The sequence below is a fragment of the Lissotriton helveticus genome, chromosome 1_1 (genome assembly GCF_964261635.1).
Source record: "Lissotriton helveticus chromosome 1_1, aLisHel1.1, whole genome shotgun sequence".
Classification (NCBI taxonomy): Eukaryota; Metazoa; Chordata; class Amphibia; order Caudata; family Salamandridae; genus Lissotriton; species Lissotriton helveticus.
Window position 1 is genome coordinate 1,108,000,883 of NC_136057.1, and position 576,716 is coordinate 1,108,577,598.

The following is a 576,716-nucleotide window of genomic DNA, read 5'->3' on the forward strand; positions in this document are numbered from 1 at the left end:
TACCGGAAACAAGAATCCTGGAACCGGTTTCGAGGGTAACACCCCTCATCAGCCAAGCTAGCTTGAATCCAGTGGCAACGTGAGCAAGGGGCCCAAGTCTGGTCACATCCCTCCAGCTTAGGGTGAACAAGCAAACACAGTAAGATGATGGACGTAGCGCTGAAACTTTTCAGACAGTCACCTCTAGTCACTATTAGATCTGGGTTAAATCCATCATCATTCTTCTGCTCATTTCCACCATGGGCAGCTATGGACTTTATGGCTAGGGCGGCTGACTTTGAAGCTGGGGAACCAGGTTCGAGTATAGTGGGAGCCTGAAACATCCTGTGATACTGGGCAAATCACTTTATCTCCCTGTGCCTAAAAATAAATGTGTCTGTCTGTAATGCAACTGGTGCTTGTGTAAAGTGCCCTGATACCTTCTGGTCGAGTTTGCGCTGTATACAAGCAGTGATAATGGTACAAATACAATTGTCCTTTATTATTTATTTCTTTTGCTCCAATAGGGCAAAGTTTCTGTATTTGTGCTGTCACTATTTCCATGTTTACCCTCTCCCCCTTACCTTTTACACATCACATCCCTTGGGATGATTGATTGGATCGGGTGTTTTTTTTCTCAATGGCGGAGAGGGGGCATGTAAGATCTGAGAAACCTTCAGTCTTTTTCTTCATTATTTTTTTGGGGGGAGGAAAATGCTAACAAAGGTTTTTATTTCACTTACACACAGATCCAGTGCAAGGTTGTCTCAACCTAACCCCGTGGTTCCCAAAGTGTGCGCCGCGGCGCCCTGGTGCGCTGTGATGAGAAGCCAGGGGCGCCGCGATGCCGTGCAGGATGTGGGTCGTGAAAACTGCAACCACAAGTCCTCCCCCTCCTTCCTCCTGCCAGGTCAATTGATCCCAGCCCTCGCCCTCTGCATCTGAATGGCTCCAGGGCTGTGCTCATCAGCCCCAGCGCCTTGCCTGCTCCTGCTGCCTCAGTAACGAGCTGCTAATTACTGGACTCCCATTGTCTGTGCAGATAAGGCCGGCCAGGGCGGGGGCTCTGTGATTACAGCTAATGTCAGGTGTGCATTTTACATAGCTGCCAAAGTTTCAGATTGTTGTGTGACATTTTCATGATTTCATTGTAATTATGAGTGACACTTTCACCCAATCAAAATCAAGCAATGAAGAAAACTAGGCAAACATATAAATATCAGAAATTACAGCCGTCTGAGCAATAAGAAACTACAAGATGATCTTTAAACTGCTCCGAAGAACCAGAAATTGAGGTGCACTAAACTAATGCCCTCGTAAGATCGTACTGTTATACAAATGTGCAATCATGATATTAAACAAGTCTTTTCGAGGAAGTATTTTATTATAGTCCTGTGCACATTTGCAGACCTGCACAGGTAAATAGAAAAGGTAATGCTAAATCAATAAAGTCAGCTGACTCGCGAACACTGACAGGCTTTCATTGGGCAAGCCTCAGCTGAGGCACACACAATCACATAACTCACAGCGGGCACCGAGGGTGCGCTGATGTAGTGTATTATACTCTCACAATTAATTAATTCCCTAAATCAGTCCCGTCTGCCCTGGTTGGCGCACAGCTACCTGCCAGCCCCTCAGCTACTCTATGATGGTGTTGTATGCATTGCGATGTATTTTATAAGATCTTTGTGATTGCAAATAAAGTTTTAAATGGTGATGGCTACTCTGAATCCTTCATCACGTCTAGGCTTGATTCTTCATGTAGACCAGTGGTTCCCAAAGTGTGCGCCACGGTGCGCCGGTAAAAAAATGGCGGGGAGCCACGGCCAACTGCCAATTAGGTCAAGGGAGTTCCGGGTCAAAAAAGTTTGGGAACCACTGACCTAACCTAATATAAACTTATTTTGACGCGTACTTGTGTTAGTTGCCTATTTACTTATGTAATATTGCGCGACCTCCTCTGATGTTCCTGTAAAATGTACCTTTTGTCCCGAATTTGGCCTGAATTCTGACCTTCTGTCCTGAATTTTTGTCCTGAATTTTGACCCTTTGCCCTGAATTTTTACACTCACTGTCCTGAATTTGCACCCATGCTAGTTGGTCACCCTAAGTCTATTGTTGGTTGTAGTATCAATTGCCAGCGTGAGCACACATGCCTTGTGGCAATGTTTGATAAAACTTAAATATGGCAGAATATGTACGTTTGCGCCCTGGATGTTATCAGACACTGCTCAGTGCTTTGGCATATATTTCTGACTCACTTAGTAATGTCCTTGTTTATTTTTTAGTAAATCAATCGTCCACTTTCTTTGGTAGAGACACTGATATTTTCTAGTCTTCAACGGTGGTATCCGTATTCCTCTTTTTCTTAGGAGGGAATCCACTTTACAAGATGGCTGCCGCTGTTACACGAATAAGGAAAGCAATGTCGTATGGCTTTACCGCGCTCCGTTTTGTCTTTCCTTCAGCAGGAAGTGACGTAGCTTTACCTCCCCCCCTCCTGCAACCGTGCCTGCTCCCCACAGCTCCGGTGGGCGCCTGCTCCAGAGGAGGGTGGCCAGCGACGCAAAATGGCCGACGGAGTGGACCATATAGATATTTATGCAGACGTGGGCGAGGAATTTGATCAGGTAAGTCGATAGAAGTACTGGCCTGGTGGGTGCGGCCCGGGCCTTGTTTTCCAGGGTCTCGTTTTTTTCGGGGTGGACTTCTTTAAGTCCCCTCCCCCCTTTCAGTGGCCGCTACGATTTTAAAACTGTTCTCTGTGATGCAGTCCTATTAAAACAAGAAGCCTCAGTCGTTGCTGCTGGGAACAGTTCTCTGATCAAAGGTCTCCAGTCCACATCTTCCAGCCACCGATGCTCCGCGTCATAATAATTCTCGTGCTATTGTCGCCTTTGGTTATCTCTTTTTAACACTGCATCATCTACTCACCTCTTTCTATTTAATCACCCCTACATAAGTCGATTTTGCTGCCCAACTGGCATGCTTTTTAGTGATAGGAATACTTTTTGAAAGCATCTAGTTTTCGTGACTGACTGAAAGCATTTAAGCAGGATGCCACTGAACAAGTTTAACATAGACCAGATACCGCTGTTGACAGCTTGATTTAGTATAACATGGTCCTCGTAGGTGCTGGCCAATACCGGTGTCGAAGAATACCAATAATCTCTAAATTGGATCCTACCTCCTGCCTTTACTTCCACGGCACTACACTTTGTCTCACGACAATGTCGCTGGTTCTTTTCACACCCGATTTCTCCCTTTGTCACTGTTTTCCTATGTTTTTACTTCTATTGCGTTCTTCCTTGCCTGCCTTTCTCTCTTGATCCATGTCTAAATCTGCTGATGAAAAATAAGTCACAGGTCCCATAAATGTCAGTGCCTGCCGCTTGTAATCACCTGCACAAATTACCCACTGCGTTGCAGTATTTTCTTTTAAAAATACGTAAATCCAGGAGCTCAGTTGGGAATTGTTTACCGAGACCTCATTTTGGAACGACCTGTTGTGGGCAGCTGGACATTCGGGTTACCTTTTTCTCGTGATAAAGTTAATGTGTATCTAACCAAAAAAGTTTTATTTTAAATTGTATTCTCTTCTATTTAACCACGTAAACTCTGTTGCTTCCTAATATGTTAATCTAAGTTATTGTGGCATCTTTTCCAATCTTAACCATTGGAGCCCCTTCTCCGTGTCCCATCTTTCTGTTACTACGTAGTTGTGTAGTGGTTTCAAGGCGGAATACACGCTTTACTGGCCTACAGCATGACACTAAAGCATGTCCTCTTGATGCTTTCATCCTCCTGGACTCTTTCTGCTAGTCTCACTTTGCTGTCCGTGCACCTCTATTTACTGTCTCCCCCCCCTATCTCTATTCTAGCATTACTTGTGCATTCTTTTTATGCTGTCCACGCCATTTCTTGACACCTCCCCGCAGACCCGTCTTTCTTGCTTCCATTTCCCTGCTGTGCTCCTCTGCCTCCCTTTCTACCCTCCTTGAACCGGTGTTCAAAGAACAGTGCTTTAGGAATGAGTTATGTATTTCTTTGCAGTTTCTAATCGCGGATATTCTTATTGATCAGAAGTATTGCATGAGTAATTTGAAGGTTGTGTGTAAATGTCAGTTACTTTATGGTTTTGCAGAAATGTAAGTCTCTTTCCAAGTCTCTCAGCCTTTTTGAGATTGTCTAGACATCTGACTAACTTTGCCCACTCTGCTGAAATTTAAGAGTAGCAGGTATTTGCGTTACTTTTAGTTTTTTTTTCACAGATCCACCTCAGATTGTAAAATAAAAAGGGCCTGTGTCATTTTGTAGATGTGTATGTGTGTTCCGCGTGCCTACAAAATGATGCTGTTTACGGCTGGACTGTTCCCACTGTAGCATAGTCCAGGCTGATTTGCACATGGCTGGTTCCAAACTGAGGTGGCGTGGTGTGCAAAATAATGGACTGGGATGCTTTAGAGTAATTAGTGGCTTTGATTCAAACATTGCAGCTGTCACTCTTTTGTTTATTTTAGTTTGTCACTGTAATTGGGACGGGTGTGCCTAGACAACCCTAACTAGGGCGAGACTGGCCCTATTTTGCTTGTGTTCAGTTCAGAGGACCTCGTCTGACAGTTCTGGCTAGACTGTTTCCATTGGAGCAGGGTCAAGACTGATTTGTATACGGCTGGGTCCAAACTGAGGTGGCATGGTGTGCAAAATAATCGTGGACCAGGATGCAGCCCAGAGTAAATTACCAGTAGTTGGGATAAATACAGACATTCCATCCATCATATTTTTTTTTACACTTTAGTGTGTCACCCAGGATGAGGCGGGCAGATGTCATAGTGCCTTCTTTTGTTTACTCTTTAGCCATGCTGCATAGCAGCAGAGATGCTATACAGCATCACAAAACAAAACTATAGGCTTAGCCAATATGTTCAAAAGGCAATACCTATTAACTTTGACAGTGCTTGTTTTTTTTTTTTAAGCCAGGGCTGACTTATTGTTTCAGGGGTGCTTATCGAGCAGGTTTATGTAACTTTTGTGGAGCATGCAATACAATGCAGCTTGTTATCGGCATATCAAGCCAGAAAAATATGAATGATGTACAATAGACAACTGTGGGTTATGTGTTTTTTTCCTAGACTTTTATTCAGTGACTTATTTGATTAATTGTTTGCAAGTCAACTCCACACCGGAGGAGATATGTTGAGGTCGATTAAAGCTGTGCTTTCAAACGCCTAGACCTGAAGTAATTTGTGAATAAAAACATTGCAGCTGATAATATGATAAAGCAAAAAAGATATTTAAATTGTCCCTGCCAAAATAATTTACTTGATTTATATGTTAAAATAATAATGTGAAACAGCAACTCTTTTGATTTAGTTACTCAAATCAAATAAGCTTTATTCGATTATCACAAGAGAATCATAAAAGCGTACATTACATAGAAGTCCTTTAAAAAAGCATGAATTAAAAAAAAAAACCAGGAGTTACATTTTTCCATAAAAACAATAAAATACAATAAATATTTGTGCAAATCCATAAGTCCCATCGTAACAAATTCCTAAGTTAATGATTTTCTGCAACAGTTTCAGAAATTTTTCCATGGTAATTATCACGTTCCTATTCTCCAGTTGTTGTAAACGGTCAAAAGCATCTTTACAAGACCGTAGACCCCAGGTCCTCAATAATGGTCTCAGTAGGGATTTTCTAGGGACTAGATAAAATTTACAAAACAATATAAAATGAATATTGGATTGGGGTGAAATGGCATCGCATGGGGGCAAATTTCGGGACCAGTCGTTGCAGGAGGGAAAAGTAATAAGCCGAAAAAAGGAGCCCAATCTGAGTCTGGAAAGGAGCATTCTTGAGAAGCAGGTAATGTCTGAAGAAAGGTATAATTGTAGACCCTGGGACAAAGTAATCCTTTGGAAATCCAGGACAGTTTTATGGAGTTTTTGGGTAGACCATCTTTTTGCCTCTAGATGATCCATTAGAAGCTTTCTCAAAGCTTTCCGGGTAATATGCTCCAAGCTCAGAGGGTCAGTAAAATACTTTGGGCAACCAATTTCAAAGCAGAACCTTTTAACATATGACAACCATTTTATATGTTTAGCCCCATCTAGTTTTTGGCTGTCAGCAATTATTTCTCGGTTAAAAGCTGTCTCTGTGGTGGTCCAAATCTTGTGCCATAGGAGAAGGGGCTCAATCTTAATTACGTCAGAAATGAACGGTAGCCCCAACTCAATATGGATCATATAAGTAGAAGTTGACTTCAGGGTCCCCAGCAAGTATCTTAAGAACTGGTTTTCAACTTTCTGGATGGATGTTATAGTATCAATTCCCCAGAGTCCAGCCCCGTAAATTGCCGTAGCTACACATTTTGCTTTATAGATGGGAATAAGCTGCTTGACAGGTCTCCCCCCTATTTTGCTAGCAAAATCTCTTAAAACCCCAATCGCTCTGGTAAAAGCAAGCGTCCTGGATTTTACAGCAGACTGCCAGGTCACCTTTCTGTGAAAATAGATACCCAAGTAAGGGAATTGTTCTACGGTATCTATTTTTTGTCCTTCAATAGATATTGGACATGGATTTTTTTGGTGCCCTTACTGCAAGCCAGGGAATAGGTTTTACCGATGTTTACTTTCAGACCCTTTTCTTGCATAAAGTGGGTACATTTCGTTACAGCCCTTTGCAGTCCCAACCTTGTTTGCGACAATATAGCCGCATCATCGGCATATAACAAGATTGGGACAGCATGCCCCTCCACCTTAGGGTAATCACATTCAGCCATCTGCATATGGTCACCAACAGCGTTTATGTAAAGGGAAAAGAGCAAGGGGGCTAATATGCACCCCTGCCTCACACCTCTAGCAATGGTGAATCTAGGGGAACATTCCCCTCTCTGTCCATACCTCACCCTTGCCCCCGCGTCTCTATACAAATCCATGATAAAACTAAGAATAGATGAATTCAACCCCAGTTGCTTAAGAACACTCCATAACTGGTCATGGTCGACACAGTCGAACGCAGAGCTCAGGTCTATAAATGTAACAAAGAGGTTACCTTTTTTTGACTCCACGTATTTTGACATTAGGAAATATAAATTCAGACTCTGTTCGACTGTGCCCCTACCAGTTCGAAAGCCATACTGAAATCTGGAAAGTAGATCCGTCTCCTCTATCCAGTTTTGGATACGTTTTAAAATGATGCGTCCCGCAACTTTCATTAGCGCATCAAGCAAGGAGATGGGACGGTAACAGGAGGGTACCTGCCTATCTCCTTTTTTATATATGGGTACCACAATGGCCTCTGTCCAAGTTGGAATTTGACCATGAGTATTTGCACAGTTCAAGGCAGAAGTTAATAACGGGGCCCAGAAGTCTATTTCGGCCTTGAAGACATCCACCGGAATGGCGTCCGGGCCGGGGACCTTGCCAGAAGGGCTCTCTCTAATGGCGAGAGTAACCTCCTCACACAGAAAAACAATATTAGGAGATCCCTCTCTAAGGCCCATTGTGGTAGTATTGGAAGACGGAGTAGGATCTACTGGAGATGTAACAGAAAGACTAGGTTTGCTATACAGTTGTTGGAAATATGCAGCCCAAGTTTCTCCATCAATTGCCTGATCTAAACTCCTCTCGGGCATTTTGACCCACGGAAGTGGGGCTTTAACAAATTTCCAAAAAGCAGAAGAGTCACGGCTTTCGCTAGTTGACAACAGTGTCTGCCAAGCTTCCGCTTTCAAAGATTTTTTCCTGCTCTTTATGGCAAGGCGGTACCGAACTCTAGCCTGCCGAATCTCCAATGGAGACTTTGGAGTAGATTGTAAGGCTTTCTTCAGGATTTTTAAAGCTCGCGTACAGTCTTTATCAAACCATCCTTTTGAAGTAAATTGGCCTGGCTTGAACTGACGAGTAAGTAGCTTTTTTAGGCTTTTTTGGATTTTTAAAAATGCTTGAAGAATTTTTTGGGGGTGTTCAGTCGGGGATAGACAAACGTGCACCTCGTCCCACCTCAGCTGTAGGAGTTTCTTAAGGAGGCTTGCGGGATCAATTTTTTCCCATTTTAGGGTATAGCCATTTGTCGCCCCTAATGTGATTGGTTGCTCATAAGTTATGGGTTGAATGTGATGGCGAGTAGTGGAAGATGGTAAAAGAATAGAAAGAGCTAAGGGGTAATGGTCACCATATAGGTGGTCAAGTGTATCCCAAGAGGATATCAGGGAAGCATGTGTTTTGGAGAAAAGTACAAAATCGATGGTGGAATTTGTACCTCTTCCATGGTAGGAAGGTTTAAAAGGTTTCCGGGGGGAACATAAATCATTTGCAAAGGCTAAATTAAAATATGCTAAGAAGTTATTTAATGCCTCCCCTGTTTTAGAATGCATAAAGTGGTTTGGGGTATCATCGGTTTCATTTTCAGGGGTGGAGGAAAACTCGCAAAGTCCCCTTGAAGCAAGTTGACAAGAGTAACAATTTAAATCGCCCATAAAAGCAATAACCCATTCACCCCCATACTGCTCTTTAATGGACTCAACAGTATTGGACAATTCATTTAAAACTCTTTCCAGTCCCTGTAGTGACATGTTATTGTAAATATTGATTATTAACAGGTTCAGTGATATGCTCAGTTGAATGGCAATTATTTGATAAGACTCCATAAGGAAATATTTCCGAACCCTCAGACCCCCAACAACATTAACATATATACACAAACCCCCCCTATTTCAAGTCAAGTCGGCTTTATTTCGACATAAAAAATATCTTAAAAAGCGTACATACATGGTAAATTCAGTTAAAACATTACTAGATAAAAAGCATAATAAAAAAAAAACCCTTAAAAATAGGCCAGAAACAGACCATAAGTTAAAATCATGATTAAACAATTTGCCTAAGTTTTTTTTGACCGTATTCGCCATGCCCAACCTAGGAACTTCGAGGTGGCGCATGCGAAGAATGAACGAGTGTCTGTAAGTAATATTCGTAGTGCCACGTTACAATGTCTGGTGCCCAAGGTGAGACACATTGGTTTAATCCATTTCATACGAGGAACCTTGTAGGCAGGGCACTCGAATAACAGATGAGGGACAGATTCACGGCACTGTGGGCAGAATGGGCACCATGGCGCAGTCTGGTATGGAATTTTCCAATGGCATGTGAGCTCCATTACAGGGAGAAGACCTACTCTAAATTTAAAATACAGGGATCTTTCCCATGGGGCAGAAATAATATCCAGATACAATTCTCTAATGGGGACATCTTTAAACTCCACAAAGTTTCTGGTCGACTTACAGGTCGTTGAGGAAGAGTTTCTTTTGTTTGCCACCCATGACCAATAGAGTTGTTTTAACATGGATTTAGGCGGGGCTGACTGTTGGTGCCATGCTTCTTCCAGCCCCAAATTTGCAAGTAGAGCCTTAATGTCCCTTAGCCATTTTACTTTTGCCCAGCCTGTGGAATTAATTATCTCCCGTAGGCCATCCGCATAGCTTGAGAGCTCTGGCACTCTCCAGATGCGGGCCCACAGTAGCAGGGGGCGTAATTTTGCTTGATCTTCAATCGCCCGGCAGCCCATGTCCAGTTGCAAGGGTAGAATAGGGACAGAAGGGCCGAGAGGCATTAGGCTTCTCAGAAAGGCATTCTCGGCTCGGTTTAGCTCTTTCATGTTTGACATCCCCCAGAGCTCTGCCCCATAAAGAGCTGCGCTCACTCCTCTGGCCGAGTAAATGTCCATTACTACCGCTATTGGTCTTGTAGATGCTGCTCTCTGCTCTTTCAGCAGGGCCCCAGTCACTCTTTTCAGACTCAACAACATTTTAGTCAAATGACAGTCCCATTTCATAGAGTCCACCAAGCGGATGCCCAGGTAGTCAAACATCTTGGTTCTTTCCAGTGCAACGGACCCCAATGTTGGAGGGGGACCGAGCTTTTGTGGGGGGTTCAAAATGAGATACTTAGTTTTGTCTGTATTGATACAGAGACCTCTCTGCTTGCAAAAATTGTCAAATCCGGAGAGAAGCTGCTGGAGGCCCATTGGAGATTTTGACAAAGGTAAAGTATCGTCAGCAAAAAGCATGGTAGGGATTAAACGACCTGCCAGACGGGGTGCGTCTGCTGGTGTCTGGGTCAAGAAGTCCACCACCCCATTTACATATAGGGAGAATAGGGTTGGGGCAAGTACGCAGCCTTGCCGCACACCTCTATTCACCTCTATTCTTGAGGTCTTTTGACCATTTGGCCCCCAGCGTATTTGGGCGTAGTTATTTTCGTGGAACCTCATGATCAGGTGGAGCAAGTAGGGTGGCATGCCAAGGTCACACAGCACCTTCCACAAGTTGTTTCTAGGCACCAAATCAAAAGCCGTCCGGAGGTCGATGAAGGCCAGATATAAGGTACCCTTCCCAATCGTGACGACCTTCCAGTGGATCATGAGCAGCCTTAGCGTTTGTTCTATTGTTCCTGTACCGGCTCTGAACCCAGCCTGAAAGTCCGAGAGTATCTTATTTTCGTCTGCCCACTGCTGAACCCTAGATAAGAGGACCTTACCCGCCACTTTTTGGGAGCAATCTATTAAGCTAATCGGTCTATAATTAGCTGGGTCGTCTCTTGAGCCTTTCTTGTGCAGAGGGACCACCTCGGCAGCCATCCAAGAAGCAGGGAGGGGGGCGCCTGCCATAGCTGCGTTTAGTAGCGATGCAATTAGCGTACCCCATTCGCCTGTGTCCATGCGGAGAAGGTCGCCAGGAAGGCCATCGGGTCCAGCTGCTTTGCGAGGGACCAAGGATTTTATGGCAGTTTCAGCCTCTTTCCTGGAGAATAAGCTCTCCTCATAGCTGCCATCACCTCGATGGATCTGTGGTAGTGGAAAGTCCATCGTTTCTACAGCAGGTGCTGTATACAGTTTTGAAAAGTGTGAATACCACAGATCTTCGGTTATATTGCATGTAAAGACAGTGTCCAAAGGTCTGTGTTTCTTTCGTAACAGGTCCCAAAAACCTTTTGCATTTTTTTCTGCGCTAGCTACACGAAGTTCCTGCCAGAAGGCATCTTCCCAGTCTCTCCTGGCTGCCTTTAATACAAATTTGTAGGACTTGCGTTTGGTAGCTATTGCTGATGCATCACCACTCTTTACTGCCAAAATTAGGGCTCTCTTTCCAGCACGACACGCCGAAGAGTACCAGCCTAATTTACCCTGTCGTTTATCATGGTTTTTGTTTCCCTTGGTGTTTAATTTAACCATGAACAAGTCCCCTATCGATGTCGAAACCTCGCTAAACATAGCTGAAATCTTGTGCGGGCTGGGAGGATGACTTTCCAGAATTTCAGAAGCTGCAGCAATAACGGCTCTGATGCAGGATAGTTTTTCTTCGTCAATAGCCACTTTGTCCCATTTTAAACGTCTGAGGCAATTTGAGGGGACCACCCCCCCCCCCGATGACCTCTGCTCAGATGCGTCAGGAGCTCCAAGGAATGAGCCGCTGTCCCTCCACCAATATATTAAGGATAATGAAAGTGCATTATGATCGCTTTCCAAGGAGGGCAGAACTATCATGTCCTCCATGTGGGCCCACAAAGGAAAGTTTAAAAGGATATAATCTATCCTAGATGAGTGACCCACCCTATTGTACGTGTGTGCCCCCTGTAGGTCTGACCGTGTTCTCCCATTGGCTGCTCTCAAGCCATACTCTAGTGTAAGGGAATTCAATTGGACGATTTTAGAAGTCCATCTTTTGACAATTGGAAGATCAAGGGACGGAACGCCTCTCCTTGAATCTTCGTCATACAGGTCCAAGGATTCATCGGCCATCAAGGGCTCGAATGTGCAGTTGAAGTCCCCCATCACCAAAATTAGAGAGTCTCCACGGCACTCCCCCAAGGCTGCTTCCAGAGCCATGAGGGTTGGTGACGAGGCCCTCCCTGAAACCCCTCGTGTGTAAATGTTAAAAATCTCCAGCTTCTCAACTTTATTTGGGCATTTTACTGTGAGCCACATCAAATCTGGTGATTTTTGGGGATGATGGAATACTCCCCATCCTAGTGATATGTCGACCCAAACTAGGAGACCTCCAAATGGACGTCCTCTTCCTGATACTGGGATACCTGCCGGCACAGAGAAGGTAGCATATCCTACTCTGTGCCTTGGTTCCACACACCACGTTTCTTGGAATGCGCAGACTGCGTGGGGCTCAGTGAGCGCCACCCAATCCGGTGCATCCAACTTATTATTTAAGCCTGCCACATTCCAGCTGATAGCCTTCAGGGTAGGGCGAATCGGAGACCCAGCACATCCAGCTTCCCCACCCGGGGCCCCCGAGATTTCTACTCCTTCCATGGACTTAGTAAACTCAGTCCGACAACCTAAGGGAGAGGGGGTGAGGGAGGAGGGCGTGGGTTGGGGCACAGGGGGGTTAACTAATATCGGGGAGACCCTCCCGGCTGTACGTGGTACAATAACCTTAGGTAGGGGGGCGTTTGATACCACTTGATCGCCAAGTCACCAACCCCATCCCTGGGGTGGGGCCGCTTGGGTCGGCGTCCATGCCCTAGCTCTAACATCCAAGATTGGGTAATGGGGGTACCATGCGCCTCTACCCCCATCCGGCAAAAACTTCTTAAACCCAGATGACGGGGGGGGACGATTAAAGTACCCCAGGTCCCTAGTTTGTATGTCGCAGAAGTTATAATGCGACTGCTGGCTGCAGATCATACCTGCTGCTCTAGGATCGCTGAAATTGATCAGCACACAGTCCCCAGTTAAATCCTTGTGTCTATTGCCAATCCACCCCACACGACGAACATAGGCTATTCTGCCATCAATATGCCCTGGGAGGGGTCTATTTGCTTTAAGCCAGGAGAGGGTCTTGTGTTCGAGATCAGAGTACACCTCACAAGAACCCTCTTCAAGCTCCGGGACCCCCGTGAGGATTACCACATACGGTTTACACCCAGGGGGGAGGCTAGCATTGGGTGTATAAGTTTTTGCCCTGCCTGATGATATTTTAGCTGGAGGTTTGGCTAAGGGTTTGGGCACAGCCTGACTGCCAGAAGTGCGAATGGATGGAGTTATATTTCCATTCGGCGTGGTTGGCACATTTCCTGCTACTTTAGAGGTTGACGCTATAGGCTCAGGATTAGGAGCAAAGTTAACCTTGGGGGGCCTTTAGCACTTGGGTATTGGGTTTTTTCCTTTGGGGGCCCGAGCTGGGTCTAAGGATAGGGGTTTGTGGGGCAGGGCTGGTTCCAGTGTTAGGTTGTAGTGCCTGTGGGGCCTCCCCAAGTACAGGCACTTTTTGACGAGACATTGGCTCCGAGGGTACTAAGGTAACAGCACCGCTCCTTGACCCTCCATTGTCTTCGCCCTGCATCTTGGAGTGAAATTTAACCAGTGATTTCACAGCGTAAAAATTATCCAACATTGATTGCTCAAGGGTGGCTAATTTTCGTGTGAGACTGTCGATCTTATCTACAAGGGGCATCACCACAGACCTGATTATGCTCTCAACATCTAAGGGTGGGGTGGCGATCTCAGTATGCACAGCCTGGGGAACTGAGGTGGTGCTAAGAGACGCTGACGGGCCTGATATGCCTAGCGGGCGAGCAGGACCCTTGGGTAGAGTAACTCTAGTGTGGATGGTAGTGGTTTTTGGGTGTAGGATGTGGTTTGAGGAGGTACCCCCTTTGGGCACATTGTGCCTACTTACTTTACTGTATGGCTTTTGGGAGCCCCCCTGCGAGGACTAACAGGACGCTTTCTCTTCCTGTGTGCAGCTAGTCCAGGTGCTGGTTTCCCTGATGGAGTATTTTCTGAAGCCACTACTAGGGAGGTACTAGCTTCAATAGGTGCGGCTATGGGGGAAGGGTTTGGAGCTTCGTTGGGCGTGACAGAAGGACTTTGGGCATTGTTGATCTCACGATCCAGTTCGTAATTTTGGGCCCCCAGCAAAGGATCAATTGGATCGGGTAAATTTGGGTGTGTTGAGTCGTGAGCAATGTCTAGTGCAACGAACGTTATCCTATCTAGGCTTGCCCTGATCCGACTCACCCTCTCGTCAATGTCCGGAGTGTCAGTTACCACCAATGGTGTAATTGGTGCATTTACAGGACTAGGGGCTAGGGCAAGGGCGCCCAGGGATGAGCGCTTGTGTGATAGGCCCTTGGAGTCCTGGGAAAGTCTACGTTCGGCTAGAATTATCTCCTTTTCTACAGTGGAGACAGCCCGAGTTATAAATTGATCCATTGTACCTATGACTACGTCTCCCGCAGCTTTCCTAGATTTGCTTGCTCTGGTGCCTGTGGCCATGCTCCCGCTGCTCCCGTGACCGCTTAGCTGAGCCAAGAGATGTTGCCCGGCCCGGCCTCTTCTGGCCCCTGATGGCCAAAGATGGTCCCGCCCTTGTCCCGGGCTTCTCCCGCGATGCTCCCGCACAGCGGGGAAGGGGCGTCCCTTTATGGGGGCGTGAAGCGAGGGGTGGGAGGGGCAACAGGTCAGCAGGTGTGCCGGGAAGCAGGGGCTCCTGGTTAGGAGAGTCCCTGCAGCGGCGCTGATGGTGCGAGCTGGATCCCTGCTCCCTCAAGTCCTCCAGTAGGCTGTGAGCAAACGTGCTCCCAACAGCCACTCAAGGCCAGAACTGCGACGCGGCACCCGCGGAGCGGGTGCGGCTAGTTGTTGCAAGAAACTGCTACAACAGTAGCAGCAGCGACCACAGGATAACGCCGGTAAGCCCTCGGCGTGTTAGTGTCCCACTGGAGTGAGGAGTTCCGCTGCTTTTCACCCTCTGAGCGAGGGGTGGCAGGGGCAACAGGTCAGCAGGTGTGCCGGGAAGCAGGGGCTCCTGGTTAGGAGAGTCCCTGCAGCGGCGCTGATGGTGCGAGCTGGATCCCTGCTCCCTCAAGTCCTCCAGTAGGCTGTGAGCAAACGTGCTCCCAACAGCCACTCAAGCCCAGAACTGCGACGCGGCACCCGCGGAGCGGGTGCGGCTAGTTGTTGCAAGAAACGGCTACAACAGTAGCAGCAGCGACCACAGGATAACGCCGGTAAGCCCTCGGCGTGTTAGTGTCCTATTTCTTCCTTTCTTGCTTTCTGTCGCCGGTGAATGGAATGTTTGGAAACCCAAAAGGTGTTCCGGGGTTTGTACCCATGTCTCCTGAAAGCATAAAACTGAGAAAGAGCTAACCACATCAAGCCAAGGTGGTAAAGCTATTTTAGTAGTAATACCAGCCACATTCCAGCTAAGGATCTTAATTTCAGGGGATCTGGCTCGGTTCTCATGTTGATTATAAGATAGCACTGTGTTATTTAACTGATTTAAACATGGTGACGTGGTTAAGGAGTCGGAAAGAGCTACTCGATTTTCCGACCCCTTATCGGCTATCTTAGTGCATGGAACAGTACAACCTGAGGATACTACATTCAGCGTGGTGCCAGCTACATTCCCCTTCTCGATGCTATAAACAGGAGCAAAGAGTCATTCATTGTCGTCCAGGCCAGGCCAGAGAGTGGTACATATTGGTTGTAACAAGGGATGTTCCACTGAGGTGTTGTAGGTGTTGTAGGTGGCGGACAATGACCATATCCAGGCAGGCCATGTGGAACAGAAGGAAGAAATCTATTTTCAATGGGTCTTGGCCTGAGGGGATAGGGGTTATAAGATGGTCTTAAATGCTGGGGAAAAGGGTAGTTATCATAACATTGATTAGGACGATATGTTTTTCGGGGCATTAAAGCTTCAGGATAGAAGTAGCTAACAACTTTTAGTTACTCACAATTGCCAGTGACTGAGTTAATTTTATCAGTCCTGGAAATGCAAATTGGCTTAATCTGTATGCAAGTATTGCACTCGTGAAACATAATTCCGAAAGTTTTTATCACTTCAAACTCAACTATTCTTTATTAAATAAAACATCCTAATAAGGAGCAATAGTAAACGTCCATAAAACTATTTAGAATAGAAAATGCATTTCAGTTACATACGTGGATTTAATTCCTCTTTGGTTTGAGTTATGGGCCTGAGACAGAAGGGCTATAAGTTTCGTAAAACATTCTGCCCACTGAGTGGTGAGAATAGAGCACTCCACAGGTGCATGCCTACAAAATGACTCCAGTGCTTTTATTCTTTGAAGTTTCCCATCTAAGTTAGGTCTGTAACTAAAATGAGAATAACATGTGCAAAACGTTTATTTAAAAAATGTATCGGTTGTTGAAACTGAATCCATGTTGGAGAGGCTGTTTGGGGACGAATTCCGTTGTTTACCCGACTGCTCTCTGTCCCATCCGGTTTATGGCAGGTTTTACTGCTCCCGTTGCCAAAGTAACAAGCATTTGCAATGCAATAGGTCTCGCATTATAAAAGTTTGAGCAGTTGGCATTGCTAATAATAATGCAACACTAGCACCTGACTACTTTCACTGCATTCTGGAGGACCCTGTGTCATGGGCAGAGAAGTAAAACGGTGAGGCTGCACAAAAGTGTTTACGCCATGCGAAATTCTTTCTGCCAGCCTAACTGTTCCAATAGGTAAATGGGCTGTTGGTGTCCCTGGTTTGGACCGACAAATGAAGTAAAAGTCAGACTGGAGATCTAAAAACTAGATCTGGCTGAAGGCAGGCAGGGACTTACACAGATTTTCAGTTGTACTACTTAACGTGCCTGGGCACTGGTACAAGAGTCTGCCAGTAATGTCAGATTTAAGTTGATACAGTTTTGTTATCTACACACGGCTTACCGGACGCCACAGAGGCTCCATAGGGTGTTTACCAGAAGCCAGCTGGCTTTGCAGATGCAGTGAAGACACCAACAGATTTTATCCTTGTGGCATGGAGGGGTCAGGAGCTTCAGACTTACTGGATTCTGGTACTACGCACAACGGCTAAATAAAGGGGGGCTGGTCTAGAACCGGTGATCTGACCTTTCCTCCTGGTTATTTTGCTGCTTTTTTAAGAAGGGTAAAATAACGAAATACAGGTTTGCTCAATTAGGATTGATGCTGGCCCATGCCGTGTTACTATTCACTGGGCACAAGCGACACTGCCTAAGTGGGATAAGTGGAGTGTGGACTTTTTGGGGTAGGCAGTTGCAGAGGAGTGTTGCTTCAGGAGAGCTCGTACTGACAAGCACATGGAGAGGGACTTGGAATGCGGAAGGTATGGTGGACCGTTTGGGTGACGGAGTAACGGTGAAGAGCCCGGCCCCAGGGTCCCCTGAGACCGCGGTTGCTGGGCAGCCCCTCTGACCCCTGCCCTACCGCCAGCAAGACTCCTGCATTCACTGGGTAACTTTGGGGCCCCTCCTCTTTCCCTCCTGTTGCACCAGAAACAATGTGCTGTTAACGTATATTTGACCGACCTGTGAATTACTATATTACACTGCAATTGTTAAGATTCCGGTTTTGAACCCATGTGTTTTTGCACTGGATGACTCGTATGTTGCCGTTATGGTTTGTGAAAAGTGCGAAGAATGTGACACGCCTGGCAGCCATCTACATAACGATTAGACCTAGTGGTAGCCCCTTGGGCAACTACAACAGACCTGTTTTGACCAAGCACAAACACCGCTTCTCGAGTCTGTAAATATATGGTCCCATTATTGACTTAAGCAGGTGGAAGAATGACGTTGTTTTATAAACGTGAATATAGTGGCGAAAGAAACCCATTTCTACAAGTCCCGCTAAAAAATCTGATATTTTACATGCCTCGTGCCCCTGTTTCATTCAGTTCCAGGGCATCTTGGCTTGTGTAGTACAGATCACAATAGCCCTTCTTTTTCTGCATGTGCAGATCAGTTGACAAGAACCTCACAGGAGAATCAGTCTGTCCCTCAGCGCCTGGGCCTCGCCCCCTCTAGGCTCCTCAAACACTGAGAAGGCCTACCACATTTAGGCTTGGAAGCCACAATCAATGGGGACTTTTTAAGGCTGGGAGCTTGCCCGGAAAGAAAAGACGGCTAAAAACATGGTGCTTGATGTGGTTGTATTGTGTTTCTCAGGCACACACCCATCATTGTGTTGATCACGCAGCACAGCTTCACACTTGACACGCAAGGCACACAACCTGCACGCACTCAGGACGAGGTGGAAAAGGATCCCGCTTACATGGGACATTACATGAGTACGAGTAGTCAGAAGACCTCACTCCTGGGGTGGAGTATGTAACTTCTATACTTCTACGTTGTTGTCCCTAGGCCGGCGCCCTCTGATTGAAGGGTTGAACTGTGGATGGATCATATATCAACATAAAAAAGTAAACCAGTACGCCTCACCAGCGCAGCTTTATTTTTAAATTCATGATTTGGCCGCCGGCCTATGCCTCCTATCCCAGGCCATCATGATCAAACCAGTCCCCAATCAACAATTATGATTTTTTTTAAAAACAGTAATCCTGCGCCTGTGGCCTGCCAGGCCCTGCCCTGCCTCACCTGTGCAGCTTGGTTTATTTCAATTCAAACATAATGATTCGGCCGCCGGCCTACTACCCCAGGAGGCCATCATGACCAGACGCCGGTAATGTGGTAGACCAATCAAGATAATAATTTTAAACAAGCATTGGAAATGCAATAGGTCTCGCAGCATTAGAGTTTGTGCTTTTAGAATTGTTTATGGTTTTTTTTTTTTATCTTTAGCATTTTTGTTTCCTGTAGGCAATGCTAAAGAATTACAAAGAAAAAAAGCCATAAACAAATCTAAAAGCTCTAACTCAAATGCTCCGAGACCTATTGCATGCACCCATTCAGTTGTTGGCCTCTCAGCTGAGTCTGCCAACTAGACAACAAAGTGGAGGTGGGGCGGGGCTGCTGGGAGTAGAGCTGTGGACTTGGAAGAGGCGGGGCTGCTGGGAGTAGAGCTGTGGACTGGGAGGAGGGTGGGGCTGCTGGGACTGCTGGGAGTGGAGCTGTGGGCTGGGAAGAGAAGGGAGCGCTGCTGGAAGTGGAGCTGTGAACTGGGAATAGGGCGGGTGCTGCTGGGAGTGGAGCTGTGGACTGGGAAAAGAAGGGAGCGCTGCTGGTAGTGGAGCTGTGAACTGGGAATAGGGCGGGTGCTGCTGGGAGTGGAGCTGTGGACTGGGAATAGGGTTAGGCGCTGCTGGTAGTGGAGCTGTGGAACCGGAGAAGATCGAGTTTCTAGCTGCTGAAACTGGAGCTGAGGGTCAGGGTGAGGTGCTGCTGAGGGTCAGGGTGAGGTGCTGCTGAGGGTCACGGTGGGGTGCTCTTGACCCGGATCCGGACCAGGTTGAGACGATGTTGGGAGAAGGGTGATGTGCTGCTGAGGCTGGAGGTGTGGCTCGGGGGAGGGGAGTGCTGCTATCCAGTTGCTGTGGCTCAGTAGGGTGGCGAGGTGCTGCTGAAACTGGAGCTGTGGTTTGGGGGAGCTGCTGCTAAAATTGGAGAGCTGTGGGTCGGTGCTGAACTGGAGCTGTGACTCCTGATGAGGGCGAGGTGCTGCTAAATCTGGAGCTGTAGCCTGGGGGTCGATGAGGTGCTACCAAATTTAGAGCTGTGGCTAGGTGGTGCTGAAACTGCAGCTGTGGGGTCGGGGCGACGGCAAATGCTTCTGAAGTCGAGCAGTGGGTTAGCAAGCGAATGGGGTGCCGCTGAAAGTTGAGACGATGGCTGGTAAGAGGATGAGATGATGCTGAAATTGGAGCTGTGGCTGTGAAGAGAACAAGGTTCTCCTGAAATTGGAGCTGTGAAGAGACCAAGGTTCTGCTGAAATTGGAGCTGTGGCTGTGAAGAGAGTGAGGTGCTGCTGAAAGAGGAGCTGTGCCTCTGAAGAGGACGAGGAGCTGTGCCTCTGAAGAGGACAAGGAGCTGCTGGGAGCTGTGGCTGTGAAGAGGACGAGGCGCTGCTGAGAGCTGTGTCCCGGAGCTGTGTCAGTCAGTCAGTGGAGGCGGGGGCTGTGTCTCTGAAGAGGACGAGGCGCTGCTGAGAGCTGTGGCTGTGAAGAGGACGAGGCGCTGCTGAGAGCTGTTGCTGTGAAGAGGACGAGGCGCTGCTGAGAGCTGTGGCAGGCAGTTAGTGGAGGCGGGGAGCTGTGCCTCTGAAGAGGACGAGGCGCTGCTGAGAGCTGTGGCTGTGAAGAGGACGAGGTGCTGCTGAAAGAAGAGCTGTGCCTCTGAAGAGGACGAGGCGCTGCTGAAAGCTGTGTCCCGGAGCTGTGTCAGTCAGTCAGTGGAGGCGGGGGCTGTCCGTCAGTCAGGTGAGCAGTGCGCTCAGTGTCACAGCGGAGCCCGGGGGCTGTGCAGGGGCGGGAGGGGGCACGCCACCGAGGCTGCAGCCCTGTCCGAGCTGTGCCAGTCGAGCCCGGCGGAGAGTCCCAGGCAGGGAGCGAGTGCCGACCCCAGGAGCCTGAGCCGGGCACAGGGCGAGGTAAGCACCGGCCCCTCTCTGCGGAGGACCCGAAATCAAGCAAAGGTGTTACTTTTGGGGGGGGCTGGAGGGGGGGGGGGGGGTTGGCTCAGGGTCTGAACCCTCAGTGAAACAGCTTGCTGGGGGAGGGGGCACTTAGCTGCGTGTTTGCGGCTCTCAGGGTCTGAACAACACGCGTTTCTTGTTTGTTGAGGGAGAGACCCCGTGAGACATGCCCAGGAGGTCTCGGGGTCTGAACAATTTAGGGACCTGCTTCTTGGGAGGGTGGGAGGAGGGGAGACTCCCGTAGCGTGTCCGGGGCATTCAGGGTCTGAAGCACACGTATCCCAGCTCGTCGGGGCAGAGACAGCCCGAGGCGTGTGACCTCGGAGTTTAACCCGATGCTCAGAGAAGTAAGTTTCATTCCAGCAGCGTCCTCAGGCTCATAGCCACACACATTTTCGCTCTCCGGGTCCGGCCCTGCGACCCAGGAAGTCGGTTTATATATCCGTACGGTTGGCATTTCGTTCAGGGACACTAACCCACCGGGCACTGTACTTCCTGGGGATTTACCTGCCCATGTAAGTATGACATATAGAGATTATAATATAATATTAAAATAACGTTGCAATCTGAAAAAACATGTTTGCATGCATCCGTTGTAAACTAGGGGGAGGGGGCGGGAGGTGGAGAGTTGAGGCAGGCAGGCATGGGAGGAGAGGAGGAGGGGGGAGGAGAGTAGGGGAGGCACGGCCTAGCGGCCGTGCAGGGGGAGGGGGCGGGAGGCGGAGAGTTGAGGCAGGCAGGCATGGGAGGAGAGGAGGAGGGGGGAGGAGAGTAGGGGAGGCACGGCCTAGCGGCCGTGCAATCAAGTAGTGAGGGGGCGGAGTTGTGGGAAGGCTGAGAGAGAGAGTAGGCGGCTGGGTGCATGTGCACGCGCTTTTAAGCTCAATGCACATGCGCATTGAGCTTAAAAGTCACGGGCACTGCAAGGAATCGCCACGATTCCTTGCAAGTTAGATAAAGTCTGGATGAGCCCCTATAGTCTCGCTTGCTCGATGCGCATGCGCATCGACAGGCGAGACCTAAAAACCTGACCAGTAATCACCACGGCGCCTGCGACCTGCCAGGCCCTGCCTTGCTCACCCTCCTCGCAGTCCAGAGCTATGTACTGCAGCAGTAGCCAAAGCCAACCTCAATCACTGTCGTCCAAGCTCCCGACTCCTTCTACTTTGAAAGACGGCGTGCGTTGGTTACTCGGTGGCTGGCGAGTAGAGGTGCGGGTATGCTGGGGCGGGCGTGCATTCGATAGCCTAATCTGCGCACCCGTCTCTGCCGCGCACAGCTCCAATCCCCGCAGACCAACAACAACTACTACATAGTGTGCAGTGTCCCGCCCACTGGGCCTGATCCGCGGCCGGAAGTCTTGAAGAGAGTGAGGAGGAGGGAATTGAGAATCCAATCAGAGTCAGTCACGTCACTCACGCCACCTACGCAGTAAATGTTTACAATTTACTGCATGCATCGAGTGAGTCAACAACAGTCCAGTACAACACGGGTAACTTAAACTAAGTGACAAGCAGCAGCACAGCACTTACAGCACCACAGCAGTAGCACAGCACACGCTCTCTCTGTGTGTGCCAGTGCCACGCAACGCATGACTCATAAATCCATTACTGACGGCAGGACAGCAGGTGCATTTAATAATGCAGCGTGCGTGATTGTAGACCCGGCCCTCATAATTAGGTGCCGGTGCTAAGCACCGGCAAGCTCCGGCTCAAATGAAGCCCTGGTTCATTACACTTTTTCTGCAGAAATCTGTCTGCTGTCAATCCTATTTGGTGGATTCACTGTATTGATTAAGGTTTCAGACAGTTTTGTTCTATGTGATTGTCAGGAGTCTTTGGCCAATATGGTTCCAGCTTTTTACTTTATTATAAAGAGATCAGACGTATTGCAGTAAATACCCCCATAGAGAAGATGGTGGATAGGAGAGTGTAACAGAGATCATGAATATGTGAAAGGCCTGTTACAAAATATACTGACACATTCTTTGCGCCCAAAGGACAGTGTTTATCGATTGTTGATGTTTTTTGAGTGGAGGGCAACACTGTCCTTTTCTTTCCCTCTGAGCTCCTTGTTGTTATAGTCTATTGAGCTACATTCTGCAATTTTCGAACTGTTCTGCACATCTGGAAGACACCTGACTCGCTTAGGTGATCCAGGCCGGAGGAAAGGGGGGGGGGGAGCAATGGCCAAATTAAGCCCCTCCTGCCATGTACACTGGCCCAGCAGGCAGCGCCGGCCTCCACCTGTGTTCACAACATTCTGTGCTCCAAGCAATCATTAATGGAGCGCCCACCAATGGCGCCACATGCCTAGTGCTGTCAGTATCGGCCGGTAGGGTGAGGGGGGGCAGAGCAATGCACCCCCTCCCACAGCATCCCCCACAGGCCGGCCTGGCCCCAGTGCCAGCTAGGTCTGCTGCGCAGATCCAGGCTGCCTTCCTAGGCCTCGCGTGCGGTCAGCCACATGGGTGAACGTCTCGACCCTGGGCAGTTGGCCCAAACAGTGGAGATGGGGGGTCCCCACTGTGCAGGTCGCCGATGATGAAGAGGACTGCAGCCCAATCAGTTGTGGATGATGCCGGATCTTTTGTCGCGGGTCTAAGATCCGTCCGCCATCTTGCCGAGGTCGGTAATTCCCCGGCCAGTAGGTAAATTACAAGTGCAAGTTATGTATCTATCAATTTAACATGCTTTTAGGGCTCAGAGCGCATTCACTGGCCACTAAACAGAAGTATCCCAGTGTGTGAAGTCAGAAAATGCAGCAAAAAAGCCAAGCATAAAATGCAGGTGACCATGTAATAAGGGGTATTTTCCTCCATTCACATCGGAGTTTAAAAACAAGACTCTTTTAATGGAGCTGGAAAATGATTCTCCTCTCCCATAGTGCATTGAAGTGCAAATGGGTTTCCATCTGTGTGTGTATTGTAATTGCATTTATATAGTGCTTACTACCCCATACAACAAGTCTGATTGCTTATTTGGCAAGTAGCACGCTACTACGGAACCCATAAAGGATTAGTGGTGAATTAGTATAGTGAAATATACAATTAAATTGAGAGGTGGACATGTTAGTCTGTTTTTGGATTTAAAAGGATATTGGTGGGAATAAAGATGGTAGGATTTAGACGGTTTTTGTGTGTTTGTTTTGGAGATCATAGCAGTTGGAGGAGGCTTGAGATGAGTAAAAACAGATGTTAGGGGACGGGTTTACAAAGGCTTGTTTGGTGGGATCCGAATAGTAAAAGAGGTATGAGATGATGCAAGGAGGGGTAAAGTAGGGAAGAGTTTAGAAAGGGTTATTTTGGGGATCATAGTAGTGGTGTAAGGTTTGGGATGAATGAGCGAACGGAGGTAGAGGATATATTGATAGAGGTATAGGGTGAGAAATAGGGTAGTGAATTGGAAATAGAAGTAGAATGAGTTTTGAGATGAGTCATAGTTGAGTTAGAGTATGTATTGAGAGGTATAGGGTGAGAAATAGGGTAGTGCCGATATGCCGATATGCTGAAATTAGAAGAAAAGTAATGCATTTAAAATGTTTTTTTTTTTTTAAAGGCTTTATTAAATGAAAATAGAAGGCATTTACAAATCAAAATACTCCTTTGTCATTTATACAGTAGGTTTGTCCACACCATCAGGTGTCTGAAGAACTTATACGCCATCTAGTCATCTAGCACAGAATCCTACAATCTTAACAGAACACAAATTGCTTCCGACTTATATGTAATATTCCCCTATAAAACAAGGAGGACCCCCCCAAACAGAAAAAGAAAACAAAAATAAATGTTCCACATCAGCTACCAGGAACCGGCCTCTCCAAAGAAGAAATCGATAGCGTCGTCGCGGACTGAACAGAAGCCACGGTGCAATGGCGGAACAGCTGTAACAATAGTGACAAGATATATGTTGTAAATCACACTGCTATTTACGCGTGGAACACGTAGATGAGACCTATTCCTCGAAAGACAACCGTGTCTGGCATTTGGTGTCTAACGCTAAACACCATGCGACTAACCCTAGAAATGGTTATATGCAATCACACATTTACGATCTACGTTTAGTTCGTATAGTCCTCAAAGTGACGTGGACAACTCCAACATAATGGCGTCAAGGCGCCCTGACACGACAGCTGAAAAATTAACAAAAGATGCCCAAAGTTACTGTAGCGTTCTCAAAAACAACGTGCAGGCGACCAAAATGTTGCTCGCCTATTGTCAGCCGAAGCACACTTTCAAAACAGGCCCGTATCCTCTGTATCCCTGTGTGCACAGCGCTCGGCAGCGCGGCAGTAACCTGATCTGTGCGTCTTTTTCAAATTACTTCCTGATAGTTGGAAGCGATCACGTGATAACACGTCCGTGTTGCTGTGAACAAGAATGGACCACAAGTGTGAGACTGGTTTTTAAAAGAAATGACTACGAGCGAAGAGGTCAGAGATGCTGTTGATCTGTAAAACTTGCTGTGATCAAACTATAGGTTCTAACTGGTCTTTAAAGAAATGGCTCAACTAACGAATGGATAGTAGAGATGCTGTCAATCTGTAAAATGCGCTGTGGTATAACTATTAGGTTCAAGGAATGTGGGCTGCTGAATTCATATCTGTGCATAGATCGCCGCCTAGTGTTGGGTCCGGATGATTGCACTTTGTTGTCCTGGAAGAGTCTTCGAAGTATCACGTGATATGTGACTCCTCCCCTGGACTACAGTGCGCATGGGCATCTTCTCCATCCTCAGATAGTTTTTTTCCACCATTGGGTTCGGATGCTAACTCCTATACTCCAACTTCGGAATCGAAAACAAAACTTTTTTAAAGGCCAAAAGGCCTTCAACTTCGACGGTATTGTTCTCGTTCGGTACCTCTACTCGATCCAGCTTTCCATCTCGACTCGGTCGTCGATGCGGGCCGTTGGGCCTTTTCGACGCCACGTGAGCCAACCGTCGATGGAAAGAAGCCCGTTTAAAAGGTGCCCACAATGCCACTCCAAGTTCCCACATACTGACAAACATTCAGTATGCAACAAGTGTCTTTCGCCAGACCATAGGGAAGAAACCTGCCCAGCCTGCGCCCAGTTTCGGTCGAAGAAAACAATACGGATCCGACGGGACGCTAGGCAAGAAATGCAGCGACAGGCACCGGAACCGGACAACATCTTCGATGATGACCAGGAACTACCAGAAGCTCCAGACTCAGACCTAGAGATCATCACCGTCGAGGACTACTTGGACTCCGATGACGACATCCCACCGGGGCAAATCGTAAGTACTCTGCCCCCGACACCAATCAGCCCGTTACCAAAGGCTCCGGTCGAGGCATCTCCAAAGGCCTTAGCCAAGATCATAAAAAAGTTTTGCCAGCCCCGCCATCTGGCTCGGCTCCGAAATCGAAACCGAAACCTTCAGAAACCCCAGGGCCTAGTACCATCGTCCCGAAGAAGGTTCCAGAGCCAAAAAAGGTCGACCCGAAGGGAACCGAAAAAGGCCGGACAGCCAAAAAGCGTCGAGCCTAAAAAGACTGTCGACCACAAGAAGGCCGCTCAGCCAAAGACTGTCGACCCCCAAAGAGGTAGTCGAACCGAACAAAGGCACGGAGCCGAAGGGCGCCGAACCAAAGAAGGTCGCCGACCCAATCAAGCCTACTGGTCCAAAGTCCGTCGACCCGGCAAAGGTCGCCGACAAGAAGGGTGCCGTACCAAAGCCCGTAACACGGCCGGAAAAACCCGTCGACCCAAAGATAAGTGCTCCGACAACACCGGTCGACCCGAAAAAGAACGTCGACTCGGGAAAGGACACTCATTCAAAGAAGCCCACAGAGCACAAAAAACGTGTCGAACCGAAAGTTCCAGTCGACCCAAAAACACCTGTCCTCCCGAAAACATGGCCCGAGCCGAAGAAAACTACCAAAACACCAAAAGTCGTCGAAAAACAAGGTGTTACCGACCCAAAAAAGTCTAACACTCAACCCAGGACTGTAGAGGAAGAACTCTTCCACCCAGATCCATCAGACGACCAGGCAAAGATATACATTAATCCAGAGACTGGTAAAGTTACCATCCTGCACAGGAAAAAGAGGCCCTTGGACTCTGGCTCTCTTTCCCCTTTTCCATTAATGAAAAAGGACTTTGGGACTTCTCCCTCTAGACCCTTCATCCCTTTTCAGCCTATCATGCCTACTACACATTTTGCTCCTTACTCTCCTTCTCACCACGGGGACAATGAGGGTAACATGGGGGATGAGCCACAGCCTCAATATGATTTCCCACAAGATCCTCAACCACAAGAGGAACCATGGGAAGAGCCAACAGACCCTTACAACACCCATCCCATCCCTGATGTACCCTCTTATCCTACTAAGCCGTCACCTACTGATGAAACCATAGTCTTCAATCGACTCATAGACCGGGCTACACAATTCCACAATGTAGACATGCATAAAGACCCTGTCGAGGAAGACTTCTTATTTGACACCTTCCCTACCTCGGAAAAAAGTGTCAGAACACTTCCCATGTTTAAGGGATTTCTCAAACATGCACCCGACATATTTAAGGATGCAGCCAGGGCACGGGTAATCAATCCCAGAATAGAAAAAAAGTATAGGGCAGCTTCTACAGACCCTACTTACATCAGAGGGCAGTTACCACTAGACTCACTAGTAGTGGCTAATGCACGTAAAAGGGCCAACTCCCAAACAACAGGGGAAGCACCTCCCCCTGATAAAGAATCAAAAATACTGGAGGCATCCGGCAAAAGGGTAGCAGCACAAGCTTCCAACTCATGGAGGATTGCTAACACACAAGCCCTACGCTCTCGTTACGATAAAGCGCATTATGATCAGCTCGAAAGCCTAATGCAACACCTACCTGAGCCTTTTAAAGCACAAGCTGATGACCTCATACAAAAGGGAAAATTCATAACAAACGCCTCCATCAAATGTGCGCTTGACGCAGCAGACACCGCAGCTAGGTCAATTAACACCAGCGTCTTACTACGCAGACATGTATGGCTGCGTATTTCCGGCTTTAAGAATGAGGTGCAGTCCACCATTCTTAACCAACTGTAAATCAGGATTTTCTATTTGGGCCGGCTGTCGACACCATTTTGGATAAAATGAAAAAAGACACAGAAACGGCAAAGTCAATGGGGGCATTGCAATTTCAGCAACATAGAGGCTCCTTTCGACGCTCTCATACAGAGCAACTACACGAGGAAATACCTCGCAAACATCTGCCTCATACAAAAGTAACACACAAGGTTCGTTCAACAAAAACACAAACAGAGGAGGTTATAGAGGCAACAATAATAAGGGAAGAGGACGTGGAGGCAATAACACCAGAGCCTCCACTGCCACAAAACAGTGACTTCATTACGCTACCTCCAGACCACCTAACACCGGTCGGAGGCCGACTGCAACAGTTCCTACCTGTCTGGCACGTAATTACCACGGACAGGTGGGTGAGAGAAATTATCCAGTTTGGTTATTGCCTAGAACTGACTTCTACACCACCAAACATACCACCCAGACATCGTCCTATGTCCACGGAACACATCACCCTGCTTCAACAAGAGGTCAAATGCATGCTGGAAAAGGGGGCCATAGAGCAAGTCCTTTCAACCAGCAAGGGACTGGAGTATACTCCCTATACTTCCTTATTCCGAAGAAGGACGGTTCCCTCAGACCAATATTAGACCTCAGACCCCTAAATCAATATATACTATCGGAGCACTTCCATATGATCACACTACAACAATTGCTTCCGTTGCTACAACAAGGAGACTTCCTAGCAACACTGGACCTCAAAGATGCGTATTTTCACATACCCATCCGTCCAGCCCACAGAAAATATCTCAGGTTCACAATAGAAGGTCAACACTACCAATTCAAGGTTTTGCGCTCGGGGTTACCACGGCTCCAAGAGTGTTTACAAAATGCTTAGCGACAGTGGCAGCACATCTCAGAAGGCAACACATCCATGTGTACCCTTATCTGGACGATTGGCTGATACAAGCAAAATCGTACCAACAGTGTGCAGCGCACACATCTCTAACACTTCAGTTGCTACACAGCCTAGGGTTTTCAATCAACTACCCAAAATCGCATCTGCAATCATCCCACGTACAGCAATACCTGGAAGCCACTATGAACACCTGGCAAAGGCATAGCCAAACTCAGCAAGGATAGCCAGCATGCAGATACTTATCCGTAAATTCCTGTCGCAACACACTCTGCCAGCTCGAGTCTTTATGCAGCTCATAGGCATGATGGCCTCATGCATATTCATTGTCCCCCATGCCAGACTTCAAATGCGCCCATTACAAGAATGCCTAGCACGGCAATGGAACCAGGCTCAAGGACAACTAAAAGACCTAGTGTTGGTAGACAGTCGCGCTCACAACTCTCTGCAGTGGTGGAACCCACAAAACCTTTCCAAGGGGCGACTGTTCCAAGAGCCGGTTCCACAACTAGTACTAACAGCGGACGCATCACTGACAGGCTGGGGAGCCCATCTCCTTCAATACACAGTACAAGGGCTCTGGACAACCAAACAGAAAAAGCTGCATATCAACCAACTAGAGTTGCTAACGATATTCCTAGCCCTAAAAGCATTTCAGAAATACTTGTACGGCAAGACGGTGTTGATCCGGACGGACACCATGACCACAATGTACTATGTCCAGAAACAGGGAGGAACGCACTCTCCACAGCTGTCCCATCTGGCACAAAGCATATGGAAGTGGGCGATTCCCAAAAACATTTTTCTCCTAGCGGAACACCTTCCAGGTAAGGACAATCGGATTGCCGACCTGCTCAGCAGGCACAGCCAACAACTACACGAATGGGATATTCACCCCCAAGTTCTCCAGCCATTCTTTGAAGAGTGGGGTCACCCAGAGATAGACCTGTTTGCCACAAAAGAAAACTCCAAATGCCAGTACTTTGCCGCCAGGTTCCCACATCCATTGTCACAGGGCAATGCGATATGGATGAACTGGTCAGGCAGATTTGCTTACGCTTTTCCCCCAGCACCGCTGATCCCGCTGGTGGCACGCAAACTGCGGCAACACTCACTCACACTAATCCTAGTTGCTCCCACATGGGCGGGACAACCGTGGTACACAACGTTCCTAGAACTTTCAGTAGTTCATCAAAGACTGTGCCTCGCACCCCATCTTCTAACTCAGAACCATGGAGAAATCAAACACCCAGATCCCAATCAGATGAACCTAGCGATCTGGCTCCTGAGGTCTTGAAATTTGGATACCTTAACTTGCCCCCAGACTGCATAAACATCATTAGGGAGGCAAGACGACCAACAACACGAGCGTGCTATGCAGCTAAATGGAAAAGATTTGTTATTTACTGCAACAATAACCAAATCAACCCGTTAAACGCTTCCATACAAAACATTATATGTTACCTGCTGCATCTACAAAGATGTAACTTGGCATACTCTTCCATACGACTACACCTCGCTGCTATAGCAGCATACCTTCAAAACGGGCAACACCTTTCACTGTTTAGAGTACACCAGCAATCAAAGCCTTCATGGAGGGTTTAAAAAGGGTGATCCCTCCAAGACGCCCCCTTCCCCAGTCTGGAATCTAAACATAGTACTCACCAGACTTATGGGCCCTCCTTTCGAACCCCTACACTCATGCAAACTACAATTCTTAATGTGGAAGGTTGCATTCTTGGTTGCCATTACCTCACTCAGAAGAGTGAGCGAATTACAAGCACTAACAATTCAAGAACCTTTCATGCAAATACATGTCAACAGGGTGGTTCTTAGAACCAACCCTAAATTCATGCCTAAGGTTGTTTCCAATTTCCATATCAATCAATCAATAGAACTGCCAGTATTCTTTCAAAATCCACAGTCAGTAGCTGAGAGAGCCCTACACCCATATAGGATGTAAAAAAGGGCTCTACTTTATTATGTGGACAGAACTAAATCATTTAGTAAAACAAAACAACTATTTGTTGCTTTTGCACCCAACACAAAGGAAATCCTATTTCAATGTCAGGAATAGCCAGATGGATAGTTAAATGCGTTCAAATATGTTATCAAAAAGCAAAACACACTTTAACCGTCCCCCCAAGAGCACACACTACAAGGAAATGGGGGCATCCATGGCTTTCCTAGGAAATATCCCTCTTGAAGACATCTGTAAGGCAGCCACATGGACCACCATACACACTTTCACAAAACACTAATGTGTAGATGTGCAAGCAAAACAGCAAGCTGTAGGCTAGGCTGTCCTCAAAACTCTTTTTCAAACTGCTGCAGCTGGCACAGGTAGCCACCGCTAGAGGAGATACTGCTATACAGTCTATGCACAGATATGAATTCAGCAGCCCACATGCCTCGAACGGAATATGCTACTTACCAGTATGCACCTGTTCTTGGCATGTAGGGCTGCTGACATTCATATCGCCCGCCCTCCTCCCCGGTGCCTGTCGCAGCTGCAGCATTATCTCTGGCATGGCCATCTCTTACTTTACTATCTCCATCTCTGCCACAATGGCGAAAAACAATCTGAGGATGGAGAAGATGCCCATGCGCACTGTAGTCCAGGGGAGGAGTCCCCTATCTCGTGATACTTCGAAGACTCTTCCAGGACAACAAAGTGCAATCATCTGGACCCAACACAAGGCGGCGATCTATGCACAGATATGAATGTCAGCAGCCCTACATGCCCAGAACAGATGCATACTGGTAAGTAGCATATTCCTTCCAACCTTAACCAAAATGTAACAAGGGATTTCCAGTGTTGGCCTCTGCATGCCCAAAAAGTGGCATATGAAGAAATTCAAACGAAGGGTTACCACTGTTTATCTCTGGATACCGAAATGGTGATTGTGAATAAGTGTCGTACAAGGGGATGTTAAGATTGGATTGTGAGCAATAGAGTAGGTGATAATGTACAGTGAATAGTGCAATCCATGCAAATTAGGGCAACTCATTATGATATGAGCACACGTTGCAGATGTAACAAACTCCAATTGTGACACACATGGCTAAAAGTTTACATATGCACACAGTGTCATATGATAGAAATTACATACATACATAGGTTGACTCGATATTGTGATCAAATAGAACAAACAAGTTAATGCTCAATACATGCAAAATGTACAGATGATGTTCATATCTAAACAGACAAAAACGAAAACAATCCCCACAGTCGTGGCTAGTACTAATGCTTATATGATGCGTTATGTTGTGTATTCAGGTTGTACCCTAATATTGTGAGTGTATGTGTGTTACATGTAGTGTATGCGGCGTCTAGCTGATCCAAAGGATTTCTTGTGAGTGTATTCAAGAAAACACGCCATCTCAAATTTATCATTGAGTCCGTGCAGCATCATTGTGTGCAACTTCTTTATCCAGAAGGCTTCTCTCTGTAGGAGTATATTTGAATTGTCCAAGCCTGGAGTCTTCGGTACCTGTTCAATAATTTGAAATTTCATTTGTGTGATGTTATGTCGGTGTTCTTTTAAATGTACTGCAAGGCTAGAAATGGTGCTTTTGGTTTTAATTTTGATTTTATGCGCGGGTAGCCGTGTTTTCATTTTCCCCTCTGTTTTTCCGATATATAATAGTCCGCAAGGACATTTAATGGCGTTTCAGAATTGCAATCTGTGCTGCTTTTCAGTTTAATTTTAGCCCCGGTTCTAGGATGTAGTAACATTTCTCCAGAAATGGCATTATTACAATTCCGGTACAAAAGGGGGTGGTATTGTCAACGCTCCGTCCATCATCACATTTGGTTTTTCATTATTACAATTCCAGCATTTTCATGTGCCACTTTTGGCAGTTATAGGTTTTGTTGTAGATTTGTTTGTCTTCTTTCTAGAAAACCATTCTCTCAAGTTCTGGGCTCTTGTGTAAGCGAATAGAAGTTTTTTCGCTAAACAGATTGTTGAAGTTTGTTTCTGACTCAAGTAATTCCCAGCGTTTTTTGATGATAGTTTTGACCTCTGCAGAAACGGTAAGGAATTTGGACACAAAAACTACTTTATTGGTGTTTTTTCAGCAGCTTTTTTTAACAATTGTGTTCTGGGTGTAGACAGAGCTGTCCTGAGTTGTTGGTTGAGTAGTTCTTCCGGGTATCCTCTACTTATGTAATTGGTCTTCTGTTGAAGCATAGTTTCTTCGCATGCTTTATTATCAGACGATATACGTCTGGTTCTTAAGAACTGGTAAACCGGTAAATTCTTAATGAGAGAAGGCGGATGAAAACTGCTGAAGAGTAGAGCGTTGCTTTTGTCTGTAGGTTTTTTGAATACACGCGTATTAATGTGTCCTGATTCTAATTCAATCCATACGTCCAGAAAAGATAGTGCTTCTTTAGGTCTCGCGACCTGCGTTGCACTGCGCATCTGTGCTCGCGCTGGCGAGAGTCCTTTGTACGGGGTTCAGAAATGGACCCTGGAATCGCACACGCTCGTGCGTGTTTTTTTGTCTGTTCTACAATGATTGGGCTTTGGGTGCATGTATTTTGTTAACAGAGTACGCAATAGGCCAAAGGCGGGCGCATTGCTCCGCCCACGGCCTATTGGTGTCTATTACGTGCACCAAAGCCCATATGTTTTCAATAATCTTGCCCAGACACGGGCGCGATAATTAAAAACATATGCCTCTGTGGCGCGCACCTCTCGCGGGCGTGTTTTTTTTTTGTTTACAATCGTGATCGCTTTCTCTGCTGTATTGCTTTCCTAGCCTTTTTCTCCTGAATGGAAGGACTCTATATTAAATCAGATAAGAAGAGAGTGGGGAAACGCTCTTGCGATGGCCCGAGTCCAGCTGGCAGCGGCGTCTCATCTTCTTAAAGCTTTCAAAACCTGGTTAGTTAAAAGGACTGAGGACAAGAAGACGTAAACAGGGCCATTAAAGCAGATTTAAGATACTTACTGGCGTAGTCCAAGAGCTCTCCAAGTGGCAGACGTTAATAAAACGTCTCATTTTGTCTTAAAAACTGAAGTATAGGAACAGCAGTCTAGAAACACTGCGTGTATGTGCACTGTTTAACATTTTCACATACGTAGCCTGTCCACAATGTAATACTATATATCGGTGTGCGAAGATTGCCTTCAGCAGGTAGTGCGCAGATACACACAGAAATACGTCAGAAACCAATCACAGCAATAAAATGGCGAAACAAGTCCAACAATGAAAAACAAACAATGGAAGATTAAGCTGAAAACTGTGAGAATGTAAACTGCAATTGAAACAACATCTTCTAGCAGACATGTAGGATTATCCCGTCTCTCAGCACCCTGTTCTCGGCAGGCCCAATTATTTATGAACAAACCCATAACAGATGCAATAACACAAGCCACTGAAGTTTTGATAGACAGGTAATTGCTTCATCCACCCAAATAAAATAAACATAGTCTATTGTATTAATCCTTGTGCTCTTACCTTCTGCAAATTCTATCAGCAGAACCGAAAGCTGAGTGAACACCCTACCCTTAGAGATCGCTTAGAGATTTCATCATGCAACCCGAAGCCCTGCCTTTCCCAGTCTATGCTGCTGCTAAGAAAGCTGCTCTGCTGCACTCTGCTCCCCGGCCAGCGCAGCCTCTAGTTCCAGCGTCCACCCGGGGTCTAGCCTCCGCACTTCGCCGTCTGCAGAAGAGAGCACAGCCGAGTAAGCAGCAGAAGCTAGAGCTAGAACTGCCTAGGAGAGCCATGGAAGAAGTGTTGGCGCCCCTGAGGCTGGTTGTCAAGGAGGAGGTACAGTCCGGAAGAAAGAGGGTCTCCTAGAGATGGGGGTTATGAGCATGTGTGTGTAAATATATATATATATATATATCTTACTACAGGTTTTGGATAAGGAAGGGGGTTCAAACGTAGCAGTGGTGGAGCGAGGAGGGACCTGACTCTCACCCCCTTCACATGACGAAACATAAGTAATAGCTGTGTGACATACTTTCAGTAGAGCAGGATGGGGTTCAGCGAGAACCTGGGCTAAATGTGTAACTCTCTCTTTATTGGTGATTGCAGGTGAGGGTGAGTACTTTTTTTTTGTTAGGGAAGTTGAGCGTTTTGCCATCTGGGGCAAATTTACAGGATATCCAGTGCTCGCACCCTACATAAGCAAATCTTGTGCATTAAAATTGAAGGTATGATGTTCACTTCCCTTTTCATGCTAGGCAGCTTCTCAGTTGTGCTTGTGCATAAGGGACAGTTCATATCTATGTGCTTATTTTCCAAGTGGCGGCTTATTATGGGTGACTCTAGGAAAGAAGTACTCTCTCACCTCGTGCCGTTGGCTGTTTGATGTATCATTCGAGCATATTTTACATCTGAAAACTATACTCAAGTCATCATACGTTAAATTATTTCTCTCTTAGATGCATTGGATACAGAAAGTAATTGTTGTGTGTCTTGTTCACCACAGCATCAGCTATTTTAGTTGGAGCTCAATTGCAAGCCCAACCAATTGCCTTTGTCAATTATTTGTAGCTTGTCAGGTTTTTTTCCAGCATTTTGCATGCTTGGTTGTCCTAGCTCATACTTATGTCCCCAGCGCATATTGCTATTGGCTAAACTGCCATGATTAGTCAAATGTGTCGCACTTAACAAGGGCACATTTGCAACTAAGCTTTACCGCAGCCTTCAGTGCACGCTTTCACCAGTCACACACACACCACCAGCGCACGCTTTCACCAGACACACACACACAGACACACACAGACACACACAGACACACACAGACACACACAGACACACACAGACACACACAGACACACACAGACACACACAGACACACACAGACACACACAGACACACACAGACACACACAGACACACACAGACACACACAGACACACACAGACACACACAGACACACACAGACACACACAGACACACACAGACACACACAGACACACACAGACACACACAGACACACACAGACACACACAGACACACACAGACACACACAGACACACACACACACACACACACACGCGCGCACAATTTCTACAGGCGCACACACCACCAGCCATCAGTGCACACATCAATTGTTAACGCATCCACAATTAACTATTGTAGCAATCGCTGTATTGTGATTGTATTTATATAGTGCTTACTACGCCTGACGAGGCGTCGAAGCGCTTTTTCGGCGGGTAACACGCTACCCATAGAGGATTAGTGTTAGGTTAGTCTGTTATTTGGATATGGAATGATAGCAGAAGGATAGAGGAGAACAAAGGTTTGTATTTATTTATCGCTTGATGAAGCACGCTATTCAGGAAGCCTTTAAAGGATTAGTGGTGAATAAATATGGTGAAAAATTAGGTAATTTCAGTGGTGTATATTAGTCTGTTACTTGGAGTGAGAAGGATAGCGGAGGGATAAAAGGGGAAGAAAGATTAGCATTCATATAGCACTTGTTACCCCTGATGGGTGTTGAAGCGCTTTTCTGGCGAGTAGCACGCCACTCCAGTACCTATAAAGGATTTGTGTTTAAAATTAATATAGTATAAATATGAAGTAATTTGAGTAGTAGATATGTTATTCTGTTATTTGGGCCGTATATTAGCACTTTACTTTTAAACATATTCATCTAAAGCGCAGCAAGCCACCATTGCTACAAAAATAAATACACATTTTTTTGGCCTGCAGTGTATAGACTTGTGTTGCAAGATTTAGCAATGCCAATAGCTCAAACTTAATTAATGCGAGACCTATTGCATTGCAAATGCTTGTTTTGAATGGTGTGCGTGAATTGAATACTTGGGTCCACTAGATTGAGTGCATGTATGTTGTTTATCAGTGCTGACTCTGATTTGTTCCAAATAAGGAAGATGTCATCTATATATCTTCGAAAAAACACTAAACCATTCTGCCAAGTTGTCTGTCAGAATATAATCGTGTTCAAATTTCGCCATATACGTGTTTGCGTAGTCAGGCGCTCCTGGAAATCCCATGGACGTTCGATTTAACTGAATATACAACTCCTCATTCCATGAGAAATATATGTTTTGTAAACAAGATTTTCTTGCCTAAGTAGTGCCCATTCCACCGCTTCCAGCCCACATGAGCGGGATATAGAGGTGTACAGTGCTACTACGTCAATAGTGCAAAGTATCCAATCTTCTGTTACCTCCTCTCTTATAGAGCGGAGACACTGCAAAAAACATCCGTAGCGTCTTCGACATACATTTGCCAACTTTGACATCCTTTCGCTCCTAGGTCTCTTCTCTTCTCCTCTTGATCAGTTTCCCCTTATTTCTTTGGACTCTTTCTTGGCTCTTCAGAAGGTGAAGTCCGGCTCCCCAGCTGACTGTGCGCCAGCTCGCATTCTGAAAGTGCTCTTTACCCAATGCCCCGACCCCCCCCTTTCCCTTCTTAATGCCTCCATTTCTTCTGGCCTAGTCCCAAAACTCTTCAAATCCGCCATAGTTCGTCCCATTTTAAAAAAAAACCTGGTTCAGACCCTTCACTTTCCTCTAACTTTAGACCCATTTCCCTTCTCCCTTACCGTGGGAAGATCTTGGAGAGCTATATTACCTCCTGTCTCTCCTCCTTCATCGAGGACAACCATCTCTTAGCCTCCCACCAAGCGGGTTTCCGTCCAGCTCACTCCACCGAGTCAGTGGTCCTGTCCGTCCTAGACGAGCTAAAGAATAAGGCAGACTCCAACCTGCCCCAAGCCTTGGTGCTCCTTGATTTGTCCGCTGCGTTTGACGCGGTTGACCACTCCATCCTTCTCGACCGTGTCTGCGCAGCCGGCGTTCGGGGCACCGCCCTCTCGGCTCGCCTCCTTCCTTAAAGATCGGACTCAGGCGGTGCATCTCTCTTGCTATACCGCCCCCACCCGCTTGGTTCCCGGTGGGGTCCCCCAAGGTTCCTCCCTGTCCCCTCTCCTCTTCAACCTTTATATTCGTCCCCTTATTCTTTCCCTTCTTGATATGGGGGTCTCCGTGTATAATTATGCGGATGACCTCCAGCTAGTTTTTGATCTTTCTTCTCCCCTGCACTCCCTACCTAAATTCCACTCCACTCTAGTTTTCATCTCAGAGTGGATGAACCGGAATCAACTCAAGCTCAATCTGGACAAGACGGAGTTGGTTCTGACCGGCCCTGCCACCTCCCCTTGGTCGGCCGCCTTTTGGCCTCCCATTTTCGGCCCCCGCCCGTACCAGCGGCCTCTGCAAAGACCTTGGGTATTAAAGTCAGCCGGGACCTCTCTATGCATGCCCAGATCAGCTCGGTTGTTTCCTCCTGTTTCCTATCTCTCCGGATTATCCTAAAAGTGTCCCGTTTTTTTCCCCTGACGCCCTTAAACTCATTATTTTGGCAATGATTCTTTCCCGTCTTGATTACGGGAACAGCCTGTACGTGGGCATTCAGGCTTACGAACTTCGCCGCCTACAGGCTGTTCAGAATCAGGCCGCCCGCCTCATTCACCACCTCCCCAAGTCCTCCCACATCACTCCTGTTTTGAAATCCCTTCATTGGCTCCCTATCTCTCAGAGATCTCTCTTTAAGATGGGCTGCCTGGCCTTTATGGCTCGGGCTCGCATCGGCCCAGATTTCATCAACTCTCTCATCACTCCCTACACTCCCAACTGCCCCCTTCGCTCCTCCAATCAGTTTCTCTCCAGTGTACCGCGGTTCCGTAAATCCAAAACGGGAGGCACTAGATTTTCCGTATTAGGCCCCTCTTTTTGGAATAGCCTTCCTCTGTCGATCAGATCCATCTCAGTCTACTCACAGTTCCGCAAGGCCCTTAAGACCCACTTGTTTTCTATTGCGTACCCCTGTTGAGCACTTTTGGCACACTCCATCCTCCTCAGCCCTCTTCTTCAGCGCCAGGAAGCCGTTTGGTCGCAGTGCACTTTATCAAGAAACTTCTTCATTTCATTTCATTTCATTTCGCTCCTAGGTGGTGTTTTGGCGATCTCTACACTGTTCTCACTGGGCCGTATTACTGTCTCTAAAATGGTGATGCTCCCTTGCATCTTTGTATTACTTAGGCAACTTCCCACTGGTGCTTTAGGACGTTTTTTCAAGAGCTTAACAAACTGCTAGACGAGCTCATGTGGCACAACTCCTGCCATTTGATAACCTTGTCTTGGAGGATTACGGCACCCTGGATTCCATGCTGTCTCGAGAGAGAGAGAGAGAGGATGTTGGCAGCCCTGGCCCCGCGGACAACACCGCTCAGCTATGACTGGTAGCCTTGAAGAGTATAGCAAGAGGCTTTCGGGTTACCCAGACATCTCTCACCAGGGCTCGACAAATCAAAAAAATCTTACTTGACCTGCAGGTCGAGTGAGTAGACTTTTCTACTCGCCCTAACAGCAATGCACTCGACCCATAAATTGATTGTGTATGTGTGTATATATATATATATATATATATATATATATATGAAACGAAGAGTCCTGACCGCCTCTGGTGGCGGTTTCAACAGGCGCAGACCTCCTCTCCAATAATCGATGTTTTGTCGGGTCTAAAACATCAAACAAGCCATCACACTAATTCAAGTGCCAGCAATCCATATATATTTAGCAGAAGTGCAAGAGCGAGTGCCCTCCCTGATGCGTTTCGCTCCGTGAACGGAGCTTGATCACATGACGCGTCAGGAGTAGGCAGTGCAATAAATTGAAGTTAAAAGCCCAAGCGCCTAAAGAAACAGGACGCAAGGGTTGCAACAAAGCAAATAAGCCATAGTTCCATACATTAAAGCTACAGTGCAAAAAAATAAAATTTTTTGGTATAGACATAGAGACACAGTTAGAGCATAGTGCTCGAATAACACATAGGGATAAGAGCAAAGGATGTATCTGCAAAATGAATACAAGCGAGTAAATCTATTACAATAAACTGGTTTGTCATGATATCCACATCCAATGAAATAAGTAGTAAAACCAAAACGAATATACTCCATAAATATTCTCAAATAATTATGAGAATACAACATGGACTAAACATGTCAAATGCAAGTGCACAAAACATTTTTTTATGGTTGAACAAACAAATACTTCTCCCTTACTAAAAAAGATTTTTATCTCTTATTATTGATGTGTTATATGTCAGTCTCAAAGTGCTTAAGTGCTAAAGTGCAAGTGCTATAAAACAACTTCATATTCAGATGTTAGATATATGGAATATTTCTTAGGCGATAGAGGACTCATTTTAAGAACCTGAAAACAAGAGCAATAAGGCACAGTTCATGAAACAAATGCTCAATATATATATATGAATTAGTCAGAAACAGATTTTAACAAGAAATATGGACCAAAACGAAAGATACAGGATTAACCAAGGTTAGAACAGGAAACAACCACTACAGAAAATGATGTAATTCATCAAAAGCATTTAACCCATTGGGAGAACGAGTATCAAGCAAAAGTATGAAATATGCTTCCTTTTGGCGCAACAGTTTTTCACGATCGCCACCTCTGCCTGGATTAGCTACAGAACACAGAAGGGTATATTTAAAATCTTTTAATTTCCTATTGTGTACAGCTTTGAAGTGGCGAGCCACTGGATAATTCATGTCAGAATTACCTATGGCCCGGATGTGTTGCAATATGCGCTGGTTCGCTGGTAATGTAGTGCTTCCAATATAAGACAGTAAACATGTGCAGGTAAGCTGGTAAACTACAAAATCACTGCGACATGTTAGATGTTCTTTTATTGGAATAGTTCTGACATTGAAGGCTGACTTATAATGTGTGCCATTTACAGCAAAGGTGCAAGCACGACATGAGGTGCACCTAAAGAAGCCTGGTTTGTTGAGCCAATTAGTTTTAGATGGAAGTTCAGGTTGGGTTCTATCTAAAGAATCTTTCATAGAAGGAGCCCTCCTAAAAGTAATGGCCGGTAATCTAGGCAAAAATGGAGCAAGAATCACATCCGTTAATACAATTGGCCACTCCGATCTGATGATCTTACTAATCTTAGAGGTTTGAGAGCAGTAGGTGGTGATAAAACGAGTTGAGCCCTGATTCGTGGAATCTAGGATCTCCTTGTTATTAGACATTAAGAGTTCCTCTCGAGGACGAGCAAGTGCTTTTGTAAGAGCCTGATCCAAAATGACTTTGTTATAGCCACGTCTGAGGAACCTTGCCCTGGATTCCATTAAACATTGGTTCAAGATATCAGGACTGCTACAAATGCGTTTGATCCGGATAAATTCTCCCAAGGGAATGCTGTTAATAGTGTGTGGAGGATGGGCACTTTGGGCATGCAAAATAGAATTGCCCGCAGTGCTTTTCCTGTGAAGTCTTGTCTGTATGGTGTCATGATCGATGTAAACCTGGACATCCAGAAATTCTGCAGAGTCGATGTAATATTAGCAGTAAATCTAAGGTTTCTGTTGTTAATGTTGATGTCATTCACGAATAAAGCAGCTTGTTCTTGGGAGCCCTTCCAGACGATAAAAATATCGTCAATAAAACGCCAATAATGCACAAGGTGGGGAAGCCAATGTGCATGGGTGACACCAAGAACATGCCTCTCCCACCAGCCAACACGGAGACATGAGTAGCTGGGGGAGAAGCATGAACCCATGGCCACCCCGCGTTCCTGGTGGTAAAAATCCTTGTCGAATTGGAAGTAATTATTGAAGAGGCATATGCGTATCATAGCAAGAAGCATGAGGTTGTGATCTCTCAAAGCTGCCTCTCGTGTATCCAAAAAATATTTAACTGCTTCAAGACCCTGAAGATGGTTGATGCTAGTGTAAAGTGCCTCAATATCCATCACCAGGAAACAAAAATCAGGACACCAAGTGATTTGACTTATCTTAACCAAAAAATCCGTAGTGTCTTTCAAAAAAGAAGGGAGAGAAAACATGTGAGGCTGAAGAAAAAAATCCACATATTTAGAAATTTTTCATTCATACTACCTTGAGCAGAAATGATAGGACGACCAGGGACAGGAAAGGTGCATTTGTGGATCTTGGGTAGAAGGTAGAAAAGTGGGGTGATGGGATGTAGTACATTCAAGAACTTAAATTCATCCTTAGTTAGTAAGCCACTTCTATACCAGAGATTGATGTCTTTTCTGGTTTTCTCATGGCTTTTAAGCATCACAAATTTAGTATAACAAAGTGGGTCACATAATTGACGGGCTGCCTCTGATATATAGTCGGTTTTAGCCCATAAAACTGTATTTCCCCCCTTGTCCGCACTTTTCACTACAACCTGGTTGTTACCCTGGATCTTTTTAACAAGTTTAGTGTACTGCACATTGTTAAAATCACATTGTTTTTTCTTTTTCAACACCGATTTGTTGAGTATCTTCAGTTCTGTAATCATCCTGTCACTAAAAACATCCAATGCATCTTTAGGCATCAAGGGCAGAAATGTGGATTTGCCCCGAAAGGCAGTAGTTGGGGATTGATTAACCGTGATAACTTGACTCACTGTAAGATCGGTTTGCGAGCTGTCTTCATTAGCTAGAGACATCAGAGTTTGCAAACCCTGTAAATGTTTGACCTGTAAAGATTCCTCATTAGGTGTTTCCACCTCACCATCAGCACGCGGATTTGGAATTTCTGGATGTAACAAAAAATATTTTTGCAATTTAATTTTTCTAATAAATTTGTAAACATCAATGCGTGCTTGAACATAAGAAAAATCATTAGGTGGGCTGTATGAAAGTCCCAAAGAGAGGAGTTGTTCCTCCGCCCTAGACAGTGTCAAATCCGTCAGGTTAATAACAGTATTGTCTTGTTCACTCGTTAATTGTTCCAATTCTTGCGAGTTTTGCCTCGCCTTCCACCTCTTTTTGGCAATCCGTTTCCTGCAGCGGCGTTTTTGGCTGCCGCTTTGTCTGCTTGTGGAGGAATGTTCCGTGAGCGCAGAGAGTACCTCCGGTCCTCGCTGACAAAAGTTTATTCATCAACCACTGAGAATTTCGTCAGATCAATAGAAACTGCATCAACACGTTGCACACTGTCCTCGGAGCCACTGAATGATGCTACTGATAGATTATCTTCGTTTGTCATCGTCGGGCACAAAGGTGCCACCTGATCAGTAGTCACAGTTGTTTTCTGTTGGGCGGACATGGCTTTGCGTTTGTATGAATCGTATTTCCTTGAAAAGGTGAAAATACGACCTGTCGCATAATCCTCTTTGTCCCTTGCAAATTTGTTGATTTTCCGTTCTTGAATAGTTAGCTCCAACTTAGCGAGTCTCTGGTCAATTTCTTTGCGGGTGTTCGCTATTAAATCAGTGTCACCAGTCGCTTCCAAGAGGGCATTAACCTTTGCAATTTCTAATAACAATGTTTCTCTGTCAGAGTGGGCAAATTCAGTCAAAATCAATAGCATGTTTCTGGATGACTGTAAACTATTCTCTGCCCATCTTTGAAGCATTTTGGGATCCGGGTTTTCAAATGTGGGAACAATCATTACTCTCAAACCACGTGGAACACGATTGGCTTAAAGATATTTATCCAATGATTTCTTCTCCCACCACTTAGAAAGCTCACTACGGAGCAATTTCTCCAAAGTTTTAAGTAATTCCTTAGTACTATTACTGACATTCATAGTGCGACTTTCTTGGGTTGTTACAGATGTAACAACATATATATATATATATATATATATATATATATATATATATATATATATATATATACATACATATATATACACACACTCCTCCTCCGAAGAAAGAGATGAGGCCCGTCTGGGGAAACAAATGAGGACTTTATTCACAGCACCAGCATGGAAAAACAGCACAGCAAAATGTACGGCGTATGCATTTCGGCTCCTGCCTCTTCAGCGCCTGTTGTGCAATTGGGATGAGGGCGCTCACTCACGGATATAAATATCCCGCCCCATCTCTCTACTGACGTGCCGCTCCGCCCACAGGTGAGTGTAATCAACACCTTCAATTAATGTAGCGCGCCTGGGATGGTTGCGCCTACAAGTCCCAAGATGCAATGTTGTTGCAGCAATCTTGTTGTGGGGCAAAACGAGCGTGCACCTAGATGGCTGGGCCACAAAGCAAAGTCCCCCGAGTCCCCATAACCACACCAACCCCCAAAGTCACAGGGATCCATCTCTGCGGGGGTAAAGCATAAATATGCCTCGCCCAGCGTGCAGTTAATAACTGCAACACCGCTCCAATTCATCCCGGTGTGTGGAGGTGGGCCAAGGTCCATCCAGTAGCCTGGAAACAAAAACAAAGTCCACCGCAGCAGAGACCAATAGGACCGAGGCCAACTTGTAGTGTGGGGGGCCTCATGAGCGCGATACTGGTCACTCGCGCTGAAATATAGGAACACACTCCTCCTCCGAAGAAATATATATATATATATATATATATATATATAAATGTTTTAATGCTTCGGAGCAACTTCTGATCAGAATGTTTTGTGTGAAAACAGTATTGAATTCAGGGGCGGATTCCTATCAGAGGTAACCGATAAAAACAGGGACTGAAACAGGAGAAGAGCAACACATACTACATAGGAGTAAAGCCGGCTAGCAAGGTGAGCCTGTGAATGAAGAGCAGACGGGTAGTACTAAGTCACCCTGGCTCTTCCAACGTGCTGCACACCAAGAGACAATTTAATAACATACTGAATTGATTAATTGTACACCTAGATGAGACCTGGTATCTAACGCCGAGACAGACAGACAGCGTAAATTAGCATTTTTTTGAGGAGGAAAAAATAAGGGACTCCAAGAACGGCTGTTTAGCCGCTGGCGGGGGACAGGGCGGGGCCGCCATTGCGGAGAGGGTCCTAGAGATATATGTCCAGAAAAAAAGAATAGCATAGCCAAAATAAACCCGGGTAAATGAGGTGTTGCAATAGACACAGACCATTTCGAAAAAGAGCAATCATTGGAATGGTGTCCTCAAACACAATTCAACAATTGGTTTGCAGATGCTGTTCAGGCAGGGATATTCATGCTGTAAATATGGGGTCAGACACACTGTGCCCAGGATCACATGTAGCCAAGGCAGGAACCGGCGCTGTAAATAAAGCCTGTGCCTTCTAGGCGCGGGAGGGGTGAGTGGACATGTCACATGAGCGCTTCATCTCCCGCCGTGCACGGAGCAGCAGGCCCGTCAGGCTCCGGCAGGAAGACGATTAAGGAACAGAGGCAGGCGCTCCTAATAGGGAGCTGTCGGAGCAGGCCGCAGGCATCCCGGGCCCAGAACCAGGGGGAACGGCAGGTCTTGCGGCAGCTACTTACTGCTCATTCACTGGTATTCACGGTTTCACCAGTGCTGGAGCATATTAAAATGAAGGGGAATCGAAGAGCCTAAAAAATAAAAAGAAGAAAAAAGACACTATTTTAACCCCTATGAAAGAACTCCCAGTAGGTACTGAATTGATATTTGTATAGCGTTTTTCAGCCACCTGCGAGACCCAAAGCACTTTCTGGGTCGTCCTTCTGTATAATGTATATAACGCTTCGTACACCTAGCGAGGTACTAAAGCGCTCCCATGTATCAGGTGCATGGGAGTCACTGCACACAGCTGGGAGGCCGCATCACCGGTGTGGCTCCGAATATAGGAGCTATGTCCGCATTACTGTCCAGTTCTGGAGGCTACTGCTGGAAAACCAGCTGGTAAAGACCCCTGTCCCTCCATTGAAACCCGGACTCCCCACCGCCTCATTCGACATGCCGCATATCTATGATAACTTGAACCCTCGAGTGAAGGTTAAGTTAAACAGAAGCTTCCAGACCCCGTGGGGTTCCCAAACATCCCCCAGCTGTCCAGAGCGGAGCCCCGCTGACAGAGCACTCTTTCATGTGCAGCAAAACGATATATTAGTGTTAAAAACCGACTCACCTCTGCAAGCAAATCACCCTGCACTCCGTCCCGACTCCACCAAAGAGAGAGCGTGGTGGCGTGCTACGTCACTGCTGCACTTTCAGCAGCACAGCGCAGGGGCAGGCCAGGGCCGTCATTGGTAGCGCTTTCGCGCGCTACAAGATTGACAGCCCTGGGACCCACAGAAACAATAGGAGGTGCACCATACCACCATCACTAAGTTAGGTGGTGTGTGCATGCTGCCCCCCTAGAGCCTTCACCGTGCACCGCACCACCACCAATCATGCTGCCCCCTATAGCCTTCACCTGCTACCGCAGTGCCCTGCCAGATAGCACTCGCCAGGCCGGTCAAGTAGGCCTTGAAACTCACTCGCCCTTCAGGAAATTCACTCGCATTTGGGAGCGGTCAAGTACATTTTTCGACCCCTGCTCACCTATGCCCCAGCACTGCTAATGTTGGGCCTCCTGGTCAAGCAGGAACTTTTGACTAAACAGGAGCTGCAACATTGGAATCGGGTGGGAATCTCCATGCTAGGGGACCTTTTCTGCAACGGCCGGCTCCTAACCTTCACAGACCTGATCGAACAAGTAACCTCTCAGGAGGAGGACAATTTTAAAAGGGGGGCAATTTATCATGTGCGCCGGAGTCTGTCAGCCCCTGGGTGCGCTATGAATGCATGGGGAATTGAAACCAGCTATCAACCGGCTCACTAATACCCTACACACTATAGGGGTGTGACGGAGACTCATTACCTGGTTATATAGAACCATAGTGGCCGATTCTTAGACGACTCGATAACCCCCTTAGGAACACTTGGAAAACAGAGATAGGACGAGCCCTCCATGATAATGAATAGTTTGGAGCCCCTGAATACCAAAATGTGTGTTTTCACTGGAGCCTGGTCCGTTGGGCGAATGCTGAGGCCGAAGCCCTGCACAGGAAGGTGATACGAGACCATCGCTGTCACCCAATGTCCTCTGCATGGGCCTGGCTCCTGGAGAAACTGAACCACCTCGGGAATTCGCTGCCTTTTCCCGATATCCCCCCCCTCCCCCCTCCCCCCAAATCCTACCTATCCCACTCCCAACCCCCCTTTCCCCAACCTGGAATCGGGAACACATTGACCTTCATTCCAAATCCCCCGCACCCTCCCAACTGCTGACCAAGCACCCAGCCGGCCGGAGAATAGATCTCCATAACCCCAGCTCCCCTCAGTTTTTACTTTTCTCTCCTCCTTAACCCAGTTAGCCATTGTTTCACTCTTTATTGCACAGGCCGCACAAAGTAGTACTCCCCAAGACCCCTACCCGATGGCCTCCCTCACAGCACTCCTTGTATAGGCAGGCAAAGGTCTGTTTTTGCCCAGAAAAGGGTGAAGTGATGGCTATGTTGGATGTGCCTTGATTTGTACATGTTGAAAATCGCTAGAAAAATTATTCATACCAAAAACATTTAGAGTAGTGTAGGCGAGGCTATTCTTAATCTATTTTCTTTGTTCATGCTAAGGAGAGAAAAGACTAGAATGTCTATCTTGTGAAGATTCAACGCATATAAAATTAGAGGAAATGTGTTGATGCTGGAAAATCAGCCGTAGAAGTTGTAGCATTGTATACGAAGCAGGCTGCAAATTGAACATTGTATAATGCTAACCCTATGTATGTCCCCATTGCTCCTTTATATTCTTAGACTTAATATCACATTATGGCTTTTCAGGGCCCTGGGTGCAATATTTATTGGCATAATTTGTGGAGTGATTAGGAACAATACATTATACATACACCTCTTAATGCCAAGTCTATTTTATTTTGTTCTATTCCGCTGATGTTGCTTTTCTGGTCTATTTAACCAGCTACTGTCACTTTTATTTATGTTGACTAGTGCCAATAAGCCTTCTCTGCAATGAGACTTCACCATGCTCGGGGCTCAGTTCCATCTCCATCCTCTCCGCGGATTGGAGATCAGATGCAGATAGGCTCAAGCTTCACAACAGCTAGAAAAGAGCAGAATGAGGCATCCGGGCACTCTGTCATATCCAGCACCAGCAGTAGTTGGCAGCAGGTCATCATTGTGGGAGGAGGGAACAGAGATCACTAGACACAGGAGAGAGCTGCTGGTGAGTGATCTGAATTGGTGCAGCGCCTGCAAAGGTCACCCGTATGCTGCCATCGGCTTCTAGCACCCATAGCACTACAGAGAAAAGGAGAGTAGTTGGATCAAACTGCATACTTCAGGACTGTTTAACACGATCAGCCCAGCCTTTTGTAGGCAGTTTATTATTGGTATTTAGCCTCTTTTCTTGGAGATAAGTGTCCAGAGGAATCTTTTGAATTCAAACCCCTGTCCGATAACAAGGGGAGAGCCCCACCCCAAAAAACAACAGTAGCTGAGACTGATTATGAGCCAACCTACTGCTTCAAACTTTAACAACCATACAAGAATCAATTTTTAAGAGGTTACAGTGAAAGAGGTCATATATGTAAAGAGACAACTGGAAATGATGTCTCGACAAATAGGATTTGCGAAGAGTCACCAAAGTAGAGGGAAATATTGACATCCTGGAAACTAAGTATCTGGCATGGAAACTAGCTAATATGTCCAGAATTAACTACAAAGACCAAAGATCATATTTAATGTTTGCACAATTAGTGCATATTTTTTCTTTTAGGCACCAAAGGACAAATCTTGGAGAAAGCAAGACGTGTTCGGTATTTGGTAACTCCCGAAAATAGAATTACAATATTTTTTCAGATCTAGCATGCTTGCCTATATAGTAGGAAGGTTGAGTAGTTATAGAATGATAGATGACCCAATACGTTTTATACACCACTGTACTAAGTGTCACTAAAATCAAGGCTGCCTCTGTGATTTGATAATGGGCTTGTTATTTTGCTTTTTAAAAAAAATCTTTTCTCTTTTCCATGTGTGATCATGTATTTAATAGCCTTTTTAGGTCTCGCCTAGGCAGCGCGCATGCACTGCTTTAGGAGATGACCTTTTGCTATCGGTCGGCTCTTTTCAAGCACTCGTGCTTGTATCCACCTTGCGGGAGTGAGCAGCAGCGTGCAAGCTAATTGAAAACAAATGGCCTGAGCGCCACTGCCCGCTCCCACACGGTGGAGAGCACAAGCATGAGTGCTCGAAAAGCTTAAATTAGCGTATGGCACCCTGCTCACTTTCTCTTCACTTTTTTTCAATTAGGGTTTTTAAATGAATCCATATCAGGCGTCCACTTGTGTCTTCCCTTGTATGGCATTGGGTGCGAACATGAAGGCCAGGACTTGACATAGCAGGTTCATGCTTCTTCACACACTCACTTCACTCTACTATTCAACCGCCCTATGCCTGCTTGCGACCTGCACTGCTCTGCCTGCAACCCCTTAGCCCTCACCTCCACTCACCAATAAGGTCTCTTCCTGCCAAAATGCACTGCTCCTGATGCTCGGATCAAACTCCCTTCCTGGAGCGAGCCTCCCTGGGACTGAAGTCCAGGGTAATTACAGGAGACGGCTGCCTTCCTGTGCTGCCATAACGACTCCTAATGGGACTTGAAACATGCTAATCACTCGTGAAACGGCCCCCTTTACTGTCTCACTCTGGCACATTAGTAAAACGAACATAGGCAAGGTGGATGCTGGCACCAAGGTGGAAGGCTTGGACTTGTACCAAAACCTACCCCTGAAATATTTTACACCATCGCTAACTAATCTTCTAATGGCAGAGCTAGAAAGAGCTCACCAACACCTGTGAGAAACAGTCAGAATATATAACAAGTCAGTATTCATGTATATATTTCTAGAAACGATGGAACCAAATAAGCATAGACAAAGCCAATATATCTGACCTTGGCAAGCTGATGGGGTGTGCTTTTTCTTTTTTTGTTCTTATAGGCATATATCACAAAAAAAACAATGAAGAATAAAAAGAAAACATGCAGCCACCTGAAGTGGTGGCCATATGCTTGCAATAAAAAAACAATCACCTCCATTTTAAAACAACTTACGTGGTGCTTCTTAGCAAGCAGGTGTACTTAGCGGATCCCCAAAATTCACAGGAAAGTGAACCAAGGCAGGTCAGGATTTTAATTGCCTCTGCAGAATCTTTTTAATACTTTTTATTGTTCATCTTTTGTTTACCTGTGTTCTTTGTGCCCCCCTGGTCCACTGCGGCTAGTGCCATTTGTGCTGAGGGGTCAATCACCAGCAATCCTTATACTCCCCTCCTCCTGGCGCCACTCACTCCTCACTGACGCCGGTCAGCGCTTCAGACACGCTGTTGCGGTCCCGCCCACTTCCTGGCACAAAAAGTGCGCCGAGCGGACGCTCAGCGGATCCCTAAAAACCTCAGGAAAGTGAACCAAGGCATGTCAGGATTTTAATTGGCGCTGCATAATCTTTTTAATACTCTTTAGGTCTCGCTGAGCCAGCGCATGTGCTGCTCTGCGAGAAATGTAGTAAACAGGCTTTTAAAAGCATTACCAAAGGCTATTATTATTTTCCTGGCCTCAAGCTTGCGTGCATGCGCGCAGCCACCATGTGGGTTTCTATCAAGGCTCATTAAGTCTTGCGTGCCTCTCCCGCGCTTCAAATCCCCCACCCCCCCCACCACAGATCGCGTCACTGCTGGACTACACTCCTGTCCCCCCCCCCCCCCTCCCCCCCACACCACCAACCCCTACCTGAGAAAATCCTGTTCAGGACGCTCTTTAGGCTGCGTGGGAGCTTCCATACTTTTATCTTCTTTGCTTGGTTTGTCATCAGAAAATACTGCTTTTTCAGCCAGGGGTATGAAATTCAGTTTGGTGCAAGGGCAACCGGGCAAATACAATTTTAAGCGGGACACCTGCGCAGGGGTAAGTGCCAAGCCTGAAACATATTTTTCGCGATTCCTAATGTTACCTCTGGACAGATATTAGCGATGGTGGTCATGATGCCTGTTAAAAGGAACACAGTTCCTGCAGGGTTTTTTTACGTTTGGGGACTCAAGCCATATCCTGTTCGTCCCTCAGACTTCTTCTATGACAGCAATACTTGTTATGCCAAATTCTCTCAAGCCTGAAAAACGTAACTTTAAAGTATAGATAAAGATTATATACATTTCTTCTGGATAATTATGGCAAATTGGTGCACAGATAGGTTACAGCGCACCTCTGGACGAGGTCTGGAGGTTACTGTGAAGATAACAAACGTTTGTTCATAGTTTTACGGCTGCTTGGCTGAAGTCACAGGACATGCGTGCTGTGCGTCAACATCTGAACCAGACCACGTAGACTGCAAAGTATGGCGCCATCTTAACCGCTGGGTATAAGTTACGCAGTTAAGCAGGTGCCCAACGATACATTTGGCATTATAGTGAAATAGTAAATAACATTTTATTTCAGTTCATGTTTTACTGTGCGTTGATATATATATAGAACTTGACCTGAATGCATTGGAGCGTTTACATGAGCGTCACTTACATTATGCAAGTACTCATTCATTCATTTATTTTTTATGGTATGCACAGGGAGATTAAGTGATTTGACAGAATGTTGCGCTGCCTTGAACCTGGTTCTTCAGCCCCAGAGTTCCAAAGTCGACTGCTATTTGTATGTTGACCACTGTTTAGGTATAACTGAATGAACATTTATATGATAGAATTTGCAAAACAACAAACCATATATTTTATTGTACAGATGAGATTGGGGGGGGGGGTTGGGAGGTGCTCCCTGACAGCATGTCGATAGCGTAACTAGAATTATACAGCAGTGGAGGACCTAACTAAGCGGTAGGGATGACTAAATTATGCACCAAGAAAAACAATGACCTTATGCGTACATTTATAAGTGTTGCCTGCACGCAGTATTGTTTGAACGTACTTGTATTTGGTCATTTTTACATAGTATATATGTTTTCATTTATGTAAAGCGCTTTAATGTTTAGAGTGGGATCACCCTCTCTTTGTAAAACTTCAAAATAAACTCATGGCGTTGGTTTGAAAGCTATCAGAGAGACCAGGACTAACTCAGAAATTGGAGAAGTGAACTTTTTAAGTAAATGCCAACAGGCTGTGGTTTTTGGACATTACTTTTATTTTTTTAAACTTTTTATTAATTATAAAGTTAAAGAAACAAAAAACAAACACAAGGCAGTACTATCATCACAGAGTTACAGCGTGTGGGGGGGGGGAGTACATGTCAAAGAGGAGGTAGAGACATTTCTTAAGTGCGGGGGGCAGAGGGACCAGAAGCAATCAAATATGTCTAAGTCTGCGTGGAGGAAACATCGGGTTGGGGAGATGGCGGGTCAATATCAAGTTCTGGAAGGGGGGGGGGGGGAGTACATATCTCACCACGATACACATTCCATTGAGTCCATACCTTCCCCCATTTCCGAGGCGTGCCCCGGGAGATATACACCGTTTTTTCCCTGAACATACACCAGTCCAAGTTCTTTTTCCAGAGCTGAACTGTCGGCGATCTCTGGGCACCCCATAGCTGGGCAATGTCTCTCTTGGCAATCATATTTCCTAAGGTCACCCAACGAATTTGCGCCACACTATAATCATTTGGTTCCCAAACCTTCAGCAAACATCGCCTCGCCTCAGGCATCGACCGCACACCCGTAACCTCACTCATAACTTCATGCACACGAGACCAATATTGCATCACTACAGGACACTCCCAAATGATATGGAGAAACGTTCCCACGAGACCACAGCCACGCCTGCACAGTCCATCAACAGAAAAGCCCATGCGTACTAGACGAGGACCGGTCACATACACCCTGTGTAGAATCTTAAGCTGGACGAACCAGAGACGCGCCGGGATCGCCACTTCCTTAGGGGAGGAGATCGCAGCCTGCCAGTCTTCATCATCAAGTTCCAGCCCATCGCTAGTCCACACCTCTCGAAGGTGACATAAGAGATCAGCCCTGGAGTTGATCAATTTTTTATATATAAGCGAGATCGTGCTATCAGGAACGTACCCATCCAGTACCCTATCTTCGAGCGGGGACGCCTCCGGTACTTCCGTCCCTGAGGGAAAGACTGAGATTACCGCGTGTCGAATTTGCAAGTACCGAAAAAATTCCCTATCATTCAAATCATGTTCAGTTCTCAACTCATCAAACGTCTTAACTCTCCCCTTGGTCCACACGTCATTCACCTTGCTAATACCGATCACATCCCACCTGTCAAAACCCTTCGACCGCCAAAGGGACCCAAGTTTATCCGATGCGTACAACGGAGTCGCACGGGTCAACCTATCAGCCCAACCTAGAGCCACCGTAGCGCGATGCCAGACCTGGACTGCCGTCCTAGTCGGGCCCGTGAGGGTCCTACCGGCAGATCTAGAATAGAGAGCCCTATTGTAATCTCCGCCAGGCAGTAGCCACTTATCCATCTCAAAGGCCGGATTCGGCGAAGGAGCATAGGTACAGTGATTAATAGCCCCTAACTGAGACGCCCAGTAGTATCGGCGAATATCAGGGAGTGCGACACCGCCATCGTACCATGGAAGCGTCAATTTCACAATAGCAATACGAGAGCGGCCCCCCCATACCAATTGTCTCTGTAAACTTTCAATCTCTCGGAAATAACTAGGAGGCACGGCGTCTAATGTATTCTGCAACGCGTAGAGGAAACGGGGTAGCGACATCATCTTGAACAACGCCGCCCTTCCGAGGGGAGAGAGAGGGAGTCTACCCCAAGCAAGGACATCGGCACGGAGGCGCTGGAGAGGAGGTAGCAAATTGCGTTCATATCGAAGTCCTGGGTCCAGGGTAATAAAGATTCCCAAATATTTAAATCCCTCCCGCACTACTGTAATGGGACCGCCGCGGGGCAAAATAGGAGCGTCTCCCGAAAGGACATAGACACAAGACTTCGACCAGTTAATGACAAGGCCAGAGTTCTTGCGGAACGAAGTCAAAACATCAAAGAGGACTATCAGTGATTTTCGCGGGGAAGTAAGATATAGCAGAATATCATCCGCATATAGGGATATGCGGTCTTCAAATTCTGGAGTCCATCTAATGCCCTTCAAGGACGGCTCCCACCTCAACCAGGCCGCCAGTGGCTCCAAGGCAAGGGCAAACAAAAGAGGAGACAAAGGACAGCCCTGGCGCGTGCCCCTACCAAGCGCAAAGGAAGCAGAGACTCGACCGTTCACAACCACTTGAGCCAAGGGGTCGGTGTAAAGCAGCTTCACCCAGTCAATGAAGGCCGAACCGAAACCAAATTTAGCAAGGACCGCCCATAAGTACGGCCATTCTAGCGTATCAAACGCCATAGTGGCATCTAAAGACGCCAAAATGGCCGGTTCATGCAACGTTCCCGCTCGCGCGAGAACGCCATGCAATCGCCGGAGGTTAAGCGCAGTGTTGCGACGCGGTATAAAGCGGGATTGGTCCGGATGAACCAGGTTGCTTATAACAGTGACCAATCTATTAGCAAGCAATTTAGCCGGGATCTTCGGTTCAGCGTTGATCAAAGATATAGGTCGGAAGGAGGTGCAGCGATCACGAGGCTTACCCTCCTTGGGAATCACCACTATAGACGCCAGTCTCTGGTCAGGAGGGAGAGAACCTGTCTCTAGTGATTCTAGAAACATCGAGCGTAAATGTGGGGCTATCGTATCTGGGCGGAGTTTGTAGAACTCAATAGGAAGCCCGTTGGGGCCTGCGGCTTTCCCGGAACGAACAGAGCAGATAGCAATCGCAACCTCCTCCACCGTAGGCGGCGCATCAAGAAGTTCCCTTTCGGGATCAGACAGACAGGGCAGCGCAATGTCGCGCAAAAGCAAGCGGGAATCCTGTTCAGGTCTATCGGACACAGGGGAATACACTTCCCGGAAATAATCAGCAAAACATTCAACTATTGCAACCGGCTCAGTGTGACTCACACCTTTCACATCCACAATAACAGGAACCACTCGACTCGCCCTTTTATCCAGCCAGGCAAGCAGCTTCCCCGCTTTATCACCAACATCATACAGGCGTCCCCGCTGTTCCCTGCTCATCACTTTAGCAGCATCCGTGACCAACGCTCTATATTCAAATTGCTTAAGACCCAATAGGTGTAATCCATCTGGGGTGACCTCGGACTCCAGTTCTCCCTCCAGAGCAGTAATTTCACCCTCAATACGGACGATGTCCTCTCGACTATTCCTCTTAACGTTACTAATCAGGGAGAGGGCCTGGCCCCGGATAACAGCTTTATACGCCTCCCACAATGAGACCGAGGAGGATACAGATCCGACATTCTCCGCAAAATAATGGTCGAGCGTCTTGATCAATTCTACTCTAACCTTGGGATCACGGAGGTACCAGGGGTTAATCGGGGCCAAACGGCCCTCCGTCCCCAGCTGCGCATCTACCACCAACCAGATCGGGGAGTGATCTGATATACCTCTAGCAAGATGCTTTACCTCCCGTATTGCGGAGGCCTGGGCAGAGGGCATCAGAACATAGTCGAGTCTCGAGAGACTACCGTGTGCCCCAGAATGAAAGGTGTACTGCGAAGTCCCCGGGTGAAGCAATCGCCAACAATCGGTGAGCCCCAGAGTCTCGAGGAAGTCGCTTAACCATGATTGAGCCTTCGGAAGTTCCCGGGGAGGATAGCGATCACACATCCCAGGAACTACGGAATTAAAATCCCCGCCCACCACCAACAAACCCTCTGGGACTCCCAGGATAACCCTTCCCAGGTCAGCATAGGTAGTAGTCTGGAGGCCAGGTGGTATGTAGACAGAGAGCAGGGTTATCACCTTCCCCTCCCAACGCCCAACAATGGCGGCATATCGTCTCCTATCGTCAAGGATGGTCTCATCAATAGCAAGAGGGAGGGAGTTCTGGACCAGAATGCCCGCCCCCCTGGATCCAGAAGTGAAACCCGAGTGCGCCAGGAGACGATAGCCATGCCTATTCAGCGCATGGCACGTATTACCAAGCAAGTGCGTCTCCTGGAGCAGAACAACATCAGGGGATAGACGTCTCAACAGTTGCAACACCACTCCCCGTTTAATCCTATCCCCCAACCCGTTGACGTTCCAACACAACAATCGAAGTCCCCTACCCCATCCCAGTATGCAGCCCCGCCCACATCCCACACCCAGCGCAACGCTGTACAAGAAAAGCTCGACATTACTGTGCCTTGTGAATAAACATGAAACCTAAACTTCAACCCCCCTTTCCCCAAAAAAACCCCATACATCTCACCCCCCTCCCCACACCCCTGCGTGAGACTAAAAAGCCACCCCAACTTGCAGTGTGCCTGTCGCCCAAGTACCCAACTAATCTACGAAAAGAACCCCAGAGGAGGAAGGGTCACCCACCCCCCGCCCACCCCCAAAAGGAAGAAACGTTCGCAAGCAATAATATCATGGCATCAAACCACAGCTGAAAGTCAAGTCCATGGAAAGGGGGCCGATCTCGATCTCTATTCTTGTTCCACCGGGCCGCCTTCTGCACCACCGGAATGTCCTAAGTTCCCAGAATGTTCCTGCCCCGTAGGCAGGGAGTCAAGCCAGTCACTTGCGGCCTCAGGATGGTCGAAGAAAAATGTCCGCTCTTTATACACCACACGTAGACGGGCCGGGAAAAGCATAGCATATTTCATATCTCTGTCTCTCAGCCTCTTCTTCACTCCTTGGAAACCAAGTCGCTGTTTCTGGACCTGCTGGGTAAAGTCCGGGTAGAAACTGACTGTAGTATTCTCGAAAGCAGTCGGACCCGACTGGCGTGACGCTTGCAGGATCGCGTCCCTGTCCCGAAAATTAAAAATCCGAGCGATGATGGGACGCGGAGCGGCACCCGGCTTAGGCGTGCCTCCAGGGATCCTATGCGCATGTTCCACAGCAAAGAACTTACTAAGGCCCTTGGGTGCTAGATGGTTCAATACAACGTCTTCCACCAGTAAGTCCACCGGAGAGGCCCCCAACGTTTCCGGGACACCAATCAGGCGGACGTTGTTCCGCCGGGCCCTGCTCTCGAAATCCTCCAGGCGTCAAGAAAAGTAGGCCTGGGCAGTCCGTAGGTTACCGACCTCAGCCTGTAGGTCGGAGACGTCGGTCGTGAGGCTAGATGTCTTAAGATCAAGGGACTTAACCCTTTCATTGGTCTTTGCAAGGTCAGCCCTGATCAAGTTAACATCAATAGCGACAGTGTCCAGTTTGTGGGACAGGGCCTCCTATTGTTGTCCCACTGTGGCCTTCATCGCAGATATGGCGCCCATGACGTCCCGTAGCGACAGGTCCTCACCAATCGAGGAGTCGTCTGCAGCAATAGTCGGGGATTTAGTCTGTCCTCCAGGAGAGCCCTTAGTGAGGGTGTATCTATCCATGATATTCGATTGCACGGAATTCCCCCGGACACCCTGCTTGGTCTTGCGTTTCTCACCCTCAGGCTTGGTGGCCATTTTAGATCTGGAGCCCCGGAGGGAAGCCTGATACCGGGTAAAAATGGCTACAACCAAGTCGCCCGCAGCAATGAGAAGGAGGAAATACAGGCCTCTCACCAGGCAGTGGGCCAAATGAACCAGAGGCACCGTTCCGAGAAGTAGTAAGGTGGGAGGCAGTCGGAACAGGCCACTCAGGCAGAGTCAATGAGGCCCCAGGGTGAGAAACGAAACCGAAAGTAGACGACCGAGCCGAGATGACTCGGGTGGTCAGTTGTTGTTCAATTGCAGTCCGGCTGGCAGAGAAACAGAGCCCAGGGCAGTGCCATGGAGCAGGCCTGAAAAAGTCAGAGATCCATATCTTCGGCTCCCAAAGTCCAAATCAAAGTCTGTAAACGGATAATTGATCAGCGGGGCTGTGCCAGTAACAACCCGTCGTCCAAATCGGGATAGAAGTCAGGATAGTCGGTGGAGGTGGCGAGTGTCCGGGAGCCCTGTGCTCACGCGACCATCTTGGTTGCGCGCGAAGCTCCTCTTGGTCATTACTATTAATCCATTGATCTGTACCACTGTCAATCAGATTTTGCTCCTGCTCACTACAGCATACAGAGCCAGTCGGTTAGCCGAATTCGGCCACTGGTTGTCTTGCAGTTCGAGTGATGGAGTTTTACCTGATGACAAGGACACATCCCCCTAAACATTAGTGCTCTATAATGTGGTTGGAGTGCCAAGACGAGGGGCCAAGTACTGTGCTGGATTATTTGTTACTTTTTAAAAAACTTTGAAATCCTATGCTTGCAACCTTTAGCTTGTGCCATGTCTACTTTTGTATTTTTATCTTTTTAATCTATGCATTTTAATCTTTTAATCTTTTAAGTTCAATTGCATATGCTTCCAAAATATAAATAAAAGAAAATAGACTAAAACAAGGCTTCTTGTTTTAGTTTCTAGTGGCTGAGGATTCTAGGCAGATGTGTCCGGTAGGAATGCCTTTGGTCAGAAGAGGTTTTGAGTCTGAATGCTTTGAGCTCCCAGTAGGGTCTCCCCGCCTGGGATGAGGAAAGCTGCTCTCACATTAAAGGGTTTTCCAGCTTAATAGGAGTAGTGACATAATTTTCAATTTATCTTATCTGCAATTGGAAGACAGTTAATGTTGTGAAGTGTGAGGTCGGTGACTTTACATTTTTTCAGAGGCAATGGCGAAAGGTTTGAGAAATCTAAACATTTCTGTATTTTCTCTTGTTCGACCGTCTGCATTCTGATGACTTGTGCTCAGCTACCTAGATGAGTCGGTGAGTTTTTTATTTATTTATTTATTCATTCAAAGTTTTATATAGCGCGAACAGGATCCTTACAGATATCAGAGCGCTTCACAAAGACAGGGTAGGGGCAGTAGGAGTCAACAGAGATAATGGGAACAGTATAAAAGTCAATAACATGGTAATAACATGGATAATAAAAAACATACATAAAACCAATCCGTATACAATCAGGTAAGGAAGTAATATAGGACAGCACAAGTCATTGATCCCACTACAGAGGTGTTAAGGTGGATCAGTAAACCAACGTGTATCATATCTTGGTCGGTAGTAAGAGAGTAGCGTAGTAGTGCCCCCAACAAGTAGAGTGTAGTGCCAAGGGATAGGGTGAGCAGTGATACAAAGCAATGCAGAGTCTCTGAACCAACATCTATAACGATCAGGAGATCTTGGCCAGAAGGATGGTTTTCACCTCTTTCTTGAAGAGTGCCGTGGAGGAGATCAGCCTGGTTTCAGGAGGGAGCGCATTCCAGATCCTGGGTGCCATTCCTGAGAAGGAGCGCTTGTAGGTTTTCGCTTTCCGGAATCTACGAGGTTTCAGGAGTAGATTTTTTGTACTCCTATTGGATCTCGAACCTCCTGATATAGACAGCTTTTGAGCGAGGTAGTTGGGTGCCTTGTGGTGCACGGCCGCGTGTGTCATAACTGCAATTTTTAGATGTATTCTGGCTTCAAAAGGCAGCCATTTTAGAGACTTTAAGTCTGGGGATATGTGCGAATGCTTTCTAGAGCCAGCAATGAGTCTCGCGGCAGCGTTCAGGGAGGCTCTTAAGGGTGCTGTTGTGGATAGCGGGAGACCGCTGAGGGCCGCAATTCCGTAATCTATTCGAGGGATGACTAAAGCTTGTACAGCAGTTTGGAAGTCTTTGGCCGGGAGGAAGGGTTTAATTTTCCTCAGCGTGTTAATTTGGAAATTAGCTGCTTTTGTGGCTTTGCTGACGTGCTGCTGCATGTTGTGCTTGGTGTCGAGTGTGATGCCTAGGGATTTCGCCGAGTCCACGATGGTAGGTTGGACATTGAGTGCTGTTAGGTTGTTGAGCCAAGTTTGGGTGGTGGAGATTTTCGCCGGGGGTGAGATGAGTAGGAACTCAGTTTTCAGAGCATTTAGTTTGAGGTGATTATCGGCCAGCCAAGATTGGGTGTTAATAAGCGTGGAATTCAGATGTTTGATATCTTCCGGGGATTTGAAATGTTTAGTAGTTCGAATCCCATCAAGGGAAACTCAGCCATTCATCCTTCTGGGATCTGTAAATGGAGCATTGTAATTCGATAATAGTAACACCTGTTGTACACTGTTTAAAGACGACACAAGTTCAATATACAAAACGGTATAAAAACAAAGTTTGGTCCTGTATTGTAATGGACACAAACACACCAACAAGCACCAGAATGCAAGTAGAACTAGATTAGCAACTGATGTCAGACACCGGGCAATGTGAGACTCAAGGAGTTTATATGTTTAATATATTTGGTTTAATGAGATGCCGGGTCTGCTGCTGTGCATTGTGTTTTACGTTGCTAGTAGCTGCAGGTGACTTGGAACCCGTGTATACCATCTAGGCACTCTTTAGTTTGCAACAGCGCGTGGCCTGGTGTGACGTCACTGCCGTTCTGTGCTGAGAATCATTTGATTCCTAGAGGTTTAAAGGCAACAGAAATATAGTGGTTTTACTTTCAAAATGTTGTAAATATTGCGCTTATGCTTGTCGCTGGCATAACCCGTTCTTTCCTTTACCTTCCCTGTTCCACATTGTGCCAGTCTGGAAGTGCCCAGATAGTAAACGGTGTGTTCGAGGCATATGAGCTGCAGATTGTACACTTAGCAATAGATCGGCACCTGGTGTTGGGCTCGGATGATTGCAGGTTGTTGTCTTCTTGGAAGAAGTCTTTGTAGTCACGAGATAGGTGACTCCTCCCTTGGACAATACTGCGCATGGTCATCAACATCATCCTCAGATTGTTTTTCGCCATGATGGGAAATGATGGAGTTAGTAGAAGTAAAGAGAAAGGATGTCCATGCGTGTGCATCTAAGTAAGATGAGTACTGAAACGGATACAAGTCCCGGGGAGGCGGGAGGGCGTGTACAACTCTGCAGCTCTACATGCCAAGAACAGATGCATACTGGTAAGTAGCATATTCCGTTTGAGGCATATGAGCTGCAGATTGTACACTTAGCAACGATTGTGCAGCAGTGTCTCCCCTATCGGTGGTCGTTTGTACTTCTGGTTTGAAACCTGAAATGCGTAACCATGCATGTCGGTTGAGGATAACACTAGTGTTAACTGCTCTGGATGCTGTGTCAGCTACATCTAGTGCGCATTTAATTGAGGCATTAGATATTAATTTGCCTTCTTGTAAGAGCTCTGCTGCCTGATCTTTGTATTGATCTGGTAGGTGTTCCATTAATTTTGCTAGTTGGTCGTAGTGAGCCCTGTTGTAGCGTGAGAGTAAGGCTTGTGTGGTTGATATGCGCCGTTTGTTGCTTGCGCAGCAATCAGTTTCCCTGACGCATCAATAATTTTTGATTCTTTGTCAGGTGGGCTGTGTCACCAGAAGTTTGGGAATACGTGCATTTGACACTACCAAAGAGTCTAATGGCAGATGTCCCTTAATGTAGACCGGATCAGCTGGTGCTGGTCTATACTTTTTCTCTATTCTGGGATTAAGCACCCTACACCGGACTGGATCTTTAAAAATCTCTGGAGCATGTTTAATGACCCCTTTGATCATGGGTAATATTTGAGTAGACCTTTGTGACTGCTCAAAAGTGTCTAATAAGAGATCCTCCTCAATGGCATCAGAGTGCATTGGAACTCCGTGGTAAAGTGCAGCTCTGTTTAATAGATGATTAAACCCAATACTATCTTCTGGAGGGGGAAGGTTTTGTTGGGTAGTACTGAGGATCAGGGATGTCTGGTGTATTATTTGGTGGGAAATTATATGCATCGTCATCTTTTGGATATTCTGGGTTGACATCTTCATCCTCATCTAAAGGTTATGTATGTGGCTCTGGTACATCATCCCACCCACCTAAGTCATACTCTTCGTCAGTGTGGTATGATGATGCAGGAGATTGAGCAGGAGAAGTTAGCCACGGCTAGTGCAGTTAGTGCGAAAAACACTTGTTACCTTAGAGACAACGCAAAGCACCGATTCTAATGACAGGACAGAGTTCACTTGTCTGCTGCTTTCCTCATCACGACAAGCAATCAGACGGGGGCGGCTACAGCGTCACTGCTATGCAAATGATCAGCTGACAGAACCATTGTGTGTTGTGGAGAAACCCATCCGGGGAGGAATTCCACGGAGGGCCGGGGGAGGAGGGGGACAAATACAAATAGAGCACCCTCCAGTTACCGAAGCCTCTAGGTTTCTTAGTAAATTACTGCCGGGTCATTTTTTCCAAAGTAGACGAGAACGGACACTGGCAGACACAGACACATACAACTTGCCCCCCATGCACGTAGATGGCAGTGTTTCTCCCTCTTGGTCTTCTGTAATAAGCATCCATTACCCCAGTGCGTTTGGCAGACATATCTGCTATAAATATGCAGCCAGACAGGTTCCAACGGGGTCCGAAATTCCTCAGCCAGAGGAGAAACGGCTCGGATATCAGGGCGACGCGGGTCCCGCAAACACCAGCTCATGTCATTCTAAATAAAACACTCAAGGCCCACTGCGTGACTCTTGCTGGGGTATTTTTATAACCCTGGCTGCTTTCTACACACATGACAAAAGCAGTCGTAGATACAACCACAGCTGGCGGTAATATGGCGGACAGGCGCTGGATGTACTCACGACTAAGTGGCAAAAAACAACCCTCGCTGACTTTGCCCCTCTGCTTCCTCACTTTCAAGCTTAATGGTTCGTAGCCACGCTGTCCCCAAAGCAAGCTTCTACGCGGTCTCCTTAACTTTTCCAGCCGTCAACCTCATTGAGAAAGAATGCAGCTCTCCTCGCGGTAAACACTGGCAGGCAGCACACATATTTCATAGGCTGAGCCCTTGCCAATGAATCTTGCAAGTCATGAAGCCACCCCCCACAGGAACCTCCACTGTTCTGTGCTGTTTACAGAAAACAGTGCCCTGCCATGACCACAAAGTGAATGCGACGCAAAGCCTTTGAAATCTAATACCGAACAGATGGCACATAGCGCGCGCCCCTGCTCATAACCGCAAGAATAGGCCGCGGGCGGATACATGCAGACGCCTTTGACCAATTGCGTGATGTCTTTTTTAGAAAGACCAATAAAAATAATGCAAAAAAATAAACACCCACAAGCGTGTGGAAAGCTCAGAGCAATTCCAAGAAATCGTTTCCCTAGGGCAGCGCATGCACGCTGCTCTAGGCTCGACCTATAAATTGCTTTACTGGTTGAGGGGGGTGGAAGCCTCCCTCTATAACAACCACCATCCTGGTCATGGTGAACCATAAAAGTCAGTAAATTAGCCTATGCTTAACCCTCTGTTAGCTTGGCACAAAAGCAGTCAGGTTTCACTTCGAGGTAATTGGTAAATACATTTTGCAGCACTCAAACAGTAATACCATGAAAACACAACACAAGAAAAATCCCAACCCAATTTTGAAAAATCGAGCGCATTTTAATGAATAAAATGACACCAGAACGACAAAATCCCAATCGATACAACCCGGATATATGTAATTTTGAAGTTGTAGGTTGATATAACGCGTAAAAGCACAACTCATGGTCATCTGGTTATGCTAGACTGTGGGAAAGTTATTAGTTCAGGCTGATCGCGGGCCAAATACAGGGACCAGGTTAGTCCAGCTCAAAATGTTTCCTTTTCAAAGTCTGGCACAAAGTGTTCTGTTTGGGTTGAAGAAGGCCACGAGGAGCAAGAAAGGAACTTCAGATTGTCCCTTTGCCTTCCACGATGACGGAATGCTGAAAGCAGGCTTGCCCCTGGCAGTGAACATACAGGCTACAACGAAACTACCCTGCGCCAAAAGTCGTAAGAGTGGAATATCTAGCCTTCACCTAGGATTACAATTCCCAATTTGACAAAGCTATCAAAATGAAAACAATAACCTGCATGAATTCATGAGCATTTATTACAAAACTCTACAATTTCAATTATTTAATTAAAAAATTCACAGCTGTATTTAACATTCCCCTAACAAGATGCATTCAAACTCCTCATCCAAACTTGCTCATACCTAACATCACTCTGACCATACCCATACTATTGCCAGTTAGCACACCATAGATAATATATCTTCCTTCGAATCCACCTTACAATTGTGGAAGGTTACACACACAGGAGCACAATATAAGTGCTATACAATATATATTGATACAGCTTCTTTTGAAGATATAAAGATAAAATATTAGTTGGCAAACCTCTTCATCAATTACTCCAAATATTGGGGTCCATTAGGATGGCGGACGGATCGCCACCGCCATGCAGGCGGTGGCGATCCGTCCGCTAGTGGTCCAAGAGCCAGGTCTTGAGCAGTCTTCTGAAGGCCGGGAGGTCTGTGGTCTGACTGGTACGTAGAAGGAAAGTCTGTCGTTGAGGTAGGCAGGGCCGGTATTGTGGAGTGCCTTGTGTGCGTGGATCATGAGATTGAATGTGACAGCTAAGTAAAGTAAATAAAGATAGCAAGCCAATGTTAAAAATTATAGCAGATGCATTTGTTTAAAGTAAATGAAAAATGGGATGAAATTGTCGATAATTGTCTGTGGGAAATATAGCAGCCCTAAGTACCCCATCCAAATCTGAATTGTGCCCAAGAAAGTTTAACCAAATGGGCCGTGTTTTTTTTGGGACTCCATCATGCGCCCCCATGTCCGCCTCGGTGGCTCTGGCGGCTTCGCGTTATTGCGGTTTTCCTCCTTGTCAGATGAAGCCCCAGATCTGTCAGCGGTCTTGGAGGGCTCGAACGTGAGTCTCCGCTGTTTATGGTCTTCCTGGCCCATGGTGGGTGCGCAGCGGGATATTCAACGGATCACAAAAGGCAGGGAAAACTGTGATAGAGATGACCATTATACTTTATTGGGAAGCTCAAAGAAATGTACTATCTCCGGTAGCAGAGTGGGGCTCAACACCTGGTGAGTCAGTGAGGAATGATGAGGGGGCTCAATAAGTCTGGAGTCTCAAGGCGCCTCTGGTATGTAAATTGGAAATGGAGAAAAAAATCAAGTCCCACCTAGGAGAGAGTCCGGCTAGTAGGGAGTGTTGGATAAGCGGTGGCCAAATGGGGAGTTCTCAGCAGGCGATCTGTAATGGCAAAGCGGGCCCCGGGCCCGGCATTCCACCGATGTGGTCCGGACGCCAGGAAACTGGTAGGTGCAGCCACAGCCGAAGTGGTGTCCCATATGTTCTTGAGACCTGAGGGAGAGCTCCCGTCCACCGGATCAATAACTGCCAATGGGCCAGCATATGATAAAAAGTGTGACCACTTGCGCAAGAGAGAAACCAGAATGGCGGTCTCAATTGCTTGTGGTGAGGCTGTTCTGCCCTATTCAGAGGTCGCAGGCCATGGGAAGAACTGCAAAGAATTGGATGCTGGCAGCGAATAGGAGGTAGCAGGTCTTCAGCCACAGTCAGCAGGGCAGGCAGGCACAGTGCAAACCCAGCGGGGCGCCACCAATCCAATCTCCAGCTCCCCTACAGTTCCTGATATAGCGGGACCCCCGAATGGCTCAAATGTGTCCGAACAATACCCTGGTGTCCTGGAAAAGTGGCCCCATCAGCTGAAGTCCCCGGCGAGTAGCGTGGAGTGTGGTAGCCGGTCTGGAATTATACAAGATGGCAGCCCATGTCTCTCCCGGCCTGGCCGCCCTGTGTTGCGTAGGTGCGTCGCCAACTTTGAGGGTGGCAAGCCAGGCTCGTCTGAGCTCCGCAGTAAGGTAAAGGTAAGCTGTTGGGAGGCCAGCGGTGTTCTGCAACCCTGGCGACATGCTCACCTGCTGCCCCTTTTGCTGTGGGCCTCTGTGGTGAGCTGGCCGCACCCACATCATCCAGCAGCAGCAGTGTGCGGTGGCTTCAGTGGGCCCTGACAGGCGGCTTCGGGCAGATGTTTCAGCTGCTGAGGGTTAGGAGGGTTGCTGTCCTCACCCCACCCCCCCCCCACCCACCAGCCGAATTGGAAAATGTTTAGTGTCTTGTAGCCTTCAGGATTGGGGCAAGAGCTGAGTAGGCTGACCGGTCAACGACTTAGCCGCCACCCCCCTTCCCACCCAGTTGACCCTATATTAACAAATGTGTGAAAATGACAGTTCTCAGGGTGACAACATTGGCCATCAACCCTCTTGGACAAGCCAGAAGAGGAGCACATAGTTCATTGAAAAGCCCACAGTGTAGTGCAGCAGGTGCTTTTGGGAGTGTAGATTTTCCAGATTGCTACAAGACAAATATAGAACGGATAAGCCATCTATTACCGTTACGGTGGCACCTGTCTTTTTCCTTTTAGATGTTCATTATAGGGACATAGGAACCCGCAGGGTGTTTTAAAAGAGCCCTCACTCACCTACCTAGTAGGTGACATGCTTCATCATTGTGTTCCAACCCTGGTTGCGGAAAGCTTCCACGATGTGCTTGGATACCAGAATTACTGCGGAGCTGGTTGTTTTTTCTGTGCTTTTTGTGCATGGTACGTGGTGTTTATTACAAATAGCTGGGAAGCCTCACAATAGTTTTTTAGGTCTCGCGACCTATCAATGCTCATGCGCATTGAGCGGAGCGAGATATAAAGGGGCTTAAACAGAGCTTACCGAGATCGGGCGATTCCATGCAGTGCCCGTGAAAGCTCGCTCAATGCGCATGTGCATTGCCATAAAAAGCGCGTGCACAGACACCAGCCCCCCTCCCACAGTCATCCCCCAGCGTGCGCTGTGCCAACAAGCCTTTGAAGTGAAGCTTAGCTTCACTTCAAAGGTATCCGCTACCCCCGCCCCCTGCTTCACACGTTTCTCGCATTTCTCAATCTCCTCCCTCCCTCGCCCTTCAGCGTGCCTTCAGCCTCCATCCTTTCTTTCCCTCTTCCTTGTTTGGCCTTGGTACTTAGAATCCTTCAACTTCCAACACTCTCTTTCTCACCCTTCAGTTATGAGCTAAATCGTATTTTGGTTGCCACCGCCTTGGTGAAAGAAAACGGTTTGTTGCTGTATGCGTGCACGGAAGGCTTTCACGGCCGGCCGTGCTTTTAGTTTCACGGCCGGCCGTGTCTCCTTATTTAACCTGTTACTGTTTCATTATCAATTAATAGCGCGAGATTTAGAGCGTTAGAAGAAACCTCTCAATTAATATACACCGGCACTCCTTGTTCTATCAATCCAGAACGTTAGCAGCCTTAAGCTGTACCTTTTAGAATATCCAGCCCCTTGTTCTTGACCAATTATGTTGTAGCTTATAACAACTGGCCACACTTTGGGTTTTCCGTCTTTTTTCGAGCTGACATCAGCTGCACCTTTAAGAATATCCATCCCCTTGTTCTCTGCCAATTATTTTGTAGTTTATATAAACTAGCCAGACTTTGGGTCTTCCGTTTCTTTGCGAGCTGACACCAGCCAGCAACATCAGCCGCGAAGCGTGAGACTGTTAGGAGGAATTCACTGCCCCTCAGGTATTTACCCCATTACGCAGCGCCCATTTGCCGTTTTTTTACACTGGCCGTTTGCTTTTAGTTACACTGTGTTCTGTGTTTTTCACTTTCACAGAAACACGGCAGTATCAGCAACTAACATTTTACGGTTACTCATCAGCCATGCTGCGCAAGCTCGCTAGGAGGCAGATATTGCCCCGTAGGTAATTACTTCATCACGCTCTGCTTATTAGCTGGCTTTTTACATCAGCCGCCTGCATTTAGTCACACTGCGTTTTGGTATCTCTTCTCTTCGCAGAACTTTGGCATTATCAGCAACCTAACTCCACGGCTACTACCGGCCCGTTTAAATGCCCTGCGATACATCCCGGGCCGTAACCGGATTGTTTAACGTATAATACAGTCACACGTGGCGCTAGTGCCCTAATTATCAGGTAACTTCCGAAGCAGAGAGCTTTATAGCTGCATTTGTCTTTCATGTTATTGTTAATCACTAGTAAAGCGCCTCCAGCGTTTCCCCTTTTCTGCCCCCATCTAATGCATGTCCTTGTGTAAATCCAAACATCAGAGCAAGCTACTAGCAGTACTACTTGTCTAGAATCTTTAGCCGCTTGGCTATCTCCAATGTATTGTTTGCAGCACACTGACTAAGATGACAAGTCCACCCCTTAGGTCTGCCACATTTGTCTGTAGCACACAGCCCTATGAAACACATGTTACCAAGGCGCACATATCTTTTTTTCCCTTGTTGGCTTTAGCATTTTACTATGGCTTCATTGTCTAAAGGATTTACTTTGATCTGCGATCCCTGTGTGCTTTAATGCAACAGTCCACTGTGAATTAGTAAGTCATGTGGCCGCTATGTTGATAACAATTTTGCCTGCTTTCTTTTTGTTGTGTTCTATACATTCACTTCACGCTATTTTTTAGGGGTTCTGAGGCCAGCGTGACCTGTCACACCGTAGCTTTTGCCATTCGCTTCATTGCCATTCCATCTATTTTCTTGGCGTTCCCACTTTCTGGCTGCATGGCGCAGTGACCCTTGCAGCCGCGCACCACCTCTGAAGTGTTTGTGCTGCGCCTTGAGTATCACAGGAAAGAGTCGAGCAGATAAATTGCCGACAGCAGTCACTCCCTTTCCAACTTCCCGCGCTTTTGAAATGTGCTCTTGTCGAACAGCTTCGTGCTGATCAAAGCATCGCTTTGATAATCTTATCACAATCACCTCCTGAACCAGCCTCCTGCCTTGGCAGAAAGCAGCCTTAATTGACACTCAGATGCAAAGGAGCCTGGTTGCTGTTATCTGCGTGCAGCTCCTGAGAAACATGTTAATTGTGACAGAATAGTCCACTTCTGGCAAACCGTGTTCCTATCTATTCTGTAGAATCAATATCACCACCACAGCATCACTGGTTCAAATATGTTCTTTCAATGTTTCAAGCAGTTTTCAAGCTTACAATCTTAATTACAAATCACAAAAAGATGTTAATTTTTCACTTCTGTTCTTGAATTTTCGACACAATAAAAAACACTAAACATAATCTTCACAAAAGTTATTTACAAAACTTAAAGCTATTGACATTACAAATTAAATAAATTATTTAAGTATTAATTATTTAAAAAAATTAAAAGCCATTGTTATTTGTAATATCAATTCATCTAAGTCACGTAAATACAATACATGTTGCATTACAAATGATATAGTTGTCACATTTGCGAAAGTTATAATAATTTATAAGACCAATAGCTCAAACTTTCCTAATGCGAGACCTATTGCATTTCCAATGCTTGTTTACTTAAGAGTTAGAGGGTTCCAGGTCCATGTTAAACACAAATGGTGGATATACATGGGATGTTACATTGATCCCATGTATTTTCATTAAGGTCATCCTGGGTGTGGTCTACATGTTTCAGCCACTAGAAGTAGCCCCGGGGGGTCTATGTGGCTTTCTTCTGGAACAGAAAACTTGGTGCACACATACCAAAACCTGCACGGTGAGGGTATATGTAGAAGGTACTTACAAAGTATCCTCGCGAGTATTTGATCACAATACGTCTTATATTGTGTCTTGTGAAAAAAAGTAAAGGAAAAAAGAAGGAAAAAACAGTGTTTTGTCTGTGGTAAGAAAATTGATGGGTTAAGTACCAGACTCGCTCACAGCCCTGATTTTTAATTGGATCAGGCCAACTAACTTCAGATGCCTTTTATGCAGCTTCGTAGTATTGAAGCGTCTTTCATTTACATCCATCATATAGATTAGTACTAGGATGTCAGGGAAACATCCATACACAGACAAACATAGAACAAGCATTTGCAATGCAATAGGTCTCGCATTCACACGAGTTTTTGCTATTGGCATTGTAAATTACAATGCCTTCGATTTATATTTCGGGTTTTAAAACATAAATACATGGCATTGTTATTTACAATACTAATAGCGCATAGGGAAGACATACACCCTGCTGGTGCTGCTCAATCTTTCATAGCACGATCCCTTTCACGCAGAAAGGGGACTGGGGAACTCATTTACCAGTGGGTTTTCTGGTGAGATTAGTTGCTTAGTCAGAAAAGTGCCATTCTCCAGAATCAGATGGGTGTGTAATGTTTTGTTTGACATTACTTTTTATGAGTATGCATGGCATATGCTTTAGGGAATGCTACCTTGCATGTAATGTTAGGTGTCCAGAGTGTTCGGTTAGATAGGCAATTGTTTTAAGGCCAGAGTGAAATCGGCCGAACAGAAATGAGAAAAATATTAAAAGAAATGTCCGCAACAGTAGTCACCTAACCACAAGGTGTTGTACTAAAATATCACACTCAAAAATCAACCATACTGATGGCTGGCTATTATATGGCCACAATGTACCTTTAGGTTTATAGTTTGACTGCAATATTGTGACATACAACGAACCATAAAAGATCGTGAGGGCCTCGACGTGGTTCACTTGTCATTCATTACACTGAGATAATCCAGGCCCATAGAGTAGCAGGACAGGGCTAGTAACCTCCTAGCCCTGGCAAGCATGTTCGAATCAGCCCCATACTGCAGCTCACCAGCGAGCAAAGCCAGGTCGTCCATCCTGGCTGGGCCATGAGGATTGCCCTACCTCATCCACCACCACCAAAGGAAAAAAAAGTTCATTCAGTGCAAATTACAGCACTAAATTGAAAACTATGTTTCAGCACTTTCAAGCCTTTGCCTGGCCCTGAAAGCAGCCCCTTGCATGCAGCCTACATCTAAATGCCAGAATGGCAACTCTGCCCTGCTGACAGGCCCTCAACGATACCAACCTCGCCCCTCCTGCCAGTAACCCCCGTTTTAACGTTTCCTCATCTCTATAAGGGTAAGGCTGTGAGGTACAGAGCTGAGGTGGTCTCAGAAATGAAAGACACTTTGAACCCTACCACCATGGGAGCCTAGTCTCAAAGTGCGCTCTTTACACCCCCTTCACACCCCCTCCTAAAACGCACCATGCTCATGACAAGCGGCAGGGCCTAGTCTTGACGTACCGAGGAGGCGAAGGAAAGCAGGACCATCATGGGGCCTATGACAGTGTCGGGTGTCAGGCGTCGGATTAGCCACAGTAATTTCAAATTAAACCGAAATGACGGCGTCTTCATTTGCAAATGTGAACAGATTCAGTTCAGAGATGAATGAAGTCACCGCATTAGAGAGAGACGTGCCGGGGGGAGGCATGGTGTAACACAGGGAGATGGGGAGGGGGTGGTGAAGTGATAGTCTGGTTAATCTCTACCTGTCTGTGTCGCGCTGACAGACATCTCCGAGATACCGGACTCGATCCGCTGCAGCGGATCCCGGTCTGAGCGTCTCTCCATGATGAGCGGCACCAGGTAATTAATTTAACAAGCGCACCACTGCTGTCCTAATGGCCAGGGCAAAATAACACATAACGCTAATGGGAAAACAATACCGGACTCGATCCGCTGCAGCTGCTCCCGGTCCGCGCGGCTCCCCGTGACGAGCTGCACCAGGTAATTAAATAAACAAGCGCGCCACTGCTGTCCTATTGGCCAGGGCAAATCAACCACTGTAAAATCGAACCCCCCTCCGCGCCAACAAGATTCTTAACCCCTAAAGTGCTTAAAGTGGACGGCCGCAGCCCCGAGTCTGCCGCGGCCGGTCCTGCAGTAAGGGGCACGGCGCATGCGTAAAGCCGAAACCTTCCATGGGGCACGGCGCATGCGCAAGCAGCGGGAGGTATTGCTAGCGTCTCAGCTTCCGAGGAGGACAGCGCGTTCACGCGCGCGTGGCCGGCGCAAATCGCCTTGCGCGCGGCCAGGACTGTACTCCTGGGAAGCTGAGCCGTTAACAATAAGGTCTCTGGCGAGAGCGAGCTTCGCTCGCTTCTAGCCGAGACCTAAAAATGCTTGGTAGCCACAATTCGCAGCATTTGTTTTTGCGCAATGACGCGAAATTGCAATATGCGTAATTACACGGGATGCAAATCCTTCATTTAGACCTATGTTTTAATACAAATGGTATCCTTGCGTCCATTTTTAATACAACGACGCATTTTGTGCTAACAAATAGTGCAAAAACAAAAGCAGCACAAGCAACAGCTGCTCGCGTTCTGTTGTTCCCGAGCATTTGCTGTACATTTTTACAGTGAATGCACCATGGCATTCACTGTAAATTCATTATAAATAGTTGTGATTATTTTTTTTACCGTGAATGGCTCATAATTACTCGACGTGCTGTCATTCGGAGAATTGCAGGTACCAGCCGTACCACAAAGATCCGAAGGTACACGAATTACGCCTGCGTGATTGAAAACCATTTGGAACCTCCGACTCTTTTACGAATTATTACGAAATACTAGCTTCAACAAGCATAGACATAACCAGTAGATCAAGCTTTACAATAGGCCACACACCATGATAAAGGAAATCCAAACTAATTAATATGGCATGAATCTGCTGACAGACATTACATTGAAACAGTTGCAGCACCACGATCCATTCGACAAGTCTCACGTTGCGTGCAGTGGGCAGCCCTTTTCAATTGTGATCGGCTTTCAATTGCTTATTGCCGTATTTCAGTGTTAATGCTGTATTACTGTCAAAACGTGCTGCATCACACCGCACAAATGTGCCTTTGCATCTCGCATTATTTAGTCAGCCTTGCCACATAATTTGATCCTGGCCTGTCGCATAATTCCAGTGAACCTATTCTTAGGCCATCATCCATGTCATTTGCCAGTGTGTGTATTTGTCTTTCCAATAAACTTATGGCTGTGAGGTCTGTGCATAGTGCTCGCTGTGAACTCATTCGCTTTCAGGCGCTTGGTAGGGGTATTGAGGATGTGCATTAGGAGCTGGTGAAAGGTGCTGACCAAGACCATTTTAATCTGAATTTCTTCGCAAAAGTGTTGAACACCTCACACTGGCACCCCACCTGCCCCCTTGCCCCTCAGCGGAGACTTTCGACGACGTCTGGGGTACTGGCCTGCACTGAAGGCTGCAGCGGCCCAGACACAATGGCTTTCTAAATCTGTCGTGAAGGGGAGGAAGTGTGCGGGAAACGGACCCCGAGGGAGAATTGTAAAAGCAACACAGAAGCAAGTGAATGTCAGTGCCAAAATACCGCCTGCGCCAAGGAGCCCACACTGTCTGGAGACCAACCACAATACCATGGTCTTTGTACCCCACCCGGTGGCGTTGAGTGCTCGGCATTGTCCGGTTTAGAAGCAGGAGGCTCTTGGGAAGGCTGTTCCCTCTACCCTAAGGTTCCTTGCCACTCCCTCAGAGGTCCCTCCCTGGCACAATACGCCTCAGACCCTCTCTGTCACTCGCAGCAGAGGGGTCCCTCCCTGCGTTCACTCTCCGGGTAGCTCCCTACACTGCCCGCGGGGTTTCCTGATTGTCACTCCAAGGCCAAGTTCCATTCCTGTCACTTCAAGCCGAGGTCACTCCCTGGCACTCGCGGCCGCGGTCCCTCCCTGCGCGCATCCTTGGTAACTCCTGCCACTCCCCCCACCCCAGGACCCTCCTTGGTACGCTCAGACTGTGTTCTGCCCCTCCAGTGCAGTCCGAAGGCGGGTGTGAGAGGTGAGGCAACCCTGCCTTTTTCAGCTCACAACACTTTGCATTGTGGTACTTGCAGTTTCCTACCGCACTCCCGCTCGGGCGTGCCGTGTCCTGCCCATGCCTGCCTCGGTTCCTGGAGCGCAGGAGCCCGGCTCCCTGCCCACTGCTGCACGGTGAGGGTGTGGTGAGGAGGTGGGGCGTGGGAGTGAGCGCCGCTGTGGAGGCAGAGCCTGCGAGGCCCTTCCTGCCTGTGCAGGTATGCGGGGCTCCCAGACATCTCTCTCCGAGAAGTGTTTACCAGCCGTGACTCACGGACCACTCACCTGAGCGCGCCTTAAAGACGGCGTGCCCTCCGCGGGGCGCAGTCTGCCACCTGGACACCGACCGGCGGACGCCCAGACCCACACCGTTCCAGCCAGGCACCCTCGCGGAGTGACTGGCGCCACCCAGTGCCGTGCCACCCGGACACCCATCACCAGCAGTCTCGCAGCGCACTCTGCCCACCTGTCGACGCCCACCCCGTGGAACGGAGGGGAAGAGAGGTCTATATTGGACAAGGAAGCTGTACCCACTGGGGAGAGTGTGCCAGGCGTCGGACCCCCGGGCAGGATACCAATCGAGCGACGGGCACTGTGCCCTTCTTTGTTCGTTGCCACACACGGGTGTTTGGCTTTTTTGGATGTTTTCGGCTGAGTCTGCTTTTACTGGGGCATCGAAGAGGTAGGTGACCTTAAGATAACATTGTTCCGCATGTAGCATAACAAAGCAGCACAATATACAATACAATACAACACAATACGGCATATAACAATACAGCACATAACATAACACACCAAAGTACCTCGCATAACGCAGCATAAGTTATATAATAACAGCACATCGAAACATATAGCAAAACACATCACATCATATATAACATAACACAACACGCAACAACATATAAGTGCACAATGCAGCACAACCTATATAACAGAGCAACGCATAATATAACATAGAACAACGCACAGCATAACAAAACATAAGCGCGTGGCACCCCCTGACCGCCGGGGTCATGGATTCTTCTCATGTCTTTACCTCCTCTAGCTCGTGCATACCCTTCCAGGTCTCCTGCTTTACCCTCGTAGCGCCCACCTGCCACGCTCGTAGCGCCCACCTGCTACCCCCGTGTGCTCACACGCGGGCTCGCGGCGTGAAGCGCTGGTGCGTGTTGTTTGTCGCAGGATGGGCTTCCCAGGTTTTTTGCTGCTGAGTTACTGATTTATAGACGGTTATGAATTCGTTTTGGCTGAACGCGGTAGAAGCAAGTTAATATTGAGCTTGTGCGTAAAACAACAAGATTCTTAACCCCTAAAGTGCTTAAAGTGGACGGCCGCAGCCCCGAGTCTGCCGCGGCCGGTCCTGCAGTAAGGGGCACGGCGCATGCGTAAAGCCGAAACCTTCCATGGGGCACGGTGCATGCGCAAGCAGCGGGAGGTATTGCTAGCGTCTCAGCTTCCGAGGAGGACAGCGCGTTCACGCGCGCGTGGCCGGCGCAAATCGCCTTGCGCGCGGCCAGGACTGTACTCCTGGGAAGCTGAGCCGTTAACAATAAGGTCTCTGGCGAGAGCGAGCTTCGCTCGCTTCTAGCCGAGACCTAAAAAAACAAAGTTCGTACAGTGCTTACTTAAGAGCACGAGGGCTGCGCCCCATTTATTTTTATTTATTTATTTATTTTTAAAGTTTTATACAGCGTGAACAAGATCTTTGCAGATATCAGAGCGCTTTACAAAAAGTAGCAAAATAGGGTAGGTACATGAAGGAGCATAGTCAATCGGATAAACCAAATGGAAACAAATAGACAGTCAGATAAACAAATAGTACAAATGGGTGCAGAGTCTCAAATAGATCCAAAGTAAAAATTCAGGTAAATTTAGCCATGAGGATAGCTTTTACTTCTTTCTTAAAAAATGCAGTGGAGGAGAGAAGTCTGGTTTCTGGAGGGAGTGTATTCCAGATCCTGGGTGCCATTCCTGAAAAGGAACGTTTATATGTTTTTTCCTTCCGGAATCTTCGAGGTTTCAGAAGAAGATTTTTTTGTGCTTCTAGTGGTTCTTGAGCCACCAGATATTGCCAGCTTCTGAGTGAGGTAGCAGGGTGAGTTGTGGTGTACAGCCCTGTGTGTCATGCAGGCAATTTTCAGATGTATTCTGGCTTCAAAAGGCAGCCAGTTCAGGCATTTTAAGTCAGGGGAAATATGTGAGTGTTTTTTTGATCCAGTGATGAGTCTCGCAGCAGGGTTCAGGGAGGCTCTGAGGGGTGCAGTTGTAGATAGGGGGAGTCCGCAGAGGGCGACGCTTCCGTAGTCTATGCGAGGAATGACTAGGGCTTGTACTGCAGTTTGGAAGTCCTTGGCTGGGAGGAAGGGTTTAAGTTTCCTCAAGGTATTGATCTGGAAATTAGCTCCCTTAGTTGTCTTGCTGATATGCTGCTGCATGTTGAGATTGGCGTCCAGTGTTATGCCTAACGATTTCGCTGAGTCCACGATGGTAGGTTGGACATTGAGTGCAGTTAGGTGCTTAAGCCAAGTTTGAGTGGTGGAGATTTTCGCGGGAGGTGAGATCAGAAGGAACTCAGTTTTCAGAGCATTGAGTTTGAGGTGGTTATCGGCAAGCCATGATTGGGTGTTTCTGAGCGTTGAGTTCTGGAGTTTGAGGTCTTCTGGGGATTGTAATTTGAGATATAGTTGGGTGTCGTCGGCGTACAGGTGAAAGTGAACATTAGATGCTTGTAACAAGGTGGTGAGAGGTTCCATGACTAGGTTGAACAATGTTGGGGATAGGGAAGATCCTTGTGGGACGCCTAATGTTACAGGCACTGGTGGGGACATCAAGTTGTTGCTTTTGAATTTCTGGGAACGGTTATGCAGGAAGGAAGTGAACCACTTGAGAACAGTACCAAATAGACCCATTCTGGTGTTTAGCAGCTCGAGCAAGTTCTCGTGTTTGACGGTGTCAAATGCTGAGGAGAGATCAAGTAGGATGAGGAGGCAGGTGTCGTCCTGATCCAGGATTTGCAGGGCGTCGTCTATTATGTGTGTCATGGCAGTTTCAGTACTGTTCCCTGCTCTGAAGCCTGATTGATGAGGGTTGAGGAGGTCAAACTGATCAATGTGTTTTGTCAATTGGAGTTGTACGCATTTTTCCATAAGTTTGGCAAGGGTGGGAATATTGGTAATAGGACGGTAATTGTTTAGGTCAGTAGGGTCGGCTGTTGGTTTCTTGAGTGGGCGTGACTTGTCCTACTTTTAGTGAGTCGGGGATGAGTCCTTGTTGAAGTGAACTGTTAATAATTTTGGTCCAGAGTGGGAGGAGCAATGGGTTAAAGTCTTTTACACCGTTAGCAGGAAGGGGGTCTGTGAGGTGATTAGAGGGTTTCAAGGTGCCGAGCAGTTTGTCAATTGTTTCTTCTGAGTAGGTGTCAAAGGACGACCATGCAGCATTGTTTTTAGGTTCAGTGGGTGTTATGCTGTGGAGGCTGGAATAAAGGCTTACGTCATTGAGGAGATCGCTCCTTATGTTATCAGTCTTTAGATTAAAGAAAGCACAGAAGTCTTCACAGGATGGTAAATCGCCCATTGTGCTATGTGATTGTTGGGGTTGTTCCTTGGATTGTGCTTTGATTAGTTCAAATAGTTTTCTTGGCCGTTTTTTTGCTTGGTCGAGCTGGAGGCTGAAGAAGTCTGATTTTGAGCGCTTGATTTTCCTAAAGTAGGCGTTTCTCTTTTCCTTCAGAGTTTTAAGGTGCAGTGCCGAAGGGGCTGATCTCCAGGTGCGCTCTGACATTCGCATGGCCCGTCTGTCTTCGTTGAGTCTACCATCGTACCACGGGTTAGAATTCTTAGTGGAGACTCTTTTCAGTTGCAAGGGGGCGGCCTCATTGATTATTGAAGTCATAGAGTTGAGGTAGTGGTCGGTCAAAGATTGAACGTCAGAGGCGCCTTTAGGGGGAAGGAGGAGATTGCAGCTGTGGGAAGGTAAAGAGTTTGGGTTGAGTTTCTTCAGGTCCCTTTTCCAGACCTTGGATTTGGTTGATTGAACCGGGTTAAATTTAACTTTTTCATTGATGAAGAATGTGATAATGTGGTGGTCTGACCAGTCACAGGGTAGGATTGACTCAAGTTGGGTAGAGTCCTCTTTGGAGATGATAAGGTCGAGGATAGAGCCTTTGTCGTGGGTCTGGCTGTTGCATATTTGGGTGAGGTCAAGAGCGTTGAGGAAATTTTTGAGACTATTTACCACCGCGTCATTGTGATCGTTCCAATGGAGATTGAAATCACCAAGGAAAATCTGCGTGTTTTGCCGTCCGGAATTGGTTGAGATTGTGTCCATGAGTTGTTGGGTGAAAATGAGGTTGTCCCCAGGTGGGTGGTAGATTACGTGTAGGGAGCATACAGGTTTGCCCTCGCTGGTGACATTGAGGCAAATGTATTCACAGGAGGTAAGAGAGGGGGAGGTGACTCTAGTAACTGAGAGGTTGCTCCTATAAATACATGCGATTCCACCGCCTGTCTTGCCGGACCTGTCAAGTCTAATGATGTGGTAGTTGGGGGGGAACTAGAATGTCCATGATAGGTGTAGAAGATTCAGTTAACCAGGTTTCAGTCAGGATGATTAGGTCAAGGTCCAGTGTTTTGATGAGATCAGCGATGTCGGAGGAGTGTCTAGGGGCAGATCTGCAGTTGAGTAGTGTGCACTTGAGCCTGGGGGTGCAAAGGGTGGTAGAGAGTTCTAGAGTGAGGGGGACTTTTTTTAGGTTATTAGGGACGGAGCCTCTATTGTTTTGTGTGGGGTGCCTAAGGGGGTTAGAGTGAATCGTGGGGATGGAAAGGTGTGTGGTGGCTATGTCGTTTTGGGGAACTGGGTCATAAGAACGGAGCAGGATGCGTATGTCGTGGTACGATAGTGGATTGATGGTGCGTCAGGGCGGTTGGTGGGATTGCGAGCGGGGATAGAGGTCCAGAGTGGGGAGTTTTGTCTGGGAGGGTGAGTAGGACGGGTGGTGGGTTTGTTAGGTGGGGAAGTGGTGGTGGGTAGGGGGTGTCTGGGGAGTGTGAAGAGTAGTTCTTTGAGGGTGTGGAGATCTTCTTTGACTTGGAGGAGGGTGGACATAATCAAGTCCAGCGTGGGATTGGGAAAGGTGTTGGGGATGGGCACTGAAGGAGAGTAAGTGTCTAGTTTACTGGGGTGGGAGGGGGGTGTGTGGTGGTGTTAGTGCAGGGGTTGGTGGTATTAGTGAGTGGGTAGTTGTTTGGAAGGGAGGTTGGGGGAGGGGTGTGGTAGAATTAGGGAGGAGGTTAGTGGTAAAGGTGAGGGTGTTGGTGGTATGAGGGGTAGGAAAGTTGGGGGATGAGTGTAGGCTGGGGATTGCGGGGTGCAGGTGAGGTAGTGGGGACTGAGAGTGGGGGGGGAGAAGATGAGGGATGAGTGTAGGCTAAGGGTGGCGGGGGTGCAGGTGAGGTAGTGGGGACTATGAATGGGGGGGAGATGGGATGGGAGATGGTCCTGTTGTGGGGAGGGGAGTGCAGTTAAGGGGAGGGGGAGTGCAGTTAAGGGAGGTGGGATGCAGTTAAGGGAGGTGGGGTGTTCTGAGAGACTAGTTGGAAGTGGGAGGGGAGGGTTATGTTGAGGGTCGGTGGGGGTGGGGAGGATGTAAGAAGAGGAGTGGACTACGCCTGGGATTGAGGGGTGTGAGGTAACTGTAGCGGATGGGTGATAGAGTAGAGTACTGGGGGGAGGGAGGAGGTGTGTGTTAGTGGTAAGAGACGCTGTGGAGTCAAGGGAGTTCGGATTGGAGGCCAGATGGATTGGAGTTTGAGAGTTGGAGATATATTCTTTGAAAGTGGGGAACAAGTTGTCGAATAGGTCAAGGTTCGTGTCTGTGGATTAAATTAGGATAATGCCGTTATTGTAGATAGTGATAGTTGCTCTAGCTGGGAAGAGTTGGGATGGTGTGGTGGAGAGTGTTAAGCCATGGGCGGATTTCCTGGTGGCGGAGATAGTGAGTAAGGTGAGGAAAGCTTTTCTCCATCGTGCTCTACGTATAGTGTACAAGATGATATCGGTGCTCTTGGCTCCATTGTTTAGTGAGAAGTAGGTGTCTACAAAGGGGATTTCAGGGTGGGACTTCAGGAAGTTGTGTTTAAAACGTTTGGCTTTTTTTTGGAGAGCTCGGGGGGGTAGTTAATTTTATATGTGTGCTTGCCAGTGGATTCCATGTTGGGAGTGGAGGTGTAGGTAGGTGAAGGAGGTTGTGTGGGGAGGTGTAGCTACAGAGCTATGGTAAGTACGAGTAAGGTGTGGGTGGTGGAGCTAAAAAGTGGGCAAGAAGGAGTAGAGATTGTGGCTAGTCTAGAATGGCCGATTCCTTAGGCAAGGTTAAGTAAAGAGGAATGACTAGACTAAGAGGGTCGCCAAGGTGGAGAGAAGGAGATAAGTATTGTAGACCTCTGTTTGTTATTATGATTTGAGATCAAGGGTGTAGATCAGTTTCACTTTCTAATCCGGGGCAGATCGAGGAAGTCCAGTTTTTAGTTTGCTGAGTGGGGAGTCCTATGTCTGTTTTGGAGATCCCAATGCCAGGCAGGGTTGTAGTTTAGCCTTGTGAGGGTCTGGTAGTAATGGAGACGATTTATTGCTTCAGTTTTATGACCCCAGCCATTTTGGGCAGTAGATCTTAGAGGGGCAAATGGTAAAAACTAAGATAAGGACGGAGCAGAAACAATACCTTGTCAAAATCCCATGCAGCAAATGCGCTGGTGTCATTGGCAATTCGCCTCAGTCATCGTGGGAATCATCGTTGTGTGCATCGTCTTCTGGTACTGTCTGCTCATGAAGGTCCCGGGAGCCTCGGGGGGGGCCACGAGTCGAAGATCAGGAACTGAAGAACGGGCAGTGGGCAGATCCGCGACGCAGGGATCAGGATCACCAGTGCAGGCGGCGTGCAGCCGGGGGCCAGGACGAAGGAAATGCGCAGCGGTGCACTCTAGATCCCTATTGGTCATGTGCACCGTGTTATCAGTCAAACCCATATGTTTCTCGCATGCCGAAGTGGAGGGTGACAAATTATGGTTTTGTAGTGCGTGTCAGACTATATCTTCAGGTCTCTTATTCAATAATGTATGCAGGATTATTCAAACTGCTCACACACATGCTCTTAAAGTGTGACATGCATTCAGGTGTGTTTACTTCATTTTGTGTGATTCAGGCGTCTTTACTTCTTTTTGTGTGATTCAGGCGTGTTTACTACTTTTTCTCCAGTTTGGTCTACTTAAACATATTCACTCTCTGAGACAAGGCAATGACCCCACACTTCCACTTCTTTCTTCTTCCATTTTATTGCCTCTCCAATATATTCCCCATTTAGCTATGACGTTTGTACCCTAGAAACACACAGTTCTGTACAATGCACAAGTCAAAATAAGTATCATACCTGTTTGCAAATATAACTGGATTGTATAAAAATTTACTAAAAACAATGTTCATTTTATATGCATGAACAGATGTTGCTATCTTTGCAAAATCAATGTTTGTGCGTTACATTTTTCCCTCATCTCTTCTTTTTTCCTATAGTGTCATTGCCTTTATAGATTAGCTAAAAGTATAAAACTGATAATTTACCAAGCACATCCGATTAATTAAGTGGTGTTCTTGATTAAAAATGGATCCTCTCTGGCAGCCATTTGTCCTGTTTAAATCATTGTAATGCCTAAATTCTTGTGGGTTAACCCTTTTTCCTTTTTTAAGTGGCTGTAGGTTGGTGGGACATATTAGTGTAATTCTGCAAGGTGGTTAATGGGAGATTGTCCCAATTAATGTGACTTGGATATTCGAAACCAGTGATGCGTATGTCCACTTGCAATTACTAATTGCATTAGTAATTTAAGATACCTTTTTTGTAGGAAGCAGAGTATGCTGGACACGATCAACTAGATTTGTATGAAGATGTTATCTCCCCTGCTAACAATGGCGATGCTCCAGAGGATCGGGAATACATGGATTCCCTGCCACAGTCTGGGGATGATGTAGGTAAAGGGTCTTCACCAAACGTTGTGTACACCTATACAGGAAAGCGAATTGCACTGTACATTGGAAACCTTACCTGGGTAAGTCCTATTTCTGAAAGGATTTTAAAAATGTGTATTTTTATAGATCCGCATACAATGCCTTTGTTGTTCAGATTAAGCCCTTTTGTAACGCGGTTTCCTTAATAGTAAGGTCTAAAGAATAGTGTTTGTATTGAGTATGTAGTCCTTCTGTAGGCTAATGTTCTTTACCTTACTAAAGTTTGACAAGATCTGAAGATAGTTTAAATAAATCATCAGGTTTTACATTTTATCACTGCATTACGAAGTGATGGGTACTTCTACCTTCAGATTTCTCACTTGTAGAATAATCCCAGATTAGACCCTGAAATCTTAAAGATCTCACGTCGCCGGTAGAGGGCACTAGCTTTATATCGACCCTGACCCCCAGATGTGGTATATGACAGCATCACTGAAGTCGCTCAGTGCCCACCCCAGTGACGTCTGTTGGCTTTTTTCTGTGCCTTTGACACCGGTCAGGAGCTTTCAGAAGGTTTTGAGTTTCCCTCACCGAAAAACATTTTTGTGCAGTACTTGTCTCCTCCTACGCATTTGGGCTTTAAGCGCTGTAAGGACTGTGCGGGACAGATGTATCTCACTAACCCACACTCGATGTGCCTTTGGTGTCTTAGTTCAGACTAATAGCTCCTGGTCATGCGCATCTTGTCGGAGCATGCAGCCGAAGGCCATCGAAGAGGCAGAGGTATAACTTTTCGTGGCCTATGCCATGGACCAGAAACCAAGTAGTAATTCCAGGACACATTCTAAATCGTCCTTAACACATTAGTCCGGTGGTAAGAGAAGAAAACGCAAGAAAAAATCCAACGGTAAGTCACCCTTTCGACTCCAACAGGATCTTTGTGCTTTGAGTCGGAGTGGGTTCCCCTGGAGTTGCTCGACCTCTGAGTTAATGTTGGGAACCAAAGCCAGGGGCTGTTTCCTAAAGAGTATGGAATCCAGTTATTATAAGGGAACCAAATTCAAGATTTTAAGCACAGCATAAAAGGTTTGACAGATGAAGCGCAGAACAGGCATTATCAGGATTAAGTTTTACACACCTGTGACTGCTTCATCAATTCTCCCATCAGTATTTCAAGATCCAACTATAGACAGATGGGCACAAAAGGAGTCAAGGTGGTGGGTGATCTGTACTGTAATGGCCAACTCCACTCCTTCATGGAATGGCAGGAGGCTTTTGGATTGATGAAGGGTGTGTGTTTATTTCTTTTTTTATTTCTCCAACTTTGAGATTTTCTCTTTAAGATATTACAGGAATCCAGCTCATTTGTAAAAAAAACCTTAGTCGAGACAGTAATGCGGAGCCATAGAGTTGACTCAGTTTATAACTTGCTGATACAATGCCAACCTGATGACTTGGAAGCGCAAAATACTAAATGGGAAGCTAAATTTGGTATACAGGGGCCTTATCTTCAAGAGTCCCTGAATGTAGGTAACAAAGTGCTGTTAACGGCTCGTCTGAGAAGCCAACACTTTCAGAAATATTTAATCTATACCATATCCCGGCTAAGGTGGCTAGATGAGGTGGTAGGTTTGGTGACAAGTTTAACAGATGTGGATCGGAGCAGGCTGAAACTGTTCCTATGTTCTTCTCATGCCTCAAATTAGTTTAATTGATTCATGACATTGGGAACTTCATTGGATCAATCATTGGTGGGCAGGTCCAGATTACCCCTGTGTTGATGATTCTGGGTGTGATTGATGGGTCTGGGAACAATGATGTAATAAGGAAAGTGACATATTTGTTACCCCAGTATTGGAACTTTCATAGATTCCCATGCTTTGTATCATTCCCCGTCGTCGGAATGGGAGCCTCGGTAAATAAAAAATATCATAACCATAGAAATAAAAGAGAAACCAGCCCTAGGCCTCATCTCATTTTGTAACATATCACCCTCTTTGTGTTAAAGAGCCCAAACTTTTCCCAACAACCAAACAGAACAGCCTCACCACATAGAACCTTCCTGAGAGAGCCTCAGATTTTCTACCGCACGTTTTGCTAGGGAGTCTCCACTGAGCTCTGCTCAGTTTTCTTTCTTCAACTTCAATTCTTCTTCAACTTTACTTCAGGAAATTATTATGTCGGACAAGGAAAAGAAGGCTTTGTTCAGGGCCTGTGCTAGCTGTGCGACGGCTGAAATGCCAGAAACCGGTCCCCGGAAGCTTGTTTCCTTCCCAGTGTAAGAATTGGCTTGGTAGTTTGGTTTGCCCTGTTCCCATCATGCACTGGGACAGGAACAGACTAATTTGCATACAGCCAGGTTCTGAACTGGGATGGTGCAGTGAGCTAAAAAACGGTGTTGGATCTAGCCCTGATCTCTTGACTGGGTGAGAGTATTCTGCTTAATTCAGAAACTCTGTCCATCACCACCTCTTGTTGTTAAATATTTTTTCCACCCTAAGCGTGGAAGGGTATACTCAGATGTGAGTCCCTTGCTCATTGCACCATCAGGATTCAAGCAAGCCGGGCCGACGACGGCTGAAATGCCAGAAACCGGTCCCCGGAAGCTTGTTTCCTTCCCAGTGTAAGAATTGGCTTGGTAGTTTGGTTTGCCATGTTCCCATCATGCACTGGGACAGGAACAGACTAATTTGCATACAGCCAGGTTCTGAACTGGGATGGTGCAGTGAGCTAAAAAACGGTGTTGGATCTAGCCCTGATCTCTTGACTGGGTGAGAGTATTCTGCTTAATTCAGACACTCTGTCCATCACCACCTCTTGTTGCAGAATTACAGGAGCAGGTTTCCCACCCCACCTGTTCCGCAGCAGGAGCGCCCTCCTTCACTAGTTAGACCTCCGGCTCCAGCAATCATAGTGACGACGCTGGTTCCTCGGGCTGTGCAGGCGGAACCCATAGAGGGAGTCCACAACGTAGTGGATGAAGTCTCTTCTGATGATGGTGTCCAAGAGGACCCTGCACATGATCCAGCTCTAGACTATGATGATGGTGGTGCGCACGATCCAGATGTGGCGGGGCAGGATACTGCTACTTCTCCGCCTGCTGACATTGGGTGATTCCACAACCTCATGGAGAGGGCAGCTGTCAGATCTGGTCTGCCAATAACACCTGTGCAGTCAGACTGCTTCCTATATGATTTAAAGAACCATTTAAGAAGTCGGTCCGATCTATTCCTATCATCGAACATGTATGGTCGCAGGGAGTTAAAATTATGCAAAACCCGGCGACAGTCATTCCTGTTCTTCCCAGGCTTGAGAAGAAATACAAGGCGCCAGATGGCAGTCCAGCTTGTCTTGTAGGTCAACCAAAACCGGATTCTGTAATCTCGCAAGCAGCGCAGAGCAAATCAAAGAATTCTTCCACACCCCGGACTACACCTCCGGATAAAGAGGGACGGCGATTGGACAATGTGGGTAAAAGATTCTCCTCTATGGCCAGTCTCCTTGTCCGTGATGCTAATGCCCTTGCCATTCTTGGCAGGTATGATCGCCAGATGTGGTGCGACCTGTCCCCGTTTGTGGAACAGCTCCCGGAATCTACAAGGGATGAGGCCAAAAAGGTTTTGGTGGAAGGAGAGAGGTCTTCATCGGAAGTGATAGATTGCGCTATGGACATCGCATCCACCGCCTTTCGTGCGCTGGCTGGATCAGCTGTGCTGCGGCGTCAGGGCTGGTTGCGGGCGACCTGGTTTCGCCAGGAGGTCCAGAACAAAATCTTGGACTTACCATTCGACGGAGAGATGCTTTTCGGGAAGCATGTGGATGAGGCCCTTCAAAGCATTAAAAAAGAAACGGACACGGCTAAGTCTTTGGGTTCGTTGAACTACCATAAAGTTCCTTTTAGAGGAGCGAGAGGGAGCGGCTTCTCCTTTTACAGAGGTGGCAACCAACAAAGATATTCCTCCCAGTCTTACAAGCCTCAATATTCTAATCAACGTCAGGGCCAGTCGGCGTCTTACTCTCGTCAATCGCAGAGAGGCCTCCATAATCGACAAGGGCGTGACAACTCCAAGAGGCAATAGCGGCCTCGCAGCTCTTACTACTGTTCCTCCTCCTCCGATAACATCAGTGGGGGGCAGGATATCTCTTTGTCTCGACAGCTGGAAACTTATAACATCAGACCATTGGGTCTTAAATATCATCAAGAGTGGCCATACGTTGGAGTTTCAACATCTACCTCCATCCAGAGCTCCAGGCGCCTGTCAATCGAAACATCTGGGACTTTTACGTCTCAAAGCCCACCAGCTTTTTATCAAGGTGGCAATAGAACCTGTACCTCTCTCACAGAGGGGGAAAGTGTTTTATTCCAGGTTCTTCCTGGTTCGAAAGACGACAGAAACTTGGCACCCCATATTAGATCTACGGGAGCTCAACGCCTATCTCATCAAACTGTCGTTCAGGATGGTCACTCTTCAAGATATTCTTCGTCTTTTGAATCCAGGCGATTACATGGCGACCCTGGATTTAGAGGACACCTACTTCCATGTGCCGATCCACCCAGCTTACAGGCAATACTTGCGCATCACAGTAGGCAAGAGCCATTTCCAATTCAAAGTACTTCCTTTTGGCCTAAGGTCTGCTCCGAGGATATTTACGAAGGTGTTGGCCCCAGTGGCTGCTTTTCTAAGGAAACAATCTCTGGAGGTTTTTCCTTACCTGGACGACTGGCTAGTCAAAGCTCCAACTTTCCAGGAAGCTTCCAAGGCTGTTGCCACCTGCAGTCAAGTGTTCAATTTCCTGGGCCTTCAGCTCAACAAGAACAAATCAGTCCTCCGACCGTCAAGGTCAGCAAAGTTTCTGAGTGCCGTTCTGGACACAAAAAGTTGCACGGCTCACCTTTCAGTCGATCGTCAAGACAAATTAATGCTCTCGGCTCGCCGATTGCTCAAGAGGAAGTCTATGTCAGTCCGACTCTACAAGTCCCTTCTAGGTTCGATCTCATCCTGCATATCATTGATTCCGCATTGCAGGCTGTGGATGAGACCTCTACAAGAGCAGCTCGACAAACAATGGTACCAAGCAGAGGGCTCTTTCGACGACCAGATTTCAATTACGCCAGAAATGAGAAGAGCATGCGACTGGTGGGTCGTAAGGAGCCACATAGCAAAGGGCTTGTCTTTCATGCTCCCTCCGTCTCCCATGGTTATCACCACGGACGCCTCGTTAGAAGACTGGGGAGCGGTCCTCCAAGACTTACAAGTCAGTGGTCACTGGGATCCAAGTCAACGCCAGTGCCACATCAACCTGTTGGAGCTCAAGGCCATCCGATTAGCTCTACAGGCTTTTCTACCGCGAATACAGACTCAATCAGTGCTGGTCCGCACGGACAACACGACGGCCATGCACTATATCGACAAGCAGGGGGGAACAAAATCTCAAACTCTGTCCAAGGAAGCTCAATTGATTTGAGATTGGGCAATCCTTCACAAGATTGCTTGGACTGCAGAACACCTGGCTGGTTCGCTCAACATCACTGCGGACGCCCTGAGTCGCCAGAAATCGACCACACACGAATGGGAGTTGGATCAGGCCATTCTGGAAGAAGTGTTTTCAGTCTGGGGGACCCCGACCATAGACCTGTTTGCGACTCCGGAGAACACCAAATGCCGGTTCTATGCAAGCAGGGATCACCATCCGGGATCCTTGGGCAACGCGCTTACGATTGCCTGGTACGGCGCATTCTGTTACACTTTTCCACCGATACCCCTCCTTCCGAGGATACTCAGGAAGGCCAAAGCGGAAAATGATCTTGATTGCACCAGCGTGGCCCCGGCAGTTCTGGTACACAGAACTCCTATTGCTCTCCCAGGCTCATCCGATTCCCCTTCAACTGATTCCGTCCCTGCTGTCGAGGTCTCAGGGTCAGATACTCCATCCGGATCCGGGCTCGCTTCACTTAACAGCATGGCTCCTGAATACAGGGAGTTCTGACATCTGAATCTCCCCACGGAGTGTAGGGAGGTGTTGTCTCAGGCTCGGGCACCAAGTACTAACAAGACGTATAAGGCAAAGTGGGAGAGATTCTGCCTATGGTGTCAGAAGCAACGTCGCCATCCGTATACTTCAGCTCCTCATAAAATTTTACCATACATCCTGTTACTGGCTAAATCTGGACTAGCACATTCTTCTGTGAAAGTGCATCTGGCAGCCATCTCAAGGTTCAGACGGACGTCTTCTGGCCCTTCACTTTGGTCGGCTAGAATGGTCAAGCAATTTATGAAAGGCCTGTTTCGGATGTACCCCCAGTCCGTCCTCCACCTCCAATTTGGCAACTGAATTTGGTGTTGGCTCAGCTAATGAAAGCTCCGTTTGAGCCCATCCACAAGGCAGACCTTCAATACCTTTCATGGAAACTGGCTCTTCTGTTGGCTCTGACATCGGCCAGGAGAGTTAGTGAGCTGCAGGCTCTCTCCATAGTGGAACCTTTTCTTCAGTTCAAGCGGGATGTTCTAATCCTTAGGACTAATCCAAAATTCATCCCTAAGGTTCCATCTAAATTTCATCTGAACAAACCTTTGATCTTGAAGTCATTCTTTCCGCGACCTACGACTCCAGCAGAAAGATCCTTACATTCATTGGACGTTCAAAGATGTTTAAAGTTCTATTTGGAGCGCACAAAATCTTTTAGAAGAACTTCACAATTGTTTGTATCTTACAGTGCTCCACGGAAAGGCCTTCTGCTAACCAAGTGCAGCATTTCCCGCTGGATTTCCAGCGCTATTCAATTCTGCCATCAAGCAGCGGGCAAGCCACTTGCATCAAGAGTCCGTGCTCACTCCACAAGGTCGATGGCATCTTCAGTGGCTCTGTTTGCTGGGGTTCCTATCAAGAACATCTGCAGAACAGCGACATGGAGCAGTACACATACCTTCACGAAGCACTACTGCTCAGAGTCTACGGTGAAGGATGGCGCTGTTGTGGGACAGGCAGTCCTCAGAAATCTTTTTCAATGAGAGGTGAGCTTTCCCTACATCCCTCCTTCCTGTATAGCACATTTTATGTTTTGTTCCTATGAGGGTACATATATTGTCATGTCATGTGATGCAGGTAACAAAATGTGCTTTTATGGCTTACTGCTAACTACTCTGATACAAAACATGGGAATCTATGAAAGTTCCAATACTGGGGTAAGAAAACAAGTTACTTACCTGTAACTTTGGTTCCCCAGTATTGGTAACTTTCATAGATTCCCATGTGCCCACCCGCCTCCCCTGGGAAAGCTCAGCCTGTTTTTACAGAGATAGTGTCTGTTGCACAACGGCTACGAAAATCTGAGGCTCTGAGGCTCTCAGGAAGGTTCTATGTGGGGAGGCTGTTCTGATTGGTTGTTGAGAAAAGTTTGGGCTCTTTTACACAAAGAGGGTGATATGTTACAAAATGAGATGAGGCCTAGGCCTGGTTTCTCTTTTGTTTCTATGGTTATGATATTTTTTTTTTTACCGAGGCTCCCATTCCGATGACGGGGAATGATACAAAGCATGGGAATCTATGAAAGTTACAAATACTGGGGAACCAAAGTTACAGGTAAGTAACTTGTTTTCTTATTTATTGCTATGGCGGTGGCCCGCCTATGCATTGCATCAGATTGGCTAAGTCCAGAGTGGCCAGCATTTTTTATGTGGATGTCTAGATTGTTAGCAGTTTACAATATGTAAGCAAATCTGTATGAATGAAAGAGGCGCATCTGTTGGGGTGCCAGGATCTGGTTGTTTGTCACTAACTGGATGCCTGTGCTGTTGATGATTGCTTTGGTGGTGAGGACGTTGAAGATGACTTAAAAGTGTGCGTAGTGACTGAAGGTGTTGTAACCGAAGAAGAATGGAACGCTAATCTAGAAAATGACCCCACCTTACAAGAAGTCATCTCCTTTGTACGTGATGGATGGTGTGAGAAACGCAATTGTGGTGACCAAATTAAAGGGCTTTGGTGTGTTTAAGAGGAGTTTTCTGTTTCGAAAGGGTTGCTTTTTAGAGGTAGCAGGCTGGTGGTCCCAGTGAGTCTACGTGACAAATTAGTAGGTAATGCCCATTCCAGTCACATGGGAATAGCTAAAACGAAAATAAGGCTCAGAGAAGCCTATTGGTGGCCTGCGATGGATGTCCAGGTAGAAAGGTTGGTGCGCAGTTGTTCTCAATGCGCAAGTAGTGATAAGGTCCTTAAATGCAGGACTCAACCTATGATTATCAGGCAGCAAGCCACTGGTCCCCGAGTTGATGTCGCTGTTGATATTTTGGGCCCGGTGAAGGTCAGGACACAAGATCGCTATGTTTTAGTTTGTGTGGATATGTTTTCAAGGTGGCCTGAAATTAAAATTGTCAATTCGGTCGATTATTTTTTGCTGTTTATTTCTTGAAGGATCTTTTTGCAAGTGAGGGGTTGCCAGCATCTGTTCTAATGGACAATGGAGTGCAATTTACCGCAGGTGCTGTGGAAGGATTTTTGAGTGAGAGGGGAATTGTCCATAAGCACGCTGTGCTATATCATCCCGAATGCAACGGTGTGGTTGAGAGATTTGTGAGGGAACTCCAAGAAGCCATGCAGTTGGCTGTTGTCTCTAGCTATGGCTGGGAGGAAGCAGTCAAGAAAAATGTATGTGAGTACAGGTTCACTCCACATTCTTCCACCGGGGTTTCTCCCTTCACCTTGTTTAAAGAGAGGGCTGCTAATACTCAAGTCACACCCCCCTGGGTCATGTCTAGAAGAATGGAGGTTGGTGTGGATGTTGACCGCACTGTGGGATGGAAGAACAGAGAATTGGAGAAAATCGTGAGAATGAAAGTTGAGTTTGATGCGAGAAAAGCTGTGAAAAAGACAACTGTTCAAGTTGGTGATTGGGTAGAGTGAAACTCCCAGAAAGGAGGTTTGGGAAATCCAAGTTTGGTTTGCTGATAAAAGTTGTCAAGGTCCTTGGTAACTCTGTTAAAACCCAAGATCATAGGGTATGGAATCTTAGTAGAATTGTCAAGTGTCCTCCCAAATGTGTTGAGGTGAGCTCTTCTGTTGAACCTGCTCCTCTTACGCAAAGCATCGAAAGGAGGTCAAGTAGACTGAGGAGAATTCCTCTTCGGTTGCAAGATTGTATTTCTTAAACTCTGTTGTAATGTATTTATTAATCCTATTCTCTCTGTTCCGTGCTTGCTTTGGTTCCAGTTTTTGGTTTCATTTCGTTTTTGTTGGTAAAGGGCCTGCTCCTCTTTGTTACCTAGGTGTCCCATTATATGTCAGAATCCTCCCTCTGTAGAATGTTAGCTCTTCAATGTAATGTCAGTTACTGCCTGTTAGTTGTAGGATGAGGTCTCAATATATGGAGCTACATTAAAGACCTACTTCCTTCAAGTCTATGCCTGCTGTGTCTTCTTCGTGTGAGCACTTACCCCCTCAAGGTGTGACTGGGCAAGGAGGGAACTGAGGGGGAAGTCAATAAAGGTAGCTAACAATGCACTACCCCGGGCTTTTCTGGCGGCAGCGTTGTGACTGCTCTGGCCCCAGGGCATTTTTATTTGGCATAAATATAGCAAAAATGGAGTATCACCATAGGAATCTAAGGAAGATTCTGAATGGGATGTGTTTAGAACCAAAGGAGTATTACCCTTTGTCATTTTTATTTGGCACCTGCACTTTATAACTGCTTGTGACACTTAAACCTGCCACTGCTGCTGATAATGTTACAGGTATGGTGCTTGCAGCTATTTTATGAATTCCATACTGTAACTATCCACCTACACTTGATGGCAAGGTCTACAGATATGCTGCTATTATATATGTACACCAATGGTATCATGCATTTGAACTTTATCGTTAGTTGGGTACTGAGAGGTTTACAGATACACTTATGTCTTCTAACCACAGCAGTGTTATCATGCACATGCATTTTGACTCAGTGGGTATGGTAGGGGATGGGCAGACTTGTTTTAGGCTTTGACTGGCAGGATAAAGTTTTCTTTGTGCTGTAGTATGGCTCTTGATTGTAGATTAACCATCTGCACTTTTAGACCTAGAACGAGAAACCGTATTCGAATGTAGGTGGTATGGCAATTGATAAATGTTAACCACTTATTTGTGTTTTCTAAGCTCACGCTCTGGGGAATTGGTACTTAAAGCAGAGCACGGTCCTCTTTTGAGCTGTCTGTATGAACTGTGTAATTTGTTTTTATATTTTGCTGTGCTCGGTCTCCTGTGTATAATGATGAAATACTTGGGAAAAATCAAAAAGAATTAAAAAAAACTTCGATCGTGTGTAAATGTAAGCATCTGTACATTGCACACAATCACTGTGGGGACTTCAAAATTGCTGTAATTACACACTATTACTATTGGGAGATATATATTACTGTCACTCTGTATCCTATCTGTGGGAACTTGAACTTTGCTATAATGTCACTGTAGGAAGCTGACTCTCTATATAGTGCACCAAAACGAGGTACACTGCGCAGAGTGTCCAGGCGACCCTGATTGGTTTACAGAGGCACAAGTAATAAACCCAAATGCTCTTTTGTTGTAGTGTGAACGAGCAGTTTAAGCTTATCAGTGGGTAGTGCTAAGCATTTATTGTACTTTCAGAGGCAATAAATGACACACACACACACACACACACACACACACACACACACACACACTAGAGAATACATCTGAGACAAATTCAGAAAAATAACGGGTATTTTATACAAATTTCAACAGCAAGAACTTCAGGATAAAGTAAGTGCTTTTTGAGATATTGATTTTTACAGGTAAGTAAAATGTTCTCTTAAGAGGCATGTCTAACCACCCAAGATAGTGGACGCATAACTCTGCAGCTCCTGGACCGAGGCCCGTGAAACCTTCAAAAGCCATAATATAGGTATGAGAGAATATGAATTCTACTCCCCACCACATACACTAAACTCCCACCTTGACAGGTTCCTCTGCGCTTCCTCCTTGCAGCCTCATGTCACCCATGCCACATACCCTGGTAAGATACTGTCTGACTATAAGCCATTAGAGATTACACTGGCATGGGGCTGGGTCCCGGCCCGTTCCTTCATGACTTCTCCAGCGGTTGTTGCTTGAGAATGTGGTGTTCTGCGATTCACTAGCAGCAACTATAGACGCATGTTTTGCAGATAATACTGGAAAAGCCTCATCTGTACTGATTGAATGGGAGGCGTTTCGGGTAGTAGTGAGGGGTGCCTCCATCAGTGCATTGGTGGGGCACCGTCAGGAAGTAATGCAGGAACTCATCCGAGTGGAGAACTATTGAGGCCCCCCTAGAACAAGCTGTGGCACAAACTCTCCCCTGAAAATTTTTGAAAAAAGATAGACCAAATCTTGCTTTCTCAAGTATGCTTGAAAATGCACTAAGTGACTTTGGCAAGCATTTGTGGCAAACGTTGAGAAATTCTTCTGCCAGTTCCTTCGCTCCTAGGAACTGACCCTAAGTCAGTCAGTATGTAACCTAAAAATCATGGGGAACATCCTTTTCAACGCAGATGTTACACCGCAGTGCTTTTACGATGCGTCCTTTACAACGCAAGTCGTAACCACGACTTGCGCTGGATGGCGCTAAAGGATAAAGAATAGTATATTTGGAGGATGAGCTTCGCGCGCATCCGAGATGGCCACGTGAGCACAGGGCTCCCGAGGACCCTCGCTGCCTCCCGCATTTATCCTGTACAATATCCTGATCTGATGGAAGATCATTGAGGACACAACCCGGCTGATGTACTAGCAGGTTTTTCGATCGAAATCGGACGCAGGGTCCCCGAGCTTTGCCGTCTTGAACTTTGCGGCCTTCTCCATGGAACAGCCTGGACCTTGAGTGGTGGCAGTGCCCGGGTCGTAATTTAACAACAACAGCTTGAGGGGGTCGGACCACGGCCTCGCTTCACTTTCGGTTTCGTTTCTCCGGCGCACTGCCTCATATATGCGTTGTGCTGTTGATCGGACCGATGCCAGCTCATTGAGTTTCGAGCGGGCGACTGTTTGGCTGTGGTCCCCACTTGGCTCAACTTTGTCTCCTGTATTCCTGTGTGGGAATTTTAAGGAGCCCTTTGGACCAGATCCCAAGCCTCCCTCCGGGGCACCCGACTCGCCATGACGGGCAAGCCTGAGGGTGAGAAACGGAAGGTCAAGACCACCATCCGTGGAGGTTCCACCCAGACAAATGTCATGGATCGCTATACACTTTCGAAAGGATCCCCTGGTGGCGCACCTAAAACCCGGGAGGAGGTTGTCGATGATCCTGCTGTGTTGGCGGACTTAACACTACAAGACGTGATGGGCGCCATTGCTGGGATACAGTCCTCTATTGGCCAACAATATGAAGCCCTGGCTCTGAAGTTGGACACGGTGGCTATCGATGTCAACCTCATTCGCACTGACTTGGCCAAGACGAATGAGAAAGTGAAGTCATTAGACCTGAAGACTTCCAGCCTTACCACAGACGTGTCCGACTTGCAAACAGAAGTGCGCAATCTTGGATCTGCCAATGACTTTTTTGCTCGTCGCTTGGAGGATTTTGAAGGCTGTGCACGGCGCAATAACGTGCGCATTATTGGGGTCCCGGAAGAATCTAGTCCACTCGCCATTGATCTTCGAGTGGAGGACCTCATTCTTAATCATCTGGCTCCAAAGGGACTGAGCAAATTCTTTGCCATCGAACGTGCGCACAGAGTGCCAGGGGGACAAGCGAAGCCCGGTTCCCCCCCCCCCCCGTCCGATTATTGCACGGATCTTCAACTTTAGAGATCGCGACGCCATTTTGCAGGCGGCACGGAAAAGCGGCCCTACGCAGTTCGAGAACGCTGCTGTGAATTTTTATCCAGACTTTCTCAGTCGGTCCAGAAACAACGTATGGGATTTCAAGGTGTGAAAAGGCGACTAAGAGACATGGAACTAAAATATGCTATGTTATTCCCGGCCCGACTGCGTGTTGAATATGACAATCGAACATTCTTCTTTGTCAGGCCTGAGGAAGTGAGCGATTGGTTGGACACTTTGCCAACTCGCCGCGCTGGCCAGGAACATGCTGGTGGTGCGGAAGGGGGACTGATGAACCAAGAATGATTATGGTGCCTGTGTCCGGAACAATTTTCACGTGATCAGCCGGAGTTCACTGACTTTCTTTGATCATTCCGTTCGTATCCTCGGAGGTAGCGGGGATGGCGGGACCCTTTCCTCCTCTGGGGGTTTCTTTGTGTAGATTAGTTCATGTTTGTAATTGTTAGGGCGACAGGCACACTGCAAATTGGGGTGGCTTTTGAGTCGGTGCAGGGGTGCAGGGTGGGGGAGGGAGTTGTGTTGGGAACCTCGGGGGGAGGGAGGGACGAGTTCAGGGATTGTTTGGTTTTTCTTTTTCAAGGCAAGATACTTTCATTATCTTTGACATTTGTGTGATGCTCGTTTTGCGATGGGAGTTCATTTTGGATTTGGATGGGGGGTAGAGGGTTGAAGGTATTATGCTGCAATGTGAATGGGTTGGGTGATCGCATAAAGAGAGGGGTGGTTATGCAGCTGTTGCGGCGCCTTTCGCCTGATGTCGTTCTGTTACAAGAGACGCACTTGATAGGAAACACTTGTCACGCTCTTAATAGAAGGGGTTATCGTCTGGCTGCCCATTCGGAATTTACATCTAGTTCTAGAGGAGTGGGTATTTTGCTTAAGGTTTCCCTCCCCCTCGAAGTTGATGATGTGATCCTCGATACCAGGGGTCGATATATTGCACTTGTCGGGCGGTGGGAGGGAAAGCCAATCTCGTTGGTGTCCGTTTATGTCCCTCCGGGCTTACAATCCACGACATTTACGGACCTGGGGCGGATGGTTCTGGGTCTCCCCGAGGGTGTTTTAAACCCCCCCCCCCCCCCGAGATCTTCCTGCTGCACAATCCTGGTTGGGCGACTTCCTGGGCACATTGGGCCTCATAGACTGTTGGGACTACTGCACCCAGAGCGAACACAGTTTACTTTTCACTCGGGAGCTCATGGCAGTCTTTCTAGATTAGATTACATCCTGATACCGGCGGCACTGTCCCCCTCGATTGGAGAGGTTAGACACCTGGCCCGGGGCATATCGGACCATACCCCTATTTTCATTTTAATCTTGGCATCGGGGCCGACGGTAGGGTGGCTCCGATTAACCCAGGGTATCTCCTCAACCCCAAGACACGCGCTGAATTGATTAAATCATTTGATCTGTATTTTACTGAAAATGTTGGTTCTGTATCCTCACCCGTCTCGTTGTGGGAAGCTTTTAAGACTGTGATCAGGGGACAGGCATTGTTTTTGGTGGGGTGTGCCAAGAAATGTAAGAACGAGGCAATTGTTCAGCTCGAAACTGAAATCACAGACATGGAGACTGCATTGGAGCGGGGGGTGTCTCGAGAAGCATTACATGTCCTCCGCCTTAAACAATTAGAATATCAAACTTTGGTTACTGATGCGGCAAAGACGATGAGTAGGGAACAGCAGGGACGGCTCTATGATGTGGGTGATAAAGCAGGAAAATTGATCGCCTGGCTGGACAGAAGGGAGAGAGCGAATCGAGTGGTTCCGGTGATTGTGACATGTGATGGTGTGAGTGTAACTGATCCAGTTGGCATTGTTGAATGCTTTGCTGATTATTTTCGAGAGGTCTATACCTCGGTGTCCGACAAGCCTGAAGGGGATTCGCACTTGTTGCTTCGGGACAGCGCTCCCATGTTTGTCCGAATCGGAGCGTGATTGCCCGGATGCCACGCCCTCGGTGGATGAGGTGGCTCTCGCGCTGCGCTCCCTTTGCTCCGGCAAGGCTCTGGGTCCCAATGGCCTTCCTGTGGAACTGTATAAGTTACGCCCTGATACTTTAGCTCCCCATCTACGTGCTATGTTTTTGGCTGCGCGAGATAATGGCTCCCTCCCCAGAGATCAGTGTCTTGCGACCATTGTGGTGATCCATAAGGAGGGTAAACCACAAGATCGTTGCTCGTCTTACAGACCCATTTCGCTCTTAAATGCTTGCTAATTGTCTGATTACGGTTATTGGCGACCTGATTCATCCGGATCAATCCGGTTTTATCCCGCACCGTACCACGGCATTAAAATGACGACGTCTGCATGGTGTTCTCGCGAGGGCCCCGACGCTGCGTGAACCGGCCATCTTGGCGTCCTTGGACGCCACGATGGCCTTTGATACAATCGAGTGGTCTTATCTCTGGGCGGTACTCGCCAAGTTAGGATTCAGCACAGGTTTTATCGGTTGGGTCAAACTCCTGTATGAAACACCACTAGCCCAGGTGGTGGTTGATGGCCGCGTCTCCGTGCCTTTTACTCTTGGTAGGGGCACACGACAGGGCTGTCCGTTGTCCCCGCTCCTTTTTGCTTTGGCCTTGGAGCCTCTTGCCGCTTGGCTACGGTGGGAACCCTCGATGAAGGGTATACGCTGGACGCCGGAATTCGAGGATCGCATTTCCTTATACGCGGATGATATTTTATTGTACCTTACCTCTCCCCAAAAATCGCTCAATGTGTTGTTTGACGTACTTACCTCCTTCGGGAAGTTTTCGGGCCTCATCATTAATTGGTCGAAATCCAACATTTATGTGCTTGCGGGTGATGTCCCTCGTTTGCCACGGGGCTGTCCCATCCAGTTGTCGCAGTCTGGCTTTAAGTACCTGGGTGTGTTTATCTCCATGGATCCGGCGGTTCGCTACGAACGTAATTTGCTCCCCCCACTCCAGCGGTTACGCTCCGATGTAGCGCGTTGGCGTAAATTACCGTTGTCTCCCCTAGGGCGTGCGGCCCTTTTTAAGATGATGTCCTTACCTCGGTTCCTATATGCCCTCCAGAATAGTTTTGATGTCATCCAGTCGACATATTTTCAGGAAGTAGAATCGTTACAGAGGCAACTAATATGGGATGGACGTTCGCGCATAGTTCTTCCGAAATTGACACTCCCCTGGTATGATGGCGGTATAGCGCTCCCGGATATTCGTAGGTATTATTGGGCTTCCCACCTTGCTGCTATCAACCATGGGATGTATGGCCCGGCGTTGAATCCAGCATTTGAAATGGACAAATGGCTGCTCTCGGGTGGTGATTACTATAGGGCATTATACTCGGGACCCTCCCGTTCACAACTCACGGGACCTACCGCTATAACCGCGCGAGTATGGCATAGCGCAACGGCGGCTATGGGCTGGAGTGATAAATTAACGGGTGCGACACTGCTCTATGCCTCTGCGAAGTTGGGTGGCCAATGGCGGATGAAGGGATTTGATAAGTGGGACATGATCGGTATTGGTAAAGTGCGTGATCTCTGGGTTAAAGGAAAGGTTAAGGCCTTCTCTGAACTGCAAATGGAGTATAAGCTGAGTGACAGGGAAAGATTTCGTTACATCCAGGTACGTCATGCTCTGACTTCTGTGTTGCCAGTGGGTAGTGCTGTTCCGGATTCCTCCCCCCTCGAAGATCGTATACTAGATGGCTATGTGCCGGATAGTACTATCTCACTGTTCTATAAGAAAATGATTAATGATAGATCGGGTCTGCTTGATCGCCTCCGTGAGGCCTGGATTGCTGATGGTATTGAACTGGATGATGAGGATTGGCAGTCCACGATCTCCTCTCCCAAGGAGGTGGCGATTCCGGCCCGCCTCCGTCTGGTCCAACTCAAGATCCTCCACAGAATCTATGTCACTGGTCCCCGTCTAATTCATATGGGTTTCTCTACGGATGGCATGTGTCGGCGTGGGTGTGGTCTCCTTGGCACCTACCTTCACATCATTTGGGAATGCCCTGAGGTGGTGCGATTCTGGAAACGTATACATGAGATTATGGATGATGTCACGGGTGTTGTTATGATGCCGGAAGCCCGACAATGTTTATTGAATGTATGGGGTCCGAATGACTGACGTGTCCCAGCTTCGGTGGGTGACTTTGGCCAATATGGTTGCGAAGAGAGATATTGCCCAGTTGTGGGGATCCCCAAGGCCGCCTACAGTGACTGCTTGGAAAGAGAGTTTGGACAGGTGCATGTTTCGAGAGAAAACAGTATATATTGCAAGAGGCAGGCCCAAAAAATGGGGGAAGATTTGGACTCCTTGGAACTCATACCGTGGAGATATTTGTACACCCCCGCTCACCGCTTTCCAAAGTCCTCCTCAGTCGCCCTGACCTACTTCCCTTCCAGCTGTGGTATATCGTACTGTTCATATGCAACTCTGCCTGTGCCTCCCTCCCCTCATCTGTATTCAAAGATTTTTTTTTCTCCTGCTACCAAGTGTCTCCCGTCCTCCTTGAGCACATACCTAATGGCTGTATTAATACTGTACTGCCTTGCTTGTTTGTTTGATGTTTTGTTTCTTTGCGTTTCAAATAATAAAAAGTTAAAAAAAAAAAATTCTAAAAAAAAAGAATAGTATATTTACTATTCAAACACCTTCCCTACTATCCACGGGGACTGGTGTTAGAATAGTAAATTGTACTATTCACTATCCGCGCCCAACAACCCAAGTCGTTGTAACGACTTGCGTTGTTAAAGACGTGTTGTAAAGGCACGCGTTGAAACAGTACGCGTTGTACCGTCATACATCCAAAAATCATTAATTTTGATCTTTGCTGCTGCATGAAGCAGTGAGGGTTCTGCCGCAGCTTGGGAACAGGCCAGAAAAGACCTGATGTCTTCCCAGTGCATTATTCAGGGACATCTTAAGGATTTTGGGTGTCCTGATCAAAACCTATTCTGTGGGCCCCTCTTCAGGACAGCTTTGAATTTATGATACAATTTCAGCTTTTTCATGCCCAGTTGGCCATGTCACTCACAGTGCACAGGCACACTCATCCAAATTCAAAATGTATTTACATCTAATATTAAGGACTAGTGGTATTCGTTTTCAATATTGTAAAACAGCAGCTCACTAATATTAATGCAAATAATCTCTGACCCAACAACCCCATTTCTCATTTGTGAGGTCCAGTTTTCTTTTGAGCAAAAAGTTTTTTTTAAAGATGTTGCATGAAACACAAACTTTCTCTAAACATTTTTGTAATAGACACCACTCCTGCAATAAAACTAAAGGAAAACTATATTTAAAGCTGTTTCAGAATTATTTACAGTGAAAAAACATCTCTGGTAATATGCCAGTTGGCTTGGCATTCCATAGCCCGGTGGTCCAAGGCTTGCCAATGTGAAGTGGGAACTTGTGAAAGGGCGGGTCTGAGGGGTCACCACTGGCAGCTTTTAGCCATGCAGCCTCTGGAAGTACATGGCTTAATCTGTACCCACCCGTGGCTGCCTGGAAATATGATGCTGCTTAGTCATTTGTGGACGGGCCCTTAAAAGGGCCAAAACATTGACTAGCGGGCCGGTACCATGTCAGCCCGGTTTACGAATCTTTAATGTGACACATGCGCAAATCGCATGTTTCACAACAACCTGCCTGCCTGACGCCTGTGCCCGACTCTGCGTGTTGCAGGCAGCATGACTGGGGCAGGATTCCACAATTGTTTTCAAATAAAAAGTAACATTGCTACTTTTTAAACCAATTCGGTATGCGGATGCTGGACGGGGCGGAAATAGGGTGGGCGTAGCCCCCCTGCCCATTGAAGGAAACAGCCCCATGTCCTATTCTGAACTCCTGGAACGTCTCCGGCTTATAGACCACAGAACCTACATTCAAAAGATACATGCAGAGGAAGACCGGTCTGGTGCTCTCCTAGCCCGATTACTACCCAATTGGAGATTAATAACGCATTCCATGAACATTATACAGATGTATATACCGCTTTGCCCCCCTTTTGTTCCGGATGTAATAATCGCCTACTTAAATTGATTAATGCTTCCCCAAGTGGTGGCATCAGACAGCGAAATACTCAAGGCTCCTATTTCTGTAAATGAGATATGGGGTGCCATCAAGGAATTGGCCAGTAATAAGACACCAGGCACCGATAGACTGCAGATGGAATTCTATACAACATATGCCATGAGTCTGATTCCCTGTCTCGGTAAACTTTATACTGGTTCTTTGGAAGAAGGGAGGCTGCCCCCCTCAATGAGAGAGCCATTGGTAACGTCACTCAAACCTGGCAAAATCACCTGAAGACATGTCCTCCTACTAGCCCTTTTCATTGTTGAACACAGAATACAAAATCCTTAGTATGGTCCTGGCGTGCTGACTCCTCCCTCTGCTCTCACAACTGTTGTGCTTGGATCAGAGTGGCTTCGCTCCCTGTTGCGACACCTCCTTAAACATACGCAGTCTTTTCCACATCCTGGACACAGTGAAAGAGTGCCACCCATTGGCTGGATGCCTTTCCCTTGACATTACGCAAGCATTTGATCCCCTTAGCTGGGATTTCATGCTGACAGCACTCACTGCATATGGTGTACCCCCACCATATATATGATGGGCAGGCTGCTGTACACTGCCTCCACTGCAAGAGCTAAAACGGGTTCTTGTATCGCAGCCCCATACCCAGTTTTCCTTGCGACAAGACAGGGCTGCCCTTGTACCCGCTCCTGTTTGTTCTAGCAGTAGAACCTCATGCCCAATATTTCCGCCAGAGGGCAGGGAGGTTTTTCGTGGACTGCACACGGCATTCCATATTGCTCTATACAGACTACATGATCCTCTACTTTAGGGACCTCTGTAGTGACCGGAGTGAGGAGCCCAGCTGATTTCAGAAACCTGTCAGGTCTACGGATAAATGTGAGTAAATTTTATGCGGTTAATGCTTTAATGGGACATACCGTGATCCACGGGTCCCGTTTAGACCCCTGCAGATTTCGCTGGCAGCACAAACCTTTTAGTATCTTGGTATACAAGTATATCACATTTCAGCAGACATACTGGACGGCAACTTACTTTGGATCATTGCATCCCTTAGATCCCAGGTGGGTTTATGGATTACTCTGCCCCTGTCCGTGTCAGGCTGGTTAGCATTGGCCAAAATGGTTTGTGAACTTGCCAATCCTGGTTCCTCCTCGGGTGTTCACCATGCTAAACTCCCTGTTTATAGAACTGATCTGTGGCATGAGTCGTCGCAGACTCAGCCTGGCAAAACTACTATGTTTCGGTTGCGGTTGCGGGTGCGGTTGTTCGACTGGCATCCTAAGCCTACGGGTCACGCCTGGCTGGGCCCATTTCACTTAAATTTTTATCAGAAAATGACCTTCTAATACAACGCACTCCATTTCTTTTCTGTCAGAAATGTTACTCTACATATCCCCATACCGACCAACACACCGTTTGTAATCTATGCCTTTCGCCTGATCATTGAGAGGCAAGCTGTGAGGCTTGCAGGTCATCTTGATCTAAGAAAACCCTTTGAGATCGACGTGCCAGACGCAAAGAGATGCAGCATAAACAAGCGGATGATATACCGGAAATTTTCATTTGGCAAAAAGAGACCGCATCTGCAGCACAAGAGAGATCCCGATCTATACATGATTCAGAGTCAGACTTTGAACAAGACTCAGCTAGCACAGAAGCATCGGACAGTGGATATACTTACCCCTAATCCAAAGCTCAAAACATCGGCTCTGTCCGAAGAAATAGCTTATGGTCTGCCACTGAGAAAAAAGCCATGTTGCTCACCGAAAAACTGACTCTGAAGCTCTGCCCTCGGGCTCGACTCTTAAAGTCGGCCTACAGCAGGGGCCGCTACCTCCTCAAAGTCTGGTTCCATAACCCCTCGATCATCCGTTATGGCACCGAAAGATAAACATGGTACTTTGGAAACTAGCACAACCCCACTACAACATCCTTGAACTCTGAACTTCTTCACTTTCAGATTTAACCTCTCCTATACTCTATGTAATGCAGGAACTTCTCAGTCCGAGGCAGACAACTCTCCAAATTCAGCCTGGAACAAAGAAGATAATTCTTCAACCTGCAAAACCTCACTTTTCTTTCAAAAAAAATAATAAAGTTTGTTTCAAGAGGCTTTAGACATTCCTGTATAGCCCTGTGCACATTCCAATTCCACTTTAACCTAACCCACCCACCTGCCCTCCCCTAGCATCAACTCCACCACCTTATTGGCCACAACTGTCTCATTCTCCCCACCCTACAAGATGATGATGATGATGATGATGATGATGACCTGCCACAAGACATACACCTACACCCTGTGGATGCTTGCGATGATTATGATGTTGAACCACAGGAGGACACAGACCATGATCTCTATTTTTTAAGGACCCTGTTATAGCACGAATCATTACACCATGTGTGGACAAAAAAATATACGGCTGCACCATCTGTTCCTATATACAACAGGGGTCAATTAACACTGGACTTGTAGTGGCCAATGTACGCAAAAGAGCAAACTCCCAAACAACTGGGGACGCACCTCCCCCAGAAAAGGAGTCAAAACTAATTGATGCCTCACGTAAAAGGATGCAAAAACAACCATTCATGGACAGAATGCAGAACAATGTCATACATTCACCCCATTACAGAGATCTGGGTCTAAATCCATCGTTTTTTTTGCTCACCATGCCATTCCAGTTTGGACCCAGACATATGCAAATCAGTCTTGACCCTGCGCCAAATGGGAACAGTCCAGCCCGAACTGCCAAGCCAGGTCTTCCCTGGACTGGAAACAAGCACGTTGGGACCAGTTTCGGGCTTTTTGCGAAGCACTTTTCCCCATAAGTGGGATGGGTATGCCCAGACGTGGGTCCCTTGCTCACTGTGCCACTGGATTCAAGCTAGCCTGACTGATGAAGGGTAATACCCCAAAACCGGTCCCATGATGCTTGTTTCCGGTCCAGGGATGACCTGGCTTGGCAGTATAGTCTCGACTGTTCCCATGAGGCACAGGGTCAGGACTGATTTGCATATGGCTGGGTCTAAACTGGGGTGGCATGGTGAGCAAAAGTACAATGGATTCAACCCAGATCTCTTGACTGGGGGTGAAGGTGTGATTTATTCAGCTTTCCGTCCATCATTTGTTTGCGTTGCACTCGGGTAAAAGGATAGCAGCCTAGTCTTCTAATCAGTGGCGTATCCTTAGCCCGCTACAATTGAGTTCATTGGGATGAAATGGTACAATAGCACAAGAGCAGGTTTTTTTACATTTTTAATGAGGGAAAACTAATCACCAATAACTCAGTAAAATGTGCACTACACTCTCCTGTTTCTGCAACTAGAGGTCCAACAAACAATTCTTAATCTCTACTTTGACAAAAAAGCACCTCTTTGGCCCTCAGGTGGACACAGCACTTGAGAAAATGAAAAAGGACACCGAGGTTTCTAAATAAAAGGGATCCTTACAAACTCCCACATATCTGAGGTCCTTTTGTAGGCCCAATATCTCAAACACAGTGCTAGATCTGCCTCCACTGACACCACAGGGTCTTCCTATAAAAATAGAGGACAGTCCTCCGCTGGTAAAACATTTTTCAGGGGAGCATACAGAGGAAATAAATTCAAAGGCTGTGGTTGCAGAAATAATAATAATAATAATAATACACATTTGTAAAGCGCACAATCACCCGTAAGGGTCTCTAGGCGCTGGGGGCCGTCGGGAAGATTAAGCAAGCTTTTGCCCAAAGTCACATGGTGCTGGGCTAATCTGCGGCCGGAGCCGGGGATCGAACCGTGATCCCCAGATTCCGGAGTCAGTCGCCCTGGCCGCGGCGCCACACCTCTTCCCTACATCGCAAATACAAACACCAGTCAAACAATCACTTTATTACCATTCCCCCAACCACTAAACACCTGCTGGGGGACATCTTAACAGTTTTCTACTGGCATGGAATAAACATCACAACAGATCAGTGGGTGTTGGACATTATTCAATATGCTTATTGTATGGCGCAAGTCGCAACTCTTCCAGCTATTCCACCTCACAAACACAAACTATCCATACAGCACCAATCTCTCCTCCAGCAGGGGACATCCGCTTTATTACTCACAGGTGCTATAGAACCAGTCAAAAAACAACATCACGAAACAGGGGTATATTCATTATACCTTCTCATTCCCTGAAAAGACCGCTCACTTTGACCCATTCTCGACCTCTGGCCACTCAATCATTCTATCCCATCAGAACACTTCCACATGGTCACACATAGGAGGTGATTCCACTATTACAAAAAGGCAACTTCATGGCTGCTTTAGACCTAAAGGATGCCTATTTCCACATACCTATACAGCCATCCCACCAGAAATACCCATGATTTATCTTCCAAAGAAAACATCAATTCAAGGTTCTTCCCTTTAGAGTCACCACCTCACCACAGGTATTCACAAAATGCCTATCAGTAGTGGCGGCACATCTGCGAAGGCAAAATGTACATATGTTTCCTTATTTAGACGATTTGGCTCATAAAAGCAAACCGCTTCCAACATTGCAAACCACATACATAACAAACCCTCTCCCTGTTAAATCGACTAGGTTTTACCATCAATCTGCAAAAATCGCATCTTCAATCATCTCCAGTGCAGACATATTTGGGACTAGCATGCCCAAATGCAGACTGGATACAAAACTGAACTAACACCTTCAAACTCAGACCCAAGTCACAGTCAGAGTACTCATGCGACGTTTAAGCATGATGGCCTCCTGCATATCAGTAGTTCCACATGCCTGGTTACATAGGTGACCGCTGCAAGAATGTCCGTCACATCAATGGACACAGGCACAGGGTCAACTACATGCGTAGAGTATATCCATTCGTATCCCTTCCCTATGTATATAGAGATAACTCTAATCACTAGTATATGCAGTAGACCTTTGTACTCTCTACCATTCCTATATGACTCTTAGAGTATATCCATTCGTAGCCCTTCCTTGAATATCTCTTCCTTGCGTGACTTTATAACTTGTACATTTGCAATTTTTTTCTGTCTGTATCTTTTATGTAACGCATGTAATCCTAAATCCTTATGTATCGCAACTGCTTCTTATGTAAAGCACTCTGACACCTTCGGGTAATGTTTGCGCTATATAAAATCGCAATAATTAAAAATAAAATAAAAATAATGTTGTAGACAGATGCACATATCACTCTCTGCAGTGATGGAATCCACAGAACCCATCCAAAGGTCATTTGGAAGAAACTTTGGATTTATTTGAAGAACTATTTTGTCCCCATGTAGCTGGAAGAATGGTTCTTCTAAGGTTAGTGTCTGGAGCTCACGAACACGTCTAAGTGAAGTGATCGCTAGTAGAAATGCAACTTTCCAAGACAAATTATGGATTCCATGCTATTCCAGAATAGCATGGTGAGCAAAAAAAAGGCCATTTCTAGACCCAGTTCCCCAAGTCATTCTCACAGCAGATGCTTCTCTGACTGGTTAATCAGCTCATCTGTAGAATCTTACAATTCACTAGGTGTGGAACTCCAGACACAGGAGTCTACATATCAATTACCTAGAGCTTCGAGCAGTTCACCAAGCATTGGCAGCGTTCCTACCTCACCTACTGTACAAAGTTGTCCTAATCTGAACAGACAATATGACAATATACAATCTACAAAAACATCTGCCGGAATATGACAACAGTTCAACCCAGAGTTCTCTTACCTTACTTTCAAAGATGGGGTCTCCACAAATAGATCTGTTTTCAGCCAGAGAGCACTCAAAATGCCCAAACTATGCGTCCAGATTTACACCCGCCCCTAACCAAAGACAAAGCCTTATGGATGACGCTCAGGGTCCTGGTCCAGGAGGGGGTCGAGGGACCGGTCGCGGGGCCAGTCATCGAAGCTCGGCGAGTCGTCACCATTTGTCGGGCTGCAAGTCCTCAGGTAAGAGGCACAAGAAGTCAAAGAGGCGACTTCGCTCTTCCGACTCCCTCCGACGCTTGCGCGATGCGGCCGGGGTTTCGGGCGACACGGCCCCCGCAGCTCCTCCAGAGCCGCAGGCGTCATGGCCAGCTCCATACCCGCCGGTCCCTTGGCTGAACGCGACGCCAGAGGAGATCGATGACTTCCTCATGGCCATGAGGTCGCTCTCTACTCAGTCGGGTCCCGAAGGGGCGCCTTTGGGCCCCGCGGCCCCGTCTGGGAGTCCAAGCGGGGCGGGTGCTTCGGCCCCGGCACCGTCGGGTGCTTCGGCCCCGGCGCTGCAGGGCCCCACTGGATCCGGGTCGCTGCTTGTCGACCTTACGACACCGCCGGCGCAATCACATCGGACAGGTGGGTGCTGCAAATCGTCCGAAGGGGCTACTCCCTCCCCCTTCGAGGCGTCCCCTCCAGCCATGCCACCGCAGTACCAACGCATGTCGGGGGATCACTTGCAACTCCTGCAAGAGGAAGTTTCGGCCCTCTTGGGCAAGGGGGCCATCGAGCGCGTTCCTGGGCCAGAAGTAGGGTGTGGTTGTTACTCCCACTACTTTCTGGTTCCCAAGAAGGGCGAAGGGGGCCTACACCCTATCTTGGACCTGCGGAACGTCAACTGCTTCCTCCGGAAGGAGAAGTTCAAGATGTTGACTTTGGCTCAGGTCTTAGCTGCCCTAGACCCCGGAGACTGGATGGTAGCGTTGGACCTCCGTTACGCGTATTTTCACATCCCCGTCCTGCCGGCCCACCGGCCTTACCTGCGGTTCACGGTAGGCCACGAGCACTTTCAGTTTACCGTGCTCCCCTTTGGCCTTACCAGCGCCCCTCGGGTGTTCACGAAAGTGATGGCAGTGGTTGCAGCTCATCTGCGCAGATTAGGGTTGTCAGTCTTCCCCTATCTTGACGACTGGTTGTTGAAGGCGGGTTCGCCCCAGACAGTCGTCAGCCATCTCCTGACTACGGCCGACCTCCTGCACCAGCTGGGGTTCTCCATCAATGTGCCGAAGTAACACCTGGATCCCTCTCAGAAGCTCCTCTTCATCGGAGCGGTTCTAGACTCGGCGCAGTTTCGGGTTTATCCTCTCGAACAGTGGGTTCGGGATATTCAGGCTCCGATTCCGATCTTTCAGCCTTTATCCAGAGTCTCGGTCAGGTTGACACTGGGGCTGATGGCCTCCTGCATCCTTCTGGTGCATCACGCCAGGTGGCGGATGCGGGCTCTGCAGTGTGACCTGAAGTTTCAGTGGGCCCAGCATCAGGGCAACCTGTCTGACCACGTCCTGATCTCGGCGGGCACTGCGAGACAGTTGCAGTGGTGGCTCACGGATCGCGATTGGGTCAGCGGCCGATGCCTCTCCCTACCCCAACCGGAACACGTAGTTGTGACAGATGCGTCCCTCCTGGGTTGGGGGGGCCACATGGGAGAGAGGGAGATCAGAGGCCTCTGGTCTCCGGCTTAGTCCCGGCTCCACATCAACCTTCTGGAGGTGCGGGCGATCCGTCTTGCACTGAAGGCATTCCTTCCCTCTGTCCGGGGAAGTGTAGTGCAGGTGTTCACGGACAACACCACAGCCATGTGATACTGCAACAAACAGGGCGGGGTGGGGTCATGGACCCTTTGTCAGGAGGCTCTGCACCTCTGGCAATGGCTGGAACACCAGGGCGTCTCCCTGGTGGTTCAACACCTGGCAGGTTCCCTGAACGCCAGGGCGGACTAACTCAGCCTTCGGTGCATGATGGATCACGAATGGCGTCTGAATTCGGACATGGCGCAAGGTCTCTTTCGGCAGTGGGGAGAGCATTGGTTAGATCTATTCGCCACAGAAGAGAATGCGCAATGTCATCAGTTCGGCGCGTTGGAACTTCCAAGGCGGCACTAGCTCGGAGACGCTTTTCGTCGCGAATGGAGCTGCGGTCTTTTGTACGCCTTTCCGTCTATACCACTTCTGCCCAGAGTGCTGAAGAAGATCAGGCGCGACCAGGCCCTAGTCATCCTTGTGGCTCCGGACTGGGCACGTAGATACTGGTATCCTGAGCTACTCAGCATGTCAGTCGATCCCCCGATTCGTCTGCCTCTTCAGGAGGACCTTCTGTCGCAGCAGCAGGGGACGGTACTCCACCTGAACCTGTCCAGTCTCCACCTCCATGCGTGGAGATTGAGCAGCGGCAGTTGAAGCCATTTGACTTGCCCCCTGAAGTCTGTGATGTCATTCTGGAAGCCAGGCGTCCCTCCACAAAAACGGTATACGCCTGCAGGTGGAACAAATTCATGGCATGGTGCACAGCAAAGGCTGTGGATCCATCTCTGCCCCCCTTTCGGAGGTTCTCCTCTTTCTTTCTTCTCTTGCCCAGCAGGGCTGTGCTCTGGGCACTGTCAAAGGCTACCTCTCTGCCATTTCAGCCTTCTTAAGGCTTCCTGATCAGCCATCTCTTTTCAAGTCCCCTGCTGTAAATAGATTCTTGAAGGGCATCACTCACATGTTTCCTCCTGTTCCTTTCGTGATGCTTCAGTGGGACTTGAATCTTGTTTTGACTTATCTGATGTGCGCTCCCTTTGAGCCTCTTCACAATTGTCCTCTCCGTCTTCTTACTCTTAAGACTGCATTCCTGGTCGCCATCACCTCTGCCAGGAGAGTGAGTGAGCTCCAGGCTCTTTCTTCTAAACCTCCTTTCCTTTCTGTCCATCCGGACAAAGTGGTCTTGAGGACACGTCCCTCTTTCCTGCCCAAAGTAGTCACAGCCTTCCACATCGGGCAGTCCATCACCCTCCCCACCTTCTTTCCGCCTCCTTCCAAGGAGGAAGAGAGGCTCCACCGTCTGGACCCAAAACGTGCGATCTCATTCTATCTGGACGCACTCGCCAGTTCCGGGTGGATGACCAGCTCTTTGTTGGTTACGTGGGCACTAAGAAAGGGCTGGCGGTGCACAAACAAACCATTTCTCAAAGGGTTGTTTTATGCATCAAGGCTTGTTATTCACTGGCTAAAAAGGAGCCTCTTGTGGGCTGCGTGCCCATTCCACTCGGGCCACGGCGGCTACTACTGCCCTGGGTCGGGGAGTCCCCTTGTAGGACATCTGTCAGGCAGCTACGTAGGGCTCACTGCACACGTTTGCTAGACACTACTGCCCGGACAGCCAAGTCCGGAGATATGGCTTTTTCGGCCGTTCTGTTCTCCAGGACTTTCTGGTGTGATCATTGGTTCGCAGACCCACCACCGGGGTTGGTATTGCTGGGGTATCTATTCTAAGGTAAGGAATCTAACACTAACCTGTTTCTTTCAGATGCACAAGTTACTTACCTTCTGTAACGATATATCTGTAAGAAACAGTAGTTAGTGTTAGATTCCTTACCGCCCCACCCATCCTCCCCGTTCTGCGAACCGATATCTAGGGTTAAGGTGTCTCCCTTTGAGGGCCCTAGTTTCATGGCACCAGTGTCGGTTTTCATCATGGCTCTGCGTTTCTGGCGCGGAAAAGCTGTGTATAAGAACTGACATCAGAGCTCAAGGGCGTCGTCTAAGTACTCCGACGTCATCCCGGCGGCAACGATGCCGACGGCGGACGCAGAGCTTAAACGACGCCTACCAACGCGCAGGGGTACTGATACGCAAAAAATTCCGGATCCAGTCTTGACACCTGGGGATATTCTAAGGTAAGGAAACTAACACTAACTACTGTTTCTTACAGCTATACCCTTACCAAAGGTAAGTAACTTGTGCATCTTGTTTTAGCTTACGAAAGGTGGGAGAGTACCATAGTGCAGACTTAACTTTGGTCCTTTTGGTGCTTGTTTTAATGGGGATCACCTGATCAAGGGAAGAGGTAATCCACTGGAATAGCTTTTCGTTACCTATTGTGGGGTTTGAGCCCAGTGTAGGTCTGGTATTCTTAAGGACCTGTATCGAGACTTCAGAGGAAAGTTTCAACCAAGGCTAGTAATTGAACTAGACAGCACAGGAGCATATCTGCTCCTTCATATATGACCACACATGTAATATAATGCACCCTGCCTTAGGACTGTAAGGTTGTGACTTGCATATATTTAATGCAGTGTCTGGGGACATGGCACAAAGGGTGTGTGCCATGTCGTGTTTTCACTTTTGTCTGCATCATATCACACAGCCTGCTGTGGCAATTTGTAGAAGTGTGGCGAGGGGTCCCTTAGGTTGGCACAATACATGTTGCAACCCTCTTTAACATCTATACCTTGGGTACCATGACACCATTTACTAAGGACTTACAGGGGGTGCAAAGGTATTGTAAGTTGGGGGAACAATTGTACAGTTTTAGGGAAAAGGATCTGGACCTGGATAGTAGGAAAGCAGCGCACTTCAGTCAAAGTTGCATCAAATACCAGACAAATAAGCATTTGCAATTAAATAGATCTCACATTGTTTTACAGTTAGAGCTATTGGCATTGTAAATGTACTTTTTTTTCATTTGTATGTTTTGAAGTGAATGGATGTATGTGATGGTAATTGTGTTTTTTACAATGAATTTAGAAGGAAGCGCGTTGAGCGTGCGTTCTGGTGTATGGGGCATGTCATTGGGATACAGTCCAAAGCAATCCTGGATTTCCTTTTACAAATCGATACTATGCATTCATCAAGGACATGATGAGAATGCTGTATTGTATATAGGGAAATGTCGGGTATGGACATATTGAGTCCAAGAGAACAGGAGTCACCTGATCATTTTACTCGTGGGTATTTTATAACGTTAAGCAGCATGAAGGTGCTAATCTCACCAGATTTCTAATACATGTTTGGCGGCTGCCATGAATCTGGTGGGATACCCTTCATGGATCTAGAACGAGCTGAATAATATAGAGAAAAGTACCACTTGTAAGCTGTAACCGGTAGGTCTGTCGCAGGTCAGGCCACAGAAACGGTCCTTGCCAAGCCTTGATTTGAAATTATTCATTGCCAAAATGATGTTTAATCTGTACGCACTACTAGAATGTGTAGCTAAGACAACCACACTACCCGATCATGCTAAACTTAAATGAAAATAAGTCTAGAGAAAATAAAATAGTCAGAAGTCCATTTAAGCCTGAAGGGAAATATTACTGCCCTAAAACGGCAATACTGATTTCTTTTTTTTAAGATCCAAATAAAGAAAGGAGGCGGGCAGGGTGACTATGTTAAAACTGCTTGGTTGCGGCACTGGGTTTTGTTGGGATGCCCCCCTTGCCTTTCACTTTCTTGCTGCCCTTATTCTCAGAGCGTCACATTATTGCAAAATGGGATTGCAGCTCCCAGGAATGCGGCTGCTGTAAATGGCGGCTCCCAGGGGTAAGACTGATTTGGCTGCAGCTGACGGAAATATGAACTGGCGGGCACGACCTAAGCTACTGCCAAGGTAGAGTTGGGCGGTCCCATAATGTTTCCTATCATGGGGAGGAGCATGTTGCAACCAAATGCCGGGTAAATCCCTGATCGGCTGTTCGATTCACCCATTAAACATGTCAGTTGGGCAGTGGGGTGCTGCGGCTGCACAGCGGAAGCAGGGGTGTCATTTTAAATCAAACTTGATAGTCAAAACATAAAAGCTTAATAAAATACTCTGCGCTTAAAATTAATGAAAACAGGAAAAAAAAGAAACATGCAGCAACTTCGGAGAGTTGGTGGTGGGCAAGTGTGCTGGTGGGGGTGCACAAGCAGTTTTGTTGGAAAGGGGTGGCACAGGGAGAATAAGCGCCATGCTCAAGTTAGGAAAACACGTTGACTCTCCTTTCTGGAAGTGAGAGAATGTGTTGAGCCTGCAACAGTTGCTTGAAAAAGTAATTTAACAAGCTAGTGCGCACAAACTGTAAATAACACATCCTAAGTAACAACACATGTAACGGGGCAGTCCTTATGGGAGGGGACAACAGGAGAAATGGATGTACGAAGGAGGGACTTCTGGAGCCATTAACCCAAGAAAAGAAAGCATTTCTAAAAGACAGTCAAAGGAGCCAATTAAAAACCTGGGCAGAACTTAAAGCCCATATCTTGAATAAAGCATGTCTCGAAAACCTAAAAATGGAAATGACCATGTCAAAAAGGGGAACTTTCTATAGTCGCTATTTCTATGGGAACTTGAACTTCACTGTCAGTGTACAAGATCTCTGTGGGGAAGTAAACATTGCTATCCCAGTATTGCTATGGGTGTTTTATTGTACTATCACAACTGTAGACATGTGGAGACTTTGTTACAGTGGTCATAAACCATATCTGCAGAAAGTTTAACCTCTGGCACAATAATGCCGTCCGTGTTGCGGACCTGATCTTTCCTTTCATCCCACACCATCCCAATGCATGCAGTAATATTGCATGTTATTCTTCAGTGAAAATTGGTCTAATAGCGAGAATGAGAAAATATAAATAACAATTTTAACACTAGTTTTCCATTGACCTCATTGTTTGATTTATTTTTGATGCATCAGTTAAATTTTGTATGTATCGGATCCCTTATCTATGATATAATCCCTATATGGTTAAACTATCAAGTAAGTTATGTGCACCACCATAAATACAAAAATTATGAAGTACCTGCAAAGTTGTTTACATGCGTTCAGGTCCCCGTAAGGATAGTTCTGTGCCAACGATTAAATAAAGGTATATTTACAAATTTGAAGCAGGATCCTGTCTCCTAAATTCTTTCTTAGCATGGTTCTTTCATTATTTTAGTTTAAGAACCTTCTTTAACACAATCAATGCTACAGAGATTCATCCTCTATGCAAATCATCGATGAATCCCATTGTTCATGACGAGCTCAGCTCGTCATGAGCACACAAGCAGTGTACTGCATGACGAGCTGAGCTCGTCATGAGCATGGAAGGGGTTAAGGTTTAGTCCCCATAAGAATGGTAACACATGTATCTGTAGCTCCTTTTTAAAATATTAATTCTGTAAGGGTCTTGTAAGTGGAAGCTTCCTCTCTTTATAAATCAACACTTAAAATGCTGCATTAACCTAGGCACATGTTCAATGTGTACACTGCAATATCAGATAAAATAAGAGCTTTAAACCATTGTAGGTGTACACATTTTACTATGTTTTTTTACTTTCAACATGTTTTAACTTGCACAGCATTATACACGTTATGGCATTGTGTGTGGTTTTTAATGTTGCAAATACCTGTAATAATCAATTATGGCTAAAGTACTGTTACAAAATTCATATATAGTCAAAATACTAGTAGAAATAAATTCAGTTGACTAATGTTTTTCAGTGGACGACAGATGAAGACTTAACGGATTCTGTTCACTGTCTGGGAATTAACGATATTTTGGAGATAAAATTTTTTGAAAACCGTGCCAACGGACAATCTAAAGGGTAAGTGCAATGCTGTTGAATTTTGACCACATTATGTGAAAGAAATGTAGTGCTTTTGCTGTAAACGACCTAACGAAGAAAGCATAGAGCCCTAAAATGGTGCATTGTTGCTACAGAAGCCAATGGAGTGGATTGATGGTTCAAAGTGTCATGGTCAGATTTGTTAAGGTCCAAAACAAGCCTAGCAATCTTGTTCTAAAGCATTCGAAGTTTGTTCATTAACCGCATGCGCGCTAGCGGTTTTCCCGCTGTGCGCTGCGTTTTGCGAAAAGCCGCGTCACATGACGAGCTCAGCTCGTCATCAGCGTACGAGCGCCGTAACTGATGACGAGCTGAGCTCGTCATCAGCATCGAAAAGGTTAACCGATCTAGAGACCCCAGATGCCAGGCATAATCATGGTCCGTGTGTGAAAACATAGTCTCCCAATATCATGGCATGCTTAGAATTGTGAAAAAGGAGAGGATTTTCCTAAGGATTCTAAGTTTCAGCAGTCCAGTTGACTAGACCTTTTACAACTGTTTTAATAGAATTTCTGTTTGTAATTTATCGCTGAGATTTTTTCTCTTGTTAATGGAGGTGAGCCTAGCTGACCTGGAAACCATCAGTTGGGCCAACAAAAGTTGTCCCCTTCAAACATCACGCTGTCCATCTTGTATCTCGAACAGGCATTCTCCAAGATGGCTGTGGCGTTTATGGATTGTGTTTTATGCACTTGTAAATGTAACCCTGTATGCACTAGGTAGCGCCCGATGCATACAATCCGAATATATTTTATTGCAGATTTATTTAAAACATTCACAGTACTTGAATAATTAAGTCAATAGGTTATAGTTAGGACCATTTTATTGTATGATTATTGTATGATTGTGCCAAATGTAATCAAATTAAATGTAGCTGTCCCCAGGCTTACTAACCAAGCGTATTGATATTGAACTTAGAGCATTTGCTTAATTGAACTATGGTATTTTCGGCAAATCATTGTGTACTAAATAGCGTATATTAGTTACTCTGCTTTTAAATTAGTTGCAGGCAGGGATTTGGCAGTTGACATAAATTTTAAAATTCAAATCAGGAATTGTGTAGTGTTGCAGTTGAAACAAATAAATCTTGAGGAAATGCATTTGTATATCCTCCGCCTAATGAATGACTGTTTGAGACAATTTCTGCCTTCCTTCAAAACGGCTGCTGCAGCAGAGGACATATGATCTGGTCTCTTTTCTATAATACTAATAGATACAATGTTCCATATAAGTGCAGTATTTCCAGAGTTGGTGCCTAGGTTAGGCCACAATAACCTTTGACGCACATTTGCTTGTTGTAGGAAGCTGTTTCTGTTGCAGCAACCCCCATTCGTCCTCCTCCCCCTCCCCCCCCCCACACACATTTTTCCAGACTACTGATGCACTTTGGCAGGGACCCTAGGCACATAAAGTCAATCAGGTTTCCAGGGCTGTGTTCTTTCCAAAACTGTACCTTGTACCCCCAATTGGCACCTCTCTGGCCACATGTCATTCCATTGTAAAAGGTACCATGGGTACCAAGGGCACTGTGGCCAGGCAATGCCTCTAAGGGCGGCAGCACTTACTGTGCCACCCTTAGAGGCCCTGTACCTACACACACACACACACACACACAGCTATTAAAGGCTGCATGTTTTGGTGCAGAACAGAGTGAAGATTGACATTGCACACATCCCTGTGTGCCATACCTACAACCCACTGCCCTGGCATAGGCGGAGACTACCTCCGCGCAGGAAAGACTGTTTCTGGGCTCAGGGAGCGAAGGTCCCACCCCAGGGACTAGAAACATGTCTTGTGGAAAAAGCTGGTGTGTAATAGTCAAGGAACCCAACGGAGACTGGTCGTTTTTCAGGGGGCATCTCCAAGATTCCCTCTGAGTGCATTTTTCATTAAATCCCACACTGGCATCAGTGTGGGTTTAATGTGCTGAGAAGTTTGATACCAAACTTCACAACACCATACTGGCTATACTGAAAACTGGGGAGTTTGTAATGGCAAACTCCCGGCGCCATATACTGTTAATGGCATTAATGCACTTACAGTGTCTAAGAATTGGTCTAAACACTGTATGGGTACAGGGATCATGAACCTGTACCCTCACCACTCACATGGGAGGGTGGCATAAGCCTCTGGTTGGTTCACCCCATCTTCAAGATGCAGGGACTGAGAATTGTGCTTCGGCTCGTTTCCTTCACCTGAGGGGTGGAGTTGGCAAAGGTAGCACACCTCTCCTCCTATCTCGGTTTACCTGCCGATTCTCCCTCCCAAAGTAGGGGTTAGAACCTGTAGGGGCCAGTTGCCGGGAGCAGGAAAAGGCAGGGTCGGCTAACCAAGGCGGCCAGCATTGAAGCTTCCCCTCCGTGGACCCTGCCCATCCTGGGGGAGGAGGCTTGGCCCCTCTCAATAATGTGCTTTGTTTCTGGACCCTGAGAGCGGGAGGCTCTCAATACAGGGGTCCAGAAACATGTCTAGGGGTGGCAGCTGGCAAGCAGACACACAGCCAGAACACTAAAATTAGGTTGTTTTTCAGGGGGCATCTCTAGGATGCCCTCTGAGTGCATTTGGTATTAAATCCAATACTGCATCAGTGTGGGTTTAATGGGCTTAAAAGTTTGATACAGAACTTCTCCGTCTTCAGTAAAGCTATCATGGAGGTGTGGAGTCCAGGGTGCCAAACTCTCAGCCCATGGTTTAAAATAGCTTAACTGCACTTACAATAAATTACGTGAAGGCACTGGCACTGTAGGGCCCCAGGGCTCATGCCACTGGGCCCTCACCTGTGGTATAGTGCACCCTGCCTTACGGCTGTAAGGCTTGTTAGAGGGGTGACTGACTTATGCCACAGGCAGTGTTTTGGTAGGCAAGGCACACGGGGATGTGTGCCATGTCGACTTATAGTATTAGGTTCTCCCCCTGGCACACTGACTGCAGTGGCAGGGTGTTTGGATCAGGGGAGGAGTCTCTTAGGGTGGCAAAATATATGGTACAGACCTCATAGACTTTCACTGGCTGCAAGGCCCTTGGTGTTCCTATGAACTTTTACATGGGACTTGTATGTAGACCAGAGGTGTGGCAATGTGGGTACAGAGGTATGGTTTGGGGAAAGAACACAGGGCGTGGGTACCTGATTTGCAGGATCCCAGGACACACTTAGTCAAGAACCATCAAATATCAGGCAAAAAGTGGGGGCAACCATGCAAAAAAGGGCACTTTCCTACATACCTCGCCTAGGCTCTCCTATCTTGGCCATTTTAGGTAGTGCTGGACAGTATGCAGCCACAAATAACTTCATCCCATACCCCTCTCCTTTCAGTTCCTTACTTGCTCCAACAGGAAGTACATGAGGACTATCTAATTTTCTCAGGCATTCATTCACACAAATTGGGCCTAATAAACAGAAACAAATGCAAAGTGACTTGCCAGTCAGGGAAGCAGCATTAACCGAATGCGTGCAGGCGGAATTCCGCTCGTACGCGGAGATATGCGAAACCGCACTTTACGTGACGAGCTGGGCTCGTCATCAGCGTACCAGGAGGCTACCTCATGACGAGCCCAGCTCGTCATCAGCGTGGAAGGGGTTAAAGACGTTGCATTTCAGAACAGATAGAATGTTGTAGACTTTAAAGGTTCAGCTGCTATGGCATTGTGCTGCATTTTGAAGTATATTAAAAGTTCCATATAATCCGAGTCTTGCTATAAAATTGGTGGCGGCAGCATCATTCATCATAGATACATTTTAAAGCTCTAAGCACACTTTATTCTTGGCTTCTATTATACTGAGGGAGGATGTTTTTGCATGTTCACTGGCAGAACTTAATCTGTCTGTGTTGAATGCCTCAAGATGGATTGTCATATTTTAGTTCTTTTTCCCATGTAGGGTTTGCGGAAGAGTGCTAAGTTGATCTAATATGGGTGTGCAGTCATAGGTTCTCGGGACTTTGTGCACTTCCTCTTCCTCAATCTACTAACATAGCCTTGCAACTTTTTGTGCTTTGCCACCGCTTGAGATGTCGAGGTTTGTAGGATATGCACTTGTAGCTTCAGCTTATCAGATTAGTGCGAAAGTGCAACATCCGTGTCCTCCAGTGTATTGCACGATCTGAGTAAAAATTCTCCCTCTATTGGGTTGATGGATGCTTCCTCTGGCTTGTGCGGCAGAAACCCTAGAGATGCATACCTGGATTTGACTTTTGGCTGCTTTAATTTCATTTATGTTTTACAAAAAGTCTATAAGTAGATTTACAGTTTTAGATGGCTTTTAGGTGATATTAACATGACTGAGTCATATCTATGGTCTCCCTCAGTCTCAACATGTGACTTCTTGACCTTCAAGAGAGCTGAGTTTGATATTCCCTAGAAAATATGGATTCCCTACAAATCCGTGGATTTATAGGTAGATAGGTTGGTTTAAGGAAAAATGTTGAAATATTCTCAAGAGCGTATTTGCTTAAATTGGTGCTGATAGAGAAGGGCTCTCATATTCTACAGTTCTTTAAAAATGCAGCTATATATTGTTCTCCAGGAACTCTTTTTGTAAGCTGTCCACATGAGATGGTGCTTACATGGTGTGCGTAGCATAAGTTCTCAGCAAGCTGATAAATAGTTTGGGGGCACCAGAAAAGCTTGCCTCCTCCCATTCTGGCCAGCTGCCATTGCATATCCCTTGTGGTAGCTAGACTCTTTTTAGACTCACATTACGTGTGCTTTAAGAGTGTGTTGGCCACCTTTAGCTGCGGAAGTACATGATAAAGCTAGGAGGTCAAGATGGGCAAAGACAAAGATGGGAGGTAAATATAATGCAGTATGCAAATTCAGTACACAGTCAATGCACATTTAAAGGTACAACACAGCCCAAGGTATAGTTTGACTACTTCACAATCTAAAGCCAATAGTTTCTGGGACCTTTTTCTTTTCTGATAATCTTTGGCCTGGTTACAAGTGACATGAGAAGAATTGCTACCAGTTAGCTTTCGGTTGGACTCAGATCCTTCTGTTTTCCTCTTCCAATTCGAAGTCAGTCGAAGGCCAGTTGGAAGTGGCTTCAGAGTTTGTAATTAGATGTTGTTCCAGGTTCACAAACTTAAATGTTTAAAATGTAAGCCACTTACGAATAAAAACGGTTTCACCGTGTCCGAAAAGTTGCATGTGGAGCAACCCTAGCACCAGCATGAGTCTGAAATCATTGCTACTTAAAAAATTTGGATCTGCAAACCAACACAACTGACCACATTGTAAACTGATAACCAGATAGCCTGCTCAGTCCTGTTTTATACTTAACAAATGTAGGTGATTTAACATCCACAAGTCCACATTACAGCATATCGGCAGCTAGGAGCTGCAATAACCGGTGTCATTCAGCAAGGATGTGTGCATATGAAACTGCAACTTAATGGAAATGTGTGAGCACTCTTTAGAGCTTTATCGACCTTTTTGGGACCTATGGGAGAGGGTCACGGTTTCATGCAGTGACGGAGATTTCATCCATAATGGGAAATGGTAATCCCCAACCCGACCCTCCATGCACCTCCTCGCAACCCATAGTGAGATCGCCTAAATGTCTTAAAGTAATGCAATCTGATTGCATAGAAAAACACATTCCCATGCTATATGTAGAGGCTACTTAATTCAAAAAACATTATTGTGGATTGTGGTTCGGTGTTTTTAATTATTAAAGCTTCTTTTATGCACCTTCGTTTTTCTCCTTTTAGGTTTGCTCTCATCTCTGTTGGGTCTGAGTTGTCATCTAAAAAATTAATGGATTTATTTCCCAAAAAGGAATTGCATGGGCAGAATCCTGTTGTGACGCCCTGCAATAAACAGTTTCTAAGTCAGTTTGAAATGCAGTCTCGGAAATGTAAGTATTCTTAGTAGTGCATTGCATAGCCTTTTGCTTTAATTGTTTTAAAGGCTGTTTTATATCACTTTAATTTATATTTTTTTATTTCATCAAAAAACAAAGGTAAAAGGCTAGACCATGGGGGGAGATGGGAGGGGGACGACATGTTCTTCCCAGTATTTAAAGAGGCAGGAATACCAGATTGAAAATGCTGTATTTTACCAAGCTCTGCATCGCATCATTTGGCCTCTGTTTTAAACCATGTGTTAGTTGTAGGCAGATGCAGGTTTGCTATCTGGGCAACAATTTATAGACCAGTCACAAACATCTTGGCTGTATGGAGTTTAGGGACTATATGCTAACTCATATCAAATGCTTACTGGCCGTGGTTTTCTACCTTGTGGGTAATAGATAAGTGGAAACTTCCTGCCTGGATTAGTTTGCTCAAAAGTTCTAGTGGCTTAGCACTGCCAACTACTGGGTTTGAAAAGTAAAATCCCAAGGCTGTGTGGATTTAATAAGTCTGTAGACCTAGAATGCTTGGCTGGTGGAGTAGGGTACTTTGAACCTTCTATAAATTCAAAGTCGTCTGTTGTTATTATCTTGACATGACCGGAATATGTTAGAGCAGAGAAAATGTGTGCCTTACCTAAACTCCAGCACAACTGAGCCCAAGGATCACATGGATGCAATAATTGGTTAAGATGTAAGTTTATTTGAAGGCATCCAATCTACAGTGCCATTTGGCACACCACACTGTAACCCCAAAAAAGTTCAACTACTTATATACTATAAGGAATACCCAGGCGAGGAAGTACCATGGTACCACACATCATTTCCCTTGACCATAAATAATAAACCATACCTAGTAGGCCATTCAAAATCTAGTGAAATGTAACTGCCACAAACATTAAGTTGGACCCAGAAGAGTCCAATACTAAGTCAGGAGTGAGTCCACCAGAAGGGGACCAGTTGTGAAGCAGTAATCAGGGCTGGGAAAATAATTGAACATAGAGGCACGACTAAAGAACGCATTAAAACATTAGCAAATCTAATCTTTCAAATAAGTAGTCTTAACTGTACGGTTGGGTGCACCAGAGAATCCTGCCGGTCCTACTCCCAATAGCACAACTTCAGTAAATAGACCACATCTAACTACATTAGTGTTCTGCACATAACCACTCTCCTCCTCACCCAATATTCTATTCCACATAGCAACCCTGTTCAGGGGTGTGGTATTTAATAAAATATCTACTTGTCTATTGAACAGGTTGCTTCATAAATCTACTTGTCCTGTAACAAATTCCACATGTCCCTCTGGTGCCATGTAGTGTGGCGACAAATTATGGCTGCAATATCCTTATATAAGAGCTCTGATAATAGCCTCTCTGATTATGCCAGCTCTCCTACCTTAGTAGGATTTGAATAGTAGCAATTCCCTTATTTTGCCACCTTTCTACATAGAGGGGCTGGAGTTAGCGGTACTCAAAAGTACCACATAATTGGAAAGCCCCTTTGAGTCTGTGAAAACCTACTAACTTGCATGTTTTATGGGTTTTCATCAGCTCATCTCTAATATTTTCCCAAACTGAGAAAGGTTAGAAATTTACTCTTGACAAGGGCAGATGTAAAACCTCTTCCAGGGTTGGTGAAAAATGTGGTTGGTGGGAATGTGAACTTGTTACTGCTCAACACATTTTCACAAGAGCTTATCTACACATGCATATTTGCTCGTACTATAATGTTGTTCACAAATATTTTCTAGGAGTAAGATTAGCTGATCTACTTGTGTAAGTTCTTGTGAATTTATGAAAGCCGTAAATCTGCACTAATGCAAGGACATATACCATTAGTGCATTTTATGACTTTCTTTAAAAATTGGGCCCCTGTTTAGGTCTGGCGATAACCAAGACCTTTTGTTTTTATTAAAATTCTATCCCTTTCTTTATTTAATGGCTGGCTTCACTGTGAGTGATAGCATTCTGCTCTCTCACAAGAAGCATGCACAGTAGTTTAGTTTAGTGCCAGGAACTACTGTGGGAATGTATTGCTTTTGAGACAAAAAATATTTTTGCTTTTGCCTATGTTTGGTATTATGATGACCGCTCCAATAACATTAAAGTTGTACAAAAACCATGTTGATAAGAGCCACGCTTTGACAAAACCTGAAGGCTGGGCACCAATGTCATACTATAATGTTGGTGAAACCAATTACACTGATTTTTCCAATATGAATATTTTTTTGTTGTAATACTAGCATATATCAACACATTTTACTATATGATGCTTCTAGGAAATGGTATCTGAAATTTCACAGTAGTTTAGCAGAATGTTTTTTTTCTACTTGTATTTTTTCAGTAAACATTTTATTTTGAAAGCAAAGAATCATCAATCTTTTACATATAGTTGCATCTAATCAGAGAGCATCCTGGAAGCATTATACGTAGCCTCATATTAAACTTTGGAAACGTGTGTTTTGCAGCGTGAATCTTTCTGGATTCACTATGCTGTGCATATTCCGCAATCTGGTGGTTGGGTCCGGAATCGTAGTCTTTTTTTTTTTTCGTAGCCCAGGTGGGCGTCGACGTCCCACCATTTGGTGTCCCTTCGGTGACGTCGGCATGCTTCCGGCGGAAGCTACCACCCTTGGGCGCCATCTTCAGATTCTTTTTTCCGCCGTTGGGTCTGGATCGTCACGTGAAGCTCCAGAAGTTTTGGAGGAGAAAAGAAGGAAATACAGCAACTCTTCGACGGTAAAGACCGGAGAAGATCGGGAGAAAAGGACCATCAGAGAAGAGACGACGAAGAAAGGAAAGAACTTCGAGATCTTCGACGTCCTTGGAGGAATGCGCACACAGGGAGCCCCCTGAGCGCAGGGATGTACAAGACACCCTTTAAATTCTGCAAAAACTGCCACCACAAGTTCGCGCAGAAGGACCAGCACCCGGTCTGCAACCTCTGCCTGCCAATCGACCACGAGAGCAGAGACTGCAACGCCTGCTCAGTCTTCAAGCCGAAGACACTCCGAGTTCGAGAGAGACGGAGGACTGCTCACCACACGATGCAGGGCAAGGGCCAGGCCCCGACGCTTAACGAACTGGGCCTCTCCACCGACGACGAGGACAACATCGCCGAAGGTCCAGATGACTTCACGGTCGCAGAGACCGATAAGAAAACGCCTGACAAGGTAGGAGAGTCTACGACCCTGAAAACCCCCACAGGGTCTCGAAAGCCAGAGGCAGACTCTCGAAAGTCAGAGCCTAGAGCCTCGAAAGGAGCACCGGCGCCGAAAACTTCGACGACCGAAGCTGCATCCTCCGAAAAAGAGCCCAGCGGATCCTTCGAGAAGGACTCCCGGAGGCCGAAGACCAGCGAAAAGCATAGGTCATCGAAGCAAGCCCCCGAAAAAGGGCCTTCGACTTCGAAGGAAAAGGAGCCGAAGAAAGTTTCGACGCCGGCGCCGAAAAGAGCAGCCGAAACGCTCGACGACGAGCAGGCCGCAGAGATGCAGAGAAAGAAAAGAAGGCTCGAGGCCGAAATGGAGAATATCCTTCAGAGAAAGAAGGACTTCGGCGAAAAAATGAAAAGTTACAAGATCCCCTCGAAGCCGGCACCGACCGTCGCTGAGGTACAGGAGCACGAGGAGTTCGACGTCGAAGAGACTCTGAAAACTCCGGAACCCTCGGAGCACGAAGAGGAAGAAGACCTCTACTACACAGAAGGGGATTACGGGGAGTAGCAGTCAAGCTACGGCTCAGGTTCCTCGACGGCCCAAGACCAGGAATGGCAGGACATCGAGGCCGAAAACCCGGAGGAGGCTGTGGAAACATATCCCTCGAGGCCTTCGCCACCGGACGACATTGGGGCATACAATGAGGTGGTCAGGAAGGCGGCAGCAGCCAATGGAGTTAAGCTGGAGGAGGAGAAGCCAAAAGCAGATTTCCTGCTGGAGACATTGCTCCCCACACAGACAAGAAGCCAGTTCTTGCCCATGCTAAAGAGTGTCACAGACCAGGGGAAGGAAGCCTTCAAGGAACCGGCTACATGCAGATCAGTAACGCCGAGGACGGAGAAGAAATACAAATTCTCCTCCCAGGACCCAGCTTACATCAAGGGACCCGTCGAAGCAGACTCAATAATCGCTGCAACAGCCAGAAAAAGGGCAAACGTCCCAACAACATCTGGACCTCCACCTGACAAAGAAAGCAGGAGGATGAATCTAACAGGCAGGAAAATAGAGAGGAACGCCGCAACGCACTGGCGGATGGCGAACTCCAATGCCCTCCTGAACAGACATCAATACCAGATGGGCTAATTACTCAAGCACCTCCCGGAACAATACCGTGAGAGGGCATCACACCTTGTGGAAGAGGGAAAAAGCATCTCTAACTCGTGCCTCAAGGCAGCCTTGGATGGGGCAGAAACAGCCAGCAGACTGATGGCTATAGGCATCACAGAGAGAAGGCAAGCCTGGCTCAGGATCTCCGGCTTCAAGGCTGAGGTTCAGAACAACATCCTGAGCACACCCTTCAACGGTGAATCACTGTTCGGAGCCCCAGTTGATGAGAAGCTCACCCAACTGAAGGACAACGAGACTGCAAGGTCCATGGGGGCCCTGCAATTCAGGGGGATGAGAAGGGGCACTCCTACACGGAGGCCTAACGGCAGGGGTGGAAGCCAGCATGGGCAATCACACCAGACATTCCACCAGGGACAACAGAGTGACAACCAAAGTCACCAGGGCCAGCAGAGGCAAAACTGGAACTACCAGGGCAGGGGCCAGTCCTTTCGATCAAGAGGAAATGGACGGGGCCAGGGAAGGAGAGGCGGTGAGCAACCCCCCTCTAAGTGACTTCACACGGAAAAAGGTGCTCTCCCACTCGAACCCTCCGGGGGAGGAGCGTGGGAAAACAAACAGGAGAGGGCTACACGGACAGGACACAAAGGAACATGTGGCGCCAGTAGGAGGAAGATTGAGATTTTTTCTACAGGAGTGGAGAAAAATAACAACGGACAGGTGGATACTCAACATCATGCAGTTCGGATACTGCATAGAGTTGGAAAAGAGACCACCAAACAGAAAGCTAAAGAAAAGAGAGCACTCTGGAAGAGGGCTGCGATTACTCCAAGAGGAAGCTCAAGAACTCCTCCTCAAAGCGGCCATCGAACGGGTTCCATTCAAAGAACGAAACAGGGGAGTATAATCCAACTACTTCCTGGTGCCAAAAGTGGACGAAAGTCTAAGACCCATCCTGGACCTTGGGTTCCTAAACAAATACGTAAAGACTCAAAAATTCAAAATGACTTCCCTACAAGAGGTCATCCCGCAGATAAAAGCCGGGGACTTCTTGTCCACCATAGACCTCAAAGATGCGTACCTGCACATCCCCATGAACAGGCAGCACAAGCACATGCTAAGATTCACAGTGAACAAGGATCACTACCAATTCACCACCCTGGCGTTCGGCCTAAAGTCCGCACCAAGGGTGTTCACCAAATGCCTCGCGGCAGTGGCCGCACATCTAAGAAGAAAGGGGATACACGTGAACCCCTACCTCGACGACTGGCTCGTAAAGGCAAGCTCTTACAGGACATGCAAGGATCATGCAGAGCAGGTCACAAGAACGCTAGCAAACCTGGGATTCTCCATACACTGGGGAAAATGCTCAATGGAACCAGAGCAAGTGAAAATCTTCCTGGGAGCTCAAATCGACACCGTCCAATGCAGGGTGTTACCCAGCGAGAAGAGAACACTCAGCCTACTGAGGGAGAAACGCCACTACCAGAAGGGGCGAGCTCTGACAGTGAGGACTGTGAGCAAGATTTTGGGGATGATGGCGTCATGCATACACCTGGTCCCCAATGTACGCCTACGGATGAGACCACTCCAAGAGTGGCTGCAACAGCAATGGTCACAAGCTACAGGAAGTTGGGAGGATCTAGTGGTTGTAACGCACAGGGTGCAGGAAGAAATAAGGTGGTGGACCAAGGAAAGAATAACAGTAGGGAAGCCTCTAACACCACCAGACCCAACAGTGACCATCACCACAGACGCATCCCAGAAGGGATGGGGCGCACACATGAACAGGCTCAGAGTGAGGGGTCTGTGGAGCCCTACAGATGCGGTCAGACACATCAATTACCTGGAACTGAAAACAGTGTTGCTAGCCCTCAAGGCCTTTCAGAAACACCTGTACAGCCAGAAGGTGCTGATACAAACAGACAACACCACAACGATGTTTTACATAAACAAACAGGGGGGAACTCAATCATTCCCTCTGTCAAGCTTGGCACAAGAAATCTGGAGATGGGCAATACCACTCAAAATAGACCTGCTAGCCATACATCTGCCAGGGAAGGACAATGTAGAAGCGGATTGGCTCAGCAGGCAGACTTCAGCGTCCCACGAGTGGGAACTCAATATTCAGGAAACAGAGATACTATTCAGGAGATGGGGCACACCAACAATAGACCTGTTTGCAACACGCCGGAATGCAAAATGCCAATACTTTGCATCCAGGCAACCAGAGGCACTATCACAGGGGAATGCCCTATGGATAAGCTGGTCAAAAACATTTGCCTACGCTTTTCCCCTGATACCTCTGATCCCCAGGGTTCTCAACAAATGCATGACGAGCAACAGGACGCTCATCCTGGCGGTACCACAATGGGCCAGGCAGACCTGGTACTCTCCGATAATGGAGATGGCGCAGGCCCCCCCCCCCCACCCGCCCCCCACACACAAGTTCTCAAAAAGAAGAGACCTACTCTCCATGGAAAACAGAGAAGTTCTACACCCAGAGCCGGAGAGCCTCAACCTCTCAGCCTGGCTCCTGAGGACTTAGAGTTCGCACATCTAAAACTACCAGAGAGCACCCTGCGGGTGCTGCGTGAGGCAAGAAGGCCCAGCACACACAAGTGCTATGGGGAAAAATGGAAAAGATTCACTCAATGGTGTTGCAAGAAAATACTCCATAGAAAACTAACCAGGGAATCTACGGTGCTAAGGTACCTCACGCACCTAATTAAAGCTAAGCTAAGCTCGTCCTCGCTGAGGGTGCACCTGGCAGCGATTGTGGCTTACACAAGAGGAGAAACAGGGAGAAGCTTCTTTACATCCCAAGTCGTAAAAAGATTCCTGGAAGGGGCAAAAAGAATAGCGCCACCAAAGAGAATGCCGCCACCGGCCTGGAACCTAAATGTGGTACTAACGGAACTCATGAAAGCACCTTTCGAACCCATCCACAAAGCATCACTGCAAATGCTAACAATGAAAACGGCTTTTCTAGTAGCAATCACCTCGCTACGGAGGGTGAGCGAACTGCAGGCACTCACACTGCAGGAACCCTACATCCAGATACACAGTGACAGGGTCGTGATGAGAACAGACCCACACTTCATGCCAAAGGTGGTGTCGAGGTTCCACATGAACCGGAGTATTCAGATCCCTAGCTTCTTCCAAAACCCCACTACAAGCGCTGCGAGGTCGCTCCACACTCTAGACGCAAGAAGGGCTGTGATGCACTACATCGAAAGGACGAAGGGACACAGGAAAACAAAACAGTTCTGTGTATCCTTCGCAAACAGTTACATGGGCAAACCAGTGACTAAAAACACCATAGCCCGCTGGATCGCACAGACAATACAATTCTGCCACAAACAAGCGGGCCAGGAGCTAACAGGAGGGACGCAGGCCCACTCCACCAGGAAGAAAGGAGCAACAATTGGCTTTCTGGCCAACACACCAATTCAGGACATATGCCTGGCGGCAACATGGGCTTCAGTGCACACGTTCACTAAGCACTATTGCGTGGATGTACAAATGAACAAAGAAGCACAAGTAGGACAAAAGGTGCTTCAACATATATTCAACAACCAACGCTCATCTTCAACCCAGCGCCACAAAAATAACGAAAACCGCTACAAAATCTATGCACAGCATAGTGAATCCAGAAAGATTCACGCTGCAAAACTAATAGTTTCTTACCTGTCGGTGTAGTTTTGCAGCTTGAAGATCTTTCTGGATTCACTAGTGAACCCACCCGCCTCCGCCAGAAATATGAGGCTGGAGAAGAAGGTGGAAACACATAGAAAAGAAAGCAAGTTCAAGCTTAAAAGATACGTGAAAAGAATTAAGTTGAAAAAAGGATTAACAAGCATAGGCATGGATTCACTACAAACACAAAAAGAAAAAAGAGACAGAAAAAAAGAATCCGAAGATGGCGCCCAAGGGTGGTAGCTTACGCCGGAAGCATGCCGACGTCACCGAAGGGACACCAAATGGTGGGACATCGACGCCCACCTGGGCTACGAAAAAAAAAAGAGAAAAAAGACTACGATTCCAGACCCAACCACCAGATTGCGGAATATGCACAGCATAGTGAATCCAGAAAGATCTTCAAGCTGCAAAACTACACCGACAGGTAAGAAACTATTCGTTCACATTTTTATACTGGAACCACTGTCAGTGGTGCAGTCTGAACATAGAACATTTCCTTAATGCGTGCAACCCAATAATAAAATCTTTGTTATTAATGAACCACAAATACAAATTCAAACAGCATTCACATAGGGACACAAATATTAACCTATCTGCAGACCATACCCTTCCCTGAGCCATAATTTGATCCTGTAATCTGGCAGCCAAAGGGTGGGTACTGCACGGTTTTGGGCCTACTTGCCCCAAAGATAAAATAAATATGAAAACTTGTTGTCCCGGACCCCAAACAATATGTCCTGGGAGTTTGGGATGTAGGAATTCCACACCACTGCTTTTCATATTCCATATTCTTTTATCAGACATCTTAACTGCATTCTAGAAACGTTTTACCTATCTTCAACAGAGCTCTGAATTTGGATCCCATTTCAGCACCATTGGGGACGCTTAATTCCTATCAAATCACCCACCCCCATAGTGCATTCCCTTACCCGCTTCCTTCTTTCATATTCTTTTTCTGGATGCCTTGACATCCCTTCTCCTCAACTCTTTTCCTGAATAGACCTCCCTTTCCTCCAACCCATCGACACTGGGCCGAGTTTGCTGTTGGGCACCCTTCCTCTGAAGAACTCAAAGGAGTCTTGCCTGTTGTCTGATGAGGGGGAAAAAATCGATGTTACCATTCTAGCACACATTTCTTCATCCAGTCTAACCCTGAAACCTTGGTTAGCTCCGTTCCTTACTTGATTGCACTATTAAAATGCTCTACAATCCAATTTGTTCTTGGGTGAGACAGAACACCCTTCTTATAAGTTATACCACTTGTCTTCAATAATTCCTCCATTTCCCAGGAACACAACTGCATAAAGCTATCAGTAAGGTGGTGGGAAATTCCTCACTGTTGTAGACCACCTCTAAAAATCGCATGATACTCTGAAGTGACCCGCTCTTTGGACTATAGGCCTCCATAAAGTCCACAGAGATGCACCAATATGGATTGGCAGCCTCCCACTTCAAAGGTCCTGTAGTGTCAAAGGACACCTCTTGCCCCAGATAATCAATCTGAGGCTTCGATCATATAGAAGGCAAATGGGCTTAAAACATCTTGTTGCTCCAACCTTACAGGACACATTCTTACCACCCTCTTCAGTTGTAATTCCAATCTGGGCCACCAAACATCTGTGCAAATCCTTTCTTTTGTCTCGACTATGCCTAGTGTCCTAGCTCAATCACTCTTATGTTAATATCTTGGTACTGCTGGTCTGCACAATCAAAACAAAAGACCATCTCTCTTGAAATGGGTCTTCCTTGACCAACCCCTAAGGCTTCAATGTGCATGAGAATATCTTCTTTTGCCGTTTTCCATCTCCCATCCAATTAATGGCTCACCACATCATCAGTTACTGCACACACCTGTATTTCCAAGGTTTGTACTTCACCATCTTTAAAAACCGCAGTCCACATTATCAGCCACCTTCCGCATCAAATAATCTGCTGCCCTTCTGTAAACACCTAGTAAGCATTGTGAGAAGTTGGCCTGATATGCAGTGCTCACTATTCTAGTGATCACTATGTATCAGTCCAAACAACCCTTATTGATGATTGGCTATAAGTCAACCTGATAGACCAGCTATCCTAGTAGCAAGGGAACTCTCACGCGTAATGCGGAACAAAGTCTATGGATCCTAGTAAATGCAAAGTTAGTGTTATCGGACGAATCCGACTAGATAGAGCTGAAACGAAAAAGGATCTGGACACTTAGATAGTTAAGCTATGCTGGAGCACCGAAATGCTCAGGTTACCTAGCCCAGGGGCTGCGGCTGCATAGGTCTGAAAAGACGTCGGGAATCCTCGTTGCAGTCTATGGAGCCTGAAAGAAGAAGTTGCTGGCAGGCGACCAGTGAAGAGATTCGGAGGGATCCAAGCCTGGATCGGGGAAGAAGGAGACCTGTAAGCAGAGGGGACCAAGTTCTGAATCACTAGCCAGTGATTAGGTGGGCACCAGGATGGCACCGGGCGAAGTCACCACGACCAGGTGAGTGGGCGACGCTGGGCTCTGCAGTCTCTCGGACCAGGAGGCGTTGTCGGCGACCAGGATGGAGGTGCGAGCTGTCCCACGGAGGTATCTGCTGTCGACGTCGCTGGGCCCAGGATTGGGGCAACAACTCTTGTCAAATGCAAGCCCACGCGGTGGACTCAAAATGGCGTCTGGAGTGGACCAGGAGGGTCCGGGGTGCTCCTCTATTGGAGGGGAGCAAGGGCCAGTCTGGAGCAACCAGACCAGCAGTGTTGTCGTCGTGGTTCGTCGTCGGGAGGGTCACTAGCCAACGGGCAAGTGACCTGGACAACGCGGTGAGCAGCAAAGAGCAGAAGGGCCCCACGCCGATCTCATGGATGCAAGGGGGCTGAACTTCGGTGCTGGAGCTGCTCAGGGTCGGGGCTTCTCAAACCCCAAAGCACTTACTCGAGGGTCTCTCGGTGGTCGTGCTGGGCAAGCGTCGTGCAGTCTTGAAGATGGCCGGTCCCTCGAGGTCTCGTCACACCCACGAATCTCAGCTGGGCTGATGATGCAGGTAGAGGTCAGAGGTGCCAGGGAAGCTGGTTCTCGTCGAGCTGGGCAGTCTTGATCCGGAGGAGAGACTTACAGCAAACCGCGATGCTTTGATGGTTCCTGCTGCTGCAGGGTGACTACTCCTTAGTCACAAGGGAGAAATCTTAGGAAGAAGTCTTGAGTTCCTTTCGTGGAAAGTAGTTTCAGGATTCAAAGACAATCTAGTTTGGAAGGGGGCCTGCTCCTACCTTTATCCTGCAAAAGGGGGCTGGCACGCGACTAAGTCCTGCCCTATGGGTGGGACTAGGAGGGGGGTGGTTACACCCCTCTCCTTTGTCCGGTCTCTCCCCAGCTCAGGGGCTGGTGTACCCCCAGAACTGGTTTGAGCCGGCCTATGCATAGTGAGCACCGGGGTGCCACTTGCAGTCACCTTCCTCTAAAGCCCTGCCTACCTGGGATACACAAAATCCTGTCTGGGATGGTGCTGGCACCGCCCCTGACAGGAAACCCTTTGTCCTTGCCTCCGTTGCTGGAAGGACTCCCAGCAGCAGGAGGGCAGACTTGTGTCTCGGTGGCAGCATCCATTTTGTGGAGCTTAGGCTATGTCTGACTTTAACCGGGGTTCACAGTTACATACATGTCGTGTCCCTCTAGAAGGGTGGAATGCTAACCCCGTCGCCAGAATTGGCGAGGGGTTAGTATTCCAATTCGTATGACACCTTACTCGACATGTTTTGATAATGTTATACCAAAGTTAGCATTTGACCGCGAGGTACATAATGCACTTAAGAGTATATGGTATAGCGTTCTCATGGAACAGCTATTAGGACTTGGTTCCGCAAGCTGCAAACGGGCTCAGCTCATGTCAGAGCACCATTTCACATTATTCCAAGCACTCTGCCTTCAGGATTGATAAGGCCTGCCATAGGAGTGACTGATAGGAATATATGTGTCCATTTTAGGGTTAGATATAGGAATACTATATCTAAAGCAAAGGGTGATTACACCACCTTGCCCCAGCTGTCGTGCAGCCAGTTGTGTCAGATTTGGATGGCCAGCCAGGGGTGGCATAATACATGCTTCAGCCCCTGGTAGGCCCTGGGTACACCTATGCCCTGGATACCTAAGGTATACTGTACAGGGACTGATAAGGTGACTCAGTATCCAATCAGATATGTACCTAGGGTACATGGAATCCATTTTAACAGAGAGAGCAGTGGGCCTGGGGTCCTGAATAGCAGGGCCCCAGGTCAACTAAGTCAGAAAACCAGCAAAACACTAGGCAAAAAGTTGGGGGCAACCATAGTCCGGGATCTACCTTCCTACAAGCATGATGTGTCAAAGGAGTAATCTTGAAGATTAATAACCTTTGTAGGAAGCTGGCTCTTTATATACTTGCTAAAAACTAAATAGACCTGATTATAAAGGACATAGTCCAATTCCTATTGTAGAGCTGGTGGTGAGGGGCTACTACCTCAACCCAACCGCTGGTTTCAAACAATTACCAGTCTTATCAAGTCCCAAATGTCCCCAAAATGTTTATTTTTATAAACCCATTTATCTGTCGCCTCCATATAAATATTCCCCCTAATAAAGGGTGTTTACAAAACAAAAAATTGTGTGAGGGTGAAAGTCCCTCACCTGTGCATCACCAGAGGAGCTGCTGGTAGGTTCTCGCCAGTTGGCCCACTTTTCTCATCATCTGTGACTTTCTCACCCGTGAAATAAGAAAGAAGAAAAGTGTCCAGTAAAACAGATAGAGGTGAAGACAATAATATCTGTATGTCAAAGGAGACCCCGTAGTGTGTGAAAGAATATAGTGGACCAAAAATAGGTACTCTGTGTAAAGAGTCCAGGCAAACACCAGTTGGCTTACAGAGGCACAAATGATAACTCGAATGCTTTCTTTTGTGGTAGTGTGGGCAAGCAGTTAGGCTTATCAGAGGGTAGTGCTAAGCATTTGTTGGCACACACAGGCAATTAATGATACACACACATGAATAAATCCAATGCCAATTTACCTACATTTTGATACCAAGAACTTCAATAGCAAATAATTATATCCGGTTGCAGAGGGGCTGGTCACATTAGTAGCTGTGTGAGTTCCTGGTGTCAGTAGTGCCACCTAAATGCTCAACTAAAGGGCGTTCAGGGAAGTGACAGGAAGTAGCCAAATGAGCAGGCAGTGTGCATAACCCTGACCAGAGTCTAATTCCACCAAAATCAAGATGGTGGATTTCTAAAAATCGTGTCCACATCGTGTAGCCCCCTTAGGGGTGGGACTAGCCTGAGAGGGGGACACGCCTCTTACCTACCCAACTTTCCCACCAGTCCTGATGCCAAAGGAGCCCAAGGCCGTGGTGGCATTTCTCCTGTTTAGGGAAGCCTTGGGTTGCATATCAAAGGCAGCAGAGGCCTTTGAAGACTCCTGCCATGATATGCTGATCACTAAGCCATCCTGCGTGGAGAGGTAACAACACCTCCGGCCTGAGCAAGCGTTATTTCTGCCCTCTGAGAACGCAGGCTCTCACCCGCAGGGAGTCAGAAAGCGTTCTGTGGTGGCAGGCTGGTCCGCACCAGTCAGCCAGCACACTGGTTGTCGGTAGGTTGCCACGGGGCACCTTTAACCCATTGCGTGCTTCTGTCTGCCAACGGCCGTCGCGCGCACTTCCTTCATATTGCCTCGCACGTCTGTTGGCCGACGCGGCCCGCACTCATTAAACCCTCTGCACCGTGGCGGAATTGCGGCCGCGGTAAACGGGTTAAGGTGCGGTCTCGGTGCATGTACTTATAAATCAACGCTGGAATCAGTGTGGGCTTTTATATACGAGATGTTTGATACCAAACATCTCTAGTTTCGGAAGCCATGTCTAGTTACATCTGAAAGTGGTGGGGCGAATGAAGATTAGCAGGTCTCTGGGCTCACAGGCGGTTAAGGGATTACCTAATAGCCCTGTACCCTCGTCAAATTAGTGTGACTACCAATTTAGAATGTCACTTCCATTTAAGTTCCATTTAAGTTCCAATAATTCAAGTAAAAGTACCATCTGCCAATCAAAGCACAGAAAAAAGCAGAATTGCAGTATGAAGCGCTAGGTGAAACATGTATTATATTTAGCAGTTTCTATAGAGCTTTAACTTAAATTTAAAATGGATCTCTCCGACTACCATTTCAAATTACTTTGACAGCATTTTCCATGATGAGGGTTATGAAAAACCACTTTGACGCTGAAGTGATCAAGAGACGTCGAGGGAGAGAGCCAAGAAGGACAAAGAGCCTTTGATGTCGATGAAGTTGCTGTCAATGGTGCCGAACAACAGACCAGCGAGGATGACAGTAAAAAAAAACATAGATTTGAGGCAAAAATGGCGGCCATTTTGCAAAAGGAGGATTTTTGCAAGGCCTTAAAGATACTTCGAGTCCCATCAAAACTACTTGAGCCCAGATTGGTCCTCCGTGAAGAACTCGAGGCACTTAAACACCGAGCAACGCAACGAGGAGCAAGATTAGGTTCCTCTACTTGGAGGAAGGAGGTGGTAAGGAAATGGCCTTCGATGGGGAAAGTGCTCGAGATTAGGCATGGCAGGATCTAAATGCCGTCCATCGCCACCCCCTTTTGTACCGCTTTGGCCGCCATAAGTGTGGCAGGGTATGCTCAGACATGAGTCCCTTGCTCACTTTGCCACTGGATTCAAGCAAGCCGGGCTGAAGACGGCTGGAATGCCAGAAACCGGTCCTCGGAAGCTTGTTTCCGGTCCAGGGAAGGCATGGCTTGGCAGTTCGGGCTGGACTGTTCTCATGAGGCACAGGGTCAGACTGATTTGCATATAGCCATGTCTGAACTGGGGTGGCAGAGTGGGCTAAAGAACGGTGATGGATCAAATCCAGATCTTTTGACTGGGTGTGAGTGTTTGATTGGTTCTGATGCTCCGTCCATCGCCACCCCCTTTTGTCTAACCAGAAGAAGCAGTGGACTTGTGTAGGAAAGTAGGATCTGCGTTCGAAGCATGTGGGCTGCTGAATTTATATCTATGCATAGATCGCCGCCTAGTGTTGGGTCCGGATGATTGCACATTGTTGTCCTGGAAGAGTCTTCGAAGTATCACAAGATAGGTGGCTCCTCCCCTGGACTACAGTGCGCATGGGCATCGGCTCCATCCCCAGATTGTTTTTTTCCGCCATTGGGTTCGGATGCATATTTGATGTCTCAAGTTCGGAATCAATAAAAAACTTTCTTTTTGGCCAAAAGGCCTTTAGTATATTGTCTGTATTGTCTTGCGATCGGTGCCCAGTTCTGTTCCAGCTCAGTTCCCGAGTCGGACATCCAGAGGAGTCCGGTCGACGCCAGAGGCCTTATCGACGAACCATCATGGAACGGAGCCCGTTCAAGAGGTGACCCGTATGCAACTCGAAGTATCCTCACATCGACGTCCATCCGGTGTGCAACAAGTGCCTGTCGCCGGATCACGATGAATCCAACTGTATGGCTTGTTCTCGTTTCCGCTCCAAGAAGATGCTTCGACTTCGGCGTGCAGCGCGCAAGGAGGCCCAGCAGACGGCGCCTGACCCGGTGAACATTTTCGATACCGAGGAAGATGAGGGAGCCGAGCAGGAAGTTCGGGAGACCCTGTCCGATCCTGCATCGGAGATCGACTCCAGCTACGACGCTGATATTGAAATGATCGATACTGAAGGCGTCGTCGACGAGGTAGGAGACGACAATGAGGCCTTTGGGGCCATGGAAGATAGCTCAAGCGAGGAGCTATGCCCAAACGTCGAAACGGGGGCCAAAACACTTCATAAGGCTCAGGTCGAGGGATCGCCACATGGCCTTACCCAAGATCTTACACTGGGTTCTACAGCCTCGCCTCAAGGCCTTGCTTTGGACACTTCTAAGGAGCCACAGGTTGTGAAATCGAAACCGAAAGAGAAGGCATCGGTGTCTACGCAACCGAAAGCACTAGAGGCAACATCGAAACCGAAAGTGCCTATTGCTTTGGTCGGCTCGAAGTCCTCTGACCTATCGGCGCCGACGAAGCTTAAAGGTGTTATCGACCCGGTGAGGTCGCTAAAGGGTGTCGAGCCGAAGACTGGGACACCGAAAAAACTGGTCAAGGTCGTCAACCCGAAAACATCGGTGCCAAAGACCGTCGACACAGATAAAGGACTCGGAGCTCAAAGTTCTCGATCCTGCGCGTCGGCCAGACCAGGCCAAAAGCGATACAAACCTCGAGTCCGCGCCTGGCGGTGGCTCGAAGGAACCCATCGAGTCGATGCAGCTGTAGGAAGGTAGATCCCTGACTATGGTTGCCCCCAACTTTTTGCCTGGTGTTTTGCTGGTTTTCTGACTTAGTTGACCTGGGGCCCTGCTATTCAGGACCCCAGGCCTACTGCTCTCTCTGTAAAATGGATTCCATGTACCTTAGGTACATATCTAATTGGATACTGAGTCACCTTATCAGTCCCTGTACAGTGTACCTTAGGTACCCAGGGCATAGGTGTACCCAGGGCCTACCAGGGGCTGCAGCATGTATTATGCCACCCCTGGCTGGCCATCCAAATCTGACACAACTGGCTGCACGACAGCTGGGGCAAGGTGGTGTAATCACCCTTTGCTTTAGATATAGTATACCTATATCTAACCCTAAAATGGGCACACAGATCTCCTATCAGTCACTCCTATGGCAGGCCTTGACAATCCTGAAGGCAGAGTGCTTGGAATCGTGTGAGATGGTGCTCTGGCATGAGCTGAGCCTGTCTGCGGCTTTCGGGATCTATCCCATAGCCGTTTCCATGATAACGCATACCATATACTCTTAAGTGCATTATAATCCTCGCGGTTATATGCCAACTCTGGTATCGCTTTATCAAAACATGTCGAGTAAGGTGTCATACGAATTGGAATACTAACCCCTCGCCAATTCTGGCGACAGGGTTAGCATTCCACCCTTCTAGAGGGACACGACATGTTGGTAACCTGTAACCCCGGTTAAAGTCAGACAGAGCCTTAGCTCCACAAAATGGATGCTGCCACCGAGACACAAGTCTGCCCTCCTGTTGCTGGGAGTCCTCCCAGCGCAGGAGGCAAGGACAAAGGGTTTCCTGTCAGGGGCGGTGCCAGCACCGTCCCAGACAGGATTTTGTGTATCCTAGGTAGGCAGGGCTTTAGAGGAAGGTGACTGCAAGTGGCACCCCGGTGCTCACTGTGCATAGGCCGGCTTGAACCAGTTCCAGGGGCACACCAGACCCTGAGCTGGGGAAAAGCCCGCCAAAGGAGAGGGGTGTAACCACCCCCCCTCCTAGTCCCACCCATAGGGCAGGACTTAGTCGCGTGCCAGCCCCCTTTTACAGGATAAAGGTAGGAGCAGGCCCCCTTCCAAATTAGATCATCTTTGAATCCTGAAACTACTTTCTACGAAAGGAACTCTCGACTTCTTCTCAAGATTTCTCCCTTGTGACTAAGGAGTAGTCACCCTGCAGCAGCAGGCACCAACCAAGCATCGCGGTCTGCTGTAAGTCTCTCCTCCGGATCAAGACTGCCCAGCACGACGAGAACCGGCTTCTCTGGCACCTCTGACCTCAACCTGCATCATCAGCCCAGCTGTGATCCGTGGGTGTGACGAGACCTCGAGCGACCGGCCATCTTTAAAGACTGCACGACGCTTGTCCAGCACGACCACCGAGTGACCCTCGACTGAGTGCTTTGGGGTAAGAGAAGCCCCGACCCTGAGCAGCTCCAGCACCGAAGTTCAGCCCCCCTGCATCCACGAGATCTGCGTGGGGCCCTTCTGCTCTTTGCTGCTCACCGCTAGTGGCCCTCTGACGACGAACTTCGACGACAAACACCGCTGGTCTGGTTGCCCCAGATTGGCCCTTGCTCCCCTCCAACAGAGGAGCACCCCGGACCCTCCTGGTCCACTCCAGACGCCATTTTGAGTCCACCGCGTGGGCTTGCATTTGCCAAGACTTGTTGCCCCCATCCTGGGTCCAGCGACGTCGACAGCAGATACCTTTGTGGGACAGCTCGCACCTCCATCCTGGTCGCCGACAACGCCTCCTCGTCCGAGAGACTGCAGAGCCCAGCAGCGCCCACTCACCTGGTCGAGGTGACTTCGTCCGGTGCCATCCTGGTGCCCACCTAAATCACTGGCTAGTGATTCAGAACTTGGTCCCCTCTGCTTACAGGTCTTCTTCTTCCCTGATCCAGGCTTGGATCACCACAAACTTCTTCACTGGCCGTCTGCCAGCAACTTCTTTCTTCAGGCTCCTGGTTCTTCAAGGAGGGTTTCCGACGCAACTTGAACCCTATGCAGCCGCAGCCCCTGGGCTAGGTAAACTGAGTACTCCGGTGCTCCAGCATAGTCCAACACTCCAAGTGTTCAGATCCACTCTTGTTTTCGACCCACCTAGTCGGGTTCGCCCGAGAACAGTAACTTTGTGATTGCTAGTATTCCTAGACTTGTTCCCGCATTACGCGTGAGAGTTCCCACTCTGCACACGGCGTCCCTAGGCCTCCTGCTTCTAATCCAAGGGTTCAGCATTGTAGGCCTAGCGTTTCTACAGTCTAGAAAAGTATTACTTACCTGCTAGTAATTTCGCATTCCACTTGTATAGTATATGGTTTTTCGTGCCCCTCGGGCATTTGTGTAAATTGTGCGACTTTAAGTATTTTCGTAAGAGTTTTGTTGTGTGCTTAGCTCCCTGTCTCATAAAGAGCCAGGGTAGTCTTGTTAGAAATAAATATACATTTATTTTCATAACAACTTGTGTGGTGTCCTTTCACTTGGTGTTCAAGGGGTATATATGATGGTAAAACAGCTGGCTTAACACGCCCTCTAGAGTCTTAGCCTTAGACTGCTCGTATCCATGCTACTTGGATAGCTGGTCTATAAGGTTGACTTACAACCAATCATCAATAAGGGTTGTTTGGACTGATACATAGTGATCACTGCATATCAGGCCAACTTCTCACAGCAGCCGTCCGCCTTCTTCTCGAAGCAGGTGTCCGAATCGTTGAAACGCATTAAGGAGAAGGCTTCAACTGTCGGTCCGAAGGATACTTCCACGCCGAAGCCTGCCACCAAACCTCAGAAGTCGCCGGCGCCCATCCAGTTCACGCTGGCCTTCGCCCCTAAAACGGCAGTCGAAGCGTCCATGAAGGTGTCCTCGGGGTCAAAGCCTACACCTGCGGTAGTGGGCACGAAGCGTCGACAACCCCCGCTTGAAGAGCAGTCGGAACAGTTCATCGACGCCGACACCGGTAGGCTTTCTATTTACAAACGAAAGATCGCCCCGGCACAGCCTATGGAGTACTATAAAATTCCATTAAAGAAGGAGGATTCCACGACTTCACCCGTTCTTGTCGAACCGATAGCTCCACGTGGCCAAGACACTGCTCCTATCTCGCCCACTTACTCGGATGTGGAGCCTGGGGAAGGTGACAATGATGAGTACAACTACCCTATAGACACTGATCCTGAAGATCACAATGAACCCTGGGCAGACGCTGCTGACCCAGGGGATCCACACACTGCCCCAGACAGTCAGGTGTATGACGTAAAAACCTCGCCTACTCAAGACTCGGCGGCGTTTAATGCGCTTATTGAAAGGGCAGCCAAAAATCATGATGTCCAGCTCCATGCTGACCCTATTAAAGTGGATTTTTTGTTTGACACCTTTTCCACCTCTGAGAGGACTGGCAAGACTCTGCCAATGCTAAAGGGTGTCTTAAAACATGCTGGAGACATTTTTTTTTTTTTTTTAAACCTTTATTAGCAAGAAGAAATACAGTTACAGGCCTACAACCGCCAGGGCCGGCCAGCAACACATAATAAAAGCAATATAGTGCTACACAGCTCTTCAGCCGACAACCGAGGGTCCGGCAGCAATAGCGCAAGATATTAACCAAATATTTAACGATAGGAGATGGAAAGGTTTCATTTTTTATACAATCGAACAAAGAAACATAACCAAAAAGAAGAAAGATCGAGGCTGTACCTAGGGTTATTGTGCACGTCCCATGGGAGACGGGGAGAGGCAATCAAAGAACAATACGAAAAAGAAGGAGCACTTCCAGGAGAGGGGAGGGGGACCCAGAGCCAGATACATAGCGACTACATAGTACAGGAGGAAGCCGAAACACACAGTCAAGGGGAGCAAGGTGTATCAGGAGGATCAGGGAGAGGGGGATCACAGATCTCCCCACGGTGTGAATTCCATTGGTCCCATATTCTACCCCATTTCCGCGGCCTGCCACGGGAGACATAGACAACTTTCTCTCTGAACATGCACCAGTCCATATTGTCTTCCCACTTGCGAACCGATGGTGCCCTCTGGGATCCCCACAGTTGAGCCATGTCCCTTTTCGCAACCATGTTACCCAGCGTGACCCATTGAGTCTGGGCGGCAGTGCAATCATTCGGTTCCAATATGTTTAACAAGCAGCGTCTGGTCTCAGGCAGCAACTCAACACCCGTTACCTCGCCCATCACCGCATGCACTCTAGTCCAAAAAGACACTACATCCGGACATTCCCATATGATATGGAGGAAGGTAGCAAGCATACCACAGCGACACAGCCCATCCGCTGAAAAACCCATGCGCATCAATCGTGGACCCGTGACATAGACCCGATGTAGAATCTTCAGCTGAACGAGTCGCAGACGCACCGGAATCGCAACCTCTTTGGGAGAGGATATCGCAGCCTGCCAGTCCTCATCATCCAGTTCCAGCCCATCGTCAGTCCACGTACTACGAAGCTGAACAAGCAAGTCCGATCTATCGTTGATGAGTTTTTTATAAATGAGAGATAGTGCTGTCCGGAACATGTCCGTCCAGCACTCTATCCTCCAGGGGGGAGCACTCTGGGATATCTGAACCGGCCGGAAAAACCGACTCAATGGCATGATGGATCTGGAGGTAGCGAAAATATTCCATGTCATTCAGATTATATTCCTGTTTCAATTCAGCGAAGGTCTTAACCCTATTCTTAACCCAGAGGTCGCCCACCTTACTAATTCCAATTAGATCCCACCTATGGAAACCCTTCGACGTTCTTAGCTCACCGAGCCGTTCCGCAGCAAACAGAGGGGTAGCCTTGGACAGTCTGTCCACCCATCCGGTAGCCGCAGTCGCGCTGCCCCACACTCGCACGGCTACTCCAGTGGGCCCCGTCAAGTTCCTTCTGGCGCCGCTAGAATAGAGCACCCGGTAATAATCACCCCCGGGCAAGAGCAACCGGTCCATTTCAAATGCGGGATTCGGGACCGGACCATACATAGCATGGTTCACTGCGCTCAGTTGAGATTCCCAGTAGTATCGTTTAATATCGGGCAACGCTATGCCACCATCGTACCAGGGCAACGTCAGCTTGGCCAACGCAATACGGGGCCGGCCAGCCCACACAAGCTTCCTCTGAAGGCACTCGATTTCACGAAAATAGCTAGCCGGCACTAGATCAAGTGTATTTTGGACGGCATATAGAAAATGGGGAAGAGACATCATTTTGAACAGAGCTGCCCGTCCCAGGGGGGACAGGGGTAAATTACACCACGCCGCAACGTCCGACCGAAGCCGGGCAAGTGGAGGCAACAAGTTCCGCTCATAACGTACCACAGGGTCAAGCGAAATATAAATCCCCAAGTACTTAAAGCCATCCCTAGAGACCGGGATCGGGCACACTCTGGGCAGAGAGAGGGAGTCATCGGTTAACGGGAAGATACAAGACTTGGCCCAATTGATGACCAGACCGCAGTTACGTCCAAAAGAACTCAAGACATAAAAAATGACCCCTAACGACTTACGGGGAGACGTCAGGTACAACAAAATGTCATCGGCATATAGTGACACGCGATCCTCGAAATCAGGGGACCACCGAATATCCTTCAGGGAAGGCTCCCAGCGGATCCAAGCAGCGAGGGGTTCCAACGCAAGTGCGAATAGGAGCGGCGACAAAGGACATCCCTGCCTCAAGAACAAAGGGTTCCGAGGCTCTACCATTAACCACAACCTGTGCCAACGGTTGCTCATACAGAAGTTTGACCCACGCAATGAATGTTGGACCAAAACCGAATTTGGCTAGAGTAGCCCACAAGTATGGCCACTCAACCGTGTCGAAGGCCATCGAGGCATCACGAGAGACCAAGATGGCCGGCTCGCTGAGAGATCCCGCCCTCGCAAGGACGCCATGAAGACGACGAAGATTGAGCGCAGTGTTACGTCTGGGAATAAAACCAGACTGATCAGGGTGAACCAACTCGCCAATCACCGTGACCAGGCGGTTTGCCAAAAGTTTTGCCAATATCTTGGGTTCCGCATTTAAGAGTGAAATCGGACGATACGAGGAACAACTCTCGCGTGGCTTGCCATCCTTATGGATAACCACAATGGAGGCCAGCGTCTGGTCCCTGGGAAGGGACCCAAGGTCTCGCGATGCCGCAAACATATGAAGCAGATACGGCGCCATCTTATCAGGGCATAGCTTATACAACTCAACTGGTATACCATTAGGACCAGAGGCCTTCCCCGAGCGAAGGGAGCGTATAGCGAGCGCAACCTCGTCAATAGAAAAATCCGCCTCCATAAGCACCCTGTCTGACTCAGAGAGACAAGGCAGCACAAGATCACGAAGCAACAAGTGTGAATCCTCTTCCGGCATAGTCGAGACCGGCGCATACACAACCCGAAAATGCTGGGCAAACACATCGACTATCTCGACAGGGTCCGCGACTCGCGTTCCATCAATTTTCTCAACAACGGGCACCACACGATTCAGTCTATCACGCTTATCCAGCCAAGCAAGCAACTTCCCCGCTTTATCACCCACATCATACAGACGCCCTTGTTGCACACGATTCATTGCCTCAGCCGCGTCAGTCACCAAGGCCCTGTAGTCAGATTGCTTAAGAGCCAAGAAGTGCAATCTCTCAGGTGTAACCCCGGACTCCAAACGTTCCTCCAACACTGCAATCTCAGACTCCAACTTCACCACCTCCTCATTCTTGCGCCTCCTCTCGCCAGCCACCAGTGACAAAGTTTGACCACGGATCACAGTTTTATAGGCCTCCCATAGGGAGACCGGGGAGGACACAGATGCCTCATTTTCAGCGAAGTAAAAGTTCATACATTTGACCACCTCCGATCTAATTTTGGGGTTCTGAAGATGCCATGGATTGATCGGGGCAATCCGGCCCCCAGCCCCCGGATGTACGTCTATGTGGAGCCAGAGCGGGGAGTGGTCGGAAATCCCCCTCGCCAAGTGCTTAACTTCTCGCACCGAGACCAACTGCACCACCGGCACAAGGATATAGTCGAGTCTCGAGAGACTTCCGTGAGCTCCCGAGTGGAAGGTATATTGAAGCCGGCCAGGGTGCAGCTGTCTCCAACAGTCCACCAACCCAAAAGCATCCAGAAATTTCCCCAGCCATAGCTGCGATGCAGGGAGGAGCCTGGGGGGGCTACGATCACACTCTCCATTTAACATGGAATTAAAGTCCCCACCCACCACCAGCAAGCCATCAGGCAACCCCAGAATTACCCCACCCAAGTCGGTGAATGTAGTAGACTGCAGACCAGGCGGAACGTAAACAGACAATATGGAGATCAACTTTCCGTCCCACGTCCCCATAACAGCTGCATAGCGGCCTCTGTCATCCAACACCGTGCCATCTATCTCCAGGGGGAGGGAGTTTCTAACCAGGATACCCGCCCCCCTCGATCCGGTGGTGAAGCCGGAGTGGGCCACCAAACGGTAGCCCCGTCTGTTCAGCGCATGACATGTATTACCCACCAAGTGCAGAACAATCACATAGCAGCCAATATGAAACAAAGCGCAGCCTCGAAACAAACAAAGAGGAAAGAACCCCCCCCACCACCCCCAGTGAACCCACCAAACACAAACCCCGCACCCTGCACCCCTGCGGTAGACCTGAAAGCCACCCCAACTTGCAGTGTGCCTGTCGCCCCATTACCTAACCTACAAGAAGAGAGAAAAAAATCCCCAGAGGAGGAAGATTCCCTAAACCCCCCCACACCCCCGGGCATTCACAACATAACAGAACAAAGTCTCTGAGCCACTGCCGCAGATTCAGGGTCGCCGATGTAGACTCACTGCTCCTGGTCCTCCAAGCCACCTTCTGCGCCCCTCGAGGTCTCCGGGTCCTCCTGGCGCGTCGACAAAGTGTCCAACCAGTCACTAACCACCTCAGGGCGGTCAAAGAAGAACGCCCGATCTTCACGTTCGATACGTAGGCGGGCCGGGAAAAGCATAGCATATTTCAGTCCCAAGTCTCGAAGGCGCCGTTTCACTCCCGTAAAGCCCATTTGTTGTTTCTGCACCGCCTGAGTAAAGTCTGGATAGAAACTAATCGATGCATTCTCAAATTTAGTGGGTCCATTCATACGTGAAGCTTGCAGCATAGCGTCCCTGTCACGAAAATTGAAAAGCCTGGCAATTATGGGTCGCTGAGCGGCTCCCAACTTCGGCTTCCCACCCGGAAGACGATGAGCACGCTCCACAGCGAAGAATTTACTAAGGCCCTTTGGTGCCAAATGTTTCAATACGAGGTCCTCCACCAGGATATCAACAGGCAGGTCAGCAGAGTTCTCTGGGACACCGACGATGCGCACGTTATTGCGCCTGGCCCGGCCCTCGAAATCTTCCAGCCGACTGGCAAGCAGATCAGAGGTAGTCCGGAGATTGCGGACTGTGGTCTGGAGATCCGAGACATCCGTGGTCAAGCTAGCAGTCTTGATGTCAAGGGACTTAACACGTTCGTTAGTTTTCCCCAAGTCCGCTCTGATGAGGGTGACATCAACCGCCACCGTATCGATCTTAGCCGCCAAGGTTTCATATTGCTGGCTCATGTTGGACTGAACACTCGCAATGGCGCCCATAATGTCCTTCAGGGTCGGCTCCTCGTTCTCAGGAGAACCGTCACCAGCTTCCTCTAGGGTACCACTCGACCCACCCGGGGAGCCCCGCGGGCGAGTAAATCGATCAATAGTTTGGGATTGGGCGACAACCCACCCCCCCCCCCCGGGACGGGCCTCAGGTGGTACGCTTCTCGATAACCGCCCTGCCCGCCATGACGGGCAACCAACTCCAACAGGATCAGTAGGGTCTGATCAAAATAATGTCCGTTGTGGCAAGTTCGAAACGGCGAGAGAGTATGGACCAAGCGCTGGCTGAAGGTCGGCAGCAATAACAGGTCCGGAGCGCCGATCGGCAGCAGGGCGTGCACAACAGCGACCAAAAACGAAACCGAAAGTACACCAGGGGCAGAGGTCTACTCACGACATCATTTGTTAATGGTTACATCTTTACAAATGCAATCTGGCCTATGCTTCCATTCGGTTACATTTGTCCACAATAGCAGCTTATCTCCAAAACAGGCAGCATCTCTCACTTTTCAGAGTGCCTGCCATTAAAGCTTTTCTGGAAGGACTCAAACGAGTCATTCCTCCTCAGACCCCACCAGCTCCTGAATGGAACCTTAATGTGGTCCTCACCGGACTGATGGGTCCACCTTTTGAGCCTCTACATTCAAGCGAGATTCAGTTCTTGACGTGGAAAGTGGCTTTCTTGATAGCAATTACATCACTGCGACGCGTTGGTGAACTCCAGGCACTAACTGTCCAAGAGCCATTCATACAAATTCACTCCAACAGGGTGGTGCTTCGCACTAACCCTAAATTTCCTCCTAAGGTGGTTTCACAGTTCCATATCAATCTGACTATTGAACTGCCTGTGTTCTTTCAAAATCCTGAGTCTGTGGCGGAGAGAATGCTCCACACACTTGACGTCAAGAGAGCTTTAATGTACTACATTGATAGGACCAAAGATTTTAGGAAGACGAAACAACTATTTGTTGCCTTTTCACCACAACACAAAGGCAACCCCATTTCCAAAGCAGGTATAGCCAGGTGGATCGTTAAGTGCATTCAAGTTTGCTATCAAAAAGCAAAGCGCACTTTAACGGTCCCCCCACGGGCCCACTCCACCTGAAAGTTGGGGGCCTCCATGGCTTTCCTTGGAAATATTCCTTTTGAAGACATATGTAGAGCAGCCACATTGTCTACCACACACACATTTACAAAACACTACTGTGTAGATGTGCACTCCAAACAGCAGGCAGCTGTAGGGCAGGCTGTTCTAAAAACACCCTTTCAGACTGCTGCAGCTGGCACAGGCGGCCGCCGCTAATGGAGGGACTGCTATGTATTCTATGCATAGATATGAATTCAGCAGCCCACATGCCTCGAACCGAATATGCTACTTACCAGTATGCATCTGTTCTTGGCATGTATGGCTGCTGACATTCATATCGCCCACCCTCCTCCCGGGCGCCTGTAGCGGCTGAAGCACTCAGATTTACTCTTAGCATGGTCATCACTCACGAAGTTACACTCCATCTTTGCCGCAATGGCTAAAAACAATCTGGGGATGGAGCCGATGCCCATGTGCACTGTAGTCCAGGGGAGGAGCCACCTATCTCGAGATACTTCGAAGACTCTTCCAGGACAACAATGTGCAATCATCCGGACCCAACACTAGGCGGCGATCTATGCATAGATATGAATGTCAGAAAAGGGGGCCCGGCTTGCTTGAATCCTGCTTGAATCCTGATGGAGCAGTGAGAAAGGGACTCATGTCTGAGTATACCCTGCCACACCTATTGAATGTATGGGAAAATACTGATTTGTCCAGACATGGTCAACGCTGGGTCACGGTGGGTTTGATAGTAGCGAAACGTGATGTAGCACAGCGATGGGGAGCGACAGAAGTGCCAACAAAATAATTTCAAAAAGGGGGTGGTGATGGACAGAGTATCTGAGTTAATCAGAACACTACTACCCAGTCAACAGATCAGGGCTTGATCCATCACCGTTTATTAGCTCACTGCACCATCCCAGTTCAGAACCTGGCTATATGCAAATTATTCTGTCCCTGGCCCAGTGCATCATGGGAACAGGGCAGACCAAACTACCAAGCCAATTCTTCACCAGAAATATTATTTATTATTATTATTTATTTTATTTTTTGCATTTGTATGGCGCGCAGCTACCCAACAAGGGTTTCCCGGCGCCGATGACAGAAATTAAGCAAGTTTATGAAGGAAGGTAAGTGATGGTGGATTATTTCTGGAAGAGCCAGGTCTTTAGCTGTTTTAAAGAAAGGAGACAAGCTACCGGGGACCGGTTTCTGGCATTTCAGCCTCTTCGGCCCGGCTTGCTTGAATCCTGATGGAGCAGTGAGAAAGGGACTCATGTCTGAGTATACCCTGCCACACCTATAGTGGCCAAAAACGATACAGAAAAGGGGGTGGTGATGAACAGAGTGTCTGAATTAAGCAGACCACTCTTACCCAGTCCAAAGATCAGGGCTTGATCCATCGCCGTTATTTATCTCACTGCCCCATCCCAGCTCAGAACCTGGCTATATGCAAATTAGTCTGTCCCTGGCCCAGTGCATCATGGGAACAGGGCAGACCAAACTACCAAGCCAATTCTTCACCAGAAAGGAGACAAGCTACCGGGGACCGGTTTCTGGCATTTCAGCCTCTTCGGCCCGGCTTGCTTGAATCCTGATGGAGCAGTGAGAAAGGGACTCATGTCTGAGTATACCCTGCCACACCTATAGTGGCCAAAAACGATACAGAAAAGGGGGTGGTGATGAACAGAGTGTCTGAATTAAGCAGACCACTCTTACCCAGTCCAAAGATCAGGGCTTGATCCATCACCGTTATTTATCTCACTGCCCCATCCCAGCTCAGAACCTGGCTATATGCAAATTAGTCTGTCCCTGGCCCAGTGCATCATGGGAACAGGGCAGACCAAACTACCAAGCCAATTCTTCACCAGAAAGGAGACAAGCTACCGGGGAACCGGTTTCTGGCATTTCAGCCTCTTCGGCCCGGCTTGCTTGAAATCTCATTGCACCATCAGGATTCAAGCAAGCCGGGCCGAAGACGCCTGAAATGGCAGAAACCGGTCCCCGGAAGCTTGTTTCCTTCCCAGTGTAAGAATTGGCTTTTGTAGTCTGGTCTGCCCTGTTCCCATGATGCACTGGGCCAGGGACAGACTAATTTGCATACAGCCAGGTTCTGAAACTGGGATGGTGCAATGAGCTAAAAAACGGTGTTGGATCTAGCCCTGATCTCTTGACTGGGTGAGAGTACTCTGCTTAATTCAGAGACTCTGTCCATCACCACCCCTTGTTGTAAATAATTTTGTCCACCCTAAGCGTGGAAGGGTATACTCAGATGTGAGTCCCTTGCTCATTGCACCATCAGGATTCAAGCAAGCCGGGCCGAAGACGCCTGAAATGGCAGAAACCGGTTCCCCGGAAGCTTGTTTCCTTCCCAGTGTAAGAATTGGCTTTTGTAGTCTGGTCTGCCCTGTTCCCATGTTGCACTGGGCCAGGGACAGACTAATTTGCATACAGCCAGGTTCTGAAACTGGGATGGTGCAATGAGCTAAAAAACGGTGTTGGATCTAGCCCTGATCTCTTGACTGGGTGAGAGTACTCTGCTTAATTCAGAGACTCTGTCCATCACCACCCCTTGTTGTAAATAATTTTGTCCACCCTAAGCGTGGAAGGGTATACTCAGATGTGAGTCCCTTGCTCATTGCACCATCAGGATTCAAGCAAGCCGGGCCGAAGACGCCTGAAATGGCAGAAACCGGTCCCCGGAAGCTTGTTTCCTTCCCAGTGTAAGAATTGGCTTTTGTAGTCTGGTCTGCCCTGTTCCCATGATGCACTGGGCCAGGGACAGACTAATTTGCATACAGCCAGGTTCTGAAACTGGGATGGTGCAATGAGCTAAAAAACGGTGTTGGATCTAGCCCTGATCTCTTGACTGGGTGAGAGTACTCTGCTTAATTCAGAGACTCTGTCCATCACCACCCCTTGTTGTAAATAATAGATATGAATGTCAGCAGCCCTACATGCCAAGAACAGATGCATACTGGTAAGTAGCATATTCGTTTTATGTTTACCCCCACTTTTTGCTTTGTGTTGGTGGGTTTTTGTTCTAGTCTGCCTGGATCTGCTAATCAGGGCGCCAGCATCTTTTTTTTCTCCCCTACATTGACCTAGAAAGTACTTTGGTACCTCCACAATTGGCTACTGGTTTACTCTTATAAGTCCCTAGTTTACCCAGAGCATAGGTACACCAGGGGTCTCCTGAGGCTGCAGCATGTATTGTGCCTCCCAAGGGTGTCCCCTTAAACTGAGACTACATGCCAGCCATTTCAGCCTGTGTGAGTTGGTCCTGCACCTTTCACATATATTCCCTTATATCTGAGGTCACTGCACTTAAAACATATAAGTCCCCCCTATGGCATGCTCTTCAGTCCTGAAGGCATGGTGCTTGTTTATAAGTGTGAATGTGCCCCTGCATGAGCAGGATACCCTTATAAACCCCATAGCTGATTCTCCAGGCTTTGTAAGTGTGGTCAGAATTTGACATTTTTAACTATATAGTGGCTGCACCTAATCCGGTCATGTTTGGTATCAAACGTGTTGGAAGTATGATCCTATGTACTGGATGGGCTCCTTGGTGGACCCCCCAGTACTCCCAGTAACAGAAATTCAGGGTCTGCAAGCAAGCTAGTGCTGCCGCCGACCGCAGACCCTATTCTGCACTCCTGTTCCTGAGCCAAGCTCGCGCAGGGGAAGGGCGAACAATAGGTTTCCTGTCACAGGGAGGTGTGACCACCTCCTAGACAGGACTTGGTGTATTGGGCTGGGGCTGGGGTGCTTGGCAGCAACACCAGACTGCATTGAAGGGCACAGATGGTGTGCTTCTTGCATACTCCAGTTTGAGCCAGTTCAGGAATCCTTGGTTCCCGCTCTGGCGCGAAACTCGACAGAAACCTAACCTCTGTCCATCCCCTCCTCTGGGAGGGACCCTGAGTCGTCCCAACCCTTTCCTCAGGCTACCAAAGGGCTCCCCTGTGGGTGGGTCCTCTGGTTCATTGTGGAACCAAGCTCAACCCTGAAACTACGTCGCTCTTCAATTGTCTTGGCACTTTTACTTTGACTGGAACCGAGACTGCACCAAGGAGGACTCCTGCTGCTCCTGTTCTCACTGTTCTTCAAGTCTTCTTTGTCATCTCTGCCTGTTCTTCATCCAGGTTCTCCAGAAGGCCTGTGGGCATTTAGGACATCTGAAGAAATCTCCCTCGCCTTTACTCACCTGCCTCTGCAGGCAGTGCAGTAAAGCTGACCGGTCTGCTGCTCCTGTTGTCCTACCGATTTCGTGAGACCCAGCAACACAAGTGGTGGTTCTGCAGCTACCTAGCGGCAAGACTGTCTTCTCAGCAGTTTTCAGGACCGTATCCTTCATGTGGGCCACTGGGACCAAACCCCTGTGCACCCCATCAGCTTGCCGTTGCCAAGGCTTGTTGGCTTTTTACCCCAGAGATCTTCGGGCTACAAGAAGCTCCAGCACCGCAGTACCTGAAAAACCGAGTCCTCCCTGCATCTCCTGCATGGCAGGCCTCTCACGATGGTGAGCTGCTTGAGGTCTTCGTGCGACTCTTGTGCCTCCAGCCTTTGGGTCTTCCTTTGCTTCAGTGGGCTTACCAGCGTGCTCTGTGCTTGCTCCGAATACCCTGCTCTTGGTGAGGCCCTTGGATCTTGCTGTTCCCAATGTTTGCTTTTTTCCGTTCTCTATCCGCTGGACACCGACCACCTGGACACAGATATCTGATGTTGTACAGCTTGTGAACGGCCCCTTGTCTCCCTCCGCTTCGCCTGGTCCTCACAGCTGCATCAACATGGTCACCGTCGTCTCTTCTGAACCACCTGACATTGACATTGATGTGCATTGGGCTTTCGGGCCTCCTGGTCAACGCCAAGTGGCATACACACTGACCCTTCCCTTCTGCATGCGGGTTCATCCTTCCAGGGTCCACCCTTAGATTTTTTTTTTTGCAGAGTTTTATATAGCGCGAACTAGAACCGAACCGAATCAGTTATCAGAGCGCTTTACATAGCACCAGTTACGTTACATGAGAACACACTTTCATTTTTTTTAGGCACGGGGAGATTAAGTGATTTGCCCAGAATCACAGGGGGTTTTTGGCGTCGTTACCGAGACTCGACTCAAGTTCCCCAGGTCCGAGGTCGAGCCTATTTCACAGGACTCCTTTGCAGTCTACTCCAGAGACATCTTCTTTGAAGTCTCCTATTGTTGTCTGTTGCAGGTTCCAACGTCACTTCACCCCTATGCCCCCGGTTTCCCTGGTGCAGGTAATCTGGTTCCTAGGGCATCCACGAGTGTGGTGGCTCTCCAACCGTCTGTCTTCCAAAGGGTTTCTTCAGGGTCCTTCTTCTTTAAAACTGCAACCACTGACTTCCATTGTGCACGCAGCTGTGTTCCCACTCTGCACACAGCCTCCTTGGGATTACTTGGTACTCCTTGGGATTACTTGGTACTTACCTTGGGTGGTTCTTTGTGTCCTCTGCTCCTCTGCTGCTTCTGGTCCAAGTTCCATTCTCCTTTACAGTTGGCATTCCACTTTCTTAATACATGGTTTGGTCTCCCCCTGGAGAGACGTGTATATTTGTGCTACTCACCTGATTATTGCAATGTATTCTTGTGTATTGTGTTGATATCTCCAAATAGAAGACATACCAATGTATCTGAAAGAAACAGGTAGTGATAGATTGCTTACCTTAGAATTACCCCCAGGCGTCCGACTGTATGCGGAGAGTTTTTTCGTCAGCAGTACCCTTGCGTGTCAGTAGCCGGCGTTGTGCGGCTCCATGTGCCTCATTGGCGCTGGAATGACTTAGGAGCTACATAGATGCGCCCATCTGCGCTGACGTCAGTTCTTTCTTTTTCCGCACCAGCAAGCGCAGATCCGGGAAGAGGTAATTCCACCAGTCACTTTTTGACTGAGTTTTTCGAAGCCTTTTACCTCATCTTTTTGAGTCGATCGACTCCTGGTGTCGTAGGGATGCCCGGGTTTAAGATCTGTGGAGACTGTCACCGCATGATGTCGGTGACGGACCCACACCTTGTGTGTCTCTACTGCCTGGGGCGCGACCACGACCCCAAGTCGTGCCCCGACTGCCGGGCCATTGTGCCGAAGACTTTGCGGAGCGGTACCGAAGGTTGCTTGAAGTCCGGCAGTCTGCTCCGTGCCGCTCGAGGTCCTGGTCCTGTGGGAGGTCGAGGGACCGGTCGCTGAATCGTCATTACCATTCTTCTGGTCTTCTAAGTCTTCGCACTCTGTGTCAGGTAAGTCAAAGCATCCCAAGAAGTCGTCGAAGAAGCATCGTCGCGGCTGAGGGTGCGGGCAGTGCCACCCTTGCGGCTCCGGTGGAGCCTGCAACGTCGCCTCCAGTCTACCACCCCTTTCCGGGTGCGGGTGCGACGGCTGCTCAGGTGCTAGAGTTTCGGGCTGCCGTGGCCCGACTCTTTGGGCCGTCTGGCCCCGTCGGTGTGCCTGCGGGCCCGATGGGGGGTCCTGCTTTACCATCTCCGGCGGCTCCGGCCCGATGCAGCAGGCCCCCCAGGTATCCATGATCGGACCCCGATCGATACCGGTTGAAGTCGTGACACCTCCAGCCCTGACCTGGACCTGGTGCCGGATCGACGTCGCCAGATACCGACGCTGGCTTTTGTGCCCTATGTCCGTCCTTATTTTGAGCCTGTTCTACAGACTTTGGAGGAAGGGGAGGACTGGGAGGGCTCTGAGAACCCTCTAGCACAGGACTGTGCTGATGATGTGGACTGGACAGAAGATTTGGGGGATGCAAATGGTCTTGACACCTCACCTGACGCTTGCATGCTGTCTCCTCCTACCGTGGCTACAGAGGAGGGAGCCAGTTACGCAGTGGTGTTGCGTAGGGCAGCCAAGGCTCTCCACCTTGAACTCCCGTCAGGACTAACCTCCTGACAGAAGTGCTCCAACCATTCGTCTTTCTATGATTGCACCGTTCTCCCTCCCGCATGCTAACTATATTGTGTCCGATAAGATGAGCTCTCAGGTGAGCCCCTGATCAAGACATGATTGGTGAAAAGTCCTTAAAGTATCCTCCCAGAGCTGTGCTATTGGAAATATCCTCAATCCCACCGTTTCCTCCCTGCGCAGGGTAGTGCTTTCCGCTGCCGGCCAGTTATTGAAGGATTTGCACCAATGTTTGGCCTGTGGTGGGTCCCTGCTTTTCTAATGTTTAGTGAGTAGTCTCTTGGCTGTAATGAGTCCCAGATCCCAAAACCTAGCCGGGACTCTATTGTGTTTTGTTCGTTTATACAAACCTGAGCAGACATACCTCCCATGTATGCGGAAGCACTACTCCAACTCCTGTTGTCAACAGCGACGTCACTGTGCGCCAATAGTATGCTGGGGCAGGCCCAGAGCATGTGGGGAATGTTCGCTCTCACCAGGGACCATCGCGGGCACGCAGAGGTCACGATCGAGAAGTATCGGTTAATTTTGTCCGGCGACAAGTACGCCCGGTGCAGTATGTAAAATTGTGTTCGAGGCATGTGGGCTGCTAAATTCATATCTTTTGCATAGATCGCCGCCTAGTGTTGGGTCCGGATGATCGCACATTGTTGTCCTGGAAGAGTCTTCGAAGTATCCTGAGATAGGTGGCTCCTCCCCTGGACTACAGTGCGCATGGGCATCGGCTCCATCCCCAGATTGTTTTTTTTCCGCCATTGGGTTCGGATGCGGTCTCGACGTCTCTGTCGGAACCGAGAAAACTTACTTCTTTAAGGCCAAAAGGCCTTCGTTAACTACGTCGGTATTGTTTGCGTACGGTCTCGAGTTTCTCCTGTCTCTTTGAGGCGGAATCTGCGGAGTCAAGTTACTCTTCGGACATCGAGGCCTTCTCATCGCAGCAAGACCACGACTTTTTCAACATGGACCGGAGCCCGTTTAAATACTGTCCCGTCTGTGGGTCCAAATACCCACATATCGACGTGCACCCGGTCTGTAATAAATGCCTCTCGCCGGACCATAACGAGGAGAACTGCATGGCCTGCTCCAAGTTCAGGTCGAAGAAAACGCTCAAGCTTCGGCGCGCGGTGCGCCTCGAGGCCCAGCGGGCGGCCCCGGCACCCGATAACATCTTCGACGGCCCAGAAGAGGAGAGCCTAAGCCATCATCTTCAAATCTCACCACCTGCGACGGAGGTCGAGGCCGATCCCGAAGAAGACAACGGGGTCATGGAACAAGACCTTGAATACGTCGACGAGGTAGGGGACGACGAAGAAGTTTATGGGGCCGCGGAAGATAGCTCAGGGGATGAGCTATGCCCCGACAGTTACACGGATCAGGCTCAGGTCACGGGATCGCCACTCGGCCTTACCCAAGACCCTGCACCGCAAGCCACAGCCCCGCCTTCAGGCCCGGCCACGGACATACCTGCGGGGCTACGCAGCCCGTATCGAAACTGAAACCATCGGTATCGACTGCACCTAAAATGGCCGACGCCAAATCGAAACCGAAACTACCGGATTCGAGTGCACCTAAGATGGCTGACGTTCCATCTAAAACACCGAAGCCTGCTACCTCATCGGCTCCGTCGACCTCCGGGCCACCGAAGTCGAAGAAGACTGTCGACTCAACTGTGCCGAAGTCATCGGCGGGGGATGCGTCCTCAAAGAAGGTCGTCCGTCCAGGGTCGACCGGGGCGGCGCAGGCGAAGTCCGCAAAAGTCGTCGACAAACATTCGGTGCCGACAGGGGCACCGCTAGATGGACGCATGGTCGAGGCGGAGTCTACGAAATCCCTCGGATCCAAGAGCGGAGGCTCGACTCATAGGTCCAAGGACTCCGTGTCTAAAGCTGCGGCATCGACGTCTAAGCCTCCAAAAGAGCCACAGAAAGTCGGGGGCGGCGGCCCGCTGGCGACCTCCTCGTCGGCGCCAGGTGCCTCGGCGAGTGGCGCATCACAAATCGCTAGTTCACCTCAAAGGATTCGTGAGAAGGCTACTGCAACGTCGGCTTCCGCGCCGTCGCACCAGAAGACGCTGGACGTGCATGCAAAGCCTACTGCCAAGCTTCTATACATTCTGCCGCCGAAGGAAGCCCCGAAAGCCTTTGCACCAAAGACGGCGCCAAAGACATCAGAATCTTCCACGTCTGGCGGACTATTGGGTCGACAACACGACTCAGGAGAAGAATCTGAGCGTTATATCGACGCGGACACTGGCAAGTTGACCCTTTATAAGCGGAAAATCACTTCCCAGCCAGTGGACTCATCTGTTATTCCACTAAAAAAGAAAAGGCCTGCACAGGACATTCCTGCCCTGGTTGAACCTATCCAGCCTCCGCCTAGGAGGAGTCCAACACCTTCCCCCGACCACTCTGGGGGAGAGGAAGAGGGAGGGACTAGATGACCAGTACAGTTTCCCCATCAATGACCCTGATGCACAACAGGATTCCTATGATGACACAGGTGACCAGGGAAACCAACCAGTGGGGCAAGACCCACAGCTTTTCAGTGCACGTGCATCCCCAACAGAGGATTCTGCAGGATTTCATGCACTAATCGAACGGGCAGCTGCTAATCATGACGTGGACATGCTCAAAGGTGTCCTTAAACATGCTGCGGAGATCTTTAAGGAGCCTACCAGAGCGAGAGTGGTCAACCCACGCATCGAGAAGAAATACAGGCCGGCACCTGCAGACCCAGCATATATTCGGGGACAGTTGCCTCTTGACTCTCTTGTGGTCGCAAATGCCCGCAAACGGGCGAACTCCCAAACGACTGGTGAAGCTCCTCCCCCAGACAAGGAGTCTAAAGTGCTTGAGGCAGGGGGCAAAAGAATAGCTGCGCAGGCTGCCAATTTCTGGCGTATAGCAAACACACAAGCGCTATTGGCACGTTATGATAGGGCGCATTACGACACCCTAGAGCAACTTTTACAACACCTGCCTACGCAGTTTCAAGAGGGTACCAAACTGCTCATAGAGGAGGGAAAACTCATCTCCAACGCAGCAATAAAGTGTCCACTTGATGCCGCAGACAAGGCAGCTAGGGCTATTAACACTAGCGTCATGCTAAGACGACAAGCGTGGCTACGCATATCAGGGTTTAAACCAGACATTCAGACAACCATACTCAACCAGCCCGTCAATCCTGATAGACTGTTTGGTCCTGATGTTGACACCACCCTCGAAAAGATTAAAAAAGACAACGACAACGAAACAGCTAAGTCTATGGGGGCCCTTCAGTCACAACAATTCCGGGGCAACACTTTTCGTCGCTCAGGTGCACGTGGTGTTACCCGAGGACAGATGGGTCAACAATCACAGTTCACTAGAGGTGGAGCACAATCCTCGTACCCCAAGCAGAATAAAGGGGGTTATCGAGGAAACAGCACCAGGGGACGTGGCAGAGGAAACAACAACTCCCGTTCCTCTGCCCCAAACAAACAGTGACTCTCTGTCACTGCCCCCCGACCATTTAACGCCTGTCGGGGGGAGACTCCAGCAGTTCCTGCCAGTCTGGACAAACATCACCACAGACAGGTGGGTAAGACAACTTGTCCAGTACGGTTATTGTCTAGAGTTAACGTCCACTCCACCCAACATTCCACCAAGGCAACGACCTATGTCCGCAGAGCACTTGCACTTATTGCAGCAAGAAGTAGTGGTGATGCTGCAAAAAGGCGCAATCGAGCTCGTGCCAGTGGAGGAGGAAGGCACAGGGGTCTATTCCCTGTACTTCCTTATTCCAAAGAAGGACGGATCCCTCAGACCCATTCTAGATCTGCGCCCCCTCAACCTGTATATACTGTCAGAACATTTCCATATGCTTACACTGCAACAGATTCTTCCCTTGCTGAACCAAGGGGACTTCCTAGCAACCTTAGACCTCAAGGATGCTTATTTCCACATACCACTACACCCGTCCCACAGAAAGTATCTCAGGTTCACTATCCAAGGCAGGCATTATCAGTTCAAAGTCCTACCCTTCGGAGGGACCACCGCCCCCAGAGTGTTTACCAAGTGTCTGGCGACGGTAGCGGCGCACCTCAGGAGGCAGAACATACATGTCTACCCCTACCTAAACGACTGGCTCGTTCAAGCCAAGTCGGAACAACAGTGCGCCGCGGACATGTCGACCACCATTCACCTCCTTCACAATCTGGGCTTCTCGTTGAACTACCCAAAGTCGCTCCTTCAACCAGCACATGTGCGGCAGTTTCTGGGTGCGACAATAAATACCCTGACTGCTATGGCTCAGCCAAACAAGGTCAGGATAGACAGCATACAGTCTCTAATCCAAAGGTTCAGATCGCAACACTCGCTTCCAGCAAGAGTGTTCATGCAGTTGATAGGCATGATGGCCTCCTGCATCTTCATAGTCCCTCACGCAAGGTTACATATGCGTCCGCTCCAGGAGTGCTTAGCAAATCAGTGGACACAGGCTCGGGGACAAATGACAGACCTAGTGTTGGTTACCGGTCGGGCGTACAACTCTCTGCATTGGTGGACTCCACACAACCTTTGCAAGGGCCGACCGTTCCAGGAGCCAGTGCCACAGATTATCCTGACAACGGACGCGTCTCTCCAGGGATGGGGAGCTCATGTGCTCACTTACACAGTGCAGGGACTATGGACGACGCAGCAACAAAAGATGCACATCAACTATCTAGAACTGATGGCAATCTTCATGGCGCTCAAGTCCTTCAATGTACATCTGTGCAACAAGGTAGTGTTAGTCCGGACGGACAACATGACAGCGATGTACTACATTCAAAAACAGGGAGGCACCCACTCGCCACAGCTGTCTCATCTGGCTCAGAGCATGTGGAAGTGGGCCTTTCAAAGGAACATTTTCCTCATGGCAGAACACCTCCCGGGCAAGGACAATCAGATGGCGGATCTGCTCAGCAGATACAGCCATCAGATGCACGAGTGGGAGTTACATCCATCAGTACTCCGCCCGTACTTCCAGCAGTGGGGTCATCCAGAGATAGACCTGTTTGCCACAAGGGAAAACGCAAAATGCCAACACTTTGCCGCCAGGTTCCCTCACCCAGTCGCAGGGGAATGCGATATGGATGAACTGGTCAGGCAGATTTGCGTACGCTTTTCCCCCAGCACCTCTAATACCGCTAGTGGCAAGAAAGCTAAGGCAGCACTCGATGACACTCATCCTGGTTGCTCCAACGTGGGCACGCCAACCATGGTACACCACGTTTCTGGAACTCTCAGTGGTGCCGCATCAAAGGCTGCGCCTAACACCCAGGCTCTTGACGCAGAACCATGGAGACATTCAGCATCCAGATCCGCAACAGCTCAACCTGGCGATCTGGCTCCTGAAGTCCTAGAGTTTGGCTACCTTCACTTACCCCCAGAATGCATGGACATCATCAAGGAGGCAAGGAAGCCCACTACCAGAGCATGCTATGCTGCAAAATGGAAGCGTTTCGTCCTTCACTGTACGGCCAATAACATAAACCCGCTAGATGCATCTATCCCTAACATCATTTGCTATCTGTTACATCTTTACAAGTGCAATCTAGCGTACACTTCCATTCGGATCCATCTATCCGCCATAGCAGCTTTCTTCAGAACAGGCAACATCTCTCTGTCTTCAGAGTGCCTGCCATTAAAGCCTTCCTAGAGGGTCTAAAATGAGTCATTCCCCCAAGAACACCGCCAGCTCCGGTGTGGAACCTCAATGTGGTCCTCACCAGGCTGATGGGCCCACCTTTTGAGCCACTGCACTCGTGTGAACTCCAGTTCCTAACATGGAAAGTGGCTTTTCTTATTGCTACTACGTCACTAAGACGTGTCAGTGAGCTGCAAGCGCTCACAATCCAGGAGCCATTCATACAAATTCATCCAAATAGGGTGGTACTACGCACTAACCCCAAATTCCTTCCGAAGGTGGTGTCACAGTTTCATCTCAACCAAACTATTGACCTGCCCGCATTCTTCCAAAACCCACAAACGGTGGCAGAAAGAATGCTCCATACTTAGGATGTTAGGAGGGCGTTGATGTACTATATTGACAGGACACAACACTTTAGGAAAACAAAACAACTTTTTGTTGCCTTCTCGCCACAGCACAAAGGCAACCCTATTTCCAAAGCAGGAATAGCCAGGTGGATTGTTAAGTGCATCCAAATCTGTTATCAAAAAGCTAAACGTACCTTAACAATACCCCCAAGGGCGCACTCCACACGCAAATTGGGGGCATCCATGGCTTTCCTGGGGAACATTCCTTTGGAAGACATTTACAGAGCAGCCACATGGGTTACACCGCATACCTTTACAAAACACTACTGTGTTGATGTGCATTCCAAGCAGCAAGCAGCTGTAGGACAGGCTGTTCTCAAGACACTTTTTCAGGTTTCTGCAGCTGGCACGGGCAACCGCCGCTAAAGGAGGGACTGCTATATATGCTATGCAAAAGATATGAATTTAGCAGCCCACATGCCTCGAACTGATTATGCTACTTACCAGTATGCATCTGTTCTTGGCATGTAGGGCTGCTAACATTCATATCGCCCACCCTCCTCCCCGGTGCCTGTCGCAGCTGCAGATATACTCTTGCATTCAATCATTAGCATGGACATCCTTTACACTTTTAACTCCATCTCTGCCACAATGGCTAAAAACAATCTGGGGATGGAGCCGATGCCCATGCGCACTGTAGTCCAGGGGAGGAGCCACCTATCTCAGGATACTTCGAAGACTCTTCCAGGACAACAATGTGCGATCATCCGGACCCAACACTAGGCGGCGATCTATGCAAAAGATATGAATGTTAGCAGCCCTACATGCCAAGAACAGATGCATACTGGTAAGTAGCATAATCAATAATTTTAAAGCGTGAATTTCGCGGGACATTGGAGGGCCTGTGAGAAGTTGGCCTGATATATAGTGCTCACTATTCTAGTGATCACTTTGTATCATACCAAACAACCCTTATTGATGATTGGTTGTAAGTCAACCTGATAGACCAGCTATCCTAGTAGCATGGACAAGAGCAGTCTTTAGGCTAAACTCTAGAGGGCGTGTTAAGCCAGCTGTTTTACCATCACATTTACCCCTTGAACACCAAGTGAAAGGACACCACACAAGTTGTTATGAAAATAAAGTATATATTTATTTATAACAAGACTACCCTGAACTCTTTATGAGTCAGGGAGCTAAGCACAATACAAAACTCTTATGAAAACACTTTAAGTTGCACAATTTACACAAATGCCCGAGGGGCACGAAAAACGATATACTACAAAAGTGGAATGCGAAATACTAGCAGGTAAGTAACAAGATACAGAGGCTTCAGGATCGCTAGGACTACACTACTGAACCCTAAGGTTAGGAGCAGGAGGCCTAGGGAGATCGGGTGCAGAGTGTGCACTCTCACGCGGGATGCGGGAAGAAGTCTATGGATGATAGCGTTTCTAAAGTTACTGTTTCCGGACGAATCCGGCTAGATAGACTGAAAACGAAAAAGGATCTGGACACTTGGGTAGTGAACCTGTGCTGGAGCACCGAAATACTCAAGTTACCTAGCCCAGGGGCTGCGGCTGCATTGGGTTCAAAAGACGTCGGGATTCCTCGTTGAAGTCTATGGAGCCTGAAAGAAGAAGTTGCTGGCAGGCGACCAGTGAAGAAGTTCGAGGTGATCCAAGCCTGGGTCGGAGGTGAAGACGACCTGAAAGCAGAGGGGACTTAGTTCTTAATCACTAGCCAGTGATTATGTGGGCACCAGGATGGCACCGGATGGAGTCACCACAGTCAGGTGAGTAGGCGACGCTGGACTTGGTAGCCACACGGGCCAGGAGGCGTTGTCGGCGACCAGGCTGGAGGTGCGAGCTGTCCCACGAAGGTGTCGTCTGTCGGCGATGCTGGATCCAAGGTTGGAGCAACAAGCCTTGGCAATGGCAAGCCCACGCGGTGGAGTCAAGATGGCGTCTGGAGTGGACCAGGAGGGTCCGGGGTGCTCCTCTTTTGGAAGGGAGCAAGGGCCAGTCTGGAGCATCCAGACCAGCAGTGTAGAACGTCGGGGTGCGTCGTTAGGAGGGCCACTAGCCAACGGGCAAGTGACTGGACAACGCGGTTAGCAGCAAAGAGCAGAAGGGCCCCACGCAGATCTCGTGGATGCTGGGGGGCTGGACTTCGGTGCTGGAGCTGCTCAGGGTTGGGGCTTCCCAAACCCCAGGGCACTCACTCGAGGATCCCTCGGCGGTCGTGCTGGATAAGCGTCGTGCAGGTCTTGATGATAGCCGGTCTCTCAGGTCTCGTCACACCCACGAATCTCAGCTGAGCTGTAGAGGCAGGTAGAGGTCAGAGATGGCGGGGATCCGGGTCTCGTCGAGTTGGGCAGTCTTGATCCGGAGGATAGACGTGCAACAGACCGCAAGCACTTAGGTGGTGCCTGCTGGTGCAGGGTGGCTACTCCTTAGCCACAAGGGAGAGTCTTCAGAAAAGTCAAGAGTTCCTTTCGTGGAAAGTAGTTCAAGATTTAGAATGATCTAATTTGGGAAGGGGGCCTGCTCCTACCTTTATCCTGAGAAAAGGGGCTGGCACGCGACTAGGTCCTGCCCATGGGTGGGACCAGGAGGGGGGTGGTTACACCCCTCTCCTTTGTCCGGTCTCTCCCCAGCTCAGGGGCTGGTGTGCCCCTGGAACTGGTTTGAGCCGGCATATGCACAGTGAGCACCGGGGTGCCACTTGCAGTCACCTTCCTTTCAGCCCTGCCTACCTGGGATACACAAAGTCCTGTCTGGGATGGTGCTGGCACCGCCCCTGACAGGAAACCCTTTGTCCAGGCCTCCCTTGCTGGAAGGACTCCCAGCAGCAGGAGGGCAGACTTGTGTCTCGGTGGCAGCATCCATTTTGTGGAGCTGAGGCTGTGTTCAACTTTAACCGGGGTTACAGCTACCAACATGTCTTCTCCCTCTAGAGCGGTGGAATGCTACCCCCGTCGCCAGAACTGGCGAGGGGGTAGTATTCCAAAGCGTATGACACCTTACACGACATGTTTAGATAATGTCAGACCAAAGTTACTATAACCGCGAGGATTATAAGGCACTTAAGAGTATATGGTCTGACGCTATTATGGAAACGGCTAAGGGATAGATCCCGAAGGCCGCAGACAGGCTCAGCTTATGCCAGAGCACTATCTCACACGATTCCAAGCACTCTGCCTCCAGGATTGTTAAGGCCTGCCATAGGAGTGACTGATAGGAGATCTGTGTGCCCATTTTAGGTTTAGATATAGGTATACTATATCTAAAGCAAAGGGTGATTACACCACCTTGCCCCAGCTGTCAAGCAGCCAGTTGTGTCAGTTTTGCAGCGTGAATCTTTCTGGATTCACTATGCTGTGCATATTCCGCCATCTAGTGGTTGGAGTTCGGAAAGTGCTTTGTATTTTTTTTTATTTATTTTTTTGCTGTGGGAGGTTGCGAAACCTGATCCCCCTGGTGAGGCTACAAACCCCATCATGTGTGTGCAGGCTCTCAGATTATTTTTTCCGCCATGGAGATCGGAGGTGCGCTGCAGCACAGCAGCAGACATAGGACAGAAGAGAGAGGCCACCAGAACTCTGAGGAGAGAGGTGGCATCAAGGAATGTTGCAGAAGGGGAAACAATTTTCAGCAAAGCAGTGGGTTACCACTGCTCGCCCATTTCCTCCTCATGCACCACAGCGAGCACATTGTTCTCTGGCAAAACAACCTACAGGTATTCGGGGGGAGTACTCTGCAGTGTGAGGATGCTTCATCCTCAAACAAGGTAAGAAGAGCTTGCTCTTTCATTTATTTCATGTGGCAGCAAGAGCATGGATGGAATGCTCCACGTGTTTTACAATGTTTAATGTAGGACCAAGAGCACAGGGTATGGCCCCATGTGCTACTGTAACATTGAAAAGGGCGCAGCACAGTCAATGGTTAAACCTACAAGGCTGGAAGGTTAAAAGCATGTCTACTCGAATGCGCTTACAGCAAGGGCGTCAAGGCGCTGTTTTTTAGGCACTTTTAAATATGGTGTAAAAATGTCTTATTTATTTATTATAAAGTTTTGTATAGCGCGAACAAGACCCAAGGATATCAGAGCGCTTCACATAAAGGCAAGTTACACGTTAACGGTGTATCCACAATAATAACGACATACTGGTATGAGGTAGAAAGTTATAAGGCTTGGGTGCATATAGAACTAAATCCATCCAAATGTGCAATATGTGATAAGGGGTAGGTTAAGGCTAAAACTTATATCGTATTCTATTACGCTAAACATATAAGGTAAGGATTATCTGGATTTACCCAGTGTGATAAAATATAAAGTGAAGTGGAAATATACAATTGTCTTTACTTGAGGTAGCATTTTGTTTACAGTTTAGTCTCGGTGGAGTCACCGGTCTCATATCTTCACAACAAAGTTCAGTAATCGGACTGCACTTGATTGTAATCGAACAAGTCTATGTGGAGAATTTCTTCATCAAGAAGCTCTTCACTTCCCTTTTAAAGGTTGAGGTATTTTGGATCTTCCTCATTCGTGGGGGGAGTGAGTTCCAAATTCTGGGGGCAGTTCCCGAGAACGCTCTGTCATAGGTTTTCTTCTTTCGGAAGAAGGCTGGTCTCAGTAGTAGCTCCTTAGCACTCCTAGCTGGTCTGTTACCTCCTGACAGCTCAATTTTCTTGGCTAGGTATCTCGGCTTGTTGTAGTGGAGCGCTTTATGGGTGATACATGCTATCTTTAGTTGGATTCTGGCTTCAAAGCCAGTTTAATGCTTTCAAGTGTGGGGATATGTGGTCGAATTTTCTTGTTCCCGTGATGAGTCTTGCAGCTGCGTTCAGGCAAGCTTTTAGTGGTGCTGTTGACGTGTTTGGTAATCCGGCTAAGGTGGTGCAGCCATATTCAATCCGAGAGATGACTAGGGATTGGATAGCCAGTTTAAGATCGGCTTCTGAGATGAATGGTTTCAGTCTCCTTAGATAATTCAAATGGAGGCGGGCATTTTTAGCCATTGAGTTAATATGGGTTTTCATGTCAAGATTTTCGTCTAGAGTGATTCCTAGTGATTTAGCTGAGTTGACTAGGGTGGGGGTGCAGTTTAGCGCCGTCACCAGCTTGATCCATTCCTTTATTTCTGCTTGGCTCCTTGTTGGTGAGATTAATAGGAACTCAGTTTTATTAGCATTGAGTTTCAGATGATTGGCCTTTAACCATTGCAATGCCATATTTAAGGTCTCGTTCATTAGCTCAATGTCTTCAAGGGAGGCGATCTTCATATATATCTGCGTGTCGTCCGCATACATGTGATAGGATATCTTTGAGTTTCGGAGAATTTCTGTGAGGGGTTCGACATATAGGTTGAACAGGTCGGGTGATAGTGACGATCCTTGTGGAACTCCAATTGAGTTAGGGCATATAGGTGAGATTGATTGGTTGACCAGGAATCGTTGTGTTCTGTTTTGTAAGAAAGACTCGAACCATTTCAGAACATTTCCCTCCAGTGCCATCCTGTTCCGCAGCCTGGTCAGTAATGCTTCATGATTTACTGTGTCAAATGCCGAGGACAGGTCTAGGAGAATTAGTAGGCAAGCTTTGTTTTGGTCGAGGGCCTGTAGCGCATCATCAGCAATATGGAGGATCGCAGTTTCCGTACTATGTCCTGATCGGAATCCTGATTGGCATTCATCTAGTAGGGAGAACTTGTTGATGTGTTTGCTTAGTTGGCCCTGCACACATTTCTCAATTACTTTGGCCAGTAAAGGAATGTTGGTGACTGGACGGAAGTTGTTCGGATCTGTTGCATCCGCTGTAGGTTTTTTGATTATGGGAACAACTTGTCCTGTTTTTAGGCAGTCAGGGAGGATCCCTTGTGATAATGATGCATTTATTATTTTGGTCCAAATTGGGACCACAATATAGTTGATTTCTTTTACGCACTTCGCGGGTAGAGGGTCATGATAGTGGTTGTTAGGCTTGATTTCCGAGAGCGTTTTGGCGACCTTCTCCTGGTCGAATAGTTCGAATGTATCCCAATATGCTTTGTTTTTTGATTCGCTACGCTCTATAGCCCTATCGTGCTTGTTCGCAGTCGATGGTTGGATTGGCAAGTTAGCCGCTGCGCTTGTGAGCTCCAATTCCAGTGCTTTGGCCTTCTCCGTGAAAAATGTCGAGAAATCCTCGCAGCTTAGAGGAGTTTTTGAGTTCTCATGGGCGGTTTTGGCTAACTTATTTGATTGTTGCTTTAGGATCTCGAAGAGTTTCCGTGGTTTGTTTTTGGCATTGTCCAGTTCGGATCTTATATATTCCCTTTTGGAGTTGATGACCTTTTTGTTATATTGGTTTCTGATTTTTCGGAGTGCTGTCAGCTCCGGGGATGACGGGTGTTGTCTCCATTTTCTTTCGGCCATTCTCAATTTGCGCCTCTCTTCATTGAGTGATCCATTGAACCATGGATTTTTTTCCTTTTCGGTGACTCTTTTCAATTTTAGTGGCATGGCGTCATTGACGATGTTCCCGATTGTGGTTATGTAGTGTTCGGTCATCTCATTTACTTTCTGCAGATTGCTAGGTACCTTCAGGTCTCTCTCACACCTTTCTACGAGTTGCTCCATATTAGCCTCTTTTGTAGCTCGACTCCATTTTCTGAGTGTGAAGGGTTGAACGGTCTTACTCTTTTTCACTACCGGTATCAAGAAAGATATGGCATGGTGGTCAGACCAATCACACGGGTCTATGGAGAGGATTGATGTGTTTTTGGCTCTTGAGATAATGCAGTCAAGCGTTGCTCCTTTCAAGTGAGTAGGTTGTGTGCATACTTGATTGAGGTTTAGCTCGACGAGGAACTCCTTAAGCGCGTTGACTATTTTGTCATTGGAGTCCTCCCAATGTAGGTTGAAGTCACCTAGGTATATATTATTGGAGTCGATGTTGGAGTTGGCCGTAATGATCTCCATTAACTGTTCCGTGAACTTTGTGTTCTCTCCCGGTGGGTGATAGAACGCATGTAAGTTGCATCTTTGATTGGTTGCAGATCTTACATTGAGACCTAAGTATTCACAGGATTCGAGTGGGTCAGATTGTATTAGGTTGACTTCTATATCCGATCTATGAATGCAGGCTATCCCTCCTCCGGTCTTTTTCGGCCTATCTCGTCTCATAATGTTATATTGGGGAGGTACCAATAGATCCAGGGTTGGCGATGATGATTCTGTGAGCCATGTTTCTGTGAGGATCGCCAGATCAATTCCATTGTTGATGATGAGGTCTGCTATATCGGACGCATGTTTGGTTGCCGATCTACAGTTGAGTAGGAGGCAGTTCATTGCAGTCCCAGAGCTGCTAAGGTTCGTCCTTTCTGTTTCGGTTATTAGCTGGATTTGATGTAGGTTATCGAGGTCCGGTTTTCTATCGTTCTTTCTGGATGTTCTATTGGAGTCGATTGGAACTATTTTGATTCTTTCCTCCCTCGTATGCATCGCGGGTTCATACGTTCTGAGTAAGGCCAGCGATTCCTCCTTCGACAAGGGCTTAGTTCTGTTTGGTCTGTTGTGCCTATTTGCTGCTGGCATGGCCATCTCGTTGCTCCTTCTTTGCGAGTCGTGTACAAGGTTTTGTATATGCGTGACTTTGGAGTGCGTGCTTGCCGTCATTTCCAGTATTTTTTCAATCGCTAGTCGAGAACTAATTGTGTCTTGAGCCATGTAGCCAACCAGTTTCTGGAGATCTTTGATATCTTTCCGATATTGTGGGGACTTCTTAGGAATGGTTAGTCTGCCTGTCCTTGTTCTGCCTTTTTCTCTTCTCTGTTTTTGGTCTGGTCTTATTGTCGTAGTCTTTTTCATTATGTTCACTGTTCGATTGTTTGTTCCGCTTCTTCTTGATGTGATGTGTGTGATATCTGCGTTTGGAGATGCTAGTCGAGTTATTTTTGGCAATGCTCTCTCTGAGTCTTTTATGATATTGGAAGGAGGTAACGGGAGCTTGTTATCTTCGATCATATTTATTTCCCGATTCTCAATAAGTGGTTCTTTCAATCTAGGTGTGCGCCCAGCGTCGGAAGTCCCAGTATTTGAGATTGGCGTCGGCTCCTCCATAAGTAGTAGGTCTTGTTTGTTGTTCTCGTGGCTAGTAGACCTTCCTGTCTCTTCAGCCTCCTCATTCGCTACTGTCCGCTCTGTTTCATTTCTATAACTCGTGTTAGTAGCCAGGCCCTGTGCCTGGTGGCCTTCATTTTGGTTGGCGTCTCTGGAGGTAGAGCTGGTGTTTCCGGGGGCGACTTCATGTGTGCTCACATCTGGTTGGTGTCTTGGTCCTTCAAGCCGCTCTTTTACGGATGGGAACATCTTGTCGAACTTATCTAGTTCGCTGTTCGCTGCTTGAATCAGCACTATCCCAGTTTTATATAAAGTAATATATAGTTCGTCTCCACGTCTTATTGAAGGCGAGGTCGTTATTTTAGTGCCATATGGGATGTTCTTTATAGCTTTTATGTTAAGCGTATTTGTGAAGGCATCACGCCATTTAGCCGTTTTATATGAGAAGAATATTAAGTCGTTCACTATAATTCCTTTGTCCATATTAAAGTATGGGTCAGAGAACAGTGTGTCTGGGTGTTTCCTCAAGGTATCATGTTTATACTTTTTCGCTGCGTTTTTGGATAAGTTGGATGGATATTTTAAGCTTAGGGCGTTCGTGCCAGAAGCCACAGGGTATCTTTCATCCATGTTGTGCCAAGTTGTAGGATATATGTTGAGTCTCCACCCTTTGTATCTTAGATCCTTCCTCTACTGATGTTGTAGAATAGTTAATGTAGACCTCTCTTTCAGGTAATTTTCTTATGAAGTCTCAGCTTTCCCCTATCGGTATAGGCTTAGGGTGTTAGCTCTGTCCAGCGTTTCGTTATTCCCTATATTATTTCCTTGTCTTCCTGCTGTAGTTCGTCTTTCCTGTTTCAGTTATTCACTAGATTTGATGCAGGTTATTAAGGTCTTATTTTCTGTTTCTGATGACTCTCCACACGCAGATGAGATCTCTATGGGCGATACTCAGTGGCATATGCGGTCACTATTTGTGAGTCAGGCATGACGTTTCCTCACTGTTTCCTCACTTGCAGCATTCACTATAGGGGCATTCCAACAGTCTTGTACGACTATCACTGCCTGCTCCACCTAATGATGTGATGGGTCTCCTCCGTTTTTCCCAGTCTTGTCACGAGCATTCTAGTCTCTCGATGTCCTGAGCAGCCGCCATGCTTTGATCAGGCGCGCTATTATGAATGAATATTTCCACTACTGTGGTATACTGTATGCTATATGTAAAGGCTGTATGAGCTTTAATCATGCACTTAATTCTTGCCTACTTCACCATGGGTGTGGTTGTCTTTCTCCGCTTTTCCCAACCGTCCCGTGCTTAGAAACGATGTTAGACTATGTCCTTATCGGCCGCCATCTTAAGGTCAGGCGCGCCGCTTCAGCCCTTCACACTGTTATGTAGGAGTTTATCTTTATTCTATTGTTCTCTCCACCTACGTCGCGCTGCAGGCGGTGGCTCCCTTCCGATTCCCCGGTTCGTCGTCGTCCTTCCGCTCTCTCAAATCTCATCGTCTCAGCTCCCCGCCGCCTCATCAGTCCACGTTCTCTTCTCCTAGCTCGGTCCTCGATCCTGGTCCGGCTTTCTCAGTGATCCGGTGCAAGTTCCTCGGTGGGCCCTCCGCCGTCTCCGCCTTCCCTTCTTTTGTCCCGTGAAGATCTCCGCAGACGGTCCCTGCGCCGACCCGAGGTCCGATGGGCAGCAGTCAGAACTGGACTCCGGACCCTCCCCTGCCGAGGTAAGTCGCCGTATTTCCTTAGATTCACGTTATTCTTTGACCAGGTCCTGGAGGGGGTGGGGGGGGGAGGCGGTTGTTGTTTTCTGAAGGGTTTACTCGTGGATTTAAACTATTAAATGAGTTATCCCGAACCCTGAGCCCCTGAGTCTTAAGACTATTCACTTAGTCTTTACTATTATTGCGTAGTGAGGGACGTAGGTGCCTCTTCCTTACACCACGGTACTGCAGGGAAAAGGGATATTCAGGGATTCCTTATTCCTTCTAGTAGCTAATACAGCTAATACAGCTAATATAGCTTAAGCAGAAAGCACACCACGTTTTTTAAAAACGTTACAAAGGTACGCTTTTGGGCATAAAAAGGAGATTCTAAGGATCTTTTATAAAATATGCGAACCTACAGTAGGTTCTACGTACAAAACCTTTTGTATTGCACAAAATGCAATTGTTACGCCTTTTGAAAAGGAGTTATGGCGGGAGTCAAAGCCTTTCCCTTCCTCGGGTTTTAAAAGCTGGCCACAACACTTCTAACGTGGCGCCAAATGCAGCCCACATTCCAAGGGGTTTCAAAGCGAAGGAGAAGGCCATAAACCTCCCTCCCCCACAACCTCTTCCAAAACCAGGGCAGCAGACTGTAAGACGACCCCATGGATCAGGGGCTTATCTCCAGCATACGCATTCCTTAGCTGCCCTCTAAGCAAACCAGAAAGTCCGGTTTTAGGGGCCCAGCAACTTTAGAGGAACAGATCTTTCATCAACCAGTTTAAAAAAAAAAAAAAAAAAAAAAAGGAAACATGAAAGTTGATGGTTAGCGTTCGCAATAGGCTCGGCTACATGATAGACTATCCTTATGCCTTATAATCATTAACAAGGATAGGTGCAACGTTTTTTACATCTTGCAGCCCCACATGAAGGGCTTTTAGTGCAGGTACTTTGTTGTTTTAAATAGCAACAGATCAAAGTAAAAAAAAAAAAAAACTATCATGGCAACAGCAGCAGTTAGCTCTGTCACTGGGTAGCATAATCGCATACCCATTTTTTAATTCATGGGCCAACGAATACACCGTTTTGTCTGAAAGCAAATATGCGCATAGACAAAGGGCCCAATAAGCCACAGCAATACTTGTACACAAATGCAGAAAACTATCTTTGCGCCACAACATGTGCAACATATATGTACAATATTTATGCACAGTTTTAATTTAAATCGCAACATATTTCTTGAGAGCTAATGCACTATTATGCAGTTATATACTGTAGGGCCCCTCCAATGCTGGTCATTTAAACTTTTACTGGTTACTTACACTCTACTGGGTGCTACGGTAACTTCACAAGGTTTATACACTACATGTATAACGTGACAAGAGGCAGGATCACAGGTCGGGCCAAATCCAAGCAATGTTTATCAGCCGGCTGCATAGTTCTGCAACAAGCGAGGCAAAGGAGGGACCCCTGACTACAAGATATAAATACACGCAGTAGGGTAACTTGCCTACTGGCCCTCCTGAAACTCTTGGGTTGTAAATAGGAGGCTAAAAGGAGGTAGATTCTTCCCATACCAACATGACCATAATGCTACATTGGTAGGTATGGGTGTATGCATATGCGTGCATATAATACACAACTACATGTTCCACTGTGTGGGGTGCATACATATAGATATACATGCAATTAGGAGGGAGATGTACAGGTGAAGTTCTATCTATATATACATATATATACAAAATGTTCATGCATATAGATAAATATATATATATATATACACACACTCACATACGTGTCATGCAAAACACGGTATTACATATGCAAACAGTTCATGTATGTGTTTTTAATATACCAACATGTACGAAGGGACCCCCTCAAAAAGTTAAATTTGGCCCAGGAACAGAGGGGAGCATGAACACTGCAATGTGGAAACGTTCCTGCAATGGCCTTATATTTTAATTATACAATTCCATCTATAAATTTTCTAATTGGGTGATAGATACAAATAACATACTAAATAAATTCAAAACATTACAAAATTTATTTTTTCATTTTTTCAGTTCATTTGAATACTGTTTTTCATCCAAGAAATCACAAGAGAAAGAATTTACAATTCATATCAAAAACCTTGACAAAAAACAGAAGAATCATAAATATATACAACACGAATAATATCTAAAAATTATTACCCCTTGGTACCAAGCATATCTCTCAACATACTCACATGCTAACAATCATACCACACTCAACCTCATACTCAAATGGAGAAGGAACTGAATAGACAGTAAGCAGAATAACAATGCTAGAGTATTGGCCACCAGATGTACTAATTGGCCATCGCAGCAGGTCTACGCGCGTTTCGGCAGCACTCGGCCGCCTTCATCAGGACCTTTTCCTCGTGATACGGTAAATACCAAGGGATCTGAAAAATATATATACAACAAATCACCATTTCGTTACCACCCAAGAGAATAGGATCTTCTTACAGCATTAATTTATTCACTGTGTTACATGGACCAGAAGCTCATCAACTAGACCACAAGCGAGGACAACATATAATGCATATGACTAATAAAGGGGAGCAAATTTAATCTAAGCCATCTAATAAAGGGACTTCAAGGGTGCATTAATCAGACTTACACGGTCCTTTGTCAATAAGGCATATTCCCCATGGCTGCGAGTTAAGGTAGGGCCATAACCGGGTACTCCTGTTATTCAAATACAAGTATCAGTGAGCTTACCAATTGGCACAAACAGCAGTGGGGTCATGGAACACCGGCTCTCGTGGTGGTCATAGGGCGGGATATCCTATTTGTCCTTAAGATGGCTATAAGCAAAAAATTACTTGTTTTAACCAAACAGACCTCTTAGTATGGAGCTGATAAAAAAAAAACAAAAAAAAAAACGCTAAGAAAGAGGCCCGTATTTATGGGACATCTATTTCGTCCTTGAAGGAATATACCTTTAATAGTAGTTGGAGAGGCCCGGTTTGGCGGTCAGTTCATAGATGTTTTCTAGTCATGGAGTGGTTTGAGACATAAACGGTCAGCGGGAATTCAATTAAAATCCTACCATAATCTATGATGATAAAAGAATGAGAAATCCGATTAGGTTAACAAACACGTGCTACTAGAGTAAGCGTTTGAAGAAAAGGCTGCAGAATGAGTTCTTACTTCAATTTATTATAAAGGGCACATTTGTTAGGAAGGCATATTCGTTGGTGAGCTTGCCGTGATCTAAGATGGTAAAAAGATAGAAGAACCAATTGAGTTAACATACACGTGTTGCTCAAGTGAGTGTTTAAAGCGAGGCACGCCAGATAAGTTCTTACTTCAGTTTATTTGGAGAGACACCATCATGAGAAAGGCACAATCGTGTGTAAGGTTGCTCCGTAGTCTGCGTACCTAAAATGTGGATAGAAATATGGTATTTTATATGCGGGTGGATAACGTAAGGCAACTTACAGTTAACCCAAAATGCCAAGATCATTTGGTTATGCTCCCGAATTTAATGCGGTCGAGGACCCCCAGAGGGTACTTGAGGTGGGTAATTCTCAGACCTTGCATTTTTTTAAAGGAAAAAAACAAGGTTCATTGGCGATGTCCCTAGCCACGCTCTATTCTATGGTGCTCCTATGACGCATTCCCTTGCTTGCGCTATTTTGCACAAAGTGTCTGTAGCATCTTTTAAGCAAAATTGATGGCGAATATAAAAGCCAGACCACAACCTAACAGTTGGGTGCATAGCAGGGTCGGCATTAGGTATTAGCGAGCTCGCACTGCCCTAGTTTGCTTACCTTACGTCAATACTTGTAGCCTCGTGTCTCCGCACCGTCTGTCTCCACTACCAGCAAACGACTAAACTGAGAAGTCCACCCTGTTTTAAGAACGGTCAGCGGATCCCAGTGTCACGTGGGGAGTCGCTTTCAGATAGCGTAGGGCTGGCGTCCTTCATCATGAACATAGACAGTGGACTACGCTCCAGACCGCCATCATGATGTAAGACGCAAACATCCCCGTTTGCAAACATCAATAAGGGACTTCACTCCGTTTGTAAACACAAACAAGGGACTATGTCGTAACTCAGTCTACCACTGCTCGTACCAGATGTTATCTCTAGTAAGCCTGAGTTTAGAAATAATTAAAACGGCATTCTGAGATTACCACGGCTAACAGGAGATAAATATCTGTAAATTATTATCTAGATAACAATATTAACTAACCGAAAAGTCATAGCTTTTTCAAAAATTTATCAGTCAAATACATAATGAGAGTTGAAAAGGCCCATTTTATTTAGACAAACATCTTTCAAATGTCGGATACACCCAAAGGAGCAGTACTAAGGAGGGGAAAGCATTAGAGGCAAGCCACCTGATATACTATCAGAGACAGGTACTATATAATAGATAATACAATACAAGTGGGATACGTTTTGGAATTTCTGTTTACTTGGTCACATACCAAGATAATTCTTCATTCAGACCACGTTTCACGGTGTCCAAATGGAAAATCCAGAAGGTCTCGCGTTTCTTCCGCGTAATCTCATTTAGTTGGCCCAATTTAGGTGTCACTTTTTCCAAAATGCACCATTTGATCTCATTTTCTTTATGAGATTTGTCCAAACAATGCTGAACCAGAGGGGCTGTCAGCTTCTTTGTCCTGATTGCAGACTTGTGTTCACTGAAGCGGACACGAAACTCACGGCCTGTCTCACCTACATAAGCCAATCCGCAGCCACAGAACATGATATACACAATATTACTACTGCGACAGTTAGTCAAAAATCGCAGTTTGATATGTCTTTCATTATAAGTGATTGTGTCAGAGGTAATGGCTGAGTCACAAGCGTGACAGGAACCACACCTGTGATTACCTGCCACAGCAGGAAGGCCTGTAATGGAAGGTTGACTGGTAAAGGGGCTCCTTGCCAGTGATCTCGAGTGAACTAGCATATCTCGTAAATTTTTGTTCCTCCTATATGCGAGCATAGGGAGTGGGAGCGCAGGAGCATTGTCATCTGTATTCAGAATTCTCCAATTTTTATTGATGATGTTCCGGATCTTAAAATTTAGGGTTGAATGATCGATCACGCATGTGATCCGCTCTTGTTTGACACGTTTGTTACCCAGAAGGAGTGCCGACCTATCATAATATTTGGCTCTTTTGTAGGCATGTCGCACAAGGCGACGCGGGTAGCCTCTCTTAAGTAGTCTTTCCCTGAGTGCGTCTCCATGTAGATGAAAGGAGGAGATATCTGTACAATTTCTGCGAATTCGTAAGAATTCCCCGAAGGGTACAGAGTCCTTTTGGCAGTTCGGGTGGTAGCTATTATATTCTAAGATGGTGTTTTTCGCCGTACTTTTCCTGTATAGACTTACTGTCAGGCATCCATTGATCCCTTCAATACTAATGTCAAGGAAGTCTACTTTCCGAGTGCTAAAGTTCATGGTGAACTTAAGGTTGGTATCACTCGCATTGAGCCAAAGAAAGAATGTTTGCAAAAGTTCTTCTGGTCCACTCCAAATAAAAAAAATGTCATCAATAAAACGCTTCCAAAGCGAGATGTTTTCAAAGAACGGGGCCAGTTCGTTATAAATGTTCCTAAGTTCCCATTCTCCCATGAATGCGTTGGCCACGGATGGAGCACAGGAAGCCCCCATTGATGTACCCTTAATTTGTTTGAAAAGTTTGCCGTTGTATTCAAAGAAATTATTCATCAGTACAACCTCCAGGCATTGGAGAATAAAAACATCAGGGCGATCTGATGGATATCTCTTGAGGAGATCGGACACCGATCGTAACGCCCGACATTGAGGGATGTTGGTGTACAATGCCTCAATGTCGAGCGTTACGAGAATGTCCGTCTCTGGATTGAAAGGGAGACCCTCTATTTTGTTAATAATGTCCCCTGTGTCGCGAATGTAGGAATTGTACTTTTGGATTAAGGGGCACAAAAATTTGTCTACATACTTTGACAACAGCTCTGTATTAGAGCCAATGGTTGAAATGATGGGACGCATAGGAGGATCAGTTTCCGATTTATGTGTCTTTGGAAGACCATACAACACAGAAGTGACAGGAGCTGTTTTGTTGAGAAAATCATATTCATCCTCACAAATGTAGTCATCTGTGAATGCCACCTGAGTCAATTCCTGGATGTGTTTGTTCAATCTTTCCAGTTCCCTACGTTGTGCTGGTCTGTAATGTTCAGTCACAGCCAGCATCTCCAACATTTTGGCGTCATAACTCCCTTTATCAAAAACAGCAATGCCACCACCTTTGTCACAAGGTTTGATGACAATTGACGAATTAGTTTTTAATTCATTCAAGGAGGTAGTTTCTATCGCAGAGAGATTAGTTGTTGGTTTGTAAGGATTTTTCATAACTCGTGCAATGTCTTGGAGAACATTCTTTTCAAAAATACCAACTTCAGTTCCCACCATGTCTAGGGTGGGTGTGAAGGTCGATGGAGGTTTGCATCCTGACATGTTATTGTCATCTTCAGTCCGGGGACGGTCAGTGAAAAATTTATTAAGTCTAACTTTGCGAAAAAAGGCAAATTTGAGTATGAGGTTGAGTGTGGTATGATTGTTAGCATGTGAGTATGTTGAGAGATATGCTTGGTACCAAGGGGTAATAATTTTTAGATATTATTCGTGTTGTATATATTTATGATTCTTCTGTTTTTTGTCAAGGTTTTTGATATGAATTGTAAATTCTTTCTTTTGTGATTTCTTGGATGAAAAACAGTATTCAAATGAACTGAAAAAATGAAAAAATAAATTTTGTAATGTTTAGAATTTATTTAGTATGTTATTTGTATCTATCACCCAATTAGAAAATTTATAGATGGAATTGTATAATTAAAATATAAGGCCATTGCAGGAACGTTTCCACATTGCTGTGTTTTTAATATATACATATACGCCCCTTTTACCGGTAACACGCCCTGCATGGCGCCTTGGGGGGAAAAGATGAAAAATAGGAACGCTGTTTTTCTATAGGGGGCACATACAATGTCTTTTAAAACAACGTCACACAAGACGTTAGAAGCACATACCTACTTCCTCCTCTATTCACCACTACTGGATGGCACAACCCGGTTTCTAAAACGGGCATGTGCCACATAAACACTATGTACAATCTCTAAGCACAACATGCATAATTATAATGGGGTATTAAGTCTCACACAACAGGACTACAAACCCCAGAAGATAAGTACATAGTTTCAAGCGCTAGACAGCATTACCCCACCACAACATGTACTTCCAACACAACATTAAGTGGGCTATATTTATACCAATGGTGAATCAGATCCACTAAGGGGACTGATCGCCACGAGATGCTGGGGCATACCACAACCATCTCATACACATTATGGGTGGTTCACTGCGGCCGGTGTAAAATATACAACATACATAAGGCCTGAAACAGACGGTGCTGCAGATATGACACTATGCATACTCTAAACGCACTGTTACTTCTAAGGGGCATTTGAATCTCACTCAGCAAGACTACAAACCCCAACATGCAGGTACATATCTACGCACGCTACACAGCATTTCTTTCACCAATGCAATATGTACTTGCAGCACAACATTATGTTTTGCTCCGATGACAAAGCCGATTCAGCTTCACTAATTGGGCTGATCACTATGAGAGGGTGGGGTTACCACAACCACACTCACCTCACACACACTATGGGCGTGGCGAGCCCAAAAGGTGGAAGTCTTCTCCTACCACAAAGACTGCACTTCACACCATAGGTGAGCTGGCAGCTCTTCAAGGGGAGTTAGCCACCGATTCCAATCAGAAAGCCGGGAACTGAGGTTCAATGCGGCCTTTCTGAACACCATAAAGAAGCCACAACCACACTCATCTCACACACACTATGGGCGTGGCGAGCCCAAAAGGTGGAAGTCTTCTCCTACCACAGAGACTGCACTTCACACCATAAGGGAGCCGGCAGCTCTTCAAGGGGAGTTAGCCACAGATTCCAATCAGAAAGCCGGCAACTGAGGTTCACTGCGGCCTTTCTGAACACCATGAAGAAGCTGGGGGTTCTTCAAGGGAGTTCACCGAGACTGCCAAAGGCATCCCATATGGCCGGCCAACTGCGGTTCGTCGCGACCATAAAATTCGCCAACTACAGTGGGGGGTGCACACCCTACCACCACGTGCTGCACATACCGACAGTAACACAAACACAATCAAAGCAATACCTCAAACATTGCATATGCCTACCATATAGCAAGTTGGTTGACTGGGAATATGTAGGAACACATACCCCACATGTGGCCCACCGGAGGGAACCTCCTACTCATCACAAGGTATAAGAGCAAACGCAACACACACCTAACTAGGGCGTGTTCCAGTTTCAACTACCATTACCCTCCATAAGGGCACAATGAACACAAGCAGGGTGCAGTTCTTCAGGCTTCCTGCCTACATGATAGAAACTACACATGGTCTGCATACGGCACAGTGAAAAGTTACGGTGTTTCTCCCTTGCACGTAATCACAAGGCAGCTAAATACCAAATGACACCAGGCAATAGCCTAATAAACATTAGGAGACCATTCGCAAGCAGTTAGCCAGCAGGCCCACGGTGTGCAATACACTCAAAGGGCCGTCACCTTCCTTGAACCGTGTGGCCAAACTAAGTCCAGAACAACTTCTCCTGTACAAGTCAATATTTGGATAGGCCACATGGGTGGAGTATTCTTCATAAAGAAAGGATAAGCGCACACATATGTGGGCTTCTGCTTCAAAATATACATATTAGATATATGGCTGATATAGCATCAGGTACACTTATATGTACAAGCCAAGGCAGATAATAGGGTAAGGCCTTTCTTTCCTCTACCCTCCTTTCTCTACTAAGAACATTAACAGGACGCATAAGCAGGTAATAGCGCCCAGGTTCTACAATACCATAACCACGGACAGGTGGTAACACATTTCTACAGGGCATCAGCATGCCCCTGCAGTGGTCTGGGCTACCAAGGTGAGCATCAGACAACAAATACGTACTACCGTAAATCAGCCAGGCACGCCAAAAAACCATTAAGCCGTATCTACTTATAGTAGTAAAAAGCGGCCCATTGCATCCCAGAAAAAAAAAAGAGCCTAGTGGTTGGTAAGGACCATATTAAAATTAGCACGCACAGAATATAACAAGGAAATCAGGTGTTAGCCTACACCGGGATGAATGGGCCTAGAATGTTTAACCATTTGAATAAAATATCAAATGGGGTTGTTCCTGGTCACATCTAACATTTTTAAACAAATGCAAATTAATAGGCAAGGTAGTACGTATATGGGTACTTTCCTCAAAGGAAAGCCGTATGGATACCTACTAGGTAAACAGGTAGGCCAATAACTAGCAGGAGGGGCACAGGCCCACTCTACCAGGAAGAAGGGTGCAACAATAGCCTTCCTGGCTAACACACCCTTTCAAGACATATGCCTGGCGGCAACATGGGCTTCGGTGCACACGTTCACAAAGCACTACTGTGTGAATATACAAATGAACAAGGAAGCACAAGTCGGACAGAAGGTGCTTCAACATATATTCAACAACCAAAGCTCATCTTCCACCCAGCCGCCGCAAACGTAACTAAACCGCTACGAAGTCTATGCACAGCATAGTGAATCCAGAAAGATTCACGCTGCAAAACGAATAGTTACTTACCTGTCGGTGTAGTTTTGCAGCTTGAAGATCTTTCTGGATTCACTAGCGATCCCACCCACCTCCGCCAGAAAGATGAGGCTGGAGAAGCAGGTGGTAATAGTAGGACATATAGAGATATAGATGTTTGCATACGTATGTAGACACATACTGGCAAAATAAAATTTTTAATTAAAAATAAAACATTAAAAAATAAATAAATAAAATAAATAAAAATAAAAAACAGGTGTGTACATGTCAATATGTATATACTATTTATATAGAAGTCACCTTTTTAAAGATCTACGAGTGTCCCTGCACTCTCAGCCCCTTAGGCAATATATATAGTACACTTATTAAGCGATGAGAAAAAATCGCAAGGCAGAAGGGGAAAAAAAATAATAATCTGAGAGCCTGCACACACATGATGGGGGTTGTAGCCTCACCAGGGGGATCAGGTTTCGCAACCTCCCACAGCAAAAAAAAAATAAAAAATACAAAGCACTTTCCGAACTCCAACCACTAGATGGTGGAATATGCACAGCATAGTGAATCCAGAAAGATCTTCAAGCTGCAAAACTACACCGACAGGTAAGTAACTATTCGTTTTGGATGGCCAGCCAGGGGTGGCATAATACATGCTTCAGCCCCTGGTAGGCCCTGGGTACACCTATGCCCTGGATACCTAAGGTATACTGTACAGGGACTGATAAGGTGACTCAGTATCCAATCAGATATGTACCTAGGGTACATGGAATCCATTTTAACAGAGAGAGCAGTGGGCCTGGGGTCCTGAATAGCAGGGCCCCAGGTCAACTAAGTCCGAAAACCAGCAAAACACCAGGCAAAAAGTTGGGGGCAACCATAGTCGGGGATCTACCTTCCTACAGGGCCCCTCTAGGATCATTGCCCATTCCTCATCAGTCCAGTCTCTTCCCCTGTCAGCTGCCCACTTGTCTCTCAGTGATTGGAGAGTGTCATGCGTGTGTAACAGTGCCTCGCCAACCAATGGATCACATGTGCTCCATTTCCCATAACATGCATGTATTGCACCAATAGTTGCATCGCGTAATTCTTCGGACATATCACCCCATGCCTTCGTGAACGTGTGTAAAAGGGACGCATGTTGCAGAAATTGCCCCATAGGTAAGTCTGTGTCCGCAGCTAGCCTGTCAAAGGAGAGCAGTGCACCATCCGTGTACAGGTCAGCCATCGTATCCACCCCAGCCTGTGCCCATCGTTCCAGCATGGTCACCGTTACTACCCCACCGACTCTGGGAGTGCCCAACAATGGGAGGGCTGGAGCACAAGGTTTAACCACTCAGTTGAGTCTCAGACCACGTACATAACACTTGCGGGCTGCCGCTAAGTGTATTTGCGTCGGGCAAGGCGTCCTGGTCACGGGGTGAAACAGTGTGTGGACCTGGGTATGGGATAGAGTCATGGTGTTAGAGGTCGTGTCAGCTAGATTTTTCCCACTGAGCCATCCAGCCACCCGTTGTAAGTGCGCCACTAAGTAATAAAGTTCTTGATTAGGGACCGCTAGCCCCCCAGAGGTCACCGGTGCATAAAGCTTCTTCAGCGCCACTCGAGGTCTGCCGGTGTTCCAGATGAGAGCTCTGACCATAGTTTCTAACTCTCGGAATATGCTGGTTGGGACATATATCGGTGTATTAGAATAATAATATAGGAGCCGTGGTAACACTACCATTTTCGTCAGGGTTACCCTGCTAGGCACATTGAGGGGGAGTGTTTTCCAAAAAGTCATTGGTGCTTGTAGGGAGGAGATAGCCCTGACTAGGTTACCCTCCAATATGTCCTCGGGGGACCGGTAAATATTGACACCCAAGTAGCAGGCGAAGTCCATCCATGCGGGGCGTTAGACGGTTCTTCCTGGGTGACCTTGAGTTACCCTTTTCGGCTTCCGCCTGCTTATTGCTGGCGGCTCCGTCCTGTCTGGGATTGCCTTTGCTCTGCCTCTTCTCCTTGGATTCTCTAGGTTGCTCTTCTCCTACGGTGCTCCTCTTCCTTGCCTTGGGCGGAGGTTTTGTTGCCTCGTATGGGCTTGGGGTGTTTGGCCTCCTTTCGCCGTGCCTTGTTCCCTCTGCGGAGTGAGGACAGGCTGCCTCTTCTCTTCTTTTTCCCGCATCCCCTTTGGGGTTGGTGGTCTTCTGCTGGCTGGGGTTCTCATTTGCCTGAGGGGACGGGGCTCCTCGTCCTGTCCTGGGACTCGGCCCCTGTGGGACCCTCTGTTATGTGTGTGCGGAAAATGCCTAGGCAGTCAGAGGATTTCAAATAAAATAAACAAGTGAGGAAACCAAGTCAAGGACAATTGAAAAGCTGTAGGGGTGATATAAACTCATCAAGTTTTAATAAAAACACATATATAATTAATTAATAAACACATACAATATTCAATGAAAATAACAGCTAAATAACACAATGCTAAAAATTCACAACCAAGGAGTTACATTAAAAACAATGACCATATCAATTTATAACAGGAACACCGATCATGGGGGTGTCCACCGAATTAATAATACAGCACTCGACGCGCGTTTCGGCGACTTAACGCCTTCTTCAGGAGCCACAAAGCAATCTGAAATAATAATACAGAAGCATTACATGAGAAAACGGTACATTGTACCTTCTTAAGTGTGGCAGTAAAACATACATACATAGTTCCATATTTCGATTAACTTCAAAGGACCATTACATCATAACAGCTAATACAATTGCCTTGGACAGAAATGGTTTCCAAAAAACTCAAAAACTTTGTTTACTTTATATTCACTGATTGATACATATCGTCTAATAATGCGAGAGTACAAAACACGTTTTGTCTTTAGGGTCAAAGAAAATTGTGTGAACACATATTTCACTGTCACATATTTGATAGGTTCATGCAGTCAATTACAATGATGATACATTAACAACTTACTTCACACGAACCAGGGATTTGCTCGGTCAATGCTCAAAAGTAGAAATATGTATGGACCAAATTAGATCTGGATGGAAAGAAAGAAATTGGGGGGGGGAAATACCATCTCAATATTTCCAAAGATTAAGGAAAAGGATGAATAAATTGAGCACAAGTAATGGCATTGATGCAGGCAGCCAAGGGCATTTGTTAGATTTTAATAACACAATTCCTGTTGCCACAGATTAATCTACAGAATAGCTGCTTCTACACCTCTTTAGGGGATGACAGGGCCGGAAGTAGGTAATGCACACTGCATATAAATACCCGATGTGCCCGATGTAAAGACACGTAGACTGCAATCTTAATTAGGTTGCGGTGTCAGGTAGGGGTTTACTATAAATGCCTGAACCAATAAACGAATCTGTATGGGTGGAGAAAATCCATGTTATTCTCTATCCTACAGTCGTATCCAGATTGAAAGGTCACAAAGAGGGGGGTGCAAAAAAATATACAATGTACCTGCAGAGTGATATCTCTGAGCCTGGATATTTCTTGAATGGTGCTGCCGAGGGCGATATTCACGACGTAAGATAAAAATGATAAAAATCTGGAGACAGATATAAATCCATTACTCAATGTCTGTCACAGTGTGGCAGTTAAAGCGTTGTTCAAATTGTAGAATAGCAAAGCTGCAGTGCATCTAATAATGCAAGAAAAGGAATTATGCATGAAATGGAGCCCAAATATACACAAACGAGACTAAGACACATGAAGCTAAGGCTTTGAAAATGATAAGCCGTGGTCTCCTCGGTGCAAGCGTACGCAATGTAGAGGCATGCATAATGTCTCTCTGTTGTGAAACTATTTGTAAAGACCATGTTTCTTGAAAATGTCAATAGTCAAAAATCTCACCCGTGGGATTGAAACGTGCGAGTCGGTTAAAACTGGTGAAAATTGGTCAAGCTTGGCAGCCGGAGGTCAAACCTGCAAAATATAATAAAACTATCAAAATGTGCACCCTTAGCTGATAGGGTGTACTAGCTGACGCCGTCTCAACTGGTACAAAACTACAGGAGACGTCTCTAGGGTGGAAAGGCGGAATGCGGGAAAATTTCTCACCTGATAGTGGCCGAATCTGCCCAGTTACTGTGTACTATGTAGCGTAAATGGTACGGCTATACAGATGTCGGGTTCGATCCCGTTTTACCAAACACACACTTCAAGTGCAATTTAAAATGTAAGGGTCCGTTGTGGAATGTCGGACCTGCAAGATACAAATGAATTATCAATATACGCATCCTCGGTAGTCTCAACTGGTGCAAGGCTATCAGAGAGCTCTCTCGAGTGGCGACGGCGGAATGTGATGCAACTCTCACCTGACGTCGGCACGATATGCCCGGTGTCTGCGCACTCAGAGGAACGAATGATGCGGCTTGTCTGGATGTCGGGTGATGATCAACTGACACCCGGATGGCGGTTTATTTAAATATCTTGCCTAACCTAAGGGGTTTACCTAGTAGGCGGTGCTTACTACAACAGAAGATGACAGACATAAATAAAAGACTCCGTTCGCCGCGCTGTTGCTGACTGAACTCAAGTTAAGAGAAGGAGGAAATTCGTACAATTTACGATTCCCATTTAGAGAGGGACCCGTATTGGATGTCATGAATCCCGATAAATAAAAAAATAAAAGGAGATCCTATATGAAATGATCCAATATTAACATAAATCAGGGTATAGTGTGTCTGGAGTCCCTGGTGTAAAGAGGGCTCCTAGAGGGGCGGCGCTGACTTCACTATGGGCAACATGGAGGAAATAGACAAAAGACTCAAGAATAGCTTGACTAAACTAAGTAGCCAGGATAAGCAATGTAGTTGAATATACAATTTCATTATTGTTGCATATAATGAAAACGACCTCTATGGTGGGTGTCATAGAAGCTATATGACACAAATACACAATATTTTGATAAACAAAGAGTGTACCGATCGGTCACTAAGTAGATATACTAACCGAATATTTTTAATAGACTCTATATAGCAAGGATCTCAATAGAGAGTCGCCAGGGTCAAAGACCAATATTACCTAGTGGTGATGTAGACAGTATTTACGATAAAAACCAGCAATTACATTTACGAACCATACAGTAGTGGAGAGGCTGGAATAGGGTCACTGAATTCATACTACATCTAAGTCAAATAATTGCGTTTTCCCAAGGGATTTCAGAGTTCAATCCCTTTTTGAAAGTCTCCAGTGAAAAAATCCAGAAGACTTCACGCTTCTTACGTGCTATGTTGCCACCTGAGTTGTCCGCAAGTCTGATTTTTTTCGATTATGCACCATTTGAAGTCATTCGGGGTATGATTTTTTTCCTGGAAATGTTTAACCAGGGGTGCTGTGGTTTTATGTGTCCGAATCGCTGAACGGTGTTCAGTCAGTCTTACCTGAATCGGTCTTGATGTTTCGCCAACATAGCCAAGTTGGCAGGGGCAAATGATAAAATAAATGCAATTGGCTGTCTTGCAGTTCCACATGTCTCTGGCCTCGAAATGACATCCATTGTGCTCAAAAGAATCACCTTGCAAGATACTAGAACAAGATTTACAGGAAGAGCATTTGACCGTGCCTCTCACCGGAAAATTGTTTCCAATAGACCTTTGAACAAACTCAGAGGTGGAAACATTCGATGTAAACCGCGAATGTACAATCAGATCTTTTAAATTTTTGTTGCGTTTGTAGGCAAACAATGGTTTTTCAAACTTAACCTGTGAAGTAGGATTAGAATTCAAGATATGCCCATTTTTATTCACAATATGTTTAACTGTATTGTCTAACGTGGAGTGTTTGGTCACACAGACTAATTGATTCTTGGGTTTGGGGACCTTTTTTCTGAGTAAAGCATCTCGATCATAAAATCTGGCTCGTTTGAAGGAATCTCGCACTAGTCTGTGGGGGTATCCTCTATTTAAGAACTTTTGGCGCATAATATTGGCTTGAGTATCAAAATCGGCAAGATTGGTACAGTTCCTTCTCACTCGAAGAAACTGGGAGAAAGGTATACCATCGCGTTGACTTCGGGGGTGAAAACTCTTAAAATGCAGAAGAGTGTTTCTGGCTGTGGGCTTGGTGAATAAGTCAACTATCAATTTGTTGTTTTGATGTTTAATTATCAAGTCTAGAAATTCGACCTGATGTCTGTTCGACTGGGCTGTGAATCTTAAGTTAACATCAGTGAGATTGATCCACTGTAGAAATTCTTCTAGAGTTTCTTCCCCATTGGTCCAGATAAAAAAGATGTCATCAATGTATCTGGACCAATGGGAAATGGACTCGAAGAACGGGGCTACTTCGTTGTATATAAATTTGACCAGGCGGGTGGGGTCCTCTCGCAGACCTTTCTTCCCCTTGGGTATGGCTAGGGTATCTATTCTGCGTGAAGGAATCTGCGGCTAGTAGTCCCTATCAGATGTACGAGTTACTTACCTTAGGTAACGGCGTATCTGGTAGAGAAGATTCTAGCCGCAGATTCCTTCACGGACCACCCTTCCTCCCAGTTCTGCAAGGATTTTTGGCTTGGTCTTTTGCACTCCCTTCCCTGTGGGTGGCTGTGTCTTCTAAGAGTACATTCTTTCCCTCTTTCTGACAGGATGTTCGTCCTGTTTTATTGTTTCTTTTCCTCTTCTTTTGGGCATATTGGAGGATAGGTTTATAGGTACTTCTTTGCCCTTATTCTCTGGTTGCTCCAGGCAGGGGCCTACCTTCCACCCCGCCACTCTCCCCTCCCTCCCCCCTTTATTACTAGCGTTCTGGGCCCTCTGCTATCCTCTAGGTTGGGGTCTTTTGGCTGTGCCTCTGCCCCTTGTTCCTAATGGGGGTTGTCACACTATGATGGGACTGTCTTGGAGTTTTGTCGTTCCTTGTTTGTCCCGGACTGGTTCCCCTTCATTTCTTTTGGTTGGGGTTGGAGTCCTGCTACATGTTATCATGACGTTTTCACAAATTTTCTTTTGTCTCCAGGGGGGCTGTCTCCGTACTGGCTGGGTTGCTGCTCAGGGCTGGGCTCTGTTCTTTATTCATTTCCCTGCCTTTGGGTACTGCAGTGCCTGGCACTGCTCTTTATAGTGGTGTTCCTAAACATTCCTTTTTCCAATTTTTCTGCTCTTTCGTACACTGTTCCTACACTCCGTTTTATCTGATGGCTCCGTGTTGTGGGGCGGAAAAGTTCTCCGAAGAAAACTGACGTAGGCGCGCCGAAGAAAACTGACGTAGGCGCGCCAGGGTGGGACTTATGTGACCTCGCTGACGTCTCATGCACGGACAATGCCTGGGTTCAGTCTCGTCATGCCCTCCCCCCGGCGCGCAGGGATGCTGGGCAAATTTTTTTCCAGATCCAGTCTCATGTCTGGGGATAATTCTATATGAAGGAATCTGCGGCTAGAATTGTCTAAACCAGATACACTGTTACCGAAGGTAAGTAACTCGTACGTCAGGGTTCAAGCTAGAAGTGCAGGCATCTGTAATAAACATGCTGTTTAGAGGGAAGCATCTGTTTGGACCTGCACTCAATGAAGTATGGATGTTCTTTAACCAAACACAGCCCATTCCACACCCAGTCAGTAAGGTGCCTGAGACTTCTACAGCCCAGTGGCAGCCCCATGCCGCACCATGACCGCTTTCGCGGCAGGGTACAAGAAGAGGACAAACGCGGACACGTTCGGGCCCACCACGAAGTGACTCATTCTCTCAAGTGTCCCCACCCGAAACTCCAGTGGAGGAATCATAAGTGGACTCCTTGGAGAATGGGACGCAATCGCCTCTGACAGATGGATATTAAGCATAGTTTAAAACAGACATTACATTGCATAGTACACATAAAATCAAGGATGCTGCCACTGAGGGGGTGGGGGAAAGACTCAACCTAAAATAACTGTCTCGCTACTACAGGAAGTACGAGAGCTATAGTAAATACAAGCCATAGAAAGAGTCCCCAACGATCAGATGAACAAGGGCGTGCACTCTGGATACTTCCAGAAGCCAAAGCAGCCATTAAGAGCAATACTGGATCTACGAATACTAAACCGCTATATAATGAGATCTTCAATATGTCCGTGGTCTAGGAGGTCATACAACTGCTTAAAAATAGACCAAATATTGCCCCAGTGGATCAAAAGAACACCTAACTGCACATACTTATGAATTAATACAAACAGTTCCTTAGGTATGTAGTGGACAAGGTACACTACCAATTAAGTCTTACCTTTTGGGATAAAATCTGTTCCCATGGTATTCACAAAGTGCATGGCTGTAGTGGCCGAGCTCTTAAAAAGGCAAGTGGTAGACATCTATGCCTACCTACATGATTGACTAACAAAGGCAATGCCAGAGGGACATACAGTCATGTTCACCGCGCACAAGTTGGAGTGCACCATGAATATGGAAAAAATCGTCCCCAGCACCAGAGCAGAAGCTGTTCTTGGTGATAACATTGAAGTCAAGGGAGGTGAAATATTCAAAAGAGCCCTGGCATACCAAACTAGTCTATACTAGAAGGGTCAGCCTCTTCACAGTGAGGATTGTGATGAAACTCGTGGCATGATAGTGTCCTGAATACCTCTTGTCTCACATGCTGGTTACAAAGGCGATGCATAGAGAAGTCTCTCTCAAACGAATGGTCACAGGGATTTGCGAGGATCTAGTGGTTGTCACAGAGGCAGTGCAGAATGAGATGGAATGGTGTAAGCTAGTGAACATAATAGAGGCTTTTCAAGACACGAACTTCTATAGTAACCATCACAACGGGTTTCTCACACATGGGGCACCTCAATGCCTGGGGGACCTGGAACCCAACAGAAGCAGAGAAACATGTAAATGTGCTGGAACTAAAATTTGTTTTCCTAGCTCTGAATGCCATCCATATTCACACACAGGGGTGAGTATGGATGGCTGTCCAAGTGCAGACAGTTAAAACAAGCACTATATTCTAGCTTCACAACCAAGTTTGGGGGATCAAGGACACGTACTCTCAAAACTGGCACATGAAATCTGTGAATGGGCCATTCATAGTCCTGGGGTGATACACCTGCCATGGGTTAGGCAGACACGCTGTACCTACAGTTCACATCTAGGCATCTGCACCATTGGTCAAGGGGGAATATCCTATTGATGTACTGGTAAGGGACATTTCATATGCCGTTTCCCCAATCTCACTGGTGCTAAACAATTGCAAGCAGTCATCAATGACACTGATCCTCATTGCACCACAATGCCCAAGAGAAATGTGGTTTTTGGACCTCATATAGACTCCCCAAAGAGAAATAATAAAGTTACCAAACTCTTAGGACCTCCTAATGCAGTAGTAGCGTAAATACCGAGGGCTTAGAATTTGGACATTTGAGACTCCCTAGGGAGAACCATGGTATTTCTGAGGGAGGCCAGGATTTCTGCAACAAGAAAATGCTATACAGCTAAGTGGAACAGATATGCTCACTGGTATAACAGAGATGGGTTCCTAAATACTAGAACACAAGAAACCATATCTGCCTATGCATCCTTTAAGGTACGCTTTGTTGGCTGGTCATTGTCTCATACACTAGGGGACAAATGGGTCGAAACCTCATTACTGCACCCATAATGTAAGATTCCTAAAGGGATTAAAGAGGATAGTTCCACCAAGGGCAATTCCCACACCTGTGTGTAACCTACACTTGGTAATCAGCCAGCCCATGCACAAGGCAGAGCTCAAGTATTTGATGCTAAAAACCATGTTTTTAGTGGCATCACCTCACATACACGAAGACAGGATGGTCATTAGAACCAAACCCGAATTTCCTTTGAAAGGTCATCTCGATTTTTCCACATTAAATAGTCCATTTAGTTAATGGGATTCTTTCAGCATGTGTAGACCAAAGCTGAGAGAACCGTACACACCCAGGATGTAAGGAGCAGAGTTGATATACTACTGGTAGGAAACCAAACCAGTCAGAAACGGAACACAGTTCTTCATATCCTTTGCCCCAGCTACCAAAGGTCAAGGACACTATGGCATGATGGATAGCGCTAATAATACAGATGCAATACAAAGAATCCGGACTGGCATTGGAGCGGCCAAATGCCAATCCACACGGAGCAACCCTTGTCTTCCTGGCAAACTTCTCCATGCAGGACATATGCAACGCAGTAACTTGATCCACACTTTCAAGAAACACTATTGTGTTGGCACCCAACCCAGAGGAGAAGCACAGGTAGAACCGAAGGTTCTAAAACAACTACTTGCAAACACTCACTCATTCGCCCCCCCCCTTTCTCTTTGAGTACTTCTATACAATCTGCACCCAATATTTTCTGTTAACATTGGGTCCATGAGGACCCAAAGATGGAGCAATGCCACTGGTGATACTAGTGGGTGAGGGTCTTTTTTTATAAAACCTGAGATTTCCACCCTTCCACTAGTATGCTTTAAAATGAACTAGTAGAGAAGAAATTGATGTAAGTGTCCCCTCTCCTCTGGTACTGCAAAAAAGACATCCTACAGATTTTTCCTTTCACCCTCCTTGTAGTACTCCAGCAAGAAAGAAAACTAAACACCAGTCCCCATGTTAAAAGAATAAACCGCAAATTTCTCAGAAGGCATAGCCTGACATTTGACCTCTTGTCTTTGACACACTGAAAATGTGACAAGATAAAAACTGAATTTAAAGGCTTTTTTATTTATTAATTGGAGTTTCCTGACCTGCCAAAAATTTACTTGCGACGCACAGTTTGGGAAAAGCTGTTCTATAAGGAATCTCCTTGCGAGGAAGTTCTAAGATAACCAGAAGATGGTATTGACATAGTCCAAGACACCTTAATTGTGATATTTGCTGCCAACAGTTTTAAAGGCTTTGTCACATTCAAGCTTTTACAAGTGAGTGTTAAGATAATATCTAGAGCGTTAGTGAAAATTGTGATACAACTGTTCACTAGAGTGCAGGGTTTATTACTTTGCATTCAATCAAAATGTCCCTCATACAGATTTTATCTTGAATTGCAGAAGTGATCACATTTGTTTTAGCAGAGAATACATTCAGTTGCCTGCGTGCTCAGTTCATATGAACTGGAGGAATTAGTGTAAAGCATCTTGGTAGCATCAGCGTGAACCCTAGCCAACCTGTCTGACAAGTTTGTGACTTTGCTAATCCTTTTGCTTGATGGGTCAGAAACATTGTCATCACGTTTTATTTTCCAGTAAGGAAACCTATCAAATAGATTTTTGCATCCTACAAACAATGTTCATTTCAATTAGTGAAGTGACAACTAAGTGCAGTGACTGACCTATTTCTCTTTTCTAAAATGGTATTTCAGTTGTTTCTGTGGTTTTTGTTGCCTTTTGTTTGAAATAAGACATGCATTAATCATGCCTTTTTGTAAATTATCTTTTGTTTCTAAAAGCAATATGATCAGTTGCTCAGAGCTTACCCACAGCAGGTTTAAAAAAAAAAAATAGAAATTGCTGTGCTGGGGGCTCTTTAGGTTATTTAAAAGTTGTATATACTTTCTGTTCTATTTTCATTGTTGCAGCCACACAGGCTGGGCAAATGTCCGGTGAAGGCAAAGCCGGACCTCCAGGAATTAACTCCCGTTCACCATTTCCACCAGTTGGCAGAGGTCGAGGCCGCTTTCCACCTGGCCCTGGTGGCGACAGATTTCCTGGTCCTGGTGGGCCAGGAGGCCCTCCACCACCTTTTTCAGGTAACCAGAATAGTGTTTTCCTTAAATGCATGTTTTCTTAGGAAAGTTTTGAGAGATCATGCAATGAAATTATCTCAAGTGGATTGAAAGATGGTAAACGTGGCATGTTTTTATTATGTTTATTTCCTTTACGTTATTTAAAGATGTGTGTTATTTTTGGGATGTTTGACTCTAAACTATCTCCTGGATTTCTTTAGTAAACGCACACCCCCTTGGCATGATTATTTATTTCTGTTACTTTCACCTGTAAAGTGAATTACGCTTGCTTGATATTTTTCCCTTCATACAAAGATGTTCATTTTCCCTCCCTTTTCTAGATAGAAATTGATATTGGCCCCAAAGTGTGCCTGCCGGTGGGCCCCCAAAATGCAGTAAAATGAAAAAAAGAAAAACATTTTTTAATCCAGACCATTCACATTTTGGTTTTTCTCATGAGGATTTCATGTTTATTTTTTCCAATTTTTCACCTCCTCTCTATACTTTAAAAATGTTTTATATTAAATTGCGTCTACCAGATTGTTACGGGGACTTAGAATGCTATTCAGTTAAACTGTTCCATTTCCCAACGGCTCTTTAAAACAGGTTAGCGTGGCTACTTTCATATGGTATTCTTACCTTTTAAATTGACAACATAGACAAGTTTACAGATTCTCTACAGATGCTGTGAAACAATCCTTGTTTCTTGTTTTTGTTTCAGAGAACAAAAGAGCTTTCATGCAGAAGTGGCAAATAAGCGAATATAATAGGACCACACATTCTACACTCTTGTGGAATTGTTTTTGTTCAGTGGCTTGATTGCTGGTGTACTTGTCCAACTTGACACAATTAAAATGTTCATATTGCCAACTTTTTTCCAGTATGTCCAAGATTCTTCTGATGAGATTAGTGGCCACTAGAAAATCTACATTTTCAGATTGACCCGAGGCCACTCTTCGTTTAATTAAATTTAATCCTTATCAACAGAAAATTTATACAATTTCTCCTCTTGCCTTTTAACCTTTTTTTACTGGATGGTGACCCTGAAACTGAACCTAAACTTGTTTCTTGGTGTCTGCCTCCTTAAAGCTTATATCATGATCTACACTCAATAATTTGGGCCTTGCCTGGCCTAGAAATCATGCAAAACTTTTTCAGAGGGACTAGTGAAATCCAAGTGATGCTGACTCTAGCCTCCCATGTTGGCTCTGGTTTTGATCATTAAATACTGCTTGGGAAGATCCATCAAGTCTGTAGCTTCTGGCATGAAGTACAGGCATGGTGGGCAGGCTGAATAGAGGAAACTGGGATTTGTATTTCAGTAGCCCCACTTTTTTCCTGTTATGTGATGCATTTTTTACTGAAGTGTACTGAGTTGCTGCTAACCAGGGTCCCAGTATTCCTTTCCTAAAAATGTTCAATTGATTCCCCCAATTGGAAATACCTTTAGCTCCCTCTGTAAGTCCTAGTAAATAGTACCCCTAGGGCTTGAGGTACAAAAAAGGGTCTCTAAAGGCAGCAATACAAATTGTGCCACCCTAAGGGACCCCTCACCAAGGACATGCAAGGTTTACATTGCAGGTTGCGGGTCTTGGGACAGACAAAAGTGAAAACATTACATGTCGTACATTCGTGTGTGCCATGCCCCCTAACACTGCCTGTAATATTTGTAAGTGACCAAAACGGCAGGGCTGACAGCCCAAAAGCAGTGTGCTGAATATTACTTGTGGGGGCATACCTGCATGATCACATATGCCCCTGCGCTGGTCAGTCCTATTACTTACTTACTACCTGAATAAATGACCATGGGAGCCATTTTTAAAACATGCTGGACACTGGTGAAATGAGTTCCCCAGCTACCTGATGGCTTCACTGAAAATAGGGATGTTTGGTATCCAAAATCTCGAATTGGTAAACCCACACTGCTGCTAGTTATGGATTTACGAGTACGTGCACCAGAGGGCACCTTGGAGATGCTCCCTGAAAGCCTACCAGCCTCTGGTATACTTGCTGACTGGTTTCTGCCAGCCTGCCACCTGAGACACTGTTCTGACCTCGTAAGGTTAGAGCCTTTTGCTCTCAGGAGAGCATCCCCTCCTACAGGATTTGCCCTGCTGACTAGACTCCTTGGGCTGGCGAGCTTCAAAGAAGCTGCAGCCTTTGGAATGCGAATCTGGCTTCCATCACAGGAGAGAAAGCCACCCCCTTGTCTAGAGCCCCCTTGGCACCTGGATAGGCAGGAAAATAAGATAGTCCGTGTAGGAAGGTAGGATCCTTCTAGTATGGTTACCCCAACTTTTTTGCTGGTGTGAGTGTTTTTTTTTTTTTTTACTAGTCTGGCTTGGATCCTGCTAATCAGGACCCCAGCCATTTTGCTTCCTCCCTAAATTTGATATGGTAAGTACTTTGGTACCTCCACAATTGACTGCTGGTGTACCCTTGAAAGTCCCTAGTGTATGGTACTAAGGTACCATGGGGTCTCCCTTGAGCTGCAGCATGTATTATGCCACCCCTGAGAGATCACTCAAACTGTGAGTACAGGCCTGCCATTGCAGCCTGTGTAAGCTGGTGCTGGCACCACTTACGACAGGTATGTATACTTGTATCTGAGGACACTTAAAACATATGTCACCTGTAATGCAGGCTTTTCAATCCTGAAGGCAGGGTGCTTGGTTTGAAGTGTGAGGGTGCCCCTGCATGATGTGGACACCCCAACAAACCCTGGAAATCTATTCTCCAGGCTTTGTAACTTCGATCAGCAATTTATAAACATAGAGTGGAAATTAGTCATCACAAGATGCCTGTATTGTGGCTGCACCAAACCAGGTCAAGCATGTTGCAATCAGACCCCAATACCCATTGCAGCGTTGGAAGTATGATCCCATGAACTGGAGTGATCTCTTTGGTATCCCCCCCCCCCCTCCCCCGTACTCCTGGTTACAGACTAGTCAGGGTCTGACAGCAAGCTGCAGACCACAGACCCAATTCTTACTTCTTACTGCTGAGCCAAGCTCAAGCAGGGTAAGGTAGAACAATAGGTTTCCTGTCGCTGGGATTTGTGACCAGCTTCCCAGACAGGACTTAGTGTATTGGGCTGGGGTGCTGGCGCTTGCCAGTGCCACTAGACTGCTTTGAATGGCACATTTGGTGCCCTTCTTGCATATTCTGATTTGAGCCGGTCCAGGGAGCCCTCGACTCCCGCACGGAACTGGACAAAGGACATTGGAGTATCCTCCCTTCTGTCCAGACCCTCCTCTGGGAGGGACCCCTCAGTCGTCCTAACCCCTTTCTTAGGGTATAAAAGAGCGTATCTGTGGGTAGGTCCTCAGATTAGTCATAGCACGAGACTCGACCCTGAAACCACGTCACTCAACGACCGTCTGAACACCTGTACTTTGCCTGGAACCAAGACTGCATCAAGGAAGACTCCTGCTGCTCCTGGTCTTGCTGATGTGCAAGTCTTCTTCGTCTTTGCTTGTGCTTCTTCCAGGGTCTTCAACAGACTTGTGGGCATTAAGGACACTCGAAGTAATCTGCCTTGAAGTGAAGGAGTCGCTACCCTGCATCTGCAGGCACCGCACTGAATCTGACCGGTCTGCTGCTCCTGATGTTCCACAGAGTTTGAAAGGCTCAGCAACACACGTGGTGGTGGTTCTGCAACTCACTGGAGGCCTGACATATCCTCTCTGCAATTTTGAGGCCCGTATCCCTCATCAGAACCGCTGGGACGAACCTCTGTGCACCGCTTCGACTTGCCGTTGCCAAAGCTTGTTGGCTCTTCAGAGATTTTCGGGCTACAAGAAGCGCCAGCCTCCAGCATCTCTTCCTGCCAAAATCTTCGTCCTTACCGCATCCTCTGCACCGTGGGCCTTCATCTTTCGTGAGCTGCTCGAGGTCCTCTTGCGACTCCTGTGCCTTTGGCCTGTGGGATCTCCTGAGGGTATCTTCTGCTTTAGTGGGCTCCTCTGCTTGCTTGGGTCTGCTCAGACTCTTCTGCAATTGGTGAGTCCCTTGGTCCTTGCTGGTCCCAACGTTGCTCCTTCGTTTTCCATGCCTATTGCTGCTTGCAAGGCTTGTTGGAGCTCCTGCCGGACACCGACCCCCTGGTTCTCTATTTCCGATGTGGTTCAGCTCGTGCATGGCTCCTGGTCTCACTCGGGGTCGTCTGGTCCTCAAAGCTTTAAGACAAGGTCACCGTCAACACTGCTGCATCTTCCGTCATCGATGGGCATTGCTCTTCCGTGCCTCCTAGTCACCTCAGAGTGGCATTGTCTCTGTCCTCACTGTTTGCAGGTTCTTTACTTCAAGAATCCACCGCATTCTTGCACCTTCTTCGCCAGCTGCATCTTTACTGAAGTCCTTCGTTATGGTCTAGGGCGGTTTCCGACGTCACTTCGCGCCTATGCACCCAGCTTCCCTGGTGTAGTATTCTAATTCCTGGGGTATCCACGGGTGGGGTGACTCCAACCTTCTGTCTTCCACTGGGTTTCTTTAGGGTCCACTGGTAAGGGTCCTTCTTCAAAACTGCAACCACGACTTTCCCATTAACTTCTATTGAGTATGCGGCTGTGGTCCCACACTGCACTCAGCCTCAGTGGGGTTCCTGGGTAATTACCTTTTGTGGCTCATAGGGTCCCCAGCTCTTCTGAGTCTCCTCGTCCAAGTCCCAACTTCAGTCGCAGTTCACATTCCCCTTTCTTAGTATATGGTTTGGTCTTCCCCTGGAGACCACTGTGTATTGTGCTTACTTATTGTAATTGAAGTATTGTTGTGTATTTGCATTGATACACCAATGTGTTAGTGAGTGTTGTGTAATAAATAGACTTTCATTAAACTTGCACCATCGATTAAGTTGGTAAAACAAGCTGTTTAACGCACCCTGCCTGCCCCCCTTTTCTGGCCTAAGCCTATAGGCTGCTCTCCACAGCTACCTTTTATAGAGCTTTCCAAGGTTGTCTAAGATCGCTAAAATCACCACAAGGATTGTCTGTATCAGTGCAAGGTGCTTTACTTCAATAAGTGTACACTATGTACCAAGCCAGCATCCGTCAGGTAGGCATGCCACCTCCAGGCTAGGACCACCTCTAAGGTGGGCTACTTTGAGGTAGACACGATTTTTCAGAAGTAGCCATCTTTTTGCTGGCATACTTAGGAATTCTGAGACCGGGTTATGCCCACTTCCCACAGGAAGTTGTCATAGAGGGGCCGTGATGACCCCTAGGGTCAGTAGCCCTTTAGCTACTACTTTACACTCCCCAACACCCCTAAATTCAGTATTTAGGGGAGCCCTTGGCACGGGAAAGGCAGATCCTGACGACCTAAGAAGAGAAAGGAGAATGAAGAGCCGCGAAAGCAGAGGGAAGAGAAGCAGTAGCTGACGTGGTACCAACCATGCCTGCCTATTGGCGTCCCTTCACGAAAACAGCACAAAAGTTGACTCATCCTGCAGCTGTTGACTCCAGAAACTTGGAAGGACTGTCTGCCTTCAAAAAGACAAGACCTCTTGTGAACAGCAGACCTATTCTGAAGAAACTCCACAGGAGGAGACTCTGAGGCCTCCGGAACCACCAAAAACCAACACATGAATCCACCTCTGCACCCTTCGCCTCCGGCCCGAGTTGAAGTGGGCCAACTGTGCCACCAGGGTTCCTCAGCCCTCCAGATCTTGAGTCTATCGTGGTTTCAGCCCTACTGGACCCCCCAATGTCACTTGCAGTCTCTGCATGCCGACCCCCTTTGCTGTGACTGTTCATGTAAGGAAAAAACCCAACACCTAAGCACACCTATGCACCTGTCGCTCTTGGAGAAGAGGACCAACTGTGCCCGGCGTCCCCAAGCTTCTCAAGACTTGAGCCACTTGCTGGTTCAGACCAGCTGGCTTCCTCCTGAGAGCCTGCAGCCTCTTTTTGCAGTGACTGATCCCCATTGAAATGCATTATGCTCCCAATGCTAATTTGCTTCCCGCACTCAGCCGCCCTTGTGCCACTGGTGGTGTACTGCTGGTGCTGTCTTGGACCTCGCCCACCACTCACCTTAATTCCTGTAGATTGGTCCTGTAAGTCGATGTACTGTACCGGTTTGCAGAACATGTTCTCCCTTCCATAGGATAACGTTGCAGAACTCAGATATTATAATGAGTGTCCATTTTATTAAGTGAAAATAATTTATATCTAAAAACGTACTCACCTGAACAATTTTTCTCTGATTCCTAAACAAAGATAAAGGTACTTGGTAGTTTTAGAAATTGTGTGGATCTCCTTCTTGAGTAGTGTCATTTATTAATCATTGTGTGTATTTGCAAATGTCTTGCTCTTCTTTGTAATACGCATAAGGCTGCTAGACCCTAATACCCCCCTAACAGCACTTTTGGATTGCCGATCAAGCCCCTGTACACTAATAAGTGAACCCCTGGCTCTTTACACAGTATTTTAGATTTTTGATATCTCACATGTAGAGCCAGCTTCCTAAACTGGACTATTCAAATGGTGTCTGATTAGCTGTTAGATTAGACCATTTTCTTATTAGCATGCTCTAAAAAATAAATTTCTAGCTTAAAACCGCATTCTATTTTTGGTATGCGTTGTGTTGGGACAGAAGTCCTCTGCATGCTTTTGAAAAGCTGTGACTTTTGCCATTGTATTTTTCTGGACAGCCCTGTATACTTTTGCCCCACTGAAATCTATATTTTAGTATTAAATCTTTTTTATTGAGCAACAAAGAAGAACTGCATGTTTAATACAACCATCCGCACCAGCTCGCGCACAAGGCGACCAAGGATAGGCGAGTAGCGTACACAGAACCATTGGGAGCTCTTACTGCAAGTATTAACACAGCAAGCCGCCTACAACCCTTCTGGGCCGGCCGCGTCATAAAGATTGCAGTGCAGGTGCAGATGGCGCTGATATTGGAGCACAAGTAAACAGAAATAACAAAAAGAGGAATTAACAAGCCCCACCCTCCCACCCCCCCTCCCACAACCGCCCTTCTCCTTGTCCGTAGAATACAAACAGAGTCCATAGATGATCACTTCGCTAGCGGTCTCCATCAAGTGTGGGGCGTGCTGGTATTTTGCGCTTGTGTAGCTGTGTCTTAGGCTCTGGGAGCGGTGTGTCCGCAAGGCGCAGTAGGCGCAGGTAGCGGGGGCAGCTCAGCTCACGGAATTCCCCTGTTAGCAGGGTCAAGAATGGCCTCCACAGTTCCGCAAATTCTACCCCTTTTCCTGCCTGGGCCAATGACAGCTTCTCCATTCCCAATATCGCCCACAGCCTATGTAGCCAACCCAGCTGCAGTGGGGGTTGGACGGCCCTCCAGTGTGGCACCACATTCTGTACAGCTGCCCCTAGTGCCACCGCAATAAGCCTCCCTCTCCAGGATTTTAGGGGGTACATCAAGGCGTTGGGGAGGCCCAGCAGGACATAAGCTGGGAATCTAGGTAATTGGGTATCTAGGTGGGAGTCTATCAGGTCTAGCATTGAGGTCCAGTAAGGCTGGAGGTGGACACAGCTCCAAAGTAGGTGTTCCAACGTTCCAAATTCCCCACACCCCCTCCAACAGCGATCGCTAACCCGGGGGTCCCATTGATGTAGCCGTTCGGGCGTATGGTACCAGTAAGTGGCAACTTTTGTCATAGTCTCAGTAAGGCCTGTGTGATGTGCAGAATGCCTGGCTCTATAATAAACCCCTTCCCATTCCTTCCGTGTGAGTTGTCTCCCATCTAACCCTTCCTGCGTTGTAGGTGTGTATGTTGGTGAGGAGCAGATGCTGGTAGAGGTCCGAGATCAGTTTTTTATCGGATGTGCGTGTCACCAGCCACTTCTCGTATGGGGTGAGTCGGCGCTGCGCCCCGGGGCGGATCGATGGATGCAGAACCCAGTGCCGGACCTGGAGGTAGTGCAGGCGTGGTAAGTGGCCATTTCTGTGAGATCAGGGAACCCCATGGGTGATAAGGGACCAGCGGTGTAAGTAAGGGTCCTTTATGAAAAGACTGTAGACAATCAAATATACATAGAAAAACAATGAGGCTTATTTGTTATCCAAGTTGACCAATCATAAATATTTATTTAATGCAAAATAAGGCATTGCACTGCGAAGGCGTACTCAAGAAATATCATATATTCAGGCACACAAATGTGACAAAAATACAAAAGTTTAGTCACAATCTGTCAGTACTAGTGCTCATTTGTGCAAGAATGAACAATTATAACAATTGAATCAAGGTACCATAGTTGACAACCTTTTGATTCATAGTGAAATATTAGGGCTTTCATCGGGACATACAAAGTTATGCCTGCGATAGTCTGGTTACAGCATATTTTGCCCGATCCAATGTCAAAGAGGGGCAATTGAGGGGAGGGAATGCTCGTATACACTGGGGATAATAAGGTGAAGAAGAGGTATGCCGTATCTGGAAAAAATAAACATCCTGCATTTAGGAAAGTTCTGCCTGTCTCGCCTTGAGGTCAAAGAAAACGCTTCATTACTGTCTGGCTCGACAACTCAAATCACAACCTACGGTGCAGCGACAAGGGGCCCCACTCGGAGACCGGGACGTCGGGATTGAATCTCAGCCAAGGACGTCCGCAGCTGAGCCATAGATCTTATTTCCTGAGGCGGGTTCCTGCTCGGACTCTTAAGCCAAGTCCCTCAGTTGATGCAGATCTAGATAAAGAAGACATCAGCCATGGGAAACACAACACCCGTCTCCACCGCCTTAGAACAGAATAGAGGCTGAGCACCGCCCTATAGTAAAGCATTCTAGTCCGCCACTGCATCAGGGCCACTGTTGGGCACTTAAAACATGTTTCAAATCTGGTACCCAGCCACCTCCCTGTGCCAAAGCATCTCATGAAGCCTTGGATCTCAGCTCCTGGCACCACCATTAAATCTGGTGTGGAAAATGCCCCCAAAGCCATCCTCTGCTTCGAAGCCGCCCTAGTCAAAATGTACCTTGTGCCATTTCCTCCAAAGGTGCTTTTGGCATCCAAATTGACCTTGGTGACAGCTGTGCAAATACCTTCTTTGGATCTAAATGCCTGGCATCCACAGCGCCATCACCCAAAGTCTCAGAGGATCAAGACCGGCTGATCCAGAAGTGCTTCATAAATACCCCCTCCCCCCGGCAAAAAAAACTGCCATGATCCTAAAACTCAGTGTTAGCGCACACCTAGTTTGTAATGTTCTCTCAAAACTAAAACTTGTTAATCTCGTATGTGTGCACACCATTTTCACATTGTCAAGTAAACAAACAAATTTGGGTAAATTACTGCAAGAAATGCGGAGTAGCTCTATTCATACAAAAATCTTTTAGCTTTTATTTGGCAAACGTAAATTATCAAACGTAATTTAGAATTTTTTTTGCATATTCACATAGCAAACAATGAATGCAATGAAAAAGTCTCGATGTCACTGTGACGTTAATCCGAAGCAGCCATTCTAACAAAATGTACACTTTCCCCAATACATTTTGGGATTTATCTAATTCCCTACTCAGGGCCCTCTGAAAAATAAATAAATAAATTCCAATTACCTTCAATGAAATGATGAAACAAACATACAGGGTTGTCGACTGAAGCACCCAAGAAATGCATAGACTTGGCAATCGTACTCCCAGTGAATACTGGCATGTAGAAATGTGAAAAGAAAGAGCCCAGACAGAACCAAAAAGTGAAAATAAAGACAAAAACCTCAACCCTAGGGCACTATACAACGACATGCTGGGGTACCGATTCATGCAGACAGTGTATAGGCTTATTCATCATGCCCTGGTGTGACAAAAGAAATTCCACCCATCACCACTGCTTGTCAAAAAAGAGAGACTGCCACTTCGGAATGGCAAACCAAACCCTTAGTGTGCTTTGAAATGTCCATTGGTTAACTTTGTCACTCCTATTTGCTTGCTTCCAATTCAGTGGCTTGACTTCCTGTTTTTGTTTTGTTTCTGCCCAGGACCATGTCATCTTTACCATGCTTTGGATTAGCTGATTTGTATCCTTCCTTCTGCTCAAATTTAGGGAACTTCTTTTTTTATTTAGCACTTCATAAGAGTGCGTGTTCATTGCTGTGTGAATCTTTCTGGATTCACATGTGTCCTTTTCCTCCATCTAGTGGTTAGGTTTGGAATTGTCTCAATGTTTTTTTTGTTGTTGTGCGTTTTGTGTAACATTTGTGGTGTGGCCTTCATCTGACGTCAGATGTACATCACAGAGCCCAATTGCGTGATTCCCATCTTCAGATTCTTTTTCTGCCATTGGGAGTGGATCCAGTGGAGCAAGCTCAAGAACGTAGTGGAGATAAAGAAGTTTGTGTTATCGAAAAATGGGAAAACACTGATAAACACCTAGGAATCTGTACATCGAAAAGGATTGCTGAAGGCCTCGGGGTTAGGTATCCCTCCAAGACCACACGGTCCTTAAGCACAGGGTGTTGAGAACATATTGGTGCATAAGCCATTCAGGTTCTGCCCTGGAGGCCACCACAAGTTAGTGCAGAAGGATAGTCTCCTAGCTCGCAAATTGTGCCTGCCGAGGTACCACACGAAGATGGGCTGTAATGCCTGCGCTGAGTTTCAGCCAGAGAATCTTAGAATAGAGGTGGGTTAATTACACCATCACGCAGAAACATACTCCTTTGACTGATGTGATGTACAGCGGAGCTGCTGCCGAAATAGTAAAACCACAGACTTTGCTGAAAGGGGAAGACGCTGAGGAAACAGTTGCCGAAAGCAGAAAGCACAAGGTACTGGGAAGATCTGGATTGGACACCACCACAAAGAAGTCTTTCTCCACTTAGAAGGGCCGAACAACGAGCTAAGAAGGATGCATAGCTGGACGTTTCAATGAGCAAAAAGCACGAGTAGATTCTAAGATTAGTAGTAGGCAAGGCCAAATACCAGTTCACCATGCCACCCTTTAGGATAAAATATGTACCACAGGTCTTCACAAAGTACTAGCTGCCGTAGTGGCCCACCTGGTAAGAATGGTGATGTACATCTACTCCAATGTAGATGACTGGCTCATAAAGGCAAAGCCATGCCAGCAGTGTAAGGAAAACAAACTCAACTATACAAACAGTGCACAAACTTGGATTCTCTATCAACTTAAAAAAAGCCGTCCATACAACCAGAGAAAACAAAAGATTTCCTATGGGCACACTGGATTTACAATGGGGGAAAGTCTTCCTTATACAGAAGCGGGTTGAGGCAAAGATTGAAAAAGTTCTCCTCTACCAGAAGGGGTAAGCTCTGACAGTGAGGACGGTGTGCAAACCCATGGTGATGACAAACCATGGATACAAAATAGTAGGCTTCACATGAGACCGTTCCAGGAGTGATAGCACACATACTGGTCACAAGTGACTGAGTTGAGAAGCTAGTTGTAACAAAAACTGTACACAAAGAAATACAATGTTGGAACAGCAAGAACATCACAGAAGGCAGACCTTTGAGACAACCAACTCCCATGGTGAACAGGCACATTTAAACACACAAGTATTCTGGAACTCAGGACAATATTTATAACCCTTAAAGCTTTCCAGTCACAAGTCTGGGGAAAAGTGGTGCACATACAAATTAATAACACTACAACCATGTTCTGCCTCAACGAACAAGGGGGAAATATTGCACAAATTATCCACCAAGAGACATGAACATGGACATTACAAAGGAACTTAATGCTAGTGGCATTCCACCTGCCAGGAGTGGAGAAAACAGAAGTAGACCGACTAAGCATAAAAAACAGCATGTCCCATGAATGAGAACCGGACCAGCAATTGCTACAGCATATTTTCAACAAATGGGAAAACCCCACAGGTGGGCTTGTTCTCATCACAGGAGAACGCATGATGCCCAGACTTCCATCCAGATATTCAAGCCAAGCCGCCTATCGACTGATGAATGGTCAGGGACATTTGCATACATTTTTCCATCAATTCTCCGTACCCCAGTAGAGATAAGAGAGGTACAAACAGTATGTAGCTTAGAAAAGAAAAGTACTGAAAACATTTTTAGTCTCCTAAGGGTTGCTACTACATCAGCTTTTCAAGCCTCTGTGATCACTTTATAGAAAGGGACCACCTATTTAGTCATTTTGTTTTCATTTCTATTTTCAGCCTTACTCCCTGATAATATGATTACTTTCTGTATACACTGTCTGTTCTTTTCTGAGAGACCAAATATCTCTTTGAGCTTCAGGCTCTTCTACCCTTCTTGGTAAGTGTATCTCTTTTTGGAAAAATGTGAATGTATGCTTTGATGCCTAACCAGGAGTTTTAACAGGTCTTCAGTTGTAATATGAGCAGAGGAAATGGTAGTCTTGCTGTTTAGATTTTTTTAATGTTGTGGCCTTGTACGCTAAATCCAGAAGCTCTGCATGAGATTGTGGACCTCACCTTATTGAGCTGTGCATGCTTTAATGCTGGTGAGATCCAGAGATTAAATACTGAATTAGGTAAGTGAAGGTCCCTGGAGTTTCAGAGGATAAAGCCACAATAAGCATTTTTACGTTGGCATGATGGGAGATGCCTTTCAACTCATTGGCTTGTACCCTTAAATGTACAAACTAACTTTAGAGGCACAAATGCTTATCTCCACCTTCCAGCACCCAAAGCGACGAGCAATATTGTTACATTTGGGCTTGGAGCAGCATATAACCAAGGATGCTGAAGAAAGGGCATGTATGTTTCCACAATATCCCTTTAGTACTTTGTATCGCAGTCCCTTCTTATCTACAAATTCTCAATAGCTACCCCATTTGCAGAATATACAGTGGAAAGAAAGGTGAAACATCACCTGCAAAGAGGTACTTTTCAAATGTAATACTATGTCTGGACAAAAATAAATTTCAATGCCTCAGACCTTGTCTACATCGCTGCTAAGCTAACATGTACGCAGAGAAGGAAAATTCAATCATAGTGGCTCTCCAGCTAGCTGATTGCTGCCCATTAAGTGTTCTTTGTTTAGTTATTCCATCCATTGTATGTTTCTTCAATTAACGTGCTTTTGGAAATGTTCCTAGTCATGGGAGAGTTCTCAGTAAATTTGTGATAGTATGTAAATATGAGCTTTAATACCCCTCAAAAAAATGTGGGCTGCTTTCAGTGGATAAACCCATATTATAGTCAAGTAGGACCGAGTCAGAAGAGGTTTCACCACTTATGCTGTGCATGAGTCCTTAATAGAACTCTGCTTTTATTTCTACAAAAGGCAGTTAAATAGAATAATTTTAAGTGGTGGCGGCTAACTATTCTTGTTTTGAAGCTCTTAACAGGCTGTTGTGCCTGATGAGTTCAATCAGTCTGAGTAACATTTGGTTAAGTGAGGGTCACTTTCAGCTCCGAACCCTGAGCCCTCCCAAAAAAGCTTTTTAAATTCTGCAAATCCAGTAATCCATAAAACGTTCAGCAAGCACGACCACCTCCATTATGAATGTTTCCAGCTAGTTTTCAGCTATGCTAAGTGCCAGAGGTCAATGCACATCTAGCACTTATTTCTTTGTATGTTTCCATGACGGAAAAAGACTGATGTGCGAAAAACCAGAGGTCCTAAAATAAAAATGTATAGAAGCATGTTACCGAGTTGCTGTAAATATCTCTGCAATCTCCGGATAAGTATGCTGTTAACTGATCCTATATCACAACCAGCTGTGGTATTCTAAGTCATGTTGGCAAGTAATAGTATGCACTTAATGGATCAGACATTGAAAGGTCTTCTGGAAAGGTAGACTCTTGGAGTCCACATTCCCAACCTAGAAGCAGTTACATTGGACCCAAAGTACTTCATTGGTTCTCAGACAGCTCTGTGTTGACCATGATGGACAGCATGTACAGGTAATGAATTGGAACAGGATATCGGGGAGACCGTAAGAGAGACTAGATCTCCCTATCATGCAGACAGCTGTACTTGATCAAGCATATAATATCTGTCAACTAAAGTCCAGAATAAGCAATCTAGTACATCTGTCTTAAGCTTCGACAAAAGGACTTTCCTGAATTGTTGAGACAGCTGCAGCAAATAGGTGGATTCTACCAAACAACGACCTCTTTGTGACTTGAGAAGAAAAATGTATATGCTGCGCCATGAACAGTTCTTGTGGGTGAACTTGAATCCATGGTTCAGGAGATACCTCTGCTCTTTGACTCCATCCTTCTGACTCTAATTGACAAACTGAGACTTGTTATCTGGTGAATGATCTTGATTGCTCCCATGTGGAAGATACACCCATTCATCAATCTGATGTTCAGTCTCCCTTGAGGAATTGAGAAAGCATTCTAGAAAGTTCCGCACAGGCCATTAACTTAACAGCCTGGTTCACAAAGTTAGTTTGTCCCAGCATGGGTCCAGAATGGCTAGATCCACTTAAGATTTTTAGGTTGGCTACAGAAAATAAATTCACATACAGTTGATTCAAATTAAATTGATTTACATATTGGTTATATTGAAATTCTGATGAGGGGCTTGACTTCGTGCTCTACATTGACTCCTCCGTTCTGGTATAGGGACACCTGGCATTCCTACCAGTTGAATGAAAATATTATGTGAAGTAGGCCAGCCTTGAGAAATATGGTGTTTGAAAGCATGCACACCATACAAGAGACACTCCACGCCCCCTCATGCCCACTTAAGCAATTTTGCTGAATTACTGAAAAATTAGCTGAGTAGCCTGATAGTCATGATTTTACAGGCACACATTGCCATAAACCAAAATACACCTGGCAGCATGTTGGGGCAAAAGCAAATGTCACCTGATTGTAAAATTGTTAGCACTTTTTTGTACTTTCTCGCTGCCTGAGGTTGTTAAATATTAAAACTTGTTATTTCATGTCATAATAAGAAAAGTTCAGTATCAGAACTCGTCATATGCATAAAAAGCATATATGCTGCCTAGTAAAGAAAGTTCTTGAAAAAATAAATCTACTATTATTTAATTCCAGCATGCAATCTATGTGTAAAAAAAACCTGTTGCTGTTCTAAAACATTAAAACCAAAATAAATATTGTAGCAGACAAACAGAGAATATTATTCAACATAATAGTTGCAAATCAATCACTGATGTGCCATATAGGTTTCCTTCTTGCCCATGCTCTTCAGTCTTGTGCTCGCTGTTTCAATCATATTTTTTATGGACGCCAGAATGAATCCAGTCCGAATAAAAGTTATTTTTCCCACGCTCACAAATGTGGTCATGTGTGGGATAGTCTTCAGCGCTAACTGGATCTCTCTAGACCTTGTATCTCTTTTGAATCTTTCTGCTCACTATCAAAAGAAAAAAGTGTACATGATGTACAAGGGAGCTGTAGGGGGAGGAGCAGTATGCATGTGTGGTAGAGTGAAAGTGACCAACTCTTTAGACCTAATTTTTCTAGGAACATTATTCTGAAAGTCACTACCTCTCTGACAACAATGTTTATTTTTATAAATGTTTATGAAAACTAAATGTATGGAAATTTGTCAAGGATGTACATGTATTTTAACATAGCTGTGAGCCTTCGCCTTTTAACTATCAGTGTGAGCACCAAAACAGTCTGCAAATGTGTTTGCAATTGCTCCATTTGATACACTTTCCTCTAACACTTTTTAATTAAGTAAGGTTGCAAGTTGTGCTCACAGTGATTTCAAGGATATCAGTAGCAGGTTTGTGCCAAGTGGAAAAAAGATGCTAACTATGATTGAGCCTATATTTACACGTCCATCTATTTCAAGTTAATCTCAAAATGTTCATGCTTGGTTTTTGCAAATCATTTTCGCCACTGCTATAAGCCGAATGTAAAATGAAGCTCTAAATCAAGTAACAATCATAACAATATTTTGCTTTGGGTCATTCATAAAACAGTTTGTATAGCCTGTCACAATCAGTAAATATAGTGCCTTTGGCTTTTACTGGCCAGTTTAGCTTGTAATGCCAAATAATGCTCAGAGATTGTGGGGGTCCCCATATGTGCCTTAGAAAATATGCCTATCTTAGGCTTTGCATTATCTCTTTTCTCCTTCATGAGCTAATAAGAGGGTGATGCAGGAGTGCCCATCAAAAATCTATATAATTGCCCCCTTGTGGCGCCTGCTACCATAGAAGTCCAGTGTCGGTTGAACCACTGATCACAAGAGTGTGATGGAAAATTAGCAATTTCAAATCCCAGTTGGATCTTTAAAGGCTTCCTTCCTTTAAACATGGATGGAAAATAAGCAAAGTATTATATGAAGTGATTGCAAATTAGGTGTAAACGACTACATGAAAAATGAGGTGCAGCTCAAAATGTAAAATTTGAATTTTGCACCCTTCGTAGGACAGTTAGGTTAAAATTACAGGTCATGTATATGGCAGGACATCAAGTATGTTACTGTGGTATTTGGTGGAGGTTAAAACAACGTAATCGGTGTGGTAGGGTTTGGCGTTTGAGAGTAGGGCAGGATGCTCCATTCCAGTAACGTATGATTTTGGGTAGGTAACATCTTACTTTTAAATACTGTTATTGCCTATTTGTTTCAGAATACAAGCAGTAGATGTATCTGCATCGGGTAAATGAACAGACTGCATAACTAAGCTTGATTTTGGGTGTTTCAGATGGACTTCCCTGGCCACGGCCACTGTTTCAGCAAAACCATGGTGAGGAGTGACAGCCAGTTGGATCTTTTTTCTACATTCTCAGTTTTATTCTTGTTTGTGTCATCGACAGATTTAAATTTCATGAAATGTTTTCACTTTGAATTGGTTAGTGTATGCTTCGGGTTAGTGTATGCTTTGGAAGATTAAATACAATTGACAAAGTTCTAAACTGTTCTGAAAGAAGCTGTTCTACCACTTCACCACTACTCCTCTCCTCTGTGCAGTTTGCTGAAAACCGATTATTGCAGACCACCTCATTCTGTTTTGGTGATCGTTCCTAATTGTAATTTGCAAGTGCAACATACCTAGGTGGGCTGATTGAATAATTTACTTCATTTTCATTTTTTCACTTACTTTACTTCATTTTGAGACCTTCCTTTCTGAGCACTAATTTTAATGTCAGTATAACTTGACTTTAGACTTCCCTTGTAACCCTATTTTGATTAATTGTGGATTTTAGAAAGTAATTTGTGTATGTGTGTGATTCCCTTAGCAATCGCAGAATATATATTGGTTGAATAGCTAACGTTTTGGGGTATTTTCAGATACTAGTAGCATACACAGGTGTAGGCTTTTTTTCTTCAGACCCTGTTATTGACTACAGTTAACCTTAGTGCTATCTTACTGCCATAAAAGTAGTGCTACCTTACTGTTTTCTATCATTACTCATTTCTTGGATCTCTATTTTCCTGACATTGGCTTTTGTGTATGATTCCACCAAGACTTTTATGCCTGATGCAGTATCCCTTTAGACATGCCATATTCAAATCAAACGTTCTGCTACTCTATGCTTTTATCTCAGGTTAACAGCAAAAATGCTGCCTTAAATCCCATTTTGTTATCGCTCCAGTCTGGAATTCACTTAGTGTGCAAAATAAACCTGCTGAAATACTGTAAATTCAGTGGGTGTGAATCCTTTGAGGTGGTCAACTACTAGCAAGTGTGATCGATATATGAAGACATTTCATGGTAGATCCCAAAATATCCATTAAGTGCTGCATCGGGCAATGGAGTAATTAGTGGATATGATTGAAACACATGATATTTACAGTAGCATTGAAAATGACTTGTATGGCCTAAGAGCCAATCTGTGAAGCTAATTTAGCTTTATTCACATGCGCTTGTATATAAGGAATATTCTAGTTTGGGATTAACTTGTCACTTGAGGTATGTGGACAAGCAAAGATTTGCTCCAAGAGCTCCTTGGGCAGCAGTCCTCCCTCCTCCCCCTCTTCTGCAAGGACCACGTTTTTCAGCCTACTTGTCTGTACCGGGTAAACCAGTAGCATTGGTGCTTTCAGATGATGGCTTTCTCTACGTCCTACTTTGCTCAATAATGTAAGCCTTGTTGGAGGCATAGGGTTGTTTTAGTTTTGAATTTAAACATTCTAAATCTGTTTTCAATCCCCCCCAAAATTTTGTTTTATGAATTTATGCAATCAGTTAAGTGTCAGGGGACTGCTTGCCTTGAGTGCCTGTCCTCATTAATGCCTACAGTTGCTGGACCTGTTTTCCAACAGTGCCAGCTGGATCTGGAAGAGAACGGGTCTCCTATCCTCAATCAGGGCACCACGTCCTCCCTAGGGAACGCAGACTGCCTGAAGGACCTCCACCTCGCGGGGTCAGAAGTTCCAGGGGCAGAGATGATCGCCAAAACAGAGGTAAGCAAATCAGTGTCTCTTATTTTATTATTTTTTCCCATTAGCACTTTCACCTGAAGACGTTGCTTGCAAGACCATTAAAATATCTTGCAAACTTTAACGTGCATCTCTGGCAGCAAGGCCTGTTCTCGGGTACAAGATGGACTGAAGCAAAAATTCACTGTTATGAAAACGGGTGTCATTTTGTGAAATGGGGAGTCTGCAGAGAACAAATAGGATGGTTCTAAATGATTGGGAAAAGAAATGGATACCAGCGTAGTGTCCTTTATTTCTAATTATGTCCTGGCAGAAATAGCATTTTATCACATGTATGTTGTTCAGAAAAGTATCACTTCATTATCCTAAGACAGAATGCTGCAAACTGATTGTTTTTTCTTGAGAATTCTTTTAGAGGTTGTCGGATTATCGCAATACTATCTGTAAAAATTCCTTCAAGTCAGCCACAGTTCATGTGCGCAGTTACTTACAGTGTGACGCTTTGACATGCTGTGCAAACTTATTGAAGATCTGTCTGGAAGGAGTTTACTGGTCGCAGCAGAAGGATGTTCATGCATAAACATATTTCCTTTTTCTTAGTAATTCTCGCCTTTGCTGCAACATTTGGTAGTTTGAGCGGCAAGTGCAAAACTGTGATTAGGAATGCTACCTCTTGTGATACTAAGGGACAACAGTATTCCAAAAGTTACTTTTAATCTTACTAGTGGAGGTTACAAATCTCGGTTAGTATGTGTGTGTGGGCACATTCTGGAGATAAGTTGAATGTTTCAGCTTAACATTGCTTTTAGGGAAATGAGAAAAATCTCCTACAGTACTCATTACAGATGTTTGGAGAACTCTGACCTCTTAATGAGAGAACATATCTTCTAACAGATTTTGGATTGGTGCTCTGGTTTTACCATGTGCTAAATCCACCCGTCTTCCCAGAGCATTTGTTGCAAATCTTTGTTTTGCAGTTTCCATATAAAGCATTTATGGTTTTTTGATACTTTCATATCTGTAGCACATTTCTATCATTTTTATGTTACTGGGGACTTTTGGAATGCTTGTGCCCCTTTGAATCTAGGATTTCTGTTGATGTACATCAGTTATGTGTTGGCATTGTATTACTTTTCCAGTTGTTTGAAGGTGTATCATATTGGATAGTGGTTTAGTAAGATTATAAAATTTTATTATGCCAGTAATTGCTTATGTTGTTCTGGATCTATGAAGAGCACAAAATGTTTTTCGTGCCATGTGTTTTGTTGTGCTCGGCCGGTGGGGTGACCTAAGGTACCAGACATATTTGCTATTATATGCCTTTGATTCAGTATTGTGCATGCATCTGTGTGTATGAAACATATTTAAACCACCTACTAAATGTTTTTATATGGATAGAATAAAGAATAAAGGTAATCGGTGTGCTGTTGGTGGGAATGCTTAGCCAGCTTCATTGTTTGGAGCAGCGGTGAGTGCAAAATGGTGCCAAGGACGCGTTTGAATGTTGATATGGATGCGTTTTGAGGTGTCCGACATTTAGCAAACAAATTTAAAACTGTCTGCACTTAATAATGTTAGATTGTATTTAATGTACATTAGTGTTGCGTGATGTATTAATTTAGGTAATATGTATGTACATTATCTGCACCATTTGGACGGAAACTTGTTGCCAACTTAAAGCCATGATGTACACATTAGGCTAGGGGTTGTCTACTGTGTACGGTAGGTTCTGGATTTTTTAATTGACGTAATCAGTCAGACTAATATCAATATTTGTGGCTAGGAATATATGGGTAGCATTAATCTTTCTGTATGTTCTTTCTGCTATTCTGTTGAAGTATACAAAGGAGCAGTGCACATCTTAAATTCATATAGCTACATGATCTCATAGGATTGTGACATTAGAAATTGAATAATTCTATGGTATGCTCTTTCATGTGAGCTTTGGACATGTCATTGTTGTTTACTAATCTTGTTCTAGGCTGCACCGTTGATAAAAACTGTCCTCTTCACACGAGGACTTATGCCATGCAGTCACAAACTGCATAAGTGGGTAATGAACCTTGATAAGGGTTTAGTGAGGATCCTCGGATCAAAATTGAGTAGGTGGAAATAGGTTATTGGGAGTTAATGCAGTAAAATGATGGACTTGAGGAATATGTGGCATACTGTCTCTGTAGGTAGGCGGAAACAATTGCAGCTCAGTACTTTTCACATTGTGCATTTGGCCTATCCAGCAGCAGATGGTAGAGACTAAACATTCTGTAAGACATGGGCAGGTTTGATATTGATGCAATAGCAGGTCATATATCCAAATAAGTTTTCTGATAATGCCCATCCCTTAAACCACTTTCTAAGAGGTTGGCTTGATGTAAATTCCAGCACTTTCAGTCCACTCTAAAAAGATGATCTTGGACCATGTCTCTCCATTTTAAAAGCACTTTACAAGTACCACAAGACTAACTGTCCTCACAGATATTTAATTTTTCATTCCATACTTCTATCTGCCTACGATCTACACTTGGGTGTGAAGCCTGCGGTAAGGGCAACTCTAGCCCACCTTAATGATGACCAATTGGCAAAAGGTATTCTTGACCCACAACACCACTAGCTTTTGATGCAATAGGATAAAACTCTCTTACCTCATTTGGAGTTCTTTGATATCTGTCTGATGGTCTTTAAAACCTTTTAATAGCATTTAGTGCATAATACTGAGTTTCAGGAAAGAAAGAAATTCCCACATGCGTGAGGTAAACTGTCCTAAAAAAGGAGAGGATGTCCCGCAAGGATTAACAGAGTAGAATAGAATGTTAAATTAACATATTGCCAATTTACACAGTACTAACTTGCACATATTGAGTATCTACTGAATTAGCATTCTTATGCCTTCTTCTATTCTCCGATTCCTCACCTTTAGAATATTCCTAGCCAGCAGGCGAAATCTGGAAATCTGACTAGCTTGTGTGTGTGGCAGGTGGGGCTGTCTGATTCGACGACAGCCATGTACAGACTAGAAGAGTTTTTCCATGTTCTATTCCATGAAGTTCTGACTGTTGATGTGCACCGCCTTCAAATACTGCCTAATTGGTAGAATTCCTTTTTGTCATTTACACTTTACACCACACAGAGTGACAGCTTTTCATTTTATTAAGGCTTTTATTTGTTTAATATCATGCCTATGCCACTGAGCAATTCTTTCAGAAAGACATCAGGAAGGATCCGGTCTCTTGGACTCTGTAGGTTGTTACATTCTCAGATCTATAGGCGGAAACTAGCACTGTAGGCTAATGAGAACAGTCCAGTTCTTAGATGACAATGGGAACATTCAACATTCTTAAAAGTGAAGGCTATGATCATTCAGAAAAGTGAGGAGTAACCTACCATGAAGTATTTCCACTTGATGAAATGACTAGCAAGTACCTTGTGAGATTCCAGATTTGCCATTTGAGATGTAGTCCGGCTTGAGCAGTGCAGACCTTTCTTAGACTACATTCTTTACCAGGCAGAAGCTTTACCAGGCAGGGATCTCAAGCCAGTAAGCGATTACAAATAACTGGCAGTGAGTAATATTGTCATTTACCAGTAGTGACCTGGAAGCACAGTACTATTGTGCTTCCCAGCGGTCAGTCCTGTGCTGCAATCCCCTTACCGGGTTCCCACATAGGTTCCCGCAGTAGGATTTCCACCTGCTCCCACTTCCTGGGGCAGCCCCTGATTTCATACGCTGTTTTTTCCGCGGTTGTACACCATTCAAGGTCCTCCATCCAGCCTAGTAACCTTGGTATATCTGACACCCTCCATTTCTTGGCTATATTGCGCTTCTCAATTACCAGTCCCAGTATTACCTAGGTTTTTTCTTTCTCACTGAGATCAGTGGGTTACCATACATTGAGGAGACACCATTTCGGGGTAGGGGGTCAGCTCCACTCCTGTTATCCCGCTCAGTTTTCAGACTATGGCCGCCCAGTACTGTTGTCTGAGAAAGCAGTCCCATAATGTGTGGTAGTATGTTCCCTCTTGGCCACACCCCCTCCTACAAGTAGGGTCATCTCCTCTCCCCATGTTAGCCTTACTACGACAAGAGTAGTATATTCTATGGATTACTTTTAATTAGAGTATTCAGAATTTACTCGATATGGCCCCTTCTCTTGGGGACTTCAAAGCATCTTGCCAGTCCTAGTCATCCAAGTCGTCTATGTCCGGTTGCCCCGTGCCCCTAATGAGGGGGTCTGGGAAATTGCTAACCAAATTCTGGTATGTCAAGGATACTGCCTTACAGTCCATGTGGTCTATCTGGATTCTGCCTTCTAGTGGGGAAGACTTTGGGAGTACCATACCTTTGGGGATTGCTGCTTGTAGTGCATACTTACTTTGCAGATAACAAATTGTTTCTACGTCTGAAAGTTCTTGTTATTGCCGGAGTGTTGCAAAAGATCTCACATCCCCCCTTGGCCATAGGTTGCCCACGCAGGATATGCCTATTAGGTCCCATTTGTCAAAGCCATGAATTCTGCCCATGGAGCCTAGCCGTTTTGAATTCCACAGTGGGTGTACTGTTATTTTGTTGACCCATCCCAACTGTTTCTGGACCATGTGCCAAAGTTGGACTGTAGCATTTGAGGCTTCCCATTCCATAATAGTAACCTTTGTTCACTTTCCATGTCTGTAAATACTGAGAAGGCACTGGATATGGTGTGTTTTGCAGCGTGAATCTTTCTGGATTCACTATGCTGTGCATTATTCTGCGGTCTTGTGGTTGGGTCCGGAATCGTAGTCTTTTATTTTTTTTATTTTTTTCGTAGCCCAGGTGGGCGTCGGCGTCACCCCTCTGTGTGTGTATTTCCGGTGACGTCGGCATGCTTCCTGCGAAAGCTCCCACTCTTGGGCGCCATCTTCTGATTCTTTTTTCCGCGGTCGGGTTTGGATCATTCCCCAAAGGGCTCCAGACAATTTTGGGGAAAGTAGACGACGAATACAGAAATTGGACGGAAAACAACTCAGAAGACTTCAAGAGACTTCATCAACCAAGGGCCGACGAAGGAGAAGGAGAAAACTTCGAGAACTTTGACGCCCGTCGATGAACGCACGACCAGGGGGCCCCCTGAGCACTCAAGATGGACAACACGCCCTTCAAGTTCTGCCGTAACTGCCACCACAAGTACGCGCAGAAGGACGAGCACCCGGTTTGCAACCTTTGCCTACCGGTCGACCACGGGAGCGAGGACTGCAACGCCTGCTCCGTCTTCACTCCGAAGACCCTTCGTGTGAGAGCGAGGCAGAGGGTAGCGCACGCCACCCTGCAGGGCAAAGCCCCGACTCCATCCCTTCACGAACTGGGGATGTCTTCCAAGGAAGAGGACAACGCCGCCGCCGAAGACTACAGCTACACGGTCGTAGAGACCATTTGAAAGAGACACGTTAGTATTAGATTCCTTACCTTAGAATATCCCCAGGCGTCACACTGGATCCAGAATTTTTTTGCGTAGGCTCCGCGTCCGTCGTCGGCGCCGTGATGACGTCGTCGGAGTACTTAGACGCCGCCTCCGCGTGCTGACGTCAGTTCTTCTTTTTTCCGCGCCGGAAAAAGTGGTACCTTAGTCACTTTTTGACTAAATCTTTTTGATCTTTTGATCTCCTTTTTCGAGTCTTCGACTCAGAAACGGTGCCGGTAGGGATGCCTGGTTTTAAACCCTGTGAGGATTGCGACCGGCTGATGTTGGTCACGGACCCTCACCGTCGGTGTCTCCACTGTCTCTGCATCGACCACGACGACGAGGCCTGTTCGGACTGCCGGGCCCTGACTTCGAAGGCTAGACGGGAGCGGTCCCAGAAGCGACTCAAACTCCGGCAGTCGGCCCCGCGCCAAGAGAGGTCCCGGTCTGGACGGAGGTCGAGGGACCGGTCGCGGGAGCGGAGCCATCATAGCTCCGGGAGTCGACATCACTCCTCAGGGTCGAAGTCGTCAGGTAAGCACAAGAAGTCGCGACGCGGCCGGGGGTTCGGGTGCCACCGCGGCCCCGTCGGGGTCGGCGGTGCCGCGTCCAGCTTCATACCCTACGGTCCCTGGGCCTAACGCGACGCCGGAGAAGATCGAGCGGTTCCTCATGGCCATGAGGTCCCTCTCTCCTCCGACGGGTTCCGTGGCGCCTTCGGGACCAGCGGTCCCGTCTGGGGGTCCTAGCGGGTCGGGGGCTTCAGCCCCGACGCCGTCTGGTGCTTCGGCCCGACACCACCGGCGCCTTCGGGCCCGGAGCCGCAGGGCCCCGCTGGATCCGGGTCGTCGCTGGTGGATTTGACGACCTCCCCGGCGCCGGCCCCTCAGGTGTCCCCTCCGGCGCCGTCCTCTGGCGGCGCCGTCCCCGACGCCTCCCTTGACCCCGTTCCGGCGCGACACCGCTGGGCGCACATATGACGCCGTTCGGGGAATTCATATTCCATGAACCGGCCCCATCTTTTCCTAACCCTAAGTACCAGGAGATGGGTGATGAGGAGGATTGGGAGGGGTCTGAGGACCCTCTGGCACGTGAATGCCAGTCTCAAGAGGACTGGGCAGGTGAACTTGGGGAGGACAGTGGTATAGACACTTCGCCTGACACTGGCTTTGTCTCGCCTCCTACCGTGGCTACGGAGGAGGGGGCAACCTATAGTGTGGTGTTGATAAGGGCGGCCAAGGCCTTGGGCCTTGAGCTCCCCTTCGCGGCCGTGAGGACTAACCTCCTCACCGAGGTCCTTAAGCCGCAGTCATGCTCAGCCGAGCCTCTGCTGCCGCGTAATGAGGCCTTAACCGACGTTCTTTTGGGCACTAAGTCCAAGCCCGCTACGAGTTCGCCCGTAGATGGGAACGTGGCCAGATGCGACCCATGTTTCCTGTCCACCCACTCCACCCCCGAGAGCCTGGTCATCCAGGCCTCCAATTCCCAGACCGCGTTCCCGTCTGCTCCGCCGGACAGGGAATCCAAGTGGTATGAGCAGTATGGTAAAAAGATCTTCTCATCCCTTAGTCTGGGACTGCGGTCTTCCAACATTGCATGCCTCTTGGGCCGCTACACCCACTCTCTGTGGGATACGGTTGCGGAAGTGCTGCCAGAGTGTCTGTTGGAGGTACGGGCCAAACTCGGCCAAGCCCTTGTGGAGGGCCGGGATGCAGCCAAATATTCTATCCGGAGTGGGTTGGATACCACCGACTCACTAGGTAGAGCGATGGCAACGACAGTGGCGGTCAGACGTCACGCCTGGTTGAGGTCCGCCAACTTTTCGGCCGATGTCCAAAACACACTGATGGACATGCCGTTTGATGGCCGTCGCCTTTTTGGCGACAAGGCAGACCATGCGCTTGAGCGCTTTAAGGACTCCGGGGCTACGGCCAAGTCCTTGGGCCTCTCGGCCCCGCCCCAGCAATCGGCTGCCTTTCATTCCTTTTGTGGCCACGGAAGGGGTGTGCCCACATGTGCTGCCAGCCACGCTCCGCAGGGTAATACCCAACGCGGTGGCGGCCGTGGAAACCGCCGTGGTGGCGGTCGGGGACAACGGTGAGGTCAGTCCACACCTTCCCCCGCAGCATCCGCCTCAAAACCCTTCTAGTTCGTGCTTTCAGGCCCATGTGACGCCAGTGGGGGGCAGGGTTCGCCGTCACATCGGACATGTGGGTGCTGCAGATCATCCGAAGGGGTTACTCCCTCCCCTTTGAGGCGACTCCTCCAGCCATGCCACCGCAGACCCACCGTGTATCGGGGGATCATTTGCGACTTCTGCAGGAGGAAGTTACGGCCTTCTTGGCCAAGGGGGCCATCGAGCGCGTTCCTGGGCCAGAAGTAGGGTGTGGTTGCTACTCCCACTACTTTCTGGTACCCAAGAAAGGCAAAGGGGGCCTACGCCCTGTCTTGGACCTAAGGAACGTTAACGGCTTCCTCCGGAAGGAGAAGTTCAAAATGATGACACTGGCTCAGGTCTTAGCTGCCCTGGACCCAGGAGACTGGATGGTAGCGTTGGACTTGCAGGACGCTTATTTCCACATCCCCGTCCTGCCGGCCTACCGGCGCTACCTGCGGTTCACGGTTGGCCACGAGCACTTTCAGTATACCGTGCTCCCTTTCGGCCTTACCAGCGCCCCATGGGTGTTCACAAAGGTGATGGCGGTGGTCGCAGCTCATCTGCGCAGGTTAGGGGTTTCAGTCTCCTGCACCGGCTGAGGTTCTCCATCAATGTGCCGAAGTCACACCTGTGCCCCTCTCAGAAGCTCCTCTTCATCGGAGCGGTTCTCGACTCGGCGCGGTTTCGGGTCTATCCACCCGAACAGCGGGTCCGGGATATTCAGGCTCTGATTCCCATCTTTCAGCCATTATCCCGGGTCTCGGTCAGGTTGACGCTGCGGCTTCTGGGGCTGATGGCCTCCTGCATCCTACTGGTGCATCACGCCAGGTGGCGGATGCGGGCTCTACAGTGGGACCTGAAGTTTCAGCGGGCCCAGCATCAGGGCAACCTGTCCGACCACGTCCTGATCTCGGAGGGCACTGCGAAACAGCTGCAGTGGTGGCTCACGGACCGCGATTGGGTCAGCGGCAGATCCCTCTCCCTTCCCCAACCGGAGCACGTAGTTGTGACGGACGCGTCCCTCCAGGCCTGGGGAGGCCACATGGGAGAGGCTGAGATCAGAGGCCTCTGGTCTCCGGCGGAGGCCCGGCTCCACATCAACCTGTTGAAGTTACGGGCGATTCGTCTAGCACTGAAGGCATTCCTCCCCTCTGTCCGGGGGAGTGTAGTGCAGGTGTTCACGGACAACACCACCACCGTGTGGTACTGCAACAAACAGGGCGGGGTGGGGTTGTGGACCCTTTGCCAGGAGGCTCTGCGCCTCTGGCAATGGCTGGAACGCCAGGGCGTGACCCTGGTGGCTCAACACCTGGCAGGTTCTCTGAACGCCAGAGCGGACGAGCTCAGCCGTCGGTGCATGATGGATCACGAATGGCGCCTGAACTCGGACGTGGCACAAGGCCTCTTTCAGCGATGGGGAGAGCCTTGGTTAGATCTATTTGCCACCGACGAGAACGCGCAATGTCATCAGTTCTGCGCGGTGAAATTTCCAAGGCGGCACTCGCACAGAGACGCTTTTCGTCGCGAGGGGAGTTGCGGTCAATTGTACGCCTTTCCGCCTATACCACTTCTGCCCAGAGTGCTGAAGAAGATCAAGAGCGACGGGGCCCAAGTCATCCTTGTGGCTCCGGACTGGGCACGAAGGTACTGGTATCCAGAGCTACTCAGTATGTCAGTCAATCCCCCGGTTTGTCTGCCTCTTCAGGAGGACCTTCTGTCGCAGCAGCAGTGGATGGTCCTCCACCGGAACCAGTCCAGTCTCCACTCCCATGCTTGGAGATTGAGCGGCGACAGTTGAGGCCATTTGACTTGCCTCCTGAAGTCTGTAACATCATTCTGGCAGCCAGGCGTCCCTCCACAAAGTCGGTATACGCCTGCAGGTGGAACAGATTTGTGGCATGGTGCACAGCAAAGGCTGTGGATCCTCTTGCTGCCCCTCTCTCTGAGGTTCTTCTCTTCCTTCTTTCTCTTGCCCACCAGGGCTCTGCTCTGGGCACTATCAACAGCCGCCTTTCTGCCCTTTCAGCCTTTCTGAGGCTGCCTGATCAACCTTCTTTGTTCAAGTCCCCTATTGTAAATAGATTTCTAAAGGGCATCACACACACACTTTCCCTCCTGTTCCGTTTGTGATGCCTCAGTGGGACTTGAACCTGGTTCTTACGTTTCTGATGTGCGCTCCCTTCGAGCCACTTCACAACTGTCATCTCTGCCTTCATACTCTGAAGACTGCTTTCCTGGTTGCCATCACCTCTGCCAGGAGAGTGAGTGAGCTCCAGGCCCTTTCTTGTACTCCACCTTTCCTTTCTGTCCATCCGGACAAAGTGGTGTTGCGTACTAAGCCATCTTTCCTGCCCACGGTTGTCCCGGCCTTCCACATTGAGCAGTCTATCACCTTGCCAACCTTCTTCCCGCCACCGCATCCCTCTAAAGAGGAAGAGCGGCTCCACCGTCTGGACCCAAAACGTGCGCTCTCATTCTACTTGGATCGCACACGCCAGTTCCGGGTGGATGACCAACTCTTTGTTGGTTACGTGGGCGCTAAGAAGGGGAAAGCGGTACACAAGAGGACCATCTCCCGGTGGATCATCTTGTGTATCCAGGCATGTTACTTCTTGGCTAAAAAGGAGCCCCTTGTTGGATTGCGGGCTCATTCCACCCGAACCACGGCGACTACAACTGCCCTGGGTCGGGGAGTGCCCTTACAAGACATCTGTCAGGCAGCTACGTGGGCCTCGCTGCACACGTTTGCAAGACACTACTGCCTGGACAGCCAAGTCCAGAGGGATGGCTTCTTTGGCCGTTCCGTCCTCCAGGACTTTCTGGTGTGATTATTGGTTCGCAGACCCACCACCGGGGTTGTTATTGCTGGGGTATCTATTCTAAGGTAAGGAATCTAATACTAACGTGTCTCTTTCAGATGCACAAGTTACTACTTGTGTAACGATATATCTGTCAGAGACATTAGTTAGTATTAGATTCCTTACCGACCCACCCATCCTCCCCGTTCTGCGAACCGATATCTAGGGTTAGGGTTATCCCCTTTCAGGGCCCTAGTTTCAATGGCACCAGTGTTGGTTTTTAACATGGCTCAGCGCTTCTGGCGCGGAAAAGCTGTGTCTAAGAACTGACGTCAGCACGCGGAGGCGGCGTCTAAGTACTCCGACGACGGACGCGGAGCCGCAGACGACGCCTACCGACGCGCAAGGGTACTGCTACGGAAAACATTTCCGGATCCAGTCTGACACCTGGGGATATGCTAAGGTAAGGAATCTAATACTAACTAATGTCTCTTACAGATATATCGTTACACAAGTAGTAACTTGTGCGATAATACCAAGACTTCTGATAAGGTAGGAGACTCTACGTCCCCTAAACACCCGAGAGACTCTGAGTCTCAAAAGAACGAGTGCAAGGCCTCGAAAGCGCCGGCGCCGAAAACTTTGGCGCCCGCTGCAGTATCCAGGCCTAGCGGATCCTCTGAGGAGTCCCCGGCGCCGAGGGCTGTTGAACAGCGAAAGTCGTCGAAAAACGTTCCCGAAAAGGATCGTTCGACGTCGAGGGAGAAGGACCCTAAGGCACCTTCGAGGTCTACGCCGACCAGAGACACGAAATCCAGTTCGGCGACAAAGCCTTCGACACCGAGGATCAGCTCGGCGCCGAACCAACCGCGGAAAAGAGCAGCCGAGCCATCCGACGCGGAACACGCGGCCGAGATGGAGAAAAAGAAAAGGCGCCTCGAGGCCGAATTGGAAAGCATCTTGCAGCGGAAGAAGGAATTCGACGCCAAGATGAAGGTCTACACGATCCCCCACAAACCCAAGGCACAGGTTGTAGAAGTGGTCGAGGAGGAAGACTATGACGCCGAGGAACAGGCAGCTGACGTTGAGGAAATAGACCAGGAAGAGGAAGAGAGTCCCTACTATAGTTACGATTATGAGGAGGAAGAGGACAGCAGGACGGACCCCGGGTCTGTTCCCTCTGAAACACAAGATGTGGATTATCTGGATGTCGACACCTTAAGCCCAGAGGAGGCCATCGACACATATCCCTCGAGGCCCTCGCCGCCGGACGACATCGGAGCCTACAACTCGGTAATAAAGACTGCCGCAGCGGCATTCAGGCTAAAGCTCGACGAAGAGCAGCAGAAGGCAGACTTCCTTCTAGAGACACTGCTCCCCACCCAAACGAAGAGCCAGTACCTCTCCATGCTCGCCAGCGTCTTGGCTCAGGGAAGCATTCAAGGAGCCTGCAACATGCAAGGCGGTCACCCCCAGGACGGAGAAAAAATACAGCCATTCGTCAAAAGACCCACCCTACATTCAGGGCACGGTCTCAGCAGACTCCATCATCACAGCCACAGCAAGGAAGAGGGCAAACGTGCCCACTACTTCTGGGCCGCCTCCAGATAAGGAAAGCAAGAGGATGTACCTGGTGGGCAGAAGGATTGAACGGAATGCCGCAACCCACTGGCGCATGGCGAATTCCAACGCCCTGATCAACAGGCACATGTTCCAGATCATGGAGGAGCTCGGTCAGTTGGTGAAAGACCTGCCCCAAGATTCCAGGCAAAAGGCCGAGAAATTGGTGGAGGAAGGAAAGAACGCGGCAAATTCTTGCCTCAAGACTGCCCTGGATGGAGCAGACACCTCCAGCAGGCTCATGATGATGGGCATCACTGAGAGGAGACACGCCTGGCTCAGGATTTCAGGTTTCAAGCCCGAGGTGCAGCACAGCATCCTGAACACACCGTTCAACGGCGAAACCTTGTTTGGAGCACCAGTTGATGAGAAGCTCAGCCACCTGAAAAAGGATAACGAAACTGGAAGGTCCATGGGAGCATTGCAGTTCAGAGGTGGCAAAAGGGGCACCCTGTCACGAAGACCCGGCGGGAGAGGTGGAAACCAGCGAGGTACATCACACCAGGCTTTCCAACAAACGCACCAGGCAGACACACAAGTTCAGCATGGTCAGCATAAGCAGTCCTTGCAGTACCAGCCAAGAGGCCAGTCCTTTCGAGGGAGAGGAAATGGACGTGGACAGAATAAAAGATCGGGTCAGCAGCCCGCCTCTAAGTGACTTAAAAAAACTCCATGTGCCCACCCACAGAAAAGATCCCAGGGTGCAGAACGCACAGAGGGATCAAGCGTTACACAAACTAATCACTTACGACCACATAACACCAGTGGGAGGAAGATTAAGATTTTACCTCCAAAAATGGAGAGAAATCACATCAGACAAATGGATTCTCAACATCATCCAATTCGGATACTGTATAGAATTGGAGGGGAGGCCAACAAGCAGAAAACCAAAAAGAAGACCACTAGCAAACAAACAACTAGAGCGTCTTCAAGAAGAAGCAAAGGAGCTCCTGCAGAAGCAGGCCTTAGAACCAGTACCCTTCAGGGAAAGGAACAAAGGTGTATACTCAACGTACTTCCTGGTACCAAAATTAGACGAAACTATGAGACCCATTCTGGACCTAAGGTTCCTGAACAGATTCATAAGAACGCAAACGTTCAAAATGACCTCTCTGCAAGAGGTGCTCCCGCAATTGCAAATCGGGGACTTCATGGTCACAATAGACCTCAAGGATGCCTACCTACACATCCCAATGAACAGAAAGCACAAGCATATGCTCAGATTCACCATCGGAGAAAACCACTACCAGTTCATAATACTAGCCTTCGGGCTAAAATCAGCACCAAGGGTCTTCACAAAGTACCTCGCAGCGGTCGCAGCACACCTACGAAGGAAAGGAATACACGTATATCCTTACCTGGACGACTGGCTAGTATAAGCAAACTCATACCAGAGATGCAAGCGGCACGCACAAACAGTGACGACCACGCTCATAAACCTGGGGTTCTCCATCCATTGGACGTAATCCTCAGTGGAACCGGAACAAGTGAAGATTTTCCTGGGAGCACAGATCAGCACCTTACAGGGCAAGGTGGTCCCCAGCGAGAAGAGGGCGAGAGCGCTGGTGAAAGAAACTCGGCTCTACCAGAAGGGGCAAGCTCGGACAGTGAGGACTGCGAGCAAGATCATGGGCATGATGGCTTCATGCATCCACCTAGTACCAAATGTACGGCTCCACATGAAAACCATTCAAGAATGGCTACAGGAGCAATGGTCACAAGCTACAGGTCGTTGGGAAGATCTAGTGGTTGTAACGCAGAAGGGAATGACATGGTGGAACATGGAGAACATAACCTGAGGAAAGCCTCTAACGCCCCCAACACCAACAGTGACAATCACCACAGACGCATCCCTGAAGGGATGGGGCGCTCACATGGAGGAACTCAAAGTGAGAGGATTGTGGACGCCAGCAGATGCAACCAAGCACATCAATTACCTGGAATTTAAGACAATCTTCCTTGCATTGAAAGCTTTCCAAGCGAGGCTGTACAAACACAAGGTATTGATACAAACAGACAACACCACAGCAATGTTCTACATCAACAAGCAGGGTGGGACACAGTCAGCCATGCTTTCAAAGCTAGCACAGGAGATATGGAGATGGGCCATCCCACTCAAGATAGACCTGCTAGCCATACACCTTCCAGGGAAGGACAACGTACAAGCAGATTGGCTCAGCAGACAGACATCGGCATCCCACGAGTGGGAGCTCAATGACGAGAGACAAGGTGGCTCTTCAACAGATGGGGAACACCATCAGTGGACCCTTTTGCCACACGCCAGAATGCAAAATGCCAAAACTTCGCATCCAGACAGCCCGAGGAGGGATCCCTGGGGAATGCCCTATGGATAGATTGGTCCGGGAAATTTGCTTACGCTTTTTGCCCGATACCGCTGATGTACAGAGTGCTCAGCAAATGCAGAACGAGCAACATGACCCTGATACTGGTCGCACCGCAGTGGGCCAGACAGACCTGGTACTCGCAGATCATGGAGATGACTGTGTGCACCCCAAAGATTCAACAAAAGAAAAGACCTACTCTCCATGCAGAACGGAGAAGTGCTGCACCCAGAACCAGAGAGCCTGAGCCTGGTGGCATGGCTCCTGAGGACATAGAGTTTGCACATTTAAAACTACCAGAAAGCACCCTGAGGGTTCTTTGGGAGGCACGAAAACCCCAGCACTCGGAAGTGCTATGTTGCGAAGTGGAAAAGATTCACAATGTGGTGCAGAAGAGAAAAGCTTCACAATAAAATTAAGGACTCCACAGTGCTAAGGTACCTCACGCACCTGCTGGAGAGGAACCTTAGTTCATCCTCGCTAAGAGTTCACTTGGCAGCGTTAGTCGCTTACACAAGAGGAGAAACGTGCAAGAATTTCTTCACATCACAAGTGGTGAAAAGATTCCTGAAAGGAGCGAAGAGGATCGCACCACCAAAACGGGTGCCACCACCTGCATGGAACTTGAACATAGTCCTAACGGAACTCATGAAAGAGCCTTTTGAACCACTTCACAAAGCCACCCTAGAGATGCTAACAATGAAAACAGCTTTCCTGGTTGCAATAACGTCCTTACGCAGAGTAAGCGAACTTCAGGCACTAACGCTACAAGAACTCTACATACAAATACACAATGATAGGGTTGTGATGAGAACAGACCCACACTTCATGCCAAAGGTGGTGTCCAAGTTCCACATGAACCAGTCTATACAGATACCGAGTTTTTTCCAAAAACCAGCCACTAGCGCAGAGCGAGCTCTGCACACCCTGGACGCCAGAAGGGCAGTCATGCACTACATTGAGAGAACGAAGGGACACAGGAAAACAAAACAGTTCTTTGTGTCATTCCCCAACAGTTTCATGGGAAAAGCAGTAACTAAAGAGACCATTGCACGATGGATCGCACAAACAATACAGCTCTGCCACAAGCGAGCAGGACAAGAGCTATGCCCACTCCACTAGGAAAAAGGGTGCTACAATAGCCTTCCTGGCTAACACACCCATAGAAGACATATGCCTGGCGGCAACATGGGCTTCGGTGCACACGTTCACAAAGCACTACTGCGTGGATATACAGATGAACAGGGAAGCACAAGTCGGACAAAAGGTGCTTCAACACATAATCAATAACCAACGCTCACCTTCCACCCAGCCGCCACAGAAATGAGAAACCGCTACAAAATCTATGCACAGCATAGTGAATCCAGAAAGATTCACGCTGCAAAACGAATAGTTTTCTTACCTGTCGGTATAGTTTTGCAGCTTGAAGATCTTTCTGTATTCACTAGCGGTTCGCCCACCTCCGCCAGAAAGATGAGGCTGGAGAGAGAAAAGGTGGTAAAAACAGAGACAAATACTACAAATAAACAACTTAAAGGTTAAAAGTAACAATGACTTAATGGAACATTGCCATAACTTCGGAAATGGAACAAACACGGAAAAAAGAATCAGAAGATGGCGCCCAAGAGTGGGAGCTTCCGCAATAAGCATGCCGACGTCACCGGAAATACACCCACAGAGGGGTGACGCCGACACCCACCTGGGCTATGAAAAAAACAAAGAAAAGGCTACGATTCCGGACCCAACCACAAGACCGCGGAATAATGCACACCATAGTGAATCCAGAAAGCTCTTCAAACTGCAAAACTATACCGACAGGTAAGAAAACTATTCGTTTTGTAGGATTTATAGGAAACAGGGATATATAGGAAATGGGGGAGTGCCATCATTGTACAGAAGGTAGCGCTCCCTAATAGGAGAGTGGCAGCGTCTACAAGTGCCTCACATCTCCTTGTAAGCGCTGCAGTAGGGGCGTAAGATTACTCCGACAGAAGAGATCAGGGTCTACAGTGATGCAAACCCCAAGATAGCAAAACCCCTCTGCCACACATTCCTTGGGAAGTGTGGGCGACTCTATGTGGTGTATGTAGATGGTGGACTTTAACCAGTTGATGTAGCCTCAGTATCTGCCAAAGTTGATAAATCTGTTCAATACTTTGTTTATTGAGGTTTTGGGGATGTTACATAAAGAAGTATGTCATCCGCGCATAGGGATATTCTATCCTTCCTACTATCGGTCCATCGTAGGCCTCTTATCAATGGATCTCTCCTGATCCAGGTAGCTAGTGGTTTTAGCATTAAGGCAAATATTAGGTGTGATGAGGCTCTACTCACACACTAATATGATATGAGACACTCATCAATATATCATCAACAATTGTATGCTGTCTGCTTTTTGTGGCTATCACCGTGTACTAATGACAAAGGTTGAAACGTCGTCGCCGCAATTATGGCCGTAATTTCTGGAGGGCACATTTGTGAGAAGTTGGCCTGGTATATGATGTTCACTATTCTAGTGAGCACCTTGCACCAGTCCAAACAACCCTTATGGTGATTGTTGTAAGTCAACCTTATAGACCAGCTATCCTAGTGGTAGCGTGGACAGAACAGTCTTAGGCTAAAAGACTCTTGAGGGCGTGTAAAGCCAGCTGTTTTACCATGTGTAACCCCTTGAATATCAAATGAAAGCACACCACACAGGATATACATAAAATATATATGTATTTATTTACTAACACACTCCTCTGAACTCTTTGAGATCAGAGGCCAAAGCACATAACAAGTTACTCTTAGAAACACTTTAAATAGCACAATTTACAGTTAGGCCCTAGGGGCGCGTGAAACCATATACTAAGTAAGTGGTATAAGAACCACGACTCGGGAAAAGGAAAGGCCTAGGGCCTAGAGAATCGCTGGGGCTACACTATCTGACCCTTAGGTTAGGAGGCCCACAGGCGGTGCGATCAGTGTCAGTGCACTCACGCGAGAGTCAATAGAAAGTCAATGGGAACTTAAAAGGTAAGTAATTGAAGATTTAGGACACTTCCGGTCTAACTAGGAATGTACAACTAACAAAACTGGACACTAGGCTAGTCAATCCCTACAGGAGCACCGAAGTACTCGCGTTACCTCACCCACGGGCTGCAGGTGCATAGGTGTCAAAGTGTGTCGGGTTTCGCCGTTGAAGTCTATGGAGCCTGTGAAGAAAGATGCTGCAGGCGATCAGGAGGAAGATGTCCGGGTGGATCGAAGATGAAGGAGACCTGAAAGCAGAGGGGACAGAGTTTGTCACTAGCCAGTGACCGGGTGGAACCAGATGTCGTCGAGGAGCAATCGGGTGCTGTCGTGAAACTTGTCTTTGCAGCCACGCGGACCAGGAGGCGTCGAGGACGACCAGGTGCTGGAGAGGAGCTGTCCCACGAAGGTTCTCGCCGATGGAGGGGTCGACTTCCGGATTGGAGCCAACAAGCCTAAGCAAAGGCAACCCACGCAGGATACACAAAAGGCTTCTGGTGCAGACCAGGAGGGCCTGAGGTACTTCACCTTTTCAGGGAAGCAAGTGCCAGTCTGGAGCAACCAGACCAACGATGGATTTCCAAAAGGATCGTCGTCACAGGGCTACTAGCCAACTGGCCAGCAACCGGGACAACGCGTCGAGTAGAACACAAGCAGAAGGGCCCCACGCAGATCTCGTGGAGTGTGGAGGGCTGGTCTTCGGTGCAGGTGGAGCTCGGTGTCGGGGTGTCTCAGTCCCCAGTGCACAGCTTCGAGGATGCCTCGGGAGCTGCGCTGTTAGCAAGTTGAAGACTTTCCAAGTTGCCTGGTTCCACGGGTTCCGACGCCTTCCACGGGGCTCAGCTGTGCTGGAGTCGTGCAGTGGGGTTAGAGAGGTCCGGGAGTCGAGGTCTTGTCAGGCTCTGTGCTCGGGTTCCGGCGGGAACGGGGACAAAGCAAGCCGTCGAGTTACTGGATGGTGCCTGGTTGCCCAGGGTGGTCACTCCTTGGCCACAAGGGAGATTCTTCGGTCTTCAGCTCAGGTTAATGGCGAAGGGTCCAGAGTTTCGTTTCAAGTCGATGTCAGGATAAATCTAAAGTCTCCTGGGTCAGCTCCTACCTTTATACAACTAAAGGGGGCTGGTTTACTCACTAGGTCCCTCCTATGATTGGGACCAGGAAAGGGGGTGGTTACACCCCCTTTCCTTTGTCCAGTTTCGCGCCAGAGCTGGGGCTGGAGTGCCCCAGCACCGGTTTGAACTGGACTATGCATGGAGCACCTAGTGTGCCCCAGGCTGTGTCTCATTCTATTCAGCCCTCCCTCTCCCAATACACAAAATCCTGTCTCGGGTGGTGCTCGCACCTCTCCAGGCAGGAAACCTATTGTCCAAACCTCCGTGACTGGAAGGACTCCCAACAGCAGGAGGTCAGACTTGTGTCTGTGGCAGCAGCGTCCATTTTGTGACGCTGGGGCTCTGGTTAACTTTAACCGGGGTAGTCAGCAACAACATGTCTTCTCCCTCTAGAAGGGTGGAATGCTACTCCCATCGCCAGAATTGGCGAGGGGGTAGTATTCCAAAGCGTATGACACCTTACACGACATGTTTAGATAAAGCCAAACCAAAGTTAGCATTCAACCGCGAGGATTATAATGCACTTAAGAGTTATAAGGACATGGTTCCGAAAGCTGCAGACAGGCTCAGTTCATGCTAGAGCACCATCTCACACATAACCAAGCACTCTGCCTCCAGGATTGTTAAGGCCTGCCATAGGAGTGACTTATAGGTTACTGTGTGTCTATATATAAGGGTAGATATAGGAATACTATACCTAAGCAAGGGGTGATTACACGACCTTGCCCCAGCTGATTGATCAGCCAGTTGTCAGTATGAGTGGCCAGCCAGGGGTGGCATAATACATGCTGCAGCCCCTGGTAGGCCTTGGATGCACCTATGCCCAGGGTACCTATAGTACACTGTACAGGGGCTCATAAGGTGACCCAATTCCCAATTGGAGATGTACCTAAGGTACATGGAGTCCATGTTACAGAGAGCGCAGATAGCCTGGGGTCCTGATTAGCAGGATCCCAGGCCAACTAAGTCGAAAACCAGCTAAACACAAGGCAAAAAATCTGGGGTAACCATAGTCGGGTATCCACCTTCCTACAACATTGTTTTAATTGTTGTAGTTCCCGTGTTGACCTGGAACTCCTTCTTTTATGTAACCTTGGTTATATGTACAAGCATTTGTCTGACCCTCATGTTATTTTATATTGCATACATTGTGTATGTTTTTCTAGATATTTTTGTGTATGGGCTGAATTTCCATTCCCCCCCCCCTTCCCCCCCCTTGGGTGTGCATTATAATTTTTTGTTTTTTGAAATATGTTTGTGTCATGTTTTGTAAAGGTAAATTTGAATGTTTGTGTATATTTCTTGAACCATTGTTAGGATAAAACAATTATTGCCCCTTGTTCAGGTGGTTAGGGCTTCTCCTGTGGTGGTTAAGAATTACAGTTAAAGTAAGCAACAACACTGCAACTTTTTCTTTTAAGGTCAAAGTCAAACCCTAGCTGATGGGTAAGATCCTTGAGTGGTGTGGTCCATTATATTAATGTGGTAAAATAAATCTTGTGGGAAAGGGGGGGGGGAGAGTTGAGGGCAAGCCCGCAGTTTACACTGCAGAAAGGCATGTTAGACCCAAAGGGTCTGGTGGCTTAGTGGAGTAATGCATCTACTGCAGGGGCCTGTGTTCATTTTCATGGCCACAGGTTCAAATCCCGGCGGATTCACTCAGTCTCTCATCCTTTCAGACCAATAACATGAGTACCATTGAGTTGGGTAACAATAAACATCTGTTATTCAGCACCAAGGTGCCCCTTTCGAGGTGAACGAGCGCTTTACAAATACACATTGTTTTATTTACGGTAATATGTACCTTGTGTGCACAGATTATATAGTCACTCTTCATCTTTTAAACCGCACTCCATGGTGAATCTTTATTATATGAAGCATGGGTTGTCCCCTGGAACAAGCGTAGTTGTTGATGTATTTCTTTACTCAATATCGATAGTGTGTCTTGTGTGGCGGAAGCCTGAAGTTAAGCACCACATCCTCAACGCTATTAAGGGGCCAGTGCTATCACATTGCTAGTATCTGGTGAATGCCAGGCCCCAGGGGAAGGAGATGAGCCCCGCATAGAAGAAATGTGTATATACACATTGCTCTTAACTGTTAGGGGCAGCGTCATTACTAGTGTTTAATTCTTTTAAGGAATACAGGCGACCCCATGGTGTCTCCTCGTTTCACAGCGATTCCAATTTCATAAAGAGATCCATTCCTCCTCACTATTATTGTCTTTAGGAATTCATGTAGCCCCACGGTATCTCATTGTTTAATCTATGGATGTTGGTGCGGCGTCTGTACACTCATCTCTGTTATAAGAGAAGTAGTATTAGAGTCATATCTTTTTTAGGTTTCGCCTATTATCATTCGCTTGCGAATGTAATTGGCGAAAATTCAAGGGCTCAATCGACTCGTCAAACCACTGCGGTTTTTGCACAGTGCATGTGAGTCACGTGACCACAAAAGCGGGTCACGTGACCACACAAGCACACGCATCTCCCTAATCCGCCTGCCACACTTCTCCTCCCCTCGCTCGCATTCCCGCCCCCCCACCAGGCTCTCCCGCCCCCATCCGGCTTCCCTCCGCGCCTCTCTCTAATCCGCCTGCCACACTTCTCCTCCCCTCGCTCGCATTCCCGCCCCCCCACCAGGCTCTCCATTGGTCATTGGCATCATGGAGCATTAGAAAACGTTTACTAGACTCCTGTTCTACCTGTGAGTTTATTTATTCCAGTAAACACATAGGGCGATACATAAACTGAAATCTGCTACTTCTTTGGCTCCAACACTCGCCTCAGTGGTGGGTTTCGATTAATCAGCCAGCGCTTTGAGCCTCGGGTTTGCACGAAGTAAAGCACTACAAAGCGCTGCAAGAAATGTGAAGAGGTGCGGCTGTGCAGATACATAAACTGAAATCTGCTACTTCTTTGGCTCCAACACTCGCCTCGGTGGTGGGTTTCGATTCATCAGCCAGCGCTTTGAGCCTCGGGTTTGCACGAAGTAAAGCACTACAAAGCGCTGCAAGAAATGTGAAGAGGTGCGGCTGTGCAGATACAGTGGTGGGTTTCGATTCATCAGCCAGCGCTTTATGAGCCTCGGGTTTGCACGAAGTAAAGCACTACAAAGCGCTGCAAGAAATGTGAAGAGGTGCGGCTGTGCAGATACATAAACTGAAATCTGCTACTTCTTTGGCTTCAACACTCGCCTCAGTGGTGGGTTTCGATTCATCAGCCAGCGCTTTATGAGCCTCGGGTTTGCACGAAGTAAAGCACTACAAAGCGCTGCAAGAAATGTGAAGAGGTGCGGCTGTGCAGATACATAAACTGAAATCTGCTACTTCTTTGGCTCCAACACTCGCCTCAGTGGTGTGTTTCGATTCATCAGCCAGCGCTTTATGAGCCTCGGGTCTGCACGAAGTAAAGCACTACAAAGCGCTGCAAGAAATGTGAAGAGGTGCGGCTGTGCAGAGTTCAAACGCTCTCGCTCGCATTCCCCCCCCCCCCCCCCCACCCCCCCCCCCCCACCAGGCTCTCCCGCCCCCATCCGGCTTCCCTCCGGCCATTTGCCAGCATTGCGAGGCCATTTGCCAGGAGCTCTCCCCCGCCCGCAGCTTGACAATGACTGAAGAGGGAACGGCGCGCGGCCCATAACATCCTCCCAAGCTGTGTTAGCTGCACAAACACGGCATTCCAGGCCCGAGGCCAGCACACAGCCCCGTGCATGCACCGAGGTGCACAAACACGCATTCCAGGCCCGAGGCCAGCACACAGCCCTGTGCACGCACCGCCACTGGTCCACAAACAGGCATTCCAGGCCCGAGGCCAGCACACAACCCCGTGCATGCACCGAGGTGCACAAACACGCATTCCAGGCCCGAGGCCAGCACACAGCCCCGTGCACGCACCGAGGTGCACAAACACGCATTCCAGGCCCGAGGCCAGCACACAGCCCCGTGCACGCACTGCCGCCACAGTGCAAGAGGCCGGGCCCTTGCTGCAAGCGGCACAGACACCCCCAATCTATCCTCTTATATCGTCACTCTAACCAGTGTCCCAGAGACAGACGGATCAGACACCCCTCAATCTACAATCTTACGTCTTCACACTAGCCATGGTCCCGGAGACAAGCAGCTCAGACACCCCCATATGCCATCTTACGTCGCCCCCGAACTCCCAGCTTATGTTGTCACAGTAGCCAGCGTCCCAGAGACAGGCGGGTCAGACACCCCCAAACTTCAATCTTATATCGTCACACTAATCATCGTCCAGAGACAGTCGGATCAGACACCCCAATCTACCATTTTACGTCGTCACACTAACCAGCGTCCCAGAGCAGTACAATACCAAGTCTATTGTGTGCCAAGGTGGCTGTGTGTACCCCGCTTTAGTCCGACACTTTTAAACTTGCATTTCACACCCAGGCGTCTGCGGGCCTCACCTGTCTTGCAAAGCAGTTTTACAACTAAAACCGCTTCTTGCCTCTATAGTATTTGCAGATGACGGAGGCAGGCCACAGCCTTCTCAGAAAGCGACAGTTCTTAAACACACAGATGGCATTTTTCTTTTCGACTGTGAGATGTGTAGCCACGGAGTAGTAAGAGGTTGGCACAGTACGTACCCACACCCCCTAAACAAGCACTGGCGTTGCCAATAGGTTTCGCATTTGGAAAGTTGGAGCTATTGGTTTTGTAAATGACATTTTATATTTATATATTGTTATTGACAATGCCAATAACGATATATAAATATAAAATGTAATTTACAAAACCAATAGCTCCAACTTTCCAAATGCGAAACCTATTGGCAACGCCAGTGCTTGTTCTTATGGTCTCAACTTCTCAATTGCGCACCATTCCATGTCTCTGTCTCAGCTTCTTTTTTCAGTGAAGTGTTTTGTTAATTTTGTAGCATCCTGTCTGCATCTTATGGTGCTACGGTGTTCTGTTGTTCTCGTTCAAACACATCTTGATGTAAAAATTACCTTAATTATGATTTTGTGTCTCTTAGTCCTTGCTGTCTCTCCTTCCCAATACATGCTAACCGCTAAATAAGTATTTTCTATGTTACTTACATTGCATGTTGTAGAAAAATCATGTAGGAACTCTGTGTGGAGCGTTGATCTTGAAGCTCATGTACAGAGGGACACTTGCACACAAAGCACTCATTCTTTTGAAAGTAAAAGGTTTATTTTGAAGTTGTTTCATGCCCAAAATAAGAGTTGTGAATAGGTTTGATTTCTAGAATCACAATGGTCATTTTTCCTTTTTTTGCCTTGAAATTGCACATATTTTGTTATGTTGAAGAAATTAATTCGGACCAGCAGTGCTGTCTGAGTTTGGGTTCCTTCAACTGGTCTGAGAAGACTGTCTAAACTGGAGTAAGACCTTTGTATTGCCTCATCTTCAAAGGAATGTGGTTAATGTGCTGCTTTCTTGTAAATTTGGTGTCTCTGTATAAACAGAGGCCTCTAACCATTCATGTAGTTACTGTCTTTGTTCATTTTATAAGCTTATGCTTTCTTCAGCGGTGAAACCTCTGCCCTAGGATGCATAAGAATATCTGAAATATGCTACTTGACTAAGGGGTATATTCTCTCTCTGCACTTGAGAAAGGCGGCTGGAAACACCTATGACTCAAATGTCAATTGTAATGAAACCAAAGGTGGTCATCTGGAGCTTTCCATTGATATATTTTCAAGTTTTATTTTTGTGTTGAGATATTCCAATGTACATAATCAAAGTTATCCACAACAGAAAAGTGTGGAGATAGATTTAATTATATTAAATTGATCCCCCTGGTGTGTTAGGAGTCCACATTATCTCTTTAGATAGACTGGGCTGTTTGATTTTGTGTTGTGCAATCCAACTACATGGTATTGCTAAGCTTTGTTGCATATATGCGGTCTGTCTAAATTGTTATTTTTCGGTTAGTGGTGTGTACAGTTATGCTAACGGTCTGAAATATCCAACCATTTTTTCAGTTGTGGTCTGTGCTCAGTGCACTGTGTTGAATTAAAGATAACATTTGGGAGGGGCATACTTCCTAGCAATTAGTTAGATTAGTGCAGTGTGTTGTGTTAAACTGTTTTCCTAATATAAGATTTTGGGCATAGTGATTTCAAAATAACTGCCTGCTTACGTGCGTCCCTTATGTGTGCATCCACCACTTGCTGCTTTTTTGTGTTTATAGTGGTATTGATAGTGTACTGTCATGTTGTGTTGAATGCTTGTGCTGTTGTGAAGACTGGTTTTCGGTTGTGAGTGGCATGCCCACTAAGATATGCTGGAGGTGAGGAAGAGTTAATCTATTGAATTTGCTTCTCACAGTTTTTGTCTACAGACGTTTCGGTTACCAATTACCTCTTCTCATATAGGAAAGTTTAGTTGCTGTCAAATGTCAAGCTAAGAAAGCTCAGGCTTGTGCAGTGGGGATGTATAGAAGCATTTTAGGGCAAGGTGCAATGAGGAATGCCCAAGGGGCAAAGCATATTCATAGCATGTGGTGGCTGCAGATTCACATACTATGCATACTCCTGCTAGTTTTCTTCAAGGAATTTTTGTGGTAGTGGTTGTGCTTCGTATTTCTTCCTCCTCGAGGCATTGCGCATGTTCAATGGTTCCTTTGTTAGATAGTTTTTTTCCCGCCATCTGCCTCGGACAGACTGTTTAGGAGCTCTACAGGTTTCGACATCTACTCGGCCTGTGGAGAAAAAGAACAATCGACACGATTCAGAGTAGAGTACCCAGCGAGCGATCAACGTCCACACCAGTTGAGAATGTCTGTCTCCAGCAGATGGAGATGAAAAAAAGTATTCTTCGCAGGTGCCCTTGGTGCGGGGCAAAATACACTCATCATTGATACAACATATACAAAACAATAACTTGAAGCAGCAAATGTTACCTCTGATAACAAAATATGTATTTTTTCAAAGTTTGCTTATAACACATAATTAGTAGAAAAACCACCACCTAACCATCAAACACACTGACATCATATTTGAAAGTCGATCATAGATACCTCATTCTCTCTCATACATAACACAACACCAATAAAATCATTAATTGACAGTATTATACAGATTCTAATAGTTTATAGACAATTTAACAAAAATAGAAGGGATATTTATTCTGTCATACAAATATTAGTACATATATATTTCTAATTCCATTTGCCCAGCAGAAATAATGTTTTCATTTGTCCAGCAGAAGTAGCACCGATGTGCGTTTTGGTCAAGGACCAGTATTGGGGTGACACCTTCTTCATGGCAAAGAGGGACAAATCGGCAATGTAAAAGCTAGGATGGGAGGGTTGGCAATCCAATAGAGAAACTAGTCTGTTAACCCGGATGAGGGCATCGGTAATAGAAATAGGACAGGAAATATCTACCATTGCGGGGGGTGGGGGGGGGGTGGAGGGAGGGACGGAGGGGGGGCGGGACTGGGGTTGTAAATACGCTCCCCAGGGAGAATTTTAAAAATGCTATGGTACGACCAATATGTGAATCTTCAAACAAACCTGTGGTCCCAATGAATCTTAAAAGGTGAACATACTCTTCAAGTAGGTGACTTCAAAGTTTTCAAGCAGTAATAAAGGATAGATCTCAGGGTGCAAAATGCAACTCTAATCGAGTGAATAAATCAAGCATTGTTACAAACCAGGGTCGTTTTCGGCATCAAACGCGTCGGTCAATTGACACAGCAGGAAAAAGAGTAGCTATCTTGTTATTCCCCCCTCCATCAGTTGTAGCCAGACATAGCATCAGACCAATGAGTACTACAAATTCTCAGGATGGGATATTGCCTAGAATTAACACAACCTCCTGCCAAACATCCCACCACAAAAACAAATACTAAATCCACAGCATCTACATCTGCTAAAGGAAGAAGTAAAATTATTACTACAGAAAGGGGCTGTAGAACCCATCCCATTCAAACATCTCAACAAAGGAATTAATTCTCTTTACTATCGGAACACTTTCACATGGTAACGATTCAAGACATAATAGCATTGCTTCATGAAGGCAACTTCCTGAGTGCATCAGATCTAAAAGGCTCATACTTTCACATCCCAATCCACTCAGCACATCCCAAATACCAACGGTTTGTGGTAAGTGGTAGTCATCATCAATTCAGAATAATACCAATCGAGGTAGCAGTGGCCCCAAGAGTTTTCACAAAATGCTTCGTGGTAGTAGCAGCAAAGTTAATGGAAAACATGCATGTATTTCCCTATCTAGACGATTGGCTCAAGAGTGCCACCAAAACAAAATGCCTAAAAGACACTCGAAATACAATCAATCTATTACACCGATTGGGATTCACAATCAATGCAGCCAAATCTACAGCCGCTCCAAATACAACCTTATCTAGGAGCCATATTAAATGGAATCGCTGGGAAAACCTACCCCAATCCGCAAACGATCTCCAGAACCAACTGGGTCATTTTTCAGCCACATTGTCGCCTACCAGTCAAAACCACGATGAGACTTGTAGGTATGATGGCATCTTGCCTAGCAATAGTCCCTCATGCAAAACTACACATGAGACCCCCTACAAGAGTTCTTGGCATCATGTGAGAAGCTGGGTTTCTGTTGAAGTATCCCCCCACTTTTTGCCAGACTACTGATGCACTTTGACTTGATGTGCCCTGGGTCCCTGCCAATCCGGTACCCAGGGCCTGTTTTCTTTCCCCAAAACTAACCCAATTGGCACCTCTGGCCACATATCAGCCCCTGGTAAATGGTACCACAGGTACCCAGGCCACTGTGACCAGGGAATACCTCTAAGGGCTGCAACTTTTATTGTGCCTCCCTTAGAGACCCTGTACCATTACACTCACACACTACCGTTGGAGGCTGCGTGTCTTGTTGCAGAACAAAGTGAAGAGTCGACATAGCACACATCCCTGTGTGCCATGCCTACAACCCACTGCCCTGGCATAGATCAGTCACCCCTCTAGCTGGGTCCCCTATACCAGTGGGGAGGGTACAGGTGCATGAGCCCTGTACCCCTACAGTGTCGAAGTCCATTCTTGAACATTGTATGTGCAGTGCTGCCATTAAGAGGGAGTTTGTCATTACGTACTCCACAGCACCATAATGGCTAAACTGTAGACTGAAGTTTGGTATCAAACGGTTCGAGGCATGTGGGCTGCTAAATTCATATCTATTGCATAGATCGCCGCCTAGTGTTGGGTCCGGATGATTGCACATTGTTGTCCTGGAAGAGTCTTCGAAGTATCACGAGATAGGTGGCTCCTCCCCTGGACTACAGTGCGCATGGGCATCGACTCCATCCCCAGATTGTTTTTTTCCGCCATTGGGTTCGGATGTGATTTCGACGTCTCCTGTTCGGAATCGATAAAACAATTTCTTTAAGGCCAAAAGGCCTTCTTTACTTCGTCGGTATTGTTCGCGTTCGGTCTGGTGTGTACTCCAACTCTTCGAGTCGGATATCTGAGGAGTCGGGTGACTCTTCGGTCATCGAGGCCCTGTCGACGCAGCAAGACCCGGACGACGCTATGATGGAGCGGAGCCCGTTCAAGTACTGCCCCGTGTGTGGATCGAAGTACCCACACATCGACGTGCATCCTGTATGCAACAAGTGCCTGTCGCCGGACCACAACGAGGCCAACTGTATGGCCTGCTCGAGATTCAGGTCGAAAAAGACGCTCAAGATTAGGCGCGTGGCGCGCCTCGAGGCCCAGCGATCGGCGCCGGCAGACATCTTTGGCGACCCCGAAGCAGACGAGCAAGAGCTTCAACTGCAGATCTCACCTACATCGGCGGAGGTCGAGGCCGACTACGGAGAACCCGTTGAGGACCTGGACCTAGACGAACAGGTCGAGGAGGTAGGGGACGACGAGGAAGTTTATGGGGCCGCGGAAGATAGCTCAGAGGGAGAGCTATGCCCCGTGCGTACGTTTACTAAGGCTCAGGTCACGGGATCGCCACACGGCCTTACCCACGACCCTACTCCTCAGTCCTCGGCCCGCCTCCTGGCCCGGCTACAGACATACCAGCGGAGCCTCCATTACACAAATCGAAACCGAAACCATCGGAATCGAAAACAACAAAGATGGCCGACAAACCATCGACACCGAAGACGTCTGGGACTACATCGAAACCGTCGTCTTCGGAGCCCTCGAAGCCGCAGAAGGCTGTCGAACAGGCTAAGGTACCGAAAGGGGCCAAGGAGACCGGCTCGAAGAAGGTCGTCGAGCCAGTGTCGAGTAAGATGGTCGAGTCGAAGAGGACTGTCGAGACACCTTCCACCAAGACTGCCGCACCGACAGGCAAACAGACAGTCGAAGCGAAGTCAGCGAGGGGCACCGAGCCGAAGTCTGGAGCCCCGACGCGGACAGATAAATCTGCTGCTCCAAAGTCTGCGACGTCGACGACTAAGGCCAGGACGGTGAAGCAGAGCGCAGCTGTCGAAGGTGCGTCCGCGCCTCCGCCACCCAAGGAAAAATCGTCGACGCTCGATTCTTCCCCTGCGGGTGGACAGAGGTCGTCGGTCGGATCGACGAAGCCGTCCGCTTCTTTTACGAAGCAAGTCTCGGACTCCCTGAAACGGTTGAGAGACAAGGCGTCGGAGCCGAACACACCTTCGGTACCGAGGACAAGTGTTCCACTGAAGAAGACTTCCATGCCGATCCTCTATACGCTACCACCGAAGGTGGCGCCGAAGGCTTTTGCACCTCGTACGGTGCCCGAGGACTCGGAGCCATTGAGGCAGACTCAGCTAAGTGGAGGCTTTGGTCGACCACCTTTATCTGACGAACACGAGAAGCATTTTATCGACGCCGACACTGGTAGATTAACGCTCTACAAGAGGAAAATTACATCCCAGCCTGTGGAATCCTATGTAATACCTCTAAAGAAGAAAAAGCCTGCACCAGACACGCCAGAACTTGTGGAACCCATTCCACAACGGCCTAGGCGGAGTCCTACCCCTTCACCCACTTGCTCAAATGGAGATGAGGATGAACAAGATCAGGGGTATAACTTCCTAGACAATACTGACCCTGATGAGCAGCAGGACTCATGGGTACACTCTGGTGATCAGGGGGACCAACAGGTGGTCGGTGACCCACAGATGTATGGGGTGAAAACTTCTCCAACTGAAGACTCTGCGGCGTTTAATGCTTTAATTGAAAGGGCGGCTGCAAACCATAAGGTGGAGATGCATGCCGACCCTGTGGAAGTTGACTTTTTGTTTGATACTTTCTCTGCATCAGAAAAAACTGTGAAAACACTTCCAATGCTTAAGGGGGTTCTCAAGCATGCCAGACATTTTCAAGGAACCCACCAGCGCGAGGGTTGTGAACCCACGAATTGAAAAAAATTACAGGCCGGCACCTGGGGACCCTACTTATATACGAGGCCAGTTGCCTCTAGACTCTTTGGTGGTCTCAAATGCCCGCAAAAGGGCGAATTCGCAGACAACGGGTGAAGCTCCTCCCCCGGACAAAGAGTCAAAAGTGCTGGAGGCAGGGGGCAAAAGGGTGGCTGCGCAGGCAGCCAACATATGGCGCATATCTAACACACAAGCCCTATTAGCCAGGTATGATAGGGCGCACTATGACACCTTAGAGCAGCTCTTACAACACCTTCCAGACGAGTTTAAAGAAGGAGCTGAGTTGCTGATACAAGAGGGCAAGCTCATTTCTAACGCTGCAATTAAATGTGCGCTAGACGTGGCAGATACAGCGCCGAGAGCAGTCAACACAAGTGTTATGTTGCGGCGTCAGGCATGGCTCCGCATCTCAGGGTTCAAGCCAGAAATACAGAAGACTATCCTCAACCAGCCCGTCAATCCAGACAGACTGTTTGGGCCGGAGGTTGACACCACCCTCGAGAAGATCAAAAAAGATACTGAGACGGCTAAGTCCATGGGGGCACTTCAGTCTCAGCAATTCAGAGGAAACACTTTTCGTCGCTCAAGTGCGCGGGGTGCTACCAGAGGACACTTGGCACAGCAGTCACATTTCGGCAGAGGAGGCGCCCAGGCCTCGTACCCAAAACAGAATAGAGGTGGTTACAGAGGCAACAGCGCCAAGGGCAGAGGCAGAGGCAACAATAGTTCCCGTTCCTCTGCTGCCAACAAACAGTGACTCTCTGTCACTACCCCCCGACCATCCAACACCTGTCTGGGGGAGACTCCAGCAGTTCCTGCCAGTCTGGACGTCCATCACCACAGACAGATGGGTGAGGAAACTTATCCAGTTCGGTTATTGTTTGGAGTTGACGTCCACTCCACCCAACATACCCCCAAGACAATGACCTATGTCAGCAGAGCACTTGCACTTATTGCAGCAAGAGGTTCTTGTAATGCTGCAAAAAGGCGCAATAGAGCTCGTGCGGGTGGAGGAAGAAGGCACAGGGGTTTATTCCCTGTACTTCTTAATCCCAAAAAAGGACGGTTCACTCAGACCCATTCTAGACCTACGCCCCCTCAACCTGTACATCCTCTCAGAACATTTTCATATGTTAACACTGCAGCAGGTTCTTCCATTGTTAAACCAGGGAGACTTCCTTGCAACCTTGGACCTCAAGGATGCTTATTTTCACATACCACTCCACCCATCCCACAAGAAATACCTCAGGTTCACCATACAGAACAGGCATTACCAGTTCAGGGTCCTACCCTTCGGAGTGACCACTGCCTCCAGAGTGTTCACAAAGTGTCTGGCGACTGTGGCGGCGCACCTCAGGAGACAGAACATACATGTCTACCCTTACCTAGACGACTGGCTCGTTCAAGCAAAGTCGGAACAGCAGTGCGCCGCAGACATGTCCCACACAATTCACCTCCTTCACAGTCTGGGGTTCTCACTGAACTATCCAAAGTCGCACCTTCAGCCAGCCCATGTGCGGCAGTATCTGGGCGCGACAATAAATACTTTGACTGCTACGGCTCAGCCGAACCAGGTCAGGATCGACAACATCCAGTCGCTCATCCAAAGGTTCAGACCGCAACACTCACTCCCAGCGAGAGTGTTTATGCAGTTGATAGGCATGATGGCCTCCTGCATCTTCATAGTCCCGCACGCAAGGTTGCATATGCGTCCGCTCCAAGAATGCTTGGCGCATCAGTGGACACAGGCTCAAGGACAATTGAAAGACCTAGTGTTGGTGACCGGTCGGGCATACAGCTCTCTGCATTGGTGGAATCCACACAACCTTTGCAAGGGCCGACCGTTCCAAGAGCCTGTGCCGCAGATCATCATGACGACGGACGCTTCTCTCCAGGGTTGGGGAGCTCATGTGCTCCACTACACGGTGCAGGGGCCATGGACTACACAGCAGAAGAAGATGCACATCAACTATCTAGAATTGATGGCAATCTTCATGGCACTCAAGTCCTTCAAGGTACATCTGTGCAACAAAGTCGTGTTGATCCGGACGGACAACATGACTGCCATGTACTATATCCAGAAGCAGGGGGGTACGCACTCTCCACAGCTGTCTCATCTGGCTCAGAGCATGTGGAAGTGGGCCATTCAGAGGGACATTTTCCTCATGGCGGAACACCTCCCGGGCAAGGACAATCAGATGGCAGATCTGCTCAGCAGGTACAGCCACCAGATGCACGAGTGGGAGTTACATCCATCAGTACTCCGCCCGTACTTTCAGCAGTGGGGTCATCCAGAGATGGACCTGTTTGCCACAAGGGAAAACGCAAAATGCCAAAGCTTTGCCACCAGGTTCCCTCACCCACAATCGCAGGGCAATGCGATATGGATGAACTGTTCAGGCAGATTTGCGTACGCTTTTCCCCCAGCACCTCTAATACCGCTGGTGGCAAGAAAGCTAAAGCAACACTCGATGACGCTCATCCTGGTTGCTCCAACGTGGGCACACCAACCATGGTACACCACGTTTCTAGAACTCTCCGTGGTACCGCATCAAAGGCTGCACCTCACACCCAGACTTTTGACGCAGAACCATGGCGACATTCAGCATCCAGATCCGCACCAGCTCAATCTGGCGATCTGGCTCCTGAGGTTTTAGGGTTCGGCTACCTTAACCTGCCTCCAGAATGCATGGACATCATCAGGGAGGCATGGAAGCCCACTACAAGAGCTTGCTATGCAGCAAAATGGAAGCGGTTTGTCATTTATTGTACAGCACATAACATAAACCCGCTAGATGCCTCCATTCCTAACATCATCTGCTATTTGTTGCATCTTTACAAATGCAATCTAGCGTACGCTTCCATTAGGATACACTTATCCGCCATAGCGGCTTATCTTCAAAACAGGCAGCATCTCTCTGTTTTCAGGGTGCCTGCCATTAAAGCTTTTCTAGAAGGGCTGAAGCGGGTCATTCCTCCCAGGACCCCACCCGCTCCAGTGTGGAATCTCAACGTGGTCCTCACTAGGTTGATGGGCCCACCTTTTGAGCCTCTACATTCGTGTGAGGTTCAGTTCTTGACATGGAAAGTGGCTTTCCTCATTGCTATCACGTCTTTCAGACGTGTTAGTGAGCTACAAGCGCTCACAATTCAAGAGCCATTTATTCAAGTCCATTCAAACAGGGTAGTGCTCCGCACTAACCCCAAGTTCCTTCCAAAGGTGGTGTCACAGTTTCATGTCAGACGATTGAACTGCCCGCATTCTTTCCAAACCCAGAAACAGTAGCGGAAAGAATGCTCCACACGCTGGATGTTAAAAGGGCATTAATGTACTACATTGACAGAACACAACACTTTAGAAAGACAGAGCAACTTTTCGTTGCCTTCTCAGCACCGCACAAAGGCAAGCCTATTTCCAAAGCTGGAATAGCCAGGTGGATCGTTAAATGTATTCAGATTTGTTATCAGAAGGCTAAACGCACTTTAACGGTCCCCCCCAGGGCGCACTCCACACGCAAGTTGGGGGCCTCCATGGCATTCCTAGGTAACATGCCTTTGGAAGACATTTGTAGAGCAGCCACGTGGGCTACACCACATACATTTACCAAACATTACTGTGTAGATGTGCACTCCAAACAGCAGGCAGCTGTAGGACAGGCTGTTCTCAAAACCCTTTTTCAGACTTCTGCAGCTGGCACGGGCGGCCGCCGCTAATGAGGGGACTGCTATGTATTCTATGCAATAGATATGAATTTAGCAGCCCACATGCCTCGAACTGAATATGCTACTTACCAGTATGCATCTGTTCTTGGCATGTAGGGCTGCTAACATTCATATCGCCCACCCTCCTCCCCGGCGCCTGTAGCAGCTGCAGATTACTTCTTGCATTTCATCACTAGCATGGACATCATTTCTACTATCACACTTCATCTTTGCCACAATGGCTAAAAACAATCTGGGGATGGAGTCGATGCCCATGCGCACTGTAGTCCAGGGGAGGAGCCACCTATCTCGTGATACTTCGAAGACTCTTCCAGGACAACAATGTGCAATCATCCAGACCCAACACTAGGCGGCGATCTATGCAATAGATATGAATGTTAGCAGCCCTACATGCCAAGAACAGATGCATACTGGTAAGTAGCATATTCATCTTCGCACATTAAACCAGGCTCATCTCCTCCACTCCTCTTTTTAAGAAAGAAGTAAAAGCTATCCTCATGGCTAAATACACTTGAACTATTACTTTGGACCTTTTAAGACTCTGCGTCGATCTGTACTACTTGTTTGATCTCTTTGCCCATTTGTATTATCGACTTACCTGATTGTCCATGCTCCCTCTTATTTGTACTATTTGTATTACTGACTTACCTGCCTAACTATGCTCCCTCGTGTACCTACCCTACCGCTCACTTATTACCTACAATTACGCTATGGCCAAATGCCTGTTAGGCACTCTCCTGTTCTTACCCCTTGCCTTTGTAAAGCGCTCTGATATCTGCAAAGATCTTGTTCGCGCTATATAAAACTTTCAAAATAAATAAATAAATAAACCCACACTGATGCCAGTGTGTGATTTAATGAAAAATCCACACAGAGGGCATCTTAGAATTGCCCACTGAAAAAACAACCTACCACTAGTGTCCATGCGGAGTGGTTTCTTTCAGCTGTGACCACCAGACATGTTTCTGGGCCCCTGGGTCGAGAGCCTGCTGCTCTCTGGGGCCTGAAACAATGCATATCCTGGGATGAGGTGCCATGCCTCCTCCCCCAGGATCGGCAGGGTTAATGTAGGGGAGGTTTCAAAGGCTTGCTGCCTTTGTGAGTTTCCCCAGGCCACTTGCTGCTTTCAGCAACTGGTCCCCACTGGTTCTGACCCCTGTTTGGGTGGGAGAACCGGCAGGAAAAAGAGGTGTGCCCACCTCTGCCAACTCCACCCCTCAGGTGGGAAAGGCAAGGTGAAGCACAACTCTCAGTCCCCGCCATCTTGCAGATGCAGGGGCACCCAGCCAACCTGGGAAAGGCCTATGCCCCCCTCCCACTGGAGGGTGGCATAATAGGAGGTGGTCGCACCAGGGAAGGGACCCATTGGTCCCAGCCTTTTTACCTACCTGTAACCCCTTAAACTTGCTTCCTCAGACAAGAACCTGCAACAAGAAAAGGACAGAACACCCGTGCCGAAGCGAACTAGGAAGTTGCCCACTGACTTGGCCCCAGCCCGACCGGCCTGTCTCCACCTCGGACCTGCTCCTGTGAAATCCTGTTGTGTTCTGCAGCCAGCAACCTCGAAAATCCTGGAGGACCGGCCTGCCTTCAACCGCAAAGACTTTGTCTCCTGTGAACACCGACTTTGTTAATCTGCAACCTCTGGCTCAGGCCTGACGCCACAATTACGCCCCACTCTGCACCCGCCGTCCACGGACCGAGCTCGAGTGGGCAAACACCATGAGGAGGTCCCCCAGTCGATCCTAACCCGAGATCCGGTGAAAACCCTGACCTTCCTCAAACCTCCAATCGACTCCTGCAGCCTAAATCTGGAAGGCACCCCTCCCCCACCCCCCAACCGCATGCCTGATGCCTTGAGGAGGAGGAAATACGGCCCACGGCGTCGACCATAATTACTTGATGAAAACAGAGTCTGTGCTCAACACTAGATGGCAGGAGTATGCATAGCATGTGAATCTGCATCACTACACGCTGCGAATAGATGCTTACAGGGTAAGTAACTTTTTCCTTCTGGTACATTGCAAATGGTCTGTGCTACCTGATCAGAACTGCAGTTGGCCACAGAGCAGTAGGTAATCTCTAGTATTCACTGGTGAAGTTTCCAGAGGCTAGGTATTTAGAATGTATTGGATGACATTTTTCTGTTCCACCTCTTTAGCAGTAATTGGTGACAATTCTATTCTGTGCTGTTTTAGATGTATATGTTTATTCTGATAATGTGGATTCTTAAAAAGAAAAAGAATGTAGAGCACCTGTTCTTGATGTACATATTGGAAAAAAATAATATAAAAATAGCCTTCTCTTTTATCAACAGGAATGACTCCTCCACGTCCACCTTTGTGTCCTCCAGGTCCTCCGGGCCTTCCAGGCCCTCCTCCACCTGGCCAGCCCATTCCCCCTCCTATGCCTGGGCATCCAAATCGTGGTGACCGACCACCTCCTCCAGTGATGTTTCCAGGACAGCCTTTTGGCCAGCCTCCACTTGTTCCCCTTCCTCCTGGTCCTCCTCCACCTGTTTATGGACCCCCGCCTGGGCCCCCTCCTCCACAGCAAGGTCCTCCTCCACCTCCAGGGCCCTTCCCCCCACGACCACCAGGTCCACCAATGACACTTGCTCCTCCTCCACATCTCCCTGGACCACCCCCTGGTGGTCCCCCTCCTGCACCTCACGTGAATCCAAATTTCTTTCCGCCAATGGGCAACAGTGGCATTCCTACATCTGACAGCCGTGGGCCACCACCATCTGATCCATATGGAAGACCACCACCATACGACCGAGGAGACTACGGACCCCCTGGAAGGTAATATACATTTTTCTATCAGTTTGTAAGGCATACTCGTTAGCAAAAAATAAAACATTCCAGTTGTTTAGCTTGCATACAAGCTGAACATACCCTTGAAAGTATCAGGTGTCATTCAAATTACGATTATTTGAAATACATATTTGTGAGTTTTAACCAGCTGTATGGCTCGCTGAAGGTGTGAGACTATGAAGAAGTTTATGGATAACACACTAGAGTGCTAGAGAAGATTGTGTGTAGTGAAGTAATGTATAGTAGACCTGCTTAATTTTTTCCCTGAAGGTCGATTATTTGGAATACTCTGCCCTTTTTAAGAATCAGGGAGTGGGTGGAGGTAATTTCTTCCGATATTGACAAATAATGTACCTATGGGTTATTACTCCTTGCCAGAGAAATATGTCAAGGGGCGCCATTGAGTTTACTGGTTCCTGCTCCTTTTATCTTGTACACTCTGAAGTGGGTTGCTTTTTCTCATCGGATTTTGAGTGACCTTTTCACCAAGGTCCCTCTAAAATTTAATTAGCCATTTCCCTGTGAAACATTTAATTCCTATTTTTAAAGGTGATATTTTTCTGATTAGAAGAGTGGTCGGAAATATTTAGTTGACTTGTTTTTACTGGCCTTTGAACGTCGAAATACTGATAAAAATACGTCTTGTAAAGCTTGTTGAGGTGTGCAATGTGCACATATTAAGGGTCTGATATGAGAAGCGAGTACCTAACCAGCCAGGAGAACTGGAGGGTGCCTCAGAGGAAGTAGGGGTAATAAGAAGATGACTGGATAATACGATTTTAGTCCTAATGAGTTGATGGTGGTTAGGGAGGGTTCGATAAGAGAATTCCTCCACTAACCAAAATGCCACTGAGGAAAGGAGGTGCAAGCAGTGCTGTAGTGAAGCAAAGTTTCATATGGGTCAGAGAGTCAGTAGGTATTGCGGGACAGGTGTTCCAGCAATAGTGCTGTAATGAAGAGAAATGGGAAAGGATATGCTCCATTTAAAAATGCAAATTGATTTGTATAAGCCTTGAAACATGTAAACATATTCAATTAAAAAGACGTCAAATACATTTGGAATGAAACACATTCAATTACGTTTTCTTCTCTTCTTTTCAGTACGGGAGAACAGGACTTCATTAGCATATTGTGACTAGAGCAAAAAATTAAAGGCAGTACAGACATTTGACATGTTTTGGCTAGGCATTTCAGAAACCAAGTTTGAAATTGCAGTGTTGACTGCTCAATCCACCCAGCTATCACAGGCCAGGCTGAGAGTGCATCTTTCGAGGTAGAAGGCAGCCACAGTTGCTTTCCTAGGGCACATCTAGATGACATTTGTAACAAGGCTACATGGTGCTTGTTGCATAAACTGCTAGATCTAGCTGTGTAGATCTGGGTTCAAGATAAAATGCACTGCTTGTACATGCATTGTTTGGCAACATACCTGTTTTTTTTTGTCTTAGATTTTTTTTTTTTAAAGGGGGTGTCACTTTGCCAAGAACCTCGGTCACACCTTGTATGTTTCTCTAGGCGTACAGATGGATAGAGTATACCAGCCTCCCTCAACAAGTAGAGGAAGGAGGCACCATGAACCCTTTCTTATAATTTGCCTGAGAAAGAATCCAAATAGGGACTGCAGACAGTTCTGCCATAGACATGGGTTACAGTTGACCGAGTCGGCACATTGACATCTGAAGCTAATGTTATTACAGGCTTTTACTGTGAGGCAGTACAGTATCCAAAGAGTAAAATGATAAAAAGCAAATTTCAGACCTACTGTGCCAAAAGCAATACATTGAGAATGGACACTCTTTGAAGAAATCTAACATTAGTTTTATTCCTTCTAAACATTTGATAATAATCATTATTAACTAAATGTCTTCCATTATTTGAGATGTAGTACAGAATCTGCATACTTTATTCTAAGGGCAATCCGTCCTCAATTACCACAGCCCACTGTCTGTGGCAGGGAGTGCAGACTTCTTATACTTGCAGCAGTGATTCCCTACTGCAACACCAGAGGCATAGTTCGATGTCCTCTATGTAGCCGTTTTACACCAAGAATGTGAACATGTGTACTTGTGATACTGACCTCTATCGAGAGCAATAGCATTAGAATTATTGATGTCATCTTGTCCTTTACAAATAAGTGACAGTTCTGTATTCAGAATATACTACATCTATGTATCATGTGTACAAGATAGTATGCCAGGAGCCAAAGGCAAGAGGTCATAATTGCATAGATTAGATCTATATAATAAGGTGCATACATGCAACAGTAGCACCGTTACTTTATGTACATCATGTCTGTTTTCAGCTGGTTGTTTATTTATTTATAAAGCGCCAAAATCGACCACCGAAGGGGTATCTCTGCGCTCAAGACGGGCCACATGTGGGAAGACTGTCTACGAAAGAGGAAGCGGTTTCCTGAAATGAAGATGTTCCGTGCACTGTCTTAGTTGCACAGGGAGCTTGTTCCAGTAACTGGGGCCTAGAAAGGATAGAGCCTTCCCACCTTGTCTGGACCGTTTAATTCCAGGCACTGCGAGGAGGGATGTGGACCCTGAACGGAGAGACCGCCGAGGTGTATAGCGGATAAATTTATCTGCAAGATAGCTGGGGCCAGAATTGGACAGGGCCTTATGTATGGTGCAGCAGACTTTAAACTGTACTCGTTCCCGTATTGGGAGCCAATGGAGCTGATAGAGCAGAGGCCGGGAGGCTGTTCTAGGCGGTGCTTTCAGGAACAGGCGTGCTGCCGTGTTCTGGACAACCTGTAGTCTATTAAGAGCAGCCTCGTTGGCGGACAACAGTAGACTGTTACAATAATCCAGGCGACTTAAAATAAGCGCCTGGGTTAACGTCTTCCTGGATGAGTCAGGGAGCAAGGGAAGGATACGACTCAATAGGCCCGACACATGAAAGCAGGAGCCGGCTGTCTGTGCGGCATGCTCCTTCATGGTAAAGGTCTGCTCAAGGCGAACACATACATTTTTTACACAAGTTTTTGGAACGGGGGAGTACCTAAGTCTGTGGGCCACCAATCGGGGGTCCACAGTAGTTGAGCTTCCCCGAAAAGCATGATTTCCGTCTTTCCCACATTGCACTGAAGAAAGTTACTCCTCATCCACTGTGAGATACTTCTCATTCCCAGAGGGAGAGCGGCCTGCACTGAAGGAGTAAACTTTGCAAATGGAAAAAGCAGCTGGGTATGGTCAGCATAGGAGACAGCGATAAACACGCTACTGCTTAACAGATTGGCCAAGGGAGCCACATAGATGTTAAACAAAGTCGGGCTCAGACAAGAGCCCTATGGTACTCCCTTGGACTACTCTGTTACAGCAGAACGATACGGACCGAGGCTAACCACCTGTGAACGAGAACATAGAAAGCTTGTCAGCCACTGGACAGCCAAATCTCTTAAGTCCAATCTCCTCCAGTCTCCTGAGCAAAATCTTATGGGAAACTGTGTTGTGAGAAAGTGCCATCTTTCTTGCATTGGTATGCCCCCACTTTTTGCTGAACTGCTGATGTGCTTTGACTGAGTGTGCCCTGGGCTCCTGCCAACCAGGTACCCAGGGCCTGTGTTCCTTCCCTAAAGCTGTATTGAAACAAAACCCAATTGGCAACTCTGGCCACCTATTAGCCCTTAGTAAATGGTACCCTAGGTTCCCAGGGCCTGGTGGCCAGAGAAGACCCCTAAGGGCTGCAGCACTTATTGTGCCACCCCTTTTTTTTTTACAGAGTTTTATATAGCGCGAACTAGACCCAAACTGAATCGGGTATCAGAGCGCTTTACATAGCACCAGTTACGTTACATGAGGACACGTATTCATTTTAGGCACGGGGAGATTAAGTGATTCTGCCCAGACCCAGAATCACAGGAGGTTTTTGGCGTCGTTACCGAGACTCGAACCCAGATCTCCGAGGTCGAGCGCCCTAGCCGTTAGGCCAGCTCCTCTCCCCAAGGTGCCCTGTACCCTGATACCCACACACTACCTTTGCAGGCTGAGTGTCTAGGTACAGAACTAACCAGAGAGTCGACATGGCACACAACCCTGTGTGCCATGCCCACAGAACCCACTGCCCTGGCATACTTCAGTCACCCCTCTAGCTGGGTGCCCTATGCCAGTGGTGTGGGCACAGGTGCATGTGCCCTGTGAGAAAGTGGCTCTATATATACTGGACAATAAGGTAGTACAGTGTGTATAGAGTCCACCACCCCCAAAGGTATAACCGAGGTTAACGTCAGAACCGACCTTTCTCTCCAAAGTGGTAGCTTGGTCGAGCAGTAAGGCAGTACCAGAGGACAGTGTAAAGCATTTGTTGTACACACTCAGTCAGCAAAAGGTTTCACACACTCAAGAACTGAACTCCAGGCCAATTGTTGTTATATACTCAGATATAGTTGTTTTATTTTTAGAACCCACAGTTATAAAAATATACTTTTCGAGGTACGGGTACTCTCATGTAAATACTCTGCAGAGGAACAATAAGTTTGTACACACAATTACAGGATAGCTAATAAGCAATACAGTTCTGAAACACACTCTAGCATTGAGCTCAATGGGTTTTTCATAGGAAAGTACAGTTGATTACTTTATGGATTACTTTGGTAGTTCCAGGACCAGATCTTAGATTCAGTCCTGGGGTCTAAGCTGAAACGAAATTAGCAAAAACGTTTTAGTTACTGTGATGAATTTTCCTGAATATAAAGCTGTTTTAAAAGTTGACACTTAGAAACTTTTCAAGGTGATTCTGATAATGTTATCCAATGGGAGGAAATTCAAATTACAGATAAAGTACGATCGCGTTACTTTTGTAACCCAGCACTAGTCTCCTAGGGCCTGCACTGGGGGCTTAACTTAAAACAGGTAGGTAATTGCGTTTCAGTATTTCGTACGATTTTTAAAGAACATTTGCAGTTTTCAAAAGATTTCAGAAGAAATTTAATAGAAAATACAGGTTACTAGTAAACCCGCTAGGGATTACTTTTGCGGTTCAGTACTGGGCTGATAGGTAGAGTTCTGTAGTAGGAGATCTCTGTGCATAGTCCTAATCTAGCGAATAGTCCAGCCCATGTGCGTGGACCCTGGAGCAATCAAAAATATTCTCTTAAGCGGTCTTCATTGCAGTCCTGCATAGTCACTTAAGAGAAAATTAAGACCAATAATGCAGCCTAACATATACAAGGCTACACAGGCCACCACTTCATCTAAACAGTGAAAAGGATAGCCCACTATGTCCGGTTTAACACCATTTTACCAAGTTTTCCTCACAGGGAAAACTCCCCTTCACCAAAATCCTAGAAATGATAAGAGAGCAAGGGTTGGCCAGACAAGCCCCCAAAGGCTGCCATTATGTGTTTTGAAAAAGGATACCGTGCCTTTAAGGAACTCTCCAGAGACCCTCGGTGTCCCAGGATGCACAGCCAAAGTCCTTTTACTTTCAGTTCTTTTTCCCGGCTCCTGCTAGCAGGACCCTGGAGCATTGAGCTCTACCTTTTTGGGTGTTTTTTTCAATTTGTTGGCACTTTTCAAGTGTTTGGAGTGTTTCACTCGTCGTCTGAATGCTTCTTCTTCCTTTTGCTTGGGGTTTTGGGCAGTTTTGGCCACTCCTGTCGAACATGCCTGCCTTGTTCGACAAGTGCCCTGAGTGTTCCAGGAAGAAGGCTAAGTCGGACGCTCACTGTGTGTGTATCCTCTGTCTACCATCCTCTCATGTCCCTGAAGACTGTGAGATTTGAGGGACAGAGAGAAAATCCGTCTCCAAGGCCTGGAGGTAAGGAAACATCAGGACCATGGTGGGTCTGGGCATGGAGGGACTTTGTCCTCTGCCCGTGCTTCGGCCGCTGGGGGGCTCCCCAATCAAGATAAGGCCAGGAAAAGGCACAGATCTCCGTCGACGTCGATAGCCTCGACGTCGAGAGGGATGACCACCATATGCTCCCCGTGTGGCAAAGCGGCGTCGGACGAGGTCGACGTCTAGGACTGCATCGTCGTCGAGACACCGTCGACGCCGAGAGGGTTCCGAGAGGCACCGCCGTTCGCCGTTGAGGGGACACCGCCGTTCGCCGTTGTCGAGGAGACAAGAGTCGTCCTCGAGGGATGTATCGACGTCGAGACGGTCCACATCGAAGAAGAGGTTGTCGTCACGGAGGGAAAGATCGACGTCTAGGAGGCCTGTGTTCTCTGCCTCAGTGGTCAGCCTGTCCTCTGCATCCAAGAACCCATGGTCACGGCGGCGCCGGTGCTCGGCTGTTAAGAGGTCGGCCTCAAGGACTTCATCGTCAAGACCTGTGCAGAAGAAAAAGAGGAGAGTGGTGTGGACGCCTATGCTTAAGGAGACTCCTCCGCGTCCTCCTACTCCTCCTCCTCCAATTCCTCCTCCACCGCGGCCTACTCCGTGGTCTCTATCTCTGCCGCGCCTCCCGTCACCACCCATGATGCCTCCACAACCTATGGTTCCGGTTTTGCTTCTGCTGCTTCCGCCTCCTGTACGGCCAGTGGATCGCCCGAGGCCCAGGAGATCGAGGTCACGGTCCAGACAGAGACACCAGTCAAGGAGTGACCGTCTGTCTTCGACACGGTCCAGGCACCGTCACCGGAGGGACAGGTCAAGGTCCCGGCATACGGATTCTTCCAGTGCCAGGGATTACTCGCCCACCTTATCAGATTCCCCCCGTACGAGGGTGTCACCGGTCGATGACTTGTGTCTTTCCAAGAGGTGTAATTGCGAGGGGCAGCGAAGCTGGGGATTACGGTAACTGTTCCCACACCTTCGACATCGGTGATTTTCGAGACCCTACACAAGCGGCAGTTGTCTCGACCCTCCTTGGTGCCAGGGCTGGAAGAACCGGCGATGGAGCTCTTCTTGACCCCAGCGTCAACGAAATCCGCTCCTTCCCGGCTGCAGAAAAAGTACAGGGCCCCAGACTCCGATCCGGCGTTCCTTCGATCGGACCCAGTGCCGGATTCGGTGATTGTCACTGTGGCTAGGAAGCAGCACGCTACTGCCCCGTCTTCTACGGTGCCTCCGGATAAGGAGAGCTGTCAGATGGACTCAGCGGGAAGAAAAGTCTGCGGTACGGCTGCTACGTCCATGAAAGCCGCAAGTGCCACGGCTCTCTTGGGTCGGTATGACCGGTCTTTGTGGGAGTCCCTGCAGCAGTTTCTGGAGCACCTTCCGAGGGACAGGAGGGAAGACTTCCAAGAAATCATCAATGAGGGCATGATGGTATCCAATCAGGTGATCAGCTCGGCTGCAGATTCCTCTCTTGGCGGCTCATGGATACTGCCATGGGATTTATCTGAGCCGCTATGCCTGGTTGCGTTTGACATCGCTGAAACCAGAGGCGCAGCAGCGAGTCGCCAACTTGCCGTTCTCTGGGGCGACGCTCTTAGGTAAACATGCGGATGAGGAGATGGCCCGCATGAAGGCTGAAGCAGAAACCCTGACGGCTGTCTGGTTAGGGAAGCCAAAAGAGCAGAAGAAAACCTTCCGTCCCTTCCAGAGACGTTTCGGTGCCCAGGGAAGAGGGCAAGGTTGTCAAACTGGCCAGCAGTACCAGCCGCGGCCTTCCCGAAGCGCCAAAGGGGCAGAGGCGGCCAGCAGTCCTCCTCGACACCCAAAGGCCCGGCCGGGTCTAGGCCCTGAGGGGTTACTTCCTCCTCGTGCGTTACCTTCTCCGGTAGGGGGAAGCAGACATTACTTGGCAGAGTGGAGAAAAATTACTCGGGACAAGTGGGTGCTGAATATTGTTTGCAATGGATACAGTCTTAGTTTCATCAGCCCGCCTCCAGCGATTCCACTGGTTTACTCGCAGTTCCAACTGCGTGAGCTTCAGGTGGAGGCGGATACCCTGTTAAGGAAAAGAGCGATAGAAGAGGTTCTTCTCTCTCAAAGGGGAAAGGGTCTTTACTCTCGGTTCTTCCTCGTGCGCAAGAAGGACAAGAATGAGTTCAGGCCCATTCTGGATTTGTGACAAGCAAACAAATAGATTCGCAGGTAAAAGTTTCGCATGCTGTCTTTGCACCAGATTTATCCTCAGCTGCTAAGGGGAGACTGGCTTTGCGCAATGGATCTGCAAGATGCGTACTTCCATGTGCCCATTGCACGGAAACACCGGAAGTTCCTGCGATTTCTAGTCTGCACCAATTACTATCAGTACACCGTACTACCGTTTGGACTGAAGTCTGCACCCAGGACTTTTTCGAAATGCATGGCAGTGGTGGCAACGCACCTGCGAAAGAACAAGGTGTTGGTCTACCCTTACCTGGACGGCTGGTTGATCAAAGCCTCCACCCTCCAGGAAGTGCAACTGCACTTCAACAGGACGGCTGTTCTGTTGAACCAGCTGGGGTTGCACATAAACATGTCAAAGTCCGTTCCGACGCCTGTTCAGTGCCTGCAGTACTTGGGAGCCTCCATCGATACTCTTTCAGCAAGCGTGTCTACTTCGGATGAGAGACGCTTATAGACCCTTCGGAAGGCTCAGGCTCTCATAGCTGTTTCATCTACAACAGTGAGGACGGTGTCTTCTCTACTGGGGGTCAATGGCCTCTTGCATCTTCCTTGCGCCACACGCACATCTACACATGAGGCCGTTGCAGTAATGTCTGGAGGATCAGTGGGACCACAAGCGAGGGAGCTGGGACGACAGGATCAAGCTGTCCCTCCACGCTCAACAGTCCCTGAGATGGTGGTGCTCCGCAGAGAATCTCCTCAAGGGGGTTCCATTCCACAAGGACATTCCCATTTAGACGGTCGTCATGGATGCTTCTCTCCATGGCTGGGGAGCGAATTCAGACCATCTACAGATCCAGGGAACATGGTCCCCGGCGGAATCCACATATCACATCAATTTCCTGGAACTCAGAGCTGTCCACTTGGCACTGAAGGCCTTTCATCTGTCCTTCCAGACCAACTCCTTGCTTGTGCAGACGGACAATATGACCACAATGTATTACCTCAACAAGCAGTGGGGCTCAAGATCGCGCACTCTGTCACAGGAAACGCAGGCGATCTGGCACTGGCTGCTATAACGGCTACCCATCTGCCAGGTGTGCAGAATGCTCAGGTGGACGCACTCCGCTGGCTGGTGCAAGAAAACCACGATAGGGTTCTAAACTACGAAGTGCTAGGAGACCTCTCCGACAGGTGGGGCACTCCGGACGTAGATCTGTTCGCCACCGCCGGAAACAGAAAATGCTGAGACTTTTCCTCCAGGTATTACCAACCCGGGACTCTGGGGAACGCGCTATGGATTAGCTCAGTGGTTCCCAAACTGTGCGCCGCGGCACCCCGGTGCGCCATTAGGAGAAGCCAGGGGCGCCGCGGACGCTGCGGGAACAAGCTTGTAATGTTTAGAAAATGCAGCTGAGCAATTAAGAAATAATGCGTCTTTTGACGCCCTACCTGTCAGCCTGAAGGCTGTAAGTAAAGCTTAATTAAATGACACCCAGCCGCAGTGAAACACCGGGAAGTTGCATTTGCCACCTATTTAATCCAGAATCATCGTTTGGCCCGAGAGCACGGCCGTCATACGCACATACTTGCTTTCACACAGCCTCCGCATATGGCCGCCATAGACAGCAATGTCTGTCCAGCGTTATCGCTGCCAGTGTTCTGCCGAGCCTATGGGGACCCTCTTTACAAGATAAAAGAAGGTAACAGGTTGGTTTCACACTAGATTATTCATTGCTTTAACTTTTAACTGTAAAGAAGGGGAAAATTACAAACTCGTGACCCCAAAGCTTGTGTTATATTTGTATGCAGGCTGCTGTTACGCATGTCTTTCGTGTGAAGAAACACCGCGCCGGAAAGTCCAGTATGCAAACTCGCTGTGGAAATAGGCTGCAAGCAGCCAGAATTAGGTTCCTGGACCCAGTCTGACCCTTATCCACGGCCAGGCAGGTTTCCTTCTTCACCTCAGTGAAAGCAGTTCCCTCGTTTTTCCCTCCCTTAATTACTGCTGCGGAATTACCATCTTTACACGATTGTCGAGTTTAAAAACAAAGTGTATTTCTGCTCACATTTTTAACTTGCTGAAAGCAAGTGGGAAATATAAACAGAGAAGTACCTGAACTTCAAGAACTGCATGATTTAAATATCCTGGTGATTCTGAAGCTGACTTTATTCCCCATTGTGGCCCAAAACTTCATAATGCTCGATAATTAAGCCTGTGCTAATGGCCAGAGTTGGTAACCCTGGGCCTGCTGCTTTTAGTCAGATATAAAAAAATGGCAGGTCACCGCTGTAGAGAAAAACAGGCGTTTCATCAAGCAGTTTATCCCTCCATGTATATTTACCTATTGATTATTCAATCATTCCATTCTCCGCTTCATACATATACAAAAAAATGTGTATGGGATATAAAAATTTCAACTGCTTTTGTAATTCATGTTTACATTTTAATCAATGATACCAAATATTTCAGATTAACAATGCCAATATCTGAAGCACAGCCGACAAAAAGACCAGCTTGCATTGTTAATAGGTAAAAATTCTTGTGTTCTAGGAAAATATTACATTAAAAAAAATTAGAGGGCACAGCTGTTAAAAATCTATTAACTATGATTGTGCTCTCAGATCGCTGTTTTGAGTTGAATCTGTGGCTCTGCATTATTATTTGTTATTTTATAAAGCGCGGACATGGCCCGTAGGTATCGGAGCGCTTCACAAAAGTAGCATGATACAAGGGTACAGTAAGTTACTGTTACAATAATTATGTTCAGCTATTGTTGCTGCTGAAAAACAAGTGACATAATGGGGAGCCACGGCCCACTGCCAATTAGGTCAAGGGAGCCACAGGTCGAAAAAGTTTGGGAACCACTGGATTAGCTGGTCGAACAGCTTTCTGTACGCTTTTCCATCCATTCCCCTGATTCCAGCGATGCTCATCAAGCTGTCTCAATCCAGAGCACGGATGATCCTCATTGCTTCGGAGTGGCCCCGACAGTGGTGGTTCACGGACCTGCTTCACCGGTCTCTCCTACTCCACATGCGGCTGCCGTGTCGGCCGGACCTTCTCGCGAAGATCGGGGGCAGATGGTGCACCCCAACCTCTCATCGTTGAGTTTGGCAGCATGGCTCCTGAGATAGTGCAATATGGACATTTGAATTTTCCTGAAGATTGCATGACTATACTTAAGGAAGAGACCCTCCACTAGGACTTCCTATGCCTACAAGTGGAAGAGGTTTTGCATCTGGTGTACTTCCAAGAACTATGACCCTACGACCTGCAAGGAAGATGTCGTTCTTCCATATCTTCTGCATTTGGCTCAGTCTGGCCTTAATTTTCATTCGAACAAGGTTCACCTTGCAGCATTGACTGCGTATAGGAAATGCCCTTCACAGACATCCTCCTTCCAGATCCCTGTGATTAAAGATTTTTTGGAAGGATTGAAAAAAGTGTTTCCTCCTGTTCGGCGTCCTTCGCCATCATAGGAGCTGAATGTGGTGCTGTCCAGATTGATGAAAGAGCTTTTTGAACCCATCCATAAGGCTTCTCTGCAACACTTGTCTTGGAAGGCGGCCTTTCTTGTGGCCATTACATCGGCCCGCAGGGTGAGTGAAATTCAGGCGTTGTGTTGTCAAGAACCTTATACTGTATTTCATGCTGCTAAGGTTGTGATGTGTACTCACCCTAAGTTCCTTCCTAAGGTGATTTCTGATTTCCATGTCAATCAGACCATAACTTTACCTACGTTTTTCCAGAATCCTTCCACTCCAGCGGAAAGGTCTCTCCATTCCCTGGATGTCAGAAGGGTGTTGAAATTCTACTTGGATAAGACCAAGGACATTCGTAGGTCAGACGAATTGTTTGTCAATTATGGGTCGGTCAGGACTGGTCTTGCCACCTCAAAACAGTCCATCTCTAGGTGGATTGTGTCCTGTATCCAGTTATGTTACCAGAAGGCTAACAAGACCTTCGGAGGTAAGCCTAAGGCTCATTCTACCAGGGGCAAAGCAGCTACAACAGCTTTGCTTTGTAATGTTCCCTTTGCAGAGATCTGCAGGGCTGCCACTTGGAAGTCGGTCCACACCTTTGCTAAGCATTACTGTCTGGACTCTGATGCCAGAGCAGATGCTCAGGTTGTGCAGGCTTCATTGAGAAATCTGTTTGCACAGTAGTGGTGTTATCTGTTTTTCTCCACCGCCGGGTTGGTGTTTTGGGATGGGCTTGCCATTCTATTCACTAGATTATGACTATACACAGAGATCCCCTACTACAGAAGGAGTAGTTTCTTACCTGTAGCTCCAGTTCTGTAGTAGGGGTATCTCCGTTATAGTCAGAAGCGCCCGCCCTCCTCCCCGGTGGAGAAAATGGTACTGTACTGTATGCTACAGGCCTTGCTTTATACACCTTCAAAAAGAACTGAAAGTAAAAGGACTTTGGCTGTGCATCCTGGGATACTGAGGATCTCTGGAGAGTTCCTTAAAGGCAAGGTATCCCTTTTCAAGACACGTGGGGCTTGTCTGGCCAACCCTTCCTCTCTATCATTTCTAGTATTTTGGTGAAGGGGAGTTTTCCCCGTGAGAAAAACTTGGTAAAATAGTGTTAAACCGGACATGGTGGACTATCCTTTTCACTGTTTAGATGAAGTGGTGGCCTTTGTAGCGTTGTATATGTTAGGCTGCATTATTTGTCTCAATTTTCTCTTAAGTGACTATGCAGGACTGCAATGAAGACAGCTTAAGAGATTATTTTTGATTGCTCCGGGGTCCACGCACATGGGCGGGAGTATTCACTAGATTATGACTAGGCTTTCCTGTTTTCAGTTTCTACTTTTTGGTAAATTCTGGTGTTTTTTTTCCAGTGATTTCAGTACCTTAAAAAAGTTATCAGTGGTTACACATTTGCGCGCCACTAAAAACAACAAAAAAAGTGTTTTTCCGGTGTTTATGGAACAATTTGCTTTTATTATTGCTTCCTTTCTGCACTGATAGAACATGGTATATACCGTATTTTCCGGCGTATAAGACGACTTTTTAACCCCTTAAAATGTTCTGGAAAGTCGGGGGTCGTCTTATACGCCGGGTGCCAAATTTGACGGTATGTTTTCATGCCTTTCTTACATAGCGCGGACTTTACTTTTAGTTCTGCCAGCTTTAATACTCCTGTACTTGACCTCACAGTGCTGAAAGGTTGAACTGCTACTCTCAGCAACCGTGACAGGGGTGGCGCTCCTCTTCCCCTGAATTGTACTGTTACTTATGACAGATTTTCCATCCAGGGGCTGCTTGCTGTTTTTCCCATCAGGTGTCAGAGCGCTTTACAGTAGGAACAGTATTGATACAAGAGGAAAAATTACAAATGAACAAATTACAAAAGCAAACGTTAAGTTACATGGATCAAAAGTGACAATAGTTAGCAACCAAAGTACATGAGGTAGCAATCGGTACATTCTTGGAGAAAAAAGTGATAAGTGTGCAGGTTACAAAAGCGTACAAAGTACGAGCCAACTATGCAGGACTGCGTTGGACTGCGCTGGAAGTGGGGGTAGTCTTATACGGCGAGTATAGCACAAAACCTACATTTTATCAAGCAAAGTAGGGGGTCGTCTTATACGCCGGGTCGTCTTATACGCCGGAAAATACGGTAGACAGTGTACGTATAGTGTTTGAGGTCCAAATAGATTTTTGCAAATTAAACTTATCGTAGCACACCATATAATACTTCTTCAGTGAGTCTTTGGTCATGTGTGCTCGCTCTTTCCTTCCCATGTAAACTTCTGTGAAAAAGCTCTCTCAACATTGGCAATTGAGATGGGCAACGCCAAAACAGCCAGTACACAATTTAACTCTGGCCACTGACATAGCTTTCCATGCCAATACTGGTGCACTTGAACATTGCGATTCTCATGGCAGGTTCTGCAAAATTTGCATTGAGCTGGCGCTTATGCCATCAGAATTATTGAAGCGGTCGAAAATGAAGCAGCACGTTTGAAACTACGGAGGAAATTCCCCTTTACTGAAGGGATCTAGAACTTGTACTGAGCACCACAGTGAGATTTCATTGACTTAAAATGCTATTTGTGTGAAGGGACATTTCTATGCATCATTGCAAGCCATTTCTCATACATTGTAAAATAAACGTTCCTGAATTGCTCTTCAACATTGCTTTGCTTACCAAGTGGCAAGCACTCTAACATGGAACATGTTGCAGTGCCAAAGTCACTAAAGGTGTCGCCCAGCCTACTCTAGGAGATGTTTCACATCTACACCAATTATGCTGAACACTTGGCAGACAAGGGTTTATTCAGACTCTAGCTTTTAACATGCCCACTTCAGCAGTTTTGTTTTCCTGTAAAAATCTAATAATGCAGTAGAGTGTACTTTTTTTTACATCACTATCAATATGCAACCAAAGATCCTCCCATTTCTTGCCTTCGGCATCATCACTCAGCAAAAAAATTGTAAACGGTTGCCACATGGATAATATAGCATTCATAGCCCTTTGAACTGATAACAATCAGCTAAAGGACACAGTTGAAATTACTCTTTCTTTGATGTCACACAAAGCAAGAAATGATAAATATTTGCGTTTTAGTTCCTGTGCATAAGAAAACAGTGTTCCAGAATGGACTAAAAAGTAAACAGCATCCCTCATTAACTGAAGAATGTAAAGATGCTTTCATCATACTATTTAACAAGTAGCAAGGATCTCCTACAGGAAATTAGTTCAGCTCAGGTATCAATTTTGACCTGTCATCACACAACCTTTCCATATACGTAGCTGAATCACTGCAAATACAAACAATATCACTCCAATCTTTGCTGAACTTGGAAAGAACCTTTTTTTGCAGAGCATTCCAAGTGATAGTGTTCCATGTTTTCCAGAAGTCTAGTGTCATGTTTCACCACTATCCCAGATGCTTGGTGATTGCGTTCTTTATACATATACTTGTCACTATACCTTGCATTGAATGTTTAAAGCCTGAGGTGTTGGCAATTCACCTACTATCTATACTGACCCACAATAAACTGTGGGCTGATGCCTTAAGGGTTTTTACCCATTCTCTGTGGGTAAATGTGATGACACATTAGGAAAGATTCTTATGAAACCAGCCATTTTACCTATCAGTGAAAGAATCAAACGCAGCCCAAATATGAAATAGGATTTTAATATTTCCAGATGCTCAACAGTTTATAAAATAATTAAACGAGACGTAAAAATGCTTCTAAACCCTTTATCTTTAGACCAAAGACCACAAAAACTGAAACAAGCAAAATGAACAAGAAACAATATTTTAGTGGCATCCCTAAACATCAAAACTCAAGCAGAATATTGTTAGTCCAGTCTTTTACTGCTAGCTTGTATAACAAAGCTACATTGTATTGGCCCCCTCAGGAAAAAAAATGACTCTTTCACTCCCTTTTCCCTTTCTTTGAATGGCATTTAGTTTGTGGTTGTGCAGGTGTTTTTTCAGTGTTTACATGTTTTCACTGGTGGGGGCTATTTCTCTTTCAGTGGGGTTTTATCAGTTATTATAGGTTTAAACCTAAAACCCCACAGCCTAATTATGACTATAACAGAGATACCCCTACTACAGAACTGGAGTTACAGGTAAGAAACTACTCCTACTGCCTTCTCTCCTGATCACAGGTGAGCATTTTCGAATTCGGACTTTGGCTGATTTTATAGGAATATTTTCAGTTTTCAAAACTTTCACTTAGAAAATTTTCGAGTCAAAATGGGTCAATGTTATCCAATGGCAGGTAAGTGAATTACCGGCCTCCAGGTGAGTACTTGGTTGGTGAAGGTAAGGTTCTGGGCACAGACTCAGGGGTCCCCCAGGATCAGGTAGGTACAGTTAGTACACCCTCAGCGGCACAGGGGCGGCCGAGTGCAGAGGTAGTTAGGCCCAATGTTAGTCAATGAGAGGCAGGGGGCCTTCGGTCGGTGGCGGCTGGCTAGCAGGCCACGCGGCTGTGGGAGCTGGGCTCCTGGTCACTTGCTCAGGGCAAGGGGGGAGGGGGGAAGTAGATTAGGACAGAGAGGTCACAGCCAGTGGCACTCGGGCGGCTGGGTGCAGGGTGCTTTTGAGCCGTCAGGCGCTCAATGTTATCCAATGAGGATGTTGACAAAGGAACAAAGGCTGCAGGCTCGGGGACGGTGACTCTCCAGGGGCGACCAGCACTTGAGAGGTAAGTTGGGATCTTGTAGCACAGGTAGGTACCCCAAGGGGAGGCACAGGGGGGCGCGGGGCGCCAGGTGCAGGGGTGTCTTTAGGGGTCGGAGAAGGTTACCCTCGGCTGGTGGCGGTTGGGGTGGCCCCTGGTTCTGAGTCGGCAGGCGTCGGCTGGTTCGTCGAGGAGGGTCTTTGGGTACTGGATTTCGGGTCCTAGTCGTCGGTGGGACGTCCTCGTGGTCTTGGTTCGGGTTGGCCTCCCCCGGGCTCGGCTGGTGCAGAGTTGGCTGGTCCCAAACTTCCTGGTAGGCACCAGGTGGGTTGTTGCAGCAGAGCCTCTGCTGATAGGAGTCCCAATCTTCGAGAGGGTGAAGGCAGGCAGGTCCCCTGGGTGTCCCAAGGTTGCTGTCCGCGGAGGTCGCCGGGATTAGGCAGGAGCAGGTTCCAGGATCAACAGGCCGGTAGGGCTGGGGCCAAGTCAGTTGTTGTTGTCCTGTTGTTAGCAGCTGCGTGGCGGGTCTTCTTCTTGATCTTCTTTTTTTCTTGCTGGTATCGGGATCTGAGGAAGGATGGTTCAGGGAGCCCCTAAATACTAAATTTAGGGGAGTTACAGGTAGGGGAAGGGCAGGGACCAATGGGTCCCTGTCCTGGGGTGAGTACACCCCCTAGCCTGCTCCTCTCCTGTGGGAGGGGGGCAGGAGCCTAGCTAGGATTGGGCAGGACTCCCCATCCGGGGTCGGGCTTCACCTAGTCTCCTCCACCTGAGGGGTGGAGTTGGCACAGGTTGGCACCCCCTCCCTTCCTGACGTAGTTTTTCCCGCCAGAGTGGGGGTAGGTTGCTGGGTACAGCAAATGGTGTGGAGAAGCTCTAAGAGGCGGTATGCCTTTGAAGCTTCCCCCTGTCCACCCTGGGGGAGGAGACAGAGCACCTCGCCCAGGATGTGCCTTGTTGCAGACCCAGGAGAGCGGGGGCTCTCCACCCAGGGGTCCAGCAACATGTCTGCTGTGTGGCAGCCTCTGCAGCCACTCAGCCCAGACGTGGATTGTAGGTTCGGATTTTTGGAGGGCATCTCTAAGAAGCCCTCTCGTGGATTTTACATTAAATCCCACACTGGCATCAGTGCGGGTTTAATGTGCTGAGAAGTTTGGTACCAAACTTGTCAGTCTTCAGTGAAGCCATTATGGTGCTGTGGAGTTCGTAAATGACAACCTCCCAGGAGGGTGGTAGTGGGTGGTAGTGCCACAGAAGTACAGGGAGTTCCTCCTAACTTTAGCTCATGACATCCCCCTAGCTGGACATCTGGGACAGAACAAAACGTGGGAAAGGCTAGTTAGCCACTTCTACTGGCCCCAGATGCACCAAAAGTTGGAATAGGTTTGTGAGCTCATATGTTACCTGTCTGGCCAGTGGCAAGACAGCTGACCACCCAAAGGCCCCCCCTGATACCACTGCCAGTGGTCGGGGTACCCTTTGAAAGGGTAGGCGTGGACATTGTGGATCCACTTGAACCTCCAACAGCCTCAGGGAACAAATTCATTCTAGTAGTAGTGGATCATGCTACTAGGTACCCTGAAGCAATTCCCCTTAGGGTTACTACAGCTCCTGCAGTAGCCAAGGCCATTGTGGATCCACTTGAACCTCCAACAACCTCAGGGAACAAATTCATTCTAGTAGTAGTGGATCATGCTACTAGGCACCCTGAAGCAATTCCCCTTAGGGTTACTACAGCTCTTGCAGTAGCCAAGGCCCTCCTGAGTGTCTTCACCAGAGAAGGGTTTCCTAAGGAGGTGGTTTCAGACAGAGGTTCCAACTTCATGTCTGCTTACCTAAAACACATGTGGAAGGAGTGTGGTGTGCAGTACACGTTTTCTACCCTGTACCACCCACAAACTAATATAGGTATGATCATGGGACTCCCTGACAAACTCAAAAGGAGATGGGATGTCCTGTTGCCATGCCTGCATTTCGCTTATAGGGAAGTACCACAGAAAGGAGTTGGGTTTTCACCCTTTGAACTTCTGTTTGGTCATCTTGTAAGGGGACCACTGTGTCTTGTGAAAGAGGGTTGGGAGAGGCCTTTCCAAGAACCCAAGCAAGACATTGTGGACTATGTGCTTGGCCTAAGGTCCAGAATGGCTGAGTATATGGAAAAAGCATCCAAGAATCTTGAGGCCAGCCAGGAGCTGCAGAAGCACTCGTATGACCAAAAAGCTGCCATGGTTGAATTTCAACCTGGACAGCAGGTGTGGGTTTTGGAGCTAGTGGCACCACGGGCTCTCCATGACAGATGGAGTGGCCCTTACCCTATCCTGGAGGAAAAGAGTGAGGTCACTTACTTAGTGGACCTGGGTTACCAGCAGGACACCCAAAAGGGTTATCCATGTAAACCGCCTTAAACTCTACAATGACAGGGCCGACCTCACCATGCTGATTGTGACTGATGAGGAACAGGAAGCAGAGAGTTAACCTCTCCCTGATCTCCTCTCTTCCAACCCAAAAGATGGGTCAGTGGATGGAGTGGTCTTTTCAGACACACTCTCTACCCAACAGCAGACTGACTGCAAGCAAGACTCGCAACAATTTGCTAGTCTATTTTCCTTGACCCCTGGTCTGACCAGCTGGTGTACCCATGATGGGGACACTGGTGACAGTAACCCTGTCAAAAACAAAATCTTATCGACAATCAGACCAAGTCAAGGAAAGCATCAGAGCTGAAATCAGCAAGATGCTGGAGCTAGGGGTGATTGAACCCTCTAAGAGTCCCTGGGCTAGCCCAGTGGTTCTGGTCCCCAAGCCTCATCAACAGGGTGGAAAGAGAGAGATGAGGTTATGTGTGGACTATAGAGGGCTCAACTCTGTCATGAGACCGATGCTCACCCCATTCCCAGAGCAGATGAGTTGATAGACAAGTTAGGGGCAGCCAAATTCCTCAGTACCTCGACTTAACTGCAGGGTACTGGCAGATTGGCATGGCCCCCGGAGCCAAAGAGAAAACAGCATTCTCCACCCCTGATGGGCACTATCAGTTTACTATAATGCCTTTTGGGTTAAAGCATGCCCCTGACACCTTCCGGAGTGACTGGATTGGAATCCTTTAGTGCAGCTTATCTTGATGATATTGCTGTCTTTAGCTTCACCTGGCAGGATCACCTGATCCACCTTGGGAAGGTTCTACAAGGACTGACTATCAAGGCATCCAAATGCCAGATAGGGCAGGGCACTGTGGTGTACTTGGGCCACCTTGTTGGTGGAGGCCAGGTCCAACCCTTACAGCCCAAGATCCAGAATATCCTGGACTGGGCAGCTCCAACAACCCAGACCCAAGTCAGGGTATTCCTTGGCTTGACTGGATACTACAGGAAGTTTGTGAAGGGATATGGGTCCATTGTGACCCCCCTCACAGAACTCCCCTCCAAGAAAATGACTGGATACTACAGGAAGTGTGTGAAGGGATATGGGTCCATTGTGCCCCCCCTCACAGAACCCCCTCCAAGAAAATGCCCAAGAAAGTAAACTGGACTGTTAGCTGCCAAAAGGCTTTGGCACCCTGAAAGAAGCAATGTGCTGAGCACCCATTCTAAAAGCACCGGACTACTCCAAGCAGTTCATAGTGCGGACTGATTCCTCGGAGCTGGGGATAGGAGCAGTCCTATCCCAGGTCAATGAGGAAGGCCAAGACCAACCTGTTGCTTTTATAAACAGGAGGCTACTCTCCAGAGAGCAGCGTTGGAGTGCCATTGAGAGGGAGGCCTTTGCTTTGGTTTTGTCCCTGAAGAAGTTGAGGCCCTACCTGTTTGGAACTCACTTCCTGGTTCAAACTGACCACAGACCTCTCAGATGGCTAATGCAGATGAATGGGGAAAATCTAAAACTACTGAGATGGTCCATCTCCCTACAGGGAATGGACTTTGAAGTGGAACACCGACCAGGGACTGTCCATGCCAAAGCAGATGGACTTTCCAGGTTCTTCCACTTAGACAATGAAGACTCCCTGGGGCAAGGTTAGTCTTATCACCTTTCGTTTGGGGGTGGGGGGGAGAAAGTGCCATCTTTCTTGCATTGGTATGCCCCCACTCTTTGCTGAACTGCCAATGTGCTTTGAATGAGTGTGCCCTGGGCTCCTGCCAACCAGGTACCCAGGGCCTGTTTTCCTTCCCTATTGTGTTTACAAAATTTCGTGCCTTTCTGCAAAGTACTCATCTGAGACCTCTCATATTGAGAACAGTATATTTTTGATACCTGTTGGTTCTAAAAATAAAACAACTATATCTTCGATATAGAAACAATTGGCCTGGAGTTCAGTCTTTGAGTGTGTGAAATCTTTTGCTGACTGAGTGTGTACAACTAATGCTTTACACTGTCCTCTGGTTCTGCCTTACTGCTCGACCAAGCTACCACTTTAGAGAGTAAGGTCACACCTGGCTTTAACCTCTGATATACCTCTGGGGTTTGTGAACTCTATACACCCTGTACCATATCTTTGTTTAGGATATATATAGAGCCACTTTCTCACATGTGTCCAACGCGGCCTCTATCTAGGGTCATCCTGATGTTGTTGATGACCGCTAGTAGGGCAGATAGATTCTGTGCTGTATTTAGGGCGTAAGCCTGATTGAGATCGTTCAAGACTACCCATCTGTTCGACATGGCTAGAGATATGTGTGTTTGTGTTTCTCCAATAGCTTGCCCAGGAAAGGAAGGAATGAGATAGGACAGAGATTGGAGAACTCAGTTAGCGGGGCCTTGGTGTTCTTTCCGATAGGCATAACCTGTGCTGCTTTCCATTCCAAAGAGACCAAGCCTCCTCACAGGGAGAGATTGAGGAGATGTGCAGTGGAGGGGTACGGGCGACAGGCAAGAGAGGTGGTAGTTTTTGCCGGTATGTGATCCAGGGAGGATCCTGATTTGACTAAGCGCATCAGTGATTCTACCTCCGCCTGCGTCACTAAGGGAAAGCTTCCCAACAATTGAGTAACTGTCTGCCCGGGAACTTTGGAGATCATAATGGAGGACGGCTGCTCCCCTAATTGGACTATTTTGTCATAGATCGTCTCAATTTTTTGTGTGAAGAAGGTGCTAAGGTCATCGCACAATTTTTGTGTAGGGGCCATTGGATTCTCACCTGCTTTAGGTTTAGTGAAGGACTGTAGAATGCGGTATAGCACCTTGGGGTCATTATTAGCCTGATCTAATTGTAGAGCTATGTGAGCCTTACGTGCTGCCCTGATTTTGCCATGGTAATTGGCCAAAGCTGTATAAAACCGATGCTTATCTTCCTCCTCATGAGTAAGGCACCACCGTTTTTCATACTTCCTACAGATTCGTTTCTGGGCCCGAAGTTGTGGGGAATACCAGGCATTCTGGGGATGCTTAAGGGTACTAGGGAAGGGTTTCAGAGGGGCTAACTGGTCCACAGCACTAAAGACTGCCAAATTATACTTGGCTAGGGCCTCTTCGATGTTATCTGATTCTGATATCCGTGGCTCTTCAAAAAAGTGTTTAAAGGGAGAGGAGTTGGCCTAACGGCTAAGGCGCTCGACCTCGGACCTGGGGATCTGGGTTCGAGTCTCGGTAACGACGCCAAAACCTCCTGTGATTCTGGGCAAATCACTTAATCTCCCCGTGCCTAAAATGATTGTGTGTCCGTCCTCATGTAACGTAACTGGTGCTATGTAAAGTGCTCCGATACCTGATTCGGTTCGGGTCTAGTTCGCGCTATGTAAAACTCTACAAAAAAAAAAAGCCCACTGGCGTAACTCTCTTCCACTGTCTGGAAAAAAATAGGGGTATCGTGAGTGGTGTGGGTTCTCTTCCTAGGCGCCTGAATACAAAATTCAATTGATGCATGATCAGACCAAGACAGAAACTGGGGGGGGGGGGGGTTGCAGGAGACATTAGGGGAATTGGAGAAAACAATATCCAGGGTGTGACCAGCTATATGTGTGGGGCCTTCATTAAGCTTGGTCAGCCCTAGAGTAGCTAACTCCATCACAAGTGACCCTGTCTCCACATTAGAACCGCACTCACTATGTATATTAAAATCGGCCAGCAGCAAAAATATCTACTCACAATTACATGTGGAGTGATTAGTTCGGTGAGTTGAAGAGGGAAGCCATTTAACGGAACAGGAGGTCGGTATACCAGGCCCCCCTTCCAGCTCATATGGGGCGAGAAGTCTATACGAAAAACCATTGCTTCCATAGTCGGGTCACTGTGTTGTTCCAGCTCAGTTGTCATAATGCTATTTCTATGCGCAATGGCAATTCTACCTCCCATTTTGTTCTGTTTATCCATGCGTACAAATCTATATCCCTCCGGCAAAGCAAGGGCTATGGAGGGGACCGAATGGGGCTTCAACCACGTTTCGGTTAAGAACCCAAAGTCAGGCTGCACCGAGGAAAAGAGATCCCAAACCTTGGCAGAGTGCTTGGGGAGGGATCTCACATTACACAATAGGCTTTTCCACTCCTGCTGCGGGTTGGAAGGGGGTTTGCACATATTAGCTGAGGGGGCACAAGGTGATATGTTGGCCATAGCATGGTTACTAAGTATTTTCTTGTCAGTAGTGCCTTGGAAACGGCAGGTCAGACAAGAAAAAGGACCCTCATAGGAGGGTCAAGAGTCCACCCTACCAGCAAGGCAAGGGGTAGATCTCATCTCTACCATCTCTTTGGCGGAGTATATCAGTCTCGGTAGGGTAGGAAAAGGACCAGGGTTTCTGGCTCCTGGCGACTCCTGGGCGTAGACCGGCGCAGATGTGCTTGCCTTTGGCGCACCTTCGGCGCGTCGTGGTTGGTATCCGGTTTTATAGAGGGGGTAGCCACTAGAGCGCTAACCTCTCACTATACCGGAAATAATACCCGCCTCCCTCCACTCAAACAAGGAGCGTGGAAAAGTAACAGGCTGCTCACGTTTATATATATATATTTATTTTTTTTTGCAGCTGGATACCTGTTCCAGGTTCATGGGTGACCACCCTGGCTGCATTAGAGAATTCAGGGACTTAGTTGTATGAAGAGCTGATCACGTAAAAGCCATATATAAAGTGACTAATAAGATGACACCAAAAAGTTGATTATTGCAGATTTCTGGCAGTCCTGTTAGGATCTCTCACTAGAGATGCATCTTCAGTTGAAGCCCATTTTTTTTTTCAACTAACTTAAAAACCAGGATGTGGCCATTGTGTCGCAGGGTGCTACACAGCACTTTGCTGTATACCAAATATTAATCTATAAATCTATTGATGCATCCATCTGACTCTTATGTCATATTGTGCTCATACTTTGGTTTTCAACCAGTTCAGCACAAACCAGAAATGTCTATAAATGTGGTACACATTTTTGTAGAGAAGCAGATTTCTTAATTCCTTGCAGATTTGAGAAACTTCCTGCAGATTGAGAGCATTTTCCGAATTGCCTGTCGTTTTACAGCTCTCTGTATTTACAGGCATTGAAAAGCATTAGAAGTGTGCCTTAGCGACTGCTGTTACCATATCTGCATTGCGTCATTGACTGAGTTACTTGTTCATACAAAATATCAGATTAGTTATGCGAACACATGTAAAATGGTTCTGCGTGGATATATCTCCAGTTTTTTTAGTCACCCATTTTTACGCCTTCCAATTTCCCTGGGCGGAGGGTGACAAATGCCCTTGTGCTCTTAAGGTTACAAACACACAATGTATGAGCCAGGGCTCACGAGATGTTTCTGAAGGGCACAATCATCGGCACCCTCAAGGAAACTGAGGTGAAATGTCTGCAAGAGGAACTGAAACGCAACATATTTAATTTAGTTTACCTTTTGAGCTTTCACTTGTATTCAAAATTTCCAAATACAGTGCATAGTTGGTTAAATTAACTTTTTAAACAATAGGTTTTCGATAATTTATGCTAGTTTTGCATGTTTTTCTTGCATACCACCTTTTTTCCTAACACTTTGGTCTGCCTCTATTAACCCTATTTGATTATCAATTTACAAGATTTTTGTTTTATTTTAGAGAAATAGATGTCATCCGAAATCCTTTGAGTGAAGCAGAGTTTGAAGAAATTATGAATAGAAATCGCGCCATCTCAAGCAGTGCTATTTCCAGAGCTGTATCGGATGCCAGTGCGGGTTAGTAGACTGTTTTCATAATTCCTTTAACTGAGCGATGTCACCTACTTTTTTTTTTTTTTTTTAAGTTTTCAAAAACCTTTATTATGTTCTTCAAGGTGTACACCGCTATTCAGCCAACAACCCGGAGGCAGGCAGCGTTGTTACATAGCGACAAACCGCTAGTGCATGTTAGTTCTGTACACTTGCGCATAATGTCCAATTTTTATACGTAACCTAAGAACCAACAGAACAAATGTAGGCGATTGTCATAGAACAGCAGTCAGGTACCAGAACAAGTGTTCTGGTGTCGATTTCCCAAGTTTGGTCTCAAGGTTTAGCTTCACATACATGCCACTTCAGCCACTCCCCTCCCGCAGACGAATCACCTCTTTACTTTTTCTCGCCAAGACGCTACATCCACCTGTCCAAGCACCCCTCCTCGCGGGACAGTTATTTCTACACCACGCTGCGGCCAACCGACGTAGCCCATTTCAAACTCCGCTTCGTCACATTTTAGCTATCACTCGCGATCTCAGTCACTCATCTTCTACAGCCCCTGCCAGCCATTCCACCAGAGGTTGCCATATATCATGTGGCCTTGAACGCTGTGGCATTGTTTCCCAGTAATCAGTCAACTGGTCCTTCCAGTACACCGCCGAACCCACCCAGCAGGATATTGTTGGCGGAGCTTTCTGTTTCCAGTGAATCGCTATTTGCCTTTTGGCTAGCAGCAAGAGAAGAGCCACCAGCCTCCGGGACGCAGTGGGCACATCCATTACAAAACCCAGCATGGCCACCATCGGATCTGGGGCTAGCGTCATTCCCACTATCTGCCTTAATTTTGTGGAAAACCTGCACCCAATACCTGCTTATCGGTCCGCAGACCCATGTCCGATGGTAAAATGTGGCCTCCCTCTCTCCACATCTCCAGCAAGTCGCATCAGCCTGCAATCCCATTTTGAAAAGCTTTCTGGGTGTGCGGTATGTCCTGTGTAGGTAATTAAAGTGTATCAACCGCAACCTATAGTTAGGCAAGAGGTTTTCTAGTTGAGTACAGCAGAACGTCCACTGTTTCTCCGTGATAGTAATTCCAGCTTCCTCCTCCCACTGCAATCTAGAATCAACATGTGCAACCGGCGTTTTATTCTGTGTGTTCCTATATATGCGTGTTATTAATTTACGTGGGGAGTTATTGGATAGTATGTCCTCCAAAGCCGCCAACGTCGGTGGAGCCTCAGGGAACATAGGGTATCTGTGTTTACACGCCGCCCTTAATTGATAGTACAGCAGCAGCTCCGAGGCTGTCGGCTGCTCAGATGCACTCATAGTTTGTAGTGTGAGAAAAGTGTCATCTGGGTATAGGTCACCTGCAAGCCGAAGGCCACACCCACTCGCTCTCCGCGCTACCGCCGCGTCTGTCAGTGGACCCAGCAATGGGTTACCCTCAAGCGGCATGCTTGGAGCATACACTGCCGTTACGCCCGCTCGCTTCGTAATGTTCGACCAGGCCCAGCGCACCATCTCCACTGTGTCTATATCTTCGTGTGGCCTTTTAGATCTCTGGTATTCGGCTGTCTTCAGGGGGCAAGGTGCTGCTACATCTGTCTCTATTGCCACGTGAGGCTGGTAAGGGGTCGGGTGTTGCCAGTAATGTATGTATTGGGCCTGTGCACTATAAGCATACAGCTCAAAGTCCGGGGCTGCCAGCCCTCCCTGGGGATATGGGAGCGTAAGGAGGTTCCAGGTAACTCTGGGTTGCCTACCCGCCCAAACTAGTTCAATAATAGCAGATCTAAGTCGACGGAAGAATGCCATTGTTAGCGGCAAGGGGATATTTACGAATAAATATAGAAATTTGGGCACAACTACCATCTTGGTAATAGCTATACGTCCTGTCGACGACAATGGCAGTTGTTTCCATTTTTTAACTTTATTTTCTAGCCACTCCATGGCCACTCCGAAGTTAGACAGCCACAACTCCTGCAAAGATCGGCTTATCTTTATGCCCAAGTATTTGACCTCGCCTTCAGCCCAGTCTATGGGGAATTCCGTAGGGCATTTACGTGTACCATCTGTCAGCGGCAGCATTACTGATTTCGACCAATTGACGTCTATACCAGTGAGTCCACTGTATCGCACTATTTCCCTCATCAATGGATAAAAATGTTCTGCCTGGTTCATCATGTAGATAGTGACGTCGTCGGCATACATGGATATTAGCAGACCTCTTGACGTGAAACCAATGCTACGCTGGGTATGGTGTTGCCTCATGCGTGCCGCCAATGGTTCTGTCGCAATAGCGAAGAGTAACGGTGACAGAGGGCATCCCTGTCTAGTTCCTCTTGTGATGTCAATAGGATCGGAGACCTGTCCATTCACCCGTATTCGAGCAGTCGGTCTATTGTAAAGTATGCCAATCCTCTGTGCAAACAACGGGCTGAATCCCATTCGGGTAAACGGTGTCAGAAGGAATTTCCACTCAAGAGAGTCAAAAGCCTTAGTCGCATCTAACAATGCGGCTGTGGCCTGCACCCTAGGATCCAGGTAATGGAGGAGCCCAAATAGGACTCTCAGATTGTGCGAGGTGGACCTGCCCAATACGAACCCTGATTGATCAGACAGCGCTATCTGGGGCATCATATATTTAAGTCGATCTGCAATTAGTTTCGCATAGATCTTGGCATCTAAATTTATTAAAGAGTGGGCGATACGAGTCCGGACTAGTGGGGTCTTTATCAGGCTTTAGCAGCGTAATTATCATTGCTTCGCCGAGCGACTGCGGAAGTATACCCGATTCCAACGCCTCCTCAAACATCTTGTGCAATATTCTTTATGAAAAGCCGCCGTCAACCCATCTGGGCCTGGCGCCTTCCCCAGCGGCAAGCCAGCTATGATCACACGTATGTCCTCTTGTGTGAATGGTAAGTCCATGTATTGCCTGGCCCCGTCATTGAACCACGCTAAGGCTATAGTATCCAAATAGTCATTTATAACTTGATCTGGCGTCACTCTGGAGGTATATAAATTCCTGTATTATTCCTTCATGCAGTCTAATATGTCTGGGGGTTCTCTAAGCAGATCCCCTTCTGTCCCTTTAAGCTCCAGTATATAGTCCACCCCCCTAGGTGTTCGCAGCATGTTCGCCAGCGTGTGCCCTGCGCGTTCGCCCTCGCCATAGCGTCTGGCCTGCCCCTCCTTATTCAGAAACAGCACTTCCCTTTCCGCCTCCTCTTGATACTGAGTGAGTTTAGACCTAAATTCTGAACGTGTGCCATCTGTTGGTGTCTCAAGCAGTGCGGACTCCAACTTAGCTAATTCTGTCTCGAGTTTTCTCAGGGAACCACGTATAGACCGTAGCACTCCCGTTTTTAGCGACATGCAGTTGCCTCTCGTAACCACCTTGCAAGCCTCCCACAGCGTGCCCGGTGATTCCACTGTGCCCTCATTCAGTTCAAAGTACTCTTCCAGTTTCTCTCTGTTTTTGCTTAAATACCTGGTCCTGCAATGCGCGAGAGGGGAATCTCCAACTGAATGGCTGTACATATTGTGGCGGTATGGCCAGTGTCACGTAGACCGGGGCATGGTTATACAGCGACCTAGGCAAGGTGTTACTTCCATCACTGACGTGTGTATGTCTCTAGATAAGAGCCAGTAGTCAAGCCTAGACCAAGCAGCCCTATGCGCTGTTATACATGTACCTGCGCGTTCCCCGGGGTGTAACGCCCTCCAGGAATCTATCAGTTCCGCATCCCTGATAATATCTCCTAGTGCCTTTGCCGCCCTGGGGTGATGTTCTCTAGCTGACCCTTGTCTGTCCAGGGTGTCTGACAACACAACATTATAATCACCCCCCCCCCATAGAGTCGCAGCCGGGCCACAGGCCTGTATCTTGTGCCATAAATCACGGTAAAAATCAGGGTTATCGTCATTCGGGCCATAAACATTCACCAGTACAACTCTCATTCCATACAGCGTCCCAGTCACTAATAGGAATCTGCCTTCAGTGTCTCTGACTATCTCGTGTGTTTTCCATTGTAAACCTCTTCTAATGAGTATCGCAACCCCTCTCAAGTAGAGTATGGAGCGTGCACTATTTCCCCCCATCTATGGTGTTTAAGTAATTGCATGGCGCTTGCAGTCAGATGGGTTTCCTGTAAAAGGCATATGTCTATCTCCTTCCTGAGTAAAAAGGCCTGTACCAATCTGGCTTTACGTTTGTCATTCATGCCCCGCACATTCCAGGTTAGGCAGTGTATTAGTTTCACGTCTGCATGGGTATCGAGAGAAAGGATTCCATCATCCAGCCAAAGCTGCAAAGTTTCCCATAATTCCCCGTCCACAAGGAAAGGGTGCCATCATGCAATTGCTCAGCGGTCCCAGTCGCATTCAACCATCCATAATACCAAGCATGTATGTAGTGCTGACTACGCGTGCCACATCTCTCAGTTCTCTGTTCTGTGAAGCCAGCTACTACTCTCAACATATCGCCTTCAAACAAACCAGTAAAGTCCGAACTCCCAAACCCCGGATCCCCAATGTCCCCACCCGCTCCAACCCCACAATAAGGTTGTGCAATCAGTCCCCCTTTCACCCCCCCAATAACGAGAACTATACACAGTCATTCTCAGTGTCCAGGTAGCGGGAATCATCCCCTGGGGTACGCAGGTTGGCCTCCCACTATCCCCGTACTTTTGACAGGGTGATCGAGCGCTGGCTTAGACGTTTCAGCTCAAAGACCCCCCTCCCCCACAATTGTGCGTATTCATAAGCATCGTCCACCACCAGCACGTGCCCCAAAACATTCCCAGTTTGAACCAGGCCACAGCTTGGCTAAGGCATAGCAGAAACATTACACAGCCTGTATCTAAGGCACATCAATCATTCAACATCACTTAACCTGTCCATCGAGTCTTGTGCCTCCGGGTGCGTCTGGGTCTTTTGATCTTTGGCCAGCTGTTTCGCGTATTGCAGAGCCGCTTTCGCATCCACAAAGAAGGTCGGTCTTCCCGGGCCTTGTACCCTAAGCTTTGCAGGGTATATCAGCGAATATTTTGTCCCTGTTTGTTGGAAAATCTTTTTCGCTGGCACAAATTCTCTACGAGCCGCCTGAACTTGTAGGGTGAAATCCGGGTACAAAGCGATTTTGTTGCCCTTATACTGCAAGTCTGACATGTCCCTTGCCATGCGGAGTACTGTATCCCGGTCTCTATAGTTGAGGACGCGCGCAATAATGGGCCTAGGCGGCGCACCCGGTTTGGGCTTGGGCCCCAGAGTCCTGTGCGCTCTTTCTATGAGGAACATCTACGACAGTCCGGTCCCAAAAAGATCTTTCAACATCTGTTCAACATACTGTTCCATATTTGCAATATCTGTCGATTCCGCCACGCCCGTGATGCGGACGTTGTTGCGCCTTGAGCGCGCTTCCAAATCCTAATTTTTTTTGCTGTATCAGGGCCAGAACTTTGTCCATGCCTCGCACTTTTTTGTCCTGATCTGTTTGGCTTTCCTCAGTTTCGGTCACTCGTGTTACCAGCACTCCCACTCTCCCCTCTTGTTTATCCATTCTGTTCGTGATGCCGTCCATGCGTGCCGCTAGCGCGTCCATTTTGGGGTCTATGCCTTGCAAGCTTGTTTTCAGCTCTTGGAGCATTGATTTTATGTCAACTGTTTGAGAACCGCTCCGGTCCTCCCCAGAGGCGTCATCTTAATGTTGGCCCTGACCAGTCGTCTTCTGTTGGGCCTTGTCAAAAGTGATCCTGGGCTGCCTCGTGTCCGGCTTGCCCATGGTGATGTCCTGTTATGATCCTAATGCGTGTGTGCCGAATCCACTACAACGCACAACTGTTGTCTCGCCAATCCACAGAGCACACCACACCAGGCGTTTTCAGAACCTCGCAATGGGACCCGCCGAGTACCACGGTCCGCGAGGCTATATCCGCGCCACACGTGTTCTATTTGCGAGCGCGGTCCCGCTTCTCCATTCACCGCAATTCAGCCCACCAACGCGCCTTTAAAGGTGCATGCGGCACTCTGTGCGTCCTGCGCCCTCCGTTGCAGCGGCCGGGATTCAAAACAAGATGGAGGCTAGAGACCAGCTATTACGGGCGCCAGATGAGGTCGCACCACGCTATACCACTCAGCATGACCGTCTCGCAGGGGGCCGAAGCGCGACAGAATGCTCCACACGCCCCAGACCTAATGTACCTGTTGTATGGGTTTACAGTTTTTCTCGCTGAGCCATTAGCAGCGCCAGCAATTCCAATCAAAATGGCAGCCCGCTCTGCCTATTCACAAGAGCGAGCCCGATCCACGAGGCTGTGGGGTAGACAGGAGTGTCCCAGTAATGTAAGTTTGCAATGTCCCCTGCACGCTGCGGATATTGCCCGCTCACAGATCGCACCTTCTTAGCGCCCCTGTCACACGGGCTCCGCTTCTTATCGCACGTCGTCCAATGTTCCTCTCGCGACCAGTGCGTGGCTTCCCTCGGATTCCGCCTCGCGCCCCCGTGTCCATTCGCCCAGCTGCTGTCCTCGGCGGCCGCTCCACCTCCCGAGTGAGTGTTTTCTTCCGATGACGGAGTGTAGTCTCGAGGTCCGCGGCTGCAGGGTCCAGCAGAGCAGGAGCTCACCCCTCTTCAGTGGGTCTCTCTGTCGGGCTGAAGCTCACGCCAGTCTCCGGCTTTCCGTAGCACGTCGGGCCCTCCGCGGCTCACAGCGGTCCGGCTCTATCTCTGCGGTGGCTTTACCCACCAGCCCAGGATTTCGCCAGGCAGCCCTGGTGTCCCGTGAGCACTGCTGGGGTCAAGAGGTCAGAGTCAAAACGCCAGATACATCTATAAATTACGGATTTATGAGCTCGATCGGCAGAGCTGCGGTTTCAGGCAGCCATTCTGCTCTGCGACCAAGCCACGCCCCGATGTCACCTACTTATAGGTGTTTGGAGTCACATATGACCAGAATAATTTCCTACAAAGCATGAATTCTATGAATTTGTATTGCGTAATTTGCACTGTTTTATACCTTTTGTTTTCTCAGGACACAAACTAAAGATGCAGTTTGTTATTGATACTACGATTTGCTTCACCATGGACATTGTGCTCAAGGCAAAAACATACGTAGATGTCTTCAAAATGATGCTTAATTGCATTATGTTTGACTTTAATTGTATTATGCAAGACTCTTTAACGTAATCTCATCTTGGAGTAGTTGTCTTGCATGAAATAAGACTTGAAACAAATGTACATTTGTGCTCTAAGTGAGCTTTTGACTGTTCAATTGGATCTATGTAAAATAGAATGTTACTGTACAGGCTGTGGTTGAAACACAGTAATGTTTGGCCATATTCTCTGTGTGACAGCAACCTAATACGTGTGGGGTACAATAAAATAAGTGAAACCCCTATATTCTATACTGTTGCCTGTGAGAAAATAGGGTTCTGTTGCAGTACTGATGAATGAATGATTACGCATTTGTATAGCGCATGGCTACCCTTAGGCATCCCAGCGCATTAAGTCCATAGTCATTCCTCCAGCTCAAGGAAACAAGAAGGTTTTAAGCTGTTTCCCAAATGTGAGATAGTTAGATTCCCGTCGGATGGCATCAGGATAGCTGATTCCAAAATTTTGCAGCGTGAAGGAAGAAACGACGGCCACCCATCCTAGTCCTTTTAATCCTGGTAATTAACAGCTTCTTATGGTTTGATCTGAGGGTCCGTGGAATATGGTGGGGCTGGAACATGGGTTGCAGCAAGGCAGGCCCAGAATCAGAGATGGATTTATGGACAGTGCACATAGCTTTGAACCGAATCCCTTGCTGCACTGGAAGCCAGTGCAGCTGATGTAATGCAGATTTGTCCGAGCTAAGTTTAGGCACATCCATAAGCAGGCGAGCAGCACAGTTTTGTACTGTTTGCAAACTTTGATAGTTCCCAAAGGAGCACCCAGATACACTGCATTTGCGTAGTCAAGACGTGACAAGATGAGTGATTGGACCAACAAACGCCTGGCTACAAAAGGGAGAAGATTTAAAATCTTTCTAAGAAGTCTAGTAAGACCATAGCAGGTTGCCGCAACCTTGCGTGCATGTATCCGGAAATTAAGGTTGGGGTCCAACCAGACACCCAAACTCTTGATTTGCTTCTTGGGGGGGGAGGCAACCCAAGACAGCTCGGCCACCAAGGATCTAAATTGTTGGGTGCCATATGCCCCAGCATCATTATTTCGGTCTTTGAACCATTAAGCTTCAAAAATGATGCATCCATCCATCTATTCAAGGACTTTACCAAGGCATGCGGAGAGGTTAGAGCCAGAGGTGTCATGTCTGGAAAGGGCGACTACCAGCTGGGTATCGTCGGCGTAGGTGACCAACTGAACCCCCCAGGGAAGAACCATCTGAACTAATGGCTTCATGTAGATGTTAAACATGGTAGGACTTAAAGAGGATCCCTGGGGGACGCCGTACTGCAGGGGAATCTACTTCGAGATTGCCTCCTCCTCAAAGACAGCAAAAGTTCTGTCTGTGAAAAAGGACTGGAGCCAGTTTAAGGCCAACCCTGATACCACAACGTCACTCAGCCTCTGCATCATTATCGAGTGATTGACGGTATCGAAAGCCGCGCTTAAGTCCAATAAAATAATAGCGGCGCAGCTTCCGGTATCCACTATTTTCCTCACCTCTTCGACTACGGCAATGAGAGCCGTCTCCGTGCCTTGTTTACATCTAAAACCTGTCTGAGTGGGATGTAGGGCATTATTGATTTCCAGAAAGGAAGATAATAGGGTGTTAACATGCTTTTCGGCGAATTTACCTATACCAGGTAACAAGGAGATGGGTCGATAGTTAGCCCAGTCTTCTGGATCTAGATTGGGTTTCTTTAGGAGTGCCTTCACTCGTGTCTGTTTCCAGGAAGGTGGTACCAGCCCCGCTGCCAGGGAGCAGTTAATTACGTCTCGCAAAACTGGAGAGACAGTTTCCGAGGCTTTCTTAAGAATAGTCGGAGGGGCAGCATCAGCCGGTGATCCAGGTTTAAGGTTCCCCAGCAAACGCTGGAGAGTGGGTAGGGCAAGGGGAGTGAATTCCTCCAATCTCACCAATCCTACCGGGGGGCCAAGGGGTGCTGTGGGTTCCACCTGATGAAACCGCGAGTATATGTTGGAAACCTTCGCAGCAAAAAAGGTTGCTAGCGCATCACACCGATTCTGTGAGGGTCCTATAAGAGGACCTGGAGGAGAAACCAGAGATTTAAACATTAAAAAAATTCCCTTTGGGAATTAGAGGCAGAGGTAATCTTGTCTAGATAATAACTGGATTGTGTAGTTTTTATTTTATTTTTGTAGGATCAAAGGGCTGCTCTATAACTACTTTTGCCAACTTCTGAGAAGTCCTTCCTCCACTTCCTTTCTAACTGTTTGCAGGATTGCTTAAGTGTTTTTAATTCCGGGGTGTACCATGCTTTTTTATTGACGCCAATGCGGTGACAGAATTCTGTTTTCGGGAGAGTAAGGTCCAAAGAGGATTCCAGCCAGTTATCATAAGATGCATTTGCCATTATAGGATTGATGCTAATAGCTGGAACGGCCCGACTAAGGTTCGTAACCCATTCCTCCAATGGCAACTTAGGCCAGACACGACTCAGTTTTTTTGTTCTTATAGCCGGAAGTACCAGATCCTGGGGGGACCAAGAGAAAGCCAGGAGAACATGATCTGATCAAGGAACCACAGTGGACTCCCTCAGGCTGATATTGTCACGGTTGGTGAAAAAATGGTCTAACAGATGACCTGCTCTGTGGGTAGGTCCAGTGACGATTTGTCTCAGTTGGAGCTCGTCTAATCCTGCCATAAGACTTTGGGAGGCAGGGGCGTCGGGTTAATCAAGATGGATGTTAAAATCCCCCAAAATAGAGAAATTGGGAGTGGAGCTTGCATGATTAATAGAAATATTAGGAAGATCATTACAAAAGTTGGCGTGTTCTCCTAGGGGACGACATAAAAGAATCCCTGATAGAGTAAAAGTGTGTGAAAACTTGATAGAAAACATAAAACTATCACAATCGGAGATAGCGCAGCTGGTTAATCTACAACAGTAGGTATTTTTATAAATAATTGCCCCGCCCTAGCCCTTGTCTCGATCCTGTCTCAAAATGGCATAATTTGGGGGTACAGCCTTGACCACATCTGGATCGGAGGAGGCATTCGTCCAAGTTTCTGTTAAGAAAAGAACATCGGGGCATCTTTCTTCTAATAACATGCTTAGTTCAGTTGCATGTTTGGGGAGGGAGCGGCAGTTGAGTAATGCTAGGGAATATACCATAGTGGTACCACTAGATGACGTGGGCTAGGGAATATACCATAGTGGTACCACTAGATGACGTGGGGGGTTCAAAGGACGAAAGGTCATGTTCGAGGCATGTGGGCTGCTGAATTCATATCTATAGCCTAGATCGCCGCCTAGTGTTGGGTCCGGATGATTGCACATTGTTGTCCTGGAAGAGTCTTCGAAGTATCACGAGATAGGTGGCTCCTCCCCTGGACTACAGTGCGCATGGGCATCGACTCCATCCCCAGATTGTTTTTTTCCGCCATTGGGTTCGGATGTATATTCGACATCTCCAGTTCGGAATCGAAATAGACTATTCTTAAGGCCTGAAGGCCTTTTTCCTATACCGTCGGTATTGTTTTGCGGTCGGTGCCCAGCTCAGTTCCGACTCAGTTCCCGAGTCGGATGTCCAGAGGAGTCGCGTGACTCTTCGGTGCTCGAGGCCCAGTCGACGCAGCAAGACTTTCGACGACACATCATGGAACGGAGTCCGTTCAAGAAATGTCCCGTGTGCGGATCTAAGTACCCACACATCGACATCCACCCCGTGTGCAACAAGTGCCTGTCGCCGGACCACAATGAAGCCAGCTGTATGGCTTGTTCCAGGTTTCGATCGAAGAAAACGATTCGACTTCGGCGCGTGGCGCGCCAGGAGGCCCGGCGATCGGCCTCGGCACCGGTGGACATCTTCGACAGAGAAGAAGCAGACGAACAAGAAGTTCATATGCAGATTTCCCCTCCGCCGGAGGAGATCGACTACGAATACGACGCGGACGTCGAAGTGGTCGAGGAAGAAGTCGTCGACGAGGTAGGAGACGACAATGAGGCCTACGGGGCCACCGGAGATAGCTCATGTGAAGAGCTAAGCCCCGAGCGAACAATTACTAAGGCTCAGGTCGAGGGATCGCCACACGGCCTTACCCAAGACCTTCCACCCCAATCCACGGCCTCGCCTACGGGCCCGGCTACGGACACTTCTGCGGAGCCTACCTTGGTGAAAACAAAACCAAAACCTTCGGTGTCGACGAAAACTAAACCTATGGAGACGCCGTCGAAACAAAAGACGTCTGTCCCTCTGGCCGCCTCCTCGTCTTCGGTCGCGTCGGGGCAGCCGAAACCGAAGAAGGCCGTCGACCCGGGGAAGTCGACCAAGGGCGCCGAGCCAAAGTCGGGCAAAGGCGCAGAGTCAAAGTCGGTCAAGAGAGTCGAGCCAAAATCGGCCAAGGGCGTCGATCCGAAGGCTGGGGCCCAGCGCCCGGTTCTCAAGTGCACCGACAAGTCAACGTCGGCGCCAAAAGACGTCGGCGCGGAAAAAGGGCATGGTGTGCCGAAGGGGCCTGATCCTGTGCCTCGACCGGACAAGAACAAGGCATCGACGCTCGAGTCTTCCCTCGCTGGTGGACCGAAGACGTCTGTCGGGTCGACGAAACCGTCCGCTTCCTTTACGAAGCAGGTGTCGGACTCTCTACAGCGCATCAGGAACAAGGCTTCCGCAGCCGCACCGAAGGATGCTTCCACACCGAAGCCGGCTGCTGCGACGCCAAAGTCTTCGACGCCGATCCTGTTTACGTTGCCGCCGAAGGTAGCGCCAAAAGCCTTCGCACCACGGTCGGTCTCCGAAGCGCCCGTCCACGGGTCTACGGCGTCGAAGCCTTCTCAGACGCTTGGGAGCTTGAAACCTTGACAACCCTCGGTAGAGGAGCAGTCGGAACACTTTATCGACGCCGACACCGGGAAACTAACCCTCTACAAGAGGAAGATCACGGCAACCCAGCCTTTGGAGTCCTACACCATTCCCTTAAAGCGCAAGAAGCCTGCTGTGGACTCTCATGTTCTAGTGGAGCCTCTTGCTCCACAAACTCCAAGAGTGGCTACACCCTCACCCACCTACTCAGATGTGGAGGATGGAGGTGGTGAGGACGAGGAGTATAACTTTCCTGCCAATACTGATCCAGATGATCACCAGGACTCATGGGCAGATGCAAGTGACCCAGTGGATCAGCATACTGCAAAGGACCCTCGGGTCTACAATGTCAAGCCCTCTCCTACTAAGGATTCAGCTGCATTTAATGCTCTAATTGAGAGGGCGGCTAAAAACCACGACGTGGAGCTCCACGCTGACCCTGTCGAAGTGGACTTCCTATTTGATAACTTTTCAGCAGCAGAGAAGACTGTCAAGACTCTGCCCATGCTAAAAGGGGTTCTGAAACATGCCGTAGACATTTTTAAGGAACCCACACGGGCCAGGGTGATCAACCCTAGGATTGAGAAGAAGTATAAGCCGGCACCTGGCGACCCTACCTACATCAAGGGCCAGTTGCCATTGGACTCTCTGGTAGTTTCTAATGCCCGGAAGAGGGCGAACTCCCAGACCACTGGTGATGCTCCTCCCCCTGACAAGGAATCTAAAGTGCTGGAGGCATCAGGGAAGAGGGTGGCAGCTCAAGCAGCCAATATCTGGCGTATTTCTAATACCCAAGCACTTCTAGCCAGATATGACAGGGCGCGCTATGACACGCTAGAGACCCTGTTACAACATCGTCCAGACCAGTATAAAGAGGCAGCTGAGATGCTTATTCAGGAAGGGAAGCTTATCTCCAACGCTTATATTAAATGTGCCCTGGACGTGGCAGACACCGCGGCCAGAGCCATTAACACCAGTGTCATCTTGAGACGTCAGGCCTGGCTCAGAATCTCCGGTTTCAAGCCGGAGATACAAGCCACCATCCTCAATCAGCCAGTCAACCCGGATAGGTTATTTGGTCCAGAGGTGGATACCACCTTAGAAAAGATCAAAAAGGATACCGAGACAGCAAAATCCATGGGGGCTCTACAGTCCCAGCAGTTTTGGAGCAGTAATTTTCGTCGCTCAGGCAATAGGGGTGTTTCCAGAGGCCAGATGTCCCAGCAAACGCAATACAATAAAGGTGGGGCACAGTCCTCTTACACCAAGCAGAGTAGAGGCGGCTATCGGGGCAACAGCACCAAAGGTAGAGGTCGCGGAAACAACAACTCCCGCTCCTCCGCCGCAAACAAACAGTGACGCCCTGTCACTGCCCCCCGACCATACTACACCTGTCGGGGGGAGACTCCAGCAGTTCCTGCCAGTCTGGAAATCCATCACTACAGACAGGTGGGTCAGAAAGCTTATCCAGTATGGTTATTGTCTGGAGTTGACATCCACTCCACCCAACATGCCCCCAAAACACCGTCCTATGTCCACAGAGCATTTGCACTTATTGCAGCAGGAGGTACTCGTCATGCTGCAAAAAGGGGCAATCGAGCTCGTGCCGGTGGAGGAAGAAGGCACGGGAGTGTACTCCCTGTACTTCTTAATTCCAAAGGACGGGTCCCTCAGACCCATTCTGGACCTCAGACCCCTGAATCAGTACATTCTAGCAGAACACTTTCATATGCTCACACTGCAGCAGGTTCTCCCGTTGCTCAATCAGGGAGACTTCCTCGCAACCTTGGATCTCAAGGATGCCTATTTCCACATTCCACTGCATCCATCACACAGAAAATACCCTCAGGTTCACCATTCAGGGTCGGCATTATCAGTTCAAGTTCCTCCCTTTCGGGGTGACCACAGCGCCCAGGGTGTTCACGAAATGCCTGGCGACAGTGGCGGCGCATCTCAGGAGGCAGAACGTTCACGTTTACCCTTATCTGGACGACTGGCTTGTACAAGCAAATGTCGGCCCAGCAATGCGCCGCCAACATGTCCCACACCATTCACCTTCTTCACAATCTGGGATTCTCACAAAATTACCCAAAGTCGCACCTTCAGCCAGCCCATGTGCGGCAGTACCTGGGCGCGACTATCAATACTCTGGCAGCCACGGCTCAGCCAAATCCTGTGAGGATCGACAGCATTCAGTCACTGATCCAAAGGTTCAGACCGCAACACTCGCTTACAGCAAGAGTGTTCATGCAGTTGATAGGCATGATGGCCTCCTGCATCTTCATAGTCCCGCACGCGAGGCTACATATGCGTCCGCTCCAAGAATGCTTGGCTCGTCAGTGGACTCAGGCTCAAGGACAGTTGAACGACCTAGTGTTGGTGACCGGTCAGGCATACCACTCTCTGCATTGGTGGAATCCACACAACCTTTGCAAGGGCCGACAGTTCCAAGAGCCTGTGCCGCAGATTATCCTGACGACGGACGCATCTCTCCAGGGATGGGGAGCTCATGTACTCCACTACACGGTGCAGGGACTATGGACAACGCAGCAGAAGAAGATGCACATCAACTACCTAGAATTGATGGCGATCTTCATGGCATTAAAGTCATTCAAAGTACATCTGTGCAACAGTCGTGTTGATCCGGACGGACAACATGACAGCCATGTACTATATTCAGAAGCAGGGAGGGACACACTCTCCACAGTTGTCTCATCTGGCTCAGAGCATGTGGAAGTGGGCCATTCAGAGGAACGTCTTCCTCATGGCGGAACACCTCCCGGGCAAGGACAATCAGATGGCGGATCTGCTCAGCAGACACAGCCATCAAATGCACAAGTGGGAGATACACCCATCAGTACTCCGCCCGTACTTCCAGCAATGGGGTCATCCGGAGATAGACCTGTTTGCCACAAGGGAAAACGCAAAATGCCAAAGCTTTGCCGCCAGGTTCCCTCACCCACAGTCGCAGGGCAATGCGATATGGATGAACTGGTCAGGCAGATTTGCGTACGCTTTTCCCCCAGCACCTCTCATACCGCTGGTGGCACGAAAGCTAAAGCAACATTCAATGACGCTCATCCTAGTTGCTCCAACGTGGGCACGCCAACCATGGTACACCACGTTTCTAGAACTATCCGTGGTACCGCATCAAAGGCTGCACCTCACACCCAGGCTTTTGACGCAGAACCGTGGCGACATTCAGCATCCAGATCCACAGCAGCTCAACCTGGCGATCTGGCTCCTGAAGTCTTAGAGTTTGGCTACCTTGACTTGCCTCCTGAATGCATGGATATCATACGGGAGGCAAGAAAGCCCACCACCAGAGCTTGCTATGCAGCGAAATGGAAGCGGTTTGTCATTTACTGTACTGAACACAACATAAACCCGCTAGATGCATCCACTCCCAACATCTGTTATTGGTTACATCTTTACAAATGCAATCTAGCATATGCTTCCATTCGGATACACTTATCCGCCATAGCGGCTTATCTCCAAAACAGGCAGCATCTCTCCGTTTTCAAAGTGCCTGCCGTTAAAGCCTTCCTAGAAGGGCTAAAGCGGGTCATTCCTCCCAGGACCCCACCAGCTCCTGTATGGAACCTCAATGTGGTCCTCACCAGGTTGATGGGCCCGCCTTTTGAGCCTCTACATTCATGTGAGATTCAGTTCTTAACGTGGAAAGTGGCTTTTCTCATTGCCATTACGTCTCTACGACGTGTTAGTGAGCTACAGGCGCTCACTGTACAAGAGCAATTCATTCAAATTCACTCCAACAGGGTGGTGCTGCGCACTAATCCTAAATTTCTTCCTAAAGTGGTTTCGCAGTTCCATGTCAATCAGACCATTGAACTGCCCGCGTTCTTTCAAAACCCAGAGACAGTAGCCGAAAGAATGCTCCACACTCTTGATGTCAAACGAGCTTTGATGTACTACATCGATAGGACCAAAGAATTTCGGAAGACACAACAACTCTTTGTTGCCTTTTCAGCCCAGCACAAGGGCAACCCCATTTCCAAAGCAGGTATAGCCAGATGGATCGTTAAGTGTATTCAGATTTGCTATCACAAGGCTAAGCGCACTTTAACGGTCCCCCCCAGAGCCCACTCCACCCGCAAGTTGGGGGCCTCCATGGCTTTCCTTGGTAATATCCCTTTGGAAGATATTTGTAGAGCAGCCACATGGTCTACACCACACACATTTACTAAACACTACTGTGTAGATGTGCACTCCAAGCAGCTGTAGGGCAGGCTGTTCTTAAGACACTTTTTCCGACGTCTGCAGCTGGCACAGGCGGCCGCCGTTAATGGAGGGACTGCTATTTATTCTATGCCAGTGGTTCCCAAACTTTTGACTTCTGAGGACCCCCTTTGAGTCACCACTGAAATCCGGGGACCCCCAAGCAATCTGTAAGATTTACATTTCAAACATTAAGACAGTAATTTGAAAAAATAAACACATCTGTGCACACAAAAATATACTCGAATTACTAAGGATTTTAGGGGCATATTTACAAGCCCCTATCACCATAAAAACTTCACTATTTGAGATGTTCCCCCGGCGATAGGGGCTTCTCCGTATTTACAAGGCATCGTTAAGCCTCTCAACATGGCTTAATGTTGCCTTGCATAAGGCCCCCTATCACGCAAGGCTTAGTGTGAAAGGGGTGGGCAGTGTGTGTTGCGGTGGGCGTTCCACCGCAACACCCATTGATTTTGAGGACGCCCCCTATTTACAAGGGCAGCGGAAATAAGACGCAGCACCAAAATTAAGCCCAGGGAAAACCTTGTTTTAACTTGGCAAAACAAGGAGAAATGCTTTATTTCTCCTCGTTTTTGCTTTTTTGATGTGTGCCGCCTTGTGCAAAAGCAAAAACGCCTTGGATTGATTATGTTCAGTTAGGTGACCCTTCCTACACATAAATAATCTTTAAAAAAAATGACTTCCATGTGTGCTGTATTAAGCTGCACACATAGAAGTGACAAAACAACATTTCAAGATTGTTTATGTACAGGAAGAGGGAGCTTCCTACACATAAACAATCTTCCCCTTCATGCAGACACCCTTGCACTATGGTGCAAGGGTGCCTGCATTGGCGCTACACTGCTAAGTGTAGCGCCGGCGCAGGAGGAAATGCAGGGCTGCACAATATTCTTGTAAATATGGTGCAGCCCTGCGTTTCTGAAGTGGCGGAGCGTGTTGTTAAGCCAAGGAGGCTAACGACACGCTCCTCCACTTCTATTGTAAATATCCCCCTGAGTATTTTATATTGAAAGAATTTGCAAAAAACAAAAGATTTTGATGGGAAGGTTGGTGCTGCAGCTCGGTGACTAACTTTTATATGGTTGGTTTTGTTTTGCGGTACAAGTCTCCTGCGAGGGCCAGACTGAAACCCAAAGCAGCCCTGGCAAATGTTTTCAGACCAGTCCCCATACGGTGCACACCAAGTGCAGTGAGTGAGCCTGACCACTTCAAAGGGGGCTTTGGGATTCTCTCCTCTCAAGATCATTTAGGATACAATGGTGAAATCTACAACACATTTATGATTATATATTGAATTGTATTAGCTTATAAAGAATAGTAAATGAAGACCTTACTGTGCACTAGGATACCACAATCTTTTTGGGGCTCTTCAATGATTCCCTTATTATCACCCTTCAACAGCGCCTCTCATTTCTCCATAGCCCCTCATCATATGTATTTCATTTTTATAGCATCTCTCATACCATTGTAGGATGTCAGAGCACTTTACATCAGACACATATAGAGACAATGACTCATACATGTAAATCAGTGTATAGATAGTGTTACATAAGGCAAAGGGGACTACAAGGTATAGGATTCACATGTCATTCATACTGGTAGGCATTTGTAAAGAGTGCTTGGTCTGGAGAAGCACAAACGCAAGATTCAGAACATAACACAGTGGTTAGCATTAACTTGAACAATAAAAAGGTATTTCCACCCAAATAAACATTTTTAGCAGCATCAGCATAATGAAAGACTAGAAAAAAAAGTTACTAACTTGTACCACCAGTTTGCAAGCATCTCTTTGATGATAGTTTATAGGTCACTGTGCTAGATTACGATTGTCACTTATGAACGGCACAGTAACAAAAGAATCTCTGACAAAATCAGTAACCCACTGACCTATGCACATAAAATTTGCAATATGTAAAAGTTGCAACTGTCCAGGTTTTTAGAGAGGGTTGACTGTTAACAGTGGCAGGCAAGTTTTTATGTTTTCCAAAGCTGGGATAGTTAGACGCTGTTTCAAGAATGCAATTTAGCTAACAGATATAATACTGAGTTTAAAAATTGCATTTTATTTTCTTAGTACCTCTTCTGTATTTCTATGTTGATGAGGCTGTCATTCTGTGAAGCTCAGTTGACGTCAAATTGTATTCCTCCTTCTATTTTTGCGAAATGTCCCGGTTTTTGGTTTACAAAATATGGTCTCCCTGGTTGTTAACGATTCTTAGAAGGTCAGAGCAAGTACTGGCTGCTTTGGAAATGTAGGGCTGGGAGGATAGCGAAATATTTAGCAGAAGCCACCAAGTGATTCGCCTGCTAATGATAGAAACATAGTAAATATGCTGCAGTGTAAGAATTTTTGTGCGGAAGAAGCAATTTGAGCTTTTGAGACCACAAACAAAAATTCTACGTTTTGAATTGTTCTTCCGGCCCTGGAGAGGTTTGTAGTGAAGAAATGCCTTTGACGCCCCAAATTCCTAATAGGCATTGCATGGCGTTAGCATTTAGTTATACCTTAGTTATACCTTACAATGCAACAACTAGGCCTGCAGCATAGAACATGCTTTCTAATAAGGGACACCCAAATAGCAAATTGGATATTATAAAACAGGGAATCAAGAGAAAGTTTTGTGACGGTGTTTTGATCATGAACAAGATCTAGGACTTCTTGCCTGAGAATCCTGTTTTTTTAGTATTTTAATTTTAATACATGTTCTTTGCAGTAGGTATATTAGCCAACCCTCGGTGTTACATTAGATAAGTCAAAGCTGCCACAGGACAAAACTTTCATCTCTCCAGCAAGTACTTAATCATTGATGTTATCTTGACACTTTTATTTTTGCTCGAAAACTGTTAATTATACATGGAACTTTCAGTGCTTTTAAAACTGCAGCCTGCGGACCCCCTGGGAATGTGTCACGGACCCCTGGGGGTCCGCGGACCACAGTTTGGGAAACACTGTTCTATGCTATAGATATGAATTCAGCAGCCCACATGCCTCGAACTGAATATGCTACTTACCAGTATGCATCTGTTCTTGGCATGTAGGGCTGCTGACATTCATATCGCCCGCCCTCCTCCCCGGCGCCTGTAGCGGCTGCATAATTTACACTTACTCTTAGCATGGTCATCGCTCACACTGTTACACTCCATCTTCGCCACAATGGCTAAAAACAATCTGGGGATGAAGTCGATGCCCATGCGCACTGTAGTCCAGGGGAGGAGCCACCTATCTCGTGATACTTCGAAGACTCTTCCAGGACAACAATGTGCAATCATCCGGACCCAACACTAGGCGGCGATCTATGCCATAGATATGAATGTCAGCAGCCCTACATGCCAAGAACAGATGCATACTGGTAAGTAGCATATTCAATTTACAGCAAAGACACGCACTGTGTCTCTTTTCATGTAAAATGAAGTTTGTACATTTAGATTTTCTCTTTCCCCTGAGAGCCAAAAGCTGTTTTGCAGCGTGAATCTTTCTGGATTCACTATGCTGTGCATTATTCCGCGGTCTTGTGGTTGGGTCCGGAATCGTAGTCTTTTCTTTTTTTTTTTTTTTTTTCGTAGCCCAGGTGGGCGTCGGCGTCACCCTTCTGTGGGTTTATTTCCGGTGACGTCGGCATGCTTCCTGCGGAAGCTCCCACTCTTGGGCGCCATCTTAGATTATTTTTTCCGCGGTCGGGTCTGGATCGTTCCCGTTTGGGCTCCAGACATTTTTGGGGAAAGTAGACGACGAATACAGAAATTGGACGGAAAACAACTCGGAAGACTTCAAGTGACTTCATCAACCAAGGGCCGACGAAGGAGAAGGAGAAAACTTCGAGAACTTCGACGTCCCTCGACGAACGCACGACCAGGGGACCCCCTGAGCGCTCAAGATGGACAACACGCCCTTCAAGTTCTGCCGTAACTGCCACCACAAGTACGCGCAGAAGGACGAGCACCCGGTTTGCAACCTTTGCCTACCGGTCGACCACGGGAGCGAGGACTGCAACGCCTGCTCCGTCTTCACCCCGAAGACCCTTCGTGTGAGAGCGAGGCAGAGGGTAGCGCACGCCACCCTGCAGTGCAAAGCCCCGACTCCATCCCTTCACGAACTGGGGATGTCTTCCGAGGAAGAGGACAACGCCGCCACCGAAGACGACGGCTACACGGTCGTAGAGACCGATAATACCAAGACTTCTGATAAGGTAGGAGACTCTACGTCCCCTAAACACCCGAGAGACTCTGAGTCTCGAAAGAACGAGGGCAAGGCCTCGAAAGCGCCGGCGCCGAAAACTTCGGCGCCCGCTGCTGTATCCAGGCCCAGCGGATCCTCTGAGAAGGAGTTCCCGGCGCCGAGGGCTGTTGAACAGCGAAAGTCGTCGAAAAACGTTCCTGAAAAGGATCGTTCGACGTCGAGGGAGAAGGACCCTAAGGCACCTTCGGGGTCGACGCCGACCAGAGACACGAAATCCAGTTCGGCGACGAAGCCTTCGACACAGAGGATCAGCTCGGCGCCAAGCTAACCGCCGAAAAGAGCGGCCGTGCCATCCGACGCGGAACACGCGGCCGAGATGGAGAAAAAGAAAAGGCGCCTCGAATCCGAGTTGGAAAGCATCTTGCAGCGGAAGAAGGAATTCGACGCCAAGATGAAGGTCTACACAATCCCCCACGAAACCAAGGCACAGGTTGTAGAAGTGGTCGAGGAGGAAGACTATGACGCCGAAGAACAGGCGGCTGACGTCGAGAAAATAGACCAGGAAGAGAGTCCCTACTATAGTTACGACTTTGAGGAGGAAGAGGACAGCAGGACGGACCCCGGGTCTGCTCACTCTGAAACACAAGATGTGGAATATCTGGATGTCGACACCTTAAGCCCAGAGGAGGCCATCGACACATATCCCTCGAGGCCCTCGCCGCCGGACGACATTGGGGCCTACAACTCGGTGATAAAGACTGCCGCAGCGGCATTCAGGCTAAAGCTCGACGAAGAGCAGCAGAAGGCAGACTTCCTTCTAGAGACACTGCTCCCCACCCAAACGAAGAGCCAGTACCTCCCCATGCTCGACAGCGTCTTGGGTCAGGGAAGGGAAGCATTCAAGTAGCCCGCAACATGCAAGGCGGTCACCCCCAGGACGGAGAAAAAATACAAACATTCGTCAAAAGACCCACCCTACATTCAGGGCACGGTCTCAGCAGACTCCATCATTACAGCCACAGCAAGGAAGAGGGCAAACGTGCCCACTAATTCTGGGCCACCTCCAGATAAGGAAAGCAAGAGGATGGACCTGGTGGGCAGAAGGATCGAACGGAATGCCGCAACCCACTGGCCCATGGCGAATTCCAACGCCCTGATCAACAGGCACATGTACCAGATCATCGGTCAGTTGGGGAAAGACCTGCCCCAAGATTCCAGGCAAAAGGCCGAGAAATTGGTGGCGGAAGGGAAGAACGCGGCAAATTCTTGCCTCAAGACTGCCCTGGATGGAGCAGACACCTCCAGCAGGCTCATGATGATGGGCATCACTGAGAGGAGACACGCCTGGCTCAAGATTTCAGGTTTCAAGCCCGAGGTGCAGCACAGCATCCTGAACACACCGTTCAACGGCGAAACCTTGTTTGGAGCACCAGTTGATGAGAAGCTCAGCCAACCGAAAAAGGATAACGAAACGGCAAGGTCCATGGGAGCATTGCAGTTCAGATGTGGCAAAAGGGGCACCCCTTCACGAAGACCCGGCGGGAGAGGTGGAGACCAGCCAGGTACATCACACCAGGCTTTCCAACAAACGCACCAGGCAGACACACAAGTTCAGCATGGTCAGCATAAGCAGCCCTGGCAGTACCAGACAAGAGGCCAGTCCTTTCGAGGGAGAGGAAATGGACGTGGACAGAATAAAAGAGGGGGTCAGCAGCCCGCCTCTAAGTGACTTCTAAAAACCCCGTGTGCCCACCCACAGAAAAGATCCCAGGGTGCAGCACGTACAGAGGGATCAAGCGTTACACAAACTAATCACTTACGACCACATAACACCAGGGATTATCAAAATCTCATTCTAAAAAGCAAAACTAGCTATTTTTCGGATAAAATTCTTAAGGCCCAAAATAAGTCTAAAGTGCTGTTCAATATCGTGGAAAATCTTAGCTCTAGCGATAGAACTTCTCTTCCGATGGTCCCTACCCAAGAGTTCTGTAACACACTTAACACTTTTTTCTTTGATAAAATCTGCACTATTAAACAAAGTATCTCCATCACTCAGCCCCCTCTTTTGTTTGCAGATATTTCATACAACTCTGCCGTTTTAGACTCCTATCCCCTCATAGACAATGTCAATTTATTTAAACTTCTAACCAAAGTCAAAACTGGTTCCCCTGATGACATTTGTCCCCCTCACATCCTGAAGGAAGTGGGCACCAATCTTCCTGGGTGTTTACTCTCCTTACTGAATGGGTCACTCGTACAGGGCAAAGTCCCATGTAATCTGAAAAAAGCTCTTCTCGTTCCCCTCGTAAAAAAGGCAGGAGCAAACCCGCTAGATCCTATCAACTATAGACCCATATCGTTGCTGCCATACTGCGCCAAACTGCTGGAGTCACATGTTTGTGAAAGTATCTCCAGCTTTTTGGAAAAATCTGAGTATCTGGCACCGAATCAAGCAGGGTTCCGACCTTGCCATTCCACCGAGGCGGTCATTCTCTCGGTGCTAAATACTCTGAGGCGGAATGCAGATGCAGGAATTCACCAGGCGCTCGTGCTACTGGACCTTTCTGCTGCATTCGACACGGTCGACCACACCATCTTGGTCGACCGTGTCGAACAGGCAGGTCTCAGGGGCCCTGCTCTGAGCTGGATCCGCTCTTTTATTACGGGCCGCACACAATCGGTCAGATTGGGCTCCTTTTCTGCTCCCACTATATCTACCACCTGCGGGGTACCACAATGTTCCTCGTTGTCTCCCCTGCTCTTTAATGTATACCTACGCCCTCTTTTGCACTCCCTTCGGAATGCAAATGTAACTATTTTTAACTATGCGGATGATTTGCAGCTCATCTTTCCTCTTAACACCAAGGACTCAGTGGTTGAATTTCAAAGAACTATGTCCCATATACTGAGTTGGATGAGCTGCAATCACCTGAAGCTCAACCCGGGCAAGACCGAGTTGGTCTTGCCCGGACAGAGCTTACTTAGTTGGAATTCCAGCTTCTGGCCTACTAGTATGGGAGTCCCCCCATCTAAGTCAATCGTGGTCAAGAGCCTAGGTATTTTCATCAGCGAGGATCTCTCGCTAAAAAGACAGGTTGGAGCGGTGGTATCTTCCAGTATCTTCCAACTGAGGAAAATAAAAAAAATTGCTCACTTCTTTTCCTCAGCAGCCCTCACACAGATTGTCATCTCCTTGGTTCTGTCCAGGCTGGATTTCTCTAACAGTCTCTATCTTGGCCTCCAAACTGGAGAGCTCAAACGTCTCCAGCTTGTTCAGAACCAAGCCGCCAGGCTTCTTTTGAATATACCCAGGAGGCAATCCATCAGATCTGGCCTCAAACAGCTACACTGGTTGCCTGTCGAGCAGCGTGTGGCCTTTAAGGCCGGATGTATTTTGTTCAGGTCTCTGAACGACTCTGGCCCTCTATTCATCAGAGAGTTATTCAAAAAATACTGCCCCTCCCGTCACCTCCGATCCACTTATAAATCTCTTTTGACTGTACCTCTATTCAAAAGGAAGCGCCTTGGAGGTAGCTGTTTCGACCACCTTGCTGCTGTTCTTTGGAACTCTTTTCCTCTTCACATAAAGCTGAATGATAACATCCTCAGCTTTAGACAATCCCTGAAAACTTGGCTTTTTTCTCAAGCTCATCACTGACAGTATAGCTCCACTCACTGACTGCCTGCCTGGTTCCTTCCTATAGCGCCATGAAGCCTCCGGGCGTACGAGCGCTCAACAAATCCCAAATAACATTAACATTAACATTAAGATTTTACCTCCAAAAATGGAAAGAAATCATATCGGACAAATGGATTCTCAACATCATCCAATTCGGAAATTGCATAGAGTTGGAGGGGAGGCCAACAAGCAGAAAACCAAAAAGAAGACCACTAGCAAACAAACAACTAAAGCGTCTTCAAGAAGAAGCAAAGGAGCTCCTGCAGAAGCAGGCCATAGAACCAGTACCCTTCAGGGAAAGGAACAAAGGTGTATGTATACTCAACGTACTTCCTGGTACCAAAAGTAGACGAAACTATGAGACCCATTCTGGACCTAAGGTTCCTGAACAGATTCATAAGAACGCAAAAGTTCAAAATGACCTCCCTGCAAGAGGTGCTCCCGCAATTGCAAATCGGGGACTTCATGGTCACAATAGACCTCAAGGATGCCTACCTACACATCCCAATGAACAGAAAGCACAAGCATATGCTCAGATTCACCATCGGAGAAAACCGCTACCAGTTCATAACACTAGCCTTCGGGCTAAAATCAGCACCAAGGGTCTTCACAAAGTGCGTCGCAGCACACCTACGAAGGAAAGGAATACACGTATATCCTTACCTGGACGACTGGCTAGTAAAAGCAAACTCATACCAGAGATGCAAGCGGCACGCACAAACTGTGACGACCACGCTCATAAACCTGGGGTTCTCCATCCATTGGAAGAAATCCTCAATGGAACCGGAACAAGTGAAGATTTTCCTGGGAGCGCAGATCAAAACCTTACAGGGCAAGGTGGTCCCCAGCGAGAAGAGGGCGAGAGCGCTAGTGAAAGAAACTCGGCTCTACCAGAAGGGGCAAGCTCGGGCAGTGAGGACTGCGAGCAAGATCATGGGCATGATGGCATCATGCATCCACCTAGTACCAAATGTACGGTGTAGGAGAGTGGGGTCTGCAATCCCATGGCCACCCCAGATTGTTGCTTTTTGCTTCACTGATTTACGACTTTCCCTGGCTGTGGGCCTGCTAATCAGACCCACAGCCTAGCTGTTCTCTCTCTAAATTGACAAGCATGTACCTTAGGTGCATTTACCAATTGGTACTGGGCCACCTTATCAGTCCCTGTACAGTATACCTTAGGTATCCAGGGCATAGGTGTACCCAGGGCCTACCAGGGGCTGCAGCATGTATTATGCCACCCCTGGCTGGCCATCCAAAACTGACACAACTGGCTGCACGACAGCTGGGGCAAGGTGGTGTATTCACCCTTTGCTTTAGATATAGTATTCCTATATCTAACCCTAAAATGGACACATATACTCCTATCAGTCACTCCTATGGCAGGCCTTATCAATCCTGAAGGCAGAGTGCTTGGAATTATGTGAGATGGTGCTCTAGCATGAGCTGAGCCAGTTTGCAGCTTGCGGAACCAAGTCCCAATAGCTGTTCCATGATAACGCTATACCATATACTCTTAAGTGCATTATGAACCTCGCGGTCAAATGCTAACTTTGGCATAGCATTATCAAAACATGTCGAGTAAGGTGTCATACGAATTGGAATACTAACCCCTCGCCAGTTCTGGCGACGGGGTTAGCATTCCACCCTTCTAGAGGACACGACATGTATGTAACTGTGAACCCCGGTTAAAGTTAACTCAAGCCTCAGCTCCACAAAATGAATGCTGCCACCACAGACACAAGTCTGACCTCCTGCTGCTGGGAGTCCTTCCAGCCAGGGAGGCCTGGACAAAGGGTTTCCTCTCAGGGGCGGTGCCAGCACCATCCCAGACAGGATTTTGTGTATCCCAGGTAGGCAGGGCTGAAAGGAAGGTGACTGCAAGTGGCACCCCGGTGCTCACTGTGCATAGGCCGGCTCAAACCAGTTCCAGAGGCACACCAGCCCCTGAGCTGGGGAGAGACCGGACAAAGGAGAGGGGTGTAACCACCCCCCCTCCTGGTCCCACCCATGGGCAGGACCTAGTCGCGTGCCTGCCCCTTTTCTTAGAATAAAGGTAGGAGCAGGCACCCTGAACCAGCTGTTGTAGTGTAACAGGGCTTAGCACACCCTGACTACAACTCTAGCAAGGGATCAGTAGGTAAACCCATAGTGTAGGTAGGTGCATCACTTACACCACACTAGAAGCATGTCTACCCATGGAGAGTCTTCCGAGACTCCCCTAGTGGCTAGTGACCCTCCACAGGTCAACTCAAGATATGCAGCTCTCAGTTTCCAGGAGATGAGACAGTTGTGTACCTCCAGGAAACTGAAACAGGGTTCTAACCCTACCACTCCTTTTCTGTTAGGTCTCTTAGAGACATATGATGCTAGGAAAGCTTCTCAGACAGATGGGAGCATGCCAGCCTTTGAGGGTACCCTTGGTGATCCTGACCTCCCTGAAACTGAAGAAGAGGAGGAGGAGGAGGATGAAGAGGTCCTTACTGGGGATGAGGCAGACAATGGTCCTGAGCTAGTCAGCAGACTTACTAGGGCCAACTTAGACCTACATAGGGAAGGATCTGGGGGACCCCCAGTACTGACCCTAAGCAGGCCTAACTTTGGAGTTAGAAGAGATAGGTCTCATTCTAGGGACTCCAATAGATCTGTGCACTCTCATGCCTCTTCTCAGAGGAGAATGATTTCTCCCCAGAGGAGAATGACTTCCCCTCAGAGGAGAGAACATGAAGCAAGGATGAAACAAGCTAATCTGAGGATCCAGAGGGAAGAACTTGCCCTTGCCAAGGAGAAGCTTGCCTTTGCTAGAGAGCAACAGTTGAGTGGGGTAGTCCCCACTGGTGGCAGCAATATCCCTAAGGATAAAGACAGGAGTTTTGATACTAGACACCTGAGTAAGATAGTGCCCCCCTTTAAACAAGGGGATGACTTCCACAAATGGATGACTGCTTTGGAGAGGGCCTGCACTGTCCAGTGCATCCCCCAGAGTCAGTGGGCAGCTATATTGTGGCTCTCCTTTGAATTTAAAGGTAGAGATAAGCTCCTCACTACTAGAGCTGAGGATGCTAACAATTACCAAGTCCTGAAGAATACACTGATTGATGGGTTTGGCTTAACAAGTGAACAGCGGCGGGCGGGTGCGACGACGGCGTGCCGAAGGCGCGCCAAAGGAAAGCCCGTCTGCGCCCGTCCGCGCCAAGGACGCGACGGGCGCAAGACCCCCAGAACATCCACACCCTATCTTGTTGTATCAGGCAAGCGACCATCGTAATTTCAATACGGTAAATAAATGTCCGTGTAATTTGGATATGACTAGGATTAAGGGCCCTTTTTCTTGCAAGTACTGTAAATGGACTTCTCCCTGGACCCCAATCAAAAACATTACCTCCCCCATCACCGCTGCCATTGACACACCAAACTTCAAAGGCAGTTTGATTAATGCCCGCTCCATGTGCGGCCACAGTCAAGACATTAATGATCTTATTCTTGAACTGGACTTAGACTGCCTTCTCATAACTGAAACATGGCTAACCAATAGTAGTAATCCAGTTTTGCAGCGTGAATCTTTCTGGATTCACTATGCTGTGCATTATTCCGCGGTCTTGTGGTTGGGTCCGGATTCGTAGTCCATTTTTATTTATTTATTTATTTTTTTCTTAGCCCAGGTGGGCGTCGGCGTCACACCCCCTTGGGTGCATTTCCGGTGACGTCGGCATGCTTCCTGCGGAAGCTCCCACTCTTGGGCGCCATCTTCAGATTCTTTTTTTCCGCGGTCGGGTCTGGATCGTTCCCGTTTGGGCTCCAGACATTTTTGGAGAAAGAAGAAAGAAAATACAGAAAAGACGAGGAGAAGTCATCTGAAGACTCCAGGGGACTTCATCGACGAAAAGTCAGCAAGGATAAGGCGTTTTCCATCGAGATCCTCGACGACCGTCGACGAACACGCGACCAGAGAGGCCCTGGACGCTCGATGATGGACAACACGCCGTTCAAGTTCTGCCGTAACTGCCACCACAAGTACGCGCAGAAGGACCAGCACCCGGTATGCAACCTTTGCCTACCGGTGAACCACGAAAGCGGAGACTGCAACGCCTGTTCCGCCTTCGACCCGAAGACCCTTCGTGTGAGAGAGAGGCAGAGGGTAGCACACGCCGCCCTCCAGGGGAAGGCCCCGACTCCGGCGCTCTACGAGCTGGGGATGTCCTCCGAGGAAGAAGACAACGCTGCCGCCGAAGACGACAGCTACACGGTCGTAGAGACCGATTACACGAAGACTTCTGACAAGGTAGGAGACTCTTCGGCCCCCAAGAACCCGAGAGACTCTGAGTCTAGAAAAATCGAGGGCAAGACCCCGAAAGCGCCGACGCCAAAAAAGGTGGCGTCCGCGACTACTCCCAGGCCCAGCGGATCCTCCGAGAAGGAGTCCCCGGCGCCGAGAGCTGCTGATCAGCAGAAAACGTCGAAAATCGTCCCCGAAAAGGATCGATCGACGCCGAGGGAAAAAAACCCAAAACTGACGACGACGACCAGAGACCCAAAATCCGGTTCGACGTTGTGAGAAGTTGGCCTGATGTGCAGTGCTCACTATTCTAGTGATCACTATATATCAGTCCAAACAACCCTTATTGATGATTGGTTGTAAGTCAACCTTATAGACCAGCTATCCTAGTAGCATGGATACGAGCAGTCTAAGGCTAAGACTCTAGAGGGCGTGTTAAGCCAGCTGTTTTACCATCACATTACCCCTTGAACACCCAGTGAAAGGACACCACACAAGTGTTATGAAAATAAACAATGTATTTATTAGAATCACAACAACCCTGTACTCTTTATGAGGACAGGGTGCTAAGCACACAACAAAACTCTTACGAAAATACTTTTAAGTTAGCACGTTACACAAATGCCCGAGGGGCACGAAAAACCATATATTCTAAAAGTGGAATGCGAATTACTAGCAGGTAAGTAACAGTTCTAATAGGCTTTGGAATCGCTAGGACTGGACTAGGGAATCGTTAGATTACTACTAGGAGGCCCAGGGGACTCGGGTGCAGAGTGTGCACTCTCACGCGGGATGCGGGACAAAGTCTATGGAAGCTAGAATTCACAAAGTTAGTGTTCACGGGCGAACCCGACCTGGTAGGAAGAAAACGACAGTGGATCCTGACCCTAGGATAGTGAGGCTATGCTGGGACACCGAAGTGCCGAAGTTACCTAGCCCAGGGGCTGCAGCTGCATAGGTCTGAAAAGACGTCGGGGATCTCGTTGCCGGACCAGGAGCCTGGAAGGAAGAAGTTGCTGGCAGGCGACCAGTGAAGAAAAGTTCGATGGATCCAAGCCTGGATCAAGGGAGAAGGAAACCTGAAAGCAGAGGGGACCAAGTTCTTGAATCACTAGCCAGTGATTAAGTGGGCACCAGGATGGCACCGGGCGAAGTCACCGCAGTCAGGTGAGTGGGCGCTGCTGGGCTCTGCAGTCTCTCGGACCAGGAGGCGTTGTCGGCGACCAGGATGGAGGTGCGAGCTGTCCCACGAAGGTTCTTGCTGTCGACGTCGCTGGACCCAGGATTGGGCAACAAGTCTTGGCAAATGCAAGGCCCACGCGGTGGACCTAAAATGGCGTCTTGGGTGGACCAGGAGGGTCCAGGGTACTTCTCCGATGGAGGGAAGCAAGGGCCAGTCTGGAGCAACCAGACCAGCAGCAGAAATGTCGTCGGGCGTCGTCAGGAAGGCCACAAGCCAGCGGGCTAGTAGCCAAACAACGCGGTGAGCAGCAAAAAGCAGAAGGGCCCCACGCAGATCGTGGAGATGCTGGGGGGCTGCTCTTCGGTGCTGGAGCTGCTCAGGGTGGGGGCTTCTCGGACCCCAAAGCACTCACCAGGAATTCACTCGGCGGGCTTGCTGGAAAGAAGTCGTGCAGTCTTGAAGATGGCCGGTCCCTCGAGGTCTCGTCACACCCACGAATCTCAGCGTGACTGATGATGCAGGTAGAGGTCAGAGGTGCCAGGGAAGCCGGTTCTCGTCGAGCTGGGCAGTCGGGTTCCGGAGGAAGGACTTGCAGCAGACCGCAGTGTTCTTAGATGGTGCCTGCGGATGCAGGGTGACTACTCCTTAGTCACAAGGGAGAAATCTTAGGAAGAAGTCTTGAGTTCCTTTCGTGGAAAGTAGTTTCAGGATTCAAAGATGATCTGATTTGGAAGGGGGCCAGTTCCTACCTTTATCCTGTAAAAAGGGGCTGGCACGCGACTAAGTCCTGCCCTATGGGTGGGACTAGGAGGGGGGTGGTTACACCCACTTCCTTGGCGGGCTTTTCCCCAGCACAGGGTCTGGAGTGACCCTGGAACTGGTTCCAGCCAGCATATGCACAGTGAGCACCGGGGTGCCACGTGCAGTCACCTTCCTCTAAAGCCCTGCCTACCTACAATACACAAAACCCTGTCTGGGACGGTGCTGGCACCGCCCCTGGCAGGAAACCCTTTGTCCTTATCTCCTGCTCTGGGAGGACTCCCAGCAGCAGGAGGGCAGACTTGTGTCTCGGTGGCAGCATCCATTTTGTGGATGCTAAGGCTCTGTCTGACTTTAACCGGGGTTAGGGGTTACATACATGTCGTGTCCCTCTAGAAGGGTGGAATGCTAACCCCGTCGCCAGAATTGGCGAGGGGTTAGTATTCCAATTCGTATGACACCTTACTCGACATGTTTTGATAAAGCGATACCAGAGTTGGCACATAACCGCGAGGATTATAATGCACTTAAGAGTATATGGTATGCGATATCATGGAAACGGCTAAGGGATGGATCCCGAAAGCCGCAGACAGGCTCAGCTCATGCCAGAGCACCATCTCACACGATTCCAAGCACTCTGCCTTCAGGATTGTTAAGGCCTGCCATAGGAGTGACTGATAGGAGATCTATGTGTCCATTTTAGGGTTAGATATAGGTATACTATATCTAAAGCAAAGGGTGAGTACACCACCTTGCCCCAGCTGTCGTGCAGCCAGTTGTGTCAGTTTTAGTTAGTCAATCCAGGGGTGGCACAATACATGCTTCAGCCCCTGGGAGACTTCTGGGTGCACCTCAGCCCTGGGTACAGGGACTTGGAGAGGGCCCAGTGCCAATTCAGTACCTAAGTACAATTTGGATAGAGAGAACAGCTAGGCTGTGGGTCTGATTAGCAGGCTCACAGCCAGGGAAAGTCGTAAACCAGTGCAGCAAAAAGCAAAAATCTGGGTGATCATAGGATTGCAGACCCTACTCTCCTACAGACGTCGACGTCGAAAACTTCAACACCGAAAGGCACGGCGACGAGCCATCCGCCGAAAAGAGCGGCCGACCCATCCGACGCGGAACACGCGGCCGAGATGGAGAAGAGGAGAAGGCGCCTCGAGGCAGAAATGGAGAACATCATGCAGCGGAAGAAAGATTTCGACGCAAAGATGAAAGCCTTCACGATCCCTCACAAGACCAAGCCACCGGTGGTGGAGGCGGTCGAGGAGGAAGAGGAGATCGCCGAAGTCGCCGAGGAACAAGACCAGGACGTCGAGGTGATCGACGACCAGGAGGAGTACGAGAATCCCTACGATAGTTACAATTATGGGGAGGAAGAGGATGGCTGGACGGACACAGAGTCGGCACCCTCTGACCTTCAGGAGGTAGATTACATCGATGTCGACACCGACAGCCCGGAGGAGGTGGTCGACACTTAACCCTCGAGGCCCTCGCCGCCGGACGACATCGGGGCCTACAACTCGGTGATACAATCTGCCGCAGCAGCTTTCAAGCTCAAGCTCGACGAAGAGAAGCAGAAAGCAGACTTCCTTCTAGAAACATTGCTCCCAACACAAACCAGGAGCCAATTCCTTCCAATGCTCGAAAGCGTCTTGGCTCAGGGGAAGGAAGCATTCAGGGAGCCCGCAACATGCAAGGCAGTAACTCCCAGGACTGCGAAAAAGTACAAACATGCCACAAAGGACCCGGCCTACATTCAGGGCACGGTCTCCGCAGACTCCATTATCACGGCCACAGCAAGGAGGAGGGCTAACGTACCCACTACCTCGGGCCCGCCACCGGATAAGGAGAGCAAAAGGATGGATCTGGTGGGCAGAAGGATCGAACGGAATGCCGCGACCCACTGGCGCATGGCTAATTCCAACTCCCTGATAAACAGGCCCATGTACCAGATCATGGAGGGGCTGGGGCAGTTGGTGAAGGACCTGCCCCAGGATGCCAGGCAGAAGGCCGAAAAGCTGGTTGAAGAGGGAAAGAACGCAGCTAATTCTTGCCTTAAGACGGCCCTGGATGGGGCAGACACAGCCAGCAGGCTCATGATGATGGGTGTCACGGAAAGGATTCACGCCTGGCTCAGGATCTCAGGTTTCAAACCGGAGGTGCAACACAGCATCCTGAACACACCGTTCAACGGCAACACTCTTTTCGGAACAACAGTTGATGAAACGCTCAGTCAACTGAAAAAAGATAACGAAACCGCAAGATCCATGGGAGCATTGCAGTTCAGAGGGAACAAGAGGGGCACCCCGTAACGGAGGCCCGGCGGGAGAGGCGGAAACCAGCCAGGTACATCACACCAGGCTTTCCAGCAAACGCACCAGGCAGACTCGCAGGCTCAGCATGGTCAGCAGAAGCAGTCCTGGCAGTACCAACAAAGAGGCCAGTCCTTTCGAGGGAGAAACGGACGGGGACAAAATAGGAGAGGAGGGCAGCAGCCCACCTCTAAGTGACTTCAAAAAACTCCGTGTGCCCGCCCACAAAAAAGATCCCAGGGGGCAGCACGTACAGATGGGTCAAGACAAACTGGACACCTACGACCACATGACACCAGTGGGAGGAAGATTAAGATTTTACCTCCGAGAGTGGAGAGAAATCACATCAGACAAATGGATCCTCAACATTATCCAATTTGGATACTGCATAGAGTTGGAGGGGAGGCCAACAAGCAGAAAACCAAAAAGAAAAACACTAGCGAGCAAGCAGCTGCAGTGTCTTCAGGAGGAGGCAAAGGAACTCCTGCGGAAGCAGGCCATAGAATGGGTACCCTTCAAGGAAAGAAACACAGGAATATACTCAACGTACTTCCTGGTACCAAAGGTAGACGAGACAATGAGACCCATTCTAGACTTACGGTTCCTGAACAAATTCATAAGAACGCAAAAATTCAAAATGACCTCCCTGCAAGAGGTGCTCCCACAATTGCAGACCGGGGACTTCATGGTCACAATAGACCTCAAAGACGCCTACCTGCACATCCCAATGAACAGAAAGCACAAACACATGCTCAGGTTCACCATTGGAGAAAGCCACTACCAGTTCACGACACTGGCCTTCGGACTAAAATCAGCACCAAGAGTTTTCACAAAGTGCCTCGCAGGAGTCGCAGCACACCTACGAAGGCATGGTATACACGTATACCCTTACCTGGACGACTGGCTGGTGAAAGCAAACTCATACCAGAAATGCAAGCAGCACGCACATACAGTGACAAGCACGCTCATAAGCCTGGGGTTCTCCATCCATTGGAAGAAATCATCAATGGAGCCGGAACAGGTAAAAATCTTCCTGGGAGCACAGATCAACACCTTACAGGGCAAGGTGTTCCCCAGCGAGAAGAGGGCGAGGGCGCTGGTGAAGGAAACTCGCCTCTACCGGAAGGGACAAGCTCGGACAGTGAGGACTGCGAGCAAGATCATGGGCATGATGGCATCATGCATCCACCTGGTACCAAATGTACGACTCCACATGAGACCCATTCAAGAATGGCTACAGGAGCAATGGTCACAAGCTACAGGCGGTTGGGAGGATCTAGTGGTTGTAACGCACGCAGTGCAGAAGGAGATGGCATGGTGGACCATGGAGAACATAACAAGGGGAAAGCCTCTAACGCCCCCAACGCCAACAGTGACCATCACCACAGACGCATCCCTGAAGGGATGGGGCGCTCACATGGAGGAGCTCAAGGTGAGGGGACTGTGGACGACAACAGATGCGGCAAAGCACATCAATTACCTAGAACTGAAGACAATCTTCCTTGCACTGAAAGCCTTTCAAACAAGACTGTACAAACACAAGGTATTGATACAAACAGACAACACCACTGCGATGTTCTACATCAACAAGCAGGGGAGCACACAGTCAGCACCGCTTTCAACGCTGGCACAGGAGATATGGAGATGGGCCATCCCTCTCAAGATAGACCTGCTAGCCATACACCTACCAGGGAAGGACAACATACAAGCCGATTGGCTCAGCAGGCAGACATCGGCATCCCACGAGTGGGAGCTCAATGCTCAGGAGACAAGGTACCTGTTCGACAGGTGGGGGACACCATCGGTGGACCTGTTTGCCACACGCCAGAATGCAAAATGCCAAAACTTCGCATCCAGGCAGCCCGAGGAGGGGTCACTGGGGAATGCCCTATGGATAGATTGGTCAGGGACATTTGCTTACGCCTTTCCCCCGATACCACTGATGCACAGAGTGCTGAGCAAGTGCAGAGCGAGCAACATGACACTGGTCGCACCACAGTGGGCGAGGCAGACATGGTACTCGCAGATCATGGAGATGACACAGTGTGCACCCCACGGATTCAGCAGGAGGAAAGACCTACTCTCCATGCAGAACGGAGAGGTACTACATCCAGAGCCAGAGAGCATGAGCCTAGTGGCGTGGCTCCTGAGGACATAGAGTTCGCACATTTGAGACTACCAGAAAGCACCCTGAGGGTACTTCGGGAGGCACGAAGGCCCAGCACTCGGAAGTGCTACGTTGCGAAATGGAAAAGATTCACAATATGGTGCAGACAGGAAAGACTCCACAATAAAATGAAGAGGGACTCCACAGTGCTAAGGTACCTGACGCACTTGCTGGAGAAGAACCTTAGCTCATCCTCCTTAAGGGTTCCCTTGGCAGCGATAGTCGCCTACACAAGGGGAGAAACGTGCAGGAGCTTCTTCACATCACAAGTGGTGAAGAGATTCCTAGAAGGAGCGAAAAGGATCGCACCACCCAAGCGGGTGCCGCCACCTGCATGGAACTTGAACACAGTCCTAACGGAACTCATGAAAGAGCCCTTTGAACCACTTCACAAGGTCTCCCTAAAGATGCTAACTATGAAAACAGCCTTCCTGATTGCAATAACGTCCTTACGCAGAGTAAGCGAGCTTCAAGCGCTGACGCTACAAGAACCCTACATACAAATACACAACGATAGAGTTGTGATGAGGACTGACCCACACTTCATGCCGAAGGTGGTATCCAAATTTCACATGAACCAGTCTATACAGATACCGAGTTTTTTCCAAAAACCAACAACTAGCGCAGAGCGAGCTCTGCACACCCTGGACGCCAGAAGGGCAGTCATGCACTACATTGAAAGGACAAAGGGACACAGGAAAACAACAGTTTTTTGTGTCATTCGCAAACAGCTTCATGGGGAAAGCAGTAACCAAAAAGACCAGTGCACGATGGATCGCACAGACAATTCAACTCTGCCACAAGCGTGCAGGACAAGAACTGGCAGAGGGGACACGTGCCCACTCCACCAGGAAGAAGGGCGCTACAATAGCCTTCCTGGCTAACACACCCATAGAGGACATATGCCTGGCGGCAACATGGACTTCGGTGCACACGTTCACGAAGCACTACTGTGTGGACATACAAATGAACAAGGAAGCTCAAGTGGGACAGAAGGTGCTACAGCACATATTCAACACCCAACGCTCATCTTCCACCCAGCCGCCACAGAGATGAGAAACCGCTACAAAATCTATGCACAGCATAGTGAATCCAGAAAGATTCACGCTGCAAAACGAATAGTTTTCTTACTTGTCGGTGTAGTTTTGCAGCTTGAAGATCTTTCTGGATTCACTAGCGAACCCACCCACCTCCGCCAGAAAGATGAGGCTGGAGAGAGAAGAGGTGGTTAACTAAAGAAAGGACTTTGAAAGTACAAAGCGGTAAATAGAAACTAAATAGAACATTGCCATTACTTCGGAAACTAAAGAAACATGGAAAAAAAGAACCCGAAGATGGCGCCCAAGAGTTGGAGCTTCCGCAGGAAGCATGCCGACGTCACCGTAAATACACCCAAGGGGGTGTGACACCGACGCCCACCTGGGCTAAGAAAAAAAAAAAAAAACAAAGAAAAGACTACGAATCCGGACCCAACCACAAGACCGCGGAATAATGCACAGCATAGTGAATCCAGAAAGATCTTCAAGCTGCAAAACTACACCGACAGGTAAGAAAACTATTCGATTTAGCCTCAGCCCTACCAGATGGCTTTTCCATTTTTAGGCAGGATAGACTAAAGGGGAGAGGAGGAGGAGTAGCCATAGTGTTGAGAAACCATAGAAAATGCCATACCTTCAACTTAGAGCCTCTGAAAGGAATAGAAGGGCTCGGTTTTTCTATTAAGTTAACAGACACTACCTCCTTTTCAGGAGGTTTAATTTACCGCCCTCCCGGCAGTGCTATTAAGTTCTTAGAATCCCTGGGCGATTCCTTAGGTCAACTCCTGCTCCGTTACCCCCATTTCACCCTACTCGGAGATTTCAATCTACAATTGGAATCTAAACTTGATGCTCAGACACTTAACTTCTATCAGACTTTGGAAATCTTTGATCTACAACAAAGGGTAACACAACCCACACACCAAGCAGGGCATACCCTTGATGGGATATGTACTAACTTTCCCCTCTTAAACATCCAAATACCTGTCCCACAAATCTGGACAGATCACAGTCTGATTCCCTTTAATATCAGAGCAACATGCCCCCAAAACTCCTTAAAATTGAACAAACATGCAGGAAATAATACTAATTGGACTAAGGTCGAAGACAGCTTTAGGTTCCAACCCAAATCCCAGAATCAGATTCCTATTATGTCAGGTAACGTGGAACAAGACTCCAAATGCTTTCATAATTGGATGCAGATAGAGATCAAAAAACGTGCCCCTCCCAAACACCCTCCAAAAAAGGGAAGAAGAGGAAAGAGAAATGCCCCTTGGTTTACACCTGAATTGGCCAAACTCCACCTTCTATGCAAAAAGGGTGAACGCAATTGGCGTAAAACATATGACCCCGCAAATAGAACCCTTTATATCCAGCAGAGGAAAATATATCTTGGTGCTATTAAAATCGCCAAGAAAGAGTTTTATATTAACGCCATTAAGGAAGCAAAACAAAAACAAAAAACGTTATTCGCCATTGTCAAGACTTTTACACACCCTAAAGCATTGCAACCTGAAATTCCTTCCTCCATAGAACTCTGCAACCAAATTGCGGACTTCTTTGCGGAAAAGATTGACCTCATACAAAAGGATTTCCCAGCCTCTCAAGTCCATCAGTCCCCTGTCTCTCAAGTTCAGGAAGAAAACGTGATCAGTTGTTTAAAAACCTTTACACCAGTCTCGCTAGCCCTAACTCGGGAAGTGATTCTTGCATGTAAATCGGGTTCCCCTTCGGATTCTTGTCCCCCACGTATACTTCATCAGCTGATCGAAGTGGTTAATCCTCTTATAAACGAGATTGTAAATACGTCACTTAGTACAAGCATAGTGCCAGGCCAGTGGAAACAAGCAGTTGTAAAACCCTTGATGAAAAAGCCCAACAAATCCCCCACAGAGCTTTCAAACCTACGCCCTATTTCACTCCTCCCAGTATTGGGTAAGATCACTGAACAGATGGTATACAAAGAGTTAAAAAGACATGTTGCAATCAATAATGTCCTCCATCCCCAGCAATCGGGCTTCCGATCTCACCACTCGACGGAAACAGCCCTGATTGAACTCTCCGATTCCATAAAAAATCTACAGGATCAAGGAAAGAATGCCGTTCTAATTTTATTAGATCTCACCGCGGCATTCGATACCATCTCTCATTCTATACTGATAGGTAGACTAAGAGATATTGGAATTTCGGATGTAGCATTGGCATGGATAGTCTCGTTTCTGACAGAAAGAACACAATCAATTGCATTGGGCCCCTTCCTTTCCAAAGAAAAAAAAGTGTTTTCAGGAGTCCCTCAGGGCTCTATTTTGAGCCCACTCTTGTTTAATATTTACATGGTTCCTCTTATCTCTCTTATTGAATCATACGGCATACTAGTAACATCGTATGCCGACGATACTCAGCTTATCGTCCCTCTTGACAAGAACTCCACCAATGCGGAACAAAACCTCAAGAATTGTCTTGAGGATGTTTTCCGCTGGATGGAAGAGAACCACCTTAAATGCAATGTAAATAAAACAGAGATTCTCCCTATGGGAAAAACCCACCATTTCTGTCCTACTAAATGGTGGCCAGATGACTCTCCTGCCCCCCCACAAACTGTGACGTCGGCACGAAATCTAGGTGTTTTATTTGACACTGAATTATCATTTGACCAACATGCGAGGAACATGGCAGGAAGCTGCTTCAGTATAATAAAATCTCTAAAGAAGTTTTTCGACTTCCTGCCCACCGACTCGAGAAAGGCTATCGTAGTTGCCTTAATTCTCGCTCGCCTAGATTACTGTAATGGCTTGTTGGCAGGTATTAAAAAGATCACACTGAAAAAACTTCAAAGCGTGCAACACGCAGCCGCCAGACTTGTTCTTAAACTGCCAAGGTTATCCTCAGCGCCTGCCGCCTTAAAGACCCTTCACTGGCTGCCCCTGCATAAGAGGATACTATTTAAAATTCTGATGGTCGCCTTTCGAGCATTCATTGGTACAGGCCCAAAGTACCTGATCAGGCGCTTTCCCCACTACAACCCTTCCAGAACATTACGATCCGCAGGAGCCAACCTAATAAAATTGGCCAAATTTAACTACAAAACCAAGGGAGGGAAGACCGTAACCTTCCTGGCATCCAAAGCTTGGAATTCTATGCCTAAGAACCGTAGACTTCTAACTCGGGAAAACCAGTTCAGGAAACATCTGAAAACCTGGATTTTTAATCTTCCAGATGACTACGTAATGTCCACCATCTAAGACTGCTCTTGTAATTGTATGCACACTGCTTTACTAGCGCCAAGATGCTCCTTTCAGAGCGATAGTGCGCTCTACATATAAACCATACAAATACAAACAGTACAGGTTGCTGTTCAGAGACACCCAGAAAATTCAGTCTCAGGATTGGGCTGACTTTGTTGATTGTGCCACTAAGGGTTTTGAAGGCTGGTTACTGGGAAGTAAAGTTACTGATTACACAGGATTGTATAATCTAATTATGAGAGAACAAATCTTAAATAATTGTCAGAATCAGTTGTTGCATCAGCACCTTGTTGACTCGGATCTGACCTCTCCCCAAGAATTGGGAAAGAAGGCAGACAGATGGGTCAGAACAAGGGTCAAGCAGCATAACCAGAACCAGGGTGGTGGCCAGAAGGAAGCAGATCCCAAGGGTAATGAGAATAAGCAAAATGGCCAGAAGTCTTCAACAGGGCCCCAACAATACAAGGAGGGTGGGTCCCAGAATTCTCAAAAGAAGAAGAATAATGGTCAGAAGAAACCATGGTGCCAATACTGCAAAAGTAATACTCACTGGTTTAGTGAGTGCACCAAGAAAGGCCCAACTCCTACCACTACTGCCCCTAAGGCACCTGCACCCCCTAGTACAGTTAGTAGTGGTAGTAATCCTCCCAAGGCTATAGTGGGGTTAACCCTGGGAACTGAGGCGGGTTCTGACTTAGTCAGGATACCTACTCAGGCTGTTCTTGTTTGTACTGGGGACATGTATATGACCCCTACAATAAGTCCCAGTACTCTGGGCAAGTACAGGCAGACGCCGTTGATTAATGGAAAAATGGCTCAGGCCCACAGGGACACTTGTGCCAGTGTCACCATGGTGACACCAAACTTTGTGGACCCTGACCAGGTAAAACTGGGATCAGACTACCTGGTGACCAAGGCTAGCAATGCCACTACCTCCCATAGTATGGCACTTGTTAATTTCTCCTGGGGAGGGGTAAATGGCCTCAAAAGGGTTTTTGTTAGTTCAGACCTCCCAGTGGACTGTCTTTTGGGCAATGATTTGGAATCCTCCTTATGGTCAGATGTGGAGTATAGGACTCATGTGGAAATGTTAGGTTTGTCAGCACATGTCCTTGCTGTGACTAGGTCACAGGCCAAGAAATGCCCAGCTGAACTAGTGCTGGATCCTGGAAGAATGGACCAGACACTACCCAAGAGAAAGAGCAGTAGGGGTAAGGTTGACCCTTCCCCCCTGTCTCAGGTAGAGGAGCAGCTCTCTCAGGAGACTGACCCCAAGACCCCAGAAGGAACTGTCCTAGAAGAGCTTGAGCCTGAACAGGTTGAGTTTCTTGGGACAGGGGGACCTTCCAGGGCAGACTTGAGGCGGGCACAGTTAGACTGTTCCTCTCTTGAACCCCTCAGACATCAGGCTGCTGCTGAGGCTGCAGGGAATGCTACAGGTGCCCATAAGGTATATTGGGACGATGGACTCCTATACTCTGAGGCAAGAGACCCCAAGCTTGGTGCTACCAGGAGGCTGGTCATCCCCTTGTCTCTTAGAGGTTTCCTTCTCACCTTAGCCCACGAGATTCCCCTTGCAGGTCACTTAGGCCAGAACAAGACTTGGGACAGGCTTGCCCCACACTTTCACTGGCCCCATATGTCTGAGGACACTAAAGAGTTTTGTCGCTCATGTGTCACTTGCCAAGCCAGTGGCAAGTCAGGTGGCACAACAAAGGCCCCCCTTATACCACTACCTGTGGTGGGGGTTCCCTTTGAAAGAGTGGGGATTGACATTGTTGGACCAATGGACCCCCAACAGCATCTGGGCACAGATTTATACTGGTGGTAGTGGATCATGCCACCAGGTATCTAGAAGCTATTCCCCTTCGGACCACTACAGCTCCTGTTGTGGCTAGGGTCCTGGTTGGAGTTTTCTCCAGAGTGGGGTTCCCTAGGGAGGTTGTCTCTGACAGAGGTGCAAACTTCATGTCAGGGTACTTGACTGCTATGTGGAAGGAATGTGGTGTAAATTACAAATTTACCACACCCTATCACCCACAATGCAATGGGCTTATTGAGAGATTCAACAGGACCCTCAAAGGGATGATAAAAGGGTTACCTGAAAAGCTTAGGCGAAGATGGGACATCCTTTTACCCTGCCTTCTGTTTGCTTACAGAGAGGTCCCACAGAAGGGGGTTGGTTACAGCCCTTTTGAGCTTTTGTTTGGACATCCTGTAAGAGGACCCCTATGTCTTGTAATGGAAGGATGGGAGTTACCTCTCAGAAAGCCTAAACTTGACATAGTGGACTATGTACTTGGTCTCCGCTCCAGGATGGCAGAGTACATGGAGAAGGCATCTAAAAACCTGGAGGCCAGCCAAGAACTTCAAAAAGCTTGGCATGACCAAAAGGCTGTCCTAACTGTTTACCATGCAGGACAGAAGGTGTGGGTGTTGGAGCCAGTGGCCCCAGCAGCTCTCCAGGACAAATGGTCTGGACCCCACATCATCATTGAGCAAAAGGGAGAGGTCACCTACTTGGTGGACATGGGAACTCCCAGGAGCCCTCACAGAGTACTTCATGTGAATAGGCTCAAAGCATTTGTTGACAGGGAGGACATGGGCTTGCTCATGGCCACAGATGAGGGACAGGAGGAAGAGAGTGACCCTCTCCCAGACCTGCTCACTCAGAACCCTGATGATGGGTCAGTAGATGGTGTAGTCTTTTCTGACAGCCTCTCTGAACATCAACAAAAGGATTGTAAGGAAGTCCTTCAATCCTTCAGACAAATGTTTTCTTTGACCCCCAGTCAGACAAACTGGTGCACACATGAGGTGGACACTGGAGACAGTCTGCCTATAAAGAGTAAAATCTACAGGCAACCTGACCACGTCAGGGACTGCATAAAAACTGAAGTACAAAAGATGTTGGAATTGGGAGTCATTGAACCCTCAGGGAGCCCTTGGGCTAGTCCTGTAGTTCTAGTGCCTAAACCTCACACCCAGGATGGCAAGAGAGAGATGAGGTTTTGCGTAGACTACAGGGGTCTCAATGCTGTCACTAAGACCGATGCCCATCCAATACCAAGAGCAGATGAACTGATAGATAAGTTGGCTTCTGCCACTTTCTTAAGTACATTTGACCTGACAGCTGGTTATTGGCAAATCAGGTTAGCTGAGGATGCCAAGGCCAAGACAGCATTTTCTACCCCAGGAGGTCATTACCAATTTGTGGTGATGCCCTTTGGTTTGAAAAATACACCTGACCCTTTTCAAAGGTTGGTGAACCAAGTTCTCACTGGGTTGGATGACTTTTGTGCAGCATATCTAGATGATATTGCTGTCTTTAGCTCCACCTGGGAGGATCACCTGATCCACCTAAGGAAAGTTTTAGAGGCCCTGCAAAAGGCAGGCCTCACTATCAAGGCTACTAAGTGCCAGATAGGGCAGAGTCAAGTTGTATACTTGGGCCACCTTGTAGGGGGAGGCCAAGTTCAACCTCTGGAGAGCAAGATACAGGCCATAAAGGACTGTGCTCCTCCAACCACCCAGACACAGGTCAGAGCTTTCTTGGGCCTGTCTGGGTATTACAGGAAATTTGTCAGAAAATATGGAACCATTGTGACTCCACTTAATGACCTGACAAGTAAGAAAATGCCAAAGAAAGTTCAGTGGACAGTTAGCTGCCAGAAGGCATTCGATGACCTAAAGCAGGCCATGTGCACTGCACCTATTCTCAAGAGCCCAGACTACTCCAAACCTTTCATTGTCCAAAAAGATGCTTCTGAGTTGGGTGTGGGAGCTGTTCTATCTCAGCTGAATATTGATGGTCATGACCAGCCCATTGCTTTTATAAGTAGAAGGCTGACCCCTAGAGAGAAACGTTGGTCAGCTATTGAGAGCGAGGCCTTAGCTGTGGTTTGGGCCCTGACGAAGTTGAGGCCATACTTGTTTGGTACTCACTTCAAGATTCAGACCGACCATAAGCCCCTCTTATGGCTACATCAAATGAAGGGTGAAAACCCCAAACTTCTTAGGTGGTCCATTTCCCTACAGGGGATGGACTTTACAGTGGAGCACCGCCCAGGGACTGACCATGGTAATGCAGATGGTCTCTCCAGGTACTTCCACTTAGAGCAAGAAGACTCACCTGGTCAAGGTTAGTTTAATGTCCCTAAGTTTGGGGGGGGTTATGTAGGAGAGTGGGGTCTGCAATCCCATGGCCACCCCAGATTTTTGCTTTTTGCTTCACTGATTTACGACTTTCCCTGGCTGTGGGCCTGCTAATCAGACCCACAGCCTAGCTGTTCTCTCTCTAAATTGACAAGCATGTACCTTAGGTGCATTTACCAATTAGTACTGGGCCACCTTATCAGTCCCTGTACAGTATACCTTAGGTATCCAGGGCATAGGTGTACCCAGGGCCTACCAAGGGCTGCAGCATGTATTATGCCACCCCTGGCTGGCCATCCAAAACTGACACAACTGGCTGCACGACAGCTGGGGCAAGGTGGTGTATTCACCCTTTGCTTTAGATATAGTATTCCTATATCTAACCCTAAAATGGACACATATACTCCTATTAGTCACTCCTATGGCAGGCCAGATCAATCCTGAAGGCAGAGTGCTTGGAATTATGTGAGATGGTGCTCTAGCATGAGCTGAGCCCGTTTGCAGCTTGCGGAACCAAGTCCCAATAGCTGTTCCATGATAACGCTATACCATATACTCGTAAGTGCATTATGAACCTCGCGGTCAAATGCTAACTTTGGCATAGCATTATCAAAACATGTCGAGTAAGGTGTCATACGAATTGGAATACTAACCCCTCGCCAATGCTGGCGACGGGGTTAGCATTCCACCCTTCTAGAGGGACACGACATGTATGTAACTGTGAACCCCGGTTAAAGTTAACTCAAGCCTCAGCTCCACAAAATGGATGCTGCCACCACAGACACAAGTCTGACCTCCTGCTGCTGGGAGTCCTTCCAGCCAGGGAGGCCTGGACAAAGGGTTTCCTCTCAGGGGCGGTGCCAGCACCATCCCAGACAGGATTTTGTGTATCCCAGGTAGGCAGGGCTGAAAGGAAGGTGACTGCAAGTGGCACCCCGGTGCTCACTGTGCATAGGCCGGCTCAAACCAGTTCCAGAGGCACACCAGCCCCTGAGCTGGGGAGAGACCGGACAAAGGAGAGGGGTGTAACCACCCCCCTCCTGGTCCCACCCATGGGCAGGACCTAGTCGCGTGCCAGCCCCTTTTCTTAGAATAAAGGTAGGAGCAGGCACCCTTCCCAAATTGGATAATCTTGAAACTTGAACTACTTTCCACGTAAGGAATTCTTGACTTTCTCTGAAGACTCTCCCTTGTGGCTAAGGAGTAGCCACCCTGCACCAGCAGGCACCATCGAAGCGCTTGCGGTTTGCTGGACGTCCATCTTCCGGATCAAGACTGACCAGCTCGACGAGACCCGGATTCCCTGCCATCTCTGACCTCTACCTGCATCATCAGCCCAGCTGAGATTCGTTGGTGTGACGAGACCCGAGGGACCGGCCATCTTCAAGACCTGCACGACGCTTCACCAGCAAGACCACTGAGGGACCCTCGAGTGAGTGCACTGGGGTTTGAGAAGCCCCAACCCTGAGCTGCTTCCTCGCTGCTTGCCACGTTGTCCGGTCACTTGCCCGTTGGCTAGTGGCCCTGCTGACGACGTACCACGACGATTTCACCGCTGGTCTAGGTCACCTAGACTGGCCCTTGCTGCTTGTCCAACAAGAAGTACCCTGGACCCTCCTGGTCCACTCCAGACGCCATCTTCACTCCACCGCGTGGGCTTGCCTTTGCCAAGGTTTGTTGCTCCTATCCTGGATCCAGCATCGCCGACAGCAGACACCATCGTGGGACAGCTCGCACCTCCAGCCTGGTCGCCGACAACGCCTCCTGACCCGTGCGCCTGCAGAGTCCAGCGTCACCCACTCACCTGATCGCGGCGACTTCATCCGGTGCCATCCTGGTGCCCACATAATCACTGGCTAGTGATTAAGAACTGAGTCCCCTCTGCTTTCAGGTCGTCCTCTTCACCGATCCAGCCTTGGATCACACCGAACTTCTTCACTGGTCGCCTGTGTAGGAGAGTAGGGTCTGCAATCCTATGATCACCCAGATTTTTGCTTTTTGCTTCACTGGTTTACGACTTTCCTGGCTGTGGGCCTGCTAATCAGACCCACAGCCTAGCTGTTCTCTCTACTCCAAATTGTACCCAGGTACTGAATTGGCACTGGGCCCTCTCTGAGTCCCTGTACCCAGGGCTGAGGTGCACCCAGAAGTCTCCCAGGGGCTGCAGCATGTATTATGCCACCCCTGGGCTGACTAACCAAACAGACACAACTGGCTGCTTGACAGCTGGGGAAAAGTGGTGTACTCCCCCTTTGCTTTAGATATAGTATACCTATATCTAAACCTAAATGGGCACACAAATCTCCTATCAGTCACTCCTATGGCAGGCCTTGACAATCCTGAAGGCAGAGTGCTTGGAATCGTGTGAGATGGTGCTCTGGCATGAGCTGAGCCTGTCTGCGGCTTTCGGCATCTATCCCTTAGCCGTTTCCATGATATCGCATACCATATACTCTTAAGTGCATTATAATCCTCGCGGTTATATGCCAACTCTGGTATCGCTTTATCAAAACATGTCGAGTAAGGTGTCATACGAATTGGAATACTAACCCCTCGCCAATTCTGGCGACGGGGTTAGCATTCCACCCTTCTACAGGGACACGACATGTTGGTAACCTGTAACCCCGGTTAAAGTCAGACAGAGCCTTAGCTCCACAAAATGGATGCTGCCACCGAGACACAAGTCTGCCCTCCTGTTGCTGGGAGTCAAGGACAAAGGGTTTCCTGTCAGGGGCGGTGCCAGCACCGTCCCAGACAGGATTTTGTGTATCCTAGGTAGGCAGGGCTTTAGAGGAAGGTGACTGCAAGTGGCACCCCGGTGCTCACTGTGCATAGGCCGGCTTGAACCAGTTCCAGAGGCACACCAGACCCTGAGCTGGGGAAAAGCCCGCCAAAGGAGAGGGGTGTAACCACCCCCCTCCTAGTCCCACCCATAGGGCAGGACTTAGTCGCGTGCCAGCCCCCTTTTGCAGGATAAAGGTAGGAGCAGGCCCCCTTCCAAATTAGATCATCTTTGAATCCTGAAACTACTTTCTACGAAAGGAACTCTTGACTTCTTCTCAAGATTTCTCCCTTGTGACTAAGGAGTAGTCACCCTGCAGCAGCAGGCACCAACCAAGCATCGCGGTCTGCTGTAAGTCTCTCCTCCGGATCAAGACTGCCCAGCACGACGAGAACCGGCTTCCCTGGCACCTCTGACCTCAACCTGCATCATCAGCCCAGCTGTGATCCGTGGGTGTGACGAGACCTCGAGGGACCGGCCATCTTTAAAGACTGCACGACGCTTGTCCAGCACGACCACCAAGTGACCCTCGACTGAGTGCTTTGGGGTAAGAGAAGCCCCGACCCTGAGCAGCTTCAGCACCGAAGTTCAACCCCCTGCATCCACGAGATCTGCCTGGGGCCCTTCTGCTCTTTGCTGCTCACCGCGTTGTCCCGGTCACTTGCTCGTTGGCTAGTGGCCCTCTGACGACGAACTTCGACGACAAACACAGCTGGTCTGGTTGCTCCAGACTGGCCCTTGCTCCCCTCCAACAGAGGAGCACCCCGGACCCTCCTTGTCCACTCCAGACGCCATTTTGAGTCCACCGCGTGGGCTTGCATTTGCCAAGACTTGTTGCCCCAATCCTGGGTCCAGCGACGTCGACAGCAGATACCTTCGTGGGACAGCTCGCACCTCCATCCTGGTCGCCGACAACGCCTCCTGGTCCGAGAGACTGCAGAGCCCAGCAGTGCCCACTCACCTGGTCGAGGTGACTTCATCCGGTGCCATCCTGGTGCCCACCTAAATCACTGGCTAGTGATTCAGAACTTGGTCCCCTCTGCTTACAGGTCTTCTTCTTCCCTGATCCAGGCTTGGATCACCACAAACTTCTTCACTGGCCGCCTGCCAGCAACTTCTTTCTTCAGGCTCCTGGTTCTTCAACGAGGGTTTCCGACGCAACTTGAACCCTATGCAGCCGCAGCCCCTGGGCTAGGTAAACTGAGTACTCCGGTGCTCCAGCATAGTCCAACACTCCAAGTGTTCGGATCCACTCTTGTTTTCGACCCACCTAGTCGGGTTCGCCCGAGAACAGTAACTTTGTGATTGCTAGTATTCCTAGACTTGTTCCCGCATTACGCGTGAGAGTTCCCACTCTGCACACGGCGTCCCTAGGCCTCCTGCTTCTAATCCAAGGGTTCAGCATTGTAGGCCTAGCGTTTCTACAGTCTAGAAAAGTATTACTTACCTGCTAGTAATTTCGCATTCCACTTGTATAGTATATGGTTTTTCGTGCCCCTCGGGCATTTGTGTAAATTGTGCGACTTTAAGTATTTTCGTAAGAGTTTTGTTGTGTGCTTAGCTCCCTGTCTCATAAAGAGCCAGGATAGTCATGTTAGAAATAAATATACATTTATTTTCATAACAACTTGTGTGGTGTCCTTTCACTTGGTGTTTAAGGGGTAAATGTGATGGTAAAACAGCTGGCTTAACACGCCCTCTAGAGTCTTAGCCTTAGACTGCTCGTATCCATGCTACTAGGATAGCTGGTCTATAAGGTTGACTTACAACCAATCATCAATAAGGGTTGTCTGGACTGATACATAGTGATCACTAGAATAGTGAGCACTGCATATCAGGCCAACTTCTCACACTGACGACGTTAGGTCGGTAGTTCTGGTTGGTCCAAGGGAGTTGCCCTAGACTGACAGAAGCATCCCTTAGCAGAGGCAACCTCCCACCGCGGGCAGCACTTTAGAGAGGATGGAGTTTCCCGATGTGGAGAGACCTGCCAAACGAACGAACTTTAAGCACGAATTACGCAAAGTGATGACAAAGAAAAGTTTTTTAATGTTGTGCATTTGTATGTTATTCAGTATGATGATATTTTTAATAAGTTACGTTTTATTCTCTTTTCGCGTAACATTTGCACCCGCTGCATCGCCCATACCTCCTCCTACTGTTTCCTCTCATTCTTTTCACCCCCTTCCTGATCATGAATCCAATAGAAGGGAAGGACAATGTAGAAGCGGATTGGCTCAGCAGGCAGACTTCAGCATCCCACGAGTGGGAACTCAACACACAGGAAACAGAGACTATTCAGGAGGTGGGGCACTCCGACAATAGACCTGTGTGCAACACGCCAGAATTCAAAATGCCAATACTTTGCATCCAGACAACCAGAGGCACTATCCCAGGGGAATGCCCTATGGATAAGCTGGTCAAAATCATTTGCCTACGCTTTCCCCCCGATACCATTGATTCCCAGGGTTCTCAACAAATGCAGTACGAGCAACATGACGCTCATCCTGGTGGCACCACAGTGGGCCAGGCAGACCTGGTACTCACAGATAATGGAGATAGCGCAGGGCCCACCGCACAAGTTCTCAAAAAGAAGAGACCTACTCTCCATGGGAAAAGGAGAAGTTCTACACCCAAGGCCGGACAGCCTCAACCTCTCAGCTTGGCTTCTGAGGACTTAGAGTTAGCACATCTAAAACTACCAGAGAGCACCCTGCGGGTGCTGCGAGAGGCAAGAAGGCCCAGCACACGCAAGTGCTATGGGGAAATATGGAAAAGATTCACTCAATGGTGTTGCAAGAAAAAACTCCATAGAAAGCTGACCAGGGAATCAACAGTGCTAAGATACCTCACGCACCTAATAAAAGCTAAACTAAGCTCATCCTCGCTGAGGGTACACCTGGCAGCGATTGTGTCACAAACAGGGAGAAGCTTCTTTACATATCAAGTAGTAAAAAGATTTCTGGAAGGGGCTAAAAGAATAGCGCCACCAAAAAGAATGCTGCCGCCGCTTGGAACCTAAATGTGGTACTGACAGAGCTCATGAAAGCACCTTTCGAACCCATCCACAAAGCATCACTGCAAACGCTGACAATGAAAGCGGCCTTTCTGGTAGCAATCACCTCGCTACGCAGGGTGAGCGAACTACAGGCACTAACACTGCAGGAACCCTACATCCAGATACACAGTGACAGGGTCGTGATGAGAACAGACCCGCACTTCATGCCAAAGGTGGTGTCAAGGTTCCACATGAATCAGAGTATTCAGATTCCTAGCTTCTTCCAGAACCCCACAACAAGCGCTGAGAGGGCGCTCCACACTCTAGACGCAAGAAGGGCAGTGATGCACTACATTGAAAGGACGAAGGGACACAGGAAGACAAAACAGTTCTTCGTATCCTTCGCAAACAGTTACATGGGTAAGCCAGAACACCATAGCTCGATGGATCGCACAAACGATACAATTCTGCCACAAGCAAGCGGGCCAGGAGCTAACAGGAGGTGCACAGGTCCACTCAACCAGAAAGAAAGGAGCAACAATTGCCTTTCTGGCCAACACACCAATTCAGGACATATGCCTGGCGGCAACATGGGCTTCAGTGCACACGTTCACTAAGCACTATTGCGTGGATGTACAGATGAACAAGGAAGCACAAGTAGGACAAAGAGTGCTTCAACATATATTCAACAACCAACGCTCATCTTCCACCCAGTCGCCACAAAAGTAACAAAACCGCTACAAAATCTATGCACAGCATAGTGAATCCAGAAAGATTCACGCTGCAAAACGAATAGTTTCTTACCTGTCGTGTAGTTTTTCAGTTTGAAGATCTTTCTGGATTTACTAGCGAACCCACCTGCCTCCTCCAGAAAGATGAGGCTGGAGAAGAAGGTGGAAACACATAGAAAAGAAAGCAAGTTGAAGCTTACAAGATACGGGAAAGAATTACGTTGAAAAAAGGATTAACAAACCTAGCCATGGATTCACTACAAACACAGGAAAAAGACAGAAAAAAGAATCCGAAGATGGCGCCCAAGGGTGGGAGCTTCCGCCGGAAGCATGCCGACGTCACCGAAGGTACACCAAATGGTGGGGCGTCGACGCCCACCTGGGCTACAAAAAAGAAAAAAAAGACTACGATTCCGGACCCAACCACCAGATTGCAGAATATGCACAGCATAGTGAATCCAGAAAGATCTTCAAGCTGCAAAACTACACCGACAGGTAAGAAACTATTAGTTTCTCTCTCTTGTTGGCGAGGCCGCATCGCTGTGGAATCCCGGTCGCTAGGCGACGCCTCCTGCCAGCACCAACCCCAGTGCGGCGTCCTCCTGACGTCACTGGGGGGGGGGGGGGTTCTGTTCGGTGCCAGCCCCAGTTCCCCGGGCTGGCGGTGGTGATTTCTGGGCTAGCAAAGTTACAGTTATTGAGGGGGTATGATTGCCCAGGCCGGCAGCGATGATCTTGGGGGAAATCGGCGCTTTCCGGTCACAGCGCTCTTCGGCCACAGCGCTTCACAGCGCAGTCCGGTCACAGGCAGTGATCGCAGCAGTGAAACGGTGTCTCCCATGCACCCGCAGCGGCGCTGACTCCTTTGATCACCTGGAGAGCGAGCCACACGCGACAGCAGCGGTGATTACAGGCATGCAGTGCTCTTTCTTCCGCAGCGCTACACCGAAGCGCCTTCGGTCCTGGGCGGCGGTGATTTTGGGGTGATATAAGCAGCTTAAACTCCTCCACAGCGCCACGCTGAGGGGAATAAAACTTTGTTACCTTCAAGGGTCCCCCCGTTTCTCTCCAGTTTAAAAAGATGTTGTTGTCCTTATGAGTTTGACAGAGGCAGTCTTTAAAAGGTTGTAGACCCCCGGCAGTTCTTATGAATGCTGTGGAGACACTCTGGAGATGTTTCTTCAGTCTCCTCTTGCTGGGCAGGATCAACAGGCAGTAGGGCAGCTCAGTAGATGGGGGCAGCAGTTCCTTGGAGCAGTCAGCCTCCTTCCAAATGGCAATCCTTCCTGGCATAGCAGTCCTCACTCCCGCAGAGGTTCCCCGTAGTCCAGCAGTGTAACAAAGAAGTGAGGCCAGGACCCTCCATTATATATCTTTCAGTCTAGGGGCTAGAAAGTGGTAGAAGTCTCTGGAAGGGTTTGGGGCCAGGGGCTTCTGGAAGAGTCCAGGGAGTTCTGGTATGGTCCCTGCCTTCCCTGACCAGGCTGTCAGTGACGAGAGACAGGCCGTTAAGGTTACAGTGGGCAGCCCATCCCAGGGGAGAAGGTGTGAATCACCACTCCCACCTCCCAACCCAGGCAGCTATCAGTATGCAGAGGGGGGGTGGTGTCTGCAGTGCCCAATCTAAGTGTAGGCAGGAAAAGGTCCACTTTCCAAAAGTGGGGTCCCTAGCGTAATAGTGCCCAACCCCCATATATCATTGGAAAGGGTTCCCCGCCCAGAGTCCAACAAGACCAAACATGACAGGCATATTAGGTATCTGTCAGAAATTATCTCATAAGGGGGTTCCCAATGTTAGCCTATTGAGGATTAAGCCTTACTGCGGTAGCAGGGGCTTGTAGCAGATATGCCAACGTCATATGGTTTTAGGGGAGAGCACCTGCACCGTTTAGCAGTGGCGAGACGCCCAGAGTCCTAAGTCCAACAAAAAGGCACAGTGAAAATGGGAGATGCAAGGGCAAAAAGGTAGGGGAAGACCACCCTAAGGCTGACAGGTCCAACATTCCTCTTGTCTGAGGAAGCAAGGTTCAGGGGTGCCCCTAAATACTAGATTTATGGGCGTTACAGGTGGGTAAAAGGCAGGGACCAATTGATCCCTTCCCTTGGGTGGGTACACCCCCTATTATGCCAGTGGAAGGAGGGCATGAGCCTGTCCCTGGTTGGCTGAGTCCCCCATCTGCAAGATGGCGGGCACTGGGAGTTGTGCTTCACCTTGCCCCCCCCACCTGAGGAGTGGAGATGGCAGAGGTGGGCACACATCTCTATCTCACCTGTTTTTCCTGCTGGTACTACCACCCAAAGTGGGCGTCAGAACCAGTGGGGACCAGTTGCTGAAAGCACCAAGTGGCCTGGGGAAGCTCACAAAGGCGGCAAGCCTTTGAAGCTTCACCTTCATGAACCCTGCCCATCCTGGGGGAGGAGGCTTGGCACCTCGTCCCAGGATGTGCATTGTTTCAGGCCCCAGAGAGCAGCAGGCTCTTGACCCAGGGGTCCAGAAACATGTTTGGTGGTGGCAGCCGAAAGCAGCCACTCAGCCTGGACACTAGTGTTGGGTTAGTTTTCTTAGAGATACCCTGTGTGTGTATTTTTCATTAAATCCCACACTGGTATCAGTGTGGGTTTGATGGGCTTAGAAGTTTGATACCAAACTTCTCAGTTTTCAGTGTAGCCATTATGGTGCCGTGGAGTTTGTAATGACAAACCCCCAGCACCACATACTCTAAATGATAGCACTGCACTTACAATATCTAAGAATGGACTTAGACACTGAAGGAGTACAGGGCTCATGCACCTGTACCCTCACCACTGGTATAGTGCACCCAGCTAGAGGGGTGACTGATCTATGCCAGGGCAGTGGATTGTAGGCATGGCACACAGAGATGCGTGTCATGTCGACTCTTCACTTTGTTCTGCACCAAAACACGCAGCCTGCAAAGGCAGTATGTGTGTGTGTATGTGTAAGGGTACAGGACCTCTAAGGGTGGCACAATACGTGCTGCAGCCCTTAGAGGCCTTCTCTGGTCAGTGCCCAGGGTACCTGTGGTACCATTTACCAGGGGCTGACCTGTGGCCAAAGATTCCAATTAGGTTTAGGCTTCAATGCAGTTTTAGGGAAAGAACATTGGCCCTGGGTACCTGATTAGCAGGAGCCCAGGGCACACTCAGTCAAAGCACATCAGCAATTCAGCAAAAAGTGGGGGACAACCATGAAGAAAGAGGGTGCTTTCTCACACCCTCACAACAGACCCTATAAATTGCACATTCCCAGTTGCGCATCTGCCCTTACAAATTCTGGACTTCCTCTTAGAGGGTTGCTGTTGTATCTCTTTAATGACAAAAGTAGTCTAACTCTTTCATGGTACCAGTGACTGCTCAACAACAATCCCTTTTACTGAATAAACCTACTTTACTCCCTACCACTCTCAACCCAGTCCTCAGTCTGGAACAGATAGCCCCATGGAGGATCCCTTAGACAACTAATGTGATCAGGACTCGATGTATCCAAGGAGCTGCTTTGCCACTACTCATGCATGTAGGAAATGTTCCAGCTTTGGAGTACAGTACTTCCAGGTAACCTAACATTTTCTTCTAAAGGTCTTGAGCTGTAATCTATACGTTATGGGCCAGCTTTCATTTCGCAGAGGTGACAGACTTTGAGTGTTTTTCCATGCAGGTTTGTGGTGGTTGTTCGGACAAAACCCAAAGAGGTTATTTTCCATCTCTCCCAAAGACTCCGGCCACTCCCCAATATACCTGTCCTGCTTTCTTTGAACCACATGTTTGAGGTCTCACATGAAGACCTGAGTTTTCAGTATTTTTCAGTGGTTTTCGGTTCCTCTCTGCATGTGCTATAGATCCCGGAGTATTTTTACTGAGTCTTCCTTTGACTGTCTTTGATGTTGCCTCCTTTTACTTCACTGAACTGTAACCTGGAGCTCGATATGCCTTCAAACCAAACTGGAAAAATTAATGTGAAGATGACTGCCACGCATGGGGGCTTTGTAGGCATATGTCTTTATGACGCTCAAGGAGGAAACTGAGAACATTTGAGACCCAAAAGGGAATTTGCGGAATAATGCACAGCATGTGAATACAGAAAAATCTTCAAGCTACAAAAGTTCTCCTACAGGTAAGTAATCATTTGGTTTTCTTCACATTGGTAAGCAGGAAGTAGAGCAAATACCTTTGATGCATACGCACAGCAATTATTGGCCCAACTTTCTGAATGTCAGCCTTCATACTACATCTATGTTTGTACTACAACAGCACCTAGTCTCACCTGCCACAGTAAAATCACCAACCTGTGTTAACAATGACATAGTTACTACAAAGTTGCCACAAAGTTGCCAATCCGGTATCACAATCTTCCGTTTATCAAAAACTACATTACAAAAAAGAAAATTGTCCGCTACAAGAGCAACTTGTTAGTCACTGGAAGCAGGTAATTGGAGGTTGTGGCGACTGAATACCGTTGATCACCTGCATGCTCTATTGCAAGACACATCCTCAGACCCTTTGCACATTTGGGAGTGTTTAACAAATGCAACCTAGTGGACGGGGCACGCAACAGGGAAACCAAGGTAATGCATCAAGGGTCAACTGAATCTACAGCAAATTGAGAAGATATTTGCAAGGTAACGTATGCAGCAAGTGGATGGATTTGCTACATCATGGACTAAAATCTTAAGACAAATCTTTGATTTAGAAGCTGACCATTATTTATTTTGCTGGTTGCTAATGCCTATACACCTGATTAGCTAGAGTGGTAAGCGCAAACACCAAAGAGAATAGGCTACTTTAATAAGCTGACTTAATGCTGGAATGTTATTGGCTAAGAAAGAGACAAACAATGGAACACTGTTGGTAAAGGTCAGTAATTTCTTTCACAACATGATTTGATTCCTTACAAAATGTTGTGCGGAAAAGCAGTCCAGTTTGTGCAACTTATTCTGTAAGATGTCAATGTCATTGTCGGTGTCCAACATAGATGACCCTTTACTATCTGTTTGTATATGTAAATATTATATATATTTCTTTTTTTTTTTTAGAGCATCAGTAAGCATCTGTTGGTTTTTCAGTAAAAAGTAATTTTGCCGAACTTTTCCTTTGCTCTAGGAGACTATGGAAGTGCTATTGAGACTCTGGTAACAGCTATTTCACTAATAAAGCAGTCCAAAGTATCTGCTGACGATCGTTGTAAAGTACTTATTAGCTCCCTACAGGACTGCCTTCATGGAATCGAATCCAAATCTTACGGTTCAGGATCAAGGTAATACGCTTTTTCTATAACATTGGGCCTTAAATGCCCCATTTCCCCTCTACATGGTGGTCCTTGTGTTGCCACATTGATAGTTTAAACACTGCACTTCAGTAGTTGCACTGATACTGAACAGTTAAGTTCTTTTTGTATTTAATATATGCTTGATATAATTTGTAATAACTGTATGAACAGGCCATACATTGTCATAACATTCAGATAGATGGACTACCGTCAGTGTATGAAGTAAATCAGAGGAACATTGCTTCTTTGCTGTCTTTGGTCCTTCTCCAAATGCAACACCAACTATTGCAATACAAATCTATTTGTGGCACAATGTTTTTACAGCACAATACATTGAATATTTTGATATATCTTTAGAATATTTTCCCTGTAGGTGATCTCAAAAGTTTTACTGGATCTGAAAAACGATATTATATAGCTTTTCTTTTCAACCGGAAGGCTGAACATACTTTGTCCGGGGCACTGCTGACTGATTTCAATATATTTATAGATGACCTTAACCTGTTTAAACTGTGCCCATCCATTTCTTTATTGCCTCTTAAAATTGCATTTCAGTGCACTTTTCAGTCTCCCAAAAGTTAATATCCTTTCAAAATGATTTCATGTTATGCAGTGTTAATTATTCTGCTTCCTACCAGTAATACTAGACACTTGTGGTTGTTTATATAGCTTGAATTCCCAGACATTAAGGTTGCATCTTCAAATGGGTAGAATAAATGGAGTTTGCTTATTTCAAAATGTTTTCCAAAATGTTAATCAATAAATACGGAAGAATTTCCTCTTTACATTCATGCACACAACTAGAAGGACATTAAAAACTGACACTGAAATGTTCTTGTTTCAGATTTGTGAGAATGGTAAAATATTAAAGAATTTATAAAAAAAAAAATGTTAATACTGTTCTTTAAATCAAATGATTCAGAACCCACCCATTAAGTGGGTCAAAATTGTTTGACTTTCTTCTCACTCCACTGGGAGGAGTTTCTTCATTCTATATCACCCACAAGTTTAGGAAGGCCAGCACTTATCCATACAACTATCTTATATCTTGTCCTTGTCAAAGAAAATGTTAAATAGGACTTGTAAAAGGATCACCCCAAATCGAGGGTCCGTTACTTCTTTTATTACTTGTACTCTGGGGGGGGAAAAACTTGAATATGCATCTGTAACCTGATTCTTGGAAACCGCCTGTAAAACCTATTGCTCTTACAGAATCACTTCTGCAGATGTTAATTCTTTATGAAATTACCACCTTCTTCACAATCTATCCATCACTGGTATTTTCTGAAGAACTTCCTAGTTTATTTCTAAGTTCTCTTCCAGGGGATACTCATCAATAGTCATAAGCAGTGAATTATCCCCGCCCATGTGCGGGACCCCGGAGCTTATAACTATATATATATATATATATATATATATATATCTATGCAGTCCTATAAAATCCCCAACTAAAAAGGGGGCAAGCTGCCAGAAAATAACTTATCCATACTTGTATAGTAACACATTACTTAAGAAAACTTGTAATAGAGACCATACACCCAAATGGCTTCATACAAGAATTTCTTTATTTTCCAGAACAAGGAAAAAAACACAAGTTTTTGAAGGCAGTTTGGCCCTTAGACTGCAAAGGAATTACTGTCCTGGGACAGAAAAGAAAACTGGCACCTTGCCTTTAAGACATCCAAGAATCAAGGTACTTTGCCTTTAAGAACCTCAGAGAGCTCTTTGCTCCCAGCATGCACCACAGGTGACAGTTAGGTCATTTCTTTTTTCCGGCTCCTTCTGTGAGGATCCTGGAGCTTGAGCTCGACAGTTTTTTTTACTTTTTAGTCAGAAATTTTTAATTTTCTTGCTGTTTAGCATTTCTCCTATGCTGGAAGAAGATTTTTCTTCCGTTTCTGACAGAAACTTGTCATCTTTTTCTGTCAAAATGCCAGCTCTCTTCAGAAATTGTCCATCTTGTGGAAAAAAGATGGCCAGATCAGATCCACACTCTGTGTGTATCGCCTGTATTCCTTCTTCTCATAAGGTGGACTCTTGTTATCATTGCCAGAAGTTTTCTTCAAGAACTCTCCGTGATAGAGAGAGGATTCGGCTTCAGGGGGTGATGGAGAGAGGAAAAATACATCCAGAAAGTGGCCTTGGGGATCAAGAGCCCTCCTCATCAAAAGCATCGACACCTTCTGCAGTCTGCCTCTTTTACGTCGAGAAAAAGGAAGATTCCAGCTGGTTCGCGGTCGGTGTCGCAGCCACCGTCGAAGAAAAGCCCTGAACACTCTCCGTCGTCGAGAAAGGCCTCGACGTCGAAGCGTCCTGCTTTGGAACAGAGGTATGGCCAAGATGTGGGTTTATCGATGTCGAAACATGTATCGTCGTCTAGAGCCCCATCGACGTCGAGACACTCTCCGTCAATTCAGCGTAGGTCGACGTCGAGAAGCTTGCCGACGTCAAAGAGACACGAAGACACCATTCGAGATCACCACGACGGCGTTCGACGAAATCTCCACGACGGCGTTCGAGGTCAAGATCTCCCCGACGTCATGCCAGGTCGAGGTCTCCAGTGAAGACATCAAAATCTACACAGCCCTTGACTCCTACATGGCATCATCGTGGTTCGACGTCGAGGGAGGTACAGTTGTCGACGTCGAGGCCATCGACGTCGAGGGACAAAGAACATGCTGGGGCCTCGGAGGAGGTTGCCGGTGCATCTCGTTCTCCCTCCAGATCTTCTTCACCGGAACTTAATATTGTGCAGATTTCACCGGAGGGCTCTCCGGAGGTTGGTGAAGAACGAAGGCGGAAGAAGGCGAAGTCCATCAGCAGTATTGGTTCGGACTTCTCCGGTACCTACTCTCCTTCCCGTCTCTCAAAGTCTCCAGTACGAACTCCTCGGAGATCTCCACGAAGATCTAGGACACCCACTGTGGTTTCTTCAAAAAGAAGAACTCCACCAAGATCACGCTCTCCACGATCCCGCCGGAGGCATTCAAGGGACAGATCTAGATCCTTGCATTCTTCTTCAAGGAGGAGTCCCCGAAGACCTCGCACTTGGTCTACTTCATCTACCAAGTCCTCTAGGAGAGATTACTCTCCTACTTGTACTTCTACACCTCCATCGCAGGTTTCACCTGTGGATGATCTCACTACCTTGAATTAGGTGTTATGTCGAAGAGCGAGCAAATTAAATATAGAGATGTCGGTACCTAAGGTATCCACCACAGTGATCTTTCAGACCCTACATCACCGTTCCTCAGCAAGGCCTTTGCTTCCACTTGTTTATGGCATTATTGATCTTGCTACTTAGACTTTTCTTACTCCTGCAACAGTGGGGTCTGTGCCTTTGCGTATAGCTAAGAAGTACAAGGCTCCTGAACAGGACCCATTATTCCTCCGTTCAGATCCTTCCCCAGATTCCATCATTGTGGCAGCGGCGAGGAAAACGCAGTCATCGATGTCTTCATCCTCCGCTCCTCCTGATAAGGACAGCAAAGTGATGGATCCCACAGGCAGAAAAATTTGCAACACATCGGCCTCCTTTATGAAGGTATCCAGTGCGTCGGCTCTATTGGGAAGATAATACAGATCCTTATGGGATTCCCTGGGTCGTTTTGTTGACACGCTTCCTAAAGAAGATCAACAAGACTTTCGAGAAATCTTGCAGGAAGGAGGTCTTGTCGCTAACCAGATGATTAGCGCTTCAGCAGATGGGGCTGATTTGGCTGCTCACGGATACGCTCGTGGTATCTGTTCAAGACGGGCTGCATGGCTATGACTAACAGTCCTTAAACCAGAAGTGCAGCGAAAAATCACTATCTTGCCGTTTAATGGTTCTTCTCTCTTCGGTCCTCATGTGGACAAGGAGATGACAAAAATGAAGGCGGAATTGGACACAGTTAAGGCGGTGGGTCTCGAAAAGAAGAAAGACGTTCTCAAACGTTTTCGTCCCAATGATAAACGTCAATTTCAACAGAAAGGTCAATCGAACCAGAGGTCGTCGCAAGGTGAACAGCAGCAGCAAAGGTCTCATTTTCAACAGAGACGTCCAGGGAGAGGAAGAGGCAACAATAGACAACAGGCCTCTACCTCAAAGCAACCAGCGAAACAATGAGCAGTTACTTCCTCTAAACGTGTTGGCCACTCCGGTAGGAGGAAGTATCGTTGGTTTTCTGGAGGAGTGGCGCAAGATAACAAATGAAAAGTGGGTGCTAAATATTGTAGAAAATGGATATCTGCTACGTTTCAAGGCTCCTCCTCCTTCCAGCCCTCCGAGGGCTCTCGGATCGTGTCATCCCATACTTCTAAAGGAGGTACGCAGTCTCCTAGAGAAAGAAGCCTTAGAATGTGTCCCAATTCATCAAAAGCGCCTGGGCATATATTCTCATTACTTCCTGGTTGAGAAAAAGGGTCCCTCTGTGGAGTACAGGCCTATTCTGGATCTTCGCATCCTAAACAGATACATAAGAAAGGAAAAGTTCCGGATGCTGGCTCTACACCAGATCTTTCCACATTAACATCAAGGAGACTGGATGTGCTCCATAGATTTGCAGGACGCTTATTTCCACATTCCAGTGTCCAGGAAGCATCGAAAGTTTCTCCGTTTTCAAGTGGCTCGGCATCATTATCAGTTTAGAGTTCTGCCATTTGGACTCAAGTCAGCACCAAGACGTTTTCAAAGTGCATGGCAGTGGTGGCAGCTTTTCTGCTCAAACGAGGAATTTTTATTTACCCTTACCTCGACGACTGGCTTCTGAAGAGTTCCACTCCATCTCTTCTTCAGTCGCATCTGTCTGTCACTCTTGACATTCTGAACAACCTGGGTCTTCGAGTCAATTACAAGAAATCGATTCTCAACCCCACTCAGAACATTAACTATCAGGGATCGTCCCTGGACACCGTGGAAGGAAACGTGTGTCCTTCGGAGGAGAGGTTCATATCTATCAGGAAGAAGTCTCAAGAGCTTCTTCAGACACTTCTCCCTACGGTCAAACAAGTGGCCTCTCTCCTAGGGTCCATGGCCTTGTGCATCTTCATTGTCCCCAATGCGCGATTGCACATGCGTCCTCTTCAGCAGGCACTGGAGGACCAGTGGGCGCAGGCTTCAGGGAAGTGGGAAGATCGGATTGCACTTCCGCAGTCGGCCAAGGACTCCATCAGGTGGTGGACAAGGAACAAGGAGAGCGAATCTTCTGCAAGGGGTTCCTTTTCACCAAGAGACTCCAACACAAACTATCGTGACAGATGCCTCTTTGCAGGGCTGGGGTGCCCATATGGATCACCTCCAAGTGCAGGGCCGGTGTTCGGACACGGAGAAGGGTTATCATATCAACTTCCTGGAACTGAGAGCGGTCCAGCTGGCTCTCAAATCCTTCTTCCCGTCTCTGAGATCCAACTCCTTCTTGGTTCAGACAGACAACACCACGACAATGTTTTACCTGAACAAGCAGGGAGGCACCAGATCCAGAGTTCTGTCCCAGGAGGCGCAAGCAATTTGGAAGTGGTTACTGGCGAGACATCTGACCATCAAGGCAGTTCACGTCCCAGGTGCCCTAAATATTTAGGCGGACTTCCTCAGCAGAGAGTTTGTAGAGGCGCACGACTGGGTGTTCACGAACGACGTGGCTCTCGACATTTTTCAACGCTAGGGTTTTTCAGACATAGACTTGTTCGCAGACACAACAAATGCCCCGTCTACGCATCCAGGTTTCCCCAACCAGGTTCGAGCGGGAATGCACTGCTGATGAGCTGGACCCAGAACTTGCTCTATGCCTTTCCCCCACTGCCTCTCATTCAAGTGGTGATCACCAAATTCTACAGGACCAAATCCAGGATGATACTGATAGCTCCGGAGTGGCCGTGCCAGTGGTGGTACCCGGATCTTCTGCAGCTCTCCGAAGTTCCACCTCAGAGGTTGCCTTGCCATCCGGACCTGCTGTCCAAGGGAAAGTGTTCCATCCCTGCGTTCCCTCGCTGCGGCTGACAGCATGGCTCCTGAAGTCTTGCAGTATGGGCATTTAGACTTGCGTGATGACTGTATGAACATCCTCAAGGAGGCTAAAAAACCTTCTACTAGAGCTTCCTACGCTTTCAAATGGAAGCGCTTCTACATCTGGTGTGTGAATAACGGACATGACCCAGTCTCTGGCCAGGAACAAGTCATACTGCCATATTTGTTATATCTAGCTAACTCGGGGATGCAATTTTCCTCCATCAAGGTACACTGAGCAGCCATCACAGCGTACAGAAAGTCCCCTACACAGGGCTCTTTCTTTAGGATGCCAGTGGTAAAGGATTTTTTTAGAAGGACTAAAAAAAGGTGTATCCACCAGTGCGAGCGCCTTCTCCTCCGTGGGAGCTCAATGTGGTCTTGACCAAACTGATGGGAACACCTTTTGAACCAATACATAAGTCTTCTTGGCAGCACTTATCTTACACCTACATTCTTCAAACCTAATCTGATCCCTGCTTAAAAGTACTTCCTGCGGTCACTGATCCAAGAAGACACTTGCTCCCGGAACAATTCCTGTAATAAACACATCTTTCAAGAGTCACTGATATGAGTCTGCACGGACTGTAAAACGTTGCATTCATTGAATATACAGTTTACGGCAATTTTTGGGGGGTTGTCTTAATGAGAGCTAAATGGTGTTAGCAATTGAAAAGAAGATTAGGCAGAGCTCCAGATTGTGTCAATGTAAACAATCGAAACTTAGAGGAGAATAAGCTCATTGTTTATTGAGTGAGAAAGAAAATACAGAGGTAGAGAGTGAGAAAAAGATGGACATGAAAGGATTACATTGAATTTGGGAGCAAAACGGTGCAAGAAAAAGAAAGTCGGAAAGATTGTGAGAAAGCAAGTCTTCATTTCATTCAACTAGTTTGCCATCCTCCCTGTCCAGTGGGTGGCAAAACCAACACTTCATCTGAGCAACCCACAGGCGCTCGTATACACCTTATACCTCAGGTACCTACTTTATGTAATTACTTAGTGTGGTTACTTACTAGCTGCACCTAGGGGAGAGGGGTTGGCCTAACGGCTAAGGCGCTCGACCTCGGACCTGGGGATCTGGGTTCGAGTCTTTGGTAACGACGCCAATAACCCCCTGTGATTCTGGGCAAATCACTTAATCTCCCCGTGACTAAAAAAAATGAAAGTGCATCCTCATGTAACGTAACTGGTGCTATGTAAAGCGCTCTGATAACTGATTCGGTTCGGTTCTAGTTCGCGCTATATAAAACTCCCAAAAAAAAAAAAAGTGGCTTTCCTGGTCGCAATCACTTCTGTTCGCAGAGTAAGTGAATTGCAAGCTTTGTGCTGTAAAGAACCCTACACAGTTTTTCATGCAAATAGGGTGGTTCTTAGAATTCACCCTAGTTTTCTGCCAAAGGTGGTGTCAGAGTTCCACATCAATCAGGGAATCACATTACCTACTTTCTTTCCCAATCCCTCTACGCCCCCTGAGAGGGCCTTACATTCGTTAGACCTTAAGAGGGTGTTGAAGTTCTACCTAGATAAAACTAAAGGTATTAGAAAGACGGACAGATTATTTGTCAATTATGGTCCTATTAATACGTGCTTAGCAGCATCTAAGCGGTCCATCTCAAGATGGATAGTTTCTTGTATTTCCTTGACTTACCAGTTAGCTAATAAAGTTCTTCAAGGAAGACCGAGGGCTCACTCAACCAGAGGAAAGGCCTCAACTATGGCTCTCCTCAGAAATGTGCCCATAGCAGAAATTTGCAAAGCAGCTACATGGCGGTGTGTTCATACTTTTTTCTCGCCATTACTGCTTAGATTCAGATACTCAGGCAGATGCGCAAGTAGGTCAAGCATCTCTGAGGAATCTGTTTGGTTGATTAGTGGTACCTATTACTTTAAGATTGGTTTTATTTGTAGTGCTGCATTGCTAGTCGGCGAAGTGTGGGGTATGGGCTTGCTATTCTATTCACTGCTTATGACTATTGATGAGTATCCCCTGGAAGAGAAGGATAAGTTACTTACCTGTAATCCTAGTTCTCTTCCAGGGGTATACTCATCAAAGTCATAAGCACCCCACCCTCCTCCCCGGTCTAGCAATGTTTAGTACTGGTTTTAAGAGATATGTTACTCGCCTTTATAAAAAGAACTGACCTAACGATCACCTGTGGTGCATGCTGGGAGCATAGGGCTCTCTGAGGTTCCTAAAGGCAAAGTACCTAGATTCTTGGAAGTCTTAAAGGCGAGGTGCCAGTTTTCTTTTCTGTCCCAGGACAGTAGTTCCTATGCAGTCTATGGGCCAAACTTACAAGTTTTCTTAAGTAATGTGTTACTATACAAGTATGGATAAGTTATTTTCTAGCTGTTTGCCCCTTTTTTAGTTGGGATTTTATAGGACTGCATAGTTATTTATATATATATATATATATATATATATATATATATATCTCAAACAGCGACCACTCCAATTAAGAAGAGATCAGAGGACACAGCGGGGCTTTTTCGGAAGATTCTTTAATGATGATTGCAGGGCATAATGCATTTCGGCGTATGTGCCTTCGTCAGACGCCCTTCGCAAAAACCAGGATTACATCTCGCCTTCCTTTGTATTGTTGTGGTCCTCCCCTGGGCGGGAAGTCAGCTAACTCCATCAAATTAATTGCAGCTGTAGTGAAGTAAATGAAAACTACAGCTCCCATCATGCAGTGTTTCGGTAAGTACCCACGGTAGAGTCCGTGCTTGGTGGGCGCTGAAATACCAAGTAAAGGAGGGGGTAATAGTCTTGGATGAATTATTGATTAGAGCCTTCCTTGGGTCCCCACACGTTCTGCCACATTTGTCAGGGTCGAGCCGGGCCTGCTCCTGACACCAGCCTGCCGCACTCTCAAGCGGGTCCCTGCTTGACGGGGGTGTACCCGTCATACACATACTGCTCCAAACATCCTACAGGACTCGGCCTGTTTCAGATCAGCAGTACTCACGGGGGTGGGTTTGTCAAAGATTTTTATTCCAAAAACCCTTTGCACATCAAAGACGCGTTTCGGCGCTTAGCCTTCATCAATTTGTTACACAGTTCGCGCCACGGCCATTCAAATATACATGAGTCACGTGATACTCTCATTAGTATAGAAAGAGTACTATTCTTTATCACTTTTTAGTGCCTCCATCTTGTAGTATGCCAAAGGTGGTGTCCAAGTTCCACATCAACCAGGCTATTCAGATCCCAAGTTTCTTCCAGAAACCAGCAACAAAAGCCGAAAGGGCACTGCACACTCTGGAGGCGAGACGTGCAGTCATGCATTACATAGAGAGAACTAAATATCACAGAAAAACAAAACAGTTTTTTGTGTCCTTTGCTGAAAGTTTCATGGGCAAAGCTGTCACTAAAGGAACAATTGCACGATGGATCGCGCAAGCGATACAATTCTGCCACAAACAAGCGGGCCAAGAACTGACAGAAGGAAGAACACAAGCTCATCTTCCACCCAGCCGCCACAATAACAACAAACCGCTACAAAGTCTATGCACAGCATAGTAAATCCAGAAAGATTCACACTGCAAAACGAATAGTTTCTTACCTGTCGGTGTAGTTTTGCAGCTTGAAGATCTTTCTGGATTCACTAGCGAACCCACCCACCTCCGCCAGAAAGATGAGGCTGGAGAGAGAAGAGGTGGTTAACTAAAGAAACAAAAAAAAAGACTTTAATGGAACTTCAAGTGAAAGAGCGGTAAAAGAAAAGAACGAAACATTGCCATACAATTCGGAAACAGAACACAAACGGAAAAAGAAAAAAGAATCCGAAGATGGCGCCCAAGGGTGGGAGCTTCCGCTGGAAGCATGCCGACGTCACAGGAAGGACACCAAAAGGTGGGACGTCGACACCCACCAGGGCTACAAGAAAAAACAAAAAACAAAGAAAAGACTACGATTCCAGACCCAACCACTAAACCACAGAATAATGCACAGCATAGTGAATCCAGAAAGATCTTCAAGCTGCAAAACTACACCGACAGGTAAGAAACTATTCGTTACTCCCCTGGTTACAAACAAAAAAACGTTTGCTCTACCCAGCTTTTCAGGTGAAATATTTTCTATTGCTTTTTTCTTCAGTTGGAGTCCTACTTCTTGAACTGTGTTGCCCAGCAGATATGTTATTTAATGGAAACCAGCAATGCTGTAGATCATGCCCAGTTCAGTTTTTATCCTGGTCACATCACAGATGCCGTATTAGCTGCTGCCTTCAATCTTAGTCTGGCAGCTGCCTATAACATTGTCACTTCACTGATAACCATTATTATTATTTTTTTGATGTCATTTAATACAGTCTGTCTCAGCCTGCTGCTTGATACAGTATGACAAACCTGTCTCCATGAAATCTGTAATGACCTTGTTCAGGTATTTCTCCAATATGGTATTTTGCATAGATTCACATGTTTGAATCATCCCAGTTGCTGGACTTGGAATCCCCTGGTGTAGATATAATTTGAGTAGTACAGTGGTAAACCTACACAAAAGTAGCATACTCCCATCATTATAAGCTATCTAAAATTCAGCAGTTCCGAGCAAAGGATAGTCTTCACATCTCGCCACACATTGTGTGAAGAGACGTCCTTGAGCTGCACTCAGTCAGATAAATGGATTTATTCATATTCTTTCTCAACATTTCTGAAAGGATTTGACATCACCTTATTGGTTTACTAACCTAATACATGAGGCCATGCTTGAGTTTTCCTAAAAAAGTATGTTCAAAGCATGTGTGCTGTAGATACACCTCCTTTGCATACTCCTGCCATCTAGTTTTCGGTCATGATGTTTGCAAGTTGTTTTTCTTCAAAGATGTCTTTCCAGTCATGAGGTAAGGTGACTCCTCCTTTTGGTGATAGGGCGCATGGGCATCGATTCTATTGTTAGATTGTTTTTTTACGCTATCTGGTTCAGAAGTGTATTTCTGCTCTCCGATTCGAAACCTTCTTCGGTTTCCCCTTGTGCGCAGTCAACTCTACCCTCAACAGTATTGTTCTCAAACGTGTTTCCTGTTCTCCGGTTATTGAATCGATCTGGAAACTGTATATATTCGGTCGGAAACATCGGGGCAACCCTCGGGCCTACTCGTGTTGTTCCACCCTTCCGCTGATGGAACGAACTCCATTCTAATTCTGGCCTCAGTGCCGCGCCAAGCACCCTTGCACTGACCTACATCAAGTTTGTAAGTTGTGCCTATCACCGGAGCATACAGAGGAAGACTGCGACGCCTGTAAGTCGTTTCTGTCTAAGACAACGCTATGTGATTGTCAGGTTCGACGACGTGAAATGCAACACCAAAGCATTCAACACACTCTGGACATCTTGTGCGAAGATTCCGAGCATGAAGAGTTTGAAGTGTCAGCGGCAGAAGAGGAGGTCATCTCCATACCAGAGTCGGATTCTGAACTCAAGATTGATTTGGAGTTCGAAGACATGCCTGCGGGACGGGTGCCATGAGTAACAAAGACCCCTTGCCCCCCAAAACGTTTTCCAAAAAACATAAGGCTACGGCACCACCTGCCTTCTGGCCAAGGTCGGCACCGAGACAAAGTTTCCGATGCCCCGCCTCTTTGCTCGGCACCGAATCAAATCATCAAGCCTTCTGGCTCTGGACTGAGTCGGCCAAAAACATCATCTGATCCGAACCCCCCCGTTTCGAGGACAGATGTGGTTTGGCGCCGAAACACTCTGGCTCCAAGGACAAGTCTGCTTCGGAGTTGAAACCTTCGCCTCCCAAAGGCAAATCTTTTACAGCGCCGAAATCAATGGTCAGCCTCCGAGCCTCCTGAACCAAGTTTAGACGTTCTCAAGGCTAAATTGGACCCCAAACAGAAGATTTATATCCATTGTGATATAGGACATATTTCTGCCAAAATGCCAGTCAAACGCTAACTTTCTTCAGAGGACCCTATAGTTAAAATCCATCTGAAAAAGAAAAAATACATGACCACCAGCCCTGCTTATCCTGCCCCGCAATCCCTTCCACCATCATCTTCTCCACATTTACCAATTCAAGATCCCTTACACTCAACACATCAGGGATCTCCACATACACAGCCTGAAGGGGATGATATTGAGGTACAAGAAACTCATTTGCCTGTAGAGCCATGGAATGATTACACCATTAACCATCCATTAGATTCTGGCCCAGACCTTTACCCTGCAAAGCAATCACCACCAGACGATAATGTGACTTATCAAGAACTGATTGCTAGGGAAGCAGAGTACCATGGGGTGGCCTTAAATAAAGCGTCCTTAGAAAAAGTATTTTTATTTGAAGCACTTGAGTTCGCACACAGGTCAAGTCAAACATTCCCTATGCTGAAAGGCATGATGAGGCATGCAGATGATATTTTCAAAGACCCTGTGTGAGCATGTTTTTTTACTCCCAGAGTCGACAAAAAATAAAAACCTTGTCCATCGGATCCTGTGATTATCAAAGGACAATTACCTCTTGATTCTCTAGTGGGGTCCAATGCTCGCTTAAGGGCTAATTCATGAAGATCTGGCGATGCACCTCCTACAGACAAGAAATCTAAACTGCTAGATTCCTTCTGGAAATGAGTAGCTGCTCAAGCCGCTAACCACTGGCGAATCATACATGCAGGGCCTACTAGCTAGGTACTGTAGGGCACACTGGGATGAAATGGAGCAACTATTCCAATATCTCCCTGACTAACACAAAAGCAAGGCACAAGAGTTAGTTCAGGAGGGCAAACTCCTTTCTAACTCTTCTATCCAATGTGCTCTAGATGCTGCTGACACCGCAGCTAGTGAGATAAATACCAGCATTTGCCTCAGAAGGCATGCATGGCTTAGTATTTTGGGGTTTAAACTGGAGGTTCAGCAGTCCATTTTAAACAACCCTTTTGAAAAACAACACCTGTATGGTCCTGAAGTGGATCAGGCTTTAGAAGAAATGATAAGGGACACAGACGTAGCAAATCCATGGGAGTGCTCCAGTCACCATCAAATATAGGCTCCTCCTTTCGCCGCTCCTTTTACAGAGGAGGGTCCAAAACCACATCTTCAGACCCAAATGCTTCCACGTATAAAGGTAACTCTCAATTCTCTAACTCTATACATTTTTATAGAGCAGGATATAGAGGAAACAATTTCAAGGGTAGGGGGTAGAGGTGCCACAGCACATAACACCCTCTCTCCCAACAAACAGTGACTTGCCAACATTCCACCAATTCTTTAACACCGGTTGGGGGAAGACTTCAACAGTTTATCCCCATTTGGCAATCCAGAACATCCGACAAATGTGTGATCTATCTTCTCTGACATGGTTATTGCCTGGAGCTTTCCAACAATGCTGCAAATATTCCACCTCGCACTCACAAACTGTCTTCAGACCACTTACAGTTACTCAAACAAGAAGTGCAATCTATCTTAGCAAAGGGAGCCATAGAACCAATTTCATTACAGTACCAAGGTGTAGGAGTATCACACACTCTACTTTCTAATCCCTAAAAAGGATGGCTCTTTAAGACCAATGTTTACAAAATATCTAGCAGTTGTGGCAGCTCATCTCAGAAGACAACAAATTAATGTCTTCCCGTGCTTAGACAACTGGCTCATCAAAGCCAGCACACACCAAAAGTGTCTAAAACACATTCTCAACACTCACATGGCTCTAGCCCAGACGTCCTCAAACTGTGGGGAGCGACCCCCAGGGGGGGTCGTGGAGTTCTAGGAAGGGGGTCACAGATTTCCCAGCTTTACTTGTCCCTGCAAAAAGACAACTGGGATCGCTAATTGAGATCGTTAACAGCTGCTTGCCTGAATGAAAGGCAAATGCGCCTTATCAGTTAATCTGCAATTGTAAAGGATGCTTGGGAGCAGTTCTGTTTCTTTGTGAAGATGATGGTGTGTTTTTTTAAGTGGATGTGCAAAGAGTTAACAACTGGTCTGGGAAGTTCTTGCTTTTAATTTTAATGCATTTACACAGCCCTTAGTGCCCCTAGAGAGGTGTTGAAGGGACAGTTATATAAAAAAAAGAAAACTGCATTACATACACTCTGGCATTATTAAAACCTACATTTTGAAAGCACCATTTTATCTTAAAACAATTTGCACGTTTTGCAGCATTCTATCTTACCCTGTGTGTAATGCAAGTATAATAAATTGACTAACATAATCACAGTGCTTTCCGTCATAGGCTGTGACTTCATACAACTAAAAATACACATCACTATTCTCCACTGCACCAATATAGATTTATTTCTATGGTTCTCTGGTTACACACAGACCTCTGCAGTGCATTAACTATTAAAATGTTATAATGTACTACAGTGCATTTCCCACTGCGCAATAACTTTTTTATATTTATTTTTGATTTACGCTGCCCATTGTTTTATATGTAGATACTTGAAGGTGAAGACCTAAAAAAACTTACAGAATACTTTCGGCTTATGTATGAGAGACTTGCATCGCCAAAGCATCACTTTTTTTGATGCTCCGACGGCGCAAGCATCTCAACCATACCTATGAGGCAGTGCAAAATAACCCTGCATGGCTTGGCATTACCTCATAGATATGTAGTAAGACATAGCAGCGCATGTCACTGTGTTGCCGTACTCTGCATCCAGGAGGTGCTCCATGGGCTTTACGTGGGGTTCCCACGCAAAGCCCATGGATTTTGATGCTGCCCCCTATTTACAAAATCACATAAATCTGGAGCAGCTCCAAAAACTGATGCCTCTCCAGTAGAAGCGTAACAAGGAGAAATGTTTTTTAATTTCTCCTAGTTTTTTTAGCTTTTCAATGGGTGCTGCATTCTGCAGCTCACATAGAAATAGGAAAACGCCCCTCAGGATTGTTTTGCCAGGTCTAATAGAGGCATTTATGGTTCTCGATAGATGCTGAAGATGAGGAGAACCAGTTTCTAGAAAATATGGTCAGAAGGGGTCCTTACGCCTAACAAGGTTTGACAAGGGGGTCTCAACATCAAAAAGTTTGAAGACCACTGCTCTAGCCTCTCCCAGTGCAGCCAGAATTCACAATATTCAAACTCTGTTATTACAGTTTCAAGCCAATCAAACTTTAACAGCCAAACCTTTTATGCAACTGTTAGAAATGATGGCGTCCTGCATCGCAATAGTGCCTCATGCAAGACTACAAATCCGTCAAAGGGTCAATTAACAGTTCTAGTGTAGGTAGACAGCCCCGCTCTCTGCAGTGGTGAAACCCAGTAAATTAATAAAAAGGTCCTTTATCCTGTTCCACAGATCGTGCCTAAGCAGACTCGTCTCTCACAGGTTAGGGTGCTCATCTCAATAATTACACAATTCAGGGTCTCTGGGACGATAAGCGCAAACGTCTCCACACCAACTATCTTGAGCTTCTAGCAGTATTTCTAGCGTGGAAAGCTTTTCTGTCTCATCACATAGGCAAAGTTGTCCTAGTCCGCACAGACAACATGACAGCCATGTACTGTATACAAAAACAAGGGGGGGGGGGGACATTCTCTCCAGCTGTCACACCTCTCTCAGACCATCGAGGGTTGAGCAATTAATCACAAAATTATTCTTCTGGCAGAACACCTTCCAGGAGTCAACATTCAAATTGCCAACCTCTTCAGCAGCAAATACATGGGTGGAAACTTCATCGCCAAGTTTACTTTCAACTATGGTGATAACCACTAATAGATCTTTTTTTTTAACACAGTGCACAAAGTAAAATGCTCAAATTTCGCCTTCAGGTTCCCCCACCCTCGCTGCAAAAGGCAATGCCCTTTGGAAAAATTGGTCAAGGATAGTTGCCTACACGTTCCGCCTCTTCCACTCCTTCCATTTCCGATTTGAAAGCTCAGGCTAGCATCGCTTACACTGAATTTGTTAGCTCCCACATGGGCCCGTAAACCTTGGTACACCACACTTTTAAAACTCTTGGTAGTTCCGCATCAAAAACTGTACCTTATTTCCAGCCTTTTCACTCAGAACACCCAATCCTCAAGGAGCTCAACTTAGCGATTTGGCTCCTGATGTCATAGAGGTTGGATACTTACATCTGCCTTGACCGTATGACTATTATAAACGAAGCAAGAAAGCCCACTACTAGTGCTTGTTGTGCAGCAAAATGGAAACAATTTTTTATTTCCTGTACTAACAATATTAATCCTCTGGATGCTTCTGTTCAACACCTTGTTTACCTTTGACACCTACAGCATCGTAACCTAGCTTAAACATCTATTCGAAATGCACCTTGCACCAGTAGCTGCATATTTGCAAATCAGACAGCATTTATTCTTGTTCAAAGTCCCTCTGATTAAAGCCTTTATGGAAGGCTTAAAAAGAGGAATACCACCTAGAATACCTCCGGCACCCGTATGGAATCTTCACATTGTACTTACATGACGCATGGGCCCAATTGCCGCCCTCATTGGAATCACTTAATTAAGAAGAGTTGATGAACTTCAGGCATTGACCTTAGAAGAGCCTTTCTTTCAGCTTCATAAAGATAGGGTAGTTCTTCATCCCTTTAGTTTCTGCTTTTCATCTTAAACAATTAGTTGAGTTACCTGTGTTCTTCCCTCGACCTGATTCTGTAGCAGGACAAGCTCTTCCCACACTTGATGTCAAAAGAGCGTTCTTGTATTATATCGAAAGGACAAAAGATTTTTGTAAAATAAAGCAACTGTTTGTTGCATTTGCTCCATCTCACAAATGCAATCTTCTCATTAAATCTGGTATTTCAAGATGAATTATTAAATGCATTCAAACTTGCTATGCAATAGCTAAAAGAACTTTATCTTGGGGGTCTGAAGCAATGCATATCCTGTGACGAGGTGCTAAGCCTCCTCCCCCAGGATGGGCGGGGTCCACGAAGGGGAAGCTTCAAAGGCTTGCCGCCTTTGCGAGCCACCCTAGGCCGTTGCTGCTTTCAGCAACTGGCCCCCACTAGTTCTGACCCTGGGCTGGAAAATCGGCTGGAAAACCAAGTGAGGAAGGGAGGTGTGCCCACCTTTGCCAACGCCACCTCCAGGTGGAGTAGGCCAGGTGAAGCACAACTCTCAGTCCCTGCCATCTTGCAGATCGGGAGACCCAGCCAACCAGAGTGAGGCATATGCTCCCCTTCCACTGAAGGGTGGCATAATAGGGGGTGTACCCACCCCATGGAAAGGACCCTTTGATCTCAACCTTTACTTACCTTTAACACCCCTAAATCTAGTAGTTAGGAGCAAACCTGAACCCTGCCACCTCAGAGAAGAATAGACCAGAAGAGAAGGAGGACCAAAGAACCCTTGTTGAACTAAGAAGAGGAGGATGCCCACTGACTTGATTACAGCCCCACCGGCATGTCCCGGCCTCGAACCTGCTTCAGTGAAATTCCGGTGTGTCCTGCAGCCTGGAACCTCAAGAACCCAAAGTACCTGCCCTGCATTCCAAACCAGAGACTTTGTCTAGCGTATCAGATTTGCTCACCCACAGACTCTGGCTTCAGCCAAAACCTTGAGTCTGCACCTGATGCCTACGGCCCAAGCTCGAGTGGCCCAACACCACGAGGCGGACTCCCCGGCGATCCTGATCTGAGATCTGGTGATCTGACTTCTTTGAATCTCCAATCGAAGCCTGCAGTCTCTTTCTGGAGGACCCCGCCTGATCGTGACTGGAGCTGGTAAGAAACCCCGCTGCTAAAGCTACCCCAGCCCCGGAGGTCCCATGGCCTTGGTGGCGCAACCAACGGTGTCCCAGTATCCTCCAGGCATCCCAACTTACCTCTCCAACTGGTGGTCACCTCCAGAAGATCTTTGACCCCGAGCCTGCAACCGGAGAATCCCCTTTGAAAACAGGCCACCCAACGCCAAAACAGCACTCTGCACCCAGCAGCCCCTGTGCCGCTTCAGATGTACATTAGGTGCTAACTCGGATCCCCCTTTGCCCTGAGCCTAACACCTGGAGTTTTGCTCCCACAACCTCATGGCCTGCTCGTGAGCAGCCACCAACCCGAGGGCCCCTATCCCTTATTGGATAACATTGGGTCTCAGCTCTCTGCACTCGGCCACCCTAGTGCCGCTGAGGATGCTTTGAGAGTGCATCCTTGACCCTGGGGGAACCCTGGTTCTAACCCCAGAAAACCATCTCCCACAACCAAGTACCTTACTGTTAATCGATAACCACATGTTCTTGGCATGTAGAGCTGTAGATTCACATGCTTTGCATACTCCTGCCTTCTAGTGTTGGGTCCAGATGTTTGCAAGTTGTTTTTCTTAGAAGAAGCCTTTCCAGTCACGGGGTAGGTGACTCCTCCTTTCGGTTATGGTGCGCATGGGCATCAACTCCCTTGTTGGATTGACATCGGGTTCGGGCGTGAATTGTTCCGCTCCGGTTCAACACAGTTTCTCCGGTTTCCCTCTGTGCGCAAGTCACTCATCCTCGACGGTATTGTTTTCGATCACGTAATCCCATTCTCCGCGTATCTTACTCAAAATTCCTCTTTCGATCGGATCGCTATGGCACACATCTCTATCAAACTGAACAGTTGTAGCACACCCTATGTAGTCACAATGAATTGAATCGGAACAATATTCCAAAATAAGAATATATCAAAAACAGTATGTAATAGTCTCTAATGTCAACAGGCGAACATATCCTCTTTCAATCCACTGTTGTTTTATAAAGGACCATCCACCAATCACAAGGGAAGGAAATAAGAAGTTCCTTTATTTGTGTGCGTCAAATTTCCAGCAATTCATGAAACCAATTCTTGAAGCCAACACGTTGTGTCTGTACAAATATGTATTCAGACTTTCTCAAGGCTGGCATATAAACATTACATAGCCTGCATAAGCTATTATGTTGAAAAGACAATGTATATACATGTATATACATATCCAATCTATTCATGTTAGTCTTACCTGGACCACATACTCCCAGAAGAGAAGGGAAAGAAGAAATGAGGAAGACACCGTGTGTTAAAATCAGTTTTAAAGGATGCCTGGGAAGTGGACATCCTAAGTGCTACTAGATCTCAGTCATTACAAGATGTATAATTAGACGTGTGCACTAGGCACACACAGTGTGCGATCAAGTAAAGGAGAGAAGGAACATAGAACCGGTAGACCTCCACCATTGTTATTGCATATAGTGTCGACGAGAAAATTCCTGTGGCACCAAATACCACGGAAAGTGTGATGCACAAGACACCAAAATATATCAGTAGCAGATAGTTCTCTTCCAGGGGATCCTCATCAAAGTCATAAGCACTGAATATTCCCGCCCATGTGCGGGGTCCCCGGATATAATATAAAAATTACATACGGAAAACATATATATCTAGCTCCACATATGTACATATATCATTTTTTCTCACACCAATGCAGCCCCAAGACTGAAGACTAAACAATGTAATTATCCATAAAAAGACTGTATTTGCAAGTATATAAAAACACACATTAGCTCAAATAGCACTGGAACTCTGTGTTTTAGGGGGCGCTAGGTGGCACCGGACCAAGATTGCCGCACTGCAGTGAGGCTCTCGCCTAGTCGAGCCTAAAGATCATCCTACAACTCATCCTGACCAGCTAAAATACCCTACAAATAGCGGGATCAGACTCACCCGGCCGAGAGACACGCTCCGGTGTCATCACCTCCCGTGTGGCGCTCTCGGAGCCGAAGAAAACTGCCCCGCATCCCGCGTGCGGCGCCTCACGCTCTACCGCCGCTCTTTCCTCCCGGGGTGCGCCGGCTGGGAAAGGCCGCGGCTTCGGGGCCTAGCCGGAGGAGCCCCGCCCCCGGGCGGCGCTGCCGCACGGCCTCCTCCGCCGTCACGCTGCTGCCCGGGACAGATCGCTTCAGAGGTGAGAATCACCCCACTGTCTGCAGTACGGGCTCGCCCGCTATCCCCGGCCTGCTGACCGACTTTGCTGGTTCCCCCGCTCGCTGGAGCCTGCCAAGCGGCACCGATTCGAAACGGACACTGAGCGCACCCTGGCGAGCACGTAGGTCGGTGAAATCGAGCTACCACCGGCGGAACTCGCGACATCACTCCTCCTGGAGGCCCCATTGGAGAACCCACTGCCTTGTTCATCAGATTGCCCCGCGGCACAGAGCCTGGCATTTTCTAGCTCAGTGGTGCGTTGCTGTGCCGCAGCTCTCTATCGGAAACGGTGCCGGAGTCGGACCCCCCCCCCCCGCCTAGCCTCGGCCGTGTTCGGCCTCAACTCCGGCCACAATAACAGCCGCCATCGCGGCCATCTTGACGTGGGGCCCGGCCTGCTGCTAGGCGCCTTGGCTGCAATTTTCGGCAGCAGATAACACATCTCGGCCACTGCGCGCCTACTCCTTCTTTGCCCGCCTGTACCCCCCTTCCCACGACGAACAGTGTGGACAGCATACCAATTCCTGCACATTGAGCTTATCTACTGCTGGGTCACACCGCCATCCCTCGGACTGCGGGCGGAGGTCTGTGTTCGTGGCCTTGCTCCCAACTCCGTCATTGGACCCACCTGTGGCACGCAGACTTTTGCTCCTTTGGTGCTGTGGGAGTCTACGGAACGTGGGAGCGCGACTTCGCCCCCAGTCAGGTCTAGGTGCCCATCCAGCCCTGCCATTCACGCATCACAGGCGGCACTCTTTCGGCTCGCTATCGAAAAACTTTGGCCCTGGTCCCGCCCGACTGGACCTAGGAGTAACGTAGAGCCTGCAGCGTGTTCCCTACCTTTCCCGCCCAGCTTTCACCGACCCTCCCCCCCCTCCCCCTGCCCCCCTCCGCCTGTACCCTCCTGAGCACTGGCGGCCACCTCCGCTGCAGTGTCGCGGACGCCGAGGCGAGACATGGGCCGCAATGATGCCAGACAGTCGAAAATTCCATTTGAATCCAAGAAAACTTACCAAACGGCGCCGGAGGGGGGTGGCAGCCCTGCGGCCTCAGCCCCTCCGGAGGAGGACTGGAAAACACTTTTGCTGGGCATGAAACAAAGCCTATCAACAATAGACTCCAAAATTGACACCATCAATACTCGCATGGACAGTGTGGTGGCCAAGCTGGAACATCACGACACCCGTATAAAGGAAGCTGAAGATAGAATTTCGGGTTTAGAGGATGGAGCTACCTCTTCCCACAGGCACCTCACTCAAATGGACAAGCTGCTAAAAATCATAGCGGACAAGAATGAGGATTTGGAGGCGAGGTCTCGCCGTAACAACGTACGAATTGTGGGCCTTGCGGAGTCCACCAACACGGGGAAGATGGAGATATTTGTTGAAACCCTTGTAGTGGAACTGTTTGGAAAGGAATCGTTCTCCCCGCACCTCATCGTTGAGAGAGCTCACAGGTCCTTGGCCGCTCCCCCTCCTCCTGGGGCCCCTCCAAGGCCCATCATAGCGCGTTTTCTTAACTACAGAGACCGAGATGCGGTGCTGAGACGCGCGAGGGAGCTGAGGAATGTGCACTATGAAAATACAACGCTATCCTTTTTCCCTGACTTCACCCCCTCGGTCCAGGAAGCCAGACGCAAATTCGCGGGGGTGAAAAAGAAACTACAAGCCCAGGAGATCCCGTATGCCATGCTGTATCCGGCAAAACTAAAAATCTCCCATCAGGGCAAACATCACTTTTTTCAAAATCTGCAGCAGGTGGAGGAATTCCTCAAACAATGCAGGAAGGAACAGCACAGGGAGGAATCAACCCGCCGCCGCTCCAGGTCGCATTCACCATTGTCACAGCAGGATTAACCTGATGCGCTGTTGTGTGGACCCTTGGAGTCAGATGACTCCTGATCGCATAATTGTGTGACCTGATTCCTGAGTATGCCGGTGAGGTGTTTGCTCTGTTTTCAATCTTGCTGGTCTAAATGTTTAATGAGTGCTCGATCGCCCACCTCCGTCCCGCAGAACCGACCGGGGTAAACCTGGTTGAATGTGGGTGTAAGAAGGGAGGTGGTTGGCAGGTCTGGTGCCCCTAGTACAGACCCCCAATGGGTGTACCCCTGAATTGCCCTCCCCCTCTGTGGGCAGGGGTTTATGCAGTACATTTTTTGGATTTGGTTCTAGTTTTGTTTTGGTTTTGGGAGGGTGGGGAACTTATGCACGGCTTGTTGGGGTTGCCGATGTGGGTGGGATGACACTCCGACTCCCTGACGACATGAATGTTGGGATGATACTGCAAGATCGAGGTTGGTCTGCTGGGAAGTTGCCGGGAGGGATTTTTTGTTTCTGTGCATTTGATTCAGCTATGATCTGTACTGAGTTACTACTATGCTACACATGTTTCCACTTGGTTGAATGGGGGACTTAACGACTTCGCAATCGACACAGCAGTTTCGGCTGGTGTCATGGAATATTCGTGGGCTGAATGACCCGAGAAAAAAGAGGCACATTTTGGGATATCTGGACAGGTAGGGGGTATCTATTGCAATGCTTCAGGAAACACACTTGAGACCTGATGGATCCCCTCTGTTTGCATCTCGATGGGCCTCCTGCAAGGTGTTCTCCTCTTATTCAAATTATGCTAGGGGAGTAACGATAGTTGTCCGGAGAGGGGTGAGGTTTACACCGGCTGGGACTGAGACTGACTCAGAGGGAAGGTACTGCATGGCATGGGGGACATTACACTCGCAAACAGTCCTCTTTGCATGCTATTATGGCCCCAATACAGACGACACTTCTGCACTCCTTACGATGTGGGGTAAGATTCAAACATTGGGCATAAGCCACGTCATATTGGGAGGTGACTTCAACACGGCATTGGAACCGGGCCGAGATAGGTCCCACCCCCAGGCGCTACACTACACGCATACCCAACGTACATTGTCTACTCTTGTCAAGGAACACCATTACATAGATGCATGGAGGCACCTACACCCCTCTCTCAAACAGGGTACTCATTACTCTGCTGTTCATTCTACATGGGCACGGCTTGACTACGTGTTCCTATCGGCCGGCCTTCTTCCCTGGCTGACAGGCGCTCTTCACCTGGCTAAAACATTCTCAGATCATTCGCCAGTCCTCCTCACATTACGCATACCCATAGTTGTTTCCCCGTATTTGAGTTGGCGCCTCAATCCCGCGCACCTCACCGACTCGGCCTTCAGGGTAGAACTTGAACATGACATACAGGACTTCTTTGAACGTAACGCTGGGTCTGTGTCCACTTTCACAACGATATGGGAGGCCTTTAAGGTTACTGTCAGGGGGTGGTGTATTGCGAAGGGGGGGGTGTCCTCAAATCACTTCGTGGCGAGCTGCGTAAACTAGAAACTGAGCTCCGGGACCTTGAGCGGAACATGACTCGCGACACACATGGGCATACATCTGAGGCACTCCTCAGGGAAAAGCTTAACGAATATGCAGAAGCGGCAGAAAAGGAATGCAGGTTCCTTGGGAAACCGTACACGGCGCGCCTGTATGGCGAGGGAGATAGGCCCGGTAGGGCGCTTGCCTTCGCTGTCAGACCCCCGAAGTATCACAACTATGTTGCGACATTACTGGACGAACACCAGGTCCTGCAGAGGGACCTCCAGGAACAACTTCGCATTCTTACTGACCACTACTCCACACTATATGCCTCCCAAAGATTGACGCCAATTGACTTGCAGTCCTATCTTGACGACACTGCCGTTGCGTGGATAGGCCCCTCTCAGTAGAAATTTCTGCATCATGAACTCGAGCTAGACGAAATAAAAGACGCCATCATGTCTATGAAGTCAGGCAAATCACCTGGATCAGACGGGCTGCCAATTGACTTCTACAAGGCCTATATTCATCTACTTGCTCCTATACTGAAACAAGTTTACTACTCTGCCCTTGAGGAGGAGACTTTGCCGACCACTACGCGTGAAGCTCTTATAGCATCTCTGCTGAAACCGGGCAAACCTCCAGAGCACTGCGATTCCTATAGGCCTCTGTCATTGCTCAATACTGATGTGAAAATCTTGGCAAAAGTGCTCGCGACGCGCCTTACTTTACTGATGGAACGTCTGGTCTTGCCTGACCAAGCTGGGTTTGTCCCTAACAGGGCGACGTCGCACAACCTGCGCACCCTTCAAGCTGTCCTGCAGGACATTAACCCTCGCTGTGAGGCAGCTGCAGTTTTCCTAGACGCAACAAAAGCGTTTGACTCCCTCGAGTGGGATTACCTTTTGGCCCTTCTGGAACGGATGGGGATCCCCTTCAACTTTCTAGATTGGATCCGTCTGCTATATTGCAAGCCGCAAGCCTCTGTTCTGTTAAATGGCTCCCGATCAGCCCCATTTGAGATCCACAGAGGTACCCGGCAGGGCTGCCCGCTCTCCCCGGTTCTCTTTGCGATCGCCATTGAACCCCTGGCGGCCAAGCTTAGGCAATATCACAATCACCGCTCTTTAATATACCCGGAACGGCAGCTGCTCATTGCATTGTACGCAGATGACATGACCTTGTATGTAGACAAACCGCAGGAGAACCTTAACCCTCTGCTGCGCGAGAGAACCAAATTCGGAGCCATATCCGGGATACAGATCAATTGGTCGAAGTCAGCTTTATTCCCCTTGACGGACAAAACCGTCTCCTTCCCTCTGGATTACCCTCTGATGTGGGAGGCTGATGAAATAAAGTACCTAGGCATAACAGTGACTAGGAACCGAGAAGCTCTCATTCGAGCTAATTATGGCACAGTCCTGGACAAGCTGACCGACACCATCACTAAGTGGATCCATCTCCCACTATCAATGGCGGGACGTATTTCCCTGATTAAGATGGTGGTCCTCCCCAAGCTCCTGTATTTATTTACTAATATACCGTACAATCCAGGCTCCTACTTCTTCCGAGCCCTCAATTCCCAGTTGTCTAGACTTATCTGGGGTGGCAAGCAGGCTAGGCTCAGCCTCAAGACGCTCATGTTGCCTTATCACCACGGAGGGTTTGAGGTCCCGAATTTTCAACGTTACTATGACTGCGCCCAAGGAGACTTTGCTGTGTACTGGCTACATCCCCCTCCCTTCATGGCTCACTTGACGGTGGAGGATGGATATATGAGACCCGCCCAACCATCGGAGTATTTATATGCCCCGACCCGTGTTGCGGACCGAGACCCTACCACGGTAGATTGTACAGTGCAAGCCTGGAATCGCATAGCTGATCAGATGGGGGTCGAGTTCTTATACTCGCCACGTATGCCCCTATCGCATGATCCCAGGTTAAGTGTCCCCTGCGAGGAGATAGGCCGTAAAATGCTTGCTAATCATGCGGTCCGTACTTGGGGCGATCTATATCTCCAGGGGCGATTTCGCACGTCGGCTCAATTCTTTGGAGACTCCACCCCTTCAGTAATGGATACTTTCCTTTATACCTGGTTGCGTCAGAACGTCAAGGCGGTCACACCCAATTTTCCTGCTGAACCGGATATTGTGGCACCTCTACATGTCCTTTTCCAATCTGATTCCCCGAAACATGTGGTATCCATGCTATACAAACATGTACAGACCGCCCCATCCCCCCCGCCACTCAGAGCGCGCAGAGACTGGGACACAGATCTCGACACGCCATTGTCGGACGAGCAATGGGAAGAGAGCTGCTCGCACACCAACGCGGAAACGGGCAACGCGCGGCTCAGGCTAGTTCATTTAAAATTTTTGCACCGACTCTACTATACCCCTGCCAAACTGCTTCGCTTTGGTCTCCGGGACAATGCCAAATGTTTCCGATGCAGGGGCGAGGGGGCAGATTTTTTCCACATAGCGTGGACTTGCCCGACAGTAGCAACATATTGGGAAGAGATATTCAAGGCGTTGTCTGACATGATCGGGGTGGACACTGCACCTTGTCCTAGGGTTGCTCTTCTGGGTCAGTCGAATCCAGCGATCAAAGCGCATAGGAATTTTTTTGCGCTAGGCCTCCTATTAGCCAAGCGACATGTCGCATGCCGCTGGGGCCGGGGCCGCGCGCCTAAATTCAAGACATGGCTCTCCACGATGTCTTCATGGCAAGAGCATTTACACACATATGCCGAACTCCTACCACAAAATTCACGCCCTAAAGACCTATGGGGTCCCCTCACCGCATATGTTCTTAACTTGCAGGACGAAGAGACTTCAGATGCGCGGAATGGCTGAGACATAGGCCATGCTAGCCTGTTCCCTTAATATGACCCAGGACCTTGAGCCTTGTCGGCGAGAGATAGTGGAATCCACTACCCCCCCCCCCCCCCCCCCCTCCCCATGGCACCATCTTGCTTTAGGACAGACTGAGTGATTGACACATGAGTGGGTAACTCGGGACACCGGGCTGTTCAAAACACCATAAGAAATTTGATCACAGGCCGTACCTACCACTGCCCCCCTTGCGGATAGCTTGGATACCGTTCGTCCCCGTCACCAGATAATTTATGTATCACACTCGCATGTTACATGTAGCGCTACGTCCAATACGTCATGTACTGTTGTACTCTCAGTTCGGATCATAGACTACCACTCTTCTCCCCTCCCCCCGTGGGCCAGGAGAGACTCGCAACTCTACACCTCCAGACACTTCTTGCTATTTCCTTGTATTTTAGGATTTGCGGGTGGGTAAGGTTTATGTTGGTTTATTTAGTCGTTATAACAGATGAACGAAACCTCAAGCTGATAAAGTCTGTTTGTACCCTGCTAACTTGCTTGCTGAACGTTGCATCTGTAAACAGCTTACATAGACTTTACATCGCGGCCGGCCCACTGGGTTGTAGGCGGCATGCTGTGTTTAAATTGTTGCTACTCTACCTGGCTTGAAAAGCCTGCACGCATCCTTTTGCTGCGAACGCTGCCGGCCTGCGAAAAACAGGTTGTAGGCAAGTGGCTGTGTACCTTTTATTTGTCACCAATAAAGGTTTTCCAAATAAAAATCTGTGTTTTAATGAGCAAAACACTCATCATGAAAATTGCAAAGAAACTAGACATTGTTAACCCACAGGCTGCATTGTAAAGTAATAGCATAGAAAATGAAAGCATTTTCAACAAAAACTGGCACTGTGCCTTTAAGGCAGCTATGACCCTTGGCTTCCCATCATGCCTCAGGGGTGACAGGTCAGTTGTTCTTTCCGGCTCCTTCAGCCAGGACCTTGGTTTTACAGCTCCTTCCTTTTTTGATTTTCTGTCAAAAATATCTTGATATTCTTCAACTTTTTTACTTTCCCTCGACGTCTTTTGACTTTAGAATGCTGGTGCTGCCTTTTTTGTTTTTCAAAAAAGGTTTATTTTTGTCAAAATGCCTTCACTTTTCGATCCTTGCCCCTCCTGTGGCAAAAAGAAGGCCAGAATTGACACACACCGTGTGTATCCTTTGTCTCCCTGAGACACATTCTGCAGATAGCTGTCAACACTGTAAGAACTTATCAAGGAGAACCCTCAAGGACTGAGAGAATCTGAATTTATGGCCTCTCTGAAAGAGGTACGTCTCCTAAAAGGCAGCAGAAGAGGAGAACGCGGTCGATGTCGAGAGAAGTCCTGACCTGTTCTACGTCGGGATCGGCGTTAAAGCTGCCTGCGACGAAGACCTCTTCGAAGACAGCTCATCATCCTTCGACGGCGAAGACTTCGACGTCGAGAACTCTGGTACCTCCATTGACATCAACCAGGCGACGTTCAACCTAGAGAGGCAGGCTTCCGTCGTCGCCAGGTGGGCATACGACGTCGAGGCAGATCACTCCGTCGTCGCCACAGCGATCGACGTCGAGGCACAGCGCTCTGTCGACGCACCGCGTTCGACATCGAGACACACTTAGTCGACGCCTCATCACCGGCTTTCTTCGTCGAAGCGGGTTGCTCCGTCGGCGTCTCAACGGCGTTCAACGTAGAGTCACAGGTCTCCGCCAAGGATGGTTCATCAGTCTTCGGCGTCGAGGCACCAGCCATCACCTTCAGCGTCGAGACAGGCGTTGGGCCACACCACAACGTCGACGCAGCAGACCCCTGTAAGAGCGACGTCGGGTTTGCGAACTCCGTCACCGGCCAGCGTCGAAGCAGAGGTCTCCAAAGTCGACGCCGAGACAACAGGCATCACAGAGTCGCTCCAGATCTCGCTCTAGATGCCCTTCAGGAGAGGTCTCTCCTCCAGTAAGCCTATCGTCATCTCCCTCAGGCTTTCATATCTTTCACCGCGGATCAGCATCTAAGTCCCCGGATGTGGTAATCTATTCTTCAGACATTGCAATGTCAGGACATTCACCTGCAAGATCACTGCATGAAGAGGTAAACCCATCTCCTCCAGCACTTTCCCCCGAGAGGAGAGAAAGGCAGAAGTCGCCTTCCATCAGGTTGTCGCCTAGGTTGTACAGGCCATTACATCACTGGGCCTGCGACAAAGATACAGCAGCTCAGTTAACACATCCGGTGGATCGGGATCGACCTCCTTCCAGGCCCAGAGAACGAACGCGCACCCCGATGTGCTCAAGCAGGCGGAGGTCCAGGTCAAGGAGGAGAAGGGAACACAGATCTCCTTCTTCCTCATCGTCTACTCGCTCACATAGACTATTCTCCAAAACTGACCGACAGTCCACCGTCGAGAATCTCTCCAGTGGATGATATCTTCACTTTCCAAGACATTTTAGGCAGAGGGGCACTTAAGCTGGGGATTCCCATTACAGCTCGCCAGACCAAGTCTTCAGTGATTTTCGAAACACTGCATCACAAGACAGCGGCCAAACCTGCTTCCCTTGGTTCCGGGTATCAAAGAACCAGTCATGGATGTATTCCTCACGCCTGCGACCATACAATTAGTTCCAGCGAGGATTCTCAAAAAATATCGTTCACCAGAAGAGGATCCACTATTCCTCAGAGCCGACCCTCCCCCGGATTCATTGATTATCGCAGCGGCAAGAAAGACCCATGCCGTGGCCTCTTCCTCCACTGTACCACCAGACAAGGAGAGTAAGACGCAAGACTCCTGGGGATGAAGGGTATGCGGCACCTCGGCCTCCTTGCTGAAGGTGTCCAATGCGGAGGCGCTATTGGGCCGCTATGATAGATCCCTGTGGGATTCCCTACAGCGCTTCATTGAAAAACTCCCACAAGAAGATCGCAGGTATTTTGAAGAAATCCTTACAGAGGGCAGTCAGGTCTCCAACCAGATCATTAGCGCTGCAGCGGACGGAGTTACCCTGTCGGCGCATGGATATGCTCACAGGGTATGCGCAAGCAGGTCTTCTTGATTGCGTCTTACCGCCCAGAAGCTCAAACCCGGATCATGAACCTGCCTTTATCTGGAACATCTTTATTCGGTTCACACACCGATGAGGAAATGTAGGGTATGAAAATGGAATTGGACACTCTAAAAGCCGTGGGGCTTGAAAAGAACAAATAATTCCATAAAAGGTTCCTCCCCTACAATAAGCGATCTTCCCAACAGAGGGTTCAAACCCCTCAGTGGCAGAAGGGTCAAGACCAACAGGGGCAGCAAAAATCCCAATACAGAGGCAGGCGCTCCTCAAGAGGCGGAGGAAATCCGAATCAAGGCAATAATTCCATCAAGATGCAATCCAAACCATGAGTTCTTCCTTCCCCCAGCACCGTTGACCACTCCAGTGGGTGGAAGCATCGCGTATCATATGGAAGAGTGGCTTGCCATTACAAAAGATCGCTGGGTGTTAGCTACACTTCAGAATGGTTACTCTCTTCGGTTTCAACATCAACCCCCCTCTATCCCTCCAATGCCAACATAATCATTAGTTAAAACTCCTACAAAAAGAGGTAGCCACCCTTCGCACAAAATCAGCTATCGAGAGGGTATAGAGATCTCAGAGGGAAAGGAGTTTATTCAAGATACTTTCTGGTCAAGAAAAAAGGCCAGAAAGCAGAGTACAGACCCATTCTGGACTTGTGGACACTCAATCTTTATGTAAAAAAAAGAAAAGTTTCGCATGTTGGCGCTTCATCAAATATATCCACATCTCAGGCAGGGGGATTGGATGTGTTCGCTGGACCTACAAGAATCATACTTTAATGTCCCAATAGCTCACAGTCACAGGAGATTCCTCCGGTTCCGGGTGGGGTCCTCTCATTACCAAGTTCAAAGTCCTCCCATTCGGGTTGAAGTCCGCTCCCCGAGTGTTCACGAAGTGCATCGCAGTGGTAGCAGCCGCTCTACGCCGCAGGGGTGTCTTTGTGTACCCATATCTGGACGACTGGCTGTTGAAGGGTCCTTCCCCAGACAGTGTAAGGAACCACTTTCTGAGCTGCATCGATCTATGCTATCGGTTGGGTCTGCATGTGAATTTCAACAAGTCAACTTCACAGCCGACGCAGAAAACACATTTTCTAGGAGCTCTGCTAAATTCCGAGGAAGGAAAAGCGTTTCCATCAGAGGAGAGACAGTGTTCCATCACTCAGAAATGCCAACTGGTTCAACTAAACAGGGATCTGACGGTGCGAAGGATTGCCTCCCTGCTAGGGTTGATGGCATCCTGCATTTTTCTGGACCCCAATGCCAGACTACGGATGCGTCCTCTCCAGCAGGAACTGGAGGACAAGTAGGACCAGCAGTCAGATCGCTGGGACGACAAGATAACTTTGTCAAACACAGCGCAGCGTCCATACCTTGGTGGATGAAAAGGCGAAACATGCAAGTCGGGATTCCGTTCCATCAACCTCCAGACGCTGATCACAGATGCCTCTCTACAAGGCTTCGGGGCACACATGGGTCATCTCCAGACGCAAGGACTGTGGTCTCCCAAAGAGCCATCTTACCACATCAACATGTTATAGCTGAGGGCAGTCAATCTAGCCTTCAAACATCATCAGTGCTAATACAAATGACAACACCACCACAATGTACTACTTGAACAAACAGGGGGAACACGCACCCGTTCCATGGAGGCGCAAAATCTGTGGCATTGGCTCCTGGCTCGGAATCTGTCAGTCACAGCAGTCCATCTTCCAGGAGAACAGAACGTGAGAGCAGACGCTCTAAGCCGGCATTTCGAAGACAACGAGGACTGGGTTCTCAACGACGAGGTAGTCGAAAACATCTTCCAGTCATGGGGTCGTCCCATCATAGATCTCTTCGCGGACGACGAAAACACCAAATGCCGAGACTTCCTCTCAAGATTCTACTGACCAGGATCGAAAGGGAATGCCCTTTTGATAGACTGGTCAGGGGAATTTGTGTACGCCTTCCCACCCCTTCCGCTGATCCCGAAAGTGGTGAGCAAGCTAGCTCACTCGAACACGAGGATGATTCTCTTTGCCTCCGACTGGCCGAGACAGTGGTGGTACACGGACCTTCTACATCTGTCAGAGTGTCCTCACAGGAGGCTGCCGTGCAGGCCAGACCTGCTATCCAAGATGAACGGGAGGATTCATCACCCCAACCTGCCGTCACTGAACTTGGCAGCATGGCTCCTGAGGTCATACAATACGGCCACCTAGGACTGCCGCAGGACTGCAAGTCCATTTTAAAAGAACCGTTTCTACATGTGGTGTATGCAGAACAATTGTCATCCTATCAAGGGGCAGTAAGAGGTCATTCTCCCTTACCTATTATATCTGGCTAAAGCAGGGTTGAAATTTAATTCCATTAAGGTGCACTTAGCAGCTATAACAGCTTATAGGCGCTCACCTTCCCAACCTTCTTTTTTCCAGTTACAGGCTGTGAATTATTTTCTGCAGGGCTTGAAGGTCTACCCTCGGGGACGCCCTCCGTCACTCCCCTGGGAGTTAAACCTGGTGCTATCAAAATTGATGGGTCCTCCTTTCGAGCCCATTCATAAAGCAACCGTGCAGCATATTTCTTGGAAGGCTGCTTTTTTTGGTAGCGATCATGTTAGCTCGCATGGTGAGCGAAATTCAGGCTCTCTGTTCCAAAGAGCGTTATACAGTGTTCCATTTGAATAGGGTGGTGGTGTTGAGGACACATCCCTCTTTTCTGCCTAAGGTGGTGACCTATCCTAAAGACCTATCCTCGACCTACGCCTGCTGAACAGGTTTATCAGAAAAGAAAAATTTCGTATGTTAGCCCTGCACCAGATCTTTCCACACCTTCACCAGGGAGACTGGGTGTGTTCCATCGACCTGCAGGACGCTTACTTTCATATACCTGTCTCAGTAAAGCATCGGAAATTTCTCAGGTTTCAGATAGACCGTCACCACTACCAGTATCGAGTGCTCCTGTTCGGCCTCAGATCCGCCCCACGGACATTCTCCAAGTGCTCCAAGGTGGCTGCCTTTCTCCGCAGGCGGAAGATCTTTGTCTATCCCTACCTAGACGACTGGCTCCTGAAAATCTCCACACCTGTTCTGTTTCAGAGCCATCTCTCTTACTGTCTCAATCTGATGCATTCCTTGGGGTTGCAGATCAACTACAAAAAGTCAGTACTCAATCCCACCCAACGAATACACTATCTGGGCGTCTCTCTGGACTCCGCAGAGGCAAACGTGTGTCCTTCGGAGGAGAGGTTATTATCAATGCTTCTGAAGTGCCGCATCCTGTTAGACACCCAAAACCCTACAGCCAGACAAGTGTCGTCGCTACTGGGATCGATGGCCTCATGCATCTACATTGTGCCCAATGCGCGCCTTCACATGAGGCCTCTGCAGCAGGCACTCTAGGACCAATGGTCTCAAAGATCAGGCCACTGGGAGGATCAGGTCTCCCTCCACCAAAGTGCCAGAGATTCCATCAGATGGTGGATGAAACGTTCTCATCTTCTGCAGGGAGTCCTGTTTCATCAGTAGCCTCCATCGCAGACAGTGGTCACAGATGCCTAAATGCACGGCTGGGGTGCTCATATGGACCAGCTTCAGGTACAAGGTCTCTGGTCTGAAGTAGAAGGAAGCTACCACCTCAACTTTCTGGAGCTCCGGGCTGTCTATCTGGCTCTTAAATCCCTTTACCCGTCTCTGAGCACCAACCACATTCAAGTTCAGACAGACAACACAACAACAATGTTCTATCTGAAAGCAATCCATTTGATGCTGGCTTCTGGCGAGTGTTCTCTCCATCATGGCAGTTCACCTCCCAGGAATCCTGAATGTTCAGGCGGACGGCCTAAGCAGAGAATTCGTAGAAGCTCACGACTTGGTGCTCAACGAAGACGTCGCTCAGGAAGAGGCTCGACAATGGGGAGTACCAGACATAGATCTGTTCGCACACTCTGCAACTGCAAAATGCCCGGTCTTCGCGTCCAGATTCCCCCTGCAGGGATCACCGGGGAATGCACTTTTGATCAGCTGGTCGGATACAGAAATTCTACAGGACCAACACCAGGATGATCCTGATAGCGCCGGAGTGGCCACGCCAGTGGTGGTACCCGGATCTCCTCCAGCTGTCGGAGGTTCCTCACTGGAGACTGCCCTGCCGCCCAGACTTGCTGACCAAGGACGAGGGGAAGGTGTTTCACCCCAACCTTCCTTCCTACGATTGACAGCATGGCTTCTGAGGTCATCCAGTATGGCCACCTAGACCTTTCAGCTGACTGCATGAACATTCTTAAAGAGGCAAAGAGGCCCTCCACTAGAAAGTCTTATGCTTTCAAGTGGAAGAGATTTTACATTTAGTATATGGACAATTCTCTTGATCCAATCCAAGGTCAGGAGCAGGTGATTCTTCCCTACTTATTACATTTGGCAAGGTCAGGCGTGAAGTACTCCTCCATCAGGGTTCACTTATCTGCAATAACGGCCTATAGGAAGTCTCCTTCTCAGACCTCATTCTTCCTCATGCCTGTGGTCAAAGATTTCTTAGACGGCTTAAGAAAGTGTTTCCACCAGTGAGGTCCCCCTCTCTTCCCTGGGAGCTTAACATTGTACTTACAAAATTGATGGGTGCTCCCTTCGAGCCTATCCATAAGGGATCTTTGCAGCACTTGACCTAGAAAGCTGCTTTTTTGGTAGCCATCATCTCCGCCCGCAGGGTGAGCGAGAACCAGGCCCTGTGTTGCAAGGAACCTTACACAGTGTTTCATGCCAATAGGGTGGTGCTGAGAACACATCCAGGCTTCCTGCCCAAGGTGGTCTCGGATTTCCATATCAATCAGACCATCACTCTGCCTACTTTCTTTCCTCAACCAACCACTCCCCCGGAGAGGTCTTTACACTCTCTAGATCTCTGGAGGGTTTTAAAATTTTACCTGGCTAAAACTCTTCCACTTAGTAAGTCTGACCAGCTCTTTGTTAATTATGGGTCAACTAATACCGGTCTGTCAGCTTTAAAAAGGTCTATTTCAAGATGGATCGTCTCCTGTATAGCTCTGTCTTACCAATTAGCTAACAAAGCTTTACAGGGCAAATCTCATGCACACTCTACTAGAGGGAAAGCTTCTACTACAGCTCTCCTTCGCAACATTCCAATATCTGAGACTTGTAAGGCGGCTACATGGCGTTCAGTACATACCTTTACCCGCCATTATTGCCTAGATTCAGATGCACAGGCCGATGCCCAAGTGGGACAGGCCTCTTTAAGGAATTTGTTTGCATAACTGCATCATAAATGTGATGTTGATTCATGTTTTTGCTGTTTACTTGATTGCTCGTCCGCGAGTCTTTGGGTATGAGCTTTCTAATCTTTTCATAGATTATGGCTATTGATGAGTATCCCCTGGATGAGAAGGATTAGTTACTTACCTGTATTCCTAATTCTCATCCAGGGGTATATAAGCGACCCACCCACCTCCCCGGACGAGCATTACTGCAAAGTTATGGTATGTTACTTACGGATTTACTCAGGTGTTTTTGCACCTCCAAAAAGAACTGACCTAACTGCCACCTGTGGTGCATCATGGGACCAGGGGGTCGCCTACAGGTCTTAAAGGCACGGTACCCCTACTATAATGCCTTAAAGGCAAGGTGTCAGTTTTCTTTGTTTCTTTATACTCTGCTGCAGCCTACTGGCAAATGCCTGTAATTACAGGTTTTTCTATGGCAATAAAGCATTGTTGTATGGCAAATGTTTACTGCTGTCTTTCTTCCTTGGGGGTTGGAAGAGTATAGGTGCTACTATGCAAACCTATGTAATTTCAGCATCTTTGCCATTTTGGAAATATTGTAGGCTGCATGTATGTTTTCACATATGCATATATATGTGTATATATATATGTGTTCGAGGCATATGAGCTGCAGATTGCACACTATGCATAGATTGCCACCTAGGGTTGTTGTAGAAAAGTCTTTGGAAGTCACGGGATAGGTGACTCCTCCTTTGTATGATACTGCGCATGGTCATCGGCTCCATCCCCAGATTGTTTTTTTCCGCCACCGGGCTCGGATGTGTTTCCAGCGCTCCGTGTTGAAACCAAATTCCTTCGGCGCGCAATCCTCACCAACTTTCAGAAAATAACTTTTAAACGCTTTTCCACCCGACGCTATTCTTCAACGTCGAATACTTCGATTCCGGTCGTCGTCGACGGCCTTCGGGCCTAACTAGGCCTCAACTCCAGCTCATGGAAAGGACGTTATTCAAGAAGTGTCCTCAATGTGGTTCGAAGTTTCCCCACACCGACCTTCATGAGGTGTGTAACCTCTGCCTTTCTCCGGAGCACGAGGCAAAGGACTGTTCAGCTTGTGCCTCTTTCCGCTCCAAAAATACTATCCGGGACCGAAGAGCGAGAGGAACAATGGCTCGATCTTCAACTTCCATTCCGTACGACATCTTTGAGGAAGGCGTCAACGTCCCAGAACAACAAGACGTCAACAGTGGTTCCCATCAGGAAGAAGATTCGGATGTTGAGGACATCACTCCAGCGCAGCGGGTCGTAAGTAAGACCTTCGACCCCGACCCTTTCTCGACACCCCCAAAGAAGGCCCCGGTCACACCCTCGCCCTCGGGTGCACACCGACACTCTGCTTCTACTGCCCCACCTTCGGGCCCGGCTAAGAAGCCAATTAAGCCTTCAGGCGACTCGGGCTCGAGTCAGCCTTCGCATGATGCCGGCGCCAACTTACCGGCACCAAAAAAGACATAGACACCAGCTACGCCGACGTCCAAACCATCGGCGCCGAAACCCACAACTCCTTCAGCACCGAAACCTAGGTCGGAGCCGAGAAAACATTCGGAGCCGAAAAAGACTCCTGCTTCCCCGACAAAGGACATTGTCAAAAAACCAAAGCAAGCCGCTTCAGTGCCGAAACCTTCTCCAGCACCAAAAGATCGGCCTCTGGCAGAAGACTTATTTTATCCAGACCCTGCTCAAAAGACTCTGGCTAGAGACCCAATCACTGGACAGTTGATTTTGGCCTCAAAGTAGCGACCACTGGACGCTCCAGCTCCGCATTCAAAGAAGCAGGACATGGCTACCTCACCTTTAGGACTGCCTTCCCCTTCTCCTCCACCTATGCCATCACCACAGGCTCCCATACCACAGCATTCCCCAGCATCCTCTATGGACCATAGGGATGATAGCTCTGATGATATACAGGACTCCTACAGGATCACCTGACCCATGGGATGATTATACCACTCCAGATGTCCCAAATGTCCCTCAGGATGACTTATATCCATTAAGGCCTTCCCCACCAGAAGACACTATAGGGTTTAACGAATTGATACACAGGGCTGCATAATATCACGGGGTAGACATGCACACAGACCCTGTAGACGAAGACTTCCTGATGGATACTTTTGATACCGCACAAAGGTCTACATCCATTTTACCAATGCTTAAGGGAGTAATTAAACACGCTTAATAATAATAATAATAATAAGACCATTTATTAAGCGCCTGGTTACACCTATGACGGTGTGTCCCCGCGCTGAAAAACTACTGCTCCCAGATGAAGCTAAAACCAAGATGCACTAAATCCCAGAAGTGTCAGGGTACATTACTTGGGAAAGAGGTGAGTTTTTAGGTTTAGTCTGAATCTTGTTTCGGAGGGCTCCATCCGAAGGTTCAGGGGGAGGGCATTCCAGTGCTTGCTAGCCAAGAAGCGGAAGGAGCTACCTCCCATTCTGGACCTGTAAACGCGGGGGAGTTTGAATAACATCACTCCAGCGGATCTAAGATTTCGAGTAGGGCGATGGGTGATAAGGAGTCTTTGCAGGTAGTTAGGGCCTTTTCCCTGGGAAATACGATGAGCCATGCATAGTGCCTTAAATTTGATACGCTCCACAATGGGGAGCCAATGGAGTTTGCGCAATGCCGTTGTACCGGATGCCCTACGTGGAAGGTTCAGTACCAAGCGGGCGGCAGCATTTTGGACACACTGTAGTTGTTGAATGCCTTTTTTGCTCAGGCCAAGGAGAAGGGCATTGCCATAGTCCAGATGCGGCGTGACTAGGGCGTGGATAAGTTTCTTCCTGGCACCAAAGGGGAGCAGGTCGAGAACTTTGCGGAGGGTTTTTAGAATTCCAAAGCATTTTCCAGTGATTTTGCTGATTTGTTGCTTGAAAGACAACTCCGCATCAATCATGATTCCCAAGTTTCTTACAGCCTCTGCTGGGCGGGGGATTGGCCCTAAATCCGTCGGCCACCAGTCCTGCGACCAGGTAGAGGGCGATTTACCTATCACTAGCAGCTCAGTTTTTTCACCATTAAGGCGAAGGCAGTTGTTGTTCATCCATCCAGCCACTGCCCGCATACAGTTGGAAAAATTAATGGCTTCCTCAGGCTGGTTATTGGCAAGTTGAATTATTAATTGGGTATCGTCAGCGTAAGTGACGATATCCACACCATAGGATTCCACAATATGTGCCAAGGGCTCCATATAAATATTAAACAGCGTGGGGCTCAGACTTGAGCCCTGTGGAACCCCATGCCTTAACTTGCGGGGGGATGACTTATAGGGAGGGCAATGTACCTGAAAACTCCTGTTTTCCAGGAAGGATCTTATCCATTCTGAAGTCTTCAAAGACTCAGTCAGAACTCGAGTCATTAACCCTTGTATAGAGAAGAAATATAAAGCCGCCCCTTCAGACCCGGCATATATTAAATGGCCAGTACCACTAGACTCACTTGTAGTTTCCAATGCACGCAAGAGAGCAAAATCGCAAACATCAGGTGATGCTGCCCCACCTGATAAAGAGTCTAAGTTATTGGACGCATCAGGGAAGAAAACTGCGTCTCAAGCAGCAAACATGGCGTATCGTCAACACACAGGCATTGCTAGCCAGATATGATCGAGCACATTATGACGAGTTGGAGTCACTAATGAGACACCTCCCTGATAAGTACAAGGATAGAGCACACAAACTCATCCAAGAGGGTAAAAACATTACAAACACCTCGATCAGGTGTGCCCTTGACGTAGCGGATACTGTGTCTAGAACAGTTAACACTAGCGTCTTACTACGCAGATACACCTGGCTACGTATATCAGGATTCAAACCTGAGGTACAAAGTGCCATTCTTAATCAACCTTTTGATGAGGAACACCTATTTGGACCCAATGTGGATGTATCTCTTTCTTTAAAAAATGAAGAAAGATAGACACTGCCAAATCCATGGGAGCCCTGCAGTCACAGGCTCCCAGACGTTCATTTCGTCGCTCATCCTATAGAGGTGCCACCAGAGGATATTCCTCACACAGCTTCTACCTCATACAAAGCCCCCACACAATCCACTTACGGCAAGGGCTACCAAAGGGGTGGGTACAGGGGTAACAATAACAAGGGCAGAGGTAAAAATAACAACTCCCGCTCTACCTCTACCCCTGCCCAATGACTCCCTTCCCCTGTCCCATTCCACTCCTGTCGGGGGATGACTACAACAATACCTGCCAGCCTGGGAAAACATCACATCAGACAGGTGGGTGTTACAAATTATTCAATCAGGTTACTGTCTGCAACTAAAATCTACCCCCCCAAACATACCACCCAAGCAGCGTCCAATGTCACAGGAACATTTAACATTGCTCAGACAAGAGGTAATATCCCTCCTGCAGAAAAATGAAATAGAAATAGTTCCAGAGCACCGGAAAAACAAAGGAGTATACTCACTGTATTTCCTAATACCAAAAAAGGACGGGTCTCTAAGACCTATCCTAGACCTCAGATCTCTAAACGTTTACATTCAGTCGGACCATTTCCATATGGTCACACTTCAACAAGTCCTTCCACTACTGGTACTAAACGACTTCCTTGCCACTCTAGATCTCAAGGACGCCTACTTCCATATTCCCATCCATGCAGCACAAAGAAAATATGTCAGATTTGTGCTAGACGGGCAGCATTACCAGTTCAAAGTGCTCCCATTCGGAGTCACAACAGCGCCAAGGGTGTTTACCAAATGCCTAGCAGTAGTAGCAGCACACTAAAGAAGACAGCATATTCAGGTCTTCCCATATCTGGACGACTGGCTCATAAAAGCCAGCTCATACAACCAGTGTGTACAACACACTCACGCTACCATTCAACTGCTTCACGACTTGGGATTCACAGGAAATCACACCAAGTCGCATCTACACCCCTCACACATGCAACAGTATCTCGGCGCTACAATAAACACCCAACTAACACTAGCGTATCCCTCTCCAGCAAGGATAACAAGAGTACAAACTCTCCTAACAAAATTCAAGCCGCAACACTCGCTACCAGCTCGAGTGTTCATGCAGCTCATAGGAATTATGGCAACTTGCATATTCGTGGTACCTCACGCAAGACTGCAAATGCGTCCACTTCAAGAGTGCCTAGCACGCCAATGGAACCAGGCTCAAGGTCAACTGACAGACCTAGTGTCGGTAGACGGTCGGACTCCTAGTTCTCTGCAATGGTGGAACACCAAAAACCTTTCCAAAGGACGACCGTTTCTAGAGCCAGTTCCTCAAATAGTCTTGATAGCGGACGCATCGCTCTCCGGCTGGGGAGACCACCTCCTGCATCACACCATGCAAGGCAGGTGGATACAGCAACAAAAGCTACTCCACATCCATCACCTAGAGTTACTAGCTGTGTTTTTAACCCTAAATGCTTTTCAAACTCAAGTGTCAGGCAAAGCTGTCTTAGTCTGCACAGACAATATGACAGCTATGTACTACATAAACAAACAAGGAGGGACACACTCTCTGCAGCTCTCTGTTAGCACAGCAGATATGGAGATGGGCTATACCACTAAAGATCTTCCTATTAGCCCAACACGTCCCAGGAGTACAGAACACTATGGCAGATCTGCTAAGTCGACAAACTCAGCAAATCCACGAATGGGAACTTCATCCACAAGTTCTTTATCCGTTCTTTCAAATGTGGGGACAACCTCAAATAGACCTCTTTGCCACCCACGAAAACGCAAAATGCCCAAACTTTGCTGCCAGATACCCACACCCATTGTCCAAAGGCAATGCGATATGGATGAACTGGTCAAAACTATTTGCGTACGCTTTTCCTCCTCTCTCACTACTTTCATTAGTGGTACGCAAACTACAGCAACATTCCGAGCGCTCATCCTAATCGCTCCAACTTGGGCCAGACAACCGTGGTACACCACACTGTTGCAGATATCTGTAGTACCACACCAAAAACTAAACCTATCACCACGCCTATTAACACAGAACCATGGAGAGATCAGACACCCAGACCCAGCTCAGCTCAACCTAGCGATCTGGCTCCTGAGGTCATAGAATTTGGTTACCTCAACCTTTCACCAGCATGTATGAACGTTATCAAAGGAGCTAGACGCCCCACCACTAGAGCATGTTACGCTGCTAAGTGGAAAAGGTTCTTGCGGCCATTGCAGCATACTTGCAAAATAGGCAACACCTATCTCTTTTTGGAGTGCCAGCTATTAAAGCTTTCATGAAAGGACTCAAAAGAATAATTCCTCCCAAGACACCACCTGCACCAGTGTGGAGTCTAAATGTGGTTCTCACAAGGTTAATGGGACCTCCCTTTGAACCATTACATAAATGCGAATTGCAATTTCTAACCTGGAAAGTAGCTTTCCTAGTAGCCATTACGTCTCTCCGAAGGGTTAGTGAACTACAAGCATTTACCATTCAGGAACCCTTTCTGCAAATGCATCATAACAAAGTGGTTCTTCTTACTAATCCAAAATTCCTTCCAAAAGTCATTTCCCCTTTTCATCTAAATCAATCTGGTGAGCTACCTGTATTTTTCTCGCAGCTGCAAACAGTCTCAAAGAGCTCTACACACTTTAGATGTCAAGAGAGCATTACTGTACTACATTGAAAGGACACAAACTTTTCGTAAGACAAAACAACTTTTTGTGTCTTTTTCACCGCCACATAAAGGCAATCCCATTTCAAAGTCAGGGATCGCTAGGTGGATTGTTAAATGTATACAAACATGTTATCAAAAAGCCAAACGCACATTAACAATCCCGCCAAAAGCCCATTCTACCAGGAAGATAGGGGCTTCAATGGCATTCTTAGGGAACATTCCCCTAGATAACCTATGCAAAGCAGCTACATGGTCTACACCGCACACATTCACAAGGCATTACTGTGTAGATGTGCAAACTAAACAACAAGCTACTGTGGGCCAGACTGTACTAAAAACTCTGTTTCAAACAACTGCAACAGATACTGGTGGTCGCCGCTAGGTGTGGGAACTGCTATGTAATCTATGCATAGTGTGCAATCTGCAGCTCATATGCCTCGAACGGAAAATGCTACTTACCAGTATGCATCTGTTCTTGGCATGTAGAGATGTAGAGCTGCAAAGTTGCACACGCCCACCCGCCTCCGCGGCTACCTTTATCTGTACCAGTATTGTCTTAATTAGATACATATCACATGGACATCACTATCTCTTATACAGCTCCATCACTTCCCTAATGGCAAAAAACAATCTGGGGATGGAGCCGATGACCATGGGCAGTACCACCCAAAGGAGGAGTCACCTATCCTGTGACTTCCAAAGACTTTTCTACCACAAAACAAACTGCAAACATCCGGGCCCAACACTAGGTGGCAATCTATGCATAGAGTGCAACTCTGCAGCTTCACATACCAAGAACAGATGCATACTGGTAAGAAGCATTTTCCATATGATCCGGGATCCCGCACAAGGGCGGGGATTATTCATAGATTATGACTTTGATGAAAATACCCCTGGATGAGAACTATGATTACAGGTAAGTAACTAATCCATGCCCCGCCTTCTGGCTCCGCAGCTAAGAATCCAAAAAAGCCTCCAGTCGACTCGGGCTCGAGTCATTCTGTCGGTCCCGACAAACAAAAGGTCATAAAACCAAAACTAACTCCGGCACCGAAGCAGCCTTCGGTACTGAAACCGGTCGAGCCGAGAACAAGCTCAGCACCGAAAGCAGTTACCAAGCCTATCGAACCGAAGCCAACTCCGTTTCCGAAAAAAGTCGATCCGAAGCCCATCTCGGCACCTAAACACACTTCGGCTGCAAAGGTCGGCGATCCCAAACAGGTTTCGGGACCAATAATTCCGGATCCGAAAAGCTCAGATGCGAAAAAGAAACACGACACCAAGTCTTCAGATCCGAAACCAAGATCTGATCAAAACACTGCAATAGACACTGTAAAATCTTCCAAACAATTCGGTCCCAAGCAAGACAAGTCTGCGCCGAAAAAGGATAGTTACACAGAAGAGCTTTTCCGCCCAGATCCAAAACAAAAAACTCTTCAAATTCATTCAAAGACTAGACATACAATTTCAGTGCCTGAAAAGAGGAAAATTGACTCTTCCCAAGCCACCTCCAGTTCCTCTCAAAAAACATGCTCAAACTTCCTCCATAAGAATTCCTTCACCATTGCCAGAGAAACCACTTGACATTTCCCCTGCACACTCACCATCCACCACGCATAGTCCTATACCAGAGGATGATGATGATGAAGAGATTTATCCACAAGGGGTAGAAAGTGAGCATCACATAGATGACACAAATGACCCGGACACTATCCCTGGGCCATCAGATGATCCCTGGGAAGATTATAAGGCGCCAAATGCACCAGATCTGCCACAAGATGATGCATACCCTTGTAGACCATCTCCTCCATATGACACTATTGGGTTTACGCAGCTTATTCATAGAGCAGCCACTTTTTATGGGGTGGATTTACATACAGATCTAGTGGAAGAAGACTTCCTTATGGATTCATTGCTGTCATCACACAAAACCACAACCACATTACCAATACTTAATGTTGTGGTAAGACATGCACCAGAGGTATTCAAAGACCCCGTCAGAGCCAGGGTAATCAACCCCAGACTAGACAAAAAGTATAAAGCGGCTCCAACTGACCCGGCATACATGTTATGTTATGTTATGTTAGTGCTATTTGTATTGCGCACGGCTGCTCCAGCGAAGGAGCGTCCCGGCGCATCGACAAGGTGGCGAACACAACCCAACAGGAAACAGAAAATATTATTAAAAATGGGGGATTTAGATTTTAACATAACTGGGAAAACAGAAGAGTTTTAGCGGCCTTGCGGAAAGAAAGCAAGTCGCCAAGAGTCCGGAATTTCAAGGGGAGAGCGTTCCAGAGTGCGGCTGCCCGCACCCTAAAAGAGCGACCCCCCGCCCGACTGAGTTTGAACCGAGGGGCTACCGCTAATTCTTGGTCCAGCGAACGCAGAGTGCGGCCCGGGATATAAGGGCACAAAAGTTGGCGCAATAAGGGAGGCGACAGGCCCTTCAGAATCTTGAAAGATATGCACAGCACTTTAAAGTGGATCCGCTGCCTAACGGGTAACCAGTGCAGGGCTCGCAAAGTTGGACCGGCCGAGCAAAACCTAGGAAGACCTACGATTGCTCTGACCGCTGCGTTCTGCACTCTTTGAAGTCGGGTCAGCTCGGCCTGGTTTAACCCAATAAAAAGGGAGCTGGCATAGTCCAGCCGAGCCAGAACCGTTGCTTGTACCACAAGTTGACGAGTTGCGGCATCGAAATACTTAAGGGCAGGTCTCAAATTGCGCAAGATGCCGAAGCAGCACGCCGCCGTCCTTTTGGTGTGGCCAACAAAATTGAGGGAAGGGTCCAGCCAAACCACCAGATTTTTGATCTCCGCAACCGCAGTGGGGGTGGGACCCAGCTCAGGAGGCCACCAAGTGTCTCCCCATAGGTCCGTCCGCTTCCCAAAGACCATCACCTCCGTTTTTTTGGCGTTTAGTTGGAGACAGTTGGACGTCATCCAACCCGCTACCGCCCGAAGTCCTTCTCTGAATCTTGGGGCATCCACCCCGGAGTCCCCGCTGATCGTGACCGCTAGCTGGGTATCATCTGCGTACGACACCATGGTCATACCACAGAGCTTCACAACCTCAGCCAGCGGCCTCACGTAGATGTTAAACAACGTGGGACTCAGCGAGGAACCCTGCGGGACCCCAAGAGACAGAGGATGACATTTGGACTGATAGGGCGGGGACGCCACACAGAAGGAACGATCCCTGAGAAACGAACGAAACCACTGGTGTGCAGTACCGGTCACCCCTATCTCCTCCAGGCGCTGCAGGAGAATTTCATGGGAGACCGTGTCAAAGGCGGCGCTTAGATCTAACAAAACAAGCGCCGCCGTTTGACCTGCATCCAGAACTGCCTGCAGGTGCTCGACCATAAATAACAATGCTGTCTCCGTACTGTGGCCAGCCCGAAAACCATTCTGGGTATCGTCCAGAATGTTGGCACGCGACAGATGTTCAGTGAGGGCGGTGTTAACATGCACCTCCGCGAGTTTGGCTGGCCACGGGAGAAGCGAAATCGGGCGGTAGTTCTCCGATTTTGTGGGGTCGAGAGATGGTTTTTTCAAAATGGGCATTACTACCGCATGCTTCCATTTCAAAGGCACCTGGCCAGATGATAGCGACATGTTGATTAAGTCGCAGACCGGGCGAGCAAAAGTCTGGTCTCTGAACGTAAGTGGCTTGAGCGGGTCAGCCGGCGACCCAGACTTGACTCGAAGAGCCAAGGCCGTGTAAGACTCCAAAGAGAGACAGGGGAGAGAGTCTAACACCACCTGATCCGACAGGATGGGTGGCCCCGTGCTGGTTTGTGCAGTAGTGGGAAAGGCCCTATAGATGGTCTGGAAAGCCGCCAGCGCTTCACAATGGGTATTGGAGCTGATGAAATTACCGGCAGGCTTCCTTGCCACAAGGTCCTTAAGAGCCTTAAAGATGGTTTTGACAGGATTCCCGCTACTTCGAAACTCCAGAGCGTAATATGCTGCCCGGGCTCTACAAACCGCACGGTGGTAAGACTTGACAGCAGCCGTATACACGTTTTTTTTGCTGCTGTCATACCTCTTCCTCCAGTCTCTCTCTGCACGTCTGCTGACACTTTTTAGGGCTCTCAGATTGCCATCATACCAGGGGCTGGGGGCGCGGAGGCCACACTTACTTGAGACCATCGGGATAAGGGAGTCGAGGGCTCTGGTTACCCATCCGCAAAAATGGTCATAACCAGATTCCACGTTCTCCACTGCACCCAGTGGGTCATCAGTGAGAAGGCGATAGAGATCTTCCGCCTTTAGTTTGCTCCAACGCCGTCTGGGCATGGCTCGCAGTGACGCCTTAAGAGGGGCCTCTATGAGAGGACAGTAGATAGTCACGAGCGAGTGGTCTGACCAAGTCAGGGGGAGGGGGGAGGCCACTGTAGCCCCCTCTAAGTTAGAAAAAAAGGGGTCCTAAATGTGGCCACCACTGTGGTTGGGGTTCGAGACCAGCTGGAACAGTTGAAGGGCCTCGAGATCCTCCACCATCCCTCCCTCCATCAAGGGTCAGCTCCCATTAGACTCATTAGTAGTCTCAAATGCGAGGAAAAGAGCTCTCGCAGACAACAGGGGATGATCCACCCCCTGATGAGGAGTCCCAAGCTTTCAGATGCCTCAGGGAAACGCACCATCTCACAAGCAGCCAATGTCTGAAGAAATGCTAACACTCAAGCTTTGTTAGCAAGGGATATATGATGATACATTGCAAACACTCACATCGCATATGCCTTTAGATCGTGAGTAATCACATTGCATACCATTACATCACATTCATATAGGCATGCATGTGAAATAGTTACATCGAATACAGACACCCTGCATGTTATTACATAGCAATTTTTAGCCGTATGCACATTTCCCTTCACCCGACCCTAAACCTTGAACCATAAAACAGAACCCTACAATATGGCACGCTAACACTTCCCTAAGCCCTAAACAGTAAATCAAGCCTACACTACGACCTCAACCCTAAACCCCAAAGGCCAAATCAGTCCCTATACTGAGCCCTACAGAAACCCCAAAACAGCACCAATAGTTCATGAAGCCCTAATGCAAGCAAAAAACAGCACTCATTCTGTAAGTAGACCTAATGCAACCCCAAAACAGCACCCATTCTATAAGTAGCCCTAGTAGCCCTAATGCAACCCCAAAACAGAACCAATTCTATTAGTAGACCTAGTAGCCCCAACGCAACCCCAAAACAGCACCCATTCTACTAGTAGCCCTAATCCCCCACCTCAAAACAGCACCTATACTGCAACTAGCCCTAAGCTCTAACGCAACCCCAAAGCAGCACCTCCTTACCTGTCTCTTGTCGTTGTTCCAGCGTTGTCTCCCTGTCGTCTGTGTCCCCCGGAGGCCGTCTCTGCACACGTTCATTACATCCCATGCGTTGGGAATGTATGCGGTCTAAATGCGCATGCGACGTAACGGCGTGCGTAGACAACGCATGCGTCGTACCATTGCGTGCGTTGTTAGTGCACGCGATGTCAACGCATGCGTCATAACGCATGCGTTGAGATGGTTGTTTCCCATAAGCAAGATATGATCGAGCTCCTTATGATGAGCTAGAGACACTCGTGCAATATTTGCCAGAACCATATAATGCCAGGGCTTCTGACTTAATACATGAAGGCAAGGTCATTACCAATACCTCAATCCGCCGAGCGTTAGATGCTGCCGACACAGCCTCTAGAGAAATAAATATAGGAGTACTGTTATGTTTTATATGCCTTGTTACGCATCTCTGGGTTCAAGCCAGAAGTACAGGCCAGTATCCTAAATCAACCTTTTGACCAGCATCATCTTTTTGGTCCTACAGTTAATAATGCACTAGAGAAAATGAAAAAAGATACGGACACAGCAAAATTCATGGGAACCTTAAAAACTCAGACCCACCGAGCATCCTTTCGTCTCTCCTCTTACAGGGGCGCCTCTAAAGGTTTTCAAACAGGCAACACCTCTTCTAATAAAGCGCCCACCCAAACCTCGCCCAGTAGAGGTTATTACAGAGGAGGATATAGAGGTAACAACAATAAAGGCAGAGGCAATAACAACCGCAATGCCTCCACTCCCAACCAGTGACTTTCCTCCAATCCCCCCAGACCATTCCACCCCTGTCGGGGGGAGCTTACAACCGTTCCTACCTGTCTGGAACTCCATCACCACAGACAGGTGGGTAAGACAAATAGTTCAGTCAGGTTATTGCCTGGAGCTCACTTCCACTCCTCCAACAATACCACCCAGACAGCGTCCCGTGTCACAGGAGCATCTCACTCTCCTAAAACAAGAGGTTGCATCTCTACTGCAATAGAACCAGTCCCAAAATGCCATCAAAACACAGGAGTTTACTCCCTATACTTTCTCATCCCCAAAAAGGATGGTTCCCTCAGACCTATACTAGATCTGAGGCCCCTAAACCCCTACATACAGTCCTACCACTTCCATATGGTCACATCACAGCAGGTTGTGCCTCTGTTAAAACAAGGCGACTTCCTTGCCACATTGCTTGTCAAGGACGCCTACTTCCACATTCCCATCCATCAAGCTCACAGAAAGTACTTTTGGTTCGTATTAGACGGTCAACATTACCAGTTCAAAGTACTCCCTTTCGGGGTAACTACAGCACCTCAAGTTTTCACAAAGTGTCTAGCAGTAGTAGCAGCACACTTTAGAAGGGACAACATTCATGTCTTCCTATACCTAGACAACTGGCTAATAAAATCCAAGTTAAACCACCAGTGTATGCAGCACACTCATCAGACCATCTGCCTGCTACCCAAGCTAGGGTTCACAATAAATCAAAATAAGTCACAACTCCAACCATCCCTGATTCAAAAGTATCTGGGTGCCACAATAGATATCTCCAAACAATTGCATCCCCCGTCCAACAAGGATTCAAAGTATGCAAGCTCCAATACAAAGATTACAGCCACAACACTCACTACCAGCTCGAGTGTTCATGCAATCAATTGGAATGATGGCATCTTGCGTCTTCATAGTGCCACATGCAAGACTCCAAATGTGCCCCCTGCAAGAGTGCTTAGCAAGTCAATGGAATCAGGCTCAACAACAAATAACAGATCTGATGGTGGTGGACGACCGGACACATCGCGCTCTGCAGTGGTGAAACACCAAAAACCTTTCCAAGGGCCGGCCGTTCATAGAGCCTGTTCCACAAGTGGGGCTAACCACAGATGCATCTCTCACAGGATGGGGAGCACATTTGAAAGAACACACAGTACAGGGCACATGGACACTGCACCAAAAGCTACTCAACATAAATCATCTAGAGTTGCTGCAATTTTTCTAGCTCTAAAATCGTTTCAGCATTACCTATCAGGCAAGGCTGTATTAGTCCGTACCAACAATATGACAGCCATGTATTACATCCAAAAACACGGAGGAACACACTCCTTACAGCTCTCCCGGCTGGCACAGAGCATATGTAGGTGGGCCATTCCTCAAAATATCTTTCTGTTAGCAGAACATCTACCAGGAGTTCACAATCAAGTTGCAGATCTGTTAAGTCGTCAAAGACAACAGATACACGAGTGGGAACTTCATCCGGAACCAGTGCAGCTCAATCTAGTGATTTGGCTCCTGAGGTCTTAGAATTTGGATACCTTAATCTTCCGACCAATTGCATGAATGTTAAAGAAAAAGCTAGACGCCCCACTATTAGAGCATGCAATGCAACCAAGTAGAAAAGATTTGTTGTGTATCGCACAATTAACATTAACCCACTAGATGTTTCTATACAAAACATCATATGTTACCTGCTTCATCTACAAATATGTAGTTTAGCGTACTCCTCAATCAGATTACATCTTGCTGCTATAGCAGCTTACCTTGAAAACAGACAACATCTGTAATTATTTAGAGTACTTGCCATCAAATCATTTATGGAAGGACGCAAAAGAATAATTCCTCCCAGGATACCACCCTCCCCTATATAGAATTTAAATATTGTTCTCACTAGACTTTTCAATCAAGCCACCTAATTTTGCTGTTATATCCACCAACCGCGCCGGGACACTCTTGAGTATCCGTGTGCGATACAAATGTATAATAACATAACATAGACTTATGGGTCCTCCATTTGAACCCTTGCATAAGTGTGAATTACAGTTCCTTACATTGAAAGTTGCTTTTTTAGTTGCTATTACCTCACTCAGAAGAATAAGTGAGATCCAGGTATTAACAATTCAAGAACCATTCATACAACTCCATCACAACAAAGTGGTTCTTAAAACAAACCCAAAATTGATTCCAAAAGTCATTTCACCGTTCCACCTCAATCAATCTATTGAGTTGCCAGTATTATTTACTCAACCACAAACGGTTGTGGAAAGAGCTCTACATACATTAGATGTAAAAAGAGCGCTCCTCTACTACATTGATGGGACAAAACCATTTTGTAAAACAGAACAGGTGTTTGTGTCCTTTTCTCCTCCACATAAAGGTAATCCCATCTCAAAAGCTGGAATTGCAAGGTGGATTGTTAAATGCATTCAAATTTGTTAGCAAAACGCACTCTATCCGTTCCCCCTAGGGCTCATTCCACCCGTAAATTAGGGGCATCTATGGCATTTCTAGGAAATATACCCCTAGATGATATCTGCAAAGCAGCGACATGGTCTACACCGCACACATTTACAAAACACTACTGTGTAAATGTGCAGACAAAACAACAAGCTAGTGTGGGCCAGACTGTACTCAAAACATTATTTCAAACTGCTGCAACAAATACTGGTGGTCACAGCTAAGGGAGAAAGCTGCTATGCAATCTATGCACTAGTGTGTGGTCTGCAGCCCATCTGCCTCAAACGGAAAATGCTATTTACCAGTATGCATCTGCAGTAAATATACAGATTGAAATGCAATTGTAAATGTACATTGAAACGGTTACAGTTTGAATTACTGGTAATACTGTGAAATGCTGTACATGTACTTGGTATCGATTTTGCAATCAGAATTACAGGTAAGTTACTTTTACTTTATTTTTTTAGATTACTTTTTCTACTCAGTGTGATATGCCTAGATATCACACTGGGACATTTCCTAGCGAAAAGGTAAGTAAAGTCAGTTTTGTACAGTTGTTTTTCAGGTTTCCATACAAATCAACTCTACACTTACTACATTTTTCAGAGAAAAACAATCATTAGGTTCCTATGGAGAGAAATGAAGTTACAAGTTACCAGGTAAGTAATCTGTCTTTGGAGTTGAGCTTCTGAGGTTAGAACCAGGGTTCCCCCAGGGTCAAGGATGCACTCTTGTTACACCCTCAGTGGCAGTAGGGCGGCCGGGTGCAGAGTGCTGATGCCCAATATTATCCAATGGGGGATAGGGGCCCTACAGTTGGTTGCTGCTGGCAAGCAGGTAACTGGGTTGTGGGAGCAAAGCTCCTCGACTTTAGCTGAGGGCAAATGGGGAAACCAAGTAGCACCAAAGGTGCACCCTCAGCGGCACTAGGGCGGCCGGGTGCAGTGAGCTGTTTCAATGTCGGGCTCCCTGTTTTCAATGGGGAACCTCCGGTTTTTAAAGGCACTGCAGGTGCAGGGACGAAGGTCTTCTGGGTGTGACCACCACTTCGAGAGGTAAGTTGGCAAGTTAGGGGTGTAGTTAGGCACCGTCTGTTTGGGCGCACAATGCCGTCGGGCGTTTGGTGCATGGGTGCCTTTGAGGGTCGGATCTTCTTACCAGTTCCTGGTTGCGGTTAGGAGGCCTTATGGATTATGGCTTCAGGTGTCCGCTGGAGGCTTGAGGCAGGTCAGTGGTCGCCAGATCTCCGGTCAGGATTGCCGGGGTGACCGCCTCTTGGTATTTGTCCACTCGAGATCAGGCCGTGGACGGTGGGTGCATAGTGGGGCGGATACGCGGTGTCCGGCCGGAGCCAGAGGTTGCATATCAACAAATCCGGTGTACACTCGAGACAAAGTCTTTGTGCTTGAAGGAAGGCAGGTCCTCCAGGGTTTTCGTGGTTGCTGGCTGCAAGATACACCGGGATTTCGCAGGAGCAGGTACGAAGTGGAGACATGCCGGTAGGGCTGGGGCCAAGTCTTATTAGCTTTGGCACGGGTGTTCGGTCCTTCTTATTTTCTTGTTGCAGGTCGTGGTCTGAGGAAGCAAGGTTCAGGGGTGCCCCTAAATACTGGATTTAGGGGCGTTACAGGTAGGTAAAAGGCAAGGAACCAATGGGTCCCTTCCCTAGGGTGGGTACACCCCCTACTATGCCACTTCCACCCCCTATTATGCCACCCTGCAGTGTGAGGGGGGCAAAAGCCTGTCCCTGGTTGGCTGAGTCTACCCCCATCTGCAAGATGGTGGGGACTAAGTTGTGCTTCATCTCTCCTCCCCCACGTGAGGGGTGAAGTTGGCAGAGGTGGGCACACCTCTCTTCTCACTTGTTTTTCCAGCCGGTTCTCCCGCCCAAAGTGGGGGTCAGAACCAGTGGGGACCAGTTGCTGAAAGCAGCATGTGGCCTGGGGAAGCTCACAAAGGCGGCAAGCCTTTGAATCTTCCCCTTTGTGAACCCTGCCCATCCTGGGGAAGGAGGCTTGGCCCCCCATTCCCAGGATGTGCATGGTTTCAGGCCCCAGAGAGAAGCATGCTCTCGACCCAGGGGTCCAGAAACATTTCTGGTGGTGGCAGCTGAAAGCAGCCACTCAGCCTGGACACTAGTGGTAGGTTAGTTTTCAAGGGCCATCTCTAAGGTTCCCTCAGTGTGCATTTTTCATCAAATCCCTCACTGGCATCAGTGTGGGTTTAATGTGCTGAGAAATTTGATACCAAACCCTCAGTTTTCAGTGTGGCCATTATGGTGCTGTGGAGTTCGTAATGACAAACTCCCAGCATCATATACTCTTAATGGTAGCACTGCACTTACAATGTCCAAGAATGGACTTAGACACTGTAGAGGTACAGGGCTCATGCACCTCTATCCCCACCACTGGTATAGTGCACCCAGCTAGAGGGGAGGTGATTGTTGGCATGGTACGCAGGTGTGTGTCATGTCGACTCTTCACTTTGTTCTGCACCAAAACACACAGCCTCAAAAAGGTGTGTGTGTGTAGGTAGGTAGGTAGGTAGGTAGGTACAGGGCCTCTAAGGGTGACGCAATAAATGCTGCAGCCCTTATAGGTCTTCCCTGGTCACACTGCCCTGGGTAACTGTGGTACCATTTACCAGGGGCTGACCTGTGGCCAGAGATGCCAATTGGGTTAGTTTTGGGGAAAGAACACAGGCCCTTGGAACCTGATTGGCCGGGACCCAGGGCACATCCAGTGAAAGTGCATCAGTAGTCTGGCAAAATGTGTGTGGTGGGGGGGGGGGTACTGCAACAGTAACCCACTTTCCTACACATACGCATGGACATCTATCCAGTACTAACTCAATTCTCACCCTCTGCTGGAAAGCAATCTAACAATGGAGTCGATGCCCATGGAGGAGTCACCTACCTAGTGACTGGAAAAACTTCGAAGAAAAACATCTTGCAAACATCCGGACCCAACACTAGATGGCAGGAGTATGCAAATCCTGTGAATCTATAGCTCTACAGGCCAAGACCAAGATGCTTACTAACATTATCCTTTCTCCATAGGAATACATTAACTGTTTTTCCTTGAACGTGGAGTTGGTTTTGTATGAGGACTTGAAAAACTGCAAATAACTAAAAAACGCTTAACTCACCTTTTCTCTAGATGTCCCTGTGTTATAGCTGGACATATCAGGTTGAGTAGAAAAATAATCCATAAAGTAATATCTAAAGTAATACAACAATAATTTCCACTGTATTGAAAAGATATACAAACCTGTAACAAAGACATTTTCATTCGGCTTGCTTGAATTGTTCAACCTGCCTTGAAAAGTACCATTTACACTTACCTGTACCAGGCTTTGCTTGGTTCTAAATATTTTTGATATAAAGAATTTGGTCTGAGTTCAGTCTTAGTGTGCGACATCATTTGCCGCCTGAGTGTTTACAACAAATGCTTAACCCTACCCTCCGATAAAGCCTTACTGCTCCACACTACCACAAATAGAGAGTAAGGTGCTATCTACTTTTACCTCTGCCTGCCTTTGGGATTCCACTGGACTCTGCAATCTATGCCTCACTTTGGTATTGCATATACAGAGCCAGCTTCCTACAGATGCCCAGTCCTCTCTCTTTATAGAAGTACCTGTGTGAGAAAGTGCCATCTTTCTTGCATTGGTATCCCCCCACTTTTTGCTGAACTGCTGATGTGCTTTGACTGAGTGTGCCCTGGGCTCCTGCCAACCAGGTACCCCGGGCCTGTGTTCCTTCCCTAAAGCTGTGTCGAAACAAAACCCAATTGGCATCTCTGGTCACCTGTCAGCCCCTAATAAATGGTACCCTAGGTACTCAGGGCATGGTGACCAGAGAAGACCCCTAAGGGCTGCAGCACATATTGTGCCACCCTTAGGGGCCCTATACCCTGACACCCACACAATGCCTTTGCAGGCTGAGTGTCTAAGTACAGAACTAAACAGAGAGTCTACATGGCACACGTCTCTGTGTGCCATGCCCACAAACCCCACTGCCCCGGCATACATCAGTCACCCTTCTAGCTGGGTGCCCTATGCCAGAGGTGTGGGCACAGGTGCATGAGCCCTGTGCCTCTACAGTACCCAGGGCCATCCTATGGCACTGTAAGTGCAGTGCTTCTATTTAAGAGTATATGGTGCTCAGAGGTCGTCATTACGAACTCCACAGCACCTTGATCGCTTCACCGAAGATTGAGAAGTTTTGTATCAAACTGCTCAGCACATTAATCCCACACTGATGCCAGCGTGGGGTTTGATATAAAATGCACCAGAGGGCATCTTAGAGATGCCCCCTGAAACCTAACCTACAATCCATGTCTGGACTGAGTGGTTGCCAGACAGCAGACATGTTGCTGGACCCCTGGGTGGAGAGCCCCTCGCTCTTCTGGGCCTGCAACAATGCACATCCTGGGCGAGGTGCTAGGTCTCCTCCCCCAGGATGGGCAGGGGGGAAGCTTCAAAGACATGCCATGGCGCCTCTGTGAGCTTCTCCAGACCATTTGCAGTACCCAGCAACTGGCCCCCACCAGTTCTGACACCCACTCTGGCGGGAAGACTGGCTGGAAACCCTACGTCAGGAAGGGTGGTGTGCCAGCCTGTGCCAACCCCGCCCCTCAGGTGGGGGAGACGAGGTGAAGCACGACCCCGGGCTCCGGCCATCTTGAAGATGGGGAGCCCTGCCCAATCACAGCTATGTTCCTGCCCCCCTCCCACTGTAGAGGAGTATGCTAGGGGGTGTACCCACCCCAGGACGGTGACCTATTGGTCCCTTCCCTTGCCCTACCTGTAACGCCCCTAAATTCAGTATTTAGGGGCTCCCTTTACCTTCTTTCATCAGATCCCGATAAGAAAAGAAGAAAGAAGATCAAGAAGAAGAAGTCCCGCTGTGCAGCTGCTCACAACAGGACGACACCCACTGACTTGGCCCCAGCCCTACCGGCCTGTCGATCCTGGAACCTGCTTAATCCCGGCGACTCCTGCGGACAGCAACCTTGGGACACCCGGAGGACCTGCCTGCCTTGACCCTTTTAAAGATTGGGACTCCCATAAGCAGAGGCTCTGCTTCAACAACCAACCCCTGGTGCCAGCCAGGAAACTCAAGACCTGCCCACTCTGCACCCGCCAAGCCCGGCCCGTGCCTGAGTGATCCAAGACCACGAGGACTTCCCCCCCCCGGCGACTGGGACCCGAAGTCCAGTTCCCAAAGACCCTCCTCGACGAACCAGAGGATGCCTGCAGCCTAAGAACCAGGGACCCCTCCAACCGCGACCAGCCGAGGGTAAGATTTCCCAGCACCCAAAGACACCCCTGCACCTGGTGCCCTGCGGCTCCCTGTGCCTCCCTTTGGGGTACCTTCCTCTTCTCCAGGATCCCAACTTACCTCTCGAAGTGGTGGTCGCACCTGAAGAAAAACCGTCCCCGAGTCTGCAGTCTTTGTTCCCTTTTTACCTTTCCCATTGAATAACATTGAGCGCCCGACGGCTGAAAAGCACCCTGCACCCAGCCGCCCGAGTGCCTCTGGCAATGCAACCTTTGCCCTATCCCTACTTCCCCATTTTCCCTGAGCAAGTGACCAGGAGCCCAGCTCCCACAACCGCGTGGCCTGCTAGCCAGCAGCCACCAACCGAAGGCAGTTAGGTAGAGGTAGTTAGGCCCAATGTTAGCCAATGAGGGGCGGGGGGCCCCGCATTGGCTAACATTGGGCCTAACTACCTCTGCACCCGGCTGCCCCTGTGCCGCTGACGGTGAACCAACTGTACCCACCTGACCCTGGGGGAGCCCTGAGTCTATGCCCAGAACCTTAACTTCAACAGCCGAGTACTCACCTGGAAACCGGTAACTCACGTACCTGCCATTGGATAACATTGACTGGTTTGACTCGAAAAATCTTCTAAGTGTGAAGTTTTGAAAACTTAAAATATTCCTATAAAATCAGCCGAGTAACGAATTCCGAAGTACTCACATGTGATCAGAAGAGAAGCCAGTACTGTACCTTGTAGCCCAGTATTGAACTACAAAAGTAATCCGAACCGGGGTTACCCGTAACCTGTATTTCCTCCTTAGAAATCCATTGTCTGCTTTTCTATGAAATATTCTTTAAAATTTGCACATACTACTGAAAGTAATAACTCTCCCGTCTTAAGTAGAGATTCCAGTGCTGGACCTAAGAGCCCAGTAATGGATTACAAAAGTAACGAGAACATACTTTACCTGTAACCTGAATTTTCTCCCATTGGATAACATGTTTTTTCCAGCTCAGGAAGATTCGGAAAATAGCCCACTTTCTGACTACTGAAGCCCTCACTTTAGCACTGTTGGCACTAGTCATATCTCGGATTGACTATGCCAACGCTCTGTATGCTGGCATTCCACAATATCAAATCAACAGACTGCAGCTGATACAGAATCAGGCCGCTCGCCTGATTTATCACCAACCTAAACATCACCACGTCCGTCCCCTCCTTAAAGCCCTCCATTGGCTTCCAGTCTCCGAGCGCTGTAAGTTTAAATTGGGCTGCCTGACCCATAAATCTCTGGCCGGTACCGGTCCCTCTTTTATCTCCTCTCTTCTACTTCCTTATGCTCCCTCTAGGCACCTTCGATCCTCTCATCTTGCGCTCCTTCAGACCCCCCGGTTCAGACGCAAAAAACATGGTGGTCTTAGATTCTCCTTCTTGGCACCTTCATTCTGGAACTCTCTCCCGTTGGAACTAAGACTTTCTCCCTCCTACCCTCACTTCAGGTCTCTCCTTAAAACTCACCTCTTCCGCTGCATCTACACGTAAGCCTTCCCCTCCCCGTCCTCCACCTCTCATTGAACAAAGTGACCAGCGCCAAGAAACCGTCCGGTGAATGTCGCGCTTTACAAATAACTTTTACATTACATTACATTACAACATTGCCAGATTTTCACTGAAAAGTTTCTAAGTGTGAACTTTTGAAATACCTTTTTATTCCTTAAAAATAATTGCAATAACCAAAACGTGTTTGCTAAACTGTTTTCAGCTTAGACCCCAGGACTGAATCTAGGATTCAGTCTTGGACTTACAAAAGTAATCTGCAAAGTAATCAACTATAATTGTGTAGAAAAACCCATTGAGCTCAATGCTAAATTGTGTGTAGAACTGTGTGGCCTATTGCCACCCCTGTACCTATTGTGTTTACAAAGTCATTGCCTTTCTGCAAAGCAATAACCTGAGATTACTCATCTCTGAGAAAAGAATATTTTGATACATGTTGGTTCTAAAAATAAAACAACTATATCTTTTGATATAAAAACAATTGGCCTGGAGTTCAGTCCTTGAGTGTGTGAAACCTTTTGCTGACTGTGTGTACAACAAATGCTTTAAACTGTCCTCTGGTACTGCCTTACTGCTCGACCAAGCTACCACTTTTGAGAGTAAGGTCAGCCCTGACTTTAACCTCTGTTATACCTCTGGCGTTGGTGGCCTCTATACACACTGCACCTAACTTTGGTCCAGTACATATAGAGCCACTTTCTCACACCATTTGTGTAAACCACTACGGAATGTTCCCATTTGAATTCAGCAAAATCACAAAATGAAGTGACCAGAGATGGCACTGGTACCTACATTTCCTACTGCAGAATAACTTCTCTTTTTAAGCTGTTGCACTGGCTTCTTATACAAGCCACAATATATTTTCAAGTTTTCTGCTTTGTATCGTTTGATTGGTTTTGTGAAGAATAATTATTTGCTTATCTCTTTTAGGAGGCGTGAACGATCAAGAGAAAGGGACCACAGCAGATCAAGAGAGAAGAGCAGACGTCACAAATCCAGAAGTCGAGATCGTCATGAAGACTATTACCGTGAGAGAAGCCGAGAACGTGAGCGGCACCGGGATCGAGAAAGAGATAGGGACAGAGAGCGGGACCGAGAAAGAGAATATCGGCACCGTTAACATAGGTGGGTAGCTTATGATTTCTCCAAGCTTCTTGTCTTGTTAACATTAACTACTTTAGTTTTATCAAATCCTCAGCAAATACTGCAAGTCCATGGTTATGGTATTGCCATCACACACAGTCTACAGACATCTGTGGTAAGTCTTGCAGGTAATCATTTGGTCATGTTTTATAGATTTACCGTTTTTGCATACTTTTCTGTTCCTTTTTAGAATTTTAATTAAACACTTAAATGCTAGTAAAGCCACTGGTTTCTAAAGTAATCTTTATTTTATAGGTGAGTCTGTTATTGAACTAGGTGAAAGCTGAGGGGTTACAGCAAAAGTGTCTTGAGGGATTTATAATGGGAACCAAATTAAGGAAAGGGTTTAATTTGTTGGGTCATTTGAAATCTGGGCATGATTTCCATACTCTTTGTTTGGGTTGGAATGCGTATGCCTGAATGGATGGTTGTTTGGAAAGTAGAGGGCAGGTCTATTAATGACCTTTTCCTTAGAAATCTAGTGTTTGGTGTTGATATTATGTGAATAGAATATGGTACTGTTTTTTTAAGATGGTCTCCTTGCTGGATAGATTTGCCTCTATGCAATGATTTGAATCCACCTTGGCACTGAAACCATGCTTTATAATGTTTTGCAAGTAACCAAACACCATTTTCTTGTAAGTTTTTCACATCTATTGTACAGTATTGCCACTGTTTACACTTTTGGCTTTTCTGAAGCTGCTGCCATTGTGCTATGAATAGAGTGTACAATTGGAGTAATAGTGTCATTTGTGAGCTAGCCAGACTACAGCAAGCAATACCTTACTTTAATGTAAAGCTTGATTGGTGGAGCTGAAGTCCTGTGACCTGACCTTGATAATACACACTTCATTTTCTGACAGTTCCTTAAATCATTATCTTGCAGCACTTTCCAGTTTTCAATGTAAATGTACAACACATAAGAAAAAATGGAATCTGTACTGACCATTTTGTTTGCCATCCCCTGGTGGAATAATTTGGACAACCAATGGGAATTTCTTTTTTAATGCTTTTTATTTTTTTAATTTATCGTTTCATAGTTTGTTTATAATTTAATTATTTTTTCCTGCAAGCTTTCCTAACGGTGGACTGTCTCAGACTTTTTGGGTCTTGAAACATTTGAAAGAGCAATTTTCTTCTAAAATAAAAAAACTCGGTCTTAAAATGTATTATTATGTAGAGTTAAAAACTAGCTTAGTTAGGCTCAAGGGAGAGTAAGAGGTTACAGGATCATATGCTGTGTCATGTTCTCCAAGAGGATTGCCAAGTTGTTAGTGTGCACTTAAATGTTCCAGAATAGAGGTTGAACAGTTGATGCTTACTTCTAGAAGTAAACAGAGTAAAACATTTCCAACACAATATAACACAATTAAGTCCTGATTTGAATGTCACGTTAATTGAGAAAAAGGAAAATACTTTGCTAAGAGTTGCGCCCAGCTAACTCTAAAATATGCTCAAATAACGGATAGTAGTCTCAACACCTTCAAAGGGGAATTCGAGCCTGATTGTAACCCTTCTGGCACGGATGAGTTGGGTGATGCAAGCTCTCCAGTTTTTGCACTTTTATACCTGCCCAAGTTAAGTAATGGAACAGATTGCCAGCATTTAAATCTCTTTGCTGGTCCAGGCTGGAAGCAAGAGCCAATTGGAGGGTCCATGTTTTTTGGCTCCTTCAGTAATGAATGTGAATCCTGTTATTCTGATGTGTAGATGTTGTACACATCTGATCTCAGTCTCTCCAGTCTAGCTTCTTTGGACTGGCACTTGTTATGTATATTGAGCTCAGGCTCAACACTGTGTCTGCTCCTGTTGTCATGGAAAGGGGACCACACAGAAAAGAGGGGTTGACTGAGTTTCACATATGGCAGAGGAAACCTACTCTGACTAACCTCCATTCACCCTACTGGTAATGCTGTTGTGGAAATAAGTAATGCATAAAAATGAGCTATGAAGCCATTAAACTAGATGCTGGTTTCACACCAGAAGAGATCTTAACCCCCCAGATTTTTTCAACCCCAAAGGAAAGTGTAACTAAGGAGACGATGCAGAACACCCAGAGGGTGGTCATGTCAGAGCTGAACACTTCTTTCATTAAAGCACAATATTTTTGCAGCGTGAATCTTTCTGGATTCACTATGCTGTGCATTATTCCGCGGTCTAGTGGTTGGGTCCGGAATCGTAGTCTCTTCTTACTTTCTTTTCTTTTTTTGGGAACCCAGGTGGGCATCGACTTCCCACCTTCTGCTGTACTTCCTGTGACGTCGGCACGCTTCCTGCGGAAGCTCCCACCTTTGGGCGCCATCTTCAGATTCTTTTTTCCACCGTTGGGTCTGGATTGTCACTGAGAAGCTCCAGAGTTTTTGGAGGAAAGAAGACGAAAAAGACTAATGTTACACAGAAAATATTGGTGAAGACACAGAGGAATAAGATCACCAAGCTGGAATGACGAAGAAGGAGAAGAACTTCAAGAACTTCGAGGTCCAACAGAGAATGTGCACACAGGGGGCCCCTGAGCGCAGGAATGGACAAGACACATTTTAAATTCTGCCCTAACTGCCACCACAAATACTCGCAGAAGGACCAGCACCCGGTTTGCAACCTCTGCCTATCGGTCGACCACAAGAGCAAGGACTGCAACACCTGCTCTGTCTTCACCCCGAACACCCTCAGGGTTAGAGAGAGACAGAGAAGAGCCAACTACAGCATGCAAGGCAAAGGCCAACCCCCGTCGCTTCGGGACTTTGGCCTCTCCATTGACGACGAGGACAGCATCGCCGAGGGACCAGATGACTACACGGTCGTAGAGACCGATAAAAACATCTAAAGAGTTAGGAGGGACGTCGACCCCGAAACCCCCGACAGACTCTCGAAAAACAGAGTAAGTCCTCGAAGCGAGCACTGGCGCCGAAAATCTCGGCAGCTGCATCCAAGGACAAACAGCCCAGCGGATCATTCGAAAAGGACTCCCAGGCGGCGAAGACCAGCGAAAAGCAAAGGTCGTCGAAGCACGTCCCCGAAAAGGACCGCTCGACTTCGAAAGAGAAGGACCCAAAGGTTGCTTCGACATCGACTACTATGTCGAAGAGATCGGCTGAAAGGCTCGATGCCGAACAAGCAGCCGAGCTGGAGAGAAAGAAGAGAAGGCTCGAGGCCGAAATGGAAAACATCCTGCAAAGGAACAGAGAGTTTGACAAGAAAATGAAAAGGTTCACAATTCTGTCGAAAATGCCGACGACTATCGTCGAAATACAAGAGGAGGAGGAGTTTGACGCCGAAAACTCCCGAGCCCCAGGAACACCTAGAGGAAGAGTGCCTATACTACGAGGAAGAAGGCGACCATGACCAGCGAACGAGTTTCTGCTCGGCATCCTCGATGGCACAGGACCTGGAGTGGCAGGACCTCGACGCCGAAAGCCCGGAAGAGCCCGTGGAGACGTACCCTTTGAGGCCTTCGCCGCCAGATGACATTGGGGGCCCACAACATGGTCATCAGGAACGCGGCAACGGCTTATTGAGTTAAACTGGAGGAGGGAAAGGCAAAGGCATGCTTCCTCTTAGAGACCCTGCTCCCCTCTCAAACAAGGAGTCAATTCCTTCCCCATGCTTCAGAGTGTCGTGTACCAAGGGAAGGAGGCGTTCAAAGACCCAGTGACCTGCAGGTCTGTCACGCCTAGGATGGAGAAGAAGTACAAGCACTCCTCTAAGGACCCTCCCTACATCCAAGGATCCGTAACGGCGGACTCTATTAATGCGGCAACAGCTAGGAAGAGGGCAAATGTTCCAGTATCAGGCCCACCAACAGAAAAAGAAAGAGGGAGGATGGACCTAACTGGGAGGAAAATAGAGAGGAATGCAGCGGTACACTGGCGCATGGCAAACTCCAATACCCTGCTAAACAGACACCAGTATCAGCATTGGACGAGGTCAGACAGCTGCTCAAGCACCTCCCCGAGGAATACCAACAAAGAGCGTCACACCTGGTGGAGGAAGGCAAAAATATAGCAAATGCTTGCCTGAAAACAGCATTGGATGGGGCTGACACATCCAGCAGGCTGATGATGATAATCGGAGTCACAGAAAGAAGGCATACCTTGCTGAGGATCTCTGGCTTCAATCCGGAAGTATAAAACAACATTCTGAGCACCCCTTTCAACGGAGAAACCGTGTTCGGGGCACCGGTGGATGAAAAACTCACCCAGCTCAAGAAAGAAAACTAAACTGCAAGGTCCATGGGGGCCTTGCAATTCAGGGGAATGAGAAGAGGTACCCCGACACGAAGGCCTAACAGGAGAGGGGGAAACCAGCCAGGAAGGTCACACCAAACATTCCAGCAGACCTACCAGGGCGAGAATCCAGCACAGCAGGGCCAGCAAAAACAAACCTGGCAATACCAGCCTTGGGGCCAGTCCTTTCGCGGGAGGACGAATGGACGAGGGCAGACAAGAAGAGGGGGCCAGCAACCCACCTCACAACCCCAAGCGTGCCCACCCAGACAACACCTCTATGGGAGAGGCACAACAAAGCCAACAGAAAAGGGTTACACGGACTAAAGATCAACGAGTATGTAACACCAGTAGGAGGCAGACTAAAACACTTCTTCCAGGAATGGAAGAAAATAACTACAGACAAATGGATACTAAACATCATACAGTTTGGTTACTGCATAGAACCGGAAAAGAAACAACCAAACAGAAAACCAAGGAGGAAGGCGCACTCAGCAAAAGAAGTAGCGTAACTCCTAGACGAGGCACAAGAACTCCTCCAAAAGGAGGCCATCGAACCAGTTCCACTCAAAGAAAGAAACAAGAGAGTGTACTCAAACTATTTCCTAGTACCAAAGGTGGACGAAACGCTAAGACCCATCCTGGATCTAATGTTCCTAAACCAATACATAAAGACACAGAAATTCAAAATGACATCCCTACAAGAGGTCATTCCTCAGATAAGGGACGGAGACTTCATGGCCACCATAGACCTCACAGCTACCCCTCCAAATATACCACCCAGACAGCGTCCAATGTCCACAGTACATCTAACGCTGCTCCGACAAGAGGTACTCTCATTGCTACAAAAAGATGCAATAGAGCTAGTTCCATTGCAACATCAAGGAACAGGGATCTACTCACTCTACTTCCTAATACCCAATAAGGATGGGACACTAAGACCAATTCCGGATTTAAGGCCTCCCAATCTGTATATACACTCAGATCATTTTCACATGGTCACTTTACAACAAGTGCTCCCATTATTGCAACAAGGCGATTTCCTCACTACACTAAACCTCAAAGAAGCCTACTTTCACATTCCCATACATCCTTCTCACAGGAAGTATCTCAGGTTTGTGCTAGAAGGACAACACTATCAATTCAAAGTCCGTCCATTCGGGGTCACAACTGCACCAAGAGTGTTCACAAAGTGCCTAGCAGTTGCAGCAGCACATCTCAGAAGACAACATATCCATGTCTTCCTATACTTAGACGATTGGCTCATAAAGGCCAAGTCATTTAACCAGTGTGTTCAACACACATCTCACACAATTCAGACACTGCACAACTTGGGGTTTACAATAAACCACACCAAGTCACATCTACAGCCCTCTCGTGTACATCAATACCTAGGGGCTACCATAAACACCACTACAGCTCTAGCTTATCCCAGTCCAGCCAGGATACAGAGCATTCAAGCCTTAGTTACAAGGTTTCAAAACCAGCACTCTCTCCCAGCCAGTGTTCATGCAACCAATAGGCATGATGGCATCTTGCATTTTTATTGTACCATATGCAAGACTGCAAATGCGCCCATTGCAGGTATGTCTAGCACATCAGTGTAATCCGGCACAAGGACATCTGACAGACCTGGTGTTGGTAGACAGCCGCACACATCGCTCTCTGCAGTAGTGGAACACCAAAAACTTGTCCAGAGGGCGGCCGTTCCTCGAGCCTGTTCCACACATTGTACTGACAACAGATTCATCCCTGACAGGATGGGGAGCACATCTGCTCCACCACACAACTCAGGGAAGATGGACCGCTCAACAAAAGGTGCTTCACATCAATCGCCTAGAGCTGCTGGCGATTTTCCTAGCACTAAAGTCCTTCCAAGTACACATACAGAACAAAGCTGTCTTAATCCGGACGGACAACATGACAGTACTACATACAGAAACAAGGAGGCACACATTCCCTGCAAATGTCCCAGCTCGCACAAAACATTTGGAGATGGGCCATTCTGGCTCTCAAGCAGTGCACAAACTCAAGCTGAACCAAGGTAGGAAGTGTGCTTCGGTTCTCATCTTTGTTTCGGTAGCGATGATTAGAACTGCATGACTGCCAATGTGCATATCCTGGCAAAAGCATTTCTCCAAAGCAAGAGTTGACATTATTCACAAGGAGCGCTTTTGAGTAGCGCTAGCCAAAAGACTCCTTGATTGCTTTAAAGAGCACTGGTGGTGACAGAACGCTTTTGTTTATCGGATTGGTATGAATGCACAAGTATTGGACATTAAGATGTGCACCACTGAGATGTAGGCTTGAGGCTATATTTGAGTGCCTATTATACCGTAGACAATTCCCACCTCACTAAATCTGAAAGTACCAGAGCTGTGCTTCTAACTGTGTATTGGTGCTTGCCAAAAGAGTGGATAGAAATCACATAAATGTCGCTTCAGGGCACGTGATAAATAAAGTATCGGAGTACAAGAGACATGCTTGTTTGTTACTAACACCTTTTAATCCTTACAGGAAAGGTTTATTCTCCAGTATTGGGGTGTCTTTCATAGATTCACATGCCTGAATCATTCCCCGTCGTCGGAGTGGGAGTCTCACGGTATATAAAAAGAAATAATATGCAATAATTTCCTAAGAAAAACTTGGTAATCACCAACCAGGAAGTAAAGTGGCCCGAGCTACAACAGTAAAAACTTCCACACTCATGACTATCCTAGTCATTCTATATAGTCCAAACTGCAGCTAATCAGGCGACAGCACCCGCCAGAATGTTCTCCCCAGAGGCTCAGGCTCTCAGATTTTCTACCGCACGTCGGGTGAAGGGAGTCTCCCTGAGCTCTGCTCAGTTTCTTCTCAATTTCTCCACGATTTCTTGAATTTAGGATATCGTCCTCAAAGAAATCTTTTTTCAGGCCTTGTGGTAAGCTCCGGCTTTTCTCAGAAGACCCCCACAAGAAATGCATTTACTGCCTGTGTCCGGACCATCAGGTGAAGGACTGCAAGATATGTAGGACCTTCCCTCAAAAGACCCTCAGGAACAGAGAGGGCCGCTTACTTATGTGGCTACAGAAGCTCAAGGACCAAGATAATCCAGTGTCTGAGGTAGGCAGTATTGCCTCTGGGTCTACTGTGGCTTCTAGGAAGAGAGCTGCTGAGGAGGTGTTATCTTCTCCTGGGGCCAAGGTTGTGAGGAAACAGCAACCTTCTAAGGGGTCAGAGAGGCCTTCCACTTCTAAGGCTACTCCCCCTGTTAAGAGCAAACCTTTGCCATCCACACCCGCGAGAAGATCGACCAAGTTTTTTCCTCAAAAACCAACTTCTGAGAAGATCCTTCCTCAGAAGACGATCCTGTCGACGACTCCGTCGACGACCCCTTCGTCGATGAAGTTTTCCTTAGACACAACATCTACTTCTACGATAACCTTTTCTTCACCTAAACCTCAGATGATCAGGTCGTCGACGTCTCCTCTGTCTACGTTGGTCTATGTCTCAGTTAAGCCATCTCGTCGACGAGGGAATCTACATCTGCCATCGTCTGCACCCCGTCTACGTCCGAGCCTAAGAAAATTCCGTTGACGACAGCTTTATTGTCGACGGTCGCTTCATCGTCGTCGACGACCTCCTCGTCATCGACAAGATCGTCGACTGCCAGATCGTCGAATATGACTTCGTCGACGTAGACTTCATCGTCGACGAAACCCTCCTCCTCGTTGAAACCCTCCTCGTCGTTAAAGACAACTTTATCGTCGACAACGCCTTCGTCGGCGTTATCATCTTCAGGACTTATCCCTCCGTTGACTCCACAACTGTCTACATGTACAACAATTCATCTACGGCTTTAACATCTACGCCGTCTATGGCGAAGCCTTCCTTGCTACACAGGCATGGTTCTGCACTAGAACCTTTATCTCCATTGCACCTGTCGCCTCATAGGGTACCCTTACAGGTTCCTGACAAATTGCTGGACTCAGAGGACAGTGAGGAAGATTATGAATTGATTGGTAGGTTTAGAGCAACCACAAGTCCTTCAGAACTGCTCATCAAATACCAAGAAGAGGATCAGGATGATCAACCTTCGTCTGAGCATGTGACATCACCCATTACGAGTGTTCCGACAGCTCAGATGCCTGTGGCATTGTAAACTATTCTCCAGCACATGCTAAACGATTATTTCCAGCGTTTTCTGCCATCTGAGTCAGCGGACTCTGTGCCTCCTACACTTGTGGTGCAAGCGTCCATGTCTGAATTCAGGTCTCCAAGGCCTCTTTCGCCAGTGGCTTCCCATCATCCTTATTATTATTATTATTATTATTATTATTATTATTATTACTATCATCCTGAAGAACAACAATCAGAGGATGAGGAGAGAGAGGAAGGGGAAGTTGATGACAGATCCTTGATGTCGGAGTGGGACGAATACCAAATCCAGACGCCTTCTTCACCTCTGATTCCTGCCGATTCACCTCCAGTGGACATTAAGGGTTTTCACCTTCTTATGGAGAGAGCAACACAGCATTTCCTTATTCCTATGGAAACTATGAAGGATGAATGTTTCCTCTGACTACAAGGACCAGCCGAGGAAACAGATAGTCAGTTCCAATTATTGAATTAATATGGAAGTAGGGACTCAAGGTGATGTCTACTCCTGCATCTATCCCTCCAGTATTGCCATGTATAGATAAAAAGTATAAGGTGCCTGACAAATCTCCAGCTTGCCTTATAGGACACCCAAAGACAGATTCTGTGATCGTACAGGCTGCACAAAAACGGTCCAGAAATCCTTCATCCCCGATTACAGCCCTGCCTGATAGAGACGGCAGGCGTCTAGATTCTATTGGAAAACTAGTATCTACGATGGCAGCGACAACAGTCCGTGTCGCCAATGCTTTAGCCATTCTGGATCGGTACGACCGGCAGATGTGGTCGGACATTTCACCGTACGTCGACATGCTTCCAGAACCTTCAAAATGGGAAGCTCTGAAAATACTGCAGGAGCGGGAACGGATCTCGGCCGAGATTATAGACTCTGCAGTGGATGTGGGGCCGAGATTAATTATAGACTCTGCAGTGGATGTGACTTCTACTGGGTTCAGACAGTTAGCGGGGGCTGGCTAAAGGCGACCTCGTTTCGCCAGAAATTGCAAGCTAAAGTCCTAGACATGCCCTTCGATAGGGCGTTTTTGTTTGGCCCACAAGTAGAAGAAACCTTGCAAACAATTAAGAAGGACACTGAAACAGCCAGATCCCTTGGCACCTTGCAGTTTTGAAAGCCGCCCTTTTGGGGTGCGAGAGGACGTGGATCGTCAACTACTAGAGGAAGTTATAACCAACAATCTTCCTACAGATCTTATCAAGGGAATCCACGCTACCAGTCCCAACGTTACCAATCTTATGGCCAGTGCAACACAAACTATTCCCAGAACAAGAGAAAGCCTGCCTACCGCCGAAAAGATTCCAATAAAAGGCAATGAGTGTCCTCACCTGCCACCGCTACTGCCGCAGTCCCATGTAAAAATTGGAGGAAGAATCTCAAAATTTTACTCAAACTGGTCCTCAATAACTTCGAACAGGTGGGTCCTAGACATCGTGGCCAGGGGCCATGCTCTCGATTCGAAAGGTTTCCTCCAAACGTCCCTACAAAAGGCCGCCTCCAGCTCATCTCAAGGAGTTGTTTTCCCAAATCAATCTGATGTGAAAAAAAGGAGCGATCGAAAAAGTCCCTCAAGAACAGAGAGGAACAGGATTCTATTCAAGGTTCTTTCTAATAAGAAAGAAATCTGGAGAATGACGTCCAATTCTAGACCTTCGTTCCCTCAACAAGTATTTGAGGAAGCTATCGTTTCGGATGCTATCGCTTTAAGAAATACTGCATGTTCTATCGGCAGGGGATTACATGGCCACCTTGGACCTTCAAGATGCGTATTTCCAAGTTCCCATTTTACCCCGTCACAGGAAGTTTCTGCGTTTCAGAGTGGCTGGCAGGGATTTTCAGTTCAAGGTCCTCCCCTTTGGGCTACGATCGGCACCCAGAGTGTTTACGAAGGTCCTAGCTCCAGTAGCAGCACACCTCCGGCTGGAGGGAATTCAAATATTTCCCTACTTGGACGATTGCCTTATCAAGGCGAATTCTTTCGCAGACACCGACATCCATGTCCAACGGTGTCTGTCTCTCTTCCAGACGTTGGGCCTCTCTATCAATCTCCGCCAGTCACACCTTGTTCCTTCCCAAAGACAAACGTTCTTAGGAGCAACCTAGGACACACAACTGGTCTGAGCTTTCATATCGGACGAGAGACAAGAGAGGATACGAAACATGGGTCAGATGTTACTATCAAGAAGATCAGTAACTCCGACAGTTCAAGTCTTTTCTGGGAATCGTTTCTTCTTGCATCCCCTTGATACCCAATTGCCGCCTCAGAATGAGGCCTCTTCAGGAAGAACTCAACCTGCAATGGCTGCAAGTCTCGGGCTCATTTGAGGATCTCCTCCAAATCACTCCTCGGATGCGAGAGGCTTTTCTCTGGTGGGTCCAAGAAAGAAATTTTATAGAAGGGTTGTGCGCTCCTTCAAGACACCCAAATTATACAATCACCACAGACGCATCCCTCGAGGGTTGGGAAGCTTGTCTTCAAGGGCTGACGGTCAGCGGGAAATGGAGCCCTCAACAAAAGATCTGGCACATCAATCTGATAGAGCTAAGAGCCATCTTCTTAGCCCTCAAGTCCTTTCGAGCAATCATTCAATTGGATCGCACAGACAATACTACAAGTATGCATTACTTAAACAAACGGGGAGGAACGAGGTTGGTTCGTCTATCTCAGGAAGCCCAAGAAATATGGGCGTGAGCGATACGACACAGGATCAATCTCTTTGCTGTTCATGTGCCGGGAATTGCAAATGTTCTGGCGGACACCCACGAATGGGAACTACATCAACCAATGGCGGATCGGATCTTCCAGCAGTGGGGTCATCCCGATCTGGACCTCTTTGCGACCAAGAAGAACAGCAAATGCCTGTTATTTGCAAGCTGGCATCCACCAGGGACTTTCAGGGGAATGCTTTTTCGATCAACTGGTCTCAAATATATGCTTAAGCCTTTCCTCCGATACCGTTGGTTCCCAGAGTTCTCCCGGAAGATGAAGAAAGAGCCCTGTCGCCTCATTCTCATCGCCCCCAGGTGGCCTCGCCAATACTGGTTCACCGAACTTCTTCTCCTCTCAGCGTGCGATCCAATACAGTTTCGACCAATACCGAATCTCCTCTCCATTCGGAATGGTCAAATTTGCCATCCGGATCCGGCCTCTCTAAAATTAGCAGCTTGGCGCCTGAACACCTTGAATTCGCTCATCTGAATATCTCTGCGGATTGTAAGGAGGTACTGGCTAACGCACGAGCACCTGCTACGATAAAGACATACAGACTTAATTGAAAAAGATTCTGCATTTGGTGTCAATCAGCTGGGATTCAGCCATTTCAGGCAACGCCGGATCAGATATTGCCTTTTTTCTTACTCCTAGCAAGATCAGGCTTATCTCATGCAACGTTGAAGGTCTTTTTAGCAGCCATTTCAAGGTACCGTCAAGATGGGTCCACCTCTCTTTATTCTTCAAGAATAATACAGCAGTTCTTTAAGGGACTTTTCAGATTGTTTCCTCCTGTACGTCGTCCACCTCCATCATGGCATCTTAATATAGTGTTAGCGCAGCTCATGCGCCACCCATTTGAGCCAATTCACAGGGTGGATTTCAAATTCCTAACATGGAAGGTGTCTCTGTTGCTCGCATTGACTTCATCTAGAAGAGTCAGTGATGTCCAAGCTTTTACCGTGAATTCGCCTTTCTTACAATTCACGTCCAATTCTGTAGTGCTACGAACAAACCCAAGGTTTATGCCTATAGTGCCTTCAGATTTTCACCTGAACGAACCGGTCATCTTAAAAACATTTTTTCCTAATCCGCAATCCCCTGCGGAGAGGGCTTTGCATGCCCTTGACATCAGAAGATGTTTAAAATGTTATTCATAAAGAACTTTTGCCATCCGCAAATCCGATCAACTGTTGCTATGGAACGATACGGCAAAGGCAAGCAGTGTCTAAACAAACCATAGCTAGATGGATTTCTGCAGCTATTGACTTTTGCCATATGCAAGCAGGAAGACCCTTACAGACCACTCCAAGAACTCACTCTACAAGAGCTGGGTCTTCCTCGACTGCTCTTTTCGCTGGAGTTCCATTATTGCTTGGATGCGGCCAGAGAGACTGATACTTCAGTGGGTCAAGCGGTTCTACGCAACCTTTTCAGATAAGGTGAGCCTCTCTTCCCCGCCTCCTCTGTACTGCTTTCCTGACGCTTATTTCATGCCTATTATTAAGTACATTCTCATGTAATTGCAAGTTTTTTCATGCGTTTCGGAATGTAGGCATTTTATTATGTGATTGTATATATTTGATATGTACAAATTTATGTTACAGATAGCGTCTTCCAAGCATTATTTATGTGCTGCTATCTACTCAGATTCAGGCATGTGAATCTATGAAAGACACCCCAATACTGGAAAAGAACAATAGTTACATACCGGTAATTTGTGGTTCTCCAGTATTGGTGTCTTTCATAGATTCACATGCAACCCGCCCACCTCCCCTCAGAGGCTTGTAGGCTAGGATGTTTTTAGCTTCACTCCGGTGCGAGAAAATCTGAGCACCTGAGCCTCTGGGGAGAACATTCTGGTGGGTGCTGTCGCTGATTGGCTGCAGTTTGGACTATACAAAATGACTAGGATAGTCATGAGTGTGGAAGTTTTTACTCTTGTAGCTTGGGCTACTTTACTTCCTGGTTGGTTATTACCAAGTTTTTCTAAGGATATTATTGCATATTATTGCTTTTTATATTCCGTGAGGCTCCCACTCAGACGGGGAATGATTCAGGCATGTGAATCTATGAAAGAGACCAATACTGGAGAACCACAGATTACAGGTAAGTAGCTATTGTTCTTCTCAGGTGTTATATGTATTATGCCTGCTGAAAAGAACGTGTACCATCAGATGATAGAAAAGTATTTCATGTGCAATGCTCAGTGGGTTGCTGCTTTTGTCACAAAGATCCTTTTGTATTTCTCAGTTCATAAGTTACAATCATTATCTAGCACAGTGAGCTATGAACTACTATCAAAGCGCTAGGTACAAACCGCAAGGTGCAGGTTAGAAAGGTATGTTTTTCCCCAGTCTGACTATCTTAATTTTACTAAAAAAGGGTTTGTTTGGATAAAAAAAAATTATTATTGAAGTCAACCCTAACTACTACGTTACTTTGCAGAAGTTGCATTAGTCTTTTAATCCAATTTATTCCAAAATAGTGCTTTAAATGCACTTTTGCATTCAATTCTTTCAACATTTTCGCAGGGACGGCGAGTGGGGGCACCTTCTATCAAAACCTTATTGGAGGGAGGCTCCCTTGATGAAATTTAGAGCGGGTATTACATCTGGCTTTCAGCAGTCCCAGTTGAGGATGTTGGTTGATACAATATAGTAAGTAAGTGGAGCCAGTGGAGGAAGTGGGTGGAGCCAGTGGAAGTGGGTGCAGCCTCCTAAACAAAATTGAGCCCATGGACTTAATATTTTACAAATTAAGCACTGGGCAAGACCTCCCCCAAAAATTCCCAACAGGTGCAACAATTGCGAAAGGGAGAGCTGAGGCACCCTAAGATAAGTGAGCATCATCTGCATACAAAGAAACCACATGCATTGTGTATGCACCTGTATTCCTCAGTCATGAAGCTCCCTCTGGAGAAGGATAGTGAGTGACTTCAGGGCAAGAGCAACCCATAAAGGCGACAGAGGGCACACCTGTCTTGTGCCTCTCTTAATATCCCATTTTTCTGATATACCTGTGATCTCACCTGTGCTGCACAGCTAGGGTGGGTCAGCAGTGGGACCCAGCCATAGAACCCAGAGCCGAAACCCATCAGTTGGAGCACCCCCCAACAGATATTCTCAGCTCAACATATCTATAGCCTTCTTTAGATCCACTGCAACCAAAGAGAGCTCTTCTGAATTGTTTGACAGTGCATAATGTGGCTGTGCCTTCAAATGTTCATAGCTCTACTCCGGCCTAGAATAAAGCCACACTGATCCTATTTAACCAGTAGGTCCAACATCCCTTGCAGGCTTTTGGCCAGGATTTTGCACTGAATCTTGACATCTGAATTGATCATGATTGATCATGGTCCGTGTTTGATAGGACATGGAATCATCCTCGTCCCTCACGGTTTGGAAAGCATTCATTTGCAGCACAGACTTCTTCTAGATTCACATACTGTACATATTCCACCATCTAGTGGCTGGAGTTGGAAAGTACTTTGTGTTTTTTTGTGTTTTTTTTTTCCTTGTTGGTTGTGAAACCTGGCCCCTCTGGTCAGGCTACAACCCCCTTTGTGTGTGTGCAAGCTCTCAGAGCATATATATCATCTTGTCTCGCATAACGGTGAAGAATCACAACTTCTCTCGCCTCCCGAAACACTTCCTAGAATTTTTCAGTTAAGGGGGGCTAAATAGCCTCATAAAACCCTGCCGGAAATTCGTCGCTCACTGGCGTCTTACCCCTAAACAGGGATATCAGTGCTTCTCTAAGCTCTTCAAGAATGAGATCTGCCTGGAGCTCCTCCATCAACGCCTCCAGCACTCTTGGCAAAATAAGCACTGTTAAAAAAAGCCTTTTGTACCACCTCTGCTGTGCCATACGGATGATCAAGGAAGTGGCATGCATCAAACCTCAGGTGAACAGGCTGATAGCTTGAGTGCATCACCCAGCACAGTCTTCCTGAAGCAACACCTAGCACCATAAAGCTTGCTGGCTCAACAATTTAAAGAGCAGGGCCACAGCTCGCTTCTTGGGTCTTTCTTCCCTAGTACAACAGTTCCAACATCAGTTCAGTCCCCTTCGCAGCTATAGTAGGGGCTTGCAATTCCAATAGCACCAACCTATGCAGCCAGTTCAGCACACCCCACAGCCATTTTGTGGCTGAAGCTGTGGATTCCAAAGGCAACATAGACCACAGGGGTAACCTGCAACCCATTCTTCCGCCCCTCCGGCTCCACAGCTGCAAAACCCCTTTAGTGTGCCCTTTGAAGCACACAGCTAGCCTGTCTCCAAGGGTTGCAAGGACTCACTTCAGACAAGTGGGTCCTGCAAATTGTCTTGCAGGACTATGCCCTTCAATTTCTTTCCGCCCCACTACACCTTCCACCACTCCCAAAGCAGCTGACTGAAGACCACCAGTCCATTTTACAGCAGGTAGTGTAGGCCATTTTTGGCCAAACTGGACATAGGGTACCGCCATCAGAGGTGGAAACTTGTTGTTATTCCTACTACTTTCTGGTTCTAAAGGAGAACTGAAGCCATGGTCCCATTTTAGGCCTTCACCCTCAACTCCGTTCTGCAGAAGAATAAATTCAAGACGCTCACATAGGCCCAGGTCTGGCTTGCCCTCAACCTCGGAGACTTGGAGACTCGGAGACTTGGCGGAACTTTAAATCTATAGGACATTTATTTCCTCGTCCCTGTCCCACATGCCCACTAGCGCTGTTTACGGTGTAGCCAAAGCACATTGTGGTGCTCCCCTTTGGTGCTCCCCTTTGACCTCACCAATGTCCCTTGGTTGTTCACTAAAGTGATGATGGTGGCTGTTGCACACCTTCTGAGTCCAGCATCTTTGGACTGTGATCCTGTTGTTTCAACAACCCGTCCTAGATCTCGGTGAGGATGGTTTTGAGGCTAATGGGATTGTTGGACTGCTGCATCATGCTAGCCAGTCATGCCATAAGTGGCTGGCTTTCCAGTGGAATAACGTAGTGGTGCCCCACCTGGTGGCGTCTCCAAATGCTAGGGAGAATGGTTTCAACCGCCTGACTGCTAGTGGACCATGAATGAAAGCTACATCAAGACTTGCTGTAAGGTATCTTGCACAATGTGAAAACCTTGGCTCCATCTATTCACCACAGCTGAAAATGCAATGTCAGCATTTGTGTGCATTGCAGTTCACAGGACGGCTCTCTAGAAGATGCAGTCGACCTAGAGTGGTGCTCGAGACTCCTGTACCCCTTTCTGCTGGTACCTCACTTACCCAGAGTTCGCAAAAAGATCAGGACCGCCTGGGCCTACATTATCCTAATGGCGCGTTATTGGGCAAGGAGAGTGTGGTACCTGCAACTCCTTAGCATGTGCATCAGTCCCCTGACCAGGCTGCTGCATTAAGGTGGTCTTCTGTCATACCAGGAAGAGGTAGGCTTCAGCATCTAAGCCTGCCCAATCTTCACCTCAATGTTTGGAGGTTGAACGGTCACAGTTGACCGCATTCAATCTCCCTTCCAAAGTCATTGATGTTTTGCCGCGTGAAAATTTTCTGGATTCACATGCTGCCATCTTCTCTCTCTTTTGTAAATTCTGTTTAAAAATTATGTTGGGAGTCGACGGACCCACCATTTGGTTGTCCTATCCTGCTTTCTCTGGTGACATACTCCCTCCCTGGAAGCTCCCACTCGTGTTCGCCATCTGCAGATTTGTTTTTCTGCTGTGGATTCTGAAAGCTTAGCTGAAGGCTCTCCAAGCTACAAAAAATAAGAAGTTTGGACGAAGTTTGTCGTAGAAAAATTAGAAGACGACCACCGAACACAGGTACCGGAGAGGATTACTTTCTACAGCCGGAGAATCTGTTACCAGTTCGGAAAATCTCCAGACAGGGGGCCCCTGTTCCATGTGATGGTGAAGACTCCTTTTCATTTCTGCTTGAAGTGCCACCATAAATTTGCACAAAAGGATCTACACCTGGTGTGTAACCTCAATCTCCCTCTCGACCATAGAAGCAACACCTGCGAAGCATGTTCGGGAAGGTAGGCCCACTACGTCATGCAGAGACAAAAGCAAACTCCAAGAAGGCTCAGATGTAGAAATGAGAACGGTCTGTCTAGAGGGAAGTGTACAAGAAAAAAAAGCCCGGGTAACTCCGAAAAAACATTCAGGGGCAGAGTCTGGAACACAAGATTCGAAAACACAGAAGTCTGCCTCAGCGTTGAAAAAAAACATTGATCGAAGGCAAGCAAAAACTGAAAGAACCCCTTTACTCCCTCAGCAGGGGTTTGCCGATGGGAGCGCCGCTGTCGTGAAGTTGATGATCCAGTTGTTGAAGTTTCTGATGTTCTTGTCTTGGTTGTTGGAGGAGATGGATGGATGGGTGGTGTTAAGGGCGTTGAATCTGGTGTCCTTTGAGGCTTTGCTCCAGCTGTGGTGGGGGGCGTTGGGCAGACTGCGGGCGGAGGTCCATGAGCTGGTGATGTTGAAGTGGATGATAGAGTGGTCGGTCCATGCGAGTTCTCTGGTGTGGCTGTACCTGATGCGGTTGCTGGAGCCTAGACCTTGTGTATGCTCCCAATCGGAATTACCCAGTCCAAGAAGAGGGAGCTGGTCTGATCTTCACCGCAGGACTCAGTAAATGGACAAGAAAGGAATGCTGTTTTCGGAAAACCTGCTAGGGATAGCAAGAGACACAGCTGATCCGGCCACAGAGGGTATTTGACTTGACATTTCTATATGGCAATCCTATTCTTTAATGCATTGCAGAAGAAGCTTTTTATGGATCAACTTGTTCTGACCTTCAGGCAGATGAGGAAATCCAGAACCGAAGACCGAGGCAGAGACATTAAGGTTGGTTTGGCAGCAGAGAAGGAAAGATTTTCCCCAGGTTCATTTCGGATCGTACAGCAAAAGCTTACAATCTTACATCTGGTTTTGAAAATGTCAGCCAAAAGCCGAAACTGCAGCTGCAGTTCTTTTGCGAATAGAAGTCTACATGGGGAAAAGATGGTGGCCTGCAGCCTTCATTTTAAGAAGGAAATGTTACTTAAAACATGGAGTATATTATCCTGCCTCCACCGACCAGAATTCTGGGGAGCGGGGGTGTTTCCAACTATCTTGCAGCATGGCAGGAAATCTTGACGGATCACTAGTTGCTAGATAGTGTGCAGATTGGGTACTAATCAGATTTACCAGCATTCTACCCATTCAGATCCCACAGAGGTATAAATCCTGCAGTGTTGGATTGTCTGACTTGTGAAGCACTTACTAACTGAACAAAGGTGTGAAGAAAGGTACCAAAATGTCAGGGGAACAAAAAAAGTCTACTCTTGATCACGAACAAAAACCCAAAGCAAGATTTTGATGGGGGGAAAAACCTAACTGGGAAGAGATGGAAAAAATTATGATGGGTGTGTGCTCTGGAACTGCAAGACACCCATTTTCATGTACTCGTAAGCAAGAATCACAGATTTTTCCCACAATTCTGGATTGGAAAGGAACATTTATCGTACAAAATATTTCCTTTAAGGTTGCAGTCCACTCCCAGAGCTTTTTTTTTTTTTTTTTTAAGGTTGTAGCTGTAGATTTATCCCCCTAAATAGGGTGTGTTAACCTGTACCTGGATGATGGGCTGCTCTAGGCCTCCTCTTAGAAGCTTCTTCAGAAACCTGCAAGCTTGGTCTTTAATTGAATGTAATAAATCCTCATCAGTACCCATGCAAACAATTCCATGCTTGGAAACTGTCATTGACACCTAAGTAGGAAAATTAGCTCTTTATTGAGAGGTTTCTATCAGTACGTCACAAGTGGCTTCAGCTCAAACTGCTTCAGTTTACTTCAATCATTCTGAAGTATTCTCTCATAGTCTTAGTGACTTCTCACTGGTCTGAGAAGAGTGGTTGCACATGAAGCCCGTGCAAGAATGTTTGGACGACCAATGATGTCAAATCTCTGGAAACCAGGATGCTAAAGGGTAGCTTTCACCTTATGCCCTACAGTCCTTAATACAATACATCTCTGGCTGGCTCATAAGGCCCATAGACATTCTAAATACTCAGGAGCTGTGGTCTTTTATGGAAAAGGTATCACATCAACATGTTGGAGTTGAGGGTAGTACACCTGGCACTGAAGTTATTCCTAAAAACGGTAGTCGGGCTGTCTTCTGCTTCAGATGGACAATGTCTTCCATGTGACGTCTGAAAAGACAAAGAGGTATAAATATTAATGGAAATTTGTAAAGCGTACACAAATCCGTGGTCTGGGGTCAGTCACTTGGGTATTTATAAAAACAAAACTTTATATTGTTTTCCTGAACATAGAGCGAGGCAATTTGTTTCAACTGTAAAGTAAGTGAATCCCATAGCCGTGGACCCAAAACACCAAATTCGTTACCGCTCAGCTTGGATTCTTTAAAACCAGGCTGCGTCAGAAGGGAAGTGGAGACGAAATTAAAGGGTCCGGCTGGGAGCTCAGACAATGCGGCACTGGATTTTGTCAAGAGGCTACAGGGATGCACATGCAAGGTTTGCAAAACACAGAAGCAGACTAGCTGAGTTGCCACTTGTCAAAACTTCCCAAGTAGGTTTTAAACAGCGAAGTTCAGGCAGACCTCTTTTCCTTCTGGGGTATCTTATCAAAAAATCTATTTGTTTAAAACCTAAGAAAACAGAAAATTGCCACACTTGTGCCTCCAGGTTTCACCGAGTCCCTGGGAAATGCAGTTCTGATGAGTTGGTTTTGAGCATATCTCAATATGGGTGCTCACCAAGTTTAGACTCAGCAAAGTTAATTCCCATTGTCCTGGATTAGCTGCACCAGTGATTTTGTGGAGACCTTCATCAGATGGATCTTCAGGCACTCAAGAGGCTGTCATCAGGCTCGACCTGCTGTCCAGGTTTTTGGGCAGAATGTTTAATTCCCAGCCCTCCAACGCTGTACTTGACTGTCTATCCGCAGCACATGCAATATGAACACTTTACGCTTTCTCCTGACTGTATGGCTATTCTAAGGCGCGCAGCTTCCTTCCATTATGTCTTCAAATGCATTCATGTGAAGCAGGCTCTGCTTGTGATAGATCAGCCAGCAGTCAGACTCCTGAACATGCCAAGAAGAGCGAGTTGTATCTGATCTTTTTCTTCGGAGCTTGGTATGCAGTTCCTTTTTATGAGTGCATTTGGCTTCTACCACCACTTAATGTAATTCTCCGTCTGAGTCATCCTTTTCCATTATTGCATTGATTATTAATTTCCCGGAAGGTCCCAGGAAAGCATTTCACCAGTTAGAATGCCTTTCCCACATAGTTTGTTTGGCCTTCCCTTTTTACCAGTGCACAATGATGATTTACATCACCTTTCATAGAAGGTTGCTTTTTAGTGGCTTTTATGTCTCCCAGAATTTAGGCTTTATGTATTGATGCACTGCAGAATGTTATGTTGTTAAGAACTGAACCTTCTTTTCTCCAAAACGTTATTTTGGATTTTCACATCTGGCCATTCTCTTGTCTGTTTTACCCAAGTCCAGCTTCCGCAGCAGTCTTTACATTCTCCTTATTTAAAGAAGGCATTACGTTGTTTTTTTGGCCAGGACGAAAGAGATTTGTAAAGTTATTTGTTTATGAATATCAGAGAATCCCATTATGAAAAAAGAAACGTTTTCTAACTTGTTGTTCTAGCTCTTCACCGTTACTAGTAAGTAACTTTCCTTCATTTGCAGGTTTCCTAATGTCAGATAAAGATTAAATTATTGTACTCCTAATTTAGATTAATCTGAAAGCTGGGAGATTTTTTGACCATGCTCGATACCACTTTTCATTACTTAAGAACAGTTTGTAAGTGCAATTAACACTATTGATTTGCGTTATTTTCTGTACAGTTAAAACATTCCAAAAGTAGTGCTCCAACAAATTGGCATATTTGTTTATATAGATTTCCCCTAAATGGTCTTAAATAAGACAATTTGGACCGACCAACTATATTTCAGGAGATTTACGGACATTAGTTGCTGCTGGGCCTGGCTTGCCTTTTAATAATCAAATTAAGTGTGTAGCAGATTGAACCAGAACTGATGGACCTGGGCTAAAAATTAGAGCCTCTGATTCCAGGACTCAAGTAACAAGGATTAACAAATTGCAGTCTAGAATCTTCTCTGTATTGAGTAGTTCTTTGAAAGAATATCGCCCCATCTGTGTCTTGCACCCCAACGAGAAATTTTCATTAAGCATCCCTACTCCAAGCAGTTCAACTAAACCTTTGCTAATCCTCACTACCTTTGTCCTAAATGACACACTTCCAAGGTACAAGAACGGGTGGAAGATTCATCTTATGCGTAAATCAACTCTATCTTATTGAAAGTTACTCTGGATATGTGACAAATCAAGGTTAATTGCATTTCTAAGAGTAAACTCATTTCCAAATATAATTGATTATACTGGATTTCTGAGGACCAATACTTCTCATGATCACCTTGAGAATACATCATATAATAATTCACACATTGACAGCTATTGTATTATTGTAAAGACTCCCATAATATAGACGCATATTTTAATAGTCTTGAGTATATTTAAAACTCAAGACCAATAAGTCATGTGATCTGTCGGTCACAGGTTATAACAAATAAGTAGCTAAATTCGGTTCGGATATGGAACACATTGTGGCCTATTCTGCAATAGAGTACTTGTCAAGCTTCCTCCTTTAGTCTGATTGACTTTTTCTCCTGTGTCACTGAGTGCTAAATATTGATTTGCTCCTTAATGAATTTGGGTGAAATTACTCCAGTTGTTGTTACTTCACGTGATAAAGGATAGCTTCTCCATAATTGAGAGTTCCACTGATTTTTGTGCTTCTTTCATTCCTCATTGTTAGGCTGGAAATCAATACTGTTTGAAAATAGCTGTAAACCTATAACAATGTACGCTAAGGTGTACTTATTTACTAGCACATTCACCTTATTTGAAACTGCCTGGAACCTACTGCATGTCATATGAGGTAGAACATGGCCTGAGTACTACTCGATCTTCTTTTTCTGATAAGGTTTCTTTCTAAACTTGTTTTTTCACTCTAGCCCTATCTATACCATGTCCAGCTTCAGCATTGAGGTGAGGTGATTCTGAGTTATTCTCTCAGGGCCAAAGAAAATGTCTCTCTCAGAATGTTGGGCATAACTCACAATTAAAAAAAAGTCTCTCTTCGGGGCCTGCTCCACATGGAAACAAAATAATATTTTGCTAAAAGTGAACACATCGCATGCCTTTACTGCCTGTCCTGCCCCCTCCAAATGCAGCAAAATTTGACATCTGTACAAACTTCTTAAATTCATATTTTCAGACAATATGGCATGTTCCCTAATGGAGGTCTTTAGGAATGTGACAGATTTGGTAGAAACACATTCTATTTGGCTAGCATTACTTTAAATGTAAATGTTTTTTAACCTGAAAGCCACAGTATGCAGTCTGTTTCTAACACAAACCGTAGCGTACAGCAGCCTCGTGTACATTGGTAATAAAAGGCACCACTTCTGAAAAATAGCTATTCTAAGGCATTTTCAGACTACCCACCGCCCCAACCCCCCTGCGGCAAAATCAAATTTCAGTTCAAAAGAGGTGGTCTGTTCACCGCTCAAGTATTTTAGCCATACTTGGTGCACTTCACAGTTAGAGCAACTATCCTTCCTTCTCTGGCAACTTTGCAGGGCCTGTAACTCCACTTTTCTGTACTGTTTATGTGGTCTTGTTTTTAAAACTTCCTTAAATTAATTCAGTCCTTTCTAACTGACAGGATACTAATACTGCAGAAATGATCATCCACTAAACATTCTGGAGGGTATTGATTTGGGTTATTTTTTGGTTTCATAAAATGAGACTGCCTATGATGTATCATTGACATTCTGGAGTTCCTAGGAAAGTCTTAAGTGCTGTAAGCCCAAACTTGGTATGCACACAGCTCATACAAAACTAAATGATCTGGTAAATGTTTCTTGATGTTCCAGATAGCATACCTGATACATATCAAAGCCAGTAAGCTGGCACATCTTTCCCTATTGCTTTACCGCTGTCAATTTTTTTCTCTAATTTGATCAACTTGATGATTTAGCACAAAAATTCAAGGTAAGTTGGAAAATGATGGGATGTAAAGATACAATTATGAGTTTAAGCTGCTTATTCCACCTTTCTTTCCATATTCACGGGCAATGATTGTTTTTTTTTTTTTCACGTCTCTGCTTGCTGCTGTTTTAGCACTAGTCTTAATGAGGTACCTTATTTCATACTAATATTATTGTGCTACATGTTTGTGCTTTTTTTGCTCACCTGGTGAATGAAATATCTTCAGCATCCGTGCTACTAAGGACAAATGTTTAATTTTCAGGACTTAGATTCAGCCTCCTTGGCTGTGTGCTTCCCTTGCATCTCTTAATTTGTATGCATCCCTGCAGATTATTTAGGTGCTGCCACTTTTTCCTTTGCCTGTTTTTGTATAAACCAGTGGTTTGAGGCATGTGGGCTGCTAAATTCATATCTTTTGCATAGATCGCCGCCTAGTATTGGGTCCGGATGATTGCACATTGTTGTCCTGGAAGAGTCTTCGAAGTATCACGAGATAGGTGGCTCCTCCCCTGGACTACAGTGCGCATGGGCATCGACTCCATCCCCAGATTGTTTTTTTCCGCCATTGGGTTCGGATGTGATTTCGACGTCTCCTGTTCGGAATCGATAAAACAATTTCTTTAAGGCCAAAAGGCCTTCTTTACTTCGTCGGTATTGTTCGCGTTTGGTCTCGTGTGTACTCCAACTCTTCGAGTCGGATATCTGAGGAGTCGGGTGACTCTTCGGTCGTCGAGGCCCTGTCGACGCAGCAAGACCCCGGCGACACTGCGATGGAACGAAGTCCGTTCAAGTACTGCCCCGTGCGCGGTTCGAAATACCCACACATCGACATGCATCCTGTATGCAATAAGTGCCTGTCGCCGGACCACAACGAGGCCAACTGTATGGCCTGTTCGAAATTCGATCGAAGAAGACGCTCAAGCTTCGGCGCGTGGCGCGCCTCGAGGCCCAGCGATCGGCACCGGCACCTGTCGACATCTTCCTAGACCCCGAAGCAGACGAGCAAGAGCTTCACCTGCAGATCTCACCTACATCGGCGGAGGTCGAGGCCGACTACGGGGAACCTGTCGAGGGCCAAGACCTAGACGAAATCGTCGAAGAGGTAGGGGACGACGAGGAAGCTTATGGGGCCGTGGAAGATAGCTCGGAGAAAGAGCTATGCCCCGTACGTACAATTACTAAGGCTCAGGTCACGGGATCGCCACACTGCCTTACCCACGACCCTACACCTCAATCCTCGGCCCGCCTTCTGGCCCGGCTATGGACATACTAGCGGAGCCTCCATTATCTAAATCGAAACCGAAACTTAAAACATCGGAATCGAAAACAACAAAGATGGCCGACACACCATCGAAACCGAAGACGTCTGCGACACCATCGGCGCCTGCGACACCATCGGCGCCGTCGTCCTCTGAGACTTCGAAGCCGAAGAAGGCTGTCGAACAGGCTAAGGTCCCAAAAGGGTCAAGGAGCCAAGCTCGAAGGAAGTCGTCGAGCAAGTGTCGAGCAAAGCGGTCGAGTCGAACACCCCGTTTCAGGGAGCCGGGGTGTGGTCGTCGAGGGAAAGTCTGCGTCTCCGGCGACCAAAGAAAAATCGTCAACGCTCGGATCTTCCCCTGTAGGTGGACCGAGGTCATCGGTCGGATCGACAAAGCCATCCGCTTCTTTCACTAAGCAGGTAGCAGACTCCCTTAAGCGGATACGGGAAAAGGGGTTGACGTCGGAGCCGAAAACGCCCTCGGTACCACAGTCGATAGCCCCACCGAAAAATACTTCGACGCCGATACTTTATACTCTACCGCCGAAGGTGGCGCCAAAGGACACAGAAGGGTCGGGGAAAACGCATCAAAGTGGACGTTTCGATCGACAAACTTTACTAGAAGAGCAGTCGGAACATTATATCGACGCCGACACAGGAAGATTGACACTCCACAAGAGGAAAATTACTTCCAAGCCTGTGGAGTCATTTGTAATACCTCTAAAGAAGAAGAGGCCAGCGCCAGAAACACCAGAACTCGTTGAACCCGTCCCTCCAAGACCTAGGAGGAGTCCAACACCTTCACCCACTTGCTCAGATGGAGATGAGGGTGAACAGGATGAAGAGTATAACTTTCCAGACAATACTGACCCTGATGAGCAACAGGACTCATGGGTGGACTCTGGTGATCAGGGGGACCAACAAGTGGTACATGACCCACAGGTTTTTGGTGTGAAAACTTCTCCAACAGAAGACTCTGCGGCATTTAATGCCTTAATTGAAAGGGCGGCTACAAACCATAAGGTGGAACTGCATGCCGACCCTGTGGAAGTTGACTTTTTGTTTGACACTTTCTCTGCATCAGAAAAGACTGTGAAGACACTTCCTATGCTCAAAGGGGTTCTCAAGCATGCCACGGACATTTTCAAGGAACCCACAAGGGCAAGGGTGGTAAACCCCCGGATAGAAAAGAAATACAGACCGGCACCTGGAGACCCAACTTGTATACGGGGCCAGTTGCCTCTGGACTCTTTGGTGGTCTCCAATGCCCGCAAGAGGGCGAATTCACAGACCACGGGTGAAGCTCCTCCCCCAGACAAGAAGTCAAAAGTGCTGGAGGCATCGGGGAAAAGGGTGGCAGCCAACATCTGGCGCATAGCGAACACACAAGCTCTGTTGGCTAGATATGATAGGGCACACTATGACACTTTAGAGCAGCTGTTACAACACCTTCCAGACAAGTTTAAAGAAGGAGCTGAGATGCTAATACAGGAGGGCAAGCTCATTTCCAACGCTGCAATCAAATGTGCGCTCGATGTTGCAGATACTGCAGCAAGAGCGATAAACACTAGTGTGATGTTGAGGCGTCAAGCATGGCTCCGCGTCTCAGGGTTCAAGCCAGAGATACAGACAACCATCCTCAACCAGCCCGTTAACCCAGACAGACTGTTTGGCCCAGAGGTTGACACCACCCTCGAAGATCAAAAAAGATACTGAGACAGCTAAATCCATGGGTGCGCTTCAGTCTCAGCAATTCAGAGGGAACACATTTCGTCGCTCAAGTTCACGGGGTGTTACCAGAGGACACATGGCACAGCAGACGCAATTCAATAGAGGAGGCGCACAGTCCTCGTACCCTAAACAGGGTAGAGGAGGTTACAGAGGAAACAGCGCCAAGGGCAGAGGCAGAGGCAACAACAGTTCCCGTTCCTCTGCTGCCAACAAGCAGTGACTCTCTGTCACTGCCCCCCGACCATCTAACACCCGTCGGGGGGAGACTCCAACAGTTCCTGCCAGTCTGGAAGTCCATCACCACAGACAGGTGGGTAAGGAAACTTATCCAGTTCGGCTGTTGTCTGGAGTTAACGTCCACTCCACCCAACATACCCCCAAGACAACGTCCTATGTCAGCAGAGCACTTGCACTTATTGCAGCAAGAAGTCCTTGTGATGCTGCAAAAAGGCGCAATTGAGCTCGTGCCGGTGGAGGAAGAAGGCACAGGGGTTTATTCCCTGTACTTCTTAATCCCAAAGAAGGACGGCTCGCTCAGACCCATTCTGGACCTACGCCCCCTCAACCTGTACATACTCTCAGAACACTTTCACATGTTAACACTACAGCAAGTTCTTCCATTGTTAAACCAGGGAGACTTCCTCGCAACCTTGGACCTCAAGGATGCTTATTTTCACATACCACTCCACCCATCCCTCAGAAAGTACCTCAGGTTCACCATACAAAACAGGCATTACCAGTTCAAGGTCCTACCCTTCGGAGTGACCACTGCCCCCAGAGTGTTCACAAAGTGTCTGGCGACCGTGGCAGCGCACCTCAGGAGACAAAACATACATGTCTACCCTTACCTGGACGACTGGCTCGTTCAAGCCAAGTCGGCACAGCAGTGCGCCGCACACATGTCCCACACCATTCACCTCCTTCACAGTCTGGGGTTTTCGTTAAACTATCCAAAGTCGCACCTTCAGCCAGCCCATGTGCGGCAGTATCTAGGCGCGACAATAAATATTCTGACTGTTACAGCTCAGCCGAACCCAGCGAGAATCGACAACATCCAGTCGCTCATCCAGAGGTTCAGACCGCAACACTCACTCCCAGCGAGAGTGTTCATGCAGTTGATAGGCATGATGGCCTCCTGCATCTTCATAGTCCCGCACGCGAGATTGCATATGCGTCCGCTCCAAGAATGCTTGGCGAATCAGTGGACACAGGCTCAAGGACAGTTAAAGCACCTAGTGTTGGTGACCGGTCGGGCATACATCTCTCTGCATTGGTGGAATCCACACAACCTTTGCAAGGGCCGACCGTTCCAAGAGCCTGTGCCACAGATCATCCTGACGACGGACGCTTCTCTCCAAGGTTGGGGAGCTCATGTGCTCCACTACACGGTGCAGGGCCTATGGACGACACAGCAAAGGAAGATGCACATCAACTATCTAGAGTTGATGGCAATCTTCATGGCACTCAAGTCCTTCAAAGTACATCTGTGCAACAAAGTCGTGTTGATCCGGACGGACAACATGACAGCCATGTACTACATCCAGAAGCAGGGAGGTACGCACTCTCCACAGCTGTCTCATCTGGCTCAGAGCATGTGGAAGTGGGCCATTCAGAGGAACATCTTCCTCATGGCGGAACACCTTCCGGGCGAGGACAATCAGATGGCGGATCTGCTCAGCAGGTACAGCCATCAAATGCACGGGTGGGAGATACATCCATCAGTACTCCACCCGTACTTCCAGCAGTGGGGTCATCCAGAGATCGACCTGTTTGCCACAAGGGAAAACGCAAAATGCCAAAGCTTTGCTGCCAGGTTCCCTCCCCACAATCGCAGGGCAATGCGATATGGATGAACTGGTCAGGCAGATTTGCGTACGCTTTTCCCCCAGCACCTCTCATTCCGCTGGTGGCAAGAAAGCTAAGGCAACACTCGCTGACGCTCATCCTGGTTGCTCCAACGTGGGCACGCCAACCGTGGTACACCACGTTTCTAGAACTCTCCGTGGTACCGCATCAAAGGTTGCGTCTCACACCCAGGCTCTTGACGCAGAATCAAGGCGACATTCAGCATCCGGATCCGCACCAGCTCAATCTGGCGATCTGGCTCCTGAAGTCTTAGAGTTTGGCTACCTTAACCTGCCTCCGGAATGCATGGACATCATCAGGGAGGCAAGGAAGACCACTACCAGAGCTTGCTATGTTGCAAAATGGAAGCGGTTTGTCATTTACTGTACAGAACATCACATAAACCCGCTAGATGCATCCATTCCTAACATCATCTGTTATTTGTTACATCTTTACAAATGCAATCTAGCGTACGCTTCCATTCGGATACACTTATCCGCCATAGCGGCTTATCTCCAGAACAGGCAGCATCTCTCTGTTTTCAGGGTGCCTGCCATTAAAGCCTTCCTGGAGGGACTAAAACGAGTCATTCCTCCCAGAACCCCACCAGCTCCTGTGTGGAATCTCAATGTGGTTCTCACTAGACTGATGGGCCCACCTTTTGAGCCGCTACATTCATGTGAGATTCAGTTCTTAACATGGAAAGTGGCTTTTCTCATTGCTATTACATCTCTCAGACGTGTTATTGAGCTACAAGCGCTCACAATACAAGAGCCATTTATACAAATTCACTCAAACAGGGTTGTGCTCCGCACTAACCCTAAGTTCCTTCCAAAGGTGGTGTCACACTTTCATGTCAATCAGACAATTGAACTGCCCGCATTCTTTCCAAAACCGGAAACAGTAGCAGAAAGAATGCTCCATACGCTAGACGTCAAAAGGGCATTGATGTACTACATTGACAGAACACAACATTTTAGAAAGACACAGCAACTTTTTGTTGCCTTCTCAGGCCAGCACAAAGGCAACCCAATTTCCAAGGCAGGAATAGCCAGGTGGATCGTTAAATGCATTCAGATTTGTTATCAGAAAGCTAAACGCACTTTAACGGTCCCCCCCAGAGCACACTCCACACGCAAGTTGGGAGCCTCCATGGCTTTCCTGGGGAACATTCCTTTGGAAGACATTTGCAGAGCAGCCACGTGGTCAACACCACACACGTTTACCAAACATTGCTGTGTAGATGTGCATTCCAAGCAGCAGGCAGCTGTAGGACAGGCTGTTCTCAAAACTCTTTTTCAAACTTCTGCAGCTGGCACGGGCGGCCGCCGTTAATGGAGGGACTGCTATGTATTCTATGCAAAAGATATGAATTTAGCAGCCCACATGCCTCGAACTGAATATGCTACTTAACAGTATGCATCTGTTCTTGGCATGTAGGGCTGCTAACATTCATATCGCCCACCCTCCTCCCCGGTGCCCGTAGCGGCTGCAGACTATTTCTTGCATTCAATCATTAGCATGGACATCAGTTACACAATTCACTCCATCTCTGTCACAATGGCTAAAAACAATCTGGGGATGGAGTCGATGCCCATGCGCACTGTAGTCCAGGGGAGGAGCCACCTATCTCGTGATACTTCGAAGACTCTTCCAGGACAACAATGTGCAATCATTAGGACCCAACACTAGGCGGCGATCTATGCAAAAGATATGAATGTTAGCAGCCCTACATGCCAAGAACAGATGCATACTGGTAAGTAGCATATTCATTATGACATTTACTGTATTTGGAGTGCCTATCTTGGCATGGTTCAGTGGATGCATTCAGGGACGTTAGTCAAGTGTTAAAAAATGGACTGGTGATAAGCATGATGCCAAAAGCATCTAGCATGTTACTGGGCAGATGCTTTTTTTGCTGTGTGGGGACAGAAAATGTGGTCCCATCTTCATGAGAAATGTTATATAACCTGAGAGCACGTACGTTATTTTATTTTAGCACTCGCCATAATTTTTTAAGATAACTGACTGGATGCTTTAGCAGAGGTTAACAATTTTGCTTATTTTACTAATTTCCTTCGCTGCTAATATTAAAAGAAAGGGCAGAATTTGGTAAATTATTTTTCATTTTTAAATGCCAATTTAAAGCAGCCATTGTGCCTGTACATTTTTAATAAAATGAACATCACACAAGTCAATCTGCCTTTCATTTCAATTTCCCTACCCTAATCCAACTTGAGTCTCTCCATTGGTAGGTGCTGTATTTGTTACTATTTCTGGAAACCAATTCTAATTTGTTTTCTTTATCTGAGTGACATTTACATCCAATTGAAAATGCACTTTTGATTATTTTCGGATTTTGATTAGTCATTAAAGTCATTTGAACAACGTCTTAGGGATAATGTTAATACATTAAAACAATCAAGAATTACGTTGTCCCATTCACAGTATTAATACTCATCATAGGATCTTGATTTAAATTTATATTGCATTTACATAACACAGTAAACATTTAATCTGTAATTAAGTTTTATATCTAGTCATGTGTCGATTGTAAATGTTTCCTGTTCTGTCGAGTACTAAGCATGTTGGCATCCTTTCGTTTAATGTACGAATTTGAGATAATCGCTGAATTATGGGTGAATCCAAAGTTCAGATTTGTCTCATTAGTTTTATCTGAAAGAGACCGTTATAGATTCCATACCTTAGGATTACCCCTAGGCATTAGACTGTATCCGTAGAATTCTTTCTCCTAGCAGTAACCCTGCGTGCCAGTAAGTGGTGTTGGTCAACTCCGCGTCAGTCGTCGACGTCTGTTTTGCTGGGATGACGTTACAGTGGCTACTTAGATGCTGCACCTTTGTGCTGACGTCAGTTCTTTCTTTTACTGCGCCGGAGAGAGCTTACCCCTTTAGTAAATTTTTTTTACTAAGCCTTTTTCGAGTTTTGTTGACTTCTTTTTCGAGTCATCGACTCCTGGTGCGCGAGGGGTGTCCCATCGACGGACCGGCTTCCAGCCCTGTAAAGTCTGTCACAAACTGAAGTCTTTGCTGGAGTCGTTCCGAAAGCTGTCAAAGGCAGTTGGCTCTGCGCCGCTCCCGGTCTAGTTCGGGAGGAAGGTCTTGAGACCATTTGCGGAGCCACCACACCTCATCCAAGTCTTCGCACTCCTCCTGTAAGTCGAAACACACGAAAGCGAAGAAGCACCATCGCTCTTCGCCTTCCCCCTGCCTTCGGCAGATGCGACGCGGGATCCGGTACATCGTAACTGCAAGGCTCCATCTCCGGTGCGTGATTCAGGTGTGACTCCGCGCCTCCCCCGTTTCCGGGAGCTGGGGTGTCTCCTGCCCAGCTTCGTACATTCTATAAAGCACTCCACCGTTGTATGGGTAGCCCAACTCTGCAGGCATGCCTTCAGTCCCTTGCGGGTTTCGTCAGATCTGGATCGGCACCTGATAACCTTACTGGACCTTCCCAGCGACGACGCCCCCGGCAGATGCCGTCCCCGTCCTCATCCCAGAAATGGACCTGAGCCCACCCGGCATTGAATCAGACACCGGAGGGTACTTTTGTTCCCTTGTTCATCCCAGGTATTACGCATCTTCCTGAAAGTGGTGATGAGGACTGGGAGGGGTCGCTGGACCCTTTGGCAGACCAGCTGGATGATCCAAACTGGAGAGAGGAATTGTGTGATGCCAGTGGTCTGGATACTTCACCAGACTTTGGCATGCTATCTCCCTTTACCGTGGCTATGAAGGAAGGAGCGTCTTATGCTGTGGTGATGCGTAGGGCAGCTGAGGCCTTGGGCCTGGAGTTTCCTACAGTGGCAGTCAGGACTAATCTCCTGACGGTGGTGCTTCAACCTGCTTCAACTTCCTCGGAACCCCTCTTGCTCTTCAAGAAAGCCCTCATGGATGTTCTTCTGGGCACTTGGTCCATGCCCAGCACAGGGGCTCCTGTGGAACGGACAATTGCCCACCGCCCGGCTCCGGGTGATCCCATTTTCATCACCCAACACCCTTCCCCCTGAGAACTTTATGGTCCAAGCTTCTTCTTCCAAGGGCGCATTCCCTTCTTCTACTCCAGACAGGGAATCCAATAAGCTGGATCATCTTGATGAGCACATGTTCCCTTCCTCCAGCTTGGCACTGCGGTCTGTGAATACTGCATGCCTCTTGGGCCGATACTAAAATACAGTCTGGGATACGGTTGCGCAAGTGCTACCTCCGTGCCTGGAGGAGGCCCGGGCTGTTCTCTCACAGGCTGTGGTAGATGGGAGAGACGCAGCAAAATTCATGATTCGCTGTGTACTGGATACTACTGACTCATTGGGCAGAGCAATTGCTACGTCGGTAGCCTTTCGGTGCTATACCTGGTTGAGGACGTCTTGCTTTTCGGGGGATGTCGAAGCAACTCTGCTTGACATGCCCTTCGATGGCCGTTGCCTTTTTGGTGACAAGGCAGACTCTGTGCTAGAGCTACGGCCAGATCCTTAGGCCTTGCAGCGTCCTTCTGTCGACCAGTCTGTCTAAAGCCCCTTTCATGGCTTCGCAAGGGGCACCCTACCACGTCCGGGTCACTCTAGCCACTGGTCCACGCTAGCTGCCTAGCCTATGTGTGGCTGCGATCTTGGGACCCAGCGACCTCCCGGGTCTAGGAGCCAGTGGGCGGGCCAGTCCACTCTTTTCCCTCCAGCAGCCTCCAAACCCTCCTAGTCTGACCTTTCAGACCCATCAGTGGGTGACAGGATTCGCAATCACTTCCCCAACTGGCAAACCATCACGTCAGACAAGTGGGTTTTGAAGAAAGTCCGAAGGGGCTACTCCCTCCCCTTAGAGTCTGCCCCTCCCTCAATGCCACTGTCTTTCGTTCGCATGTCGGAGGATCATTTAGCGCTTCTCCGCCAGGAAGTTTCAGCTCTCTTGGCCAAGGAATCTATTGAAAGGGTCCCTGCACCAGAAGTAGGTTGTGGTTACTATTTCCGCTACTTTCTGGTACCCAAGAAGAACAAGGGCCTGCGTCCTATCCTAGCCATCAGGGCTCTCAACCGCTTCCTCCGCAAGAAGTTCAAAATGCTCATGTTGGCTCAGGTTCTGTCTGCCCTCGACTTTGGAGACTGGATGGTAGCGTTGGACTTGCAGGACACCTATTTCCATACACCCGTCCTGCCAGCCTACAGACACTACCTGCGGTTCACGGTATGCCACAAGCAGTTTCCGTTCACCGTGCTTCCCTCCGGCCTTACCAGCGCCCTTCGGGTGTTCACGAAGGGGATGGCAGTGGTCGCAGCTCGTCTGTGCAGATAAGGGGTTCCAGTCTTCCCCTATCTCGACAACTGGCTATGGAAGGCAGGCGCGCCCCAGGCTGTCTCACACCTCCAGACTAAGGTGGACCTCCTGCATTCGCTGGGGTTCACTATCAACTTCATTTTAGTCGCTCCTATTTATTGGGGCTGTCTGGACATGGTGCCGTTTCGGGCCTGTCCTCCCGAAGAGCGAGTCGGGGATATTCAGGCTATAATAATGTTTCAGACTCTATCCTGGATTTCGTGAGAATGACCCTGAGGCCTCTTGGCCTCATGGCCTCCTGCATCCTGCTGGCAGATCATGCCAGATGGCATATGCGGGCTCTGCAGTGGGACCTCAAGTTCCAGTGGGTGCAGCATCAGGGTAATATTTCTGACTACGTCCAGATCTCAGCGGAAACTCTGCAACAACCGCAGTGGTGGTTAACAAACCAGGATCAGGTCAGAGGCAGATGGGGCGGCCACCTGGGAGAAGTGGCGATCAGAGAAGTCTGGTCTCCACCTGAGTCCGTGCTCCATATCAACCTGTTGGAGCTCCGGGCGATTTGCTTGTTACTAAAGACATTCCTTCTTTCCCTGACTGGGAAGGCAGTGCAGGCATTCACAGACAACACCACAGCCATGTGGTACTGCAAAAACCATGGCGGGGTGGGGTCGTGGACCCTTTGTCAGCAGGCTCCTCGCCTAAAGACATGGCTGGATCATCAGGGCATGACCCTTGTGGTTCAACACCTGGCAGGTTCTCTGAAAGCCAGAGCAGACAAACTCAGCCGTCGGTGCCTTGTGGATCACGATTGGAGTCTTCACTCGGAGGTGGTGCAAGGTCTCTTTCAGCAGTAGGGAAAGCCTTGGTTAGCTCTGTTCGCCACTGAAGAGAACGCACAATGTCAGCAGTTCTCATCCAGGGGGATACTCATCAGTCATAATCCATTAATAATCCCCGTCCATGTGCGGGATCCCGGAGCATATAAAAAATACATATACATACCTATGTATCCATATGTGAAAACATATACATGCAGCCTAAAATGTTTCCAACATGGCAATAATGCTGAAATTACATAGATATGCATTGTGGTACCTATACCTTCCCAACCCATAAGGAAAAGAGGAAGCAGTAACCATTGCCATACAACAATGCTTTATTGCCATAGAGAAAGCTTGTAATTGCAGGCATTTGCCTGTAGGCTGCAGCATAGTATAGGAAACAAAGAAACAACTGACACCTTGTCTTTAAGGCAGTAGAGTAGGGTTACTCTGCCTTTAAGACCTGCAGGAGACCCCTTGCTCCCATGATGCGCCACAGGTGGCAGTTAGGTCAGTTCTTTTTTCCGGCTCCTTCTATGAGTATCCTGGAGCTTGAGCTCTTCAGTTTTTTGACTGAAAGTTATTTAGTTTATATTTTTCTCAGAAAACTCAACATGTTCTGACATCTAAAGGCTTATTCTTCTGGTTTTTTGTTTTACCATAAATTTTTCCAGTCCGATTGCCAGCCTTATTCAGGATATGCCCTTCCTATGGCAAGAAGAGGGCACTGGCAGATCCACACTCTGTGTGTATTGTGTGCCTTCCATCCTCGCACAATCCTGACCATTGTTACCACTGCCAGAAGTTTCTCAGGCGGACTCTGCGCGACAGGGAAGGCATACAACTTCATGCTCAGCTGGAGAAGTACATAAGCCATCATGGAGGTGACCATGTAGTCTTCAAACCACCTTCTTCAAGCAAACAACGAAAATGGCGACATACCACTTTCTTTCTGGACTCAGGAGAGATGGTAACAGGAGATTCGAAGTCGCTGTCGAAGAGACCATGCACACTTCAGCGTCGAGGGGCAAATCACCTTCTCGACGTCAAGATTCTCCACCGCATGCAAGTAAGTCGGCGTCGAGGCACAGCACTTCGGGACTGTGGGTCCTGTGAGACCTGAAAAGTCTCCGTCAACGTCGAGACACACTCCGCCACCCTCGAGGGGGTCGGCTTTGAGAGTCACGACGGCTAACATCTCGCTGCAAGTATGCTTGTCGACGTCGAGAGCATCGTCTAAGTCCCATCACTCAACGTCAAATAGATCGACGTCATGGAAGATAGTCGTCTAGGTCCCCAGGCCGACGTCGAAGGTCGACGCCGAGTTCTCTGCATCGCTGTAGGCGATCGACGTTGAGAGCAGGACGGCGTTCCCATACCAGGTCACCTCGATCGAAGCCGATGGTGACACAGACTTCATCGACGTCTAGGCATTCGACGTAGAGGGAAAAAATTGCAGTGGCTACAGAGGAGACCCGGCGTAAGTCGATATCCAGGTCCAGATCGTCATCTGGAGAGCAGTCCTCATCCCCAGGACTGCATATTGTGCAGATTTCACAGGAGAAATCTCCCAGAGCTGGAGAGAAGGGGGCCTATGGTCTGTCGCCTCGCTGGCTGCAAGTTGTCTGGGCAGGTGACTACAGAAGTCCGAGCTCGGACTACTCCCGCACGTACTCTCCTTCAAGGACCTCTCCTCAGAGAAGCGCTCCTGTTAGACCCTCCAAGTCTCCCCCCAGAAGACCAAGATCACCTTCCACGCACCGATCATGTTCCAGGGGTCGTCACTCTCCCCCCCCCCCCCCCCCCCCCCCAGAAGACCAAGATCACCTTCCACGCACCGATCACGGTCCAGGGGTCGTCACAGCTCTCATCATGACCGCCCCCATAAGAGAAGACGCACAAGATCACCCACATGGTCTTCCTCTACGAGGTCCTCGGTCCAGGACTACTCGATCTTCTCTTCAACTCCTCCATCGTGAGTGTCTCCATCGATGACATTGCGACTTTCTCAGATGTCCTGGGTAGGGGTACGAAGAAATTAAACATCACTTTGCATACCCCAGCAGTTCCCACGTCCATCATCTTCGACACCTTACACCATCGTACAGCGCCTAGACCGCTGCTTCCTTTAGTGCTAGTATTCTTGGAACCAGCTATGGCCACATTCCTCACCCCTGCTACGGTGGGTTCCGTCCCATCCAGGATTGCCAAAAAGTATAAGGCCCCAGCCGAGGTTCCCTTGTTTCTCAGAGCTGATCCACCAGCGGATGTGGCAGCAGCCATGAGGTCGCATTCAGCGTCTACGTCATCTTCTGTCCCCCCGGAGAAGTACAGTAAGCAGATGGACTCCTATGACAGAAAAATGTGCAATACTTCGGCTTCATCCATGAAGATTGCGAGTGCCTCAGCCCTTCTCGGGCGATATGACAGGTCTCTTTGGGACTCCCAGACAAGGTTTACAGAAAAGCTCCCCAGAGAAGACCGGCAGGACTTCAGTGAAATTCTGCTGGAAGTTGGGCTAGTATCCAATCAAGTTATAAGTGCGGCAGCGGACGCTTTAGATCTCGCCGCACATGGTTACTCCCATGGCGTCTGATCTCGGCCCTCAGCCTGGCTGCGCCTCACCGGCCTCAAGCCTTATGCGCAGAAGAAGATTTTTAAACCTTCCTTTTAATGGCTCGGGACGCACGCCGACGAGGAGATGAGCAAGATGAAGACAGAGCTGGATACGGTCAAGGCTGTTGTTCTGGAGAAACAAAACTAATTCCGTAAATGCTTTCGTCAGGGCGAGAAACGTTCCTTCCAGCAGAGGGTTCAAACCCCTCAATGGTCCTCCCAGAGCCAGCAGAGGTCCCAATTCCACCAAAAGCGCCCTGGAAGAGGAAGAGGGGAACAACAAGCAGCAACAGTCCACCTCTAAGCAGCCTCCCAAACATTGAGGCATTGCTTCCTCCGCACCCGTTCGCCACTCCGATAAGAGGGAGTATCGGTTTTCACCTGGAAGAGTGGGAAACCATAACAAGAGAAAATTGGGTGCTGAATATTGTGCAGCATGGTTACTTGCTAAGGTTCAAGTCTCCCCCTCGGCAAGTGCCCCCGCAGTTGAAGCACCTTCCTCAACTTCAAAATCGGCTGTTACAAGACAAAGTATCCATCCTCCTCTCCAAGAGGGCCATAGAGGTCCCATCTCTCCAAAGAAACCAGGAGGTATACTCTCGGTACTTATTAGTCCAAAAGTGAGGAGTAGCCAAAGAGTACAGCGTGTGTCCTTTGGAGGAGAGGTTGTCATCCATGCTTCTTAAGTGCCACACCCTTCACGGCACTACACGTCCCACAGCCAGGCAAGTGTCTTTACTGCTGGTATCGATGGCCTCGTGCATCTACATTGTGCCCGATGCACGCCTTCACATGCGGCCGCTACAACAGTCCCTCGAAGATCAATGGTCCCAGAGGTCAGGTCGCTGGGAGGATCGTGTCTCTCTCCACCAAGCTGCCAGGGACTCCATCAGATGGTGGATGAAACGTTCTCACCTTCTACAAGGGGTCCCTTTTCATCTGACGCCTCCTACACAGACAGTGGTCACAGATGCTTCAATGCAAGGCTGGGCAGTTCATATGGGCCAGCTTTAGGTACAAGGTCTCTGGTCCAAGACGGAAAAAAGTTATCACATCAACTTCTTGGAGCTATGGGCGGTCCATCTGGCACTCAAGTCCCTGTATCTGTCTCTTCAATCAAGCCACATTCAGATTCAGACGGATAACACAACAACAATGTTCTATCTGAACAAGCCAGGAGGCAACAGATCACGAGTCAAGTCTCTGGAAACCCATTCCATATGGCAGTGACTGCTGGCCAGGGGCCTCTCAATCGTCGCAGTTCATCTTCCAGGAACCCTGAACGTGCAGGCAGACTGTCTCAGCAGAGACTTCGTAGAAGCGCATGACTGGGTGCTCAACGACGACGTCGCTCAGGGGGTCTTTCAGCAATGGGGCGTGCCGGACATCGATCTGTTCGCAGACGCGGCAAACACGAAATGCCCCGTCTTTGTGTCCAGATTCCCCCAGCAGGGATCACGGGGGAATGCACGTTTGATCAGCTGGTAGCAGACATTGCTTTACGCTTTTCCTCCGCTCCCTCTGATCCCCGCGGTCATACAGAAGTTCTGCAGGACCAACACCAGAATGATCGTGATAGCGCCAGAGTGGCACGCCAGTGGTGGTACCAGGATCTCCTTCATCTGTCAGACAGAGGTTCCACACCTGAGGCTGCCCGGCCGCCCAGACTTGCTGACCAAGAACGAGGGGAGAGTGTTTCATCCCAACCTCCCATCCCTCCGATTGACTTCATGGCTCCTGAAGTCATCCAGTACGGACATCTAGGCCTATCGGCTGACTGTATGGATATTCTTAAAGAAGCTAAGAGACCCTCCACCAGAAAGTCTTATGCTTTCAAGTGGAAGAGATTTTACCTTTGGTGTAAGGACAACGCTCTTGATCCGACTCAAGGTCCAGAGCAAGTGATTGTTCCATATTTACTGCACTTGGCGAGGTCCGGCCTGAAGTACCCCTCCATCAGGGTCCACTTAGCTGCTATCACAGCTTATAGAAAGTCTCCTACCCAGACCTCATTCTTCCAAATGCCTGTGGTCAAAGATTTCCTTGAGGGGCTTAAGAAAGTGTTTCCACCAGTGAGGTCCCCCTCTCCTCCCTGGGAGTTTAACATTGTCCTCACCAAGTTGATGGGTGCTCCTTTCGAGCCTATTCATAAGACATCTTTACCTGGAATGCTGCTTTCTTAGTAGCCATCACTTCAGCCCCCAGGATGAGTGAGATTCAGGCCCTGTGCTGCAAGGAGCCTTACACTGTGTTCCACGCCAATAGAGTGGTGCTGCAAACTCATCCGAGCTTCCTGCCCACGGTGGTCTCTGACTTCCACATCAATCAGATTATCCCACTACCCACATTTTCTTCTTAGCCAACCACTCCCCCGGAGAGATCTTTACATTCTCTAGACCTCCGGACGGTATTGAAGTTTTACCTTGCTAAAACCTTTCCACTTGGGAAGTCTGACCGGCTCTTTTTCAACAATGGTTCTACAAATACCAGGCTGGCTGCTTACAAAAGATCTATTTCTAGATGGATCGTCTCCTGTATATCCTTGTCCTACCAACTAGCCAACAAAGCTTTGCAGGGCAGACCACGAGCGCACACTACTAGAGGGAAAGCTTCTACTATAGCTCTCCTTCGCAACATTCCTATATCTGAGATTTGCAAGGCGACTACATGGCTCTTAATACATACCTTTACACGTCATTACTGCCTAGATTCGGATGCACAGGCCGATGCCCAGGTGGGGCAGGCCTCTTTGAGGAATTTGTTTGCATAACTGGTATTTGAATGTGATGTTACTTCATGTTCTATATGCTCTGTTGCTCGTCCGCGAGACTTTGGGTATGGGCTTGCTACTCTATTCATAGATTATGACTATTGATGAGTATCCCCTGGATGAGAAGGATTAGTTACTTACCTGTAATCCTAGTTCTCATCCAGGGGTATACTCTTCAAAGTCATAAGCGACCCACCCTCCTCCCCGGACGAGCATTCTCATGAAGTTATTGTTTGATTGCAGATCTACTCGGGTGCGTATGCACCATCAAAAAGAACTGACCTAACTGCCACCTGTGTGCATCATGGGAGCAAGGGGTCTCCTGCAGATCTTAAAGGCACGGTACCCCTACTTTAATGCCTTAAAGACAAGGTGTCAGTTTTTTTCTTTGTTTCTCATACCCTGCTGCAGCCTACAGGCAAATGCCTGCAATTGCAAGCTTTCTCTATGGCAATAAAGCATTGTTGTATGGCAATGGTTACTGCTTCCTCTTTTCCAGGTATAGGTACCACAATGCAAACCTATGTAATTTCAGCATTTTTGCCATGTTGGAAACATTTTAGGCTGCATGTATATGTTTTCACATATGCATATATATGTATTTTTATATGCTCCGGGATCCCGCACATGGGTGGGGATTATTCATAGATTATGACTTTGATGAGTATACCCCTGGTTGAGAACTAGGATTACAGGTAGGTAACTAATCCTTCTGCGCGTTGGAGTTCCCAAGGCGGCACATGCTCAGCTACGCCTTTCGTCACAAGTGGAACTGTGGCCTGCTGTACACCTTTCTGCCTGTACCACTTCTGCCCCGAGCGCTGTAGCAGATCAAGCATGACCGGGCCCAAGTCATTCTTGTGGCCCCGGACTGGGCACAGAGTCTGGTACCTGAACATGGCCTTCGATACTCCGATCAGACTGCTCCTTCAAGAGAATCTTCTGTCGCAGCAGCAGGGGATCGTCCTCCACCCGAATCGGTCCATGCCTCCAGCTCCTTGCGTGGAAATTCAGCGGCGACATTTGACAGCTTTTGACCTTCCACCCGAAGTCCGAAGTCTTTGTCATCTTAGCAGCCAGGCGTCCCTCCACTAAGACACTATACGCCTGTTGATGGAACAAGTTTGTGACTTGGTGAACAGCAAAGGCTGTGGATGCTCTCCGCCCCTCTTTCTGAGGTTCTTTTGTTACTTCTTTTTTGGGCTCAGCAGGACTCCCCTCTGGGCACTCTTAAAGGCTATCTTGCAGTCATTTCTGCTTTTCTTCGGCTACCGGATCAGCCCTCTTTGTTCAAGTCCCTTATTGTTAATGGGTGCTTTAAGGGCATTATTCACCTCTTTCCTCAATCTCCTTTCAAAATGCTTCAGTGGGACTTGAATCTTATCTTGACTTACCTTATGTGTGCTCCCTTAGAGCCTCTTCACAACTGTCCTCTCAAACTCCCTACTCTGCAGAATGCCTTTCTTGTTGCCATCACCTCTGCTCACAGAGTGAGTGATCTTCAGGCTCTTTCTTCAAGCCCCCTTTCTTCTTGGTGCGTCCGGATAAAGTGGTGCTTAGGATGAGACCTTCGTTCCATCCTAAAGTAGTTGCTCCTTTTCACATAGGACAAACTATCACTCTGTCCTCCTTTTTCTTTCCTCCGCACCCTTCCAAGGAGGAGGAGAGACTCCACCGTCTGGACCCAAAATGTGCGCTGTCCTTCTACTTTGACCGCACTAAAGATTTCCGGGTGGACGATCAACTCTTCATTGGCAATATGGATGCCAAGAAAGGTTATGCTGTCAAAAAGCGTACCATCTCAAGTTGGGTTGTCCTTTGTTTAAAGTTTTGTTACGCTTTAGCAGAAAAGGAACCTCCAGTGTGGCAGCAGATTCACTCCACTAGAGCTACGGCAGCAACTACTACTTTGTCACTCGGAGTCCCACTTATTGACATCTGCTAGGCGGCCATGTGGGCATTTTTGCACATGTTCACTAGACATTACTGCCTGGATAGCCAAGCCCAGAGGGACTGCTAATTTGCCCATTCTGTCCTCCAGGGTTTTCTGGTGTGAACTTGGTTCGCAGACCCTCCTCTGGGGTATCCATTCAAAGGAAAGGAGTCTATAACTAACTGTCTTTCAGATGGACAAGTTACTTACCTTTGGTAACGATGTATCTGTAAGAGACATGGGTTAGGTATAGATTCCTTACCGCCCCACCCATCCTCCCTGCTCTGCAAACTGATTCGTGGGCTAGGGACACCCTTACAGGGCCCTAGTTTTGGTGCACCAGTGGTCAGTGTCTTTCATGGCTCTGCGCTTCTGTCATGACGGGCGTGAACTCGACCAACGCCCAGGGGTACTGATGAGAGAAAAAATTCTCGGGATCCAGTCTGACGGCTCAGGGTAATTCTAAGGTAAGGAATCTAGAACTAATCTGTCTCTTACAGATACATCGTTACCGAAGGTAAGGAACTTGTTCTTCTAACTCCGACTAGCATTTGGAAGGTTTGATTTGGGATGTTTCCCCGCTGGTTTAAGTATCTTAAGGGATATCCAATTTGTCCTGGGTTCGTACATGGACCTTTTGCAAGCGGCCCTCATATTCCAGTTTTATAGGTGTGCAATAAAACACATGCAGTGTTGGTTCAACTACTCATCTGTTCAGTGTTTCCAACCACATGTTACAAGGATTTAGATTTTCTAAAATTTCAGTGCTGCTGGTGCATTACTCTGAGTGGTTAGTCACTACTTCTGCAAGATGCTGCGTTTCAACCACCTTCGATTAATTCTGATGTTGGTGTGAGACAGTAGGGAGACTTCTGCTTGAAACTTTTTGGTCAGTCAGAGCCTCATGAGTATCATCCATAGCCTGGTTTCTTCCTTTGCAGTTGTCAAGTCCCACATCTGCCCATATAGGAGGTAGTAAGCTACCAGAGCAGTTAAAAAGCAGCCCTCACAAGAAACTAAATGGGGTCAACTCCTTCCAGGTTTACTATGTAGACCTGTGGTTACCAGAATGTAGATGCCTTAGGAAGTTGTACAGGTGTTAGCAGTGTCCAAGCATACCATTCTGTCCTGACAAATCCATGTTCAAGGATTATTTGACCACTCTTTGCTTTACCCCTTACTTGACCAGACCATGGAATGTGTCCAGCTTTAATTAGCTTGCGCCGGCCATTTCTCACTCATTCCATACTTAGTCAGGAGTTTCCTCAGCGCTTAGTCAGTTTCTGGTCAGCATTTATTGTGACCCTTAGATAGAGGGCTCTTATTGGGCTCTATCATTTTATTAAATCTCTCTTAGATTTACATGCTGTGAATATTCTGCCATCCACTGATTAGAGCCATAAAGTCCTTGATTCTGGCTAAACCAGGCAGTGGGTTTATTAGTTGTCATCCCTTGTGATGCCTTGTTCTTCTTGTAGTTTTTTAATACCAGACTGTCACTCATTGTCTCACGTGGAACTCTACACTGTAGAGGATTATTCTATTACCTCTCCGGGTCATGCCTGCACTATTGCCAGTGTTTGTATTGACCGCTCTAGTACCAGTGATTTCTGCCCTCTCACAAATGATTCATTGTCCTTTTCGAGACTCTCCAAAGTGGGCTTATGAACTGGAGTCACCCCAGTCAACGTGAACACTGATTATACTGGAACCATGTTTAATCTTTTGAGGTAGAGTAAAATAGGTACAATTGGATTCATTAATCACACTATTCATGTTTCATTTGGGCCCTGTTGTAAGTCTAGTCCAGAAAGTGTGTAACGTAGATCAATTTTGTATGCAGAATTGGTGCAGGTATTTAACATTAACATTAGGCTTTATTGACAGTCCAGTGGGGTATAAATATTATAAACTAAAACTTTACACAGAAGTCGTTTATGAATTCATATTAGAAATATTAATTTAGCAAAAGGTGCATATAGGGTGTAAAGTGTTTATTTCAGAGACCACATGCAAGGACCTCCTGGCCCTTCTTCAGCACATAAGTTAGTTCTTGGGTAGTGTGTAAACGTGTTTTTAAGTGCAAAAAGCACACTGGCACATCAAATCATAATAACTGCTGCCATAGGGTATAGAAAAAAATGGGCTGAAGTTCCTTGTTCATAAGAAAATTTAACAAGTTAATGTAAGTTTGAATTGCAGATTGAAGGGCTGGATATTTAGTCCTGATGTATAAAATGTCATCAGTTGGTCAGCATGAAGATGAAAGGTAAAGAAATGTCTAGTAGGTAAAGTGGGGTTGCAAATTAATAACATACATGTTGAACCAGGGCCAGGAGGTAAATGTATAAGTCCCTGAAATGAACACAGTCTGAAATGACTGACTAGTAGCATAAGGATTCCTCTGGAGTTGTCTTTCCAGAACACAACTTATTGTGCAGGAGCTGTCAACATAACAAAGCAGGACAGTTTTCTGGTGAATTCTCAAATGAATGTGCAGTCATTAAATTACCAACTCCGTAGCTAAGAATAATAATCTTTGTTATATTTTTTTTATTTTGTGGCTTTTTTAAATTCTCCTGCCATATTGTTTGCTTCTTGTAATTCCCCAGGCCATAGCACAAATGTTTTGGGAAACCCTGATTTAAAAACCAGCGCTCTTCGTTACTTAAACAGCAAATTCAGGGCTTCCAGGCAATAGTGCTTTTGTCACTGGGAACACTCCCAACTCTGTGCGTGATGAGGAACAAGGTGGTGCTGGTTTCATTCTCCATGCACGGTACTGTTTAACACGATACTTCGTTTGGAAACAATGTTTAATTAGTCGAAGAAGTCTGAAGGAATTTATTTAAGGCTGCAGCATGTTAACATCTTCCTACTCCTAAAATTGGTTCCACAGCATACAAAAAGCAAAGCTCACACTGTTGGAGGTTTCTCCTAAATCAATTGGGATTGTTTTTACTTCCTACAAGTAGTACGTGGTGTGAAAGAGAAGGGACAGCAACGGGAGTTAACAAAGCTGTGGGAGTTGACTTTTTGATGTGTTGCTTATACAGTTAAAAGTCTGTGCCTGTTAATTTACCCCCTGTTTCTGGGTGTAATGAGGGTCATCCACCACCAGTTAAGTATCCAGTTGTGAGATACATGTGTGCTTTAGACACAGAAGACATGGTAAGCTTTTTCAAGGTACGTGGGAAAGGTTTGCACATTTTCTAGATACTTTATGGTTCAAATAAACACTGATGATGAAGTTCCTGTGCACTTTTTTGGTTTTTATTTTGACCCTGTGCAGCTGCAAGTTCTCCTTTTTGCAGAAGATAAATTCTTTAGATAATGTTTTGTACTCCGTGCTTTGGGCATTTCAGAATGAAAGCGTTTAGGGTTTAAAAATATTTTTATCTCTAGTCTTTTTGTCCTCTTAGGTTATTTTTGTTGTGATATTTTCTCAATCTTTCATAGTGCTTCCTTCAGGGTCTCTGTTCCTCTTCATATCTATGGCTATTCCCACGTTCCTACTGTTGCCTTAGTTTCTGTGCTTTTAAGTGTTTTTCTGCATGTTTACGTCTGATTCTGTGCAAGTCGTACTCTGCCACACTTCCTGCTGTTTCTCCTGCTCTGTCAATTTCTACCTGTATTTTCAGACAGTAGTCTGCTTGCTATTTATCTTCCTCTTTTCATTAATTTGTTATTTTTGACTGTTACCAGACATAGACAAATCAGAGTTACCCACCTTATTCTAGACACAGAGAAGCTTTCAAGGTAGCAGCAGCCATTTGGAACAGAAAAATTACTTGAATCAGTGTTACAAACATTTGTGTTTAGACTATAAAGTTCTCCATCAACTCTTCACATGCACCACTTTATCTGCTGCTGTGAGTGGCATGACCTGTATGTATCTGTTGGTCATCCTTGTTTTAGCCTACTGCAGAGGGACTAGATGAAAGAAATGGATTGTGCAGGCGTGGCTAAATTGAATGTGCATATTCATGTTTCCCAGAAAACCTAAATGGCTATTAGGTGCTGTCAAACTAAGCAACCATCATGGCTGTTCAACAGTTTCATTCCCTTAAGCCATCTACTTCTGAAAAAAGTCCAGTTCTGTTTTCTGGATGGGGGAGATGTGATTGGCTGGCATGCCACTGAGTGTTGCTATACTCTGGAAGACGTTGGCTGTTCAAACAAGCTGTCTAAGGAGCAGGCGATGTGTTTTCAAAACATCCCATTGTTGGTGTGGATGACAATCTCTAACTTAAATGGACCCACTCCCCTGGCTCTGGCTTCCTTGTTAATCCATGGATGAACATTAAACTTCAAATTGGAAATTCCTTGGCTTCCTTGTTAATCCATGGATGAATATTAAACTTCAAATTGGAAATTTGTATTTTGGACTCTGGAGTCGAGCTTTGACTTTTGATCTTATCGACTAATTGAGTAGGTGTAACATTTTTTGGCAAATATTCCCTGTTCTTGCCCGTCTTTTCCAGTAATTTGGTGCAGCTGTTCTGTCTGCATAGATTATTAGGAATTTACGCATGCTCTGGAGTCTTTCACCCTACTTGTCCATTTGTGTGCCCACTTGTCCTAGTAGGGATGCTTACCACTAATAAAGATCTAAATTCTCCATTGGAATGCTAAGATCACCGGCCACAGTTTGAACATCTCTAGATGGGATGAGATGTCAGCCAGCGGTATTTCTGATTTATGCCAGCTATTAAGTTAGTCTCTCTGAGGATTCTGCAACTGGGTGTTTGTGGCAAATTAGCAGACACTTGCCTTTAACCAGCTTCCTATCTGGCTTTTCTACAAGCTGTTGGCATTAGAGTTAGTGTTTACCATATAATAGTTGGTCAGTTTGGTAAGTGTGTGCATCTTCGTATCCTCACTGATTGTCTTAAATGTAGGATAACCGCCACCAGCTTGTGTGAATCTCATATTTCTGCCTTATTCAAATTCCTTGACTATTAGTCAAGTTTCCTTTCTGTGGGAGGTAGAAGACTGCAATAGACCCAGAATCTGTGTGTGTGATCTGTCCATCATCTACTCATTCGGTGTCCAGTTGCATGTTCTGAGAAAATGATAAAAAGAACAGAGAAGGTTAGAAGACCTTAAAGCTCAACAGGAAAGAAATAGCTGCAAGGCAGACAGGCGACTTCCTCCTGTTCTTTTGCGGTGTCCCAGAAAGGATGCAAAAGAAGCAAAATCCAGAAAGAAGAGACATAGTCACCACTAATCCTGGTGATAACCTGTTGACGTTGAGAGAAGTCTCTACATTAATGTGCTCTCTCTAGGGATTAATCTTCGACCGTAAAGAAACACTTACTGGTAGCAGAGACATCAAAGTCAAGCCCATCATTGCTGATCACCCTATCGATGTTGGCAAAGACACCACCACTGAGCATAAAGCACACAAGAGCCAGCTTGTGTTGAATCAGTTGATCTGTACGGCTATTGACTGCAGATCTAGAAGCAACTCAAAATTCCCATGACATCTCTCTGCAGCAAACATCCTGGTTGAGATTTAAAATCTCACAAACCTAATGAGCAACTAAAGACATTAAATCTTTGCTTATTCAGTATCTGTTTTCTTTGGCTCACATACCGATGAGGAAATGGAAAGGAGGAAGAAGCAGAGGCGTAAAAATTAGTGGGCTTGGAGGAATACAAACTATATTACTGATCCCAATAACATTCTTGTCAATATAGGTACCAATAAATGCAGAGTTCAACATTTTCAGTGGGTGTAACGGTACAGCTTCTAGAGTGGCAACTTTAAACACCTTATCAAAGATAACCCTCTAGAGGAAAAGGACGGTATAACTACAACGTTCCATGTCATCTAGCAAGTTAAGAATCCACTCAAACAATGGGGACAACTGTTCCTCATCTGTTTGCCATTCCGGTGGGAGGGAGTGTGTTAAAATATTTAATAGTGGATCCAAAGAACATCGGACAGATACGTTTTGCAAATCATCGAGCACAGATGTGTCATGCAATTCAAATCTCCTCTCTCACTTCAGCTAAAAAGTGCACAGAAAAATCAACTGCATGCATCCAGAAAGGTTTCAGTTCTCATACCAAAACCAGAACTGCAACAGGTTCCTCCTCACCAACGTGGAGAAGGTATCTAGTCAAGATATGCTTTGGTACCCAAAAGAGCCCCAGCAAGTAATATTATCCAATTCTAGACTTGCAACAATCCCACAAATATAGGGTTGGGGAAAATCTGAAAGTTGACTGTGCACCAAATTTACCCACAATTAATGGAATGAGATTGAATGTGTTTTGTGGGTTTGCAAGATGCTTATTTTCATACCCCAGTAACAGAGAAACACAGAATTCTTGAGATTCTACGTGAGGAAAGCACACTACCATTACAGAATGCATCCCCTCAGCCCAAAACCTGCACAGAGAACTTTTATCAAATGTAGGGCAGTAGTGTCCGCTTTCCTATGCAAAAAGGAAACCTACATTAATTTGAAACTCAACCGTTTTCTCTTAAAAGCAAGTTCACCAGTGGGAGCTTGTTTCAATTATGACTTCCCCATCACTACCTCAGACATTTCAACAACCAAAAGTCAAATGCAACACCAGTTTAGATTGTTGACTATATATGTGCAACTTTAAACGAAAAGAGAAGTCTCTCCTTAGGAATAGAGCGTTTCCATTATGAAGTGTCATTGTCTACATACACTGTCACCTACTGCAAGACTAGTATCTTCCATACTGGAATCAACATCCTCTTGCATGTTTCTAGTCCCAAATGCTCGTCTGTACAAGAGACCTTTTCAACTGTGCAATGGAATGAACAGAAGGGCAATTAGGAAGACACTGTTAAAGCCAGAGAATCGCTCAATTGGTGGTGGTAAAAGATGTCTCCTTTCCACCAGGATGTTCCTTCTCAGGCAATAGTGACCAAATGCATCTTGGACAGGTTGGGTAGCCCATTTACAAGCGATATCAATACATGGATTGTGGACAGATAGTAGCTCTATCATTATTTGCCTAGAGCACAAACTCTGCTTCTAACATTAAAAGCTTTCCTTCCTTTCATGACTACAACAAGTCCTTGTTACAGAAGGACAGCACAACAATGTATTAATTAAATGAGCAAGTTGGACCAAGGTCCAGGATTATTTTATCACTGGAGGTGAAAGCAGTATGGCCTTGTTCTCTTGCACAACAATTGTCCATTCAAGCAGTACACCTTCCAGGTCTTCTGAATTGGCAAGCAGATTTGCAAAACTGGTATTATATGAGAAACACTAATTAACTTTTTGTTAATTGTGGACCCCTTTGTACTGGATTGCCGTCTACAAAACAAACCATTGATAGTGCCCTTTATTTATCAGTAAGCATGTGTATTATTTATCTTCGGCAAGCATACAATCCTAAGCCAAGAGCTCATTACACAAGATGAAAAGCAGCCTCTGATGCTTAGTTGAGAAATGTTCCCTTATTAAATATCTATAAACTATCCATATGGAAATCAATCAATATGTTCACTAATCAATATTGTTTAGATGAAAGTAACGAGGGCTGACATAGCAGGGAAGCCGTTTTAAATACCCATTTGCTTGACTGTGACTTTGTAGTAATAACATTGTACTAGTTAAATCTGTTCGAATGTACTGACATTTGCTTTGAAGGATAAGCTTTCTAATCTGTTCTACATTTGTGGCTATCGGTGACGATCCTACTTTGCATAAAAAGTTACTTACTTTAATCCTGCTTTTGCATTGTAGGTATCCTCACTGAAGTTATAAAACACTTTCCCTGCCTGTCTCGGTCTCTATGAAGATTGAGTTCTCCTTTATGATAAGCCTTTATAAAAAAAAAAAAACTGATGCTGAGCGGCAAACTCAGTACAAAGCATGCTAGGAGTTGAAAGCTGGCGACTTAAAAAGAGCAGTATGCCTTTTTTGACCTAATGCACTCTTACTGGACTCTACTGTAATAGGGAGGTTTCAAGTCTATAATGTTGGGGAATACATTTTCTGCTAGAAGGCTACAATGCAGCTTTTGGTTCATCCACATCATGATCCTTCAACTCTCCTTGCTTCTACTCTTTGAGTCTACCTCTTTCTTGGTGCATAGTTTCTCGCAAATGCAAGATTTTATGCAAATAAAACTTGAATTAGAACTTAAAAAAGTTCTTCCATCTTGTTGCTCAGTGGAGCAGTGCTTCAGTGTGAAACTAGCTCGAACTGTTACATTTTGTGCTGAAGGTTGAGAACAGAATTTTCAAGATATTAGCCCAAACCTCTTGCCTTTCTGATGTATAACAGTCACATTTTTTTAAGTGGCTGGCTCATTTGATTCGAGGTTTGTTGCAGCAATGTACTCTGTTCACCTTGTTAGCCATTCTTCAAATGATATTTGCATTCCTCTCTTTAAAGCTGTAAACTGAGTTAAGACACCCTTCACCTTTGTTGGTGAGCTAGAGCTCAGCAAGGCTTTGATGGTTGTCACCCTACTTTTGTGGCAGTCTTTATGAGTATTTCCCTGAAATATCTCAAATTATGTGCCGCAGTATCAGCATATGGCTAACTAGCTTTCTCTTTAGGCTGTCTGTTAGTCTACCATTCATTGTTTAGTCTTCCTCGGCCTGTCTTTCTCGCTCTGTAGTTTGTCCTTTGTTAGCCTCTGTCCCCTGCAGATTGCCTCTTTGTCACAAAGTTTCTGTTGATTTTTGTAGTGTTCTAACTCTGTACCTGTGTCTCTGGCCTACTGGCTCAGTGTGTCAATCCTTTTCAGTATTGTATTCTTTGTCTGGGCTCTTTTGTCATATGATGAGTCACTTCATCTATGTGCATGCACTAAGAGGACGTGATTGACTTGGGAAAAACAGCAAAGTCTGCCTGTTGCTCTGTCGTCTTCATATTATGGCATATTATGTAGCCCTTAGTCTGTTTTGTGTTCACAAGCAAAAAAAAATGTATCTTCTGTGTGTTTCCACACAAGTTCAGGAATCGCGAAGGCATAGTTGATCATTTCTTATCTGTAAAAGCATCCAGTGAGCAATTTATCTGAAGACTTAAAAATATTTTTTTTATGGTGCGCATGCTGCTCCAATTTGTCATAGAAATGCGAGGAATACAAATGTTAATATCTTCCCTTCTTGAAGCACAATATCTTTTATTCTCGTTTTTTCCTTTCATTCCCTTCCATACAAGTGCATTTCTTTTCCCAAAAAGTTTCAGGGAACTATCTCTGGTCTGTTAACTTACTATTGCATGATATTGTTCCAGCAGAATTGCACTATTGCATAATCTTTTCCCTCCATCTCCTAGTAAAGTGTTGCATTCCCCCGTATTAGTGTAATCCTTCTACTTTCCATTCTTTACTGACAAATCTCCTCTTTGTGAGGGTGTCTCCCCCCCCCCATCACAGGTGTATGATGTCTGAGAGTCTTGCTAGGTTTCTTGAGGCTGGTGAATGTCTTTTGGCTTCACTGTTTGATTTGTATGTGTCATGTTTAGGTTTTTCCCCCCCAATGCTGGGTAATGTTAATTTAGTAAGGCATAATGGTGTATTTTAGTTTATTTATAGTAATGAGCTGAGCACTTGAAATGATGAAAGTTTGTGTTGCAGCTGGCACATATCTGATAGGAGGTGTTGTACACGTAATAGTACGGTATGTGTCTTTTGATTGCGAAGGGAAGGCAGAATCTAGGATACAAGCCCTCAATTGGGGTGCATTCAACAGCAACATTGATTCAGTTCTTGTTCTTGGGTACCGTTCCCTTTTCTCAAATAACTAGCAAAAGTGGTGTGGCCGAGCCACAGATACCTAGTCTGGAGCAGCAAAGGATATTTGCCAGCAATCCTAACACCCGCCTCTACAGAATTACTTCTGGCTACAATGGATTGAAAGTACATGGTAACAGTTACACTGTTTGCAGTTGTTAGACAATAGAGGGCCCTAGTGCCCAAGATAAACACGTGCACCATTAAATGTGGTTGTAGCAGGATAGTTTCAGCAAGCATTGCTGCTTTTATCAATGCATTGGATACTGTCCCTTTCTTAAGCTCCCACTGATAATTGAGAACTAAATGCAATGTAGAGTTATGTTCACTTGGCCATCATTTAATTGCAGTGTTCTTATACCAACATTTAGTTTGAACTGGAGTTTTCCCAGTGTTAATCCCATACAAGTGATGCTAGTAATGTGCTTGAGATCTAAGTGTATAGAAATATTTGCTGTCCATTTTTCTGTTGAAGGTTTGCTAGGTATGTTTTATAAGCTTCCTGGTAATTTGTCTGCTCGTGTGAACTTTCATTAGGAAAACAACTTGGAATTTAGTTCAACCCCCATTACACACAGCTGTTGACTTTTTTGCTGTAGGATCCAACTATGTTTTTGATTCCCTCGGTACGCATTACTTCATATTCTTACAGCAACAAACTGTGATTGTTTCCACTTACTGTCATCTACAGCCCTTTCTTCTTTTATGTAGCTAGCACTTTGTATGGACACAAATTTTCAGTTGGTAGGTTACAACTCAACCACATATTTAGTTAGCAAAGTTGTTCTATTGTATTGAGACCAATATATACGTAACAGTTTGTGTTTCATTGTATTCCCAAGCTAGGAATGTTTTCCTGTCAAAATGTTACAGTGGTCTTCCCTGTAAACGTATTGATATGCCACATAGCCCATGCTACAATTTTTTCATGTCTCATGTCGATACTACATAAATGTTTAGGTATTTTAAAACATGTATTAACTTTATTGTGCTGCAGTTTAGGGGTTAGACTAACATTTGAGAGGCATTGATCCGATTCTAAATGCCAGTAGGTTAACAAAGAATATCATGGTATGATTCGTAGGTGTGATTTGAGGGGATGGGTTGTTACAGGAAGAAACCACTTGTGTCCAGGAGGAAGCTGCTGTATCCCCTTTTCCAGACTCAATCTAGATGTGAGGAATCACTCTGGAATTTCATGACTTTATAAATGCACTTTTCCCCCTCTAGCATGGATTTCCTCAGTAATTTAGAAATACCCTGATAACGAGTTATTAATAATAATTTATTACTTGATGAGCACAGATATTCCTGTTAGCCTACATTATTATTGTAACCATATGCATTTGATACTGTCGTTTATAAGAGGACAAAAGATGACAAAGTGCAAAGATTCTGTTGAACTGCTGTATTTCTACACCCTTACAAAGATCTCTTCACAGCCTTTATCAGTTGCTTTTCATTTTTATTTTGAGATTTTTTCAATTTTGTGTAAAACAGATGCCAATCCAATGAAATAGTTCAAGTGTTTTCATAAATAATTTTAATTATGTGATTAACATGTTCAACACACAGGTCATGTTTCAAATTGTTTGTTCCAATAATCTGTATGCTCTGAAATGTTGGGTCATTTCTGTTGAACTTCTGGAAGTAAATAAAAATAAATTGTTTTCTCTTGCTGTTTTTACATTTTTATTGTAATTTTCTGGTCTGTGAATCCTTGAACGTTTTGGTATTCTATGTTTTAATATGTGTGCCTCCTTAATGTTGTCACGGTCTTTGAGACACTTGCAGGCACTGCAGTACAATGTCTTTAACAGACTAGCTTCGGTTGAGTGTCAGTTATCACAAGTATTATGGTATTCTCAAGAGTTTGACGTAGTCCCTCTCACCATCACTGTGAGACCAAAATCTAAGCAATTTACAGATCCATTGTTCCTTGTTTGGATACTATTTGCTGTGGTGGATATGTCGGGTGCACCCCTAACTTGGCCTCGAACATCACCACACATCATTTTATCATGAAAATATATGTAATTAGGTGTTCCTTTGTTTATAAGACTTCATGTTCATAACGTATCATTTTTCAGTTCCCTATTGAATTGGTTTGAAAAGTTAATTGAAAGCAAATGTTATTGAATTCTTGTTCCCACTAAATACTATTTGCTGCATGTCAAATTCATGATTGTTAAGCTATGTCTTTTTTTAATTTGCCGGTTTACTCATCCAACAAACCATGTGTTTGCCAAGGCTTCATTTCTTGAGCAGGCAAGTGTACATAGACATCAGTCGGAGGCGACGGAACAAATGCTTAAACAAAAAAAAAATCACACAGGAATTACTATACAAATTTGTGATTCGTGTGTGATCAACACTTGATACCAAGACCACCACCTCCCTACTTCTAAATGGAGCACTTTTGCACAGCTGTTTATCATCGTTAAATGCTGTTGGTGTATGCCACTAAATGCTTTCTGGCTTCTCCTTGCAACATGGCTCCAGTCATATCTCTCTGTTTTGAGTTTCTGATACGATAAGCACAGTGAGCGTATCATCTCCTTCCCTACAAGCACTTCTGTGTTCATTACTCCTGTAGGTTACCAGATTTCTCCTGCCCTCTGACTTTCTCTTTAATTCCTGGCTTCTGGCTATAAGGAATGTACTTTCTGCAACTTGCATTACTCTGAAATTGAACCTTTCAGTTTGAGTTTTTAAAGGACAATTGCATAGATATGTGGCTAGTTTTGTGACCCGTGAAACTTATAATTTGCAGTATTTCAGTGATCAGAAGCAACATTGATGTTAACTACTCAAAGTGCCCCGTACAGGTTATCTTTTGTGTTTAGGCATTCCAAAGATGGAAACCTGGAGCTAGTGCTTTGCTTCCTGGGGGTTTGAGGCGATGATGGGAGGAGGGCGTGCCGACTCTAGATTCCTATACAGCCCAACACTGAGCTTAATCTTGCAACTTTACATTAGAGCTTGCACATGTTAGGCCACATCAAATCCCTTGAAAGGAAAAAAGATTTTGTCTCCTTGGTAGCATAGACACAAATTGCTAGGTGTTTACCACCCAGCTCTCCTGAAACATATTTGGCTTCACTTTGTGTACCTTAGGCCATGTTCCTGCTTTTGTGTCTTGTATGGGTCAAGTGTGATGTGTAGGAGGAGTCTTAACTGTTTCTGCTAGCTAGCTAGCTATCCATATCAATTCACTTTTTATCTTGATAACTGTTCAGCAGAAATTTAGTAGATAGTTTGAGGGATAGTAAAGACCAGGAATTCAATATTCAGTTTTGTTAAAGCATTTGAACCCATGAGATCGATTACATTAAACTGTTGAAATTGCCATTTTTTTATTGCTCTCACGTGAGCGAAGACATCTTTCCTTTTGTACTGCAAACCATCTTTGATTTTTACGTAACACTAGGTTTTTCTTTTGGGTCTTCCTCAAAACCTTCAGCGAATGCGAAGGGGATGCTTCACCACACACCTCTAAATTGAATACTCAGTTTCATCAGATCAGAAATCTTTTGTCTAGTCATGTAGCATTACGTTTTTGCTGATTTCCCTTCAAACCCCTTGGCTAAAATATCTTTTATTGTTTGGGCTCCACTGTTCGTCTTCAGAAATGGGCTGGAATGATGCTCAGCACCGAAACTAGGACTACTAGCACTGCTGCCCACCCTTCTGGAAATGGACAGACTGCCTCACTGCTGTGCTTTCATTTATCTGAAGTGGGTGTGACCAGGGCGAAAATTAACTGGAGTCCAAGATTGGACAGATGGAAGACAAGGCCATAAATTGAATTTTGTATTCCCTGCGGCTTCTCTTTTGATAGATTACTTAGAGCTGTGCAAAAGTGCTCATGCCTCCTGGGAGGTTTATAATGCGGGTTTGGAGGAGAGGTCGCTGTAGGTCAGAAAGTGCGAGAGTCACCACAATAAGTAAACTGGTACGAATTTCACTGCATTTCTAGACGTAGGACCATTGACCAGTACTGTCTAGTTGAAATCTAGCTAGTTACTACATTGCACTCTTAAATACATTTGATACTTTTCTTCAAATTATTTTGTTATCGTGGTTTATCATTTTAGATAAGCCTAATATTAACACAATGTTAAACCTTGCATGCATTCCTGAATGCCTACTATTGACCCTGTCTTGCACTGCTAGCACAGTGCAGTTTTATTTTCATTATTATGGTGAACATATTACATGCTTTATGTTCCCTCGGAGATTGCTTCACAATCAGTTGTGTGCATAGCATATCCTGAAAGAGTAGCTTCGTGTTTGTTATGAAATGATCGAGTTAATGTTTTTAAACATATTTTCAGCCTAATGTTTTTTTGTTTTTTTTACCTCCTACGTACAATGATTTTTCAGTTGACAAAAACCCACCTGGGTGTGCATGAAATAAATGTACATGTTAAATGAGTCTAACATGACTTTTGTAAGGGCATATTATTGATGTGGCATTTTCTCCTTCGTATTCAAATGTCTTCATTTATGTTCTGCATACAGAACACAAAAGTGTAAATAATGTGCCTGTCTACCGTCCTTCCACACTGGTTGTTACATTGGTTTAGGGTTTGTAGTTTACTGCTGTCATGCCTTTTAAACATAAATGTGATATTTTGTAACTCTCTGACTGGAAGCACATTTAAGCATTGTATCTTATTAATAGCCTTTATCTGCAAGTACAACTTAGCATGTTAGTCTCCTTATTTGGACTTTTTAAAATGGGTGGTCTTTTCTAAAGTGAAACATCACCATCACAAAATCGGAAATTATTTCTCACTGAATAAAATGGTTAAATAAAAAGCTGAATTCATGCATCAATATATTTGCTAAATGTGCATTTGTTTGAGCTATTTTGCAGTGTATAGTAGATTCCGATTCTGTGATTTAATTTGACAATTTTCTGAAAGTGATAGATATATTTTATGTATAGTTAAGCCAAATGTTATTGTTATGGGGCGTAGCAAAATCTACATCATAAATTTTGACACCTTACAGTTGAAGGAAGAGGAGGAACACATCGCAGGAGACACTTCATGGAGAAACACACTTGGCAAGCAGTTTGCTTCATGTGATTGAACTGAACTTCTAAGAATTCATGGATAACATGAACAGAAATAGATGTGAATAAAGCAAATCTGCAAATATGGTAACCAGTAGCTCTACTTTTATTTTTATGTTGCTTAACTGTTTTATTTGAAAGAAACTTGTGATTTTCAAGTTATAGCTTTTGCAACGTTATTACTGGTTAAACTACATTTGAAATAATCTCCAAGCAATTGGAAGTCAAGTAACTCCTTGTTTTTATAGTAGTTTGTTGTTAAAACGTTCATGTTCTGATAATGTCTGTAAATGGTTTCACTTTGATTACAATAGATGTAGTGTTGTAATAAACTGTTTAATGCGGCCGCTGTGTAAATCTGTTAAAATTATTTGATGTATACATACCTCAGGGACCGTACATTCATTTTATTTTTTTCACAAAATAACTGCTAACGGCCCAGACCTGCAGTAGATTTATATTGGTTTATCATATGCATTGCATAGTCCTGGTGAATAAACAGTGTTCTAAATGCTTATTTGATATGGAGTATGCCACGCACTGATATTATTTTTGTAGCTGACTGTGTTTGGTATGTAAAACTGTAAACTATGCTGGTTGCATTCCATTCCAATATTATTTGTACATTTCTTTATGGAGGAGTGTGGTTATGAGACGAGCATAAACATGTATTTTTACACATGTGCAGCTGCCCGTGTATGGTCAATATTGCGATCATTCTTAAAATTGACATTGTGACAAATTTGTGATTTTCGTCTGTGCACCCATTTACAGTTGTACATTCATGGAAATATTTAACACCTTAGCCATGTTTCCTGAATGGTTGTAACTGGTAGAAGTAAATTTCTATATGTGCATTTAATGCAGATTGAGTAGGCTCCCTGAATTCTATGATGCACATTTAGTTTTAACTAATGTGTGTTGAGGTTTTGCAAACTATCTTTGAAACCAATACTTTGCTAAAAATAATTAAACCTTATTCACTTTAGAAAGGAACTGCATGTATAAAGCAAGATACATTTAACTACCTTATATCTAACCATGGATATTTACATAACATTATTTGACAAGTTTTCCCGCTTTACATGGATTTTCATTATTAATTTGGTTTCAGTTTTTTTCAAAACCTCAGAAGAAGGCTCAGACACATAAAACCTTAATTGAATCCCAGTGTAAATTGTAAATATAGTTTGCAAGGTACTGCAAGAATGTGTTCATTTTGTACTGGTCACCATTTAAGGTGGTCTAGAGAAGGCTGTTAACATTGGATATACCCCTGTGCTAACAACATTTTCGAAAATTGGAATGATTGGTTTTATGAATGGAAACAGTGTTTGTTATGCTGTCATAAACGTAATTTTATATTCTTGTTACTGTGAAATGTACAATTTTATTATTTTGTAAAGTAATGCCATTTTATGGAACAAATTATTAATTTGCATTGTCATACCAACATGGGTACTTGAAAAGCACATGTGCTTATAGGGACTTTACTCAAAACGAATAAAGGTTTGAAATCCTTGATATTATATGGGAAGAAACGTTTACCCATTCCGCAAATTATTTTAAATTATTTAAACATGCAATTATAAGTTGAGGTAAGTAATATAACCTTTTAAATGCTAATATTTAGCTTAAAACAAAGTATTTAATGTACCTTTTTTTGTCTCATGTTGTTTACTACATGTTTAGTTTTAGTATTTTCTTAGTATGGACCAACTGCCTCTTTGGTTTCTGAGCTAGTGTATTCCAGTTTACATCGTGACGACATTTATGAAATTTCCCTGGTGCGCCATTTAATATATACTTTAAACTGCACATGAATAATAATCTTGGGGCAGATATCAAATAATGTATTTCAGTCTTTCAAGACCGGTATTATTAATGTCAAACCGTGCCATTTAATTCATTGTTTCTCATTCTGTTTTTGGGCATAGTAATTGTATTGCAACTGAAGGCATGTTTTCATTTTTTTCCTCTCTACTGTGTTAATCTGGCGGAATACATGGTGAAATGGAGATTTTACAGAAAATGTTATGAAGAGATGCCTAACAAAATACACTCTTATTTCCAAAATTGTTTGAAATCATAACTGGTCTTATCCTAAATATAGGTTTAGTAGAAGGTTTTATATGCTGATATGTTGCATACAACAATTGTTTGTATTGAGAGTCCTACTTAGGTCGTGTGGTAAATGCAATGGCATTTTGGGAAGTGTGGCTTAGTAAATTTTAGGATTACTTTTCCTGAGGTAGCACAGTATGTTACTGTAGCACAGTATATTACTGTAGCACAGGCACTTTGCTAGTGCAATTAAAATGATTCACAGCTAGAAACGTTGATACTACGAAACAAGATCATTAAAATCCATTTCTGTACTTTTATATTTTTATTTCAGTGTGAATAATTGGTATTCACTTCCTTGGAATAAATGAGGAAAAGGCATTGTTTTTGTTTCTGCCAGGATTTCAATTTACTGTTTTCTTTTGGGGGTATATTTGGATTTCCTTATGTACGGACCACAGAAATGTTGAGTTCTGACCCAGGGATACATAAGGTTATTTTTCTGCTGTTCGATACCTATGATTTCCTTTGTGAGTTGCATCTGTTACATTGTTTCTGAGATGCTAGTGCCCTGTGTATGTTTCCCTCAGATTTCATTTGGGCTAAACCTTTATCATGACCATCCCACAACACTTCAGAAAAAATATCCCAAATAAATGTTTTCTTCTCCGAAGGTCAAAATAAAGTTATTTTTGTTGATATTTCTTCATTTGATAATTAAAAGTAGCTTCCTGTTTTTCATGAAATGGTTGAGTTAATGTTTTTTTAATATATATTCAGTCTGATATTGGAGTTCCTGTCTTTGGCTCCAGATATACAGAACCAAGACAAAAACATCCACGCCACACTTGTTGAAGCAAAGCTCTTCATGGAATCATTGTAATCTCTCATATGACTAGCCATTATGCATATGGTCATCCACCAACGTTGCATAAATTGCATCATTCAAGTAGTGTTGAGCTTACATAAATTGATGACCAGGATTTTCATCTTTGTTTATGGCTGCTGCATTGCCTAAATTTACTTGTGAATACATACTGGGAAACATTTCAGTAGTAAGGAAAATCTAATGTGTTAACTTTATAAACACATTATGATCTGTGTGAGTAGAGACACTACCCATAAATTTAGTACAGAGATAGGCATATGTGAAGGCAGTCTTTATGTATATTTAAGCCCGGTATTTCATGAATTTCTCCACATCCCTTTTATGGTCCAACACCATTTTTCTTTATTTCCGTTTGGTTTACTTGATACCCTAATTGACTGTTAAATCTGAAGTATTGGGAAAACCACTTAGCAATATCAAAATAGCTTTTTACTATACAACTTATTTGTTGGTAAACACATTTTGGATTCAATTTTAACACAAGTACAAAAACAACTGATGATTCCAAATGAATTGCTTCTCTCTCTGGCTTTGTTATCTAACTTTGAGTTAATACCTTGACTCGTTGATTTCACAAACTCTGGTCTTTATTGACATATACAGTGCTTATCACTGTATACCATCTTCAGCTTCATTGGCCTAGTATTGGCGTCTTAAGGTGACAGGGGTTTATTCGAATCCACCAATATGAAGCGAGTTGAAGACTAAATGGAAATATGCTGCTGGACATCTTTTTCCTTGAAAATGTATCATCTGTTTACTTAATAGAAAGAGCACATTGCTCACTGGCACCTACACCAGTCCCTGGCGCAAATCCCTTTGGCATATAAGGTTCAGAGCGAGGTAGAGGTTCCTCCTTGTGGCCAACGAATGTCTTTTATAATCAGCTGATACATAAAATGAAAATAGCAAGATGGAATGCAAGAGGCGTTAATGATAATAGAAAAGCCAGGCTAGTGTTAGTATACCTTAGCAAACATACTGTTAATATTGTATTAAGTCAAGAAGCACTTTTGGATGGCTTGGGTTTCAGCGAATTTGCTGCCAACTGGTATTTTGCAACATGAATCCTTTTCTGGTTTCAGATACTGCGCATTATTTCGCCATCTAGTGGTTTGGTCCAGAATAGTCTGGGTTTCTTTTTTGTTGTTTTTTTTTCGTTGCTTTGGGCGTCGTCGGCCACCATTTGGTGCTAGGACAATCCCTTGTGTGGCATCAGATGGCGCCCTGGAAATTCCTGTGTGTGGTAGCCATCTTAAGATTATTTTTCTATCGATGGGTCTGGAAGCGAAGGGAGACACTCTGAAGATTTGGACGAAATCCTCAAAAGAATCTAAGAATTTAATTGAAAATGCAATTGATCAACTACAAAGACACCAGAGAAGAAGAAAGCCCTCTGGATATCTTTCCGTTGGGGACCCCAACAGAGCAGTGACGCACATGGATCAGCAGAGGGCTTGGTAGGGGCCATGGTAAATACCCCTTTCAAATTCTGCCCAAAGTGTCACTGCAAGTTTACGCAGCGCGATCCAAACGACGTTTGTATCCTCTGCCTGCGATGGATCACAAGGATAAGGACTGCAAGGCCAACGTGTTCATTTCGAAGACACTCCTGGTAAACTGAAAGCAGAGGAGGACCATTACGCAGCTACGCTCCAAAGCCAAAAACAACCTTCGCTGAGGGACTTAGGCTTCTCAAGCGATGAAGATGACCAGGGAGTAACCAGAGAATCGACTTACAGGGGTCAGACTTCAAGATACTTGAAGGGGACACCGAGAAGAGGTGTACCGCAAAGAAAGCAACAAAGGACACCGAGAAGAAGACAAAGTAAGAAATCCTCAACCGTTTGAAACCAAGGGCCACTAAAAGAAGGCAGCACAGGCGTCAAAGAAATTGAGGACCGAGGGTCAGCCATACCAAAAGAACCCCACGAATCCCTCTCCCGGGGATACTGACGAGGGAAGAGCGTCAAAATCGACAAAGGCAAGTGCCGAACGAGATGCCACAAAGGGAAAGACCACACTCAAGAAGAGTATCTCCCCGGCCTCAGATGCCGAAAGGGCCCTCGAGGTGGAGAGAAATAGATGTCTGGATGCAGAAATGGCAGCACTCCTTTAACGGAAGGAGGAGTTCAAGGTGCTGAAGGAATTATGAATTCCCGCAAAGCCTGCCGGTGACGCCAAAGAAGAGGAAGAGATCCCCAAGCTCCGGCAACCCCCAAACCGCACAAAGAGAAAGTCGAGGAGGAGCTAAACGCTCCAAAAGAGGAGGAAGCCTTAGGGACTTTTGAGGAAGAATGGAACGACCTTGACACAGAAAGCAGAGAAGAAGAGTTCTGTTGCTATCCCTTGAAGGTTTCTCCACCAGACAGCATGGTCTTCTCAAGAGAGAAGCTGATACCTTCGGGTGCCTTTAGATGAGGAAAGGGGAAACTCTTGCTTCCTCCTAGAGACTTTGACACCATCCACCAATGGGACACAATACCTCCCAATGCTGTCAAGCACCCTTGACCAGAGCAAGGAGGCTTTCAGGGAGCCTGCCTCAGCAAAAGGGGTAACCCCAAAGGTGGGAGAAAAATAAAAACCCTCAGCAAAAGACTCTAAATACATTCAGGGAAACGGTGCCAGACTCCATCATTGTCACAACGGCAAGAAGGGGCAACGTCCACCGGTCCACCTTCAGAGAAAGAGCAAAAGAATGGACATATGGAGAAAGAAGCAGCAATGCAATGGCGCATGAGCATTGCTAACTCTAGTGCTCTCCTCAACAGGTTTTGCCACCTGCAATGGGATGACATCGAAGAACTGATGAACACGCTCCCAAGAGGAGGACACAGCCAGCAGACAAATGTGCAAAAGGCACAACGTTGAGAAGGCATGCCTGACTCCGAATATCAGGCTTCAAGCAAGAGGTCCAAACCTCAATAATTAACAGAACCTTCACAGGAGACGCCCTGTTTGGAAGTGAGGTAGGTAAATCACTTAAACAAATGAAGGACAATGTAACGGCAAGGGCTATGGGAGCCCTACAATAGAGGGGCACCTTCAAGAGGGGAGGTTTTAACATCAGAAGACCCACATAAAGAGGAGTCTTCTTAACAGGCCCAACAGCAAAACACGTAGGGTGGCGGACTGCAGTCAAACCAGCAGTCCGGATACCAAGCCTGACAACAGCCACCAAGGCAGCCCTTTGGGGACAAATGAAGAGGCAGGGGACAACCCTCGAGAGAAGGAGGAGGAGTAGGAGCAAATTTCAAGTGACTTGGTGTCATACGCAGATGATACCCAGCTAGCGGTCACGATCAGCGGGGACTCTGGGGTGGATGCCCCAAGATTCAGAGAAGGACTTAGGGCGGTGGCTGGTTGGATGACGTCCAACTGTCTCCAACTTAACGCCAAAAAAACGGAGGTGATGGTCTTTGGGAAGCGGACGGACCTTTGGGGAGATACCTGGTGGCCCCCTGAGTTGGGTCCCACCCCCACTCCGGTTGCGGAGATCAAAAATCTTGGTGTCTGGCTGGACCCTTCCCTCAACTTTGTTGGTCACACTAAAAGGACGGCGGCGTGCTGCTTTGGCATCTTGCGCAATCTGCGACCTGCCCTTAAATATTTTGATGCCGCAACCCGTCAACTTGTGGTACAAGCAACGGTTTTGGCTCGGCTGGACTATGCCAGCTCCCTTTTCATAGGGTTAAACCAGGCCGAGCTAACCCGACTTCAAAGAGTGCAGAACGCAGCGGCCAGAGCAATCGTAGGTCTTCCTAGGTTTTGCTCGGCCGGTCCAACCTTGCGAGCCTTGCATTGGTTACCCGTTAGGCAGCGGATCCATTTTAAAGTACTGTGCATATCTTTCAAGATTCTGAAGGGCCTACCGCCTCCCTTACTGTGCCAACTTTTGTGCTCTTACATCCCGGGCCGCACTTTGCGTTCGTTGGACCAAGAACTAGCGGCAGCCCCTCGGTTCAAACTCAGTCGGGCGGGGGGTCGCTCTTTTAGGGTGCGGGCAGCCGCGCTCTGGAACGCTCTCCCCTTGAAACTCCGGACCCTTGGCGACTTGCTTTCCTTCCGCAAGGCCGCTAAAACCCTTCTGTTCTCTGAGTTATGTTAAAATCCATACCCCTATTTTTAAATAATATTTTCTGTTTTCTGTTGTGTTGTGTTCGCCACCTTGTCAGTGCGCCGGGACGCTCCTTCGCTGGAGCAGCCGTGCGCAATACAAATAGCCCTAACATAACATAACATAACATAACTTGACCACAGCAAAATACCCCCACTCAACACCAGTGGGAGGCAGGATAATACAACACCTACGTCAATGGAAATACATCACCACAGACAGTTGGATTTTAAATGTGGTACGCCACAGCTATTGTATAGAACTAACAAACAAACTCACCAAAAAAGAAAAGGTTCCAAGGAACAGAACTCTTACAAGAAGAAATAAAGCAACTCCTGCAAAAAAAAAGCAATAGACTGTACCAAAAAGGGAACACTCCAGAGGAAACTATTCACCTTACTTCTTGGCCCCAAAGCAAAATCTCACGCTAAGACCCATATTAGACTTAAGATTCATAAATAAATGTATTTGCTCACCGCATTTCAAAATGTCAACACTACAGGAAGTAATCCCACAGCTGCAAAATGGGGACTTCATGGCAACAATGGATCTAAAGGACTCCTATCTACACATCCCCATGAACCAAGCGGACAAAAATACCTCCCGGTATTCCACGAGAACACTCACTACCAATTCAGAGTCCAGCCTTTCGGGATAAAATCAGTACCAAGAGTCTTCACAAAGTGCCTAGCAGTGGTTGCAGCATCCCTAAGAAGGAGAGAAATCCATGCGTATCATTACCTAGACGACTAGCTGGTGAAGGCAAATTCAAAGCAAAGCTATTAGACGCATGTCCATCAGGTGATCACAACACTCCGAAAATTGGGGATTTCAATAGACAACAAAAAATAATCAACAAAGCCAGAACAAGAAAAAACCTTCTTAGGAGCAATATTAAACTCAAAGGTTGCCCTGGCATACCCGACCCAAAGGAGAATTAAAGCTATCAAACAAGAAACTCGCCTTTACCAGAAGGGTCAGTCTCTGAACGTGAGGACTGTCATGGAACTCATGGGCAGGATAGCATCATACATCCCCCTCATCACTCATGCACGCCTCCACTTGTGCCCTCTGCAGGAATGGCTTTGCAGAAGTTGGTTACAAACCACAGGGAGTTGGGAGGATCTAGTGGTTTTAACAGAAAAGATTCACATGGAGATACAATGGTGGGCATCCAAGAACATAACACTAGGCTGACCTTTCAATATATCAACTCCTTCAGTGACCATCACGACAGATGCTGAGGAAACCTGGTGGTATAGTTCAATGCAGACTCTATAAGACACATTAACTTCCTAGAAATAAATACAGTTTTTCTGGCACTAAAGGCATTCCAAGCCCACATAGGAAGGAAGACCGTATTAATCCAAACAGACAACACCGCAACTATGTTTTGCCTCAACAAACGGGGAGAAACAAAATCATTCACCTTAAGCAAATTAGCTCGGGAAATATGGAAATGTGCTAATTCAAGGAAAATTAGCCTACAGACAATTCACCTGCCAGGGGAGGACATCACCGAAGCAGACCAACTCAGCAGACAGAGCAGCAGTCGCACGAGTGGGAGATAAAACAAAGGACCCTGCCGCAGGTCTTGAGCCTCTTGGGAACCCCAGAATTAGACCTATTTGCAACAAGGGAAAACAAGAAATGCAAATCCGTTGCCTCCAGGTTTCAACACCACCTATCAAAAGGGAATGCCCTGTCACTAAACTGGCCAGGGACATTTGCATACACTTTTTCTCCAATTCCTCTACTACAAAGTGTTCTGGGGAGAGCCAGACAACCAGGATCAGATCTAAAATAAATAAATACAAAAATACTCATAGCCCCTCAGTGGGCAAGATAAACCTGGTACTCAAGCTGACTCGAACTGTCCAGGGGACTGATGATCAAGCTCAAGGCAGACAATAACCTCCTCACAATGAAAAGGGGGCAATTCTTTCACCCAGAACCAGCGATGCTCAGTCTGGCGCCTAAATACATAGAGTTCGGACATTTAAACGTACAGGAGGCAAGAAAACAGACCACAAGACAAAGCTAAGCAGCTAAGTGGAAATGGTACACCATATGGTGCACAAGAAACAATACTCTCAGCTCAATTTCCACACAGGAAACCACGCTCATATATCTGACTTACTTGTTTGACAGTAGCATCAACTACTCAAGCCTCAAGGGTCAAAAAGGATTGCACCCTCAAAGGCTCGAGTCCTAATGTAGAGCTTAAACGCAGTCCTAACATAACTAATGACAGCACCAATTGAGCCCATGCACAAAGCAGAACTCAAATACATCACCATAAAGACTGACTTCTTAATAGCCATAACATCTCTACGACGAGTAAGTGAACTACAAGCGTTAACTATTGAGGAACCATACATGCAAATCCACAAGGTTATACTAAGGACAAACTCTCAATTCATGCTTAAGGTAATAAGTAAATTCCACATGAACCAAAGCATACAGCTAGCAGTTTTCATCCAAAACCCGACTAGAAAGAAGACTTCATACCCTGGACGTAAGAAGGGCTTTACTATACTATCTTCAAGAGACAAACCACTCCATAAAGGCAACCGATTGTTCGTCTCTCACTCAAGGTCCCAAAAAGGTAGTACCCATAACAAAGGGGACATCGTGTCACTAGACACCAACATGGGCATCCCCACACATTAACCAAACATTACTGCGTGGATATTCAGATGACTAAGGAAGCTCAAGTGGGACAAAAGGTACATCTGAAAGACACGTTAGTGATAGATTCCTTACCTTAGAATATCCCCAGGCGTCCGACTGGATCCGGAATTTTTTTGCGTAGCAATACCCCTGCGCGCCGGTATGCGTCGTCCGCGTCCGTCGTCGGCGTCGTTAGCGCCGGAATGACGTCGTCGGAGTAATTAGACGCCGCCCATGCGCGCTGACGTCAGTTCTTTTTTCCCCGCCAGCTAGCGCAGATCCGGAGAAGCTCTACCCCTTAGTCTTTTTTGACTAAACATTTCGATCTTTTTGATGGCTTTTCTAGTACGAGTCTTCGACTCTGGCGGTGCCGATAGGGATGCCCGGGTTCAAACCCTGTTCCAAGTGCGACCGCCTGATGTCGGTTACCGACCCCCATCGCCGGTGCCTGAAGTGATTAGGCCCCGAGCACGACGACCGTGCCTGCTCCGACTGCCGAGCCCTGACATCGAAAGCTAGGCGGGAGCGGTCCCGCAAGCGGCTCGAGCTACGGCAGTCGGCCCCGCGCCGCTCCAGGTCCCGGTCCCACGGGATGTCGAGGGACTGGTCGCGAGGTCGGAGTCCTCGCAGCTCCGGGACTGGACATCGGTCATCGGGATCCAAGTCCTCAGGTAAGAGGCATGAGAGGTCGGAGAGGCGTCATCATTCCTCCGACCCACCCCGACGCTCGAGCGATGCGGCCAGGGGTTCGGGTGACACCACCCACGTGGCTCTGCTTGAGTCGCAGGCGTCGCCACCTGCCCCACACCTTCGGGTCCCTGGGCATGGCACGACGCCGGAGGAGGACGAGCGGTACCTCATGGCCATGAGGTCCCTCCCTCCTCAGCCGGGTCCCGTGGCGCCTTCGGGCCCAGCGGCCCCGGCTGGAGGCCCTAGCGGGTCTAGTGCTTCGGCCTCGACGCCGTCGGGTGCTTCGGCCCCGGCGCCGCCGGCGACTTCGGTCCCAGCGCCGCAGGACCTCACCGGATCCGCTTCCGGATCCGGGTCGTCGCCGGTCGACCTCACCGACGCCGGCTCCACGGGTGTCACCCCCGGCGCCCCTTGTGGACGCCATCCCCAATGTTCCCTTCGGTCCGAGACTGGTGCCGCTTCCGACAGCCTTTGGAAAATGTTATTTCCATGAGGAGGCCCAGTCTATTGAACCTGTTCTGCAGGAGATGGGTGACGAGGGAGATTGGGAGGGGTCTGCTGACCCTCTGGCAGAGGAATGCCAGTCTCAAGAGGACTGGACATATGAGCTTGGGGAGGCCAGTGGAATTGACACTTCGCCAGACACTGGATTTGTCTCCCCTCCCACCGTGGCTACGGAGGAGGGGGCTGCTTTCAGTGTAGTGTTGACGAGGGCGGCCAAGGCCTTGGGCCTTGAGCTCCCCGTCGCGCCGTGAGGACTAAGCTCCTCACTGAGGTCCTTAAACCGCAGGCAAGCTCCAGTGAGCCACTGCTGCCGTTTAATGAGGCCTTGTGTGATGTTCTTGTGGGCACTACTTGGTCCAAGCCCGCCTCAGGTACGCCTGTGGATAGGAACGTGGCCAGACGCTACCGCCCGGCTCCGGGCGACCCATGCTTTTTGTCCACCCATCCCACCCCCGAGAGCCTGGTCATCCAGGCCTCTACTTCCCAGACCGCATTCCCGACGGCCACGCCCGATCGGGAATCCAAGAGGTATGAACAGTGTGTTAAGAAGGTGAGTTTGGGACTGCGGTCTGTCAATACCGCATGCCTCTTGGGCCGCTACACCCACACCCTGTGGGATACGGTCACGGACGTGCTGCCACAATGCCCGGAGGAGGTCCGGGCTAAACTCGCCCAAGCCCTTGCGGAGGGTCGAGATGCAGCGCGATATTCCATCCGGTGTGGGCTGGATACCACAGACTCACTGGGCAGGGCGATGGCAACGACGGTGGCGGTTCGACGCCACGCCTGGTTGAGGACCGCCTACTTTTCGGCCGATGTCCAGTCCACTCTTCTGCACATGCCGTTCGATGGCCGTCACCTCTTTGGCGACAAGGCAGACCATGTGCTTGAGCGTTTCAAGGACTCCAGGGCTACGGCCAAGTCCTTGGGCCTCTCGGCCCCACGCCAGCAATCGGGTGCCTTTCGTGGCCACGGGAGGGGCGTCCCCACACGAGCTGCCAGCCACGCACCGCAGAATGTTCAGCAGCGCGGTGGTGGCCGTGGAAACCGCCGTAATGGCAGTCTGGGACAGCGGCAAGGCCAGTCCACACCTCCCTCCGCAGCACCTGCCGCAAAACCTTCCTAGTCCGTGTTTTCAGGCCCATGTGACGCCAGTGGGTGGCAGGGTTCGCCATCCTCTTCCACTGGCGCAATGTCACGTTGGACGGCTGGGTGCTGCAAATTGTCCCAAGGGGCTACTCCCTCCCCTTCGAGGCAACCCCTCCAGCCATGCCGCCGCAGTGCCACCGAGTATCGGGGGATCATTTGCGACTTCTGCAGGAGGATGTTACGGCCCTCTTGGCCAAGGGGGCCATCGAGCGCGTTCCTGGGCCAGAAGTAGGGTGTGGTTGCTACTCCCACTACTTTCTGGTACCCAAGAAGGGCAAAGGGGGCCTACGCCCTATCTTGGACCTACGGAACGTCAACGGCTTCCTCCGGAAGGAGAAGTTCAAAATGCTGACACTAGCTCAGGTCCTAGCTGCCCTGGACCCAGAAGACTGGATGGTAGCGTTGGACTTGCAGGACGGTTATTTCCACATCCCCGTCCTGCCGGCCCACCGCCGCTACCTGCGGTTCACGGTTGGCCACGAGCACTTTCAATTTACCGTGCTCCCCTTCGGCCTTACCAGCGCCCCACGGGTGTTCACGAAGGTGATGGCGGTGGTCGCAGCTCATCTGCGCAGGTTAGGGATTTCAGTTTTCCCCTACCTCGACGACTGGTTGTTGAAGGCAAGCTCGCCCCAGACAGTCGTCAGCCACCTCCAGACGACGGCAGACCTCCTGCATCAGCTGGGGTTCTCCATCAATGTGCCAAAGTCACACCTGTGCCCCTCTCAGAAGCTCCTCTTCATCGGAGCGGTTCTCGACTCGGCGCAGTTTCGGGTTTATCCTCCCGAACAGCGGGTCCGGGATATTCAGGCTATGATTCCACTCTTTCAGCCTTCATCCCGGGTATCGGTCAGGTTGACACTGCGGCTTCTGGGGCTGATGGCCTCCTGCATCCTTCTGGTGCATCACGCTCGGTGGCGGATGCGGGCTCTGCAGTGGGACCTGAAGTTTCAGTGGGCCCAGCATCAGGGCAACCTTTCCTACCATGTCCTGATCTCGGAGGGCACTGCGAGACAGCTGCAGTGGTGGCTCACGGACCGCGATTGGGTCAGTGGCAGATCCCTCTCCCTTCCCCAGCCCGAGCACGTAGTTGTGACGGACGCGTCCCTCCAGGGCTGGGGAGGCCATATGGGAGAGGCGGAGATCAGAGGCCTCTGGTCTCCGGCGGAGTCCCGGCTCCATATCAACCTCTTGGAGCTGCGGGCGATTCTTCTAGCACTGAAGGCATTCATCCCCTCTGTCCGGGGGAGTGTAGTGCAGGTGTTCACGGACAACACCACCGCCATGTGGTACTGCAACAAACAGGGCGGGGTGGGGTCGTGGACCCTTTGCCAGGAGGCTCTGCGCCTCTGGCAGTGGCTGGAACAGCAGGGCGTGACCCTGGTGGTTCAACACCTGGCAGGTTCTCTGAACGCCAGGGCGGACGAACTCAGCCGTCGGTGCATGATGGATCACAAATGGCGTCGGAATTCGGACGTGGCGCAAGGCCTCTTTCAGCAATGGGGAGAGCCTTGGTTAGAACTATTCGCCACCGAAGAGAACGCGCAATGTCATCAGTTCTGCACGTTGGAATTTCCAAGGCGGCACTCGCTCGGAGACGCTTTTCGTCGCGAGTGGAGTTGCGGTCTGTTGTACGCCTTTCTGCCTATACCACTTCTGCCCAGAGTGCTGAAGAAGATCAAGCGCGACCGGGCCCAAGTCATCCTTGTGGCTCCGGACTGGGCACGAAGGTACTGGTATCCAGAGCTACTCAGTATGTCAGTCGATCCCCCAGTTCGTCTGCCTCTTCAGGAGGACCTTCTGTCGCAGCAGCAGGGGACGGTCCTCCACCCGAACCTGTCCAGTCTCCACCTCAATGCTTGGAGATTGAGCGGCGACAGTTGAGGCCATTTGACTTGCCTCCTGAAGTCTGTAATGTCATTCTGGCAGCCAGGCGTTCCTCCACTAAGTCGGTATACGCCTGCAGGTGGAACAGATTTGTGGCATGGTGCACAGCAAAGGCTGTGGATCCTCTTGCTGCCCCTCTTTCGGGGGTTCTTCTCTTCCTTCTTTCTCTTGCCCAGCAGGGCTCTGCTCTGGGCACTATCAAGGGCTACCTTTCTGCCCTTTCAGCCTTTCTAAGGCTGCCTGATCAACCTTCTTTGTTCAAGTCCCCTATTGTAAGTCGATCCCTGAGGGGCATCACACACACTTTCCCTCCTGTTCCGTTTGTGATGCCTCAGTGGGACTTGAACCTTGTTCTTACGTTTCTGATGTGCGCTCCCTTTGAGCCGCTTGACAACTGTCCTCTTCGTCTTCTTACCTTGAAGACTGCCTTCCTGGTTGCCATCACCTCTGCCAGGAGGGTGAGTGAGCTCCAGGCTCTTTCTTGTACTCCTCCTTTCCTTTCTGTCCATCCGGACAAGGTTGTGTTACGTACAAAGCCATCTTTCCTGCCCAAGATTGTCCCGGCCTTCCATATCGGGCAGTCTATCACCTTGCCCACCTTCTTTCCGCCACCGCATCCCTCTAAAGAGGAAGAGCGGCTCCACCGTCTGGACCCAAAACGTGCGCTTTCATTCTACTTGGATCGCACACGCCAGTTCCGGGTGGATAACCAACTCTTTGTTGGTTACGTGGGCACTAAGAAGGGGAAAGCGGTACACAAGCGGACCATCTCGCGGTGGATCATCTTGTGTATCCAGGCATGTTACTCCTTGGCTAAAAAGGAGCCCCCTGTTGGATTGCGGGCTCATTCCACCCGGGCCACGGCTACTACAACTGCCCTAGGCCGGGGTGTGCCCTTGCAGGACATTTGCCAGGCAGCTACGTGGGCCTCGCTGCACATGTTTGCAAGACACTACTGTCTGGACAGTCAAGTCCGGAGGGATGGCTTCTTTGGCCGTTCCGTCCTCCAGGACTTTCTGGTGTGATTATTGGTTCGCAGACCCACCACCGGGGTTGGTATTGCTGGGGTATCTATTCTAAGGTAAGGAATCTATCACTAACGTGTCTTTCAGATGCACAAGTTACTACTTGTGTAACGATATATCTGTAAGAGACATTAGTTAGTGATAGATTCCTTACCGCCCACCCATCCTCCCCGTTCTGCGAACCGATATCTAGGGTTAAGGCCATCCCCTTTCAGGGCCCTAGTTTCATGGCACCAGTGTTGGTTCTATCATGGCTCTGCGTATCTGGCGCGGAAAAGCTGTGTATCAGAACTGACGTCAGCGCGCATGGGCGGCGTCTAAGTACTCCGACGACATTCCGGCGCTAACGACGGCCTCGGACGACGCCTGCCGGAGCGCAGGGGTATTGCTACGCAAAACTTTTCCGGATCCAGTCTGACGCCTGGGGATATTCTAAGGTAAGGAATCCATCACTAACTAATGTCTCTTACAGATATATCGTTACACAAGTAGTAACTTGTGCTTCAACACCTGTTCGCAAATTCTTCTTCATCTTATCACAGCCATTCCAAGGAGGGGGAAGCCGCTACATAATCTAATGCACAGCATGTGAATCCAGAAAAGGATTTATGCAGCAAAAACAAAATAGGAGTAGTTTTGCAGCTTGAAGAGTTTTATAGATTCACATTCAACCCACCCACCTCCCCACAGAAGAGGAATGCTAACAGGTGGGACAAAAGATCACTTAAACCACAGAACTAACATCTAGAGACAACAGGATTTAAGACATTCCCTAGAGAAAAAGAGGAGGGGGGGGGGGAGAATCCGAAGATGCCTACCACGCACAGGAACATCGGGGGTAAGTAACTGGTAAGTAACCATTTCGTTCATACTGCTATATCCACCCCATCCATATACTGTGGTATGGGGGTGGTTGTTTAACTTCATGTTGCAGTTCGAATTGGATTACACATGGACTGTCACTAGTTTGCGTAGCAGAGCGCGCAAAGAGTTGCATAATACTATCTGACAATGAACTGTCAGAGGTATACTGTGCTATCTAACCCACAGCTAGAAATTACTCATTCTACTCAGCGGTACGTAGATCTCAGTCCAGGATTGACTTCTGGCTATGCTTCAGAGATGTGATGGGTTTGCTGAACTCCATTTCATACCTACTTACAACACCATCAGGCTATTCATCGGTTGAAATCTCACTGAATGTTCCTGCAGCTGCATGCTCGTCCGAATCCGAACCTCTATACTTGGTCTTCAAAGCAGAAATTGCACAAACACTGCAAAACTATTTTGACCTAAACCAGGGCTCAGTGACTTACATTGCCACATTGTGAGAGGCATTCAAGGAAGATATAAGAGAAGAGTATACTTCGAAAAGCCATAGCATTCTTATGTTGCATGGGACAAATTGTTGGTTTTCCTGCCCCGAATTTCGAAATATATTCTCTCGTAGCCCAGGTGCACTTTTGTACACTATAGGCTACACCCCATAAATGAGTACCGTTGGTTTGGGTAACAATAAACGTCTGTTATTCAGCACCAAGATACCCTTGGGTGAACATGCACTTTATAAATACACGTTATGTTATAATGCAAGTGCCACAATGTGATCTGGAGGGGGACTAGGTTCTCTTACCTCACTGCATGCTGCCATTCTGAATAAACCTCTCAGCCTAATAGAAATATTGGTAGATGAGGTGGACATGAGCTAGATTAGATAATTTAGCTGCAGTAAAATAGATATACTCTCCCCACTTTCCATTGACCAAACATCGATTATTGACACAGATCAATGAAGTTGGATTAATCCAGAAACTTCGAGCTAAGAAACTGGAAACCCTGGGTTCCGTTATTCTACATTGTTTTATAAAACTTATATTCAAGCGATGTCTCATCCAACCCCATGGAAATATTAACATTTCTAATGGTGTTATAGCTGCAGATTCCTAATCTTTTGAATATTCTCAAGGCATCAGAATAGACCTGGAAACGTTTCAGCCAGGTTTCTGCGCGCCGGAAGGTGGCACCTTGCAGCTCCGCACTGACGCCGTTCCACTCCAGAAATGATGCATGGGCATATATAGAGGCCACTCCTGTGCATTCATGTTAGTTGCTTTGCCCCCACATGCAGAACTCTAAAAGCTAATTGGTAGCCAGTGTGCAGATTCCTAGGCTTGGGATCTTATTAATGGGTAGAGTCTACATACAGACCTGTGAGTAAGGTAGGGTCGGTGAGGAATCTGCAGCTATATAGTCTCTACCAGAAAGAGTATTACCAAAGGTAAGTAACTTGTTCTTCTGACTTCTATCAGCCGATTCATCACCCTTTGTGAATGAGTACCAGAGCCAGTGCCTAATTGGAGGTGGGCTGTGAATGGACACAAACCAGAAAGTCCTGCAGCACTGAGGGGGCAAAATGCCCTTTTAGGAGGTCTTGACTGTCCAGACAACAGTGCTCCGTGATCATATGGTGAAGCGAGATGCCCACATAGCTGTCTGGCAGATATCTAGGACAGGGGCTTTGGCCTTGGTGGAATGGGCTCACAGGCCTTCTGGAGGCAGCTTCTATGCCAGTGTATAGCAGATATTAATACAGAGTGTGATCCAGCATGTTGCACAGCCTTCCCTTTTTTTTTGTGTTTAGACCTGGTGTGTTTTTTGGTGCAATCCGTAAAGAAGCTGAGTGATCTCTTGGTATCCAAGCGATGGAGTCTCTCTTCCTACTTATGGGGTTGAGGCAGAGCATAGAACAGCAGCAGAGTGATGTTATGGCCAACATGTAACAGCATCACAACTTTCGGTAGAAAGTCTGCCCTAGTTTGCAGAACCAGCTTGTTGCAGGAAGAAGGTGGTGTATGGTGGATTAACATATAGCCTGAAGCTCACATACTGTGTGGAGTTGATTTCAACCATGAGCACAGTTTTGATGTTGCAGCCCTTTTCAAGGAGCGCATTTCAACTAGGGATTTAAACAAATTGGGTTGTCAGGCAACCGTAAGAAGGCCGATATGGCCAAAAGATAACCTTTAACTGTGCCCAGAGCACTGTCGCTTGTTTCAATAAAAGCGTCTGTGGACTAAAGGTTCTGAGAGTAACTGTAAACGCAACTCTCCAGGTTGAGTATCCTACGTCCAGAGAAGGTGTTTTTCATTTTTCGACAACATTTTACCAACTTCAAATATCTTTGTGGATAGTGGTAGTTTATTTTATTTTTATGTTTTTGTCAAATTCGGTTGTACTGCATGTTTTGTCAGTGTTGTGTTTCTCAAATGCTAAGTTAGAAGTTTTGACAGTTTCCTTTAGTACTTGGAAGGTGAGTTTGTATCTGTATTAAAGCTTGCTGCACACAAACTCAGAAATAGTAAACCTGTTTATTGGGTCACAAAATCCTCAAAACGATAAACCAGTACATTTAATAGCTTTACTCAAACTTTACTAATACATCTTATTCTGCATGGTCTGAATGGCCAGCCTAGCTTATGTGTGCTCTCCAGCTTTATGCTTTTCAAAACATTGTTGTTCCCTAAAGGACTGTTACTTATTTGGTCACTCTTTCTTGATTGTGGGAGTGCTCCGTTGCCATTAGTTGTATTTGTACCAAAGTATCTAGTCCTGGATCTCATTTTTATTAAACAAAAATGATTATCTACTATTTTCCTTTCTTCTTTGACCTCTGGTCTCTCTCCAGGACGGCACGGTGTCTTGTCATTGTGTAAGCCCTTATTAGCAGATATCTTGTGCTCTTGAAAACCTATTCACTCCAATTTGGAGGGGCTCCTGCGCTTTATTTACATCCTCTCCTGCAGCTTGATGAGGCAGTCCCCGCCTCAGGTTTATGAGTTTTAGTGATAATCGTTTAATATGCATTCCTTCCAAGTTGTTGATCATTCCGAATTTTCATGCTATTCCTGTGCCCCTGCGGGCATTACTCCCTCTCTAACACACTAGCCCTCTAGTGTGACTCCAAAAGATGTGGCCTCTGGGTTCCTTTGGATGGTTCCAACTTGTAAGCTAAAGCACCCTGTCAGATTTCCATTAACCAGTGTTGCAACCTGAATCGATCTAGGCAGCAATTTAGACCACGCTCAAAACATGTGAAGTCACCTAGGACAGAAATTGATCACTAGAGGAACTAAGAGTCAGCCAGGAGAAGTGTTCTCAGTGTAATTTTTTGCTACTAGCCATGCCCTCTGCACCATAATTTGTTGTAAATGTGCATCTTAAAGACCATTGTATAGAGCCCAAATGACTTTGAAGAAGACCTTTGACCAAATGCACAATTTTCTTTACATTCGAAGTTTGCTATGCATGAATCGGCCAATTTGTCTCTGGCTTTAATGGACCTTTTGGCCTGGTCGAAAACCTGGGTTGAGTTGGCAATGATAACTCTAAAATGAGACGAATGATCAACAGATGCATCTTTTCTCCAACATTAAATTAACAAACTTCTACATTTGATAGCATCTCAATGAGACTAGCATCTGTTCTGACACCTGCCTGTGCAATAAAGATTTACAGTATGGTTTGGACACCAAATCAACGCTGTAGACAGAAGTAATGACTTGCCTCATCTTTCCTTGCACATCAGCTACTTGACCTCCTTGGTCTGATCGGGGTCTTGGTAGTGTTGATTCTCAACTATTCTAAAACTGAATAAAGTGGACCTGCAAAGAATGTTCTTGAAGAAAGTCTTTTCTGGAGGTGGTGTTGTACTACTTAATCATCGTAATAAAGTGTGGGCTGTAAGTGTGTCAGAAAGGTCTTGTGAATTAATGTTGCCCATAGAGGTTTGCATTCTGGATTCTGAATGCAGTTAATAAATTGTGCTTCTACCATAATTGGTAGGGTGCAATACAAATGTAAGTTATTGTGAAGCCTCTTCCCCCTAGGGATGGTTTGCAAGGAAAAATGAAGTGTCAAAATTGGCACCCAGTAATGAGATTTCAAAGTATGTGGACAAAGTGACATTAAATAGGTCTGGATAAGTGTCTCCCTCCACATAGTACCAAAATGTGATCTGCATAAATCAACCTATAACTTCGATTACGAGGATGGAGAAAATTGCAGTTAATGGTGAAACACTGTATTGTGTGTCTAGTGAAGGCGTCTTTGGTGCAGCACAGATGACTTCTCATACAACGCTGCTTCTCAGAGATGAAAAGTGTTTATTCTCATGACCAAGAAGCAAAATGATTTAGCCACAAGTTATCTGCCAATAATTATTGCATATGTTGCCCAGAAAAAAAAAAGACTTCCTCGTGGTATCTCTTTGCTATTTAAATACCGGAAGTTAAATTCAGCCAACCTAGGATACTGATTTCACCCCAACATGCTTCAGCGTCTATATTCAAAAAGTAAACAAAGACTAAGATCCTCATGATAGAACGAGAGTTATGTTCAAAGAGTTGGATGGAATAATTAAATGGAAACTTATATTAAAGGAGGCTAATATGACATCAAATCATTTTTTTTTCTTATGTGGTTGTCAGTTTAATCCTTGTCCACGAGTGTCCTTGTTATTTTTTGTTACTGCCAAAAGGGAATGACTAGTAAGTTCCTTTGATCCTTTTTTTTGTGAACGGTTCTGTGTTTTTTATTTTTATATATATTGTATTTGCATGTGTTAAATAAATAAGCATTGGTCACCAACTTTTTTGTCTCATTGCTTCTTTTTTCATTGTTTTTCTGACATGTTTCAGAAGCTGTTAAGCCCTCACCAAAGTTTACACAAAAAAAGTTGGCTTCTCAAAACATTGCTATAGTAGTACCTGTTGCCTAAGAGAACTCCTTTCTGTGTCCATGTGCTTACCTGTAAAGGGGCATAGTGCCATTACTCGCAGTGAAGTTTGGCAATAGCTGAAGTAGGCTGACCCATTGGCCCATGCTGTAGTGGGCAGAAAACAATGAAAATGCACAGAAAAAGACCACTAGATGACAAGAGCTGGCTCCTATAAGTAAGTATATTGTGCATATAGGTTTAGTATAATCATAAGGTCTTGATGAATGCCAGACCTAAAAAGTTGAAACACCAGAAGTAGACTGAATGTTAACTCCTCTTTACAATTTTTCTGTATTCTAGCGTGTTTATCTTTTCCATTGGGCCATTTTCCTGCTGCTGAGCAGGTTCTCTAGCCCTACTGTTTTCCCTGTGTTCCCATTGTTTCTGACAAATCATTGCTTATGCTTATTCTTTGTTTAGCCTGTGTTTTTCTGTCCCTTCAAAATGATGTGCTTGACTTTTTAACATTTCAAGCACCCATAATGGTTGACGAATGCAGCTGAGAAATGCTAATAATCCCAACTTGTGTATGCTTTGCCAAAGGTGATCTCATGGGTTGCTTTAAGCCCAAGACGTTCACAAACTGTGGCACCTGAAACTACAGCTGATGTGCAAGCGCTGAAAGTTAACGGAGATTTTCTAAAATGAAGTAGTCGAGTGACATAAACACTCCTCTTTCTGTTCCGTACTCTGGATTGAGTAAACTGTACCCGCTGTGCTTCGTTGTTTGTACACCATACTGTTTGTATTTGAGATGCTCCTCTTGCAGTCAGTGGAAGTTATCTTCATAAACCGCTCTTCCGCTACTTAGTGTTAGTTCCATGTTCTTTCAAATGCGCAGCAAACATTCTGGCACTCAGTAAACAGGCCACCATGAGAACCACTGTATCTTTAATGGTCTATGTAGCAGCCCACAGTCTGTATGCCAGTCATAAAAGTCCCTGTGCACAATATTTTACAGACTGGTCAAATCCTAGATATTGCATCCCTGCTTAAACCCCTGTCCTCCGTGAGTGTGCACACCTAGGTTTGTGTTTGTAGTCGTACAAGTAACTGTAATTGCATTTATATAGTGCTTACTGCCCCTGATGAGGGGTCGAATCACTTTTCGGCGAGTAGCACGCTACTCCGGAACCCAAACAGAAATAGTGGGGAATTAGTGTAGGGAAATATGAAATGAATTTGAGAGGTGGACATATGAATGTTAGTTGGATTGAAAGGACAGTGGAGGGATAGAAAAGGGAAGGGTCTAGACATTATTTTGAGATCATAGCAGTAGAAGGAGATTCGGGATGAGTAAAGGAGAAGTGGAGAAGAGTGAGGGAAAGGTTTCAAAAGGATTGTTTGGGAGGTCGAAATAGTAAAAGGCTTGGATGATGCAAGGAGGGAAGAGTCTTCAAAGGGTTATTTGGGGGATCACAGTCGTAGTATGGGGTTTGTGATGAGTAAGAAGATTGGAGGTAGATATATTGATAAAAGGTGTAGGGTGAGAAATAGAGTAGCTGATTGGAGAGAGAGAAGTAAAATTAGGTTTTGGATGAGTCAGAAGAGAGTGGAGGAAGAGGAAATATTGAGAAAGGTATAGGGCGAGATATAAGGTAGAGCATTGGAGATGCTGAATGTGTGTAGGTTTGCATTAACTTGGGGTTTATCCCGACTTTACCATTAATAGTACTTCTGTAGTGCTCATCTGCCTCCCATTGACCAGTATCGCTATAGTACACATCAATCCTTCAATTCTAGGGAAAATATGATGATTTCTGTACTGAATATGGGAATGTCCTAAATAGACTAAGCAAAAGGTGCATGCAGTACCACCAAAGACCTCAATTTCATGTTTTAGGATAGTTTCTCTGTGGGTCCCCTGCCATTGTAGGCTTGATGAGCTCTAAGCAACACTTAACATTAGTTTCTGGTAGAGACTTCTAGCCTCAGATTTTTTACGTTTTGAATATTTCCAAGGAGTCAGACTGGACCCAGAAACCTTTCCGCAGCACCTCTGCATGCTAAAAGGTGGCAGCTTGTGGCTCTGCACTGAAGCCTTTCCGGAAATTATATGCTGTGCTTATATATAGGTGCAACTCCTAGGCAATGTCAGTTCCTCTCCTTCTGCACCACCAGACGCGGATGCGGAGCCCCTTCTCGTCTCCCTGAGACACTTCGCTCAATATTTTTCAAAAAAATGTATTAAAATATGCAATGGATGCTCTCCAATATCCTCCCTTTCCCTCCCCACCCTTCTTCCTCTCGGGTTTCAAGCATTGTATGGACTTTTGCACGCAAATATCTGCGGCAGATTCCCATTAGGTGTGCCTGATGGTCCGGTCAAAGTGTTCTGCGCAACCATGCTTAGGCTCTTTGGATCCTGCGGACTCCCTCTGGCGCGCCTTCGAGCCCCAAGGACCCAAGAGGCCATCCACCTCGGATACTGTTGATGAGTTCCCTTTTGATGCCAGTTGCACCGTCTGTACTTGTCTTGCCTCAGACTCTGCTCCTGGCACCACAGTCCTATCTGGCCTGGTGACGCAGAATTCACCACCTGAAAAAGCAGCCCCATTGTCTTCTCAGACACCAGTCCGACCTCGATGGACATTGCAACCGTCTAAAGCCAAGGCACCACTTCTCCCACTTGAATTACCACAGGCTCAACAACTCTTTGCAGTTCCCTGTTTGGGATTGATTGGGTTAATTACACGCAGGAAGTTTCCACCCCGCCTTGCCAACTGCAGTTTCAGTTCTCGTTTCACTGCTAACCCGCCCATCTCTTGCAGTTAGCCAAACAGTTTCACTGTAGAGGCTGTGCTGACTACTGCCCCTGCGGCCAAGGTCAGTGCATCGCCCAGCCTTCTGTCCCACTTGACAAAGCACTTTACTATGCCCTTGCAGGGGACAGCCACTGATGGGCAGAATACACAGATTCTTACTGAGTTGGCAAGCAATCGTGTTGAACAGATGGGTCCTACAGATTGTTTGCAAGAGGTTTGTTTGCCCCCCCCCCCCCATTCTTGCTTCTCTGCCACACCATCCACCGTCCTGTTAGCGACTGACGGAGGACCATTTCTCCCTTTTGCTTCAGGATATGGAAGCCCTTTTGGCCAAAGAGGCTGTGTAGAGGATAACGGTGCCAGAAATGGGACTAGGTGTTTATTACTACTACTTTCTGGTACCCAAGAAGGACGGCCTAATGTTGATCTGCGCCCTCTCAGGGCTTCATCCAGAAGAGGAAGTTCAGAATGCTCATCCTGGCCGAGGTCTCGTCTGCCCCTCGAGCCTGGTGACTAGATGGTAAAGTTGAGCTTGCAAGATCCCTATTGCCATATTCCCATCCTGCCCACCCATCAGTTCATGCAGAGGAGCCTTTTCAGTTTCTTGGGCTTCCCTTTGGTCTCACCAGCGCCCCAAGGGTTTTCACGAAAGTGGTGGCGGTGGCACACCATCAGAGGTCCGAGCCAGTCTCCGTTAACGTCAATAATTGGCTGCTGAAGGCAAGCTCACTCCAGGCAGTAGTCCGCCCCCTCCAAACTATAGCAAACCACCTCTCTTCTTTGGGACTTATCAACATGGTGAAGTCGCACCAGACGTCTTCTCAGATGCTCCTCTTCATCTGAGCCATTCTGGACACCGTTTGGTTTTGGGCCTTTTCCACAGGACAGAGAGTCCTGCACATTCAGGTTATTATCCCATTCTTTCAGGCTCGGTCCTGGATTTCAGTGACGTCAATTCTGAGGCTGAAGGGACTTATGGTCTCCTGCTGGTTGATCATGCCAGGTGGCATATGTAGTGTGGGATCTGAAGTCCATGTAGGCTCATCATTGTTAATCTAGTGGCTCCAGACTAGGTACGGCGAGTATTGTATCCAGAACTTGTGTGCTGGAGCATATGTCCTCGATCAGGCTCCTCCTACTTGGGAACCTGCTGTCACATCACCAGGGCAGGCTTCTGCAACCGGGCTTTTGTGTGTGGAGATTTAGTGGTGACAGCTGAACACCTTCGACTGTCCTCTGAGGGTGGTTGATGTCATCTTGGCAGCCAAATGGTCTTCAACTAAAAATGAGTCCGCTTGCTGTTGGGGCAGACTTGTGGCCTGTTGTGGCACACGCCAGGTGGAACCCCCTCCAGGCCAAGTTCTCTTATGTTATTTGTTGAGTCTCTTGCCTGACAAGTCTTTGCTTTGGGCACAGCTAAGAGCTCCCTTTCTGCATTCTTAAGGTTGCCAGATCAGTCCAGTCACTAGTTATGGGATTTTTGGAAAGACTGCAACACGTTTTCCTCTTCCCACCTGTAGTCATGGCCCAGTGGAACCTTACTCTGGTCCTGACTTACCTGATGCGCACTCCTTTTGAGCCGGTTCACAGCTGTCCTTTACAGCTCCATACTATTGGGACCATGTTCCTCATTGCCATCACCTCAGCACTACATGAATGAACTTCAGGCTCTTTGTGACCATTCCTCATACACTTCCTTCTTTCCGGACATTCATGCCGAAAGTTGTGACGCTGTTCAAAGTCAGTCAAACCATAACTTAGCTTCTACATAGATTGTACCCAAGACCACTGGTTGGATGACCAGCTGTTTATGGGGTTTGCTGGAGCGAAAAACGGCAAGGAAGTGCAGAAGAGAACAATCGTTTTCTGCTTTAAGATCTGCTATGCATTAGCATCTCCCGAAAGACTGCATGCTCATTCGTCCACTCAGTTTCTGGCAACTACTTAGACACCCCTCTATACTTTCACGAAGCAGCATTGCCTAACCGGTCTGCCAAGAAAGCTATTTTGCCCACTCTATCCTTAAGGACCTTGTGGTTTGAGTCCATCCACAGACCAACATCCAAATAGGTATTGCTTTGGTATCTATTGAAAAAGTTGAGGAATCGGCTGCTAGAAAACTCTATTAGAAGAACAAGTTAATTACCTTTGGTAATGCTGTTTCTGCTAGATACTCTTATCTAGCTGCGGATTCCTCATCTACCCACCCCTCCTCCCTGTTATGTCCTGTGACTCCTTCCCCTAACAAGATCTCAAGTTGAGGGTTCTGCACCTTTTCTACCAATGTGCTTTGGGACTCGGTGTCAGTAGTTGAAGCCAGTCTCGAACAACTAACGTCCGCACGTAGGAGTGGCAACTATATAAGCCCTGCACGTCATTTCGTGAATGAAGCAGCATTAGTGCGGAGCCGCTAGCCTCCACCTCCCGGCGTATAGAGGTGCTGCTGTAAAGTTTCCGGATCTAGTCTGACGCCTGGGAAATATTCAAAAGGTGAGGAATCTAAGGCTAGATAGTGTCTACCAGAAAGAGTGTTACCAAAGGTAAGTACCATGTTCTTTAATGGGCCACAGGAAGCCAGGGAAGGAAATAGATGGTGGTTGAAATATGCTTGCTTTGTTACACCCCATTTAGCATTGTTATTTCTTACAATTTGGTATGAAGGTAGGGCACATTTGCATTTTCAAAGTTAGAGAATACAAGGATTAACCTACCTAACTCTCCAACGAAAGCTGGATTGGGGAAATAAGTTGTGGTAGCTGCTCTTTACGGATATTACTTGCAATTTAATTGAGTATTTGTTCTATTAAAATCTCAAGGTTGGTTTCTCACCTCATCCTAATGATGCACCAGTTTGTCCTGCCACATTCTAAATGGTGTTTAATAACGGCACTTGTTTAGATGTACCTACTTGTAATTGCCGTTGTTGTGCCGTATTGTGTTGCTTACTTGCCTCATACTGGTTCTTGGTAACCCAGTAGACCCTTTTTAATCCAAACTGTTAAAAAAATTTTTTTTAACCCTACCTTTGCCTAAATTAGCATATAAAGGTTGGCTCATGGACAGATTTTTTTAGATATCCACAGACTGTTAATGACTCATTTTAACAATCTGTGTGTGTTCGTTTATCCCATATGAATATTTAAAAATAAAATTGGTTTAAGCTTGACCTTCACGGACATCCCTCCATAGAGAGTCAGAGGTTCGTAGCGTCACATGTTAAGTCAGTCGACACACAACTTTTTTCAGCCAATATATGACTGCTTTTCCCTGCAGTTTCACAGTGGTGCCTGTCTGCAGTACCAGGTCTTGCTATGCAAACACATGTGCTAACCTCTACCCCACTTACTGAAGTTGGTCTATCTGTCAGTTTTGTTTCAGAGTAGACCATCCTAAATGACTAATAAACCCATGACAGTATGTTAGCTGGTAATTCTGGCTTAAATACTGCACCCTGGCAGGGCTGTTAGCTCTGTGAATCATTCAACCAGTTATTTAAGTCACATATTATTAAAAAAATAAGATCTAACATACTGCTATCACAGTGAGATCTACCCTGAAACACGTGTATAAGCAGGACATGGTGTAAGCGGGAGCTCTATCAACATTTATAGTTCTGTAGTCTGTATGTTGCAGACTTAATAGGTTATTATGCATTTATGAGCACTGGCTTTATATTTTACTTTTTTTTTTCATGAGATGAGCTTTGTGATTTCCTCGTTTGTAAGCAATGCTACATAGAACACAGCTTAAACGTCTTTAAGATTTGATGATTGTAAAATATATTCCGAATCCTACATAAAGGGACCTCAGCTCACCCTTCCAACAGGTATGTGTTCAAATATGCATAACATACTTAATTATTTAAACTTGTAATTTTTAATGTAATTGTGTGTTGACTAATCCAAAGAATCTGTTTTGTTTTATCTACGTATGTTTACTGGTTGGTCTTTATTTTGTTTTATTGCTTCTATGTATATATATATTTTTTTCCATTTTTTTTTTTTTTTAAACTCTTTATTGATCAACAAGCAATTTAGACAGGTACTGTGGTACAACATTACATTTCGTGGTACGTTTTTATCTTTTGATGTATGTTCCTTCGTTATGATTGCTTGGTCGGTTCTTATATGGATTTGCATTTAAACAGTAAAATTTCTCGTATTATACATTGCGTTGCAGAGGATTCCTTCACAATTGCATTATATAGTGTTCGCGGCACATGCTTGCCCATACATTTTGTCATTAACCTTACCATTTGAGTAACACTAACTATCGCCTTATTGACTGTATCTAGCTTGTCTTTCTATTCATTATAACTTTTCTTGAACATCTCCCCCCCCCCCCAACGTATGCCATCATAACTTTCACTTTATCATCCCCCTTTGTCCGCAGTCAGGTCCGCTGCATTAACCCGCTCTATCCACTCCCTATACAGCAATGCAATCCCGTGGCCTGCCCCCAGCTTCGCTCATTCCCAGTCACATCCTCACCCATCTTCTCCTTCTGAGTCTAGATCCTCTCCCTCCGGAAGTGGGTCGCAGATGTCCCCACGATATACATTCCATGCCATCCAAACCTTGTTCCACTTCCGGGGGAGGCTCGGAGGAGATAGACCCCCCTCTCTGTCACCATCAGTGTGTCCATATTGTTCGCCCACCTACTCGCCGTGGGTAGATCTGGAGCCCCCCCCATTTCTGCGCGATGTCTCGCTTAGCCACTGTCATAGCCAGCGTAGCCCATAGCCTCCCATACCTACCCAAGTCGTTGGGTTCCCAAACATTTAAGAGACATTTGCGTGGGTCAGGCAGAATAGTGCTTTTAAGAGCTTGAGAGATGGTACGTAGCACCCGCCTCCAGTATTCCTGTATGTGCGTGCAGTCCCATAATGTATGAAATAATGTGCCTTCCTCTCCGCATCCCCGCAGGCAGAAGGGGTGTGGAGCTCTGTGTATTTTGTGAAGCAGTGTTCTGGTATAATAAATGCGGTGCAGGATCTTGAGCTGCACCAGTCTGAATTTCGTCGAAATTCCAACTTCCCTTGGGGAGGCCAACGCCTCGCTCCATTCTGTTTCATCCATTTCTCCTACCTCCCCCTCCCATTTTTTTTTTAGTTTGTGTGTGGGGTCAGCTAGGTTGTTTACGATCTTTTTGTAGGTAAGAGAGGTCGCCTTGTGTTGCATGAAATCAGTGAGCAGTCTATCTTCTAGGGGTTTGGATTCCGGTAGGGTCGTGTCCGCCGGGATCGCCTGTAGCAGTGCATGCCTGATTTGGACATACCTATACGTCTCTGTTGACCTAAGTCCGTATAGGTGCTGTAGTTGCGGAAACGACACCACCGTGTCCCCGTCCCACATATCTCCAACCGTGGAAATGCCTATGAGGTCCCACTGTGTAAACCCTTTGCATATCCTCAGGGATCCCAGTGCTTTCGTGTCCCATAACGGTGTCAGTTTCGTTATTGTCCCTTTCGACCTCAGACGTGCCTGTGCAATGTGCCATAATGTTGCTGTGTGTCGTGTTGGGCCTGTTAGGCGCCCCAGCTGCTGTCTATTATAGAGCACCGAGAGCATACAGTCTGTCCCTAGTTGGGACCAGTCCGCTTGGTAAGCCGGGTCTGTTCTTGGGGCATGGATCCACTGGTTAATCACTTTAAGCTGAGCAGCCCAATAATAGAGCTGTATGTTGGGTAGTGCTATGCCCCCTTCATACCAGCTTTTCACCAGCTTGTCATATGCTATACGAGCCGGGCCAGCGTTCCAGAGCAGGTTGGAGACCAACTCCGTAATTTGCCGAAAATACCGTGGCGGGACAAGGTAAGGTGTGTTTTCAAATACATACAGGAATCTGGGCAGTGCCATCATTTTATATAAGGCTGCTCTCCCCAGGAGGGTCAGTGGCAACGCGGTCCAGTGTTTCACATCCGCACGTAGGCGTTCCAGAGGCGGTTGTAAGTTGTAGTGAAAGAAGGCTGTAGCATCCCGCGTGACCACTATGCCCAGGTATTTAAAGGAGGACAACGACATCATTAAGGGGCAGTCTGCTGGCAGGTGTGGTGCCATGCCTGTCAGCGGATATATCACTGATTTCGACCAATTCAAAGTATAGCCCGAGGACCTCCCGTGTGTATTACAAAGTTCCAACAGGGCCGGGATCCCGGCGTCAGGGTCCACCATATAGACCAGCATGTCGTCCGCATATAATGATACCTTGTCTTCCCCACCGTCCTCCCATTTAATGCCCCGGAACAGGGGCGTCTCTCGAAGCAGGATAGCCAGGGGTTCAAGTACCAGTGCAAACAGCAACGGTGACAAAGGGCACATGTATATATTTTTTAATACAAATCTGTATTTTGCCTAAAGGATATTAAAGGTTCCAAGTTCCATTTTATTACTGTAGTTCTTTCCTAGTTTAACATATCCATGTACGGTTGAATTGACGAAGCAAACAGAGCTCTTTGACCACATCATACCTTACTAGTTATGCTGAATATTTTGTTAGAACAAAGCAAACTATTTCTCCTAGCAAGATTTTATCGGCTAAAGAATGTAACTCGCTGCCTCCCCCCGCAAATGACATTGTGAATTAATTTTTTGACATCGTGTCAAATATCAAGACTTTGGAGAGCAAGTTCGCCATACCTGATAATTTTAGCAGAAACAACGTTTTACATTGTCCTCATTGGGATTAAGGTATGCATGAACTCTTGGTTTTCTGGAGCACTGTCCTGCTTCTGCTTTCATGACTGTCACTAATTTTATCACTACTTTTACAGATGAAAAGTGTAGTCTTCCTTACCCCCATCGTTTCAGCTAAAGCATGAACCTGGCCAATGATAGGCAGCTAACTATGTTTGTAGAGCTTTCGTTGATGGTACATCCAGATAACCGTCCTATAAATCTTGTTTGGTGAGGAATTGAAAAGCCGATAACATGGCTTCTTGAGTTAAGTGTGCTATTCTTTTGAGCAGATCTGTTGGCGGTAGTTCAGCAGAATAGACAGACTTCTTAAATGTTTGCCTTAAGTTCCACTCAACGTTTTTGTTGATATTCTACACGTTATAACTAGCATTAAGTTTAAAGGGTATTTTTTCTGTGTGATCATATAATTTTGTTTTACTTTTTAAGCGCATCTCCTCCTTGTTTTTGTGACATGAAATGCATTTTGGATTTTCCCAAGACTCACTGACTCCTGTCAAAACACCATGTGGACCCTACACTGCTGGAGAAATTGGCTGTTGTATTTTCGTTCAATGTTAGGATATTATGCAGATCAGAGCAGTGGCTAACTACCCGGAGTGAATTCTTTAGTGGGATTCCGCCTTTCCCTCAGAGACCTACTTACTCTGTCAGTAATGAACAACGAATTTTACAGACCATGAAATTGTAGTTATGTAATTGACCATTCATCTGCGGGATTAGGGACTTGATGGCAGAAAAAGTTGAGGTTGCCCACCCTGCATCAAAATTAATCAGAATGGTTATAGATTATTGCTGCATATTTATTTTGAATTGGTTTTTGGAGAAATACAGGTTCACTTGGACTTCTCTCTTATTATGTTCCCCCATTATAAACATTTAAGCCCCATAACATGTTGGTCTTGCTCTTTGTTTACAAAAGACCTCTTGTAAAACATAACAAAAAAAGTTGTATTTAAGTCCCCGCTGCCCCCCTCCCACCCTCCCGCTTACCATTAGTTAGTCTTATTGTCACTGTAATTTGCTGCTTTCTCAATGTTTTTCGTCTCTACTTGTGTTTCTCCCTTCCCTGTAGCATAGCTTTCCTATCTTTTAGATTGGCTAACTTCTTTCTTTATACTGCTCACATTCATCAAACTAATTATTCTTTTTCTTAATCACTCCATAAGAGTTCATGTGTTGCTTCCAGCCCTCAAATGCCCTCCCCGCCATACTACCCTTTCCTTTCACCGGTTGTCCTCTCACTAGTGTTCTGCGTTTCCTTTTGAATACCTGACTCCCAAGCCACCTGCTCAGTGTTGCTCCCCCAACGTCCCTACCTTGTACAGTCTTTCCTCTGGACTAAAGCGCGTCCATTGCTCCCTCCCATGCACTCCCTGTTGCTTTGTGCCATCTGCTCTCCCACACTCCTAGCTGCTCTTAAAAAAAAAAAATAATAATAATTCAAAGACCAGTCAGCTGGCATTTGCTGCTTAATTGTTCTGCTGTGAAATAAACACACATTTCATTCTTCCGTAAGCATGCCCATGCATAGACTTGTGTGCACAGTTATTTTTTCCCTCAATGCTCCACAGCATTGATTTAAAAAAAAAATGGAAGATTCAGTATGTTAACAAAGCAAAGGCTATATATTTGCCATTCCTTGTTTATCTGCATCTGGAGAGCAGAAAGGCTGGTTCCACAGAACTTCTATTACTTCTGTGAAGTATTTGTGACTTACGAATGAACATCCAGGAATTAGATACTGGCTCACGGAGAAAAGCTGTGCGAAACTAGCACCACAGGTGAACTTATTTTCTCTCACAGCATGGTAGATTTTTAACCGTATTTTACTATTTGGTGTCAGCATTGCGACAATTTTTTTTTTTTTGTATAAGGCTGTCCTTTGGGAGTGAGTAGATACGTTTGTAGAGATGCATGTTAAAATGTGTTTGCTGCGTATCTAGTAATCATTTAATTGTTTTTGTGCAGTATGTTTAAACTTTCTTGGAGTGCTCAGTCCTTCAGCACAGTTGATATGAGTACTGCTTAACTAAATGTTCACATCATCGTAATGCAGGAAAATGTTAGTGGTAACAAGCAGTGGCAACCACCAGTAGGTTTGACGCGCTACTTGAGTGCTGACACAAACTATAGAAAAAAACTATTCCCACAGTTCATTCAATACAGTAAAACGTTAGCTTTTTTGTATACAATTCACGGAGAAAATAAATAATTGAATGTTTGGTGACAAGGTGTACTTATCAGATGTAAAGTCCCTCCTGCATTTCTGTGGATGGGGAAATAAACAGCCAGTAAAAATACTGCTATGGGCTGATCCAAGATGCATCTGACCGTGTCCCAAACTAATGGCAGAAGGAGGCTGGACCCAAGTCCGTTGAGTATGTATTACAATAAGTCGCCAACAGTGGCGCACGTGCCATATGATGTCAAATCTTAAAAGCAATTCTTTGTGATTTTTTTTTTGTTGCATCGGGAACTGTAAAACTTGTTACATTTGTATTTAAAAACACAGATACATAAATGTATATGCGTCAGTTCCCAACCTTTCTTACATTTTTGCTTAAAAGTACATATACCATTGTATGCTTAAACCCGATTTTCATTTTTGTTGCTGAAGTATTTAATTGAGTCTTGTGAAAATATAAAAAAACGTGTTCACTTTAAAGGCCATCTACCCTTTGAACCTTAAACTGGCTCCAGAGTTCTTTTGTGAAATGAAAGGACAGGAGATTTGTTATTACATGATGTTTTATCATGATGATTTTGTACTTTTTTTAATGTAAAAGACAAAATAGTTTTTTTAAGGTCCATGAAAGATATAGTGTGCCCAAACAAAACAGATTTTTCTTGCAGGTGTGCAGCTTGAAATGTGTTAAACCATCACTCTGAAAGTCGCATGCCATCCATTGTCTTAATTCTTTGAACCCCACTGTACTTTCCAAATGAGCTCCACTCCAAATAAAAATGTCAGTCTTTTTTGTGAACATTATTTCGCATCATCTAGGTAATAATTGTGAGCACTTGGCATTCCAGCTTAATTAGAATGTATGAACTACACTAAGCTTTTTTTTTTTTTTTAAACTAAGCCAAATATTTATTGCCATGTATTTAGGAAATAAAGTCGTTTCTTTTAAATAAATCTTGTCTTGGATTTTCTTCATTCATCTTGCATGAAATAAAGTATAACAGTGGTGAAGCGTTTATCACACATTTTGAAGGTTTCTTTTGTACTGATAAGCACATTTATACGTCATCCTATCCCGATGGGAATGCTGTTGCAAACTTGAAATTCCTAAACTGACAGCAGGTAGAGAACGAGGGGGAAATAATGTGAGTGAAAGATGAAACATTATAATTCAGTTAAAATATATTGCCAGTGAAGTGGGCTGCAAATGCAGTAGTGAGATCGAAAAGCTGTTGTAAAAAAGATTCTTCCTTAGTAACATCAAATCCAGCTTTGTCGGCTGCCGTTTTAATGACCGTTGTTCATCATAAATGTCTAGATTTCTATCTTAGGAGATGGGGGTTCACCGGCTCCCAAAGAAGATATTTACTGGGCATCGGTCTATGTATGTTTGGGAACACCAAAAAGACGTGTCTTATCTAAATTTAGTTGCAGGTTATTACTAAACTTTCAAGCATCGCTTTGACTAAGGCAGGTTAGGAAAAACCTTTTGGGTTCTTCCTTGGTATTTTAAAGAAGTTAATTTAACCGGATATTCTCCATGTAAATAAATAAATTGAAACCCAAATGTCAAACTAGTTGATGGTAAATATTGAGAAGTATGGATTGTAGAGATTCCCTGTATCGCATCATTCTGTGGAACTGACTGAAACCTAGGTTTGGACTTGCACACATCATAGGCATTGCATTACAAATAGAAGTACAGGGGCTTTGAAACTTTTGAGAACAGGTCTGTGGAAACTGAAAGCCTACTAACTCTAGATTTCACAACAGGTTAGCCTTCACAGATTCAATTTTCTTGTGAGATTAGCCAGTGTTTAAGGCTGGCACAACACATTTGCCATTGTGTTTTTTAGTGGTTATGACGTCCTACTTTGTTCAACTCTCACTCGTGGGTTTTTTTTTTTGCCCATTTTGGTTCCCATGCGGCTAAGGCTTTACAATTTTCTCCTCACTGCTTCTGTATTTGATATGTCTTAGGATCTACAGGTGTCTACTTAGCTTTTGACTACTTGGCTCTAGTCCAGCTTGTCTTCTGGGCATCTCCAACTGTTAACAAGGTTTTGCAGATGATTGTGACACCAAGAACCGCAGATGGAACAGGTAAGCCTGATTTAATCCCTCATAATAATTTTTCACATTCTCGCAGGTACATGGTATTTCTTTTGTGTAATTACTTATGGCTGGCCCTATGGTCCTTAAAATCTGTTACCAACACATGCTTAGTCGAAACCTTTGTCCCTGAAACCCACCTATTTACATGTGCTCAAGCATACATCATATGGAGATTGCAGTTCAGCGTTTCTCGTGTCCTTTTCCCTCTGCAATCTGTAACAACCAAGCCTTTCATCATGTCCATCCAGTTTGAACTTGGCATCCAGAAAGAGTCACTGACTGCCCTGTATCACTGAGAAAGATTTGTAAGAGACTGTGTGTGATGGTGGGTGTGCTGCAGGCCGGAAAAGCAGGCAAGGAGGCCGAATATAGTGGGCTATGCTGTTAGGTTTATTTCACAGAAGGCAGAAAGCAAAGTCACAGCAGAAAAAAAGGTTCCAGGGGATGATGCCGGTGTCCGCTCCGGGTCTTGGGGTCGGGTCCAGGTCTTCAGGAAGTCCGACGACGGCTCCGGTATTGGGAGGATCCACGGAGGGCAGCAAGAGAAGAAAACAAGGGACCGTTAGTCCTATCCTGGGCCTCAAGGCACAAATGTAACCGTCACCGTCACCCGGGTAGTGAGGGGGGGAGGAAAGAGACAGTGAGGGAAGGGAGGTATCGGGGTGGAGGAAAAGCAGGGCGGCAGACAGAAAGGGTGTCGCATCGGGTCGTGTGGGGGAGGGCTTGTTACTCTGTGAGGGTGCTATACATATATGATACAGTGCAAGGAACGTGGTTCTACGGAGATGGGGGTTATTTACAGGGACTATACAGCGAGCTCCTAGCGAGCACCGAAAAGGAAGTCGTAGGGTACTCACACGGTCCGCCGCAACTCTCCAGTGAGTCGCGGCCGCTCTTCAGCCACCTCCTGAGGACTCCACCACTCTTCGGTCCACACGTCTTCGTCGTACGCCTGCTCTCCTTCTTCCACTCCAGTCCGAGTGTCCTGCCACGATGCTCCGACGGCGTTCTGGTCTTGGCTTTTCCCTGTTCTGGCGCTGCCACGGGGGCGGGACTTCCAGGGTCAGAGGGATGTACTTCCTCTGTACGCAGTTCTCTGGTTGGTTCCTGTAAGAGAGAGAAGGGTGGGGGTCCGGTTGTTATGGTTGCTGCTCCGAGCCCCGTTTCTGACACGGGGAAGTGTTCGCGGGGTTGCAGTCCCGGCGAAAAGGAAGGAGGTAGGTGTGTGGGAGGGCAGCGTCCGGGTAGGGGAGCCCGCGGCACCGTCTCACACTGTGCCAAAAGGATCAGTGCTGCTGATTCCAAAATGTCAATGGAAAGCAAAAGGTACTCAAGCACTGCTTTCAAAAACGGATCCCTTTCCTTTCCATTGCCTGGCTGAAAACTTTATGAAAAAGAACAAGAGCCGGAATTGAAGGATCTACATTTTTGTGTAGGAAACGAAGATCTTTTTACAGACTTGAGGCACAGATGAAGAGAAGAGAAATTATGTTAAAGACGAAAGCAAGAGGGCGAGATATTTCAACCGCGAAACAATGTTTCAAACCAATAAAACTAAAAGCATGGATAAGTTGGTATGTGTTACCAAACACTCCAACATCAACCATAAAATCAGATGAACCATCAACTCTCTTTGGTATCTATTAAACATGGACGACAATGATAAGACTCCCCAAACCATTATTTGTGTTTAAGAGAAACAAAAATCTCAAAAACCATTTGGTGAGAGGTAAAATCTCAGAAGTCTCTACTCCCAGCCAAAGAACCATCACGGGCCTGGGACACATAGAGGACCCATCGCTGCGTTAACGGTCTGGCCTGTCCAAACGTGATTGTGGGTCAGACTATCACAATTCATGAACGGCTCATAACCCTACTAGAAATTACAAATTGCCGTACTGCGAACGTTGTATACATCATTACATGTCCTTGTGAGCTTGTATATGTCTTAGAAACAGGACGCGAATGTAGGATCAGAATTGGAGAGCATAAATCTAACATTAGAACAAAAAAAGTTTCTGCCTCTCTGGTCAGCCACTGGCTGGAAAAAGAGCACATTGAAATTGATCCTAAGTGGTCTATCCTAGAGAAAATCTCAGTCATTCGAGGCAGGGACCCGACAGCAGTCAGGAAGAAGAGAGAGGTATTCTGGATCTACCTCTCAATTCTATCAGGAAGGGGTTAAATGAGCATTGTCCTTGGGAAAATACCATCATTTAACTCTTCTCTTTCTCGCCCTGATATAGATTCTGATTTTGATTATATTCTGGGCCCTGACAATGTGGACTGGTATGTTGTTGCTGGCCCCTATCAGATGCTAAAAAGAGAATTATGTTCCTCAAGATCGATATATGCCTATGTGTACCCTTTGTCATCTCAACCGCTACTGTATATGCGGGTGCTGCTGTATTTTAATTTTTCTTCTCGGGCCGGGTCATTAAATACATGGAGTGGCCATTCAGTACGTATTTCCCCTTTTAAAGACTGCCCCTGTGTTCCATCTTAGAAACAAAGTGAAAACCTGTCCGCTTTCTATTTTTATTCCATTTTCTGCCAAGCTCTGACTGGAGGCCGATGGGCGCCGGGTAATATTTAAACGATCGTATCCCCATTCTGTGGCCTTGCTTGGAGATACCCTCTTGAACGCCGGAAGGAATGCTACTCGGGACGGATCCTGCATCTAATTGCAGTGAGTACGGTCTTTCCTGCTGCGTTGTACTTAAACTTATTTCTAGTTAAAGGGCCTTCTTTGCTTGTTTATTATCTGCGCCTTCCGTAAATTAAAACTTCTTGCCCTGTTATTTTGATAGTCTCTTCTGGGGGGTTTGCCCGTGCGGTAAGCTGTTTGAGCCTCCTATAGTGGCACCCTGCCGTGTGCCCCCACAGACGCGTTTTTCATTCGAAACCTGATATCGGGAGGAAAAAATGGACGCGGTAACATATTGCCCATAGCTCACGCTTTCGGTTTTGGGGAAACTGGGGTCCCAGTTAGTGTCCCCATGACCCCCCTGCTGAGTAAGTGCCTGTTTCTGCGTGCATATTTGCTTTTTTCTGAGTTTTTCCCCAGTGAGCATACGTTAGCGGTGTAGGGCCCCACGTGGGTTTTGGGTCGATTATTTATATTGCTATGCTGAATGCATATTTACATTTTTTCTCTCCTCCTCCCCTTCGGAAGAACTTTGAGCCATGTTGGATGCTCTCCGTGAATGCTTCTTTGAACCAGTATTATATGGCCACGCTTGAGAAGCCCCTGGCTGGGCCTCAATCCTTGTCACTAGAGCCATGATTTATTGATGAACCAGATTGGAATCCTGGTATGTATGATGTCATGTATGGTATTATTTCTCTCTTCCTTGTTCGTTTTTGTTCTATATCACTCCACTTCTTGAGTTCGTATTAGGCTTGGAAGTAGTCTATATCTTACCCAGTGTTACGTGTGAGTCTTGGGTTATTGTGGTAGATATTGTCATTACTCTTCAAGTCTGCTGTTGTCCCGAACTGCTGAAAAAGAATTCCAGAATATATCTGCAGTCCCCAAGAGACTCATGGTTTGAGAGAAGTTATATTTTCTTTTTCCTTTTTGCATGTCTGTATGTCTTTTCTATGGACATCGTTCATTCTATTCACATTTTTTAAAATCTGGCGCACACAACTTGTTTATTAATTATGTTTTAATAATGCTAGAAGCAAAGGCACCCTTCTGTAATCTTCCTGACTTTCTATTGGTCTTTATTCTTGTGTATTTTTGGTGCACCCTATTCCGCTTGCATAGGTATGCTTTTGTATATATAAAAAATTATGTTGAATTATTTATTAAACTTAACCCTTTACTGCCCTCTGGTATTACCATGTTCCTCTCACACCTAGATTGTAAGGATAATAAAATCTGTTGTTGCAAGTTTGCAGCTATTATGTGAGTCAATTATTGATATACCTTTTTTGTAACTTCTAGGTGCATGTATGTGTGTCCCACACGATCTACCTACTCCTACCCTGATGAAGGTGTCGTCCCTGTAAGGGCGCTACACCGAAACGCGCGTTGACGTTTTTTCCCTCGTGAACTTGGATCCAGTTTCTTCTTACCTCCCAGGGGATACACGACAATGTCACACTTTGTTATCATGTTGCGGCTTTACCACCTGGAGTGTTTGGTTATGTTATAGGAATGTGTATGTGTTGAGGAATGAATGTGTATATTTTGGAGAGTGAATGCAAGTATGATTGATGTTTGATTGCGTTGCATGTGGGACCGATTTATTGACACATTTTGAGACGTTTTTGTAATTATTTGTTTGAAATACAAGAAGTCTGTTTAATATGATGAAAATAAACAAGAATAATATATATTTTGTACAAAAACAATGGTCTTTTGTAATTTTGATTATCTGTGTGGGTCAGCCATCGGTGTTGATATATTAAGACCCTTCTCTTGGGCCTCATATAATTATGTTGGGAGGGTGACTATTGTATCAGTGGTGTTTACTAAAGACGAAAGCAGTGTCTGGCACAAACCTTATGCATTTTTTAGGTGAAGGGGCCAGTTGTGATAATGAAGCGGCAAGCAAAAGTATTGTCATGTGCTCCCACAAATGAAGAACAAATATTAAGTTTTGAATTGAAAATCTTATTTGGGCTCTTAGAAAGTGTACTGGAGCAAGCATTTCAGCATCAAGGCTTACTGAATGTGTCAGTTCAGACACCAGCTGGAATGTTTCTTTCATTGGAGTGGAAGCCAGTAAAATGCATCTTGAATTCTGAGCAGTACTTTTAAATATAAATGCATAGATACCCCTATATATGTATATATATATATATATATATATATATATATATATATATATATATATATATATATATATAATGTGTGTGTATATATATATATATATACACACACAGATATGTACACACAAATGTTCTTTGCGTCAGTTTCAGGCTACATATAAACATTATACTCTGGCTGTAAGAGTTGAGCCAACTGTGATTAAGCTGCTTACAGTGTATCTTCCACAGCAGCAGCTTCTCATTTAGCCACCCTACTGAGGAGTAGGTCCTGGAGGCTAAGGATTTCCGTAAAGTTGTGTGGCATTAAGCACTAAAGTGATCCAATGTGTATATCCGTTGCATGATCAAGAGGAAGTGTAAATATTAAATCCAGTGTCGGTGATGGTAACTCAGTAGTGATCTTTGATGAAACTTTACTTGTAACCTCCCCTAGATGAGTCCTTTTAATGTTATAGCATATAACTGTTTGTGGTGTACCTTAAGTAGCTCTTTGAAATGTGTAGAAACTATCAAGTGCTCCAAAGAGTGGCTATCTGATGAATACATCTAAAAGAAACAGGTTAGTATTAGTTTTTTTTTAAACATTTTTATTATTAACACAGAGTGAAAACTAAGCAAAAACAATACATAAAAACCATCAAAGCCTGTACATGAGTCTATACAGAATGGCAAAAAAATAATACAGGACAAAATAAATACACAATACTTAACAAAGAACTCATACCATTTAAAAAAAGAAAAGAAGCCTTGCTAGGAAGATTTTAAATAAGATTGCCCCAAATGTTCTCAAATTTAAGCATAGAACTTCCTTAACCAAGGACCACCACTGCATAATATGTGGCGGCTGTGGCGATATCCATGCCCGAGCTATGGTGAGTTTAGCACGGGATAACAAAATAGTAATTAAAGCTTTTTAAGGTAAAGTAATACTATGTATATCTAAAAGTACAGTAGAAGCTGACAGTAATGGTGGTCTTACCAGTTTAAATTTCAAAACTTTATCCAAATTAAGCCAAAAGTCATTCAAATGCGGGCAGGAAAATAACATGTGTTCTATATTAGTGCCCACAGTATTGCATTTAGGGCATTTGGTATTATCGGTATATAATGCGTTTGAAGACCATTTGAGGATCACTTCTGGGGTATGATATAGCAAACAAGAAGTTTTAAATTGTTGCAGTCGAAGGCTAGCTGATTGAACCAAACTATTGATTTGAGAGAGAGAGTGAGAGATCTGATCCGATAGATCGTCATTCCAAGTTTAGAGCTCCACTTCTCCGCTAGTTTGGAGCAATCTTGTTTTACATAAGAAATTAAACAACTATAGCCGGTGCTTATTACTGATTTAATTTTAGATGAATAAAGGCACTCCCAAATATCAGATTCTGAGACAATTAAGATTTTCATCCGACGTATCAGAAAGTCATGTACCTGGATATATTTAAACCTCATAGACTCCGTAAGATGGTACATATGTTTTAGTGTCTAAAAGGCCATCAGCACCATACAGATCCCCTAAGGTTACAATACCATGAGTTAGCCAAGCACTAGCCCAACTATCATTAAATATCCCCGGAAGTCCTGGGTTATCCCAAAGCCTTAATTTTGAATTACAGAAAGAGGTCTTACAGAAAAGCATCATACCGAACCAAATCTTGGCAATGTCTCGAGCTGTCTTGAATTTGACTCTTTTGTAAAAATTTGGGTCATTCAATCTAAGCAAAAACATTCTTGCATCTAAATTCAGCATAATGGTATGAAAAAACAAATTTTTAATCTCAGGGTTAAGCAAGGAACAAAGGCGTCCAATGAAAGTTGGCCAAAAGTAAAGTTTAAAGTCTGGGAAGCAAAGACCACCCGTATCAGTAGATCCTTTTAATGAAGATAAACTTTTTCTTGCTTTCCGATAATCCCAAATAAAGCTGCTAAAAATTCCATCTAGCTTTTTAAAAAAAAGGTTATTAAGTGCCAAAGGAATAGAAGAAAAAGATAAAGAAATTTCGGCAGAATTTTCATCTTAATTAAGTTTATTCTACTTATAATATTTAATGGTAGTTTATGCCATTTTTTTAAGAAGCTGTTTAGTTGATTTGACCAGGACATCGTAGTTAATGGGAATTATATCCCAGATCTTAGAAGATATTCTCACCCCCAAATAATTAGCTGCCCTACAGACCCCCATAATTCCCCGATAGTTTATAGTTGACCACTATCTGGGTTTTATTCGCATTTAATTTGTAGCCAGAGACCTTGCCAAATTTTTCCGCTTCAACTTTGATGCCCTCTAGTGCTGTTGTGACATTTGATGAATATATTGCAATGTAATCCGCATATGCGGTAATTTTCAAACAGTGGGGTCCAGAGCGAAATGGGATTATCCTGGGTTGGGCTAGGACCGCAGAAAGAAATGGCTCCATAGATATTGAAAAGAGCAAAGGTGACAACGGACACCCCTGGCGAGTGCCCCGAGCAATGGAGAAAGCAGAGGATAGCAGACCTGAATAGCTCATTTTAGCCGTGGGTTGGTCGTAAAGAGCCCGAATCCAGCTGACTATTTTACCCCTGAAACCGATGAAAGACAACACAGACCAAAGATAATCCCACCCCACTCGGTCAAAAGCCTTTTCGGCATCTTATAAAATCATGCCGAGTGGGGAGGCTTCGGTCTCTGCAATGTCGAAGGGTGTGATAGCTGTGTTAATATGGATTGTTGTGTCTCTGCCCAAGACGAATCTGTGCTGTTGTTCACTAACAATCCCAGGGATAATCAAGGCCAGCCTATTTGCCAGATCTTTGGCAAAAACCTTCGCATCAGAGTTAATCAAAGAAATTGGCTTGTACGACCCACATTCCTCCGCTGGTTTATCCTTTTTTTTTTTATTATTATTTTCGTTGTATTCCAAGAGTTCGGGGCCTTCCCCGTTACCCCAATGTACTGTGTTACAAGAAGAAAAAGAGAAATTATTTCCTCAATGCAAAATTTATATACTTCCACCGGAATTGAGTCCTCCCCTGAGGCTTTCCCCATAGGCAGAGATATAATAGCCTGCCTTAGTTCCAGCTCGGTAATATCATCCGAGAGATCTTCTAAACCCGGTAGATTAAATTTTCCCCTGAAATTACTTTCTAAGTATTCTAATATATATAGGGGGTTGATTCTCGGGGGTATAAAGAGTACTATAATATTCTCTGAATTGAGTCAAGATCTGCACAGGTTGATTATACCTAATTTGATTTGCACCTTTTATACATTTAATACGAGTCTGGGCTCTATCATCCACCACCTTGTAAGCCAGTACCTTACCGATTTTATCCGCTCCTTCATAATACTGAATTTTGGTCTTGAGCATTTTGGCGCAGCTTTTTTCAATAAAGCTTGTTTTAAGGTTAGATTTTAATGATCCAAGTTTTAGCTCTATTTCTACGATGTTGGTAGATCGTAAACGAAGCGCCTCAACCAATAAAGTTTCATATTCCATAATATCTGCTATTAATTTGTTATTAACCTTCCGACGTTCAGAATTCTGTTTAAAAATATATTGTTGCGCATGGCCTCTAATGCTGGCCTTACATGTGTCCCAAACACAAATATGAGAGCCCGTATGAAGATTTATTTTAATGAATTCACACAGATGCAACTTAAGTTGAGAAATATAAACTGTATCGGTCAATAGATAACGGGGGAAGGAAAACAATCTTGTGTTATTTTGACCCTCATCATAGCTATATGTTAATAGGATGGGGTTATGCTCCGAGGACACCCGGGGGCAGACTTCCATGAAGCTATTCTGAATTATTTGATCAGTTGCCCAAGCCATATCAATCCGCGTTCAGAGTTTGTGAGGGGCTGAGTAGAACGTATAGCCAGGTACATCAGGATAAAGAGAGCGCCATACATCCTTAACATTATGTACCCGACTTATATCTAAAATAGCGGCCCTGACTTTATGCATACGTTGAAAAACACCCGGTCTGGTTGTGTCCTGCTTGTAATCAATAATGCAATTAAAATCCCCCATCCTAATTAGTTCCCCCTCCCAGCCCAATAATTCCAAATTCAGTTCATCAAAAACAAAGGTTTCATCCGTGTTGGACCCATAGACTCCGCATAGTACATATTTACAGTTACCAATACAAACTTGCGCAATCACCCACCGACCCAGTTTATCAGTGCCGGATCTGGTCGTTTCAATTCTAGATCTTTTATCCTTTAATATGGCAACTCCCCTAAGAGAAACCTGTTGAGAAGAGCAGACTATAACCTCATAACCAAGCTGGTTAAGTAGCTTTCTGTTTTTTATACGTTTTATATGTTTATTATACGAAATATGTGTCTCAAATAGGAAAATTAACTGAGGGTTATAAAGCCTTAATTCTTCAGAAATAAGTCTTCTTTTGTTCTTATTATTTAGGCCGGCTACGTTACACGCTAGACATTTTAGTGTATGCATTTTAATCGATGATTTAAGTCAACTTTGCCATACTGTATATTATTAGGCAATGAAAATAAACAAAAAAAAAGTAATACCTTCCTTTCAGATTTAAGCTTTTATCACAATGTGCTAACTTTTTAGAATTTTTAGCCCCTCCCAAAACAACCACCCCTCGGAGAACCTAGGCCCACCCCCCCTCTCCCTCAACCCAGAACCAGAGGGAGCCTCCTCCATATCTGCTGCCGTTAGAAGGGCAGCACAGAGCAAAGCAGCACCGGGGCTACCCGACCACCCGTTTTTTTTTCCTTTTTCCCTTTCCCTTTCCCTTTCCTTCCTCCTTCTTAAATACCAGTGAACAAAAAAAAGGGTGAGGGGGAAAAAAAGCATTTTATTTGCTATCCCCCGAGACCTAAGAAAGCTAAGAACGCTTAAAAAAAATATACATAATAATCCCTCAACCTTAGCCCACAATTTAGCTCAAATTAGATAGCATGTTCTGCGCCTCTTTCTCATCCGAGAAATAATAAGTGTGAGCGCCTTTAATGACTTTGAGGCGGGCAGGCTCCTGCAAAAATGCTTGTCCCCCAATAGCTTTGAAAGGATCTATAAATTTTTTTTATCTCCACCTCCTATCCATCTTAGGTTTGCTCAAATCTGAGCGAACAAATAAAGACATGTTCTCCCATTTAATCGGAGAGTTGGGGCGTGCTTTAAGAGCTACTGCCTCCCTCAAGAGAAAGTTCCCAAAATAAATAATAAAGGGCCTTGGGTATTTATTATCCCTTTTCTTCTGGAATGGGGGGAGACAATGGGCTCTCTGAACCTGAGAGTCCCAATCCCAGTCAGCTAGATCAGGTAGAGCCATGTTTAGTAGTTTCACCACAGATGCCCTTGCATCTGACCCCTCAACACCCTCCGGTACACCAAAGAGTCTCAGATTTGATCGACGTTGGCGGTTCTCCAAGTCCTCAACCTTCAGCTGTAGTGCCAGAATCTGGCTCTCATGATCCTTCAGAGAAGTCTCGGTGTGAGCTGAGCTCTCTTCAATACTAACCACTCTCTGCTGAAGGTCCTCAATTTCCTGCGATATCCCGCCTAACTTGGAGGTCATTTCCGTCAGTGAGTTCTGAAGTTTGGTGTTGTCCCCCCGTAATTGTAGAAAATGCTCTTGCGCCTCAGCACGATGGCTAGTTAAAGTGTGTAGGATAATCTCGAAAGGGGACAGTTCAGGGCCCCGTTTCTCAAAACCATCTGGCAAGATATTGCAAGGAGAATCCGGTTTATCAGAAGGGATACATGTTGATATGCCAGAGCCATGGCAGGATCGTTCGAGGCTTTCAGGGGATGTTTCCAGTATAGAGCTAGATGTCAAACAAGTAGGACTGGGAAGCGGGACAGAATCTGCATCCAGAGCTGAAACTGGCGCCGGGGAAGATTGGGGCGAAGGGTGAATGCCCACCCGCTTTTCCTGAGATTCATCAGCAGATAGAGCCGAGCCTGACAATCGAAGGGTCATGTTCTTCACTAGTCCCTTAACCTGAATCCACTTTCTAAGAGGACTCTTGTCCAGATTGAGATTTTTTTTCGTAGTTGGAGCAATATCGATTAAGGATAAACCTTCTGCTGGTGTTCTTTTCCCTTTCTTGTTCCTATTCTTGGATTTTTTTTTGTTTGGCTTTGCCCCTTCTATCCACCATAAATATGGCTGTTTCTATGGCAATTCTAGCCCCTGTCTCATGCTCTTCTCCCTCTTCATACTCAGAGTCCTCAGAAGAACAGCCTCCTTCACCCTCGCCTTCAACCTCACCACCCTGGACCTCAACCCCCAATACGGTTGTCGAACTGATAATGCTTTTCCCCATAATAGTTTCTGGGGGATTGATTGTGTCCAGTTCCGGCTCCCTGGGCCCCTTACAGACAGCTGTCTCCTTGCCTTTAGCTGAAAATGTATTTGTCTCTTGAGGAACAGAGTCACGACCATCTCCTAGCACTATAGTGCCTAGTCGTACCGGGGTGCTAAATGAGTCAATTTTATCTCGAGGTGGTAGACCCCTCATTCTCATTATCATGTTCCTTTTCCGAATCTAGGGGCATCCCCCTGTTCCCATCTAAAATAGGGTCCAGGGTTAGTAATTGTTTCCTTATTAGATCTAGTTGATACTGCTTTAGATGGAAGAGTACAGTCAACAATCAATACTGAAGGGCGTAGTACCTGTTTGTTCGCCCCTGTGCCTCCTGCTGGCACTGTCGCTGGCGGTTTTGCTGCAGTAACCAACGGAAGTGCAGATACCGCCAACGTAGTTGTCATAGCTGCAGTTGTAATTGTAGTTGTAACCCGGGCTGGCGATGTTGTTACTTGATCTATTACCGCCTTTTTGGCAGCCCGAGTGGACCTGGGCAGGTTTTTTGGAGCCATCCCTTCAGCTTCAGCAGTCCGAGGTACTCGCCCACGCTGCAGCCGCGACCAGCCGAGTGCAGATTCTTGGGTTAGATGAGCCAGGCGAAAAGTAGAGTGCTGCACTAAACGGCAAATCAGCCAGAGCCAAAGCATTCGATACTTCTCCCGTAAAGCAGTGATACAAAGAAGCAACAAGGTAGCAAGGCAGCCACCTCGCAGAAGGATATCGGTTGCTCCTCACACGCAGACTGCTGTAGCCAGCGCCGGTGGGAGCGCCAGCAGCACGCCGGTGTCCGTGAGTGCCCTCTTGCCTCAGGTAACTCCGGTAGCTCCGATGTAGAAAAAGCAAAGTTTTATCGTGTTGGGCAATATTAGCTTTAAAGGGTAGAATCAGCAAAGCACGGGGCCCCTTGCAGGGTTAGATAGCCCCAAACGCATCAGAAAAACGGGTAGGTCCGCGAGAGCCCCGGCGGCAAGCTGTGCTCTAGGGCGTCCTCACTCCGCCATCTTGGACCGCCCCTTTTCCAACATTCGAAACAGGTTAGTATTAGATTCCTTACCTTAGAATCCCACCAGGCGTCAGACTGGATCTGGAAACTTTTGCGTAGCAGTACCCTTGCGCGTCGTCTGCGGCTCCGCGTCCGTCGTCGGTGTCGTTGGCGCCGGGATGACGTCGTCGGAGTACTTAGACGTGCGCTGACGTCAGTTCCTATTTTTTCCGCGCCAGAAGCGCCGATCTGGGAACAGTGGTACCCTTTAGTAATTTTTTAACTAAACTTTTTGACCATATTTTTCGAAGTCCAACTCCGACTGTGCCGGTAGGGATGCCCGGGTTTAAACCCTGCGTCGACTGCAACCGGCTGATGTTGGTTACCGACCCCCGTCGCCGGTGTCTTCATTGCCTGGGGCTCGACCACGATGACAAGTCGTGCCCCGACTGCCGGGCCTTGACGTCGAAGGCTTGACAGAGCGGTCCAGCAAGCGCCTCGAGCTCCGGCAGTCGACCCGCGCCGGTCGAGGTCCCGGAACGAGGCCGAAGGACCGGTCGTGGGGCCGGAGTCATCACGGCTCGGAGGATCGACTCAGGTAAGAGGCACAAGGAGTCGAAGAGGCAACATCGCTCTTCCGACTCTCCCCCGAAATGGCCGGGGGTTCGGGTGACGCCGCAGGCGTCATGGCCTGCTTCATACCCACCGGTCCCTGGGCAGAACGTGATGCAGGAGGAGATTGACGCCTTCCTCTCGGCCATGAGGTCGCTCACTCCTGCGTCGGGTTCCGCGGCGCCTTCGGGCCCGCGGTCCCGACTGGGAGCCCAAGCGGGCGGGGTGCTTTGGCCCCGGCGCCGTCGGGTGCTTCTGCCCCGGTGACTTCGGTCCCGACGCCGCAGGACTCTGCCGGATCCGGGTCGTCGCCGGTTGACCTCGCCGGCGCCGGCTCCTAGGGTGTCGCCCCCGGCGCCGACCAAGGTCGACGCTGTCCCCAGTACCCCCTCGGTCCGGCACCGGAGCGACGCCGCTTTCGACGCTGATGGGAGATTTTTACTTCTATGATCCGGCCCCATCTTTTGACCCTGAATACCAGGAGATGGGTGGCGAGACAGATTGGGAGGGGTCTGAGGACCCTCTGGCACGTGAGTGGCAACCTTATCAGGACTGGGCAGGTGAGCTAGGGGACGCCAGTGGTCTGGACACCTTGCCAGACACTGGCTTTGTCTCCCCTCCTACCGTGGTTTCGGAGGAGGGGTCAGCCTATAGTGTGGTGTTGACGTGGCAAGGCCTTATCCCTTGAGCTCCCCGTCGCGGACGTCAGGACTAACCTCCTCACTGAGGTCCTTAAACCGCAAGCAAGCTGTTTGGAGCCTCTGTTGCCGTTTAATGAGGCCTTGTCTGACGTTCTTCTGGTCACCTGGTCCAGGCCCGCTACAGGTCCTCCTGTAGATAGGAACGTGGCCAGACGCCACTGCGCGGCTCCGGGCGACCCTTGCTTTCTGTCCACCCACCCCACCCCCGAGAGCCTGGTCATACAGGCCTCTAACTACCAGACCGCATTCCCGATGGCTCCCCCCGATCGGGAATCCAAGAGGTACGAACAATATGGCAAAAAGATGTTCTCCTCCCTGAGTTTGGGGTTGTGGTCCGTTAACACCGTGTGCCTCTTGGGCCGTTATACCCACTCAGTGGGACACGGTCGCGGACGTGCTGCCACAATGTCCGGAGGAGGCCCGGACTAAACTCGCCCAAGCCCTTGCAGAGGGTCGAGATGCGGCACGGTACTCCATCAGATGTGGACTGGATACCACAGACTCGCTGGGTAGAGCGATGGCATCGATGGTGGCTATTCGTCGCCACGCCTGGCTGAGGTCCGCCAACTTTTCGGCTGATGTCCAAAACCCCCTTATGGACATGCCGTTTGATGGCCGTCGCCTATTTGGCGACAACGCAGACAGTGCGCTTGAGCGCTTTAAGGACTCCAGGGCTACGGTCAAGTCCTTGGGCCTGTCGGCCCCGCGCCAGCAATCTGCTGCCTTTCGCCCCTTTCGTGGCCAAGGAAGGGGCGCCCCCACACGTCCTGGCAGACTAACATCCAGCGGTGGCGGACGTGGTAAGTGCCGTTGCGGTGCCCGAAGACAACGGCGCGGCCAGTCCACATCCACCCCCGCAGCATCCGCCTCAAAGCCCTCCTAGTCCGAGCTTTCAGGCCCTCAAGACGCCAGTGGGGGGCAGGGTTCGCCATCACCTCCTCCACTGGCGCGACATCACATTGGACAGGTGGGTGCTGCAAATCGTCCGAAGGGGCTACTCCCTCCCCTTCGAGGCGACCCCTCCAACCATGCCACCGCAGTACCACCGCGTGTAGGGGATCACTTGAATCTTCTGCGAGAGGACGTTGCGGCCCTCTTGGCCAAGGGGGTCATCGAGCGCGTTCCTGGGCCAGAAGTAGGGTGTGGTTGTTACTCCCAATACTTTCTGGTTCCCAAGAAGGGCAAAGGGGGCCTACGCCCTATCTTGGACCTGCGGGACATCAACGGCTTCCTCCGGAAGGAGAGGTTCAAGATGCTGACACTGGCTCAGGTCTTAGCTGCCCTGGACCTAGAAGACTGGATGGTAACGTTGGTCTTGCAGGACGCTTATTTCCACATCCCCGTCCTACCGGCCCACCTGCGGTTCACGGTAGGCCACGAGCACTTTCAGTTTACCGTGCTCCCCTTCGGCCTTACCAGTGTCCCACGGGTGTTCACGAAAGTGATGGTGGTGGTCGCAGCTCATCTGTGCAGGTTAGGGATTTCAGTCTTTCCCCTACCTCGATGACTGGTTGTTGAAGGCGGGCTCGCCCCAGACCCTTATGGACATGCCGTTTGATGGCCGTCGCCTATTTTACGACAAGGCAGACAGTGCGCTTGAGCGCTTTAAGGACTCCAGGGCTACGGTCAAGTCCTTGGGCCTGTCGGCCCCGCGCCAGCAATCTGCTACCTCTCGCCCCTTTCGTGGCCAAGGAAGGGGCGCCCCCACACGTCCTGGCAGCCACGGGCCGCAGACTATCATCCAGCGCGGTGGCGGACCTGGTAAGTGCCGTTGCGGTGCCCGGGGACAACGGCGCGGCCTGTCCACATCCACCCCCACAGCATATGCCTTAAAGCCCTCCTAGTCCGAGCATTCAGGCCCTCAAGACGCCAGTGGGGGGCAGGGTTCGCCATCATCTCCTCCACTGGCGCTGTGAGAAGTTGGCCTGATATATGATGCTCACTAGTTCTAGTGATCACCTTGTATCAGTCCAAACAACCCTTATGGTGATTGGTTGTAAGTCAACCTTATAGACCAGCTATCCTAATGGTAGCATGGACAAAGCAGTCTTAGGCTAAACTCTTTTGGCATGTGAAGCCAGCTGTTTTACCACAATACAACCCCTTGAATACCAGATGAAAGGACACCACACAGGTTGTTATGAAAATAAACAGTATATTTATTAATAACAACACCTCTGAACTCTTTATGAGGTCAGAGGGCTAAGCACATGACAATCTCTTCTGAAAAATACGTTAAGTTGCACGAAATCACAATAGTGCCCTAGGGGCACGACAAACCATATACTAAGTAAGTGGAATGTGAAAGTCAATAGAAGGAATGGAGCTGTCCAGAGGCTGTAGGATCGTTGGGACCACGCTACCCTAACACTAGGTAAGTAATAGGAGGCCCACGGAACGCGTGTGCAGAGTGTGAACTCACACGCGAGATGCGTAACAACGTCTATGGACAGTACAGTTCAAGTTAAAGGTGAGTACGGACAATCCTGACTAGGTAGGACTAAAACGACTGTGGAACTGGACACTAGGACAGTTAAACTACCCTTGAGCACCGAAATGCTCTTGTTACCTCACCCACGGGCCGCGGGTGCATAGGGTTCAAAGTGCGTCGGGTTCTCGCGTTGAAGTCAATGGAGCCTGAAAGAAAAGATGCTGCAGGCGACCAGGAGGAAGATGTCCGGTGCAATCCAAGGGTGGATTGTTGAAGAAGGAGACCTGAAAGCAGAGGGGACAGTGTTCACAGTCACTAGCCAGTGACTGGGGTGAAACCAGTAAGGAACCAGATGTCGTCGTCGCGTTCAGGTGAAGGGTGGACGCTTGACTCTGCAGCCACGTGGACCAGGAGGTGTCTTCGACGACCAGGATGGAGGCACGAGCTGTCCCACGCAGACTCTCGCTGTCGGCGGTGTTGGATCCGGAATCGGCGTCAACAGGCCTTGGCAAAGGCAACCCACGCGGTGAGGGAAGAAAGCGTCTGGTGCGGACTAGGAGAGTCCGGGGTGCCCCTCTTTTGGAAGGGAGCAAGGACCAGTCTGGAGCAACCAGAACAGCAGTGAAAATTCAAAGGTTCGTTGTCTAGGAGGCCACTAGCCAGCCGGCAAGTGACCAGACAACGCGTCGAGCAGGAACCAAGCAGAAGGGCCCCACGCAGATCTCGTGGATGCTGGAGGGCTGATCTTCGGTGCAAGGGCTGCTCGGGGCTGGGGCTTCTCAGTCCCCAAAGCACTTGGTCGAGTTTACCTCGGGAGTCGTGCTGGAAGCGAAGTGCAGTTTCTCCCAAGATGGCCGGTCCCACGTGTCTCGTCGCACCCACGGGTCTCAGCTTTGCTGCAGATGTGAGTTGAGGTCGGAGAGGTCTGGGAATCTGGGTCTCGTCGGGCTCTGAAGTCTGGATCCTCGAGGGAAGACGACAAAGGGAAGCCGCTGGACGCTTGGTGGTGCCTGCTTGTGCAGGGTGGACACTCCTTGTCCACAAGGGAGATTCTTCAGTCTTCTGTGGAGCAGAACGTCGAAGGGCCAGAGTTTCTTCTTGTTGAATAGTTCAGGATAATCTGATTTGGAATGGGACCAGCTCCTACCTTTATCCTGCTAAAGGGGGCTGCACTACTGACTAGGTCCCTCCCCTGGGTGGGACCAAGAAGGGGGGTGGTTACACCCCATATCCTTTGTCCGGTTTCCCGCCAGGGCTGGGGCAGGGATGCCCCAGCAACTGGTTAGAACCGGTGTATGCACAGGACACCTTGTGTGCCCCGGGCATGTCTCATCCCTTTCAAGCCTACCCTACCCAATACACAAAATCCTGTCTGGGGTGGTGCTAGCACTTCCCAAGGCAGGAAACCCTTTGTCCAAGCCGCCCTCGCTGGAAGGACTCCCAGCAGCAGGAGGTCAGACTTGTGTCTGTGGTGGCAGCATCCATTTTGTGATGCCAAGGCTCGAGTTAACTTTAACCGGGGTTCTCAGTTACATACATGTCGTGTCCCTCTAGAAGGGTGGAATGCTACCCCCGTCGCCAGAATTGGCGAGGGGGTAGTATTCCAAATCGTATGACACCTTACTCGTCATGTTATGATAATGTTATACCAGAGTTAGCATTTAACCGCGAGGATTATAATGCACTTAAGATTATATGGTATAGCGTTATCATGGAACAGCTATATGGACTTGGTTCCGCCAGCTGCAAACGGGCTCAGCTCATGCCAGAGCACCATCTCACATAATTCCAAGCACTCTGCCTTCAGGATTGATAAGGCCTTCCATAGGAGTGACTGATAGGAATAAATGTGTCCATTTTAGGTTTAGGTATAGGTATACTATATCTACAGCAAAGGGTGATTACACCACCTTGCCCCAGCTGTCGTGCAGCCAGTTGTGTCAGTTTTGGATGGCCAGCCAGGGGTGGCATAATACATGCTGCAGCCCCTGGTAGGCCCTGGGTACACCTATGCCCTGGGTACCTAAGGTACACTGTACAGGGACTGGCGGCCATCGTGGAGGGATACGGTCTTCGCCTGGTGTCCTACGCCGACGACACGCAGTTGGTCATCTCCCTGTCGCGTGCACCCGGCCTCGCAGCGGACATCTTCAGGAATTGCATGCAAGACCTTGCTGCCTGGATGTCCGCAAACTGCTTAAAACTAAACGGCAGCAAGACCGAGGTGCTCGTGGTGGGGGGAGGGCCGTCTGCCTGGACGTCGGCGTGGTGGCCGCCCTGTCTGGGTGAAGTCCCCGTTCCTTGCCGTGAGGCCAGGAACCTTGGCGTGTGGCTGGACAAGGACCTTGCCTTTGGTCCCCAGGTCAGGCGGGTGTATGCTTCGGTGTCCTGAGAGCCTTAAGGAAAGTGTTAGATCTTCTCCCGATTTCTGCTCGAAGGACGCTGGTGCATGCCCTCGTCACCTCACGACTTGACTATGGGAACTTGCTTTATCTGGGGGCCACAGGCAAGGCCATGGGTCGCCTGCAAGTCCTTCAAAATGCTGCAGCGCGGCTTGTACTCAGGCTCCCTAGGAGGTCATCCTCCAAACCAGCTTTGAGGGCCCTCCACTGGCTTCCCATTGAGAGGAGAGTGGAGTTCAAGGCCCTCACTACATGCCATCGCATTTTGAGCGGTAAAGCGCCTGCTCCGCTCAAGAGTCTGGTAACCCACTATGAGCCCACACGCAGTCTACGGTCCTCACAGACTGGGCTGCTAAAGGTCCCCAGAGTATTGAAGGCGCGTATGGGAGGCAGATCTTTTAGATACCTCGCTCCCAGGTGCTGGAATGCTCTTCCTTTGGAACTGCGACTAGAACCATCTGAAGTCCTGTTCAGGAAAAAACTTAAAACATACCTTTTCAGCAGGTAGCCTTCTGTGGGAGGGGGGGGGGGGGGGCAGCCATTTCACTTATCACAGCGCGGGGACACGCCAGTGGCGTAACCAGGCGCTTTACAAATGCCCAAATAAATAAATAAATAAATAAGGTGACTCAGTATCCAATTAGATATGTACCTAGGGTACATGGAATCCATTTTAACAGAGAGAGCAGGAAGCCTGGGGTCCTGAATAGCAGGATCCCAGGCCAACTAAGTCAAAAACCAGCAAAACACCAGGCAAAAAGTTGGGGGTAACCATAGTCAGATATCCACCTTCCTACAGGCGCGACATCACATTGGACAGGTGGGTGCTGCAAATCGTCCGAAGGGGCTACTCCCTCCCCTTTGAGGCGACCCCTCCAACCATGCCACCTCAGTACCACCGCGTGTAGGGGATCACTTGAATCTTCTGCGAGAGGACGTTGCGGCCCTCTTGGCCAAGGGGGTCATCGAGCGCGTTCCTTTGCCAGAAGTAGGGTGTGGTTGTTACTCCCAATACTTTCTGGTTCCCAAGAAGGGCAAAGGGGGCCTACGCCCTATCTTGGACCTGCGTGACGTTAACGGCTTCCTCCGGAAGGAGAGGTTCAAGATGCTGACACTGGCTCAGGTCTTAGCTGCCCTGGACCCAGAAGACTGGATGGTAACGTTGGTCTTGCAAGAAGCTTATTTCCACATCCCCCGTCCTACCGGCGCTACCTGCGGTTCACGGTAGGCCACGAGCACTTTCAGTTTACCGTGCTCCCCTTTGGCCTTACCAGTGCCCCACGGGTGTTCACGAAAGTGATGGTGGTGGTCGCAGCTCATCTGCGCAGGTTAGGGATTTCAGTCTTTCCCCTACCTCGATGACTGGTTGTTGAAGGCGGGCTCGCCCCAGACAGTCGTCAGCCACCTCCAGACTACGGCCGACCGCCTGCACCTGCTGGGGTTCTCCATCAATGTGCCGAAGTCGCACCTGTGTCCCTCTCAGAAGCTCCTCTTCATCGGAACGGTTCTAGACTCGGCGCAGTTTCGGGTTTATCCTCCCGAACAGCGGGTTCAGGATATTCAGGCTCTGATTCCGATCTTTCAGCCTTTATCCCGAGTCTCGGTCAGGTTGACGCTGTGGCTGCTGGAACTGATGGCCTCCTGCATCCTTCTGGTGCATCCTGCCAGGTGGGACCTGAAGTTTCAGTGGGCCCAGCATCAGGGCAACTTGTCCGACCATGTCTTGATCTCGGAGGGCACTGCAAGACAGTTGCAGTGGTGGCTTACGGACCGCGATTGGGTCAGTGGCAGATCCTTCTCCCTGCCCCAACCGGAGCACGTAGTTGTGACGGACGCGTCCCTCCAGGGCTGGGGAGGCCACATGGGAGAGGTGGAGATCAGAGGCCTCTGGCCTCCCGCAGAGTACCAGCTCCATATCAACCTTCTGGAGCTGCGGGCGATCCGGCTTGCACTGAAGGCATTCCTCCCCTCTGTCCGGGGGGAGTATAGTGCAGGTGTTCACGGACAACACCGCCATGTGGTACTGCAACAAACAGGGTGGGGTGGGGTCGTGGACCCTATGCCAGGAGGCTCTGCGTCTCTTGCAGTGGCTGGAACATCAGGGCGTGACCCTGGTGGTTCAACACCTGGCAGGTTCCCTGAACGCCAGGGCGGACTAACTCAGCCGTCGGTTCATGATGGATCACGAATGACGTCTGAACTCGGACGTGGCGTAAGGCCTCTTTCAGCAGTGGGGAGTGCCTTGGTTAGAACTATTCACCACAGAAGAGAACGCGCAATGTCATCAGTTCTGCGCGTTGGAATTTCCAAGGCGGCACTCGCTCGGAGACGCTTTTCGTCGCGAGTGGAGTTGCGGTCTATTGTACGCCTTTCCGCCTATACCACTTCTGCCCAGAGTGCTGAAGAAGATCAGGCGCGACCGGGCCCAAGTCATCCTTGTGGCTCCGGACTGGGCACGGAGGTTCAGGTATCCCGAGATGCTCAGCATGTCTGTCGATCCCCCGATTCGTCTGCCTCAGGAGGACCTTCTGTCGCAGCAGCAGGGGACGGTCCTCCATCCAAACCTGTCCAGTCTCCACTTACATGCGTGGAGATTGAGCGGCGGCAGTTGAGGCCATTTGACTTGCCTTCTGAAGTCTGTAATGTCTTTCTGGCAGCCAGGCGTCCCTCCACAAAATCGGTATACGCCTGCAGGTGGAACAAGTTTGTGGCATGGTGCACAGCAAAGGCTGTGTATCCCCTTTCTGCCCCTCTTTCAGAGGTTCTCCTCTTTCTTCTTTCTCTTGCCCAGCAGGGCTCTGCTCTGGGCACTCTGAAGGGCTACCTCTTGGCCATTTCCCTAGGCACTCTGAAGGGCTACCTCTTGGCCATTTCCGCCTTCTTAAGGCTACCTGATCAGCCCTCTTTGTTCAAGTCCCAAATTGTAAATAGGTTTTTGAAGGGCATCACCCATATGTTTCCTCCAGTTCCTTTCCTGATGCCTCAGTGGGATTTGAACCTTGTTCTTACTGTCGGAGAGTGGGGTCTGCAATCCCATGGCCACCCCAGATTTTTGCTTTTTGCTTCACTGATTTACGACTTTCCCTGGCTGTGGGCCTGCTAATCAGACCCACAGCCTAGCTGTTCTCTCTCTAAATTGACAAGCATGTACCTTAGGTGCATTTACCAATTGGTACTGGGCCACCTTATCAGTCCCTGTACAGTATACCTTAGGTATCCAGGGCATAGGTGTACCCAGGGCCTACCAGGGGCTGCAGCATGTATTATGCCACCCCTGGCTGGCCACCCAAATCTGACACAACTGGCTGCACGACAGCTGGGGCAAGGTGGTGTAATCACCCTTTGCTTTAGATATAGTATTCCTATATCTAACCCTAAAATGGACACATATATTCCTATCAGCCACTCCTATGGCAGGCCTTATCAATCCTGAAGGCAGAGTGCTTGGAATTATATCAGATGGTGCTCTGGCATGAGCTGAGCCCGTTTGCAGCTTGCGGAATCAAGTCCTTATAGCTGTTCCATGATAACGCTATACCATATACTCTTAAGTGCATTATAATCCTTGCGGTTAAATGCTAACTTTGGCATAGCATTATCAAAACATGTCGAGTAAGGTGTCATACGAATTGGAATACTAACCCCTCGCCAATTCTGGCGACGGGGTTAGCATTCCACCCTTCTAGAGGGACACGACATGTATGTAACTGTAAACCCCGGTTAAAGTTAACTCAAGCCTCAGCATCACAAAATGGATGCTGCACCACAGACACAAGTCTGACCTCCTGCTGCTGGGAGCCCTTCCAGCGAGGGAGGCTCAGACAAAGGGTTTCCTGCCTTGGGAGGTGCTAGCACCACCCCAGACAGGATTTTGTGTATTAGGTAGGCTCAGGCTGAAAGGAATGAGACATGCCTGGGGCACACAAGGTGCCCTGTGCATACACCGGTTCCAACTAGTTGCTGGGACACTCCAGCCCCAGCTCTGGCGGGAAACTGGACAAAGGATAGGGGGTGTAACCACCCCCCTTCCTGGTCCCACCCAGGGGAGGGACCTAGTCGTAGTGCAGCCCCCTTTAGCTGAATAAAGGTCGGAGCTGGTCCCATTCCAGATTAGATTACTCTTGACAACTTCCACGAAGAACTCTTGACCTTCGACCTCCTGATCATCAGAAGACTGAAGAATCTCCCCTATGGTCAGGGAGTGACCATCCTGCTTCGCAGGCACCATCAAGCTCCTGTGCGGTTTGCTGCAGAGTCCTTCCATCCCGGAATCCGACGACCCAGCTCGACAAGACCCGGACCTCCAGACCTCTCTGACCTCTACCCACATCCACAGCACAGCTGGGACCCGTGGGTGCGACGAGCAACGTGGAGACGGCCATCTTGAAGAAACCTGCACAGCGCTTCCAGCACGACTCCTGAGGGTTCCTCGAGTGAGTGCATTGGGGACTGAGAAGCCCCACACCGACGCAGCTCCTGCACCAAAGACCAGCCCCCCAGCATCTCCGCGATCTGCGTGGGGCCCTTTTGCCTGGTTGCTGCCCTTCCTGTTGTCTGGTCACTTGCCGGCTGGCTAGTGACCTCTGAGACGACGACCCGAAGAAATCGACACTGCTAGTCTGGTCCCCCAGACTGGCCCTTGCTTCCTTGTGAAAGAGAAGCACCCCGGACCCTCCTGGTCCACTCTAGACGCCATCTTTGTTCCACCGCGTGGCTTGCATTAGCCAAGGCCTGTTGTCCAGATCAACGATCCGACAGCAGCAGACTACGTGTGACAGCTCGTGCCTCCAGCCTGGTCGTGAAGAGCAGCTCCTGGTCCGCACAGCTACAGAGAGAAGCGACCCGTCCATCACCTGACTGCGGCGACAGCATCTGGTTCCCTTCTGGTTCCAACACCGTCACTGGCTAGTGACCAAGACTGTCCCCTTCCCTTTCAGGACTTCTTCCTTCAAGTTCCATCCTTGGAACCACCGGACTCCTCCATCTGGCTGCCTGCCAGCAACTTCTTGTTTCAGGCATCACCGGGATCAACGCAGCAAACCCGACGCAACTTCAGCCCTATGCACCCGCAGCCTGTGGGTTAGGTAACTAAAGCTTCTAGGTGCTGAAGTCTGTGTCCACTATCCTAGTGTCCAGGTCCACTGTTGTTTTCCCTCCATCCAGCCGGGTTCGTCCGGAATCGGTAACTTTCCAAACTGTAAGATCCATAGACGTTGGTACGCATCCCGCGTGAGAGTTCCCACTCTGCACGTGAGTCCCGTGGGCCTCCTGCTCCTTACTTACCTAGTTTGTAGCGTAGTCCCAGCGATCCTCCAGCCTCTGGATCTCCTTACAGTATTTTCCTTCCTCGCATTCCATTGTTTTGAGTATATGGTTTGCCGTGCCCCTCAGGCACACTTGTAGATATTGTGCGAACTCGTTTTTCTTTTGTAGTATTGTCATGTGCTTAGCCCTCTGACCTCATAAAGAGTTCAGAGGTGTTGTTATTAATAAATATATCATTTATTTTCATAACAACCTGTGTGGTGTCCTTTCATCTGGTATTCAAGGGGTTATATTGTGGTAAAACAGCTGGCTTCACATGCCAAAAGAGTTTAGCCTAAAGACTGCTTTTGTCCACGCTGCTAGGATAGCTGGTCTATACGGTTGACTTTACAACCAATCACCATAAGGGTTGTTTGAACTGATACAAGGTGATCACTAGAATTAGTGAGCATCATATATCAGGCCAACTTCTCACATTGGTGTGCAGCGGTTGGGATTTGAGCTTGCTGTTGTTTTTACCACGTATAATCTTGAGATATCGTTTGAAAGATCACATTGGTACCATAGGTACATATAACAAGCTTAGAAATACTCTGAGTTCTACTGAACCAGCTGTTGTAGTAGAAAGGGACTAGCACACCCTGACTACAACTCTTAGCAAGGGATCAGTAGGAAAACCCATAGTGTAGGTAGGTGCATCACTTACACCTCACTAGAAGCATGTCTACCCATGGAGAGTCTTCAGAGACGCCCCAAGTGGTTAGTGACCCTCCACAGGTCCTTTCCAGATATGCAGCTCTCAGTTTCCAGGAGATGAGACAATTGTGTACCTCCAGGAAATTGAAACAGGGTTCTAACCCTACCACTCCTTTTCTGTTAGGTCTCTTAGAGACTTATGATGCTAGAGGCTTCTCATACAGATGAGAGCATGCCCCCCTTAGAAGGTACCCTTGGTGATCCAGATCTCCCTGAAACAGAAGATGTAGAAGAGGAAGTCTTTGGGGATGAGGCAGACAAAGGTCCTGAGCTAGTCAGCAGACTTACTAGGGCCAACTTAGACCTACATAGGGAAGGATCTGGGGGACCCCCAGTACTGACCCTGAGCAGGCCTAACTTTGGAGTTAGAAGAGATAGGTCTCATTCTAGGGACTCCAATAGATCTGTGCACTCTCATGCCTCTTCTCAGAGGAGAATGATTTCTCCCCAGAGGAGAATGACTTCCCCTCAGAGGAGAGAGCATGAAGCAAGGATGAAACAGGCTAATCTGAGGATTCAGAGGGAAGAACTTGCTCTTGCCAAGGAGAAGCTTGCCTTTGCTAGAGAGCAACAGTTGAGTGGGGCAGTCCCCACTGGTGGCAGCAATATCCCTAAGGATAAAGACAGGAGTTTTGATACTAGACACCTGAGTAAAATAGTGCCCCCCTTTAAACAAGGGGATGACATCCACAAATGGATGACTGCTTTGGAGAGGGCCTGCACTGTCCAGTGCATCCCCCAGAGTCAGTGGGCAGCTATATTGTGGCTCTCCTTTGAAGGTAAAGGTAGAGATAAGCTCCTCACTACTAGAGCTGAGGATGCTAACAATTACCAAGTCCTGAAGAATACACTGATTGATGGGTTTGGCTTAACAACTGAGCAGTACAGGTTGCTGTTCAGGGACACCCAGAAAATTCAGTCTCAGGATTGGGCTGACTTTGTTGATTGTGCCACTAAGGCTTTTGAAGGCTGGTTACTGGGAAGTAAAGTTACTGATTACACAGGATTGTATAATCTAATTATGAGAGAACAAATCTTAAGTAATTGTCCGAATCAGTTGTTGCATCAGCACCTTATTGACTCAGATCTGACCTTTCCCCAAGAATTAGGAAAGAAGGCAGACAGATGGGTCAGGACAAGGGTCAAGCAGCAGAACCAGAACCAGGGTGGTGTCCAGAAGAAAGCAGATCCCAAGGGTAATGAGAATAAGCAAAATGACCAGAAGTCTTCAACAGGGCCCCAACAATCTAAAGAGGGTGGGTCCCAGAATTCCCAAAAGAAGAAGAATAACGGTCAGAAGAAACCATGGTGCCAATACTGCAAAAGTAATACTCACTGGTTTAGTGAGTGCACCAAGAAAGGCCCAACTCCTACCACTACTGCCCCTAAGGCACCTGCACCCCCTAGTACAGTTAGTAGTGGTAGTAATCCTCCCAAGGCTATAGTGGGGTTAACCCTGGGAACTGAGGCGGGCTCTGACTTAGTCAGAATACCAACTCAAGCTGTTCTTTTTTGTACTGGGGACATGGATATGACCCCTACAATAAGTCCCAGTACTCTGGGCAAGTACAGGCAGACGCCTTTGATTAATGGAAAAATGGCTCAGGCCTACAGGGACACTTGTGCCAGTGTGACCAAACTTTGTGGACCCTGACCAGGTAATACTGGGATCAGACTACCTGGTGACCAATGCTAGCAATGCCACTACCTCCCATAGTATGGCACTTAACTTCTCCTGGGGAGGGGTAAATGGCCTCAAAAGGGTTGTTGTTAGTTCAGACCTCCCAGTGGACTGTCTTTTGGGCAATGATTTGGAATCCTCCTTATGGTCAGATGTGGAGTATAGGACTCATGTGGAAATGTTAGGTTTGTCAGCACATGTCCTTGCTGTGACTAGGTCACAGGCCAAGAAATGCCCAGCTGAACTAGTGCTGGATCCTGGAAGAATGGACCAGACACTACCCAAGAGAAAGAGCAGTAGGGGTAAGGTTGACCCTCCCCCCCCTGCCTCAGGTAGAGGATCAGCTCTCCCAGGAGGCTGACCCCAAGACCCCAGAAGGAACTGTCCTAGAAGAACTTGAGCCTTAACAGGTTGAGTTTCTTGGGACAGGGGGACCTCCCAGGGCAGACTTGAGGCAGGCACAGTTAGACTGTTCCTCTCTTGAACCCCTCAGACAGCAGGCTGCTGCTGAGGCTGCAGGGAATGCTACAGGTGCCCATAAGGTATATTGGGGACGATGGACTCCTATACTCTGAGGCAAGAGACCCCAAGCCTGGTGCTACCAGGAGGCTGGTCATCCCCTTGCCTCTGAGAGGTTTCCTTCTCACCTTAGCCCATGAAATTCCCCTTGCAGGTCACTTAGGCCAGAACAAGACTTGGGACAGGCTTGCCCCACACTTTCACTGGCCCCATATGTCTGAGGACACTAAAGAGTTTTGTCGCTCATGCATCACCTGCCAAGCCAGTGGCAAATCAGGTGGCACAACAAAGGCCCCCCTTATACCACTACCTGTGGTGGGGGTTCCCTTTGAAAGAGTGGGGGTTGACATTGTTGGACCAATGGACCCCCCAACAGCATCTGGACACAGATTCATACTGGTGGTAGTGGATCATGCCACCAGGTATCCAGAAGCTATTCCCCCTTAGGACCACTACAGCTCCTGTTGTGGCTAGGGCCCTGGTTGGAGTTTTCTCCAGAGTGGGGTTCCCTAAGGAGGTTGTCTCTGACAGAGGTGCAAACTTCATGTCAGGATACTTGACTGCTATGTGGAAGGAATGTGGTGTAAATTACAAATTTACCACACCCTATCACCCACAATGCAATGGGCTTGTTGAGAGATTCAACAGGACCCTCAAAGGGATGATAAAAGGGTTACCTGAAAAGCTTAGGCGAAGATGGGACATCCTTTTACCCTGCCTTCTGTTTGCTTACAGAGAGGTCCCACAGAAGGGGGTTGATTACAGCCCTTTTGAGCTTTTGTTTGGACATCCTGTAAGAGGACCCCTATGTCTTGTGAAGGAAGGATGGGAGTTACCTCTCAGAAAGCCTAAGCTTGACATAGTGGACTATGTACTTGGTCTCCGCTCCAGGATGGCAGAGTACATGGAGAAGGCATCTAAAAACCTCGAGGCCAGCCAAGAACTTCAAAAAGCTTGACATGACCAAAAGGCTGTCCTAACTGTTTACCATGCAGGACAGAAGGTGTGGGTGTTGGAGCCAGTGGCCCCAGCAGCTCTCCAAGACAAATGGTCTGGACCCCACATCATCATTGAGCAAAAGGGAGAAGTCACCTACTTGGTGGACATGGGAACTCCCAGGAGCCCTCACAGAGTACTTCATGTGAATAGGCTCAAAGCATTTGTTGACAGGGAGGACATGGGCTTGCTCATGGCCACAGATGAGGGACAGGAGGAAGAGAGTGACCCTCTCCCAGACCTGCTCACTCAGAACCCTGATGATGGGTCAGTAGATGGTGTAGTCTTTTCTGACAGCCTCTCTGAGCATCAGCAACAGGATTGTAAGCAAGTCCTTCAATCCTTCAGACAAATGTTTTCTCTGACCCCCAGTCAGACAAACTGGTGCACACATGAGGTGGACACTGGAGACAGTCTGCCTATAAAGAGTAAAATCTACAGGCAACCTGACCACGTCAGGGACTGCATAAAAACTGAAGTACAAAAGATGTTGGAATTGGGATTCATTGAACCCTCAGAGAGCCCTTGGGCTAGTCCTGTAGTTCTAGTGCCTAAACCTCACACCCAGGATGGTAAGAGAGAGATGAGGTTTTGCGTAGACTACAGGGGTCTCAATGCTGTCACTAAGACAGATGCCCATCCAATACCAAGAGCAGATGAACTGATAGATAAGTTGGCTTCTGCAACTTTCTTAAGTACATTTGACCTGACAGCTGGTTATTGGCAAATCAGGTTAGCTGAGGATGCCAAGGCCAAGACAGCATTTTCTACCCCAGGAGGTCATTACCAATTTGTGGTGATGCCCTTTGGTTTGAAAAATGCACCTGCCACTTTTTAAAGGTTGGTGAACCAAGTTCTCACTGGGTTGGATGACTTTTGTGCAGCATATCTAGATGATATTGCTGTCTTTAGCTCCACCTGGGAGGATCACCTGATCCACCTAAGGAAAGTTTTAGAGGCCCTGCAAAAGGCAGGCCTCACTATCAAGGCTACTAAGTGCCAGATAGGGCAGAGTCAAGTTGTATACTTGGGCCACCTTGTAGGTGGAGGCCAAGTTCAACCTCTGGAGAGCAAGATACAGGCCATAAAGGACTGGGCTCCTCCAACTACCCAGACACAGGTCAGAGCTTTCTTGGGCCTGTCTGGTTATTACAGGAAATTTGTCAGAAATTATGGAACCATTGTGACTCCACTTAATGACCTGACAAGTAAGAAAATGCCAAAGAAAGTTCAGTGGACAGTTAGCTGTCAGAAGGCATTCGATGACCTAAAGCAGGCCATGTGCACTGCACCTATTCTCAAGAGTCCAGACTACTCCAAACTTTTCATTGTCCAAACAGATGCTTCTGAGTTGGGTGTGGGAGCTGTTCTATCTCAGCTGAATATTGATGGTCATGACCAGCCCATTGCTTTTATAAGTAGAAGGCTGACCCCTAGAGAGAAACGTTGGTCAGCTATTGAGAGGGAGGCCTTTGCTGTGGTTTGGGCCCTGAAGAAGTTGAGGCCATACTTGTTTGGTACTCACTTCAAGATTCAGACCGACCATAAGCCCCTCTTATGGCTAAATCAAATGAAGGGTGAAAACCCAAAACTTCTTAGGTGGTCCATTTCCCTACAGGGGATGGACTTTACAGTGGAGCACCGCCCAGGGACTGACCATGGTAATGCAGATGGTCTCTCCAGGAACTTCCACTTAGAAATAGAAGACTCACCTGGTCAAGGTTAGTTTAATGTCCCAAAGTTTGGGGGGGGGGGGTTATGTAGGAGAGTGGGGTCTGCAATCCCATGGCCACCCCAGATTTTTGCTTTTTGCTTCACTGATTTACGACTTTCCCTGGCTGTGGGCCTGCTAATCAGACCCACAGCCTAGCTGTTCTCTCTCTAAATTGACAAGCATGTACCTTAGGTGCATTTACCAATTGGTACTGGGCCACCTTATCAGTCCCTGTACAGTATACCTTAGGTATCCAGGGCATAGGTGTACCCAGGGCCTACCAGGGGCTGCAGCATGTATTATGCCACCCCTGGCTGGCCACCCAAATCTGACACAACTGGCTGCACGACAGCTGGGGCAAGGTGGTGTAATCACCCTTTGCTTTAGATATAGTATTCCTATATCTAACCCTAAAATGGACACATATATTCCTATCAGCCACTCCTATGGCAGGCCTTATCAATCCTGAAGGCAGAGTGCTTGGAATTATGTCAGATGGTGCTCTGGCATGAGCTGAGCCCGTTTGCAGCTTGCGGAATCAAGTCCTTATAGCTGTTCCATGATAACGCTATACCATATACTCATAAGTGCATTATAATCCTTGCGGTTAAATGCTAACTTTGGCATAGCATTATGAAAACATGTCGAGTAAGGTGTCATACGAATTGGAATACTAACCCCTCGCCAATTCTGGCGACGGGGTTAGCATTCCACCCTTCTAGAGGGACACGACATGTATGTAACTGTAAACCCCGGTTAAAGTTAACTCAAGCCTCAGCATCACAAAATGGATGCTGCCACCACAGACACAAGTCTGACCTCCTGCTGCTGGGAGTCCTTCCAGCGAGGGAGGCTCAGACAAAGGGTTTCCTGCCTTGGGAGGTGCTAGCACCACCCCAGACAGGATTTTGTGTATTAGGTAGGCTCAGGCTGAAAGGAATGAGACATGCCTGGGGCACACAAGGTGCCCTGTGCATACACCGGTTCCAACCAGTTGCTTGGACACTCCAGCCCCAGCTCTGGCGGGAAACTGGACAAAGGATAGGGGGTGTAACCACCCCCTTCCTGGTCCCACCCAGGGGAGGGACCTAGTCGTAGTGCAGCCCCCTTTAGCTGAATAAAGGTAGGAGCTGGTCCCATTCCAGATTAGATTACTCTTGACAACTTCCACGAAGAACTCTCGACCTTCGACCTCCTGATCATCAGAAGACTGAAGAATCTCCCCTATGGTCAGGGAGTGACCATCCTGCTTCGAGTCCTTTCATCCCGGAATCCGACGACCCAGCTCGCCAAGACCCGGACCTTCAGACCTCTCTGACCTCTAACCAAATCCACAGCACAGCTGGGACCCGTGGGTGCGACGAGCAACGTGGAGACGGCCATCTTGAAGAAACCTGCACAGCGCTTCCAGCACGACTCCTGAGGGTTCCTCGAGTGAGTGCATTGGGGACTGAGAAGCCCCACACCGACGCAGCTCCTGCACCAAAGACCAGCCCCCCAGCATCCCCGTGATCTGCGTGGGGCCCTTTTGCCTGGTTGCTGCCCTTCCTGTTGTCTGGTCACTTGCCGGCTGGCTAGTAACCTCTGAGACGACGACCCGAAGAAATCGACACTGCTAGTCTGGTCCCCCAGACTGGCCCTTGCTTCCTTGTGAAAGAGAAGCACCCCGGACCCTCCTGGTCCACTCTAGACGCCATCTTTGTTCCACCGCGTGGCTTGCATTAGCCAAGGCCTGTTGTCCAGATCAACGATCCGACACCGCCGACAGCAGCAGACTACGTGGGACAGCTCGTGCCTCCAGCCTGGTCGTGAAGAGCAGCTCCTGGTCCGCGCAGCTACAGAGAGAAGCGACCCGTCCATCACCTGACTGAGGCGACAGCATCTGGTTCCCTCCTGGTTCCAACACCGTCACTGGCTAGTGACCAAGACTCTGTCCCCTTCCCTTCAGGACTTCTTCCTTCAAGTTCCATCCTTGGAACCACCGGACTCCTCCATCTGGCTGCCTGCCAGCAACTTCTTGTTTCAGGCATCACCGGGATCAACGCAGCAAACCCGACGCAACTTCAGCCCTATGCACCCGCAGCCTGTGGGTTAGGTAACTAAAGCTTCTAGGTGCTGAAGTCTGTGTCCACTATCCTAGTGTCCAGGTCCACTGTTGTTTTCCCTCCATCCAGCCGGGTTCGTCCGGAATCGGTAACTTTCCAAACTGTAAGATCCATAGACGTTGGTACGCATCCCGCGTGAGAGTTCCCACTCTGTACGCGAGTCCCGTGGGCCTCCTGCTCCTTACTTACCTAGTTTGTAGCGTAGTCCCAGCGATCCTCCAGCCTCTGGATCTCCTTACAGTATTTTCCTTCCTCGCATTCCATTGTTTTGAGTATATGGTTTGCCTGCCCCTCAGGCACACTTGTAGATATTGTGCGAACTCGTATTTCTTTTGTAGTATTGTCATGTGCTTAGCCCTCTGACCTCATAAAGAGTTCAGAGGTGTTATTAATAAATATATCGTTTATTTTCATAACAACCTGTTTGGTGTCCTTTCATCTGGTATTCAAGGGGTTATATTGTGGTAAAACAGCTGGCTTCACATGCCAAAAGAGTTTAGCCTAAAGACTGCTTTTGTCCACGCTGCTAGGATAGCTGGTCTATACGGTTGACTTTACAACCAATCACCATAAGGGTTGTTTGGACTGATACAAGGTGATCACTAGAATTAGTGAGCATCATATATCAGGCCAACTTCTCACACTTACTTTTCTGATGTGCTCTCCCTTTGAGCCACTTCATAACTGTCCTCTTTGCCTCCTCACTCTGAAGACCGCTTTCCTGGTTGCCATCACATCTGCCAGGAGAGTGAGTGAGCTCCAGGCCCTTACGTCTAAGCCTCCTTTCCTTTCAGTCCATCTGGACAAAGTTGTGTTGCGGACGCGACCCTCTTTCCTGCCCAAGGTAGTCACAGCCTTCCACATCGGGCAGTCTATCACTTTGCCCACCTTCTTTCCACCTCCGCATCCCTCGAAAGAGGAAGAGGCTCCACCGTCTGGACCCAAAATGTGCGCTCTCATTCTTTTTGGATCTCACACGCCAGTTCCGGGTGGATGACCAACTCTTCGTTGGTTACGTGGGCGCTAAGAAGGGGCGGGCGGTGCACAAACGACCCATTTCTCGATGGGTCGTCTTGTGCATCAAGGCTTGTTACTCTTTGCCTCGAAAGGAGCCTCCTGTGGGGCTTCGTGCCCATTCCACACGGGCCACGGTGGCAACTACTGCCCTGGGCCGGGGAGTCCCCTTGCACGACTTCTGTCAGGCAGCTACGTGGGCCTCGTGCACACATTCGCAAGACACTACTGCCTGGACAGCAAAGTCCGGAGAGATGGCTTTTCCGGCCGTTCCTTTCTCCAGGACTTTCTGGTGTGATCATTGGTTCGCAGACCCACCATCGGGGTTGATATTGCTGGGGTATCTATTCTAAGGTAAGGAAACTAATACGGTTTCTTTCAGATGCACAAGTTACTTACCTTCGGTAACGATATATCTGTAAGAAACAGTAGTTAGTATTAGATTCCTTACCGCCCCACCCATCCTCCCCGCTCTGCAAACCGATATCTAGGGTTAAGGTCATCTCCTTTCAGGGCCCTAGTTTTTTATGGCACCAGTGTTGGTTTTTATCATGGCTCTGCGTTTTCTGGCGCGGAAAAGATGTGTATAAGAACTGACGTCAGCGCGCGAGGGCGGCGTCTAAGTACTCCGGTGATGTCATGCCGACGACGGACGCGGAGCCGCAGACGACGCCTACCGACGCGCAAGGGTACTGCTACGCAAAAGTTTCCGGATTCAGTCTGACGCCTGGGTGTATTCTAAGGTAAGGAATCTAATACGAACTACTGTTTCTTACAGATATATCGTTACCGAAGGTAAGTAACTTGTGCTTCTAACCACAGATTCCGTATCTTGTGAGTAGTCGCAGGCGCCAGATTGGGATATTTTCCCAGCCGGTAGGTGGCATTGTGCAGCTCTGCTTCTGGTTCATCCCGCCTCAGATGTGACTTTGGGCCACATATAACCGCCACCTCTGTATGGTCAGTTCCATCTTTCTGCCCCTTCTGACGGATCCAGAGCTTGCTCCCTCGAATTCTGTCACTTGACAGAATTTGTGTCCCAAATTTTTCCAGTATGCAAGGCACATTTCACTTCCCAAAATGACAGATTGGAACTCTCTAAAGATTGCCACAAGAATACGTCAGTGACAAACCCCCAGATGGTCTGCCTCTGTTGGCTGAGCTCCTCAATGACTCAATTGTTAAACAACTGTGCTTGGATGAATCCAAAGGCCAGCTGAAAGCACGAGGCCTAGATCTAGATCATTGGGCATCATTTAAAGACTCGGTCCCAGTGGATGACTCTAAAGACTTGGTCCCAGTGGAGGACAAAAACGCATTCTCGCACCAGATGCTTTTCCTGAGAGGTCCTTATCCCACTCCAAATTCTACAGGTAAATCGAAATTGGAGACAAAAGCCTAAGCAGTTGACTTGCAAGGCCCCTTCTTTCCACCCTTTTTCGTCAAGTCACTCTGACATCAGAGTACTGCTTGTTCTGATGAATACTTCTAACCGCAGATTCCTCACCTTGTGAATTTTCCCGGGTGCCAGACTAGATTAGTGTCATATCTATCCCACCCCAAATGTGACATTGGGGCACCTACATAGTTGCCAACTCTACTGACGCTCATTCCATCCTTTACCACCTTCTGGTGCAGGTCTAGAGCTCCCACCCTCGAATTGTCATGTCTGACATATTTTTTTCAAAATGTTGGCAGTGTGCAAGGGATGTGGGGAGCCCACACATAAAGCCACTTGAGCCTTAGCAGGGTTTTCAGCTGTTTAGTGGCAGAAGCCATGGCATTAACTGACCCCATGGTCAGGGACTATGCGCCAATCAATTCACCGCACCCGCCAAATCCCTTTAGCGTGCCCTTAATGGACACAGCCACCCGGTCCGCGGCAGGCTCCAGCGATTTTTACTGGGCTGATGCCATAACATCAGTCCTACAACTTGTCCAGAAGTGGACGCTCTTCCTTTTGTGGCCACCACACCACACTTTATATCATCCCCAGAATCACTGACCTAGTACAACCGGTCTGTCTTAAAATAGGAATTATAAGCCCTTTTGGCCAAAGGTACTATAGAAAGGGTGCCTGAATCAGGGGTGGGTTATGGTTGTTACTCCTGTTTTGCAGCGTGAATCTTTCTGGATTCACTATGCTGTGCATTATTCCGCGGTCTTGTGGTTGGGTCCGGAATCGTAGTCTTTTCTTTGTTTTTTGTTTTTTGTAGCCCAGGTGGGCGTCGGCGTCACACCTCCTTGGGTGTATTTCCGGTGACGTCGGCATGCTTCCTGCGGAAGCTCCCACTCTTGGGCGCCATCTTCAGATTCTTTTTTTCCGCGGTCGGGTCTGGATCGTTCCCGTTTGGGCTCCAGACATTTTTAGAGAAAGAAGAAGGAAAATACAATAATTGGAAAGAAAATTCATCTGAAGACTCCAGGAGACTTCATCAACCAAGGGCCAACGAAGGAGAAGGAGAAATCATCGAGAACTTCGACGTCCATCAACGAACGCGCGACCAGGGGGGCCCTGAGCGCTCGATGATGGCCAACACGCCTTTCAAGTTCTGCCGTAACTGGCACCACAAGTACGCGCAGAAGGGCCAGCATCCGGTTTGCAACCTTTGCCTACCGGTAGATCACGAAAGCAAGGACTGCAATGCCTGCTCCGTCTTCGCCCCGAAGACCCTTCGTGTGAGAGAGAGACGGAGGGTAGCGCACGCCGCCCTCCAGGGGAAGGCCCCGACACCATCCCTCTACGAGCTGGGGATGTCCTCCGAGGGAGAGGACAACGCTGCCGCCGAAGACAACAGCTACACGGTCGTAGAGACCGATTACACCAAGACTTCTGATAAGGTAGGAGACTCTACGGCCCCTAAGAACCCGAGAGACTCTGAGTCTCAAAAAAACGAGGGCAAGGCCCCGAAAGCGCCGGCGCCAAAATCCTTGGCGCCCGCGGCTACACCCAGGCCCAGCGGATCCTCTGAGATGGAGTCCCCGGCGCCGAGAGCTGTTGAACAGCAAAAGTCGTCGAAAATCGTCCACGAAAAGGACCGATCGACGCCGAGGGAGAAGGACCCTAAAGCACCAACGCCCACCAGAGACATGAAATCCGGTTCGGCGTCGAAGACTTCGTCGCCGAAGTCCAGCTCGGCGCAGAGTCAACCGCCGAAAAGAGCGGCCGAACCATCCGACGCGGAACACGCAGCCGAGATGGAGAAAAAGAGAAGGCGCCTCGAGGCCGAAATGGAAAACATCTTGCAGCGGAAGAAAGAATTCGACGCAAAGATGAACGCCTTCACGATTCCCCACAAAACCAAGCCACCGGTGGTGGAGGTTGTCTAGGAGGAAGGCGATGACGCCTATGAACAAAATCCGGACGTCGAGGTGGTCGACGACCAGGAAGAAGACGAGAGCCCCTACTATAGTTACGACTATGAGGAGGAAGAGGACAGCAGGACGGACGCCGGGTCGGCGCCCTCTGAATCACAGGAGGTGGATTATCTAGATGTCGACACCCGAAGCCCAGAGGAGGCGGTCGACACATATCCCTCGAAGCCCTCGCCGCCGGACGACATCGGGGCCTACAACTCGGTCATAATGTCTGCCGCAGCAGCTTTCAGACTCAAGCTCGACGAAGAGAAGCAGAAAGCAGACTTCCTTCTGGAGACATTGCTCCCCACACACACAAGGAGCCAGTACCTGCCAATGCTCGACAGCGTCTTGGCACAGGGAAGGTAAGCATTCAAGGAGCCCGCAACATGCAAGGCGGTCACTCCCAGAACGAAGAAAAAATACAAGCATTCCTCAAAAGACCTACCCTACATTCAGGGCACGGTCTCAGCAGACTCCATCATCACAGCCACAGCAAGAAAGAGGGCTAACGTGCCCACTACTTCTGGGCCACCACCAGATAAGGAAAGCAAGAGGATGGACCTGGTGGGCAGGAGGATCGAACGGAATGCCGCGACCAACTGGCGCATGGCTAATTCCAACGCCCTGATAAACAGGCACATGTACCAGATCATGGAGGAGCTGGGTCAGTTGGTGAAAAACCTGCCCCAGGATGCCAGGCAGAAGACCGAAAGATTGGTAGAAGAGGGGAAGAACGCGGCAAATTCTTGCCTCAAGACTGCCCTGGATGGAGCAGACACCTCCAGCAGACTCATGATGATGGGCGTCACTGAAAGAAGACACGCCTGGCTCAGGATTTCAGGTTTCAAACCCGAGGTGCAACACAGCATCCTGAACACACCGTTCAACGGCGAAACACTGTTCGGAACAACAGTTGATGAGAAGCTCAGTCAACTGAAAAAGGATAACGAAACGGCAAGGTCTATGGGCGCATTGCAGTTCAGAGGCAGCAAAAGGGGCACCCCGTCACGGAGGCCCGGCGGGAGAGCTGGAAACCAGCCAGGTACATCACACCAGGCTTTCCAACAAACGCACCAGGCTGACTCGCAGGCTCAGCAGGGTCAGCAGAAGCAGTCCTGGCAGTACCAGCCAAGAGGCCAGTCCTTTCGAGGGAGAGGAAACGGACGTGGACAAAATAAAAGAGGGGTGCAGCAGCCCGCCTCTAAGTGACTTAAAAAAACTTTGTGTGCCCACCCGCAGAAAAGATCCCAGGGGGCAGCACGTACAGAGGGGTCAGGTGTTACACAAACTAGACACCTACGAACACATAACACCAGTGGGAGGAAGATTAAGATTTTACCTCCAAAAATGGAGAGAAATCACATCAGACAAATGGATCCTCAACATCATCCAATTCGGATACTGCATAGAGTTGGAGGGGAGGCCAACAAGCAGAAAACCTAAAAGAAGACCACTAGCAAACAAACAACTAGAGCGTCTTCAGGAAGAAGCAAAGGAACTCCTGCAGAAGCAGGCCATAGAACGGGTACCCTTCAAGGAAAGAAACAAGGGAATATACTCAACGTACTTCCTGGTACCAAAGGTAGACGAAACAATGAGACCCATTCTGGACCTAAGGTTCCTGAACAAATTCATAAGAACGCAAAAATTCAAAATGACCTCCCTGCAAGAGGTGCTCCCGCAATTGCAAATCGGGTACTTCATGGTCACGATAGACCTCAAGGACGCCTACCTGCACATCCCAATGAACAGAAAGCACACGCATATGCTCAGATTCACCATCGGAGAAAGCCACTACCAGTTCATAACACTAGCCTTCGGGCTAAAATCAGCACCAAGGGACTTCACAAAGTGCCTCGCAGCAGTCGCAGCGCACCTACGAAGGCAAGGAATACACGTATACCCTTACCTGGACGACTGGCTAGTGAAAGCAAACACATACCAGAAATGCAAGCAGCACGCACAAACAGTGACGAACACGCTCATAAATCTGGGGTTCTCCATCCATTGGAAGAAATCATCAATGGAGCCAGAACAAGTGAAGATCTTCCTGGGAGCACAGATCAACACCTTACAGGGCAAGGTGTTCCCCAGCGAGAAGAGGGCGAGGGCGCTGGTGAAAGAAACTCGCCTCTACCGGAAGGGACAAGCTCGGACAGTGAGGACTGCGAGCAAGATCATGGGCATGATGGCATCCTGCATCCACCTAGTACCAAATGTACGACTCCACATGAGACCCATTCAAGAATGGCTACAGGAGCAATGGTCACAAGCTACAGGCAGTTGGGAGGATCTAGTGGTTGTAACGCACTCAGTGCAGAAGGAGATGACATGGTGGAACATGGAGAACATAACAAGGGGAAAGCCTCTAACGCCCCCAACACCAACAGTGACCATCACCACAGACGCATCCCTGAAGGGATGGGGCGCTCACATGGAGGAACTCAAAGTGAGAGGACTGTGGACGCCAGCAGATGCGACAAAGCACATCAATTACCTAGAATTGAAGACATTCTTCCTTGCACTGAAAGCTTTCTAAACAAGGCTGTACAAGCACAAGGTATTGCTACAAACAGACAACACCACAGCGATGTTCTATATCAAGAAGCAGGGTGGGACACAGTCAGCCACGCTTTCAACGCTAGCGCAGGAGATATGGAGATGGGCCATCCCTCTCACGATAGACCTGCTAGCCATACACCTACCAGGGAAGGACAACATACAAGCAGACTGGCTCAGCAGACAGACATCTGCATCCCACGAGTGGGAGCTCAATGCTCAAGAGACAAGGTGGCTGTTCGACAGATGGGGAACGCCATCAGTGGACCTGTTTGCCACACGCCAGAATGCAAAATGCCAAAACTTCACATCCAGACAGCCCGAGGAGGGGTCCCTGGGGAATGCCCTATGGATAGATTGTCCAGGACATTTGCTTACGCTTTCCCCCCGATACCACTGATGCACAGAGTGCTGAGCAAATGCAGAGCGAGCAACATGACCCTGATACTGGTCGCGCCGCAGTGGGCCAGATAGACATGCTACTCTCAGATCATGGAGATGACAGTGTGCACCCCACAGATTCGGCAAGAGGAAAGACCTGCTCTCCATGCAGAACGGAGAGGTGCTGCACCCAGAGCCAGAGAGCCTGAGCCTGGTGGCATGGCTCCTGAGGACATAGTTTGCACACTTGAAACTACCAGAAAGCACCCTGAGGGTTCTTCGGGAGGCACGAAAGCCCAGCACTCGGAAGTGCTATGTTGCGAAATGGAAAAGATTCACAATGTGGTGCAGAAAAGAAAAACTTCACAATAAAATGAAGAAGGACTCCACAGTGCTAAAGTACCTGACGCACCTGCTGGAGAAGAACCTTAGCTCGTCCTCGTTAAGAGTTCACTTGGCAGCGATAGTCGCCTACACAAGGGGAGAAACGTGCAGGAGTTTCTTCACATCACAGGTGGTGAAGAGATTCCTGGAAGGAGCGAAAAGGATCGCACCACCCAAGCGGGTGCCGCCACCTGCATGGAACTTGAACATAGTCCTAACGGAACTCATGAAAGAGCCCTTTGAACCACTTCACAAGGCCTCCCTAAAGATGCTAACTATGAAAACAGCTTTCCTGGTTGCAATAACGTCCTTACGCAGAGTAAGCGAACTTCAGACACTGACGCTACACGAACCCTACATACAAATACACAATGATAGGGTTGTGATGAGGACTGACCCACACTTCATGCCGAAGGTGCTGTCCAAATTCCACATGAACCAGTCTATACAGATACCAAGTTTTTTCCAAAAACCAACCAGTAGCGCAGAGCGAGCTCTGCACACCCTGGACGCCAGAAGGGCAGTCATGCACTACATTGAAAGTACGAAGGGACACAGGAAAACAAAACAGTTCTTTGTGTCATTCGCCAACAGTTTCATGGGCAAGGCAGTAACCAAAGAGACTATTGCACGATGGATCGCACAAACAATTCAACTCTGCCACAAACGTGCAGGACAAGAGCTAGCAGAGGGGACACGTGCCCACTCCACTAGGAAAAAGGGGGCTACAATAGCCTTCCTGGCTAACACACCCATACAAGACATATGCCTGGCGGCAACATGGGCTTCAGTGCACACGTTCACGAAGCACTACTGTGTTGATATACAGATGAACAAGGAAGCACAAGTCGGACAAAAGGTGCTCCAACACATATTCAATAACCAACGCTCATCTTCCACCTAGCCGCCACAGAAATGAGAAACCGCTACAAAATCTACGCACAGCATAGTGAATCCAGAAAGATTCACGCAGCAAAACGAATAGTTTTCTTACCTGTCGGTATAGTTTTGCAGCTTGAAGATCCTTCTGGATTCACTAGCGAACCCACCCACCTCCGCCAGAAAGATGAGGCTGGAGAGAGAAGAGGTGGTAAAGAAAAAAAAAAAGACTTAAAAGGACAAGAGCGGTAAAATATCGCCTAATGGAACATTGCCATTACTTCAGAAACTAAAGAAACACGGAAAAAAAGAACCCGAAGATGGCGCCCAAGAGTGGGAGCTTCCGCAGGAAGCATGCCGACGTCACCGGAAATACACCCAAGGAGGTGTGACGCCGACACCCACCTGGGCTACAAAAAAAAAAAAAAAGACTACGATTCCGGACCCAACCACAAGACCGCGGAATAATGCACAGCATAGTGAATCCAGAAAGATCTTCAAGCTGCAAAACTATACCGACAGGTAAGAAAACTATTCGTTACTTACTGTTGCCAAAGGACGACAGAGGCTTCAGTCCTGTTTTAGGCACGCGATGTTGGGAGGACAAATTCAAGATGCTCACTCTGGCCCAGGATTTTCCGGCCTCAACCCTGAAGACTGGCTGATAGCATTGAACGATGATAAAAAAGGAGGGAGGAACCCTACTATTCAAAAATAGGGACAGGGTAAGTGCAGTTTGGCAAAACAAAAGCGTCCCGAGGTGTATGCACGAGTGTGCATGTGTTCTAGGCAGAATAACTAGTTATACTGGAGATTACATTAACATTGTCTGGAGATATATGGCAAGAGAATCAAATAGTCAGCAAACACTAAATGATAAAACCCCCAAAAAATATACAAGGTGTAAAATACAAATATTCAATTTATTCCACAAAATTAAAAAATAGGTTCATACATAAAAACATTCAATAATTATATTCTTAAAAAAACAAAATCAACATTTCATGGTTACACTTCAGAAAACAAAGTCGACGCTGCGTTTCGGTGATTGACAAAGATGTTCACCTTCTTCAGGACAGTTTTCTGACTTCGCTATTGCGTTACGCCTACTGGCAGTTTAACTTTACACCAAATGTAGGCAGGATGAAATGTAGATAGAATTTCTTAGAGATATCACAAGGTTAATACCAACAGGAAGAGACTTCGTTGGACATAGGGAGGCCGTTTCACATCACTAAGGTCTATCAAGAACCTATAACCTGCGCAATAATTATATCACATTCTAAAACCAGATTCTTGGATCTAGAAGAGTAAAGCGATGAGGAGGTCCTAGGCTCAGTCGTTATCCAGTTGCGACTCACAAGCACACTAAATTGAAGGTTCCTTGTTAATTTTCAATTAGTCTTTTTATCATACTATACGGTGGCTCCAACAAAGGTCTCCAGAAGTTTGAGTTTTTTCACTCATTGGTATAAACCTTGAGTGATATCTCTATGAAATTCTATCTACATTTCATCCTGCCTACATTTGGTGTAAAGTTAAACTGCCAGTAGGCGTAACGCAATAGCGAAGTCAGAAAACTGTCCTGAAGAAGGTGAACATCTTTGTCAATCACCGAAACGCAGCGTCGACTTTGTTTTCTGAAGTGTAACCATGAAATGTTGATTTTGTTTTTTTAAGAATATAATTATTGAATGTTTTTATGTATGAACCTATTTTTAAATTTTGTGGAATAAATTGAATATTTGTATTTTACACCTTGTATATTTTTGGGGGGTTTTATCATTTAGTGTTTGCTGACGATTTGATTCTCTTGCCATATATCTCCAGACAATGTTAATGTAATCTCCAGTATAACTAGTTATTCTGCCTACAACACACGCACACTCGTGCATACACCTCGGGACGCGTTAGTTTTGCCAAACTGATAGCATTGAACTGCAGGACGCTTATTTTAACAGCCCCATAATGTGGGCCCACTGGCACTATCTGTGGTTTGTGGTGGGACAGGTGCATATTCAGTTCGCTGTGGTCTCCTTTGGTCTAACCAGCGCCTCTCGGGTGTTTATGAAAGTGATGACGGTGATGGCAGCATATTTTCTATGGGGAGGTGTCCCAGTCTTTCCCTACCTCGACAACTGGTTGTTGAAGGCAGCCATCCTTCCACACCTTCTGGTGCAGATCCAGATCTCACTCGCTCTAATTTTGTCAGATGTGACAGCCTATATTTTTCAAAATGTTGGCAGTGTGCAAGGGATTTGTGAGAGGGCCCAATCAGACAGCCACTTCAGCCTTAGCAGGGTTCCCAGCTGTTTAGTGGCAGAGGCCATCGCACCAACTGACCTTAGTGGAGCACAGCCAGACGGTACCTGGCAGGATCCAAAGATCTTTACTTAATTGGCAAGCAGCAACATCGGTCCTGCAACTTGTCCAGAAGTGGATGCTGTATCTTTTGTTGACACCAGACCTTCCACCATCTCCAGAAGACTGATGGAGGACAACTTGTCTGTCTTGCAACAAGAATTCTATGCTATTTTGGCCAAAGGGGCTATTGAGACGGTCCCTACATTGGATGTTGGTCATGGTTGTTATTCCCGTTACTTCCTGGTGCCAAAGAAAGATGGAGGCCTCTGTCCTCATTTAGGCCTATGCGCACTTAATGCCTTTTTTCTGGAGGACAAATTCAAGATGCTCACTCGGGCCCAGGATTTTCGAGACTCGACCCTGTAGACTGGCTGATAACATTGAACAGCTGGGCGCTTATTTTGACATGTCCATCCTGTGAGCCCACAAGCACTATCTGAGGTTTGTGGTGGCGTAGGTGCATTTTTAGTTCACGGTGCTCTCCTTTGATCTAACCAGCGCCTCTCATCTGTTCACAGAAGTGGTGATTGCCGCATATTTTCTGAGGTTAGGTGTTCAAGTCTTTCACTACCTCAAACACTGGCTGGTTGAAGGCCGGTTTGCCCCAGTTGGTCGTCACCCACCTACACACTATGGCAAACCTCCTAACCTATTTTGGTGTTTGCTATCAGCATGCCGAATACCTGACTACTTCTCAGATTCTTTCTTCCATCAGACCCCATCTGGACACTGGTTGGTTTTTTTTACTTTTCATCCGGATATTAGCGCTGATGGCATTCAGGCTATGATTCTGATGTTTCAGCCTCTGTCCAAGATTTCAGGCAGATCGACTCTGAGGTTGATGGGACTGATGACCTCATGCATCCTGCTGGTCACGCACGCCAGGTGGCATATGCAGTCTCTTCAGTCTAATCAGAATCTCCTTGGGCCCAGCAACAAGGGGAAACTGCAAAAGGCATGCCATGGTGGCTGCTCCACAGCAATTGAGTCAGTGGTACACCCCTCCTCCCTACCCCACCCAGACCTACAAGTAGTGATTGATGCCTGGTTTTGGGTGGCCATCAGGGAGAGGTAGATTTCCAAACCTCGGGCGAAGTTCCGGCTCTACAGCAACCTGCTTGGGCCCCAGGTCATCTGCTTGGTGTTGAAAGCCTTCCTGCCCTCCATCAAAGTGTTCACAAACAACACCGCTGCCATGTGATACTGAAACAAATGCTGTGGTGGGATCGTAGACCCTGTGCCAGGAGACGATGTGCCTCTGGAAATGGCTAGGCTGCAGGGAATCGTCCTGGTGATGAACCTCCTGGAGGATCTTTGAATGCCAGGGCAAACTAACAACCTCTGACGCCTAGCGAATCACAAGTAAATTTGCACCCAGAGGTGGTGCATGGTCTCTTCCACGCATGGGATGAACCCTGGCTGCATCTCTTTGCTATCACCTGGTGGCTGAAAGGGTTATTCTCCATAAATTCACAAAGCACTACTGACTGGACAGTCCGGTTTACCGAGAAGGGCATTTTGCTCACTCTGTCCTAAAGGACTTTCTGGTTTGAGACAGTTGAAAGGCGCACCTTAAAATAGGCCTTTCTGTGGTGCCTGTTCAAAAGGTGAGGAATCCCAGGTTAGAAGGCTCCATCAGAACAAGTTACTTATCTTGGGTAGTGCTCTATCTGAAAGAGACTGTAGTTGAAGATTCCTTACCTTTAGAATTACCCCCAGGCGTCAGACCGGATACTGTGGTTTTTTCATTAGCAGTACCACTTCATGTCGGTAGGTGGCGTTGGTCGACTCCGCGTCCGCCGTTGGCGTCGTGTTTACCGGAATGGCGTTGCAGTGTCTATTTAAACGACACCCTTGTGTGCTGACGTCCGTTCTTTTTCTGCCCAAACCTAGCTCAGATCCAGAGAGATTGCCCCTTTGTCATTTTGTGACTATACTTTTTTGACTTTTTGTCGACGCCTTTTTCGAGTTTTCGACTCCTGGCGCACGAGGGATGTCCCATCTTCGGACCGGATTCAAACCTTGTGACTCCTGTCAGAAGCTGATGTCCATCACAGATCCACACCTCTGGTGCCTGGAGCGTGACCACTACCCGAAGTGGTGCTCCGACTGTTGGGCCATGAAGCAAAAGTCATTATGGGAGCAGTCCTGAAAGCTTTTGGAGGCCGGTCTCGGGACTGGTCGTGAAGCCACCATCACCATTCGTCTTCCAAGTCTTCGCACTCCTCGTGTAAGTCGAAGAAAAAAAGAAGTATGAAGGAACACAGTCGCTCTTCACCCTGTCCGTTTGTCAATGCGACACCCAGAGCATCGTCGCTCTCTGGCACCGTCCTCGGAGCCTGCTTCTAGTACGTCTCCGCGCTTCCCTCCTTTACCCAGAGCCAGAGCGTTCTCTGCCCAGCTTTAAGCTTTCTATGAAGCTCTTCATGGCTTCTTTGGTCAGCCCAACTCCGCGCCCGAGGGTCCAGGCCTGGATCCGGATCGACGCTGGTTGACCTCACTGTACCTTCCCCGGTGCCGACCGCTGCCTCACCCCGACATGAACACTGTGCCGGACTTACGTCTATCGACGGCACTACTAGCACCGAAAGGTACATTTATGCCTCTGTTCATTCCTGGTGGTCCTTTCAGGCCTGAGTGGCAACAAGAGGAGGGTGAGGAGGGCTGGGATGGGTCTGTGGACCCTTTGGCTGACCAGCTTGAAGAGTCGAACTGGCAAAAGAAACTGGGTGAAGCCAGTGGTTTGGCTACCTCCCCAGACCTTGGTATGCTCTCCCCCCTACCGTGGCTACAGAAGAGGGAGCTTCATACACAGTGGTGTTGCTTAGGGTTGCTGAGTCCATAGGCCTTGAGCTTCCTATGGTGGCAGTCAGGACTAACCTCCTGACAGGTGCTTCAGCCGGCAGCAGGCTCTTAGGAGCTGTGAGAAGTTGGCCTTATGTGATGTTCACTATTCTAGTGAGCACCTTGCACCAGTCCAAACAACCCTTATGGTGATGGTTGTAAAGCCAACCTTATAGAACAGCTATCCTAGTGGTAGCGTGGACAGAACAGTCTTAGGCTAAAAGACTCTTGAGGGAATGTAAAGCCAGCTGTTTTACCATATGCAACCCCTTGAATATCAAATGAAAGGACACCACACAGGATATATATAAAATATATATGTATTTATTTACTAACACACTCCTCTGAACTCTTTATGAAATCAGAGGCCAAAGCACATAAGTTAATCTTAGAAACACTTTAAATAGCACAATTTACAGTTAGGCCCTAGGGGCAAGTTTACAAAATGCGGCACTTCCCTCAGGAGTGTCGTCCCTTCGACGCACTCTTGAATAAAATTCACGTTATTGGTTCAAATAATTGTCTTGACGGGTACTTGTGGAAATTTCAATTGTTTTTATTTTCTTTAGTTCGTTATTCCTTCTTAAAACGTTTTCAAGAACGTACATTCATATGAGTTCTGCCCAATGCATTTCGGGCCTTGGCCCTTCGTCAGGGGACTTGACAGTCCTGCAAAATAATACAAGAGCATGTGTAGAGCATGTGTGGTTCCAGGTTTCTAATATTAGCATATAAATTAGATTAACATAACATGCGTTCATGCAAACCTTGTTCTGGTGTAACCGGAGAATAATTTCAGGGGGGATGGTGTCAGAAAGACAGCAAACTTTAAAGAAAATAATGATCAATTCTAAAGAAAATGACTCGTGAGTTTACTGTTTCGTGCCAAGTGGATAAGTAAGTTGGTTAAATGCTTCGGTTATGAATATACGTGAAAGAACGGGTTCTCGTGCCTAATACTATAACTTCACGGTTGAAGTGAAACGGTATTCGTGCCGTACGTGTTCGATATAGGTGAATTACCGCTTCTCTGACAATGTGCAACATGCAAGTGTGCAATTGTGATGGCGTTTGTTTCTGACCTGTGACGGACGTTTTCTCCATGCGTTAAGTGGAGCTGTGCGGGAAAAAGTATGACAGTATTAAAGTGTGATCGTATTGAAAAGCATTTCTTCACTGTGTTGTGTGAAGCTGTTTGTGCAGTGTCGAGAGGTCCGTTAAAGCTTACCGTTGAGCTTGTAAAACTTGGCGTGGGTCTCGAACTCACTCGGGGTCTGTAAAAAATTGTCCTGGGAGGGTCTGTGTATATGTGTCTCGGATTGGTGCCGGGTTAGTCACGTGTGTGCCAAGGTTAGTAACGAGGATCGTGATTCGCGGTTCCGACGTCTCGGAGTGTCAACGGAGATTGGTGGTTGCTAAACAACGAGTATGTTTACGCCTGTGTGACGATGGTGAACGAGGTTGTGAACCCAGATTTGGTATATGCAATAGTTCGGTCATTTTCAAAGCAAAGTATACAAAAATAAGCAAGTAAGCAATGAAGATAACAGATACGGTTTTGATTTAAAAGTGTAACCCTGTTCAATGGCTCATCGTTATAAGAAATTTTAGAACTTGGGGGTCTTAAAGGTAACAACTAAATTCTAAACGTTCATTAAGTCCCTTAGGTTGGACTGTATTTAAACGGTCTATCCAGTGCAATTCGCGTCTAAGCAGGTGTTGGGTATTGTCTCTACCTGGTAATGCAGAAACTGTCTCTAGGATACAAAATTTCAATTGACTGGAATTGTGATTCATTTCATTGAAATGCGTGGCCACCGTTGATTTGGTTGTTTTAGTACGTATGTTGCTTTTGTGCTCTGTGAGTCTTTTTTTAATTTTTCTGGATGTTTGACCCACGTAAGCCAAGCCACATGCGCATTTCAACATGTAAATGAGGTTTGAACTGTCACATGTCCCATTTACTCTGAGTTTGATTTTGGTTCCTCTGGTTGGATGGTTTATTTCGTTCCCTTTGATGATTGCATTGCAATTTCCGCAATTGTGACAGGGCAATGTGCCCTTGAATTCTTTGATGGATGATGTTATCCTCGGTTTCAACAGTTCTTTGATATTTTTAGTTCTTTCATATGCAAAAATCAGTTGCTGTGAAAAAAGTCCCTTAAAGTCTTCTTCCATTTCCAACAGTGGCCAGTGTTTTAAAATCACTTTTTTGATTTGGTAACTTCTGGTTGAGTATTTGGAGATGAAAACCGTCTTTCTTTTGCCCTCCCTGACTGTAGGTTTTAGCAATTGTTCTCTGTTTAAGACCTGTACTCTATTGGCCGCCTGTACCAATGTTTTCTCAGGATATCCTCGGTTTTTGAATTTGGTCAAAGTTACAGTTTCCTGTTCATGATATGTACTTTCAGATGATGCAATTCTTTTGATGCGAAGCAATTGTGAGAATGGTAAATGTCTTTTCAAAGAGGGTTGATGGAAACTGTGAAAGTGAAGGAGATTGTTTCTGTCCGTGGGTTTTTGATATACTGTAGTTTGAATGTTACCATGATCATTGGTCACCAGTACGTCCAGGAATGATATTTGTGTTTCGCTGTGATTGTGGGTGAATTGAATCCGTTCGTTGACTGAATTTAGTTCTTGAATGGCTTTTTCCAATTCAATGTTTGATCCCCTCCATAAGATGAAGATATCATCAATATACCGTTTGTTTATGATGAGGTTGTCTTTCCATTTTTGTTTGCTTAGGATGTGGTCTGTTTCGAACTGGTGCATGAAGATGTTAGCATACGCCGGGGCTGCACAATTGCCCATGGAAGTTCCTGAGTTTTGGCTGTAAAATTCACTGTCCCATTGGAAATAGCTGTGGTATAATGTGAAATGCATTAATTTTAAGAGTATCAATTTCAAATGTTCTTCTTTGTCACTGTTGATTAGTATAGTTTCCAAAGCTGATAGTCCGAGATTGTGCGGGATGGAAGTGTAAAGGGCCTTTACATCAATTGTGCACAAGATCATGTTGGGAGTGAATGCTGCTTTATGTTCTTCCCAGATATTCAAGAAGTGTGTTGTGTCCTTCACGTAGGTCGGTATCTTCTGAACTAGTGGTTGTAATTGTTTGTCGATAAATTTTCCAACTGGTTCATGAATGGAATTAACGGTGGAAACAATTGGACGGAATGGGGGGTTGGTGGGATGTTTGTGGATTTTTGGGATCATGTACAGGTATGGTATGGATGGGTGTGATTTGATTAAGAATTCCTTATCTTTGTTGGTGAAAACATCATTCTCAATTGCTTCATCCACGATTTTGAGGATTCTGATAAATTCTTTTGTTGGATCCCCACCCATTTTCATGTAGGTATTTTTGTCGTTCACATGTTCATTTACACTCTTGGTGTAAAATTCTGTATCCATAATTATCAGTACTCCGCCCTTGTCTGCCTGTTTTATAGTTATGTCCTTGTTGTCTGCCAAATTTTGTAAGGCTTGTCTTTCTTTCTGTGTCATATTGGTGGATTTGCTTTGTTGTGATTTGTAAATCCTTATTATGTCTTTGTTTACCACTTTCTCGAAAGCATCTAAAACTTTATGACTGATGGGAGGTACATATTTGCTGGGGTTTCTCAGTCCCATGAGATTGTCTGGCTTGCTTTCTTCTTCCATGGAAGGTTTTTCAATGACGTTTGTAAAGAAATGTTTTAATCGTAAACTTCTCATGAATTTGTATATGTTCACTTGTACCTCTAATAGGTTTGGATGGTATGTAGGAACAAATGAGGTCCCTTTTTGTAAAGTTTTAGTTTGGAACGGTGAAATTTGGTGTTTTGAGATGTTAATTATCAGGTTTTCTGACTCCTCGTATTCTTGGCTACTGATTCTGTGGAGGGTCCTGCTCTTCCTTCTGCCCTTGCTCCTCCTGGTTCTTCTTGTGATCCCCGGCCTCTTTCTAAAAAAGGAACCGCGGACAGTTGTTTGGAGTGTCTTTCCGTGTTTCTGTCATCTTGTATTGTTCTTTCGTCTCTTCTGTCATCTTCTTGTAACCTTTCGTTTCTTCTATCACCTTGTGTCGGTCTCTCACTTCTTTGATATGTTGGACCTCTCCTCTGTTGTTGTGAGTCATCTGATGATGTTTCATCTGTTGATTTATATGTTGTGGGTCTTTGTTCACGTCGTCGAGCATAAATGTCTGCCCAATTGTAGACTTCACCTGTGCGGTAATCTGTGGTGTCTCTTTTAAACTTTCGAAGTTTACGGTCATTGATTTCTTTCGTGTATGTGTCAAGTTGAATATTAATATCTCTGAAAGCTTCATCCCATTCTTCTTTTGTCATCATTTTATTTAGTTCGTTTTTGAGTAATAGTGCTTCTTTATTCAAATCTTCTATGAGTTTGGATAGCTCTTCTATTATTAGTAATATGAGGTCTAACGAGCACTTGTTTAGTATGGCGAACCACTTTTCTGTAAATCTCATATTGTTTTTACACAAGGTGGATTTGAGTGATATCCTGAGGCCACGAGGGATACGTTGGGCTTTATGATACTTTATAAGAGTACTAGCGTGTAATTTTTGGTTTACGATTCTTTTAGACATGTATATCAATTGTTTTATATTGGCTTGAGTGGAACCTGTGTTTGTGATGGTGGTATCTTCATCCTCTTGTATTAGTGCATAAATTCTTTCTGAGTCCTCTGCTGTAAATGCTAAGGTTTCCGCTCTTAGGTCGGTTGTATATGCAATGTCTTCGTATTGCATGATTGTAATTCGATGTTCGATGGTTGGTGCTGATACAACTTTTGGCACAGTTGGGAACTGTTAGACTTGTGTTGGTAGCCGGAATCGCACTCGCGTTTACAGTTGGTAGATACAGTTCAGACTGGTGGGTGGTGCTGTCGAAGTGTAGCTCACTGTGCTCTGAACTGGCTAACATACAAAATGCGGCACTTCCCTCAGGAGTGTCGTCCCTTCGACGCACTCTTGAATAAAATTCACGTTATTGGTTCAAATAATTGTCTTGACGGGTACTTGTGGAAATTTCAATTGTTTTTATTTTCTTTAGTTCATTTTATTCCTTCATAAAACGTTTTCAAGAACGTACATTCATATTAGTTCTGCCCAATGCATTTCGGGCCTTGGCCCTTCGTCAGGGGACTTGATAGTCCTGCAAAATAATACAAGAGCATGTGGTTCCAGGTTTCTAATATTAGCATATAAATTAGATTAACATAACATGCGTTCATGCAAACCTTGTTCTGGTGTAACAGGAAAATAATTTCAGGGGGATGGTGTCAGAAAGATGGCAAACTTTAAAGAAAATAATGATCAATTCTAAAGAAAATGACTCGTGAGTTTACTGTTTCGTGCCAAGTGGATAAGTGGGTTGGTTAAATGCTTCGGTTATGAATATACGTGAAAGAACGGGTTCTCGTGCCTAATACTATAACTTCACGGTTGAAGTGAAACAGTATTCGTGCCGTACGTGTTCGATATAGGTGAATTACCGCTTCTCTGACAATGTGCAACATGCAAGTGTGCAATTGTGATGGCGTTTGTTTCTGACCTGTGACGGACGCTTTCTCCATGCGTTAAGTGGAGCTGTGCGGGAAAAAGTATGACAGTATTAAAGTGTGATCGTATTGATTAGCAACCTTATAGAACAGCTATCCTAGTGGTAGCGTGGACAGAACAGTCTTAGGCTAAAAGACTCTTGAGGGCATGTAAAGCCAGCTGTTTTACCATATGCAACCCCTTGAATATTAAATGAAAGGACACCACACAGGATATATATAAAATATATATGTATTTATTTACTAACACACTCCTCTGAGCTCTTTATGAAATCAGAGGCCAAAGCACATAAGTTAATCTTAGAAACACTTTAAATAGCACAATTTACAGTTAGGCCCTAGGGGCAAGTAAAACCATATACTAAGTAAGTGGTATAAGAACCACGACTTGGGAAAAGGAAAGGCCTAGGGCCGAGAGAATCGCTGGGGCTACACTATCTGACCCTTAGGTTAGGAGTAGGAGGCCCACAGGCGGCGCGTGCAGTGTCAGTACACTCACGCGAGAGTCAATAGAAAGTCAATGGGAACCTTAAAGGTAAGTAAAGGAAGATTTAGGACACTTCCGGTCTAACTAGGAATGTACAACTAACAAAACTGGACACTAGGATAGTCAATCCCTACAGGAGCACCGAAGTACTCGCGTTACCTCACCCACGGGCTGCGGGTGCATAGGTGTCAGTGTGTCGGGTTTTCTCTTTGATTCCTATGGAGCCTCGGGAGAAGATGCTGCAGGCGACCAGGAGGAAGATGTCCGGGTGAATCGAAGATGAAGGAGACCTGAAAGCAGAGGGGACAGAGTCTAGGTCACTAGCCAGGGACCAGGTGGAACCAGGAAGGAACCAGACGTCATCGAGGAGCAATCAGGTGCTATCGTGAAGCTTGTCGTTGCAGCCACGCGGACCAGGAGGCGTCCAGGACGACCAGGTGCTGGAGAGGAGCTGTCCCACGAAGGTTCTCGCAGATGGATGGGTCGACTTCAAGATCGGAGCCAACAAGCCTAAGCAAAGGCAACCCACGCAGGATACACAAAGAGCTTCTGGTGCAGACGAGGAGGGTCTGAGGTACTTCACCTTTTCAGGGAAGCAAGTGCCAGTCTGGAGCAACCAGACCAGCGATAGATTTTCAAAAGGATCGTCGTCACAGGGCTACTAGCCAACTGGCCAGCAACTGGGACAACTCGTCGAGCAGAACACAATCAGAAGGGCCCCACGCAGATCTCGTGGAGTGTGGAGGGCTGGTCTTCGGTGCAGGTGGCGCTCGGTGTCTGGGTGTCTCAGACCCCAGTGCACAGCTACGAGGATGCCTCATGAGCTGCGCTGTTAGCAAGTTGAAGACTTTCCAAGTTGCCTGGTCCCACGGGTTCCGACGCCTTCCACGGGGCTCAGCTGTGCTGGAGTCTGGCAGTGGGGTCAGAGAGGTCCGGGAGTCGAGGTCTTGTCAGGCTCTGTGCTCGGGTTCCGGCGGGAACGGAGACAAAGCAAGCCGTCGAGTTGCTGGATGGTGCCTGGTTACCCAGGGTGTTCACTTCTTGGCCACAAGGGAGATTCTTTAGTCCTCAGTTCAGGTGAATGTCGAAGGGTCCAGAGTTTCGTTTCAAGTCGATGTCAGGATAAATCTAAAGTCTCCTGGGTCAGCTCCTACCTTTATACAACTAAAGGGGGCTGGTTTACTCACTAGGTCCCTCATATGGGTGGGACCAGGAAGGGGGGTGGTTACACCCCCTTTCCTTTGTCCAGTTTCGCGCCAGAGCTGGGGCTGGAGTGCCCCAGCAACCGGTTTGAACTGGGGTATGCATGAAGCACCTAGTGTGCCTCAGGCAGTGTCTCAATCTATTCAGCCCTCCCTGTCCCAATACACAAAGTCCTGTCTGGGGTGGTGCTTGCACCTCTCCAGGCAGGAAACCTATTGTCCAAACCTCCGTGACTGGAAAGACTCCCAGCAGCAGGAGGTCAGACTTGTGTCTGTGGCAGCAGCATCCATTTTGTGATGCTGGGGCTCTGGTTAAATTTAACCGGGATAGTCAGCACTAACATGTCTTCTCCCTCTAGAAGGGTGGAATGCTACCCCCGTCGCCAAAATTGGCGAGGGGGTAGTATTGCAAAGCGTATGACACCTTACATGACATGTTTAGATAAAGCCAAACCAGAGTTAGCATTCAACCACGAGGATTATAATGCACTTAAGAGTATATGGTATGGCAATATCATAGAACCGCTATAAGGACATGGTTTCGAAAGCTGCAGACAGGCTCAGCTCATGCTAGAGCACCATCTCACACATAACCAAGCACTCTGCCTCCAGAATTGTTAAGGCCTGCCATAGGAATGACTTATAGGTTACTGTGTGTCTATATATAAGGGTAGATATAGGAATACTATACATAAGCAAGGGGTGATTACACAACCTTGCCCCAGTTGTGTCGGTTTGAGTGGCCAGCCAGGGGTGGCATAATACATGCTGCAGCCCCTGGTAGGCCTCGGATGCACCTATGCCCTGGGTACCTATAGTACACTGTACAGGGGCTCATAAGGTGACCCAATTCCCAATTGGAGATGTACCTAAGGTACATGGAGTCCATGTTACAGAGAGCGCAGATAGCCTGGGGTCCTGATTAGCAGGATCCCAGGCCAACTAAGTCGAAAACCAGCTAAACACAAGGCAAAAAATCTGGGGTAACCATAGTCAGGTATTCACCTTCCTACAGGAGCCCCTTCTGCCTTTTAATGAAGCCCTCACTGACGTCCTTCTGGGCACTTGGTCCAAGCCCAGCACAGGGGCTCCTGTGGATAGGATGATTGCCCGGCCCCAGGCGAACCACTTTTCCTCACCTGTCCACCGAGAGCTTAGTGGTCCAAGCCTCGTCCTTTAAGGGTGTATTCCCTACTGCTCCCCCAGATAGGGAATCCAAGAAGCTGGACCACTTTGGGGAGAAGATGTTTTCTTCCACCAGCTTAGCGCTGCGGTCGGTGAACACTTTATGCCACTTGGGCCGTTATACCCATACGGTGTGGGATACTGTTGTGCAAGTGCTCCCATAGTGCCCGGAGGAGGCCTGGGCCGTTCTCACCTGCGCAGTGGCAGAGGGTAGAGACGCAGCTAAGTTCACCATCAGATGTGGGCTGGATACCGCTGAGACTCTGGGCAGAACGGTTTCCTCGTCAGTAGCCTTGAGGCGCTACGCCTGGTTGAGGATGTCTGGTTTCTCTGGTGTCCAGTCCACCTTACTGGACATGCCCTCTGATGGCTGTTGCCTTTTCGGTGACAATGCAGACTCGGTGCTCGGGCGCTTCAAGAATTCTAGGGCTACGGCCAGTTCCTCGCGGCAACCTCTCGTTCCGTGCAGTTTGCTTTTCACCCCTTTCGTGGCTACGGAAGGGGTGCCTCACCACGTTCGACCCAGGCCAGCCACCGGCGCACGCAAGCTAACCAGCCTCTGCGTGGCCGCGGACATGGGACCCAGCAACGTGGGTCGGGCGGCCCAGTCCACCCATAACCTCCCTGCAGCAGCCTCACAGCCCTCCTAGTCTGACCTTTCAGGCCCACCAGAGTCCAGTGGGCAGCAGGATTCTCCATCACCTCCTCCCACTGGCAAAACATCACCTCGGATAGGTGTGTTTTGCAGATAGTCCAAAGGGGCTACTCCCTCCCCTTTGAGACTACCCCTCCCTCCATGCCTCCATCTTTCCATCGCATGTCGGAGGATCACGTGGCCCTTCTCTGCCAGGAAGTTGCAGATCTCTTGGCCAAGGGAGCTATCGAAAGGGTCTCTGTTCCAGAAGTAGGTCGTGGTTGTTACCTTCCACTACTTTCTGGTAACCAAGAAGCGTCTATCTTAGACCTTGAACCCTCAACCGCTTCCTCCGGAAGGAGAAGTTCAAGATGCTCACGTCATTTCTACCCTCGACCCCGGAGACTGGATGGTAGCATTGGACTTGCAGGACGAATACTTTCATATCCCCAGCCTGCCAGCCCACAGGCGTTGCCTACGGTTCACTGTAGGCCTTGAGCATTTTCAGTCCACCCTGCTCCCCTTTGGCCTTAACAGCTCCCCTTCGGTGTTCATGAAAGTGGTGGCGATGGTCGCAGCTCATCTGCGCTGATCAAGGGTTCCAGTCTTCCCCCTATCTTGACAACTGGCTGTTGACAGCGGGATCGCCCCAGGCTGTCGTCTCCCACCTCCGGACTACGGCGGACCTCCTGCACACGCTGGGGTTCACTATCAACGTGCCAGTGTCACACCTGGTTCCCTCTCAGAAGCTCCTTTTCATCGGAGCAGTTCTGGATACAGTGCAGTTTCTGGCTTATCTTCCCAAACAGCGAATCCGGGATATTCGGGTTATGATACCAATGTTTCAGTCTCTATTCCGGATTTCAGTGAGAATGACCCTGAGGCTGCTGGGCCTCATGGCCTGCTGAGCCTGCTGGTAGATCAAGCAAATGACATATGTGGACTCTGCAGTGGGACCTGAAGTTCCAGTGGGCGCAGCTTCAGGGGAATCTTTCGGACTTCGTCCAGATTTTGGAGGGGACTGTGCAACAACTGCAGTGGTGGCTAACTAACTAAGCTGGGATCAGAGGCAGATCCTCTCCCTTCCCCTACCAGACCTCACATCTCCGATGGAGTCTGGGCATCATATCGACCTGCTGGGGCTCCGGGCGATTTGTCTGGCACTGAAGGCCTAACTTCCCTCTCTCAAAGGGAAGGTGGTGCAGGTGTTTACAAACAACACCACCCCATATGGGACTGCAGTGCGGGGTGGGGTCCTGGACCCTATGACATTCTCTGGACATGGCATGTCCCTGGTTGTTCAAGACCTGGCAGGTCCTCCGAATGCCAGGGGGGACTAATTCAGCCGCCGGTGCCTGGTGGATCATGAATGACGTCTTCACTCAAAGGTGGTGCAAGGTCTTTTTCAGCGGTGGGGAGATCTGTGGTTAGGTCTGTTTGCCACCGAATAGAACGCTCAGTGTCAGCAATTCTGCGCGTTGAAATTTCCATGGCGGCACTCGCTCTGCGACGCTTATTGTTGCAAATGGAATTGCAGCTTCCTGTATGCCTTTCCGCCTGTACCACTTCTGCCCAGAGTGCTGAGGAAGATCAAGCGTGCCCGAGCCCAAGTCATTCTTGTGGCTCCGGACTAGGCACCAAGAGTCTGGTACCCAGAGCTTTTGAGCATGGCCGTCAATGCTCTGATCAGACTGCCTCTTCAGGAGTATCTTCTGTTGCAGTAGCAGGTGAGGGTCCTTCACCTGAATCCGACCAGCTTCCACCTTCTTGCGTGCGGATTGAGCGGAGACAGTTGACCGCTTTTGACCTTCCTCTTGAAGTCTGTAATTTCATCTTGGCAGCCAGTCGTCCCTCCACTAAGACGTACGCCTGCAGATGGAACAAGTTTGTTGCATGGTGCACAGCAAAGGCTGTGGATCCCCTTTCTGCCCCTCTTTCGGAGGTTTTCTTGTTTATACTTTCCTTGGCCCAGCACAGTTCTACCCTGGGAACTCTTAAAGTCTACCTTTTGGCCATATCTGCCTGTCTTCGCCTTCCTGATCAGCCTTCTCTTTTAAAGTCCCCTATTAATAGATTTCTAAAGGGCATTACTCACTCACCTCTTTCCTCCTCCGTTCATAATGCCCTGGTTTGAACCTGGTCTTATCCTATCTTGTGTGTGCTCCTTTTGAGCCTCTTCACAACTGTCCTCTCAGGCTCCTCACTCTGAAGACAGCTTTCCTTGTTGCCAACACCTGTGCTCTCACGGTGAGTGAGCTTCAGGCTTTGTCTTCAAAATCTCCTTTTCTTGACGTTCAACCTGACAAATTAGTTCTTCGCACAAGGCCCTCTTTTCTTTCCAAAGTCGTTACCTCTTTCCATATAGGACAGACAATCACTTTGCCCACCTAATGCACCCTTCCAAGGAGGAGAGATTTCACTGTTTGGACCCAAAACATGCACTGTCTGTCTATCTCAACTGCAGAAAAGATTTCCGGGTGGACGATCAACTCTTTGTTGGATATGTGGGGGCCAAGAAGGGTCGGGCTGTGCAAAAATGCACCATCTCTCGATGGGTTGTCCTATGCATTGCTGAGATAGTGAGACTAGACAAAGTCTGGAATCATCCCCTGCGGGCACACATTAAGTCGTCTTCTGAGTGAGGAAGACTTCCAGTTTGAGGTTTTTCTCAAATGTTCATTTTATTTCATGTTATCATTAAAGTCATATTAGTGGTTTTTTTTGCAAACAATTTGGTAACATCAGGCAATGTCCGTTTCAAAATCACCAATGCATTTCGGGCATTAGATTCATGCCCTTCATCAGGGGGACGACACTACAAAAAATATATGGTGAATAACTGTTAATGTGTGATAAAAGACGGATAAACAAACAGTTAAGGCAACATGATTGAACTCATTGACATTAGGCAAGACATAATGTACTAATCGGTTGATGAATTGGTTGGACTTTGTTATGTCAAAAACAGATTATCGCAACAATGATGAAAATCAAATAAAAGACAGTTTGTATGGTGGGCAAAGTCGGTGTCACTTACATGCCTTTCCAAATGTGGGGTTCAAAATCTATAACAAAAGGAAAGTAAAGGAACTGGTTTACTGTTTGTTCGGTCTGTGAGGTCTGAAAGCGTGGTTAAGGGGATGATCTGCGGGAAAAACGCGGAGGTAAAACTAACCTGAATAGTTAGATTCCGGGTGTAGGTAATCCAATACTCGCTTCAGTGAATGCGGCACGAAGGAGTCGGTCGCGCTTCCAAATTCAAAAAAAGAGTTTTCCGATCATGTGAGTAATCACATGACAAAGGGGGTAGAAAAAAGACTAAATGGAAATGAGTAGCTCAACTCGCGAAGCGAGGATAAAAGTCAGTGTAAAGCTAGATGCCTTCACCTAAAGGGTAAAACAAGTTATCACGGGTTCATGGTTACCAGTTAGAATTATAATCTGAAATGTGCGAGGGATAAAATAAATATAAATGGTAAAATGAAAGGTCAGGTTAAAGTGACGGTATGGAGACTCGATCCACAGTGTGTTACATGCGGAGAATGTAGGACTGAGGGATTAGTGTGTTGCGCCACCGCGGTAGTGATTAATATCAACAAGAATTAGACCCTAAGCCTAATATTGGTATGGGATGAATATTGTGATGAGTGTCAAGTGTGTAATGTACAAACGCAATAGGCACAATAAGTGATCATAGGAGCAATTGGTTACAGGTAACATGCAAGTTCAATTCTTTCATTCAAGCCCATTGGCTTCTGGGTTGAAAGTTTCTGGATCCACTGGTTTTCTCTGCGGAGTAGATGGCTGGAATTGTCACGACCTTCAATTTTGAAAACAGTTTCCAAAACAATGAATTTGATCTGCGAAACATTATGTTTCTCTTCCGTGAAGTGAAGTGATAAGGCTGATTTGGTGTTTTTTAGTCTGATGTTTGACTTGTGTTCAGTTAAGCGCACTTTTATACGGCGCTCAGTCTTGCCCACATACATCTTACCACACGGGCAACGTATCCCGTATATTAGGTTGCTTGATTCACAAGTTGCATTAACCTTAAGTTTGATTCGATGACCTTTGGATGGATGGTTTATACTACTACCTCTGATGATGTTATTACAGTGGCCGCAGTTGAGGCACGGTCTAGTACCTGAGTAAGTGGTCTCATCCGTCATGGGGTTTTGTAGGATTTCTCCCAAGTTCTTAGCTCTGTTGAAAGCAAAAAGTGGTGGTTGGCTAAACGATTGTTTGAAATCAGGTTCAAGATTCAAAATTGACCAATGTTTGCGAATGATTTGTTTGTATCTTTTGCTGACTGTGGAGAATTTTGATACTGCCACTATACGTGACTGATCTGTTTTTGGTTTGTAAGTGAGCAAGGTAGTTCTGTTGATGTTGTCGATTCTCTGTCTAGCTTGATTGTCCTATGCATTAAAATCTGCTACTCCCTGGCAAAAGAGGAAGCCCCAGTGGGACTGCCTGCCCACTCCTCCAGGACAACGGCGGCTACTACTGCCTTGGGGCAGGGAGTCCCACTCCTTGACATCAATCAGGCGGCCACGTGGGCATCTATGCACACGTTCACCAAACATTTTTGCCTGACCAGGCAAGTCTGGAGAGATGGCTACTTTGGCTGCTCTGTTCTCCAGGACTTTCTGGTATGAACTTGATTCGCAGACCCACCTCCTGGGGTGGCATTGCTGGGGTATCTATTCTGAAGGTAAGGAATATATAACTACAGTGTCTTTCAGATGACCAAGTTACTTACCTTCAGTAACAATGTATCTGTAAGACATTTGAAGTTCTAGATTCCACAGATTCCGAGACTCAATCCTTATTTAAAAGATCTCCAATATAGGAATCTACGCACTGCTTAAAGCTAATTTGCATCTGAGACTCTGCGTCTGGGCTTAAAGACAGCGTTAGCCTGAACTTTTGGCCATAAGCATCTGGCCTCTGAAACTGGCTGCCCCCTAAGAGGACCTCCAGTAGCTGGGCAGGGTCCTTCCCTTGAGTCTACACAACCTACACCGCCATGCTTGGAGATTGAGCGGCAACAGTTGAAGGGTTTTGATCTCCTTTCTTAAGTGGAAAGAATTATTTTGGCAGCTAAGCATGCTTTGCTAAAACAATCTATTTGGAAACCCAGAGACTTTTTTTTCCTGGCAAAATATCCAGCTTTTAGAGGCAGTTGTCTGATATTACACTTAAATGTTATTTATTGGCTCTTTCATCCTTTTTAAGTTTAGCCTTATCAGCCATGTTTATTCAAATCATCTGTTGTGATGCATTTTCTCAAAGGGCTGACCCATATGTTCCTACCAACAGCATGCGTGATGCCTTTGGTGGGACTTAAATCTGGTTCTCACTTTTCTCATCTGCACTTCATTTTTGGTGATAGCTTACCTTAAAGACCGTGGGGAAAGCTATGCAAAGATAACTGTCTCTAGATGATTTTTCCTGTGCATCAAAATCTGCTATGGATTGGACAAGAAGAGAATCTGGAAGGCCTATCCCCACATTTTTCCGAAACAAAGGCTGCTACCATTCCGCATACTAGCATGCAGTGTGCTAGTCTTGGACATCTGCCAGGCTGCTATGTGGGCCTAACTTCATGCGTTCATGAAGCACTACTGCCTGGATAGCCATTATGGGCGATCTGTCCTTAAGTATTTTTTGGTAGGGCCCATTCCACAGACCCACCACCTTAGGATGCACTGCTTTGATGCCTGTTCACAAGGTGAGGAATCGGCAGTTAGGATTATCCATTGCATTCAGTAACACTCATTCTTGTGCATACTCTATTTAACAGCAGATTCCTCACCAACCCACTCGCATCCCCTTCTGTGGAATGAACTTCTAGGCCAAGTTCCATTCTGGAGGTCTACACGCAGATACAATCTGATTAGTAAGGCTCTGCCTGACGGTGCGGGCAGACTCTACCGACTGGGTAGGGCAGTTGGTTTTGCAAGTGATATTCCAGTATTGTTATTGGCACCCTTTTATTTCCTTGCACCAGCCATGCAGCAGTTTCTCTAACAATATCAACTCTTTCAAAGCTTCAGCTGGGTCATCCGCCATAAGAAACGTCAACATCTGCCTCCTCAATAGCAGCCTTAACCCGTTTGAGGTAGAGGTCAGGGATCCTGCTGACAGCGTCCAGGTCCCCTGGGGCAACACATTGCCCATTCCCCACTAGCCCTCACTAACACAACCAGACCAGTTTAGTTTCCCCTTTATGGCGCCATGCCACCTTTTTAGAGGTAGGATAAGTTACTTCCTCCACCGGTGGCAAAGCATCACAATGGACAGGTGGGTTCTTCATACTGTCCAGTTTGGATAACTCCCTACCCTTCTTATCCACCCCTCCAAATATGCAGCCTACACCACAACTGCTTTCGTAGGGCCACTTGTCCATTCTATTGAAAGAGGTCCGGGCCCATGCCCACACTAACTCCCATTACTTTCTCTTGCCAAAGGCGGGCGGAGAACTTTTTCCTTTTTGTAGACTATCACCCACTGAACTTCTTCCTAAAAAATGATATGTTCAGTTCTGGATGGTGGGGTTGGATTTGCAAGATGCCTGTTTTCTCTTTCGTGTCCTGCAGTTTCAGGTGGGCCACAGGCATTTTCAGTTCTGGGTGTTCCCCTTCGGCCTTATGTACCTCAAGTGTTCACAAAAACTGTGGAAGTAGTAGCTGCCCATATTCGGAGTTTGGAAATGCCAATCTTCCTATACATCTGGCTGCTACGGGCGCAATTCAAACAGTTCTCAACCACCTCAAGAAGACAGCCAATCTGTTAACCTCTCTGGGATTCTGCATCAATGTGCCAAAGTCAAACTGTAGGAAGGTGGATTCCGATGGCATGGTTGCCCCCACTTTTTTCCTGGTGTTTTGGTGGCTTTTGACTTAGTTTGGCTGGGATCCTGCTAATCAGGGCCCCAGCCTATGTGCTTTCCTCTCTAAATTGATTACATGTACATTAGGTACATTCCAGATTAGTATATAACAACATGAAAGGGCAGTTCCCAGTAATGTAAAGGACCAAACAGTTCCAATAATAGCAAATGCCCACAGAACAGCTAAATGTATTTAAATTATTTTATTATCATTTGTATTAATAGAAAAATATATATATCAAATGTGCACAGAGCAAAATCCATTCTTCATTGAATGAAGACTACATATAATTCATGTAATATCAGCCCAGGAACAGGAAGAACAATAAAAAAGGGGCACATACATCACTCACTCATTCTACCAGTCACTGACTCACTCACAAACCGATACATCCTAACTGACTCAACCAACTAGAAACTCTCTTCAACCAGACAGAAAAAGCACCGACGCGTGTTCGGAACAGTGCCACAGTGGGGAATTCCTTCATCAGGGCGCAATTCATCAGAGTACATAGGAAAGGCACTGTCTTCCAGAAATCCAGGTCAGTAAAACTAGATCCCGTTCATAAGTTCTGGGCAAGCAAAGGCATATCAGAAATTAGCTTCCCAAGGAGGCTAGAACGAAAGAATAGTGGACGAACAGCCTCACGATATTAGACGGTCAATATCGGATCAAAGCAGAAGTTTCAGGAAAATCTGAATACTCAGAGGGACGAGTGTTCAAAGAGAGTGAAAAAGCCCAAAATTTCTGGTCCAGGCTACGGTAAGATAAGTGTTCGAAACTCCAAGTAGTCGAGTAGACAAAATGCATTCTTAAATGAGGCAACAGACGCGTATTGCATTAACTTCGGAGACTAAACATTCCAGTCCACCAAGGTAGACGAGGCCGCCGAGGTCAAGAGAAAATAGAACGCTGGCATAGTCCTAACAGAAAGTTCAAAGGATCTCGATATCCATGCCACACTGGTCTGTCTCCTACGTCAACAGGAATAGGATTAGTTACTGGGTTACCCTTGTGAGTCCCTAGTATATGGTACCTTAGGTACTAAGGGCATAGGTACCCCCAGAGGCCTACCAGGGGCTGAAGCATGTATTATGCTACCCCTGGGAAGCCTTCCAAAATGGCACCACAGGTCTGCTACTGTAGCCTGGGTAAGGTGGTGCATGCAGTCCTTACTAAGATATAGGTTACCTATATATACCTTTAATCACTGATACATTTAAACCTATAAGTCACTCCTATGGCAGGCCTTAACAATCCCAAAGGCAGAGTGCTCGGTTTTGTGTGTGAGGGTGCCCATGCATGAGCAGGACCCCTCTGCAGCTTTCGGAGCCTATTCTCTGAGGGTGTTCTGTGATCCAGCCAGACCATATACTCTTAAGTGCGGTAAATGCTAACTTTGGAATGGCTGCATGGAAACATGTTGTGTCAAACACTTTGGAATACTAGTCCCCCGCCCTGCCAATCCTGGCGGCAGGGGTAGAATTCCAGCCTTCTAGAGGGAGAAGACATGTACACACTGGTCTGCCCGGTAATAGTTTAAACGAGCCCCAGCATCACAATATTGATGCTGCAGCCACAGACACGAATCTGGCCTCCTGCTGCTGACTGAAACTCCAGCAGGAGACACCTGGACAATAGGATTCCTGTCACAGGGAGGTGTAACCACCTCCCAGGCAGGGCTACCACCTCCCAGACAGGGCTTAGTGTATTGGGGCTGGGTGGGTGCATTCAGAGAATACTTTTCAGAGAGTGCTGGGGGGGACACTTGGTGTCCTTGTGCATACCCCAGTTCAAACTGGTTGCAGGGGTGCTCAGCCCCTGCTCTGGCGTGAAACTGGACAAAGGGAAAGGGGTGTAGCCACCCCCCTCCCTAGATCCTCCCATAGGTGGGTCCCCAGAGTATGTCGAACCCCCTTTCTTAGTATAAGTATGGGACCTCAGTCCTTAGATCCACTGTACACATACACGTTTTTTTCTGCGGATACTTTCACTAATGTTTAGTCAATGAGTGCCGCCAGATATTCAGTACCGATCGCCTCTGTTAGACCGTCGTCGATTTCCTGCAGGAAACAATCACACGACACAATTGAAAACCAATAGGATCGCCTCAAAAACATAAACACACGAATGCCGGTCGGCAACTAATGAATCGCGACTTTACACAGAACGGACGACTTTCTTCACGTCGTCGAAAAGTAAGTGCACTGACAGCTTGAAACCCTTGCATTCAAAAAGCGGATTTAAATACCGCATGAACTGCATAACCATCTAGTTGAAAACCACGGATTATTGTTTGCTTTTGTTCCGTAATTTTTTTAGCGTCTTTTACAAGACCGAAACGTATGAAACCTCCAAACACTAACAAATCGTATGTGCAGCCAAACCGCTACCCACGATCTTTTCAACACGGTATGGGCACGTTTACAATCACAGTATTTTTCACCTAATGGACAGTATCTTGTGACACCACAAACGCACTGGGCATGGTTTAAAGTTGCACTAATAGACAGACTATGTAGCGTTCTATGTAAAAGTGATAAGCGCATCTTAGTGTGCTATATTTAGAGGCTATGTTTTTGATTCTTATAGATATGCTCCCCGAGGAAGGGCTCATGCCCGAAATGCATAGGAGCTAACGGAGTGATGTTAAAGATTAAATATTGAATGATTGAACACGTTTAAGAAAATGAAGAAAGTTTCTAAATAAAGTCTACATGTGAAAGACAACAAAACTTGAATGTCAGAAATTCATTGGAATCCATTTTTTTTTTGGAACCTAAGGAGTGCCCAAAGGGATGCAACCAAACTTGGAAGCACAGTATTGATCAATTTAGCCAGACGTTGGGCGAGCAGCTCTCTTTAAAATGATGTCCTTGCCGCGGTTTTTATACGCACTCCAGAATACACTCAACGTAATTCCGGCGAGGTATTTCCGGGAGGTGGAGACTTTACAGAGACAGTTGATATGGGACGGGCGTTCGCGTATCGCTCTTCCAAAGCTAAAACTTCCCTGGTATGACGGCGGTATTGCACTTCCGGATATCAGGCGATATTATTGGGCTTCCCAGCTTGCAGCAATTAACCATGGGATGTATGGCCCGGCTTTGAATCCAGCGTTCGAAATGGATAAGTGGCTGCTACCGGGAGGTGATTATAACAGGGCGCTCTATTCGGGATCTCCTCGAACACAGCTTTCGGGACCCACCAAGATAGCAGTACGAGTGTGGCATTGTGCGACTGCGGCTGTATGGGATGGAGGGATCGACTAACCCGTGCGACTCCGCTTTATGCATCTGCGAGATTAGGTTGCCTGTGGAAGACGAAAGGATTTGAGAAATGGGATATGATTGGTATCTGTAGAGTGGGCGATCTCTGGGTTAAGGGCAGGCTAAAGACTTTCGCAGAACTACAGGTGGAATACAAACTAAGTGATAGGGAATTCTTCCGCTATGCCCAGATTCACCACGCGCTGAGTTCGGTTTTTCCCGTGGGTAGCGTCATTCCGGAATCCTCCCCCCTCAAAGATCGTATACTAGATGGTCATGTGCCAGATAGCACCATTTCCCTGATATACAAGAAAATGATCAATGATCGCTCGAGCCTGCTCGAGCACCTCAGGGCTGTCTGGATTGCAGATGATATGGAATTAGACGACGAGGACTGGCAATCGGCGATATCCTCACCCAAGGAGGTCGCGATCCTGGCCCGTCTCCGCCTTATCCAGCCTAAAATCTTACATAGGATTTATGTTACCGGCCCCCGCTTGATTCGTATGGGTTATTCGGCGGATGGATTGTGTAAGCACGGTTGTGGTCTGCTTGGTACCTTTCTCCACATAATCTGGGAATGTCCTGAGATGGTGCTTTTCTGGAATCGCATACATGAGGTGATGAATGAGGTAACGGCGATGTTGCCTGAAGCTCGACGGTGTTTGATGAATGTATGGGAGCCGAATGACTATGATGTGTCACAGACACGATGGGCGACCCTTGGTAATATGATTGCTAAGAGACATTGCACAGCTGTGGGGTTCCCAGAGGCCCCCCAAGGTTGTGGCTTGGAAGGAGAACATGGATTGGTGCATGTTTAGGGAAAAAACTGTGTATGTGGCACGAGGTAGACCCAGGAAATGGGGGGAAATTTGGAGCCAATGGAACTCATACCGGGGAGATATATGTACGCCCCCCCTCATAGAGATACCTAATCCTCCCCAGTCCCCCTGACCCAACATTCCTGGTGTTGTTTAAAGTTTCATGTTCTTGACTTTGCGTTCCCTGCCTCCGACCCCCTCATCTGTGTAAAATAACTCCTGTATTGTATTGTAATGCATTTCCCGTCCTCTTTGAGCGCATGCCCGAGTATATTGTTTTATTGCCTTGTTTGTTCCTTTCATGTTTCATTTAACAATAAAAAGAGTTACAAAATTTTTTTTTTAAGCCAGACGTACCTCAAAGGACGGAAACGTCACCTATGGAGCACCCGACCCATTAAATAACTTAGATTTGAACATATATCTGAATCTAACACGAAACGAGGCTGTGCACCCACAACAAACCCAGGAACCTCAGTCCTTAGGACATCAGATTACACCTGGACAAAACTCTGCAACATCTATCCTGGAACTTTGACATTCTACACGACTAGAAGACGGAAGAATCTCCCTTGGGGTCAAGGAGTGACTCCCCTGTTCAAATAGGCACCAAATCTACACGACTAGAAGATGGAAGAATCTCCCTTGGTCAAGGAGTGACTCCCCTGTTCAAACAGGCACCAAAGAAGCATCTTGCCCGTCTGTATTTCCGAGGCTCCAACCGGACCCCGAAGTATTTGCAACTCAGGACACAGACTTCCAGACTTCTCAGAGCCTACACGACATCCCAGCAAAGTTGATACCCGCAGTCCTCACGAGTGAAGTGGGACTGGAACTCCTGGACAAGTGCACATTTGCTAGTGCATTGACTTCCCGAACTTTCCCGAAGTTGTGCGTTGGCCTACTTGTAGTCCAAGCCCCGAGCACCATCTGCATTTGAAGATTGAGTGTTCCGTGAGCCCGCTTCTAGCATTTCTGCTTGAGGCCCCTTCGCGAGCCCTGGTTCGTCGACTGGTGGGTCCCCACAAAGGTAACTCTTCTTTCCTTTGGGCTTCCCTGGCTGGTCCAGACGTGCCCTGACTCCCCACCGAGTGGTGAGTCCCTCAGACCTTGCTGGTCTGCACCGAAGCCAATCTTTGTTTCCGGCATGGGTTTCTGTTGCCAAGGCTTGTTGGGTCCCATCCGGAATCCGACGCTGCAGCACTCGACATCCTTCGTGGGACAGCTCGAATCCAGCACCTGGTCATCTTCGACGCCTCCTGGTCCTTGTGGCTGAAGAGTCCAGCTTCACCTTCTTCACCTGCAAGCACCCGACATCAGTGGGCATCTGCTCATCGCCTTCCTGGTCACTGGCTAGTGACCCAGACTCTGTCCCCTCTGCTTTCAGGTTCTTCACATCTCCGATCCAGGCTTGGATCTCTCCGGACACTTTCCACTTGGTGGCCAGCAGCACTTTTGCAGCGACTCACCATTGAAATCAACGACTAAACCCATCATCAAAAGACACCTGTGCACCCGGCTTCCCTGGGTGAGATAACTCGAGTACTACGGTGCTCACGTGGGTGTTGACTCTAGATCCTCCTAGTTCTAAAGGGGTTTGCTCCAAGTTCTCTTCGAAGTGTCCTTAATCGTTAAAATTCCAACCGCGACTTTACCCATAGAAGTTTCCCCTTCCTGCTTATATCCTTTCTCCATTTAGTTTTCCTTCATCCCTTCTTTCTTGGTTTCTCTACTCCCCCCACTTCCTTTTTGTCCTGTCTTTCTCTACATTCTTTCTTCCTTTCCCTGCTTTCACTTTGTCATCTTTCCGTCCGTTATACTTTGCCTTTTGCTTGTTGTATTTACTTATTGTACTTTTTCCTCTTTTTGTACTTTTTCTTCAACAAATCTTTCCTCCATGTCTGTCCGTGTTCTTTGTTTTTCTCTCTCATTTTGTCCAGTTACTTTCCTTCCTTCTCTTGTTCGTTTTACTATCTGTTCCTACTACTTCCTTTGTCATTTTTTTCTTCCTCTCGTGCCATTCATTACTGGCATTGTTTTCTTCCTTTCATTTTCTTCATAATTTCTCCATCTTTTATTTCACTCCTTTCTGTTTATATTTCTCTTATTCTCTTTTATTTAGTTCTTCCTTTCAGTTTTTCGGCTTTTCCTTATTTTTTTCCTTCCTTTTTTTGCTCTCAAGCTCATTCTTTACTTTCTTTGTCGCTCTCCGCCTTTATTTCTGCCAGTCCATTTTGTCCCACGTTCTTTCTCCCTCACTATTCTCTCTCTCTCCCTTTTACTGTCTCAACAACAAATGGCCAACACTGAGCCTAAAGGACCCCAAATGTAAACCTTTTGCGACACGGCTCTTGTGCCATTAATTAGTTATTCTCGGTGCTTAAGTTACTTGACCTCTGTGTACATCTATCATGTCACTGCAGTAGCTCACAACGGGTTTCAATGATCAGGAGTAGCTCACACTATAGGTGAGGTTGGAGACCCCTGATAGACAATCCAAGCACAGGGTTGAACAGCAGCCTTTTTAGGCGTGCATGTTCTTAGCCCAGTTAAGGGTGGACTTTCTGCTAGTGCAGAAAGTAGAACCCAATCTGCTTAGTTTTCTGCTGGCTTGTGCTGGGCCTAAGGGCCCTGATGCTACTAAGGCGTTGGTGGGGAATGAATGGGTAACCAGGTCTGTTTCTGCAGAGCTATGGTAGGGGATAAACGTTGCATGCCAGTAGAACCTGTTGGAGTCCTCGCATTCTATGTATTGGTCATTGTCCTCTGTGAACAGCAGAAAGATCAACATTTTATACCAAACTGCCCTTCCTTCCCTGTGTCCAAACGCAAAGTCAAGCCTGTTTTCTGCTTATGCCTCTTGCTTTTTGTTTTCTACAAACTTTTGTATTGTTCATAGCATTGTATGTATATATCATTGGTTTTTCAAGTGTGTTCTTAATTTGTACCTGATGGCAAAGAAAAAAAAAGGGGGTAACAAGTGCTATATGAATGCAAATCTTTCTTCCCCTTTTTATCCCTCTGCTATCCTTCTCACTCCAAGTAACTGACTAATATCCATCACTGAAATTACTTCATATTTCACCATATTAATTCACCACTAATCCTTTATAGGCTTGCTGAATAGCGTGCGTCAACAAGCGCTATATAAATACAAAACTTTGTCCTCCTCTATCCTTCTGCTATCATTCCAAATAACTGACTAACCTATCCACCACTTAAAATGTTCTTGCATTTTTCACTATACTAATTCAACACTAATTCTCTATGGGTCCCGGAGTAGCGTGCTACTCCCCGAAAAAGCGCTTCGACGCCTCGTCAGGGGTAGTAAGCGCTATATAAATGCAATTACAATACAATACTTTTGCCTCTAGCGTCATAAAGAGACTAGAGGGATGTGTTTTGAATAAATACATATATTATATATATATATATATATATATATATATATATATATATATATATATATATATACCTGGTGTGGTTCTTTCATTTGGTCATTCACGAGATTATAGACTAGTAAAACAAGCTGCTTTACATTCCTCCAAGACTTAGCCTGAAGGCTGCTCTCCACAGCTACCACTAGGATAGCTTTGTATAAAGGTTGTCTTTAACCTACCATCAATAAGGGTCATTTGGACTGGTGCAAGGTGCCCACTAGAATAGTGGACAGCATATGCCAGGCCAACTTCTCATACACACCTGACTCATTCGAAAAGGCATCGGAGCCATCCTAGATACTGCTCTATTCTGGGATTTCCCTCAGCCTCACCGAGTCCAGGAAATTCTGGCCATGAACCTGATGTTTCAACTTTGACCTGGGTCTCAGTGAGATCAGCTCTGAAGTTTCTTGCCTTCTTGCATCCTGCTGAAGGGCTACACCAGGAGGCACGTTTGAGCTCTGCAGTGGGATCTGAAACCTGGGTGGGATCTGAAATCTGGATGGGCTCAACATCAAGGGAACCCCTCATCGTCCGTCCAGGTGTCAGAGAAATTACAAAATATCTGCAGTAGATGTTGGTGGACTGCTGCTCCTCTGCCTGCCTCACCGAGAATAAAATGTTGTGATGCATGCCATTGTTGGTGGGTGGGGAGTTTATCTGGGAGAGGAGGAGATCAGAGAACTCTGTTGGAGTTGTGGGCGATTCGATTGGCATTAAGGCTTGCCTCCTGTCCAAGGGGGAATGGGTGCCCGTCCTCTTAGACAACACCATAGCAATTTGGTACTGCAACAAGCAGGGTGGACTGGGTTTGTGTGTCCTATACCAGGAGGCTCCAGACCTCTTGAACTGGTTGAGTCGTCACAGCATTGCCTTGGTCGTACAACACATGGTAGAATCTTTAAATGCCGGGGTTGGATGAGCTCAACTGGCATTGCCTAGCGGATCGCACTCTACACTCTGAGGTGACACAAGGCATCCTGCCTCGATCTTTTCTCCATTGCCGAAAACACACAATGGCCACATTTTTGGTTGTTTGAGTAACCAAGGCAATTTTTCCTCTGAGATACCGAATGGTTGGACTGGAGCTAGGTACTTGTATACATCTTTCCACACTTCCTCTCCTGGCCAAAGTTGTGAAGAGGATCAGGACTGACTGGACCCAAGTCATCCTACTGGCTCCAGATTGGGCCAGGAGATTGTGGTACCCTTCTGGCTTTGAGCATCTGTCCTCTGATATGGCTGTCTCTTCCAGAGGACCTTGTATCATAGCAGCATGGAAGGGTCCTGCATCTGAGCCTAAGCAACTTGTACCTCCTTGCTAAGAGATTGAGCAGCAACAGTTGATAGCTTTTGATCTACCTTCCATGCTTGTAAACAATGTTCTAACAGCTAGGCGTCCCTCCACCAAAACCATGTATGCTCCACAGGGTTCTCAAACAACGTACAACAAACCCTGATGAATAAGTCATGTAATGGCACACACCACTTCAGAGGCAAAGCGGACTGAGCCTTGGAGAGCTTTAAAGAGGGTAAGGCCACAGTGCACTCCATTAGGTTGTTACTGCCTACCGCAGCCTTTCCTCCAACACTTTCACCCCTTGTGAGGCTTTGGAAGAGGGATCCAGCAGAGTCCAAGCCAAACCTTGTCTCAGCAACAGCAGATCTCCCAAGCTTTTGGATGCAGAGTTTAGGGATCCAGTCGCCAGCGTCCAGGCCCCTCAGGGCAACAAACTACATAATCGCAAGCCCCACCCCTCCACTGCAAAACCACCTACATTTCGTTTGATGGTGCACAGTTGCTATGTAGGACCACCGTTTACTTCCAAGGGTGGCAGAGCATCACATCAGACCGATGTGTGCTCCACATCGTCCAACAGGGATATGCCCTCCCTTTCCTCTCCATCCCTTTGGACATACCTCCTTCACCCGAATGGCTACTAGAGGATATCTCATATCCCTTGTTTGTTGTGTGGAGTTCTAGATATATCCAGCCCCTGCAAGCCCATTTACAGTTGTTCTCCAAGGTTCCTTACAATTCAGTTCAATACTTTTCTTAAGATTTGGATCTCAAATGAGGTTCACAGTAGAATAAGACAAATGGCCCTAAAATGTAAGTCCCCATTATATCCTAATAATAGTAACATTTAGGTCATTTATCGCCATTAAATAAATCGAGATAGAGGGCGTGGCTTGGCAAGCCATCATGGCGGACGTGTACTGAGAGCCTGATTCTCCTGTCCTTATTTGGGTCCCTAAGCTGCCCCGCTGACATCAGACACGGATGTCCCTTATCTGGGCCGGCCATGGTATGTCCCGAGGCGACTGAAAGGGGACGCGGCTTCGTGTGGAGCCGGGGAGTCGCCTCGATCCTTGGCCGTAGTGGAGTGACGTCGCTGCTGTGGCGGAGCTGGTGAGCTGGGGCTCCAGCGAGTGTCTTCAGATCGAGAGCCTCCCCCTGGGGCTCGGCTGCCCCCTGACCTCAGGGATTCCAGCGAGGGGTGCACCCTGGATTGGCGGCCGTATCGGATCGCGGCGGTGAGGTGTCGGGAGGAGTGTGCAGAGCTTTCGGCAGGCCGCCACTCCTGGGCTGCATCCCCGCGCATAGGTGGAACGGCCGGTTGCTGGAGGTGGAGGGGGCCCCTCATACCAACTGGAGCCTTCCCTGTCCCGGCGGTTGGCTGGGGCGCGTGAGTACCCTTCTGCCTTCAGGGCGTGAGGCCTAACAACTGCCCGCACCCCCCCCAACCTATTGTTGGGCCCCTTCATCTCCTCCCCTCCCTCCCTCTCTGTGTGTACCAGCTGGGAGTTCGGCTGTCTTATTGGGCCGCAGGGGGGGGGGGCACACAGTGGGGGCGCCTCGAGGGCACGTGAGGTCTGCAGGAGAGGTTGAGACGCTGCCCATTAGCATCTTAGTGGGGCTGGGATCTATTGCTGTGCCTTCTCCCTTTCCCCCATCAATTTCCGAGCAACATCGATCGGCTGAGCCGCGCAGAGTGTCCCCGCTGGGACAAGTTGCACCTGTTGAGGATGCGCTGTCTTGGGATCTGCCAGTGGTGCCCCGCCCCCATATTATCCTGCTGCAGAGTGCGGGGCTGGCTGAGTGCCTCGTTCTCCTCCCCTCACACGGTAGGGGCCCTTGTCGGCGGTCTATCGGGCTGCATGGACCTTCTCTAGGGCTCCTAGCCGCGGCCTCGAACACTCTTCTGCTTGGGGCACATTTGGTTCCCTGGTACCTCCTGGTGAGATACCTCGGCCCCCTCCTGGATTGCAGTGTGCCCTTCTATTGCTGGCGGCAGTGGGACTGCTGGGGCCGTGTTATTGCGCGCTGGCCACCCCTGCCTGACTGGGACATTTTCACACGCCAGATAGGCAGTACATTGTTTGTTGGTGAGCCCTGGTCCGGGGCGGAAGGCGTGAGGGATCATCATGACGAGGAACAAACGGGTAGTGGATCGACCAAGCAGAGCACGATCGACAAATTTACGGCCAGTGTGCCCACGCTGCGGCGCCCGGGGAAGGGGAGTACGGAGCACAGTGCTGGACAATGCCGCCCTCATGGCTGCCACTACCCAGTCGAGAGATGCCCTAGAGGCCAAGATTGGGGCTGTCTGCTCTGATGTAATGCTGTTGCGCCAGGTTTTGCAGAATGCAGTGGCCCGCATCATGGAGACGGAGACAAGGCTCTCAGGAGTGGAAGATGTAGTTGCCACGCTGCAGCAAAGGGTATTGTCTCTCGAGACCACGAAACAGGGCCTAGCATCACGTGTGGAGGATGCTGAAGAGAGAGCGCAGCGCAACAATTTGCGCTTCGTTGTCTTCCCGGAGGACTGCGAGAGTGGAAACATGGAGCAGTTCCTTACAGAGTGGCTAGAGGGCTGCCTTCCCCCTGGGGTGTTATCTAAATGTTTTGTGGTCGAACGTGTACATGGGGCCCTGATGCAGAAGCCTCCACCTGGAGCCTGTCTGAGGCCTATTATTGCCAAGCTTCTTAACTACCGTGATTGGGACGCTATCCTGAAGCAGGCCCGGGCCAAGGAGCCGTTGCTATTTGATAACTCCCGCATTTTGATTTTTACTGACTACACGAAACCGGTTCAGCAGTGTCGGCAGTCTTTCCTGGCTTACAAGGCCTGCCTCTGGGAGCTCAAACTCCCCTATGCCTTGCTTGATCCAGCCAGGTTGCGTGTGGTACACCGGTCCCGCACCCACTTCTTTGATTCACCGGAGGAAGTGTTCCTGTGAACTGATGAGACAGTGCGGCTACGCCCTCACTCGCCGCCGGGGAGGGAGTCCGATTCCTACTCAAGGGGACTGCCCGGAATCATCTCAAGCCAAGGGGAGGAGGTGGCAGGCGCTCTTAAGTCCATGCGTCGCTCCTAATCAGGTGGTGCCTCTGCACGGGAGGGGTCGACCTCACGACAACATGTGTCGGCGGACTAGCCGTAGGATGACCACGTAATCCCGTCAACCTGAACTTTTTGCCTTGACTGGAGAAGTACTGACAAAGGCTGGTCTCTTTGTGGGGTTTTACAAATGGAGAGAGGGCCAGCTGACAATGGGCTGTGAACTGGAGATCCATTGGCGGGTGAGGGGTGGGACCACCTGTTGAGGTCAGCCTGCTCTGCCTGCCGCGACAGGTACTTCACTGTTCTTGAGGTACAGAGTGGGAGGGAGGAGCCATTGGGTTGCATTTTGGGGGTTTTTGTTTTTGTAGCTGCACTGTCCTATGATGTTACGGAATCTGTCAGAGTGTATGAAGACTTGTTGACAAAGTCATTGACGTACATGGGGCCTTTCCAGGGTAGTGATGTTGGATAGTCCACGGGAGGCCGCTGGGTTCCTCCAGGTCCTCAGTTGGAATATTAGAGGGGCACTAGACAAGATCAAACGTGGTACTATTCTGAAGCAGGCCAAGAGTGCCCACGCTGATGTATTGATGTTGTAGGAGACACACAATATGGGGACGAAGGCGATGTGTTTTCAGCGCTTTGTTCGTGTTTTCCACTCCGTGTTCACGAGGGGGTCCCGGGAGGTGGCTGTTCTGATACATCATAGAGTTGCATACACCCATGTCAAGACGTGGGGGGGACACGCAGGGCAGGTACCTGTTTGTGCAGGGTACGGTGGGTGGAGATACTTTAGTTTTGGGGAGCCTATATGCCCCCCCCGCCTCTGTCCTGGGGGCTGGTGGAGAAAATCATGACCTTGGGGGCAGACATACCGAATGGCCTAGCTGTTGGTGGTGGTGACTGGAACGATGTGATGGATATGGCATGGGATCGGTGGAGGCCGGGGGGTCCGCTGAAGATCCGTCACCCTACTAAACTTTATTCCCTAGTGATGAGTCTTGACTGGGTGACCCTGGGCGCAGGTTACATGGTACAACGCAGGGCTACACTTACCTTTCGGCGGTCCATGACTTCTCCCGCCATGACTAATTATTTTTCCCAGGGATGGTCAACAGCAGGGTGGTGGAGGCTGACATTCTCCACGGGGACTTTCAGATCATTCACTGGTGCCCTCACTTTACGGGCTGGAAGGGCCCATGGGCTTTTCCGGTGGCACCTCTTGGCCTGGAATCTCCAGAAGGAGTACTATAGGGAACGGTTGGAGGATGCCATTGATCAGTACTTGGCAAATAACGTTTGCTTGGTACGAGGGGCTGCGACTCTGTGGGAAGCCATGAAGCCCACTATTCGGGGTGGTAGACATTTATTTCTGTGTAGCGTCCCGTAAATTGCGTAGAAAGGCCCTTGTGCGCGCGGAGGCTGCCATCCTTGGGCTAGAGGCACGAAGAGGGGGGAAGACCGGTTCGCCGCCAGTTGCTGCTGGCACAGCAGGAATGTTCTCATATTCTTCTGGATGAGGCTCGTCAGGCGTGGCTGGCTACCCTTAGCAGGATCTGTCAGTGGGGAGATAAATCCTGCAAGCTGTTGCATAGATTGTCAGTGGTCACTTGGCCCTCAGGCTCTTCCAGGGGTTGTGGGGCCGGATGGGTCACCCATTTCTGATGCGGCCGCTACTGCTGACAGCTTTGCGGAGTATTACGCTGACTTGTAGGGCCCCAAGGAATGTCTATCAGTGGAAGTCATCGGACGTTTTTTGAACGACCTCCCGCCTAAAGCGCTCTGATGAAGCACAAGAGGAATTAGATTGCCCACTCACAGAGGAAGAACTGCGGGCAGCCCTGAGAGACTTGAACCCTGGCAAGGCCCCAGGCCCAAACAGTTTCCCAAGCAAATTCTTTAAAAAATATTTTCTACATTTGGGCCCCCACTATCACAGGGTGCTGGAGGAGGCCAGGGAACGGGGTAGACTGCCCAGTGACTGGAGACATGCGGAGGTAGTAGTATTCCACAAGCCCGGCAGACCTCCCGAGCACCACGCCTCGTATCGCCCTATCTCCCTTCGTAACGTTGAGGCCAAGATTTTGGCTAAGACATTGGCAAATCGTCTCCGACCCCATATAGCCTCGCTAGTACATCCAGATCAGGCTGGGTTTATGCTCCAACGGGCAACCCGCCACAACATTCGACGGGCACATGTTGAAGTTGCAACTGTCCAGGAATTGGGGGAACGATCAGCGCACCTGCTGGCGGATATGGACAGGGAATTCGACTCTTTAAGCTGGGTATATCTGTTTTCACTTTTGCGTAGGTTGAACATAGGACCTCGATTCATGTCGTATTTAACCCTGTTGTATACGGACTTAACGGCATCGGTGCTGTTCTTCCTCACTAATTTGGATAGGACGGGACCCATGCTGCTGCGCATAATGCAGACCTTTGGTGAAACCTCGGGCCTATACATGAACCCTCGGAAATCTACCCTATGGGTCTTGGGATGCAGGGCGCGCTCGTGCAGGTGGTTCATGGGGGATTGATATATCTGGGAGTGTTCCTGTCTGATTCTCCCACCACGGCTTGGGATCGGAACTTGGCAACCCTATGGGATCCAGTGCGTGAGGACATCAAGACCTGGTCTCATGCCCTTGTCTATCTATGGACGATCAGCCATTTTTAAGATGGTTTCGCTCCCGCGCCTACTGTACCAACTGCAGAATCATCCGTACCCAATTCCCCCTAGGTGGTTCCATCAAGTGAACACAGCTCTGGGTCAGTTCCTCTGGGATGGTGGGGCGGCAAGGGTGGCTCTACGGACCTGCTTTCTGTCTACATATTGCCGGGGATTGACAACCTCCGATATCTGGTCTTATTATATGGCCTTGCACCTGCTCGTCCTCAATGAGTGGTGGTATGGGGACAGGACATACATGGCCTACGCCGTTGAGCGACGGTGCTTGGGAGGCCACACCCTACATACGATTCTCTATTCTGCCCCGTTGAGATGCTCCCTACCGTCTGCCACGCAGATTCTTTCAGATCTGTAGGCAAGCGTTACAGAGGACGGGTAGGTGGAACAGACTGACTCGGGAGACCCCACTTTGGCATAATGGCCGTTTTCCACACTTAGCGGCTCTGCTTGGGTGCAGCAACTGGGACAATATTGGGATCTCCACCTTGGGCGACGTCATGCAGGGTCCGGTTTTTAAATCCTTCCAGGATATCCAGAAAGACTTTCAGATGCCGAAAACCCAATTCTTTAAGTACTTGAAGAATTGCTGTTTCCCCTAGCTTGGAGGGATTGGAGTTCAGCCCGTTGGAAGCCAAGGTATTTATGGGGGCCTCCATGATCACAAGATCTCTAAAATCTACCAGTCCCTGGTTACATATTGTTCCCCTTCACTGCAGCGCTTAAGGGAGGCCTGGGAGGGCGATGTGGGTCAGAAGGAGGAGGAAGACTGGACAGAGGCTCTAGCATCTCCGCGAGGAGCAGCCATCGCGATGAGCCGCCATCGCGATGAGCCTCCTGCTTATCCAATTCAAGTACCTACATTGGGTATATTTTACCAGGGTCAGGCTCTGGAGGGTGGGTTTGGTGCCTCCCCAGTGTATCTCCGGTGCGAAAACGAGGATGGGACCCTGCTACATACTGTCTGGCATTGCTCTGCATTAGGGAGATTCTGGGGGGGGGGGGGGGTTGCTGGCCTGTCTCTATGTGGTGCTGGGGTGCTAACAGGGTGTTAGTGTGCTCTCCGCCGTCTTCCAGGTTCCCGGACCAATACCAACTCCCGCTTTTGCCTCATATGAGTCCGGGTGTTTCGCCCACCAGGGAGGACCTCCCCCAGCAGTCCAATGTTTCGGCGTGCGAGTCGACCGCTCCTGTCCACCTGCCGAGGGCAATCAGCGTCTAGCAAACCCGGGGCTCCCCAGACCCTAATCCTCAATTGCGGGGAGCAGCTCCTGGCGACTGGGGGGGGAAGTGGGGGGGGGACAGCTATGGTTTCGCTCTCCATGGAAGTAACAGTGACTCTGCCGTGCTGCCCACAGCCTGCTCAGTGCCCGCTCCTCTCCCGGTGCCAGGCTCACCTCAGTTCCAATCAGCCTATGCACCTTGTGGTGACGGTCTAGTCTTTGATGTCCGGAACCGGAAGGGCGCTAGCGGAAGCGGAAGGCGGCCATCTTAGTTGGCGCCGACCGCAAATGAGAGTAGCGGTGTTTCCCGGCGCTCCGGGTGCATAAAGGATTACTAAACCCTCCAAACCTCGAGTGGTCTACCTTATTTAGACCTCCACAGTGGCGACGAGTCCTGCTCTCCACGGCGGCTCCTAAATCTCACGGAGTCCGCCGCGGCGACGAGAAACACACGACGGACGTTCCCGCCCTCGCGGGGGAAGTCCATTCCGTCCCGGAGCGCGGCAGAGGACGGCGAGAGGTGCAGGTGTCGCCCGCGCCCACCCCACAAGTGCCTGCAGCCCGTAGGGGGCCACCAAAGCAGCAATTCACGGACAAGCACAGAGTGTCCAGACATATGAGACCGGAGAGGGGCTTGCTGCTCCACACTTGTGTCCCTCCACCCTGGACGCCGGGGACTATTCACGTTTGCGCAGCTGGAAGTCCCTGGACAAGAACGCGGCTTGCGTGATTCACCCCAGAGTGCCACACAGCCTGCCCCAGGAGAAGACGAGCTGGGGGGAGACGCGGTGGTATGGCTCCTTGCAGTTGGTGAGGAGGAGCACACTACCTCGTGGCATTGCGCTCCATGCAAAGCTGGCGGAGCTTCTAGTCCAGAGAGGACGGTCGGAGAGTGACGGTGGTGCAGGGCCGCGTCCCCAACGAGCCACGGCCGCAGAGTCAGGGAGTGCGATGGCCGGAGGAAGCAGTGGGGTAGACGCAGACCAACGCCAAGCTCCAGGCAGCCCCCCCAACCGCGACAACCCAGTTCCGGCTAACCCCACCTTGGTCAGGAAAATGGCGGCACAACCCACATCTCTCACGCAGATGGTTCCGTTTCTTCCTTTCAGAGGGGAGCCAGCGATGCCCTGGGAGGACTGGAAGAGGTACTTCCAGAACTATTTGGAGGCACTTGAAGAGGAAAGCGGAGCGGCTTATTCAAGTAAGCAGAGGTTGAAAATACTGTTGCACAACCTGGGGCCGGAAGGCATTAGAGTGTTCGATACCATTGTAAAAGGGCAGAGAGACGATGACGATGATGATGTTTTCAGCCACGCTATTTCAGACCTGGACGCGCACTACAGACCTGTGGTGTGCGTGGCTATCGTCAGGCACAGTTTCTTCCACAGGAAGCAGGGAGGAGGTGAGACTGTGGATGAATACGTGGCAGCGCTCCAAAAACTGGCCCTCACATGCAAATTCGGTCCTCTCCACGATGAGCTCATCCGTGATCAAATCACCATGCACACGACGAGCACGCACGTCCAAGAGAAGCTGTGGGTGAATGGTGATGCACCCTTGAAGGAAGTTTGGGCCATGGTGAAGAAAGCGGAGATGTCAAAAAGGTGTGCGCAAGCAGCAAGAAAAGATGCGGGGGGCGCAGGATCCATAGAGGAGAGAAGACCAAGCAGAAGGACACGTCAAGGAACCAAGACAACAAGAAGGGTCCGCAACAGTCCGGAGGCTCAGCCCAGAAAGCAGGCAGAGGCGGCAGGCCAAGTTGTTACCGATGCGGGAGCACAGTGCATTTGGGCAATGACAAGGCATGCCCTGCATTTAGAGCGAAATGCGCATACTGCAGTACCTTCGGTCACTACGAGAAGGTATGCCGTCGTAAGCCAAGAGGGACCACAGTCAGATACGTGGACCAGGAACAACAGGAAGAAGAGGCGAGCCGAACGGATGAGGACGACCAGCAAGAGTTTCTATACATTGATGCCCAAATACTAGACGTAGGAGGCACGGAATCGGACAAACCTAAATTGGACATGCATATAGGAGGAGTGCCCATAGAAATGATTGCGGACAGCGGAGCACCCATCACCATAATACAAAAACAGGTGTGGGACAGAGAATTCGTGGCGAAGGTGAAGGAAGAGCTGCGACCAATGGATCTACGACCAGTCACATATACGGGGCAGAGGATACCAATGTTAGGGTACTGCCCTTTGCTGTTTGAGTTCAGGGGTCGACAAGCCATGTGTAAGCTGTACGTGGCGGAGAAAGGGCCGTCTGTGCTCAGTTGGAAGAACCAGGGAGCGTTAGGGATACAACTTAACCCTGGTGGAGTGGAGAAGATTCTGTTGATGGACATAGAACAGAACCGTGACACAGAAGCATGGCGCAGGGAGTACCCCAAGGTGTTCGGCGGACAAATAGGTGAACTGGTCAAATACCAACACCTCATCAAATTGAAGGAGGGAGCTACGCCTGTTGTGCACAAGGTGAGGAACATTCCGCTCAGATGTCGGGAGGCGGTCCAGGCGGAACTGGACAGACTGGAAAAAAGCGGGGTCATACAAGCCATAGAGAGCTCGGAGTGGCTCTCGCCCTTAGTGGTGGCCCAGAAACCGAATGGGAAGGTGAGGCTATGCATCGATCTGAGGGAATTGAACAAAAACATCTTGGTCGACAAATTCCCTCTTCCCCGCATCAACGAGATGTTGGCAAAAACGAAAGGCATCAGGTGGTTCTCCACGTTGGACTTATCCTCAGCTTACCACCAGGTAAAACTCCATCCCTCGTGCAGCCACCTCACATCTTTCATCACCCCTTTCGGTTGCTACAAATTTGTTAGAATGCCATTTGGGCTAGCATCTGCAGCTGCTGTGTTCCAAAATCTAATGCATAGACTTTTCAGGAAGATCGGTGGCGTCCAGTTCTTCCAAGATGACATCCTGATCATGGGAACGTCCAAACAGGACCACAATGACAAATTGCATCAGGTACTACGCACTCTGCAGGCAAACGGATTAACGGCAGAATGGTCCAAGTGCAGGCTGGGGATGCCATCAGTAACGTACCTCGGACATGAAGTGAGTGAGAGAGGTTTAGAGCCAAAGAGGGCCAACATGCAAGCAATTGTGGACGCGCCAGCCCCAGAGAAGGAGGAGGATGTCAGATCATTCCTGGGAATGGCGGAGTACTATAGTAAATTTATTCCCAACTTTGCCACAAAGACTCATTGCATGCGCCAACTACTTAAGGAGAAGAATGGCTTCCAATGGCGGGAGGCAGAACAGGAAGAGTTCGCCAAGCTGAAACAAGAACTCAGTACGACAATACCGTTGACAGGGTTTGATCCTGATGCTTACTCTGTCCTCACCACTGATGCCAGTGAAAAAGGCCTGGGGGCGGTGCTGATGCAGAAGTCGGAGAAGGGAGAGATGTCCACCGTCAGTTTTGCTTCGAGGTCCTTGGCGCCGAATGAAGAAAAGTTCAGCGTCATTGAGAAAGAGATGTTGGCGGTGGTGTGGGGAATGGAGAGATTCAGGCAATACTTGTGGGGAGCAAAATTCCTAGTGAGAACTGATCACAAGCCATTGGTAAAAGTATTGACATCATGTGGCCACGCCCACGCCACTCCCAGAATAGCCAAAATGACATTGAGACTTTTGGATTTCGTGTATGATGTGGAGCACATACCAGGGCCACAAAATAAGGTGGCTGATTTCCTGAGCCGGGCAACAGCAAAGGAAGGAACAGACACGCAAGAGACCCCGAACTGGGATGGTTATGTGGTGGCCACCGTTCAGGACATGGAAGGTGTAATAAGCGCACAAGAATGGGAAGAGGCGTATAAATTGGACGAAGATCTGGAAGCAATAAAAGGGTATGTCGTCCATGGGTGGCCCGAGAAGAGACATCTCAGAGAAACGTTACGGAGGTACTGGGAAGTACGGGACGAGATGTCACTGGGAGAGAATCCTGTGTTCCTGTTACAGGGCGACAAGGTAGTGCCCCCCCAAGGTGTGATAGACCATTTACTGGCATTGCTGCACGAAGGACACCAGGGAATCACAAAGACCAAAGCCTTGGCGAGACAGATGTACTGGTGGCCAGCCATCGACTCCCAGGTAGAGAGATATGTAAGACAATGTGAGTCGTGTGCAAGGGCAGACAAATCCCAAAGTGTAATGAGACCTCCATTTGGACGATTCCCTATACCAGAAGGACCCTGGGAGATGGTGTCCATCGACATCATGGGACCCATTCTAGACAAGGAAGGACTGCAAAAATATGTGGTAGTGTTGATTGACAAGTACTCCAAATGGCCGGAGATTGAGGTGCAGGAAGTGATGGACACGGAAGCCGTCATATCCTTCCTCAGAAATGCATTCCTCAAGGAAGGAATCCCGAAAGTGATCATCAGTGACAACGGACCACAATTTACGTCTGCGAAATGGGAAGCGTTTGTGTCAAGGAATGGCATAGAGGTCAAACACACGCCTATATATCATCCCTCAGGGAATGGACAAGTTGAACGTTTCAACAGGGTGATCATGGGCACCATTCAGGCGGCCATCAACGATGGATTGGACTGGGAGAAGGAGTTGCCAAAAATGATATGGGCCTACCGGATCACTCCGGGAAGTACTGGTTACAGCCCGTTCAAGGTGCTCTGGGGAAGAGAACCCTTCACAAAGGACAATGCAGTGTGGAGGAAGATGGTTGTGCAGAGCAAATGGTCTCCAGCGGTGGTCAAGAGAAACCTGGAGAGAGCGCAGAAAACATACACTGAACATTTCAACAAACGACATGGAGTCCAAGGAGTGACATTGGATAGAGGCGATTGGGTGAGAGTGAAAATACCTACGCTCAAGAGAAAGGGGGAAAGCAAGTTCACCCCACCCCTACAAGTACTAGAACCATATGCTAGATCTGCACTGCTAAGCGACGGTAAATTGTGGTCGCAGGACAGGATGGCTAAATGTAGCAAGATCTTGAATTGGGGAACAGATGGAGGCGAGGAGATAGAGAACGTGGAGACGAGTGAGGAAGGATGTGGTGGACAGAGAAATGAGAAAGTGGAAGAAGGCAGGCAGCAAGTGGAAGATGGAACGGGAAATGAGCACGAGGAGGTCCGAGGACCTCAGGAAAAGAAAGGTGAAGACAGAGGAGATAAAGGAACCGAGGAGATCAGCGTGAAGGCAAGGACCTTGGAACGGAGGTCAGAAGGACAAAGCAGAGCACAAAGTGAGGGAGTGAAGGTGACGAGAGCCGGAAGGAGGGTGAGAATTCCGGAGAGGTTCAAGGACTTTGAGATGGACTAACAGTAAGACACATTGATTGTTTAATGTTGTGTAAAGGGCGGAGATATGTGGTGAAGGTCTAGTCTTTGATGGCCGGAACCGGAAGGGCGCTAGCGGAAGCGGAAGGCGGCCATCTTAGTTGGCGCCGACCGCAAATGAGAGTAGCGGTGTTTCCCGGCACTCCGGGTGAATAAAGGATTACTAAACCCTCCAAACCTCGAGTGGTCTACCTTATTTAGACCTCCACACACCTTCATTCAATAATCCCCAGCATGGGTGTTTCCTCTTCTCCTGTACATTTGTGACATGAATGTCTACTTCAATCACTCTGCCCGTCGTTAACCCCCCTCCGCGCTCTGCCGTGCACCTCCGTTTAATGTGTCCCGGGCCGCTGTGGTTTCCCCTCCAGATGGTGTCCGTGTGGGAACCAGGGCTCGCCTTATGTCCTCCACCGAGTGGTCACGTCGCAACCTCTCACAACAGGGCCCCTGCTTCAGCCCGCGCACCCCCTGCCTCTGCTCCAACCTGCAGGCCACTGCCGCCCCTCGACCAGCTCCGCAGCCAAGGGCCGCAGGACAGACCGCACCCCACTCACCGGGACAGGCGTGAGGTCGGAAGGGCTCCTCCGCTCTTCGCTTGCCCGCTCTTCACCTCTGAATTTTTCCAAATCGCGAGGGGGGTGGGGGGGGGGGCGCAGGAGTACCTCCAGGCCGCTGAGCCCGCTCTGCCTCAGGCCGCCGTCTCTTCGCGCTGCGAGTGCCCCACCCCCGTCCACCGCATCGCTGGACCGCACCGGGCGCGCTCGGGGCGGACGCAGCTGCTTGTCGTTCCTCGCCCTGCTCCTCTACTCCGGTCCTTATCAGCTCCGGCTGCAGTCGTCCCAAGCCTCTGGCGGCTCCACCGTTCCTCAGCTGAAGGCCCGGGCTCTCGTCTCCAGCTCCGCCGCCATTTTGCGCCTCCTCCTTTCCTTTTATCATGGGCCAGGAAAAGGTCCCGGAGCCCCCACACCACACTCTTCGTGTCACTGGGCAGGCTCCTGGGCAGGGTCACCCTCCTTTAGTGACTCCTGGTGCCCCAGGGGGTCCCAAGGGCCTTTTTTATACAGGATTATATGGGGACCAGCACGGAGCTCGGCTCTCACGCAGCCAGCTCCATCGGCCTCCAAGCCACGCCCCCTTTCCTAGTTTAAAATTGATCAAGGTAAATTTGGGCTGACCAAAAGCAGCAGGAGAATGATAAACATATCTGTTCAACATTTGTCCATGACATGTATTTGTCATTCCTCTTGCTGTGTTTGCCCCTCCCCGAGGGACCAAGTACTATAGCAATCCACTGGTCACCATTTTAACACCTGTTTTAGGAACTACTTTTTTCTTTGTTGAAAAGCAGTTCACACTATCTGTTCTGTTTTCACTTCCTTTGAGCTCCTCTGGGAACAAGCCGTAAATCTTGTTATCTCGTCACATTTGTGTGCATTCAAAGACAGAGCTCCAATGTCTGACACTGTTTGCCTGTCTTCGGTGCGTGTTCGTCTCTCTCCAGACTTGCAGGGTAAGTCTTGTCTATGACCCTAGATAAATGATGCCTTTACCAAACGAAACATGCCAGTGTCAGGCAAAAAAAAACAGAAACACTTGAATTACAAGTGTTAGAGCCTGCGTTCTTAATATTAATGAGCGAGCTTATTCGTTGTTAAAACTATCACCGTTCTCATGGGAAAGTAGGAGTGCAGATATATAAAACCCAAATAACTGGTTATTTAGCCAGCCTCCAATTCGCACAGTTTTGAGTAGGTTTACTTCCTTAATTGCTTCTCCCTGTGAAGCCGATTTCATATGTGGTAGTCCATGGATAAAGGGGGAATTAAAGTTTGTAGAACTTACGATGCATGAGGGAAGCATTGCCACATGAATAGAGGAAACAGATTTTGGTAGTCTAAGATGGCGCCATGTTACTATGTCGCCTTGGCCTTGTACCTTGCCAGCAGTATTTCATCCTTCGTTTTCTCCAGGTGTCCCCAGTGGTCTTGTTCTTTCCTCTGTTTACATGACTGCAACTGTCCAGGGTCAGGCTTCGTTGTCATTCTTCTCTTGCAATGCCATTTGTTCCCAGATGCACTCTGCTGGGTGCTGTCTACTTGACAGATCAGGAGCTGCCGGAGGCAGAGCGTAGAGCATTTCCTCCAGCCCCCCCCCCCCCCCCAATGTTAAAGAGCACAGGGAGGGAAGAGTGCAATGTGCACACTCATGGCAACGTATGCGGATGCAGCACTGCACTTTTACATTGTCTACTGTTTCCTGATATGTGCATTGAGGCACAGTGTACTCTGTACACCACTACTCACTGCCCTTTACATGATAAAACCACTGTGTATTCGCCCAGCAGTGCGCCTGCTATGCGACACCTACAGTAGTTGACATGGTATGCAAAGGCCTGTACATCTTGTGCACACATTCAGATTAACTTTGTAATATTTTCTTGCCCTGATGAGTTGTCCCAGTGCATGAAATGCTACGGCAGTACATGGAAACTGAGTGTTGTGATATTTGCTTGTCTAATTAGTTCCTTTCTTTTGTACTTTGTGTTCTTCTGGCCTCTATTTTTGAAGTAGTAGTCCGTGTTAGAGATTTCTTTAATGAATAATGTTTGACTGCTTTTCTTTAAAACCTGTTTTCATAAGCAATGTACACACCAAGTGCCTAGTTGGCAATTTCCTTGTTTTAAAATACAATAACATATATAAGATAAACGTACACATGCTGTACATGCTGTGTATCAACAGACACTGCACACATTACATAACAGTGAAAGTGGGTAGGAGTGACCTGCTTGCATGTAACAGCGCCATTACCCCATATCGTCTTGGTAGTTGTAGTTCAGTTTTTCACACAAAGGTCATATTATTTTTCAGCTAATGCCGTCTTTTGAAATCTGATCTCTAGACACCAGTGTTTCAGGATTCCTCACTCATCACACACATTACATAACATTGCACCTGATGTATTCTGTGCCAAAAACACTGCTAAAACTGTTTAAGTTCGTCCTCGTTATCACCCCCTACAAAGTAACTGAATAAATTGCATGCTGTAGCCTGCAAGTACAATGCTAAATGACATTTCCATGGTGAATTGTGTGCATTGCACCCCGCAAATTTACTGGAAGGTCAATGTTGTACTGACAGCAATGCACACCTTTTTAAACCAACCTGCTTTCATACATTATTCACTCACCAAGCTGCCTGAACTTTTGGAAATCAACGGGAGGCGTTGTTGGGAAGTGCCTGCCTGATTCTGCTGGGGGGACCTCAATTCCCGCCGTGCACTGCTCCTGCCAATGTGCGCAGGTCCGTGGCGTTTGTAGCCATCTGAACTTATGGAAATCAGAGGCCGTGTTGAGAAGCACCTGCCATATTTCTGCTAGGGGAACGGGGGACTTCAATTCACATTGTGCACTGCTCCTGCCAACGCGTACAAGAGCGCAATGCGGACCCGCTGCGTTTGTTGCCACCTGAACTTGTGGAAATTGACTGGAGGCCATGTTGGGATGCGCCTGCCTGATTCTGTTGGGGGCTTCAATTCCCACTGTGCACTGCTCTTACCAACGTGCGCATAAGCGTGAAGCGTCCGCCCAGCGTTTGTAGCCGCTTGAGTTTGTGAAAATCGACCAGAGGCCGTGTTGAGAAGTGCCTGCCTGATTCTGCTGGGGGTGACTTCAATTCCCGCCGTGTACTGCTCCTGCTAACGCGCGCATAAGAGAGACGCGGCCCTCCGGCGCGGGACATGCCCGGTTGAAGGGCGGCCCCGTCATCTCCGAGAGGAGGCTGGGCTGCGCCACCCCCCTTTTGTCTGGGCTCTAAGGTCTAAAGCCTTGGACATGGGCAAGAGATTATAACTACCCAGGCCTGGACTGGCCGTTGCGGGCACCGGGCAATCCCCCGGTCGGCCGCAAGGGTGGGGGCCGTTTTTGTTACAGGGACGTTTTTGCAGCATAGCTGCAAAATCGGCCCTGTAACAAATTCGGCGGAAAAGCGGCCCTGTTAAAGAGCTCGGTGGCATCCCCCCCTCCCCCAGGGGGAGGAGGGGGGTCGGCCGAGCACTTTGCCAGGGCCGGTTTTGGTTCCCAGTCCGGCCCTGTAACTACCCTGGACTCCTACCTGATAAGAGCAGCTGATCCTCTCTAAGGAGATTGAGATCACAGAACGGCGCCTTCCGGTCGAAGAGTGAAGACTCCCTTTTACCATCCATGAGGACATGGGGAAGGATTCCCCGACTTCCAGGAGGGTTTCTGATAGCAAATCCCCCCTAAATCTGACGGCCCGGGGGAGAGCCCTAGTGAGATCAATTCCATTGGAACTGAATATAGTCCGGTAATCTAACCCCGGGTAAACAGGAGAGAGGGAGGACTAAAACGGGGACCAATAGTAATAGTAACACCAACCGTAAGGCCCCTAAACTGTGCAAAAATATGGGGATGAGCCCAGTGTGAAGGGACATTACAAACACAGCAGTATCCCATCCCCCGTAGAGGACGTTATAAGCCAAACGCTGGACCAAATTTTGCGCACTGTGCTAAAACCAATCACAGACAGGCTATCAAAGATAGAAGCAGCCCTTCAGACCCTCCCGAAAGATGATCAAAGGTATGCCCAACCAGTCACACGACGGTTACCGGATGGGGACATTGGTCCCAGCAACTCCCAAAATGTCCGAAAGGGGGCTCCCAAGGATATAGTCTCCACACAGATGTTCCCACCAAAACAGACCGCATTCAGACAATCCTACTTTGAATTGCCAACACGAAAGCGACCCCATGCACCATTGTGCACACTTGTCCTCCATGCCAGGAGTGGGGAGATGGGGACGGGAGAGGCCTGGATCCAACTGTGAGGAGAGAAGTAGAACCATCAGAGGCAGTAACGCGCCTACAACTACTGACCGTTCCACAGCTATAGAAATAACAAAGACCATATTGCAAGGTGAATACCTGGACTTACCCCTGGCAGCATACCCAAATGTTATTTTCTTAGCCAAAAAGCCCGAACTTAAACAGCACCAGTATGAGTCAACAACACAGCTGATGAACAAAGCCCTGCACTGGTTCTCTAAATATAGCATAGGGGATCAGGCTTTATAATCGCATCACAATGGCTAGACTGGTAAAATGGGTGGGCCATGGCACAAATCTATTGGGAGGGACTGTGTAGTTATAAAAGTTAACAACCATAGGTTGCTGGAGCATCTTTTGAATGTATTGCCAAATGCCCCACATTCTGAATCTCGAAGCTTTGCACTACCACTTTTGGATTTTTTAAAAACCATTAGGGCATATCAACATTCCACAAGCCAGGGCCCCTCCCAATTTAAAGCAAAATCGACATTTTGATGATTGGCTAGCAGTTCCAATGAAAAACGAATACGAGCCACTAACCTTGAAGCCTGTGATTGACTCTCGACCCAAACTGAGCCGCATGCCCCAATATTGCTCCCTCTAGTAATATAACTGCCACCCCGGGCCTAGAACTACATACCGTATTTTCCGGCGTATAAGACGACCCGGCGTATAAGACGACCCCCTACTTTGCTTGATAAAATGTAGGTTTTGTGCTATACTCGCCGTATAAGACTACCCCCACTTCCAGCGCAGTCCAACGCAGTCCTGCATAGTTGGCTCGTACTTTGTACGCTTTTGTAACCTGCACACTTATCACTTTTTTCTCCAAGAATGTACCGATTGCTACCTCATGTACTTTGGTTGCTAACTATTGTCACTTTTGATCCATGTAACTTAACGTTTGCTTTTGTAATTTGTTCATTTGTAATTTTTCCTCTTGTATCAATACTGTTCCTACTGTAAAGCGCTCTGACACCTGATGGGAAAAACAGCAAGCAGCCCCTGGATGGAAAATCTGTCATAAGTAACAGTACAATTCAGGGGAAGAGGAGCGCCACCCCTGTCACGGTTGCTGAGAGTAGCAGTTCAACCTTTCAGCACTGTGAGGTCAAGTACAGGAGTATTAAAGCTGGCAGAACTAAAAGTAAAGTCCGCGCTATGTAAGAAAGGCATGAAAACATACCGTCAAATTTGGCACCCGGCGTATAAGACGACCCCCGACTTTCCAGAACATTTTAAGGGGTTAAAAAGTCGTCTTATACGCCGGAAAATACGGTAATCTAAAATTAATCTTGTGGAATATAGCGGTATATAGGCAGAAAACTCAGGATCATGAATGGCTACAACTTGTGTCAAATTATGATATCCTGTGTCTACAAGAAACATGGGAACTTAAAACGATTAGTATTGATGGTTTTAGCACCTACCAGACACCTGCAGTACCATCTAGAGCAGGACACGCAAGAGGGGGGCTCGTCACTTTAATAGCCTGCAAAGGTGGGGTCAAGATAAAAAAGTTCATAATTACATCATCATACTACCATATTCTTCTATGTGAAGGCCGGCATGGAAGGGACTGGCTCTTAATTAACCTGTATAATAATTTCGCGGGAGACTTGGCTGGGGTGATAGAATTAATTGCGAAAGACAGAGACCATCTACAGGAATGCTATCATATTCCCTTAGATATTTTATGGATGGGGGATTTTAATACCCATACATGTACTAGGATACAGCTTCCTGTCTGTGGCAGGATGGACTATCAAGGGGACCCGATTTGTCACTTCATCCGTAATGGTTATGGCACTGCACTAAACAGACTATTAGTGATCCATAACTTGGAGAAAATAAATTCAGTAGACTCTAATTCAGGCCTATTAGATCATACATTTTTTGCCTGATCCTATAAGACGATTGACTGGCCTCTGAATATATAAGATCTCAGGCTTCCTCTATTAGGACAATAATTTATCCATTTAGTGACCACGCGGCAATTAGTTGTCAAATACCTTGGGGTATAAAGATTTTTATCTTGAGCAAACGAGTCCCTAAGCCATCAATTGCAAGGAAAAACTGCATTATCTTGAAGTGGGATAAGTTGGACAAACCAACATTTACCATAGTATTGTCTTACCATGTTCCAAGAAATTCTAATCTGCCTAGACCCACTTTGACAGCCAGAGGAATCCCTTGTAGCCTTTGAGTGAATTTTAACCAAAATGCCTGCAAATCTCTTACGCCCTTATAAGAGAACGGCCACGGCTCCAGTATGCTGGTTCAATGACCGTTGTACCAAAGCATTAAAAAATCTTAGTACCGCCCTCCGAACAAACCCAAGAGATATCCCTCTGGTAAAATCCCTAGGGTTTATTTATAAAACCGAAAGAGAGAATAAATTAAGGGTTCTAAAAGAAGAGGCATGGGATAAATTAACACAAGCAGCTACCCTTAAGAATTGTAGAGATGTCTGGCTCATAATTAATGCCCCCTTCCTTAGAGATGAGACAGACGCCTCTTTAGATTAGCATGTGATGGATGATGATTGGGTGAGCTATTTTACGGGGGTATTTGGTATAGAAGGAGAGGGCCCCGTAGAGGTATTACCATGTCAGACTCGCCCAGAGGAACCTACACTATCTTTCACTGTGGACGAAATGAAAATAGCCCTGAACCAATGAATGTAGCAGTTTGAGGGCAGCTAAGCCCAACGGGGTGCCAATAGACTTCTATTTAACGAACCAGGAGCTTTGGGCCCACTACTCACTAATGTCTTCAATGTCGTGTCCAAAACACATACCCCCCCTTTACTGGAAAAAGTTTTTGATCATACCAATCTATAAAAAGGGGGACAAAGCGCTAGCGAAATATTATCGCCCAATATCGCTGTTAGTACAGCAAAATTAATGGGCCTTCTCTTGCTAAATAGGCTAGAGGCTTGGGCCGAGGAAAACAAGATAATTCAAACCCAGTACGGTTTTAGAAAGAACAAAGGGACAGTGCCTTAATTTAAACCTGCTGATTGCCAAATATACGACAGCTAAAGAAAGCAGTCTTTACATGACTTTTATGGACCTGTCGGCCGCCTTTTCCCGAGCGGCCCATATGAAGCTATGATCCATAATGGTTGACATGGGCATAGATAAAACAATTTTATCCGGGAGTTGTACTCAGCCATGGCCTGCGTGCATACGGGGAGTGAGCGGGAGTGTTCCAGATCCTTCCCCCGCGCTCACGGTGTCGGGCAGGGGTGCGTACTCGCACCCTTTTTATTCTCCCTCTACACGAATGGTGTGGAAGCTGCACTGGTGGGGTCCACCAGCGATGTTCCCATTATCAATTCTGCCCCTGTGCCACTACTCCTTTATGCAGACGATGCGGTATTGCTAGCCAGGACCGGCAATGCGTTGCAGACACTCATAGACACCTATGCAAGATTTATGAATAATCTAGATCAGAAAGTTAATGAAACCAAATCATTTGTGCTTGTGGCAGGAGCTAGACTGGAAAACCCACCTAGCTGGAACATAGAAGGGAGGAAATTGGAAGTAGTTGAATCATTCTCCTACTTGGGGGTACTTTTCGATTAAAAAAAATACATGGCACAACATGGTGGCTAACGGAGGCCTTATGATGGAAAGAAGCATACAGGCAATTTTTAGCTTAGTTAAGAAACTGAAGTCTAAACCGATAGAAACCATAAAGATATATAAAGCGAAAACAAAGTCAATGGCAACATATGGAGCAGCAGTGTGGGGAGTAGCGACTGTATCTAGTCTCAAATCAATAGAGAACAAATTCTGGAAACATTTGTTAGGCGTTTCCCAATGCTGCTCCTCCTATAACTGCTATACTGAATTGGACGTTCCTTTTATCTCTGACCAGATTTATGCTGACCCCCACCCCCTTTTTGTGGCACTCAGTATGGAGGAGAGAAACTCTGAAGATAACACAGGAAATCCTATTGGATTATTTAAAGCTTAATGGGTCACATAGAATAAAATGGTTGCAATTTGTCAAGAACAGTCTGTATACTATTGGCTTCCCCAAGCTTTTTGACAACCCAATAACTTTTACCACCATCCCTAGGCTTGAATTGAAAAACAGAGAGAAATGAGATTGGAAGCCAACTGTTCCAAACCAAGGGTGAGACAATACCATTAAGACCCCAAAATAAACTCACCTGGCTTTAACTATTTATCTTTTGTGACTAACCATCAGCATAGATTTTTGCTAACGAGGTTTAAAATGAATTAATGATTGGCTATTGTGAGAAAGTGCCATCTTTCTTGCCTTGGTATGCCCCCACTTTTTTCTGAACTGCTGATGTGCTTTGACGGAGTGTGCCCTGGGTTCCTGCCAACCAGGTACCCAGGGCCTGTGTTCCTTCCCTAAAACTATGCTGAAACTAAAAACCCAATTGGCATCTCTGGGCACCTGTTGGCCCCTAGTAAATGGTACCTGGGGCATGGTGACCAGAGAAAACCCCTGAGGGCTGCAGCACTTATTGTGCTACCCTCAGGGTCCCTGTACCCTGGCAGCCACACACTGCCTTTGCAGGCTGAGTGCCTAAGTACAGAACTAAACCAAGAGTGGACATGGCACACATCCCTTTGTGCCATGCCCACGGAACCCACTGCCCTAGCATACTTCAGTCACCCCTCTAGCTGGTTGCCATATGCCAGAGGTGTGGGCACAGGTGCATGAGCCCTGTGCCCCTACAGTACCTAGGGCCATTCCTGGACACTGTAAGTGCAGTGATGCCATTAAGAGTATATGGTGCTGGGAGGTTGTCATTACGAACTCCACAGCACCATAATGGCTACACTGAAGACTGACAAGTTTGGTACCAAACTTCTCAGCACATTAAACCCGCACTGATGCCAGTGTGGGATGTAATGTACAATGCACCAGAGGGCATCTTCGAGATACCCTCTGAAAACCTAACCTACAATCCACGTCTGGGTTGAGTGGCTGCAGAGCCTGCCACACAGCAGACATGTTGCTGGACCCCTGGGTGGAGAGCCCCCCGCTCTCCGGGACCTGCAACAATGTACATCCTGGGCGAGGTGCTACGTCTCCTCCCCCAGGATGGGCAGGGGGAAGCTTCAAAGACATGCCGCCTCTGTGAGCTTCTCCAGACCGTTTGCTGGACCCAGCAACTGGCCCCCACCAGTTCTAACCCCCACCTGGTGCCAACCAGGAAGCTCCGGACCAGCACACTCTGCACCCGCCGGGCCGGGCCCAACCGAACCAAGACCACGAGGACGTCCCCCTGGCAACTGGGACCCGAAGTCCAGTGCCCAAAGACCCTCCTCGACGAACCAGCCGATGCCTGCAGTCTCAGAACCAGGGGCCACCCCAACTGCGACCAACGAGGGTAAACTTTTCCAACACCCAAAGACACCCCTGCACCTGGCGCCCTACAGCCCCCTCTGCCTCCCTTTGGGGTACCTAACTGTGCTCCAAGATCCCAACTTACCTCTCGAAGTGCTGGTCGCCCTGAGAGTCTCCGTCCCGAGCCTGCAGCCTTTGTTCCTTTTTTACCTTTCCCATTGGATAACATTGAGCGCCCGACGGCTCGAGCACACACTGCACCCAGCCTCCCGAGTGCCGCTGGCTGTGCCACCTTTATCCTACCCTACTTCCCCCCCTTGCCCTGAGCAAGTGACCAGGAGCCCAGCTCCCACAGCCGTGTGGCCTGCTAGCCAACAGCCACCAAACGAAGGCCCCCTTTCCCACATTGGATATCATTGGGTCTACCTACCTCTGCACCCGGCCGGCCCTGCGCTGCTGGGGAAGAACCAACTGTACTTACCTGACTCTGGTGGACCCCTGAGTCTATACCCGGAACCTTAACTTCACCAGCCAAGTAGTCACCTGGAAACCGGTAACTCACTTACCTGCCGCTGGATAACATTGACCCATTTTGACTCGAAATTTTTCTAAGTGCGAAGTTTTGAAAACTGCAAATATTCACATAAAATCAGCCGAATTCCGAAGTACTCACCTGCAAGTGGGCGAGAAGCCAGTACTGTACCTTGCAGCCCAGTACTGAACCGCAAAAGTAATCCTTACCGAGTTTACTAGTAATCTCTCTTTTCTCCATAGGTACCCATTGTCTGGTTTTCTATGAAATTTCTTCTAAGTGTCTACTTTTGAAAACTTGAAATATTCTTTAAAAATCGTACGAAATACTGAAACCCAATTACCTACCTGTTTTAAGTTCAGATTCCAGTGCTGGCCCTAGAAGCCCTGTACTGGATAACAAAAGTAACAGGATCATACTTTACCTACAACCTGAATTTTCGCCCATTGAATAACATTGCCAGATTGTCATTGAAAAGTTTCTAAGTTTGGACTTTTAAAACTGCTTTATATTCATGAAAATTCACCACAGTAACTAAAACGTTTTTGCTAATCTGATTTCAGCTTAGACCCCAGGACTGAATCTAGGATCTAGTCCTGGAACTACTAAAGTAATCTGTACTGTAATCAACTGTACTTTTAAGGTAACAGTCCAGTGAGCTCAATGCTAAAGTGTGTCTAGACTTGAGTTGCCTTCAGCAATTCCTGAACCTATTGTGTTCACCAACGTTATTGCTTTCTTGCAAAGTAATTACATGAGAGTTCTCATATCTAGCAAAGTATATTTTTATGCCTGTTTGTTCCAAAAAAAAAAAAACAAACATATATTTGGATATAAAAACCATTGGCCTGGAGTTCAGTCTTTGAGTGTGTGAAATCCTTTGCTGACAGTGTGTACAACAAATGCTTTGCACTGCCCTCTGGTACTGCCTTACTGCTCGACCAAGCTACCACTTTTGAGAGTAAGGTCAGTCCTGACTTTAGCATCTGTTATACCTTTGGGGTTTGTGGACTCTATACACACTGTACTTCATTATTGTCCAGTATATATAGAGCCACTTTCTCACCTTGGTGGATCAGCGGTGGGATACAAACTTGCATTTGTTGGACTACTTGGTTACCATCTGATAACACGACAGAACCCATAAATTGCCTTTAGAATTCTGAAATTGGTCTTTTTCAAAAATATTAAAAGTCTGGTAGGGCCTTGCTTAAGTCCCATTAGAATTTTTGAAAAATAAGTCACCATAAAGCTAGGTTTAGAACTGTCAGGTTAGAATGTCTCACACACAGGTGGACTGGGCCCCAGAGAACACATTGGGGAGAGCCCCAGTGAAGAGGACAACTTCTTAGCAAAGTTGGCCAAGAGATTAGACCTAGAGACCAGACTCCTGGCTCTAGAAAATGAAAGGAAAGAGATGGGCTTAGCCCCCATCTCTGGTGGCCGCAATACCAATAATAAGGAGAAAGAGCAATCTTATGATCCTAAAATCCCCAAAGTGATTGTCCCTAAATTTGAGGAAGGTGATGATATCACCAAGTGGTTCACAGCCTTTGAGAGGGCTTGTGATACCAGAAGATTAAAGAAACCTCTCTGGGGGGCACTCCTGTGCAGAGACAGGCTTCTCTGGGCCAGATGCAGGGTCTTATGACCTCATTAAGAAAACTCTGATTGAGGGATTTGGACTCACCACTGAGGAGTGCAGAATTAGGTTTAGGGAGGCTCACAAAACCCAGACCCAATCCTGGATAGATTGTGTAGACTACTCAGGAAAGACACTGGATGGTTGGTTAACTGGACACAATGTGCATCATTTTACTGGACTTTATAATTTGAACACATTTTGAGTAATTGCACAAATGAAAAGTTGCATCAGCATTTGGTAGACCTAGGTCTAATTTCTCCCCAAGAATTGGGAAAGAAGGCAGACCACTGGGTCAAGACTAGGGTGACAAGGACAGCCACTGGGGGTGACCAAAAGAAGGTGGTCACAAAACCTCCCCAGGGGAAAGGTGGTGAGAATCCCCCAGATAAAAAGTCTGAGTCTTCCAAAGGGCCCCAAAAACCTGTACAGGTGGGTGGGTCCCAAACTACTCCCTATGTGCCTCAGCCCTATAGGGGAAGAAACTTTGATCCTAACAAGGCATATTGTAACAACTGTAAAAAGTTGGGACATTTAACTGTAGAGAGAAACTGCCCCTACAATAAAGCCCCTAAGGCACCCAATACAGCTATTCCAGGGACAGTAAATCTACAGATGGGATCAGAGGAGTGCCCAGAGCAAATCTCGGGATACACTCAAGCTAGTCTAGTCTCCTTGGGGGAAATGAAGGTTGCCAATGTAGCTGGTTGGCCACCGAACTGTAACAAGTATCTGTAAAACACCTACATTAATGGAACTAGAGTAGAAGCCCTGAGGGATACAGGTGCCAGCATTACTATGGTAAAGAAAAAGCTGGTTTCCCCAGAGCAATAAATTGACAAAGGGGGTGGTGGAGGGTCCGAGGGGAGATGGTTTATAGACCGAGAGAGTACCTAGTCCCCCAACTTAACAGCAAAAAACACGAGAGGTACTTACAGTCTGGGTATCAAGAGTCTACTGGAACCTAAATGTGTCCCGTATTCATATTCAGACCGCACAGTTGATCTAAACAAATGACAGTGTCAGGGCAGAGAAGTGAGAAAGAGAAGAAACAGAGTCTGAAAAGCTAGGAAAAATACCCATCAGCCCACTCAAAAGTGGAATCTCGTCATCTGGGTTAGTGTTGGAGAAAGGTGTCCTGTAGGCTCCTCCTCAGGGAGAGTCTGAGGTTGCCTAATAGCGGACCCTCGGATCAAGCATCCAAACAGTAGATGACAGTGTGTGAGCAGAGGGGGCAGAAGTTGCAGTGCTCAAAAGAAAAGCAGAAAAGGAAAATAATCCTTGTGATTTAAAAATACCTACTTTGATGACATAAGAAACTTTATTGGGTCTGACCATCAAAGTGGTATTATTAAAAGCAGTATGAAACCTGAGCCGAGGGGGAGGTTTCTATCCGAGGTAACGACGGAGAGTGCGTGGCCTCCTTTCACCCTGAGCAGTCGCCAGGTGAGGTGAGGTTTTTTCTCCCTGCAATTAGGGAGAAGATACACCATCTTCCTCTTAATTAATTGGAGAGTGGTTGTAGACCACGTTCTGAATTACAACAAGTAAGTGTTGCAGTAGCAAACCATAGGTCCTGAAGAAAGCCGTTTCCAGGCTGAAACATGTCGACCAACCAACACACATGGTGGATAGTAATTCCTTCCATGCTATCAGCATACTGCTTTTAATAATACCACTTTGATGGTCAGACCCAATAAAGTTTCTTATGTCATCAAAGTAGGTATTTTTAAATCACGAGGATTATTTTCCTTTTCTGCTTTTCTTTTGAGCACTGCAACTTCTGCCCCCTCTGCTCACACACTGTCATCTACTGTTTGGATGCTTGATCCGAGGGTCCGCTATTAGGCAACCTTAGACTCTCCCTGAGGAGGAGCCTACAGGACACCTTGCTCCAACACTAACCCAGATGACGAGATTCCACTTTTGAGTGGGCTGATGGGTATTTTTCCTAGCTTTTCAGACTCTGTTTCTTCTCTTTCTCACTTCTCTGCCCTGACACTGTCATTTGTTTAGATCAACTGTGCGGTCTGAATATGAATACGGGACACATTTAGGTTCCAGTAGACTCTTGATACCCAGACTGTAAGTACCTCTCGTGTTTTTTGCTTGTTCCCCAGAGCAATACCTGGTTGGGAAAACTTACCCAATCACCAATGCTGACAGCATTACCACCCAACGCCCTCTGGCTATGGTGACATTAGGGTGGGGGAGGTTAATGGCCTGAAACTGGTAGTGGTCTCTCCACAATTGCCAGCTGACTGTCTGCTTGGAAATGACCTGGAAATCTCAGCCTGGTCTGAGGTTGAGCAAGTAACTCATGCAGCCATGCTGGGTATCCCTAGACTGGTGTGTGTGTGCAAACCAGAACACAGAGCAAAAAGAAGGGTGAACAAGTAGGTTTGGAGCCTGAAAGTATGGCCCAAGCAACCAAGAGAAAAAGCAAGGAGACTGGGGAACCAGTTTTTACACAGCCAGCCTCTCAGGACCCCTCTCCTCAGGGAGAGGGCTTGGAAACCCTAGAGGGAACTGAGCCCATGGAGCTTGAGCCGTACCAGGCTGGACTCCTGGGCCCAGGGGGACCCACTAGGGAAGAGCTGTGCCAGGGTCGGCGAGACTGCCCCACTCTTGAAAGCCTGAGGCAGCAAGCTGCTACAGAAGCAAAGGGAGATGTCGGTGGTACCCACAGAGCTTATTGGGAAGAGGGGTTACTGTATGCTGAGGCAAGAAACCCCAATCCTGGAGCTACCAGGAGGGTGGTAGTGCCACAGAAGTACAGGGAGTACCTCCTACCTTTAGCTCATGACATCCCACTAGCTGCACACCTGGGGCAAACCAAAACTTGGGAAAGGCTAGTTAGCCACTTCTACTGGCCCCAGATGAACCAAAAGGTGAAGGAGTTTGTGAGCCCCTGTGTTACCTGTCTGGCCAGTGGCAAGACAGATGGCAAACTAAAGGCCCCCCTGATACCACTGCCAGTGGTGCGGGTACCCTTTGGACATTGTGGGTCCACTTGAGCCTCCCACAGCCTCAGGGAACAAATTCATTCTAGTAGTAGTGGATCATGCTACTAGGTATCCTGAAGCAATTCCCCTTAGGGTTACTACAGCTCCTACAGTAGCCAGTAGTCTCCACCAGGGTAGGGTTTCCTAAGGAGGTGGTTTCAGACAGAGGTACCAACTTCATGTCTGCTTACCTGAAACACATGTGGAAGGAGTGTGGGGTGCACTACAAGTTCACTACCCCATACCACCCACAACACAACGGTCTTGTGGAGAGGTTCATCAAGACATTGAAAGGTATGATCATGGGACTCCCTGAAAACTCAAAAGGAGATGGGTTTTCCTGTTGCCATGCCTGCTTTTTGCTTATAGGGAAGTGCCACAGAAGGGAGTGGGGTTTTCACCCTTTGAACTTCTGTTTGCTCAACCTGTAAGGGGACCACTTTGTCTGGTGAAAGAGGATTTGGAGAGGCCTCTCCAAGAACCCAAAGAAGACATTGTGGACTATGTGCTTGGCCTAAGGTCCAGAATGGCTAAGTACATGGACAAGGCATCCAAGAATCTTGATGCTAGCCAGGAGCTGCAGAAGCACTGGTATGACCAAAAAGCTGCCGTGGTTGAATTTCAACCTGGACAACAGGTGTGGGTTTTGGAGCCAGTGGCACCAAGGGCTCTTCAAGACAGCCTATCCTGGAGAAAAAGAGTGAGGTCACTTACTTAGTGGACCTGGGCACCAGCAGGACACCCAAAAGGGTTTTATCCATGTGAACCGCCTGAAACTCTACAATGACAGGGCTGACCTCACCATGCTGATGGTGACTGATGAGGAACAGGAAGCAGAGAGTGAACCTCTCCCTGATCTGGTCTCTTCCAGCACAACAGATGGGTCAGTGGATGGAGTGGTGTTTTCAGACACCCTCTCTCCCCAACAACAGACTGACTGCAAGCAAGTCTTACAACAGTTTGCTAGCATCTTTTCCTTGACCCCTGATCTGACCAGCTGGTGTACCCATGATGTGGACACTGGTGACTAACCCTGTCAAAAACAAAATCTGTCGACAATCAGACCAAGTCAAGGAAAGCATCAAAGCTGAAGTCGGCAAGATGCTTGAGCTAGGGGTGATTGAACCGTCTGAGAGCCCCTGGGCTAGCCCAGTGGTTCTGGTCCCTAAACCTCATCGTGCAATAACAAAAGGAGCTTAGAGGGAAAAAAGGGTACTATTAGGGAAAGCCCTCCACTCAATGAAATGCAATCCAAAAGTTCCCTGTACCCAGGACACGAGTTAACAATTGTCATGCGAGCATGAGAACATTCTCCACTGAAATTTTCTATAGTAAAATTATGGATATACCTCTTCGTGAATTCTCTGAGTAGATATTTATTGTCTCTAATGCCTCACTGTCCTAAACGAACACTTCGTTTGTAAATACTGGTAAGAAAAAGAGGGTTCACTATGTATTCAACTCGGCGCAACCAATATAGTCAGCCTTAAATAGGACTGTACCAACAACCACACATACACATATAGAACCAGGAAAAAAGTGTGGCGGAGAGGAAGGCACCTCACGGGCGAACACCCTCGGGGCAATTTGGTCAGTTGTTTACCAAATATTGTGCCCCTTTCTCATCATAGGTGGCCATTCCAATTTCCAGAATTTGTGAAAAAAGTGAAGACAAAAGGATAAAGAAAAGGTGCGAAGCAAGGAGCTGAGAGCATAGCTCCTGACACAAGGACAGAACAGAGTGAAGATAAAATCAACAGTCAAACCTCCTGAACCACTTTATTACTAACTGAGGTCTGGACTGCTGAGTTAAAAAGGCTGGTAGCTTATTGTCGCATCCCAATACCTGCAACCGACATGTTTCACTGCCTGCTAGATATTATGGCAGATTCATCAGGGTTAACACTCTGTTGCTGCACCCACTTCGGTAATCTTTAAAACAGGAAGCTGCCGAGTTGAAAAAACAAATAAAATATATTCAGAACCCATTCTGAACCCAAACAATGTTAGATCCAAACAATGACCTCCACCAATTAATTTGAATAGAAATTAAACTTTTGAATGGAAAAGACTTTACCCTGGATCAGCTATGCTCAATCGTACCAGCTGAACAAGGCAGTTCTCCGCCTTACTGTTGGTTGTCGTATCAACCTATAAATCATGTAAGGACAATCAGTACAAAGATAGCATGCCCTAATTGTCATAATTTAGTACTCTACTGATCTCACTCACTGGAGTCCTAGTACCTCCAAACCTAGAGTAAACAAACTGTATTTCAACAGAGTATGCTCTATTCATGCCAGATATAATTGTGCACAAAACAATATATATATCTCTCTGACGTAACCCCATTCTGGCGTCTGCTGAGGCTAAAAGGCTTTCATCCACCAGCTGGCAACGTATATCATGACCTGTTCTGTGAAATGTGCTGCCTTTCCCAGGTCGTTATGTGCTGTTGTTAATAAGTTTGGTCCACTAACTGAAAGCATGTGTTGTCAACGCTCTTTTATTTTACATTTATTTCGTTTCTAGATCAAGGTGAATTCTTGACAGAGCAAAAACGATTTTAAAGCACATCACAGCATTGCGTGCCATTCCCAGGTCATTATGTGCTATTGTTTAGTAAGTTTGGTCCACTAACTAAAAGCATGTAGTGTCAACGCTTTTTTATTTTACATTTATTTCGTTTCTAGATCAAGAGGAATTCTTGACAGAGCAAAAACGATTTTGAAGCACATCACAGCATTGCGTGCCCAAGGGTATACCAGAGCATCCAATGCGAGGCTGGTAACTAAAAACAACACCCCCATACACGGAGCCCTCTCCTTACCGTACAGTCTATGATTTTGCGCCGTAAATCATCCCAGGAACATTTCCGGGGTGGAATAAGCGCGATTTAAACACTGCTCGTCAGAGCCCCAAACACGAGACACCCGATCACGTGGTCGGACTGCCCCTGTCACGTGCCCTAGTACAGCATGGAGTCAATCCAGGGTGTGTAAATAGACGACAAATGCGGGGGGCATTTTGGAGTGGTATTATCTTCAACTGACTTCCTATATTTTCCACTAGGTACAGCATAAGGTGTTGTGTATTAGTCATCTAAACACAGAGTATTGTATCTCATTCATGGAGTTATTGAATAACTTACTAATAAACTGGCATTTTAAAGATTATCAAGGATTAACCACTTGAATTGGTATTCGGAAAGAGTCTTTATTGTTGGAATGGGGGATCGATAGCCCCAAACTGTGCCACTGTCAGGTGTGATAGAATGCACTTGATATTTAATATACTATGACCGAAACCTGTGTATATTCATAGGGGAGCCTCCAGACTTAATGGTCTAAGACCACTCACCATATTCTCTGAATATATATAGTCATGAATATCCTCACATTGGAAGTTAATCTGATGGCATTTAATTTGCTGTCTCAAATAAGGGTTACATTAAATTGGAAGGCCCTACACCACAAAAGTATGGAGCAAATGGTGTTTATTGCATTTTTATTCTTCAGTATATAATTTCCAATATTTTCCATGTGAGAGCCCTATGGTAGAGTCATTAGTACCGGTCCTATTGTAGCAAGGAGAAAGGACAGACAGCAGAGAGTCTAGCTAATATTGGTGGTAAGTGAACTATTTAATTTTGTTCCACTCAATAGTTTCATTCAGCCCCTGCTTGTCACTGCCCTCTCTGAAGATCCATTTCGCTTCCTTGGTGATCAAAATTGATTCGGCATTTGTTGGACTGCCCCTCACTGTCTTCAACACTGTCCATGTAAAGCTGTGTTTTTCTTGATGACCGTGTTGAACCAATTTGGTCGTGAGTTTTCCCGATCTAATGGTACTAAGATGTTCCTGTATACGGACTTTTATTTTCCTTGTAGTGAGTCCGATATATTGTAGGCCACAGCTGCACAGTAAACGATAAACCACATTGGTGGTGTTGCAGTTACTGAATTGGTTTAAAAAACATTCTTTCCCTGTAGATAAGGTGACACTGCTACATCTTTTAGTCAGCGGGCATACCGAGCACGTTCCACATGGATAGTGTCCCTTAGGTATCGTTGTAGAATCATTTCTCAAAAGTGCCTGGTCTCGGGTATGGACAAGCCTGTCCTTAAGGTTACCTGACCGTTTGAAGGCAAATCTGGGAGGGGGCATGGAAAAATCTTTGTTACTTAGTAAATCCCAGTGTTTTCTAATAGACTGCCTGATTTTGGTGGCCATAGGTTCATAAGTCATAACCACTGGGAGGCAGTCCTTTCTTTCTTTAGTACTGTGCTCAAGCAAAACACTACGGGGAGTGTTAAGTGCCCTCTTTCTTGCGTTCTTCACAACCTTGTGGGGATAGTTCCGCTGTTCTAATCTCTCGGTGAGGTCACCAGACTGTTCAACGAATGTATCAGTCTCTGTGCAATTTCTTCGGTATCTTAGAAATTGGCCCACAGGGAGGTTGTCGCGAAGGGCCCTCGGATGGTATGAGTTATACAGTAAGAGAGAGTTTCTGTCTGTAAGTTTTTGATGTACTCTTGTACTTAGGGTTTCATCTCCATTGGCCTCTATATCCAGATCTAGATAGGTGGCTTTAGTGCGACTGTAGGACCAAGTACATTTCAAACTCTGGTCTTGTGAGTTTAACCAGGTCAAAAACTCAAGTAGCGACTCCTCTGAGCCAGACCAAATGCAGAGCACATCGTCTATATATCTCTTCCAGAGACAAATCTGGCTCTGGAAGGGGTTGGTATCAGAATAGACGATGTGCTCTTCAAACTGGCCGACGTATATACAGGCCAGGCTGGGGGGCATAGTGGCCCCCATGGAAGTGCCAGAGGTCTGCAGGTAAAGCTGGTTCTTATACATGAAATAGTTACGGGTCAATGCCACCTCGACACATTCCATGACAAATGACTGTGGAACATCATAGAACCACTCGAGTTCCCCCAGGGCACGCGCTGCTGCCACCAGCGTGGCATCCTGGGGGATACTCGTGTACAGGGACTCAACATCAATGGTTGCCAGCCATTGTACGTCTGGATCATAAGGTACATTCTCCAAGATATTTAAAACATCAGTTGTATCCTTAATAAAGGATGGTTGATTGACCACTGCTTCACGTAGGAAATAATCTGCATACTGTGAGAGAGGCTCAAGAATAGATTGTACCCCGGACACTATAGGCCTGCCAGGTGGTGGGCGGGTGGGCTTATGTATCTTAGGTAAGATATATAGTGCCGGGTTCCTCGGGGTGTCGATGACCAAAAACTCTGCCTCTTTCACAGAAATCCATCTGTTAGTTTTGGCTCTGCTTACCATTTCCTTAATCAATTTAGATAGTTCATCAACAGGGTCTTTGTTTAGAGGGCGATAATTGGCACGTACACTCAGCAGTCGTTGTACCTCTACATCATAATCCCTGGTGTTTAATACAACAACCGCACCCCCTTTGTCGGCTGATTTTATAGTTAGCTGACTGTTCTGTTCCAATGACCTTACTGCCTTCCAATCGTCCGTAGTCATATTAGTTTGTCTGAAATGTTCCTGGGTTTTTTCAAATGTTTCGATGTCACGTAGGACCCTTTCCTCAAACACAGCAACCTCCGGACCTATTGTAGCCATGGGAGGACAAAATGTCGAAGGTCTCCGAGAGGAGCCTTTGCTGTGGTTTGGACCCTGCAGAAGTTGAGGCCCTACTTGTTTGGAACTCACTTCCTGGTTCAAACTGACCACAGACCTCTCAGATGGCTAATGCAGATGAAAGGGGAAAATCCAAAACTGCTGAGATGGTCCATCTCCCTACAGGGTATGGACTTTGAAGTGGAACACCGACCAGGGACTGCCCATGCCAATGCAGATGGACTTTCCAGGTTCTTCCACTTAGACAATGAAGACTCCCTAGGGCAAGGTTAGTCTCATCACCTTTCGTTTGGGGGTGAGAAAGTGCCATCTTTCTTGCCTTGGTATGCCCCCTTTTTTCTGAACTGCTGATGTGCTTAGACTGGGTGTGCCCTGGGTTCCTGCCAACCAGGCACCCAGGGCCTGTGTTCCTTCCCTAAAACTGTGCTGAAACTAAAAACCCAATTGGCATATCTGGCCACCTGTCTGCCCCTAGTAAATGGTACCGTAGGTACCCAGGGCATGGTGACCAGAGAAGACCCCTGAGGGCTGCAGCACTTATTGTGCCACCCTCAGGGACCCTGTACCCTGGCACCCACACACTGCCTTTGCAGGCTGAGTGCCTAAGTACAGAACTAAACCAAGAGTCGACATGGCACACATCCCTGTGTGCCATGCCCACAGAACCCACTCCCCTAGCATACTTCAGTCACCCCTATAGCTGGGTGCCCTATGCCAGAGGTGTGGGCACAGGTGCATGAGCCCTGTGCCCCTACAGTACCCAGGGCCATTCCTGGGCCCTGTAAGTGCAGTGATGCCATTAAGAGTATATGGTGCTGGGAGGTTGTCATTACGAACTCCACAGCACCATAATGGCTACACTGAAGACTGGCAAGTTTGGTACCAAACTTCTCGGCACATTAAACCCGCACTGATGCCAGTGTGGGATTTACTGTACAATGCATCAGAGGGCATCTTAGAGACACCCTCTGAAAACTTAACCTACAATCCACGTCTGGGCTGAGTGGCTGCAGAGGCTGCCACACAGCAGACATGTTGCTGGGCCTCTGGGTGGAGAGCCCCCCCGCTCTCCTGGGCCTCCAACAACAATGCACATCCTGGGCGAGGTGCTAGATCTCCTCCCCCAGGATGGGCAGGGGGAAGCTTCAAATGCATGCCGCCTCTGTGAGCTTCTCCAGACCATTTGCTGGACCCAGCAACTGCCCCCACCAGTTCTAACCCCCACCCTGGTGACAAGACTGGCAGGAAAAACTACGTCAGGAAGGGGGGGTGCCAGCCTGTGACAACCCCACCCCAAAGGTGGGGAAGACGAGGTGAAGCACGACCCCGGGCTCCAGCCATCCTGTAGATGGTGAGCCCTGCCCAATCCCAGCTAGGCTCCTGCCCCCCCTCCCACAGGAGAGGGGCAGGCCAGGGGCTGTACTCACCCCGGGACAGGGACCCATTGGTCCCTGTCCTTGCCCTACCTGTAACGTCCCCTAAATTCAGTAGTTAGGGGTTCCCTGAACCTTCCTTCCTCAGATCCCGATACTAAAAGAAGAAGGAAGATCAAGAAGAAGACGCGCCATGCAGCTGCTAACAGGACGACGACAACTGACTTGGCCCCAGCCCTACCGGCCTGTCGATCCTGGAACCTGCTCCTGCCTAATCCCGGCGACTCCTGCGGACAGCAACCTTGGGACACCCAGAGGACCTGCCTGCCTTGACCCTCTTAAAGACTGGGACTCTCATCAGCAGAGGCTCTGCTGCAACAACCCACCTGGTGCCAACCAGTAAGCTCCGGACCAGCCCACTCTGCACCCGCCGGGCCCAACCGAACCAAGACCACGAGGACGTCCCCCCGGCGACTGGGACCCAAAGTCTAGTGCCCAAAGACCTCCTCGACGAACCAGCCGACGCCTGCAGACTCAGAACCAGGGGCCACCGCGACCAGCCGAGGATAAGCTTTTCCGTCACCCAAAGCCACCCCTGCACCTGGTGCCCTACAGCCCCCTGTACCTCCCTTAGGGGTACCTACCTGTGCTCCAAGATCCTAACTTACCTCTCGAAGTGCTGGTTGCCCCTGGAGAGTCTCCGTCCCCGAGCCTGCAGCCTTTGTTCCTCTTTGACCTTTCCCATTGGATAACATTGAGCGCCCGACGGCTCAAGAGCACGCTGCACCCAGCCGCCCGAGTGTCGCTGGCTGTGCCACCTTTGTCCTACCCTACTTCCCCCCCCTTGCCTTGAGCAAGTGACCAGGAGCCCAGCTCCCACAGCCGCGTGGCCTGCTAGCCAGCAGCCACCAACTGAAGGCCCCTTTCCCCTATTGGATATCATTGGGCCTACCTACCTCTGCACCTGGTGGACCCCTGAGTCTATACCCGGAACCTTTAACCTCACCAGCCAAGTACTCACCTAGAAACCGGTAACTCACTTACCTGCCGCTGGATAACATTGACCCATTTTGACTCGAAAATGTTCTAAGTGCGAAGTTTTGAAAACTGCAAATATTCACATAAAATCAGCCGAATCCGAAGTACTCACCTAAAAGTGGGCGAGAAGCCAGTACTGTACCTTGCAGCCCAGTACTGAACTGCAAAAGTAATCCTTACCGGGTTTACTAGTAATCTGTCTTTTCTCCATAGGAACCCATTGTCTGCTTTTCTATGAAATTTCTTCTAAGTGTCTACTTTTGAAAACTTGAAATATTCTTTAAAAATCGTACGAAATACTGAAACGCAATTACCTACCTGTTTTAAGTTCAGACCCCAGTGCTGGCCCTAGAAGCCCAGTACTGGATTACAAAAGTAACGCGATTATACTTTACCTACAACCTGAATTTTCTCCCATTGAATAACATTGCCAGATTGTCATTGAA

General features: G+C 47.4%; 1 protein-coding gene across 6 annotated transcripts; it reads left to right on the forward strand.

Annotated features, from left to right (window-relative positions):
* Positions 1–2,361: 2,361 nt before the first annotated feature.
* CPSF6 (cleavage and polyadenylation specific factor 6) lies at positions 2,362–437,680 on the forward strand. Of its 6 annotated transcripts, none has more exons than XM_078678596.1 (12): positions 2,451–2,609; positions 80,387–80,590; positions 112,504–112,607; positions 118,337–118,482; positions 188,360–188,533; positions 205,063–205,104; positions 206,625–206,765; positions 242,606–243,092; positions 267,223–267,338; positions 322,204–322,357; positions 379,678–379,872; positions 436,093–437,680. In XM_078678596.1, the coding sequence occupies exons 1-11, from the start codon at positions 2,550–2,552 to the stop codon at positions 379,865–379,867; spliced, it is 1,818 nt and encodes a 605-aa protein (XP_078534722.1). In that variant the 5' UTR covers positions 2,451–2,549; the 3' UTR covers positions 379,868–379,872; positions 436,093–437,680. The 6 variants fall into 6 exon arrangements, with proteins under 6 accessions (XP_078534743.1, XP_078534722.1, XP_078534727.1 ...); XM_078678601.1 differs by having other exon boundaries at positions 188,363–188,533; XM_078678617.1 differs by lacking the exon at positions 205,063–205,104 and having other exon boundaries at positions 2,362–2,609; positions 188,363–188,533.
* Positions 437,681–576,716: the final 139,036 nt, after the last annotated feature.

What these genes read in the sequence shown, in the direction of transcription:
- CPSF6 (XM_078678596.1), top strand. Translation starts at nt 2,550, where the DNA reads ATGGCCGACGGAGTGGACCATATAGATATTTATGCAGACGTGGGCGAG. An exon ending in GCCAACGGACAATCTAAAGG is followed by an intron (nt 112,608 to 118,336) that starts GTAAGTGCAATG and finishes TTCTCCTTTTAG; the next exon opens with GTTTGCTCTCATCTCTGTTG. An exon ending in TCTTACGGTTCAGGATCAAG is followed by an intron (nt 322,358 to 379,677) that starts GTAATACGCTTT and finishes TATCTCTTTTAG; the next exon opens with GAGGCGTGAACGATCAAGAG.